General features: G+C 48.1%; 4 protein-coding genes, 1 long non-coding RNA gene, 3 other non-coding genes and 1 pseudogene across 13 annotated transcripts; 3 read left to right on the top strand and 6 right to left on the bottom strand.

Annotated features, from left to right (window-relative positions):
* The first annotated feature begins 20,850 nt into the window (after positions 1 to 20,850).
* On the top strand, positions 20,851 to 139,389 carry FBXW8 (F-box and WD repeat domain containing 8). Of its 2 annotated transcripts, XM_027956546.3 has the most exons (11): positions 20,851 to 21,243; positions 38,608 to 38,712; positions 53,551 to 53,715; positions 57,752 to 57,840; positions 70,319 to 70,476; positions 98,440 to 98,636; positions 101,304 to 101,510; positions 122,051 to 122,178; positions 135,427 to 135,600; positions 138,070 to 138,180; positions 138,762 to 139,389. In XM_027956546.3, the coding sequence occupies exons 1-11, from the start codon at positions 20,923 to 20,925 to the stop codon at positions 138,904 to 138,906; spliced, it is 1,800 nt and encodes a 599-aa protein (XP_027812347.1). In that variant the 5' UTR covers positions 20,851 to 20,922; the 3' UTR covers positions 138,907 to 139,389. The 2 variants fall into 2 exon arrangements, with proteins under 2 accessions (XP_027812347.1, XP_042090583.1); XM_042234649.2 differs by lacking the exon at positions 38,608 to 38,712.
* On the bottom strand, positions 109,336 to 109,408 carry TRNAW-CCA (transfer RNA tryptophan (anticodon CCA)). Its single transcript has one exon. It is a non-coding gene; the product is annotated as a tRNA-Trp (tRNA).
* On the bottom strand, positions 122,270 to 135,527 carry LOC114108823 (uncharacterized). Its single transcript, XR_003585550.3, has 2 exons — positions 135,413 to 135,527; positions 122,270 to 134,313 (listed from the first exon to the last, which is right to left on the bottom strand). It is a non-coding gene; the product is annotated as an uncharacterized LOC114108823 (long non-coding RNA).
* A 6,836-nt stretch (positions 139,390 to 146,225) lies between the features above and the next one.
* On the bottom strand, positions 146,226 to 209,181 carry TESC (tescalcin). Of its 2 annotated transcripts, none has more exons than XM_027956545.3 (8): positions 208,992 to 209,181; positions 180,198 to 180,267; positions 161,150 to 161,230; positions 154,316 to 154,455; positions 152,556 to 152,617; positions 152,354 to 152,461; positions 148,730 to 148,777; positions 146,226 to 146,486 (listed from the first exon to the last, which is right to left on the bottom strand). In XM_027956545.3, the coding sequence occupies exons 1-8, from the start codon at positions 209,047 to 209,049 to the stop codon at positions 146,409 to 146,411; spliced, it is 645 nt and encodes a 214-aa protein (XP_027812346.1). In that variant the 5' UTR covers positions 209,050 to 209,181; the 3' UTR covers positions 146,226 to 146,408. The 2 variants fall into 2 exon arrangements, with proteins under 2 accessions (XP_027812346.1, XP_027812345.1); XM_027956544.3 differs by lacking the exon at positions 146,226 to 146,486 and adding an exon at positions 146,536 to 147,477.
* On the top strand, positions 182,897 to 184,001 carry LOC106991708 (voltage-dependent anion-selective channel protein 3-like; annotated as a pseudogene).
* A 17,369-nt stretch (positions 209,182 to 226,550) lies between the features above and the next one.
* FBXO21 (F-box protein 21) lies at positions 226,551 to 263,863 on the bottom strand. Of its 2 annotated transcripts, none has more exons than XM_027956542.2 (12): positions 263,610 to 263,863; positions 262,595 to 262,730; positions 260,640 to 260,734; positions 253,563 to 253,684; positions 250,440 to 250,586; positions 250,004 to 250,140; positions 248,890 to 249,026; positions 244,960 to 245,139; positions 243,060 to 243,192; positions 237,460 to 237,671; positions 235,939 to 236,096; positions 226,551 to 229,028 (listed from the first exon to the last, which is right to left on the bottom strand). In XM_027956542.2, the coding sequence occupies exons 1-12, from the start codon at positions 263,846 to 263,848 to the stop codon at positions 228,841 to 228,843; spliced, it is 1,884 nt and encodes a 627-aa protein (XP_027812343.1). In that variant the 5' UTR covers positions 263,849 to 263,863; the 3' UTR covers positions 226,551 to 228,840. The 2 variants fall into 2 exon arrangements, with proteins under 2 accessions (XP_027812343.1, XP_027812344.1); XM_027956543.2 differs by having other exon boundaries at positions 237,460 to 237,650.
* Positions 263,864 to 276,577: 12,714 nt separating this feature from the next.
* Positions 276,578 to 469,756, bottom strand: NOS1 (nitric oxide synthase 1). 3 transcript variants are annotated; one of them, XM_042234646.1, is made up of 30 exons: positions 469,674 to 469,756; positions 369,688 to 370,831; positions 355,688 to 355,814; positions 338,139 to 338,267; positions 336,103 to 336,248; positions 334,519 to 334,681; positions 333,173 to 333,264; positions 330,171 to 330,312; positions 327,174 to 327,313; positions 323,251 to 323,425; positions 320,192 to 320,293; positions 317,370 to 317,564; positions 316,685 to 316,770; positions 314,293 to 314,437; positions 313,025 to 313,129; positions 312,422 to 312,480; positions 310,927 to 311,028; positions 308,338 to 308,454; positions 303,644 to 303,818; positions 302,754 to 302,892; positions 302,158 to 302,236; positions 295,202 to 295,395; positions 293,045 to 293,214; positions 291,005 to 291,215; positions 290,051 to 290,138; positions 288,401 to 288,522; positions 286,970 to 287,118; positions 285,300 to 285,494; positions 283,419 to 283,537; positions 276,578 to 282,444 (listed from the first exon to the last, which is right to left on the bottom strand). In XM_042234646.1, the coding sequence occupies exons 2-30, from the start codon at positions 370,410 to 370,412 to the stop codon at positions 282,429 to 282,431; spliced, it is 4,407 nt and encodes a 1,468-aa protein (XP_042090580.1). In that variant the 5' UTR covers positions 370,413 to 370,831; positions 469,674 to 469,756; the 3' UTR covers positions 276,578 to 282,428. The 3 variants fall into 3 exon arrangements, with proteins under 3 accessions (XP_042090580.1, XP_027812341.2, XP_042090581.1); XM_027956540.2 differs by lacking the exon at positions 469,674 to 469,756 and adding an exon at positions 446,143 to 446,685; XM_042234647.1 differs by lacking the exons at positions 310,927 to 311,028; positions 469,674 to 469,756 and adding an exon at positions 446,143 to 446,685.
* TRNAG-CCC (transfer RNA glycine (anticodon CCC)) lies at positions 305,968 to 306,040 on the bottom strand. Its single transcript has one exon. It is a non-coding gene; the product is annotated as a tRNA-Gly (tRNA).
* TRNAE-CUC (transfer RNA glutamic acid (anticodon CUC)) lies at positions 413,634 to 413,706 on the top strand. Its single transcript has one exon. It is a non-coding gene; the product is annotated as a tRNA-Glu (tRNA).
* Positions 469,757 to 471,196: the final 1,440 nt, after the last annotated feature.

Below are 471,196 nucleotides of genomic sequence, written 5' to 3'. Positions count from 1 at the left end.
TCCTGCCCGGGATAGTCTGTAGCAGTGATCTCCCTTTAATGCTCAATAGAGACTCTAAGGGGTTGGGGATGGGGCGGTGGCACCGCAGACTTCAGCTTCTTTTTTTTCCAATCCTAGAGTTGCCCTTGTACCCCTCTAGTCTGGAAAATCTAGATCTGTGTCTGCTGGTGAGGGTACAGATGAGCGAGAGGGCCCTCGGGGGTTTCTTTGGGGGAGAATGAGACCCTGATCTACCTTGAATCCACTGGGGATTCAGAAAACTAGGGGAGCCTGGAGAGGGCTCCAAGCTGGCCTTCTAGGTCCTGATGAGGCAGCTCCATTGTCTTTTCCCCAGGAGCAGAGTGTTGCTAAGGCCTGACAAGTCCTTTGGTCACTTGAAAAAGATTCTTCAAGACTATGAACTTAGTTTGGGTCTGGATTTATCATGGAGAGTTTTCCCCTTGGCCTGCAGCATGGTCAGGGCTGAGACCCCATCTCTGCTGGGTTTTCTTGGTGCCTCTTTATGTCCTAGCTGCTTCTCTGGTGGTTCAGAGGGTAGAGAATCTGCCTGCAACCAGAAGACCCAGGTTCCATCCCTGGGTCAGGAAGATCCCCTGAAAAAGGGAATGGCTACACACTCCAGTATTCTTGCCTGAAAAATCTCATAGACAGAGGAGCCTGGCAGTCTACAGTCCACGGGGTCGCAAAGAGTCGGACATGACTGAGCTCATTTTTGGATCCACTAGGTCCCAATTCTCCTACCCTTAATAATGATCAACACTTACTGAGTGCCTTCTGTTGTAGGTTACTGGGTCCCTGTCTACACTGTCTAAAGTTCATTTCCCAATTCTAGGGTGGTGAGAAGGTGCTATTACTATCCTTTTTTACAGATGAGGAAACTGAGGCACAGGGAGGTAAAGGCTCTTGCCAGGAGATCACAGAGTTGGTGAGGAATAAACCTGGATCTAAATGAGGGCAGTCTGCTTCAGGCTCTAAGCTCTTAACCATGGTTTTATACTGCCCCCTGTAATCTGGGAATAATAATACCTTCCTCCCAGGAGTGGGGCAGAGATTAAATGAGAGAAATGTGTGCCAAGCACCTGGCAGGCAGCGGGCCCTGGATAAACCTTGGTTCCTTTCGCTTCTGGCCAGAACCACTTCCCCATTCTCCAGGGACTCACCTCCTTAATCCCCGCTAGACTTTGCAGAGGGGACCGGATCCTTGCCCAATGTGGCGTTCCAAGAATGAAGATACATTGTCTATTTAAAAAGCCCTTTGGATTTAAATTGAACAATTCCCTCCTCCTCCCCCTTTTTAATCTGCACGCTTTTAACGGCTCACTTCATGGACATTAATTTTAATGGGACGATTATTACCCTGTTTGGAAGCGTGCCCCTCGAAATGCTGGGCTCGTGAGGTGGCGCTGGGTTGAGTCCCAGCAGCTTGGATGTTTTCTGTAGTAGAGAGTGCAGTCTTGGCCATGGGGACGGTGGACGTGTTGTCCAGCAAAGAGGGTGATGGAAAAGAGGGGGAAAAGGGAAGACGTCCTTCTCTCCCCCGACACTCTGCAGGTGACAGTCAGTCCCTAACTGTCTCACTTTTGAGTGGGCCTATCATTCACTTACTGGGGAACGTGGCCTTGAGATGAGGCTTTTTGGAGCCTCTGTTTCCTCAACTGTAAACTGGGAATAAAAATAGTACCTACGTTACAGAGTTCAATAAGATCATACCGGGAAGCCCCGAGCATGGTGCCCAGCACACTGTGAGCACTTAATAAGTGTTGGCTAATGTTGCTATTTTAAGGTAAATCATTTATTTGTCAAAAAATGTTCTTTGAAGAAGGTTGGAGGGCCCACACCTTCAAATATTTTGGGTTGGCAAAAAAGTTTCCGTAAGATGTGATGAAAAACCCGAATGAACGTTTTGGTAAACCCAGTATCTATGGGTCCCCTGTTGTGAACTGACGGTTCAGTCACTGATGATGAGTATTATCTAGAAAGAGCAAAGTGTTTGGGAGATTGACATGTAAAACTCTCCTAATAGCTTAGTAAAAATGAGTTTTTGATGTTAACATTTAACTTAGTAAACACTTACATGGTGCTAACCCTGTGCCAGACACTGTTCTAAGTGCCTTAGATGCATTAACTTGTTTAATGACCCTGTTAATAGGATGGACTTCCCTGGTGGCTCAGATGGTAAAGAATCTGCCTGCAAAGCAGGAGACCCGGGTTTGATCCCTGGGTCTGGAAGATCCCCTGGTGAAAGGAATGGCCACCCAGTCCAGTATGTTTGCCTGGGGCATCCCATGGACAGAGGAGCCTGGTGGGCTATAGTCCATGGGGTCACAAAGAATCGGAGGTACGATTCTTAGTCCTTTATTATGGATGAGCACACTGAGAAGCAGCATTTAATTTGTCCAAGGTCATACCGCTGTCTGGCCCCAGAGTTAATACTCTTTAGCATTATGTCATCACTGGGGACTTGGAAGAGGGAGGGAAGAAGAGAGGTTGTTATGGGCTGAACTATGTCCCCCTAAAATCCCCGTGTGGAAGTCCTAAGCACCAGTACCTTGGAATATGGCTGTATTTGGAAACTGGGTCTTTTTATTTATTTATTTTGACCTTATTGCACATGGGATCTTAGTTCCCCAATTGGGGATCGAACCCACACCCCCTGGATTGGAAGAGAAGTCAGAGAAGTCCCAGAAACAAGGTCTTTCAGTTAAAATGAGGTCATTAGAGCAGAGTCCCAACCAATATGACTAGTCTGTGTATAAGAAGAGGGAGAAACACCACAGGTTCAAGAAGGTGGTCATCTGAAGGTCGAGGAGAGAGGCCCTCGGAAGAAACCCACCATGCTGACACCTTGATCTTGGTCCAGAACTATGAGAAAATAACTTTTTGATGTTTAAGCCCCCAAGTCTGTAGCACCCTGTTGCTGCTGCTACTGCTGCTAAGTCGCTTCAGTCGTATCTGACTCTGTGTGATCCCATTGATGGCAACCCACCAGGCTCCCCCATCCCTGGGATTCTCCAGGCAAGAATACTGGAGTGGGTTGCCATTTCCTTCTGCAATGCTTGAAAGTGAAAAGTGAAAGTGAAGTCGCTCAGTCGTGTTCAACTCTTAGCGACCCCATGGACTGCAGCCCACCAGGCTCCTCCGTCCCTGGGATTTTCCAGGCAAGAGTACTGGAGTGGGGTGCCATTGCCTTCTCCAGTAGCACCCTGTTAGGGCAGCCCTAATACAAAAGGAGTGTGCGTGTAGGGGTGGGGGGACCTGTCCTAAAAAGAAAGCTAGAAGCAGATATTCACCAGACTGCCCCCACTTTTACTGCTGGCCATGTGCTTGGACATTTTTCTAGGACTGTTCGTGTGTTTCCTTCTTCCTCCTTCATGTCCTGTTGGAAACATTTAAGGGAGAAGTTGTTTTAGTGGATTATTTTGAGAAATAGTTTGTGAAATCCAGTTGACACATTTATTCAGAGGAAACTTTCCCTACCAATTGCCACGATGCATAGCTTCTCTCTCATAAAGAAATGATAGATTTTTCTGGTCCATGAAAACTTCCTATAGCACACAGGTACTCAAAACTGGGCTCACTTCCTATAGCACACAGGTACTCAAACCTGGGCTCAGTGGGACTTCCCTGGTGGTCCAGTGGCTAACACTCCTCACTCCCAGTGGAGGGGCCTGGGTGTGATCCCTGGTCGGGGAATTAGATCCCTTGGGAGGCAGCTAAGACTTTGCATGTTGCAATTAAAGACCCCACATGCTGCAACTGGCAGGTGTTCAGTAAATATTTGTGGTGAGGAAGGAAGAAAGAAACAAAGAGGGAGGGAAGGAAAGAATGAATGAACGGTACGCATCCTGATTTGTCTTTCTCACTTTCAGGTATACGCAGTGATGTACATAGAACTGCTACCATCACTAGCATAAATTCTTACTGCAAATCATTCCCTTACCTCCTACAGAAACCAAAACTCAAGTATTTTGAGCAGGGAGTGTGTGTGTATGAGGAGGAGGGTGGTGGTGGTATTTCTCTTCTTTAATTAAAAAAATAATTACCTATCCTGGTGTTTGAGACCAACTGAGCCTTACCTTATGGTGTCTTAATTTTTGTGACTTGGTGAAGTGGTAAATGAATGAACAGCTGTTGCTGCCTCCAAACAGCTGTGTTTTCTGAAGCCATATATTAGTGCCAGGGGCATGTTTCATGCCAGGAGTCAGCCTGATGAACAACAGAGTTCTTGAATCAAAATCAGAGTTATCCCACAATGATTTGACACCCTGTGCCAGAGAAACCTAGGTTTGAACCCTAGCCCTACCATGCAATCTAGGGCCCTTCCTTGGGCATATTTTTCATCTCTCTGAGCCTTCACTTTCCCATCTGTAAAATGGAAATAATAATCAAAGCACCTACCTCATTGAGTTGTTGTGAGGATTAAAAGGAAGACTTTATCACATGTTTAGCTAAGTGCTTGGCACTCAATAAGTAATTGTTATGATCCTTGTTGATGTATCAGGATTATTAAGCATCCACTTAAGAAACAAGAACAGGGACCCCGACCCAAACCCACTGGGAAAACAAGAGGATTCATATTTCAGTGAGTCCAGTATTCAATGACATCACAGTTATTCCTAGGAAAGTCCCCTGCATTCAGTAGACCCAGAGCAAGACAGCACTCATCTCTCACATTTATCCTGTTTAACCCCCTGATACCAGGAACGATGGGGTAACTCCTCCAGAGACTTCCTAAGTATTCATTTGCTACTTCTCCCTTAAGGATGTTTCTGTTGTAAATGAAGAGAGAACAGCAGACGAATGTCCACAGCAGGAGAGGAAAGCTTAACCAGCGCATAATTATAGTCTCATCAATACTTTAAGTGTAAAGGGTAAAGCTCACTTAAATAAAACCTAATGCCTTGATTACTGGAGTCACGAGAGATAGGGTTGATTAAACTTGCACTCCTGCTGTGAAAATTCAGACGTATTGTCCCTTGCTCAGGCAATAATCACTTTATTGGAGGCAACTGAGCTTAAACATGTGAATCGCTAGACATGAAATTATACTGATGAGAGGGTAAATGAGGATAAATACTAGAGAACACTTTGGCAGACCTGGAAAAATCAGAAATTCATATACCCTATGATCTGGTGATTCCATTTCTAGCTATTTACTCTTAGATCAGTGGTTCCCAACTGGGGACAATTTTGCTCTCCAGGAGACATTTGGCAAAGTCTGGAGATGGTTTCTGGTTGTCAAAACTGAAGGGTGCTACTGGCATCTCATGGGTAGAAGCTTGGGATGCTGCAAAACATCCTATAGTGCACAGACAGCAGAGAATTATCTGACCCCAAATGTCAAAACCTTGTGTGAGAAACCTTGTTCTAGATACACAGTTGATATGCATTTGGTAGGGGCTTTCCTGGTGGCTCAGTGCAGGACACCTGGGTTCAATCCCTGGGTTGGGAAGATCCCCTGGAGGAGGGCATGGCAACCCACTCCAGTATTCTTGCCTAGAGAAGCCCATGGACGGAGGAGCCTGGCGGGCTGCAGTCTGTAGGGTTGCACCAAGTCAAACATGATTGAAGTGACTAAACAGCAGCAGCAGCAGCATGCATTTAGTAGAGACTTAAATCATAAGGGTTTTTATTATTTTCTTGACAACCAGTCCAGAGCAGGGATTGGCAAACTATGGTATGTGAGCCAATCGGTCTGCTGCCTGTTTTTATAAAAATTTTATTGGAATGCAGCATTGCTCATTCATTTATGTATTATTTCTGTAATTCTTTCTGCTGCAACAGTAGAGGTGAATAATTGCAACAGAAACTGCCTGCCCTACAAAGAGTAAAATATTACCATTTTGCCCTTCAGAGAAAAAGTGTGTCAACCACTGATTTGGAGGAAGACAAGCCCAGGATTGGGTTTGTGGTACAACTGTTTCATTAAGAATCAGGCTGTGCTTTTACTTCTACTCCAGAGTCCTCATTATTCTGGTTTTGGTCCTCAGGCTTATTGTCTCATGGCTGTAGGATGGCTGCCACAGCTCCAGATATCACATGTGTACTGGATTGAATAGTGTCCTCCGAAGTTTGTCTCCATCTGGAAGCTGTGCATATAGCCTTACTTGAGGATGGAGTCTTTACATACATAAGCAAGTTAAGATGAGGTCATATAGGATTAGGGTATATCCTAATCTAATGACTGATATCCTTATAAGAGGAGGGAAATTTTGACACAGACATACACAGAGGGGAAATGACTAAGGTACAGAACTGCCTATCATGGGGGCCACATCAAAACTCAGCATCTCCCTGTGCCCAGTCCTGCTTCTTTCTCCTCCCTTCCCTAGGTAGTGATCCCAAGGGTGTCCCTTGTGGTTGTTCAGCTGCTAAGTTGTGTTCGCCTCTTTGTGACCCCATGACCTGCAGCCCTCCAGGCTTCTCTGTCTATCACTATCTCCCTGAGTTTGCTCAAATTCATGTCCATTGAATCAGTGATGTCATCCAACCATCTCATCCTCTGTCACCCCCTTCTCCTCTTGCCCTCAGTTTTTCCCAGCATCAGGGTCTTTTCCCATGAGTCACCTCTTCATATTAGGTGGCCAAAGTATTGGTGCTTCAGCTTCAGCATCAGTCCTTCCAATGAATATTCAGGGATGATTTCCTTTAGGATGGAATGGTTTGACTCTTTGCTGTCCAAGGGACTCTCAAGAGTCTTCTCTAGTGCCCCAGTTCGAAAGTGTTAATTCTTCAGCCCTCAACCTCCTTTATGGTCCAACTCTCGCATCCATACATGACTCCTGGAAAAAACCATAGCTTTAACTATAAGGACCTTTGTTGGCAAAGTGATGTCTCTGCCTTTTTAAAACATTGTCTAGGTTTGTCATAGCTATTCTTCCAAGGAGCAAGCGTCTTTTAGTTTCATGGCTGCAGTTACCATCCACAGCAATTTTGGACCCCAAGGGTGTCCTTAACAAATCGCTATATGCTAATCTCCATCTCAGATTGACTTATTGAGAAACCTTACAATAACCATGTTAGACCTTCCACCTTTGTTGAAATGAAAGTTCTGATACTTTGGTTAAAAGATAAACATATTACAGATGGTTGAATGGGTAAACAAAATAAAGTCTAGCTGTACAAGGGAATAGTATACAGCCTTGAAAAAGAAGGCGATTCTGACACACTACAATTTGAATGAATCTTGAAAACATGCTAAGTGAAATAAATCAGACACAAAAGGACAAATATTGTATGATTCCACTTCTGTGAGGTTTCTAGATAAGTCAAACCCATAGAGACAGACAGAATGGTGGTTGTGAGGGGCTGCGGGCAGGAGGTGGATATTTAGTGCTTAGTGGGTTTAGAGTTTCACTTGGGGTTAATGAAAAAGTTCTGAAGAGGGATGGTGGTCATGGTTACTACAATGTAAGTGTACTTAATGCAACTAAATTGTACACTTAAAAATGATGAAGATGGGGGAGTGATTCCCTAGTGGTCCAGTGGTTAGGATTCAGGGGTCTCATGGCTGGGGCCTGGATTTGATCCTTGGTAGGGGAACTAAGGTCCCACAAGTGGTGTGGCACAGCCAAAAACAAAAATGGTTAAGCTTTATGTTATATATATATTAACAGTTTTAAAAAAAATCAACAGCAACAAAAACTCTCATATAATCATGATTCCAAGTCTAAAGACCTTTTATCTATTGCTCTTAAACTTTTTCTTTCCTTATCCCCAGTTTAAATATATATATATATATATATATATATATATATATATATTTATTTATTTATTTATTTATTTATTTATTGGCTGTGCTGAGGACTTTTTTGCAGCATGCAGGATGCATACTCTTAGCTGTGGTTTGTGAGATCTAGTTCCCAGATCTGGGATCATACCCCCACCCTGTGAAGTGGAAGCATGGAGTCTTTATCCCTAGACTTCCAGGGAAGGTCCCATATTTTACTTTTTTAGAAATTATTATTTTATTTTAGTTATAGGATGATTACTTTATAATTTTTGATGTCTTTTTGCCATACATCACCATGAATCAGCCACAGGTGCATGTGTCCCCCCATTCTGAACGTGCCCCCCCCACCATCCCTCTGGGTTGTCCCAGAGCACTGGCTTTGGGTGCCATGCTTTACGCATCAAACTTGCACTGGTCATCTTTTTCACATATGGTAATATACACATTTCAATGCTATTCTCTCAAATCATCCCACCCTCACCTTCTTCCACAGAGTCCAAAAGTTTGTTCTTTACATCTGTGTCTCTTTTGCTGCCCTGCATATAGGATCATTGTTACTGTCTTTCTGAATTTTACATATATGTGTTAATATACAGCATTTGTGTTTCTCTTTCTGACATTTCACTCTGTATAATAGGCTTCAGTTTCATCCACCTCATTAGAACTGACTCAAATGCATTCTTTTTTATAGCTGAGTAATATTCCATTGGGTATATGTACCACAACTTCCGTATTCATTCGTCAGCCGATGGACATCTCGGTTGCTTCCATGTCCTAGCTATTGTAAATAGTGCTTCAGTGAACATTGGGGTACATGTGTCTCTTTCAATTCTGGTTTCCTCGGTGTGTATGCCCAGCAGTGGGATTGCTGGGTTGTATGGCAGTTCTATTCCCAGTTTCTTAAGGAATCACATCATACCATTCTCCATAGTGGCTGAACTAGTTTGCATTCCCATCAATCCCTGTATCTTTCTTAAAAATCACAATATCACAGTCATGGTGTATCATCCTTTTCTTGTTTTATTTTTGGCCACGCTTCAAAGTGTGCGAGATCTTAGTTCCCTGAATAGAGTCTTAACTACCGGACCACCAGGGTAGTCCCTATAATTCTTTTTATTTGTTGGTGGACTTGACTTGCTAGTATATTATGGAGACTATTTGCATGTGTGTTCATGAGAGATATTAGTCTGTTGTTTTCTTTTCTGATAACAAGAGTATTAGGGGAATTCTGGCCTCATTGAATGAATTGGGAAGTATTCCCTCTGCTTCTATCCTCTGAAATAGATTGTGGAGAATTTACATAACTTATTTTTCAAATGCCTGATAGAAGTCACCAGTGAATACATCTGGGCATGGTGTTATTTTAGAAGGTTATTTACTATTGATTCAATTTATTTAATATAAGCTTAATCAGATCATCTATTTCTTCTTGTCTGGGTTCTCATCCAGGTTATCAAATTGGTAGGCATAAAGTTATTCATAATACTCTTTTTATTATCCTTTTACTGTCGATAGAGTCTGTAGTGATATCTCCTCTTTCATTTCTGATACTAGTAATTTACATCCTTTCTCTTTCTTCCCCTCCTCCCATGTGGAGGCTGGAGCTGATTGAATTTGGACATTTCCCTTACCCCCAGGTCACTTAGACTCTGATAATATCCCATCAAGTTGTGCTCTGGTTAACTATTAATAGTTTCTCCTGAGGGCAAGCCTGGTTAAACAGAATACTCTGGTGTATTTCAAAATGGTTCATTTACCCTCTCCCCACTGGAACTGTGAGAGGATTTTTCTCTGATGCTTGTGGTAAGAACTTGGTCAAACTTCTAGAGGAAAAACTCACAAAAGAGTGGGACTCCTGTGACTGGGTCCCCCTTGAGCTTTAATCTCTCAGACGTGTCCACACTGAACCTCAGGCAGTGCATCCATTACAGCTCAGGTTTTCCTATCTCAGCACTGTTCTGCTTGTGAGCCTCTGCTTCAGTAAGCTAGACTCCCTGTATTCACCAGTTTCATCAATCTTTTTTAAACTTATTTACTTATTTACAGCTGCATGGTGTCTGTTGTTGCATGTGGGCTTTGTCTGGTTGCAGTGGATGTCTCTTGCTCCAGAGCACAGGCTCTAGGCTCTCGGGCTTCAGTAGTTGCCAGCTGTGGCCCATGTGGCCAGAGCCGCAGTAGTTGTGGCCCACGGGCTTAGCTGCTCCACAGCATGTGGGATCTTCCCAGCTGCTGCTGCTAAGTCACGTCAGTCACGTCCCACTCTGTGTGACCCCATAGACGGCAGCCCACCAGGCTCCCCCCGTCCCTAGGATTCTCCAGGCCAGAACATCGGAGTGGGCTGCCATTTCCTTCTCCAATGCATGAAAGTGAAGAGTGAAAGTGAAGTCGCTCAGTCGTGTCTGACTCTTCGCGACCCCATGGACTGCAGCCTACCAGGCTCCTCTGTCCATGGGATTTTCCAGGCAAGAGTACTGGAGTGGGGTGCCATTGCCTTCTTCCCAGACCAGGGAGCAAATCTGTGTCCCCTGCATTGGCAGGCCGGTTTTAAACCACTGGACCACCAGGGAAGTCCATGTTTCACCAGTCTAGGGGACGGTGGTTTCCTCTGTCATCACCTCTCTTATGGATATAAGAAGAGTGGAAGATTTTTCAGTCTATTCAGCTTTTTACTTGTTATGACAGAGTGGAGGCTTCCAAGCTCCTTAAATGCAGAATCAAAAGTCAACCTAAGAATCTTTAGTAAAACAGAATCTAAGTCAGTCTGGAGAAGGAAGAAGGAAAGAAGGCTTCTTGGAGGAGGTGACCTCTAAAATGAAATCTGGTAGGAGTTAGGAGGAACTACAGAGCCTCTTGATGAGGATGAAAGAGGAAAGTGAAAAAGCTGGCAAAACTCAACATTCAGAAAACTAAGATAATGGCATCTGGTCCCATCACTTCATGGCAAACAGAAGGAAGAAAAGTGGAAGCAGTGACAGATTTTATTTTCCTGGGCTCCAAAATCACTGCAGACAGTGACTGCAGCCATGAAATTAGAAGACACTTGTTCCTTGGAAGGAAAGCTATGACAAACTTCGACAGCATATTAAAAAGCAGAGACATCACTTTGCAGATAAAGGTCTGTATAGTCAAGGCTATTATTTTTCCGGTAATCATGTACAGATGTAAGAGTTGGACCATAAAAAAGGCTGAGCACCAAAGAATTGATGCTTTTGAACCAAGGTTTTGGAGAAGACTCGTAGGAGTCCGTTGGACTGCAAGGAGATCAAACCAGTCAATTCCAAAGGAAATCAACCTTGAATATTCATTGGAAGGACTGATGCTGAAGCTGAAGTGCCAACACTTTGGCTACCTGTTGTGAAGAGCCAACTCGTTTGAAAAAACCTTGATGCTGGGAAAGATTGAAGACAAAAGAAGAGGGCAGCAGAGGATGAGATGGTTAGATAGCATCACCTACTCAATGAATTTGAGCAAACTCCACTCCAGTACTCTTGCCTGGAAAATCCCATGGATGGAGGAGCCTGGTGGGCTGCAGTCCATGGGGTCACTGAGAGTTGGACATGACTCAGTGATTTCACTTTCACTTTTCACTTTCATGCATTGGAGAAGGAAATGGCAACCCATTCCAGTGTTCTTGCCTGGAGAATCCCAGGGACAGGGGAGCCTGGTGGGCTGCCATCTATGGGATCGCACAGAGTCGGACACGACTGAAGCGATTAGCAGTGCAGCAGGAGACAGTGAAGGACAGAGGAGCCTGGTGGGCTGCAGTCCATGGGGTCACAAAGAGTTGGACGTGACTTAGGGACTAAACAATAACAACAACAAGGAGTTAGGCAGATGCAAGTGAGAGGGGATGAGAGCGTGGGGTAGGAAGCTATATGAGACTGACATGATTAGAGCTTAGTGACTGAGAAAAGTGTTGAGAAATCAGACTACAGAGGTGAGCTGAAGTCAGATTTCAGGCGGTCTTACAAGGCATTGAGCTTGCAGAAATACTGTGAGAATGGACATTAAGATTCACAGCACTGAGATGTCACCAAGGAACTCAGCCATATTATAGACATTCTTGACTTCATCCTCACAACAGCTCCATCTGCAAAGTGTTTCGATGAAATTCTGAGTGCTTTAGGGCACTTTGCTGCTATTAAGTGCCCATATAAATTGCAACTTACTGGCTCAGTTGTTTGATTTCCTATTTTTCTTTCCATTTGTGTGTCACCTGTAATTAGAGTTCCAAAGTGCTCTGTACACCAAAGTGCTCAGGGTGATTTTTCTATAAAATAGAGACACATGTTTTCAGCAGTCTGTAAAATGGAATAGACCAAGAAACCCTTTCCATCTCCTATATGAGCACTTGTGTTGAGATTTATGAGACTTATAGTGAGGCCCCTCACTTCTTTCTTAAATGAGTGAATTCATCTTTCTCTTAAGCTTTGTGTGAGGGTGTGTGTAGTTGTGCATATCTTTGTTGTAGCCTCCTCAGTAACACAAACATTTATTGAGCATCTACTATGTGTGGTCAAAACCCTCAGAAATACCTTCTGCTTTCTCTTAGCTTCATCACCCATGGATTCATTCATTCATCCAACCAACCAACCAACCAACCAATAATTTTCCAACAAATCCTAGGAACTAAACTGAGAAGAGAGCACAAGGATGAACAAGATATAGATGGTTCCTATGGAGCCTACATTCTAAGGGAGGAGATGACAGACAAGTAAATAACAAAGAAAACAACTGACTACAGTAAGAGTGGATTTCAGTGACAAACAGTTGTGTATCAATGCCTCAGATGAGGCACGAAGGGATGGTTTTTCTGACGAGGTCACATACAAGGTGAGCTAAAGGGTGGATGGGGCTTCCCTGGTAGCTCAGCTGGTAAAGAATCTGCCTGCAATGCAGGAGACCCTGAGTTTGATTTCTGGGTCAGGAAGATCCTCTGGAGAAGGGTAGGCTACCCACTCCAGTATTCTTGGGCTTCCCTGGTGGCTCAGATGGTGAAGAATCTGCCTGCAATGCGGGAGACCTGAGTTCAATCTCTGGGTTGGGAAGATCCCCTGGAGGAGGGCATGGCAACTCACTGCAGTATTCTTGCCTGGAGAATCCCCACGGACAGAGGAGCCCGGGGGACTACAGACCACGAGGTCACAAAGAGTCAGATGTGACTGAGCCACGAAGCACAGCACAGCAAAGAGTGGATGGGGTCTTAGCTGCACAGAGAAGTGACGTGGAAAGAGTATTGTAGGACAATGGAAGTATGTGCAAAGCACCTCCGCAGAACTCTGTGCTCCCAATCCAGTTCCATCCCTGGTCTGTGCACTGAATCCCACATCCTGCAACTAAGACATGGGACAGCAAAAATAAAAAATAAATAAAAGAGCAAGAGGAGACTGAGGAGAGGGGAAGATCAGGGGAATGGTGTCCTTGTGGGACAACCTCCTTTTGAATGATTAAGTTTGTAGCAAGCAGCGGACACTGAATCCCATCTGTGCAGCCTTTAAAAAAATGAAACTATTGATGGGAGAGTTCTCAAGTACAAGCAAACCTTTTCTTGTTACAGGTAGTTTTTAAGACCAAAGTTGTCCCTACACCCAAGGAATTAATGGGCTTTCCAGGAGGCACAAGTGGTAAAGTACCCACCTGCCAATGCAGGAAACACAGGAGACATGGGGTTCATCCCTGGGTCAGAAAGATCCCCTGGAGGAGGGCATGGCAACCCACTCCAGTATTCTTGCCTGAAGAATCTCCATGGACAGAGGTGCCTGGTGGGCTACGTTCCATAGGGTCGCAAAGAGTCGGACATGACTGAAGCAATTTAGCGTGCCAAGGAATTAATATTTTTTTACTCTTGAAGGCATAAAACAACAACAAAAGGCAATAACACCTATGGTGATAAATATATCAGACTCATGTTGATATTTGAAATAGCTGCTTGTAAAATTCCGAAGTTTATGCTAATGTTTCTAAACATGTGAAATCACATCATTTCCTTCTATTTGCTTCAGGTTAGTCTCCTGGTGTTTTCACTCATTAGTAGTTCCAAATGAGGTGTGATTCCTCAATCTTGCTCACAAGAGCTAAGGTGGTGTCTCAGTGTTAAGTGGAAGGGCGTGCATGCTCAGTAGCTCAGTCGTTTCCAGCTAACTGGAAGGGAGTTTTGTCCTAATTCATGGATTGCTCAAGAATGAACTACTGTTAGGTTTTGGGGCTACTGAATGCAACTTACAGTTCTAATAAAAATTTATTTTTTAAAAGTCAGAAATTGTTGCTAGTAATTAAAAATCAAGATACTGGTTTTTAGAAGCAGAGTGGAGCAGAGTTTTGTTTTTTCTCTCTAGATGTGCATCTATGCATTCAGAAAACTAAGACCATGGCATCTGGTCCCATCACTTCATGGGAAATAGATGGGGAAACAGTGGAAACAGTGTCAGACTTTATTTTGGGGGGCTCTAAAATCACTGCAGATGGTGATTGCAGCCATGAAATTAAAAGACACTTACTCCTTGGAAGGAAAGTTATGACCAACCTAGATAGCATATTCAAAAGCAGAGACGTTACTTTGCCAACAAAGGTCCATCTAGTCAAGGCTATGGTTTTTCCAGTGGTCATGTATGGATGTGAGAGCTGGACTGTAAAGAAAGCTGAGTGCTGAAGAATTGATGCTTTTGAAGTGTGGTGTTGGAGAAGACTCTTGAGAGTCCCTTGGACTGCAAGGAGATCCAACCAGTCCATCCTAAAGGAGACCAGTCCTGGGTGTTCATTGGAAGGACTGATGCTGAAGCTGAAACTCCAATACTTTGGCCACCTCATGTGAAGAGTTGACGCATTGGAAAAAGACCCTGATGCTGGGAGGCATTGGGGGCAGGAGGAGACGGGGACAACAGAGGATGAGATGGCTGGATGGCATCACTGACTCAATGGACATGAGTTTGGGTGAACTCCGGGAGTTGGTGATGGACAGGGAGGCCTGGTGTGCTGCGATTCATGGGGTCGCAAAGAGACGGACACGGCTGAGTGACTGAACTGAACTGAACTGAAGCTTCATTTGCCACAGTTCACACCTGGTCTACCTGCCTCATTTTCATTTTGTGGAGTCACCTGAAGGCATTTGAGTCTGTGGTCACTGAAGGCCTTCTTCAGCAGGCTGAACCATGAGCTCCCAAAATATCCAAGTCCGAGTCCCTGGCACCTGTGAATGTTACCTTAGATAGCAAAAGGGGTTTTGCTGATATGATGGAATTAAGGACCTTGAGGGTCTTCCCTGGCAGAACAGTGACTGAGACTCTGTGCTTCCACTATGAGCAGGATGGGTTTGATCTTTGGTTGGGGAACTAAGATCCTACATGCTGTGCAGTGTGGCCAAAATAAAAGAGTAAACTACAGATCTTGAGATGGAGAGAGGAGCCTGGGTTACCCAGGTGGGCCTTATGTAATCACAGGCACCCTTAGAGCAAGAGGGAGGGAGAGGGAGACTTGAACACAGAGACAGAAGGCGGTGGGATGACAGAAGGAAGACTCTGCTGCTGGCTTTGAAGATGGAGGAAAAAGCTACAAGGCAAGGAATGCAAGGACTGCACATTCTAGAAGCTGGAAAAGGCAAGAAGACAGTCTCCTCTCAAGCCTTGGAGGAAGCAGGGCCCTGTCAGCACCTTGATTTCAGCCCAGTGCAATGGATTTTGGACTTCTAGGTTCTAGAACAGTAAGAGAACAATAATGTGTTGTTTTTAAGTCAGTTGGTTTTTTTCATGTGTTATTAATTTGTTCCTGCAGCCGTGGGAAACTGATACACCCTCTTACCTTGTACATTAATGATCTCTGCTCCTGTCCCCAACTTTAACTCCTTTTTTGAGACCTACATAATCCTGCAGTGAAGTTCTTGAACTCCAGTAGGCCAGTGTGTGACTGAGCAGGGGAAGTGAGGCAGTAAGTACTTGGGGAAGGGTGTTGGCTATTTTCAGCTGTTTTTCTGGGGCTCCAGCAGAGTTGGGGTTCAGTGGCGAGTGCATAGCACCTCAACAGTGGGCTGAGGGGATGTGCGGGCATGGGGAGCACTAAGACCGACTTCTCAGAGTCTCCCTCCTATGATAGATAGCCATATAGATGTTTTAGTCTGGAGCAGTATACCCTCCCCCTTCTTCTGTTTTGGGAAACTCTGCTTCCCCACTTGATCTGGTCCTGGAAATTCACTCACTATAGTCCCTGCTCCCCAGTCAAGGTCTGGGATGTGACTCAACCCAGGCCACTCAGTTGATCCTCTGGGGGTAGGGGTTCTCAGAGTCACTTGGAGGCATTGTTAAAACACAGATTGCTGGGGTTGCACACCCAGAGTTTCTGATTCAGTAGTCTGGCCTGAGAGCTTCCATGCCTGATGAGTTCCCAGGTAATGCTGGTCCAGGGGCCACACTCTAAGAACTCCTGCTTTGGGATTTTGAATGCCAGAAGAGTAGTGGTGAGTGCAACCAAAACAGATGGTTCGTGACTTCCTAAATGACATCTCTGAATCTGATCTGGTTCTAGGCATTCCCAGGGTCTAGTTACTCCTCTTTTATCTCTCCAAGTTCAACTACTTTATGCTTAAGGTATCAATTTCTGGTATCTGTTGCTTGCAACCAAAGATCTCCAATGGATGGAACTTGCAAGGAGCACTCTTGATAGTGGAAAGGGTGGGCCTCATGGAGCACCAGAGGTACGGAGGATAAGTTAGACATAATCTCTAACTGCCAAGACCATATCAGTGTGGATCTTAATGATCATTCATAGGATGCCTGCTGTGTGCCTTATGGATCCTAGGAATTTTATGGCATCCTACCAGCCTTATAGTCATTCTAAAGGGAAGATATCTTTCCATTTATTTTTCACTTGATGATACAGAGGTCCAGGAATTTGCTATTTTATTGGAAATACGTAAAATCATCATAATATTATTAGTGAATGGTAGGTAATATTGAGAAAAGGACAGTAGTTTCCTTCCTCTTAGCATATTTCTCCCCCTTTTTTCATTTTCCCTGGGTGACTAATGGCCGCATTAGCCTGTCCCTACTGCCCTTTAAAATTCTTTTAAAGGGACAAAAATAAACTGATTTTTTTTTTGGACCATCAAAATTAGGTATTTAAAATTTTTTCCAGTCTGCTTTTCAAGTATTAGGTGCTCCAAGTATCCTAGAGAGATCAGAAGAGACTTATTTGGATTTTGACCTACAGGCAGATAAATAAAAACAAGTTTGACCTTTGGAAATCATATGGAAAACATCTAGAATGAAGGAAGATGTTAGCTAAATGTTTAGGGGGAAATAGCTTATTTTATCTTCATTACAAAAAATACTTTATTGAGTGCTTCTAATGCCCTACACCAAATCCGCTTGATTTGTAGTTGCCTTTAGTTGTGGCTGGCTTCATGCATAGGTAACCTGACGGTCAGGTTAACTGCACAGAGTATCTCTTGCTTTCTGCCCCAGGGTATCGTTACTGCCCTGGTGTGGGATATCCATGGGAATCTGTTTACTTATATTCACCTCGGAAGTGACAGATTATGAAAAACCCGTGGTTTAACCTTTCTCTAATGGAGGATGAGTCAATGGAGAAATATTCCCTTCCAGTTCTTATTTCTTGGGAGAACAATCTTTGAGGCTCCTTAGAAGGTCCCAGTGAGACTGAGTGGTCCCCAGCAGGACCAAGCCAAGAATGCTCTTTGAATTAGCTTTCCCTCCTTCCCTGCTTCTTGGTCTCCCATGCTTATTCTGTAGAATCATTCCTACAAATAACCAGCTGCCTGAAAGCCTGGGGTCTCAAGCTCAGCTTTCTGGGAGAATTCAGGCTAGGACAACATTTATTGCAGAAAATTAGAAAAGACAGATAAAGACAGTAAATCACCCTATAATTCTGTTCTCTCTAGAGATCTCTTTTGGTAAGATTTGGGTGTGTATTTTTTGTAATGCTTACACTTGAAGAGATTTTGCCATACATATGTCTATGTATCCTGACTTGCTCTATTGTGAATATTTTCATATGGTTTTCTTCTCCAATGTAATTTAATAGCTGCACAGTTTTTCATTTACTCACTTGTCATGTGTAATACTATGTGCCAGACACTGTACTGAGCACTGAAGACATAGCCATGAACAAATAGATCAGGTCTCTGCTTTCATGAAGCTGACTATCCAGTTAGGATCTTTCCTATGTTCTGATTCGGTATAACTTAGTTAACCAATGCCCTTTGCTCAACTACTTATTGCTTCTGATTTCAGTACTATAAACAGTGCTTCAGAGAACATTCTTAAAGGCATTCTTTGGACTCCTCACTCAATTTTCTCCTCTTGGATAAATTCCTAGAAGGGGAATTGCTGGAAGAAAGAGGATGTGCGTAAATGAAGATGCTGGAATTCCTAACTCTGGCACCCAGGCTGTCAATAACTGTGCTGATGATATCACTGAATTTGAAAACATATATGCACACACGCATGGTAACCAGAGGTGCAGTCAGATGGTTCCTAGCTGTTTCAGATGTGTGGACTCTATGATTTTGACAATTAGCAGGTCAGGCATGGAGTAAGAGGGCTTCCCTGGTAGATCAACTGGTAAAGAATCCACCTGCAATGCAAGAGACCCTGGTTCAATCCCTAGGTTGCTAAGTTCCGCTGGAGAAGGGACAGGTTACCTACTCCAGGATTCTTGGGCTTTCCTGGTGGCTCAGACGATAAAGAATCTGCCCGCAATGCTGGAGATCTGGGTTTTATCCTTGGAGGAGGGCATGGCAACCCACTACAGTATCCTTGCCTGGAGAATCCCCATGGACAGAGGAGCCTGGCGGGCTACAGTCCAAGGGGTCGCAAAGAGTCAGACATGACTGAGCCACTAAGCACATGGAGTAAGAAAGAGGATGAGTCCTGGGTCTGCAAATTACCAGCTGTGTGATTTGTGGCTGTCAATACAGTGGAGACATTAGCTCTTACTTTAAGGGTTGTTACTAAGTAAATATTTATTGAGCTCCTACTTATCACTGACCTCCAAGCTAAGAATTGACAGTCCAGTAGGGAAGGGAAATGTTAGTAAGCCATTACACAAATAAAAGATTAAAAATTGTGTTCTGTGCTATGAGTATGGGATGCTATAAGAATGAATAACAGGGAGATCTGATTTGTGTGGGCAGGGTTTGGGAGATGAGCTGAGACATGAAAATCTGTGGAGGAGTTATTCAGGTCCAGGTGGGGAGAAAAATTCCTTAAAGTAAGAACTGATACAAAGCCATTCGAAGTTGGTATGCGATTGTCTTTTTTCTTTCCAGTCTCACAGCCCTCTCACTTGTAGTGCTTTCTGGAAAGATCACTTCTGAGATCTGATCATCCCATAGTTGGTTTGTCTTCTCATCTAGCTTTTAGTTCACATGCCATGTCAGACAGTCCATTCTCGGGATCATCCTTCTAAAGGTAATCCTCCCATCCCCGTCCTTCGCCTTATTTTATTACCTTGCTGTAGCTTCTTCATAACACCTCCCACGGATCAGACGTTCATATTTATTTGTCGAAAGTCTCTTCCTCCCTCCACCATTACTTAAATCCAAACCCCAAGAGGGAAGGAATTATTTTTGTTGCTGCAGATTTATTTTTTTTTTCACTTTTTAAAATTTTTATTGCAATATAGTTGCTTTACAATGTTGTGTTAGCAACTGCTGTACAGCAAAATGAGTCAGTCATCCTAACACATATTCCCCCCCTTTTGGGTTTCCCTCCCTTTCAGGTCACCCCAGTGCATTAGTGGAGTTCCCAGTGCTTCATGGGATGGCCCCGTCAGCTGGCTATTTTACATATAGTATCAATAGGGTACGTGCGTCACCCCAGCCTCCCAGTTCATCCCACTTTTGGCTTCCCTTTCAGTGCTTAACAACAGACCTTAAGTGAGCCCTCAGTGGTGTTAGGCAACCATGCTTCTTTCTAGTTCCTAGAATATTTACTCTCCCTTTTTCCAAAGTAATCCTTCAATCTCTATCTTTTTCTCAGACCATAGCGTTCTCCTACCACTTTCACTTTTAACCCATGACCTAGACTAGAGTCACACACATCTACCCAGCTCCTAGCACTTGCACCCCTTAACTCCGCCATCCTGCATCCCTCTGTTGATGATCCATTATAGGCCCAACAACTCTCAGGACCCCTTCCACTTCTGCACTGACCCCTGTTTCCTTCTTTTTTTTTTTTTAATTTTAGTTTTTTATTTTTTAAATTTTAAAATCTTTAATTCTTACATGCATTCCCAAACATGAACCCCCCTCCCACCTCCCTCCTCATAACAACTTTCTGGGTCATCCCCATGCACCAGCCCCAAGCATGCTGCATCCTTCGTCAGACATAGACTGGCGATTCAATTCACATGATAGTATACATGTTAGAATGTCATTCTCCCAAATCATCCCACCCTCTCCCTCTCCCTCTGAGTCCAAAAGTCCGTTATACACATCTGTGTCTCTTTCCCTGTCTTGCATACAGGGTCGTCATTGCCATCTTCCTAAATTCCATATATATGTGTTAGTATACTGTATTGGTGTTTTTCTTTCTGGCTTACTTCACTCTGTATAATCGGCTCCAGTTTCATCCATCTCATCAGAACTGATTCAAATGAATTCTTTTTAACGGCTGAGTAATACTCCATTGTGTATATGTACCACAGCTTTCTTATCCATTCATCTGCTGATGGACATCTAGGTTGTTTCCATGTCCTGGCTATTATAAACAGTGCTGCGATGAACATTGGGGTACATGTGTCTCTTTCAATTCTGGTTTCCTCGGTGTGTATGCCCAGCAGTGGGATTGCTGGGTCATAAGGTAGTTCTATTTTGTTGCTGCAGATTTAAATGTTGAATTCTCAGCTCCTGGCATACAATAGTTGCTCAATGCACGTTTGCAAAAAACAAACAAACGGCTTGCTGCAGTGTGCACTTGGCAAAAGCCACAAGCGGGGAAGCTGAGAAGCTGGGGGCGTGGGCATAGACCCGGACCCTGAGCTCCGCCGCACGCCTCACCAGCCCTGCACAGCCCGAGGGGGCGCGCCGGGGGAGGGGCGGGGCCGCCCACCCGGAACCGGAGAGCCGGGAAAGCGGCGGTTTCCGGCGGCGGCGGCGGACACTTCCCGCGGAGGGACCTTCTCGCTTAGGGACCGTGCCGTGGCACCCGGTGCGCCGAGGCAGGCAGGGAGCGTCGGCGATGGACGACCACAGTCTGGACGAGTTCCGCCGGCGCTGGCAGGAGGAGCTGGCTCAGGCCCAGGCGCTGAGGAAGCGGCGGCGGCCCGAGGCTGCCGAGCGGCGGCCGCGGCGGCCCGAGGTGGTGTCCGGGCGCGGCGAGCAGCAGGCCTCGGGGTACCTGGCGCTGGCCCAGGGTCTTCTGGAGGGCGCGGGGCGGCCCCCGGCGGCGCGGGCGACCCGGGCCGAGAGGCAGGAGGCGGCGAGCCGTTCCCGCTCCCCTCCGGCCCGCGACGCTGCCGGGGGCAGAGAGCAGCTGGTGGACCAGCTCATACGGGACCTGGTGAGTGACTGTCGCCTCCCACCAACGCACGGGCAGGCCCCCGCTCCGATACAGACCGCCTAATGAGTTGGAAAGTGACTGTGTGCCACCGGTGGCGGGGGGGCGGGTGGGGGTAGGGAAATGAATAGAGGTGAGTTTGGCGGGCTACGGTCTACGGGGTCGCCAAGAGTAGGACACGACTTAGCGACTAAACAACAGCACAACCCTGTGTTTGTGGATGCATTGAGTATCTTTGGAAGGTGTGGTTTCGAACTGGGGGCGATTTTGTCCCCCGTTTTGGTAGTGTCTGGAGACATTTTTGGATGCCACAACTGGGGCGGGGCAGTGTGGGGTGGCTGGTAGCTGCAAATATCTCGTGGGTAGAGGCCAGAGGTGCACAGGACAGCACCCACAAAAAATTACTTGGTCCAGATCGAGGAAATCCTGGTCTGGAAGGGCTCCTAAACTTGGGGGAGGCAAACCCACCATGCGGATAGGAAGGAATTTTAACTTAGCACAGAGTCGGACACGACTGAAGCGACTTAGCAGCAGCAGCAGCAGCATATAGTGTTTGGACAATTCAGGTTTTTTCTGACTCTACATGTGTTACTTCAATTAAAACACACAAAAAGAATATTTTGATAAGAACTTTAATGCTATGATAGTGACCATTTTATGGGACATGAATATCTTCCAGAATCTGGAGAAAGCCGGGGACTTTTTTTTTTTTTTTTTTTTTAATCCTTTTCAGGAGATTGGCACAATCAAGATCACCAGAAACACAGTCATGGTTAAGAGTTGGGGTAAGGCAGTGGGTTCAATGGCTTGATTTAAATTGGGCTCAAAGGCAGTATCTGTGGCTTCCCAGTTGGAAGTAATTATGCAATTGCCAAGCTGTTTCTAGAAGAAATGGATTACTCAATATAATACATAGTTATATTCGAATAACATGAATAGCTGTAAGTTTTCACAAAGTTTCTGGTTCTGTGCTCTGCCTATCTCTATTTTTTTTTTTTTTTTTTTTTGGTCTTTGTGTTTGTTAAACATTCTCATTTAACATGTCAATTCTTACATGTGTGAAAATTCATTCTGGCATCATGCCTGCTTCTGTAAGAAGTGTTTGACCACTGAAGTCTGACAGATGTAAAAATTTTAATGCCTTGACGAGGTGGCTTATCCTCTGATAAGTTGCCCAGGCCAGGCCAGATCTACACAGAAGTTATTCTCACAGACATGTAGGCCAAGGCAAGACCAGTGCATGGGGGCTGAAGAGAAACAGGAATGGGAATTATTAGGACCAGTAATCCTCCCTGCTGAATATGGCATTGTCTTTAGGAGTCACAACAATCCTGGGAGGTAGGTATTGTGGGTCTCCTTTTACAAATGAGGAAATGTAGGTTTTCTGTAACTTGCTTAGGATTACCCATCTGACAAGTTCTTTGGATTGAACTTGGGTCCAGATCTGTTGGACTTTAAATTTCACCAGCTAGGAGTTCCTTAAACTTGTTGCATTAGTTTCCAGAGGAGGGGCCCAGAGACCTGGTGATTGGAATGATCAGGTGAGTCTGAGATATTGTTCTCAGCTGTACCGCCTCTTGGTTTGGGGTCCTGATGCTCGCTTGAGGTTTTCCAGACCTAACACCCCTGAGACACAGGTGTCCATTCCAAAAAGAGAGGAGCCCTCACTTAAGTATCCTAAAAATGGAAGCAGCCTGCCTTCTGGAGGATCCAAGGGACTTTAGAATCTCAGTCTCTACACTACCATCAGCAGCATCCAACATTTGGGGCATCACCAGTGGTTTTCTTTTGTTTTCTGTACTTAGCAATCATCAGTAACACGGCTATAAATAAAAAATAAACTAATAAAACCATTGTGTGCTTACTTGTTGTCTCCTTGGTGGTGTCAGGGTTTAGAAACATGATTTCCAGTTCTCCCAGTGGCCCTATCCAGTGGCTAGCATTAGACCCATTTGGCAAATGAGGTTTAGGAAAGTAATTGACTTAAGGGACCCACCCAGTATCTTCAATCAGAAAACCGAAGGCAGCTTTTATAAAAAAGATCTGGATTTGTATTGCAGGGGTTGTAAGTCCCAGAGCCCGCAGAGGGCAGGCAGGAATGCATGTGAGTGAAGTAGGCTGTTAGTCATTTGATCCTTTTTTCCTAGTTCATCAGATGTTTATGTTGAGCACAGGTTCCCCATACTTTTGTAATAATTTGTTTCATAACGACTACCATTCATTTTGTCACATTAAATAGTAAACATCATAACGGTGTAGAAATTGTCTTCATGATATCACTAAAGAAAAATACTTAACCGTTTTTCTTGATGCACAGCCCTCCTCTTGGTCTTATTTCCCCATTAAAAAAAAAAAAACCTCTGTATTGAATTGTACAAAGCATAAATGTACATCTTAATGTGTGTCCAAGAGTGTATATAGCTATGTAAACAGCGTCCACGTTACAGAGCAGCATTACCAGCTTTTCAGTCCCTTTACTTGTGCCAGTCCACCCAAGGGTAATCTCTCCCCTGACTTCTAACACCTTAAATTTTACCTGATTTTTTAAATTGTATCAGTAGAATCATATAGCATGCACTTTTGTGTCTGGGTTCTTGTGCATAGTATTATGTATGAGATTTATCCCTAGGAATATGCCACATCTTACTAATTCTACTGTTGATGGGCATTACTGATAACTAGTTTGTTAATCACCAGTTTCGGCCTGTCTGGAAAAGTGCTGCTACGAACATTTTGTAGATCTTCTGGAACATAAGAACACGTTTCTTGGGTATCTGCTTAGGAGTAGAATGGCTGGGTTACAGGATAGGCATATGTTCACCCTTAGTAGGTATTGACCATTTTCCAAAGTAATCGTACTAACTTTTTCACTTTTCATAGTAACTGGAATATGTGGAATATGGTGCTTCACTTTTTTCTTTGCCATAAATACACTCCCACCTAACTGAGATGATATGTGGCAATGAACTTGACCCTAATATGGATGAGATGATAGTGACGAATTAGGGAGTGTATGCTATGGCTGGGCTAAATGTGGGAGTCTTGACCCAGATTAGCTGGTGGTTGCCATGTAAGAATGTGGTCCTGGTGGTGTAGAGTCTTTAGGTTTTTTTCTCCCCCTCAAATTGTGATTTGTGTTTGTATGTGGACTCTTATCAGTTTCTTTTTCATTTTTAAAATAATTTTATTTATTTATTTAGACTCTGCTGGGTCTTTGCTGTTGTGCGTGAGCTCCTTCTGATTGCAGTGAGTGAAGGCCACTCTTCATTGTGGTGTGTAGGCCTCATTGTGGTATCCTCTTGTCACGGAGCACAGTCTCTAGGCGCACGAGCTTTACTAGTTGCTGCACGCAGGCTCAGTAGTTACGGTGCACAGGCTCAGTTGCCCCACAGCATGTGGGGTCTTCCCAATTGAACCTGTGTGCCCTGCAGCCGCAGGTGGATTCTTAACCACTTGGACCACCAGGGAAGTCCAACTCTTATCAAAGATTTTTTGCAACAAAAAAACCCCCCCAAATTTTGGCTTAAGCAACAAGAATTTATTTAGCTCAGTGTCTTTCAGGGTGGCAGTTTGAACTGGGCTTGGGTGGGCTCATGTATCTGTCTGAAGTTAGCTCCTGTCACGGAAACAGTGAAACAGCTCTGGCTGCGTGGCTGTGTGGCTGTGTTGTCTCATCATCCAGCAGGTTAGCCCTGGGTGGACCTTATCAGAGTTATGAGAGTGGCAGGAGGGCAAGTCCTAACCCACAAGTGCTTTCGAAGTCTGTGTGTTTGTTATTGTCTCATTGACCAGAGCAGTTCATTGTTACTGTCTCATTGACCGGAGCAATTCATATGGCCACATCCAGAACTGGAGCTACCCAAATGCTTGAGTACAGAGAATCATGTACAAGTCGGGACTAGTTAATACAGCCACCTGCCACAAGAACTCTTCCCTCCTCTAGTTCTCCGTAACACCTCTCTGTGGGCTAGATCTAGATCTGCCTTGGGCCATGAGTTTGGGATCTGTGGGTGACTCCTGAAAAGGAAGATTGAGTTCTATTTGGTATGCCCCCACCCCCCCAAAAAAAACCTCTTGACAGTCTCATCCATTTGACCTGAAAAGGAAATAGTACCACCTCCAAACATCCCCTCTCCCCTCCTCTCCCCATCTTTGGTACTCTGTTACACTGCCATGTCATCTATTTTTGGTGCAGTCTCTTTCACTTCAGTCTTCAGTATGAACACTGAAGCAAGAACAACTAGTAAGCTAGCAGTCAGGAGTGAAATTGCCTCTTGATGGGGTAGTGTTGTAGCGATACACAGTCGGGTACAGGCCAGACCTTTGATGGACAAGCCCAGCTGAAATGAAAACTTGGAAATGATTGCTCTTGAGCCTTCTCTTATGAAGCTTTTGATAACAGTGCCTAGAGACCATCTGTTTTAGGTGGTCAGTTCAGTTCAGTCGCTCGGTTGTGTCCGACTCCTCGTGACCCCATGAATCGCAGCACGCCAGGCCTCCCTGTCCATCACCGTCTCCCGGAGTTCACTCAGACTCACGTCCATCGAGTCCATGATGCCATCCAGCCATCTCATCCTTGGTCGTCCCCTTCTCCTCCTCCCCCCAATCTCTCCCAGCATCAGAGTCTTTTCCAATGAGTCAGCTCTTCGCATGAGGTGTCCAGAGTACTGGAGCTTCAGCTTTAGCATCATTCCTTCCAAAGAAATGCCAGGGCTGATCTCCTTCAGAATGGACTGGTTGGATCTCCTTGCAGTCCAGGGGACCCTCAAGAGTCTTCTCCAACACCACAGTTCAAACGCATCAATTCTTCAGCACTCAGCCTTCTTCACAGTCCAACTCTCACATCCATACATGACCACTGGAAAAACCATAGCTTTGACTAGACGGACCTTAGTCGGCAAAGTAATGTCTCTGCTTTTGAATATACTATCTAGGTTGGTCATAACTTTTCTTCCAAGGAGTAAACGTCTTTTAATTTCATGGCTGCAGTCACCATCTGCAGTGATTTTGGAGCCCCAAAAAATAAAGTCTGACACTGTTTCTACTGTTTCCCCATCTATTTCCCATGAAGTGATGGGACCAGATGCCATGACCTTCGTTTTCTGAATGGTGAGTTAGGGACACCTAAATTGTCTTCTTGATATACGGTTGAATTAGTGAAAGAAATGATACGGCCCTGGATAGAAAGGCATTGCCTTTTTTGTCCTTTTCCCCCTTTTCAGTAAACTCAGGGTTACCATAGGTAGTGGAGCCGCATGAGTATAATCGCAAGCATATTGCTGCGTTCTTCACTGTGGTGGTCATGAAATCCAGTTGCTCAGTCTCATTTCTCTTGAGGTGGTGTATCAGGACTCCGGGCATTAAGCAATCAGCACCCAATTCAAATTGGTTTAAAAAAACAAGCTGGAATCTGTTGATTTACATAATTGAAAATTTTAGGTGGTGGTTCTTGTTCTGGGTGCTTTTATAATGTAACTAGAAATCTTTCCATCTCTCTCTTTTTATCCTCCTCCACTCCAGTTTTACTGAGCTAAAATTGACATCAGTCAGTTCAGTCTGTCAGTCGTGTCCAACTCTTTGCAACCCCATGGACTGCCACACGCCAGGCTTCCCTGTCCATCACTAACGCCCGGAGCTTGCTCAAACTCATGTCGAGTTGGTGATGCCATCCAGCTATCATTCTCTGTCATCCTCTTCTCATGCCTACAATCTTTCCCAGCATCAGGGTCTTTTCCAGTTAGTCAGCTCTTCATATCAGGTGGCCAAAGTATTGGAATTTCAGCTTCAGCATCAGTCCTTCCAATGAATATGCAGGACTGATTTCCTTTAGGATTGACTGGTTTGATCTCCTTGCAGTCCAAGGGGCTCTCAAGAGTCTTCTCCAACACCACAGTTCAAAAGCATCAGTTCTTGGGCACTCATCTTTCTTTATAGTCTAACTCTCATATCCATACGTGACTACTGGAAAAACCATAGCTTTGACTAGATGGATCTTTGTTGGCAAAGTAATGCCTCTGCTTTTTAATATGCTGTCTAGGTTGGTCATAGCTTTTCTTCCAGGGAGAAAGTATCTTTTAATTTCATGGCTGCAGTCACCATCTGCAGTGATTTTGGAGCCGAAAAACATAAAGTCTGTCAGTGTTTCCATTGTTTCCCCATCTGTTTGCCATGAAGTGATGGGACTGGATGCCATGATCTTCATTTTTTGAATGTTGCGTTTTAAGCCAACTTTTTCAGTGTCCTCTTTCACTTTCATCAAGAGGCTCTTAAGTTGTTCTTTGCTTTCTTCCGTAACAGTGGTGTCATCTGTATATCTGAGGTTATTGATGTTTCTCCTGGCAATCTTGATTCCAGCTTGTGCTTCGTCCAGTCTGGCATTTCACATGATGTACTCTGCATATAAGTTAAATAAGCAGGGTGACATTATACAGCCTTGACGTACTCTTTTCCCGATTTGAAACTAGTCTGTTGTTCCATGTCTAGTTCTAACTGTTGCTTCTTGACCTGCATGCAGATTTCTCAGGAGGCATGTCAGGTGGTCTGGTATTCCCATCTCTTTCAGGATTTTCCACAGTTTGTTGTGATTCACGTAGTCAAAGGCTTTGGCATAGCCAAGAAAGCAGAAATAGATGTTTTTCTGGAACTCTTGCTTTTTTGATGATCCAGTGGATGTTAGCAATTTGATCTCTGGTTCCTCTGCCTTTCCTAAATCCAGCTTGAATAGCTGGAAGTTCACGGTTCATGTGTTGTTGAAGCCTTGCTTAGAGAATTTTGAGCATTAGTTTGCTGGTGTGTGAGATGAGTGCAATTGTGCGGTAGTTTGAGCATTCTTTGGCATTGCCTTTCTTTGGGATTGGAATGAAAACTGACCTTTGCCAGTCCTGTGGTCACTGCTGAGTTTTCCAAATTTCCTGGCATATGGAGTGAAGCACTTTAACAGGATTATCTTTTATGATTTTAAACAGCTCAACTGAAATTCCATCACTTCCACCAGCTTTGCTTGTGGTGATGCTTCCTAAGGTCCACTTGACTTCACATTCCAAAATGTCTGGCTCTAGGTGAGTGATCACACCATCGTGGTTATCTGGGTCTTAAAGATCTTTTTTTGCATGGTTCTTCTGTGTATTCTTGCCACCTCCTCTTAATAGCTTCTGCTTCTGTTAGGTCTGTACCATTTCTGTCCTTTATTGTGCCCATCTTTGCATGAAATGTTCGCTTGGTATCTCTGATTTTCTTGAAGAGATCTCCAGTCTTTCCCATTCTGTTGTTCTCCTCTATTTCTTTGCAGTGATCACTGAGGAGGGCTTTCTTATCTCTCCTTGCTATTCTTGGGAATTCTGCATTCAAATGGATATATCTTTCCTTTTCTTCTTTGCCTTTCACTGCTCTTCTTTTCTCAGCTATTTTTAAGGCCTCCTTAGACAACTATTTTGCCTTTTTGCATTTCTTTTTCTTGGGGCTGGTCTTGATCACTGCCTTCTGTATAATGTCACAAACCTCCGTCCGTAGTTCTTCAGGCACTCTGTCTATCAGATCTAATCCCTTTAATCTATTTGTCACTTCTAGTGTATAATCGTAAAGGGTTTGATTTAGGTCATACCTGAATGGTCTAGTGGTTTTCCCTACTTTCTTCAGTTTAAGTCTGAGTTTGGCAATAAGGAGTTCATGATCTGAGCCACAGTCAGCTCCCAGTCTTGTTTTTGCTGACTGTAGAGCTTCTCCATCTTTGGCTGCTAAGAATATATAGTTAGTCTGATTTCAGTTTTGACCATGTGGTGATGTCCATGTGTAGAGTCTTCTCTTGTGTTGTTGGAAGAGGGTGTTTGCTATGACCAGTGCGTTCTCTTGGCAGAACTCTGTTAGCCTTTGCCCTGCTTCATTTTGTACTCCAAGGCCAAATTTGCCTGTTACTCCAGGTATCTCTTGACTTCCTACTTTTGCATTCCAGTCCCCTATAATGAAGAGGACTTTTTTTTTTTGGTGTTAGTTCTAGAAGTTCTTGTAGGTCTTCATGGAACTGTTCAATTTCAGCTTCAGCATTACTGGTTGGGGCATAGACTTGGATTACTTGGATAATTGACATAGAACACTATAAATTTAAGGGGTACAGCATGATGACTTGACATAGCTATATATTAGAAAATGATTGTAGTAAGTTTGGTTAACATCCTTTACCTCCTAGTTAGCAAAAAAAATTTTTTTTCTTCCTAATAGAAATCTCTTTATTTCTTGGTCCTGCTTTCCTTTTGTTGGCTTTATTCATGGACAGGTGCTCTCCAGTTTGGGATAAAGTGGCTGTCGGCCAGTTCAGTTTTCTATGCTAGTGGCTAAGCAACTGAGGGTGAAAAAGAGGATGTTTTATGCTCCCAGAGTCATGAACTTTAAGTCTCATTGGTCCATCCTCGAACCAGTCACTGATGCAAATTGGCCAGGCTCATATCCACTGTCTGCTCCTGCAGATGAGTGGGATCAGCTTCACCTAACCCATGTTGACTAAGAATGGGATGATTTCCCAAGAGAAAAGAGCAAATGGATATTGGGCAGAAACAACAGATGACTGCGTTAAGGGGGTCAGTGTTCAAAGTGTTTGTAGGAATGTAGGTGTTTTCTGTTCATCCAACATGTATTTATGGATCAGCTAGGTTCTGGGGAATCAGCAGTAAACAGAATGGACACAGTCGCAGCCCTCAGAAGCCTACAGTCTTGCTTTTTTTTTAAACTGAAAGGGTGACATTAATGGGTCAGGTTGGCCCTGGTTACAAGTCCATCCTCTGGAATCAGGCAAACTCGAGTTCACATTTGGTCTATGCTGCTGCCTAGCTGTTTGACCTTGGGCAGTTTCACTTATCCTACCTTACTTATCAAAAAAGGTCAATGCTAGTATCATCTTGTATGGAGGCATGGGGCATTCTTAGCACCAAGCCTGGCTTACAGTAAGTAGCCAGTAAGTTAAAGCTAGCACTGTTATTATCAGTGGTTTCGCAGAAGAGTTTATTATGCCATCTCACTTCCCCTTTGCTAAGCGTTACTGCTGGTAAGCCTCTTGCTTCAGCATCCACCCACCTTGGATTGGAATCCCTGAAGGGCAGGTCTGTTGTCCTCCTCCTGTACCCCCACCTATGGTGCTGAGTGTAGTAGGGGCCCCGCCTGCATTTGTGGAGTAGAAATAACAGGGACTACTGCTTCCGACAGCAGCCTCATACGGAGGATCTGTGGTGGTTAGAACCCTGGTGGTCATTCAGAGCGTGAAGATTTGGGTTTTCAGGCCTGATTAAAAAGTTTTGATACTGTTGGCCAGTATTTATTGCTCACTTTGTCACTTTTTTTGTCAGCGCCTACATCTGTGTTGTCAGCAAGGTCAGTGTGATGACTTTCCTCTTTTTGTTAAACTTAGAAACAAGTAGGGGAACACTCATACAAAATGAGAAGGGGACTGAGTCAAATGTGAACTCGGGTTGGCCTACCTGGTGAGACTTCCTTTCTGTCCTTTGCTTTCCTTTTAAGGCTTCCCTTGATTCTTGTCCCTCTGGTTACTCTCTCCCAATTCCTCCAGCCCAGGGTCCGCTGCCTTGTCCCTTACCCAAACTGAAATGTTCTCCTGTCAGTGCCATTCACGTTTTCCTATTGTGAATGAGAAAGTGTCTACTTGGGCATGTTTTGAAACGGTCTCTATGTGTGCACCGGAACAATGGGTAACTCAGGGCATCTGTTTGTTGGAAGGTTCTGCTTCATGGAGCAGATAACTCCTCAGATAACTCATTAGGCAGCTTCTTGGTGAGCCTGGCAGGTTACAGTTGATGGGGTCACAAAGAGTTGGACACAACTGAGAGGCATGCACACGCGTGCACTAGAGAGAGGGCTTCTTGGTACCAGGCTGTCTTCTTGGCATTGAGGCTACAGCAGTGAACAAGACAGAAAAATCCATGCTCTTATAAAGTCCACATTTTGGGCAAGAGGGACATGGACAATGAACAAATAATGGTTGGGTAGTAGATGCCCTGGAGAAAAATACACCGGGTAGAAGGGATAAGAGTGTGTATGTGTTGGGGATTGGTGTATCCAAGAAAGCCTTCTTGGGAAGGTCACACTTCCAGAAGCGGGGAGAGATTCACGGGAGGGGATTCTAGGCAGAGGACGGCAAGTGCAAAGGTTCTGTGGTGGCCAGTGCCAGCTGGCCTCGCGGGTCCGTGTGACCTGTGTGGTCACCTAGGGCCTCAGGCTCAGCAGCATACACTGCTTAGTTTAATGCCCTCTTGTTACCATCTTGAAATTCTTACAAGGGCCCCTACACTTCTGTTTTTCTCTGGGCTGCACAAATTATATAGCTAGTCTTGATGGTATGAATGTGTTTGGAGAGTTTGGGACCCTTGACAGGGTACTCTACAAACCAACCATACCCACACAGGCTTCTCTGGGACCTGAAGCTTTTGACAAGGGGCTCCCTCTTCTCTTGGAGAGAGAAATTGCATCCCATTGTAGATGAAAAGGGGGCTTTGAAAGCAGAGATCCAGCCTCTTCTGCCTTCCTGGCTTCCCCCACTGCCCAGCCTCCTGGGATTGCCCCAGCTCTCACTACCCAAGTTGCTAAACCATTTTGTGTCCATCCCTTGTCAGCTCCTGGGGGAATCATACCAGTAGGTGGTGAATGACAGTGGCTTTTGAAGTTGGCAAGCCCATTAAAAAACAAGTACCGTGGATGTTGAGTGTGCAGCTGCTGTGTGCGTACCTGGTGGATACTGTAGTGCTGCAGTTCAGGCATATCAGCCACGTGCGTGATCAACCAAAATGCACTGAGTTCCCTTTGCTCTTTCTCATAGTGACACGCAAGGGATTACGTTAAGTGTTAAATGAGAAACTGGCCTTTTGTGGACTGTTGGAGAGTTTAACCACCCTTTATAGCATTGTTGCTTCAGGGAAATGATTTCCAAGTTCTAAATAGCTGGCTTCCTAATGAACTTGGGAATACCTTGGGGGACCGTCTCTCTTGCTTTTTGTAGACTCCAGTTTTTATCCCATTTTATGTGACAGTGATATATCTCTATAAAAATATTTTAGTTCTGAGTGTTGACATCATTTCTTATACACCCATTCATAGTACCTTCTCTCCCCCCAGCACTTGGCATGGTCTTCAATTCAGATAGTGTTGTGGACGTAAAACATTTTACCTAATTTTACAAATGCGTTTCTTTGTGAAAACATCACATAGTTATTACGTGTTTTGAGACACATTTAGGAACGTAAATGAATACCTGTTTATCTCGACAGTATTTCAGACCTTTTCCCCCCTAATCGACTGATTTTATTTTTCTTAAAGAAAATACAGGTGAAACTGGAACTCATCCACTCCTTCTGATGGAGATTGTGTGTGTCTGCTCTACTCTTCAGCAGTATGTGAACAGTTGAGATAAATTCCTGTAGAAAACAATCTCCTTTCAGGGGCAGATTTCGCAGAAAAATTGCGCATCTATTGTCTAAACTCGAGGTTCTTGTCTCAGTTTCTTAAGACACCATCTAGAGAGAGAGCTTTCGTGTTCTGCTTGCCCTAGAGATGTACGCTGGGAACAAACCTTAGGTCCGTTTCTTCACTCTTTACTGATTTGGCGCTTAGTGATTATCCCTTCTACTAAACAAGAGAAGACAGATTAAATTTCTAACAGTAAGGCACAAAACCAATCCATTTGCAGAATTAGTCTTACATTAGTACATGAGGGTACAAATCGGCCTCCCTGGGGATGGATCTGTTTGCAATTTCTTTTAGCATTTACTGGAGTAAGTCCAGTAGACTTTGGGAAAATCAAGTATTCACTGACTTTGAGTTAACAAAGTAACATAACCTCTCTGTGGTGGCTTTCTTTTTTTTTTTGACTTGATTGGGAAAGGATTGATTTTTATATCTGTCGATAAGTTAGGGTTGTGTTTCTCATCGTTTGGTTTGCATGAGAATTCCTAAGGAGTAGATGCCTGAGCCCCACCCCTGAGAATTTGGGACAGGAGGTCTGAGTGAGGCCCTGGGATTTAGGTTTAAAACACACACACCCAGACAACTCCAAAGATGATTCTGATGTTTGGTACAGGACAGCGGTCACCAGTAGTGGGTAGTGAGTCAATATCTGAATCATTAAAAAAAAATTAAAAGCCAAATTGTATGCTATCAAAAGGATGTTTTTCTTTAAATTTGAAGAAATGTTAATACTTTGTGGGGCTTCCCTGATGGCTCAGTGGGTTAAGACTCTGCCTGCAGTGCAGGAGATGCAGTAAGTAAGGGTTCAGTCCCTGGTTGGGAGGATCCCCTGGTGGAGAAAATGGCAACTCACTCCAGTATTCTTGCCTGAAACATTCCATGGATAGAGGAGCCTGGCGGACTACAATCCATGGGTCGCAAAGAATCAAACAGGATCAAGCATGTACACACTGATACTTTAAATTTATCGGTCTTCTGAGTGGTCTTCTGTACCATAGATTTGGCCATTCTAAATTATTCTCTAATAGTCATACTAACACTTTTATAGTATGGCAAAGTTTCCTGTCATATTTCAAGTGTCTTTTTTTTAAGCTTTATTTATGTTATTTTTGGCTGTTCTGGGTCTTCGTTGCTCTGGGCAGGCTCTCTTAGTTGCAGCAGGCAGGGGCTGCTCTTTATTGCGGTGTGCAGGCTTCTCCTTGCAGAGCGCGGGCTCCAGGGTGCATGGGCTTCAGTAGTTGCGGTGTGTGGGTTCAGTAGCCGTGGCTCTTGGGCTTCAGAGCTCTGGGTTAGTGCTTGTGGTGCACAGACTTAGTTGCTTCACAGCATGTGAAATCTTCCCCGACCAGGGATCGAACCCATGTCACCTGCATCGCAAGGCGGATTCTTCACCACTGGACCATCAGGGAAACCCTTTGTTTGTTTTCTTCTTAGGATATCTTAGTTTCTGAAATGACAACTTGTCCATTTCCATGTTTTAAGTTAGTACAGATATAGTTGGTTAATGTGGTCAATAACTTTGGGGTAGCGGTATGTTGGCACTAGTGTTAAAGAACCTGCCTCCCGGTGCAGGAGACATAGAGATGCAGGTTTGATCCTTGGGTCAAGTAGGAAATGCAACCTGCTCCAGTATTCTTGCCTGGAAAATTCCATGGATAGTGGAGCCTGGCGGGGTGCAGTGGAGCTGCAAAGAGTTGAATATGACTGAAGTAACTGAGCACAATGGCACATGCTTCAAAACAGTCTAGGTAGAAGTCTGTGATGGCACCTTTTAGGTTACAAGGCAGTTCTGTACACACTAGTCGCAAGTATTATTATTATTATCGTTTTTACTTATTATGAACTGTGGGAAGTACCAAGTGAGAGAGCTTAGGACCTTCCTGCTGCCTCGGTTAATTTATACGTGGTTACTGGATTGCAGCCTCAGTACGGGATGTGGCTCTATCTCCTTGTCCAGTCATGCTGTACCTGTAAAAGGATTGCATTTTCAACCATGGGATCAAACATGCTCGTAACTCTCAATCTTTTGTAAGGTGTTTCGCAAGTGATATGTTACTGGTAATAACAAAGTGAAATTTATGAGTGATTTACTTAACCTTGAAGCTCCTCTGTAGTTTTTTGGTTTTTGACATAATGATGTCACTCTAACTTGCATTTCTCTGTTGCCTCCTTAGTGGAAAGTGAAGTAGGTCACCTAGTTTAATGACACTGGAATTATGCATAAGAACCCTTGGGAATGTGTTGAATACAGGGCCGCTTGGGAGTAAAGGTAGGATTAACCGTGAAACAGACTCTGAGATAGAGGTTTGCGTGCAGGTGGTTTCCTGGGTTGGCCTTGCTGAGGGGGTCCCATATTGAGGCCTTTTTACTCCGCTGTTGAGCGGTCATTGGCTGCACACTGCCCTTGAAAAGGGAGTGTGACCTGGAATGAGGCAGCTTGTTTGCCCCAGGGCGTGCCTGGGAAGGGACGCAGCTATGAGCCACTGGCAGGCAGCATCCTGGGCCTCTGGGGGGATAAGTGTGGTGGACCCAGGCAGGGAAACTGAGTGACCCCTCACAGCCTCCGTTTCAAGAGCCCATGAGAGAATGTCTCGCCACAAAGATTCCAAGTGTGCAACAGGAAAATGCAGCCTTTGGTCTCCTGACCTTATGGGTCTACATATTTCTTAAGATGTGGGGATGTGGACCTCTCTTTAATATATTGGTTTCTTTTATGCTTTTTCCTGCCGTTCCCAGCCAGTGGTAGCAACAGGGAAGTTCGTTTACATGAGTCTGGGACTTGATCTGTTTGGGATTGACCATCATTTTGAAGTTTAGATGATAATTCTCAGAGCCCAGTGATTTTAAAAAAAAGTTGGCTTTGTGCTATTGGTGTTTACATAGTTATAATTCAGTGCTTCGAAGCAGTTGTTACCCTCTAGAACTTGTAAGTGATCAGGAGCATCACAATTGCGTGTCAGCAGTGAGACCAGTGTGGCGTTCCTGATTGTTCGCTGCGGTGGGAGCCCTAACACCCGTGACTGGTGGTTCACACCCTGCTGGCCGCCTCATTTTTATCCAGTGTGCTCTAGAGCAGATCCTTCTGTAGTGATTACTGTGGTATAACCGTCTAGGATTGATGATTCTATTTTTTAAAAATTTCTTTATTTTTGGTCGCACTGGATGGATCTTCGTTGTCGCACGGACTTTTCTCTAGTTGCTGCGAGTGGGGGCTCCTCCCTAGTTGTGGTGTGCTGTCTTCTCTCATTGTGGAGCATGGACTCCATAGCTGTGGCACATGGACCTAGTTGCTCCGTGACCGGTGGGATCTTCCTGGACCAGGGATTGAACTCGTGTCTCCTGCGTTGGCAGGCAGATTCCTTACCACTGAGCCACCAGGGAAGCCCTGACGATTCTTTTTTGAAAGCCGTTTTGGAAGAGATCTTGTTGTGTGGATACTTTCAGCGTTCAGACTCCTGAGTGACAGCCTGTGCCGTCCCGTCCCCTGTCCACTGTTGTGGACTGTCATCTGCTTATCATGTGACAAGGGGAGACAGCTTTCTGTGTAAACAATGAGCTTATGTGGGGGCAAAGTGGAATGTGGGCGTAATCAACAAATACTTATTGAAGGGAAAAAAGGGGCCTGGGATATACCATTCAAGGAAAGAAAACAGTAATTTTAACAATCGATGATTGCATGCTTAGCCTTGGGTACTTGTGCCAAGTCCTTTCCATGAATTATTTCATCCTATCCTTATAACTGCCCTGTAAATGACACAGTAGGTATCCTGACATCTGCTTCACAGATGAGGAAGCTGAGAATCAGTTGCGTGTAGCCTGGTCTCATGGCTAGTGAGATGGCAGAGCCGGGATGACCAGTTGGAATCTGTGCTCTGACCCCGACGTGGCACTGCATCCCAGAGGTCACTGGTGTCAGGACGGATGGTGGCAGAGTCTGGAGCATGCTAAGGCAGAGGCCTTATTTTCTAGAAGAGAGAACTGGCCAGCTGAATAGGCAAAAGGGAGAAGGCACCTGCCACCTGAATCGTGACTTTTGTGCACCAACAAAACTAAAAAATAGAGATGATTTCTCACCCTTCATCCCAATCATGTCAAATCCAGACACCAGTTTATAGGGAGTTCTGAAGGGATGATTGAAGAAAACAATGCCTGGCACATCGCTGGCAGTAGATAAAGAAAAAGCTAATTATGAGTTCAGTTTGCATGAATGCAGACTTTGCCTTTATTCTGCTTGTATAGGACAGGGAACATTTTTTCCTCTTGCTTCTCTACTGCATGTTTAAGGTAGACTTCTCCACCTCTCTGTAGTCAGATAATCCGAAAGAGAAAGCAAAAGAAAGTCCAGGGCTGTGAGTGACAGCCTTGTAACGTGTGCCACTTTTGTTGACTCCTTCCACCGTTACAATAAGGCATCTGAAGTTGAATCTGGGCAGAGAAAGTGAGGCCTCTTTTTCTTGATGGGTAAAGTCGATTAGCTGTAGGAGGGGACCTAGCCTGACCAATGACTTCCCTTTATTTTTTTAGGCAGGGTTCCTTTTTGTCTTTCAGTTACACTTGCAGATTTTTTTTTTCCTGTTGTTTTCGGTGCAGCCAACCCTTCTGTCCTGACTTAACATTCTGTTCCTTCTTTACCGGCGAGAACTATAAGCCCTTCCCCCCTTCCCCTCTAGAGAGCCTTCTTGGCCTTCATGCTTATTAGCCTTGCACTGTTTTTGCAGTTGAATACATTACCTCCTTATGCCCTGGATAGTCTTAGCCCTGAGAGTCCTAGATGAATGGAAACACAATTCCAGAAAAATCTTCACCCTGATTCTTGGTGCCTTAGCACACCGAGACTTTCCATGCAGCCTTGCAGTATACAACTGTTGCATTTGAGTGGTGAATTAATACTTTTGTTTGTATCCAGTAAGTCGCTGATGTCAGTCAAAGCTTACTAGAAGTGAATTTTATTAAGCAAGTTCTGTTGGGACGAATAGCGCCGCTTTCCCCAGCTTCACAGGAGCCTACTCCAAAGCAAGCTTTGGCAGGCGGATTCGGGAACAGGCAGAGGGATACATGTGCACACTTGGCCTTTTTTTCTGTTTCATGCTCATATTTCTTTGTGCTACCAGGATCGTCATGACAGCCTTATCTCTCAAATAAAGCCTGTTACCTCATCCCTAATTGCTTATCCAAAGGCAGGCGAGCTCTAATTTCTTTGCATTAATAAATGACACCGAAGAAGAAACTGCTTTGTTTGCACTGGCTCACTCGGTTAACCAGCGCAAGCCCCCGAGTGCATTAGGAAGCCTTGTGCTTCTCCTGTGGCCGAGGGGCGAGTGCTCACCTTACTCAGGAGCGGCGCCTCGTTTATGTACTTTCTGCTCACATTCACAGCCCTGTCCCCCTCTTCTTGGAGAAAACACTGCAGTGACCTAGGTCAGCATTTCTCTGCTATGGACACACACTCCAGTCCAGGTTGGGGAATAGGAGCAGTTGTCCTGGAAGGACCAGTGGCCTCTCTCCCTGGTTTCAAGGCTCTTTCTTGGCTTCCTGCCACTCATCTCTCCTGAGACTTTGAGAGGCTTTCCACGGACCTTCGCACCGATTCCCGTGGCACCCTTCAGCTTGTGAGCTGGCACCCCTGCTTCTGCTTTTTGAATCATTTTGTGAGATGGTCTTGTGGAGTTTATAAGTGCATGTGAGGAGACCTCGTATGAATGTGGGGAGTCAGAGCTTTGAGAGTGACTATAAGGCTCTGAATGAGTTCTATAACTGTGCTCCGTGGAATAGTGAGAATGTTTTGCTTTTCCTCGGTATCACAGTTCTCTCTCTTGTCACCACCTAGGGCCATTGCTGATCATTTAAAGGGCCTACATTTTCATGTTTCAGAATTTTAATATTTCTTTTCTTTTTTTCCCTCCTCAGAATGAAATGGATGATGTTCCCTTCTTTGATATCCAACTGCCTTATGAGTTGGCGATCAATATATTTCAGTATCTGAACAGGAGAGAGCTAGGAAGGTGCGCACAGGTAAGCCATCAGGATTTGCTTACACGTGTAATTCGAGTGTGGGAAGCTCCTCCGTAACAGAAGTGTACTTTACACAATGACAGACTCCACAGAGGTAACCAATGGGATAGCAGCTTTACTTGAAGGAAAGCAACCTTGAGCTTAAACGATCATGTTCCGTATCCCCACGTGGTGGTGGTCTTTTCGCGACTGACTGCCCCGGCGCCGCGTTCCTCCTGCACCCTGAGTTATGCCTGACCCGTGGCAGTGTGCTCAAGGCTGACAGCACTGTGTTCGCCTTTCTGAGCTCGCCAGAGCTGTTAATGTCCTCACTGTTTCTGATGCAAAGGTGTGAGGCCTTGGTTCAGTCAAGCCAGCTGTTAGGTTGGGAGCTCAGGGTCAGCCTGGGGACAAAACAGTGACATCATGTTCCACTGTACAGTCCAAATTACCCTTCAGACACCCGAATTCCGTGCAGTGAGGTGAGAGGCATGTGAGAACTGAGAGCCACCGAGGGAATTGCAGATCAGCGTCCCCCATCTCGTGCCTGCTCTGGGCCACATGCTGGTGGAGTGGGGTAGTGGTAGATAGTTTAGGCCAGACTTTATTGTGTGCACGAATCACAGAGGGGCTGGATAAAACGCAGTTTCAGATTCAGGAGGTCTGGGGTGTGGCGCCCACTAGTCTAGTCTGCATTTCTACCAGCTGAAGCCAATGTGGCTTTGGCTATGCTTTAAGAGGCAGGCATTTATGCCCTTAAAGTTAGTCTTGTATTCTCTTCTTGGTGAAGAGTGAATGTGATTGCTTATCATTTGGGATTTCATGGACAGCTGTGTTTCCCAGAAGACACTGGAGTATCCATGGCCCGTATTAGCCAAAGAAGTAATCTGTTTAGTGGTTACCATTTCCCATCTCTAGATCCTATAATGTGTTTGACACAAGTCTCTATACCTTTAGGAGAAAGAGTTTGGTGAAACTGGGTGGAAGGAGGGACTTCTTGGAGGTCTAGCAGTTAAGACTCCACACTTCCACTCTAAGGGGTACGGGATTCAATCCTTGATCAGGGAACTCAGATTCTACATGTTGGGCAATGTGGCCAAAAAAAAAAAAAAAAGGACATTAAGTGGTAGGAAAACTATACATTAAAAATCCAGAACACTGCCATGAATGTGAAATTAAAAATATTAAGGCAGTTTGAGAGTGGTGAAAACTGTGCTCAAACTTAGACTCTAGAGCTGGCTGACCCCGTGGCAGTTCAGTGAAATGACAACAGAAGGCAAGACAATTTAGAGAGTTTCTGGTTTTACTCTATTTCCCTATTATGATTTTACCCTGTTATGAAGCAGTTTGCTTAATCTGAATGTTTTCCTACTTAAATATGAATTTGAGGAAGTTTTCAGGATTTTTGATTGCCACAGTATCAGTTAAAAGGGGATGTTGGCTAATATTTTTTAATGGAGAATGTGGAAATCTTTAGAAAGAAATTATTCAAAGGGTAAAATTCACAAAATAAAAATCTTTGCAGTATAAACTGCTCAGAGCCTATCGATTGCGTTCAGTAAGAGTACCTAGGTTGCCTTCTTTCCCTTGGCAGTTGGGTTTGTTGTATTCTAACTTTACATATTGGCCCTGTCCCAAGAATTGAAAACAAGGGTGTAGCTAAGCCCAGCTCCTGGATTTCAGCTGGATGCCGTTAGCTGAAGCCTTAGAACAGGGTCTAATAGCTTGCTTTCCACAAAGTCAGCATTCGGTGATAAAATCTTCATTCTTGATAGGAAGCTGCTGTTTAAGGAATCATTTCTTTTAACATTGCTTTTTGCTCTCCTGCTTTGTAGAGGGCCATGTGGCTTTCACATCTGCTGCTGGTTTTCTCATCCAGAGAGTTTATCAGTGGAAAGATAGGATCTGGTGGAAGAAGAGATCCCCCTTTTGGTACAGTGGGGCTGCATTCCAGGGTAGATTGGTTATGCTGGTGAGATTATTCTGCAGGTGTGAACAGTTTAATTTGCAACACAGTAGTCCAATTGTCCACCAGAATTCTTCCCTCTTGGGCCAGTTGGATTTGGATTTTTGTTGTTGAACCTAATTTTTAAAGCACATATGTAAGAATAGAAAATATCTGTAACCAGAATCCCTGAGGTGTCTGTGATCTGCAAAGCCAGGGTTTTGTTTTGTTTTGGTTTGTTTGTTTGTTTTCTGAGCTTTTGCACAAAGAGGACAATGGATGGCCAGTAGTTTGTAGACTTGGCTTTTTTTTTTTTCAAGCATTAAAACACCAAACTAATAAAAATAAGTAGCATTTTCATTTGTTTCTCACAGTGTTTTTATTTTTGAAACAGGGGAAAGGGCCTTCTGTTCAGTGGAACATCCTGCTGCTTTATGATTTTATTTCAGAGGGGGCTAGCACTCTCCGTCTTGCTGTTTTCCTCTGGTTCTCTTTTAATCTAGCCACCTTGGGATTTGAGTGAAATTGGTTGGGCCAGTTATGGGAAGTTGGCACCATGAACTATATGTGTACCCTTGGAGAAAACCTGTTTGCTTAGATCTTTATGCCAAATTGGTAACTGACTCACAGTAAGGAATCCTAGTTGGGGAGGACTTCTGAGATTTCATTATGCCACAGACTTGGAGAATTGATTTGGCTCTGACTTCGTCTCCTTTCTGCTTTGTGAGGCTTGATGCTTCAGAACTTAAGTCCCCCAACGTTAGTCTGTGACCCTGTGGACTCTGGATACTGGCCTCCCTAGCCTGTTGCTGTCCATACCTGGCTCTCAAGGGGTTTATATCTCTGTGGGAGAGTCTCACGCTGAGATGTCTCAAACAGTGTGCTTTTAGTAAGGTGTTATGCGTGGGACAGCTCACTGAGCAGTTTATCATTTTGCTACTTATAATTGTATGTTTTTTGTATGTGTGTGTGTATGTCCACAGGATTTCCAGTGTTTCCAATGTAATATTTTACAATGGGTAACAATGACAAAATTGTTGATTTCAGAATTTTGTTTTTTATGAGAAAAAAGTAAGTGTGCTGTTACATTACTGGATAACTCTTAAGAAGTAGAGGTTTTTAAGTATATGCCAGTGTTCATTTAAAACACTTTAAAAGTAATTTTAAATTGATATGAAGTTGCAAAATACAGTGCAGAGAAGTTCTGAGTACCCTTCCCCCAGTTCCTCCATTGTCAGTGTCTTGGAAAATTGTCCCACGGTATCAAAACCAGGGATTGACATTTGCGAAGTCCATGGAGCTTATTCAGATCTCACCAGTTTAACACACGCTTATTTGTGTGTATTTGGTTCTGTGTGGTTTTATCATGTGTGTAGATTTGAGTGACCACACAGTCAAGATACAGAACTTTCATTGCAAGAATTCCTGCTACTCTTTTATAGCCACACCCTTCCCCTTCGCTAACCCTGGAAACCTTGAATTTATTCTCCATCTCTGTAATTTTATTTTATTTAAACAATTTTTTAGAGATTTCATTTTTAAAGGTTTCGTTTATTTTTAGGTGCAGTGGGTCTTTGTTGCTGCACGGGTTTTTCTCTCGTGGCGATGAGGCAGGGGCTGCTCTCGAGTTGCACAGGCTCCTCCCCGCAGTGGTGTCTCTGGCTGTGCAGCAAGGATTCTGGGGCGCTCCGTCTCAGTAGTTGTGGCGCATGGGCTTAGTTGCTTCATGACACGTGGGGTCTTCCTGGACCAGGGATCAAACCCATGTCTCCTGCATCGGCAGGTGGGTTCTTTATCATGGAGCCACCAGGGAATGCCTGTAATTTTATTTTTTCATTTTCAGTTTTAACATATATTTTAGTTCTGTGTATTTCCTAATGTGTAATTTTAGCAGTAGAGCTGCAAAGGCAAAAAGGTCATGCTTTTCAAGTAAAACGTAGAAAAATGTCCTTAAAGAATGTAATCAAGAAAAAGAGGGAAGATAGAGAGGTTAAAAACTTAAGACTTATGATAAAAATTGGCAAGCAAGAAGTAGGTGTTACCAAAATAAAGAAGTACTTCTGGAACTAAAGCCTAGTCTATTAGATTGTGGTATTTCAAGTTTCAAGGAAAATGTGATCTTATGATCTTCCCAGATGTCCAAATAGGAGAAACTAAAACCAGACTTTTTCTAGCTGCAGATCTTAATGACATGTTTAAAAGTTGGGGATTCAGAGCCAAGCACTCTGGGTTGATTTTTTTCAGAGCAGAAATGATGCTGAGGACTTGCGGTTGTTGGCAGAGTTCCCTTAGTTCTTAACTTCACCTTTGCCCCTAGACTTCCCTCAGGGAGGCTCGTGCACATCTGACACCCAGGCACCTACGGGCGTTTTCTTTTAATTTGCCCGGTTGCAATGGCTGCTCCCTCTAAATGGGGTTAAGGAAAAGCAGAGCAGCTCCAGAAAGAAGATGGGGAGCTCGATGAAACAGGGACAGTGAAGTGTTGATAATCATTTAAGCAGAGTTGGGGGGGGCTTGATAGTTGTTTATACTGTTCACTTTACTTTTGTGTGGTGGACATTTTCCATATTAACATTTAAATGAGAAAAGAAATCAAAAAGCAAGAGATTATGCTAGAATAAGAAAGTCAGAGCCTCCTGAGGACAGCACATGCCAGGAGCTGACCTTTGAAAATAAAAACAATCCAATTTTTTTAAGTGTTGGACTTATTCTTCTCATTCAGTCTTTTATGCAGGGCCTGCTGTGTGCCATGTATGTACCGTTCTAGACAGTGAGTTGGAGAGGGAAATGGCAACCCACTCCAGTGTTCTTGCCTGGAGAATCCCAGGGACGGGGGAGCCTGGTGGGCTGCCGTCCATGGGGTCGCACAGAGTTGGACACGACTGAGGTGACTTAGCAGCAGCAGCAGCAGACAGTGAGTACAGCAGTGACCAAAACAGAAACCCCATTCCCCCTGCCTTTTAGAAAGCTTTACAGTTATGTGCAGTAAATACAGGATTGAATATAGAGTATATCAGGTGGTGGTAAGTGCTGTGGAGAAAACAGACCAGCAGAGACGATGTTGGGCTTACACTTCTAAGTGACTGGAGAAGATGTCACAGAGAAGGTGGCCTTTCTGCAGAGACTGAAAGGAGGGAAGCAGGAAGCTGGACAGGTCTCTGGCGGAGGTGAATCACAGGTGCACAGGCCTGGAGGTGAGTGCACCTGTTGTGCTTGAGGACAGCAGGAAGGTCAGAGCTGGCTCGACTGTGGTAACTGAGTGTCAGCCTCCCAGAGATGTACATGTTCTTGTCCTCAGACCTGTGATGTGAATGTGCTACCTTTTGTGGGAAGGGACCCTGGCAGATGTATGTTAAGGATCTTGGCATGGAGTGATCTTGGATTATCGAGGTGAGTTCAGTGTAATTGCAAAGCTGCATAGCTGGAGGCAGGAGGTCAGCGAGAAGAGGAGATGCCATGTTTCTGGCTTTGAAAACGGAGGAAGGGGCCCCAAGCCAAGGAATGTAGGTGGCCTCTCAAACCTGGAAGAGGTAAAGAAACAGATTATCGCTTGAAACCTCCAGAAGGAATGCTGTCTGGCTGCCCACACTTTTATTTTTTACTTGTTTATTTTTTGACTGGGCCATGCATCCTGTGGGGTCTTAGTTCCCTGACCAGGGACTGAAACCCTGCCCCCTGCAGTGGAGGCATGGAGCCCTCTTCACTGGACAGCCAGGGAATTTCCCCAGCACCTTGATTTTAGACTTTTGGCCTCCAGAACTGTCAGAATAAATGTGTGTTATTTTAAGCCATAAGTGTGATAAGTTGTTAGAAGATCAGTTCAGTCGCTCATTTGTGTCCGACTCTTTGTGACCCCATGAATTGCAGCATGCCAGGCCTCCCTGTCCATTACCAACTCCCGGAGTTCACCCAAATTCATGTCCATCGAGTCGGTGATGCCATCCAGCCATCTCATCCTCTGTCGTCCCCTTCTCCTCCTGCCCCCAGTCCCTCCCAGCATCAGAGTCTTTTTCCAATGAGTGACTTCTTTGCATGAGATGGCCAAAGTATTGGAGTTTCAGCTTTAGCATCAGTCTTTCCAAACAACACCCAGGACTGATCCCCTTTAGGATGGACTGGTTGGATCTTCTTGCAGTCCAAGGGACTCTGAAGAGTCTTCTCCAACACCACAGTTCAGAAGCATCAATTCTTTGGTGCTCAGCTTTCTTCACAGTCCAACTCTCACATCCATACATGACCACAGGAAAAACCATAGCCTTGACTAGACAGACCTTTGTTGGCAAAGTAATGTCTCTGCTTTTGAATATGCTGTCGAGGTTGGTCATAACTTTCCTTCCAAGGAGTAAGCGTCTTTTAATTTCATGGCTGCAATCACCATCTGCAGTGATTTTGGGGCCCCCCAAAATAAAGTCTGACTCTGTTTCCCCATCTATTTCCCATGAAGTGATGGGACCAGATGCCATGATCTTCATTTTCTGAATGTTGAGCTTTAAGCCAACTTTTTCACTCTCTTCTTTCACTTTCATCAAGAGGCTTTTTAGTTCCTCTTCACTTTCTGCCGTAAGGGTGGTATCATCTGCATATCTGAGGTTATTAATATTTCTCCCAGCAATCTTGCTTCCAGATTGTGCTGCTTCCAGCCCAGCGTTTCTCATGATGTACTCTGCATATAAGTTAAATAAACAGGTGACAATATACAGCCTTGACGTACTCCTTTTCCTATTTGGAACCAGTTTGTTGTTCCATGTCCAGTTCTACCTGTTGCTTCCTGACCTGCATACAGATTTCTCAAGAGGCAGGTTAGGTGGTCTGGTATTCCTGTCTCTTTCAGAATTTTCCACAGTTGATTGTGATCCACACAGTCAAAGGCTTTGGCACAGTCAGTAAAGCAGAAATAATGTTTTTCTGGAACTCTTGTTTTTTCGATGATCCAGTGGATATTGGCAATTTGATCCCTGGTTCCTCTGCCTTTTCTAAAACCAGCTTGAACATTAGGAAGTTCACGGTTCACGTAATGCTGAAGCTTGGCTTGGAGAATTTTGAGCGTTACTTTACTAGCTTGTGAGATGAGTGCAATTGTGCGGTAGTTTGAGTATTCTTTGGCATTGCCTTTCTTTGGGATTGGAATGAAAACTGACCTTTTCCAGTCCTGTGGCTACTGCTGAGTTTTCCAAATTTGCTGGCATATTGAGTGCAGCACTTTCACAGCATCATCTTTCAGGATTTGAAATGGCTCCACTGGAATTCCATCACCTCCACTAGCTTTGTTTGTAGTGATGCTTTCTAGGGCCCACTTGACTTCACATTCCAGGATGCCTGGCTCTAGGTGAGTGATCACACCATCATGATTATCTTGGTCGTGAAGATCTTTTTGTGCAGTTCTTCTGTGTATTCTTGCCACCTCTCCTTAATATCTTCTGCTTCTGTTAGGTCTATACCATTTCTGTCCTTTATCGAGCCCATCTTTGCATGTGATGTTCCCTTGGTATCTCTAATTTTCTTGACGAGGTCTCTAGTCTTTCCCATTCTGTTGTTGAGTAGGAAACTAATATAGGACTAATACAGTGAGTAGACAGGGCAAAGAGAAGCTGAAAGAAAGAAAGAAAGTGAACTCACTCAGTCGTGTCCAACTCTTTGCAACCCCATGGACTGTAGCCTACCAGGCTGCTGTGTCCATGGGATTTTCCAGGCAAGAGTACTAGAGTGGGTTGCCATTTCCTTCTCCAGGAAGAGAAGCTGAGATGGTCCCAACTGGAAAGGCACTTAATCTGTGGAACTTGAATAAAAGGAATTTGAACTTGGGTTCTGAATGAGATGGGAAGCCACTGAAGCATTTTAATCCTAGGAGTGATAGGTCTGACCTATGTGTTAAAAGGGATCATTTGGATTGCTGTGTGGAGAATACAATGGGGGACAAGACCTGCAGCAAGGAAATCATTTTGAAGGCTGCCAGGAGCACACAGTGGGGCTTCCCAGGTGGTGCTAGTAGTAAAGAATCTGTCTGCCAGTGCAGGAGATGCCAGAGTCTCTGGTTCAATCCTTGGGTTGGGAAGATGACCTGAAGTAAGAAATGGCAACTTGCTTCCATACTCTTGCCTGGAAAATTTCACGGATGGAGGAGCTAGAGTCCATGGGGTTGCAAAGAGTTGGACACAACTGAGCACACGTACACACACACACACACACACACACACACACACATGAGCCCATGATGATTTGGATCAGGACTGGCTGGTGGAAGTGGACAGAATTAGGGTTGCTTATGTGTTGGATGTGGAGAGAGAAAGAAGACTCAGTAGCTGTCCAGGGTGTTTGGCCTGAGCAACCAGGGGGTGAGGTTGCCATTACTGATGGAGGGGAAAGTGGTGGGATGAGCAAAGATCAGTGCTTGGATGTAAAGCTGCAGGTGAGTTCTGGGTTGCACTCAGGACTGAAGATGTTAATCTGGAAGCTGTCCGCACATGGATAATATTTAAAGCCAGGAAACTAGCTCACCAGGGACACAAGTGTAGATGGAGGAGGAGATTGGGGGACTGAGCCTGGTATACCACAGTGATTAGAGAATAAGCAGACTAAAAAGCTAGTACCTGTGAGGTGGGAAGAAAACCCAGCGTTCATAGGTTCTGAACCAAGGAAGAGAATTTTACAAGGAGGTGAAGGTGATCGAATGTAATGAGTGGTACTGTGAGTCAGCCGAGAGGAGGACTGAAGTGACTCCTGGATTCGGTAGCTGGACATCAGCAGTGTTCTTCCCAGGTGGACTTCGTACATCATTGCTTGACTGGAACAATGACATTTTCCCCTGTTGTGGACCCCACTGGTAACCTTAATCCAGGCAGAGTTAATAAGCTAGTTTTTGAGCCAAGGGCTTTTTTTTTTTTTAATGCTACAATTCATAGTGGTGCTATAAAGCAAAATGCTGGAGACACTTTTATTAGCAAATTCTTGCAGCTGAGGCTCACTCAGTGGGACTTTTACTGGGCAGGGCCAGCCCAATCTCAGTGTATTAAAGAAAGACCATTAGGCCTTTGGAAAATGCAGACTTGTAAACTTTCTAGATTTAATGTAACTTAAGAAATCAAAACAATTAGATTTCCTTTTGGTGAGACTCTAAAATTTACTATGAAACTTTAGCTAGGTCTTTTTCTTGTTGATTTTTTTCCCCTTTCAGGCTTAAAAGAAATTCTTAAAGCCTGTCATTTTTGTTCTCCTTTAAAGAAGAATAAAAAGGCAACCCTCCCTTTACAGTTTGCTAAAGAAATTGTTGGCATGTTTCTGTGTTTAATACCTAATTGTAAGTACAATCCTGATCCCTTTTTGGAAGTTATTCTCACCTCTAATCTTTTATAAATCCCTCAAAGAGCTTTACTGTTTGTTATCCAGGGTTTAAACTTTATCCTGAATATTATTTTCTATAAAAGAAGCCCTGTGGTTTGGGGGTTAGTGGTGGGATGATGCACTGAAACATCAACTTTTTATTCTTGCGTTTTCATCCCATAACCCTGTTGTACAGATTTCAGATTGTGTTAAGACTACTTGGCATTTTCTTTGAAGCTGATACATATTAAAAGTTTTCAGCTCCCAACTTTTACAAGGTCTGACATGTTTGAGAGCTCTTGAAAGACTCTGAAAAGTTTCTCTGTTTTAAAGTGGTTGACCTTTGTACAGTATAGTACTGGTAGAACCCCATCTAGAATGTTGAGTTTAATTGGGATATTCTAGTTTGTAATCAGTGAGTGCTGAATTTGGATTCTTCTGAGATGCTGATGATTCACTGGCTCCATCTAACAAAGTGCAGCCTTGTGGCTAATTTTTAAACTCCGGAATTATAAAGGTTACCCCCCGTTCAGGGCTAGTCTTGTGGTCCAGCCTAACTCTGAGGGCAGAGACTGGAACTTTCCTTTCTAGCTTCCCCAGCCATGGGGAAGTGGCCCCCAGTCTGGGCACATCTCTGGGGTGTTACCTACCTGCAAAAGGTGTCAGTTAGGCAGGTTAAGGTGGAAAGTGGATGAGAATTGCTGGCCTTAGTGCCTACTGTGTGGTGAGCACCCAACATGTGTTTTAATCTATTGACCGATAACACATATCAGCATTCTCTAAGGTGCCTTCTGGAGGGCACTAGGCTTTCGATATACTCCTTGTTAGAAAAGTTCAGGGGCCAGATATGTTTGAGAAACACAGCTTCCTATGTCTCCTCCTTAGATACAGGCAGCACACATGTCAGTCTGTTAAAAGCTCTGAGAAGTTCCCACAGTGAAGAATCCTGCTTAGTTTTGTTTAAACCAGTGTTCTCCAAACTTGTGTGACCGTGCAGTCCTTTTTATTTTTATTTATTTGTTACTCTAGCTGTGCTGGGTCTTCATTGCGTCACATGGACTTGTCTCTGGTTGTGGAGTATGGGTTTCTCTAGCTTCAGTGTGAGGCCTTAGTTGCCCCTTGGCGTGTGGGATCTTAGTTTCCTGACCAGGGATTGAACCCATGTCCTCTGCATTGCAAGGCAGATGTTTAACCACTGGACCATAGGGGAGTCCTGAGAATCCTTTTCTAAAGCTAGGGAGCTGCTGTTCTGCTGACTGTGCTTTGGTAAGTGCTGTGTAGTGTGTAGTGAAAGTATTGACTTAACTAATGTGAATCTCTCATCTGGTAGTTACATTTCATAATTTCTGCAAAGTTTTACCTTTTGTAATTTTTACCAAAAAAAAGGACTGATGTATCCCACGGATCAGAGTAAACTGCTGCGTGTTCAGTTTAGTTAGCTCTCTGTGCCTTTGAGAAACCATGAGGGTGTCTGTGTGTTCACCCTTGTCTTATACTTTATTTAACCCTGAATTCCAGGAGCCTGTGGGAGACATACTGTGCTCTGGAGCTATTTGAGTTGTTGCCTACCTTCATCACAGTGGATGTTGGTCTGTCCCTGTCTGTTCTGCTTGATTGACTAGTGCTGAGACTCCCTTTGGCACAGACAGATGGACAGACACCACCTAGTGTCATGGACAGGCTCAGCTGTGGAGCAGACATGCCAAAAATAAAACCGTGGTGTTCTCGCTAGTCAGAACTGGGACTCCAGTGTTATTGAGTCATTATCCTATTCTTTATTGCCTGACCGCTTGTGATCAGATGAGGGTTTGTTTCCCCGATGCCCTTATGGCTGAGATGGAGAGGTGTGGGATGACAGTGTGGTTACGTGGATTTGTAACTGATGCTGTGGCCACGCCCAGGGTGGGCTGCTTAATGGATTCCTGTCAGCCTGGAAGAAGGGCTCTAGTGCTTTGCCACGGGCTCTGTACTCAGCCCCATCCTGGTTAGTTTTTTAAAAATAATTAAGACGTGAAGGCCCACAGACTGCATTTCGCGGATGACTTATGTAAAGGGAAAGTAGCATGCATATAACGGATGACAGAATTGAAATGCAAAGATGATATAAAATGCTGGGAGTGGGCATGTGTGATGAGCTGGGATTTAAAATGAATAGAAAGTTTAGAAAGCTAAGAATTTAAAACGTGATAGTGTGAGAGTAAGAAATGGGGGCTTTTTTTTTCTTTAATTACAGTTGGTGTTTAAGAAGACTGAAGATTGATAAGTACCAAATTGAGATTACTGTTGGGAAGGAAAGGATGTGGACTCAGAGAGATACATAGGAGTTTTAAGCTTATTGGTAATATTTTTAAGCAGGGTGGTGTGTCCATGGGTGTTTGTAATATATAACTTTGTCTGCCTTAAATATTTGTTAAAATAAATGGACTCCAGAAGCTCTGGACTATGGGTTCTGCATTGTGTCTTTAAGTGAAGTAGCAAATTAGTATCTGATAAAATCCTTCTGTTCATGGCACCTGAAAGTTGTGTATCTGGGATATTGTTTAGTTGCGAGTACCGCATTTGAAGAGGGACAGTGCAGACATATAAACACGAGGGTACACTTCAGAGGTAATGAATATGGGAGCTAGTTCTGTGACAGTTAGTTGAGGGAAATGTGTAGCGTTTAGACCAGCGAAGAAATGACTGAAGGGAAAGGTGATGGCTGCCCTCAGTCGCCTAAAGAACTGTTAGTGTGTCATTTTTGTTCCTCTGTTCTGACACTGTTATCTTCTTTTGTGTTAGATATTTTTCTAGCATACCATTCTAATTCTCTTATTTCGTGTACCGTATTTTGGAGTTGTTTTCTTAATGGTTGCCCTAGGGGTTACAGTGAGCCTCATAAAACGTAGTTTTGACTAATACCAACTTAATTCCGATTGTACAACCAAAGTGCTCTAGAATAACTATGTTCTCTCTCCTTTCTTAGAATTTGTACAATAATAGTACAGTCTTTATAAGCCCATTAGCAGTTTTAGGCTGTGTCTTTTTAATCAGATGGAAGAAAAGGGATGCAAGTAAACGTACATTTATACTGTCTTTTATATTTACCTTTGTAGTGATGTTTACTTGGAAAATAAAGTATATTTCCTTTCAGTTCAGCCTAAAGGACTGCCTTCAGGCAGTCAAAATATTGTATTTAGTATTTCTTGTAGTGCAGATACACTCCAGATGAATTCTCTTATTTTCTGTTTATCTGGGAATATCTTAATTTCTCCTTTTAATTTTGAAGGATCATTTTGCTGGCTCTAGATTTGTTGATTGGCAGTCTCTTTTCAGCGGTTTGAATATGCTGCGGGCCACTGCTTTCTGAGTTCCGTGATTTCTGAGGAGAAGTACGGAGTACCTTGTGCATGAGTCTTTTTTCTCTAGATCCTTTCAAGATTCTGTCTCCAGCTTCCTACAGTCTAACTGTGTCTAGGTGGAGAATCCCAGGGACGGGGGAGCCTGGTGGGCTGCCGTCTATGGGGTTGCACAGAGTCGGACACGACTGAAGCGACTTAGCAGCAGCGGCAGCAGCAGGTGTGAGTCTCTGAGTTTATTCTTCATGGTGTTTGCTGAACTTCTTTGCTATGCAGATGAATGTTTTCCCTCAAATTTGGGAGAGTTTTTTCCTTAATTTCTTCAGGTGTCCTTTCTACTCCTTTATCTCTTTCCTTCCCCATCTGGGACACCTATAATGCCTATATTGGTCCACTCAGATGATGTCTCATGGTTCTCTGAGGCTCTGTTAATTTTGTTAATTTTTTGTTTTTTTGATCTTTTTCTTTCTCAGTATGGAAAATCTTAATTGACCTTAAATTTTCTGATTCTTCTTCTAGCTCAAATCTATTGTTAAGCCCCTTTAGTGATTTTTTTTTGTTTCAGTTATTATACTTTTCAACTATAAAACTTCTATTTGGTTCTTAAAAAATAATTTCTATCTCTTTATCAATATTCTGTACTTTCTGAGATGTTGTGCGTATATGCTTATTTCTTTAGATATGCTTTCCTTTAGTATTTTGAACATATTTATAATGGGGTGTTCCACTCTCTAGGTTTTCCTTTTAAGTCTTTCGATCAGCCTCCTTTTAGCCCAAGTTTGTAGTGCCATGTCAGGCAGCTGCACTGTTAAACAGTAGTCCCTTATTTTTTCTGACAAACGTCCTGGGTATAGGACAGAGTTAGATCAAAGTCAGATCAGATGAAGATGCTTTTGGAGAGCTGTAAACCCATTTGGCCTCCTTGGGAGTTGTTAGACCTCTGGTTATTACAGCTACTGTAGTTGGAGGCTGGTGGTTTTCAAGGCTGCCATGGAGCTGGGGGACGAGGATGGGATTAATGCAGGTGAAAACAACACAAAGGTTGCTATTCTTACTAAGGGTCAGCTGTTTTCCTTGAATAAATGCTCCTCAGAATATTACTAGCTTGTAGTTAATTTCTGGAGCTCTGGAAAAGTTTTTTTTTTGACAATGTTTGGCAGTATCCTTGTCGCTTCTTTTGAGGAGCAGATTTTCGGCGATCTTCACTCTGTAGTTAGAAAGTTAACTCCAGCAGCACTTCATCAAGTGAGGCACCCTTGTGTAATGGAGAGTCTGCCGGGCGCACGCTGTGTGCTCTCTCTCACTGTGTCTCCTGTTCTTCCTTCTTATCTGAGTATTTGATGTCTTGGAGTAGCCCCAGGGGAGTGTTATGGAGCGCAGGTTGCTGAGAACCGCTGGTCATGACTTTATTAGAAGTGAGGCTCCGCCTTTGAGGGGGCAGCAAGCGGAATGTGTTTCAGGCCTCAGACCATGTGGATCTGCCGTCTCATTTTGCCAGCGGAGTCCATCCTTTACAATCTGCCCGACTTTGTGCAGTAAATCTCATGATGAAGAAAATCCATCATTTCCCAAAGTTAGGCTTGGAAGACAAAGCTCTTAACGGCTAAAACGACCCTTTCCTCTGGATACGGTTGGGATTTGAAATCCAGTCCAGATATAGTGTTCATTTCTCTCTTATCAGATCTTATCATCCTAGTTAATAGCTTGCCTTTTCTGTTGAATATTTTTTATTTACACACTTAAAATCTGAGTTTTCACACATAAAGTGAATTTGAATTTCTCACATGACCAGAAGTTTGGGTTATGGATATTAATTTTATCACAGCTTTTTACTTTAGAGGTCATCAATGTCTAGCTCTATAAGATGGAAATACAAGTGCCTATTAGTAAAAAGCAGAGATTCTGTTCTGAAAAGCTGTGTGTGATTTTGTATCTGTTAACATGTTAGTGTGTATTTTTTGTCTGTTACATGTATTTTTCTCTTTATATCTTGTATTTACATGTGTATGTATAAAATAATTTAACCAACTAGTCTAAAATGTGGCATTAGGTTGGTAGTACAGCAATTTTGAAATCTTGAAAGATAAAACTGGAAACATTTGCTTGTATTTTTTTCGCCTCGGAGGATTTTGTTAATGAGACATTTTATACTGCCATAAACCCAGGGCAGTGATAAAGAAAGGTGTTGATTGATTTTTGGATGACAAGGGATGTCTCTAATTGCAGAACTTGATGTTTGTGTCACTTGGGCTGTTGTAGGTGAGCAAGACGTGGAAGGTGATTGCAGAAGACGAGGTGCTGTGGTACAGGCTGTGCCAGCAGGAAGGCCACCTCCCCGAGAGCAGCATCTCCGATTATTCTTGCTGGAAGCTTGTGTTCCAAGAGTGCCGAGCCAAGGAGCACATGTTGAGAACCAACTGGAAGGTAGGCGGTGGCCAGCACCATTACCTGCAGGGGAGTTGCCTGCAGGGACCCAGGATGAAACCTGGGATGAAACCTGAGTCCCTCCAGTTTCAGCCTGAGGCTCACTGCTAAAAGCAGAGAGAAGGGTGTGGTGAGTGTCCCTGCAGCTGACGGTGGCTTGTTGACCGTTGGAGTATCTGCCCTCATTTCCAGCCACCTATTTGGGAGCGTCCTTTGTCCTCCAGGAGAGGAGGTGAGCTTGAGGTGCCAGTCACCTCCCTCTGATGGTCGGGTGTTTGGAGTGGTGCTCCGTGTAGCGTGCTTTCACTGTTGCCTCTTCCCTGGATGGACCAAGAAAGCATCACCTGATTGCAAAAGAGGGCCTGAAAGTGCTCTTTCCGGTCAATGTAAGGGGGAGATTGCTAAGCGTCTCCAAGTATTGTCTTCCCTTGCCTCATGTAACCTATTGGCTCGCTTCCATAACGTTTATCACTTCAAAATCTCTCCAAAAATGTTAGATCACAGCTACGCATTTACCCAGTGAAGTGTTTCTGAAGAAATCACTGTCAGGAGCAGTGTTACATGGAGCTGTCTGAGGCATGAGGAGATGCCAGCCTGGTGGCCGTTTCTTCCCACCTGGTGGCTGGATATTCAGGTGGAGGGAAGGGATGGAACTGGATTCTCTGTTCCCCTCTTGTAAAAGTCAATCCCAATAGACTTTGAGATGAACAAGCTTTTGCTCATTACTGATGGGCACATACTGCCTATGTGCACGTCCGTCCTCAGTCACCTCACAACCTGATTAGTGACCGTATTCTAGATCTGGGTACTGTCACAGTTCCTAGCTAAGTCAATGAGAGCAGTGTTCCTTTAACTTGGCGCTTCTCAGCCCTGGGGCTGGCACCATCTGGGGCCAGATCTTTTTTAGTGAGGGCTCTTCTGAGCGTTGCAGGATCTTCTGCTTCTGCGGCATCTCCAGCCGCTCCCCAGTACAGGCCAGAAAGCATTCCCTTCCTTCCCCCAGCATCACCCCTGTTTGAGAGCCACCCTTCCAAAGAGAATTAGCACAGCTGTGCTTAGACCACAAAGACACCTCCACTAAATAAAAGTCCCGCTGCCCGCCGTGTGCATCCAGACCAGGTGGAGGCCCCTTCTTCCCCTTTTGCTTGGCTCGGTCTGTGTGAAGGACATAAGCGAGAGCAAACCTGCTGAGACAGGCTGGAGATAGGAAGGCCAAGGGTCTAACCCTGGCTGCTGCTGCTGCTGCTGCTAAGTCGCTTCAGTCGTGTCCAACTCTGTGCAGCCCCATAGACAGCAGCCCCCCAGGCTCCCCCGTCCCTGGGATTCTCCAGGCAAGAACACTGGCGTATGTTGCCATTGCCTTCTCCAATGCATGAAAGTGAAAAGTGAAAGTAAAGTCACTCAGTTGTGTCTGACTCTTCGCGACCCCATGGACTGCAGCCTACCAGGCTCCTCCACCCATGGGATTTTCCAGGCAAGAGTACTGGAGTGGGGTGCCATTGCCTTCTCCAACCCTGGCAGGAGGGGCCATAATTTAAGGAACGCTTGAGAGGAGGGCGTTCTGTCCAGGAAGGAGGGATGCTTTTGAGAGTTGTGAGCACTCTCAAAAGAGAGCTGGAGGTACTCCATGTACCATGGCTCAAGTTCATAAATGTCAGATCCTAAGGGAGAACACAGCAGCTGACTTCTTTGTTTGCTCCACGGACAATGGACACTTCCCAGGTGGTGCAGTTGGTAACCTGGCAGACTCCACCTGCCAGTGCAGGAGACGCAGGTTCAGTTCCTGGGTTGGAAAGATCCCCTGGAGAAGGAAATGGCAACCCCCTCCAGTCTTCTTATCTGGAGAATTCCATGGACGGAGGAGCCTGGTGGGCTGCAGTCCATGGGGTTGCAGAAGAGTTGGACACAACTGAGCGCACACACCTGCATACACCAGAGGGAGTGAAGGGGGGAAGCAGGCATGCCCTCCTCATCCAGGCTGAGGGGCAGAAGTGACGCTGTTTAGCGACCTGCCTCAGCATCTGGAGCTCCATGCCTGTGTGCAGATTGCATAGAGTTTAAGTGAACATCTGTTTGTTGTCTTTCTCTAGCAAGCACAAAGCCATGTGTTTGGTAAGTGCTCAGTAAGAGGTTGTTGCTTGAATGAACTGGAGTCAGACTGGAGGGAGGCTTCTCTTTGGAGCATTTTGGGCCCACATCCCACACTGTTACCTATAAGGTCTACAGAGGTCAAGTGTCTAGTGATGGCTCTTGCATTAACAGTGGTGATTCTGGAATGAAAGGAATCCTTATGAAAACATGAAAGGGAGCAGAGAGCAGGATGCATCCCCTGTGGGTGCCTCTGCTTTCCCATCTCTAATGTGGAGCTGAGAGTAGCTGCGCCCTCCAGGCTGCAGTCCAGAGGACTGACTAGTGGTATCTAACGCTCCTCCCCCAGGGCTTGGCCTGTGTATGCAGCTCGGTTAGCCTTGACTTTGGCACACAGGTGCTGTAGTTTGGTGCTATCCCTGGTCATCCTCTGGATGGGTCGGGAAGGTGATTTGGTTTGAAATCTCCTAGGTCAGTGTCTGGGGAAGCTCAGCAGGGACCCCAGGGTTCTCAGTACTTCACATAGAGGGTGACCTGTGAATGTACAAACTTACCTGGACTTTAGAGCAAGGGTGAAACGGTGTTCCTTTCCCTGGTGTTTGCACGCACTTGTTTCACAGTGGAGTGCTAAGGTCTCTTAATCCAGAACACCAGTGTGGGGCTGGAGCCCAGGATGAAGAGGAAGCCACGTGACAGAACTTCCTGGAGGCCGTGAGTGCATAGACCCTCTCCTTTGCTTTCACTGCCTGGTCTCTCAAAAGAGCTTGCTGTTCTTGTCACTTTGGCCATGGTCCTTGCACGGATGACTTTGCAGTCTCTCCCATGTCTCACACCAGCAGGACAGCCCCACCTGGATGTGTCCAGTTTGTGTCCCTCAGCCTTGGGCTCATTTCTTGAGTTCAGTGCGATCACCGAGCGGATCACCTGGCACAGCGTCTGGAGTTCAGCTGCTTAATAAATGTTGGTTTTAATGGATGGATGTCATCATCTGTCTCCTAATAATAATGTAGATAGTAATAGTAACTACCATTTATTGGAAACTTGTGTGCGAAGAACTATCCTTGGCACTTATACTATTTCTGATCCTTGTGCTGGTACAACAAAGGTGAAGTTATAGATGGCTTGGTATTCTTTTTTTCAATTTTAGTACTGTTGACTTACAGTGTTGTGTTTCAGGTGTATAGCAAAGTGATTCAGTTATGTATTCATATTTTCTGATGGCTTGATATTCTTGAATACCTTTATGCATGCTTGCGTAACTGTCCCACCCTTCCCAACATCCCACATGTAAATATTTTCTATACCTCCAGATTCCCTTTATTTTAAAAATAGTTATTTGTGTATATTTTGAATCAATCATGATACAATAAATCAAAAGTCATCAAAGGGCATATACTGGAAAATATATCTTCCTCTTGCCTCTCTTCACCTACCTCAGGAGCTACTGTGTTAAGGGTTTTAGGGTTTCCTTTATAAACCATTTCCATGAACCTCTGACCTCTCAATCAGAAATAAAGTCTTCTCTCCTTCCCCCCTCCACCCTGATTTTTATTTTGTTGTATATATGTTTTAATTTTATTCTGAGAGCACTTACAAGAGCTGTTAGCAGGTAAAATACCATTAACTACTTTCTCTCCACCAAACTGGACTTTTTAAATACACTTTATGTGTTTCTTCACCGGCAGCCTCTGCAGAGTGAAGTAGTTTATGTCCTGTAAGCCCCGAGGGCGTGGGCCAGTGTCTCACAGTCTAGTTCCATTCAGTGTGTGCAGCTTGAAAGTGCTAGTAGCTTAACATATTGGTTGTCATCTGTGTCCTTTTGAGTCTCTTTAACTGTGGACACAGTCCATGCTGTAGGTAACCCACCGTGGAATATAGATGAGAGCAAAATGCTTTGTCTCCCTGCCATCCCGAGAATAGTATAAACCACACCCCTTTTCTCATGCAGAATCGCAAAGGCGCTGTGAGTGAGCTGGAACACATTCCCGACGCAGTTTTATGTGATGTGCATTCTCACGATGGCGTTGTCATTGCTGGGTAAGCAAAAACAGTTTTTCATTTAATACTCTTCATCCTAAGGTCTTTCACTTTTCACGGACCACCTCTGCGTCTCAGCCACCTCATTCTACCTTTGGGAGCACGTGCCTTCCCACTCACAGCCCACGTGGAGATAAGACGGAGCCCCTGTCTGTGTCCTCCAGTAGTCGAGGGCTCTGAAGCGAGTGGGGTGGGGCGGCTCTGTAATCCATTTGTCTCATATCTTTTGAGCTTTTAAATGACTCTTGTGGCATGTTATTATGTTAGATTTTCATTAAGGCCAACAGTTTGTTCTTTATGAAGACATAAAAAACTCAAGAATAGTAAGTGTTGGCAAAAACGGGTCCTATTCTTGATTTCTCATTCTGAAGCCTTCATTATGAGGAAGGGTTGTGGCCACACAGGTAATCTTCCTTCTCTACCACACAGATCGTATTTGCAGTTAACTTGTCCTGAAATAGGCATTTTATTACATATCTGTCTCCATTGCCGAGAAATTTAATTTTAGCTTCTATGAATTTGGCTTCTATTCCAAAAACCACTTTCATGAATTCTTCATGTTTTATCAGAGAGGTGTTTTTATGTGTTTCTTTATACTAAGGCGGTAATTTTCTTTTTGGATTAACAGTATGTCTTGAACTAGAGTCTTACGTTGTGTACCTAATGCCATAGAGACCAGGACACTTAAACTTTTGGGTCTGGATTGACTCTGAAGTGAGCTGCCCAAAAGAAGTTTCTCCCTGGATGGACAAACAGAAACCTTGGACTTAACAACATAGTCATAGGAAAGCCTTTTCCTTTGAAAGAAAGCTCCTTCAGAAGCATTCCTTGAAGAGTATTGCTTGAATTGAAATTTCAAAGAGATCATTTTAATACTTTGTGGTTTCGTAGCACCTTTGTAGAAGTGTTTTGCTCTAAACAGGTTAGACCTTAGGAGCAACACTTTGCTTTAGCTTGTGTTTTCCTGGCCATGATTTCGAGGTTAATGCCCTTCTTGGCAGTGCCATAAAACTGTCGCTTTTAGAAAAATTAATGAACTAGAAATCTAGAATTCTGTCCATCCAGTTATCAGTGTGGCACTAGGCTTCTGTCCCCATCACTCAAGTGTGGGCCTGAGAGCTCATGCTAGGTAAGGTCCTTTTCACCTGCTAATTCTGAGATTACTTGGTAGCTCCCAGAGGGACTAGGATCATTCTAGCTTACAGGGGTCTCCTGGTTAGAGGCCTTTGAGAACAGACTGAGACTGAACTGAACGCCATAAAAGGAATTGAAATAGGGAAGATGACTCTCGAAAGCCAATAATGAATTTCTCATCCGGACGTGGACCTTACAAAAGGCAGCCTGGCCATGAGTCCAGACACCAGTCCTTCTTTTCCTGTCTCTCCGTTCCCCTGAGGCCTGCTCAGCATCACAGATTATGCCAGCACAAAGCACAGCAATGGCAGAGTTTCGTGGATCGATGAGATGAAACTTGATCTGTGGGTCAGAGAGGCTCCTCACAGCCCCCTTTTTTAAGAGAACCTTACGTTGATGGCCTAGCCTCAGATACTTCAATCTTGCTTGTATATACAGCGTCTTGTGTTTATCATTAAAATTTTATCTAGTGGTTACGATGCTTGTTTTCTGGGTCAGATCTTGAATCCCTTTTCATTTGAGAACAGCGGTGTTTGCGGTTACCTCATTCTCAATCAATGTTGTATTCACCAGGCTTTCTGCAGTTATGTATCTCCAAGGAGCTTCTTAAAGAGACAGTGGCTACCCCACCATTTCTTTCTCATTTACTTCTTTTGCATTTTTCCTGTTTTTCTTCTTCCCTTCCTTCCTTCTCTATTTTTTATGCAAGTGGAATCTGTTCGGAGGCTTAGTTTTATATATCTGCAAGTAACCTATGTTTCATATCTGCATTTAAACTTGTTAATTATATAATTGAAGATTCTGTTGCAGAATCTTTTCCCAGCTTCTTCTCAGTTTTTCAGTCCTCTATGTAGGTGTTGCTGGTTTGGAGTTGCATTGCCTAGACTCAGACTGATGTGTGTTACACGGAAAGGTAGAGTTAACCCAGTCTTGGTTCTCCCTTAGTCTTCTTTTCACACAGAACCAGGGTACCCATCAAATGCTTATTTGCTCATAAACTCTGAGACACTCAAGTCCCTGTCAAATGAACAGGACGTGGATGCCTCTCACCTGAGGCTTGTTTTCCACCAGAGGAAGCAGACATTATTCTCAGAGCTTTTGATCTTTCCCTCTTGTCCATGAGTGTTTGTTTCCCTTCCTATCTCATGGATGATAATTTCCAGTTACCTTTTCCTGATGCTTGGAGCCCTTTGAAATTTGTTTCCAACCTTCCCTTTCTCCTCCTTACTTTTCCCAGGGTACCTTTGGTTTTTCTCCCCCCATACTGTCCTAGTTACCTCTGACCATGTCTTTTAAACTTGAGATGCAATTTACACACCATAAAATTCACCCTTTTAATTGTGTAAATCAGTGATTTTTACTACATTCACAAGGTTGTGTAACTATCCACCATTATCTAATTCTTGAACATTTTCATCACCTCCAAAAGAAACCCTGTCTCCATTTTTTAAGGCTTAGCTCGAGTCTTGCTGCCTCCCACAGCTTCCATGGCACGCTAGCCTATTAACTCGGCCTCCCATGCCAGCATCTCGCCTTCTCATGCCTCCCAGGGAAGTGATTATCTGCAGCTCATGGGGCAGCTAACCACACAGCTTTGAGGCTTCACCGAAACATTTTTGTCTTATGTTGTTATTTTATTTTTAAACTTTATAGTCATGTAAATGCCCAGTTAATTTGTAAGCATCTTTTAAAAGTAGAGGTGTTATGTAATATTTCGTTAAGCTCCCTGTAATACTAATACATTTTTTAATCTGAAGAAGAGTGTTAACACTTAATAGATTCCCTTCCCCCAACTTGTATACTATATGTTACATGAGAAACTGGAGGAATTCCTGACTTCTTTTGTCTGTTCTGATTTCCTAGTTCTTTTCAACTTAGAATCATACAGTTTGAAACCTGGAAGGAACTTTATAGATTCTGTTCTGAAATGCTCCTCCTGCGTGAGGTCGTGGAGGCTCCCGAGGTCTGGGGAGTGGGGTTGATACGTGTGCCCTGCCCGCCCCGCTGTGCTTCTGCAGGGGGCACGTGAGCGCCCTGCCCCTTGCCGCCGTCTCCAGCCCTGGCTCCATGCTCAGATGCCCTATTATTATAGTGTCGTTTTGTTTTCCTTTATGACATGTATGGACCTTTCTTTTCTGTTAAAAATGAAAACAGCAGTAAGACCATATTGTCTTTGCAAAACTATTAGAAAGTGGAGAAGAGAAAGCCGCCTGATTTCCAGCTTGCTAGCACAGCTCCTAATATGGGTTTTGGTGTGTGCCGTTTATGTTTCTGTTTTCAAATGCATGTTACTGGATTTAGGTGGCTGGATTTTTATCTTTTCCAGATTAAGGAATTATTTTAGGGACTTCCCTGGCGGTCCAGTGGTTAAGGTTCTGCAGGGAAGCCAGGTTTGATTCCTGGTCAGGAAACTAGGAGCCTACATGCTGCATGGTGTGCCCAAAGTAAAAAAAAAAAAAAATAAATAAAACGCCTTTAATAATCCTCAAGTTCTTTCCCATTTAACTTTTTTGCGTGGAGTCTCTAAACCGTCCCTCAGACCCGCTCTCCTGAGTGTACCTTCCCGTTCTCAGTCAGTGCCATAAATAACAAGACTTGGCTCTTGTTGACTGTGTTCCTCTGACAATGGTGTGTATGGGCTGTGTATGAAGAGCTTGTGTAACCGCAGAGCCTAAAGAACACCAGTCCCAGCACCCAGGAGACTTCGGGGCAGGCACGCACAGAAGGAAGACCCCGCACGCACTGTGCTCCCCGAGCCGCCTTGCTGCACCTTTGACTCACAGACTCCTTCTCGGGTCCCCCCTCACACCTCTCTGGTGTTGTGTGGCCACCCGGCAGTGTGTGCAGCATTCCAGAAGATGCCAGAAACAGTTTTTTCTTTGCTGTTGGAAGTCCCTGCGACTGTGACAAAGTGTGTGATTCAAACACAGCCTGTACTTAGACTTTTTTTTGCCCGCTAAGATTTCCCATTTCTTTAACCCGAGAGCAACTTGTGCTGAGAAGCCACCGGTCTGTGTACATAAGCCAGCTTTCTCTTTCTGTCAGAGCTGAGCCTCTGTCTACATTTCCTCTGTGATCTGGTAGCGTTCCTGAAACGCGGTGAGGTTTAGTGTGTGCCGTCCTTGGGCTTAGAAGGCGGTGTTACCTGGAAAGTTGGTTGATAATAAGTGGTTAGGAAGCGTGGTGGTTGTTTCTTTCTTTCTCTCTTTTCATGGTGAGAGCTCTGAGAGTTGTAGAATGTCTCCCAAATGACATGTTTATCATTGAGGGAAGAGACCAGAAGGGATGAGGCTGTGACAGCGTCCCCGTCCTGTGTTGTGTTGTGAGACCTAGAGGGTCCTCTTTCTCCACAGTCACACTGAGAGTAACAGGTGCTGAAAACAGATGACATCATGAGTTCAGAAAGGTCACATTATAACCTGAGATGCAGGGCTAGGTATACTTTGCCAGAAATGTTTGCTTTACTGCCATCTAGTGAAGGAGAGCATCTCAGGTACAGCTTGGAGGAGAGTCAGCCAGGGGGCTCACTGGAGGCCTTGTGCTGGCGATTAAGCTATTAGCTCACCAGAAGCTTTTATCAGATGCCCAGGAGTATACCGTGGTGTGTTTTGCAATAAACTCCCTCCTCACTGTTACTTAAGATTCATAAGTCTGAAGCGTTTCAGTTTGCATAGGAAAGCACACTTTTCTGTTCACATTAGAGGACCATGTTCCCCCTCTTTGGATTTAAAAAGAGTGTCAAGTCCGCTTTCTGTGTCAAGGTTTCTCTCAGTACTCCTGAATGCTCCTCCCACCCCTCTTCCGTTTTCTTCCATGGTGATCTGCCTTTTTAGGGTATGCTTCCTGTCTGTACTGGAAAGAATGGTGACTGTGTGTCCGTGTTTCTCTTCACCCCCAAGGATGGTTGGTGGGAAATCTCTATCATTGAGTGTCGCCAGGTGTTAGTGGTCGTCTTTCCCTAAGAAGTTCTCTGTTGTCCCATTTGGTCTACATTGATTTTCCCCATCTCCATTCCCTTTGAGGCAAGTAGGACATAGGACACAGAGCAAAACTGCCTGCATGTCTCTAGCAGCCAAAGTGACCTCTAGCTGTTGTTCTGGCTTTTATTATGACTAAAACTCTGTCCACACGACCTGGATAGTCGAGAGGCTTGCCAGTCTTCTGTAGACACGAAGCAACATTTTGAGCTTCCAACCTATATATGTTAAATTGGGTGTCTGAATCTCTGGGTTCACTTTGCCTGTTGACACTTTTCTTGGAATGTTATCATTGTTTTTTTTTTGTTGTTGTTGTTATCATTGTTTATAGCTAAGAACTGTTGGAAAATAATACTTCAGATGTAGTCATGTGTCTAAGGTAATCCTGAAATGTCTTGCTTTTAGCCATTTTCCCACCGCTTTTCCCAGTAATTAAAAATGTCCCTTAGTATTGACCACAAACCATGCCAAAATGTGGCTTTGATCTGAAGTAGTGTGTATTTGCCCTGAATTCAAAACCACTTCTATTCAGGAGCTGAAGACCTCAAGGTGGTGTTTTTGATATTCTGCTAGCTTCGTGTGAATGTATAAAACTAGATAATATAATGCCTAGGATTACTTTGAGGCTCTTGAGATGATAGCAGATGCCTTGTAAATACAGATTGGTGATAGAAATGGCCTTAGATAAGTGTCGCCCTGTATTTACACTTACTAAGGACTTGCTTTGTCTGTCCCCCTTTTAAAGAAACAAACTCTTTCTCCTGACAGTTTTCCTTTCAACCTTGTGTTATATGGATTTTGTGCTGCTGCTTATTATGATGTTGGACTGTTTCCCATAAGGAATCCAATCATTACCTGTTAGGGACCTCTTCTTAAAAATACTTTTTATTTATTTATTTTCTGCTGTGAGGTGTACATGCTCTTCTGGTAAATAAGTCTGAGGTAAGATATTGATAAGAGACCAGAGGAGAGCTTCACATTTATTATAACCTTAATGAAGGAGCTCTAGAATATCCTTAATAAATACTGGTGAACTCATGGCTGCATTTATCCATCTCGGGTTCTCCAAGGAATAATGGGAAGGGCCACAGCTACAATAACTCTGCATAATCATCATTGACTCTGACTCTATTGATTGTGATTAACCAAGATGTATGGAAAACAGTTTTAAGTGTGTAGTGCATGGATCTCATAAGGTCCATTAAGATGTTCATTATTTCTCAATTGATGCATCTTAAGCTGCACTTGATGTTTGCAGCAGTGCATTTCCACAGAAAGACTGCACTGTGGGATTGAGTTCATTTTGTTAATTGCATAATAACAACACAGTTGTGTTTCATAGAAAACAGTAAATACTCTTGCTTTCATTGATTTGTAATCTTTGGTATTATTGAAGAAAGTATGGAGTATGTGACTAGCTCCTAAAACCTCTGCATGTTAAGGGCATAAACATTTTTTGAAATGTGGGCACTGCACTTGTAGGGGCCTCGGCCTAATTGCATTGTAGTCTTTAAACCACTTTCATCTTCTAAGTTTAAGTCAGATTTGTGAGCATGTACTAAGCACAGAGGAACACTACAGGGAGGGGTACACCTCCCTTGCTCACAGGCCGAAGCGATACAGTCACTGGTGGTCACAGGCCAGTGTGAGAGAGGCAGGGTAGGGGTAGAGCAGACGCCGTGACACATGGGAGAGGCACCAGGGTAGGCTCCGAGCCAGGCAGGTTTCTCCTGAGAAGTGACTCCTCAGCTGAGTCTGGAAGGGACAGCAAGGAGTTGTTCAGTGTTGCGTGGAGGAAGGGTGCTCATGACTTACGCACACGCTGCCCCTGCTCACTCCCAAACCAGCGATGGACTTGGGAAGTCCGTGTAGTGAGCTGGGCACAGAACAGCTTCAGAACCCTCAGTGCAGGGCCGTAGGCAGCCACCACTGACTCACTGGGTCTGACTCACAGATGAAACCATTGGCTTTCCTGGCCTGAGGCCCCCATATCTAGGCTTCTTTTGGCTGCCGTGAGTACTTGATTAGAAGGAATCTGTGACTTAGTTTGAGCATGGTCCTGTAGAGGGTGAAGTTTTTTTAAGACTTTTTTTTTGTTCTTTATGTGGACCAGTTTTAAAATTTTTATTGAATTTGTAACAATATTGCTCCTGTTTTATGGTTTGGTTTTTTTGGCTGTGAGGAGGCATGTGGGATCTCAGTCCCCCAACCTGGAATTGAACCCACACCCCATGTATTGCAAAACTTAGTCTCAACCACTGGACTGCCCAGGAAATCCCGAGGGTGAAGTTTAACCGTTCCCGTGTGGGAGGCACCTTTGCATCTGCCCAGTCCCACACCCCTTGCCAGCACATGGAGCTTTTTCATCATTGGCTTCTTGACTTCCAGTTGAGCTATAGTGGTAGAACTGATGGGTCAGGGGCAGTGTCCTGCAAGCCTGAGTTAAGAGTATTGAAAAGGATAAATTCCTTGTATTGCACTCAAATGAGAATGGTTCTTAAAAGCCATATTTGTTTCCAAGACACTGTCATTGGAGAAGGCAGTGACTTGTTGGCTAAAGCAGCGGTTAGAGAAAAGCCTGGGGACCCAGGTTGATCCTAGCTGTGCCACTAAAATGTTTCTTGTGACCTTGGCTGAGTCACTTAACCTTAGGCCCAGATTCTTAAATGAAAACAATGACCCTGGTTGTGATGAAGAACCTTGAAAAAATTGTTTTCAGCAAATTAGCACTGGCACCTGGAAGCAAAATGGAACCATCCCCTCCCCCGCTTGGCTACTTAGATGGGAAAAAAGGTTAAAGGTGGTTTTTAGCTGTACAACGTTTCTCCGTTTTTCTTCAGGTCTCTTGGCCCAAATAAGTAGTCTGCTTATTGGAAATGTACTAGTTAATGAAAGCTCTTTGGTGGTAAATAATTTGAAATTGGCAATTGCTCTGGCGTGCCGAGCTTGAAAGAGGCTCTCTTCCCATTCTTTTGACAAAAAAAAAAAAAAAAAAAAAATCATCTGTGGTCTCTGACCTGTTTATTTGGAGGTAAACTCAACCTTGCCAAGCAGAAGAAAGACTGGGAAAAGCATACAGCTTCACTGATGCGTGCCGTGGGCTGGGGCAGCCTTCCTTGTTTGGAAAAGGCTTCTTTCTTCCTTAGTGTTTCGTTAGTGTTCTTACATCAGCTAATACATTAGTTGCCATTGTACTTTGCACAGGCACTAATTAGAGAACCATCAACATTGGGGTCCAGAGGCTCCCTGACAATGTAACTGTCATAGTGGTGTCTTAATTGGTTGAGTGTAATTGTCATTAGGCAGCCGTAAAGACATCTGGAGCTCTGGAGAAAAATCAGCCCTCGCCCCTTCCAGCTCTGTCCTTGCTTCTCCTGGCCAGTGTTGGGAAGCACTTTGAAACTGCACCGAGAGTCTGTCCAGGCCCCTCTGCCCCAGCCAGTGTCTGTTCCTCAGGAAGACCTCCGCTTCTGTAGCACGAGTTCATGACCGTGGTGTCCAGGCGCCCCTGCTGTGGTTGCTTTCATGTGGCACACTCCAGAGCCTGTCGCTGAGTCAGCACGTAGTACCTGCTGAAGCAGGGCACTTGTTCTCCATTCCCATCTTAAAGGAGCATGGCGTCTTTTGCATTTGCCTCGTGAGTCTTTTTGCAGCAAAACATTTATGCTGTTATCATGCTCTTTGGCCATGAAGAATGGAGCTGACTTGGATGGATGTCTACAGAAAGTTTTATATTTACTGAAATAATGTAATTTATTCTGTGTTTTGTAGAGAGGTTTTAATCAGTCTGGAAGTAGGTGGGAGACGTCTCCTGCGTCTCGATGTGTGTGTTCTGGGCGTGTCACTGACCACGAGCACTGGAAGTGGCACAGCAGAGAGAAGGCGGTGCCACTCAAGCCAGTCGGGCTGTTACCTGGGGACCCCCTTCTCTCAGCTGTGTGTGAGGCGCTGTGGTGGAAGCTGTGGCACTGTGGTAGGGCCTTCACGGTCAAGTGGAGGACACGTGGGATGCAGCAGGGAACACCATTTCTTCAGATTCAGGGGCACAGTAGTGGAGGCAGAGAGGTGTCCTGGAGAAGGGAGGCCTGGGCTAGACCTTTAGACGTTATTAGGCTTGAGTGAGGGCTTCCCTGGTAGCTCAGCTGATAAAGAATCCTCCTGCAATGCAGGAGACTGGGTTCAATCCCTGGTTTGGGAAGATTCCCTGGAGAAGGAATTGGCAACCCACACCAGTATTCTTGCCTGGAGAACCCCATGGACAGATTCTGGTGGGCTGCAGCCGTGGGGTTGAAACGAGTCGGACACGACAGCGATTAAGCACAGCACAGCACAGGCTTGAGTGAGGTGGGTGGTTCTCAATCTGGGTAGCTCATTGGGAACAGCGTTGTCTGGTCCCACCCCCAGAGGATGAGATTTCATTGATCTGGTGTGCCCTTGGTTTTGGGAGTTTAAACGCATCCCAGGGGATTCTAATGTGGGGCCAAGGTTGGCCTACCTGGCTGGGTCATGAGGAGGGAAGGGGCTCCACAAAGGTGGGTAATCGGGAGCCGAGGTGCAGAGGCACCCATGCTGTGGAAGGCAGTGACCGACCATCCTGGCTAGAGACTGGCTCCTGCTAAGGAAGAGGAGAAAATGAGGCTGGGAGAGGAGTGAGGCAAGTTTGTGGAGGGATCTCAGTGCCTGGCTGATAGTTAAAGCTTCATTCAGTGTGTTGTTAAGGCCTCAGGATTTACAAAGAGCTCCCTAGGTGTCAAGCGCTATTTTAGTTCAGCTGTTCTGATCACTGGATCAACAGCGGGGGGCAGGACCCAGCCCCTGGCCTTAGAAGCTCATGGGTTCATAGGGGAGGTGAACAGTCAGATGACTGCACACACAGCTGCCTCCAGAGGAGAGTCCACATTGCTATCCTGGAAGATGGTAGCACCCGTGGTCTGGTGTGGAGGGTGGAGGGAGAAAGAGGGAGAGAGCCACGTAGTCAAACATTTCTGAGGGCTTGGCTGGTGCAGAGCGGCTGAAGGTGAGCGAGGCTTGGGAGTGGGGAGGCTGTTGTGGGGCGGCTAAGGGGTGAGGGGTGGGCCAGGTCCAGAGGCAGCCTGGGAGTGAGGAGACCAGGAAAGGTGTGGACCGCACGTGTAGTAAGTAGTGTGGTGATGTGTGCGTGATGGCAGAGGGGCGTTGAGGAGCCCCCCCAGTTTTGCACTGGTGACCTGGAACGAGTTCTGTCTCTGACAAAATCAAGAACTTGCAACAGGCCAGTTTGGTCGTGGGCCAAGGCTTTTTGAGGAGAGCATGTGTTTGATTTTAGGTGAGTGAGCTGCAGCATGAAGGGGACAACTTCTTGGAAGAAAAGGCAGTCAGGAGCCTCCCCGATATTAATGGATGCTCCTCTGCGGCCTCTGCCCTCTGTCTCTCTTTCCCCAAAAGAGAGAGACAGACTATTTCATGGCTCACGGTTGTGGGGTGCAGCAGGTTTTAGGTTTGGATTTGGTCACTGTTGCTTTACCTTGGAACTCCTTGTGTAAAGGGAGCTTGCAAATGGTGGGTTTCAAGCCCCCCAAATGCTGCCCTCTTATCCCCTTGGGGGCACCACAAAGGCCTTGAAGATGACTGGTGTGGTCGCATATGCAGGTCACAAGAAGCAGAATGACAGACGAACAGAAAGGAAATACATTTTCCTGGCTTGTGTAGTTCTTTCTCTCAAAGCTCCTGAGTCACCTCTGTCTGTCTGTCACTTCTATTTCTGAATGATGTTGCCATCCTTCTCAGCAGCCTTTTGTGGATTGGCCAGTTCCTTTCGCACAGAATCTAAGCATACACAGCCTAGAAATTCACACATGTTGTCTCCTGAGTATGTCTGTTGCTAAGCAAGTGGCCTTATTCCAGGGAATGGTGTAGTCATCCTTAGGGTGTCAGAGTCAGCCAGGTAGTTAGGGTGCAGTGGAGTGTGTGTTCCTGTTGAGGTGTCCTCGTTGAGGTCACATGATCTGGAGCACTGTCTGGAGGGTCTGGGAGCCAACGGCCATGCTTTGGCCCTGGCGATTTCAATATCTTGCCTTGGCTTGTGTGTCACCAGGCTTACTGACAATGAAGTGAGCGTTTTTGTTTGCTGGAGGATGAGTGGTCAGAGGCCCATCAGTCCAGTTTTAGACAGCACATCTCTCCTGCCTGCCTCTTCACACGCCCGCTCCCTGGGTGCCATCCCAGAGGGAGAGAGCCCAGTGGTCCATAGAGAAGATGCGTGACGGGATGACCTCTGAATTCACGTTGTGTATATTCGTTGTCAGCTAATAGTGTGAGGAGAACACCGCTGCATTTAGTAAGTGAAGCATTTCTGAATCAGAGTAACCTTAATTTATTAAGAAACTTCGCGCGAGAGACTGATCTACAGCTGCTTCATAGATGCATCACGTCATAGACGTCAGTGGTTAGGTAAGTCTCGCAGTTACCTTTTTTGTTTCTTCGCTTGTAATGTGAGATGAAAGAAACCCTGAAGGAACGAACTGTGGCTTGGCCTCAGGAAGACCAAACACCTTTCCCGTCGTCTGCATGTCTTTGTGTTTGTGGGGGTTCATCCTGAGGCTCTGACCCTGTATCTACCACGCCTCGGCACAGGTGCTGCGGTGTTGAAGCAGACCCTCTGCGGCAGCTGTGAGGAACTCTGCATAAAGGCCTCCTCGTCATCTGGCCATTGCATTGTCCCCGGGGCCTGGTGTCTGCCCAGGTTCTGGCCCTGCCTCGGCCGTGATGGAGAGTCATTTGTTGGAGTGGCAGGAGTGATAGGAGAGAGCGAGTGCTCCCGCGCTCTAAGTGGGCGAGACCAAGGAGCGCCATGCATTTCGGCAAGAGCTTTTCATGAGAGGCAGCACTGGCTGCTGAAGGCAAGGTTTAATTGTTTCAGCAAATCAATTAGTCTTCGGGGACTTTAATCAGTCAAATCTGATGCATGGATGAGGTATTAGAAAGCTTGCGCCTGTAAGACCATTAGCCCTGTGTGTGTATATGTGTAAATAGTGTGGCTTCTGCACATTTCTGCTAGTGATCCCTTTACTGGGAGGACTTAAGGTAGCAGAAGGGGTACAATAGTCAAAAAGGAAGGCAAGGAGATCTTGCTCTCCACTGTTTCAATTACAGCATTCTCCTTTGAAATTGTCACCATTGTGCCACAAGAGCAGGGAGCATGTTCTCAGCCTTTCTGCTGCCGAGGTGCCGTTCTCTCCTGTTGGGGTGACCCGTGTAAGCGGTGTTGCAGCAGTGGGTCCCTACCTGCCTAGTCTTCCTCCACTGGCGCTTTAAGGCTCCCACAGGCTCTCCCCCGTGGACCTGCTATTCACTCCCCATTTGGAACCAAGTGTGTCCTTCTTTTCCAGATACACGTCAGGGGACGTGAGGGTGTGGGACACCCGCACCTGGGACTACACAGCCCCCTTCCTGGAATCGGAGTTTGAGGAGGATGAGCCTGGAATGCAGCCATATGTCTCCTTTGTGAGGATAAACAGCTCGCTGGCGGTGGCAGCTTACGAGGATGGTAAGCAACCCTCCTCCCTATTAAGAAAAAAAAAAAAGCTTGACAAAAATGAAGCAGCTGTGGCCAGCTCCCCCCTGTAATCCCTCCATACATACACGTGGGCACACACACATGTTCACACACATACACTCATCCTTGTCTTTATGTGAAGAAGTTGGCCAATAACCCTCAATGCATTAGTAGGCATTGGAACACAGCACCCATTAAAACTGGTGTTTAATTCCTACTGGAACTGTCAGGCTGGGTTTTAGTGCCAGACACGAGGCTGGCCAAGCCATCTTAAGCAAATAACTTGTTTGGTGTAAAATATTAAATATACTTGGCCTACTTTTCCTGTTGGCTCTGCCTGATTCAAAGGAAACAGTGAAAAGAGGACAGACAGAGATAATCTTTTGACAAATACGCAAATAGAAAAATAAAGTCAGGGTCTACCTTCGCCTGGCGCTCACACACTATGTGAGATAAATTATGGTAATATGTTTCTCTCTGGGGCTCATAGAATTCCTTTTGTGTACTGGCAACTGTGGATTTACAGACACACAGAGACACACAGACACACACACACCCTTCAGATCGGGAAACTGAGTTACAGACACAGACACACACACATGCAGACACACACACACAGACACACACACACACAGACACACACACACACACAGACACACACACACACAGACACACACACCCTTCAGATCAGGAAACTGAGGTTCAGAGAAGCCAAGTGATTTCCTTGAGGTTGACTCGTTCATCAGTGGTGAATCCAGAACTGTGGTGGTCTCTCCTAGGCCGTACCCGGGATCCAACACTGTTTATGGGTAAGAAGAGTCTAATAGTTCAAATGGCCATGATATCGTATACCACCTCTCATGCTCCTAACTTCCATTGTATTGTGAAGTCTGAATCTCCAAAATCTTCCCACTTGCTTGAACGTTGGGACCATGAGATATTTCAGATGTTGGTGTTCATGTCATGGCATGGTTGCAGATCTTCAGAGCTAGGACAGAACTGTGGTAATGGAGCTGATGGGAACTTTATACGCATATGCCATTAAAAAAAAATTAGAGCTGAAATCTTAAATACGTTCATTTTATTACTCTAACAACACGAACTCTGTTGTTTGGGTTTGGCATTAGTTGGACACCACTGATGGATCTTTCTTTTGGCCTCTAGTAATTGAGCTAAGCTGTCTCTGGGGTATGTCATAGATGAGGTGTGTTTATTGAGATCCTGCAGAGATAACAGAAGAGCAGCTTGAGTGTGATTCCTACATGCCAAATTACCAGTGAAGCTTTTTTCCATAGAGCTATGCAGAGGTTTGCAGTACTTCTCCTTTAGAATCATGCACTGCAGAACAATCTGGTAGCCTCACCCTGCCACACACACACACACACAGACACACACACACACACAGACACACACACACACACCCCCTTCAGATCGGGAAACTGAGGTACACACAAACACACAGACAGACACAGACACACACACACACCCTTCAGATCAGGAAACAGGTACACACAGACACACAAACAGACACAGACACACACACACACCCTTCAGATCAGGAAACTGAAGTTCAGAGAAGCCAAGTGATTTCCTTGAGGTTGACTCGTTCATCAGTGGTGAATCCAGAACTGTGTGGTCTCTCCTGGGCTGTACCCAGGATCCAACGCTGTTTATGTAATACTCCACAGAGGCAGTTAGAGAACGGTGCATCTGATTTATTTGCACGCTCATGTCTCATATCTCATGAGCTTGAACATACGGCTTTTGATGACGTGCAAGTGTGCTGCTGGTTTTACACTGTTGGTTAGAATTGTCTTTGTCACCCTCCTCCCTGTTGTTGCACAGAAATATTAGGAAACCTTGTAGATATGCCAGAGGAACTTCTCTTTTCAGTAAATACTTGGCAAGTAATTGCCATCATGTATTTTTAAATACTGGGTTTAAAAAAAGTTAGTAGTTAAAATGCAAACAGAGCACAAAAGTATAAAATGCAAAACAAGAGATATCCAAAAAGAAGTTGAAGTGTTCCTCCCTGTTGCCCTACCTCTAGTTCCTCTCACATTTTGCACACACATTGCTTTTTCACCTAATAACAACATGTTTTGGGGTCTTTCTGTATTAGTGCTTATAGGTAAGCCCTGTTCTCTTTCAGCCTGTGTAGTACTGCACTGTGTGGCTGTACGATTATTTATTTATTAGGGCCTTTGGTGATGCACATTTGGGTTTTTTTGTTATTAAAAACAGTACTGCAAAGCAGTATCCTTGAGCAGATACTGAGACGGACTTACACAAGTATCTCTGCAGGGTAACTTACAGGTAATCACTGGATTGGAGGCTGCAGATGCTTTGCATATTGATAAGTATTGCCAGATTGCCTTCCAAAAAGGTTTCACTGGGTTATAATCTCACTAAAAGTATATGACAGTATGTATACCAAAGTGTAATGATTGCTTCCTCATGCTTGTCTGGTAGGTGGCCATGGTGTTTCACCATTGTTTTTGTTTTCGTTTATAAAATTTTATATTTTTTCACTGTGTTATTCAGTTCAGTTCAGTCACTCAGTCATGTCCGACTCTTTGCGACTCCATGGACTGCAACATGCCAGGCTTCCCTGTCCATCACCAACTCCTGGAGCTTACTCAAACTCATGTCCATCGAGTCAGTGATGCCATCCAACCCTCTCATCCTGTGTCATCCCCTTCTCCCGCCTTCAATCTTTCCCCAGCATCAGGGTCTTTTCTGGTGAGTCAGTTCTTTGCATCAGGTGGCCACAGTATTGGGAGTTTCAGCTTCAGCATCAGTCCTTCCAATGAATATTCAGGACTGATTCCCTTTAGGATAGACTGGTCGGATCTTCTTTCAGTCCATGGAACTTTGAAGAGTCTTCTCCAACATCACAGTTCAAAAGCATCAATTCTTTGGTGCTTTTATAGTCCAACTCTCAGATCCATACAAGACTACTAGAAAAACCATAGCTTTGACTAGATGGACCTTTGTTGACAAAGTAATGTCTCTGCTTTTTAATGTGCTGTCTAGGTTGATCAGCTTTCCTTCCAAGGAGCAAGCATCTTTGAATTTCATGGATGCAGTTACCATCTGCAGTGATTTTGGAGCCCCCCAAAATAAAGTCTGACACTGTTTCCACTGTTTCCCCATCTATTTCCCATGAAGTGATAGGACTGGATGGCATGATCTTAGTTTTCTGAACATTGAGTTTTAAGCCAACTTTTTCACTCTCCTCTTCCACTTTCATCAAGAAAACCTTAGTTCTTCTTTACTTTCTGCCATAAGGGTGGTGTCATCTGCGTATCTGAGGTTATTGATATTTCTCCTGGAAGTCTTGATTCCAGCTTGTGCTTCATCCAACCTGGCCTTTCGCATGATGTACTCTGCATATAAGTTAAATAAGCAGGGTGACAATATACAGCCTTTTGTGTTATTAGGTGCTTGTTTTTCTTTCTCTGCGAATAGTTTCCTCAGTTTCTTTGGGTTGTTATCTTCTGTGGTTGAAAATAAGGGCTAAGGAAATAAGCTTGTCCTTGTTCTTAAATATTTTTTCAATTTGTCACTTATTCTTCAATGAACTTTGTTTATGGTTTGTTTTTCTAGATAGTTATGTGTGTATGTATATTTGTGATTTTAATTTTTTAATCCATAAATGAGTGGGTTTTATTTTGTAATTTAATATATTTGACTAATACATTGACATCAAGCTAACATAAAGTTGTACATTGCAAAGTCTTCTACCCTTTTTTGTTCACTCCATTCTAAAGCAATGATATTTTTTAGTTTGTCTAGCCTTGCAGTATTTCTTTATTGTAAATACAAAGTATTGATATCTGTTCTTATTCTTTCCTCCCGCCTTTAAACAAAAGATTGTTGTTGTTCAGTTGCTCAGTCATGTCCGACTGTTTGCAACCCCATGGACTGCAACACACCAGGCTTCCCTGTCCTTCACTGTTTTCTGGAGTTTGCTCAGACTCATGCCCATTGAGTCGATGATGCCATCCAACCATCTCATCCTCTGTTGCCCCCTTCTCCTCCTGCCTTCAGTCTCTCCCAGCATCAGGGTCTTTTCCAGTGGGTTGGCTCTTTGGATCAAATGACCAAGGTATTAGAGCTTCAGCATCACTCCTTCCAATGAATTTTCAGGACTGATTTCCTTTAGGATTGACTGGTTTGATCTGCTTGTTGTCCAAGGTACTCTCAAAAGTCTTCTTCAGCACCACAGTTCAAAAGCATCAGTTCTTTGGCACTCAGCCTTCTTTATGACCACATCCATACACGACTACTGGAAAAACCATCGCCTTGACTCTACGGACCTTTGTCAGCATATTACTTTATAACATTATTGCATACCTTGGCTTTTTTTTTTTTTTCGCTTAATGGTGTATCTTTTTTTTTAAATGAGTAAATTTGACATATTGTGTAAGTTTAAGGTGTACAGTGTGTTACTTTGATACATTTATATATTTAATATGGCCATTGTAGCAATATTTATCATATTATGTAATTATAGTACAGTATTATTATCTGTATTTCATTATACTGTGCATTAGAACCCTGTGATTTATTTATCACTTGACAAGTGATAAATACTTTTGTATTTTTTATTTGTACTTTTAAACACCATCAATCGTATCCTTCATGCCTCCTACCTGCTGGTAACCACCATTTTACTGTTTTTTTAAAAATAAGTTTGACATAGATTTTGCATGTAGGTGTTACCATACAGCACTTGTCTTTGTCTGACTTATCTCACTTAGGATAATATGGTCAAAGTCCATCCACATTGTTGAAAATGGCAGGAATTCCGTCTTTCTCATGACTGAATAATATTTTATTATGTGTTGTGTATTTTGGGTATATATACCATGTCTTTTAAGGGCCTTCTCAGGTAGCCCTAGGGGTAAAGAACCTGCCTGTTAATGCAGGAGACACAGGTTCGATCCCTTGGTGGGGAAGACCTCCTGCAGGAGGAAATGGCAACCCACTCCAATATTCTTGCCTAGAAAATCCTATAGACAGCAGAACCTAGTGGGCTACAGTGCATGGGGTTGCAAAGAGACACAATTGAAGCGACTTAGCACCATGTCTTTTTTTAAAAAAATCTTTATTTGGCTGCACAGGGTCTTAGTTGCAGCATGTAGGATCTTTAGTTGGTGGCACGTGGGATCTTAGTTCACTGACCAGGTATCAAACATAGGCCCTCTGCGTTGTGAGTGCTGTCTTAGCCACTGGACCGCCAAGGAAGTCCCTATAGCATGCCTTTTTTATCTGTTCATCCACTGATGGGCATTTGAGTTGTGGCCATATCTTGGCTAGTGGAAATAAGCCTATAATGAACCTGAGAATGCTCACATCTCGTTGAAGACGTAACATGAAAGGCTGTCCGTCTCAGTGCATGGGAAAGGCGCTCCTTTTTCCTGGTGCCCCGTTGTGTGCACTGTGATCCGCTCACTCAGTCCTTTATTGAGGACCAGCTGGGCTGTTTCTGCTTTCACTGCTGCAGTGAAAAGCCTTGTGCGCATGACATTCCACTTGAGTGCAGGACGGCTTGTTTCCTGCCAAAATGTGTCTGTCAAAAGGTAAATGAAAATGGGGTTATATTATTTAGCATTCTTACCAGCCCATTTTTTTTTTTTTTAAGTTTCATCAGCAAACTTGTTTCAAAATGTTAGGTGTCATTTTGATAAGAAATGGTATCCAAATGTTTGAATTTACATTTCTCTTAGTGTGAGAAAGGTTGAATTTTTTCACATGTGTACCTGCCACTTGTAATTTTTTTCTTCTGTTACTTTTAGGGCTTAAAATTTTTTTTTAATTGAGATATAGTTAATGTGCATTACTGTATAAACTTCATGTGTACAACATAGTAATTCACAGTCTTAAAGGTTGTACCCCAGTTTTAGTTATCATAAAATGCTGACTATATTGACTGTGCTGGGCGATGTATCCATGTAGCTTTTCAAGTTTTGTACCTAGTGGTTTGTGCTGCTTTAGCTCCCATCCTCATCTTGTCTCTGTCTGCCCCTCCCCTTTCCCTCTCCCAGGAGTAACCACTAGTCTGTTCTTTATATCTATGAGCTTGTTTCTTTTCCATTAGGTTTGCTTATAAGATTCCACATATAAATGAGATCATGTCTTTTTCTGTTTGACTTACTTCGCTTTAGCCTAATACCCTCTTAAGTCCATCCGTGTTGTTATGAATGAAAATTCCATTGTTTTTTATGGTTGAGTAGTATTCCATTGTGTGTGGGTATGTATGTGTGTGTGTGTATGTGTATATATACACACCATGTTTTCTTTATATCTGTTGATGGACAGGTTGCTTTCATATCTTGGCTATTGTAAATAATGCTGCTATGAAGATTGGGGTTGCATGTATCTTCTCAAATTAGTGTTTTTGTTTTTTTCGAATATATACCAGAGTGGAGTTGCTTAGTCATATGGTAGTTACATTTTTAGTGTTTTGGGAAATGCTCTTTTCCAGTGTCTATACCAGTTTACTTTGGTACCAGCAGTGTATGAGGGTTCCCTTTTCTCCACATCCTTGCCGGCATTTGTCATTTGTGTTCTTTTTGATGACAGTGTTACGGGTTATCTTTAGTTTGAATCCTGACCAATATAGAGTTCATCCTGGAATAGCATATGAATCTGATTATATCTTTCCAACATTTCTTAGTAGAAAGCCTGTCTCTGCCTCACTGGTTTGAGGTGCTGCCTTTACAGATTTTTACACAGGAAACTCTCAGTATTTCAGTCTGCTTCTAGATGTTACATTTTGTCCGAGTGGTCTGTCCGGTTGCTTGCATTGACGTCATCACATTTCAGTCTTACTATTCTGGGGTTCGTTTTCCCCTTCTCTGGGTAAAGTCTGTAGTACTTCCTTGGCAGCACCATTTGCGTTGAAATCTTTGATTTGTCTCAAATTCCTTTTAGTATTCCTGGGTGGCGCTAGGTGGCACTAGTGGTAAAGGACCCGCCTGCCAATGCAGGAGATTGTAAGAGACCTGGGTTTGATCCCTGGGTCGGGAAGGTCCCCTGGAGGAGGGCACGGCAACCCATTCCAGTGTTCTTGCCTGGAGAATTGCATGGACAGAAGAGCCTGGTGGGCTGCAGTCCACGGGGTCGCACAGAGTCAGATACAACTGAGCAACTCAGCACGCACACAGTCCTTTTAGTATTAGGATTGTTTCTTTGATGATAGCTCCTGAGTTTTCTTGTTCCTCTCTCACTCAGCTTGTTTTATCAGGCTGATAGGAATTGTTACTTTCTGAGATAAGCAACAACTTTTCATTCGCCCCGCCCACCCCTAGACCTCAGGTGGCACTGTCTTTAGTCTTACTTCAGTTTAGCAGATTGGAACTATGATATTTGTACTAACATATTCATGAGTAGCTACTTCTGGGCAAAGACAGATCGAGATAATCAAATGCACATTTTGGAGTGCTCCTCTCTAGAGCAGTGAACATGCACTTGTTAGGCAGTGCCATGGCACAAAGGAGATTCACCTTGGGGGTCTGAAATTTGTGACCGTGCTCCACAGAAAAGAAGAATAAGACAATAAAACGAGTTAATGAACTTCAGCTCCCTGGTTGTGCCAAAGGGAAGCTCTGTAGCCGTGGAGCCCCCCTCGATGGTCTGTCTGTACATGTGTTCTCCACAGAAGGAATCAGGTCCGGAGGGGGAGATGGAAGCTGGTCTGGGAGAGAGTAAGTCATCCCCACGTCCTTTTTAGCCTCCCTGCCCAGCAGGAACACTCTAACACCCACCTGGGGTGGTGAGATTTGGCGAGATGATCCACACTTGTGAGTTTTTGAATTCCAACCCACTGGCCTCATATTTCTTCTGCCTTGTTTCCGATTGTCAGCACTGGCCGCCCTCCAGTTTGATTTTACCACTAATTGTGTTGCACGTTACCATACCGAAATGAATCAAATCAGAATGCTTTTCCTGGAGCATTAGATAAAGCAGGCGAAGGTTCTGAGTAATGAGCAGATGCTGCTAATGCAGGGACAGTGCAGACCTTGCCAGGACTCCATCTGCTCCATGCTTGCCTGCCTTTGGCCTCGAGCCACCACATTAGGGAATGGCAGTGTACTCGAAACCCACTCCCTGCTCAGAGTTTGTCTCAAAAACTCACTCTTTGGTTAGAAATGAGATTACACACTTCTTAGGTGCAAAGAAGTTCTGATTTGTCCCTATAGGCGGAGAGCAGAGAGCCGGTGCTCTTCAGCACGTGGAAGCCTAGGTGGGACAGCTAGCAGGTGTCTTTCGGGTGCCATGGAGCCAGGCGGAGTGGCTTATCCACTCTTGCAGCGTCCCAGGGCAGTTGTCTGCGCCCACAAACACCCCATTGTCCAGGACTCTGCCTGCCCTGGGCTGGAGTGACTGTGATTTCTCATTTCCTGACGTGTGTACGATGGATGGGGGTGGGTCTCTCCAAGCTTCTTTTCAGCAGTGAACAGTAGGACCATGTTTTACTTAGGCGGCTACTGAGACTAGGTGCTTCCAGAGTTTTAGTTGTAATTTTATGCTTAATAAAAAAATCGGTTCGTCATTAGTTTTGCTTATGTCTCTTAGATGTTGATGGCATTTCAATGTCATAGCATAACCTTTGAATGCAGTATTCAGTCTGCTCCTCTCCCCTGATCAAAACTGAAGTTTCAGAAGTGGATTATTAACATAATTGTTTTGGGAGATGGCTAGTATACCTGACTGTGGAGAATTGGGCTTGTTTTTCAAGGCTTTCCTTTTCTGCTCATTTTTCTCTTAAAGTCTTAGTAATTGTTGGAGAAACCTTTGTCTACCTTTTGGTCTTAGGAGCCTTATTCAGACACTTGGTGGACAAAACAAAATGAAACATCTTTCTGATAAAAACCAAAAAAAAAAAAAAAAAGCCAGATGGAGTCCTTTTTTCTTTTAAAGTCTGCTCTGGGTCTTCACTGAGGTTTGTGGGCTCTCTCTAGCTGTGCTGCAAGGGTTTCGCACTGTGGTGCTTGGGCTCTCTAGTTCCCTCATGACTTGTGGGAACTTAGTTTCCCGACCAGAGATTGAACCCCTGTCCCCTGCATTGGAAGGCAGAGTCTTAACCACTGGACCAACAGGGAGGTCCCCCAGGTAGAGTTCTTTTAAAAGAATACATGTAAACAGTTTTCTTAACAGTACAAGTGCTTACGGTTTAAAGATATTCAGAGTGGAATTAAAAGTTGAAATGCAGAATTCTGAACTGAGGTGGTTGTTTTTTTTTAGTATTGCAGAAGTATTTCTTAGAGTATTGAACGTTATAGTTGATTGCACTCGGAGTGGTCTTAGGGTGTTAAAATTTGTTTCATAGACAAGCCATAGAGACTGTGTTTATGTTACGGAGTCAAATGAAAATACTTACTTTAAGGTTTTTCTGTTCCTCAGGGGAGTTGTAAATTATATTTGTTTTACACTTGCTTATACATGCTTTGGACGGCATTTGTGTTGTAACTAAATAATAGCTCAGTGTTCCTTAAGTGGCATTCCACAGATAAAACTGTGGGTGGGAGTTGTGAGAGCTCTAGGAAATGTTTTAAAATCTGTGGGTTTTTATGGTCATTTTAAAAAGGAATCTGGAACTTTTGCCCTCGTGACCATGCTGTGAGGTCTCATTAATTGAATTTGCATTTTGTAGTCACAGGCTGTTGGCACCCAGTGATCACGTCGGTGCCTTGTAATGCTTTGCTTTTCACACTAACTGGCCCATAGATGAATTCATAGAGGTCTGTAAGCTCTCGAATTTAAGAAACACTGGAGAGCGACGTTCTCATGCTTCAGACACACACAGCAAGTGAGCAGTTTCTTGGATAACTACAAATTTTGAAGGTACTATGAAAATAATTTGAAATTGTTTTATCATGCAGAAAACACTGGCACGTTGTATTAATGATACTAGAGTTGGTGTTAATCTGGTTTATTGGGGGCCTGGTTTTACTGAACACTGATTTTTTAATAAGGCACAGCATGATGCATGAATTCCGAGTAGCTGTCCTGTCTTACTACAGTTGAGATTAAGAACAGAAGGGAGCGATAAATAGCACAGGGGAGCTTTGGAGAGACAGTGGAAACTACAGAAATAAATTGTCCAAGTTCTTCAGTCTACCTAATGAAAACTAAGCATGAGTTTTTTTTACAAGAAAATGAATTTTAAGCCATAAAATTTAATTTCCTCTTCAATACTCCCAATTTTAGTTGTAATGTTTACTCTGTTGTGAACCCTAGGCTCTGTTATAGCAGAGATTAAATATACTTGTGAACTGTATTCAGTATTTTGAGTCACAGAGCTGTTAGGGAGGCCCATGGAGTGGGTGCCAGGGATAGGTGGGGCAGGGAGTCCGAGGGGAACAGTGACCTGGAGGGTTTGGAAGGTTGGCACCATACAGAGAGGCTGAGCAGGTAAGAAAACTGAGGATAATAGGAGCCAGTTTTCTTGTTGTTGGAGAAGGGAGGTGCAGGTATGAAGTGGGGATGGCCGGAAGGAACTCTGGGGGGCTGGACTGGAGTAGGAGCTGTCAGTGTAGAGTGTGTGGTTTTCACTATCGATTGGTAAGCAGCCAGGTATGTTCGTGTGCATATGTTTTCACGTATGTCCTGGCTTTGTTTGTGAAAAAGGTATAGGAGCAGCAGCAGTCCAGTAGCAATCAGCCAACCTAGCGCTCAGGTCTTGAAAAACATCGCTCTTTACTAAAAGGAGCCGAGGCTTCTCGGCGTAATGGCCACTCCAGGGATAGGGCAGGGAGAATCTCCAAATATTTAAAAACTAAACAACACACTTCTGAATAACCCATAAGTCAGAGAGGAGATCACCAGAGAAACTAGGAAATATTTTGAACTGAAGGAAAATTAAAAACAGTATATCATTGTATGGGATGTAGCTAAAGCAATGCTTAAAGGGAAATTTATAACATTGACTATATTAGAAAAGAGAAAGTCACAAATCAACAGTATAGCTTTTCACCTTAAAATAGAAAAAGAAGAGAAAGTTAAATAAAATAAGCAGAAGGAATAAAGTAATAAAGAGCAGAAATCAATGGAGTGGAATAGAGGGGAAAAAATTGAGAAAAATCAATGAAGGGGACAACCATACCTTTGAAAAAATTGATCAAATTGACAAATCCCTAGCCAGATTGATCAGGAAAAAAAGAGATAGGAAATTAATTGTCAACATAAGGAATGTAAGATGGGACATCATTACGAATCCTGTAAATATTAAAAAGTTAAAATGAAATATTATGAACACCTTTATGCCAGTAAATTCAATAAGTTAGATGAAATGGATGAATTGACTTTTTGAAAGACAAACTACCTAAGTTCACTTAACAAGAACTAGAAAACATGAATAGCTCTATTTCCAATAAAAAAAAATCGAATTTATAATTTAGTAGTTTCCACAAAGAAAACTGTAAGCCCAGTGAATCCTATCAAACAGTTAAGAGATAATACCAAATCTACACACTTCCGTAAAATAGACTAAGAGGAACAGTTCTCAACTCCGCTTATGGGGCCAGCATTAAGGCTAGGTAAAGAAGAAACAATAATAACTAACACCTGTAAACAAGTTCTACAGATGGATATTCCTCATGAGCATAGATGTAAAAATCCTCAACTATGTTATAAAATTGAATCCTGCAAATATATTAAAAAGATAATACATCATAACCAATTAGGATTCATCCCAGGAATTCAGGGTGAGTTTGATTCCATTAACAATTAATATAATGCATCATGTTAGACTATAAAAGAAAAACCATATGTTCATCTCAATGAAACAAAAAAATTTTTTGACAAAAACAAACTCTGATTCATTATTAAAAACTTAGCTGACTTTCTTAGTCTGCTTAAGAGAATCTATGAGAAACTTGGAGCTAACTTTGTACTTAGTGGTAAAAGATGCTTTTCTTTTAAAGTCAGAAACAGGGCAAGACTGTCCATTTTCACTACAATTGTTAAATGTTGTCCTGGAGGGCATATTTAGGGCAGTAAGGCAAGAAAAAGGTATCCAGTTAGGGAGCAAATAAAATTGTCTGTGAATAAATGGATAGACTCCTAAGCAAGCAACAAAAGTGTTTTACTAGAATAAATATTAATATCTTTAGCAATGATACTGGATATTAGGTCAGATGCAAAAGTCTATAGTATTCAAGTGAGCAGCGAACAATTGGAATTGATATTGCATTAGAGATATAACATACTTGGCGATTAACTCAGCAATGTATGTTTAAAACCTATATGCTGACTATAAAATATTACTGAGAAAAATTTGAGGAAAGCACGAATAAAGGGAGAGGGTTATTATTAGATTCATGGATTGGCAAGTTGAATGCTGTTAAGATGCCAGCTCTCCCTTAATTGATCTAGAGCTTCAATCCAATTTCAGTCAAAATCCCCATAGGCTTTTTGGGTAGAAATTGAAAAGCTGATTCTAAAATTTAAAATCTGAAAGAAAATGTGGTGGACTAAGAATAGCAAAGAGCAATCTTGGAAAAAAGCGTAAAGCTGGAGTTCTTATGCTACCTGATTGGAGGATTTACTATAAAATGACAGTAAGCAAAACAGTGTTGATACTGGCCTGAGAATAGACCTGTGGACCAGTGGAACCGAATGAAGTCCAGAAGAAATGTTTTTCTATGAAAGGTATCAACATCCTTTGATGAAGAAATGACCATCTTTTCAACATCACTGATCAAATTAATATGTATAGAGTTATGTCTACAAATTATAACAAATTATTTGATATAGTACTGCTGCTGCTAAGTTGCTTCAGTCGTGTCTGACTCTGTGCGACCCCACAGACGGCAGCCCACCAGGCTCCCCTGTCCCTGGGATTCTCCAGGCAAGAACACTGGAGTGGGTTGCCATTTCCTTCTCCAGTGCATGAAAGTGAAAAGTGAAAGTGAAGTCACTCAGTTGTGTCTGACTCTTCGCAACCCCATGGACTACAGCCCACCAGGCTCCTCTATCCATGGGATTTTCCAGGCAAGAGTACTGGAGTTGGGTGCTGTTGCCGTCTCCGTGATATAGTACTACTTGTAGAAAAAACATGTAGTTAAAAAAAAACTGTTTTTTCTCTCCCTACCACCTTAGGGTCCTGATTCCCCCAGTCATCCCTGTCTCGTCTCCAAAGACATTGGCCACTCCCAGTGTCTGATACACTCTTCCAGATACAGCATGTATTGTGGTCACATTATTTAGTTGTATCGCAAGAAGGAACTGGCTGGAGTTAGTGGCTGTGTGCACAGTGACGTCTCTCTTGCATCAACTGCCTTCTCAAACTACACCCCCTTATAGAAGAGCCGGTCCAAATTCTTCCCCACCAATCTGTTTTTCCTTTGACTTTGCTAACTGTAAATTTTTCTATTTAGTCACATTGTCATATTCTTACACCATATCATCTGCCTCCTTTTCAATTTCCTGTCTCTCTGTTTTTGAGTCTTCTCTTTAGAATGTTCGTTCTTTCTGCTTTGAACTTGAGACTACTGAACATATTCATCTTTCCTCCTCTTTGACTCAGTTTCTGCTTTGGTCGCTCCCTTGCTTATGTGCTAACCAGTCAGTTCATTGGTCCACAGGCCCACTCAGATCCCCTTACTTGTCAGTCTGGGATGCAGCTTCCAGAATGCTTCCTGTGTAGTTTTTCTGCCTTAAGTAAGAGTTCAGCTTTAGAGCTACGTTCAACCGGGAGGTCAAGGCTGGCATGCATGTGGATGCTGCATCTCTGTAAAGAATAAATTTCATTGTTTCATCTTTTTTAAGATCTTCTGTGAGTTGGCCCTACATTATGACCCTTGTTTGCACTGATTTTAACTTCCTTCTCACCTCTTCTCTTCTGAAAGCAGAAGCTGTGTTGTCCTCTCAAACTTTACACCAGCCTCTGTCTCTGGCTTGCATTGCATGGTGATGCTGTGTGGGCTTAATGAGTGAAGGGGTACACATTCAGTGAGTGCTCTGGGTGTAATTGAAATTTCTTTTAAGATGCTTTTTCTCATTGCAGAATTTCCTTTGGCTCCTGCTTCATTTCTTACAGGCAAGTTTTTACTTACATGGTGGAAATTGAGATTGCCCGCCGTCTTTAGGAATAGTCAGCTTCACTGAGTGTCTCTGAACTACAGTTAATTGATCCTGTCTACTTAACTGTTAGGAAGCTGAGACCAAGCCTTAGGTGTTGGTTACGCCACCTCAAGTGAAGAGGAGCTCGTGGCTAAAATAAGCTCTAATTGAGATAGCACAAAAGACCACAGGACAGACCTTGCGGTTCAAGAAGTGACCAGTCTCTGACTTTCTGGACTGGTAACCTGTTGTAAATTTTATGGTGCATGGAAAGATCAAAGGGGAGGGGTAATACCAATTGTCTTTTCCCAAAACCAGTTCAGTAGTTATTTACCTTTCAAGCAATTAACATAATTACCATTATGCTAAAAAGTAATTTTGGAAAGTTCTGCCCTGAGCTCTTATGACTCCACTGGGACAGTTTTAGTTGGGACTTATCTTTTTGATGGAAGCCTAATTGCAGTTTTGGCTTTGTGCATGCAAACAGAAGCAGCTAATTGTTTAGGCAAATAGCAGATTAATTTAAAAATGCATCCCTAATAAAACAAAAATGGTATCCATTATGGCCCTTGTTCCCACGACGAGGCATATAAATATTCTGCCCAAGTGCCATTAGGCGGAGGTCTTAAGGATTGTCGACATTATTTCACAGTGGTAGCACTTTCATGATATCGTGTGCTCTTTACAAAAGCTAACATAAATCAGTTTAAACTCATTGAGATCCCATCTCCACTCTGTGCAGTTTCATTACCACACTCTGGCTGGCCTCCTCTGGGAGGTGGGAGGGACGTGCTGCAGACTGGCACCGGTGCCCATCCACAGCTGCCGAGCCGGCTTTATGTCTCCTCCAAAGACGGGCTGTCGTTACTCATGTCACCGCTAATGACTGTTCCTAGGCTCGGGTGAGCTTGGAGTTCCCGCCGCCTCGCGGATGCTTGTCAAGGTGGAGGGTCCCGGGCCCAGAGAGTGGTGGGCCTGCCAAGCCCAACTCCTGTCTACTTTTCTGGGCCGGCGGCCCTCCCTTGCTGTGGTCTTCCACGTTTTTTGAGAGACCCTTTTTCTTTTGTCTGAGTCCTTTTTATTTTGTTCATGAGTGAAGCAGTGTTGTGGAGCTCCACACTGGTTGAGTTACACCTCTTTTACCCAGCGACTGAGGGAAAGGCAGACACACCTGCTCTCCTCTCAGCTTTCCCGGTGTGAAGCAGATGGGCCATCAGCCCTGGTGCTGAGGGTCATTTATGCCTGGTTCAGGGAATGGTGGCAACGACCTGTTTACTCAGTCACCACCAGAGAGCCACAGTGAAGCTCCCTTCACATTTGCTGAGAAGCTTTCTCTTGGCTCACCTTGGCCAAGCATGTGGAGTAAAGGTGGTAGACCCCCTTGTGGGCATCTCCTTGCTTGGAAGCCCCTCTAGAGGTGGACATATTTGTAGCATTTGAGTCGGTCTTTTGGCCTCGGTAGAGTCAACGAGGATGGGGACCCCAGGCCTGGGGCGGCTGTTTCATGTTCTTGGCTGAGCCATTGGGCTCAGGCTTCTCAGTCTCAGTTGTGTGCCTGGAGTAGAAGCCCTGGTGAGATTGGGAAGAGGGAAAGCTGCTTTGTGGAGAGGGGTGGGTAGGGAGGGAGGCAGACGTGTGGCGCATCAGGAGACCAACTGCCTAGGTCTGAATGTTTTTCTGCTTCCGGCTCTGATCCCTTTTCCTGTCCAGCTATGTTTTCTGCCCTTGAGTTCCGTGAATTAGCCTCGTTTCTGTTCATTCTGTTTCCTTTTGTATTTAAGCCAGTGGATTTGTTTCTTACAACCAAATGTTCCGTTGCTAAAACGTAAGACAAACATTCAGCAAACCTTTATGGATGTTCAGCCACTTTCCATAGGAAATGGAGCAGAAAAAGGACACATTCCTGCCACTTTAGAAACCCACCGATATTAGGAGCCAAATCCATGCTAGTGCTGTGTCTGCAATGTGATAAAACTTGGCCTTTCAAGTGAATTTACATCAGATTTTTTAAACTGTCACCTGTTTGGGAAGGGAGTTTATCGGGCTCTGACAGGTGTTGACTACAGCTTATTTAATATTATGCAATGTATGTGTACTCAGTTCAACTTGAAATATCTGTGAAAGTTAGCTGCTCCTTTTGGGGAATCTTAAAATAGTGTGTCAAAAGGACAAAAAGTTAAGCTTATCCATTATCCCCTCACACTTTGTGTATATATCTGTTTTTGTTAGTTGTATTTTAGTGACTCTTAACTGGTCTTTCTGCGGTGTGAATGTTGTGAGAACAGATTATATCCTTTCTGCATGCCCCTAAAACAAGATGCTTGGTGATGCCACTAGAACATCAGCTCCAGGCAGTCAGGGATTTTTTTGTTTATTTTGTCTTGTTCACTGCAGTTTTCCTGGTGCTTAGAATAGTGACTGGCCCAGGGCAGGGGCTCAAATACGTGTTGAATGTATTGTTGCATTGACTGCTTTTTGGCTAAGTATTGGTTAACATGGGTAATAATTCAAGCATAATATTATAAAATAATCTTATAATTCAAGTATTCACTGTTGAAGCCCCTGTAGTTTTAGGGTTGTAAAAGTAGCGTGATTTACCTATATTAACTGAAAAAAAAAAAAAATGACCTTTGATAAAATTAGCCTTCACTCAGGCACCCCTCCCGTCAGCTGCTGTGCTGGCTCCTGCTCGCCTCATCCCCGTATTTTGGGGTCCGATATCCGGCAACACAGTGGGAAGGTGAGACTGTACATCTTGCAGAAGCTGCAGGAGTTTTACCCGTCTTACAGGTGACACGGGAAGAGCGGTGGAGTGGTAATTACGTGGGCAGCTGTAAATGGGTTTTTTTCTTATTTTTCTTTAAAAGATAATTGCCTGCTTATGCAAAAATAATCACAGTGTGTGTGGGGTTTATAACATATGTAGAGATTTAAAAGTATGGCAATAATAGCAGAAAGGCAGGGCGGGAGGCAATGGGAATGTGCAGCTTCCCTGTGTGTGAAGTGGTGCAGTATTGCTTGAAGGCAGACCAGTGAGTTACAGATGAGTGCTGAAAGTCTATAGCCCCTAAAATAAACACAGTTTGGCTAATAGACCAACAAAGGAATCAAAATGATATGAACACATAATTAACCCAATACTCAGTCCAAAAGAAGGCAGAAAAAGAGGGGGAAAGGGAACAAAGAACACACGGGCCAAATAGAAAACAAGACAGGATGGTAGCTTAAACCCACCCTTACCAACAGCCACTCCAGAGGTGAGTCGTCTGCATACCCCAGGTAAAGGCAGACCAGCTGCAAGTGAGCCCACTTCAGACGCCAGGCAGAGTGAAAGGAGAGAGGACACACAGCATGCTAACACCGCTCCAGAGCTGGAGCCGCTCTGTCAGCATCAGCGTGGATTTCAGAGGGAAGAATGGGACAGAAAGACGCTTCACATGGCAGAAGGCCCCTTCATCCAGAGAGCAGTGCAGCCCTAAGTGTGAACACACCTTCAAGAGGAGGACTGATGACAGGTGAGGGTCTGGCTGAGTTACACACTTCATAGTTGGAGAAAATTGACAAAGACCACAACACCACAGACATTCAAAAGAGAAGGGTGTGACCGTTAAATGGATGGCACCTGGAATATATTTTCTAGGAAGACCCTTTTTAGGACAGCTCTGCAGTCTTGCGGTGAAGGGTATTTTATTGCATACAATTCTATTGGGGAAATGATGCCAACAAAACCAATACTTGATTAATAATGAAAAATGTGTTTATAGATAAACTCCATGTGTGCTTCGAGTGAGCTGTGGTTGAGTAACTTCCACACTTGGCAGAACACAGGTTGAGTTTATGTCGATTACTCATCGAGCTCATAGTTATTTTATGCACTTGTAAATGCAGCCGCTCACCCTGCACTTTCTAGCTGACTTTCAGCCCAGCCTCACCGCTTACCAAGTGGCTTTGGACCAGTTGTTGAGCCACTCGGAGCTTCTGATTCTTCTCTTGTCAAACGATGCTGTTCCCGGGGTGGAAGTAAGCACTGTAGGACAGGAGACGAGTGAGTGTGTGAGTACTCGCAGGCTTCGTGCAGTAGCAGTTGCTTTACTGCTTTATTGTGTTGTCGGCAAACAAATGTAGTGCAGGCTTGTTGGGAAGAGGCACGTCCTGGAACGTGCCCGTCTCCCATTTAATATGTGGAGCCCTTGGCATTCTCTACAGTGTGTCTGTTGTTTCTGAGTCTGAATGGAAAGAATTTGCCAAAATATTTGCCAGAGGAATGTGTTGTGGAGCCTTTCTTGATCCACTTACCAACAAGTTTATCATAATTCTTAGAAGAGTACACTGTTTTACATCCGAAGCAGCATTTAACTTGAAGAAAGCTCTGCTTTTGTTTGTAATCACCTCCTTAGCCTACTGACAGTTTGAAAGGCTTGCAGAGCAACCCAAATATATTATTTTCTTCTAACTTGCTGTATTTATTTAGTGCTATTACCCTGTAGTAAGATCCTGCGTTCAGTGCATTTACTGTTTAAAGGTAAAGTTGTCGTTGTTCACCCACTCAGTCTTTCTGACTCTTTGTGACCCCACGGACTGCAGCACACCAGGCTTCCCTGTCTTTCGTTATTTCCCAGAGTTTGCTCAGAATCATGTCCATTGAGGCAGTGATGCTATAAAACTATCTCATCCTCTGCCGACCTCTTCTCCTTTTGCCTTCAATCTTTCCCGGCATCGGGGTATTTTCCAAAGAGGTAGCCCTTTGCATCAGATTGCCAAAGTATTAAGGCCTTAGCTTCAGCATCAGTCCTTCCAGTTAATATTCAGGGTTGATTTCCTTTAGAATTGACTGGTTTGATCTCCTTGCAGTCCAAGGAACTCTCAAGAGTCTTATCCAACACCACAGTTCAAAAGCATCAATTCTTCAGCGCTCAGCCTTCTTTATGGTCCAACTCTCACATCTGTACATGACTCCTGAAAAAACCATAGCTTGGACTAGATGGACCTTTGTTGGCAAAGTGAAGTCTCTTCCTTATAATAGCCTGTGTGGGTTTGTCATAGCTTTTCATCCAAGGAGCAAGCGTCTTTTAATTTTGTGGCTGCAGTCACCATTCACAGTGATTTTGGATTCCAAGAAAATAAAATACGTCACTGTTTCTGCTTTTGCCCCTTCTATTTGCCATGAAGTGATGGGACCAGATGCCATGATCTTAGTTTTTTGAGTGCTGAGTTTGAAGCCAGCTTTTTCACTCTCCTCTTTTACCCTCATCAAGAGGCTCTTTAGTTCCTCTTTGCTTTCTGCCATTAGAGTGGTATCATCTGAATATTTGGGGTTGTTGATATTCTTCCCAGCAATCTTGATTCCAGCCTGTGATTTATCCAGTTCAGCATTTCACATGGGCCCTGCATATAAGGTAAGTAAGCAGGGTGACAATATACAGCCTTGATGTACCTTTTCCAATTTTGAACGAGTTCGTTGTTCCATGTCTGATTCCAAATGTTGCTTCTTGACATGCATACAGGTTTCTCAGGAGGCAAGTAACATGGTCTATTCCCATCTCTTTAAGAATTTTCCACGGTTTGTTGTGATCCACACAGTCAAAAGCTTTAGCGTAGTCAGTGAAGCAAAAGTAGATGTTTTTCTGGAATTCCCTTGGTTTCTCTATCATCCAACAGATGTTGTCAATTTGATGCCTTGTCTAAATCTAGCTTGTCCATTTGGAAGTTCTCAGTGCATGTACTGCTGAAACCTAGCTTGGAGGATTTTGAGTGTTACTTGGCTAGCATGTGAAATGAGCACAATTGTACGGTAGTTTGAACATTCATTGGTGTTACCTTTCTTTGGGATTGGAATGAAAACTGACCTTTTCCAGTCCTGTGGCTGCTGTTGAGTTTTCCAGTTTTGTTGACATGTAGAAGACAAAGTACAAGGCAAAGAAAAATGGAAAGAGGGATTACAGAGAGATGGAAATTGAACGCTTTATCTGCTTTAGATAATAGCAAGTTGTAATAAATAGGACTGGACTTACGGGCGGGCAGTAGAGAAGAAATTGTTTAGTTGCTCAGTCGTGTCCAACTGTTTTTTGACCCCATGGACTATAGCCCACCAGGCTCCTCTGTTCATGGAATATTCCAGGCAAACATACTGGAGTGTATTGCCATTTCCTTCTCCAGGGGATGTTCACAACCTAAGGAACAAACCCACGTCTCCTGCATTGGCAGGTAGTTTGTTGTTTTTTTTTTTTTTTACCACTGAGCCATGCTCTGTAACATGGCAGGCCATACAGCATAACATCCAGATGGAAAAACGATTGCTCTGTCTCCAGCATTTTGTGTGGTTTTCTCCTTTAATCTGCCCAGCAGTCCTAGGTAGTAGGTAATGTTTTCAGTTTTACGATGAGAAAACAGACTCTCAGCTTTGAGTAACTTGCCCAAGGCCTTCCTCAGGCAAACAGTGGAGCTGGGTTTGAACTCAGACAACTGCATACTGTGTTATCTGTGCATGGTTATTTTCAGTGATTTTTGAAAAGTAAAATCAGTTGATATTGGATCATCTGCATTATCCAGCATGAGCCAGAAAATGATTCTTTTTTTTAAGGAATTATTCCTTTTGTTGAGAAGACTAAGAATGTTCCTGGAGTAATAATCGTATTAACAGTTCTACTGATAATTAACTCTTTATTCCCTGATATATCATGTGCCCTTTCAATAGGAATGTTCATAGCCTTTATGTGTCAGGAAATAATTTTGTGTTATCTATTTAAATATTTGTTTCATTTAGAGTTTGGTTTTCTTCTTTCAAGACTTAAAAACTATGCATGTTATCCTTTGTCTGTATTGAATAGCGTATCATCTTCAGGAGGTAATTATTTTCTTGCATAAATGTTTGTGGGGGGAAAGTAGCTTCATGGATGGGAATGGTAAAAAGAAACTATTTGACAAGAAAAGAATAAGTGGCCCTCGAAATACAGGAACGTTTATATTTCTGTAGAGAAGTGTAAGTTTCTGCAGACAGTTTGTTCTCAAACTTAGGCATACATCCCCAGAGTTTGTTGCCCAAGAGCCTGAATTTCTAATAAGCCCCCAAATGATACTGATGCTGCTTGTCCAGGGGCTACACTTGGATATCATTGCTGTAGACAGTTTGAGAAGGGTGGAGACACGACCAGTGTGTGTAAAAGGAATTCATCTGGGGTCAGCATTCAAGGGGCTGGGAGAAGGTTATGTAGTATGATCAAGAAATTTCCTAAGTCGTAGTTTTTAACAAGTCTGGGATAAGTCAAGCTTGTGTTTTAGATTTTGCAAAAGAAAACACCTCTGCTAACCATGGCTAGAAGAAGGTAGTGGTGAGGAAGTTTGTAAAGTATTTGTAAGGACTTCTTAGAATGTAGGTTAACGGCTGTTTTCAGAACCTGCTAGCGTCTAGGTCAGTGCCTGGCGTATTTCAAGCCCTCAGTAATAACGCGTTTCATGTTACTTCATCTCTTAGCATGGCTCTGATCAAAGACAAGAGACAGGCTCCCCTGGTGGCTCAGTGGTAAAGAATTGCCTACCAGTGCAGAGCACATGGGTTGATCACTGGTCCAGGAAGATCCCTCATGCAGAGGAGCAGCTAAGCCTGTGCACTGTACCTATTGAGCCTGTGCTCTGGAGCTCAGGAACCACAGTGATTAGTCCATGAGCCGCAACTGCTTAGCCCTCGTGCCCTAGAGCCTGTGCTCAGCAACGAGAGAAGCTACCACAATGAGAAGCCTGCGCGCCGCAACTAGAGAGTAGCCCCTGCTTGCCGCAACTAGAGAAAAGCCTGTGCAGCAACAAAGACCCAGCACAGCCAAACATAAATAAATTACATATTTAAAAAAAGACAAGAGAGGACAGTTGGTGAGGATGTAGATAGTAGGGAACCCTCGTGCACTGTTTGGGTGTTAGTTCTAAAAGGTCTTGTAGGTCTTCATGAAACCGTTCAACTTCAGCTTCTTCAGCGTTAGTGGTTGGGACATAGACTTGGATTACGGTGACATTGAATGGTTTGCCCTTGAGACGAACAGAGATCATTCTGTCATTTTTGAGATTGCTTCCAAGTACTGCATTTCAGACTCTTTTGTTGACCATGATGGCTACTCCATTTCTTCTGAGGGATTCCTGCCCGCAGTAGTAGATATAATGGTCATCTGAGTTAAATTCCTGCATTCCAGTCCATTTTAGTTCGCTGATTCCTAGAACGTTGACATTCACCCTTGCCATCTCTTATTTGACCACTTCCAATTTGCCTTGATTCATGGACCTGACATTCCAGGTTCCTATGCAGTATTGCTCTTTACAGCATCGGATCTTGCTTCTATCACCAGTCACATCCACAGCTGGGTATTGTTTTTGCTTTGACTCCATCCCTTCATTCTTTCTGGAGTTATTTCTCCACTGATCTCCAGTAGCATATTGGGCACCTAATGACCTGGGGAGCTCCTCTTTTGGTATCCTATCATTTTGCCTTTTCCTACTGTTCATGGGGTTCTCAAGGCAAGAATACTGAAGTGGCTTGCCATTCCCTTCTCCAGTGGACCACATTCTGTCAGACCTCTCCACCATGACCCGCCGGTCTTGGGTTGCCCCACAGGCATGGCTTAGTTTCATTGAGTTAGACAAGGCTGTGGTCCTAGTGTGATTAGATTGACTAGTTTTCTGTGAGTATGGTTTCAGTGTGTCTGCCCTCTGATGCCCTCTTGCAACACCTACCATCTTACTTGGATTTCTCTTACCTTGGGCGTGGGGTATCTCTTCACGGGTGCTCCAGCAAAGCACAGCCGCTGCTCCTTACCTTGGATGAGGGGTATCTCTTTACTGCCGCCATTCCTGATCTTCAACGTGGGATAGCTCCTGTAGGCCCTCCTGTGCCTGCACAGCCACCGCTCCTCGGGTTGCTCCTCCTGGCCGCTGGCCCTGGCCTTGGGCGTGGGTGGCTCCTCCCAGCTGCTGCCCCTGGCCTCGGGCTCGGGGTGGCTCCCCAGGGTCATTGCCCCTGGCCTCAGGCATGAGGTGGCTTCTCCCAGCCACCCCTGATCTCAGACGAGGGGTGTCTCCTGCCGGCCGTCACTGACCTCGGACGCGGGGTAGCTCCTCTCCGCTACCGCCCCTGACCTTGGACGTGGGGTGTCTCCTCCTGGCCGCCGCCCCTGACCTCGGACGTGGGGTAGCTCCTCCTGGCCGCCACTGACCTCGGACGCAGGGTAGCTCCTCTCTGCTGTTCCCACACCGTCACAGCCTGGCACTCTAGGCCGCTGCCCCTGACCTCGGACGTGGGGTAGCTCCTCTCGGCCGCGCTTAGTGCGCCGGCTCGCAAAGACTAATAGAGTTTTGCCAAGAAAATGTACTGGTCATAGCAAACACCTTCTTCCAACAACACAAGAGAAGACTCTACACATTGACATCACCAGATGGTCAACACCGATATCAGATTGATTATATTCTTTGCAGCCAAAGATGGAGAAGCTCTATACAGTCAACAAAAACAAGACCAGGAGCTGATTGTGGCTCAGATCATGAACTCCTTATTACCAAATTCAGACTCAAATTGAAGAAAGTAGGGAAAACCGCTAGACCATTCAGGTATGACCTAAATCAAACCCTTTATGATTATACAGTGGAAGTGAGAAATAGATTTAAGGGCCTAGATCTGATAGATGGAGTGCCTGATGAACTGTGGAATGAGGTTCGTGACATTGTACAGGAGACAGGGATCAAGACCATCCCCATGGAAAAGAAATGCAAAAAAGCAAAATGGCTGTCTGGGGAGGCCTTACAAATAGCTGTGAAAAGAAGAGAAGCGAAAAGCAAAGGAGAAAAGGAAAGATATAAGCATCTGAATGCAGAGTTCCAGAGAATAGCAAGAAGAGATAAGAAAGCCTTCTTCAGTGATCAATGCAAAGAAATAGAGGAAAAGAACAGAATGGGAAAGACTAGAGATCTCTTCAAGAAAATTAGGGATACCAAGGGAACATTTCATGCAAAGATGGGCTCGATAAAGGACAGAAATGGTATAGACCTAACAGAAGCAGAAGATATTAAGAAGAGGTGGCAAGAATACACAGAAGAACTGTACAAAAAGATCTTCACAACCCAGATAATCATGATGATGTGATCACTAATCTAGAGCCAGACATCTTGGAATGTGAAGTCAAGTGGGCCTTAGAAAGCATCACTACGAACAAAGCTAGTGGAGGTGATGGAATTCCAGTTGAGCTGTTTCAAATCCTGAAAGATGATGCTGTGAAAGTGCTGCACTCAATATGCCAGCAAGTTTGGAAAACTCAGCAGTGGCCACAGGACTGGAAAAGGTCAGTTTTCATTCCAATCCCAAAGAAAGGCAATGCCAAAGAATGTTCAAACTACCGCACAGTTGCACTCATCTCACACGCTAGTAAAGTAATACTCAAAATTCTCCAAGCCAGGCTTCAGCAATATGTGAACCGTGAACTTCCAGATGTTCAAGCTGGTTTTAGAAAAGGCAGAGGAACCAGAGATCAAATTGCCAACATCTGCTGGATCATGGAAAAAGCAAGAGAGTTCCAGAAAAACATCTATTTTTGCTTTATTGACTATGCCAAAGCCTTTGACTGTGTGGATCACAATAAACTGTGGAAAATTCTGAGAGAGATGGGAATACCAGACCACCTAACCTGCCTCTTGAGAAATCTGTATGCAGGTCAGGAAACAACAGTTCGAACTGGACATGGAACAACAGACTGGTTCCAAATAGGAAAAGGAGTACATCAAGGCTGTATATTGTCACCCTGCTTATTTAACTTCTATGCAGAGTACATCATGAGAAACGCTGGGCTGGAAGAAACACAAACTGGAATCAAGATTGCCGGGAGAAATATCAACAACCTCAGATATGCAGATGACACCACCTTTATGGCAGAAATGAAGAGGAGCTAAAAAGCCTCTTGATGAAAGTGAAAGAGGAGAGCGAAAAAGTTGGCTTAAGGCTCAACATTCAGAAAACAAAGATCATGGCATCCGGTCCCATCACTTCATGGGAAATAGATGGAAAAACAGTAGAAACAGTGTCAGACTTTATTTTTGAGGGCTCCAAAATCACTGCAGATGGTGACTGCATCCATGAAATTAAAAGACGTTTACTCCTTGGAAGAATAGTTATGACCAACCTAGATAGTATATTCAAAAGCAGAGACATTACTTTGCCGACTAAGGTCCGTCTAGTCAAGGCTATGGTTTTTCCAGTGGTCATGTATGGATGTGAGAGTTGGACTGTGAAGAAGGCTGAGCGCCGAAGAATGGATGCTTTTGAACTGTGATGTTGGAGAAGACTCTTGAGAGTCCCTTGGACTGCAAGGAGATCCAGCCAGTCCATTCTGAAGGAGATCAGCCCTGGGGTTTCTTTGGAAGGAATGATGCTAAAGCTGAAACTCCAGTACTTTGGCCACCTCATGTGAAGAATTGACTCATTGGAAAAGACTCTGATGCTGGGAGGGATTGGGGGCAGGAGGAGAAGGGGATGACTGAGGAGGAGATGGCTGTATGGCATCACGGACGCGATGGACACGACTCTGAGTGAACTCCGGGAGATGGAGATGGACAGGGAGGCCTGGCGTGCTGCGAATCATGGCGTCGCAAAGAGTCGGACACTACTGAGCGACTAAACTGAACTGAACTGAATATGCACGTTGGTGGGCATGTAAATTGGTACAGCCACTGTGGAAAACAATATGGAGGTTTCTCAAAAAATTAACAGGAGCACTTCCCATGTGATCCAGCAATTCCACTCTGGGTATACATCTGAAGGAAACAAACCACTGTGTCGAAGAGATACAAGCACCCTCATGTTCACGGAAGCATTTCTCACGATAGCCTAGACATGGAAGCGACCTAAGTGTCCACTGACAGGTGAATGCATAAAGAAAATGTGGTATATGTATACAGGGGAACACTACTGAGCCATAAAGAAGACAGTCCTGCTATTTGCAACAATATGGATGGATCTTAAGGGCATTATGCTAAGTGAAATAAGTCAGAAAAAACAAATATTGTATGATCTCACTTATATGTGGAATCATTAAAACAAGAAAAACTTCAAAGAAACAGCGATCAGACTTGTGGCTGCCAGGGTAGAGAAATTGATTTAAGGTGGGTACAGAAGTTACAAACTTCCAGTTATGAGTTCTGAGGGTGTAATGTGCAGTGAGGACTGTAGTCACTAATGTTTTGTCACTCAGTCATATCTGACTCTTGCACCGTCGTGGACTGTAGCCCTCCAGGCTCCTCTGTCCAAGGGACTTCCTAGACAGGAGTGCTTGAGTGGGTTACCATTTCTTTCTCCAGGGGATCTTCCCAACCCAGGGATCGAACCCGTGTTTCCTGCATTGGCAGGCAGATTCTTTACCACTGAGCCACCAGGGAAGCCCATAGTTAATAATACCGTATTGTATATTTGAAAGTTACTGTGAGAGTAGATCTTAAAAGTTCTCATTATAAGGAAAAGGATATTTGTAACTATGTGAGGTGATGTTAACTTATTGTGGTAATCATATTTCACGGTATATCAAATCATTCTGTTGTACACCTTAAGCTTATATAATGTTATGTGTCCATTATATTTTAACAAAACTAGAAAGAAACTATTTGTTGTGCAAGAGGACCAGTAGAGTAAGTTAAGAACTCCATATGTTAAACTATTCAGCAATTATGTCCTCCTGTTCTTCTTGGAGGGGTTCCCTGGTAGCTCAGTAGTAAAGAATCTGCCTGCCAGTGCAGGAGACGCGAGTTCAGTCGCTGGGTAGGGAAGATCCCCTGGAGGAGGAGATGGCAACCCATCCGGTATTCTTGCCTGGAGAATCCCATGGACAGAGGAGCCTGGTGGACTACAGTCTATAGGGTCACAAAAGAGTTGGACACGACCTAGCAAGTAAAAACAATTCTTCTTAGATCTCTCATAAAACCACTTTTTAAAAGTTTTTCTTTTTGGCAAAGATAATTTTGGAGAAAATTTTGTATATACAAGAGAATGTATACTAAATTTCTTTTTTACTCTTGTCTCTTTCCCCTGGTTTCTTTCCTTAGAGGTCAGTCAGGTAAATTTTTTATGTGTCCTTCCGGGATAATCCATGTATACAGTGTGTGTGTGTGTGTGTGTGTGTACAGTTTTAAAACACGTAACATAGTGTGCTATACCAGTATTCTGTACTTTACTTTTTTCATTTAACAGTATATTTTGTTGATCTTTTCATATAGCTCATATTTATAAGACTGACTCTTCTGATTGCTCATTTAAACTCCAAACAATGGAGGTACAAACTATGAGGTATTCAGATTCTTATTTAAGAATTTCTTTATTGGTGAACATTTAGATAGCTTCCAATCTTCTGACATGGTTAAAAATGTTGTAGTGACTATCCTACATACCTTTGTAATTTGGTACATATTATCAAATTGCCTCTAGAGTTAGGTGAAATAGTTTACATTCCTAACAGCAGTTTAACAAAAGCCTGTTTCCCCATAACCTCAGCAACAAAATGTATTATGAATTTTTTTGTCAATTTAACATTGATGAAAAACAGTATCCTATTATAGTTTTAATTTGTATTTTTATAATTGTGAGTGAATTTTTATATTTTTTAAAATGCTGTATGTCAGTTGTATTTCTTTTCCTGTGAACAGCATAACATGCTTAGGTCCTTTGTTCACTTTTCAGTTGCTTTTTTCTTTATTGAATCATATAAACTCTTTGTATATTAAGGAAATTGACCTGTTGTTATGTGTCATGCAAGTATTTTTTACCAAGTTATTATTTATCTTTTTATTTTTCTTTATGTTACATGATTATTCTATAATTGTGTGTACTAAGTGAATTTGATTCCTGAATTATTTTTTTCTACATAGGATTTCTTAATATTTGGAATCTAAGGACTGGAAAGTATCCTATTCATCGTTTTGAGCATGATGCAAGAATACAAGCTCTAGCCCTCAGCCAGGAAGATGCAACAATTGCCACAGCCTCTGCTTTTGATGTTGTAATGTTATGTCCCAATGAGGAGGGAAATTTGCAAATAGCTGCAGAATTTGAAGTTCAGAAACTGGTGAGCTTTTAATCTGATTGTTTTGTTTTTCATTCTTAGAATCTCTGTGTCTGATACAAACAGAAATGATACTGACAGCACCCATCTGCCCAGGGCTTCCTGTGGCTCTTTGTCCATAAATCTCACAAGAGCTTTGTGAAATAGGTAGTTTTGTTTCCTCCATTTACCAACAAGTCAGTAGAGACTTAGAGTGGTGAACTGACTCTTGCCCTAGGTATAAGTTGTGATTTAGACCCTAGGACTGACATTGGGGCTGCAGTTTCTCATCACTGGCATCCTCAGCCTCCTTCGGATTGACAGGACGTTCACCCGGGCATCTGAGACCAGGATCTGGCCTGATACAAGAGTGAAAATGAGTGCAGTGGTACATCCCAGGCCATGTGGGAAAGAAGGTTTCCCTCCTACACTTTTTCCATCGGAAGGTTTTCTCACTTGGCATCAGGAGTAATTCTTGAATGAGAATAGATTTGGTCAGTGTTGATCAGGTAGGCGTGTTCCTCAACACCGTGTATGAAACTGAGTTCGCCTTAGTAGTTCATTACATGGAGCCTGTTTCTGAGTTCAGTTGTGCCTGAGCCTCTACATTTGTGTGGTGGGAGACCATGTGATGGTAAGAAGGAAGAGCTGAAACCTGTTTATGTTGAATTTGGGTTTAGTTTAAAGTGAACTTGGTTTTGGCACTTGTAGGAGAGTGAACAGAAAAGCCAACACTGAATAATAAATTGATGGCCGGACCTGGAACAAATCCGCCTCCTTTCCCTTTTCCTCCCAGTGGGAATCTTGTTAGACATGAATAACTAAAAAGCCATGGTGTCACCACCTTACCTCTGTAAGCTGCTTGTCCTGTTAATGACAAGCCTGTCTGGTTTGGGGGTAGCATTCCCCAAAATGCCTGGTGCTGTATTCTCCTCTTGGGGTTTTATTAGAGAAATGCAAAAGTACCATATTTTTGTTTCTTCTCAAAACCACGTAGTGCTTGTTATTTGGCCTCTGCCTAAAGAACTCTGTAGATTAACAATGATTATATGAACTCAGACACTTAAGATGTGAGTCCCTCCAGAAAGTGCAAATCCAACCTTGGCACTCAGGCGGCATGCTGGCACCAACCAGAAGCTTTGTGAAGTCGTGTCCAGTTCCCAGCAAATGGCACAGTCACAGTCAGTCTGAGCTCTTGATCTGCCAGAAATCCAACATGAAGGTGAAATTTAACAGCTAGACTGAGGATGTTGATTTTAGGAAAGCAAAAAGTGACGTTTAGGATGGGGGACAGGGGACTCGAGCGGCCACTGCTGGAGGCATGTGTCATAACACTGTCCATTGTTTCTCACCCTGGATGAGGGCCATCCCTGGAAAAGGCACCTCCAGGCTGGGGGCTGCGCCATCTTTGTCTTCCTCAGATAGGCTGCCTGAGTCACAGTGGCAGTGTTCCCGGGTCGGTAATGCCGGCCCAGAACAGCTGTCCTTTGTGATGGGCGCTGGGCTGGGGATGTGGGCCACCACTCACACCGTCGGGCCTGAGGATTAGCAGAGTTACCCAGATGTTTACCTCTCAAGCGCTTCTGGACGGGTCTCAGGATTCAGGCCTTTGAACTTGCTTGGCTTCTTGTCAGGGACTGTGGATTTTCATAATTACAGAGGTGGCTCACCTTCTGCTTTTGTCCTCTCAGAATTTATTCAGGGAGGTGAAAACCTGATATAAATGGCCCTGGGGCAAGCATGCCCCTTCTGAATCTAGAAAAGCAAATTATTCTTAAAGGGAGCCCCTCCAGTGCGTGCCGACTAGAGAAAGCGGCAGCAGTAGCACGGCCGGCAGGACTGTGTGGTGTTTCGTGCTCCCTGTGGCCTTCCGACCTTGGACGAGGTTGAAACCGGGAGGAAGCAGGTAACTCAGACACTTTCAGCAACACGTTTGTGGTATTTGCCCAAGCGTGACAATACAATTTTGGCTAATTTGGAACTGAGTGAATTTTGTCATTTATTCAGTCTTTTTATGAAGAAATAAAAATTAACTCTGGTTTTTGAATAGTTATTATAGCCTCGTGGTTCAGAATTTAAAAGATACAATCTGGTTTATAGTAAGAATCTCCCTTCTGCTCTGTCCCACAACTCATTTCTCTCCGTGAAGGTGGCCACTGTTAGATTTACGCACATACAAGCCAAGTGTGTCCCAGGCTTCCTCTGCCACTTTTACACACCTTGCCACACTGTAAAGTCCTCTTCCTTTGCTTCCTTGCTTTCCCCCCCAAGTTTGTCTTAGCAGTGATCTGTTTGTAAGAGTTTATAGAGAATGTCAGTGGTTTTTTCTGTGACTGCATGGTATTCCAGGACATCGGTGTACTGTAGATTGTTTAATTAGTCCCTTAGTGAGGCATGTTCTGGGTTTTCTGGTTCTTAGCTGTGACCAAATAGGGCTGCAGCAAATAACCTTGTGAATTTTCACTTTGCATTTCTCTTATTAGGAGTATGCTGTGTTTCTTTTATGATGAGCATCATTTCATTTGTGTAGGAACTGTGTTTCACTTCCTGTGAACCATCCCTTGACCTGTCTTTTTCTGTTGGGTTGCTGATCTTCTCATTGACATGCAGGAGGAATTGTTCATTTGTGACCAAGTCAGGACGAATTGTAGGTGAAACCTGAAGGACTAACCAACCCTTATCCTTTAACAGGTTGACTACCTTGAAATAGTTCCGGACACTGAAAGGTACCCGGTGGCAGTGGCCACCGCTGGAGATCTTGTATACCTGCTAAAAGCTGAAGACTCTGCCAGAACCCTCCATTACGTCTACGGGCAGCCGGTCACGTGTCTGGACGTCTCCGCCAACCAGGCTGCTTTCGGTGTGAAGAGTCTGGGATGGGTGTACGAAGGAAACAAGGTACAAAAATAGAAAGATGTACGATTTAACAAAAACACATGAATGTTATATTTGAAGAGGCAATTTGAAAATTAAATCTCTGATATATTTTTAAAAGATGTGTTCAGGCAGTATATATTGATATATATATATGTGTGTGTGTGTATATATATAATCAGCCTGGTTAAAAAAGATTTCAGGTAGCTCAAAATGATATAAAGTGGCAAGTAATTTCCTTTCTCTTCCCTTCCCCCAGCCCTACTCCATAGAAGAAACTATTAACAGTTTTTAGATATCCATCTAGAAAATTTTAATGCATAGGTGGGTACGTTTATACACTAAAAGAGTGTATCTTTGAAATGAGGTCGTAGTGTAACTACTGTTCTGTGCCCAAGGTTTTATTCAGTAGCGTACCCTGGAGAGCATTCCGTGTCAGCTCCCTCTCCCTGGGATTCCAGCACTGCCTACGACAGTCTGCTTCACCAGTCTCCTCATCGCTGGGCACTGAGGTTGCTTTCTCTCTCTGTGGACTGTTAACAGACAGTGCTCCAGTGCACACTGCAACTTGTCAATCCCCGGGATGAATTCCTAGCATTTATGCCGCTTGGTCAGAAGGTTGATGGACATTGCCAAAGTGCCTTCTGATGAGGTTGCCTCGAAATTTACATCCTTTTCTGCAGTGTGTAAAGTGCCTCTTGATACTCTCTGAGCCAGAAACAAGGAGACAGGTTTCTAATTGAAATTCTTTGCATGATGACTCGATTTTAGCACTACTTAGTATTTTACTATCCTGACTGTAGGCCAAGTATTTAGTCTTAAAACTGACTTACAGAACTCTCTCTTCCAATGGGATCAGCGGGGAGAGTTATGGATAAAGGTTTGTGTTGTTTTGATTTTCCTCCAGTTTGCTGGCTCCTCACCCTGCTGGCAGTGGGTATAATCCCTGGGAAGGAACTTCTCCGAGCCAGCAGCTCCTCTGATATCGTCCTTTTCCTGTGGAAAGAGCCCTTTCCACGTAGCAGTGTCCTGAACTGGGAGAGAGCTAGACTGGATACAGGCTGTCTGTGTTCCAGTTCTAACCCTGCCACCCGCTCCCCACTGTGACCTTAAACGGGTAGCTTAACCTGCATTGTGCCTTAGTTTCCTCATTTGTAAAAAGGAGTCCCATCACAGTACTGACCTCGTAGAATTCTAAGATTAAAGAAACAACGTGTGTAAAGCTTTACCCATAGTGCCTGGCATCAGAGAATTAACAGTCTCTGAGTGCTTCCTGTTCTTTTTCGCACTCATAGTCTGAGCCGAGCCTCTGGTTGTGGTTTGTACATTTTGTCTCTCCTGTGTAATCTCCTGGAAGGTCACATCTCACTTCTCTAGGCGTTTACTGGTTTTGTGACTTGGATTCCTATTATATGTTCTTCAACCAGGAAGACAGATAAAGTGGTTGAAAATACATGAGACTCATTGTAATCTCACTGTAAAAAGGGATCCCTTTGTGCTCAAGCTGGCCTGCTTTGCTGGAGCCTGTTTAGCGTATCTTAGCTGGAGAGTCTGTGATGATATAATTCCTGTGTTTTATCCTCCTGGAAAGTGGGGAAAAAGGGACAGCAGTTGGTTTCCTAAGGCAGTTTCCTTTGTCAGCCTTTGAAAACACTCTTTTCCCATCCCTGGCAAGCTCAAGCTCATTTATTGAAAGAAGAGAGACTATTTGCTTCTTAATTTTTCATCCATCATGCTTTCAGGTTTCAATTATCTCTCTTATTTCTCAGGTTCTCAGTGTAGTGAGGTGATACCTGAATTAATACTAGCCTGGTTTAAATCTTTCATAGTTTTAGTAAATATTTCAGCTGACAGGTCCTATTTCTCTTTGACTTATCTGAGTGGATCTCTTTCTATAGTGATACAGTCGTAGTTGGATGTATTTGAGAAACAGATATATTTGAGAAACCAGTTAAAGGGATGTGTGTGTGCTCAGTTGCTCAGTCGTGTCCAGCTCTTTGTGACCCCATGGACTGTAGCCTGCCAGACTTCTCTGCCCATGGAATTTTCCAGGCAAGAATATTGGAGTGGGTTGCCATATCCTCCTTTCGGGGGATCTTCCTGACCCAGGGATTGAACCTTTGTCTCCTGCATTGGCAGGCAGATTCTTTACCACTGCCATCTGGGAAGCCAAGCCCCTGGTTAAAGAAATAGCTCAGCACAAAATTAGACTTGGAGCACCCTTTAGATATTGGTCTAAATAGGCGCTTTTTTGGATGGCTCTCAAATTTTCCAACCCAATTAAAAAGCATTAATTATGAGAATTAGCTGATTTGTATGTTAATTTGATAAAAATTCATTTTAAAAAGTTCCTGTTCCCTCTAATAACTTGCTGTTGTTCACTTACCAAGACATGTCTGGCTCTTTATGACCCCATGGACTGCAGCACACCAGACTTCTCTGTCCTTCACTCTCTCCTGGCGCTTACTCAAACTCATGTCCATTGAGTCAGTGATGCCATCCAGCCATCTCATCCTTGGCCATCCCCTTCTCCTCTTGCCCTCAGTTTTTCCCAGCATCAGGGTCTTAACCGGTGAGTCGTCTTTTCTCATCATGTGCCCGAGGTGGAGCTTCAGCTTCAGCATCAGCCCTTCCAGTGAATATTCAGGGTTGATTTCCTTTAGGATTGACTGCTTTGATCTCCTTGCAGTCCAAGCAACTCTCAAGAGTCTTCTGTAGCACCACAGTTGGAAAGCATCAATTCTTCAGTGCTCAGCCTTATCTATGATCCAACTCTCACATTCATTCGTGACTCTTGGAAAAACCATAGCCTTGACTAGATGGACCTTTGTCGGCAAAGTGATATCTCTCCTTTTTAATAGGCTGTCTGGGTTTGTCATAGCTTTTCTTCTAAGGAGCAAGTGTCTTTTGATTTCGTGGCTGCAGTCAACCCTCCGCAGCGATTTTGGTGCTAAGAAAATAACGTCTGTCACTTGTTAGTAGGTGTTTTCCATTGGTGTTTTAAGAGTGAAAGTAAATTTGCTACAAGAATGTGTTTAAGCACCTCTCTGAAATCTTGCAGTGGCATTTAGTTACCCAGAGGTTTTGTGAGTACACCAGCAAACTTTGATACCCTTGGGTGGGTGGGCTGTTAGTAGCGCTGGTGAGAACTCTGCATTAAGATGTTTCTCCAACATGAATGCCACCCACTCAAACGTGAGGAAAGCCAAGCCTTTGCTGTGAATCTTTCCTTGTTTTTGCAGAGGCGGGACTTTCCATCTGATTATGCTTAATGGGTTTTCTGCTTCTTCAGAAAAATCAGCATTGCCATGTGAATTAAGCCATGTCACAGTGGCTCTGTGAGGTTTCAGTAGCATCCTGCCATTGCATGACGCACTATTGTAATTCTCAAAGTCTTCTGTGTGGCCTCCTAGTCACCTTGCTTGTGAGTTCCACACTTTGGTCCTGTTGGTCTCTGGCCTGGCAGCACATGAACAGCACTTTTTATCAGGTTAGTGTGAGACTGTTAGCAGTAGAGCGAGCCTGCAGCTGCGTCCATGTGGGGATTTGTGTCTACCTCTGGCCATATGTCTAGGATTCAGATGAAGGCGTTATGGGAACACAGAGTTCGGTGTGTCTTCGTTTGTACCAGATACAGAACTGGGGGTCAGCTAGAGCCCACTATTGATTGACTGTGATAAATGCAGATGTGAAGTCCAAATGTTGATGTCAATTTTTTGGCGGGAACTGAAGTTTCCCTGACCTGTAGGAGTATTCCAGTAGTGTTATTTTTGTTTACTTGGAGAATATCCTTGTACCATCTGATGATCACATTAACATTCTCTAGGTACTACAGCTGTCTGAGCATAGTAATAATGGTTCAGACTCATCCATTCACATGCCTACTAGCCAACCTGTCACATATTCATCACAGAGAGTTACAGGACACCAGTCATGTTTCAGCTTTGGAAAATTAAAACAGCATTGTGCACAGGTCTCAGTAGTCTGGTACGTAGGTTACTAAGCTAGTAAACATAGTTTTATAAGGAAATGAAGCCAAGTGACTTAGGAGAAATGATTTATTTAATCTAAGGAAACACATGTGATTACAGCTGGGTCAGCCATGTCCAGCTCTGGTAGGAAGACCAGAGAAAACGCTAGTGGTCAGCCGCATCTTGGTTTGTCCGTGGCATAGGGATCCTCAGATTTCTGGATTTCAGAGGCCAAAACTAGAGGCCATGCCTGGGTTTACCACCTTTTCCTTTGGCCAGGTAAAGTCATGGAAAAATGGCTATTATCTATTTTCATTCTTTCTTAAAAGAGCAGATCTTTAAACACCCTTGAAAAAGTACTTTTTGACTCGGTAATGCATTCACCTGATTCAGAAATCAAAAGATGCGAAAGGGAGGGTGCACAGTGGGATGACTCCTCCCACTCCTTCTGACCTGCCACCCAGGTTCTCTTCCTGGAGCTGAGACCGTGTTGTCAGTGTCTTGTACATCCCTGCAGAGTACATCTTATGCGTATGTAAGCAGATGATTCATGCATGTCCTCCATCCCTTCTTTCTAAAAAATATAAATGGTAAAACACACTATTTTTGTCCTGCATCTTGCTTTTTCTTGCAGCAAAATGTCTTGGAGATCATTTCATCATTTCTTGTAACATAATAAAGAACTTCCTGGTAGTGTGTGTGTGTGTGTGAGATTTAATGATGTTGCACTTTGTAGTTGTCCCTTAAATAATTAGGCTACCTTACCCCCTGTTGATGGATGTTAGCTTGCTCCCAGTCTTTGGCTGTTGTGAACAACACTTGATCCATGTGAACGTATTTATAGGCTTAGTTCCTCAAAGTAAAGACTTGCTGGGTCAGAAGGGTCTGAGCCTTCATCATTTGATAACTGTTGCCCTCTGTAGAAGATGTTTCTTGGAAAGTGGTGGATGGCAGTGCATCCCATTCTCCTCGCTGTTCCTTAGCATCTTTCAACAGGCTTTGCAAAAGGTCACAAACAAAATGAGGCTAGAGGGAATAAACAAGGCTCTGTCTGGTCCTGACCCTCATTTAAATTATTTTGTGGCACTCTATTTTGATGATGAGTGACCTCATCTAGATTCACAGGCTTTACCCGGAATCAGTGCAGTGGGCTCTACAGCCCTGTTAGACCTCCATAAGGGTGGAAAGAACTGTAACACACACTGCTGTGTGCCCTTTCTCTGCTTGTTGGCTATCACATGAGAGAAACCCATGGTTATTTAAAGACCGTAGACTCACCTGTCTCTGCTCTGTAAACTGTCCAGCACCCACATTCCTTGAGTCTTCAGGCGGTTAGGTGGTTTAAACTTTTTCCTTCACCTGTGGAGTCATGTTCAGCTGATCCATCCTAGGGTGCTGCTGGGGAGCTGAGGGCTTCTGAAGTGGGTCAAGGAATCCCTTGCTCTCCTGATACTTCTCTAGCACAGTAGTTCTCAGACTTTTTTGGCACCAGGGACTGGTTTTGTGGAAGGCAATTTTTCTACAGACTGGGGATGAGGGGTGGGGTTGGTTTCGGGATTACATTTACTGTGCACTTTATTTCTATTTTGTTACATCAGCTCCAGCTCAGGTCATCAATCATCAGATCTGGTAGACTGGGGCCCCCTACTCTAATGAGAGGGCTTCCCAGGTGACTCAGTGGTAAAGAATCCACCTGCCAAAGCAGGAGATGCGGGTTCCATCCCTGGGTCAGGAAGATCCCTGGAGGAGGGCATGGCAGCCCACTCCAGTATTCTTGCCTGGAGAATTCCATGGACAGAGGAGCCTGGCAGGCTACAGTCTGTGGGGTTGCAAAGAGTCGGACTCAACTGAGCATGCAATCTCTAACAGGATCTCCTAAAGGCCATGCTTACTGCTGGCAAGAATGATTGGGCAGGAACTTGTTTGGTACTTTTTCATCAATTCCTGTGTCTTGCTGGACAAGGGAGATATGTGGTGAGCTGCTTGAAGGTCCTTTTACTTTTAGATGAAAATGGACTCTCTGAGTTTTGACATTGCATTCTTCGGTTGTCACACTGCAGTGGCATAAATGATCTTAAAGGTAGCCATTGCTAGGTGGCATATGATTGTAAAAGAAAACAAGTGTAATAGCATTTCCTCTGGCCTCATTTCTTCATGTTGCAGGGCAGAGATGGGTGTCAACTCCATTATTGCAGCCCTCTGTGCCCAAACAGCCCCTTAAAATTTGTTTTTATGTCTCATTTCCTGAACGTGTCAAAAATACTTCCATCCATGAAAATGTTTTTATGATGCCACATCATCTTTATTCTTTTGCTACCTGAATTAAATTTTGCTTGCTGAGGTGGAGGATTAGGAGATAGAATTGCCTCATTGAAGAGCATTATGTTGACGCTGAGTCTCATGCCTCATCAAGGAAGAGAGAGACCCACTTACAGCTCTTTGCGTCATTCTTTGTATTTGGACATATTTCCTAATTTAGTCCTAATGCGCTTGGCATTTGGCAGCAGGTTGTATTAAGCAGCATGTGACATACATCCTAATCAGGGGACATGAGTGAAGTAATCCAGGAGGCTGGGTGTGTTTGACAAGGACCCTGGCTTGGCGCTGCCTCCTCAGCTTACATCACACTGGAAAACAATTGCTAATGTCTCTTAGGATAATCATTCCCCATACGCAGACGTGAAAAGACTCTGGATTGGTTATTGCCCACATCACAAGTTGAAATACCTGTCTGGGAGAGCCTTTGGTATCCAACGCAGTTCTCATGGATCCCGGCTCCATTCTCCATACCTACACTAGCATGTGAAATCTGTCTTCCTTTTTGTTCAAGGTTCCATTCCAGAAGAGAACTAAAAACAGTATTTTACGAGCAGGATGACTAATTTGAAATTTAAAGTTCATAAAGTAAATAAATGTCTCATTTCCTCTTTACTTTTGCCTTAAACCTTTAATATTTTTCATATTTAATTACTTTCTGCTTGGAGAAGTTTAAGAAAATAGCACTCGGAGACCCATTTTCTGGATTGTTAGTCATGTTGCCAAAGGTTCCACTTCTGTTGCTCAGGATGCTGTCGTTAACCACTGCTTACTGAACACATACTATATGCTGGATTTCTGATTGTGCTGGAAACAGTGATGTCTCGAAACATGACATCTGCCTTGGGGCTCACCGTCTTGTGGGCTTTAACAGCAGCGTGGCAAATGCAAAGATGGTTTTCTCCATGTTGAGATGGACATGAGGTCATAGGGAGACCTTCACAGTGTATTTCCTGGATTCCAGAGTAATTATAGACAATTGCATAGATGAATACACAGATGAGGCTTGAACATTCATATGCATTTTGTACATGTTTTAATGTTAAAATATATCAGTAATTGGATTAATTGTTAGTATATTGTTAAAAATGAATAGTTTCCACATGTTTCTGAAAACCTTGAAATGCCTCTGTAGAGCCCCAGGGCTTCTCAAGACCCATCTCTGACTTAGAGACCTTTGAGGACCTGACCTCCTCTCAGATTCTCTACCCCCGTAGTGGATGATTCTGCAAAACCCATTTTTGGAATGCTGCCACTTGTAGAAGCTGAGAATGCTTTAGGATCTCTAGCGGTCCGGAACCACTCCAGGGAGAGAGTGAGGGAGTTACTGAAAGTGAATATAGGGAAAAGTATTTTCAGCTAAGTCAGGCAGTGGTATAACTACTGAGGAAGGAGCAAGGGTTTTAGAGTCATATAAGCCTTAGGTGAAGGTGAAGGTGAAGTTGCTCAGTCATGTCCGACTCTTTGTGACCCCGTGGACTATAGCCTACCAGGCTCCTCCGTCCAGGGGATTCTCCAGACAAGAATACTGGAGTGGGTTGCTATTTCCTTCTCCAGGGGATCTTCCTGACCCGGGGATCGAACCCAGGTCTTCCGCATTGGAGGCGGACGCTTTAACCTCTGAGCCACCAGGGAAGCCCCCCCATAGGCAAGTTGCTTATGTGCCTCAGGCTTCCCATTTGGAAATGGGAGAATGCCTGGGGAGAGCAGGAAGCGTGCTTATGCCTGGTGCTCAGTACCTGTTCAGACTCTGCCTCCCTACCCCCACCAGCTTTGGGTCAGAGTTCATCAGGAAAGCCTGGGTGAGGGGACCAGTACAGAGGCATCAGGCCTGGAGGAGGGTTTCCGGGCACTGGGGTGGTCCAGGTGGGCTGGAACACAGGTAGGGTGGGTGGGTGTGGGAGCTGTGCTGAAGCCACGTCTGCAGTCACAGCAGTCCGTGTGCATCACAGGATTCATTTTCCCAAGAGCTGTTCTGAGAGAACGCGTGTAGAGTAGGGAGGGCTGGGGGAGCTTGGCCTCTGGCAGGACGAACGCGGAAAGTTAAAGCGTGTGCTGAGTCACCTTGTGAACGGTCACTTTGAGATGTGGAGCCTTGTCCGAGAGGACTGGCACTGTGTCTTAAGTGTCTTCTGTCTTCACTCACGCTGGCATCGTTTTGTTTATCTGTGACATTCTTACCATTCTCTGATTTCTAAAAAAACATTGATCCATATTCTCGAGTCACTGAGCATATTTACAAGACCATTACAGTGACATATGTGGTGATCATTTCCTTTTTTCTCATTTGTCTTTTGAATTAAGCTTAGAGGTTTATTTAGGGCCTAATTTTTCTAATGGCTTTCTTGATTATTTACGTGAAGTTTTCATCCTGGTTTACCATTCCACAGCCATGGGAACTTAGAGTTATCTTGCATTTATGTCATCTTCTCAGTACATGTGGCTTTGGTTTCTTCCTGGTCGATGAGAGCAATAAGGTCTGTTAGGGTTAGAAATCAGCTTGTTTTTCCAGTTAATGAGATCAAGGAGGCCTGTCAGAAATGTTTGCCTTGGCCCTACAACGGGAACAGTAACATTGTACAGTAGGCCACAGACTTTCCGTGTACATACGTCCAGACGGTTGAGACAAATGGTGTTGGTTTGGTCAAGGGCAGGAGAAGAGGGCACACAGAAAATGGCCTGAGTGGGTTTGAATTTCAGAATATTTAAGAGGTTTTACTGTTTTCAGGTTCACATGGCAGCTTAAACTAGACTCACGAAAATATTACAAAGTGGAGGGCTTTTGCTTTTTATTCAGTACGTAGATGAATATGATTTATTAATTTACCCAGCACTTCAGTCTGTAAGGCACTGTGTTAGAGAGTGGGTTTATAATTAACTTATCAATTATTGAGTTGCAGATGCATTCTTCTAATGGACACAAAGTTGATCTCCCAGTGTGTTACTAATTTACAGGGTAAATCTGGTTCTGTAGGTGGACAAAGGAAACCCCAGCTGAGTCTACGTGTGAGCGGTCACATTCTAGATGAAGGGCCTCGGGAGGTTCTCAGGCCTGGCATCTCTGTCACGTGCAGGGAGCAGCTCTGCCGTCACCTGGTTCCAGCCTCGGCTCACCTCCCCGCTGCAGGTGCGGAACTGACGGCCTGGATGGGGACTGGATTTGATGCACGGGTTTCTTTGGCTCCTTCTAGCCTTGGACCTCTGGCCCAGGCTCCGCCTCTTCCCCTGGCAGCCTCTCTGCACTGTTTCCTTAAGGTGTGAACTCTTATCTCCTGTTCACAAGTTTTAAAATGTATGTTGAAAGTGACGTGAGAATACTTCTTCCCCAGCCCCACTCCCTCACCCGCCTCTGCCCTTTCCCCGCCTTTGGGCTCTTTTACCGCCTGTCAGTGCCCCTCCTCGTGGTCCCTTTCAGGTTTTGTCAGAGCAGTGGCTGTGTGCTGAGGACTGGAGGCGAGGCCCTGGTGCCCACCTTCTGCCTGGCCTTGGTTCCTGTTCTCCACACCTCCAAAGGGAGCCCGTTGCTCCAGCCAGGCATGTGCAGTAAGAGGATGCTGTGTTTCTTCCCCTCCTGTCTGCTCATGTCCTCTCAGGGAGTCCATCCAGCGTGCCCTGTGAGAAGCAGCCTTACTTGCGGTGCTGGCCTTCAGTGAACACCTCCCTTTCCCGACCCTCAGGTGCACAGGCCCTGCGTCTCACACTGCCGTGTTGTCACTGCCCAGCCCAGCACTATCTTAACCAGACGGCCACCAGCTGGGAGGCAGGAAGTGAGGCTTTTGAGCTGAGCACCACTGCTTTAAGGTCGGAAAGTCTTTTTGGCTTGGGAGGCAGGGTCGGTGTAGGGCAGGGGTTCTCAAACACCAGCGAATCTCAGAAAAAATACAGACCTTGGGCCTCCACCCCTCAGGCTTCTGACTCAGTGAGTCCAGGGGTTGGGGGAGTGCCTGAGGCTCTGCCCTGTGCTGCTGATGCTGCTGGTCCGGGGGTTGCATTTTGAGCACCCTGGGGTGGAGGTTTAGGATGATGGTCTCTGAGGTCCTCCCACCTGGCCGTGAATTCTAGTTTCAGAACTTCTCTACTGTGTAAGTGACTTGACCTCTCTGCACCTCCACTTCCTCACGTATAAAGTGAGTAAAATCGTGGTACCCACCTTATGGAATTGTGGGGATCAGGTAGGTGAGTGACTGCAGTGTCACAGTGTTGGGACCTAAGAGGACACTGTAACTATCAGCCATTATTAATGACCATTTTTGCCACGAAAAGGAAAAAGCTTGTCATATGGTACCATATGATCAGGCAGACACTGACCTGGAAATGGGACTAGTTGGGCTCTGCCTCGTGCATCCTGGGCTGCTGCTGTTACCTGTGTTGTTTGGGGCAAGCTCCTAATATTCAAGTTATTCAATGATATTCTGACAGGATTTGTGTGAAAAGACTATCATGATTGTTAACAGCTAATATTTGTCTTTATGTGCAAGACACTGCTGAGCACGTTTGTGCCAACACCAACATGGACCATACAGTGTCGTTGAAAGGTTGTTAGATCTTAAGGGTGTGAAGGGAGCTGGGGCGGACTATGCGCCCTCCATCAAAGGCCCCAGAAGTTCACTGCGGTTTTTCATGCTCCTCCATCAGCTGATTGTAGCCACATTCTGCCAGTCTACCTGCTTGTAAGCCTTTGTTCAGCCCCAACTTGGGGCCAAATGAGGAGTTGCCGGGCCAGTTGAAAATTGATGCCCAAGCCACAAACTGTGCTGACCTTCAGATACAGTGTGAATCGACAGGTTCACGAGTGTTGTTACACTACTGTCATCTCACTTGCACTCTTCCCAGTTAAAAAGTAATGTCCAAGTTGTCTTGAATTTTGAAGCCTTCATTTTGTAGTCTGCAACCTAGGTTTTCCTCCCTCTACAAGCACAGATTTAATGATAACCTTCTTTCTCACGGGGCTGTGATTAGTTACACGTGAAGTGCTCTGAAACTGGCCATGCACACTCTTCATTATGATGAGGCCTGTTGGGTGCGTGAAGGATGTGAGGATTTTCAGCTTTGAGTTACACACTTGCATAACAATTACAGTCTCCTCACTGCACTGAATGCTCTGACAGTGAACATCTCCTGTTCATTTCGGGTTCCCCGTTGACCCGTTGTTTTGCTAGTCACACCTCTTCACCTTCTTCTAGCACAAGGACATAGACTGTCTACACAGATCCCTGAAGCAGAGCAGAGAGCCATTCTCGGCTCAGTCCACAGAGTACACCTGCCTTCCTTTATTATTTCCAGCATCTATGGATGTAGGGGGGATGGGGAGAGATTGGACCACAGGCTGGCCTGCATTGTCACCCAAGCGTGTGCTTGCTCTCTGCGTTCTTTTCAGGCTTAGGTCACAATAGGTGTCGGCTTGGCCTCGCTCTGGCCCTTTGTAGACATCTGCCCACATCACAAAGCCCCACGTTTGGCACGGTCCGTGGTGATTGGCAGTGCCTTCCCAGGCAGAGTCCAGTCCTGGAACAGTGGGGGTTGCAGGTGCATTGGCGCGTGGTGGTGGGGCGCGTACGCGGGCCTTGCCTACCCAGTGCCTGGCGCCGCTCAGCAGCACCGTCCCATCCCTGAGATATCTTGGCCTCATGGGCTTGTCACTCCAATTAAAAGTTAAACATGAAAGCAGTCCGGGCTACTGCCCACTTTGTGCGGCGTTGGAGGGTGGACTGTGCCAGAAGCGTGTCATGGAGATTGTCGCGGGGCTGCTGTGGCCGAGGGATCTGTGCTCTGGCCAGGGGTCCATTTCTTCAGCTCGGCAGCTTGTGCTCGCCGCTGCTGAAAGCACCTGAGAGGCAAGCTTTTGTCTGCCAGCAGAGTCACCTTTGGAGTGGTGGTGAAAGTCATTTTGCACATGTTCACAGATACGCCGCCTTACCAGGCCTCGCGCGCTGACTTATCTCTGGCAGGGACTTACAAAATAGTCTCTCTGGCTGATTGTCAAAAATTACATCATATCGGAGTAAACTGCTTTTAAATCAGACATCCATTATTCATGTATATTAACTGCTTTTTTATTTTTTTATTGGCTGTTTTGCGTATGATTTACTCTTTTCTCACCAGCTTGCCCTCCCAGCCCGCTGATTGTCTTTCTCATCGTGTTTTTTTTTTTTTTAATCTTAGCTCATCTGTGGATTTATAGAGGCGATTCACTTAGCTTAGTATATGAACATCGATAAGCAGACCCTGCATTTTTTGTAGTAAAATTTTTGATCACGTTTCTGTGGGTCATATTTATGTCAGGTCAGGAGATCAACCTGGGTTGTTTACATGAGTAAATTCTGCCCCAAAAGTGAGAGGTCTTTTTCTTTTATATCTTTTTTTTTTTAAGTGAGCATTACTAGTCTTGTACTTTAAGATATGTATTGAATGAAACTATACCTCCCACTTACAAACCAGCTAAATATGTTGCTGTTGGTAGAAAGCAGTTTGGTTTAATGTGTTCCTTTGTATTTGTGGCGCATATCTTTAATATAAGGCCAGTGTATCATTTGCCTATAATCAACTCATGAAGAAATGTGCAGCAGTTACTCATTCTCTCATCAAAGGTATACCAAGTCCATCCTGTGTGCCAAACACAACAGTACAGGTATCCAAGACGCCAGACCCCATTTCTGGAGGTCCCCCATGCACCTGGCATCTTTGTGCTCCTGGTACATTGCCCTCATGCGTGGCACTTGACTGTTTGGAATAATAAGGCCTAGATGGAGTTTGTTCTGTTTATTTAACCCCAAATCAGCATTGTGGTGGTGGTGTATAGTCGACACTCATGGACTTCCATGCACACTTACCTTACTCTTTGCTCACTGCGCCTCCTGGCATTTTAGACCTTTTCTTCTGGAAAGATTTTATACCTTTCAAAAGTATATTTTTCATTGAAGATCTCGTGACCACAAGTGCTCTCTCTGTTTTTATCCCAAAGCATCTTTATTTCATGCTCTTCCTTGAAAGGTGATTTCACCAGTCCTTTGTCATTCCAGGATGGATAGGTGTTTTCTCTCAGACCTCTGAAGAGATGATTGGTTTTGACTTCCACTGATGTTAACTGAGAGGCTGTTTAATTTTCATTCCCACTTAGGACTCTCTCTCTTCTTTGGCTGCTTTCTCCTTGTCTTTAATTTTCTGTGGTTTCTCTCTACTGTTTCTAGGTGTGGATTTAGTTTTGTTCTCCCTGTTCGGGATTCTCTGGCACTTCTTTGCTTTCAGTTGCAGAAAGTTCTCAGCGATGGACTTGCTGAAGCTTCCCCTCCCTCATTCCCCCTCTTCTGTCTTGAGCTCAGGTTAGCCGCTTGCCCTTCTCTGCCCTCCCCCACCCGCTTGTCTTTTCCATCTCCGTCTCCCTCTGTTGCATCCTGAGTAATTGCTTCATCTGTCTTCTAGTTCACAAATTCTCTCTTGAACTCTTAATTACTTGTTTAACTCATCCACTGATTTTTTACTTTTAATTTCTAGAAAGTTGTTTTGCTTTTCAAAGCTACTTAAGCAAACTTGCCGCTTTGACCCTTCATCCCCTTTTGTTTCTGTAAACATTCCCAGCATGCATATTTTTCTTCATCTGATAAACATCTGATGTCCTTGGAACCCTGATTCTTCAAGTTTATGTCTCTCACTTATAAAGAGTTGTTTCTGTCTTCGGAAAAAAATTTTTTTCCTTTCCTGTTCTTTTTCTTTTTAACTGAAGTACAGTTGATTTGACACTTGTCTTAATAGACATTTCAGGACGTGCTTTTGCCACGTACACGTGTGTGTGCCCAGTGGTGTCTGAGTCTTTACAGCCCCAAGGACTATAGTTCGCCAGGCTCCTCAGTTTTTGATTTCCAATGCAAGAATACTGGAGTGGGTTGCCATTTCCTTCTCTAGGAAAAAATAATTATTTTTATTTTTAAGAACTATGAACTCATACTTGGCTGATCTCGAGTTGTAGATCTCTTACTGGACCTGGGTTGAGAGGGTCTTCCTCCTGTCAGTATTCTGCCAGCTACCAGGAAGCATGTTACCAACATGAAAATACTTTAATTACTAGCCCTGGGGTCTTTTGGCCCTGCAGGTCATATGACTTCAAACCCCCAGCCTGTGTGAGGGTTGCAGGCCCAAGGGCAACCAGTTTCCATCCTGAGCTGAACCTGCAGGAGGCTCTGGGTGCCCGAGGAGAGAGTCTTGCTCCTGGCTCACCTTTTGCCAAGTGTACATCGCTGTCCGAGGGCCCTCGCTTTAGGTAGGCTCCGCAGTGCTGGCTCCCCCTGGCTCTGGCTGCAGACTGTGCCCGTTTCCCCGGTTTTCCAGGCTCCTGACCCCGGCAGACGTTCCCCAGAGCAGCCCTTGGCCTGAGTGCTGCCTCCCCTTCTGCTTATAGTGTTCTCTCTGTGTCTGGCTCCTTGGAATTTCTCAGATTTTGTAGTTAAACAGAACGCTTGAAGAATGTTTAATAGATTGAATCTTAACCAGCCATCCTCAGTGTTTGAAACAGGATGGTTTTCCAGACACTCTAGTGTGCCGTGTTGTCAGAGGTGGAACCTGGGGCCTGGATACAGCGTGGGAGTTCTAGAATCTGGATATTGTGGAGCGAGAGCTATGGAAACTTCTGTTTTGAGCACAATGAAGTGGTTCCTTTGTGCAAGCTGGCAACAAGATTAGACGTGCATGAATGGGGGAATATGTTAGGCCAGACAAGGCCTATCTGAGTATTTATTGTGTGCCAGACCATGGTAGAGCTTCCCAGGTGGCTCAGTGGTAAAGAATCCACCTGCCAATGCAGAAGATACGGGTTCAATCCCTGAGTTGGAAAGATCCCCTGGAGGAGGAGATGGCAACCCACTGCAGTATTTTTGCCTGGAGAATCCCCATGGACAGAGGCGCCTGGTGGGCTACAGTCCATAGGGTTGCAAAGAATTGGACACAACTGAGCGACTGAGCAGACACGCAGACCATGCTAAGCCCTGGGTTTGCCTGATAGTCATGTAGTTAATGTGCAGGCACTTACAGAGTACCTGGCACTTGCTGGGTCCTTCGTCAGTGCTGCAGGAATGAATGATAGGATTGTTGCCCCAAGGAACTTTGGTCTAGGACAGTGTTTACAGCATGTGGCCTGGTGCTTCATAGCAGAGCCTCGGCTGGTCTGTAAAGTCAGTCTCCTCAGTGACCCTCTTGCCCTCCAGCGTTTGAGAGCCACAGGTCTGGGGAAAAGTCGGAGGAAGCAAATGCACAGTTCTAGATGGCACCTTGGGGACGCTGGATGGAGTGGACTGCATAGGTGGTAGATACCTTCAGCACTGATAGGAGGGCTAAACTCTGCTAAGGGCTCAAAGAGAATACAAGATAAGCTTGATTGGGATGGAAGAGAAGAGAGCATGAGGCTCTACTTTCTAAGAACGAATTTGGCTTCTTAGTCATGACTTTACCCCCTCAGAAGAGTATATGTGGTAGTGGTGGAGGTGAGTTGTTAGAGATCAGAAAAGAAAGCAGGTAGACTGTCATCTCCACGAATGGCAATCAGGTCTTCTCCCTGTGACTTTTGTCCTTCACTTTGCTGCAGTCCAGCACAGCATCTCCTCACCTTTCCTCTCTGTGGCTTCTCCTTTTTAAGATGGTGGCAGACAAACTATCTTTATTTCACGCTTTTAAAAAAGCTATAGTCTTGTAAGGAAGCCTTCTGACCACTCCTCACCTCTTTGGAAAGGCAGACAAGCTCTATTTGAGTATTTCTTGTGTACAAGACTGTGGTAGGGCTTCCCAGGTGGCTCAAGTGGTAAAGAATCCACCACTTGAGAAGCTCCCCTGGAGGAGGAAATGGCAACTCATTTCAGTATTCTTGTCTGGGAAATCCCATGGATCAGGGAGCCTGGTGGGCTACATACAGTCCATGGGGTTGCAAAAAGTTGGACACAACTGAGCAGGGTCCAGAGGAGGTGAGCCTGCTGCTTAGGGTGACATTGGTGGTGGTGTCATGCCTTTGACAGATGACATAGAGTAGTTTGAGGAAGACTCATGTTTCTGGTAAACTTAAAGTACAAATGGAGTTCCTTTCTTCAGTCATTAGCGCATGACCGCAAGTCTGGGACTGCAAGGCTCTGTAATTTCTTCAGAACTGTTTCTGTACACAAATGGTTCCTGTTTCATAATGAGGGGAATAGCAGTCCCAGATTTCAGAAATGTTTGCAGCTAAACCCAGGTCTTACTGGGTGTAGTTGACCTGCCTTGAACTCACCCCACTGCAGGGACAGAGCCATTTCTCATCCCTTTCCTTCAGGATCTGGTTGGAAAGCCTATGCTAGACACACTAGCTGGTCTGGGTCACACCTGGGACGGAGCAGGGTTTGCCTGCACCAGGGTGTTGCCTGAGCTTTCCCCGATGTTGGGCCTGTGGCTGCCACCTCCATCCTGACTGTACTGCTGCCCTGCCTGTGACATCGCCACCTGCTAGGACATGGTGGAAAGGTGGGTCCCCTCGGAGAGGTGGGTCCCACAAACGGAGGAGCAGGACAGCTGGTGGCCGCACGCTAGCTGGTGAAGAGGTGGATTGTTTCAGCTGGCAGCCCGCCGAGGCTCCTGCACATCATCCGCCCTCCCTGTTCATTCCAGTGCCTGCTGCACGAAGAAGAGTCATCCACATTTGTTGACTGATTGCAGAAAGAATTACAAATTAAGGGTAATTGTTATTTACTTTGTCTAAAAAAATTAGAAACAACCCAGATGTCCACCAGTATGGAATTATATATCCATGACAAATTCTATGCAACCTTTAAAAAAGAAAAGATCAACTTATTAATAGGTACTGATAAAGAAAGATCTCTCATGTTATTTAGTAGGAAAAACAAGTCACAGAACAATAATCCCATTGAAGAAAAGAACAATTTTCCACACAGAGAGAGTGAGAGAACGGGAGCCACAGACAAGACAGACATGGGTATAGAAAAAGTCTAGAAGCACCCAGTCAGCTAGACAGGTTCCGAATCCACAGATTCAACCAATCCCAGGTTGAAAATATTTAAAAAGATATTCTAGAAAGTTCCAAATGGCAAAATTTGAATTTGCTGAGCTCCAGCAACTATACACCCAGCATTTACATTGTCTTAGTTGTATCAGTAATATACAGATGGACTTAAAGTAGATGAGAAAATGTAAGTTACATGCAAACACTGCACCAAGTGTGGGCAGATTTGGTATCTGGGCGTCTCAGCTCCCATGGATTTCGAGGGACAGCTGTATAAACTAAACTGTTAGAGTGGCTCTCTTTGAGAGATGGATATGCGGAAGGTTACAAGCCTTTGTTACATGATTTTGTTTTAGAACTTGTTATATATTATGTTTGCAATCAGAAAAAAATTTTTTTTTGAAATTTCAGAGAAATCTAAGTAATTGACAAGAAATGAAAGTTAGGATTTTAAGACTAGGGTTTGTAGAAATACTTTAAGATCTCTAAGATGGAAAAAGGAAAGGAAAGGAAAATCGCTCAGTCGTGTCCGACTCTTTGCGACCCCATGGACTGTAGCCTGCCAGGCTCCTCCGTTCTTGGGATTTTCTAGGCAATAGTACTGGAGTGGATTGCCAAAAGCAAAGTGCTTTTTAAACAACGCTTGCTGCCCCCAGGTGCCCTCTCCATCAACCCGGAAGCCAGAGAGAAAGGAGTAGACCCCACAGTGTCTAGAGACCCTGCACTGCCTCTCCTGCAGTTTTCTTTGTAAAATAGACAACAGGTTCAGTCTTTCTGGACAATTCTTAAAGAAACATCCAACACCTACAAAAATTTGCTCTGTAGTCACTATTTAAGCTCTTTTATGATACACTCTTGGTACTTCAAAGAAAAAAATCCCCAGCAAACATCTATTGATTTGGCAGTCACATTAGCGCAGAACATTTTCTCCCAAGATTTTAGCTACGGGTCGTTTTTCCCCTCTTTCTAGCATATCCATACACCTCTGAGAGCGAGTCAGGTGGCCATGGGTTGAGACTCACCCAACTAGGGCAATAAAGAGAAAAATTAGTCTAATGCATGGCTTTAACAAGAGGGAGAGCGTGAGCATGAATAATTAATCTCACTAGTCTGTGGCAATCAGATAAAATGAAGTCCCATTTGCTCAACCTTATTAAAAGAGAGAGAGCACAGGAGGCAGAGGGAGATGGTAAAGGTCGTTGAGGGACTCGTAACGTGGGAAGAACCGCCTCTGAAATGGGTGATGTGTTTTCTAATCTCTACGGTCTTTAACTAAATGTAATGGTCAAGGTGCTCTTCTGGTAGTTCTGATTTGTTGAATTATTAAACACTTTAGAAAATCCTTGACTCCTGACTACTGACTTAGACATCTTTATGATGAATTTTTGGAGAGGGATTAGATCCCACTGTTTCATTCAGAAACGCCCTGTCCTCTGGCCAAAAAGAACTTCCAGAAAAAGTAAAGACATAGGAATGGGCTCAGTATCAGATTTTAGTTCTTCTATTTACTGTGGGCATTTCTTCCTGCTGTTGATGTTGAAGTATTTTAAAAGCAAGAGATTGAGTCCAAGTCCTGTTGAAAGCTCTACAGTGATATGTAAGTGTGGAATGTTACTTTAGAGTAGACCGGGAGATTGGTGGTGTTTTTTTTCCCCTCCCTCTAGGAACTAATTTTTATGCGGTTTTTAGGATATTCACTATAGATAACAGATTTTATTTATTTCTAGATCCACATAATCCTATTTTGGATATTTTATAGTTGATATTTTCTCAGAAACTTATTTTCAACTGTATGAAATAAAAATAAAATTTCGTGTATTCTCTATAGTCTTTGTGGATTAAGAAGGCATTTTACATTTTGAAATTGCCCTCTCTCCTTTCAGATACTGTGAGCAATAGTTTCTTAGGAATTTCCAAAGATTCAGTTCTTATAAATGTATGTTGACAGTGAGATCTATGGTTTTCAAGGTGGGGTCAGTTTATTAACCTCTCAATTCTGAAATATGAATCTATTTACTGACAGTTGGTAAGTGTATAGATTAACAAAAAAATAGCATATCATTTTCATGTGTGTGGTGAGAGGAGACTCTACAAAATACTACATTAAAACTTTTGAGTTCAGTGATGAATTTTAAACCCATGATCAACAGAATACAATGTGTGCTCATATGTGTGTGTATGTGTGTGTAAATGAAGAGGCTTTTGAACTGTGAATTCTGGGGCAAGGACTGTGTCTAACAGTTACTGACCCATAGTGAGCACTTAATGGTAAATGAATTACTTTTTAGTAAGAGACTTAAATAATCTTCAGAAAGATTCCTTATGAATCATCCTTCTTGGGCCCCTGTTTTGCTGGCGAGAAGGCGTGCATGCATGCTCAGTCACTTCAGCTGTATCCGACTCTTTGCGACCCTGTGGACTAGAGCCCACAAAGCTCCTCTGTCCCTGGGATGCTCCAGGGAAGAATGCTGGAGTGGGTTGCCATGTCCTCCTCCAGAGGGTCTTCCCGACGCAGGAATCGGACCCAGGTCTCCTGCATTTATCGGACCCAGGTCTCCTGCATTACGGGCAGATTCTTTACCCGCTGAGTCACCCTGGGAAGCCCGGGAGAAGAGGCAGTGTTCAGCTATAATGAATACATTGTCTGGAGACCAAGGATACTTTCTTACCTGCCTCCATGCCTTATGGAACAGAGCTTCCTATAATTAGCAAGTGGATGTGACTTGAAGAGAGCAGTGTTGGGGAGTATCTGTTGAATCTCAATTAAAAGAAACATATTTTTTAATGTTTCAAATAGGACTTTGTGTCTAGTTTGTCATTTAAAGGAGTCATCTAGTGGTTAACTCTGCAAGCTTCACCTTCCTTAATGCTTCTGCTGTTTGTTCTTTTACCTGTTGTGGTGTAAATACAGAGGGAGAAAGAAAGATAACCCATGCCGGCTTCTTGTTAGCCTCCCCTATTATGTATGTAATCAGAAGCCGTGAGCCTTAGTTGGTTTCCGTGCTTCTTTTTCTGTGTTAGGAAATTGGGATACCTGATTTCCCCACTTGGCATTTTTCGTGTGTCCTTTGAGTTTGTTTGCACCTTGGCCTGGAATTCTTTGGAGTTTCTTTTCTTCTGCATTTCATTTTGTTCTGGCAGGGATGTCCTCCACTGCCATTACCTGGAAGGGGTCAGGAAATGAGGCGACAGAGCCTCTTCTCTGTGGGAGTGAGTGGTGTGACCGAGCCCTGGGTGAAGCTGGGTGGAAGGTGTTTGTTCGGGCCTGCTCCCTTAACACACACCCGTGTGTTCTTCCTCCTCCCCAGATCCTGGTATACAGCCTGGAAGCAGAACGCTGCGTCTCGAAGCTGGGCAACGCGCTGGGCGACTTCTCCTGCGTCAACCTCCGGGACAGCCCTCCCAACCTCATGGTCAGCGGCAACATGGACCGGAGGTAGGTCTCCACACAGTTGCATATCTGGCTGCCTCAGGCAGCTTTTTGGGAGATTGGGCCACACAGCCCCATTGAACTAGCTTGATTTCCTGCAGAGCTCACCCTCCTCACTTCTCACTCACAGCTCTGCCCACCTGAGTTCAGCCCTGACCCCTCAAATACTGTCTCTGTGAACTTGGAGAACAAAGTCTCGTATTAGGTAATAGTTGGATGGAGCTGCCTCTCAGCCTCGTTTCTGAAACTCCATGGGAAGGGGGTCTTTTAGACCATTTGGTGGACGCAGTTGGTGGAAAGTCCAGTGAGACCACTTGGAATATCTTTTGTCCCCCTGCTATAAAATTTGTTTGGCATTTAAAAGCTCACTTTCTAATATTAAAAACAATAACCTAGGGGATGAATCACGTTAAGCAAAACAGGGTTGCCTGCCAAATGATGTCAAGAGTGTGTTTCAGAACACTATGGTGTCCCTCTGGTGATGCGGGAGTGGGGGGAGATTTCATGTGAACAGATTCCAGTTTCTATTTAGCTGATTAGCAGTCTTCCCTTTAACGTATTGGCTGAGGGAGTCAGATTTTCCCGTTCCAGGGTTCCGTGCCAGCTCCAGCCGCTCCAGGACCCATCAGCACGAAAGGATTAGAGTGTTTGAAAAGACGGAGCCCAAATTTTAGGGTTTTTTTTTCCCCCTTTCTGTCCCCTCTCCCCTTTGGCTCTTCCTTTCCTTTCTTTCTTTTTTTGGCTGGATATCTGTCACGTCTGATCCAGTGCCCTGAAGAGAGGTAGGGTGGCCGGAGGCCAGGTTCAGCCAGCGGCCCCTCCCCGGCTGGCTCTGGGCTGCAGGTGGCGGGCCGCTCGGTGGGGGTATCAGATCGTGAGGCGGGTCCTCCTTTGTGCCAAATCCCAGACCTCTGTCACACGAGTGCAGCAGCTTGCAAAAATTATTATTTTGTCAAATAATACTTCCAACTTCTGACCTTCACTGCTACTGCCCCACTCCCATAGAGCAAAAAGATACTGTGAGTGTGCTTTACTGAAAGAAAATACTTGATCTTATTTTTTTTCCCCTCAAGGTGTCCTGAAACAGCTGATACTTCTCATACTTGAGAATTAAAATCCTTAGTATACGCACAGGCAGGTTTTCTTTTTATTTAAAAAAAAGAAAAAGGACAAACCCTAAGCTTGGTAACTGGCCCCACTTGTAGCACAGCAGACAAAACGAACCAGTTTGTAGGCTTACTCTTCCCATTTTCATTTCCGGTCTGATAGGAGCTCCCCCGGGGGCCCAGCAGCACCCCCGGCTTCCAGGAGTGCTCTAGGGGGTCATCCAGAGGGAAGGATGTGGGACTGTGGGTTATGCTTCAGTGTTTGCCGACAGCATGAGCGTGTAGGTGATCAACCACAGCGAGGCTGCCAGGAAACCAAAATGGTGTTCCCGAGAAGAGACCTCTGCTCTCTGCATAGCGCAGCCTAGTTAGCTCTAGAAGCTCAGTTACAGCCAGATCGTCCTGACCGTTGTCAGCCGCTCATTCGGCTGTCAGTGAGGAGGCCGGCACGTACTGGGTAAAGCCGATGTTTTATTCCAGAGCAGAGCTGCCTGACTACATACCCACTGCCAGAGGAGAAGTGAGCGCATAGTGTAAAAGGGCTCTCTGGTCATTAGGAAGGCCCAGTCTGACCATGTTAAATCCTTTGTATTAATATACCAACATTATGGTTTTTTTCATATGGTAAAGAATCTGCCAGCAAGGCAGGAAGCCTAGGTTTGATCCCTGGTTCAGGAAGATTCCCTAGAGAAGGGAATGGCAACCCACTCCAGTATTCTTACCTGGACAATCCCATGAACATGGGTTTGTCCATGGGGTCAAAAAGAGTCAGACTCGACTGAGTGACTAACACTTTGACTCTTCTTTTGTCTTTATGGATGAAGAGAATGGACTCAGGACTTGGAGTTGGGGCGGGGCTATCCAAAATGGCATTTCATCAGGGCCAGTTCTAGATCTGTGTGCCACTAGTCTGACCACTGCTGGTACCTCCGAGGGTCACCATTGTATATAGGATTGTTCTTTATGAATCACATTTACGGTGTTAGCAACATGACTCTGAAACACGGGGCTTAAAATATTACACATCTGTAAAAAGGAAGGGCTTCTCTTGTGGCTCTGCTGGTCAGGAACCCGCCTGCAGTGCGGGAGACCTGGTTCGATCTGGGTTGGGAAGATCCCCTGGAGAAGGGAAAGGCTACCCACCCCAGTATTCTGGCCTGAGAATTCCGTGGACTGTATAGTCCATGGGGTCGCAAAGAGTCGAATATGACTGAGCGACTTTCACTTTCAAAAAGGAAAGAATATGGACTCTGTACTTTTAAGTGTATAGAGGCATGTCTTTTGGGATTTTCCCAAAGGCTTAGTATTTAATAAATGTGAGTAGGGTCTTATTAGAGATACCCACCCAGGTTGTACAGCTTATGTTTTATTTCAGAAGTGGGAGGAAGGGGCGAATACTGTGGAGAGAGCCGTGTGGCTTTCACTTAGTGACACATGCAGTTTAAACCCTTGGGACCTTTTTTATTTTAAAACCTGAATTTCTCTTGCTTTCTCTTGGTACTTTATAAATAACGTGAGACTGGAATAGACTCTAAAGGTACATGAAACTGTCCAAGGTTAAAACAAAAACAAAGTGTCACTAAAGTAAGGAAATCAGCTTAAGTAACTTTGTAAACATGGGTGGAATTATATAAGGAGTTGTGTTTTGGGGTGGGGGGAGGCAGCATGGTATAGGCTGAAATTAAAAATGAAAAAATAGTTCACCTAGCGTGTCACTAGAGGTTAATTAGAGTCTGATAAAAGATTATAAAATGATCAAGATGTGGTAACTGAGTTACTGTTGGGTTGTACCTTGCCCTTGTTGGGAGGGAGGGGTGATACGGAGGGCTTTTATAGGTGGGGCTGTGCACAAGAGTTTTAATACCCTGGATCAGTGATGCTTTTTTAAATGTGTATTTTGTGTTCTGCTGCTAAGCCAAGAAGAAAGAGTGGTTAAGCAGTATTAGAGGAGGAGGGATGGGTTGTGCATCCAGTGTTAGGAACAGAAGCTTCTGTCTTACCACGGTGTCTGTCTTGTGCTCAGAGAGGGCTTAACTCTGTATGTGAAGTGAGTGAAAGTTGCTCAGTCATGTCCCTCTTTTCGACCCCATGGACTATACATACAGCCTGTGGAATTCTCCAGGCCAGAATACTGGAGTGGGTAGCCTTTCCCTTCTTCAGAGGATCTTCCCAACCCAGGGATCGAACCCAAGTCTCCCTCATTGCAGGTGGATTCTTTTTCCAGCTGAGTCACAAGGGAAGCCCAAGAATACTGGAGTGGGTAGACTATCCCTTCTCCAGCAGATCTTTCTGACCCAGGAATCGAACCGGGTTTTCCTACATTGCAGGCAGATTCTTTACCAGCTGAGCTATCAGGGAAGCCCTTAACTCTGTATGTTTTGCATTCATTCTAAGATGCACTGATTTTTGTTTTTTTACATTTTCACATCTATAAAATCAAGATGTGTCTTTTATAACATCTTACAAATAATTGGCACCATGTTAAAATATTACATAAAGTAATGGTGCTTCTTATGTTGGATGGTGTTTTCAATTAAATAAAAGTTTGTATTTGTTCAGTGAAGGCAAAAATAAGTCCATAACTTAGAAATTAGAACAGTTGTGAGAAACTTGATTGGGTTACTAAGATAAAGTCTGCAAGAAATAGACCACTGTGGGTTTGAGTTTTTTTTTTTTTTTTTTTAAGTTTTACCTTTGCCTGGGGTTCACTGAACATTCAGAATCTGTAAATTTATGTCTTCTATCAAATTTGGGAAGTTTTTTGCCATTGTTTCTTCAGATATTTTTTTCCACACTGATCCGTTTCCCTTCTCCCCTGGGACTTTAGTGATGTGAAGGACAGACCTTTTATCTCACAGATACCTGAAACTCTATTCGTTTTCTTTCCTAAGCCTTCTATTCTTCAGGTTGCAAATATCTATCGATTTAACTTTGGACCCGCTAACTTTTTCCTCTGTCATCTCCATTGTACTGTTGAGCCCATCTAGTGAATTTTCTAATTCTGGATTTTACACTCTTCGGTTCAGAATTCCCACTGTTTCTGTTTCTCTGCTCCTAATCTCATCGTTTCCTATCCCTGTACCTTTTCCTCCTGCAGTATAGTTGCAGTAGCTGCTTTACAGTCAGTGATTATTCCTAAAGCCTGAGTTATTTTAGGGTTGACGTTTTTTTTTTGCATGGAGAATGGGTTACATTGTCCTGGGGCTTTCAGGGTGGGAGGAGTATCAAGTAATGTGGGATGCGTCCTGGACATTTTGTGTCCGCTTTGTGTCCTGTTGCATAATCCTCTGGAAGATGCTGAGTTCTGTGTTTGTTTCAGACAGGCACTCCCCCTGGTTAGGCTAAGACTGCAGCTTGTGTCTTGCCTTCAGTGGGTGTCAGTTCAGTTTCCTCTGACTCGTCCTGCACATGCCGCCCGGAGCTTAGTCTGAGACCGTCAGTCTTGCTGGAGCCTTTGCTGCACAGCTTAGCGTCTGTGTGAGCAGGAGTCACGCCCAGTATCATGGGGCTCCCCGTCTCCAGCTCCTCCCACTCTTCATCCCTACACTTCCTAGCTTTCAGGGCCACTTTCCCACGGCCTCTGACCAGGAGATGGGGTTTCTCTCAGAGTCTCACCTGTGAGTGCAGCTCTGTGAGTACAGACTGCCCATGGTCAAAACCAGAGAGAGGAGAGGGGATCCCCAAAGACCCATACTCACATTTTTTGGACATAGGGGCTTCTGTCGGCGGTTCTCCAGAAAGAGGGTGACGAATCTGTTAGCGTTTCAGCTCCCGCACCATCACACAGGGTTCTCCTGGAGCTCATGCTCGGGGTGAGGCTCTTCCTCCACCGGCCGTGTCCTCCACAACTCGCTGTACTGAGTCAGCTCTCCAGGGTCCTGAGGTCCTTGCCTTTTTGTCCAGAGGTTTTGGTTGTAGCAGCAGAAGACAGGCAGCTGTGGGCTTACTTGAAGTCAGAATCAGAACTCCTGTTCTCTTTAAATTATTAAAATAAGCTCAATAGTTGGCAGCAGAGAGCTATATTAAATGGGGTCCCTTCCCATTGTGTTGCTCTCAGTCTCCTATCTGGGAGCTGCTCCTTCCTCTCTGAGTGAAACCTGGGATCCAGACTAGGGAATGCTCCTCTGGGGACAGCCAGAATAAGAGCTGGTGATAAGGTGGGACTTCCGTGGCGGTCCAGTGGTTAGGACTCGGCGCTGCCACTGCTGGGGCCTGCGTTCACTCCCTGGACAGGGGAACTAAGACCCCACCCCGTAAGCCACGTGGCGGGGCCAAAAACAACAAAAAAAGAGTTGGTGGTGAGGGTGTGTGTCCGATTGTTAGTGGGCGGCCAAGGCAACGCTCACTGAACCAACAAATCCCACTTCTTTCTCCTCCTGTAATCTTCATTTTTTAAAATTTTAGCTTTTTGAGAGAGAATTCACATATCTACAGTTCACCAATTTGAATTCTACAATCCCATGTAAAGTTCACAAGGTTGGTGTGATCTTGGAATGTTTTCATCACCCCAGACAGAAAGCTTGTGCCCATCAGCAGACACTCCCCACGTCCCCCCACCCCGTCTAGCTCTCGGCAGCTGCTCATCACTTCCTGCCTCTATGGATCTGCTTTGGAGATTTCATATGAATGGAATCATAGAACATACGACCTTTTGGTGGCTGGCTTCTTCCTTCCATTCAGCCTAATGTCTCCAAGATAAGCCTGTGTTGTAGCTCGAATCGCCACTTAATTCCTTCTTATGGCCAAGTCGTTTTCCATTGTGTGAGTAAGCCACAGTCGCTCATTATTCATTCATCAGTTAGCATTTGGGTTGTTCCCACTTTTTGGTTCTTATGAATAGTGCTGCTATTACCATTCAGCTACAGATTTTTGTATGGATGTTAGTTTTCAGCTCTCTTGTGTATACATACCTAGGAGTGGAATTGCTGGCTTACATAAGCCTATGTTTAACTGTCTGAGGAACTGCCAGACGCTTTCCCAAAGTGACTGTGCCGTCTCCCATTCCACCAGCAGTGTATGGGGGTTCCAGTCTCTCCACACCCTCACCTGCACTTACTGTCATCTCTGATGATAGCTGCCCTAAAGATGTGACGTTGAACATCCTTTCATGTGCTTTTTGGCCTTTTTGGATAAATGTCTGTTCAGATCCTTAGTCCATTCTTTAATTAGGTTGTCTTTTTATTTATTGAGTTGTACGAGTTCTCTGTCTAGTCTGGATACCAGCCTCTTATCAGATACGACTGGTAAATATGTTTCCCCATTCTGTGGGTTGTCTTCACGCTCTTGATAGTATTCTTTGAAGCATGGAAGTTTTAAATTTTGATTGAGTTTGACTTTTCCAGTGTTTCTTTACCGCTTGTGCTGTTGGTATCATTGAAGAAGCCATTTCCTAGCCCAAAGTCACAGGCATATTCCTATGTTTACTTTAAAGAATTTCTGTGGTTTTGCCCTCCACCGAGGTCTGTGACGCGTCTGGAGTTAAATTTTGTATAGTGTGAGGTGGGAGTCCTGCCTCATTCTTCTTTGCCTGTGGATATCTACTGCCCTAGGAGAGCCATGGTCTGTTGAGAAAAGGCTGTTCTTTCCCCATCGGATTGTCTGGCCGCAACTGACCATAAACTGGAGAGGTTATGCTAGGTATACTCATCTGCTTAAAATTTTAAAGGATGTTACAGTCAGCTAAATGTTTCCATATTCCCAGCGTGCCTTGTTAACTTGGTGTTACACGTGTCTCGTTTTCGCCCACAGGAGGTGTCATGGGCTGTCTTATAAGGCTTATAGAGTGTTCAGTCTCACAGAGCTCTTGAAGACCATCCAGCGGCGGCCCAGCTAAGGGGACAGGCCCAGAAAGGTCAAGTGACCACTTTCACAGGGCTTATTACTTTTGTGGGAAAAATACGAAGAACTCTAGAGAGACAGCTTTATAATACAGAGTGCTCTGACCATGGCCTGGTTGGATTCAGCTTGTCAGTTCTGCCTGAAAATCCATGTTTTTCTAGTTGCTGTTAAAAATAAATCATTCACCAAAGGCCATCGTAGGTGCTGTGTAGATATAGATAAGTAGATAGCTACAGCTACTGATTTGGCCATATGTTATATTTTTAAATCCTCTTTAATAGCCTAGCTTTGATGAGACAAAACTTCTTTCAAAAAAAAAAATACTTGTTTTCTTGATTAATTTGGTCATTTAAAAAAAGAAGGACTATGTTTTCATGCCATCTTGCTTGTTGCATTTATTTTCTGGATAGAAGTATAGCTGAAGGTCAAGTCTTTCTTCATGAAACTGCCAAGCCAGAGTCTGAACAGCCTTCATCTTTGTCATCAAATACAGTTTTTGCCTTTTTTTTGGGGGGGGGCCTTATTATTATAAGGGACTATTTAGTCCAAACCAATGGGAAGCAAGCTCTGAGTTGTGACCGCTAATTAAAGAGTCTTGGAGCTTGCTTCTCGCCCTGACAAATGCAGAGTTGTGATGGCTCTGGTGCTGCTGCTGGCTGTTAGGGAGAGCGAGTGGGGCGTAAATGTTACACTTGCTCCATCTGCAAGTGTTATAATAAGTTATTCAGAGCTCTTAGCACAGGACCAGCCAGAGCGTGCCTCCCTCTCGCTTCCAGCACGTTTTCCTGCCCATCAGATGGATGCTCCTCTGTTGGGAGTCTTTGGAAGGTTCTGGTGTCTTTTGTTTTAATTGGCGGGCTTGAGCTGACTCCTATGGTGTGATTTTCATTAGAGAGGGGCTTGGAGAGAAGGGGAGTGTTGGAACAGTCCTCCAAACCCAACCATGAATATTAAACATAATACAATTACAGCTTTCAGACCAATTTTTTTTTCCTTTTCATCGGGCAAAGTTGATGAAACGCACGCTGGCTGGGGATTCACCGTGTCCACCATGGGCTTCTTTTTGTCCCTGGCATCAGTTGTCTTGGCATGTCTGTGCCCGTTCGCTGTGCTACCTGTTTCTCCGAGTCAGGTATTTGATTTGTGCGCCGAGGGCACACGCTCTGCCAAGGAGCGCTGCCCTTCAGGCTGGGGCCACGAAAGGTTCGTGGGGACTTCCCGCCCTGGTTGCTGTCTCTGTCTACCAGAGACCAGAGCCTTGCCTCTCTAAGGAGATGTCTTCTAAGTGCTTTCCTTTCTCCCTACTGGGAGAAGTTCGAGTCTGTTTTTGGCCCATCTTTGTTTTCCTTAGTGATACAATACAGTAATGCCGTATCTTTCAGGGTATTTGTGTTTTGTTTGGAGCCATCCATGCTGGTATCTAAATACAATAGGAAAACAGATGGCAAACTTTGAACTTCTGGACCAAATTTGTGTTTGCCTTTGTCTCCTTACCAGCCAAACTGTAAATGATGAGAGTATAAATATTCAACAGAGGAGCTCTTTATGAAAATCACCAGAGCAAAATAGACCCTCATTACCCAAATATGCACTGGAAAGTACTCGAGCTAAAAATTTCTCCCTCCCCCTCATGCTTTTCTGGTTCCCATTAGCAGGCCGCGCAGCTGCAGCCTGCAGGCAGAGTTCCCTTCACAGCAGCTCTACCTTTTCTCTCTCCCCTTACCCACAAATGCCCGAAGATGAGCGTCTCCAAACGCTGACCCAGGGAGCGCTTTGTCCTCACCCTCGCTCTGCCTCTCTCTGGTCACCGACCCCCTCCCGGGAAGCAGGGCTGGGAGGGGAGGAGGTTGACGGAGCTCTCGGTCGGAGCTCTCGGTCGTCTAGCCCACAGCCTGGAGGCAGCCCTGGACCTCGCCTCTGTGTCCTAAGACACTAGATTTCTGAAACCCTGTGTGATTTGAAACAAAACACCTGCGTGGAAGTGTATACAAGGTATGTTGTGCAGAATTTAAAGAACCACCGAATGCCTGGGTATACCCCCAGCACACACACACGCGCGTAAGAAACAGAGCATGACCAGCACTTGAAGGCCCAGCCCCGGGAGCCCCTCCCAGCCACGAATGAGCCCGCTTCTTAAACAGTTCGGCTGTGTCTAGAATGAGAAGTAACAGCTGCCTTCATTCCTCTCATTCTTCCTTGACGTTCTTAACTGGTAACTACAGTCACCAGTTTATTATGTATGTCCTTCCGGAATTTTACCTTTAAAAGTCTTTAACTTAAGAGAAGTCATCTATACCTTTAAAATTCAAAAGCACAAAAAGTCTATACGGGGAGAAGCTGTCTCCTGGGAGCGTCTCTCTGCTCAGAGGAGGCTGGGTAGCTGCATTCTCCAGAGGGGGGCCTTCACAGTCGGGTGCAGCCGCCGCCACCCCCTGACCTGGCAGGCACACGGCTGGGCCCAGGTGCCTGGGGTGTGGCGATGTGTGGGTGATGGCGGCCCTCCGTCTGCGTCCTTCTCGTCCCCTCCTGCCTGTGCAGGCCTCCATCACCCCTGTACGGACGCACTGTCACGGCCTTGGCTGATGGAGGTAGGTAACCTGTGCACACCACTGAGTCTCTCAGATTCATGATGACGCAAAAATGATGCTCTAATTATCATAACATCTTTTTGTCTCAGGTTGCTTTTAAGACCTCTCTTTTTTTGTGGTTTCCCACTTTATGATGATACTCTCTGACATGTACCTCTTTTTAAGTTATTCTGATTAGTGTGCATATGCCCGTCTTTCATTCTGGGAAAATGGCCGTTAACACTTTGAATAGTGCTTCTTTGCCATACACTGTGTTTTCTCCTTATGGAAACCTCTTTCAGGCATAAATAAGCTGGACTGTCCGCTCCCATTCTTCCTGTCTCTTAACCCTTCATTCACATTTTTCATCTGCTTCTCTCTCCATGCTCCATTCTAGGTAACTTTTCAGATTTATTTTCTAATTTACAAGTACTTTGTCTAATCTGCTTCTGGACTGTCTAATGATTTTAATTGCAGGATTATGTTTTTGTGTCTAGAAGTTCTGTACTGCTCTTTTGTGAAGCGACTTCTCAATACTCCTGTTTGGCTGGACCCCAGTCTTGGCCCTGTGGGGCATTAGGAGCCAGGCCCACTGCTTCCGTGATTGGACCTGCCTTCAGCCTCACCCCTCCCACACATGCCTACAGGCACCGGAAACTGCAGCTCAGGCTCTCCAGGCTGGTTTTCTGTAGGGGTCTTAGGGAGGTCAGTTGCTCTGCGAGTTCACATTTAGAAGGATGTAGTTACGTCTTACCCAGCAATATTAAGTGATATTTACTGGGGTGGTCAGCAGGTATCTGAAACAGAAGCCTCAGGTTTGCTGCTAAAAAGTGCTGTGGCTAATGGCCTTGTATGTACGTGTGTGGATGTATACATATTAGATGTGGTGTTATTTAGTTGTTAAGTTGTATCTGACTCTTTGTGACCACATGGACTGTAGCCCACCAGGCTTCTCTGCCCATGGGGTTTTCCAGGCAAGAATACTGGAGTGGGTTGCCAGTTCCTTCTCCAGGGGATCTTCCTGACCCAGGGATCGAGCTCACATCTCCTGTGTTGCAGGCGGATTCTTTAGCACTGAGTCAGTTGAGGAAGCCCCCAGTATTAGATGTAGCCTAGATAAAATCCTAGAAGTAGAGCTGCTAGGTCAAAAGTGAAGTATATTTTTTAGTTTGTTGGATATTGTCAAATCTCTCCCCAAAAAGAAGGCTTGTGCTGCCATCAGCTGCACAGAAGTTCCTGTCCATCCAGGTGGAAGATCTCAGAGCAGTGCAGAACTTCACCTCTGCAGGGTGGACAGTTTGCCAGAGCTGTTACAGTGCTGTAGTTTTAGTGCATAATTTCTCTCGTTACCAGTGAACTATTTCTTTTCCTGTCAACTTTTTCTTTTCTCTTGGTTTAATAATGGGTTGTCAGTGACTTGCCTGGTGGTCCAGTGGTTAAGAATCACCTTCCAGTGCAGGGGCACGGGTTCAGCCCCTGCCCTGGTCAGGGAACTAAGCCAGCACGCCACAACTAAGACCCAACCAGCCAAGTAAATATTTAAAAAATAATGGGTTCTATCAATTTAGGGGCTTCCCTGGTGGCTCAGAGGGTAAAGCATCTGCCTGCAATGCAGGAGACCTGGGTTCGATCCCTGGGTCAGGAAGATCCCCTGGAGAAGGAAATGGCAACCTGCTCCAGTATTCTTGCCTGGAAATTCCCATGGACAGAAATATCAGTTTAAATGAAATTTTTTTAAAAAACAAGAAATTAGCCAGTTCTCTCTGGTGCAAACATTTTCCCCAGTTTACCAGTTACATTGACTTGCTATTTTTTTTAATGTTTTTAGAAAGGCCTGCCTATCTTGAATATTTTTAATTGTTTTTAATTCTCTAAGTCCTCTATAGTTAGTTTTGGTGGGTAGAGCGCCACGTTGAGAAAGTTATTATAAGGTATTTTGTCTTAATTGCTAATTTAAGTGGGATCTTTTCTTGTAATGGAAGGAAGGGGCACAGCAAAATGAAAATGAATTTCTTAGGTGTTGTTTATTTTTTATTTTACATACGATGTAACTGTCCACATCAGCCGTTAAGTATACATAATGTTCCGGGCCTCCCTCCCGCTCCTCTAGGCTGTCACAGAGCACTGGGGTGGTTGAGCTCCCTGTGTGACAGTGTATTAAATGTACTGAAACCCACCTGTAAAAGTTTAAATCATGGGGTGGCTTTTTAATTGGAATATTTGATTTATACTTTTTACATGTGGGCTTTTTTTCCCTGGCAAGTTTTATGAAACATCTAGTACACTGTGCCCGTCTCGTCATTATGAAGTGCTCTCAGCTAATGCTTTTTGCTCTGAAATCTACCTTTTCAGGTATTAAAATTGTCACCTCTCTTCCTTGTCACACGCAGATGTGCCTTCCATGTGTGGCATATGTTGAGTTTCGCTCTGCGACCTGTTTGGGGCTCTTCCTCTTAAGAGGTGGGTTTGTCCTTGTCCTGTGCAGCTGACATAGTAGGTCTTTCTCTGCTGTCCGCGATGCTCATACCGCACTCTGGGGGGGCCAGGGGGCTCCTCACTGTCCTTCTGGTATTTTGCCACCCCACTTTCTTTCGGAGAGGATCCATGGGTAGCTCACTTTGAGTCCTTTTCTGGTAGAAATTAAAAAAAAAAAACAACTATTCATTATGCCCTCAAACTTGGTAAGTAACGCAGTATAGAATTTCCAGTTGAAATAATTTCCCCTCAGAATGCTGAAAGTAGCTTGCGTGTGGGTGTGCTCATGTAGCTGTGAGAGCCTGGGGCCTGGAGCGTGTCTGAGTTCTTCCCTCTCCCCGCGTCCTCCACGTGGGACGCGTTTGTCCAGCTCCCCTGCCAGCCGGTGGCATCTGTTCAGGGCAGCAGTAGTCTCTTCCTTGGTGGTAGAAATTCAGCACTTACTTGTATAAAAAGTAGTTTTTAAAGATGTTCTTAAATTCAGATTGTTACAAGGTCGGTAATTATCTCAAGACTTTAAGATAAGCAACTCCCCAGTGTCTACATATTCTCATCATGATTCTCTTATGCTTAGTCAACTATGGATGTGTCCCCTTTCAACAAGACGCTGATGAACCATATACCACTCCACCCGAAAAGGGCTGTTTTTTCGGGTGAACTGGGCACCGGATCAGGTTGCAGACAAATGTAGCTGTTTTACATCTTGCCCTTAACAGACTTGCATACAAACAGCAAAACTGCCATGCTGGGCTTCTCGGGCCCATGTCCCCATGGAGGCAGCGTGCCAGTCAGGTCACAGCCTCCCTCTCCAGGACAGCTGGTATCTGTGTCCTTGTTCTGTGCTTTGATCTACCCTGGTGGCTCAGAGAGTAAAGAATCTGCCTTCAATATGGGAGACCCAGGTTCGATCCCTGGGTTGGGAAGGTGCCCTGGAGAAGGAAATGGCAACCCACGCAAGTATGGACAGAGGAGCCTGACAGGCTACAGACCATGGGGTCGCAGAGAGTCGGACATGACTGAGTGACTAACACGTTCACTTTTGTGTGCTTTGAGCAGTTGTGGGTGCTCTAAACTAGGTCGTTTCTAGTGCCTTGTAGCCTCTGGTGAGAGTACACCGTGGAGGTGAATGTTTACTGTCCGTATTTAGATGTTTGTAACTAAAGGGGTTTCATATCCTTCATCTTCATAGGGTTGCTGTGCACAGACAAGGAGGAATCTGTCATCTCGGACTCTAATGCTAATTTCTCTGCTCACCTTGGGCCCTGCAGGGTGAGGATCCACGACCTCCGCACTGACAGCATCGCCCTGTCCATCTCCGCCCACCAGCTCGGAGTGTCCGCAGTCCAGATGGATGACTGGAAGATCGTCAGTGGAGGCGAGGAGGGCCTGGTCTCCGTGTGGGACTACCGGATGAGCCAGAAGCTGTGGGAGGTTCACTCCAGGTAGGCTGGCCCACAGGCGCTGCGGTGGCAAGCACTTCACAGACTGTCCTTGCTGTGATCCTCCGAGCCAGCTGCTGAGATCTCTGGAAATGGGCTCAGAACTGGAGCTGGTCACTGCTGCCTGTTCAGACGGCCACCACCCAGCTCAGGTAGAGACCGTGATGGGACAGACCCCCCCCCCCACATCCGTCCACTCCAGGGAGTGTTGCTGTTTACAAGGGCGCTTCACACTGAAAAATTTAGGTTCAGCTAAAGAGGAATTTGTAACTTTAACCTTTAGCTCTAAAATTCAAGAGACAGATACTCTCCCAAGCAGAGCAGATGGCTAGGTAAATGGATACTAAGGGGGCCTCACCTGTTAAAATCTTGAGCTTGCTTCTAACCTTTAAAGCAGAGGTGGTCTCGCTTGAGTAGGGATCAGCTGGAGCCGACCCGAGGCTGCCCCCTCGCCCAGCCCCTCCACGTCCCTGCAGGAGACAGGCAGTGAACCCCTCCCACCCCTACCCCCCCGGTTGTCCCTCAGCACCACTGTGGTGAGATGCAGCGCTTCCACAGCTGAGGCTGCAGATACACACCAAGGTGTGTCCCCGCCAGCTGCAGGGCGTGATGAAATGAAGACTGCGCACAGGTCTAGTTTAGGTACGAGGTCCAAAGAGGACTGGCTTGCCTTGCTGGGCAGTGGTAGCCGGTGCTGGGCTGGCAGCTTTCTCGGCTGGGGTGCCTGCCTTCCGTGGTGAAGCACCGAGTTGCCACCAGGTGGTGCCAGAAGGCAGCAAACGCCCACATCGCTGCCACCCAGAACCATCTCCTGTAAGGACAGCCTTTACTTTTTTCTCAAGAGCTGTCTCAGCCTGGCCGCTCCAACAGCCCACGAGGCCTGCCCTTGAGCAGAGCTCATCTCTCTCTCCCTGAAAAGCTGTTCTCCCTCGGGTGGATCATTAAGGTGAAGCCGGGGTAAGTAAGGTCGTGCCCAGAGCTGTGTCCTGCGCCGCCTTCCTAGCTCGTTCATGATGCCCGTCAGTCCTCACCAGTGCCTAGTGCTTGTCCCAGAGGAGGTCTCAGAGCCTCGTCTACCAGTGCAAGGCTTTGGTGCTGCTCAGTCTGCCAGGGGTTCTCAGACTCAGTCCAGTCCTGGCGGCCAGTGCCCCATGCCCTCTCGAGCTCTGGTCCCCCTGTTCTCAGCCTCCCGTCCCACTGCCCACCACAGCCACACTCCCCAGCCCCTCCCCCCGCCAGCCAGCAGCACGCCTGGGACTGAGCCCCGACCTCCTCTCGTCTTTGCTCTCCAGCCCTCTTGCCTCGCTGGGCCCTAAAAGCAAAGTTCTCCAGGAATACTTTCTGTCCAGCCAGTGCCACAGACCCTGGACTCAGGAACCCCGTCACCACCTTAAGAGGATCCTCTGCTCTGGGCCAAGATGCCTGTCCTGCCCCAGCCATCTCCAGAGCAGGGACACCCCCTCAGCCCCTCCAGGCCACCCTCTGCCCTTCTCAGAGGGCCTGGCTGACCCCTGTGGTCTGTGCTGGTGTCTCCTGTTCCTCCTCCCAGTGCTGAACCGTGTCTCATCACATCTCTGGTGCTCTGGGGACACTGGCTGCTCTTCATGAGAATAGAGCCCACCTTCTTAACAGCTGGGACGCTCTCTGATGGCAGCCATCTGCTTGCATTAGACAGCTTTTCTATCGTATGTCTGGCCCATTGCTCGGAGGACGTTTTTTGAAGTGAACAAAAAGTCTGCTACATAGGTTTTATGGCAACCCACTCCAGTATCCTTGCCTGGAAAATCTCATGGACTGAGGATGGAGGAGCCTGGTGGGCTGCAGTCCACTGGGTCATGAAGAGTCGGGCACGACTGAGTGACTAACACTTACCTCACACACAGGTTTGAAGCCACTCTGTCCCTGAACTTTCTGAATGTGCTGTCACAACCCAGAGTACAGCCCTCTGACTACCTGTCAGCCCAGCCCTGAGAGGGGCTGAGCGGGAGTCCTGTCCTGGGCGTGGCCAAGGCAGGCCAGGTGTCTGGGTCAGAGCGGAGGATCCTCTCAAGAGTAGTGAGGTGAGGGGGCTCCTGAGTCCAGGGCCTGGCGGGGCCTTGGTGGGCAGCGTGGGGCACCCATGCAGATGGGGAGCCCAGCTCAGAGCTGGCGTGGCTGGGCCAGTGATGACGGGCATCACAAAGCCCACGAGAGGGGCTGTTCTCCCCTGCGTGTGTCTGAGGCGTCTCCGGTTATGTGTCCTTTCACGTCCCAGCGCGCCAGGTGCTGGAGCGCTGGCCAGAGCATAGGGCTCTGGAGACGCGTGCCCAGAGGAGGCCCAGCGGGCGGCCTGGCCTCCGCAAGGCTGGGGGCCGGAGGCCAGACACTGGCCCTCGGGGGCGCAGTTTCCTCCGCTGTGAAGGAAGAGCCTGGCGGCAGAGGTAGGCCGAGTTTCCACAGGCTTACCCTGATGAGCATCCCCCTGTGTTCCAGACACCCCGTGCGGCACATCTCCTTCAACAGCCACAGCCTCATCACGGCCCACGTGCCCTACGAGCGGGTGGTGCGCAACGCCGACCTGGACAACTTCGCCACCCACCGCAGGTCAGCGCTCGGGGCGGGGGTTGGGCTGAGTGTGTGGGCGTTAGAACAGACAGTCTTAGCCTGATTTTGTTTCCAGAACAGCCCGGGCCACCTTGTTCCTTACAGGGCGTACCCTCAGGCATGGCCGTTGTTTTCACTGAGGTCAGGAACAGACCCATAGATGTGGCCAGTACCATGGGCTGAGTGCCTGCTGCAGCTACAGCTGGATGCTGCAGGGGCGGGGAGGTGGTAGGGACATGGTAGGGCTGTGGCCAGATGCCTGGAGCCCAAGACTGAAGGCTTAAGATGGTGGTAGAAGCCTAGTGACAGTGCCAAAGCCCAGTCCTCACGCTCAGCCCAAGCTGCCAGCCGGAGCTCAGAGGCCCTCCTTATTACCGGAGGCCTGGCTCCCTGCCCAGCCGGGGCCTCCCCCACACTCCCTTCCCTCCGCCAAGCCTGTCTGCTCACCTCTTCATCTCTAGGCGCGGACTGGAATGTTAGACACACTGGGACATTCGTCATGAACGGCTGTCTCGAGCAGACGCCACGGGGGCAGGGGCTGGGCCCTGGGACTGACCGTGCTTTCTCTGTGCATTCTCTAGACACCGGGGGCTCATCCAGGCCTACGCGTTTGCAGTGGACCAGCTGGCCTTTCAGAGCACGGTGCCCATCTGCCGCTCGGCCTGTGACGCCATGCCGGGTTACAACTACGACCTCGCACTCGCCTTCCCGCCTGACAGGATTTAGGGAAGCGCCTCACTGGAAAGCAGGAGGGGCACCCACGGGGCTGTAAGTGTAGGGGAGAAGAGCAACCCCAGGGCGCACTGTGTGACCCCACACCTGTGACCCCCACCTTCCTCTGCGCCTTTGCTTTCCCCTTTGCTGGGGGTCTCCCTGCATCATTGTGTACACTACGCAGAGGCCTTCACTGTAGCTCCCAGGTGAGGCCCTGTAGCACCCCGCTCCAGCACACTCACTCTCTTTCCAGTCTCCAAACCCCTTCTTTGGGGGGCCTCTGGAGACGCTGGTCTCCGAGCTGACAAGGCCTCATCACCCACCCAGCTCTTGGATCTGAGATCACGAATTCAACTCTGGGTCGTCCCCAGTCTGGAGAGTAGTCCTTTATCCTGGTAGCTTTTGATTTATAATTATATATTTGTACAATGATTTCATTAATTGTTTTGCTTATTACAGTGTCTGTAACGTGATATAAAGTAGACATTTTCTACAGCCTCGTGAATAAACTGTCCTCCACGTAGGGGAAGATGATGGATTCTGGAGTAGAGAATGACAAGAGGGGACAATACCGGAGGAACCGTTGTATGTTAACCCACTAAGATAAGACAGGGTAACCCAAGAGACCTGTTCATGCTGATAAATAGCTTCCATTTCCGTAAGATTAAGAGGGCAAACTGTTGCACTCCTCTTGATTTAAAGACTCTTGTAACCAGCAGCAGCAGCCGCCTACCATACCTCCAAAATATCAAAGCAGAAAACGGATGGAGCTAAACAGACAAAGCCGTGCTCACAGTGGGTGGTCAGATCAAATCAGTAAAAACATGAAAGGATTTGGAAGACATACTTAATATAATTTATAAGCTCAACACAGTGGATGTAGATAGGATTCTGTACCTTTTCAGATACCCACAGGCCACACACAAGAAATGACCATGTATGGAGGCCACAAGGAGCAGCTCAGATAAGAGCAGTACCAGCAGACAGGCCCAATCCAGGGCCCCCAGTCCCAGCGGGTTACAATCAGACATCAACAGAGTGCTAAGCAGAGCGAAGACCTGGAAACTCCAGGCGCTCCTGGATTAACTTGGGGTTTTTATACTTTTAATTGGAGGAGAACTGCTTTACAACATTGGGTTGGTTTCCGCTGTAAGCAGCATGAATCGAACTTGCTTTTCAAGAGGGAAACAGAAACCGAAACCAGGAAGGGGTCAGTGGAAGCGCTGACCATCCAGACCCAGGGGTGTGAGGCCAGGATGGGGCAGGGAGACCTTACGACTTAATGGAAGACAAGGCAGGAAGCCAGTGCACTGAGCGGGCACCCCAGAACGCTCGAGAGAGGCCCTAGTGACCCCCAGCAGCAGGCAGGCGCCAAGGATAAAAGCACCAGTGAACCAGTGTTTAAGCGTTAGTTGCTCAGTCGGGGACCACTCTTTACGCTATGGAGGGCAGCTCACCAGGCTCCTCTGTCCATGGGGTTCTCCCGGCAAGAATACTGGAGTAGGTTGCCATTCCCTTTTCCAGGGGATCTTCCCAGCCCAGGGTCTCCTGAATTGCAGGCGGATTCTTTTCCATCTGAGCCACCAGGGAAATCTCATGAACACCAACAAATGGTGAAGTTGATCCTAAAGCCAAAAGCAGTTTTTTTAAAAGATGAAATATACAACTGTTGATAAAGATTTTAAAAAAGAAGGCCCAAGGGACTATCAAACAGAGTAAGTATATTTTCAGCGTGGGGATAATTTGCCTACACTGATCCAAGAGCAAAGTGCAGCCTTCCTGCTGTTCACAAGCATGGACATATGGTTGGGAAACCCACCATTACCTGGAGTCCTAGAACTTTTGAGTCCTGAGGGTTGTGGAAGGCTTTCTTTTTCAGATTAAGGTCTTCATCATAAAAGATGCACATCCAGCTAGAGAGGATGACAGAGCCAGAGAGAGAGAGAGAGAGAGGCTCTGGGACCCGTCCCTCCTCCCGAGAGCGCAGCTGTGTCAGTGGGGTTTCCTGCTTCCCTTCAGAAAGCCCCATCACTTCCCAGATGAAGCTGGCCTGCAGCTGGCGAATCACGCATGTATTGTGCTTGATCTCACTGCTGTGACCCCCGAGTGACACTGCTCTGCGTGGTGCCCATCTCTCAGAGTCTCACCACTGGGGAAAGTAGCTTCTCCTTTAAGCAGCAGCCCCCTTGCAGTCTGATTTCACTGTTCATTTTGCAGATAGAGTCTCCCTCTTAGCTTTGCAGGAATTAAGGATAATGAAAGAGTTCAAAAGAAATTAGACCCAGAAAATTTTACTGAAAATAAAAATAGTTTTCAGCTACTTTGATTCACTGCCAGGTCCAGGGTAAAAAGCAAGCGTGGGGTTTTTCCTTCCTAGCCTGTTGATAACATAAACCACCTGGGTTTTGTGAAGAGTTTCCTGGACCCAGACTATAACCTCCAGGCACGCCGAGCTCAGTCAGCGTTTTTTTGCAGTAAACCTTATGTCCCGGAAGAAGTCGCCCTGATGGGGAAACGTTTGTAGTTCCTTTGTGAACAACCACTCTCCAGTGGCTTCAAGAAATCTGGGCCCACGTGCACCCCTGCCCGCCCCACCTCACCTATGTCCCCGCTGGCTGTTTCGTGGGAACTCCTCTGCCGGCTGAGTTCTTAGCTTACTGACCCGAAGTCTGCTCTGCTCCTTCAGCCTCAGCCCCAGGTCTTCCCTGAAGATCAGGACAGCCCTCTGGGGGAGCCAGAGGGCCAAACGCCAGGGACCTTTGTCTGGCTTTTTCCACTTTATGACATGTCTGTGTTCTGATACTACATTTTTCAAGTGTGTGTATTGCCAAAATTATTCACCCTGGCAAGGTGTGTGGCACCAGCGCCCCCAGCACACCACTCTACCAGCTGTCCCTTCTCCCCCCAAAAGTCTCACGTAGCATGTTGAAGAGTTTTCCCCCAGAACCACTGTTAGAGGGGCTCCTAGCCCAGGATCCAGGAGACCCACACACAGTGTGTGAAACTCTGCATAAAGGCGTTTTCTGGGAGGAAGGGTGCCTCTTCGTCAGATTCTCCACGGGAAACCCGAGTTCCCCGAGGATTCCAGCTGCGGCCACTAGATGGCGCTGCCCAGGGAGTGATTCACTTGAGGACACATCCCAGGGCCCCATCTTCCCCTGCAAGGAGAGCCTGCCCTGGCTGAGGGGGTTCAGCTGATTCGAGGAAAACGCAGTGTCCCCAAGAGTGGAGTTCTGGTCCAAGTCCTCCGTACCCTCCAGAGCCAGGACTCTCTGCATTTGCGAGAACAGTGTGTCACCCTGCATCCAGATGGCAAACACTGGGCACAGTGAACCAGCCCTGCTCGCCACTGGAGAGAAGTGGCCTGGTGGGGATGCAGCCTTCTCTTACTGGGGCCGGTCAGGACGGGCAGAGCTGGGGGCTGCTGGCCTTCCCTTACTCAGGCCTTCGCTCTGCACAGCGGCTGTGGCATCCGGGAGCGAGCGGTGCCAGCCGCCAGGCCCCGGATTCCCAACCACACGGACCTGCCCACCTCACCCGCAGTCAGGCCAGATGGCTCCCTGGCTGCTGTGCAGGGCCCAGGGCAATTTGGATGGCGCTACCTGGGGTGGGCAGTGGCAGGGCCCCCTCTCATTGGGCTCCAGCCGGTGCCATGTGGGCACTAGCCTGCTCTCTCCCTGCCTCTGCTGCTGAGCGGAGGCTTCCAAGCAGAGGCTCCACCAGGGAACTTCTCTGCCCCTAGAATGGGTGGGCAGGCTCCCCCACACCCAGAACCGAGCCTGTCCCAATCTCCCCTCGCCCAGCGCGAACGCCCCCTCCTTGATTCCTAGAGGGAGGCTGCAAGCTGCTCCTTGGGCGCATCCATCCACCTTAGTGCATCCGCCCACCTGACCGCTGCCCCGTGGGCTTTTCCGGGGTAAAGACAGGAAACCCAGTTCCTGCTGACCTGGTCCACCAGTGGGTTAGGAGGAAGAGCAGCCACCACGTGCCCATCAGAGCCCCCAGTCCTAGGGGCCAAGTTCCTCCAACCACTGAATCCCTCCTGGCATTGATCACCGGTTCTGGAGAAGCCCAGAGACAAAGGCAATACTGACACCCTGGGAGGTGGTGGTGAAAGCCCCGGCTCCTCCCAAGGAGGAGCTCCTTGGGAGCCTTCCCAAGGTCACTGTGGGGGAGGACAGCTTGCAAGGCAACTTGTATTTTTAACTCCATCAACCTACGGCAAGTCACTGTGCTGTGAGGTTGAGCTTCAGCCTGGTGAACCCCAGGCAGCAGAGATGGGTTCACCTGCTCGGTGACAAGGATCAGATCCACACATGAACCTGCTTCCCATTAGCAAAGCACATAAAGAACATCCCCAGCCACCCCTGGGGTCAGAAAATAAACTGCTGAAGTCTAGGCATAACTCGAAAACTTGTTCCCTCAGAGGGTGCTCAGCTAAAACTGAAAGTTCCTGCCATCTTACTCCATTCCTTTATCCATAATTCATGTCTAACGTGGCTGCAGGTTCCCCTTGAGCTTCTCGTATTAGATTTCCATTACACAGCCCTTTGGTAAACCTACCACATGGCCGTGTGTGTGTCAAATTGCTGTATTCTAACAGCCAAAAGCAGAGTTCTGGTAACATTTTCTCCTTGGTCATATGGCAACACTGGACTAATCCTGCCTTCACCCCAATTCCTGGGAAGTGGGTGGAGAACGTGGGGAGAGGTGACCTCACCCTCATCCTGCACGCTGTGGACACGTCCCTGCTCCGTCTCCTCCACCCACAGCCCGAGGCCCTCAGAGCACTGACTTCAAATATTTGATTTAGCATTGATTAGTCATGAGTATAATTCCCAATAAGAGAAAAGCTGTAAAACAAGGGCATTTGTTCTACAGCAGGCAAATTGAGAAATCAACAGACACATCACTTCAGACAGGGGCAGAGCTACACTCACTCGGGGTCTCTGCCCCTCCTGAGCACACTCACTGGTCCAGCCTGTCACAGGAGCCAAAGACTTGTGCCCAGGGCAGTGACCCTCGTTATTTCCAGTCAAAGGCCAGCAGACTAGGGAATAACTGCCCTCCCTAGGAGTGGGTCTGCCCTAACTAACAGCCGACCCCAATCACTCCCTGGATGACCAAATGAATGAAAACACCACCTCATGCACACGGTGCCCTGGGAGCCCGCAGGAGAGCCCCAGGCTGGCTCTGGCCCGCCTTGTGGTGGAAGGAAGTCAGACTCCCTCCGTGACAGTGGGGTGTCATCATGCTCTTGGGCAGCACGGACCAGGCTCGGGGTGAATAAATCCCTTTCAAACTAGCAGTTTAGGTAAGCCGTGGCCAAAGCTCCAAAGACATCCAGCCAGCCCTTGGTGGTCTAAACAAGTGCAAACGTACGCTCTGTACCCACAGTGGCTACGCTCCCAGATGCAGGCTGGGCAGGTGCAAGGTCTGTTATTTACAAAAACACTACGTTCATGAACTGCCTTTGTCGAGAAGACTGAAGCACACTGGGAGAATCCCAGAAAATTCAGCCCTCGCTGGCCATGCCAGCAGGCCTGCTGCTAAGCGACTCCGCAGGCCCCTGGCATTCGTGCTAGGCGGAAAAGGGCTCGGCAGGGGCCGGGGGCTAGGGGCGTGTGCACTTCGGCCAGGCTGCGGGTGTCTCACTGCAGGCCCGTCCTGGACGAGCGCTGACTAGCACTTACATGGGACCAGCTCTCCTGACTGCAGGTCTTTCTAAATTCCTTCTGCTGGCAACCAGATCCCAGCAGCGGGAGGAGCGGGGAGGGATGTTGGAGTCAGGGGTGGGGGCAATCACATCCCAGTCTCCCGCACAAATGCTGGCACGGGGAGGGTAAGAAGCAGAGGCCTCGGGCTTTGCTCCTGAAAATGTCAAAACATTTCTGGAATTCAGCACCAAACAAGCAAATCCAAAAGTACGGCACTGGGAACTACATCCAGTCTCCTGGGATAAACCATAGTGGGAAGGAATATACAAAAAGGATGTACGTATTATATGTCTAACTGAATCACTCTGCTGTACAGCAGAAATTAGCACAATGTTGTAAATCAACTATACTTCATTAAAAGGCCAAAAATCAGTAAAAATTACAAAAAAGCAGCAGAGCTCCGGAAGTGACTCCATACGGCTCTCAACTCACCAGAGATGGAGATGGGCTGGCGCTGTCCCAGAGGCCTGTTTGCACATCGGGTCCATGGAGCCAGCGTTCCTCAGGCCCCGCTGGGGTCGGAGGTCCCAGCCGCCCCACCATGCGCTCCCCAGGGCTGGAACGCCCACGTCAGCGCTCACCATCTGAATAAGGAGGGCTTCCCAGCTCTGCCGCCCCCCTCAGACACAGGCTCCTCAACTCTGTGCTAGGTGGTCACGCTTCCCTTCATTGCCTCGTGGCTCTGTTTTGGCTTCAAAATACCAACATTCACCTCGTCCTAAGCAACACGTCTGCTGTGTGCACCTGACACAGCTCCAGGGGCACGTAGACCCGGGCGCTGGGCATCGGATGAAGGCTCCAGGGTGTGCCTGTTACAATCTGAACCCCAACGTGTGAGTGTACGGTAGGTAAAAGATGCTTAATACCAAAACTGAATTGCAAATTTAAGAGCACAAAGAATAATAGCAGTAACCAGTGATGAGGGGAGCTTTCCTAGAAGGCTAGGAAGGTACATTCCAGTGGGTGTCAATAACAGGGACCGCCAGGAAGCGGAACGTGACTAGAGAGCACAGCGCTGCTCAAGAGAGGCAGCAGGTCCCCAGGGCACCACCGAAGGCCAGCCCTGTGCTGACTCCCCGGCCACAGCCACCGCCCCCAGCTGAACGACTGTGTTTCCCCCTTGCCTCACCCTCCACTGCCAGCAGGCAACAACCGGAGGTGTGGGAGATGCTTACCTGGGCCGGTGGCCTCCCCAGCTACCGCTGTGCTGCAGACCTCGGGGTGCAGGCTGTGTGGTTACCCCTGTCCTCAGGCCAGGCCCCCCGAATCTGATCCCACCAGGCTAACTGCCAGTGCCCCCAGTACCATGGGGTGAACTTGGGTGGTCCCCGTGGCTGGCCCTGCTCACCTCTTCTCCTTGGGTCTGAATATCAGATCGTGACACCCAGGAAGTCCCCCACCCCCGCAGCCCAACCCCTGCCCTTGTTCCCAAGTTCCCAGCACTTGTGTCGGGAAAACAGCAACCTGTTAACCCCAAACACGCCAGACAGGAAGGGAGGAAAAAAATCCCCTTGCAAACCAGCCTTTGCTTGCTCCTCGCGGTTAACCTCTGGGCTGCCAGATGGCCAGGACACCATGTGCGTGGATGTGGGGAACAGATAGGAGCCACGCTCATTACCAAACCCTTTTCCTTTTTTATTAGAGATAAAAACAGCAAAGTCTCACACACCATACCCTGCAGGAAAACGAGATGAGCGAGGCGTGTCGGCTATTTACAATAAAGGCTGCAGCAAATGGGCCCACCCCCCCCCCCGCGCAGCCCAGATCCCGGTGCAGGCGCTCCGTGGGGGCGGGCAGTCAGTGGCACAGGGCGATGGTCTCCATGTTAAGGAAGCGGACGTGCATCTTGGTCTCGATGTCGATGCCCTGCCAGATCTGGAGCACGGACGGAGCAGCGTGAGTGGGCATCCCTGTCCCCCAAGACCCCCGGCCACTCCCCGCCCGCCCACCTCTGCCGCCCACCGTGATGCCCCCGCAGGTGAGATCCAGAGCGAAGCATGGAACCTCTTCCATCTGCCTCTGTGCTGGTTAACTGGGCTCTGACATTTGGATTCTTTCTGGACTGTTACAGCAAGTTATTATTTAAGTGCTGAATCCAGGCTCCTAGCTGAAGTCGCTCAAATCCCACCCATCACCACTTCAGACTCTGTGATTTTCACGCAAATTCCTGAGACCCTGTTAAACCTCCTTTGCACCAGAAAGACGTGGAGACCACCACCTGTGCTGCCCATTCCGTGGTGGGGGCTCCCGTGGAATCCTGTATGGAAGTGGCTTGTAAACTGTTAAGGACTGTGTTAATTCTAAGATCTCATCAAGCCATTATCATTCATTCAAAGGTCGTGACAGATCTTTATAACCTAGAGATAGGTCACCATGTTCCAGAAAGACAAGCTCCTGCCCAGGAAAGGTGATTTCTGCCAAAGATCACGTCTGTCACCACATACCTGGCACCTCCATCAGGGTCCATCCTGGCCAGGTCCCTAGCGGACACTCAGGCCACCAGACCCTATGCCGCGCCATGAGCTCCAGTGCCCAGGACTCCTGTTCCTCGGCCACTTGGGTACCAAGAGGACCACAGATGGTGAGACGGCCGGAAGGATGCGGGCAAGAACCGAGGGGTGTGACGGGCGGTGACTGGTCACCGTCTCCCTGATTATGTAAGAACTTCAGGCTCTCACAGTGTCGCCCTCAACATCTGCAGGGACAGCCACGCAGCTCGGGCGAGCACAGTCCTGTGGGCACCCAAGCCACAGGGAGGCCTCGGCACATTTTCGGCCACCGTCACACGCCCACAGCCCGAGGCGCTTTCCTTGTTAGGTGGGCAGGGTGTTCCCAGGAAGAGATGTCTGGATGCGCAGAGTGGTTTCTGCCAAACGCCAAGGTGATGAGAGGGTCACGATGGGGCTCAGAGAACGGGAGTGGCCAGCTGGTGGGGAAAAGCCCAGCGGCCTTGGACTGGGGAGCCCTGGAGGCGGGCAGGGCAGGGCTGGGGAACGGACTGCTGGGGAAGAAGCTGGTTTTCTGGGACCAAAAAGGATTTTTATCTCGTCTTCTGGCCTAAAGCAGCACCCTTCCCTCCCTAACCTCCCCTTGGCCTCCCTGGTCTTCTCACTGCTCACTCTGGTTCTTGCTTGGGTGTTACCATCTTTCCACGTGCCAAGGTGACCCATGGCACAAATGCCAGCTCAACTTCTCCCCACCCACCTGCCCTGGGGGGTGGGCAGGGCACATCTGAGAGGGAGGCTGCCCTCCTCCAGCCCAGCAGACCCTTCCAGTCTCTCCTTCAGGCCTGGTCTGTACCACCCATGACCCTCCTCTTCTCATGACCGGCCAAGTTGGCGGCTCAGACTTTGGGGGAGCCTCTCAGGCAGGCTGCCCCTCGGCTTCGTAGAGTTTCAGCCATGGGGTCGGGGTCCCCAACCCCATCCCAGGCACAGGCCTGTTCCCTCAGGGCCACCTGAGAGCACTGGCGGCTGGCCCAGGAGACCCTGGCTATCGTTGCCCTAACCTCCCATCTTCCTCAGCTCCTGGAAGGGGTGCAGGGACCCCACTGTTGGGGTGCTTAGGGCCAAAGAGTAGGCAGAGTACAGGAGGGGGGCTTGACTCCTCACCGATCAAAGCACCCAGGGCCCGTTCCCAGTCTGCGGGCACGTTTACAGCCATGAAGGCTGGGCGAGGCCTGAATGTCCACTAACCAGGGTGGAAGGTGGGCAGCTGGGCACGCAGCACTGTCTGCGAGGCCCAGGAGGACGGCGGGGCCACACGTGGGCAGCACCAGCACGTGCTTCTGAGAAGAGCTGGGCTCACAGGCGTTGAACATTCCAGACCCTGGTTCCAGCTGTCAACAGGGTGCTTCTGAGAAAGGGGACCAGGGACTGGATGGGGAGAAAACCGGAGCCTTCCTCAGAGGCCCTTTTGTGCTTGCTAAGTTGTTTTGAGCGTCTGCGACTATCATCACCCTTCCAATAAACATACGTAAAACCAGTTTAAACCACCGTAAAGACCACACTCAGACTAGACCCTGTTCCCTCGAGACGCCTGTCTCTTCCTGACCAGCAGGGTCCCCTGCAAGGCCCCAGTGCAGCCCCCATGCCCACCCCCAACTCCCAGGCACCCACCTTTAGAAAGTCATCGAAGGTGATCCCCTCGTACACCTGATCGGGCTCCTGCAGACAGAGAACGGGGCGCAGTGAGTGGCTTCTGCCCAGAGGCCCTCCACCTCCACCCACCGACGCAGAAAGAGGGGTGGGGCGTGTAGGTAGGACCACAAGAACACTGTGGACTGTGCGCCTCCAGCATCCCCTTGAGGGTGGGTGGAAGCCGGTGCAGGCTCACCCCCGCCTGTGCCCCTGGGGAGGACAGGGCTGACAAAGATGGGAAAAGAAGGGGTATGGGGTGGGCACAGAGGCTGGGGTGGCCACCAACAGACACCCCCCGTTGTTTCTCCATCCTGCCTTCTTAACCAGGCTTGGTTAAGAGTAGCTCTGGGCTGACCGGCGCTCCAGACACTGGGGAAAGGGCCAAGGGAATGAAGCCAGCCCGCACGGCCCACCCCTTCTTGCCCGTGAGTCACCCTGATGGCATGGGGTCCAGGAGCCTCCCTCCTGCCGAGTCACCTGAGCACACGGGGACGCACAAGATGATAAGCAGGGCGCCTGCCCCTGATGCCGCTACAACCAAGTCCCCACAGCTCCCGCCCCGGCCCACAGCGCCCTCCGTGCCCATGACAACTGGGTGGACATCCCACCGCCCGTCAACACGAGACCAGCCAAAGAAAGTGTGGTCGTCCGGGCTACGGATTACCACGAAGAAGGGGTCGATCCCACATAGGCTGATTTGGAAGAGGCTCCAAGAGATGCACCCGGTGGGAAAAGAAACAAGGAGCAGAAAGATGCTTGCAGATGGCTGCCACCTGCCCCGTGGACGTGTGGGGTCAGCACGGGGACGAGGAAGCCGGGGGAACTGAACGCCGTGTTGTGTGACTCAGAGCTAGAAGACACTCGTGTGCGTTGATCTGTGTCGGGAAAAACCCATCAGAGACACGTCTCTTTAGGGAGGAGGGCCAGGAGAGACGCACTTCTCTCTACGAACTGCTCACAGGTTTGTTCTGATGCATAGTTAAGGAACCACCAGGGACGTCCCTGCTGGCCCAGTGGTTCAGAGTCACCTTGCAATGCAGGGGACACCAGTTTGATCCCTGGTCTGCGAAGATCCCACATGCCACAGAGCAACAAAGCTCATACATCACAATGACCGAGCCAGTGCTCTGAGAAGCCAGCGCACCGCACCTAGAGTGACCCCTGCTCGCTGCAGATCGAGAAAGTCCACGTGCAGCAACGAAGACCCAGTGCAGCTAAAAATACATGCATAAATAATTCATTTAAAAAAGAAGGAAGAAAATGCCAGCAGGCACTCTCCATGCGTCTGCTACAAGTGTTTTACCAACGTGATTACCACAAGCTGATGCGAATCTCACAACAGCCCCCTCAAGTGGGCTCTGCTCTTAATCTAATTTGGGATATACTTTTTAATTTTATGAAAAAATGCCAGATTCTTAGAAGGCCTGGACCAGCTCTGTCCCTAGGGCTGCCTGCTCTTCCTGACCAGGGTCAACAGATAGAAGAAGTGGCTGCCCTCCGCCTGCCGGCCACCCCAGGCCCCCGAGGGCGGCCAAGAGGAGCCAACTATAGATGAGGCTCCACTGGCCCGAGGCCCAGCGTGCAGGGTGGGTGCCCGGTGGAAGCAAGGCAGGTGGAGGGGCCAGAGGCCCAGGGAAGCACTAGGGCTGAGGCCCCAGCAAAGCCGGCCCACCCTCCAGCCACAGGAAGGCTTCCCAGAGACGCACTCTGGAAAGATCCCAGCCGCAGCGGACAGCCGGCCCTGGAAGTCCATGATGGTGGGCGATGCCTCGTCTGTCTTTGGCAGAAACTTCAAGTGTCCTCAGAGGCCACGCACTATGAAAGGACGTGGTCGCCCCTCATCTCTGTGTTTATCTGGTCGACGAGCACATGAGAAAACATTTTACGAGCACAAAGAGGACTGGTAACTAAGGGCAGATGATGCCCACGGTGGCAGGGTGCCCCCCGGGAAGCTGGCACGGGCTCCAAGGACGCATGGATTCTATGCAGACCAGCAGCTGCCAGCTGCCAGCGATTTCATGACAGCAAATTAAGAAAACGCGCCAATTGAAACTGGAGTACGACAGGGAGCAATTTATTGGAGGAAAGTGTAATTAAATCAAGTGGGGATTCAGCCGGGGATCCCCGCGCTCCCCAACGAGGCCACCAGCCCTTTCTGAAGCAGTTTAATCTGCTGAGGAGGGTGGGTTCACCAAACTCAGAAGCCTCCCTAGGGCCCCTGAAGCAGACAGATAAAATGCAGGTCAGTAAAGTGACCACAGCCCCCTTGCCCCTGGGGGCAGGCCCAGGACCGCCGTCTCCAGATGACGGGCCTGGGCACAAACAGCAGGTTCCAGTAGGAAAAAAACATCCCTCCACCTGGGCTGGGGTGGCCCCAAGGCTGTGGTGGTGTCTGGGACGGCAGCTATAGTAAATACGCAGGAGCCAGAGGAGGTGGCCTCAGGGGGAACACCCGAGACAATCCCCCCACCCCTGCAAGGAAAAAAGTCCATGGAGGTGACTATGTGCCTGCCCGCACAGGCCCCAGGGGCTCAGAGCCCCTGTGAGAGAGAAGAGTCCAGGTCATTGCCCAGGAAGTCCGGAAGATTCCTATGCCTCTGAGCCTTGGTTCCCTTAGTTCACTTGGAACCAGTGAAACAAGGCTACAAGTCCATGAAGCAATGCCCGTGAAGAACCTAGCACGGTGCCTGCACACTCTGTGCGCTCACCCTTCGGAGGACCCTGGGGGTGCCTGGAGCCTCCCAACGGAGCCGGCAACTCCCCCCTACCTCCAACAGCACCATCCGAGCCCGTGAGCACCGGCAGTGGCCGCCCACAGACGCGCTGGCTCCCAGTCCCCTGGCCGTCCGTCCCTGCGCCCTCTGCCCCATCGGTTCTTTCACACACACCCCCGACCCCGAGCCAACCCAGGGGTGGTAGCTGTGTCGGGAGAATGTTTGCTTGTCACACCTTGGAGGGTGTGACTGGCATCCAGCAGGTAGAAACCAGGGACGCTGCTCAACACCCTGCAACCCCAGAGGGCCCCGTGTCAACAGAGCCGGGAGGAGAAACCCCAGGCCCGAGAGCCTGGCTCTGAGAAATGACTCACCACTTCTGACACCAGCGGGAAGCCTCCCACCCTCGTCGGCCACGTGCCCGGATGGCCGAGCCCTGTCTCATCTACACGTGGCCCCCGATGCTCCCAGCTCCTCCCTGGACACCAGACTGTGGGCTCTCAGGAGACCCCTGCCCTCCAGGCCACAAATCACCTCATTAATAATAAAATTAATGACAGCGAGCCCATGCTGTACACCGACTGGGCCTGGCGCTGTGCCAGGTGCTACCCATGGGCCCAGGGAAGCTACCCAGTAAGGTCTGTGGCCCCCCAAAGCCCAGCCTCACCTGCCTGGCCCGACCCCCCAGGACTGGGACCTCAGATCTGCTCTTCTGGTGGGACAGGAAAGCAGCGAGGCCTCTGAGCAGAGCTCTGTGCTAGGCCCAGCTGGAGCGGTGAGCGGGCCACGTGCGGTCTCTGCCCTCCAGGCCTTGGGGAAGCACCGACTCACAGCGGGCAGGGCTCTGCCGGCGGAGAGGAGGGTGGGGACAGGGGCCCCAGGCGCTCACCATCTGCCCCACGCAGACGCTGGCCGCCTCCATCATGGCGCCGTCAGCGATGGAGCGCGCCGACTCCTTCTCGATGTGCGGGTTCCCCGAGAGCAGCTCCTCTACCACCTGCCGGAGGGGCAGACACACCGTGAGCTCCGGCCTCCGCCAGGCCGCTGAGCGCGGGGCGTGACGGGGCCCGCCAGGTGGGAGCATACTTTACATTTCGATACTCTTCCAGGGTGATGCGGCCGTCGCTGTCCGAGTCGTACATGTGGAACAGAACTGGGGGCGGCGGGGAGAGGCAGAGGATGAGTCAGGTGAGGCAGACGGGAGCCCTGGGTTCCCCGCTACCCCAACCTCCCCCTCCCTCAAACTGAGCAAAACACCCCCAGCAATGCAACCCGAATGCCAAGGCCGTAGGGGGCAAGGGCAAAGGGCGTGGGGCCAGATGGGCCACTTCAGGTGGGTGACCTTGGGCAAGCGACCTCACTGCTCTGAGCCTCAGCTTTCCCATCTGTAAAATGGGAGTCACTACACCTCTGCCTCATTATGGACCATGCGACAGTCTCATCAACAGGAAATCATCTCAGCATGACTTCAAGGTGTCACTCCTGACAGACCCAAGAGGCTGGCTGCCATCCTGGGCTTGGGGCAGGTCACAGACCCTGCTGCTTCCCTCCTGCCCCTGGCTGATCCGAGCCGGCCCCTGAGGGGCATTCACAGCTGCTCAGCTAGCTTCTCTCTCAGTGATGTCACCTGGTCCCTTTACTGACATCACTCAGCAGCCTGCATCCCAACAGAGCCATGAGCTGAAGGGGAGGTGTCCTCTCCACCCCTGGCTGAGCCTCAGGGAGCCTCAAGCTCACGATGGCCTCGGTCCTGGCATTTACCATGCCTGGCGCTCCGCAAACATCTCTCCGCCCCTCATCCTCACATGACCCCTCCCTGAGCCCCTGTCACAGACGGGGCTGACAAGCTCAGAGAAACGAAGGCATTTGCCCACAGCTGCCCTATTAAGGGGGGCTTCCCCTGTGGCTCAGATGGTAAAGAATCTGCCTGCCTTGAGGGAGACCTGGGTTTGATCCCTGGGTTGGGAGGATCCCCTGGAGAAGGAAGGGCCTACCCACTCCGGTATTCTTGCCTGGAGAATTCCATGGATAGAGGAGCCTGGCGGGCTACAGTCCATGGGGTCGCAAAGCGTTGGACACGACAGCGATTTTCACTTCACTTCATTAACGGAGGGGCAGCCACGGGTTTGAACCAGAGTCCATCCCATCCCATAGGCCCCATGACCCCTGACCCAGCCCTTGGAACCATCTGGAAGCTGGGCTGACACCAGGCGCCATCCCCCTGCCCCCAGCAGCCCTCGGTCCACATCCCGAGCTAAGTATAGCCCAGGCCCGTGTTTACATTCCCTGCAGACGCTGCTCCCTCGGGGGCGGGGTGCAGAAGGATGCTGGGGTCATGGGAAAGAGCACGGGGAGGGGTGGGCGCTGCCTGCCCTGCACTCAGACCCAGGGCCAGAGCGGCTCCGAGCGTGGGCCATGGGCCCACAGAGGCCGCCCTGGGAAGCCGAGTCTGGTGGCGGGCCATGGACCGGGGCGAGGGACAAGAGCAGCCCTGAGGTCTCCTCCAGCCTCAGAACCAGCCACGTGTCCAGCCCGCGTTCCCACCGTCAGGTTCAAGGTCACACAGCTGCTTAGTGGAAGGGCTGGATTAAACTAAGTCTGTCCAAACCAATTTCCCATCACCGACAGACCCTTCTATTTCCAGAAAATCACCAGTTGCTGAGGAGTGTCAACAAGGAGGCTGTCTCAGAACAGCCTAGGAGAGGGAGCACCCTCTGTGCTGTGAAATTCTCCTCCCCAAGGCCCAGAGCTGGTGCTCCCTGACCCTCCCCACCCCCCGAAGGGGCACAGCAGGCCTCGGGGACATGCGAACGGCCAGGTGCGCCCTGGGGAGGGGCCCCGGGACACCCACATCTCAGCTTCTCTTTCCGGCACAGCTGCACCTGCTCCTCGTCCATGGTGGTGTCGATGGGCCGGAAGTAGGACATGATGGTCAGAAAGTCCTCGAAGTTGATCTCATCGGCCAGGCCGCTGGACCCCTTGCGCAGGTTCCTGCAGGAGCAACAAGGGGGTGTCGGCAGTGTATTCAGAACAGAAGCTCATCTCACTGTCACCCACAGCCCCAGAGAAACCGGCCCTTCCAAGCACTCGCTTCACCTACAATGGCTGTCCCAGCCTTGGGTTCTGCTACCCAGCGACCAGCTCGTGGGGGGTACCGGGGGCCCCCTGGGGGGTTAGTCCAGCCCTGTGCTGCACTCCCCGCACCCAGAAACCAGCATGTGGGGGTCTGGGGGAGACACAGGCAGCTGTGTCTGTGGGGCGGGGGCTGCCAGGCATGCCTGGTGCACAGAACCCAGGCAGGTGAGGCTGGGCTTTGGGGGGCCACAGACCCTACTGGGTAGCCTCCCTGGGCCCACGGGTAGCACCTGGCACAGCGCCAGGCCCAGTCGGTGTACAGCATGGGCTCGCTGTCATTAATTTTATTATTAATGAGGCGATTGTGGCCTGGAGGGCAGGGGTCTCTCTAAGGGCCCAGCTGTTCCCTTCAGATCGAAAGGGTCAGGGAGTCACAAACTGCAGCCCAGGGGCCAAATCCTGCCTGCTGCCTGTTTTTATATAGCCCATGAGCTAAGAAGGGTTTGTATGTTTTGATATGGCTGAAAAAAAAATGTTAAGGGGGAAAAAAAAGAATAGCATCGCATGACAAGTGAAAATTACATGAAATTCAAATCTGAGCGTCCAGAAATAAAGTTTTATTGGCACACGGCCACGCCTGCTCATTTACATGGTATCCGCGGCTGCTTTCAGGCTACAAAGGCAGAGCTGAACAGTTGCAACAGAGACGATGTGGCCTGCGAAGCCTAAAATATTTACTCTCTGGCCTTTTAGAGAAAGTTTGCCAGTTCCTGCTCTCTATCAGCTGTCTGAAACTCGGGCACAGTGATCTGTTGGCAGGCACTCTGAGTAATCTGTTTCCTACCAAAGTGTGAAGTGCACCAATTAACTGCAGGTTTTCTAACAGATCAGGGCATGTTTGAGGTTGTCCCCGCCAATGTATTTTTCCTAAGGGGTGGGAAAGGGCTTGAGTTCCTGGCGGGACTTGGGGAGGGTACCCAAGGCTGGGTCCATCCCATGCTGAACACACAGCGGGTACTCAGCAAATGCATGCGAGGGCACCGACAAGCCAAGTGCAGGTCCTGGCAGAGGAGCTGAGAAAACAGCTTGGAGCCGACTCCAACCAAACACGGTCTCCTGACCCACTGCTGCCATACTCCTACCACTAATCAACTTCTACTGGGGCAGGTCGCCATCTGTCTGATGGTCCCCCTGCCCTCCCTGTGCCTCCTTGCAAAGGGACAGTTCTGTTTGCCTGGGATGATGGTGCTTCTCAAATGCACTTGGGTGCCTCCTGGGATTAAGACCACATCTCAGCTTAAAGGAACATGTTCAAGGTTCTCTCTCTAAGGGCCCAGCTGTTGCTGTTTTGTCGCTAAGTTGTATCTGACTCTTTGTGATCCCCATAGACTATAGCCCACCAGGCTCTTCCCGTGGGATTTCCCAGGCAAGAATACTGGAGTGGGTCGCCATTTCCTTCTCCAGGGGATCATCCTAACCCGGGGATTGAACCTGCATCTCCTGCATTGGCAGACAGGTTCTTTACTGCTGTGCCACCAGGGAAGCAGGGGCACAGTTGATCCCCTTCAAATCCTGCCCCTGCAGCTTCCACCACACTTCACAGTTTAGAGATCTCACTATCCCCAAGCTTCCGTTCCAGGAGATTTTCCAGAAAAAAGTGGCCCCTGAGCCTGGATCACAAAAGGTGGATTGTGAAACAACAAACTAGAGAGATGAGAGGAGATCTCCCCAGGACTCAGTAAGCCTAGTCTTTGAGTGTGTGTGTTTTTTTCCCCTCAATTTTCTCTGAAATCATCTCTTACAAAGGTTTCCCACTGTTCCTCTGGACAGATTTTTAATAACCTCAGAATTCCTGCTGTCAGGGGCACAGACCAGACTTACAAGGTGTAAAAATAGCCCCAGGCATCACCAGGCTCCTAGGAGGCATGGTTCACTTGCATCTTCTTCTCAGGGGCTTCTGGCTGCAGCAAGGGGGATAGAGATGAGCTCGGGGAAATGTGACGGACCCTGGGCCGGGCAGGCCATGTGTGTCTGCTTATCAGGGGAGGCTGTGACCTGGCTGCTTCAGCATCAGGACCCAGTTCTGGGGCAAGGGGCTCCTTCCCATCCTAATGTCCCTGGGAGGTCTATGTGGGCCAGCTTCCTGGTCTCTCAAGGCGACCAGAGGGCAGAGGCCGAGGAAACCCAGACATAGCGCCTGGAGCCGGGCCCACCTGCTCTCCACTCCAGTTTCCAAAGCGGGCACCCTGAGGCCAGGGTCAGCGGGTAGAAGACTGGGTGTGCGTGCCAAGTCGCTCCAGTCGTGTCCTACTCGTGCGACCCTATAGCCTGTAGCCCACCAGGCTCCTCTGTCCATGGGACTCTCTAGGCAAGAATACTAGAGCGGGTTGCCATGCCCTCCTCCAGCGGATCTTCCTGACCCAGGGAACCTATCTCACGTCTCCCAAGTCTCCTGCATTGGCAGGCGGGTTCTTTACCACTAGTGCCACCTGGGAAACCCTAAAAGAACGGGGGCTACATCCAAATCTGCAGCCCTGCATCACAGCACTCTTTTTGCAAGAAAGCCTGCTTGAGTGCAGTGTTTTCACTTCCTTAATTCTCCAGTGACTGTGAGGACCAGAACCCTTGGAGGTGGGGACAGACCTGGCTCAAACTGCCTTCCAACCAGCTTTTTGCTTCACTGTCTTGTTCCCAAAACGCCTTAGGATGCAAGGCAGACCCTGGTACTCTTTGAAAGGAAACTCCCGCCTCCAGCCTGTCCTCTGCCTCCTCCCTCACTCCTTGGCAGAGCTTACAGGACAGAAATGCAAAGGACGCACAGGCGCTGAGCTGTTCCAGGTCCCGGCTGGGGAAGCCTTTCCTCAGGCCTCCTCTTCTTGTTGACCTCGGGCAGTCCACCAACTCACCAGGGGCCTCCCTTTCTCCAGACCGTGTCTCTAAGCAGCTGCCCCAAGGCTGCAGTCCCAGAGCCCACAGGGGGATGGGGGCGGGAGTGGGCTCTTGCCTCCTGCTATGGGCAGCTGTCCTCCCTGTCTCCTGCGCACCGTCCTGCATCATCTTCCAGTGGTCACTCCCTAGAGCAGGGGTCTTGTGAGCCGCCGGCACTGCAGGCCCGGGGACCCCTTGACTCCCTCCCCATCATATCCGATCTCCTTCTCTCCTAGGACAGCCTGCTCCAGCCTCCACCATCCCAATGGGCAGAGGCCAGGATGAGCTCCGCAAAAAGCAAGTCAGAGACGTCCCTGGTGGTCCAGTGGCTAAGACTCTGCACTCCCAATGCAGGGGGCCCGGGTTCCATCCCTAGTCAGGGAACTAGATCCCACATGCTGCAACTAAGACCCAATTCAGCCAAATAAATAAATAAATATTTAAAAAAAAAAAGCAAATCAGACTATGTTGCTCCCTTGCTCAATGCTGTCTGGAAGCTTCTCCAGCTCTTGGGGTGACTCCCCCCACCACAAGCCTCCACCTGGTCTCAGCCCAGCCTTTGCCCCCGTTTCCTGCCACATGCCCCTCATCAGGGGCTCAAAGGCCTGATGACATCTTGCAGACACCCAACATTCCCTGACTGACCGAGGGCCTCCCTCCATCCTTCAGGAGGCACCTGCCTGTGCCCGCGCTCATGGCTCTGTCCTAACGTCGGATGCTCCAAGCAAGGCAGGGGTCTCTCCCGCCTCTGACTGTGGATTCAGGGCCGCTTGTCCTCTGGCCGGAGGGAGGTTTCTGCTCCAGCTCGGGCCCCGGGCCCAGTCCCCTCGGCAGGCAGCGTATCAGTCCTGGAGAGCAGCCTGGCCACACCCAAGTTCCACCCTCGCCTGAAAACACAACTCCTGGAACCTGTTCCGAGTTCCCCAAGGGACAGCGGAGGGCCGAGCGACCTCCGGCCAGCCTTGCTTTAAGGAACAGCTTCCCTGGTGGCTCAGACGGTAAGGAATCTGCCTGTAATGCAGGAGACCAGGGTTCAATCCCCATGTTGGGAAGATCTCCTGGAGAAGGAAATGGCTACCCACTCCAGTATTCCTGCCTGGAGAATCCCATGGACAGAGGAGCCTTGCAGGGGGCAGTGGGGGTAGGCGGGTACAGCCCACGGGTCACAAAGAGTAGGACGCAACTGAGCACTGAGTGGACCGTGGCTCTTGAACACACGTCATCTCAGCACAGCCTCACAGCAACCCCGTGAGGCAGGTGCTGTTACTACCGTCATCATTCTGTATATGAGCAAAGCGAGGCAGCCTCCTGGTGTCCACGGCCCCGCCCCCACCAAGCAGGACAGTAGAGGTTTCCTGGGGTCCCCATGCGGCCCCGCCACTCTCCTCCTGGGCCAGCAGTAAGGACAAAGAACCAAGCCCTTGGCCCCAGGTGGGCTCCACAGGCCCGGGGGCAGCGGGGTCACTGGGACCTCCGGGGCATCCCCTTCTCCCCATCTTGGCCCACCTGGTACCATGGAAGACACCAGCCCCTCCAGCTCCAAGCACAGAAGGCTGGGTCCCCGGAGCCTGGCCAACCTCACAGCTGCCCCGGTCTCATCCAGTCTTTCAGAAACAAGCCTCACAGGCAGGCGCCCGGGGGCCTGTGTACACACAGACACACACGTCTGCACACCGCCCCCTTCTCGTGTCGGGCGCCACAACACTCTGGTCACCCTCCACCATCTTCCTGCGCCACCTCCCACCCTAGACCCCAATACTGTCTCCACGCTGGGGGCCACATCACCCCACCCCCACTCCACTACCTGTCAGCACCCCACCCCCTCCAATCCTGCTCTGCTCACTGCCCGCCCACCCAGGCCTCGCTCTGGGATTCCGAAGGCAGAACCAGGGTTATAAAGGAGGTGGGCGTGCTGAATTCTACTCCCATCTTCACCACTGACCACGTGACTTCAGACCTTCCCTCTCTGAAGGGACGTGTGACAATTTGCTGGGGGTGATTCCTCAGATACCAGCTCCCTCACTTTCCTCTGCCCTCTGTCACCCCCTCCCAGGTATCTCAAAGCCGCCCATTGCCATCCCTCTGCACTCAGAGGAGTCCCGGCTCCAGCCAGAGGGACCCTGGTCTCAGTCCCCGACAACCCACTGGCAGCCAGAGCGGCCTCTCAAGATGCCAACCTGCTTCATGCCCCACACACCTCCCTTAAGGCCTATGTGCCCCCACCCCGATGTTGCTCCTGGGTTGAAGTTAAGACCCCTCTTAACTGCTGGCCTAGGGTCTGCACGATGCACCCTGCCTACCCCACACCTCTCACCATGCTCAGCCTCTCTGTGTTCCAGCTGAGTCCCCTCTCTGTCACTCGTATATCTGGACTTTAGGCCACAGGGCCTTTGCACATGCAGTTCTGGTTTCTGTTTTGGCTGGTTAACTCCTGGGCACTTTCTCCTCAGGTCTCACCCCACAGGCCCTAGAGGAAGGTCTCTGCATTTTCTGGGGCAGCCAGAGGACTTCCCAGTCCCATCCCATGAACAGTGAGGTCTGCTTCTGGCTCAGGTCCCCATAGTTCTGGCAGAACCGAGCTGGGCGGTTCAGGCTCGCACAACTTGAAACCCATCCAGGGAGTCCCTACCTATCACATGATCCCAACACGCCAGTTCCCTTCCTTCCTCTTTCTGCCCGCTCCCCTGATCCTCAGCGATCTCTGCAGACACAGGGTGTCAGGCCGAGAGTGTGCCCATCCTCCATGTCCATCTCCTGCCTCCTCATTAAGCCTCAGACACAGTGATGTCCCTCCCGATACGCGAGTCTTTCAACCCTGACAACACTGGACGTTTGGAGACATGAGCTCTGGCCTTAGCCTCAGCTTTGGGACACTGTCCATGGTGCCTCTCTCTGCCTCAGTTTCTCCATCTGTAAGTCAGGGCACTGAGCATACTACGGCTCTTCAACACACATCATCTCAGCACAGCCTTACAGCAACACCGCAAGGCAGGTGCTATGACTGTCATTCTATCTGTAAGGAAAGCGAGGTGGCCCCCAGGAGGGTGCCAGTGAGCCTGCCTCCTGGTATCCATCCCCCATGAGGTCCCCACTCCAAGTGTGGGGAGACCCAGGGACTCACTTCTGATGAAAACAATATAGAAAAGCTGATGGAATAGTATGCGCAAGATGAAGTTACCAGTGGATGGTGTTTTCCATCTCAAGTGCCCAGTCTCTCTCTTCTCCGTCCCTCCCTCCTCTCTTTCTCACTGGAACATCTTATTCTGAGGGAAGCCAGTTGCCAGGTGTGGTAGCTCTGAGGATTGGTTCATGAGCAGGTGGATGAGCTCGGAAGCAGAGCCTCCCCCGTCATGCCTTCGGGTGACTGCAGCCCCGGTTAACCCTTCCTGAGCCAGAGAACCCAAATTCCTGATCCACTGAAATGGTGAGCTAATAAATATGTATTGTCTTAAACTGCTAAGTTTGGGGGGGCAGTAATTTGTTACACAGCCATAGCTAACTAATACAGAGGCTGAGAGAGATTGAGTGAGCTGTCCCAAGTCACCTAGCCCTGAATCCAGAACTGCTAGACCTCTGGCCCATGCTCACAACTCCTACCCAACACGAGTTATGACAGAGGTTACAAAGGCAAAACACTCCCCGCCAAGTCACCCACCATCAGCATTCCAGGAGAAGGGCCCACCTGTTGTCGAAGAAGGCACGGACGATTTTGGACCGGATTGGGTTGAGCTCCAGGTCAGGGACGTTGTTAAAGTTCTCCTTCCTGAGTTTCCGAGGAGGAGGCACACCGAGAAATGAGGAAGAAAAGAATGATGTCAGAGAGCATGCCCATCACTTCTCATGTGGTTTTCACCCTGAGCAGGCCCTACGAGAATGGCCTGGAATTCCCAAGTCAGGACTGGGATACACTGCACCGGTCCACCTCCTCCTCTAACCCTTGGACCAGCAGGGCCACAGAGGGCCTGGAGGCTCAGAGGCGCCTTTGGGAATCTGACAGATGTCCCAGACATCCACCTGCCCATCCCCCAGAAGGATGCAGCGACACAAGCCTGCATCCTATTCCGAGCGGTCAGATACCCCGGGTAGGGAAACCCTGAGTCGGCTGTCCTGGAATCAGAGCAGCAAGCTGCTCGCTTGGAGATTTCAAACACAGTGTCCACAGCAGGTTAAAAACCTGGAGATACACGTGACCCAGGGATTCCACGGCTAGGTATATACCTGGATATGTCCCAAGAGAAATGAAAACATTCATCCACACAGAAATTTGCCAGTGAATATTGATAGAAGTGGGTTTCCTGGGTAGCTTAGCTGGTAAAGAATGCCTGCAATGCAGAAGATTTGGGTTCAATCCCTGGGTTGGGAAGATCCCCTGGAGGAGAGCATGGCAACCCACGCCAGTATTCTTGCCTGGAGAATCCCCATGGACAGAGAAGCCTGGTGGGCTGTAGTCCATAGGGTCACGAAGAGTCGGACACGACTGAGTGGCTGAGCACGTTCAGCCATTGAAAGGAATGAAATACAGACACGGGCCACAATACGGACGGACCGCACAGACACGGTGCTCAGTGAGACAAGCTGGCCGCAGCGCATGATTTCATTTATACGAGGAGTCCAGAATAAGTCAATCCACAGAGACAGAAAGGAGATTAGTGGTTGCCAGAGGCTGGGGGGTTGGGAGCCACGCTGGGGAATGGTACTAAGGGTACGAGGACTCCTTAGGGGGTGATGAAAACGTTGTCAGACTGACGGTGGTGATGGATACAGTACTCTGGAAGCATACTAAAAGCCACTGGATTGCACGTTTTAGTGGGTGAATGGCAGGATATGCGAATTCTATTTCAGAAAAGCTGTTTAAAGAGAGAGGGAAGTATTCATAGGAGATGGTGAATTTCAAACACAGCCACCCTGTGGCTGAGGCCAGGTGTCGCGGGTCCCAGAGGCTGTGCGTTTGCAGTCATGGAGGCAGGTAAGTCCCCAGCTGCCTGACCCTCCCACATAAGGCTGTCCTTTGTTCCTGGACCTGCTTCCTGCTCACCTTTCCTTCTGCTCTGTGGATTTCAACAGGCAGTGGCCTTGGAAGGGACCCAGACACCGGCTGGTAATCCCGGGGAATAAGGAGGCAGACCCAGCTTGGGGAAGCTGGGAGGATATTAGTCACTTAAAAGGAGAACGTCTAGGGGCCCTCAGATTGAGAACCTGAAGCTAGAACCAACCCATGCTGGGAAGGAGGAAGGGCCACATACAAGGGGCATTCCGCACCATCAGAGCTGGAAGGCTCTGTAAACACACAGCTGAGCCCAGTCCTGCCCCCACCAAACAGATGGGGAGGCTGAGGCTCAGACAGGAGAAGCAGGACCTACCCGGGGCCCGATGCCTCCGTGTTTTCTCCCTCTCCAAGCTGTCTCCCACCTCTCCCCACCACTCCGCGCTCTTAGCTTCATTTGCTTGCAGCACTGGCCAACCTCAGGAGCCAGCATCAATGGATGCCAACATTTCAGATTCCTGAGGTTCCCAGTTCTGAAGGCAACCCACTCAGAGCAGCTGGCTTACGGCACTGGAATATTATTCGGCCATAGAAAGGACTGCAGTGCTGACCCATGCTACAACAGAGATGAACTTTGAGAGCAAGATGCTAAGGCAGCCAGACACAAAAGGCCACACGGTGTATGATTCTATGTATGAATATATGAGCTGTCCAGAATAAGCAAATCCAGAGGGACAGAAAGCAGACTGGTGGGTGCCAGGGACTGGGGGCCAGTTGACAGCTAGGAGACACAGGGTTTCTCTTGGCAGTGAGGAAAATGTTCTTATATGGACTGCAGACTAAGTGGATGAGTTGCATAACGTGTGAATTATATCTCAATCAGGCTGTTTTAAGGGCTTCCCAGGGGGCTCAGTGGTTGAAGAACCTGCCTGCAATGCAGGAGACACAGGTTCGATCCCCGGGTCAGGAAGGCCTCTCCCCCGCCCCAGAGGAGGGCATGGCAACCCACTCCAGTATTCTTGCCTGGGAAACCCCATGGCCAGAGGAGCCTGGCGGGCTACAGTCCATGGGCTGCAAAGAGTCAGACACGACTAAAGCAACTGAGCACAAGCCTGAGCAAGCCTGCTTTAAAATATTCCTAAAATATTTTTTAAAAACTAGAAAGCAAAGAGCCACCGCACCATGGCTTCATCAATATAGAGCTCAAAAAGCGAGGCGCTAAGCTGTGCAGCTCAGAGTCAGGTTCACGGTCAACTACCTCCTGGGTTGGTCACTAGGAGACAGCATGAGGCCTGGAGCTAAGGATGCTCTGCCCTTGCTCTGGGTTTGGGGTCACGGGTATGTTTCAGCTTGTGAAAGCTCGTCTCACTGTTCCCGTCACTGTTCTTCACACATCTGACAGTCTGCACTACTCTGGCATGGCACCCGTGAGTGAGATGCAGGGACAGGGGGAAACACCCAGAGCCCCCGGGATGGGTACAGCTCGAGTCAAAGGGACTATGCGGGGTTTGAGAGGGTTCGTGGGGAGAAAGGAGAGGAAGCCAGCAGCTGCTGCATGGCTAGTTAGCACGAGACCCCCCAAGCCCTCTCTGGCTTTTCTTGGCCGGTCTTGGGGACTGTCAACCCTTCCTCAGGCTCAGTCTCCTCATCTACGAAGTGGGCGCCGCCTCTGGAATCACATTGGGGTTCTACCAGCTCTGCCACCTGGGACAAGCGACTTGGCTTCTCTGAGGCTCGGGCTTGCTCCTCTGCACTCAGGAGCCTCAGAGGGTTGTGGTGAGCATGCCTGGGAGGAAGTCTGGAACACAGCACCCACGGTGTCCTGTGAAGAGCAAGGGCTCCTCGGATGGAGGCTTTGAGGTGCCCGAGAGCATGGGGACGGGCCTCGTATTTCCATAGCACCACATCCTCAAGCCCTCGAGTAATCAGAGGCAGCGCCAAGCACCGAGCACGCACAGTGGAGCGGAAGGGAGGGTAGGCGTGGACGGAGCAGCGGGTGTGGGCGAGGCATTGGCCCCAGGCCCCGCCCCTTGCTCCACTGTCCTCCCCCTTGAGCGTCCTCCCACTTCAGCATCCCCCCACTTCAGCATCCCGAGCACTCCCGGTTCGCAGATACTTAAAGAGCATCACAACGCTGCTCTACCCTGCGGAGCCCAGGTAGCGGCTCTCAATAGAGCTTTGTCCCAGGGCTGCTGGAAGGACCGCATTCAGGGATACAGCGGGGAAGTGGGTCTGACTGATTCCCCAGGAGGGGACAGAAGCCAAGACAGAAGATGCTGCAGGTTCTAAAGGGACTGGGAGGAAACAGGTCCTCATGCTTAAGGTGGCAGGGAGGGACACACCAGCAGCACCGCTGGGACCAGGAGACCCCACAAAAGGCAGCGGGGCCCCGGGCGACACGGGAGGGCAGTGTCTCAGGAGGAGGACAGAGGCGGGAGGACTTCAGAGAACCCACTGTACACTGAGCGACTAACAACCAAGAGAGGCCTGGCCTTCCTCTGACAGAGGGTAGGCAGATGTTAGGGATCGAGCTGGGGACACAGTGTTGCGGGGTCCTGGCCTCAGCCCCCAGCAGGTCTGTGCAGGTGTCTTTGAATCCTAGCTGCCTTTCTCTGTAAGCCAGAACCACTCTCTCTCACTGTGGGCACCTTGTTGACGCTCCCAGCCTCAGTTTCCTCATCTGTGAACTGGGCACAGACCAAGCAGCAGCTCTCCCACACACCCATATCAAAGCAGAAGCGAAGCCAAGCACAGCTGGGGCCAGTCCAGGCTCTGCCCTGCACCAGGCACATGCCCTGGTTGAGGCACTGCAGATCCCAGAGTCTTAATTTCTCCTCTATAAAATGGGCATCATGGAAATATCCAGGCAGCATCATGGGGTTAATGAGATGATTAGGTGAGATAAACCCATGTAAGGTGCTGTTGGGCTCCCCAGGTGGCACTAGTGGTAAGAACCTGCCTGCCAATGCAGGAGACATAAGAGCTGGCGGTGCGATCCTTGAGCTGGGAAGGTCCCTGGGAGGAGGGCATGGAAACCCACTCCAGTATTCCTGCCTGGAGAATCCCATGGACAGAGGAGCCTGGCGGGCTACAGTGCATGGGGCTGCAAAGAGTCGGACACGACTGAAGCGACTTAACACACACACACAAGGTGCTATCAGCATGACGTGTGACACGCAGTGAGTTCATTTTGAAACGGTGATAATGGTGGTAACAGCAGCAGCTAACCCTCTACAGACACCCCAGGTGTCAGGTACTGTTTTGAGAGCTTTACCTTATGAGAGTAGGGACATATTCCCACCTTACAGATGAGGAAACCAAGGCAGAGAGGTAAAGTAACATCTTTTTGCTGAGAATGATGCCCCAACTTCGAGTATGGATGCCCAGCCCTGGAGCAACTTCTCCTGAGTTCTGTCTGGTCCTGGGGAGGCTGTGGACACTTCTGGGGTATCTGCCAACATCCTTCTTCAACAAGTTGAGTTGCAGGCCTTGAGCCCAGAGGCAGGGAAAGGCCAACTTCAGTTTAGGACATTGAAAGAGGCATTTATCTGAGGGCAAGGAACGGGATAGGACAAGGACTTTCCTGCAAGGATCTTTTGCACAACGGTACGTGGACAGGAGAACCACCTGGTGCAAGCAGAGGATTCTTGGGAGTTCCTGGCAGTCCAGTGGTTAGGACTTAGTACTTTCACTGCCATGGCCCCAAGGTTCAATTCCTGGTCGAGGAACTAAGAAGATCCTGCAAGCTGTGTGCTACAACCCCTCTGCCCCCAAAACTAGGGAACTTCGGCACTTCTCAAGCACAAACTTGCACCCAAATCCTGGGGATCGTGGTAAAAAGCGGGTTCTGACTCTACAGTCCTGTAAAGGCCAGTTTCAGTCTCATTTCCTTTTCTCCCTCGAGCCCCGAGGTGCCCATCAGACTGGCTGAACCAGCTCAGCCCAAGGCCTCCCCACCACCTATGGGAACTGCCCTGTATCACCCAGAGCCCAGGACTGGGGGCGGGGCACTGCTTGGGGGCAGGAGCTGACACAGTGTGGTCAGTGGTCCAGTGATGCTGCCCCAGTGACCAGCGGGAAGGGTCTGCCCACAAGGGGCCCCTGGGCTCACATCTTTAGGGGCCATGAAATTAAAAGATGCTTACTCCTTGGAAGGAAAGTTATGACCAACCTAGACAGCATATTAAAAAGCAAAGACATTACTTTGCCAACAAAGGTCTGTCTAGTCAAGGCTATGGTTTTTCCAGTGGTCATGTATGGATGTGAGAGTTGGACCATAAAGAAAGCTGAACGCCAAAGAATTGATGCTTTTGAACTGTGGTGTTGGAGAAGACTCTTGAGAGTCCCTTGGACTGCAAGGAGATCCAACCAGTCCATCCTAAATGACATCAGTCCTGAGTGTTCAGTGGAAGGACTGATGTTGAAACTGAAACTCTAATACCCCGGCCACCTGATGCGAAGAGCTGACTCATTTGAAAAGACCCTGATGCTGGGAAAGATTGAAGGCAGGAGGAGAAGGGGATGACAGAGGATGAGATGGTTGGATGGCATCACCGACTCAATGAACGTGAGTTTGGGTAAACTCCAGGAGTCGGTGATGGACAGGGAGGCCTGGCGTGCTGCGGTCCATGGGGTTGCAAAGAGTCAGACACGACTCACTGGCTGAACTGAACTGAAACTCTCCCCCTTGAGGCCCCCTTGTATCCTCCGAGGCTGAGCGCTCTGTGAGCTCAGGCACGTTCCATCACCCCCGTATCCCAGTGATGGGAGATGTCAATGACCTCCGTTTTACAGGTGAGAAAATGAGGCCCAGAGAGGGAGTGACCAGCTGTAGTGACACAGCTAGAAGAAGAGCTTTGAGTCCAGCACTCACCACCCCATGCACTCCTCACACCCGCTACTTCCTTCCAGTTCGGTATGTTTCTACTTCAAAGAGAGAACGAGAGACCTTCCTGGGGCATCTGCTTCCACTCAGCCCCGAGAGGCCCCATCCGGGACCCAAAAGAGAGCAAGGCAAGCACCCACAGGGGAAGGAAAGACTGAAAACCACAGAGGAGGGTGGGCGGGGCGCTTCCTCCTGCCTCAGTGTGGCTTGGTTTCCGGTGCTGGTGAGGCTCAGCTCAAGTGCAAAGTTCTCTCTGCGGGGCCGGGGAGGCTTCTTGGCCTGAGACCCTGGCCTCCCTGCTCTGTGCTGGTCCAGGGCTTCCTCCATCAAGGCAGGCCGCCGGCCCCACTCTCCCAGACCCACCCCCCTGCACTGAGTATTTACTTGTGACGGTTAAACAGTGGGGAACTGGGGTCCCCACGGGGCTCGTGCAGGAGCGGCATGCCCCATCCAGCAAGCGTCTTCCTGGGAAACGCTGAGCCACTCAGAGCACAGCACCCACGCCAGCAGCAGCATCACTTGGGAGCTTGTGAGAAATGCAGAGTCCTGGCCGGGCCTAGACCCCCGGAATCAGAACCCCCATTTCACGATGGCCAGCATTCCCGTGCAAGTTTGAGAAGCACCAAGAATTCCCGACACACACTGAGTGGGTCTCCTATTCACATGACGATGTCCCCCTGGCACACAATAGTGCTCAGTTGCTCAGTCGTGTCCGACTCTTTGTGACCCCCATGGCCTGTGGCCCGCCAGGCTCCTCTGCCCATGGGATTTCCCAGGCAAGAATACTGGAGTGGGCTACTATGCCCTCCTCCAGGGTATCTTCCTGACCTGGGTATCGAACCTGCATCTCCTGCTCTGCAGGTGGGTTCTTTACCCATGTCTTTGCACAAAAGATTCTGGCTAGAAGGCCCTGGCCCCCAGCCCCAGGCAAATGTGTCTTTCAAATGCTGAGGCAGCGTCAGCAAAATGATTCCTCCCCCACAGGCTTCCCGCCGCCTCCTGCCTGCTGCATGCCTAGGACCGGCCACCCCTCAACACCTGTCACGTACTCATTCTAGCGGGAGCAACAGGTATTCCAGCACCTTCCAGGTGCCAGGCCCTGTTCTGGGTGCTGGCTTCAGCAGTGATGGGACAGATGTGATCCCTCCTGGCATTTCAGCGGGGGAAACAACAGAGGCGGAAAATGGAGCTTTCAAGGCAGCAACAAGCGCTTTGCAGACACCCCGAGCAGCGGGAATGGAGGAGACCGCAGGGAGCTGGTGAACTCCCATGGGCTGGTCAGGGAAGGCCTCGGAGTGAAGGGTATACGTGAGCAAAGGCTTGCAGGAGGCGACTGCTCCACCCCAGGGGACTCTTGGTGACGTCTGGAGACATTTCTGGTTGTCACACTGGGAAAAGGTGCTCCAGGAAGCCAGGGACGCTGCGCAACACCCTGCAAGAATACATCCTAACCGCACCCTGCCCCTAGCAAGGCTGCTCCAGCTCTGGGCTTCCCTGGTGGCTCAGTGGTAAAGAATCCATCTGCCAATGCAGTAGACACGGCTCCGTCCCCAATCCGGGAAAATCCCACATGCCTCGGAGCAACTAAGCCCGTCCGCCACAACTACTGACTCTGTGCTCTGGAGCCCAGAACTGCAACCACTGAAGCCTGAAGGCCTAGAGCCTGTTCTCCACAGCGAGAGACACCACCGCGATGAGCAGCTCATGTTCTGCAACTAGAGAGCAGCCTCTGCTCGAGGCAACTAGAGAAAAGCCAGCACGCAGCACCCAAGATCCGGCACAGCCGAAAATAATTAAAATTAAATAATTGTTTTTTTAAAGTACATACTAAAACTTAAAAAACAAATGACCCGGCCAATGGAAACTCTGCTCTGAGGAACAGTGTTCTAGAAAGAAGGAAGGGTGTTTGGGAACACAGGTAAGAATTAAGGATTTTAAAATTAAAAAAATAAAAAACTGAAAAGAAAAAAAAAAAAAAGAAGAAGGAAGGGTGTGTGCTAGAGCCCTGAGGCGGGAACAGCAAGAACATCCATGCGGCTGGAACAGGAGGAGTGAAAAAAGGTCAGGGGGTCGGAAGGGTGGTGGGATGCGAGGATCTGCAGGACACGTGCTGACCAGGCAGCTGTTACTTTATTTTAACTTGGCAAGGTGGAACCTTTGGAGCAGAGAGGTGCCATTTTCAAAGGCTCCCCCTGGCCCCCATGCATCACTGTGGGTTTCTATGAGGGTGGGGCAGTGAACAGGAGAAGTAGATTCAGGAAGTGGGGGGATGGTGTGAGATGAAGGCAACCCGGGAGGATGATGGGGGCTCTCCTTGGGGGATGGTGTGAGATGAAGGCAACCCGGGAGGATGATGGGGGCTCTCCTTGGGGGATGGTGTGAGATGAAGGCAACCCGGGAGGATGATGGGGGTTCTCCTTGGGGGATGGTGTGAGATGAAGGCAACCTGGGAGGATGATGGGGGCTCTCCTTGGGACACGTTACATGTGAGATGAAGGCAACCCGGGAGGATGATGGGGGCTCTCCCTGGGGGATGGTGTGAGATGAAGGCAACCCGGGAGGATGATGGGGGTTCTCCTTGGGACACATTACGTGTGAGATGAAGGCAACCTGGAGGATGATGGGGGCTCTCCTTGGGACACATTACGTGTGAGATGAAGGCAACCTGGAGGATGATGGGGGCTCTCCTTGGGACACGTTACGTGTGAGATGCTGCAAGAACATCAAGGGAACGAGCAGTGGCTGGGGTTCAGAGGAGATGGCCCAGCCACAGATACAAACTGGGCAGTTAGCATCCATGTGGTATTTTGAGCCTAGGCTGAGTCTTCTATTTCGGGTCCTTCCTACGGCCAAGTCGGGCCTCGGTAATCTGCCCCAACCGGCCAGTCCTCTTATCACTCAGGTTTATGAAGCTCAGTCCCACCTCTGCCTGGAGCAGCTTCCCTCTTCCCTCCACATGCCAGCCACTTCTCTGGTCCCCACAGCAGCCACCTCAGAGGGGCCTGTGCCGACCACCTGTCCCCAGGTCCTTCTCCCCACGGTGGTCCCAAGGATGCACCCTCTGCCCCGCTTCCTTCCTCCATCATAGTATATCATGAGCTTATATGCGAGTTACCTCGCTCACACTCACATGCACACCTCAACAGAGCCCCCCCCACCCCGGGGCAGAGGGAGCCTCACTTCTCATTCAGTGTCCTCAGCACTAGAACCCACCACGGAAGGTCCTAACGCCTGCTTCTTTAAAGCAATGACTGGGTCAAGCATTTATCATCCTGGGAAAAGAATCTCTTAAAAAAAAAAACTTTTTGTGTGAGTCACCACTAATATATCTAAGACCATTTAGAGAGCTTCTTTCCACTCTGGGGGACACCTGGGCACCCTTGACACCAAGCTGACACCTTCACGGCTCCCGTTCCAGAATCTGCCCTCACCTGAGCAGGGGTGGCAGCCCCGGGGGCACTCCCTCCTGATGTTTACCGGGCAGTGTTACAAGTAACTGTGGGTCTGTCTTTCTAAGTCAACGTGCATCATCTCAGCTGAGGCTTTAAAGGGAGGTCTGGTTACCTCCCGAGTGAAAGACGCTCAGTAGTGTCTGACTCTTTGTGACCCCATGGACAGTATGTCCATGGATTCTCCAGGTCAGAATACTGGAGTGGGTAACCTTTCCCTTCTCCAGGGGATCTTCCCAACCCAGGGATCGAACCAGAGTCTCCTGCATTGCAGGCAGATTCTTTATCAACTGAGCTAACAGGGAAGCCTGGTTACTTCCTTGAATATGGTAAATACTGGCCATGAGACAGCCTCATGATCTAAGTGGGGGCCTCAATTCTTTCACTGTCAGGCATACTTTTTTTTTTTTTTTAATAAGTCAATCTTTAGCTACTTGACAGGTTAAAAAGCAAAGTAACTAGGTTAAAAAGTGACTTAAAAAGACACATACACCCACATGTTCACAGCACTATTATTTACAATAGCCAAGATATGGAAGCCACCCAACAGTCTGTCGACAGATACATAAAGATGTGGTGTATATATATATATATATATATACACACATATATAAATAAATATAAATACATATATATTTACATATATAAAAATATATAAATACATATATAAAAATATATACATATATAAAAATATATTTAAAAATATATAATGGAATATTACTCAGCCATAGAAAGGATGAAATTTTGCCATTTTCAGCAACATGGATGGGCCTGAAGGATATTATTCTTTGTGAAATAAATCAGACAGAAAGATAAATACTATATGTTATGACTTGTACATGAAATCTAGAAAATGAAAAATAAATTGATTTAATTTGGAGAAAATCGATGTGATCACAGTGCTCCAGGGCTCTGGCTATTCCAACAGCCAGCCCTTAACCTTTCTGCAGGTTAAGCTGTGGGACCTTAACCTTCTTAGCCTCAGTTTCTTGACCTGTCAAATGGGGTAATGGTGTGAACTTCAGAGGGTCCCCGAGACCCTTAAGACCACACAGCTAATGGCAGCTCCTAACACCAAGCTAACCTCTCACTTGATTAAAACAATGGGAGGCATTGCCAAGGGGTGTAAAACAAGCCCTGGGGTTGGGCCTTTGCTGGCTCCAGGGATCAAGCCCATCGGAACGCCGCTTGGGGCTCTGGTGGTGCTGGCAGTGGGCAACTGCGTCCTTTCTCTTCCTCATGGACGTCTGTGGTTGCGTGCATCCCAGGAATCACTCCACATGTGATGTGTCCAGTATTCATCTAAAACCATTTTTGCAGCGCAGCTTTATCTAATCAGGCGCCCTCCTGGCCTGCATCACTACGTTCGAAGGATTCTATCACATCTATTTCTGGGGGTTGGTGAGCCTGCCAGAGCACTCTCAGGAAGTAGAAGGCTGCTGTTTAAAGCATCTGACACCTAAGGGACCCTACCAAAGGGAGAAAAAGTACAAGAAGGCATTCTTGTATTGTCTAAAATCAGTACCGTTTAGTGAGCTTGCTTATGGAGGGCCTTCCTTCTAGAAGGAGAGCTTTTGAGGACAGAAGTCTCTGCATAGTAGGTGCTTGATAAATGAGTCAGAGGAACATTTTCTATCAGGCATTTTTCATCAAGACCCCTTAGAACAAAGAGCTTTGTGATCAAGGTGCTCTCAGGTTTGGGGGATCCTGAAACACATATAATCTGGCAGACCCTTCTTAAAGAAAAAGAATGCAGCATTAGGAATTGAAAAAAAATTCAAGTGCTGGGCCTTGTAAGGAACCCATGCAGAGTGGAACCCATACAGAGTGGAGCCCTGACTTGGAAAGCCTCAGGGTAAACTCACCCCTGAATGTCCTTACATGATCATCAGCAAAAGAGGGAACATGACCAGACACGGCAGGAAGCGGGGGGTTAAAATTAAAATCAATTTTCAGGGCCTCCCTGGTCATCCAGCAGTTGGGACGCTGTGCTCCCAACGCAGGGAGCCCAGGCTCCACCCCTGGTCAGTGAACTGGACCCCACATGCCACAGCTAAGAGTCGGTGCAGCCAAATAAACAAACAACAAAAATAAAATCAATTTTGGCGGTTTTTACCCTGTGGAATTTTTTTTTAAAGCTACCCTCAACTTACTAAAGTCATAAATTCAGAGACACAATTCTTCGTTAAGCTTTTAGATGTAACTTACAAGTCTACGTATAAAAGCTGCAGGTGAATGGGGCCTTTTGCACTGCTGTATTCAAAAGTCCAGGCCCATTCATTCTCTCAGAGGAGGGGGCCGAAGGGCTTGCAACCACCCACACCCCTCCCAGACTGAGGTGCTGGGGCCATGCTCAGAGGGGACCCTGGTTGACGACTTTCACAAATCTTGACACTAAAGAAACGAAGCTTCTTCCCATGCTCCGAAATCCCAGCAAGGCCTCCCGAACGTGCCCAAGGATCAGAGAGGTTGAAGGCTCAGCCTGGGGTCACACAGGAAACCCGTGGCAGACTGGGGGCCAGAACACTGACCGGGGCTCCTCACCCCTTCTGCCCAGGAGGATGTGTAGGAAAGCCTAGGAGGACCGGAAAAGCTGCCCCCACGAGCCCTGGAGGGTGGATGAGGATCGGGCAGAGCAGCTCCAGGGGCTGGGAGGGGGCCCTCCATCTAGGCTTGTTTGCACTGGCACTGCAGTGGGGTGGTGTCACCTCCCTCCTGCAGACTGGGCTGGCCTGTCACCGTGTGCAGCTGGCACTGCCTGCCCAGCAGAGGCTGCAGACACTGGAGCAGGGACGGCGGTGGCGGTAATGGTGCCCCCATCTCAGGATGTCAGGGCGCAGGGTCCTCAGAGAGCAGAGCAGGGAGACTGAGGCTCTTACTGGACACTCACCGGTCACAGCCAGGCTCCCCGCTTCCCTACAGAGGGATCTCAGCACCAGGCTTGAGTCCCAGCTCCTCCGCTTGTGGGCTGTGTGACCAGGGGCCAGGTATGTGACCTCTCTGAGCCTCACTTTCCCATGTCTCAGGGGAGGCGAGCAGGTGTTCCTCCCCCTACCTATGGGGTCGTCTAAGGTGCGTGTTAAAGACTGTGCGGCACAAAGCGCGCTGGAAATAATAGAGCTTATTATCTGTGAACCATCTCTGCGTGCCAGGCCCCCAGATAAATCCTTTCATCACAAATATGTAGACTCTGAAGGAAGGGCTATTACTAGCGCTGGTCTCATGTATACCACGCTTGAGCTCAAGAGAACTCTTCCAGCGTGCTCACTCACTTGTTGCTCACTTCACTGCTCTCTCATTCGTCCGTTCATTCAATCAGCTGCTCCCGGAGCATCTATCCTGTTATGAGCCCCAGACTCAGCACCAGAACCAAAGGAAGAGATCCAGCTTCTGTTCCCCAAGGGGCCGACCATCTGCTAGAGGGGGTGGGGTGGCTGGAAGAGGGGCAGTTACCATTCTGTGCTGCAAATGCTAGGCTGGGGCACCCCCAGGAGAGATCTGTGGGTTAGGACACCCCCAGGAGGGGTCTGTGGGGATGCAGGGGGCAGGAGAGTGTCTTGAAGGAGGTGGTGTCCACACTGAGACCTCAACAAAGCAAAACCCAGCAGCTGAAGACCGTGGTGGACCCCGGCTAAAGAGCATGGACACGACATTGACTGGGGAGCCCTCAGGGCTAGGGAGCAGTGGCTACTTGCTGGGTTCAGGTGGACACAGTCAGGGCTTACTTGAGGGCAGGGCTGGGAAGGCAAGGCGTATGATGCTCCTGGGGGTGGCTATGCAAGAGATGGGTAAGTGGGGGGGCAAGGGGGCAGGCGGAGCCACCAGTTCAAACTCTCCCATGTCCTGGCTTGACCTACAAGGTGTGGGAGGTAGGAGGCTGCACTTGGATCGCTCAGCACTTGGGAGAGGGGTGCCTCCTCCATCTGTGCAAGCCTGGAAGGCAAACTGGGTGCATTCCCAGGTGCTAGGCAAGGCCAACCTCACCAAGACAGCCTATGCTGGTTATAAATGCAGAGTCCTAGGCCCCACTCCAGTCCTGTGGACCAAAATCCACATTTTAGCAAAATTTCCCAGTGATTTGCACACACACTAATGGTGGGAAAGAGCCAGTGTAGACCACTCACTATAACCAAGACAAGGAAACAGCCTAAATGTTCATCAACAGAGGCATGGATAAAGAAGATGTGGAACACATATACTCAATGGAACACTCAGCCATAAAAAGAATGAAATAATGCCATCTGCAGCAACATGGATGAACCCGGAGTAATGTATCTCATTAAGTAAGTCAGAAAGACAAGCACCATATGATATCACTTATATATGCGGAACCTACAATATGAAATCTGCTTTTCTATGAAACATACACAGACTCACAGACATACAGGACAGACTCCTGGTTGTTAAGGTGGAAGGGAGAGGTCGGGGGAGCCAGGGATTGGGAGTTTGGGGTTAACAGGTGCAAAGTACTATATACAGAATGATTGGAGGGAAGAGGCAACGCTGTCACTATATGCAGATGGTATGACACTATACATAGAAAATCCTAAGGACTCCACAAAAAACTACTAGATCTGATCAATGAATTCAGCAAAGTAGTAGGATACAAGATTAACATTCAGAAAGCAGTTGCATTTCTTTACACTAATAATGAAATATCATCAGAAAGAAAATGCAAAAAAAATACCTTTTAAAATTATACCACCGTCCCCCCTCCCCAAACAACAACAGCAACAAAAAACCCTCAGGAAAAAAACCTCACCAGGGAGATGAAAAGACTTAAAGGCAGAGAACTATAAAACATTAAGAAATTAAAGAAGATTCAAAAAAAAAAAAAGATTTAAAGAAATGGAATGATATCCTATGCTCTTAAATGGGAAGAATATTGTTAAAATGCCAATACTACCCAAAGCAATCTACAAATTTAATGTGATCGCTATTAAATTACCCATGACATTTTTCATAGAACTAGAATAATCCAAAAATTTACATGGAACCATAAAAGACATAGAATTGCCAAAGCAATCCTAAGGAAAAAAACTTGAGCATGAGGCATAACTCTCCCAGACTTCAGACTATACTACAAAAGTACAATAATTAAAACAGTGTGGTATTATCACAAAAAGAGACACATGTGTCAACAGAACAGAATAGAGAACCCAGAAATAAACCCACATACCTATGGTCAATTAATCTTTGACAAAGGAAGTAAGAATATAGAATGGGAGGAAGACAATCTTCAGCAAGTGGTGTTGGGAAAGTTAAACAGCTGCATGTAAATCAATGAAGTTGGAACACAGCCTTATGTTCTACACAAAATAAACTAAAAGATGGCTTGAAGACATAAACATAAGACATGACATCATAAAACTCCTAGAAGATAGCATAGGCAAAATATTCTGACATAAGATCATATCAACTTTTTTTTTTGTCCGTCTCACAAGTCAATAGAAATAAAAGCAAACAAATAGGAAATATTTAAACTGACAAGCTTTTGTACAGCAAAGGAAACTTTTTTTTTAAAGGAAAAGACAATCTATGGAATAGGAGAAAATATTTGCAAATGATGTGATTGACAAGGGCTTATATATACACAAACAGTTCATACAACTCAACAACAACACAACCCAATTAAAAAGGGGCAGAAAGCCTAAACAGACATTTCTCCAAAGAAGATATACAGATGGCCAGCAGTACATGAAAAGAGGCTCAGCATTACTAATGAGAGAAATGCAAATCAAAACTACAATGAGTTATCACCTCACACCAGTCAGAATGTTGTCATTTAAAAATCTACAAATAACAAATGCTGGAGAGGGTGTGGAGAAAAGGGAACCCTCCTACAGCGTTGGTGGGACTGTAAATTGGTGCAGCCACTATGGAAAACAACACTGAGACTCCTTAAACTGAAAACAAAACCACCATATGATCCAGCAATTCCACTCCTGGACATATGTCTGGAGAAAACCATTATTCAAAAAGACACATGCACCCCAATGTTCAGTGCAGCACTATTTACAATAGCCGAGACACAGAAGCAACCTAAATGCCCATTTCCAGAGGAATGGATAAAGAAGATGTGGAACCTATACGCAGTGGAGTATTACTCGGCCATAAAAAAGAACAAAATGACACCATCTGCAGCAACATGGATGCAACTAGAGATTCTCACAGTGAGTGGTTAGACAGACAAATACCACATGATACCACTTATACCTGGAATCCAAAGCATGGCACAAGTGAACCTGTCTACCAGGTAGAAACAGCCTTACAGACATAGAGAACAGGCTTGTGGTGCCAAGGGGGAGAGGGCTGGGGGAAGGATGGAGCAGGAATTTGGGGTTAGCAGATGGAAACTATTACCTTTAGAATGGATAAACAACAAGGTCCTACTATATAGCACAAGGAACTACATCCAGTCTCCTGGCATAAACCGTAACAACAGAGACTATAAAAAAGAATCTATACATGTGTATAACAGAGTCACTCTGCTGTAGAGCAGAAATTAACACAATGCTGTATGCCAACTATATTTCAACAAAAAACATAATGGATAAACAACGCGGTCCTACTGTATAGCACAGGGAACTGTATTCAATATCCTGAAATAAATCACAATGAATAAGAACGAGAATATATGAGGAACACTGAATCACTTTCTGTACAGAAGAAATTAATACGGTATTGTAAATTGACTATACTACAATAAAATTTTAAAAAAAAGAACCAGTGTAGAGCTCAACTCGTTAGTATATCCTTGGAAAAGCCCATGAGGGGTTGCTGGGCAACACAGTCTGAGCTCTAGAGCCTCAGAGTGGGAGGGCTTCCTGCTCACACAGCACCTTCCCTCCCCATCTCCACTCCAGCCTGAGGATCAGTGACCACTGCCTGGGCATCTCAGGGTGCATCCTCATGACCTCACCAATGGTGGAATGATGACAGTCCTGTTTGCCAAATACCAGCCCAGCTCAGAACAGAAATGTACCATGTGCGTCTGCTCATCTTTAATGCTCAAATCAAATCCCAAATGACCACGCTCACTTTATGGAAGAGAGACAGGCTCAGAAAAACACAGCAACTAACCCAAAGTCAACCAGCCAGGGACACAGATGTTTCAAATACAATTTGTTTCCCAGGCCTGGGTTTTTGCCTCTGCTTTCCCCAAGTCTGAAAAGTATACAGGTGTGGAATTGGAACCTGAGGCCTCTCACCAAACCAAGACCCATGAACGCCAGACACATAACAAGCAGCAGCCCAAGGCAGCTTGTCACATGCTGGGAGCACAGCATGCTGGAAAATCATCTTGAGAAAGGGGGCTCCGCCATTACACACCCCCAATTAAGAGTTGCATGGTGGTCCTGCCCCCAAGCACAGGTACTGCCTGCCTGGCACAGCGCATGTGCCCGTGAACTTCTAAAGAAACGGAGGATACTCTTGACACTTCCATGTTCCAACATCCAGGTGTACCTGTGTCAGCTAACCTGAGACCTGCATCCAGTCCTCAGCCCCTGGTCCAAGGAAGCCCACCTTGCCCTGGGAAATCACCCCACCCTCCACCCCTGCCCTTGGCAGATGACCTCGCCCTGCTCACTCACAGCTCTGGGGGAAAAAAAACATTTTGCTGGTTACCCTTGGCCACAGTGATTGGCTCAGCCTTGGGCATGTGATCCCATAGGAAGCCAGGGGATCTTCTGCTGGGCTCTTTACTAGGACTAGTAAGTGAGACTGTATAGAATTCAAGAAGCCAGTCCCAGGCCTCCTTGGTGATCCAGTGGTTAAGCATCTGCCTGCCAATGCAGGGGACATGGGTTCGATCCCTGGTCCGGGAAGATCCCACATGCTGTGTGGCATCTGAGGCCATGTGCCACAACTACTGAGTCAGAGCTCAAGAGCCCGAGAGACTCAGCTACTGAAGCCTGCGTGCCTGGAGCCTGGGTCTGCAGCTAGAGAAGCCACTGCAATGAGAAGCCCGAGCCTCGTAACAAAGAGCAGTCCCCGATTGGTGCAGCCAGAGGAAGCCCACACCCAGCAACAAAGACCCAGCAGAATCGTTAGTGAATAAATGAGCAAACCTCAAAAAATTTAAAAAGTCAGTCCTGATTTAATTTACTTCTGTCTTGGACACAATCAAATCAAGACCAATGGCCCCCAGAACCTTGAGACCACCAGACTCTGAGCTCTGGAAACGGATGCTCTATGACGCACTGGATTAACAACACGCCATTGTTTAGACAGATGAGACAAAGTGGACAGTATTTACATGTTATTTTCCATTCAAACTTGGGTCAAGTTTAAATCCACTTACTAAGAAAACAAGACGCTTTCCTGGACTACTAAAAGGTTTTAGGTTCCAAGTCTGTAGCCTTGAGACTCTGCATGCCTATTTTAGGAAACTACATCTGTTAGACAGTTTGTGGCAGGACAGCATTCACTTTATGTGGGAAATGGTTCAGCTCGAAGCGTCTTCCTCACCAAGTCGGATCAACTCACTGACGAAGACCTCTCACAGCCTGGTTTGAAATGACACGGCCACTACCCAAGACAGAACACTCTCTCCCAGGAGGAGACACACAGTCCGAGGCATTCCTCCTCAGGAAAAGGTTGAACGACCCACCTTCTAAGAGATTCACGTGAAATAACGCGACGTAAAATGGTGGTTTTCCTAAACAGAAATCCACAGCTGCCGCCCGCAGTCTTGTCTGGGGCTGGAACTACCGACCGGAGGAAGCAGAGTCGAGACCCTCGTGACAGCGTCCAACTCTTGAGCTGAGGCACACCGCAACCGATTCATCCCGGGGTGCCCGGCACTGGGCACGGTCCTGGCATCCGACAGACCTGCCCTTTGTGCCTGGGGTTCCAGGGAAGCCAGGGTAAAGCGCCTGACCAGCTTCTCATCCCCCTTCTCCCCCCTCCAGTTATAATCTTCTAACCTCAGTTAGAACCATGATCCTGGCATTCAACAGGCCTGTCCTATGTGTCTGGGGTTCCAGGGAAGCCAGGGTAAAGCGGCTGACCAGCTTCTCATCCCCCTTCTCCCCACTCCAGTTATAATCTTCTAACCTCAGTTAGAACCATGATCCTGGCATTCAACAGGCCTGTCCTATGTGTCTGGGGTTCCAGGGAAGTCAGGGTAAAGCGGCTGACTGACCAGCTTCTCATCCCTTTTGTCTTCCCTTCAGTTATAATCTTCTGACCCCAGTTAGAACCAGGTGGGGTTCCTCCCCCCGAGTTCAGGACAGCTTGTCTAGAAGGGACACAAAGCACTGAGGGAACCACAAGTTTGTCTCAGGAAATGGGGCCACCCAGGGGCTCTGGCAGAGCCAGCCAGCACTCAGGGGAAGAGATATATGGAAAGGGACCTCCTCAAAGACCACAGTCCTGCCCGACGCCTACACCCAGCTGCCCGTCTTACCGGATGGTGGGCTGGTCTCCGCTCAGCTGCTTAAACCTCCGGTGGAGCTGCTCGATCTGGTCTGATGAGACTGCAAGGGGGGGGGGGGGAAGGAAAGAAAGAAAAGGCATCACTAACCTCTGAACTCAGAGCGGCAGGAGGCAGGCTGGACCCTCATCCCCACTCTCCTGTTCGGTTCATTCTCGGGCCATATCCCACCAAGGCAAAACTGAGCTGGGATGAAGAAGCAGAGAAACGGTTTGCCATTCCTCCTGGTAACAGCGCTGGGGTTACTGGCTCTGACCCCTCAGCATAAGACAATTACTACTGATAACAGCTCCTGGAGAACAGGACGAACTGAACCAGGTCACCCTCTCCTTCCTCAGCTCGTTAAAAGAGATTGTATCAGCTTGTCTGGCTCTCTCCCCTCCCACTCCTGAAGATGGGTGTCTTCCCCAGTGAGAAAGGGGCTTCCTGTATCAGGTATTTAGAAACAGAGGCGGCGGGGAGGGCGAGATGGTTCAGGCTGGTGCCAGAAGTGATTCGGGGAAGACCTGTAGTCAGAAGAGTGCAGAGAATCTGGTAAAAGCGAGGGAAGTGGAAGGAAAAGAAACAGACTTTTGATCATTGCTGCTGTGGGCGACGTATTTACATAACCTCAACTGTTTCATTTTTTTCCCCTTCTGGTTTGAGATATAATTGATGCACAGCATAGCACCATAGACGTTTAAGGTATACTGCAAATGATTTGACTCACACAATGAGTGAAACAGTGACCACGTTTAAGTTTAGTGAATATCCATCTCATATGCAAAATTAAATAAATCACCAAAGGAATCAAAGACAAAATCAAAAAACACCTAGAGACAGATGACCCTGAAAACACAATGATCCAAAACCTTGGGATGCAGCAAAAGCAGCTCTAAGAAAGAAGTTTACAGCAATACAATGGTACCTCAGCAAACAGGAAAAATCTCAAATAAACAGCCTAACCTTATACCTGGAGCAACCAGAGAAAGATCAGACAAAACCCAAAGTTAGTAGAAGAAATCATAAGGACCAGAGCTGCAATAAATGAAACAGAGACCAAGAAAACAAAAGATCAATGAAACTCAAAGCTGGTTCTTTGAAAAGATAAAGAAAACTGACACACCTTTAGCCAGACTCATCAAGAAAGAAAGGGAGAGGCCTCAAATTAATAAAATGAAAAATGAGAAGTTACAATGGACATCACAGAAATACAAAGCATCATAAGAGATTACTCTAACAACTGTAAGTCAATAAAACGATCAACCTATAAGAAACAAATTCTTAAAAAAAAAAAAAAGATTATTTGTTTATTGGTTTTGTTTTGGCTGTGTAGCCCAGAATGGCATGTGGCATCTTAGTTCCCTGACCAGGGATTGATCCTGCACATTCTGCCATGGAAGCGTGGCGTCTTAACCACTGGACTGCCAAAGAACTCTCCTGGACAAATTCTTAGAGAGGCACAACCTTCCAAGACTGAACCGTGGAGAAACAGAAAGTATGAACAGACAAATTACAAGTACTGAAGCTGCAACTGTGATTAAAACTCTTCCAACAAACGAAAGTCCAAGACTAGATGGCTTCACAGGCAAATTCTATCACATGTTTAGAAAAGAGTTACCACTTATACCTTTGAAACCCTTCCAAAACACTGCAGAGGAAGGAACACTCTCAAGCCCATCCCACGAGGCCACCATCACCCCGATACCCAAATCAGACAAAGACACCACACAAAAAAAGGAAAATTATAGGTCAGTATCACTGATGAACAGAAATGTAAAAATCCTCAACAGGGCTTCCCTATGGTCCAGTGGTTAAGAAGCTGCCTTGTAACACAAAGGATATCAGTTCAATCCCTGGTCCTGGAAGATCCCACATGCCTCGGAGCAGTTAAGCCCACATGCCACGACTACTGAGCCTGCTCTCTAGAGCCCGGGAGCTGCAACTGCTGAGCCCACACACTGCGGCTCCTGAAGCCCGCATGCCTAGAGCCTGAGCAACAGTGAGAAGTCCCCATGCCAATGAAGAGGAACCCCCGCTTGATGCAACAAGAGAAAGTCTGTGTGCAGCAATGAAGACCCACCACGGCCAATAAATAAGTAAATAAATATTTTTTAAAAACCCTCAACAAAATACTAGCAAATCAAACCCAACAATACATTAAAAGGAACACACACCATGAACAAGTGTTTATCCCAGGGATGCAAGGATTCTTCAATATCCTCAAATCAATCGGTGATATACCACATTAACAAACTGAAGAATAAAAACCATATAATCATCTCAATAGATGCAGAAAACCCTTTTGACAAAATTCAGCATCCATTTATGATAAAAATTCTCCTGAAAGTGGGCATAGAGGGGACCTACCCCAACATTAAAAAGCCCATATATGACAAACCCAGAGCTAACATCATTCTCAATGATGAAAAGCTGAAAGTATTCCCTCTAAGATTAGGAACAAGACAAGGATGTCCACTGTTGCCACTTAAATTCAACATAGTTTTGGAAGTCCTAGCTATAGCAATCAGAGAAGAAAAAGAAATAAAAGGAACACAAATTGGAAAAAGAAGTAAAGCTGTCACTGCTTGCAGATGACATGATACTATACTTAGAAAATCTTAAAGATGCTGCCAGAAAACTACTAAAGCTCAATGAATTTGGTAAAACTGCAAGATACAAAATTAGTTACACAGAAATCATTTGCATTCCTATACACTAACAATGTAAGAGCAGAAAGAGAAATTCAGGAAATAATCCCACTGCACCAGGAAGAATAAATACTTGGGAATAAACCTACCTAAGGAGGTAAAAGACCTGTAATCTGAAAAACTACACAACAGTGATGAAAGAAATCGAAGATGACATAAACAGATGGAAAGATATACTACATTCTCAGACTGGAAGACCTTCAGTGGTGCCCCAGGCAGAGTGGAGAGGCCCTCCGGTCAGAGATGGGGTAACCAACTTACTGTGACCTAGGAGAGGCTGCTAATGATGTCTTCAAAAAAGGATATGGATTTGGCATGGTCAAAATACATCTGGGAACCAAGTCATATAGTGGAGTGGAATTTTCTACTTCTGCTAATGCTTACACAGATACAGGGAAAGCATCAGGCAACCTAGAGGCAAATACAAGGTTGGTAACTATGGACTGACCTTCACCCAAGACTGGAACACAGACAATACTCCGGGGACAGAAATCGCATGGGAGAATAAGTTGGCTGAAGGACTGAAACAGACTCTTAATACCATATTTGTACCAAACACAGGAAAGAAGAGTGGGGAAACTGAAGCCCTCCTATAAATGGGATTGTTTCAGTCTTGGCAGTCATGTTGATATAGATTTTTCTGGACCAACCATCTATGGCTGGGCTGTGCTAGCCTTTGAAGGTTGACTGACTATCAGATGAGTTCTGACACAGCTGATTCCAAACTGTCACAGAATAATTTTGCTTTGGGTTACGAAGCTGCAGACTTCCAGCTGCACACTCACGTGAATGTGGGCACGAATTTGGAGGGTCCATCTACCAGAAGGTGAGCGACAGGACTGAAATGTTAATAAACGTCACGTGGATGGGTGAGAGGAATAACACCCACTTTGGCATCTCTGTTAAGTACACGCTGGACTCTAGAACTTTTCTCTCTGCTCAAGCAAATAATACCAGCCTGATTGGACTGGGTTACACTCAGACCCTTCGACCCGGAGGGAAACTGACCCTGTCAGCTCTAATCAATGGAAAGAACATCAATTCAGGACGGCACACAGTTGGGCTGGGATTGGAACTGGAAGCTTAATGTGGCTTGGAGGTGAAGAGAAATGTGTTTGGGCCTTAAAGCTCTTCTGTGAAATTTCAAAAGCATGAACTTTTTATTCTTCCAAAGAATTCTGATCCTCCCCACACTGAAGCCTAGGTTCTGAGCCCATCCTAAGGGGAGGCGCGTTTGGAGGCATGCCCAGAGGCTGCCACGTTCGTGCCACCTTTCAGTTTCACAGTGTTATTTTCAACGTGATCCTCAGGACGGTGTAGAGTCATGTACAAAGGAGACGGCCTGACCCTCTGGCTGTCCATCATGTCCCGCATGTCCCACCACTTTTTCATGACCTTGTAACATACTGGTCTCTGTGCAGTAGTGGAATCTTTGGTTTTGCATCAGAGTAAAATAAAATCAACCCATCACATTTGGAACATAAATAAATAAATGAAAAGACTGTATCTTTTGAAGCTAAGTTGCTTCAGTCGTGTTCTACTCTTTGTGACCCTATGGACTGTAGCCCACCAGGCTCCTCTGTCCATGGGATTCTCCAGGCAAGAATACTGGAGTAGGTTGCCATTTCCTCCTTCAGGGGATGTTCCCGACCCAAGGATCAAGCCCACATCTCTTACATCTCCTGCATTAGCAGACAGATTCTTGACTACTAGCGCCACCTGAGAAGCCCCTAAAAAACACACAGGTATCTATATGTCTGATTCTTTGTGACCCCATGGACTGTAGCCTGCCAGGCTCCTGTGTCCATGGAATTCTCCAGGGGAGACTACTGCAGTGGGTCATCATTCTCTTCTCTGGGGGATCTTCCCAACCCAGGATTGAACCCAGGTCTCCTGCATTACAGGCAGATTCTTTACCAACTGAACTGTCTTCATCCAATTCCTCCTCTCCCCACCCCCAATTGTTTCAGAAAACCCACATACAGGTTTGCTTTCCTTTTTAATTACCATTTTTAGTGGGTGGGCCCTGTTTTCTTCCACAGCTAAGACCAGACCTGGTGGGTCCCAGGATTTAGAGGGTTTCCACCCACACGCCTGCTTTATGAAATGCACAATACTAGAGACTTCTGTGTACCTTCTCACCTCCTCCTCAAAACACCCTGTGAACAGATACTTTCTCCTCTGTTACGTCATCTGAATAGTGCAGCTCAGAGAGTGCTGTGCTCACACAACTGTGATCGGCAGAGTTGGGATTCAGCCCCAAGTCTCCCCAACTCCATAGACCCCCCCTTTAACCACTATGCAACATCGCCTCTTTTCCCAGAACATGCTGGTGTTCGAGGCCCTCAAGTCTGGTGTCTGGGGACTATGTATGTGTTCAGTCGCTAAGTTGTGCCCGACTCTTGGCGACTTCATGCACTGCAGCTCGCCAGGCTCCTCTGTCCATGGGATTTCCTAAGCAAGAATACTGGAGTGGGTTGCCATTTCCTCCTCCAGGGGATCTTCCTGACCCAGGGATTAAACCTGTGTCTCCTGCATTGGCAGGTGGATTCTTTACCACTGTGCCACCAGGGAAGCCTGGGGGACTGCAAAAAATTCTGAAATTGCCGCTAGCCTGGGGCAGGGCTTGCTCCTCCCACCACACTCTCGACATCTCTCATCCCTCAAGCACCTTTTCTCTTCCTGTTCAAGGCGGCTAATATCTGGGGCCAAGTGGCCACCTTACTTCATGTTCTGTTTTTTTCCTTTTCGGCCTCAGGCTCCAGCTGTCATCTCTTCAAGAATCTACAACTCAGAGTTCTCAAGCTCCTCTAGGAACTGTGGTGGCTAGAAAGTATCACTACCATGACCGAGCCATCCTGAAGGCCTGCCATGTGCCGGGGGAGTGGACATGTCTCCACGCATTAGCTCATCTGTTCTCAGGAAGCCATGGGAGGGGCCGTATCCCACGGTACAGATGTAGGAACTGATGCTTGGAAAGGTTAGGTAAGCCCTGGGGACAGTCACTACTTTTCCGGGGGAAAATACAGCCATTTATGTCACATGTATGTTAGCACGGACATTCACATATTCCACGGTCTGGCCCATGCACCCAGCAGAAATGCATACTTGCTGGGACTTCCCTGGTGGTCCAGATATGCATTTCTGTGCTCCCAATGCAGGGCACTCAGGTTCCGTCCCTGGTAAGGAAACTAGATCCCACATGCCACAACTAAGACCCAGTGTAGCCAAATTAAAAGAAGAAAAGCACACTTGCACTCAATCAGAGGGTATGTAGAAGGATTTCATGGCAGTGTGATTTGAAGAGCCCTGGACTGCAGCCATGTGGCGCTAGTGGTGAAGAACCCACCTATTAATGCAGGAGATGTAAGTGATGCGGGTTCGTCCCCTGAATCGGGAAGATCCCCTGGAGGAGGAGATAGCAACCCACTCTGGTATTCTTGCCTGGCAAATCCCATGGACTGAGTAGCCTGATGGGCTGCAGTCCATAGGGTTGCAAAGAGTTGAAGCGAGTTTGCACATACGAACACAGGACTGCAGCCATGAAATTAAAAGATGCTTGCTCCTTGAAAGAAAAGCTATGACAAACAGTGTATTAAAAAGCAGAGACATCATTCTGCCAACAAAGGTCTGTATAGTCAAAGCTATGGTTTTTGTAGTATTCATGTACAGATGTGACAGGTGGACCATAAAGAGGCTGAGAACTGAAGAAGTGACGCTTTCAAATTGTGGTGCTGGAGAAAACTCTAGAGAGTCCCCTGGACTACAAGGAGATCAAACCAGTCAATCCTAAAGGAAATCAACCCTGAATATTCTTGGAGGGACTGATGCTGAACGCTGACGCTCTAATACTCTGGTGGCCATCTGATGTGAAGAGCCAACTCACTGGAAAAGACCCTGATGCTGGGAAAGACTGAAGGTAAGAGGAGAAGGGGGCATCAGAGGATGGGATGGTTGGATGGCATCACTGACTCAAGGGACACAAGTTTCAGCAAACAGTGAAGGGCAGGGAAGCCTGGAGTGCTGCAGTCCATGGGGCTGCAAAGAGTCAGATACAACTTAGCAACTGAACACCACCACGCTGGAAATTACCTGAATGCCCCACAGCAGCAGATTAAATAAAGCGGGCGTTCAGGACTCAGTTGCTCAGTCATGTCTGGCTCTTTGTGGCCCCATGGACTATAGCCCACCAGGCGCCTCTGTTCACGGGACTTTCCAGGCAAGAATACTGAAGTGGGTGGTCATCTCCTACTCCAGGGGATCTTCCCAACCCAGGGATCAAACAGGCACGTTCTTTACCACTAGCGCCACCTGGGAAGCCCAAAGTGGGTGGTATATTCAAATAATGGAATAGTATACAGCAGAAAATGAGTACATAGTAGGACATTAACTAGGGTGATTTTCAAAACATGATAACAAGCAGAAGCCAGGTATGAAGAGTACATACTTTATGACTCCATTTACATAAAGCACAAAACCCGGCAGAGCTCATCTGCCGTATTAGCAGTCAGTCTAGAAAGGCTGCAAATGGTATGATTCCAACTACATGACCTTCAGGAAGAGGCAAAACTTACCAAGACAGTAATAAGATCAGTGGTTACCAGCAGAAAGATGAGCTGACGAAGCACACAGAATTTTCAGGGCAGTGAACCTACTCTGTGATCATTATACATTTGTCCAAATGCAAAGGATGCAGGACACCAAAGTGAAGTGAAAAAGTGGTAGTTGCCCAGTCGTGTCTGAATCTTTGTGATCCCATGGGCTGTAGCCCGCCAGGCTCCTCTGTCCATGGAATCCTCCTGGCAAGAATACGGGAATGGATGGCCATTCCCTCCTCCAGGGGATCTTCCTGACCCAGGGATCGAACTCAGGTCTCCTGCACTGCAGGCAGATTCTTTACTGTCTGAACCACCAGGGAAGCCTGGACACCAAGGAACCTAATGGAACCCTAATGTAAACCATGAACTCTGGGTGTTGATGTGTCAGCGTAGGTCCATCAGTTATAACAAAGGCCCCAACGCTGCAGGGGATGTTAATGGCAGGGGAGGCTGTGCAAGTGGGCGGGGGCACGGGTGTTGTGCTGGGTGTAGTCGCTCAGTCGTGTCCGACTCTTTGCAACCCCATGGACTGTAGCCCGTCAGGCTCCTTTGTCCATGCGGATTCTCCAGGCAAGAATACTGGTATGGGTTGCCATGCCCTTCTCCAGATCTTCCCAACCAAGGGACTGAACCCAGGTCTCCCACATTGCAGGTGGATTCTTTACCGTCTCAGCCACCAGGGAAGCCTAGGGGCTGGGACACATGTAATCTCTTATCCTTCCCGTTCATTTGCTGTTAACCTAAAATGGCTAATAACAAAGTCTTAATTTTTTTAAAGTTAGGACAGCAGTTGCCCTTGACGGGGTAGTAGCTTGAACAGGGCATGAAAGAGTTTCTGGGGGCTGGAAATGTTTCATTCCTGACCCAGCAGCAGGATACACAGCTGTGAAGTTTTAGGAACTGTATGCTCATGTGTGATGTAGTTTTCTATATGTGATCACACAATAAGACACAGTAATTCTACACGTTGGGGATTTATCCTGAAAGAATAAATTCAACAGGTATAGTAAGATGAGTTTATAAGTGTGTTCACTGCATATTCTCCACAACAGCTTAAAAACTGGACTCAATATCAGTGCCCACCAAAAGCAGGTCAGTTAAATATCTTATGGTGTGTGTGTGTGTGTGTGTGTGTGCTCAATTGTGTCTGGCTCTTTGCAACCTTTTGGACTGTAGCCCACCAGGCTCCTCTTGTCCATGGAATTTTTTCAGGCAAGAATACTGGAGTGGGTTGCCGTCTCCTCCTCCAGGGGATCTTCCCAACCCAGAGATTGAACTCGTGTCTCCTATGTCTTCTGCATTGCAGGTTAGTTCCCACAGAGCCATCCGGGAAGCCCCCCACTTTACGGTATGTTTAGCCAATTAAAACAATAAAAAAGGATGCTGAGAATTCCTTGGTGGTCCAGTGATTAAGACTCTGCACTTCCACTGCAGGGGGCGAAGGTTCGATCCCCATTCCGGGGGACTAAGGTCTCACATGCCAGGCAGTGCAGCCAAAAAAAAAAAAAAAAAAAGATTTGAAAAAGGATGCTGACTTTACAAGTGACAGCTGTGTATTTAATAGGAACATACAATCTAACATAATGTTGTCTAAAAACAACCTGCTTCAAAGACAGCAAGACTCCATATTGGGGGAACCTCTAAATATACATAAATGCATGCAAGCAATGAAAGCCAACTTGTTTTCCCAAAATAATAATAGCAATTATCTCTCAACACTGGGATTAAAGACTCTTGTCTGTTTTGCTTCCACTCATCTGTATTTTCCAAATCTTCCATAATACACAATGTATACTTATTAGTCAAAAAAGGATTTAAGCAGGTCCCATATGGGACAGCTGAGGAATCTCAAAAATAGTGTTAATGGTGAATCATTCATTGGCAAGTACACCTCCTGGGCACACATGTACTATTTAACCCTTTCCATGACCCTATGACTGACAGACAATTCCCATTTTATAGACAAGAACACGGAGGTCCTGAGGGGATCAGGAATTTGCTCAAGGTCACTAAACTTAAAAAGCAGAGGCAGCAGGGTGTGAGCTCAGCTTGTCTGACAGAACATGTGTGATTCAGCCTGCATGTTTTGCAAGTGACACCCCACACTGCCTCCCTTTGGATGATCAGATTGTGTGTGTGTGTGTGTATGTGTGTGCCCAGTCGCTCAGCTGTGTCTGACTCTTTTGGACCCTATGGACTGCAGTCCACCAGGCTCATCTGTCTATGGGGTTTCCCAGGCAAGAATACTGGAGTGGTCTGCCATTTCCCACTCCAGGAGATCTTCCCAACACAGGGATTGAACCCACATCTCTTGCGTCCCCTGCATTGGCAGGCAGACTCTTTATCACTGTGCCACCTGGGAAACCCGGGTGATCAGAGTATACTGGCCAATTAAGAGTCCCCACAGATCGGGGAAAAAAAAAAAAAGGAATACACTGATGCCATTTGCAGAAACATGGATGGACCTCGAGATTAGCATTCTAAATAAACAAATCAGACCAAGAAAGAAATTCTCATATGACATTATTGCTCATGTGTGAAATCGTAAAAAATGATACAAATGAATTTACAAAGCATAAGTGGACTTTCAGACATAGAAAACAACTTATGGTTAACCAAACGGGAAAGAGGGGAGGGAAGAATAAATTAGGAGCTTGGAATTAACATAAACACACCACTATATATGAAATAGACAAACAACAGGTCCTACTGTATAGCACAGGGAACTATACTCAGTATCTTATAACAATCCATAACGGAAAAGCATCTAAAAGAGAATATATGTAACTAAATCACGTTGCTGTATACCTGAAACTAATACGACACTATAAATCAACTAGATTTCAACAGAAAACTAAAAAAATACACTGATTTGCTGCAAAATAATGATCAGAAATTATAGCCAAACGCATGCTGCTAAACCATCTCCCAGAAAGATGAGTTCCCTTGAAGACACTGTGCTAAGTGAGAGAGGCCAGTCACAAAGCCCACGCCTGGCAGAATTCTATTTACACAAAACGCTTAGGGAGGCAAAGCCACAGACACCGAAACGAGACCAGTGGTCGCCTGGGGCTGAGGAAGGAGAGAAGGAATCACTGATAGCAGCAAAGGAGTTTCTTCAGAGGGGACGACAGTGTTCTAGAATTAGATTGTTACACAACCCTTTGAGTATACTAAAAACTGAGCACACTTTAAACAAGTGAAATGCAGGGGATGAGTGACAGCTCAGTAAAGACACTGAAAAATAAGTTAGGACGACCCTGGTGGACCAGGAGTAAAGAATCTGCCTGCCAACTCAGGGGACGCGGGTTTAATCCCGGGTCCCGGATGATTCCACCTGCTGAAGGGCAACGAAGCCCCCGAGCCACAGCTGTTGAGCCCCCGGGGGCCACACCTGAAGCCTGCGCGCCTAGAGCCTCCGTTTCGCAACAAGGGAAGCCACTGCAATGAGAAACCCAAGCACAGCAGCCAGAGAGTAGCCGCCACTCGACACAACGAAAGAAAGCCCGCAGGGCGCAGCAACAAAGACCCAGTGCAGACAAAGAGAAAGAAATGAAGTTTAAAAAGTTAGTGCACCATCATGACAACAACCATGGCCGTTAATTAACAAGAGGCATTCATCAAGCTGTGTCCTGGGCACAGCGCCCGGCTCTATTCTCGACGAGCCTTGGCTCACATAAGCCTCAATCAGTCCTATCAGGTAGGCACAGCTTTTCCCCCAACCTAGAGATGGAAACACTGAGACCCGTCCAAGGCCACACAGGCAGGAAACGGTGAATAAACTATAAACCGTCGTAGACCAGATTTCTCTAATGAAGACTTTTCAGCTAACGGCATCCAAAATGCATGCACACGTGTGCACCACACACCTCGCCGTCCTGCTGCACTGAAAGCAGAGGATTTAGGAGGAAGACTTCCCCAGTTTGGGGTCCCTCTTTTTGGCACCCAAACCTTCAGAGCCAAGAACTCAGTCCTTAACAAAGTTCCATGTGCCCTCAGCGCCAGCCTCCCAGGTTGATCCTGTCACACAGGCTCCCCGATACACAGGTGCCCACGTCACACCCTGGAAGGCCCTGTCTGTCGTCCCCTCAAGGGTGCTCATGATGGAATTTTCCTGCTCCTCACTCTGAGCCCTCTCAGTTTCCCCCACCCCCACTGTGAGGTCACAGTTGCCATGGGAACGAGAGGCAGAGACACCTCGGTGCCTGGCACCTGGACCTGGTTATTTGGGGTTTTAGATTTCAACCTGAAGGAAATGCATACCCTTCCATGGAACTGGTGGGAGTTTAATCTGCCTTATCCAAGGCTGGCAGGGGTGAGGGGGATGGTGGCGGGGAGGGGGATATGACCTGTCACTTTTGTATCAAAAGCTTAAATCAAAAAGTATACATCTGCACAGCCCAATACAGAGCCACCAGCCACCAGCAGCTATGAAGATGGGCTGATGTGTGAAAAAACACACCAGCTTTCAAAGACTTATTACAAAACACGTGGCAACTGTCTTAATAACTTTTCTATTAATTATATTTGAAATATTTTAGTTAGGTTAAATACATTATTAAAGGTAACTTTAGTTTCATTAGTTTTTTTTTTTTAATGTGGCTACTAGAAAATCTAGAGTTATGTTCCATCTATAGCTCGCTGAAAACTTAGAATTATTCTACCTCACATTATATTTGTGCTGAACAGTGCCTGGCACTCGTGCTCTGAACCAGCAACTTGTCCCTAGGAATGAATCCTAAAGAAGAGACAAATATACAAAGATAAATACATAAGAGTAATAACCATTGCCTATTTCGAGCAGTAAAAAAAAAAAAAAAAAGAAGAATTGGGTAAATGCTAGGCCACAGAAATCTGGTTAAATAAATGCTGAAAATTTTTTTTTTAATATTGTGGGACACAGAAAAATGTTCATGGAATATTATTATGTGGGAAAACCAACAGGCAACAAAGATCTTATTTACATGAGAGATCTCATTAACACATTGATATACAAGTATGTACAAAGGAAAAATTAGGAAAAGGCTACAACAAACCAGTAGATTGTTCCAGACGGTAGACTGACAGGACATTTGTCTCCTCTGGCTCCTTATTTTTGTTTATCTGTCCTTTAAGTTTCCTGAAATTAATAGGGATTACTTGTGTAATCTTACTTAAATTTTTTTCCTTCAATGGCTATAATGAAAATAAAAGAGAGAAGACCAAGCACTGGTGATACTATGGAGAACGTGGATCCCTCAGACATTGCAGATGGGAGTGGAAAATGATCCAGCAACTATGGAAAACAGTCTGGTGATTCCTCTTCAAATTAAACATAGATTTACACCAAATCCAGAAATTCTGCTCCTAAGCATGTAGCCAGGATAAATGAAAACGGGCATCCACACAAAAACCCGTAAACAAATGCTCACAGCAGCCCTATGCGCAACAGCCGAAATGTAGGAACAACCCAGATGTCCTTCAACAGGTGAGTGGATTAAAAAAACAGCTCACGCAGCTCAATATGAAAAAGAAACGACGAACAACGCAAAGAGCTGGCAGAAGATCTAAACAGACACTTCTGCAAAGACGACATCCGGAGGGCCAAACAAGCCCATGCAAAGATGCTCAACATCGCTCATTAGTGGAGAAACACAGATCAAAACTACAGTGAGGCTGTTGCCTCACAACAGTCAGAACGGCCATCATCAGAAAGGCTACAAACATAAATGCTGGAGAGGGTGTGGAGGAAACAGAAGCCGCTTCCAGCGCTGGCGGGAATGCAAGGTGGCGCACCCTATGGAGAACAGTATGGGGTTCCTTAAAAATCCAAGGCCACCCCTGGGCACGCCTCTGAAGAAAACCACACATACGCATTCCAGCGTTCACTGCAGCACTATTTACAACAGCCTAGACGCGGAAGCAACCTAAATGTCCATCGCCAGAGGAATGGATAAGAAAGATGGGCACATACAATGGAATAGTCATCAATTATAAAAAAGAGCGAAATAATGCCATTTACTGTAACAAGGACGCACCTTCATACTAAGGGAAATCAGAAAGACAAATACCATAGGTATCACTTACATGTGGAGTCCTAAAAAAAAACGATACAAATGAACTTTTTTACAAAACAGAAACAGACTTGCAGATATCAAAAACAAAGATATGGTTACCAAAAGGAAAAGGTGGAAGGGAGGGATAAATTAGGAGCTAGGGAGGAAGATATACATACCATTATATATAAAATAATCATCAAGGACCTACTATATGGGTCCTATACACTGGGTATAGGACCCATATTCTATATTCTACTCAATATTCTATAATATCCTATATGGGAAAAGAATCTGAAAAAAAATGTACGTGGCTAACTGAATCACGCTGCTGTATACCTGAAACACAACGCTGTGAATCAACCATACTCTAATATAAAATAAAAATTAAATTAAAAATAAGTACTAGGGATGATAGTACATGATAAATATAATTAACACTGCTGTAATGTTATACATGAAAGTTATTGAGAGCAAATTCTAAGAGTTTTCATCGCAAGAAAATTTTTTTCTGTTTCTTCTTTAATTGAATCTATATGAAATGATGGCTGTTCACTAAGCTTATTATGACAATCACTTCATGATCTATGTAAAGCAAGTCTTTATGCTGTACACTTTAAACTTATATACTGCTGTATATCAACTATATGTCAATAAAACTGAAGGAGGAAAAAGGCCAGGAACACAAATCTTTCCTTTTCTCCCATAGTCAGTTTGTTTGCTAAAACAACCCTACATATTTAAGGAAACAGTATTTGATTAAAATTGATTTAATAAATGTGTTCTCTATCCATATAGCGGACTATTATTCGGCCATAAAAAGGATGAACTACTGACGCCAGCCACAATGTGGACGAGCCCCGAACACATCCTGCTGAAGGAAAGGAACCAGACCCAGAAGGCCACAGGTGTGTGATCCCATTTATTTGAAACGGCCAGAGTAGGCAAATCTACAGACACAGACTGGATGGGTGCTTGCTCGGGGCAGGGGAGCAGTGAGGAGTGGCTGCTCACGGACATGGGGTCTCTGCCTGGCCCTGGCCCCGCCGCTCAGCCTGCCCCCTGCTATGCTAGGAGGGGTTGTGCTCACTGGGGGAAGGAGAATCACACAGATCAGGCTAGAGACAACACTCAGGAAGGAGGGCAGGTGGGGACTAGGAGCGGAGAAGCCAGCCCCAAATCCCCTGCAGGGTCCAGCCTCCCCTACATGACTTGGGAGGAAATGGGAGGCCCGCATTCACCCACGTCCACTATGGGGCGGTCAGGACTGTTCAAGCCTGGTGGCAGGTGTACAAAATACCACTTTCTCCTTCCTTCCAGAATCTGTGCTGGTCTCAGGGGAGTGGGGGCCTGACAGGTGGTCCCCTGGGGCACAGCTGTGTCTGCTTCATCCCCTGATGGGTGCCCCCACCACTGTTTGAGAGACATGTACTGAGTGCCTCTGATTTGCTGGACACCTGCTGGATGCCAAGGACGAAGACACAAAAGGCAGAGCCCTCACCTCGCTGTGATCCAGGACCCTAAGAGGGGTGTCTGCTGGCCAAGGAGCATCAAGGCAGGAGTGGGGCTGCTGGTCCACGGGGATGGGCTGGGAGGTGATGCCATTGGGACCCCAGAGGCTGAGGGCCCAGTGCGGGAGGCGGGGCTGGTGAAGGCAGAATGGGAGGAACTCAAGGAGCCCCAAGCCGTTGAGCATGGGCGGAAGGCAGACTAAGAACAGAGGTGCTGGGTGCAGGGGGCGGGCACCTACAGCAGACTACGGCATTCAGACTTTACCCTGAGTTTCCAGAGGATGCTAAGCCACAGAACAAGAGCCCAGGCACCTGGCAACTGAACGGACGGTGATGCAGGTGATGGAGCCAGGTACCTGCTGAGAGGCCCGCAGGTGCAGCACTCCTGGCAGGGAAGGGAGCTCAAGACACAGCTGGGAGAAGCAGGGTGACTGAGAGCATGCTGGTTTTGGGGGGTGCCCTCGAGCCACCCTGCCTCCTTCAGGTCCCCCCAGCAGTGCCAGCCTGGATGCAGATCCCAGGATGCCAAGTGGCATCACTGGGAAGGTCTTGGTGCCTCTCAGGGCCTGCTGAATCCTGACAGACTGACCAGGACTCAACCCCTGGCATCAGCCAAAGTCCTAAAACACAGAGGTGTGACCGACCAGACATAAAGGGGAGCTAAACCCATTGCTTCCAAGAGCTGCCGGTTCCACCCCAGCTTCACGTCCTAAGAAACCGCCTCCCGAGAGTGTAACTTCCTCCTCCGTATGAAGATAATAATAGCACCGCCCACAGGAGGCTGTTCATACCATGAAAAACAATCAAACCCCATACACAATATGCATAATCGTCAAAATGTGGGAACCCCAACATCCATCCACCCGTAGATGGATGAGCAGAATAAGGCATCTCCACCTGATGGCATATCACTCCACCAGAAGACCAGCGAAGTACTGATACTTGCTACAGCTTGGATGAACCCTGGAAATGTGACGTTAAGTGAGAGAAGCCAGACACGCAAGGCCACTACTGCATGCTCCCTTTCATATGAATCACCCAAAGCAAGCAGATGCATAGAGACGGAAAGTAGGTTAGTGGTTGCCAGGGGCTGCCAGTTAGTTGGGAGATTAGAGTGTCTGCTGATGGGCAGGAAGTTTCTTTTGGGGGTGACGAAGATGGTTGGGAAATACAGAGGTGGCGGCGGCACACCACTGTGAAAGGGCTTAATGCCACTGGATTGTATGCTTTCAAATGGTTAAGATGGGGGATTCCCCGGCAGTCCAGTGGCTGGGACTTTGTGCTTCTACTGCTGGGGGCCCGGGTTCAATCCCTGGTTGGGCATCTAAGAGCCTGCAAGCTGCACGGTGCAGCCAAAATAAACACACACAAAATTAAAAATTTTTTAAATAGTTTAAGAGAATTCTCTGGTGCTCCGGAGGTTAGGACTCCACGTTCCCACTGCAAGGGTATAGGTTTGATCCCTGATAGGAGAGCTAAGATCCCACATGCCACAGGGCACAGCCAAAAAGAAATAATATAAATAAAATTAAGTGGTTAAGATAATAAACTTCATGTTACATGAATTTTGCCCCAATTGTAAAGGAAATTATATTACACACTCAGCACTGCATCTGGTAGGAGGGGCATGAGACCCTGGAGTCGCCTCAACTGTTATTATTATGCCCCCAAAGCACTCATCTCGTGGTACCTACTCAGCTCTTTAGCTGCCTCCAGGCTCCCAGGGAAGAAGCCGCCTGGGGCTACAGCCAAAGCAATGACTAAGCCAGGGCCTGGGGAGGGAGAGTGAGGGGCTGGCCTTCACAGCCTGGAAGGGACCCACTCTCACATGCCTGGCGCACACAAGATGCTTCAGTGGTGTGAGATGCCCTGCTTCTGTCCTCCACCTGCCGGCTACTTGGAAGCCACGTGCTGGGCGTGTTACAAACCACGCCTCGCTGCTGGGAATTTAAAAAAAAAATGCACCTGGGAGCACGTGGCTTGGAGGAGGAAGTTTTCAGACTCCATTCTATTCTCCACAGCTGAAGCAGCCAAAAGACTGATGGCTGGCCTTCCTCCAGCACCTTTAAATCCTTTCTACACAAACTCCAACCCACTTTGTAAACGCAAGAGCTGAGGAGTTCCCAGGAAAAGGTTGCCCCAGCCCTGCACCAGCCTGCAAGATGGCATTTATTTCAGGTACTGAAGGTCTTGTTAGATATTTGGGGTTGTGTTTGTTTGTTTTGTTTTTTTCCTGCACAGAAAGAATCCTCCAAATATCAGAACTGGAGGGGATGCTGGGAGAGAGTAAAGTGACATGAGTTTAGAAAACACTCTCCTCCCAGGAGAGACGAGACAGTTCTCAAAATCACATAGACCATGGCCTGCTCATCCACGCTCATCTTCCCACGGCTAGGGTCTGGCCTTTCCCGTTTGCCTTACAGCAGCAATCATTAACTGCTGTGTCAGCATTTATGCAGAGGCAAGACCTAAGCCAAATGTTTGACACACATTATCTTATTTAATCCTCAACACAGTGTCTGTCTCTCATGATTATCACACTCATTTTACAGGTAAGGAAACTGAGAGGTTAAGTCACTCGCTGAAAGTCACACTGATATGAGTGGCAGAACTGGGATTTGAACCGGGGTCTGTGACTCCAGAATCTGCTCTCATGACCATCTGCGGTGCTGTCTGCCAAAATGAAGAAATGACTAGGACAACAAGCACATTATCACTTACCTCGCTAAAGAGAGAAAGATGTCTCCATTTTAATAAAAGGACTAGGGCTTCCCTGGTGGCTCAGTGGTAAAGAATCCTCCCACCAAAGCAGGAGAGACGGTTCAATCCCTGATCCAGGAAGATCCCACGTGCTGTGGAGCAACTAAGCCCATGCGCTACAATTACTTGGCCTGTGCCCTCGAGCTGGGAGCCATGACTGCTGAAGCTCGAGAGGCCAGAGGCTGTGCTCTGCAACGAGAAGCCACCGCAAGGAGAAGACTGGGAGCCACAGCTAGAGAGCAGGCCCCACTTGCTGCAACCGGAGAGAGGCCCGCACAGCAGCAAAGATCCAGCACAGCCAAAAATGGATAAATAAAAATTATACTTTTTAAAAAAGGCTCAAGCTAAGGAAGAAAAACAACAGTCAATCAGGGGAGATTTGGGCACCTTTCAGAGCCTATAGGGAACTGGTTTTCAGATCTTTCCAGATCTATTTTCAGTTCTAGATTTACCAAAAGTACAAGGGTTTATTATGGTAGGACATTTAGTAAAGAATTCCAGTTCCATTAGAACTGGTCCAATGGTTGAGACTCCATACTTCCAATGCAGGGGGCACAGGTTTGATCCTGGTTGGGGAGCTAAGATCCCATATGCCACAGCCAAAAAATAAAACATATATATATATATAAAGAAAAAAAAAAGAACTCTAGTTCTTTCTACAAAGAGCTAACACAGACTCTCTAGTCCATTACAAACCCATGAAGCACTGGATTAAATTAGAAAAAAATTTAAGGTATCACTAAGCTGGGAAATCTTCAGGTACTAGAAGCAAGGAGGGAACTCAGTCGCATTAAGAGAGGTGGCCCAGGGGTACCAGAACAATTTCGGGCTCTAACAGCTAAGTGTGAGGCGTCTAGCCCGCTGAGTAACAGCAGTGGCCTTGGGTCTGTATGAGTTAGAAGCGAGACTCCTAACAAAGGCTAGAGCACAAAGGGCTGCCTCTCCATGTAAGGAGGGACAGAAGAATGTTCCCACTGGCCCAGAGAATCAACAGGGAAGCTGACTCTGCAGAAGAGGTGGGATGGTGCAGAGCAAGGAGGAGGACTCTGTGACGAATCAAAACTCTGGGCCCGTGATATGCATGAGAGAAAAATCCAAACCTCTGTAGTGAAGGAAAACCAAATTGAGGAATTAATGTAAATAGTGTTTCCAGAACAACAAGTGCAAAGCACTGTGCGAGCCACTGCTATAGCCCTGAGCACAGGGTACTCTCATCCCGGGGGCACTTCAGCTAAGCTCATCTCTTTGGCCTTGGCATGAATGTGGAGATAAAGGGACACAGAAAGATATGAAAACCAGGGGCAAACAGCCCAAAGATGAGCTCAGACTCAAAAACCAAACTATACAAGCAAACCATCAGCATTTAGGAGAATCAGCAGACACAAATAATAAATGGAATGGAACTCCAAGAAGATGAGACAGCAGAAACTATAAATTATTTCAAATAATGTAAGAACAGTGCCCTATGACAAAAGTAGTGACTCTGAAAACCATACAGAACTTACAAAAAAAGCTAAGGCAGCAAAGTTGTTTAATAGATAAAGAGTGAATTAGAAGACAGACTTAAGTAAACAACTTAAAATACAGCACAGAGAAACAAAAAGCTATGAAATATGAAAGAAAGGTAAAGAGGTGTTCAGGACAGAATGACAGGGTTCATCACCTCTCTAAAGGAATTATTGAGGAAGAAGATAAGGAGAAAGGGGAGAGAGAGTATTTTCATGATAGAAGACATGAGTTGCTTTTAAAATAATATAGCATCAACCATTCCCCAGCAGAATAAATTAAATCCACACCTAGACAAAAGCATATTAAAAAACAACAACAACAAAGAAAAAAACCACCCACAACAGATATTTTTAAAACACAGGGGGAAAAACAGATTTCCACAAAGGAATATCCGTCAGACAAAAGAGCTGACTTTTCAACAACAGAAAACGACCAAAAACTTCAGTCCTGAGAGAAAACATGTAGCAATCTCAAATTTTATACCTAGCCAAAAGACCATTCCTATGAAACGAAATGTTAGTCTCTCAGTTGTGTCTGACTCTTTGCAACCCCATGGACTGTAGTCTGCCTGGCTCCTCTGTGCATGGGATTCTCCAGGTGAGAATACTGGAGAGGGTTGCCATTCTCTTCTCCAGGGGATCTTCCTGAGATCAGGGATTGAACCTGTGTCTCCTGCATTGCAGGCAAATTCTTTACTGTCTGAGTCACTAGGGAAGCCCTATGGGCTAGCAAAAAAAAGACATTTTCAGACAAAGCTGACAACTCAGAGACTGACTGCAAACGCTATGGAAAGGTGTGTTACAGAGGAAGAAAACTAAATCTGTACGGAAGAATGGTTGCAAGAATTAATAGAGACTGCATGAAACAATAAAAATATAGGTTTTAAAAATAAAGACAAAAAAACTACGGAGTGATACAAATTCAAGTATGCTAAGGTCCCTGAAATTAAGAGACGCTTACTCCTTGGAAGGGAAAGTTATGACCAACCTAGACAGCATATTGAAAAGCAGAGACATTACTTTGTCAACAAAGGTCTGTCTAGTCAAAGCTATGGTTTTTCCAGTAGTCACATACAGATGTGAGAGTTGGACTATAAAGAAAGCTGAGCACAGAAGAATTGATGTTTTTGAATTGTGGTGTTGGAGAAGACTCTCGAGAGTCCCTTGGACTGTGAGGAGATCCAACCAGTCCATCCTAAAGGAGATCAGTCCTGGGTGTTCATTGGAAGGACTGATGTTGAAGCTGAAACTCCAGTACTTTGGCCACCTGATGCGAAGAGCTGACTCATTTGAAAAGACCCTGATGCTGGGAAAGACTGAGGGCAGGAGGAGAAGGGGATGACAGAGGATGAGATGGTTGAATGGCATCACCGACTCAATGGGCATGGGTTTGGGTGAACTCTGGGAGCTGGTGATGGACAGGGTGGCCTGGCGTGCTGTGGCTCAAGGGGTTGCAAAGAGCTGGACACGACTGAGAGACTGAACTGAAGGTCCCTGATCATCAGCACAAGGGCAAGATAATGACTAACTTAAGGCATGTCAAAGATGGCAGACATGTCAAAGATGATATGAACTGCTGAAGGAGTTACAGAATACCCTTAAAAGGCATATACGTGGCCAGCTTCTGAAAGGTTTACAAAAATGAAAATGATTCACAGCTGCCAACAGCTACTGAACACAGATGGTGTGTGAAGAGCTTTACTCAAATTCTCACTTAATCCTCACAGCAGGCTTAGGACACATTTCCATTTTACAGATGAGGAGACTGAGACTCAGGGAGGCAAATTTTCTTGCTTAGACAGTTAAGAAGTAGTGCTGTGATTCAAACCCACACCTATCTGCTGCTGGTAAAGGCGAATGTGGTGGGAGGCTAGTCTATGCCCACATGGGACTCTGGCTGAGGTCTCAGAGGTGCGGGAGAGGACAAGATAAGGGAAACCCTGAGAGCTACCAGGTGGGCGAGGTCTGTGAAGTGCTGGGTGCTCACCCGCGGAGCTTGGATCACTGGGGCCCTGGTATTGGTACTCGGGAGGTGGAAGGGATCCCCCTACCCTTCTCTTTCCACTGCTATATGACTTAGTCACACCAACCCTGCTGATGTCTCCTGCCTGGCCACCTGCCCTCCCTCCCAGAGGTACCTGAGCCCTGAAACTGCGCTCTCTCACCTCCCAGGGAGCTGTGCAGAGAACTGCAGGCCCACTTCTGACAGCCTACTGGTCCACAAAGATCACAGGGCTGGGACAACAAAGGGCCTTTTTGTCCTGGCCCTTAAGGTGGCCGCCACCACCAGTGGAAATCACCCACTTGACCTTCTGGTTTTATGAATTAATAATAAAGCTGGCACCGGCGACACGATGGCTGGCAGGCCCCGGGTGCCACGTTCCTGTCACCTTGCCTGGCCTCTCCAGCCTGGGAAAAGGAGGCCCTACCTTATCTCCCCAAAGCAGTGGGTACCCCGGAGCCGAAAACACTGTGTTCCCTGGGCTTGAGATAATAGATACTGAAGTGCTTTGCAAAAGCAGCAGCATATTATCAACAACACATGAGACATTTCGTCTGTAGGACTGGGCCGTATGGCACATCTGATCAGTGATTAAGTTCCATGCTGCCTTCTGGGGACCATTAACTCACAAAAAAATTATCCTGCCAGCGTGGGGGTGGGGGAAGCGAGAAGGAAAGATGCATAAGGGATGTAATTACTACTAGTCCGTGGAGCTGGGAAGTGCTCACCAGCTGCTCTCATGCAGAGAAAACACAACTATTTCTTCTGAAACGGGCGTGAGCCTCACAGTCAGACCTGTGAGGTCTAACTCCACAGGAGTTGGAGAGGGCCTCCTCTTCCCTAGTCCTTTCCACACCCCTCACACTGCCCACCACCAAGCTTGCCCTCCCTGGAGGATGGGTAGCCCACAGTTCTAGAACTTTCCAAATCACCCAGAGCTAATCCTACACATCTCGAGGTCCCATTGTCCCCTTGCCAACTTAATAAACAACTGTGTAGAACACTATTGACAGGGTTGTGGTGAGGTAACAGTTCCCTGGAAGTCCAGTGGATAAGACTCTGCACTTCAAGTACAGGGGTCCCTGAGTTCAATCCCTGGTCAGGCAACTAGATCACGCGTGCCTCAGCTAAGAGTCTGCATGCCACAGCTAAGACCTGGAACAGCCAAATAAGCAATATCTAAAAACAAAACGAAACAAGGTCATGGGTCAGCAGTGTCACGTCTCCCAGATAAGACAGACTCAGGGACCCTCACACTCTCGTCTATATTATGGCATGTGGGACAGGGAGTTTCTCCTTACCCCCGGGAAAAAAGGCCTGGTTTTGGATTTGGGTTCTACACACAACATCTAAGTCATCTTTTGTAGGCTGTGTTTTCCTTTTTTATAGAAGTATAATTGATTCATAGTACCAAGATCATGTTAGTTTCAGGTGTACAGCACAGCAATTCAGTTACACATATGCATCCAAGTAACCTTGAGCCATCAGCTGCATGTCTGAGCCTCAGTGTCCTCATCTGTAAATGGGTAACTAAAGTCCCACTGGGCTCTTAGGATGGGCAGATGATAGATGGAAAGGACCCCAGAAGGAGCAGCTGTGAGCTCGGCCACAGTCCAAGACCATCTGGTCAACTGTCACATCTTCAAAGGTGTGGAACTGGTGGCGTGGAGAGGGTGTCTCAGCACTGCTGCACAGGGCAGACCCCACAATCACCTGGTCCTGCTCTGCAGCTGCCACGGACACAGGACAAGTGGGCCAGCTGCACAGAGTGGGCCAGAGCAGGGGTGCTTGTGGGTGCCCAGGAATCAGCTCCCTTGTACCCAGCCCTTTCCTGCATGTTTCCACACTGTGAGCACCCAGGGGTGGGCAGAGGTCTGGACACCCCTGCCTGACCAAGGGAGAGGAGGTTACTGAAGGCTGGGGCCACTCAGCCCTCCCTTCTGTGGTCGAGACCACTGCACCCAGGGGCCCTGAGAGCTCAGACGTCGGTGACCAGTCCTCCCATACATGTCTGTTCCTCCCTCAGCAGGGAGCCACCCTTTTTCATTTTTCTAAACAGAATTATTTAGTGCTCAATTTATCTTCACTTCCCTTTTGGGGTCTTATTTACATACAGTGGACTGCACTGTCACTGTTTTAAGAATCTCATGAAAGCTGAGGGTCCATGTCTCCCAGGGCCCCCAGGACACAATTCTGCACCCCATTTTTATGGGGGTTCAGAGACTCCTCAAGGATCCCAAGTTAAAACCGTAGGCTAGGACCTCCCTGGTGGCTCAGTGCTAAAGAATCCGCCTGCCAATGCAGCAGACACAGGTTCGATCCTTGGTCCAGGAAGATCCCACATGCTGCAAAGCAAATAAGCCTGTGTGCCATGACTATTGAACCTGTGCTCCAGAGCCTGGCAGCCGAAACGCTGAAGCCCGAGTTGCCTAGGGCCCATGCTCTGCAACAAGAGAAGCCGCCACAATGAGAAGCCTACACATTACAACTAAAGAAACGCCCACACAGCAATGAGGACCCGGCCCAGCCAAAAATAAATGAAATCAATTATTTTTAATGAAAACAAACTATAATCTACCCCGGAGAAAATGGAAAGGGAGCTGGGTGGGTCCTGTTTGGCCATTTAGCTTCACAAGCCTGACAACAGGAAGGACACAGTGGTACCTGCTGGCCCGCCCCTACCCCTCAAGGCCCCTTCAGGAGGGCAGAGGAGGCATCTGCTGCTTGGGAGAAGTTGGTGAAGGGGCCGAGGCCACAGTCTGGGGCTTCCTGAAGGTTTTATAATCCAGGAGTATCGCCCAGCAGGGAGATTTTGGTGGAAAATGTACTGTGTCACCCTTAGAAGCAGGCCCAGGCCGCACAGGACTCCCTCATCTCTGGCTCCCTCCCCAAAGGATGACGTCTGGGGGTCAGACCAGAAACTGCATCCCGCCTCTGCTTCTCAGTGGCCTGTGGCCCTGGTCTGTCACGTCCTCTCCTCGGCCTTGACTTGCCCATCTACGGAACAAGGAGGCCACAGCGTCCCTGGGAGGATTCCATGAGCCGCCACGGGGGAACGTCCCGGCTCAGCCCGGCGTCTGGCAGATGACGGGTGCCCGAAACACACTAGCTCCAGCCATCATGAGGTCTGAACTCCCGATCTGTGAGATTGTTTTTTCTTCTTCCTTCTGGCAGCTTCTTGGCATCTATATAGACGTGCCTGTGGAACTGTTTTGGAGCCTGAAGGAAAAAAAAACAGACCCTTCCACCTTTCCCAGAATCCTACTCTTATTGTTTCCTTTCCAATTCCAGGGGCAGACACCGGGCGTGGGGATGGGAAGCGGGGCCACCTCCACGCCAGCTCCAGGTGGTGACGGGGGACACGTGTCTCCTAAGGAGCTTTTCCTCCCGTCCAGGGTCCATGTCACACCCTAGGACACACACGCTGGGCTTGACTCCACACCTGCCATGGAGAAAGGCAAGCTCACCACTCAGACACACAACAAGGACGCCTTTGCTGGGGTTTTTAATAGGAATGTTAACCATCTAGATAGTTGGCTTTGCTGGCGCAGCAAAGATGTTTGGGAATACTTGCTTGTGTTTTAAATCAATCGATGAGGCTCTTAGAGGAAAGGAGAGGTGGGTGTGCAGACCTGAGGATGCCCTCTGTGGGCAAGCTTGCACTCAGGCCTATTTTGGGGGCTGGCATGGCCCGGGCTGGCTGCTGGGGTGGTGCTAGATTTTATACCGGACACACGCTCCTGGGCTATACTGCTTGGGTTATAAAGTCCCCAGGGCCTTCACCTCCTCAGCGTGAACCTCTTGTGTTCCCAGTGAGTACAAAGGTGAACAAGACCATCCTCCTCACTCTCGAGGAGCTCCAAGTTTCGAGGGGGTGGCAGGTGACAAAGCTGACAATTACAACAGGCTGTGATGCTATTATGGGAGGCAACGCAAGAGCTGCTGGAGCGCTGGGGACTGGCATTTAACACACCAAGGTTGGAAGGAGGGTAGCCAGGGAAGGCTCTCTGGGAGGAAACAATAGCTAAGCTGAGCTCTGAACTAAGAGCAAGAGTTTCATAATGAGGAGAAGAGGAGCCGTGCTCCGTCTCCTGGGTGATGGTTACTGCCACATGCAAATACTGAATTACCTGAAATGGAAAGAGTGCTCCGGGGCACGGGGAACAGATTGTGCAAAGGCCTGGAGGTGAGAAAAACGTATGGCAGCCTGTTCCTACCCCTTTTGGGTTCCTAGAAATCTGCAAGGCGATGAAACAGTGAAAGCACAGTAGTGGCAGGACAGTGAACCCCGGGGATGCTGGGATCCCTACTCCTCTGCTTATGCACTGTGGGATGGCAGGCAAGTCGCTTGAGCCCTCTGAGCCTCGGTTTCCTCATCTGAACTGGCCACAGTACCACCTTCCCTGGAGGATTACTATGAGGATTCCTTGAGGGTGCATGCAAAGGGATCAGGCTGATTCTTCCAATCAGGGACCATCTTGGTGCTCAGAGAGGCAGGGGTAACCTAGCAACCCCGTGGGCACTGCCTGTCCTTTGGCTGCCCTGGTCTGAGGCTCTGTTCCCTTCTCAGGGATGCTTCCCAAGGGTTCTGACGGGAACACTCCACCCAGCCCGCGGGATCCTGGGAGCTGATGTCCCTACACCAAGTCAGGCATTGCCACACACACACATACATCATGTGGTTCAATCTATACCTCCACCCCAGGATCCAGGTGGGTGCATTAACACTCAGAGAGGTAAACAACTTGCTTCAGGTCACACAGCTCTGAAGAAGTGGGACCAAGGCTTAACTCTTACTTGTGGCTCAGAGCGACCAGGATCTATCAATGTGTTTAAAGCAAGACTGAGAATATTAAATACTTGTTCTACATGTGTGCATACTCGCTCAGTAGTGTCTCTCTGCGGCCGCATGGACTATAGCCTGCTAGGCTCCTTTGTCCATGGAATTTCCCAGGCAAGAATACTGAAGTAGGTTGTCATGCCCTCTTCCAGGGAATCTTCCCAAACCCAAGGACTGAACCCAAGTCTCCCGAGTCTCCTGCACTGGCAGGTGGATTCTTTACCACTGCGCCACCTGGCAAGCTGCTTGTTCTAAATATTTTGCATATATTCACTCATTTAATCCTTCCTAACAACTCAGAAGAAGGTATGACCTCTATTCTGACTTCACAGTGCATGAAACTGAGGCACTCAGGGCATGAATGACTTGCCCAAGTCCACATACCTAGCAAGACCCCTTAAATCAGGCTCCCGTCCCAACTTGAGCCCTATGTCCATGTCCTCACCTCAAACAAACCTCACTCATTGTCTTCACTCTGTTCCTGCCAAAGGACCTTTGCATTTGCCGCGCCCTCTGCCGCCAGTGCATTTCCCACTGGTCTTCACACAGCTTGCTCCTTCTTATTTGGGTCTGCTCCATTATCACCTCCTCTGAGAAGCCCTCCAGGTTGACCCTAAAGAAATGTTTCCTTGCCCCATCCCAGCTCTCATGCCATTGGGTTGTACCTTCTTCCCAGAACTACGGATTGATTTATTCATACTGTGCGTCTCCCCTCTGCAATATCAGTCTCTCGGGTCTGAATGGGTAAAAGAGCTCAGACCGTGCCAACCCTTTTCACAGAAATAGGGGAGTTTTCCACCTACTTAAAGTTCAGATAACAGAAGGCAGGTGTTCATCCATCCCTCTAGTCTGATCTCAGAACACCCCTTCCTGGCTCTCCTCTGTCTCCCCTCTCTCTCTGGGGTGTGAAATCTGAGTTCTGAGCAGCAAGAAGGGAAGCCATATCTGGGAAAGCAACAGAGCATGGAACACTCAGCGTCTGTCATCCCTGTAGGAGGCTGGACCCAAGAAACTGACAAGATTCCCAGCATGCTCTGAGGCCCCATCACCTGTCAAACTGCACAAGCAGATGGAATTCCCCCAGACTGCCTGGCGTGGGGGCTGCCTGAGAGACTATAGCCAGTAGAGCCCACACTTCCTGCAGAGATCCCAGCCTCAGAGAATCCTACTTCTATCCATCCAGACTCCAGGCAGCCAGCGGGCACTCAAGAAATACAATAGAAACAGGGGAAGCCCAAGAAAGTCAGGTCACGGTCCTACCTCCTCTCTCACGTGAGCCTTGGGGATGAACTAGACTTTGTAAAACTTTCTGAAGAAATAGTCACACATGATTCAAAATGAAAATGTAAAAAAGTTAATAGTGAAAGGCTCACTCCTCCATCCCTTCTACCAAATACCCTGGTAAGTATTCATTACTCTTCCTTGATGCAAATGAAACAGTTACCAAAATATACTCTTACTTCTCTTTAAAAAAAAAAGAAAGAAAGAAAGAAAGGGGTTCCATATTATGTATATGGACCACACCTTTTTTTTTTCCCTCCCATAGAAGACAGCTCTATATTTGTACACAGGAAGGTGTCTGTATACATGTCTGTGTACGTATGTACCTGTATACACACACACAACTAATTAAGGACTTTCTGTAATTTTCACCCAATTCTTCTGGAAAGAGGTATTTAGATTGGGGGTCAGGAGGGGTCATTTTTCAGTCCAGGCACAAATGGCCGGATGGCTCCCTCCAGCTGATCAACCATGGACTTTGTCTGCATTAAACTCCAGGCAGGCACCAGGAGCCTGCTGCCTGGAAATAACATCTGTGGCTCCCGTTTTCATGACTATCTAGTCTGCCAGATACTAGCAGAAATCCCATTCTAGAAAGAAATAGAGACTCAGAGGGGTAAAGTGACTAGCCCAAGGTCACACAGCCAGGAAGTGGAGCTGGCAGGGATCAAACACCATCTGCCCACTGTCAAAGCCAGTCTGCCCACTCACCTAGCCTTTCGTGGTCCTCAGTCCACACTCCGCTTCACAGCCTCGTAACAGAACCAGCGGCCCAGAGGTCATGGCCTACGGTCAAGTTCCCAGCCCTGCAGGACCAGGGCGGTCAGGCGCTTCCGCCATCACTTCCCTGCGGTCAACTCGGCCCGCAGCCCGGCCTCCTGGTGCGCCCTGCACGGGCGGACGCTGGGCGCGCAGCCTCTGCGGGGCCGGGAGTCCGGGCCAGCTAGAGGAAGGTCGCCGGGCTCCCGCAAAGTGCTCCTCGGGCGCTGCCTCGCTTAATCCTCCCAGTTACCCATGGAGCGGGACCCGCCTGAACCCATTTCACAGACGGGAGGCGCAGAGACCTGCGCAGCCGCCAAAGGTCACGCAGCCCGGCTCGTACCCAGCTGCCGCCGATTTCAAAACTTTCCTCCCCGGCGCATCGCGAAGCCAACGACTTCCAGGTGCGGTGCGCGCACAACAGCTGAGCGCGCCCGGGCGCTCGCTCTCCCGGGCGCCTGCTCTGCCCCGGGCGGGGAGAGCCAGGACCCTGCTCCCTCCCGCGTCTGCAGTCCCAGGCGGGGCTTACTGTCCAACTCCGAGGGCGCCGGGGCACAGCGGCCCCGGCACTTACTCAGCATCGTCGCAGCCTGCAAAGCGGCCGGTGGGGAACCCATTTGAAGGAAGGGGAGACTGAGGCGCCCAGAGAGCCAGCTACTAGCCCAAGGTCACACAGTGCGGGGGCCCAGAGCCGAGCGGCCGGCTGTGGGCTGGAAACCCCAGGGTCAGCCGGCCGGCGGTCCCCGCCCCTGTCCTCGCGCGCGCCCCCCGCGGGATACTCACAGCCGGTCTTGCCCTCCAGCTCCCGCACCTCCTCGGACGCGGAGTGGGCAGCGCCCATGGTGCCCGCGGCGGGGTGGGGTCCCGGGACGCTCGTCCGTCCCAGGCCCTGGGCTGGCGTTAGCTGCGCCGCGGCCGCACCGGCCTCGGGTCCAACACCGGTCGGGACGCCAGGAACCGGTCTGAGCCGCGGGTTCCGCGTGGGGCGCGAGCGCAGCCTCTTATAGCGGCGGCGGGCGGAGCGCCACGGTCCTAGCGCGCGCCGGCTTCGCGCACGGCCGAGAGTGGGCAGCGCCCCGCCCCGGACGGGGGACCCAGGTTCCTCAGTCCTTGCAGCAGCCGCCGTGCTCATCCCTTCTGCACCCGTGCCGGCCCTGGGGAAGCAGGTATGAGCAGAGTTGGGGTATACAGATAGGAGGGATCAGAACGAATGGAGGTTCCACGCCCACGCCCACCCCCACCCGGGTTCCACTACACCTCCTCCCAATTCTCAGAAAGGAAACTCCCTGGGAACAGTGAAGAAGGACAACGTTAATTAGCTCTACGGTGAACAGCAATAAAGATAATATGATAATAATAATAACAATCCAGCTTGAATGCACATGGAGGGGGTGCTTTGCTTAGCTTATTCTCAGAAAGGTCACACAGCCAGGGCAGAAATTCAAAGTCAGCATATTCCCGATCTCAAGCCCAGACCACTGCACTCCACGGTGCCTGGTGATGTGTGTTATTAGCATGTATTTGGGGGCTGTCCTGGGTGCCAGGCTCTGTTGATAGTGCTGGCTGGGGGAGACTTGAGCAGGCCCACTTACATCTATGTCATAGGAGGCTGGGGAGGGGGTGCTCAAACCAACTGCTCATACGTGCAGACCACAGGTCCAAGCTGAGGGTCACAGCCCTTTCAGAGAAGAGGAGCTGTTCAGAGTCACCAAGGAGCTTCCTGAAACCTACCAGAGCAGAGAATCAGCCCCCGCCTGGTTGAAAATCCAGCTCCCTTCACACTCTCCTTACTCACAGAGCAGGGGCTGCACCTGGAATATGCATTTGCAAAAGCTCCGCAGGGCTGAGATCTCACCGAGCTGGGGAATGTTGGCTGCGGGGCATCAGCTGGTCCTAGCTAAATGGAAAGTTGCCTGGGAGGACTGCACGTCAGGTCAGGAGGAATCTAGAAACCCAGGCTGCCCTCTGGAACAGGAACGGGGTCCTGGGGAACCTTGGGAATTACCCGAGGCTGCTGGACACAGTGTTGTCCTGACTTAAGATATCTGTTCCTGGAATTTTATTCTATTGAATTATCCAGTGATTTTATGCTGGGGCTTTTTGCTGGGGAGAGAGAAAATGATGTTCTCATGCATCTCCTCCCCTTGGCACGGTTGCTCTCAGAGCTGGTTCAGTGCAGGTGGGTGGGGGTGAAAGCCCTGGAACAGTGCCCAGGAGCAGGGAGGGTCACATGGCTTTGCTCTGGCCCTTGGGAGACTGCCCAGAGACCCCCCCCCCCCAGTGTATGGGGTGAAGGGAGGTGGTCTTTATTCCATCACCCGTCTACACGGTCAACTTCATCTCAAGCCCCACTGGCCACTGTCAGCTCCTAGACAAGCATTTGTGCTGGTCCCTTCTGCCTGAAACTCCCCTCCCTTCCCTCCTCCCATGGCAGGGGCTCCTGAATCTCAGTGTAAACATCACCTCCTTGGAGAGTCCTTCTCAGGGCCCCAACCACTGTTCTGGGTCTACTGCCAAACATGCCACCTTCACCGGCCAGCAGGAGCTGGGAGGCTGGGCTATGATGACCATGGGAAATGTACTCCTGATGGCAGGGCTTGGAGGAGCCAAGAACTCCGGGCACCAGGGAGGCAGTGTGCAGGTCTGCTTGTTCATTCATTTATCCACTGCCCATTTGTCCAGGGCCTGCTGTGTGTAGGCCTGCATGGGTCCTGGAGCCACAACCAGGAGTAACTGGGAGCCTTACTTCTGCTCTTGAGAGAGTCCTGGAGGAGTGGGAGGCGGACACACAGGAGGTGACAATGCGGCGGGGTAGACGAGGCCCCCGCAGATCAGGATTGGCCCAGCCGGAATGGCCCCTGGAGAGATTCTGTTACACCCTGAGCTGAGCTTTGGGGAACCTGTGACTGTCCCCAACTGTGCTCCCAAAGGGACACGTCAGAGGCACATACGGCTAGACAAGTTTGGGGGCCCTGTGGTTACCCACCCTCTGCCTCGGCTTTGCCTTGTTCTCTGGCCGTGATGCCCACACACCGCGGGGCTCTCTGCACACAAGCCTGCTGCCACTGCTCTGGGACGTCAGGCCTTTAATTCGATCCAGCTAATGGCGTCAGAGCATGCAGGAGGCCTGGAGTGCTGCATGGGGTCTGGCTGGGCTGACTGGCTCTGTTGTCTGGAGCCCTGGAAGTGGGGGCGCCCCCTGTGGCAACCTTTATCCTCCCCCTCACTCAGCGTGACCTTCTTCGGAGGGCCAGGAAAACACTTTGGTCACCAGGCAACTGCCTCTCTTCTCCCAGAGGAGCTGATTAAAAACAGCGGTGGTGAGAACAACTGGTACCTGTGAGGCCACGATGGGCAGCCGAGCCCAGGGATGGCAAAGGCCATCCCCGTTCACCTAAGTGAAGCAGACCATCGAACCACTCGTGGGCAGGTGGCCTTGCTCCCTGGGCCTCAGCTTCCCATCTGCACAGTGGGATAACAATGGTGCCATCTCACGATGCTTGCATGGAGTCACACACGTGAAGACTGCCTGACACAGGAAGTGGCATCCAGCGGGGTGCAGGCGAACAGGCTCTGCGGAAGCAGATGGGAAGCTCGACTTTACAACCTTGTCGATTGCCCTCATGTATAAACACTCCCACCACAGTCGATGTCAAGCTACCAGTAACTGAACCATGGGCTTACAAAACTCTTGAATGTTTAATCATTTGTTCTCGCAAGCTGGTCTGAGATAACTCGGTACACCACTACACAGTCGGCTGTTATGATTCATACGTTCATCTGTCCAGTCATTCATTCATCCACCCATTTGCTACAGAGTGCTGGGCATTCCGATACTAGAGCGAGGTCATTGGTCTCTGACCTCCGAGTCTGGAAGGAAAGAAAGAGGAACAGACCATCACTAGTGGGTATCCAATACAAGCCCATTCTATTCATGGGAAAACCAAGGTGTTCAGAATGGGTGGTAAACCAGAATCAGAGCACATATATGAAACTGTGTAAACGGCAGTTCCTATAATTCACCTGTACTGCCCTCCTGTCTCTCATCACTTAGCTTGGGGGATCTCCCAAGACCTGGCAATGTTCTGGGAACAAAAAAACACTTTTCTTAACTTGGGGACCACTGACCCTAAGAAAGCTACTGGGATTTCAACAGCCATCTTGCTTGGCCTTTGACTAAGAGAACATCACACCTAAGTCACTTCAAACAAGGAAGGAAGTGGTGCTCTCATAAAATACATCCAGGAAAGGAACCCCCAGAAATGGCTACACCAGCATGTCGACTCTGAAACAATTTTCCTCTTACCCTCATTTAAGTTCCTTACTGCTGCTAAGTCACTTCAGTCGTGTCCGACTCTGTGTGACCCCATAGACGGCAGCCTACCAGGCTCCCCCGTCCCTGGGATTCTCCAGGCAAGAACACTGGAGTGGGTTGCCATTTCCTTCTCCAATACATGAAAGTGAAAAGTGAAAGTGAAGTCGCTCAGTCGTGTCCGACTCTTCGCGACCCCATGGACTGCAGCCTACCAGGCTCCTCCGCCCATGGGATTTCCCAGGCAGGAGTACTGGAGTGGGGTGCCATTGCCTTCTCCGTAAGTTCCTTATACTGGTCTCATATATCTGGGCTTCTTGGTTTCAGTGTGAATGGAATGAGAGAAGAATCAACCCCAATTTGCATTTTGAATTAAAGTTGGCCTTTTGGTTATCTGTTAAACAATCCCTTCTCACCCAAGGCACCTTAATCTTTGAAGCTAACCTTGGGTGACAGTGCCCTGTAGGAGATGGATTCAGACCTGAGTTGCATCCAGGGCCTGCCACTCCCCAGGTAGAGTGTGGCCTTGGGTTGGTTCCTTTGCAGGGCTGAACCTTGATGTCCTCTTCTGTATAATGGGTCCACAATCCCATCTCTATAAATAGGATTCAGCAAGGGGGTTTCATGGCTGGGGTGGATCCACTGGGGGTGGGTGCTGAGCAGGCCACCTTGGCGACCACAAACTTGACCAGTCAGGCAGTACCGCTGGCTGGGATCCTACCACCTGGCTCATCTTAGCACCTCCCCAGCCAAGGGGAGGGCGTAGGGGCAGACACAGCCATCTCTGTCCTCTCCCCCTCCATCCTCTCACTCCTGGAGTGGCTGAAAGTACAAGCAGGACCCAACTGAGGGCGTGGGAGGTAGGGTGATAAATATATGCTGGGGTGCAGAGCTGGTGCAGTCGATAATTTGGAGCTGATTTGGGACAGGATGGAGCAGGTACCTCCCATCTGGGCCAGACGGAGGGCAGAGACAGGCTGGGGTGGACGGGGTTGAAGGTGGAGGTGAGAGGTAGGCCCAGGTGCCCTCCCCGCGTTCCCCTCCCCAGGCTGTGCTGACTTGGCAGCACCCGGGGCGCTCCCGCTGACTGGGCATGCTTCCCAGATGTCCACCTGGCAGTGTCCTCAGGCTGCGGACAGCAGGGATGGGAACCGCATCCAGCTCTACCCTTCGTGGAGAACGTGGATGTGCAGCAGAGACAGGCGGCTCCTTGGCTGCTCTTTCGAGACTCCTTAAGTAGAGGAGGCATCCCCTCTGCCTGAGAGACTCCAGGGCAGGGTCGGGGATGGCTGGGAGAGAAAGGTGCTTTGGGGGCTTCTGGGTTCCTCGCTGCATGTAGTAGAGGCAGGTGAAAATCCTGGGCAGGGTTGAGTGTTCTGACCTGGCAGAGGGGCTGCTGGGGGGAAAAACGTGGGGAGAAGGAGCCCCCCTCCTCCCACAACAGAGGGAGCCGAGTTGAGGGCGGCTCCAGGAGGGATCAAAAGGCCCCTGGGAATTGACTAGCTCGAACCTTTCATTTTCACCAGGGAGGAAGCTCAGAGAGGTCAAGGTCATGGGGATCTAAGGTCCAAAGAGGGAGGGCGTGCAGAGAGGACCACGGGCCTCAAGCCCAACCTCCAGATATCACAGGGTGAGGCCTGGGGGTCCTAGGGAGGGGGCGGCCGGCGCAGATAGCAGGGAACTCACCTCTGTGGAGCCCCTGGGCTTGCCGGTCAGCAGAACAGGAGAGCCCTTGCTGGGCGGGGGTTCAGGAGAGGGGCTTCTGGAAAGAGCCATCCTTCCCGGGGGAGCTCGGTCACCCTGAGCCCAGGGCAGATGGAGGAGGCACAAGTGCCACAGCGCTGGGGCTGCCCCGAAACCCACGGGGCTCAGGCACTGCCCCATGCCCTCGGGGCTGAGGAGCCAGGACCCTCCAGAGGCTTAGGGTGAGGCCTGGGGCTTGGCTGACCACAGAGGCCCCTTCCCCCGTCTGTCTTCATGCTCAGACTGAGCCTTTATTTCCTGCTCAGGAAGGTGCAGACAGAGGACGAATCGCTTTGGATCACCTTCTTGACATTCATAAGTCAAGAGCAGAATTTTCTCGAGATGCAGAGATATAGATTTAGAAACAGCAGCGCAAGGCTACAGTCTCTCTGGGGAGGACTTGGGACCTGCAGGGCGGCCCTGGCTGCTGGGGGTCGGGCGGCCAAGAGACCAGGTGCAGAATGAACCGAGGCGGTGTCCTCAGATGTGGCCGCACCTCTGAACCACCAGAGTGTGTGCGTTTAGCTGCTCAGTCGTGTCCGACTCTTTCGCAATCCTGTGGACTGTAGCCCACCAGGCTCCTCTGTCCATGGGATTTCCCAGGCAAGAATACTGAGGTAGGCAGCCATTTTCTCTTCCAGGGGATCTTCCTGACCCAGGAATCAAACCATCTCCTACAGGGGCAGGCTGGGTTCTTTACCAAGCCACGTGGGAAGTGTTGAAAACCCCCTAATGCTCAAGCCACACCCCAGACCCCAGTTAAAGCAAGCTGGGGATGGGGATCTGAATTTTAATCCCCCAGGTGATTCCAAGACATTACCAAGTTGCAGGCGCACTGTCTCCACCCTAGCTGTGGTGACGTACAACTGGGGAGGTTATCGCCTGCAATCAGAATCCCTGGGGGGTGCCCAGGTGTTGGTGTTTTTATAAAGAGTGGAGTATGATGACCCACATGGACAGGGCGGTGTGACTCCTGGGCCACCTGGGTGCACAGGTGCGCCTGTGTTTTCTTGGAGAGTCCTGGTAGCATGACCTTCGGCTGAGACCAACGCTTGGCAGTTGTGCAGAAAGACGCAGCTCATTAACTCCGCATCCAGAGACGAGAGCCTCGAGGGCTGTATCACCAGTGCACCCAGGGACGGCTCACAGGTGGCACCATGCTAGCCCTTCTCCAGGGCCGGTCACCTAACCTCCACCTCTTTAACCCAGGGAACATCTGGGGCCTCCCAGGGAGAGCCGCTCTTGGTAGGGACAATTCTGGTTAAGGAAGCCTCAGGAACGTGGGGAGAACATCAGGGTGCCGTTGGGCAAGTCCTCTCTGGCTTCAGTGTTTGTTTTTTAAAGAGACTGACTTGCCCTTTGCCCCTCCTTGAAGGAAGAGGGTGAATGCTTGGGGCTCTCTGAGGGTCAGATGCAAAGAGTTTTTAAAAGATGGTTTCTCCAGCCCCTCCTAGATGTCAGAAGACAAAAACTGAACCTCAGAAAGGGGGAAACTGAGGCTTGGGGTGGGGGCTCAGTTTTGTGGAGCCAGGGTGCAAGGTCAACAACAGATGCAGCCACAATAACCCCAAAGATGCCCCCATGGACATAAAGTATGAACCGCACAATTTCACGCACAGGCCTGGCGCGGTCAAGATGCAGAATGTATACATGCAAACGCCCAGTTACCGCGCAGGAGCGCCGGCAAGACGTAATTTTAAAAGTGTATTCTAAGTTGGAACTTCCCTTTTCTCTCTCCCCTCTAGTACTTCCACTGAAAGCGCACAGCTCTTGGCGAGGAGCCATAGTTTAACCTCAGTTTGACTTAATCTTTGTACTTTCTCTCTACCCAGAATTTACGAACTTCAGAAAAAGTCAGCGGTTACCTGCTGGGGCTTGGAGCAAGCTCTGGAATGGAGTCCTCCTTCCCTTAAACAGCAGGAGTTCCCACACTCGGGTGCGAATGAGAATCCCTTTGCGATGGGCTGGGCTGGGTGCCTGGGGTCTGCACGTGTTAGAGGTCCCTCAGGTGCCAGTGAGGCTGGGGGTTGGGGGGGGGTCCTGGCAGGATGGAGGCACCTGAGCCCTCTTGCTGCCCAAGAAGCATCAAAATCCAAAGCGGCCAGGGACCGCCATCCTCTCCCCTGCTGACCTCTGCTGTCCGTCCCCAGTCTACTGGTCAGGTGGCCAGCGTGCAGCCAGCAGTGGAGTGGTGAGGCGGGAAAGTGACAGGTTAGATCGGCTTCTGGACATTCAAAAGTCAAGAACAAATCCCATCTTGGTAATCACCTGGCCCTGTTCCAACACCTTCATTGAATTCCCCAGGCTCAGCGCATCCCTCTGGAAGGTGGCGGGGCGGGGGTGGGGGGCAGTGAGGCTGTTCCGGCAGCTGTTATCCCCCACCGCCCCCCAAGATGCTGCTGCTCTGCTCTGAAGTCACCAGAAAACATCTCCCGTCAGGTCTAGGCAGCTATTCTTAGTCTGGAGAACACACCTACCTCTGCCTGTTAGAAGTCTCTAGACTTGAGCAGGCTTTTTATAAATCACTTAGAAACTTGCTGCCTGCCGGGCGCTGGTTAAGTACTTCTTTCTTGTACGCAGGATGTTCACCGTCTCGGGGTGGGCGCACCCCGCCCCCTCCCTCCCCCAGGAACCTTGCAGACAATGTCATTACATCAGCAGCGATCACTTCCAGCAACTGAACTTGTACGAAGCCCCTTTCAGTACTAGCAGCAAACAGGGGGTGTGTTCTGTGTGTGGAGCAGCATGTGAGTGATTTCAGGGTACAGAGCGGCTGGAAGACCTGGTTCAAATCCTGCCTGCTGGTCATGTGACCAAGAGGAGTTCACTTTGCGTATCTTTGCCGCTGGGGACCCAGGATGCTCACCATCGCCAAGGCGCTGGGCTGCTGTGGAGGTGCTCCCACTGCTGGCGCTGCTCAGCCGTGTCTGACTCACTGCGGCCCTGTGGACTGCAGGCTGCCAGGCTTCTCTGTCCGTGCGATTTTCCAGGCAGGAATACTGGAGTGGGTGGCCATTTCCTACTCCAGGGGAACCTTCCCTCGCCAGGGGATCGAACCCGCGTCTCCTGCACCTCCCTGCATTAGCAGGTGGATTCTTTATCACTAGTGCCACCTGGGAAGTCCAAAGTGAAGATGTCTAGACCTTAAACATCGAGTCTTGGAGCTAGGTGAGCCCTCGGGGATCTGCTGCTCCTGACGCGAAGGTGAGTAACACGCTCCACGGAGGTCCTCGTCTCTGCCAGCCCAGTGGAAACAGAGACCCCGCTGCAGGCTAAATGACCAGCCCACGCTAGTTAGTAACAGAAGCCTCTCTGGAACTTGAGTCTGGTCCACTGCAAAGCAAGGTCAGTTATGACGTTCTGCTGCCCCCTAGGGCCTGGGGGGAATCAGACACCATTGCGGGGTTCCCAGCCTCTCTCAACTTGTAACCAAAGGAAAATCAGTGCCACTCCGTCTCCTGTCCCCTGGGGGAGCCATCCTCCTCCACCATGTGGTTCTTTCCCCTTTGAGATCTGGAGTGCCCTGTCACTGAGCCTCAGTTTCTTCATCTGTAAAGTGGGTTGATAATAACAGCGTCCACCCTGCAGAGTAGCACAAGGACTAAATAATGCGGCTTTTCTGAAGGCACAGTCCCCCATCTTCTCCTCTTGGCCCCATCAGGTTGGGGGGCATCGTCAGCTTCCTGGATAAGGCAGCCCCCCAGCCCTCACCCCACAAGACCAACTGATCTCCGAGATGTGCTAAGGCTGGGAACACTCAAGTCTTCCTGGATCTCCCCACAGACCTCTGGGTGTCCTCTTTGGCACAGATCCTCTGGGGATTCATACTGTTCTGTTGTTAGGGTGTGTGACTGTCTCCCTCAATAGATGCTGAGGCTTGGTGATGACCTCACAGGAGCAGGTGTCCAGGAGAATCAGAATGATGCTGGTCTCCGTCTGCTCCCCTCACCCCGAGCCCCACAGGCTTGGTGAGGCTCCATCTGGGGACTTGATCCAGGTGTTTCCCACATCTTTTCACATCTGCGAGGGACACCACCCTTGCTGAACTCAGTGCAGGGCCAGCACCTCCTGCCGGCTCCAGGGGGGAGTGCTGAGCAAAGAATGCACAGTGACATGCGCCCCGGGGTCTCGTCCAGGCCCCTCCAGTCTGGCAGGTTCCATTTCTCAAGGGGGCTCCTCACTCCATTTCTGACCTGATGAAGGTTGAAACGTGAGTCAAAGAAGGGGTGAGCCCTTCATCCAACAATCAGGACTCCGCAGACCCCTCCTGAGACGGGAGGCAGTCCTCATTTCCTTGTCTGCACTTCCCTGACATAGGGTGGGAGACCACACAGCCAGTTTCCTTCCTAAGCCCCCTCGATTCATCCCATGAGACCACTGTCTCCTCCTCGTGCCTCCCACAGCCACGGATGGGGAGATGGCAGGGCACTCCCGAAGCCCGGATGGTTCTACGCCCAGGGAGACATAGCCGGCCCTGGTCCTTGGGGCTGTGGGGACAAGGAACTGAGTGCCGGTTCCCCGAGTCACTTACTGGAGCCAAGGAAGGGCAGGCTTGCTCAGCAAACATGACCCCAGAGAGAGCGTTTCGGAAGCTACCGCCCCTCTCCTGTGACTTTTCCCAGCCCGTTGTGTTCTCGTGGAATTGTGGCAGTGATGTGTGGCTGAAACCTCACCCCCGAGACCTGCCCATCCCTGGACTAAGGGAGGGGCACTTCCATTTAAAATGAAAAGACCACAGAGACGCAGCATCTCCAGGCGAACAAAAAGGGCCCTAGCAGATGCAAGATGGAGAGGAGGGCAGATCGCAGAAAGAACGGATCAGGAGGTGGAGTGGGTGTGGAGAAGTCTCCCTCAGCCTTCAATCTGCGCTGCTCAGCAAGAGAAATGACAGAAGTAGTAAAACAAGCCGGGAACAGATTTTGCTTTCTTCTGAGTCACCCAGGGAAGGAAAATGGAAAATTACCACTCTCTCTCTCTGTGGGAACACGAGTTACTCGGAGAGGACAGCGGAGCCTGGGGTGAGCTGGCAGGATCCCTGGGCCATCCTGCGTGGCAGCCGCCCCATCCTGGCTGTCTCTGTGTGCCTGTCCCGTGTCTTCTCCTGGCAGGTCACACGGTGCTGGAGCTTAATGCGCGTTTAAGGCTAGGGGTACAGTTGGCCTTGGGGAGCTGTGCCTCCTGATTGCGGGTGACATGCTGGATGCAACTTGCCCAGACAGTGACACTTACCAGAATCTGTCACTCTCAGAGCAAACTACAAAACATATGCCCCAGGCCCCCTCACCCCAGAACCATCTGTTTGTCTCTATTACCACACGACGATGCTGCTGGGAGGGAGACTTCCGCCTCCCCTCCCTCCAGTGGGGCTCACTGTGGGGAACCGCAGCTTCACACATCAGACGTGTGCACCTCAGCCCCAAGAACCAGCCCTCTGTCCCCCCCTTACCCCTACCCTCAAGCTCCAAGCAGAAGGCAAACCAAACCAGAGTCAGAAAGCCATGATAAATGGTGCTTGGACGATTTCTAATTGAGAGAAAAGTCACATGCAAGACTTAATATGCAAGGAGGAAATTTATCTGTAGATACATAACACCCGAATAAACGTGTGACCGAGTCACCATCCTGAGAAACCAAGGACTCAACAGGCGGTCCTCTGAGCATCTTTGGCTGGCAGCTGCTAATCCCTTGAAAAGCAAAAGGTGTTGAATGCACAAGGAAATCATACTTTGCCAGGAGGTCACAGTGTGTGCCCTGAGACTACCCTTCTGATCGTCACCAACTCCACCCGCCTGTTCTCACTGAAACCTTCTCACAGGGAACGTCACTGGAAGCTGTCGACATCTCTAATGGGAGGGCTGCCTTTTTTCTGTTTCCGGGAGAGCTGTTATTTTAGTCTGGGCTGCTTTAGCAGAAACACCAACAGACTGGGTGGCTTCAACAACAAATACTGTTCTGGAGACGAGGAAGGCCAAGGTGCTGGCAGCTTTGGTGTCTGGTGAACAGCAGGTGTCCTGGTTTGGAGGTGGCCAGCTGCTTGCTGTGTCCTCATATGATGGCGGGGGTGAGGGAACAGTCTGAGGTCCCTGTTTATAAGGGCACTAATTCTACCACGAGGGCTCCACCCTCGTGACCTAATCACCTCCCAGAGGCCCCACCTGCTAACACTCCCACCAAATGGAAGATGTGAACTACATCATGACCACAAACAAGGAGTCCCCCAGACCTACAGGTGTCTAGGGATGGACAGTTAACACCTGTGACATCACCCCCATTACCTCACCGTCACCCAATAAGAGAACTGTGCACTAGCTGATCACAGACCCTGGGATGCCCCTGTGTCACCTGGCCTTCAAAAATGCTGTCTTGAACCCTATCAGAGAGTTTGGGGTTTGGGGGCAGCAGCTGTCCTGGAAGTCCTTGCTTGGCGCCTACAATAAACGCTGCACTTCCCTTCACCACCACCTGGTGGCACTAGATGGGCTTTACTGCGCATGAGCAAACAGCCGATTTGGTTCAGTAACACGCACATGGGCAAAGCTGAGGTTTTGGGGAATGAAAACCCCAAAGCCCAAAGGGATACAGGGAAACTTTTGGAAATGATGGATCTGTTCATCACAGGGATTGTGGTGATGGGAACACAAATGGATGCATATATCCAAACTCAGCAAATCGTGCACGTGAATTACGTGCAGTTTTTAGCATAACTGTTATATGCCTCACAAAGGCTGGAGGAGTGAAAAGCAGCTCCCTTGCAAGTCTCTACCACCTTGGAATAGGGTATCCCCAACTTCAAGAGCGCACATTGCTGGGATGGGGAGGGAGAATAACACGTCCTCATTTTCCCTCAACAGAGTCAATGCGAGTGAAACAGAGTGGCTGAAGGTGGCCACGTGGTTGTCACAGCACAGTTGGCGAAGAAATAACAAAGTTCTGAATCCCAAATAATGAGAGATGGTATTACTAGTAAGGTGTTTTCTGAGGTTAAGTCTGAAGGCCCAGGCTCTAGTCCCTGCTTCGAGACCCACACCAGATCAAGTCACTTGAACTTCGGTGGGCCTCATTACTTCTCTCTGTAAAATACCAGGAACCGGGGTTCTAGCAGCTGATTCTTCAGGGGTCCTTTAGCTTTCAAATTCTCTGAGGAGGCAATTTAGGACATAGTCGCAAACAAAGGCGGCCATTACTCAGAAAACTTTATAACTACATTTTTAAAAAATCCTACTTTTATAAGAGGCAAATAACTCTCTAATAGTTTGTTGTTTTGTTTTTTTTGAAGGAACACGTTCTAAGAGATACTGGTTAAAGTGTTAGTCGTCAGTAGTGTCTCTCTGTGACCCCATGGACTGTCGTCTGCCAGGTTCCTCTGGTCCACTGGGATTCTCCAGGCAAGAATGCTGGAGGAGGTTGCCATTCCCTTCTCTAGGGGATCTTCCTGGCCTGGGGATCAAACCCCTACCTCCTGTACTGCAGGCAGATTCTTTACTGTCTGAACCACCAGGAGATTGTGGGGTCAAGTCAATATGCTAAGCAAAGACTATTACGCAATACATATCAAGAGAGCTCTCTGGAATATACATTTTGGCATTTGCAGATGGTATAAATTGACTTCTGTATTCACTACAGCTCCTGGCACAAAGGTGGGCACACTGAAAGACGCTCTAAGACAAGACAGCAGTGGTCAGGTAGGAAGGGACAGATGGACTTTTCCCAATGCTGCCTCCCAGGTGGGAGTGAAAAGACAATTACTCTTGATGGACAGATACACAGGCGACACCTCAGTGGATATACAGTCTGGTATTAAAATTTCATAGCAGTTTGCAGCAGCTCTATTCACAGGCGTTAAAAGGTGAAAACAATGCAAGTGTCCGGCGTCAGCTGAACTGATAGACAGAGTGTGGTCCATGCATAAATATTACTTGGCCATAGAAAGGAGTACTGCTTCATGCTACAGACTGGTTGGACTTTGAAAACACGATGCTACATGAAATAAACCAGTCCCCAAAGGTCTGTTGTATGATTCTCTTTATATGAAATGTTGAGAATAGACAAGCCCACAGAGAGAGAAAGCAGACTGGGGTGGTGGGGGGCAGGGAGGAGAAACAGGGAGTGGCGGTTTCACGGGGTCAAGGTTTTGTTTTGAGGCAGTCAAATGTTCACATCTAGATAAAGGTGGTGGCTGCCCAATATAGTGATATGCTAAACGCCACTGACTGTACACTTCAAAATGGTGAGGGACTGCCCTGGCAGTCTAGTGGTTAAGACTTTATGCTTCCAGTGCAGGGTGCGTGGGTGTGACCCCAGGTTGGGGAATTAAGATCCCACATGCTGTGTGGCATGGCCAAAAGATTAAAAAAAATAAATAACTGAAATAAAGTGCTGAATTTTATGTTCTATGAATTTCACCTCAATTTTTCAAAAAGAGGTCAAAACTATTCATGGGGTGAGGGCATTTAGGAAAAAATTAAGTGAAAAGGGTCCTGGAGCGGGGTGGGGAGAAATTACTGGGAAAACAAGGCTGAGAGCACTGGGGTGGAGACAGGCAGGAGCGACCGTCGTGATGGCAGATTATGAAAGACCCTCACCACCTTGAGATGACTGGTGTCCTGCAGACAGGGAAAACTCAGAGCTCTCAAAGTGCTCTCAGATTGCTCCCAGCTTCAACAACTTAAATACCAACACTTCCATTAAGAATTCTGTCCTGTTTAAAAGTAGATGGAAATTTGATCTAACCACACGAGGAGTCTAGAATGAACTGGCTCTTCCCCTCCACATCTTCCTTTACTCTGTACAACTTCTTTTCCTAAGTTTCCAAAACAATGTGCTGTATAGCTCTTTCTACTCCCCAGAAGACACTGACATTGCTGTCTTTAGTTTGTCTTTTTTTTTTTTTTTTTTTCCCACAGTCAAACAGGAAATAGAGCTTCCTCTGGAAAAATTAGCCCACTTTGAACTTAAAACCAAAACAAAGAAATCCCCCCAGAAATCAACACTTGAAAGAACTGCTGTGCCAAACCCCACACTATACGGTGTCAGCAGCTGGGTGCCTGGGAAGCTGGATTGCTGTGCTGGGGGTTATATTTGGTGAAATTGCTGCTTACAGCTTGCAAGGTGGAGCCGCAGGCACTGCAGCAGGTCTAGGGGAAGTCATCAGACACTTGAATACAGGGTGCTGGTTGCTCTTTGCAGCTGATAGCAGGTACCAGAGGGATACTCAGGCCAAAACCTGCTGGTTTAGACCTCAAACAGAAGAGTCAGAACTCCCAGGCTCCCTTTGTTGGTAACGTCACTGTTTCATGATACTGCAGCGAGAGAGGATGGAAATCAGTTTGAGCCACGAAGGCCCCTTAGACACTTGCCTGTTACAGTGAGACTCAGCTCCGGGCAGCAGCAGAGTCAGGCGGCTGCCACCTAGGTCAGGAGGAAGGGACAGACACTGGGCAGAGAAGCGAGGAAAGAAAGGACATTTCTGGAAAAGAACCTGACCGGCAGCGGTAGCCTGCTAAGTTTTTGAGGGAATCGTTGCTGGAGGTATCAAAAGCTTGTAGAAACAAATGGACATTTTGGAGTGGAGCTGTGAAGAATACACGGCTTGCAGGAAGGGGGCACCCCCAGTACCCACTAGTGAAGTGACCAGAGAGGATGGGCCCCAGAGGGCAGGATGGGGCGCGGGAGGCAGTGGCCGAGGGAGTCCCTCCCGGAGGGACCCCCTACACACCCTGCAGGGAGGGGGCCTCACCCACCTGCCCCGCAGTATTTCATCATCCAGGGCCCAGGGCCTGCTGTCTCATTCTTTCTCCAAGTGGCAGTTTCCACGGCAATTGTCCTGTCCCTGCTTCACCAGTGAATGCGCACTGGGAGAGGGGTGTGGACTGGTGGGGAGGACGGCTGAGCTCCAGGAGAACCAAGAGCTGGGCAGGAAGTGGGTGAGAAGCACAGATAAGGCGGGGACCCCACACACCTTTCACTGTCCCCACCCCCTACACGGGCGGCCACTGCCCACCTCCGCTGGAATTAGGCTGTGTGTCGGTGACCTGAGTTCTGGCTATGGAGGCAGGAGTTCTGGGCGTGACTCACCTCGTGAAGTCTGCGCTCCTCCCCCCGAGGCCATCTGTCGCAGGGATGATGGGTCTGAGGTGGCAGAGTGGCCAGCAGGAACACCCACTGCTGGTGGTCGCGCTGGGCCAGGAGCCAGCAAGGCAATCCTGGACTGGGCCGCCTGACTGCAGCGGCCAGCTCCCTGGGCGGCAGTGGGTCCTACAGGGGATGGGCACACCCAGAGCGACAACCAGCTGGCCACCTCTGTCCCCTCACCTCCATCCTGGCAGGAAGGACAGGGGAAGCAGTGAGCGCCACTGCCCGCCTCAGCACAAGGACCCTGTGTCCCAGGGCCCTTCCAGACAAGTCCCTCCATGCTCCCTACTCCTACTGGATGGCAGGGGGCCCGGGGGCTTCGGGAAGCCACGTGTGGTGGTCCTGGGTCCTTAGGTGATGGCGTGTAGGGCCGCCCGCCAACCCACTCCCCCTGCCCTGTTACGTCAACCAAGAAAGTTCTTATGTGTTCAAGCCATCGTACATTTCTGGGTCTATTTATTACAGAACTAGCGTGACCCTAATACAATCATTGCTAAATGGCCGTAATACATCTCTTCTGTATTTGCACATAAAATTTATTCACCGAAGGAATGTTCTTTTCTCTCAGGACTCTCTAAAATTTCAGAACTGAAACATGGGAAGTTAAGGGTGCAGCAAGGCAGAGGGTCGAGACGTTTGTGAGGTAGCTGCTGAGGTTGTCGGCAGCAAGGCCGCGGGGAGCTGGAGCTCGGAGACCGGGCTCTCCACCTGGGAGCGGTCTGCTACGGGAACTCAGCGGGCCTATGCCTCAGCGGGATTCAGCGAACTATAGCCCACGGCCATCTGGCCCCCTCCAGCCTGCCGCCTCACAGCCCTCAATCTAAGAATGCTTTTTTTTTTTCCTTACATTTTTCCAACCAAGAATATGTGACAGAGACTTTACGCAGCCCGCAAAAATATTCACCGCCCGGGCCGCGTCCTAAAGGGTTGCTGTGAGGGTTATAAACAGTTGTGCCTGGTGCCTGGCCTGACGTAATACAAGGTAATACAATGCAATACAGCTGTTTTCTCCAAAAGCAAACCGTCATGCAGCCAAATTCTGCATTTCTTCTAGGTGAACAGTCTCTCCTTCCCTTCAGAAAAAAGAAAAAACCGCCAAACAAAAACCACAAACAACAGCAGCTTGATTATTATGACCACGAAACACTTCCCAAAGAAAAGGCTTCCGGCAGTCTGGTTTCACAGAGGAAGGAAAGACACATCCTCCACTTCCCCCTTTACAGCAAATGGGCCTGGGGGGTAGCAGAGCAGAGCTCAGGACACTGAAGCACGACCCAGTTTAATACGTTAAGACTCGGACAGTTTAAAAGTAGAAACAAGACTTTAAGCGGATATTCGAAAACATAAAGCTGATCGAGGGAGAGTATTAACACAGGTTTTTGAAGTAACACGAATCTGCAGTGTGAATGTCACTTCCAATGGAGATCTGTGAGGCTCTGACAGACAGGCCACAAAGCCAGCCTCTCAAACTGCGATTAGATGGATCGTACTTTCAAATGAGACGCTTGGCCAGACTGGCCTGCTGGCGACATGGACGAGGTTGGGTGTAACTGACACCTCGCTGAAAGTGTTTCCCTAAGCACGCCTGCAAACCTTGGGCCTCGGGGTGGGCGGGGAGGGTTGCAGCGAGTATGCAGGTGTGTCGCGGCAGGAAAGCTCCAGGGCCTGAGCAGTTGGGAAGACCCCACCACACTCCTCTCCTGGGGAGTGACAATGAACAAAAAAAGGTTCCGAGTGTGCAAAACTGGGGACTGCTCAGCTGCGACGAGTGTGACAGCATGTGTGTGACCACAGGGGAGACATGGTGCTAGGTGCGAAGCTGCGTACGTGCCACGGGCATGCAGCTATGGGGTCAGCATCGACACCCCGAGAACCTGGGTTTCCCTCACAAGGCATCCACAGCTCTCGCTTCAAGACATGTGACTTGATGTCATTAAAAAGCTGCAATCTTTGCATTGCAACCACTCTCAAGGTGAGCAGCCAGCTCAGAAGGTTAACGTTTGGCAGGGAAATCACAGTATAAAGGTACTCTGTTCGCTCACAGATGTTAGAAAAAGGCAGGATTCTCGCCCATTTCAATCAATGAGAACCAAGCAAGACTCTGCTGTTGCCATGGCTGGGCTGTCTACCTGGAACGAGACCCGGCAGGCCATTGGTGTGGTTTCTCTGGATAAGTTCCATTTATTAATCATTGTACAAAAAAATCTTAGCATTCATTGGAAGAGAAAAGAAGTTACTATATCCAAAGAGTGAGTATTTTAACATTGTGAAAGTTCTACTTTTATAACAGGGCTTTTTTTTTTTTTTAAGTGGAGAAAACATTTGGAAAAATTTTAAAAAGAAACTTATGATTTATTAGAGTACAGGATCCAAAACACGTTTTTAGAAAAATATAAAGTGCCCAAAGACCAACTTACACAGGTGTCACAGGCTTCCTGGAGCCAGATGATGCATTCATGGAGAAACACATTTAGAAACAGTCTAGATACATATTTACATCGGGTCAGTAAAGGTAAAACCATCTTTCTTGGCTTCAATGTCACTCAAAGAAAAAAGGAAATCAAACCAGAAAACCAACAATTTTAACTCTCAGCATGCGCCACAGATTCTTAGTAAAGCATCTCAGTAATATTAATGCCATAGTATCTAATTTTCACCTTTAAATGAGAGTAGTGTAAAATGCCCCTAACCTTGGGCAGGCCGGGTGTTGTGAGTGGTCACAATTTCCAATGCGCGTCCAGACCATCTGACTTTGGATTGGACCAATGAGGGACATGGGCCCTGGACCAGAGCTAATTGGGGCGGGAAGGAGCTGGCTAGCCAAATCCCCATTTCTTTCTAGTATCTGCTCAGGAACTGTCACTAGCTGGGAAGTGGTCTCAGGTGGCTTCTCCAAACCTCAGTCATCCCAGGGTTTCCGAAGGGTAAACGAGAAGCAGTCACCGAACGTAGTATGGAAATACTGCATGCAAAGGGACAGATGGGCGGCGAGGCGTGGCTGGATCACAGCCCCCAGAGCTTCATTCACTAGAGCAACTGGAAATCTTTTCAACTCAAGAGAGCAGAGTTACTAGGTTCTAACTTCAGAAGTTAGCTGCTACAGGTCAACTACAAGGCTGGCCCACTGGAGAAGGGGCAGGTGGAGAGCGGTGGGAGTCCAGAGCTGTGTTAGGACAAGGTGCCTTCCTGCTTGGGTACCACAAACGTGGAAAAGATGGGTGCCGGCGGCGCCTGGGTATGAACCCGGAATCCCGGGGCTTGAGCACAGGCCGCCTCCTGCTGCCGCCATGGCAACGGTGACTCGAGCATGCTGGCCACGCTGTCTTCTTTCCCACCGAGCTTGTGCTCTTCCACCGGAGAGACTTCACTCACTTCTACCCTGCCACGTTCAGAAAGGCCTTGAAATGATTCTAAGGGAGAACAGGGAGCACGAGGCCTCCCCTTCCCTTTTTAGTTTCTACACTTCATTATTTCTTCTCATTTCTGGTTATAAAAGTAAAACCTCATTTTCAGGTCTTTGGAGACCACGGAGCATGGCTTCTAAAAAGCAGACATTTTAACAGCAGATTGTACTTTCCTACTACAAAGAGAACTCATTGCTGATTTAAGATCTACTTACGATACTGGAGTAGATTAAAAAAAACCCACTTATTTTTAAGGGAGGAATAGTAGATGAAAGTGGGAAAATCCATTCACAAAGACTATTACTATGCATTTTTTCAAAGAATTTTATGTAATAAAATAAAAAAACCTAATGATTCTTAAGAGATATGAGTGTAAATCCGAGAGATGAATCTGGGAAAGCAAAACTGTGCCATGCTCTCAATTCATTTAAAGAAAAAGATAAAATGCCAGAAATCTGTTTCAAAAATTAGGGAAAAAAAATTCGAATGATTCTGATTACTGTTAGTTTGTTAATGACTCCAGATCCACTATGCGGCCAAGATCACTTAGAGCTTCAGCCCTGGGTAAAAGGACAGACCATCCTGACCGAGGAGCGCACACGGTTCACAAAGAGATCAGAGAGAAACGATTGCAAACAGACAACTCCACCTGTCCAGCAAGCGAAACGCTCTGAGACGACGTAGACAGATGCGATGCGGGGTGGGGAGGGGGTATGAGGAAAAAGAACGGTTGTAAGTGTCAACGGTGAGACGTCATGAAGACAGCATGTCACAAACGGTCACCACAGGACAAGCATACAAGCCATGCCACGGAGACAGTGCCTGTCAAATGAATCACTAGTGTAGGCGGAGAGCAACATTGTCTTTGCAGCTGGCGGAGAGAGCACACGTGATTTCCACTTGGTAGGAGGCAACCAGCACGACCGGTTGAGTGGCCTGCCCGGTGGTGTGAGTCCAAAGGGATCCAAGGGGACGTCTGCACCCCGAACCCCGTCATCTTGGAAAAGAGCAGCAGCAGCAAAGGTCTGACGTCCCCAAGGCTCTATTCCACATTCTCTTTCTTTGCGCTGTAAATGTTCTGCACCGTCTCATACACAGACTCCAGGTCCTCTGGGTACCGGATCTCTAGCTCTGCGTTAGGGATGTAGTGAGTGCCTGTGAACTCTGAGAAGTAGCGTCCAACATCGGGGTGGGAGATCTCCTGAGGCTCCACGTTATACTCCAGGTTCTCTGTTGGCAGAGAGGCACACGGACATTCTCATTAAAACTGGTTTTCTGCAACATCTTTTATCCAGAGGACCTCTGGAGAAGACTCAGTGCATTTTTGAGGTGGCGGGGGGGGGGGGGCGGGGGAAGAAACAGATGTTTTTGCAAGTCAGGAGGGAAGAGGTAGAGGTGGGGGGGCACTGGAGGATGGAGGGAGGGGGCACGGGGCCCCTGCCAGATCCACACAGAACACCAATGTTTTCCTCCTCTGAGCGGAACTCCAGCAGCCCCTCGGGGTCTGCAAGCTGAAGGTGCAGAGGGCTTGTCACACCTGATCCAACACACACACACACAGCCGGCCGAGGGTGTCCTAGCCTGTTCTGTTCTCACCAGTGAAGTTTCTGAAGCCTTCACAGCACCGGGTCACAGGTCTCTCCCTGCGTCCTCTGTTGCACACCTCCCTGCCCCTGCCACCCCAGAGCACCCTGCAGTGCTGGCTCCTGCTTCTGAGGGTGAGGGCCCAGCTCCCAGGGCTGATGTGGGGTCCGCGGAGGAGTGGAAAAGTGGCTCGTGCCCCTAGACCATAGAGGGTAGGGGTTATGCCATCTGTATCAGCTCTTAGGAAAACCATGCCCCCTCCCTTCTCTGCTCCATGTTTTGCCACTAGAGACAGCAATAGAAAATGACTCCTTTAAAATGGAAATAATAAAAAAAAAGAGGTGACAGCACGTGTGAGGTATTTTAAAGACCGACATCCTTTCAGATGGCTTCTCCCTCCCCAAGCTATCTGAGAAACGGCTCCTCCGTGGACCCAATGAGAAGATGGTGGGTTGTGGGCCCTCCCCTGCTGGCCGTGGAGGCCTGGTCTAGACTGGTTGTGGGCCCCCAGCCAGGAGGGCCCAGCCCCATCCTCCATGACCTGGACCAGAAAGCAGCTGGCCAGGCAGGCCTGCCTGCTCTGACTGCGTCCCAGGGTGCTCTTGGTTCTGATCAACGAGTCACAATCAATTCAGGGAGTTCCTGTGCACGCCCAGTCGACTGGCTAACTAACACCAATGGTGCAGCAGGTTATCTCTTACACCGCTCGTTAAACATCCTGAAACACACCTGCAGGCCCTTCGGTGCCCAGCACCCCGAGAATACAGGATAAACACCACGGGATAAACACGAGTGCCTCCCAGAAGCACTGCCTGTGACTTGTAACTGACGCTTTGTCTTTCAGGAGATGGGGAAAGAGTTTGTAATTCAATCTGTAACATATTTCTTCAACCCAAGAAGGAACATTTAGAGAACTTCTGTGCTTATAGCTGTTTAAGGCTGATTCCTCAGATTACATGGGGACAGACCAGTTTGAGAAATCACATACCAATTACAAGCAAAGACGGATATCCACAGTACCTCAGCATCGCTCAGGAGAGCAGAAGAAAAGAAAAAAAAAAAGCAGCAACAGTCTACACGTCCACCTGCAGGTCACTGTGTGAATAAACAATGGCACGTTAACTCAGCACGTCCCAGGCAGCCAGGAAAATGAGCAACAGACGCAACGGGGGAAGCGGGAGAAAAAACACATCTTATAAAAGGACAGGAAGGCCAAACACCTGCGCTGCTATGTGACACGTGCATACAGCTACACATTTTAAGTGACCTCTTTTAAACTGGGCATGTACGGTGCGCCAGGCACCACGAGACCTGCCCGGGCTCCAGCTCCTGTGATCCTCTCACAGGGCTCCACGAGAGGCTCCACTCACGATGCCCTCTAGCGGCTGGGCCAACAGCAGCAAGAGTGAGGACTCGGCCCAAGGCCTCCATCAGGGCTGGGGAAGCAGACCAAGAGCGGCGCCCCTGTGCACTGTCCTGCCAGCAGCAGTCAGGGAGGACGGGCTGGGACAGACCCCAGGGCCCGGACAGGCTGCCTCAGAAGGCAGGCTGCGGGACGGTGCTCTGCAAACAGGCGCTTGGGGAGTCCAAGAGGAAACTGGGGGCTCTGCTAACTGGTTTCTCCCTGCTGTGACCACCAGAGTGTGAAGATGACTTCACTTCCTTCTTTACACTTGCTTTCGACATTAAAACAAACTTGGACTTTCTAAAATGCCGCCGACTGAAAAAATCTGCTGTCCTGCCCATGCGGCCCTCCTGCAGTGAATGAGGGGTCACAGGTGTACCCGCCTTGGGGAGGCCAATGGGGATGCGAACACGGCCACGGGCCCTAACCTGGCCAGCTGCCTCCCTGTTGGCTTTTCTTGCCCCAGAGATGTTCGAGATGATGGCAGGGAATCTGGGATCACCAACAAGAGGTCAAAGTCCCTTCTGCTCTCATCTGGGGCCGCTCTGCCGCACACAGGATGCTCGGCAGCGTCTGAAGGCACTTCTGGCTGTCACGACTGGGGCCTGTCATGTCTCGTGGGCAGGGGCCAGGGTGACAGGCAATCCCCCCAACACAGAACCGTCTGGACCACAATACGCCCAGCACCTGCTCTGAAGAAAGTCAGACATGCGCTTCAGCACCGCTCCTTTCTCCCTCTTTCTCTAGGTATCACTAAGCAGCAGCTTGGTGTTGGCTGACACTTGGCATCTGAGTGTTGGCAGGAGGGCAGGAAGGTTGCTGTCAGGTCATGATCACCCATCTGCTTAAGGACAGCACGACTGGGCAGGTGCACGGAATTCTGAACATGGGCCCAAAACAAGAGGCAAGGGCCAGTGAGAGTCCACGGGGTGCTCACTGCCCCACTCCAAGCTGTCCACCAGGAGCACAGACTGAATGTGGTGTGTTTGCCTGCCTGGGCTCCCAGTAAAACAGGAAAACTGTACTAACAAAAGACACTTTTTTAAGGAGAAAAGCAGACACTGAAGTTGGCAGCTACGAGTTATGAGGGGAAGATAATTCCCAATCCACTATATGAGTTAAACAATTTTTTTTGAAGTTTTAAAAAATTTTGAAGAAAGAAATCTAAGTGAAATAAAACTTAAGAAAGAGCAAACTATTAAACAGGGACTACTTAAAATGCCTGGAAAAATCGTGGGAAGAATTTGATTCCCCCAATATTTTCTGAGAAATGTTTCTGATTTTATTTAAAATTTTCAGCTACCTACATCAAAATATACGCATACCTCCCTGTAAAAGCCTAGAAACGGTACCCATGAGTCCTCTGGGGGCACCTGTCAGGCCCTCCCAAGAGGAAACCACTAGGACTGCGGGTCTAGCTTCCCAGTCCTAGTATAAACACATATACGTGCAGTTAAATATACTTCAATGCACTCAGAAGGTAACTCCGTGTTGTCTAGCGTGTGTTTATTCATACAAAGCGTCCAGTAAGCACTGACCTGCATGTGGTTTACTTGGCTGCAGCTTAGCGTCCCCAAGTCTGGATACACCTCCACTGACCAGGCGAGGCCCAAGCATGACTGTTTCTCTGTCACAACAAGGGGACCGCAGGCCCCCTGTGTGAGGGCGTCTCTAGTGGAGGGACCGACCGGGGGAGCTGCCAAGTCAGAGGAACACGGGCACTTGAGATTCTGACAACTTAAAAGACAGCACCAAACCGCCCTGTGAGGTGGCTGCAAATTTACACTCCAGCCCCAACACGGGGAATCACCGCAGTTAACAGTGTGTGCAGACTGCTGCAGGCGGTGTCCATGCGGGGGTGGGGTGGAGGGCTGTGGAGGCAACTTTAGTTTGGAAGTGGAGGACAAACCATGGAGGATGAAACTGACGCTGGCTGAGGGCGCACTTGGACCCAAGCATTCAACCAGGTGATTTACCGTCACACACAAATCACTCAAGAACCAGGTTTTCACAGCACAGCCCAACTCCTGACTTTGCAGTGTGGCAGCTGGCTTAAATTCAGAGCATCTGGGATAGTCACTTTCTCCAGGATCTAAAAAGCATGCAGGGAAGCTGAGACAGGAGTTCCTGCTATCAGAAAAATACTAAAGCACCCCCCCTAGTGGTAGGAAAAATTACAAACACGCAAAATGCTGTAGAGCCTATTAAAATACTGATGGAAAACATCTTTTAATGCTGCTGGCTAAAACTATTTGAGGGTGGCACACACATATGTGGCTTATAACTCACTCTTCTGTGGAGAGCAAAGAGAAAGGCATTCATTAATGGGCTCTGCCCAGATTACCAGGATCAATGCAGCCAAAGGTTGAAAATTTAGAAGATGAAAGTTTAAAAATAATTTAATGCAAATGTATTAACTCATATATGTTCAAAAATATATTTAAATAAGTGTTTTTAAAATGTAGCCTCTCAAGATCACTCCCTGGCTAAATGTGGGCTAACCTGAGCATAAAATTGTTCCAAATGATTATAACACATTGACTAAACAAAAAATCCAGCAATCCTTGCGAGGAGGCGGGAAGGAGAGAGAAAGGAGACAGCAAGCGAAAGGAGAGGAGAGAGGTGGCGGTGGAGAGGAAAGCAAGAGGAGGCAAAGCTCTGCTTCACTAGAGGGCACACTCACAGCAGAAAATCACCATCTTACAACTTTCATATCATGATTTAGGAAGGAAGAGCCAACAGGAGCTAAAACAGACATAAGGACAAAGGTCATCACTGGGGAACAGGTTATACCCAGGACTGGGTCATAGTTTGACCCCATGGATTTCTTGTTAACTGCAGATGGAACACTATCCCTTACAGGGTGTCACCGTCTTGGCCAAGTGACCAAACTCCGCCTCCCTGACAGTGGACATGGAACCCCACGGCCTCTGGATGAGACGCAGCGTGAAACACACAGCACGCGAGAGCAAGCTCACCAGCCAAAAACCCCAACTCCATCTAACACAACCTGAGATTAACTTCTGGTTTACAGACAATACGCCAAGAAACAGTGAGACAAATCCAGACTGGTAAGACAATTTGTAAGCCAACTGATCCGGACTCTTCAAAAAAGTGAAAGTCATGTAAAAAGCGGGGAAAGATGAGACTGAGGAACTGTTCTTTACCAAGAGAGAACAGAGACATAACAACCAAACACAACCATTAAGGACGCATAGGAGTGAAGGCCAGGCCTGTGAAGAACCCTGAGGAGAGCGCCCCCCAGGGCAGGGCGGGCCGGCCTCTGGGGGCTATGACAGAGCTCTTCCTCAGCGCTGAATGCCGGAGCCCAGCACCCCCGGGCACACACGTGCTGGGCAAATGCAGACCGCAGGCCAGTAAAGTACTAGCAGCATCACACAGGGATGCCCACGCTCAGTCCCAAGAGTTTCCTGCAGGTCCCAGCATCTAACCTTAAAAAGGGCGATTTGCTACCTTTACCTGTGATCCTTCGATCTCAGTTTTAGAGAGTGTGAAACTGATAAGCAGATACTACATTTATAAAACAACAATGTCGTTACAGTATCCTTGCAGGGAGCCTTACAGCACATGCTGGCCCCAGATATGATTAGGATGCATCCCTGAATCGCTGGGACACTGGACAAATTCAGAACACCTTGAAACCAAACACCCAGCTTTACCTACTCTAAAAAGCCTGTTTCAAAGTTAATATCGCTGTTTCTAGACACCCAAATATCAGATACTACAAGTCTTCATAACAACCCCGTGTAATGGGCAATGACCGGATAAGGTGCGGGCGCAGACACGGCCCCAAGAGCTGACAGTGTCCTCTGTTCTCGTGATGCGCTCCATGACGTGCAGTCTGAAATGCGCACTGAGTGATTGGTGGGGGAGCAAACCGGCCATGAATCATTCAGCAATTCCCAAATAACTTGATTGCTAAAATTCGTAGGATTTTTTTTTCTGACACAGCTTCTTATGTTAAATAAAACCACTGTCAATATCTCCGTCTGACATGGGGTACACGCTGACCCCTCTCATAACTCCCCTAGTGCTGATGGAGATTAGGTGACCTCTGGTCTCAATAAAGGGAAGTTCTCTTTTATAAGATCCTCTCTCATATTCTGATGAATTAACAGTAATTAACATGAGCCCTTTTCTAGTCTTGTTGGCACTTCTGAGATTTTTATACATCTAACATTTCTATTACTGGATTTACCAGAACATAATACTGACTTAGGTCAAACCTTATGTTTTAGGTGAGATGCAAAAAGGTTCAGCATGATGGTTAGGCAGAAGGCTCTTTGCCAAGCTGCCTGTGTTCGTACTCTGTAAAATTCACACATCTCAACATGCTTCAATTTCCTAGCGTATCAAACGCGTATGACGACAACAATGACGGCAATCTAGAGCTCTCAGAGAAGCTCACACACATCGGAAGGCTGCTGTCACAGAGCAGCACCGCAAAGCATTCGTGTTAATTTTTATGAATAAAAGGGACAATGTGGATGCCTTGACAGGCAGGCATGCAATAAACTCATCCCATTAAACGGAGAGGCAAAGACGACGAGGGCCCTGGGTGCGCACCTGTCAGGGCAGGCAGTGGCCCCTAACACCTGCCAAGCACCTACCCACTGACTCCCCGCTGCTCTCAGAGCCAGAGCTGTGGCCTGCAGTTCCCACGACGGCCACTGGGGGTGTAGCTCTCCCAAGCACCACTCTGCTGGCTGCCAGATTCAGGGTGCAGGGCGGCTCCCCCGCAGAGCCCATTCCGTGCCCTCCAGTCCAGGCAGGCAGTATGGGCAGGGCAAAGACTGGCCCTCCCTGCCTGGAGGGAGCCAAAGGCAGTGGCTAGGAAACAGGACTTTCAGAAACTAGGGCTGGCAGAGGCAATGACCGATCAGAACAGAAGTGGGCAACAGCTTGGAACACGGGTGTGGTGGTGACTAGGGGCGAAGACCCCGGGGCAGTGACCAGCTAACTGGTCGATATGGCTGCAAAAATACATACCCACCTATGTTTAGCTGAGTATCAGCCCTGATGAGGTTGATGGCTGTGTGACAACTGCTGACTCTCAAACCGACCACCTCTGCCCGCAGTATCCGAGTGCTCAAACGTGTGTCTGAGGTACAGACAGAGCCCGCCACTCACCCTGGGCGGCGTACCGACAGGACCCGTCCTCCACCAGGACGTTGTAAAAGGGCTGATGGTGGCCGTGAGGCAGGCTGTGGACGTTCATATTCCGGATCCACTCGTGGCCCATCATGCAGGTGGGGTCCCAGCCGTAGATGACACAGTTATAGCCGTACCTGATCAACACAAGAGCAGCCACACGTCAGCTTCCTGATGGGGGAGCGGGACACAGAGGCGATGGCGTGGCTTCTCCGAGGCTCACGTTCTTACAGATCTACCTGCCTTCACTCTACGCTGAATCAATTTCACTCCTGACCTCTTTAAGAACCCCTCTTATTGACAAGCTCACTCTATCTCGTTGCCGCTGCTGTTCAGTTGCTAAGTCATGCCCGACTCTTTGTGACCCCACAGACTGCAGCAAGCCAGGTTTCCCTGTCCTTCACTGCCTTTCAGAGTTTGCTCAGAGAACAGTACAACTGGGGAAACACCAAAGTCCCACTAGATTTTTGATGAGGTTAACAAACTGTTGATTTTTTTTCTGAATTATGACAACAAAAGGGTAAACGTCTTTTGAAAAAAAAAAAAAAGAGATCCCTTACCTTTTCAGTGCTACTAAAATAACTACAGATGAAATGACCTCTGGTATTTGCTCCAGGGAGGAGGAGGAGAGTCAGGGGGTGGAGGTGAAATGAAGACTGACCTCATAATGATAACCTTTGAAGCTAGACACGGGAACCTCACCTGGTTCATTACACTCCTCTCTCTACTCTCACATACACTTGAAAACTTCACAACAAAGTTTAAAAAAAAAAGAATGCAGTAAAAGAATGGAAAACACTAACCAAAAAATGAGAAGAGACATTTGCAATTTATCTGCCCATAGAGACTAATACACAGAATAAAGAAACTGCAAATCAGTAACACTAACAACTCAACTGAAAAACACGCCAAATGCCCGAAGAGGCACTTAATCAAAGGAAACTTGAAAGGCCAGTAAACACAGGAAAAGAACCTCGATCTGCGTGGCAACCAGGAAAATGAAAATTAAAACCACAACGAAATGCCATTTGCCACTTACTACAGAAGCACACTTTTCAAGGGCTGGCACTGCCACAAGGTGGCGAGGCTCAAGCCTCTCAGTGCCTGGCCTGCTGGTGGGGTGTTAACCAGCACAGGTGCTCTGGGGGACAGCTTAACTGTGCCTCGTCCACCAGCCATAGGACCCACCGGGTAAGTCCCTACCGAACTCAGATCCAAGGAGCCGAGACCGCGGGACAGAGAGGCTGATGAATAGGGGAAGCATCCGGCCGACAGGGCTTCCACTCCCCAGAGACAGGACGCTACAATCGTTAGAAGAGCTCCCAGTTAGGAAAGACAGTTGCTTCTTAACAAACAAAAAGGTCAGATACACGGTTTGGTCTCCGGTCCTTGCCGTGACGGGCCCTGGTCTCTGCTGCACCGAGTCAGGTCCCCGCCGCTCACGGCACTGTGTCCTCGGCAGCCACGCGGGGGTGGGGGGCGGGCGCCAGGAGCACTCACCTCTTGTGCTTCATAATGAGCCCAATGGAGTAGCAGACGTCCCTGTGCTTCTCGTGGGAGCGAAGCTTGACCTCCACCCCCACCTCCTCCTTTTTCCGCTCAATGTGCTCCAGCGTGTGCTGCACCAGGTAACCCACCGCCCCGTGCTGCCCCGGGTCTAGGGTCTGGATGTGCTGGAGGATGTCAAGCACCTTCAAGACAAGACAGAAAGACTAGGAGATAATATTTTCATTTAGGCCTTTTCGGTTTCCTAGCGATAGATTTAAACCTGCGTAACCTGATGAAAGGCGGCAAAGTGGGCTGGGCTAACAACCTGCGTCTCTGTGACCCACGGGGGTCTCTCCCCACTGGTGCCATGTACACCCGGAGTCGCTTCATGTGCTGGTGGCTGACCCTGGCATCCGAGTCCAACCAACCTGAGTGGGAGGAACTCTATTTAAAACATGAGGCGCTGGGACCCACATGGGACGGGGAGGCCAGGGTTGTCGTCCGTGAGTGCACTGAGGCCAGGTGAAGCCTAACAGGTCCAAACGTTCCTGGGCAGTGGGGGGACTCAATGTCTTACACACGGAAAGGAAACCTTTTCAACCTGCTGCTCATGAATTGGAAAAAGAAATGCAAAGCTGCTTCAATCAAGATGGAAAGGCTGAGTGCAGAGTGGCCTCGGGGCTGCAGGAGAGGGGAGGGGTCACAGAGAGGGCATGGGGAGATGGACACACGTCAGCACAGCACATTTATGATGCTCTATGTAAGAAGGAAGGTGTGTAGGTCCAGGGCTTGGAGAGCCTATGGGTCGTGTCAAGTACACTAACTCAGTGGACTTTAGTGTTCGGGAGAACAGGGAGAAAGCCCTCTCCTTGGGACTTAGTTACGTGATGAGCTGGTAGAGCAGAACTGCCTGAGCTGGAGATTCTATTCTCTTCACGGCACTTAGTGCCTCTATGGAAAAATACAAGTTCAAGGAAAGCTAACTCACATGAGCAATTACCAAGCGACTACTGTCTCAGCTGTCAGATGAGGGTCTCTGATGTGTTTCTGTTTTAGAAAGGATCTCTTCCTATTTATTGACACTGGATTCTAGCCCCAAATCTGCCAAACTCAACTGCTTCTGTCTTTGAATTAGTTTATCTACTTATCAAATAATGATTAAAAACTCCCCTATTTCCTGACACACGGTGAGCCTGTATAAGTGCTGGGAAAATTGCATTTTTCTGCAACGCAAGGTATTATTTTAAAACCCAATCTTGTCTTCCAGAATGAGATTTGCAAGATATCAATATTTCCTGAATATTCTTCTCCTGCTGGTTCACTGTGCCAAGCCTGTCACACATCTTTTCTAACTTCATTTAATCCTCCCAACCTGGAGGTCAGCAGTCCAGTCACTGCCGATTTCCAGAAGAGGAACCAGGCTTAGAGAAGTTAAGCAAGGTGCCTGAGGTCACGGGGTTATGGAGACATGCAGTGAAAACGTGGACCTGGGGCTCCTGGGGCTGACTTGCAGCCCTAGGCCTCAGTCACCTTCACACCAAAGCAGGAAGAAGAGGATTGTAATTAACTGTTAGGAAAATTCTCAAACACGTATCAGGTGGACAGAACGGCAGGACCCCAAGTAGCAGACCCAGCTCGGAGCCGATCCCATCCACCTGCCGCCCCCAGCAGTGGCCTTATCATGCAGGGGCACTAGCAACAGTTCTGCCTTGTAGCTAAAAGCATCGGGTTTCACAGTAAGCTTCTTGTGTTCCCCTCTGCAGTTCCAACTAATTACTTCTGACAAGTTTTCTACAGACACAGACTTCCTCTCCTTCCTGGCAGCCCCTTCCTATCAGATAAGTGAAAGAAATGTTAACTTGGAATCTTCAAAGCACAAAGGAAGTCTTGAACTCAGAGTGTCAGCGAAGAAGATAAGGTTCAGGGATAACTACGTCCTTCCCTTGGTGGGAGGGGGGAATGATGGGGTGAAAGGGGAGGCCAGAAATGGAGAAGGTGCCATAAGACATGCCCAGTGTGTCCCGAAGGCCTGTGCTGATGGTGGGCCACCATGACATCGCCAGCTACATGTCCAGGCTAATGAATCCCATCATTTCTTATTCATTCAACTAAAAATTTTGTAAGTACCTACTGGGTGGGAGGAATTGTGTTGTGAGCCAGGGGAATAACTACAGTAAGGAACAAAACAAGGACGTCCCTGGTGGTCCAGGGGCTTAAGACTCTGTGCTGCCAATGCAGGGGGCTCCTGCTGACCCCTGGTCAGACACCTAGATCCCACGAGTCCCAGTTAAGAGTTCACACGCTGCAACGAAAGATCCCTCCTGCCACAACAAAGACTGCAGGTCTGGTGTGCTGTAACTAAGACCTGGGACAAAAAAAAAAAAGGAACAAAACAGAAGGTCCCGGTCCTTAAAAAGCACTGTCTAGTGGGGAAACTTGGGTGAACAAGCAGCTTCAGACACCGCGCACGAGCATGTGGAAGGGCGAGCACAGGGCACAGCGTGGAGAGCAGGAGGGGGTCAGAAGCGAGAGCTAAGCTGACATCTCGTCTCAGCAGGCGTGAGCCGCAGAGCTGAGCGACAGGAAGGAAGCTCCAGGCAGAGCTGCAGCATGTACAAAGGACGGATGCAAGAGCACGGGGGTGGCAGGACGCCGCAGCCCGGGAAGTGCAGAGTGGACGTGCGGAAGCACAGGCTGGTGGAGCCAGGCCACCAAGAACCTGGCAGGCCTCGGTGGAGAGTGGGAGCCTGACCTTGCAGGCAAGGAGGGAGCCACTCGGAGGGTCCCAAGCAGGGAAGGGCTATGAGTGACACCTGGTTACGGTCACTCTGACTCCAGTGCTTGAAATGCGTTCAGGGATCTAAGAGGAGAAGGAAGAAGACTGCGCAGGCAGCCTCTGCGGTCAGAGGGGGACACAGGCGCTGGCAGATGTGTGGTGGACGCCTGCTGGTGTGGCACCCAGGGTCCAGGCAGGAGGGCAGGGATTCAGGAGCCATCGGCCTACAGAGGGGAGTGGAGGACTGGAGAGCAGGTATGATCGCCAAGGGGAACAGCAGGAGGAAGTCGAGGAACTGCCCCCCCGCCCCCCCACCCGCTCAGTGTGGAGCCTTTAACGGAGAGCGGGAGGGCAGGAACTAGATTCAAAAGAACAGAGCATTCTGAGTGGTAGGGAAGTGGCCTCCATGATCGAGAGAGATAAGCAAAGACAAGTATCCACTGCATTTGGCAACAAGGATAAAAGTTTAACAAGAGGGGTCACGGACTTCCAGTTCACGTGGAGGAGGGGTGGGAACAGAGCCCTGGGTTCTGAGCAGCGGGAGGAGGCGAAGGGGAGGTCAGCCCCAGGACCCTGGCCGGGCTGGGAGCAGATAAGGTGGAGCCACGGGGCAAAGCAGAGGGCTGCCATGCAAGGCTTTGTCTTTTCTTTTTTCAAAGATGAAGAGAGACCTGAGCGTGTTTAATGCTGACAAGAGAAGCAGAAACAGGGACCTGCAGATCCAGGAAAAGAAGCAAAGGCGGCTTAGCAGTCTCTAGACAGGCAGGAGGCTGGACCCAGAGTCCGGGGGTGTGCACCTTGGGAAACCGAGGGGCTTCTTTTCCACTGAAATGTGGAGAATGGAGGCAGGAATAACTGGATCACAAGGATGCAGGTTTGGCAGCAGGAAGTGGAAAGTGCCCGTCTGTTGGCTTCTTTAGAGACCATTTCGCCTGACCCGGTCCACAGGGGTGAAGTGTGTGAGTGGGCTTGGAATCTGAACACCTGGTGCCATCAGCTCCTGTAGGAACCCCTGGCAGGTCACTAAACTTCTCTCAATGCCTCTTTCATTATTTACAGAAGGGCAAAAAAGCTTGTATCCACCCTGAGGGGGTGGCAGGTGTTGGAGGCATGAAGCCTAAGCTCTCTAGCCGTCGTCCCCCCCAGCCCTGGAGGAACCTACTCCTTGCTCTGAAATCCTTCCTGGGCCTTCCAGGGGCACCTCAAAACTTCCTCTGGAGCAGACCCTCTTCTAACTGCTCTGCACCCGGGTGTCTTCCTTACTGGGGGCCCAGCCCTCCTTTCTTGCTGCAGCTGGAGTACAGTTCACGGAGCTGGGGAGGTGAGCTGTGGGAAAGGAAATGGCCACTTTCCCCTCCTGATCTCAGACACGGAGCGGAGGGGGCTCGGGGTGTGCGGGGGGAGTCCCAGCAGCCCACGTCAAGGAGAATAATGTTGTGTGAGACAGGTTTTGGAACTTGCTCCAGTGACATCTGCTTGGCAGGAAGGCAATCCTGGCCATCTGAGGAGGCCGAGGAAACTCCCTGGAAATGGCAGAAGAGCCCTAAATGGAGCCCAGCATTAAAAGCAGGACGCCAGGGCTTTGGCAGGCGCTCCTCACAGAGGGAACATCAACCCCTCTCCTCCTAAGGCTGATGTGTGATTTCAGTACAGAATCTACGTGGGAGGAACAACACTTTGAAAGCATCTATGAGTCTCACAAACTATCATGAAATTCCTTAACCAACATACAGTAAAAAGTGACAGGAATTAGTTATGTATATACTGGTATCAAAAATAAAGTAAAAAGATAAAAATCAACTGTTCAATTCTGGACAACAAGGTGCTAGGAGGCAGGTGGTGACTTGGCGGGGGGAGTCTCATTTTTCTCTATTGGGTCCCATGGAGGTCCTGGGAAGACGGTTGCTGTCTGGGCTGGAGGCAACACCCTAAGATAGGAGCCCAGGACTTTTCCTACTGCTGCGTCCTTTCTCAGAACTACGGCAGATGTGTGATGCTATGAATACACAAGACGCCATAAATCTAAGCTGTGCTGAGTCACTGAGCCTATTTCCTTTCTTACAGAAGGCTTTCCCACTCTCCAGTGACAGGGCTGACGATTTCTTGATGTTGGTCCTGAGAGTGCTCAGAAGTCAATTCTCTCACCAGGCTGTCCAAACAAAGTGGACTATGACCATGTTCTCAGGGACATGCAAGGGCGGGACGGGAGTGAGCAGCTGCCCCAGCACATGCATTGCGCCTGGAAGCCACACGTGCTGTACCCACAGCTCGCCAGGAGCAGGGCTGACCTCAAACATGGTCAGGAGGCGCTGACAGGGCTTTCTGCTGGCCAAGGGGGCGTCACCAGCCTGCAAGATCCACATGGAATGGTTTCAAAACCCAACAGCTTCCAAAGGTGTGCACCATCCTTCCTGCACCCAGCAGCTAGACCTGAGCAAATCTGAGATCTCCTTTTCCTACATCTCCAGGTCGGTTTAGTCTCTAACAACACAGCTGGAGGATGAACATTTCAAACTTCTGCTTCCCCTTGAGGAGGGGGACTTGGGGGAAAAGACATCTTTGGGCCACCACTGGGTGAGCGGTAGGGCAGAGGCCTTGTGGTTCTGCGACTTTAAGATGCTGATCACAAAGAGAATGGGCAACTCCTGGCAGGATAGCCAATTTTCAGGAGAATAAAAGGAAACAAAAAATTCAGTCGATCGGTCAAAACTGTGACGCTTTGAATAAATCTGCGTTTATCCCCCAGGTTAATCCAAGGATAAACCGGTAAGTGCCGCCTTTCAATTAGGATTTCCCTCTCTATGGCAAGGGGAGAGCATCAAGATAAAATAATTACCTTCTCTGGCCAGATGCCCAGGTGGAAGTAAAGCCTGGCTTGGAGGAGGAGCAGCTGCACCTGGTCGGGGTACATCGCCAAGTACAGGTCCAGAGAGTCCCTCAGGAGCTGGTAGGACTGGTCAATGCCCTCCCTATGAGGGAGAAAGCTTCATTTTAGCCTGCTGGCTTCCGAGTTAGGGCCTGCTTTTTCAAAGACCAGGTTTTAAAACAAATGAGACACAAATCCCACACGTTCTCTGATTCTGATACTTCCTCTCTGTTTAGCAAAGTTATAGTGCTCTTAATAAAAAGAAGAAAGAGACAGAAATTTTGTACCCCACTAATTTAAAATCGTGAAAGTGCTTTCCTTGGAAGTCACCTCAATAGCACCATACATAAATTAGAAGTGGATTCTGAATAGGTGGCGCATGGAGGTCTTTCAGGACAGTCAAACTATTCTGGATGATGCTATAGTGGTGGGCAGGTGTCATCACACATTTGTCAAAATCCACAGACTGGACACCATCTAGAGCAAACCCTAATGTAAAGGATGGTAGGTTCATCAACTGTAACAAATGCCTCTGGAGGGGATGCTGACGTGAGGGAGGCTGTGCGTATCTGGAGGCAGAGGGTAAATATTCTGGACTTTTTGCTTAGGTTTTGCTGTGAACCTAAAACTGCTTTTTTTTTTTTGATCCAGACCATTTTTAAAGTCTTTACTGTATTTGTTACAATCTTGCTGCTGCTGCTTCTTTTTTTTTTAATGTTTTAGTGTTTTTGGCTGTGTGGCATGTGGGATCTTCGCTCCCTGACCAGAGACCTGCATTAGGAGGTGTAGTCTTAACCACTGGACCACTTTAGAAAAGTGGACTTTATGGGAAGTCCCCCTGAAACTGATTTTTGTTTTTTTTTCTTTTTAAAAGAAGACTAAAGTCTATTTTTTAAAAAATTCTACCATTAGAAAACTATGACTCCAATGTATAAATTTCTTTTTTCCCTGTAAGACAATTTTCTTTGGACTCAGAAGCCAGCCTGTTTCGTATTTTTGCTTGTTTCCTTAACTGCTGCTGCTGCTAAGTCGCTTCAGTTATGTCCGACTCTGTGCGACCCCATAGACAGCAGCCCATCAGGCTCCCCCGTCCCTGGGATTCTCAGGGCAAGAACACTGGGATGGTTTGCCATTTCCCTCTCCAATGCATGAAAGTGAAAAGTGAAAGTGAAGTCGCTCAGTCGTGTCCGACTCTGCGACACGGACTACAGTCATGGACTGCAGCCTACCAGGCTCCTCTATCCATGGGGTTTTCCAGGCAAGAGTACTGGAGTGGGGTGCCACTGCCTTCTCCGGTTCCCTTAACTAAGTGATTGGTATTGTTGTTCAGTCACTAAGTCGTGTCCGACTCTTTGCAACCCCAAAGACTGCAGACGCCAGGCTTTTCTGTCCTTCATCTCCCAAAGTTTGCTCAAAACTCGTGTCCATTGAGTTGGTGATGCCATCTAATCATCTCATCCTCTGTTGCCCCCTTCTCCTGCCCTCAATCTTTCCGATCATCAGTCTTTTCCAATGAGTCAACTCTTTGCATCAGGTAGCCAAAGTACTGGAGCTTCTGCATCAGCATCAGTTCTTCCAATCGCCAGTCTAAAATGTTTTCGTTACAGGAGAATGCTTTCAGCTTTTATAAAAGAGCCCTTGTCCAAGTCCATTGCAAAGACCTCGAGGAAAAGTCACTGAGCACATCCAAAGTCTGGACAGTATTATGTCATGGGAACTGGTTCCTCCCCTGTGGTCCCAATGGTGCTGAGCGCATCCAATGCTTCTCAGTATGGCAGGCAGGCTTGTGAAATAAAATTCTCTGTAAGGCAATTTGCGCCTCCAAAGACGCACACTCTACAAAAGAACTGGAAAATCGAAAAAACCTTACCGCTTCCCCAGACTTAACAGGTTTCCCACCATTCGCTGCAACACCTTCTTCACGTTCACCACCCCGTACAGTGCCGCGGTCACGTGCTGGCCGATCAGGTATTCACATTCTTTCACTGTCAGCTGCTTGCCTTTCCCAAAAGCATCTATGTAGATGTAGTCGAAGATGTCCAGGGTCGTCCTGCCCAAAGAGCAGCAATGTAGTGAGCTGTCGCTCAGGCTAGAGCTGAACCAGTCAAAACCCCCTAATAAACAGCTCAAATCAGAGACAGAATGTTAACACAGTTGCATTTCTGCTGAAAATATCAAGGCCTTGTTCAAAGTCTGAAAGCTGACCTTTATGCATACTCTGATGGAGTAAGATGGCGATACACTGGTATTTAAGAAACAGCACTGGTTTGTGCCATTTAATATAGGTTTTTAGAGACAGTAATCCTTAAACTCACTGCCAGGTAGATCTATCCAAAATCCAGTTGAGAGAGGTAATTCTGGAATGCCTGAGGCAGTCAATAAATTCCACAGAGCAGCAGTTACTATGTGTGGAGCCCGGGCCCCTCGAGGCTGTGATGAAAGTTGGAGGAGTCTGGAGCCACAAGGCTTCTGGCCTCAGCTCTGCAGACACCCTCAGGCAGCTCAGGTGAGAACCTGCTCCGGACCACAGAGAGCTGTGTCCCTGGCCTCCACCTCCGCTCCTCCCTTGGAACTGCTTTGCACAAACCCAGCTCTCGCATGAGGTGGCGGGGTGAGGTGGGGGTGGGGGGTGGCTGGCAACCTCAGAACCAGGCAGGGAGGTGGTCCTAGGAGGCGCGTTCTTACTGCAGTACCTCTAACTACACGGCATTTACCCGAGGAGGATGCCTGAAGGGCTGGGGTGGGACTCTCCGGGAAAGCTGTGTTTTCTCCTTTGAGCAACTATTTCACTTTGATCTTATGCCAACTGCAAATCACGCAAGAGACTTTCTCTTGGGCTGCTAGAAAGTTGTCAGATTTCTTCCTTGAGTCATATCAATAGCCCAGCTTTAGCAAGACATATATAAATGTTCCAGAAATAAGGAATGCTCTTCAATCCCTTTTTAGTCTAGGAGACCCACACAAATGGACACAAGTTTATGGGCAAAAATTCTAAATACAATATGACCAAATCAAATACAGTGATGTATGATCAAAATCTGTATGACTGAGTTAGATGTTCCCTAAAAAACTTCAGCACACACAGACTACAAGAGCAAAACTGTAGGATTCTATCTGTAGACACAGAAAAGAAATCTGAGGGGATAGAAATCCTAGTTATTAATAAAACTCTCAGGAAATTACAACTTTAGAAGGCAGTTTTGATCATCTCAATGAAAGGTACTGCTCCCAAACATCATGTCTGAGGTGAAACTGTAAAGTCACACCCAAGGCAGAGTGCCTGCTATCACTGTTTCTATTCACTGTGTTCAAGAGGACCTAGCCAGCACAGTAAGTGAAAGAGACACAAACATATAACAGCTGGGGGGAAAAAAAAGAAGAAACAAAATGTCATGATTCAGAAAATATGATTATCTACACAGAAAGGCTGAAAACCCTAACAAATTATTATCACTAATAATTGATTCAGCAGAGGGGCCAACAATCAACCCAGATTTAAGTATCAGCCATACCCCTGTACACCACCAATACATAAAAAGTGTCATTTAAACAATGACCATTTTCAATAGCAAAAAAAAAGTAAAGGTACCCAGGAATAACTAATAAGATGTGAAAGAGCTGGCTATAGAAAAGAGTAAAATCCTTTGAAGGACATTAAAGATGACTGCAACGTGGAAGCATTTGTGCTCACAGACAGACAGACGGAGCAGGGACACATACACCATGCTCCTCACGTGAATCCGTGAGTCCAGAGAAGCTCTGGGGCCAGCTGCCACACTAGAGCTTCAAGGGCCTGACCACAGACTCTAAAGCTGCGCGTGGGCTTCAGGCTTAGAGGAGCCAGGGTGATTTTGAAGGACTCCACGCGGCTCTCAGCCGCCTAGTCTTTAAGACTCACGATACGGTCACAGTCAGCAAGCACTATGGTCTCGGTGCAGACATGGAGGCCGAGGGCCCCGCAGGCGCGCGCGCCCCCACGGGCCACACCTTCACGGGTCTCAGCATCTGCCAGGTGTCTGCGGTGCTAACAAACCCCTTCACTGTTCGTCTGCAATGTGGTGTACACTCACTGGAGCCTAAACAAGGACACACGATCCTGTTGGCACACACAAACGTGCCCAGCAATGGGTTACTGCGGTCAATAACATGGTAGTTGGTGTTTTAAATGCTCTGTATCATGCAGAAGTCCTTGGTGGACCATTAAATAATATAAATATTTAAGGACGTTTTAGATATTTGGGGAAGTTGTTGAGTTACTCAGGGAGAGGGAATGGGCTGAAAAAGCATTTTTTTTCATTTAAAATAATGGAAAATGGGTGCCTACTCTCCCACAGAGAAACTATCCAATACATCTGAAGAAACAGATTATATTTGGGAAATAAGGGAAGCCTGTACTTCCTATTTAAGGAAACACACATGTCATAGAATACAAAAATATGCATGGAAATAAATACTTTCAAACTAAACTCTAGAAAGGAGAAAAGGGAGAAAAGAATGGAGAAGAATACCAAGGAGGTGTTTTATTTCCCAAACCCAGAGGTGGAAACACAGACCAGCAACAGAATTCCACCACATGTGTAAAGCGTTTGGGTTCTCTCACTGAACCCTCCAAACCACTGTATGAAAAACATCGGCCCCGTTTTACAGAGGAAGAAACTTAAGCCCAGAGGAAGCTGAGGTCTGAACCCAGTTGAACTTCAAAGCTCAGCTACTTTCTTTCATTCTGCTCATCACTTCAGCGAAGGGTACCAGGGCCAGTCATCAGGAAGTAGTCTCAAATAACAGGATGTAATCAAATAACTTTGTTTCTTTTCCCTCTAAAGGGCACTTTTAAAGAGAGGGCATCTCTACCCATTTGATGAACTGCTTTCAAAAAAGCTAGACTACTGCTGTAAAGGAGCTTTACGTCCAACAGGATACCAGGTTTAAAAAAAAAGAGAACAAAACAAAACTCTTTAACCTGGTCTGCAAAGCAGGCACTAACCTTGCCTGAAGGAGCTCCCCTGCTGAGAACATGCCTATTGGCTTTTGCAAATTAAGAACCTGGCAGCCCAGTTCCCTCTCCCCAGCCCAGTTCCCTCTGAGTCCCCCACCCCACCCCCACCTCCCTTCTGTGGGAGGTTTTATGGAAGACTGGGAAGAAATAGCTTAAGAATTCTTTGTCAGTACTGGCACATATATATGGAATTTAGGAAGATGGCAATGACAACCCTGTATGCAAGACAGCAAAAAGACACAGATGTGTATAACGGACTTTTGGACTCAGAGGGAGAGGGAGAGGGTGGGATGATTTGGGAGAATGGCATTCTAACATGTATACTATCATGTAAGAATCGAATCGCCAGTCTATGTCTGACGCAGGATACAGCATGCTTGGGGCTGGTGCATGGGGATGACCCAGAGAGATGTTATGGGGAGGGAGATGGGAGGGGGGTTCATGTTTGGGAACGCATGTAAGAATTAAATATTTTAAAATTAAAAAAATTAAAAAAAAAAACCTTAAAAAAAAAGAATTCTTTGTCGCTGATTTGCTTTGGAACAGAGAGACTGAGATTCATACAAGATCCTGAACTGTTAGTCCTTCAAAAGTAAACTGTTTTCTTTGAGATAACTGGAGAGTCACACTCCCCTTGGGAGAAACAAGGCAGAAGAATGCACACTGCCCTTCTCCCCGGAACAGAGTATGGACCTGGATACAATCAAGAGCAAACCAGCTCTCACCACCCTGGTCCCCTTGACAACTTCCGCTGCTACACTTCTCTCAGCAGAGGGCAATCACGCGAGGTCAGAGACGGCTTACCCTTCTGCACCTTGGCACCACCTTAGTAAGAAGTGGCTGGGGAAGTTGACAGGCTCCAGTGGGACCCCCAACTGCCGGGCAATTGTCAGGTAGAGCAGAGACATGCTGATGGGGATTCCTGTTCTGCGGATTAACACCTAGAGAAGAAAGCAGGCTTTAGCTTCACACAGAAAACCACACCTTCTCACCTCTTCCACACACCTTCCCAGTCGGCGCCCACTGTGCAGCAGGTGCGAGGATAGGTTTGCAGACTTAAATGGGTGAGTATTTTATTTATTTAGGTCAGGGCTCTGCGGGCTACAGTCCACATCAGATCGATAAGCTGTTTTTGGATTGCCTGCTTAAGAAAAATTTTAGCATTTTTTTAATGTTTACAAGAAGTTGACCAAACACTATTTCATAAAATGTGAAAACTGTGAAATTCACGTGTCCACGTCCACACACAAAGTTCTACGGGGACACAGCCACACTCCTCTGTTTCTGGATGGTTTGCATTTTGCTTCACATGACTAGGGCAGAACTGAGCGGTTAGGACAGACAGCATTTGGCCTGAGGAGCCAGGTCGAGAGAAGTCACCGTCTGGCCTTCACGGCAAAAGTCTATAGACCTATGGTTAGGCCCTCCTTTGTCTAGGAAGAACTTAAGGGTATTTCAAAGAAAAGTGTGTAAGATATGACAAAAGAAAATACAGGTCTGAGAGAGAGCAACAGAACAGATATAAAAACAGAGAGGTAGAAAGCAAACAAAAAATAAGCATCAATGACGCAGTCGGTCACTCATTTCCTCCAGTCTCCCTGCAGGCCAGTGCAAGAAGGGAGACCTGCTTAGTTTCACTGTTTACTGTTCACAAGAAGCGATCTGACCACACTGAGTCAGAGGCGTACCTATTTCTAGCCAGGAATTTACTTCGAGGGTTTTCAGACAAGAGGGGGCACTGTGATGAATCAGATAAAATCCACAGCAATATCCTTATAGGAAAGGCAAAAAATGAGTCTCACCAGGCATTGGCAGACCAACAAAATCTAGTCCTTGCCCTCAAACACTGTACAGTTCATCAGAGGTAAGCTCCACCTACATATATTATAACAGTATTTCCTCTCACCCCCATGTTTACCTGGTGCATATACAAGTTCAAGGCGTTGTAGTAATCCATTCGGTTCCCCTTGAACTTCAGCTGGTCATACAGGACATGGTTCATGGCATCCAGCACCTGACTCTGGAGCTCTATTTCCATGATCATGGAGGACTCGCCTGAAACACAGAGACCTACTCTGAGGACACAAGCACAAATAACGCTGTGAGGAGTGTCCCCAACAACCCGACGTGCAGACACTGGCCACGTCCTAGGAAGGCTCATCAGGTGTTGCCAATGCTGGGTGGAAAAGAGACTATGTGTTTGAAGCCTCTGACATCATTCGGGTGAACCGGTGGTTGTGTTATCTATCGCTTTGAGGGGACATAATGGGAACGCACTGCAGAATTTCCCAAATTAACCAATCACTCTAGGTTTTTCTTTTATAAATACAGCTGGATCCAAAGCAATTCCACACCTGCCTTGAAGGCCAAGCTGGGGTGGCGACTGTTTATGCCCCGGAGGGTTTTGCAAACAAGCTCCACGATGCTGTCAATCTGAGCCTGGATGTCCTTGAGACTGATGTCAGAGAGAGGGTTGCAGTACTGGTCAATATACACCGCGCCTGAAACGAGTAAGAATCATGGGATAAGTTCTTACATTTGCCTTTTCTTAACAGTGGTCATTCGTCCCAGACTCCTGAGGCCATACTCCTCGGATGGTTCCTATCCTGGATGTCAGGCCTGGCTTCTAATCCACTGAGAAGGGGCAATGTGCTTACAACCAAGGAGCTGACATTTCATTATTAATATACCAAAACTCTCTCAGAGGTCAAGGACTTACTCTGACACATATACCCATGGTCTACTGCCAAGAGAGAGAAATACCATAAAGGAGCTCTTTTCAGGCTACTTCTCTCCCCCTCTTAATTATAATTCAAAATCCAAAAACTCTTGAGAACTCAATAGTATATGACAGCATTTTGACTTGAAAAAAAAAAAAATCGTTGAAAGGCCACAATGTCAGATATGCCGTTTCCACAAACTATTCCCCTGAAAGGTTAAGCCAGTAAATGGACTTTGGAGATAACTGGAGTTTGAAGTTAAACAGTTACACTCAAGAAACCCACAGCTAAAAAGTTGCACAGAGCACACCAGAGACACTGTCTGTCAAAAATCATTACTTTACTGCCTCAGGTCACTTTTTAACCCTGGAATCGAAGAGCTAACTTGCTTATCTGTCATAGGATATTTTCACTTGGGAAGCTGTGGGGTCCCTAAAAATCCACAAGGTCTCAAACCAGCTCAGGACCCAGATTCCCTAACTTGATCCCCAAGCGACCAGGGTATCAAGTGACCAGGACCCCAGTTCTGGTTTTTCCACCAGCCCAGGCCTGGCTCCTGGGCCTCCTCGGGACTGAGATCCCCATCAGCCAGGTGACAAGGCTTCTGCTGCATGGCTCTGGGATACGCTGTGTCTGACTGCTGCTCCCTAGACTTCATCAATGGCATCGCACGATTCTAGTCTGCCACTCAGAACCAGAATCCTGGAGCCAATCTCTATTCACTCAACTTCTTAAAATATCACTGCAGATGCTAACTGCAGCCATGAAATTAAAAGACACTTGCTCCTTGGGAAAAAAGCTCTGACCAACCTAGACAGTATATTAAAAAGCAGAGACATTACTTTGCTGGTAGGTTCATCAAAGCTATGGTTTTTCCAGTAGTCACGTATGGATACGACAGTTAGACCATAAAGAAAGCTGAGTGCTGAAGAATTGATGCTTTTGAACTGAAGTGTTGGAGAAGACTCTTTTAAGAGTCCCTTTGGACTGCTAGAAGATCAAACCAGTTAATCCTAAAGGGAATGTCCTGAATATTCGTGGGAAGGACTGATGCTGAAGCTCCAATACTTTGGCCATTTGATGTGAAGAAATGACTCAGTGGAAAAGACCCTGATGCTGGGAAAGACTGAGGGCAGGAGAAGGGGATGACAGAGAATGAGATGGTTGGATGTCATCAGACTCAATGGACATGAGTCTGAGCAAGATCCAGAAGTTGGTGAGTGACAGTGAAGCCTGGCGTGCTGTGTCCATGGTGTTGCAAAGAGTCAGACAGGACTGAGCGACTGAACTTAAAAAAATGGTATTACTTTATAATATTATAAAGATGAAAGAGAAGTTAATTGTTTTAATAAATAATTAAGCTCATCAAGTTATTCCTGACTGTGGAATAAACAAAAGATGACTCTCAACTCCAGGACACATATGCGAAGACTCAAGAGCACTGAAGATATTTTAATGAACTGAAGCAGTCACTTCAATTCCTTCTGGATAGCATAACCAACAAGATCAATCAACAAGAACCTGCGCACGGCACTGCAGAGTAGATCTCGATTCTAAGGCCAAAGAACCAAGAAATACAGTGGCCACTAGAGAAAGGATGGACAGGGTTTACCAGCCACTGCTGCTGTGTTAGGCTGGAGGCAGCAAAATCTGCAAGTGCTGCAGCCATCAGAGAAACTTCATGCAAATGAAACCTGGAATGAACCTGGAGAGCGAGTAGGACATAGAATGGAATCCTAAAGAAAAGGGATACCATCCATGAGGAAGTGAAGCCAGGTACCTGTGCGTAGGGTGCCAGTAAGGAGTGGCCTGGCTGGAGCAAATGGCACATTTTGGAGAGTGATGGAGAAAGGCCTGACCAAATTAAGGAGGGGACTGAAAGCAGGCAGAGAATTTTAAAAAGGACGTCAGCGGGCCATGTGGCAATATCACGGGGAGTGCAGGGAAGGCTGGGTTTCACAGGGGGCTGGCACTGTATGCTAGTGCCTTGGGAGCCAGAAGGGGCAATGCCCATGAAAGCAAGTATTGCTTAGAAAGCTGCTGCTGGGAGAGGCAGGGAGGCCTGCAGGAGACCACGAAGAGAATGGAGACATGACTATGAGCAAGGGAAAAAAAAAAACTAACGCACTGGGTATATCACTGGGAGTAGGGAATGAAAGTGAATGAAGAGTCACACATATATTTCATAACCATAATCTGCGGGAGTGTCTGGGTAATATGTTAGGAATTTAAAATCGTTTTTAAAAAATGAAGTCACATTGTGTTCTCGTCCAACTGGACAGGAACACAAAGTTCTCCCCATCATCTTGCCTGTCCACAGGACTTCTTTCCACTCACTGCTCATTATGGACCGGCAGACTCACTGACGTGCAGGAACATTTTGTCCTCATTAAACTCCAACCAGAAAGGTTAATAAGGGATTTGCTCAAGGTCGCATGGAGACAAAACTGGACACGTTTGTTTCTGATGTGGAAATCAGACTTTAAAACTTAGAAAAACCGGGAATTAACCTCCTTAGCTAAAATATCAGCTTCATACTTTGAACTGACAGTGCATCTTTAGAAAACACTCTTTGGCTGACAGCTGAAGATTCTGACCAGATCTTAGCTCTAAATGCAATCAGACCATACATCCCAACCTCCAGAAGCCCGTGTAGCGCAGTTTCCTTCTCCACCGCTGCTTCATCAGGGCCACTTTCCACCGCTGCTCTTAAGGGCAACTTAGCTGACTATCACAATATCAGTGCTGAAGTCTCACCTTCAAGATACGATTCATAGTCATCAGGCTGTTGAAGAAAAGCCTTAAGATTATTTAAAATTTTCTGCTGTCGTAGGTAATAAAGGATTTTTTTGGCATAGTATTTCCAGGTCAAAGCTTTTCTGGAAAAAACAAACAAGTTAGCAATAAGTCAATAAGAATTAAGATACTAAAACTTTCCATTATCCATTTCTTTATGTCATACTAATCATACTGTGTTGAGTCTACTTCACAAGAAAAGTATAACTGGCTCACAAGCACAGAGTACTTATCATGGAAACAGCAGAATTTAGGACTTCGAATTTGTAATTTACCACTAAATTAGCTGTGCTGAAATTCAAGAAACAGTTATCCATTTGGCTTCAGATATACTAACAGGAAATGAAAGAGGGTGAGTCTCAGAAGACAGGCGTGAGGCACTTGAAAGCTTGCTGGCCACTTGGCACCTGCCAGCGGTAACTCAGGCCTCAGGCTGCGGCTGTCTCATCCATTCTCATGGCTTCAGACACCATCCATACCGGCAGCCCCCGATTTATTTTCCAGAACGGATTTCTTCCCTCAACTCCACACCTGTATATCCAACTGCTACAACGATATCCCACCTCAGTATCTGATGAGACCTTAACTTTCTTCCCTTCCTAGGGTCATGCCCATCTCAGATGGAGGCAACTCCATCATTCCAGGTGGGCCAAACCTTTGGAGTCATCCTTGACTCCTTGCTTTTTCTCAGTCATATTCAATCCATCTGCCAATAGTTATTAGTCTTATCATCCAAATGTACCAGAGACATGAACGCCTCACTAACTCAACTAAACCACCAGCCTCCGTCACCTGTTTCACAGCAGCTTCTGCTTTGAACAGTCGTGGTCAATGTTCAACAGGGCAGCGAGAGGACTCCAGCTGACGTGTGAAGTCAGCACAAAAGTCCTCTGCCCCAAATTCTCCAACGGTTTTCCACCTTGCTCAAAGTAAAAGTCCACGTCCCCATGATGACCGGAACGGTCCTCTACACTCTTGCCCCAGTTGCCTATCTGACTCCTCGGTTCCTGTATCACGCCCCACCCCACTCAGTCCAGTCACCAGCCGTGGGGGCTTTCTGACCGTCCCTTCATCAAAGCTGGTAGAGCTCACACTAGGCCTCCTCACCCTTAGGCACTCAGTTCCTCCTGACTACAACATCCTTTCCCTGGAGAGCTGCAATCTGGGCCCGCATCTCCTTTCAGGTTTTGATTCAAATGTCACTTTGAGTAAGGCTCTCTCCAACCACTCTGTTTAAAACTGGACCCCCCCCCCCCGCCACCCCCACGACTCGCTCACCCTCTTCCCTGGTTAACAGTTCTCTAGAACACTTCTCATTTCCTAATAAATATTTTACTTTGTTCAGCACCTCTCTTCTCCACTCAAGTGTGAGCTTCCTGAGGGCAAGGTTTTTAAGTGTGGCTCACTGCTGTATCCTCAGCACCCAGAATAATGTCTGACACCACAGGTGCTCAGTAAATGACTGCTGAGCAACTAAATTTCTCCACCAGATCTTTCAAATACACACAGGGATTGTGGGAAGTAGCAGGGAGTTAATGATTATCTTATCTGCCTGGCTTCATAAATAAAGGACTCTTCAATTTTTAGGGAGTAAATGAAAATCAGCAGAGGTTTTACCAGCTTTTTAATCTTTGGGTTGTAAAATATTGCAATTGAGAAAATCACATCAATCAAATAAATATCTTAATTACTACAAGGGAAACACCCCTGGATCCCCCACTCAGGCCAAGAAACAGAACTTTGAAGAAACCCTGGAAGCCCTCCATGGGCCCTCTCCCCCTACCCCACCCCCACCCCGTGACAATGATCACAATCTGCGCTGTGGTCATCACTACTTTGCTTTTCTCCAGAGCTTTCACAAACATGCATCCCTAAAAACTCCAGACTAGTCTGGTAAGACTCCTTTTAAGTCACTTAAAATTCACAGGCTTCCCCTTCATCTTTTTTCCCCCTCGTATTTTATTTGTTGAAGAAACCTGGTTGTTTGACCTGTACTTTCCCATAGTCTGGAATTTGCTGACTGCATCTACGTGGTATAGCTTAACATGTTCTTTTCTAAATTCCTGTAAACTGGATGTAAAGGCTTGATCAGATTCAGATTCCATTTACTCTTCATAGGTGGTAGTGAGTTCCGTAAGAAGGCAATTGTGCCTCGGGTGTCTCTTTCTGTGATGTCAGCAGTGATTGCTACTCAAAGGCCCAGGTCCACTCATTCACCAAAGGCCCTAAAGTGGTGATATTCTAATTCAACTATCCCTTTTCATTACTAGCTAGAATATTTTACTATGAAGAATAATTTCCTCTCATCTATTATCTGGTCCCCCAGCGGCAGCGTATGTAGGAAAAGGCGGAATAAACGCTCACTACTTTCTTCAGATCCCAAAACAATACTTTGGGTTGTTATTATCCTCCAAAGGTGACCAATTATTTAGTTGTTGTTAAGTATTATGAGTTTACGTTCTAGTTACTGTCCATGCGGATGACTGAATCATCACATCTCTGACCAAAGGAAGCCTCCTCACGCTGGCCCATGAACACTTCTGACGTGAAACACTGTTTACTTGTCTAAAGGAAGCCTCCTGTCCATGGATACTTCTGACATGAAATACTGTTACTTTCCTTGCTCTCTGGCTCCAGGCTTCCAAGATGCTCCCGGGTCATCTTTCACATTTCCTGCTCTGGACCTGGAATCAGCCATTTCTCCAGAAACCCTGGCTGCTTCTGTGGGAGGTACGGACAGAAGACCAGCATCTGAGGACTGCAGATGACCGTTCTGCTGGGCTGGCGCCTGCTTCCAGACCGTTTCAGTGAGTCTAGCGTGTAAGTGTGTGCACATGTGCACACATATATACCTAACACACACTTCAGTGCCAACTATCTTATGAGTTCATACTGCTACATCTAATTTAAACTCACAACTATACAGCTTTTCCCTTCTATTTTATACATATATATAATATATATATCTATCTTTTTTCCTCCAGGAGAATCCTATTTCTTCAGGATACCAGGGATGAATCAGAATGTCACATGATCACTTACTTATTTTATTCCACATCTCTCTCTTTCACACACACACACACACACACACACACACACACACACACACACACACACACACCAGCCTCAGAATAACAAAACCAATATTCTCATCACCTTGATGGTTCCTGAAAACAGGGAAACATTTTGCTCATACTCTCCCCCATTGTCTGTTCATTTCTTTTGGAGAGGTGTACTGTATCTACACAGAGCTTACAGCCACCACATACAATACCTTTGTCCCTATCAACTGTCACTTGGATTTAATTCTACAAGTAAACCTATACTTAATGTTCACCACTAGTCCTTGTATTAGGGTCTCTCTGGTTATTTTGGTTGTTTGAAGCTTATTTTCTAGCACATTTTTCAGGCAGAGCTCAAAAGTCCCTGAGTTACTGCAACTGGATAGGTTTCTCCACAGCTCTTACATCTGGAAATCAATTTGGCTGGATATAAAAATCCTTGGCTGACATTCTCCATCCTTGGATATCTTAAATGTGTTCCTCTTTTTCTCTGGAATAGACTAATCCTGTTGAAAAGTCTGATGGTATTCTGACTTATTCTCCCTGTAACTGGCTTCATCTTTTTCGCCTGGATTCTCAAAGGACTTTCCTGTCTTTAAAGTTCAATCTTTTTACTGAAATATGCTTCAGTGTTGGTCATTCTGGGTCAGTCTTCTTAACTATGGTGTATGCTCTTCTAATATGCTGCTTCAAATCTTTATTTACTCCTTTTTAAGACCACGAAGAATGTAAATGTAAACTGTTTTCAAATATCCAGGGATTAGTGCCTTAGCATTTATGGAAACTATGCTTCTTCCTTCCTATGCTTTCCATATTGAAACAACAAGCCATTTGCCAAGAATGAATATAAATAGGGTCACTTATGAAAACCAGCGGGAGAAGGCAATGGCACCCTACTCTCCAATACTCTTGCCTGGAAAATCCCATGGACGGAGGAGCCTGGTGGGCTACAGTCCATGGGGTTGCTAAGAGTCGGACACGACTGAGCGACTTCACTTTCACTTTTCACTTTCCTGCACTGGAGAAGGAAACGGCAGCCCACTCCAGTGTGGGTTGCCCACTCCAGTGTGCCTGGAGAATCCCAGGGACGGAGGAGCCTGGTGGGCTGCCATCTATGGGGTCGCACAGAATCGGACACGGCTGAAGCGACTTAGCAGCAGCATGAAAACCAGCACCCCAAAATATTTACAAACATGAAAGTATTCTGTTATTAAAAAACAACCTGCTTTAGGTTTGAAATATTTGTCAGGCTAAAAAGTAACGTATTTATGGTATCTTATTTCTTAAAAAAAACTATAATAATATACTTTTTTGCTGGCTATTCATATTTAGTCTTTGTAACCAATCTGGTAAGTAAAAAAGCAGTACTTCATTATTATCTAACATTGATCTGAATGAATTTAAAGGTATTTTTACTAGACTGTCAGTGCCTGGACTTGCTTTCCTGAGAATGTTGTTCTCTTATCCTTTGTACGTTTTAAAATTTCTTTTCAGAAATTTTAAGTATTCTACTGACTTTCTTTACAGTTTCTTTGGTCATACAAATCTTTTTTTCTTTTAACTGCAAAATCATGTCTTTTTTTTTTTTAAGTGCCTTTGCATTACCAGTCATGGTTCAGAAGGAATTCCTAGATTGCACACGAAGTCTCCTGTTTTCTTGAAATTTTCATGTGATAATTTAAAACTTCTGGTTGTTTAATCTCAGAATTTAATTTTTGTACACGATGCAAGTTTTACTTTCTTCCAGATGGATATTCAGTTATGTCCAATACCATTCATTAAATAATCCATCTTCTCCCCTCTGAGCTTGAATACATTATCTTTCATGCTGGGACATGGCTTTGAATGATCCTCTGCCACTGATGGAGTTATCCATTTTTATTCAAATTTTGTAATGTTTGATAACAGGTAGCATTATAATAGGTTCTAATATCAAGTGGTGGAAGTTTCCTATTGTGTGCGTGTATTCAGTCACTCACTCGTGCCCAGCTGTTTGTGTTCCCATGGACTGTAGCCTGCCAGGCTCCTCTGTCCATGGGATTTCCCAGGCAAGAATACTAGAGTGGGTTGCCATTTCCTATTCCAGAAGTTTCCCATTGTGATTATTTAAAAACTGTTTTTTCTGGCTCTTCTTGTGAATGTATTCTTCTGTGTATATTTTATGACAATACTATCCATTTAAGACACACAAAACTCTTGTTGGATCCTAAATGGAACAGCACTAAGTTTATGTACTGATTTTGGAAGAACTGACATTTTTGTGATAGTAAGTCTTATTCAAAGACATGCTCTGCCTTGTGTACTTAGGCACTGAGTTGTGTCCAATTCTTTACAACCCCATGGACTGTAGCCCACCAGGCTCCTGTGTCCACGGGATTTCCCAGGCAAGAATACCAGAGTGGGTTGCCATTTCCTCCTCCAAGGGATCTTCCCGATCCAGGGATTGAACCTGCATCTCTTATGTCTCCTATGCACTGCCTTATGTTTTTCAAACAGCATTCTATAGTCTAACTTAAGAAACTCACTCCTAGGAACTAATACTTAGAAATGAAAGCACTAGAAAGATCACTCTCCACAGTAACACAAAATGGAGAAGAAAGTGGTTATTATCAATAGAGGGATGGTTAAATAAGTCATGGTATATACTACAAAAAAAGCAGGCAGTCATTATTAAAGGTGAATTTGATTTTTACCAATTGATCAGGACAGATTTCCACAGGGTAATGTTGAATGAGGAGAAAGAGATATTTATTGAAAAGTACCTATTATATGATCTCAGTTTTGTAAAGTAATGATCCCCTCCATCCTCATGTATATCATATTAGCATGGGCTACAATCTAGGTTGTCATCATAAATTATGGGAGTAGGGGCAGGGAAGGCCAATGCAAATGGAGGGAGAAGAGAGGAAGGAAAGGCCACATAAATAAGAAAAAAAAACAAAGTCTGCACTAAACATCCAACCAAACCCAAACTACCAATAAACTCAGTATGTATTGACTATTTATGTATTTAAAAGTCTATATGTATATATGCAAAAAAGAGAGGTCGACTTTTATTTTTAAAGCTGCACAATACTATTAGATCACACTTCAATTCATTTATAGATAAACCAAAATAGAAACAGGAAAATGACCTCTGCATCAGGACTCATCCAAGGCCTAGAATAGTGACACGCCTTACCTCTCCTCACAGTTGCTCCACTGACAGACACTTCGCTCTCCTAAAGCCCTTTGACCACAGTAAAGAAAAATGCCTTACGCCTTGTTGTGAGCTATTTCACAATGAGCTCTCTTAAGGAAGATGTTAAAATAGCATTCTTATCTTCCATCTCAAGTCAAGTTTCCAGAACTTTTAGAGCAGAACATATTTGTCATAGGTAAGTCAGGCTGGAAGCCAAATCATCTTTCAGGTAAACTAGAAATTAACCTTTACAGCAGAAAATACAAAGCATAAAAAACTTTAAGTAAGCAACAACCAAGAGACAAAGGGTTCTTCTTGATCAGGAGAGATGAACAACTCTACCAGATATCTACAATGTCCACGGCTAAAGTAAGATCACGTCTTACCAGAATTCAGAAACTATGAAAAATTATCCATTAAATACGACATGCCTCTAAGAAAAATATTTTTTTTAATTCAACTCACAACAGGCAAGTTTGGCGATGACAACAAAGAAAGGATAATTTGTGTTACCCAAACGACATAATAGACATAAGTACCCAGAGCACAGTATTTGACACCCAGGAGGAATAAATACTAATTCTCCCACAAGGATTTTTGCACCATTTCTTTAAATATTAATTGCCTTGGTGTATTTACCTTGTATACACAGAATTTTTCAAAAACGTACTACAGCGACATGAATGTAACATGAAACATTTGAAATACACGTCTCATTGTTCAGCCACACACCTATTACAGCAATTAATCCTGGGGTTATTAGTAAAACAAACTCCTGATAGAACTACAGCTTACCTTCCTTCCATATTTAGGATACACACCAGCTCATCCTCAAAAAATATCTCGGGGCCCTCAAGATTCTCAATGTCACTGAAACCATTACAAGGGACCTATGAAGAAGACAGATGCACAGAGGCCTCAGTAAGGAGTAGCAATGCTGTTGTCTCTCACACACAAAGTTACAAGCAAAGCTGTTCACTTCCAAGGAAGCGGTAACACCTCTCCCACACTATCTGGCACCACCCACCCACTAGGGGAGAAAAGGAACCTGTGGGTAACAGTAATTTGTTCAAATCATATTATTAGCTGCAAATGAATTATATTTGGAATTTATAGACTGGAATTTCTGAAAGTGATAACCCAGAGTTCTCACCTAAGGAAAAACAACTCTGAAAGAAGGACTAAAAATATAAAAATCATGTCTTTCCCAGTACCTATTCTGTGCTGGCAACACTGTATTCAACTAGGAGTCCAGGGCCAGAGAAGGAAGTCTAGGGGTTTGGGTGACTCTGAAGGTTGAGGCTTCTCCTCTGTAAGTTGAGTTGGTGGTGCCGATGAGCTGTAAGATCCCCGCCCCCTTGGTTTAAAAATTTGATTCCTTTTCCCACTTTTCTTTCTGAAAGTCGGCAGGAAATTTCTTGTCAGCCTGTGTGCACGTGGAAAACACAGGAGCACAAGGGTCCTGAGCCAAAGTAATCATCTACCCACAGATCAATCCTAAGTACAGTCCTGCTATGTTCAAAGTCCTCGACACACTTCTAATCATGCAGAGGTGCAGGGAAAGACGGATCTGGGGAAAGACAACAATGCGCCATTACTGGACAAAGGCTCGGGCTGTTAAACATGCGCACAAGACCAGCTGGACTGTAAGCAGAGGCTGCAAACGAGTGGCTCGTGTCCAGTGCATCAAGCACATCCAGCACCCCCACGTGTATGTGTGCAAACATGTTTAGACCAGTGTAGAATATCTGTGACTATGAGCGCTTTTAGCCAGCATATGGCTTATCCCAAATAGGACACAAATTCAGGTCATTCTGACATCAACAAACACTTGTTTATAGAAACAAATTACACTGGAGAATACCTAAGCTTTATTCTTTATAGGGAGAGATATTCAAATCCATGCCACGTTCGAATTTTCCCTTTCAAAAACTTGAAAGGGATTGTGTGAACTCATTAAAAGTAATTAAAATTAGAAATCGGAATTAATGTTCAGTAAATCAGGATAAATCAGACTGGTTCCACTTCTGGACCTCCAATCAGAAATAAAATATTAGTGCTGTCTCTTTTCCAGAATGTGCAAAAAGTTAAGAATCAGGACCGCATACAGAAACTTCTGTGAGACATTTGGGGAAGGGAAACCAAACAAACCCATGCATTTTAACAACATTAAAAACAAACATTAAAAACCCCACAACTTTTCAGAAATAATGTATATGAGATGGTATCACTGAGGGAGTAATAATTCTCGCTTTATGGGTAGCTTTTAATCCTCTGTTACCTTAACAAATAACGCATTCACTACCGGTTTGAACCTGCAAAGCCAGAGAGAAGAACTGTATTAATTTTGTCAACCATTCTGGGAAAACTACTGGGTGAAATTTGTAGTGTTCAATCATGGATGATACTCCCAATCATGTAGAGACTGCAAAAAATACTGTCTAACTCCCTTAAAGAGAAATAGTGCTGATCTGGATTCCCTCCACATTGCGGGCAGGTCCCTCCCTCTCCATCCCTCCCCCCATTCTCTCTGGCTTTAGAAAAGTAAAGCTGGCAGGGACAAATGGCTCCGTGTTGTTGGATAGGAGGAAAGGACACAATGACTCTTGCAGCCATCTAAGTGAGGAAGGGACTGTGAGCGCACTGAACAGGGAGATAGCAAAAAGAGCTGGATGAGCTAATGCCTACAGACCCAGACGCAGACCACCGCTAGCAGGCAAATGCTTAGAGCTCCATCAACGGATCCTTACGTGCTCTGAAAAGAACCTCTTTGAGAACGAGGCTACAATCTTCCGGGCTTCTAACCCAGCTTTTTGCCGAACTTTGTACTCCTCCAACCAATTGACGTAGTCGGTGGGGCTGTAGTGTTTCATAAGGGAAGGCCACCTACAAGGAGAAGAACACCCCCTCAGCTTAACAGAGACGCAAAGGCAGAAGAAATAGGAATCAAAAGCAGCTTTGGAAAACAGCGAAAGCGGTTGGGTTTAGGGATCAGGGGCGGCCCTAGCGAGGGACCCAGTTCAAATCTTCACCCGGCGCGCACGCACTCGCATACACCGTGACCTTGGCTTAACAGTATCAATACTGTGTCTTCACTCCCCATTTATAAAATGGGGACAGTCGTAGCAACAACAATCACAGTGATCGCAATCACAGTTAACATTAATTGTGCGCCTCCTAAGAGCGGGGCCCTGTGTAAGGCTCCCCATGTATCAGCTCATCTAACCACCACAGTAAAAGATAGGTCTTCATCACAACACCATTTAAAGTCGATACATGAGGCTCCAAAAAGGGAAGCTGCTACCCGCAAGGTCACACAGTGAGTATGCCAGGGCCAGATTTTATGCCGGGTCCTAACCGAAATCTGTGCTCTCGGCCAACCGCCAAAGGGATGCTGCGCCCGCTTCCCTCAAAGGGCCGTTAGGATCACTGCATCACCGGGTCCGTGTAAACATTTTAGCACGGAGTCGGGCACAAAAGAAGCGCGCAGGATGGATCAGCGGTGATAACCACGGTCGTCATCCTTGATGGGGGGCCGGGCTGCTGGGCGCTTCCCGAGACGCAATCTGGGCATCCGCGGGTCCGCCTGGCGTGGACGGAGGGGCCAGCGGCCTGGAGGCCTTTGTGTCTCTGTCCGCGGGAAGGGGTCCTCCCGGGGGTGGGGTCCGCGAGCCGGCAGGGAGACGGCGGCGGCTCGGAACAGCCAGGCCGGGGCCCCGGGGTGGGGTGGGGGGCGCGCAGAGAGAGGGGGGAGCGCGGGCTCACCTCACCCGGAACTGCTCCTTCCACACCTTCCCACTGCCCTGGCACAGCTCGCGCAGCCGCCGGCAGGTGCTGGAGACGCGGCCGATGTCGGCGGCCGTCAGCGAGCCGCTACACAGGATGTACTCCAGCACCTCTCCGGGCAGGTTGACCAGGCAGCTGAGGCCCGCCGCCTCGGGCACGGCCTCCTCCACCAGCGCCGGCACCACCTCCATCGCGCTGTCGACCGCTGCCGCCGCCATCTTGTCCGCGTACCTGAGGCCCCGCGCGCGCGCGCGCGCGTTTGCTCGCGCCAGGGCGCCCCCTTGGCCCCGCCTACCCGGCTCGAGGGGCGGGGGCCGAGGTCCCCCCGCCCGGCTCCCCACGCCCCGCCCAAGCCTGTGGCCACAGCCCCACTTGGCCCCGCCCACTCGCCTCGAGGGGCGGGTGCCGGGGTCCCCCCCGCTCCCCCTCCGCTCAGGCCCGTGGCCACACCCACCTCAGCTCCTCTCCCCCTCTTGGCCCCGCCCACCCACCTCGAGGGGCGGGCGCTGGGGTCCCCCCTCCCCCACTACAGCCCAGGCCCGTGGCCACACCCCCTCAGCCCCAGCTGCTCCGGGAGGGCTGCGCCCCTGGCCAAGGGAAGGAAACGCGTCTTGGAAAATAACGCCGCTGTGGGCCTGGGAGCTATGAGGGGACAGGATTAGTAGCTTCCATCCTCCGCAATCACCCTAAGAACTGTTCTTCCTCCCAAGTTACAGATGGGGAGACTGAGGTTCAGGGAGATAAATAGACTTGTTGGGAGTCCCTTGTCCTAGATTCTAACCCAGATCTACTTGACTCTGCTTGACTGGATGCTAAACCAGTATGCTCTAATAATAAAACTCATGAGTGGGTGCTGTGCCAAGCATTGTAAGCACATTCTTCACGGCAGCCTATGTGAGCCCGGCTGTGACAGGTACCATATTTATATTTGATCTACAGATAAGGAAGACCTAGTTCACAGAGATGAGCGTACTCATTAAAAGTGACAGAGACAAAAAGTGGTCAAATCTGGATTTGAATCCTCCAAACAGGAGTTCCCATTCAGCTATGGGCAGGCACTCTCTTTTTTCCTACACCTGCACCTGTTTAAATTTTTCAGCTCAGTTTCGTGCCAGGCCCTGTACTGTGTGCCTTGGGGACACAGAGGTGGATAAGACAGTGTCCTTGCCTCCCAGGAGCTCAAAGTCCTCACCCCCTCCCCCAAGTTTACCTTGTTTCTTTCCCAGTGGTTCCTGCCTTGGAAGGGGCTACCCATCCATGCATTCCTGCAAAACTGGAACCTATTGCCATCCTTCTCACTTCTCTCTCCCTCACCATCTGGGTCCAAATGCCCAGTAGAGCATAACATCTCCAAGCCTCTGCCTTCACATCTATGAAATGGGGATAACAATAGGTCTTCCTATTAAATGAAACAATGCACATACATCAGTTCCCCTCGCTGAGTAAGAGGTAAATCCAAAACCTAGGAGATGGAAACAACCTTATTTCTGTGCTCTTAGTTTTGTAGGCCAGGAAACGGGGAAAGGCTTAGCTGAAGAACTCTGAGTTGGAATCAGGTGGTGGCTCCAGATTTGAAGCTTTCAACCACTGCACATGCTAACCACGGTTAGATCTCACAGGACCTGGAAAAAGGGTTGAGCTATGTGCTAACATACACTATTTATATTCAGATGCCCAATACAGGTTAAGATTTCTGTGCCTCAGTTACTTCAAAGAAGCTTTTCTGAGGGGAAACAGGGAAGCAGTTTCTTGTCTGAATGATCATTCTTAATATCCATCAAATCTGTCTCTTCTCTCTCTTCAGCCACTGTCTCTGTCCATATCTCTACTGCGGCTCCTAACAGTCCCGCCCTGGCTCCGAGAAGGTGAACATCAACCTTGGTGACACTCAGACCTTGGCAAAGTTTCCAGCCTGTGAGGTGGAAGCTGTTTTTATGAATGACTCTTGCTTTCTGATCAATGACAATTAAAATTAAATTCTCCTCTGCCAATCCAGAGAATCCTCCCCAAGCCCTAGGAAAGAAGAACATTTTTATTTTTGAACATGCATTAAACCAGATGGTGATATACATCACAGGTAACCCACTAATGAGATCACAGAGAGAAATCCCACCGTTTTATAGACAGCCAAGCATTGCAGCACGTACATGCTCCCGAGATTAGTGGTGGCTTGTAAATTACCATTCACTTAAAAAGTAAGAGGATCTGAGACTTCTCTGTTGACCTAGTGGCTAAGACTCCATTCTCCTGATGCAGAGGACCTGGGTTCGATCCCTAGTTGGGGAACTAGATTTTACATGCCTCAACTAAGACCCAGCACAGCCTAAATAAATACGTAAGTGTGTGTTTTTTTTTTAAAGCACTAAAAGGTAAGAGTCTGATTGTACTTTCCCTAGCCCAGTTCATGCTAAAGTCACCTGCTAAGTGGAGCATACATTATACTGTCTGCCTTTGTCTCAAGGAATAGTAAAATTTCTCATCTTTGTGATAAGCTGGCAGTTACAGTATAAATACAAGTGCTCAAACTCCCACATGGCTGGGAGACACAACCTTCCTTGACGTTTACATTTCAAAGAGATGGCTCCCTTGCCCTTAAAAGAAGCAGTCCTAGGTTGTGATATTGGCCAGGAGGCATATTTGCAAAATGTAGTGTAGACACACAGTGGAGTAATACTCAGACATAAAAAGGAATGAAGCACTGACATGTGCTACAACACGGGTAAACCCTGAGAACATGATGCTAAGTGGAAGCAGCTGCATGTGAGGGACTTCCCTGTGGTCCAGTGGCTGAGACTCTGCACTCTCAATGTGTAGGGGGCTCGGGTTCAGACCCTGGCCAGGGAACTAGATTCTGCATGCCGCAACTGAAGATCCCATATGCTATAACTAAGACCTGGTGCAGCCGAGTTAATTAATTTAAAAAAGAAGCCACACTCAAAAGGGCAGCTATTATATGATCACACGTCTATGAAACATATAGAACAGGCAAATTCTTGGAGACAGAGTGTAGATTAGAGGGTTACCAAGGGCTGGGAGGGAGGAGAGAATCGGGGATACTTGCTGAATGGGTACAAAGCTTCTGTCTAGGGTGATGAGAAAGTTCTGGAAAGAGATAGTGGTTGACAGTTACACAGCATGAATGCCCTCCATACCATTGAATTTATACTTAAAAATAGTTGAATTATAAATTTCCTGTGGTGTACAGTATGCCATAGTATTTAAAAAAATAGAACCCACAGAAAAGATTCACATCCCTATGAAAGAGACAGAGGAGGGACTTCCCTGGTGGTCATGGGGTAAAGACTCCGTGCTTCCAATGCAGGGAGTGTGGGTTAGATCCCTGATCAAGGAACTAAGATCCCACAATCCTGCAGCATGGCCAAAAAAAAAAAAAAACCCAAAAAACAAAAAAAAAAAAAACGGGGGGGAGAGAGAGAGACAGAGGAAAGATTCACACATATAGAATGTATAAGGAAATGCTCTAAAAAAGAAAAGAGGGAATGGGTCTCTTTTCATGTTGGTGACAGGCAAGATTCTAAGTTTTTAACGTACCTTTCTGCTGAACTGCTGACTGTATTTAACCCAAAGATGATCCCCACTACCTGTGTGTGCATGCTATCACTTCAGTCCTGTCCGACTCTATGCAACGCTATGGACTGTCGCCTGCCAGGCTCCTCTGTCCATGGGATTCTCCAGGCATGAATACTAGAGTAGGTTCCCATGCCCTCCTCCAGGGGATCTTTCTGACCCAGGTATCTAACCCATGTCTCTTATGTCTCCTGCATTGCAGGCAGGTTCTTTACCATTAGCACCACCTGGGAAGCCACTGCCCCCCACCCCCCCACCCCTACTACCTGAGTTCCTATTTAAAATCCTCTCACACAAGCCCCAATCCTTGACTAACCTGGCTCCCCAGAGTTCCTCCTGGGTGTCCTAACCTGCTATAGCAAGAGAATATCTTCATGGACCATGAAGTGTATTTCTGGTTATCTTTGGCTGGAGGACTTCAAAATGCCTTTCCCATGAGACCACCACAGCCCAGCTAGAGAGACTATGTCTCAACCCCCCTCAACATCTTCTATGGTTTTCCTTGTTCTCAAAATAAATCTTCTATGGTTTTCCTTGTTCTCAAAATAAACGCATCCTTTCTCTTCTGGTCCAGCCCCTAGATTCTCTCTCCCACCTGCTAATCCAGGGCCACTTTTCTGGACTGTCTGCAGTTCCTACTCATCCTTTAGCTCCAACTCGAGAACTTGCCTGCAGGAACACATGCCTGCTGATCACAGACTAAGCCTGCTTCTCTCTCCTGCCCTTGCAGAACCCCCTTTCATTCATTTGGTACGTAGCTCAGCTGGTAAAGAATCTGCCTGGACTGCAGGAAACCCTGGTTCGATTCCTGGGTCGGGAACATTCCCTGGAGAAGGGATAGGCTACCCACTCCAGTATTTTTGGGCTTCCCTGGTGGCTCAGACGGTAGAGAATCTGCCCGCAATGGCGGAGATCTGGGTTCGATCCCTGGGTGGAGAAGATCCCCTGGAGGAGGGCATGGCAACTCCAGTATTCTTGCCTGGAGAATCCCCATGGACAAAGGAGCCTGGTGGGCTACAGTCTGTAGGGTTGCAAAGAGTCAGACATGACTGAGCAACTGAGTACACACACACTCCTAAACTGCTGTAATACACACATTGGCATATCGGATTCACCCACGGGCATGGCTGATTCAGGCTTTATGGGGTGTGGACAAAGAACGCTGCCTCCCGTTTCAGTAAACAAAGAATGCTGCCACCCTCAAGCCAGTGCTGCCTGGATGGTGCACCCTGAGGGGAATTCAGGATGGAGGAAAATATGGTACCGGCCCCACATCGTTAGAGATGCCTATCAAAGGGATGGTTTGCATGGGCCCGGCCTCTTGCATCTTTCCATACACAGAAAAGCACTAAAATCATTAACTTGAGATGTCTGCTTTTGGTTGTTGTTTTTGTTTTTTTGTGTGTGTGTGATTAGCAGCAATCTTTTGATGTTTGACTAATTTTTGTTCTTTTCCCCCCAGCAAAAACTCCTATGTACCCTGGCTCCTCCCTTTTTACTTTGGAACAGTTCCTCAGAGCTTTCTGAGAGGCTGACTTCCTGGGCTAGAGTCCTCAATAAGGTCCCCAAATAAAATGTAAGTTGATACTTCGGCCACCTGATGCAAAGAACTGACTCATTTGAAAAGACCCTGATGCTGGGAAAGATTGAAGGCAGGAGGAGAAGGGGATGCCAGAGGATGAGATGGTTGTGCGGCATCACCGACTCAATGGACATGAGTTTGAGTAAACTCCAGGAGCTGGTGATGGACAGGGAGGCCTGGTGTGCTGCAGTCCATGGGGTCGCAAAAAGTCGGACACGACTGAGCGACTGAGTGACTGAACTGAAACTTTGAGGTTGTGCATTTTCTGCAGTCAGGAGCCTGAAGCTTTATTGTCTGGAGTCCTATTTTAGTTTACTTATTTTCTCTTTTTTGGCTGTGCTGCTTGGCGTGTGGGATCTTAGTTCCCTGAGCAGGGATTGAGCCTGTGCCCTCTGCAGTGGAAGGGCATAAGTGTTAACACTGGACCACTAGGGAAGTCCCAGGGGCCCTATTTTATTATTTATTTCTTTTTTGGGGCACACCACACAGCCTTCATGGAACCAGGGATCAAACCCAGGCCCTTGGCAGTGAAAGCCCAGAGTCCTAACCACTGGACCATGGAGGAATTCCCTGGGGGCCCTATTTTAGAAAAGGGACACACAGGATAAACTCGTAAGTCAACTGGGGGACATTTATGTAAAATGAGGAAAGAAGGGGCCTTTGGTGAGGGTCCCGAGGTTTATCATTAATTTGATAACGAACACATTTCTTCCTATAAAAGGTAACCTCCATGTAAGCAGGGGCTCTGTTCCATTTGCTCAACTATTTGGTGACTCATATGGTACAGAATCTGCCTGCAATATGAGAGACAGGGTTAGATCCCTGGGTTGGGAAGATCGCCTGTAGGAAATGGCAACCCACTCCAGTATTCTTGCCTGGAGAATCCCCATAGAGAGAGGAGCCTGGCGGGCTACAGTCCATGGAGTCGCAAAGAGTCAGACATGACTTAGTGACTAAACGACAACACTCCATAGGAATGACTGATTGAATCATTGGGCATTGACAATTGATTCAACCTCCAGCCCCTCTTCCCTCTGAGGAGCTCAGGGGCATAGGACCAAAAGATCCAACCCTCTAATCACCTGGTTGGTTCCCCTGGCAACCAGCCCCCTACCTCAGGTGCTTTCCAAAAGTCGCCATAGTAACATAAACTCAGGTGTGGTTGAAAGCAGCTTGTTAAGAATAACAAGACACCTTCATCACTCTTATCATAGGAGATTCCAAGAATTCTAGGAGCTCTGAGCCAGACACAGGACGGAGACCAAATATGTAGCATAGCATGCATGCTCAGTCATGTCTGACTCTTGTGACCCCATGTACTGTGACCCAGGAGGCTCCTCTGTCCATGGAATTCTCCAGGCAAGAATACTGGAGAAGGTTGCCATTTTCACTGGGGAAGCCCGAGAGCAAATATATTCCTTATTATAAACCACAGTATCACAGGTATCTTACGCAGCAAAAGGGACTTTGCAGATGGAATCAAGTTAGGAATCTTGAGATGCAGAGATAATCTCGGACAATCTTGTGGGCTCAGTGTAATCACAAGGGTCCTTATCAGACAGGCAGGTGACTTTCCTGGTGGTCCAGTGGCCAAGACTTTGAAATCCCAATGCAGGAGGCCCCAGGTTCGATCCCTGGTCTGGGAACTAGATCCCACATGCTGCAACTAAGTTCACATGCCACAATAAAGATCCCGCATGCCACAATGAACACTGAAGATCTTGAGTGCCATAACTAAGAGTCGGCACAGCCACACACACACACACACACACACACACACACACACACACTCTTACGTGCATGCATGCTCAGTAGCTTCAGTCGTGTCTGACTGTTTGCAACCCCATGGACTTCAGCCCACCAGGCTCCTCTACGGGATTCTCCAAGAAGAATACTGGAGTGGGTTGCCATGCCTTCCTCCAGGGGACCTTCCTGACCCAGGGATCAAACCCATGTTTCCTGCATCTCCAGCAATGCAGGCAGGTTCTTTACTGCTGAGCCTCCTGGGAAGCCTTTTATATATATATATATATAAAGAGGCACAGGAGGGTTGGAGTCAGAGACAGGGGATGTGACAATAGATACAGGGGCTGGAGTGATGTTGGGCCGTAAGCCAAGAAATGTGGGCAGCTTTCTAAAAGCTAGAAAACCTAAGGAAATAGATTCTTCCTTAGATCAGTAGCAATAAGAAATTAACACAGATTTATACAGATCTTACTTTTCTACTGCTGCTGTAACAAACTACCACAACTGAGGGTCTTAAAACCATACCACCGTGTGATCTTATTGCCCTGGATGTCAGAGTCTCAAGTGAGTCTTAGGAGACTGAGATCAAGACACAGCAGAGCTCTGTTCCTTGTGGAGGCTCTGGGTGTAGAGGCTACTTGAATCCCTTGGCTCATAGCGTGACTCCAACCTCTGCAGCAGTAAAGCAGCATGCCAGGGAGGTGTTGTGACTGTTTGTTAGGCAGCTTTATTGTGGCAGTAGATAATGGATACGCAGAAGCAGGTAAAACAGACACACACACACACATAATTGCAAAGCAGTACCTCCACTATGCCAAGCAATTGGTACAGGCAGGAAGTATGGCTGGACGGCGGAGGAGAGCTTCCCTGAAAAGGCAGTGTTTGAATCCTGCCCTCAGCAATGGAGGTGGGCTCTCTAGGTGAGGGGCATGGCAGAAGCAAAGGCAAGCTAGAAGGAAAATAAAAGCTGTGTTTAGAGCCCTTGAGGGCAAATCAGAAGACTGGGTGGTTTGGGTGGAGCAGTGGCCGAAACAGAAATGCAAAAGGCTGCTTGTGGCCAGAGCAGGCACTAGCGCTGGCCAGAGGGGTTGGTCTTCCCGCTCTGGCCCCTGGTGGTCCCAAAGGCCTTTGCGCAAAGGCGAAGTGGGCTGAAAGAGACGGTTCTGGAAGGGGCAATCTGGGGGCAGTGTGCGCTTTTCAAGGAAGGTGACGTTATTAGCACCAGCTTGGAGGAGCAAGAAACAGGTGTCTCTCCCCACAGATTTTCCCTGAGGCTTTTCTGCTAATAGCTATATTTCCATTAGCGATTCTTTTCAAAGCCTTCAAAACAGAACTGACTCAGTTACTCACTGCTTAATGGCACAGATACTACACCTTGAGGTGGTAGTGTGTCTTAGAGGCTTTCTTGCCTTTAAGAGTTTCTTTTCCCCAATATATCCTTATGGCACGTGGGACTCATCACCCTTGAAGATCTCAAAATTCCTGGAAACAGTAAACTAGGGAGGAGAGAGTGGGGCTTCCAACATAAACTTACAACCTCAACTCTGACTTTCAGCCGAGAAAACGAAGATGCCAAGATGCCAGGAGACCCATCTACCCTTGTCCTCTCACCCTGCCCCGACCCAGGTTTACTAATCTAAAAGATTTGCGTCTTAAAAAAAAAATCACTTTACTAATTTACTATTTACTCTGATTTTAATCTTCTGCTATGTGATTAACTTAATCTTATTTTCCTCCAGAGGTTATTGCTAAAGTGATTTCCTTCTACTGATGTGGGTTAAGCTCTGTATTGATTGTAAATACGCTCCCTTGTTTTTTTGCTTCCTCAGCGGTTTTGCGAAGGGTACAATGAAAAACGGAAGTACATTTTTTTTACTATTCAACTGACTGCGAAGCCCATATTCTGTATTGACCTGCTGTAACTCAAAATTCCTTTTTTTCCTTCCCCCACTTGTTTCCCGCCCCCTTCTCCTTTTGATTTGTGATTGGAAAGGTTCTGTTTCGGTGTAAACTTAGATTTTTCACCTGGTTGCCAGGCAACAGAAGCCACCCCAGCCAGGAGGCACATAAATGTTAAATTTTCCCCAGCCACCTCTTGAGGCTGGGCCTGTCAAAACTCCAGTGTGTGTACGGGTCACATGGAGGAACTGGTTAAAAATGCGGCGGTGTCAAACCTAAATCCCCAGCGCGCACTAGTGAGCAGGTGTGGGGAGAGGGCAAGGATTTGGCTTTTAAAACCAGTGTCCCCTGTGATGGCAGGTGGTCTGGGAAACCTAGCACCTAAGTGTCAAATGGCAAACAGCAACAAGATGGGGCTGTTTTGAGTTTCAACGAGGAAAAAGGACTGGGACTTCCCTGGTGGTCCAGTGGTTAGGAATCCGCCTGACAATGCAGGAGACACGGGTTCAAGCCCTGTTCCAGGAAGATCCCAACATACCATGGAGCAACTAAGCCCGCATGCCGCAACTACTGAGCCTGTGCTCTGGAGCCCTTGAGCCGCAACTACTGAAGCCCACGTACCCTGGAGCCCCGCGCTCTGCAACAAGAGAAGCCTCCATGGTGAGAAGCCCGCGCACCACAACTAGAGAGTAGCCCCTGCTCGCTGCAAACAGAGAAAGCCCACACACAGCAATGAAGACCTAGCACAGCAACAAATAAATAAATACGTGGAGAAAGCAATGAGAAAGTTGGAAGGAACCAGAGCTAGTTTACTCATGTATAGGACTACTTTATTCTGTCCTATTCTATTCCATTCCATGCTGTTATGTTCTGTGTGTGTTGTATACATCAACTCACTTAATCCTATCGAAGGGCAATGAAGTCAAAATCATCACAACCTATTTTACAGTGAAGAAATGAAGGCACAGAGAGGTTAGGCAACTTATCCAAAGTTGCACAGCTCAGAAGTGGAGGAGCCTGGATTTGAACTATGACAGTCTCTTAGCAGCAGCACTGTGTCAACTGGAAAAAAAAAAAGGCACAACCTAAAAGATTGCCAGGAGAAATATCAATAACCTCAGATATGCAGATGATACCACCCTTATGGCAGAAAGTGAAGAGGAACTAAAAAGCCTCTTGATGAAAGTGAAAGAGGAGAGTGCCTTAAAGCTCAACATTCAGAAAACCAAGATCATGGCATCTGGTCCCATCACTTCATGGCAAATAGATGGGGAAGCAGTGCAAACAGTGGCTGACTTTATTTTGGGGGGCTCCAAAATCACTGCAGATGGTGACTGCAGCCATGAAATTATAAGATGCTCACTCCTTGGAAGGAAAATTATGACCAACCTAGACAGCATATTAAAAAGCAGAGATGTTACTTTGCCTACAAAGGTCCGTCTAGTCAAAGGCTATGGTTTTTTCAGTAGTCATGTATAGATGTGAGAGTTGGACTATAAAGAAAGCTGAGCGCCAAAGAATTGATGCTTTTGAACTGTGGTGTTGGAGAAGATTCTTGAGAGTACCTTGGACTGCAAGGAGATCCAACCAGTCCATTCTAAAGGAAATCAGTCCTGGGTATTCATTGGAAGGACTGACGTTGAAGCTGAAACTCCAATACTTGGGCCACCTCATGCAAAAAGCTGACTCATTGGAAAAGACCCTGATGCTGGGAAAGATTGAAGAGAGGAGGAGAAGGGGACGACAGAGGATGAGATGGTTGAATGGCATCACCAACTCAATGGACATGGGTTTGGGTGAACTCCGGGAGTTGGTGATGGACAGGGAGGCCTGGCGTGCTGCAGTTCATGAGGTCCCAAAGAGCTGGACACAACTGAGCAACTGAACTGAACTGAAAAGTTAAGAATTTTGTTTTATGTGGGACCTTGTTGGGAACTCTAGCCTGGGAAAGGCAACATCTCAGATTGGTCTGAGGAACTGTTCCAGAGAAGAAAGGGGGAAGCTGGGGTATGTAGGCGTTTTTGCTGAAGACAAATGGACACGAAGTGGAACATCAAAAGATGACTGCTAGTCACTGCTGCTAAGTCGCTTCAGTCGTGTCCGACTCTGTGCAACCCCACAGACGGCAGCCCACCAGGCTCCCCTGTCCCTGGGATTCTCCAGGCAAGAACACTGGAGTGGGTTGCCACTTCCTTCTCCAACACATGAAAGTAAAAAATGAAAGTGAAGTCGCTGAGTCGTGTCCGACTCTTTGTGACCCCATGAATTGCAGCCTACCAGGCTCCTCCGCCCATGGGATTTTCCAGGCAAGAGTACTGGAGTGGGGTGCCATCGCCTTCTCCACTGCTAGTCACACACATGCACAAAAACCAAGCCCTCTGAAGTTAATGATTTTAGTGCTGTTCTATGCATGGGAAGATGTAAGAGTCCAGGTGCACTGAAATTACTCCTCGAATATGTATCTTTTAGCAGCAACACCTACCTAGGGCCAGCGTTCTGGTTTTCTCTGTCCTGACTCCTCATCTGGGTGCACTGAGGGGGAGGGGTGGGTTGTCCAGTTGTTTAAACAGGAATGGCAGGAGCAGTCTTTGTTTACTGAAATGGCAGGCGGCATTTTTTTTTTTTTCTGGTATGAAACCAGGTGGTGGTTAAAAATGCAGATTCTCAAGCCAGCCGGTCTGGGCTTAAACTCCATTTCTAATACTTACTGGCTGTGTTGACTGGTTGAGCTGCTTTCACCTTGAAAGTGAAAGTGTTAGTTACTCAGTCGTGTCCAACTCTTTGTGAACTCATGGACTGCAGCCGCCAGGCTTCTCTCTCCATGGAGTTCTCCAGGCAAGAATACTGGAGTGGGTAGCCATTCCCTTCTCCAGGGGATTCTTCCTGACCCAGGGTTTGAACCTGGGCCTCCAAGTTCAATTGCAGGCAGATTCTTTACCATTTGAGCCACCAGGAAAGCCCCAAGCTCTTGCCTTAGCTTCCCAAGTTTTAACGTGTGGAGAGCAATGGTAACATGTCGGAGTATTCTTGTAAAGACTGGCATTCAATAACTGTTAGCCATTATTTTAGTTCATTTCTGAAGAGCAGTGTGGATCAAGTGTTGCCTTTCTGCTTCCTTGCTGATCAGCATCTCCTGTTTGAACTTGGCCCTGAGGCTCAGGGATGGGGCAGAAGAGTCAGGAACAGTGTTAAGGGTATCTTTGCTGTTGGATAAATAACTTCGTAATTTAAAAGGGTGAGTACCTAATAGCTTATGCTTTTTGACTGGGAAATAGGTGTGAAGGTCAAACTGGTGAGAGCATCTAAATGGCCACGTCCAAAAGGGCTTGATAAAGGCACTGTTCCCTTGGTCCTTTCATAGTGGCCACTCTGTCCGGGTATCTGGGGTTGCTTCTTTTCATCTGTCCTTTAAATGCTTTTTTTTTTTTTTGATGTGGACCAATTTTAAAGTCTTTACTGAATTTGTTACAGCACTGTTTCTATCTTTTGTTTTTTTGGCCAAGAGGCATGCAGGATCTTACCTCCCAGACCAGGGATCGAGCCCACATCCCCTGCATTGGAAGGCAAAGTCTTAACCGCTGGACCGCTGGGGATGTCCCCTTTTATTGCTTTGGAAGTCTCTTCCTTTGGAATCGAGTCTGAAGTCAGCTCGGAGTTAGGTTCAGGGCCTCAGGCTCGTGTGTACAGGGAGAGAGGGCTGAGGGAGAAGGCGGTACTCTCCCTTTGGGTTCCTTTCTAGGGATGGGGGCAAAGGTGTCGGGAGGAGGGTGGACAGGACACTGAGAATTGCCCTCCAGATCTGTGTCAGGAGTCTGCAGCTCTTCCTCTGGACCCTGAGAACGCCCTCATGCCCTTGGGAGATGGCTTCAGCTGCAGAGCGCTTAGGGCTCCTTGTCCTACGTTGGGGACAGTCCTGCAAGGCCATCTTTGGAATTCCCGGCAGGGTTGGCGGAAGTTTCTGTTGAGACAACGCGGCAGCTCAGGTTCCCTCCCTGGCCCATCCCCACCCATCAGCCTCCTGCCACCTCTATCTCAGACTAGGCTTCCTGGGGGCACCTGGCCAGCTGCACGCAGTGGGCAACAGGCGTGAGAAATTCTAGGCCTGTCAAACAAAAGACCACAGCCATTCGAGTTGAGTCCACTTTTTAATATTTTGACCATGATGCAAACAGGCATAAATAGACTTTTGTTGAATTTCATCAAATTAGAAGAATGATACAGAAGAAGAGCATGCGGCGAGCACAGCCTGGACAACCTCGCAGAGCGCGTTCTGGGAAGGTGCTGGAGCGCACGGGACACTTGGCGGCGTTAGCAGCATCGAGAGCTCAGAGGTAGGGGGAGGTCCGAGTTTTCTGATGGTGCAGTGTGGTGAGAGGCGATGACTCGCGCTCAGCCCACCTCCCCGGCTCCCCAGACCTGGAACAGAAACCCACCACCTGCCCAGCGACACAGGACGACCCTCACCCACAAACCTGTCCGGCGCCGCCTGGAAAACCACTGCTGAGCCCGGAGTGGGTCTTACAATCACAACGACAAGTTGACAGCAAGGACAGAAGGGTGGAGGCGGGGAGGGGGGTGGGCACGGGAGGGCACTGGGCCTCCATGAGTCTTCGTCTGAACTGGACGCGAAGGGCACAGCATCTTACTCCATCGGGGCTGTCAACTTTCTGTCCTGGGAGGGAGTTGGTGAAACTGTACTTTTCCATTTCCTCTTGAAATCCTTCGAGTCTCTGTTGGGCAGCAGATAATGGAAGGAAAACCAGAGGCCTGAGAAATGCCTTGCTTATTCTAGAAGGTGGATGGTAAGAAGGCCTGGGGCAGCCAGTAGAGAGTCTATTGTCCTCAGGGTTCATCTGGCAAGGTCTGAAGACACCATTGGTTGTCACAACTTTCGGGGGGATCGGGTGGGTGGGTGGAGGCCAGGGATGCTGGCCAACATCCTGCAAAGCCCTGGGCAGCCCCCCACCCAAAGAATTCTCCAGCCCCAAACGCCAACAGTACTGAGGTTGACGGATTCTGGACTAGAGCCTCCAAGCATCTCCTAGGAGCCAAGTCTGGGCACTTTGATGTCCTGGAGCCAATTTCTAGAAGACTCTGGAAAGCTGTATCTTCGGGCAGATCTGTTCCCACCTGCCAGGGCCACCTGCTTAAGAACGGTCTCTGCTTGGGACCAGACACACATGCTCTGCTTGCTCAGATATTCTAGGAAATAGTGAATTCAGAAACATGCTGGGGTGTGTTTACTCCCAATCACCTCCCGAGCACACAACTCAGACAGTATTAATAGGGAACAGACCCCACCTCCCCCTGCAAACAGTTCCTGCTTTCCTGGCGTAAGAGTTTACCTGAGTCCTTGGACCTGAGACACATCCGTGTGTTTGTGCCGCCAGGCAGAGACTGGCAGGTGGACCAAGGTCCCAGAGGGTGTGGGAGAAAGAGGAGAGGCCAGGCTGCTGTTAGTCCCCCAAGGCTTCAGGTTTGTGGGGACCATCTCTGGTGAGTCCCTAGGGAAGGGGGCAAGGTTTCCTTCACAGCCTCTCAGATTCTTTATCCTCCATCCCTGCTTTTGGCCTTTCATTGAGTCGAATGGCACACTTAGATGCAGGAGAGGGCTGGGAGAAGCACGGAGTGTGGGCAGGTCCCAAGGGAAGCCCAGATTAATATTTCTTTTTCCTTGTCTCTGGCAGGCAGTCTCAGATTAACGTGCCTATTCAGACAGCAGGCTTCGAGGGTAAGGCGGGCATAGCGCCATGCTGGATATCGGTGGCAGGGGCAATGGAAATATACAAGGAAACATGGCCAGCCTAAGATCTTAAGTGCACACTTTTCCAAATGGCATGAATTAAAAGGGACCAGAGCCATGGTCGTAAGGAGTCCAGACATCGGCTTGCTGATAATCATTCTGGCACCGTGATCTGGGTCAGAGAATCTTGCTTGTGGCAAACCTGACTTAGGGCAAAACCTGACCTCGTTTTGGAAGCCCCCAAGCAGGTGGCTGCAAAGAGTGTGTTTGGCAAGAAATTCCTGCGTTCTCGGGCCGATGTCTGGTGGCCTGAGGTCAGTTCTCTTTCTGCCCATCTAGATGTGGACCACCCTGTTGACTTGGGGTGGGGGGAACTAGCTCTCCTGTCACCTCTGAAAACTCAGTTCTCCTTGGAGCCTGTTTTTTCCTCCTGAGACCTGTTTCTCAGCCTAGAGGCAAAACTCTTGACTTTGCCTTTGTTCTCCTTGTCCACACCAGGTCGGAGTCCAGGTCCTGGTAATTCAACCCCTGGAATGTCTTTATCGCTATAATCTACCCCCTTCCCTCATTCAAGTCTTGGCTTTCTGCAATAACTAGCCAATAGTTCAACAGGTCAGCAGTCTATGCTATATGCTGCAGCCAGAACATTTTTTTCCAAGCATAACTCCCATCAGCTCATCTTCCCCTTAAAAAAAAAAAACCACTCCTAAGCACTCCGTGTTGCCTACCAAATAAAGACAAAATCCCTTGACAAAATTCCATCTGTTCCCCGCCTGTCTCTGCTGCGTACCTCCATCTTCCTCAGCCTCCCAAAGCCGGACTATGTCAGAAGCCAGACCTGATACCCATCCTGTGTGCTCTCCATCCATGCTTCACCCCTGCTCCCCTGACCTCCTACATCCTGGCAATCTCGTTTCCCCAAACCTGCTGGGGGAATCCTGGTGATCACTCAAACCGCAGGCCTGAACATTGATTCTAAGACCTGTGTCTCTGCATCACAGAGCCTAACCTTCTGTAAGAGAGGAACTGTGTTTTGCTCTGTACACTTGACTGTGCCTTCCAGATACCAGAGAGGTAAGACCTGACACTGATTAAGTGAAACAAGATTCTATTGCTCATCATGGGCCAGGTATGGCAACTGGGGCATTTTCTGGACAGTATCTCATCTAGTCCACTTTGTGATAAAGGGGGCTGTGTTTACTCAGAAAGATTAGGTCACCAGCTCAGGGCTGTCTGCAGAAATGACGGCAGAGTTACTGTTTGGATTCAGGGCTGCTTTTAAAACTCCACTTCGGTGGGTCTGAAGCATTGCCCCCAAAGCAAAGACACCTGACTGTCTCACTCCATAGAAGCCAAGGGAAAGCCTGTATCCTCTTTGGGAGGTTAATGACTTCCGCTTCTTTTGCAGCACAGCCATAGGAACAGGATTCACAATGACAGCCACAGAGCATGGCTGTCCCACTTTCCTGTGGCAGGGGGTTTCGTGTCCCTCCAGGCCAAACTCACTGTTGTTAAATCGAGTTGGAGTTACTTCTGTCCAGCTCGAGAGGGAGGGGTAAATAGGAGACCTGCAACTAGGGTGGCCCCCCGCACCCCCCCCGCCCCCCCCACCGAATCAGATGCCCAGCCAACCCCATTTTTGCTCACTAATTGTTCACACCAAAATTTGCAGGCTACTGGGACTGAACTACACAGACCACAAGAGGGCAGTATTTAGCTATTGTGGATCCGAGCTGAGCCTGAAACCAGGCTTCCACTCCTGCCTCTTGATGGGCTCATTACAGCGAGGCTTTGGGTATCAGAGATTCTGTCAAATGAGACACACACACCAGATTAATCTCCTGTCCTCTAGCCAGCGGTTATGAATCAGCTTGAGTTGAGGGTTGAAAGGTACTTACTTAAAAACCAAACCAAACAATCATTCTTGGGAAGAAAGATAAATCTTGGTGATACGATTATTTCTTTAGGCTACCTGATAACACAAGATGCTATTTCCCTCGCCCTGCCTGCTACTAGATGAGCAGGGCTATATGAGGAAGGTGCCTGGCATGGAATAAGTGCTCTTAAGTATTTATCTGGTGATGGAAAAGCATCTGTGCATAAAACTTGATCTGGAAACGGGAGCACTGGTTCATTTCTCTGTGATGGGGGTCAAACACAGCAGTTCAGTCCCCCAGAAGCTAGTGACATCTTAGGAGCTATCTCCAAAGGGCTCAAACGGTTGGAAAGAAAGCTGCTGGGAGGAGAGCTACTAGCCAGGATCGTGTTTGCAGGAAAGAAAGGGTTTAAAATGGGCTTCCCTCCAGGTCAGAGAGGGTCAGCCGAGCATGCTGAGCGCTTGGTCTCTGTACCACGGAAGCCTGAGCTGGAGAAAACAGGATTAAAGGCAGGCAGGGTAATCAGAACTGGCATGAAGTCGAACTCTGAGCGCCAGGGATATGACACCAGTGGGGGCTGCCGGGAAGGGTGGAAAAAGGGAGACAGAGTTTACCCTTTGTCTTTAAGGGCACCTCCTGGGGACACCTCTGGCATCCCAAATCTAAGGCCCTTCCAGAGAGGGCCAGGGCTCTCTCCCTCTGGCAGAGAAATAAAGAAAGAAATGCTTGTGTACTGTATAGAAAGAAAAGGGCTAGCTTTCTGTAGGACAAGACAAAATGAAATAAGCCGGAAGTTCCAAACTGGCTGCTTGTCTTTCAACCTTGGGGAAGGGGTTCTCGGGAGCATCAGCTGTCTCTGGGCACTGCTTACCATTGACTTTTAGCGTGTAAGTGTAGAAAGGGACCTTTCCATCTCATTCCCTCGGAGAAGGTGAATTCAGCAGGTTGTCTGCCTGGGAGAAACAGTACCCACCTTGATGCTTGCCAATGACTTTGCTGTCTGTTTTTTTTTTTTAATCTGAGTTGAGAATAATTTGTTAAGATGATCTTATCAGGTTAAAAAATGGGGGGAATCTCAGAAGACCAAAAGCATGAAGGCGGATCCTCCCCACCCTGGCTCTAGAGGAAGCTGTGAGATGCTTCATGACAGATTCCCTCTCCAACCTATCTGCCTTCACTGGCTTCCATTACTTTATCCCCAGGGGTGAAACAGCAAGCCCCACGTGGGAGAATTTAAAAAAAAAATTATATATATATATATATATATATATATATACACATATATATATGTGATACTCTTCCTTGATATTGTTTCCAGTTTTCACAACTTTAAAGTTTGATCCATTCACACTTTTTAGCTTCATAACATTACGATTAGGGGAAATTAAGCAACAAGTAATGTTTCCAAAGTTACCCAGCGGCAAAGACAGGAAGACCCTTATTTCCAGCTCATTCCCTTGGATGATGTTACTTTGGGTCTTGAGTGAGAGTGACTGAGAGGGCCAATTAAGTGATCCTGGCTGGGGTGGGTGGGGCTGGGAAGTGGGTTTGCCCAATCCATCAGATGGGTTAATCTCCCAGTAAGATCTCTGCTAACTGGTGCCACTACCTAAATGCATCTAATGCCCCCTTTCACTAGGGATTTCCCCCTTGGTCATCAAACCCCACGTCCATGCCCTGACCCTTTATAACCAGGACAATTAGGATGCGTCCATGTGTTTCAGGTATACTGGCACAGACCCTTAATTATGGATGTGTGAGGCTCCAATATGTGTTGGGGCATATTTCTTGGCACCGAGGGTCTGGAGGCAACATGTTTCCACAGGCAAGAGGACAGAGGGAGACCCAGGCCCATCACACACACGCACGCGCACACACACACACACACACACACGCACGACCAGAACGTCATCATGAAAAAGGATCGGGTGGGATTCGAATGGCTGAGGGACTAGCTCCAAAAACTCTTCTGTCCGGTCCCTGCAGCCTCTCCAGGGCAAACCCCAGAAAACACCCAACGCGAGCCCTGGCCATGCTCCAGTGGTTTCATGCACCGGTGATTTGCCCTTGTTGGAAAGAGAGGGAGAGGGAGACGGCTTTGTAAGAGCCACTGTGGACTATAAAGGCGTAGCACTGCAGCACGAAAACTCAAGGAGAAAACCCAAGAGGGCCGGGAAACCACTGAGAGGTGAGAACCCGGGAGAGGAGGACCAGGACACAGCGACAGGACGAGAGGCAGAGCGGGGGCCACGTGGGGGTGCCCGAAGGGAAGGTCCAGCAGTGTCCGTGCTTACGAAAGCAGCCACCCCGGCCGAGCGCAATGGGGCAGCCACCCTGCCATCCGTCTGGGCAAGAGGGTCCAGTTAGGAGCTGAAAACCCTGTAGGGGGAGAAGCGGGGAGGGAGTTAGTGCCCGAGGAGCAAGGCTGCTCTGCTTCCTTAAAGAGACTCAGGGAAAAGCTCCCTGAGCTCTGGACTTCGTCTCTTTTACTTCCTCGGCAGCCCCAGAGACGGGGACAGGCCCTGGCACCCAGGTGGGACTCATCCTGAGTGAATGAAGAATGAATCAACGAACAGATGAATGAGCCTGGCTCAGCCACACAACAAGCCAGGATGAGCTGTGATCTTCAAGGCAATAACGTCAGCTTGCTAGACACCAAAGTCTGTTTTCAAGACTGCCGTGTTGTCATAAGGGGAACAGCTTAGGAAATGGAGTGTGTGCGCCCTAGCCTACTGAAAACAAGGCCACTGAATTCCCACCTAATTTAAAGGGCACTTGGTGGTGGGTTTGAGGCAGACAATGCAGGGAGTGAGCTTACAATCAAGGGTGACGTGTCATGGCATTAATGTAAGGTTTAAAGAGTTACACTCAACCCCAGTTGTGTGGTATACCTCAGACCATTTCCAGCAATTTCTAGAGGACAAATGGAATCGTCAAAATAATAGCGATTGGAATTTGCATCCATGAGAATGCTAGCAGAATTTGAGGGGCAAGGGAGGTAGTATAAACCCTAGGAGAAGTGAACAGGAACACAAATTTTGCAGTGGCAAGAGCCATCATTCAACTTGGGGCTGCCCCGGTGGAAGTTGACATCCATAGCCAGGGTTCCCACACTTGAGGGGAACTCAGAATGCCCTGCAGGGGTCGTAAAAACACCAACTGCTCAGTGCCCTGACCCCAGAGATTCAGATTCAGCCGGGCTGGGGCAGCCTGGGAATTTGGATTTGTAACACATTCCCAGGAGATGCTGATGCTGCTGGTCTGGGGCCCCAGCGTGGGAAAGCCATGGAGTCAGGCATCTCCGTCTGCCAGGGCTCTGCCCGCCCCTCACCCCTGGGAAGGAGCCAGCTTACTCATCGGTGTCTTTTTTGCTCTCCTCAATGAAGGCAATGGATTCAGATCTAAGGCGGTTGGTCACTTCATATGTGCGCAGGGTGACCCCGAAAATGTCCTCATGGTAGCGGTTGTCATCCTAGGCAACAGAAACAAGCAGGGATCAGATTCCAAATGCCAGCCGAGGGCATGGAGAAGGGTGGACACACGGACATCCTGGAAGGGAACATCTGTGGAGAAGATGGTTCCTGAAGATACCAGGCACAGGGAGTTCCCTGGCGGTTCAGCGGTTAGGACTCAGTGCTTCCGTGGAGGGGCCTGGGTTCATCCCTGGTCAGAGAACTAAGGTTTTGCAAGCCCTGCGGCATGCCAAAAAAAAAGAAAGAGAGAAGAAATGAGATGTAACTCAGGGCACCCTGAAGACCCCTCTAGTCTCCAAGACTGTGTTTTAGCAAGAGCCTCTGCCCTGTAGGGCATGGGGTCTCTCTAAGCCCAGCTGGCAACAAACACTTTTGTTCCCACCCAGAGAGAGTGCTGCTGCTTTGTGGGTGCTAAGGACAGAAGAGCTGAGGGGGTCCAGGGGAAACTTCAGCTCATTTCCCCATTTCCTCCCTCTTCCTTGTTCCTGCCAGTTCAGATCTGGGGCTTGGCTGGGTTTAGTGTGAAACATCACCGTCCGTAGAGACCAGCAGAGATGGAAGAAAGGCCAAAGTGCCCACTTAGCACTCAGGGAACACCACAGTTGCCAAAGTGGAAACTTCTCCGGACATAGTTTATCTGATGATGAGTATCTTAGCTCAGCTTTGCCCAGAAACAAACAAAAAGAAAAGTCGAGAAACACCATGAGTGAGGATGAACTTGGGGCATCCAAGGGTTTCTGGAGCCACTGGAGCGCCTTTGGCAGAACTGAGGGATGGGCATTAAGGAGATCCTATAGGGCGGTGTCGCTGAGAATTAAACAAGGGGCCAAGGTGCCCCCCGACCCCTCGCTGAGGAAAGGCGGTGTTTGGGGAATACACATTGAGCAGAGTTTCTGGCATCCATAGTTCCAAAGGTTTTGAAGAAACTTGCCCATCTGTAGAGTGGATTCATTTTAAGTTGGGGTGGTTTTTCGACCTTCTTCTGCAGAATCTATGAAAATGTGTCCCAAGGACTTACAGCAAAGAGACAGAGTGGTAGGGTACTTTGCAGTTCTCCAGGGTGCCCTGGCATTTCTACTGGAAAGCTGTTGTTACTGTTTTAACCTAGTAGGGGTTTAATATAAAAATTAGAGCAAGGGCTTCTTCTGCAAAAATGTGCGATTGCTGCTTATTTAGGGAAGCAGGGAGAAGAATGGGGTCACATTTGGAGGTCTGTGGAGGCCTGGGACTTATTCTATTTGGGGCAGTTGACCACAGAGCTGGGACTTTGCTTCCTGGGCTGCTACTAGCCTTTTTGCAAATTAGGAAAAGACACCCCTCCTTCTGGGAGGAACACAGTTCCATGCCAAGGCGTGCTGCATGGGAGGCCAAGCCTGGTGGTGACTTTCATCCCCTACTTGCCCCCTTTTTGTGCAGTGGCCAACTTGCATGACTGCCCAGGGCAGTCCTGCAGCTTGGTTCTGGGCACAGGAATGGTTGGGTTAGGATCGTTTCTGTCTAACTACTAGTGGCCCACCCGCTTTGTCATTTTCATAGATCACAGCTCCCCATTCTATTTAATATACACACTGCATGCCCAGCTATCTTTCCTTCTCTCTCTACTGTAGTTTGGGATCACCTGCATCCTCTACCCCCAGTCATAAATGGGAAGATGGGAACAGGGATGTCATCATGGGTCCTCTGAGTCACGGAGACAGACAAGACGAGGAAGAGGAGACAGGATGCCAGAAAAGGGCTCCCAGGAGCCAGCCCATCACTCACCCTCAGCCTGCTGATGAACACGCCAGCGTCCTCCACTGAGAGCTTGCCCTTCTGGGTCATGATGCGCTGGATGGCTTTGAGGACATCGGCCGCCATGGTGACATCCCCGCACACGTAGATGTGGCCCCCTTGCTCCTTCAGGGCTCGATACACGGGTTCTGCCAGCTGCTCTTGTAGGATGTCTTGCACGTACTTCTGCGGGGGTGTGGGGGGGTGGGGAGCGGGAGGACTGGTGAGGAGGAGCCAGGCTGTGTAGCTCACCCCCCTCCCCCCACCACCCTGGGAACAGAGCCTGACCCAGGGGCTTGGGGGCAGGTCTGTTTTTTGTGCAGCGATGCAGGAGACTGGGAAGAATGAGGCAGGGGAAGAGGGACTGTCCATCTGAGAGAGTGATGAGCTGCACCCCTGCTCTGCAGCTAGCCTCTGCTGAGGACCCTCGAGGGAGCCATGCTGCCCATGCTCCAGAGCTGTCTGCCGGAGGCGTAAGAGCGGGGTGTTCTCTACCAGCTCCTCTCTCCCGTGGCCAGCGGTCACGCCGGGGGCGTTTACCTCTAGGTGTGGGGCTGGTACCGCAGGCATCCTAGGCCCGGGTGCAGGAGAAGCCGCAGACAGACAGCAGGAGATGGGGAAGGGGCTTGCAGGTGACACCTGCGCAAAGCCAGCTGCTGCAGGAGTTGCTGCGATGAACAGTTACACCCATGCACCTCTAGGTGTGGGGCTGGTACTGTAGGCATCCTAGGCCCGGGTGCAGGAGAAGCCCCAGACAGACAGCAGGAGATGGGGGAGGGGCTCGCAGGTGACACCTGCGCAAAGTCAGCTGCTGTAGGAGCTGCTGCGATAAACAGTGGGCTAAGGAAATATCGGGTGGGCACAAGGGGTGTCCAGTGCAGCCTCTAGGGAATTTGTCTGGGTTGCTCAGGAAGCTTCCCCCAGGCGAGCCTGGTGTTCAGCTGCTACTTTCAGGCACGACCGTGCCAGGTACTGAGACACTGATGAACTCTCATGCCAGGTGCCTAGCAGTTGCTGCCCAGGCCCTCTGGGTACCCCTTCCCTGGCTGGGGTGGGGAGGTGCTGTTTAACTTTTAAAAATTCATATTTAATTATTTCAAAAGTTTATTTTTTGGCCCTGAGGCATGTGAGATCTTAGTTCCCTGACCAGGGATTGAACCCGTGTCCCCTGCATTGGAAGCATGGAGTCTTAACCACTGGACCACCAGGGAAGTCTCTTTTAATTCATTTTATAAATATTTTTATTGTGATTAAAATAAACATAATGTAAAATGCAGGTGTGTTTTAAAGTGTGCAGCCCGACGCAGTGGGATGGAGCACATTCATGGTGTTGAACAACCATCCCCCTATTTAGCTCCACAAGCTCCTCTGCCCCACAAGGATGCCCTGTACCCATTAAGTGCCACTCCCCATTCCCCACTTCCCACAGCCCCTGGTGACCACAAATCAGCCTCTGTCTCTATGGATCTGGCTGTTCTGGATATTTCATGTAAGTGGCATGACAGAGTATGGGCTGTTAAATACTTTAGGTCGCATGTTTATGCTCCATGCTTCCTGAAGTTCAGAGCAATGTCACGGAGAATTCAGAAGGGGTGAGGGTGTTTCGGGAGCAGGGTGTGCGTGTGTGGACAGGCACACGTGCATGACCGGCTGGGGCTTACCTTTGGTTTGTCTGGCTCCCGGGAGTAGGCTGTGTACAGTTCTCTGAAGACCCCCTTGCTCTTGGCCTGCAAGGCCTCCTCCCTGTAGATGTGGTCTATCTTGGACTGCCGGCACCCGAAGACCAGGACCATGGGGCAGGGGCTCATTCCTGGGGGCGGGGAAACCTGTCACCGCCAGCTCTGACGCCGGATGTGGGGGTGTCGGGGCGCTGGGAACCTTAGCACGCGTGACACAGGCAGAGGCATGCGGACGCTGGGGCAGGGGTACATGTTCTCTCTCTCACACACATGCACACGTGTACACACACATGCACACAGTGACAGAAGTAAGTAAAGTGTGTTCAGACTTCAGCAGACCTCTTTTCTCTGGGTCTCAGTCGTTCCTCTGCCCCTCCCCAACACTGGTAGCACCAAACCCCCAGACTTGGAAGCTAGACTGCCTGGGTTCAAATCCCAGCTCTGTGTGATGCTGAGCGATGAACTTTCTATGTCTCCGTGTCGCCACGTGAAAAATGGAAGTAATAACAGCATCTAACCTCATAGGGCTATTTTAAGAAGTAAAGGTACATCAGACCCCTGCCCAGTACATAGTGAAGTCCCTTGGTATCCCAGGGGGTCACTTCCAGGATCCACCCCTTTACCAAAATCCCCTGATGCTCAAGTGCTATAGTCGGTCCCCTGAACCCGCTGGTCCTCTGTGTCTGTGGTTCCACATCCATGGGCTCTCAGCTGGCCTCGGATGGTATATATGGATTTAATGAAAAAATTTTCATGAAAGTTGACCCACGCAATTCCCATGTCTGTCAAGGGTCAACTGTACTTTGTGAATGTATGTTTGCTATTCCACTAGAATGACAGTTCCACTGGGCAAGTGTGTGTGTGTGTGTGTGTGTGTGTGTGTGTGTGTGTGTGTGTCCAGTTGTTTCTGTCTTGTTCATTGCTACACCTCTAGCACCTCCAATAGTGTTTGGCATCCATGAGATGCTCAGTAAATCTCTCTTTAATGCATGTCAGACTGTGGGTTTTTTTCCCTCTCTCCTCCCAAAGCTGATCTGTTGTGTTTCTCACATAGCAACCACCTTTGCGACTATCCCAGAAACACACATCCATTGGATAAGGCTTAATGCACACCCCTTCTAGGACTGCTTAGATTTTAAGATGGGGGTCCTATCTTAACAGTCCAAGAAATGTCTTCTGGGGATGGGCTTTCAGGCCTTGCAACAAGTTCTGTGGATGACTTGTTTGGATGGGTCCTTTGAATTGCACCATAAACTTCACCTGTGGGTCGGGCTGCTACAGTGTTCCCCGTCCCTCCTCCGGCTGTGATGCAAAGGAGACAGAACAGCGTCACGCCTCCTGGCTGCTGGGATACAGGCGGCCCTCCCAGGATCCAGGGGGAGGAAATCATGTGCTTGCTGGACCACAACCCACCTTTGTGTTGGATATCAAATTGCCGCTGCTGCCAGAAGCTCCGGAAGGGGGCGATGCCAGTGCCTGGGCCAACCAGGATACAGGGCACTTGGGGATTTTGGGGCAGGTGGAAGCTGGGTGCTCTGGACAAGGAAGGGAGAGTCAGGAGGCTGGCTGAGTTCAAATCTGATCAAGAACTGTTGGATCTCTGCTGTATACATAGCAACAGAGATCCAACAGTTCTTGATCAGATTTGAGCTCAGCAACAGCACTGTGAAAAAATTATCCTCCAATAAAAAAATTTTTTTAAAAAAAAAGAAAAGCAAAACCCTGTTGGATCTTAGGTAAACCAGATGGCCATCCTGGGTAAAAATACAATGGGACTTAAAGCTCTTCAGCTGTGGTCAGGTGGCCCTTCTCATGGTTGGGAGGTCCCATAAATTTGGGGAATTTCCCCAAACAGGAGATCCTCAGGGTTTGCCTATCACTCTACTTTCTAATTATCCACATTATCTGAGCTAAGCCACAAAGGGAGTGGGATGGATCAAATGCAGGGCTTCCCTACCTCAGACCTCCTGACATTGGGGGCTGCATAATTCTCTGTATACAGTCCCACGACCAAGAGGTGGGGGCTGTCCTGTGTACTGCAGGATACAGACTAGTGCCCAGGCCTCTGTCTATTAGAAGCCTGGAAAACCCTCCAGCTGTGATAGCCAAAAATATCTCCAGACTTTGTCAAGGGCCTCTGGGGGGCAAAATCACCCTTGGCTGAGAACCACTGAATTAACCATCTATGAGATTTTCCAAATCTGGGAGCTGCAAATGTCCGTGTACAAAAGAATCACATGGGGATGTTCAAAGAGGGTGTAGATGGCTGGCAATGCAATAAGTCTAGGCTCAGGACTCAGCATTTTTGAAGCACCCCAGGGGATTCTGGTGCTGGTGGTATGTGGATTACCATGACCATTCTACCCTTCATAGCTGAGAAAAATGACTGTCCAAGTCCACAGTTTAGGTAGGGACGTTATCAGCTGACAAAGCAGGTAAGTGCAGAGGGCCTAAGCTGAGGCATATCAATGATTTTTAAATTTTTATGTTTTTAAGGCTATATTTTTCTTATTTGATTGACTGATTATGGTAGGAACACTTAACATGAAACTGATCCTTGTAACATGTTTTTAAGTGTACAATACAGTACTGTTACCTGAGGGCAGAAATATCCTTTAAAAGTGAGTTTGGAAGGGGAAGGTGGTTGACAGGGAGGGTCGTTAAATCTTCCTGGTCTCTAAGAAACTGGGAACACATGGGGTGGCCAGCAGGCTTCAGATAGGAATTTCATTGGCTTGAAAAGTCCATTAAGGCTGAAACTGCCTGAAACTGCCTGGTTGGCTGTGGTGGCCCCAGCTAGCACAGGACACGCACTTGATAAATATCTGTTGCACTGACCTGAATTTGACTAGAGGACTTGCTTAGTTCCTGCTAGGTTGCTCTGAACCCACGAACCTGTTGCCTAACAGCTGGGAGTGATGCCAAATGTTGATCTCAGCCCTGCCTGACTCGGCCACCTCTCTAGAACCCTTCCGGCTGGTCCACCGGCCCCACCCACCCCATCTCAGGACCTGAGGATGCAGACTTGGGATGGCTGCTTCTCTCTCTTCGTTTGCTACTCACCCTCTCACGAAACAGGGCACCACTTCGTCAGCCTGGATCCGGTTGAGCCAGGAGGAGCACACGCCGTGGTGAATTGGTCCTTCTCCATCTACCAGGATAACCGAGGTGCTCTGGCTCATCTACTGTCCCTCACGCTGCCCCACCCCCGGCCTCCCCAGTCCTCCAGTACAGAAGGCTCACAGCCCCGACGCCAAGCTTCTGCCTTAGGGCTCCCTGTCTGGATTCCTTGCTCTGATGGCTAAGAGGAAATGGTAAAGCTGGGGTGGGCCCATGGCTGTGAAACCACTGGGTGTGGGCGGGCTGGATTCCAATCCTGTCCACTGCAAGGGCCTTGGTCCATGCGCTCTCTGTGGCCTGCCAGGACCCTGGTCTCAGCACTATCTCAGGTACCACATACTTTTTTTCCTTTGGCTGTGCCTTGTGGCTTATAGGAGCTCAGTTCCCCGACCAGGGATTGAACCCAGGCCCCAGCAGTGAAAGCCCACAGTCCCAACCGTTGGACTGCCAGGGAATTCCCAGGCACCATGCATTTTCACCTCTTTACCAAGGATGGAAAACACAGGCACAGAGGTCAGGGTATCTGGCTGCCCTACAACCAGCTGGGTGTCATAGAGCACAGAGCTCCCCGCTCTGAGGGAAGAGACGGTGGCAGTTTGTTCTAGCTGCTGCCTTGCGGGTACAAAGGGAGGAAGGGAGTAGAAGGGGGTCTCGGGCTTTGGGAGCAGAGGCTTCCAAATGCACAGCTCATTTCTCTCCTAATTCTGCACAGAGCTTGCTCTGCCTAAGAGGCAGTTTGCTGCACTGCTCCTTCTCGTAGTTTTCCTGACCTTGGAGAGGGGTGGGTCTCCTCCCCAGGGTTTGGGTCTTGGCAGAGGTTTAGGCAGCTGTTCAGGGGCCCCTGGAAGCAGGGTGGGAAATGCAGAGCCGGGGGGCTGTCCCAGCTCCTCTGCCCACCTCGGGTGCGGTAGGAGACGATGGCCACAGTGAGGTGCACCTCGTCGGGGTACATGTCCGGGGAGGAGCTGATGGAATAGTAGCGAGGCTGCAGCAGGGACAGCTGGGTCAGGAGCAGGGTGGAGGGCATCTGGATGGACGGGAACTCCTCCAGCACCTCCACGATGGTGGGGTTCTTGCCCCATTTCCACTCCTCGTACTCCTGCAGACCCTGAACCATGGACAGGGACAGAAGGGAACTTGCAGCCAGACCCTGGAGTGAACTTTCAAGGCAGGCTCACTCGCAGAGGTTCAGGGAGAAGGGAAATTAAAAAGTAGTCACAGTTAAGTCTTACATAGGAATTATCCTGTGCCAAGTTTTCACTGTTGCAAGGATATTATGAAATAAGCCTGGTTGTCACCCCTATTTTATTGATGGGGAAACTGAGGGATATAGAGATCACACAGCTATGAGGTGGTGGCAAATTTAGCCCATAAGCCACCTGCTCATATGGTCTGTGAGCTAAGAGTTGTTTCTATATGTTTTAATGGCTGGAGGTAGAGAATCAAATGAACAATACTATCATCTGATGTGAAGAACTGACTCATTGGAAAAGACCCTGATGTTGGGAAAGATTGAGGGCAGGAGGAGAAGGGGATGGCAGAGGAAGAGATGGTTGGGTGGCATCATTGACTCAATGGATATGAGTTTGAGCAAGCTCTGGGAAATAGTGAAGGACAGGGAAGTTTGGCGTGCTGCAGTCTGTGGGGTTGGGGTCACAAAGAGTTGAACACGACTAAACAACTGAACAAAAAGGGTTCCAAAGGAAGGAGAAAAAAGCGTTAGCAATTTCTACTGCCGTCAGAGAACTTGGAGATTCAGTGGGGTCGCTCAAAATCACTGCAGATGGTGACTGCAGCCATGAAATTAAAAGACGCTTACTCCTTGGAAGAAAAGTTATGACCAACTTAGATAGCATATTCAAAAGCAGAGACATTACTTTGCCGACTAAGGTCCATCTAGTCAAGGCTATGGTTTTTCCAGTAGTCATGTATGGATGTGAGAGTTGGACTGTGAAGCATCGAAGAATTGATGGTTTTGAACTGTGGTGTTGGAGAAGACTCTTGAGAGTCCCTTGGACTGCAAGGAGATCCAACCAGTCCACTCTGAAGGAGATCAACCCTGGGATTTTTTTGGAAGGAATGATGCTAAAGCGGAAACTCCAGTACTTTGGCCACCTCATGCGAAGAGTTGACTCACTGGAAAAGACTCTGATGTTGGGAGGGATTGGGGGCAGGAGAAGGGGACGACAGAGGATGAGATGGCTGGATGGCATCACTGACTCGATGGATGTGAGTCTGAGTGAACTCCGGGAGTTGGTGATGGACAGGGAGGCCTGGCGTGCTGCGATTCATGGGGTCGCAAAGAGTTGGACATGACTGAGCAACTGAACTGAACTGAAGTGACTGAACAGTAAGGGTTCCAAAGGAAGGAGAAAAAAGCGTTAGCAATTTCTACTGCCGTCAGAGAACCTGGAGATTCAGTGGGGTCGCTCTTTTGTTCTGTACCTTTGTTAGAAGGAGAGGAGATGGCCAGGTCTAGCCTTGCCTGGAGAATCCCAGGGACGGGGGAGCCTGGTGGGCCGCCGTCTATGGGGTCACACAGAGTCGGACACGACTGAAGTGACTTAGCAGCAGCAGCCAAAATGGATTAGCTCATATGGTGACCTGCAAACTAGACCGTGGCAGCCCTCACTCAAGGCTGCCATCTGCTGAAACACCGCTGCAATAACCATACAGAGAAGAAGTGAAGTTGCTTAGTCATGCCCGACCCTTTGCGGCCCCATGAACTGTGGCCTGCCAGTCTCCTCTGTCCATGGGATTTTCCAGGCAAGAATCCTGGAGTGGGTTGCCATTTCCTTCTCCAGGGGATCTTCCTAACCCAGGGATCGAACCCGGGTCTCCTGCATTGCAGGCAGACTTCTTACCAGCTGAGCCACGAGGGAACCATAAAATTCTCCAAGGAGCAGGTGGTGAGACTGAATGAGGCCAGGGACCCACCTTGCTGAGGACCAGCAGACGCTGCCTCTCCTTCTCACTGGTGGCCAGGGAGGCAAACTGCTGCAGCTGCAGTGGCGTCGGAGGCGTGGTGATGTCCAGGTAGTACTTGAAGGCCTGGAAGATGGTGCAGGGCGGCAGGCGATGCTCATCGGTCCAGTTACTGATAACCCCTGCAGAGGTACAACAGAGGTGAGAGATGGGTGGGGCAGGGACTGTATGGGCTCTGAGGGTTTGGGTCCAAGTCAGGGAGGCCAGACCTGCTCCTGGAGCAGAGGATGGGGCCCAAAGAACCGACTGCCCTAGAGCCAACTGACCCCTTGGCTGGCCACCTCCATCCCACATCTGCAGCCAGGTTCCCTGGGGACCCTGTGATCACCTCCTGTACGCAAGGAGCGTGTCCAAAATCAGCTGAGCAAGCTAGTGCCGGAATTTAAGAGTAAATATTAAAATAGCGTGAGACCGTCCCTTGATATTCTGAGCAATGAGCCACCAACTGAGCATGAACTATGAGTCCATTTTTTCCTCCATCTCTCTTCTCATGGTGTCAGCCTTTCAGCCCTCTGAGTGGGATTCTAGCATTTAAAACGACAAAAATGCCAAACACTTACCTAGCCCTTTCTATGTACCATGTCGTTTCCTCAGCACTTTCTATTAGTAACTCTTTTAATCCTTGCCACAATCCTAGGTGGTGGGTGCTATTATTATCTCCATTTTGCAGTTGAGAAAATGGAAGCGCAGAGAGGTTAAGGAATCTGCCCAAGGTCACCAGGTGGCACCAGTGAAAATGTAGGAGATGTGGGTTCCATCTCTGGTTTGGGAAGATCCCCTAGAGAAGGGAATGGCAACCTGTTCCAGAGTATTCTTGCCTGGAGAATCCCACGGACACAGGAGGCTGGTGGGCTACAGTCGCTAGGGTCACAGAGTCAGACACGACCGAGCGACTAAGCTCAACAGCAACACAGCTCAAACCCATAAAGTTAAGCAGTACTGCTCCAGACCACGTCTGAACTACTGCCTCTGTGTACTTTAGTCCAATAGAGGCCCTAAACACAAGCCTCTACTTCATCAGGTGCTCAACTCAAGATATAAAGTACTGTTCCAATAAGGAGGAAGAACTGGCTGGGTTGGATTTCATAAGAGAAGGAGCGTCTCTCCTACGCAGGGTTTCGACTACGTACTGTTTTCACATTCTGCGCTGACTTTATGTCCTGGCTCCCTTATAGAGGAGATGTGTCCCTGTATCATGGGCTACCACTGGCGGACACCACAGTTCCTTAAGTCCTGAGCTCACTCATGGCTACTGAGATCAAGCATGTAGACCCATTTGCCTTGCAACGTTCTTTAATAGGAATGTCAAGCTGCTGCTGCTGCTGCTAAGTTGCTTCAGTTGTGTCCGACTCTGTGCAACCTCATAGACGGCAGCCCACCAGGCTCCCCCGTCCCTGGGATTCTCCAGGCAAGAACACCGGAGTGGGTTGCCATTTCCTTCTCCAATGCATTAAAGTGAAAAGTGAAAGGGAAGTCGCTCAGTCGTGTCCGACTCGTAGCGACCCCATGGACTGCAGCCCACCAGGCTCCTCCGTCCATAGGATTTGCCAGGCAAGAGTACTGGAGTGGGGTGCCATCGCCTTCTCCAAGGAATGTCAAGGGTGGCCCCCAAACAGGCTGGCACTTGATCTAATGATATCAGAAATCAGGTTCAATCCCAATGGGCCACCGAGCTTCGTTTCGATGCTTTTAGATTCCAAGAGAAGGCAGGAGTGGACTTCAGCTGCTATTCCCTTAGTGGGCGGTGAGGCTGGGGTGATGAAGGAAGTCAGACAAGTAGCCTTTGCTAAGATCAGTGTCTAGCCGACGAAGGAAGGTAAGACTATTTCCCTCAAGGTTGAACCATCAGTGTCCTGGCTTAAATGGACACTTGCTCAGCGAGTTGGGTCAAGGCTGTTCAGCCACGAGGAAGGGGAGCCTTCGGTCTCATAAGCTGGGGGTGACAGAGATCCACTCTCCTGCCTGGACTGGCAACTGGGCACAAGAATGGGTTTCCTTTTCCCTGACACCCACAGGGGAAGGGAAGGCTCAGACAACTTCTGGGACTCCTTGGAGGAGGAGAGGGCCCTTGGGAGTGCCTGGGTGGGGTACTAGCTTGGCCGTAGTTACCCAAAGCCGTGTTCCGCTCCTCCAGCAGCTCCACCTTCACCAACTGGTTGGCAGGGGGCGCGTCCTCCAGCCGCTCGATCAGGGCATTCACCAGGTCCTCGTGGTTGCCGGGGAAGACGCCCAGGTGGTCCCCGGGCTGGTACTGCAGCTCCTGATTCCCGTTGGTGTGGAGACGCACGAAGATGGTCGATCGACTGGAGGGAAGGGTGGCGGAACAACGGGGTGAGGGCCACCAGCTTGTGCCCCTTTTCTTTGCCCCTTTGTCTGTCTTTGTGGCTACACCTCCTCTCCTTCCATTCTCCTTGGGGCTCAGGCCAATCAGACTTCCACCCTCACCAATTCCACAGGGCGGGTTTCAGCAAGGTCACCCATGAGATCCTCTTTGCAAACCCAACAGCCAGCTCCCAGCGCTCACTGTGGTCATCAGAGTGACCTGGATGTGGCTTCTCACTTCTTCCTGCTCAGTCTCCTTCTCTTGAGCTCCCCAAGCTCTCCTGGTCTCTTCCCTGGCTGCTCTTCCTCGGTCCCCTTTGTTGGTTCCTTCTCATCTCCCCTAACTCTGGACATTGGAGCACCCCGAGATTCAGGCCCCAGATCTCTTTGCTTTTCTGACTTCCTGTCCCTGCTCTCCTTTTCTCCATAGCACTTACCAACCTCCACAGAATGGAGAGTTCACTCCATCCTATGGCATGTGGTCTGTCTCTCTGCCTGCCCCTTCCTCATCCCCACCCCGAGGACAATAGATGGGACTAGGAATCTGTCTAAACTCTAGAGGGTGAGGAAGTTGTCTGTTTTCTCCACTGCTCTATTCTAGCACTTAGGACAATGCACGACACATAGTAGATACTCAAGAAATATCTATCGATTGAAGGAACCTCAGATCCTCAGGGTTAACCAGCTGCTCGAATAGGCTCTATTTCTGATACCAGATTTCTACCAGGAACCACTAAACCCCAGAGGGGCCACGGCAGAGATGTCCCTGTTCTGTGAAATTCCACCTCTCCTGCGAATCCCAAGCTCCACCTCCTTTTACAACTGGGGTCTTCACCTTGTCCTGGAAAAGGGAAAAGGGCTTGACCTTAAGCTCAGGTTCTTATTATCCCCAGTCCACTGATACTATAAAGTTTATAGAACAAAGGAGAAAACCCAGAGGGAAACTTGTTTAGGCCTGCCGAGTCATGCCCTTTCCTTTGATAGTTGGATTTCAAGTGCAGAAGGTCTATGAATGAATCCTTAGAATAGGATTATTCTGGTTCCTTTAAAGTTTTAGTATCAATACACTGCATTTTTATGCCTGAAAACTTTGGGATTGATGACTACACTTGGGTAAATCAAATCTTTTTGTATTCTTGGAGTTACATTCGCATATTCAGATCCGCTTTTTCTTCCTTGCCAATTGGTTTTCAGTTGATAGAGACACTTGATATTCAACATGAAGTTTCTACATTCTCCGTGGTATGTAAATCAGCACTTGAATAGACCAATGGGACTCGCTATTTGAAGGAGTTTTTGGCACAACCAAAAGTTCTTTTGTGCTGCAAATAGCCACCATTATTAAAAATAGTTGTGCTGGCATCTCTGCTTTTTTGGGTGTATTTTCCTGAAACATGACACCCCTGTCCTTAGTAGGGTGGGGAACTCTGTGACTGAGCTTGTGAATGATGGTGGTGGGGGCCTGAGCTCCCACTCTCCTTCCCTGGGCAGATTTTGCCCTCCCTGGGGCACTGATCTTATCTATTAAATGGGCTAGCGTGAATGACTCTGCTCTGAGCTCATGCCAATCTGTTGGTTCCTGGAGAGCGAGAGAGACATCGTCACCCCCTGCCAGCTCCAGGAAGGGAACAAGCAGAGGCTGACAGCCAGCAGGGGGCGCTGTGGGGTTGCGAATTTGGGAGCCTCCAGTGCCAACCATGGGAAGCCTTTGAAAGGCCCGCAAATCAATTCCTACTTTCTCCCTGATCATCACGAGTCTTTTTTTTTTTTTTTTCCCAGAAGTATATTTGCCTCCGTTCCTATGGCCGGTACAAAATAGAAACGTGGAGGCCCCAAACTTGCTGAGCTGGCTCGTGCTCACAGCCTTTTCCCCTAAGTCCTCTTGAACGCAGCTGAGGGTGGTCAGGCAGAGAAGGGCCAGGGATAAGAATGGAGCTGGCCTGTGGGCCACGAGGTGGGCGCAGGCTCTGCTGGGAGGTGGACCACGGACGCTGTATGCCTGTGACTGGAGAACCCAGCCCTGAATGGCTGCATAGCCCGAGCATCCCTCCGTGGGCTGTCCTTGAAGCTTTGCTGGGAGCTGATCCCCCAGTGGGTAGCACTAGCCTGGAGACCTACTGTCTTATATCTCTGTTCTGCTGGGGGTTTCTAAGTATAGGATTTTCTAACCTTCTCCCTTTAAAAAAAAAAAGCTTGGGATATACATGGGTTGTCAGAAAGTATTAGGGGTCTAGTGATTAAGATTCCACACTTCGACTGCAGGGGGCATGAGTTCAATCCCTAGTTGGGGAAAGACGATCCCACATGCCACGTGGCATGGGCGGAAAAGAAAAAAAAAGTCCTTTCCCAAGCTTAAAAAAAAAGTAAGTATTTGGAAAGGGGAAAAAAGGTAGCATTGGAAAGGCAACAGCCATTCAAATGCCTGTCCCCTGAGTACGGCTTGCTTGTGACATATTTATATCCACCTACAGCAATATCGCACGCACACACACTCACTCATGTACATATACAATCAGCAATGGTTCAATGACAGGTTCACAGGGGAGAAAACAGTCTGCTAACATCCAGCATTAAAAGGGGGACGGGGTAGGAAACAGCTCATGTTCGTCTGTTCGTCAATGAAAAGAGTAAGCATGGTCTCTTGTGAGCAGTTTGAGGTGATGAGGCTCATAGCTTCAACGAATTTGTTGACACTTTCTAGGCACTGGTGAGACAGTGATGGATAAAGAAAACACAGGGCCCTATTCTCATTAAGAAGCACCTGAAAAAGATCATGGATGGGGCTAGTGATAAGGATGGGTGGGTGCTGTCAGGTTGGGGGCAGTGGGCTCAGTGACCAGCAGATTAGGATGGTCGGGGAGGCCTTGCTTGGTGATTTTATGTTGGAGCAGAGATCTAAACAATGAGGAGGAGGGGACGTGCAAAGATTTGGGGGAAGAGTGTTCCCGAAAGGGGAAGAGTGCTCCCGAAAGGGGAAGCAGTACATGCAAAGGCCCTGAGGTTGGAAAAAGCGTGACATGGCTGAGGACGGGAAAGAAGCCTGGAGGATTTGGAAGAGGGGTCAACACAGGGCTGACTGGCACAGGAGGAGGTCAGAGAGCTAGGAAGAGGCCAGATCAGGAGGGCCTCCTTGTAATCTGTCCAGGCAAGGAGTTTAGAGGTTTCCTGAGATCAGCGGGAAGCCACTGGAGGGTGTGAAGCTGCAGGAGGATGGGCTTCCATTTACGTTCGTAAAAGATTAGTCTGGCTGCTATTTGGAAGATGAATCTTTGAGAGAAAAGGCAAAAAACAAGGAAGACAAATTAGGTGGTTTGGGGAGGCCCTCAGACCACAGATGATCGTGGCCTTTCTTATGGTGGTGGCTGTAGATCTGAAATGTATTTGAAAGACAAGCCCACAGTGTCAGATGAGAGTTGGATGGATATTAGGAGGGAGACGGAGGAGGCAGAGAGGGAGCCTGAGTTTGGGGCTTACACTGTATGTTGATGTCCTGTGTTGAGATGGGGAAGGCTGGAAAGCAGTGATTTTATCCAAGAGGAGCTGGGAATTGAGAGTGCTTCCAGCAGAACTCTCCATTACAACGTCCCCCCTTTCTCTGATATACCCCAGCACTCGGGCCCTTTCAGCATCTCTGCTCCTACATGGCCCTGTCTGTTCTCTTTCTTATCTAAAGCTGACCCTGTGTCTCCCCTCCTCCTCCTGGCTTCTAGGACTTACAGGGCCCACACCCCAGCCTTTAGTGCTTCATTATACTCTTTTCTGTATTGTTTGCTAATTGCCTCACACAGAAAAGTTTATTTCCTGGCCAGGCAGAAACTGCGGTCAGGCGCTTTTCTCTTTAGAGTTGCAAGGATCACCCTCAAAAAGTGGTTTATTTCCTCTTAAGCACTTTGCTTGCTTAAGGGTCTCTTGTTATGGGTGGGAGCAGGGTGGGGAGGGTGTTTTGTAATACCTTTATGTGGTCTCCTGGCTCAAACATTCTGACTTTGGCTGTGGGCAGGGGAAGATGGGAGAAAGGGTCATACTCTTTTACTCAATCCTTAAACACACACACACACACACCCACACACACACACACACACACCCACACACCCACACACACACACACCCACACCCACACCCACACCCACACCCCTTATAAAGCTGGAAAGGGTAGTAAGGCCTGAAAATAGGTAGTGCTGTGGAGTCTGGTTTTAAACGGTTAAACACCGAGAGCCCATTTGATTCTTTTAAAGCTAATCTGTAACTGATTTTCATACTATCTTCTGGTTACTAACCTTTCTGAAATGCCCTCTTGCAAGTCGCTCAGCAGAGTCAGCTGCCCTTGCCAGAGGTGGATGGTTTGGTGGGGGTGGGAGGCATTTATTCTAGGACTTGGTCCAACTTAGCATCAAAACATTTGCAAATGATCTTGCTTTTTATGTACTATGGTTTGGGAGTAATTTTTATGATCTGGTCTTTCATGGTTGGTCACTGAGAGAAACGTTCAGTAGATTCTTAGTCCCTTCTTCTCCAATGCCACTGAGATTGTACTTTTCCATGGGACAGAAATGGGGAGTAAGATGTGTATTTCAAATATTTCTATTGGGTTGGCCAGAAAGTTTGTTCACTTTTGGGCCAACCCAATATATCAGAGATTATTATGCTCTGAATATTACATGTAACTAATTCTTCAGTTTATTAATTTCCCAATCCGTTTCTTCAGTGTTTGAGGGTCTGGGGGAGAACACACGTGCCCTGGGGCTCCATCCTGTTGACCATATTGACCACTTTATCGTAAGTTTTACATCCGGGCACAGAGAAGAGACTTGTGTTGCCAAGAGGGTGAGGGATTTGGGGGGATGGAGTGGGAGGCTGGGGGTCACAGAAGCAGCTTTTGTATGTAAAATGGATAAACAAGTTCCTACTGTATGGCACAGGGGATTATATTCAATATCCCATGATAAACCATAATAGGAAAGAATATTTAAAAAGAATGTGTGTATATATGTATAACTGAAGCACTTTACTGCACAACAGAAATTAATGCAACATTGTAAATCAACTATAGTTTAATTGAAGAAAAGTTTTATATCCACATAGAAAGCACACATATTAAAATGTGCAGATGTATGAAACTGGGATGGGTAAGGAATAGCAGCAGAAACAGCATACCCTAGCTGCTTTGTGTGTGTTGTTTTTAATATAGCAGTCTTGTGACGCTGTTGATGCCACACGTATAGCCATTCGGCGTCTTTGACTTTGGAGTTAGAGAACTGAGTCTACAAAGGCCACTTACAAAGGCCACTCGCATTTTCTAATTGTCATTTTTCCTATTTAGAACATGGGTGATAACAGCACCTATTTCCTGGGCTGTTCCGAACTCTGGGAGAGCCTGCACAGAGAGAACTCACAACTGTGCTCGGAACACAGGAAATACTAGATAAGCACTAGTTCTCATTTTAGGTAAGGAGACGGGTGTTCTGAAGCGCTAAGGGACTTGTCCAAGGTCTCATGGCTGGGGGATGGCAGCACTGGGGTAAGAACCCAGGGTTGTCTGGCTCGAGAGGCCACCCTTTGTACCATGCTATGCAAAGAACGAAGATCTCAGAAGACCTTCATGGTCTAGAACCGCTAAGTGAAGAAGATTCCGTTTGATGGGGATCCAGGCAAAGACTTTCATAACTGCTAAAAAATGTACTTATACATGGAGTGATGCAGAGATCTGGCTTGATCATTTTGAAAAGACTTCAGGTCTGAGAGCAGAAAGGACATAAGCTTAATGGGAGAGCGGCAAGGCTGTTAGGACAACCCTGGGCTGCTTTGGCACCTCCTGTCCGGACTGAGGATGGTAATAATAGCCTCGGCACACTTGGCGGTGATCGCAGGACCTCCACTGCTCTGTGACCAGGTCTGAGAAGGACACTTCCAGTAGGACACTGTGTCTTTCTACTACAGCCAAAGGTTTGGGAAACCAGGTCTCAGGAGAAACAGCTGGAAGGAGCGAGGATCAGGGAGAGTGGCTGCTGTCCTTGGCTGTTGGCAGCTCTCTCATTTGGAAGAACTGACTTGGTTTGGGTGTCACTGGAGACTGTCACATAGGATCTAAATAGAAGTGCTAGAAACACATGCTTTGGTCATAAACAATAGGAAGAGAATTTCTAACAACTAGGACCTCAGAACACAGAAGGGGCTGTTTTGTAGGTTAATAAACCTCCCGTCATCCCAAAGGCCTTAACGTAGAGACTGAGCAGGCATTTCTCAGGACACCAGAGAAGAATTATCCGCAAAGAGGAGCTGTCTGGACTAAATGATTTCTGACTAAGGTGCACATTAGAGTGAATATTAGCAGTTTGACGAAGGTGTGGTCTCTATTAAAACAAATTCCTCACAAAATCTTTCTCTTTCCCCTTTCCACAGAGATCATCACCGTTCATTTTTTTTTCTTTTCCTTTTGGCTGTACCGAGTGGCTTGTGGGATCTTAGCTCCTTGACCATGGATCAAACTTGCACCCCCTGCTGTGGAAACCTTAGGTCTTAACCACTGTATCACCAGGGAGGTCCCAACCGTTTACTTTTTTCATCCCTGCAGGCTGGAGCTTGGCAAATGGAAAGCAGTAAGCCAAGATGCTGCAAAGGGGGTCTGGAGGCCCCTTCCAATGGTAATAGGAAGTCAGTCCTCGGAGTCAACATGGGTTCATTCCTTGCCGTGGGTGGCATCTGGGGCAGAGGTGGGGAACCCGAAGGGACCAGGGTGTTCCTACCTGGATTTTGGACTTTGAAGGTTTTGGCGGCTGAGGAGTCGAGCGGCTGAGACCCGCTTCTTGTGGACATTGGATAGACCTGGGGGGAGAAGAACAAAGGTGCTCCTGAGATGGAGTAAAACAGTTGTCAATACAGAGTCTCCAGCTTCTCCTGACCCTCTGGAGTGAAATGAAGAGATCAAAGAGGCAGGCATTGGGGTGGGTGTTTGTGGATACAGCCGAACAGAAAGCAAACCTGGCTGAACTTAGCAGAGAAGAGGAGGTTTAGGGTAACATGCTGCAGGGCTGGAGAGAGAGCCCAGAGCAGCAACAGTGTGTCTATTTGGGTGGCCTGCACTACAGGGCGGAGGTGGGCACAGCAACCCGCTCCAGTCTTCTTGCCAGGAGAATCCCATGGACAGGGGAGCCGGTGGGCTGCGGTGCATGTGGTTGCACAGAGCCGGACAAGACTGAAGCGACTGAGAACACACCCATGTACTATAAGGGAGACCTAAGCCACGAAGCCTTCTCTAGGGACCTTTCGGAGGTGAGAACTGCCGCCTCCGGTCCCCACCTCCGGGTCCTGGATGTCTCCCCGGGCGGGTGCTAGGAGGTACCTTGCGTGAGTTCCGGAGCTTCCGCCACATAGGTGAGACGGAACTTGTTTCTCTTCCAGCTGCGGTCATTGCTGATGAGGGAGTTGTTCGCCTTCTCAATGTTGACGTCATCACCCACGCAGAACACATCACAGGCTGCCTGTGGCACACGTCACACCGGTTAGGAGGCACTGCCATCTTCCTCTCCCCGCCTCCCCCGCCCCTGGGGACCACTAGCCTACTCTTAGTCTCTCTGAATTTGCCTGTTCTGGACGTTTCGTGTACGTGGACTCAGACAGCAAGTGTCCTTTTGCGTCTGGCTTCTTCCACGTTTTCAAGATTCATCCATGCTGTAGCATGCTTCAGCACTTCTTTCCTTGCTGTGCCCGAACATTCCATTGCAGGGCCACGCTACATTTTGTTCATCTATGCATCGTATTTAATGCTAACCACTTTACATTTAAATCTAAAGGCCACGTGTAGCCAGTGGCTATTGTACAGGTCACTGGAGATCTCCCACAAGAGGAACAAGATTGTCAAAGCAGACAGATCGGTGAGATCTGAGATCCAGCCCGAGTTGGTTAACCAACTGTATGCTTTTTATTTACTTGTCTATGGAATGTGAGTGAAGGATGGGTTCCTCCCAGCTCTAAAATTCCAAGGCTCTGTAATTTTTTATAGACCAACTCTTTACCCTTAATACAGGAGGCCTGATTCCAGGTAGCAAATGTGTCTTAGGACCACCCAAAGTCATCTGACTTGTTTAAAGCTGTCTCCTGGTTGGATACATAAGGGAAGTACCAAAGACTGTCTTAAATTTTTTCTATTTCTGATGGTTCAGGTGATCTGTCCTTGGGGGTCCCTGGGGACATGATTGCTCATGGGTCTCTAAGACTGGGGCAGATGGTTACCTTGAAGACCTTCTTAGCCCAGGTCCTGAAAGCCTCTTCCTGCCCACAAAGCTCGTCCCCCTCCCTCATCTTCAGGATCCTCTCTCCTCCAAGCTCTTCCAGGAGGGTGTCCACGGCATGTCCAAAGGCGCAGAAGTGAGGGTATGCCCGCGAGCCAAGGCCGAACACAGAGAACCTGCCAAGAAGACAATAGAGGCTCTAGAATAGAGGGCTGGGGGGAACGTGGCAGGGGTTCTAGTGTCACGGACTGTTACGTCCCCCTAAGTGCACATGTGAAGCCCTGTTCCCCAGTGTGACTGTATTTGGAGATGGGGCCTTCAAGGAGGTAACTGAGGTCAAACGAGGTCATAAGGGTGGGACCCTAATCCTTCTAAGAGGAGGGAGAGGCACCTGAGCGCTCTCTCCTCCACCCCCAGTGACAGGCTCTCAGAGGATAGGCCATGTGAGGACGCAGCAAGAAGGCGGATGTCTGTAAGCCAGGACAGGCCTCACCAGAAACCTTGAGCTTGGACTTGCAGCTTCCAGAAGTGTCAGGAACAAATTTCTGCTGTTGAGGCCCCCAGCCTGTGGCACGTTGTGATGGCTGCCCAAGCAGATGAAGACAACTGGCACCTCAGGAGGGCAGACCACCCCACACCCATTTGGGGAAGGCCCTCTTTAAGCCTGAGAACCCCTAAACCCTGCTCTGCCTTCCTTCTGGTCTCTGCGAGGTACCACTGTCCTCAGGAGAAAACTCCCCGTTGGTCCTTAGGAGGATGGGTGACCCAGAACCAGTGGCTGTCTCTTGAGTGTCCCTTTCTAAGCTAGACTAATTGGGAAAATGAATCTACTGGATTAGCCAAAAAGTTCGTTTGGGTTTTTCTATAAGACATCACGGAAAAGCCTGAATGAACTTTTTGGCCAACTCAATACATCAGTGAAAGACTTGACTCTACTCAGCATACGACTACATTAGTTTCAAGAGAATGGAAACTCTAGCATAGCAATTCTTGGGGACCTGTGCTAACGAGGAGATCAGAAGGACTTGTCATGAATACATCCAGGGCTGGTGTGTAAACAGGTTCTTCTAAAAGGGATTGAAAGATTTACAGATACGCTGGCTCCACCCTTTGCAGCGTCTGTGAAATTGATTTGTTTCACAAAGCCTCTTTGCTTGGAATGGACATATACACTCTGCTATATTTCAAATGAATACAACAAGGAACTACCATAGAGCACATGGAATGCTGCTCAGTGTTATGTGGCAGCCTGGGTGAGAGGGGAGTTTGGGGGAGAATGGGTCCATGTATATGTATGCCTCAGTCCCTTCCCTGTTCACCTGGAACTATCACAACACTGTTGGTTAACTGGCCATACCCCAGGACAAAATAAAAAAGTTTAATTTAAAAAAATGTCTGTTTGCATAGATGCCACAGGAAAATGTTCGTGTTTGAATCAATGGGGGTCAAGTTAATGAGAATTTTCTGAAGTCTGGGAAGTGGAGGGCTGTGTCCCAGATGACCCCTCAGTCCTGCAGACTCATCATCACACTTCCACAACTTGGTCCTGGCTGTGGGTCTTGACCTCACTGGTCCTAGATGGACAAGTGAACAAGTGGGATACGACCACCACCACAACTTGCATTTTTTTTCCAGGTTGGAATGTGACTGTCCTGTGGGCGACTGTCATTTCAGACAAGTCAAGGAGTCGAGCTGTTTAACTTGCTCCTTACAGAGTCTGACTCTGTCCCTGGATCTTTCTTATTAAAGAATGATGGGGCCAGCCATCACATGAAAGACTGCAATGGGGGATGAGGGGAAAACAGTAGGGCAAGTTGGGAAGGGAGCCGCTTGTTATTGGAGAATGAGCTTGAGATGGGGTCCAGGTGTCTCAGAGATCATGTGAAAGTTAACACAGACTAATATCCCCGCCTCTGAAATCCACATTGATGCTTCTTCATCTTATTCTCCTGCCCTTCTTTGCTGGGGGCTCCACAGTCTTCCCAAGGGAGGGATGTAGGATTAGGTAGCATGTTTCCACATCACTCCTTCACCCATGATCCTCCTTTACCGAGATTCCTCACCTTCTCCCTGCAGGCGGTGAGAACTGGTGGCCAGCATGGGACTGCTTGGATGGGGGCCAAGAAGCTGCACTCCTGCCCCCAGCCATCACCCTCAGCCTAATGCAGGTTTGAAAACTCAGTGCTAGTCAAGCCTTGTGGTTAGGGAGTTGTTCCCCAAACCCCTACTATTTATTTACTTATTTTAATATTTATTTATTTATCTGGATGCACTGGGTCTTAGTTGTGGCCCGTAGGATCTTTAGTTGTGACATGTGGGATCTAGTTCCCTGACCAGGGATTGAACCCGGGCCCACTGGATTGGGAGTGCAGAGTTTTAGCCACTGGACCACCAGGGAAGTCCCTCCAATACTGATTATGTTTGAGATACCTGCTGTACTTGACTACCTCTCACACTGTTGTTTACTTAATAGTTGCTATTTAATTTGCTTTTAATTTGTACTTTATTTGCACAAATTATTTGTACAATTATTTGTACTAGCTATGCAAACCCACTGGTGTTCACTAAGAGATGGCCCGGGGAATTAACTCATTAACATGCTTCCCAGTCTCTGAAGGCCTGTGTCGCAGTCATCTCCTAGTTCACATTTCATCACAGGCTAAACCTTGTGATTGTAAAATTCCTATTTCAAGCTTTCAAACCAGAAAACCTGGCAAAATTATTATAACTGGGGCCAGATAGTAAATATTTTCAGGCTAAGAAGCAAAATTGATACTATTATGCAGATATCTGTATAACAAGGAAGAAAATAAATTTATGCATGCTTTTGGATAAAATTAAAAATATAATAGCAATAGTTATGGGGTACATTTTTCTAGCTATATCTAGCTACTAATGAGAAGACTGGAACTGTTTTTTGAGAAGGGTATAGCATTCTGCTTAATTGGGGCTTGAAGGGAATATTTTCTATCATCAAATAAATGGTAGATGGTCATCTGTAAAAACCATCCTGGGTTGTACAGAAATATACAGTGGCTGGGCTGGATTCAGCCAATGGGCTGCAGTTTGCCAACCCCTGCTCTTAAGCATGATAGATTTAATAAGGAAAAAAATGGGTCTGAATGTCAAACCATGGATGTTTCAATGTCAAGCTAAAGAACATGAACTGATGTCAAAACCCATCAGTTTGAGGGTGAACCAAGGGGGAACCCTAATGTAAACTATGGGCCCTGAGTGACAATGGTGTGTCAATATAGGTTCATTGACTTTATAAATGTATCACCATGGTAGGGGATGGAGGGGTGTGTGTGTGTGTGTGTGTGTGTGTGTGTGGAGGGGTGTGTGTGTGTGGAGGGGTGTGTGTGTGTGGAGGGGGGTGTGTGTGTGTGTGTGTGTAGGGGTGTGTGCGTGGAGGGGTGTGTGTGTGTGTGTGTGTGTGTGTGTGTAGGGGTGTGTGTGTATGTGGAGGGGTGTGTGTGTGGAGGGGTGTGTGTTTGCGTGTGCATGTGCACACGCATGCACCGAGGGTTGGACAGGTAGTGCATGCAAAATCTCTGTCTTCCCTTCAATTTTGCTGTGAATCTAAAGCTACTTTAAAAAAATAAAGTTTATTAAAAAGTGTGCTGATGGGGAATTCCCTGGTGGTCCAGTGGTTAGGTCTTTGTTGTACAGTCGCTCAGTAAAGTCTGACTCTTTGCGACCCCATGACTGCAACATGCCAGGTTTCCCTGTCCTTCACCATCTCCCAGAGCTTGCGCAAACTCATGCCCATTGAGGCGGTGATGCCAACCAATCACGTTACGTGGCATGGCCAAAAAAGAAAAAAGTGTACTGATAGAAACAGTACTTGACGATCTAGGAACCCTGTGACCTCTGTCATCTTCTAAGCATTGCCCTGAGCCGCTATGGAGGAGGTTGCATTGGTGACTGTCTAAGAGGTTCCTGGCCGGGCCTGAACACTGCTTACAGAGTAGCCTCCTCTTGACCAGTATCTATGAAACCAAGGGTTTGACATTCAGTTTTCTTCCTTTCCAAATACCCATGAAACTGAATCCACAACCACTGAAGTAGAAAATATCTGTCCACATACTATCTAAAATGTTCTCGTGGGATGTGACTATGCTTTGAGAAACAAGGAGTCATGACAATATTTTTTTGAATCTGACTGTACACTGGAGGCAATTAGGGAGACTGAATAAAAAACAAACAAGCAAACCCTGGGTCCAAGTTTAGACCCAACTACATCAAGTCTCCGGAGGTGGGGCTCAGGCATCTGTACATTGTAAACATTTCCAAGTGATTCTGCTGAGCATCCCAGGTTGGGAACCACTGGGTCACAGTGGGGTGTCCCCAGAAGCTTCTAATATATAAGGTGTCGTAGCACTTATGAAGGGAACTCGCTGAGTTACATCTGGGGGATTAGCATCCTTTAGCACAAATGATATGAGATTCATGCAAAGGGGTGATGGGGGCTCTGAAGGAGTGTGATTTTGGAAGAGGTCATAGGAGGGGGTCCAGGTAATGTGCTTTGATGAAGCAGGGGGACATCCCCAAACAGCGAGAGTGCAGCTGGTTATTCAAGGGATGAACGAACACGGAAGGGAGACCCCTCCCCAAACAGACAGCCCACTTTGTTACTCTGTCCAGCTCCCCAGGAGCCTTTATCATCCCTGATGCCCCGGGCGCCTCTCTCACCTCACGTTGGCCAGGGGTCCAGTGCTCTCAAAGTTGTCTCTGAGGTCTGGCCCATCACCCGATGATTTGCGGGAGTCAGAGTACGAGGAAACGCTGTTGAAACGCACCTTGTAGCTCCTGCCAAGACGAAAGAGAGTCTGTGAACTCTGGTTCAGAGCCCCCGTCCTGGGGTCAGCACCCCCATGGCTGGCTCTATTACCAGTCCTGGTTCTAGGACCTTCCCTTGGGTGTTGAGTGAGATCATAACACATCCATGGCCTTGACTAGGAGATATCAACTCACCCTCGCCCACCACATGGACACCTAAAAATCATCTGATGCTGCGCGCATTGAAAAGGTTTCAACAGAAACAGAATCCTGGACACACAGACAACAGCCTGGTGGGTGCCGAGGGGGAGGGGGTGGCGGAGGGGTGGAGTGGGAGGGTGGGGTGGGCAGGGGTAAGCTCTCACACAGAGAAAGGATAAACAACGAGGTCCTACAGCACAGCACAGGGAACTATATTCAATAGCCTATGATAAGCCATAATGGGAAAGAAAATTCAAAAAAGGAGGATTATATATAACTGAATTGCTGTACAGCAGAAATTAATACGTCATTGTAAATCCAGTATACTTCAATCAAAAAATATTAAAACTGAAAAGGTTTAGACCACATCAATGGTCCATTCCTTAACCCATTAGACCATGTTTCCTTACTTCCCACATGTTAACCAGGACAAGAATCATTCTGGGATCTTGTTAAGATGCAGATCCTGACTCAGTAGGTCCAGGGTAGGGCCTACGGTGCTGCATTTCTGAGAAGCTCCCAGGAGATGCCATTGGTCCCCAAACCTCACACTGACTAGTGAAGAATTACACTCCTGCTGTCTGCTACAGCAGCCATGGGTTGTGTGTGACTATTTCAATTCATTCAGATTGGATACGATGAAACATTCTGCTCCCCACGTGCACTAAACTCATGTCAAGGGCTTGACAGCCATATGCGGCCAGTGGCTGCTGTACAGGACGACAGATATAGAACATTCATGTGCTCATAGAAAGGCTTATTGGGCAGTGCAGGACTGTCTCACTCAATATTCTCTTTTCTTTTTCCTATTCAAAAAAATTGAAGTATAGTGGATATACAGTATTATATGCTACAGGTGTACAATATAGTGATTCACAATTTTTAAAGGTTATACTCCATTTATGAGCTTCCCTGGTGGCTCAGTGGTAAAGAATTCGCCTGCCAATCCAACATACATGGTTCAATCTCTAGGTCGGGAAGATTCTCTGGAGAAGGAAATGACAACCCACTCCAGTATTCTCGCTTAGGAAAGCCCATGGACACAGGAGCCTGGTGGGCTACAGTCTACAGGGTCAAAAAAGAGGTCGCACCACTTGGCGACTAAATAACAGCTCCATTTATAGTTATTATAAAATACTGACTACACTCCCTGTGTTATAGAATATAACATTTCAGCTTACTTTACACATAATAGCTTGTACCTCTTAATCCTCTACCCCTATTTTACCCCTTCCCTGTCTCCATTGGTAACCACTACAACATTTTCTTTCAATAAAGCTATCATCTTAAGACATTTCAAGGGTCTTCACATTTCTCATTTCAAATAAACATGAAACATGTTCAGACACAGCCTGAAAAGAGATTGGATTTCTTATGAAGTTGTTTCAAAGAAGGAGAAAAATGCCACTGGGACTCAAACCTTGGCATCGGAGGCTCAGGAGCCTCAAAATTAAAAAAAAAAAACAAAAACGGTTTCCCAGTTTTCTTCTAAAAGTGGTAAGTTCTGTTCTCAGATAAGGCAAAAACCAAACCAAACCAATAAACCTCCAAGACCAACAAAACAAAACAAACCCCCAAACAACAACAACAAAAGACTTCCATAAAACCCTCAAATCAAAACCCCAAACACAAAAACTCAACACACAAATCTGAGTGCAAAAGACAAAAAAAGAAATTGCGCATTCTGGCAGCAGGGTTTCTAAGCTGGATGTTCTTCAAAGTTTTTGCTCCAGCATCAGGAAAGTTCTAAATATATGTAAGTGTATTTTCTGCCCTAAAATAGTCGCACATTGAGTCACATCTCCAAATAAGTCCTGTAACATATCAGGGGGTGGCTGTGTTGTTAGTGTGGGAGGTAGGGTTGATGGTAGTGGGGTAAAAATATCAGCACATGTATTTGTATGAGGTTTGAGGCTTTTCCAAATGTGTTTCTCTTTGTTATCATCCTTCGATCCCTGCACCAGCTCCCAGAGATGGTCGGGGCAGAGATAGTTTCTCCCTGTTTGGAAGGTGAGAAAGACGGAGAAGCCCAGAGAGGTCAAGTAGCAAGCTCAAGGTTACTCAGTGTGTTAGTGGCATGGCCGGCGTTAGAAGAACTCTGGTCTCCTCGAGACCGGGGCGTGGCCTTCGATGCTGCAGCACTGGGCATGCGCACGTTCCTACGCATCGCCATGCGTGCGAGTGCTTACACCATTCACGCACGCACATGAACGCCGGGCAAACACGATCACACAGGTGCATCCTACGCGTGCATGTGAGCACACACACACATGCACGTATGTGCACATACAGATGCTCTACCTGCGCTGGCTGTCACGAACTGCAGCCAGACCGTGGACTTCTGTGTCACCACGGGAGAGGGGGGGCCCTTTACGGGGAAAGAAACGCAAGGGTTCCGGGTACCTAGAGGGGAGAATGGATGGTGCCCTATCTCTCCCTGGAGGAGGGGTGAGGGGGACCTGCTGAAGGCCACCAGGATCGGGTGGGGAGGAGAGAGGCAGAGAGGGTGAGGAATAAGATGCTGGTCTTAAAATCAGGAGGGCTGACCACCAGGGACTCAGCTATCCCCTGGGTATGGGATGCAGGCAACTTTGGCAACGTGTGCTTGGCTGAAAGAGAACCAAGAGGGATGTTCTGCAGAACACAGCCTCTGAACGCCAGTCAGGGAATTCCCTGGCAGTCCAGCGGTTAAGACGCGGTTAAGACTACACCTCCACACGCAGGGGTGCAGGCTCGATTCTCGGTCAGGGAGCCAAGATCTCACATGCCTTTTGGCCAAAAAACCAAAACATGAAACAGAAGCAGTACTGTAGCAAATTCTATAAAGACTATAAAAACAGTCCACATTAAAAAAAAAAAAACAAAAACAAAATAAACAAATAAAATGCCAGCCAGCGATGACATCCAGTCCTCAGCTTAAGACCTACTCCATGGTGGAGGCAACACCACCTGTGACGCTCTCAAAGAAAGGCAGCTTCTTACTCACAGGTTATATGTTCTCTGCTTTGAGAGGATTTAAGGGCTTTTCAAGGGTAATTTTGGTTACGAGTGTTTGTCACTTTATGAAATATCTGTAGAACCCAACCCCATGTTAGGTGCAGTTTTACCAGTAACATCTTTTGGCCTCAGGCTTTTTTTTTTTTGCCTTAGGAGGTATCTTGTTTGAAGTCAGCCTCCACGTTAGTGGATGCAACTCCGCCATGAACATCAGATGGTAAAGTTCTAGGGAAAGAAGCTCACTGATTCTGAATGTAAGCTTCCAAAGGGTGGAGTAACAAGAACTATATTTACACTGCACTCAACTTCTCACAGGGCGTCCCTGATGGCTCAAGCACTAAAGCATCTACCTGCAATGCAGGAGATGTGGGTTCCATCCCTGGGTCAGGAAAATCCCCTGGAGAAGGAAATGGCAATCCACTCCAGTATTCTTGCCTGGGAAATCCCTTGGAGGAACCTGGCAGGCTACCGTCCGTTGGGCTGCAGAGTCGGACATGACCAAGCACACGTGCACAGCTTCTCACAGGATGCTGATATCTATTTTTTACCTTGATTCTTACAAATCAGAAAGTTCACGCAGGTAGAATAAACCCAACTTGATGGAAAAAGAAACTGAGGCACAGGGCTGTAAGGTGATTAAAGACCAGAATGCCACAGACACCCACTGGCTAAAGTAAGTCACAGATGGACTTCAGGTCACAAAAGTATCCAGAGCTCAGAGCTGAACCCCAGATGCCAAGAGACAACTTTTGGTTTCCCCCACAGAGTGTCAGGGGACACTGGCGGGTCATTTACTTACTTCCTTTCCTCGTGCACAGAGTTAGGGTTCCTCATTTCCATCAAAGCACAGCCAAATTTCTGGAGGTCGGAAGACACAAGCAGGATGTGAGGCAGATATGATTAAATTGGGAATGGGTTTGGGCAGAGGGTCTGGGGGTCCCGACTGGCAAAAGAGGAGCCTGAGGCCTGGGGGCCAGGGTGTCAGGAGCTTGGGCCAGGCAGCAGTGGTGTGAGTGGAAGAGGACTGTTTATAAAGGGCTGTAAGTGTGGATGCCCCCCGCCCCCACCTCAGCATGCAAATTCCCCTTGTGGTGGTTTTCTACAAAATATTGCCCCTGCTTCTCTCATTCTGGAGCAGCAGACACCAAGCTCTTGACTGGAGCATCCATTCCAAAGAAGTAGTGAGTTCAGGTGACAACATTTTCAGGAAGGCTCGGCTGGACAGTGGATGCCAGCAGACTGAGGACTTGGAGTTGTCCAGTCTTGGCACAACCTGGACCCAAATCGAGGTCACTGGCTTTGAGATTCTGGAAGGATCTGCTACTGAAGAGCAGGGCAGGTGTCACTGCTGCCCCTCTTCTCTGCAGATGGAAACAGGTGCCAGAATAGGAGCTCATCTCACCTCCCCATTCTCAGGGGGGTCTCCATTGCCAAAGGTGCTGGTAACCACCAGGACCAGAGTTTCATGTTCCAGGTGTACAATGTCATATTCTTCCATGGACATCACCTAGGTGGGAGAACGAGAGGGGAGAAGAAGGGAGAAGGTGATGAGGAGAGAGAAGGGGTCGGAGAGAAAAACTGATGGGGGAAGAGAAGAGAGGAAGAGGCGGAGTTATCTTGAGCCATCTCCTTAAGACAGAGATCCAAAGTTCTGGGTGCCTCTGTTTCAATGGGCTCCAGTGGGTAGAACTAAAAGCTTGTTGGTAGTATGGGCTGCCTTTGCCCTGAAGGACCGCAGAGAGTCTGGGGCAACGCATTGGCTGCCAGTAGAGACGGATCTTGATTGGGACTCCTAGGCTTCTTACAACCAATGGATGCTGGAGTCTTGTTGACCACATGTAGGCTGGGAGTGGCCCAGCTGGATCTGACCAACTGTGTGCTCAGGTCCCTTTCCAATCCTCCATTCAGCAATGAGGAGGACCTGGGCCAAACACATCTGTGTGCTAAGTCGCTTCCCCCTATAACTGTTTACAACCCTATGGACTGTAGCCCACCAGGCTCCTCTAACCCAGGGATTCTCCAGGCAAGAATAGTGCAGTAGGTTACCATGCCCTCCTCCAGGGGATCTTCCGACCCGAGGATCAAACCTATGTCTCTTAAGTCCTGCACTGGTAGGCAGGTTTTTTTTTTTTTTTTTAAACCATGAGCACTACCTGGGAAGCCCACTGTAAAGACTGCTTTGCCCTATCTCTTAGAATTCCTTGGGTACCATTTCTCAAAGTAGATCCTAGGAAAACACTATCTCCTTAGATGTGCTTTAAAAATAAGTGAGCCATAAGCAAACATCTTTGGGATACATTTATTTTCTCTCCTTTCCTCTTTTGGAGATGGTAACACACATGAGCAGAGTAAAGGCTTGAGAATTCCTGCAGCAAAGAAACCCACTGAATTGTATGAAATGCGGGGTTTCCCAGACTGACTTCCAGATTTGTTTTTTCAGAAACTTTCTAACGTTTTGGTCTAGAACTGGGGGTTATGATTCCTGAACTCCTGGAGAGTTCATGGGGAGAGAAGCATCACTATCCCTTGAAATATATGCAGGTGGGCTGATGGGCATCTTCAGATGGGCTGCTACCCACTCTCAAAGGGTTCTTCTCTGCTGACTTCCTTTGTCCCCTCCCCAGTGTCACCAGGAGGGCCCAGAGAGCATGGGAACCGCCTGCTACCCACCTTGGCATCAAAGGCATGTTTGAAGATCTCACACAAGGTTTTGGCATAAGCCTGAGACTTGCCCGTCTCTGTGGCATAAAGGATGGTAGCCTTGACCCTCTTGGCCATAGCCTGCCCCATCAGTTTGGCTGAGAACTTGACGGCTCTGTGGGGGAAGAGGGTGGAGAGAAAGACGGGAAATGTAGAAGGGAGGGAGGGTGTCAGGCTGGGACTTGGGGGCAAGAACCACGATCCACGAGATACAACAGGAGGGAACATACTCTCCTCATCTCTGATGGCATCAGGGATATTCAAAGTGTGAGCTGAGGCACCATATTGATCCCCTTCTTAAGTCCCTCCAGAGCAACTAGTCATGAACTAACATGGTTGGTGAGCTTTGCTAGTTTGTTACTTGATGGATCGATCCCAGCCGTGAGAACCTTGGTTAGCCAAGCATTGCCCCCATACATTCATTCATTCATTCACTCATTTGGCCATTCATCTGTTTTGCTGAGGCCTAGCTATGTGCCAGGCGTTGTTATAGGAATGGAAAAACAGAGAAATGGCTCTCATGGGGCTTCTGTTCTTATGTGTGTGTGAGAGAGACAGAGAGAGAAAATGAATCACTAATAAATGAACAGGCATTGAACTTGAGGGGATTTCAGAGGTTTATAACTCCACAAAAGAAGGACCAGGTCTGGTGTAGTCAGCTATGCACATCCAGGGTTTTGCAGAGGGTGATTCTTAATAGGCACTAAATATCTATCAGGAGCAGGAATGGATTTTAAACCTGCTGCTGCCACCAAAGCCCCGGGGAGCTTAAATGTCAAGTCGGGGCTCTTTCTGGTTAAATGGAGAGTCCAGAAGCAGTGTTTTCTTCCTTCCCATCTATGAGGGTGTGGGCGTGGCAGGTGGGCCAGAGGCTCAGGAATGCCTGGGTTTACCTTCCAAGAAGCACCTCTGTTCAAAGTAGGAATCTCTTTGAGTAGATAAATTGCTAATTTACCCCCACCTGGGGATTATTGGTGGTAAATTCATCATTTTTTAGACTCAGGGAAACCACCCACGCTGCCTGAGAGTTAAGAGGGAGAAACAGAAAAGAATAAAAGGCACCTGGAGGGTTCCCTTTGAATGACTGGAGCAGAAAAAAGCATCTGTAATTAACTCCCATTGTTTCTACCTCAAACTTAATAGTGCAATTAATGCTTTAGATTTTTCCCTCCCTTCTTCCCTCAGAGACAGGTTGAACTGAACTGAAGCCAAAGGCTGCTATGCCTGAGAACTGGCGATGCTCTCGTTAGGGAAGGGATGGCTGCTAATGTGGTCCAGCTTGGCTGGAAGATAACTGTTAGGTAGAAGGAGATGGGGGAGGGAGGGAAGGGGAGATCCCGTGGACCATACGGGTGGAGCCAGGACCTAGCTTTGAGTCCCTGCAAGGTCTACCAGTCACCTGTAGAGAGCAGAGAGTTCTAGAAACGAGGGGCTGAGGAAAGTGAGTGAGTAGCTTGGTGCACAATAGCTCCTCTGCCAAAAAGTAAGCTTCAAATCAGGGGTCTGTGGGGAGTGGATCAGGGAGTTCTCTGTCTTTAGACAGAAGGCAGGCATCCCCATTTAACCGTCTCAGTCAGCCCCACCCCACTTGTCCCTAGCTGACCACAGGTTCTGCAGGTCAATGACTCTTCAGTAGCCTTGGTCCCTAATCCTCTCGCCTCCTGCCTATTCTCAGTGAAATCTTATTAATTTCATTCATTAACTCAATTGGCATCTCCTGAAGCAAGCCCCCTTTGACCTCTCAGACTCGGTGGTGTCTATGTTAGGCTTCCACGACCCCTTCCTCGAGGGTAGCTGTGAGCTTCATGCGGGCAGGATCACGTTATTAGGCTTGTCACGGCATCTCTGGGGCCCAGCACAGTGCCTGGCACTGAGTATCCATTTTTGTTGGCCAGATGAGTGAACTGAATGAGCGAGATGAGATTCAGCCCTGACGAGTGTCCACTCTAGGCAGTGGCGTGCTGGAGCCAGCTCATCCCAGCTCCTCCTGACTCTGGCTTCAGTGACTTCCTGTTGGGAGCTTGAAACTGGCCATAGTGGGAATACAAATGTTACAAGTCTATTAATGTTATTATTACTGGGGCCACCATCATCATTAGGAGAGCTGGTTTATCAACACAACACTGCCTCCAGGACAAGCATTTGGGAACCTGGGGGTGGGAAGAGAGGTTGGGAAGGGGAAGGGTCATGGCAGTGTTTACATCCCAGATCTGGGGCAAAGGAGGGACAGGAATGTTAGAGAGAATGGACAAGTCACGTCACACAAGAGACAGAGGCACAGCATCCTCTCAGCCTTCTTTTCTGGGGCTTTCTGAATTTGGGGACACATACATCCACCCCCTTGCAGCTTTAGGACACTTACTCTGCCAGCTTCTTGAAGCCGATGGCTCGCCGCTTTGTGGGGGTCCCGTTGGTGCCTTTCCAGACATGGGTGTTCCAAGGGTCAGGCTGGGGAGAGAGGAGCATAGTCACTATAGTGAGGGAGACTGGTTCCCCTTGGGAGATGCCCAGGATCCCTGGAGGCTTATGGCTGCCCGGCCACGCCCAACCCTCAGCCCTCGAAGGGAGTGAGTCTGCTGGTGGTGACCCCAGGGTAGACCCCTAACCTGGCAGAGTGGCTGGCCCAGCCGCCCTGCACTGTCCTGCTAGACCTTCCCACTCAGACCCTCTCTGACTCAAGACCCCTGACTATTTGTTTCAGTTTCATTCGTCTTTCAGCTCGAGCTGTATTGTCCAATCTGATGGCTGCACTGAGAGTCTGAAACGCAAGTTTGAACCGAGGTGTGCTCTAAGCCAGCAGACCCCAGCCTTTTGGGCACCAGTTTTGTAGAAGGCAATTCTCCCACAGACCCGGGTGGGTGGGGGATGGTTTGGGGATGATTCAAGCACATTCCATTCACTGCGCACTTTATTTCTACTATTATTACATCAGCTCCACCTCAGCTCACCAGGCATTAAATCCTGGAGTTTGGGGACCCCTGCTCTAGTTGTAACACGCACACTGGCTCCTGCAGACTTAGGACCAAAGAGGTGGAGAGGGGCAGGACCTGGTATTCGAAGGAGGGTGTCAGCCGGTAGTTGAGCATCTCCTGGTGGAAGACGGGGGTGATACTGCCGGACATGGGGGGCACGATCCACACCCAGTCAGCAGGGCAGCCCCCCCGGCAGCGGTACTCGTTCTCCATGTGCTTAATGAAGGACTCGGTGGCGGAGTGGTGGTCGACGATGGTCACCTTGTCACTCTGTGGGAGGAGAGGACACTGGGGAGTCAGGAGGAGAGACAAGCCAGGCTGTTTCAGGGCTCCCTCACCCCCAGAGCGTGTTTCCTAAAGGGTCGTCCTGGGGATGATTCTAGGCGGTGTAAAGTGATTCTCTGCGGGTTCTTTTTTTTGTTCCTGACCATATCCAGGAGAAAGACTTGGTTGTGCTTAGTCACTCAGTCATGTCTGACTCTTTGTGACCCCACGGACGGCAGCTGATCAGGCTCCTCTGTCCATGGGGATTCTCCAGGCAGGAAGGCTAGAGTGGGTTGCCATGCCCTCCTCCAGGGGATCTTCCCAACCCAGGGATCGACCCCAGGTCTCTCTCATTGCAGGTGGATTCTTTACTGTCCGAGCCACTGGGGAAGCCCAGAAAGACTCTGCTGCTGCTGCTGCTGCTGCTGCTGCTGCTGCTAAGTCGCTTCAGTTGTGTCCGACTCTGTGCAACCCCAGAGACGGCAGCCCGCCAGGCTCCTCCGTCCCTGGGATTCTCCAGGCAAGAACACCGGAGTGGGTTGCCATTTCCTTCTCCAATGCATGAGAGTGAAAGTGAAAGTGAAGTTGCTCAGTCGTGTCCGACTTCACAATCCCATGGACTGCAGCCCACCAGGCTCCTCCATCCATGGGATTTTCCAAGCAAGAACACTGGAGTGGGGTGCCATTGCCTTCTCCGAGGAAGACTCTATTTGATGCTAATTCATTTTTAACATTTCTCTTGCCAATATTCCTCTCTCCTTCCTCCCTCCGTTTTTTTTTTTTTTTAAATGAGAGAGGAAACTCAGGCAACTAGAATCTGACAATTTTGTGCTGTTTTCCTTGTTTATATATTTATTTAAATTTACTATTCTCTTCTGTTTATGGCAAATGATACTGGTTCTCCATTTATGAAGGTGACACAAAATCCTTTTTTAAAAATTGGACTATAATTACTTACAATGTTGTGTTAGTTTCTGCTGTACAACAAAGTGAATCAGCCATATGTATACATATAGCCCCTCCCTCCTAAGCCTCCCTGCCTCCCCATTCTCCCCCTCTGCTGCTGCTGCTAAGTCGCTTTAGTTGTGTCTGACTCTGTGCGACCCCGTAGACGGCAGCCCACCAGGCTCCCCAGTCCCTGGGATTCTCCAGGCAAGAACACTGGAGTGGGTTGCCATTTCCTCCTCCAATGCATGAAAGTGAAAAGTGAAAATGAAGTCGCTCAGTCATGTCTGACTCCCAGCGACCCCATGGACTGCAGCCCACCAGGCTCCTCCGCCCATGGGATTTTCCAGGCAAGAGTACTGGAGTGGGGTGCCATTGCCTTCTCCTCTAGGTCATCAAAAGCACGGAGCTGAGCTTCCTGTGCTTGACAGCAGGTTCCCACTAGCTACCCGGTTTACACACAGTATATATGTCCTCTCACATCTCTGCTGTCTCTGGCTCACCAACCTTCACACCAGTCCACCAGACCCCCAGAGCATCTGCCTTCATTTTCAACAACTCCCCAAACTTCACTCCTCCATGGTCAAGAGTGAAGGGGGCTTCTTGCCCCTTCAACCCCATCTTACCCGGCTTCTCCCCTGGGATATGCATCACCCAGTTTGCCCAGTCTCCCTGTTCCTGAGATGGGGACCTGTGGTTCATATTCAGGTCTTTATATGACTTGATATGCCCCTTCTACTGCCTGTGGGTGCCTCCCATGTACGCACTCCTAGAAGATAGAGCTGGTCTCTACTACCGAAAGTGACCTCTATTCTACAGGTCTCCTGCTTCGCCCAGGAGAATCCCAGCTTACGCCCACGTGCTGTCACAATTGTTAGTAGTGCCTCCACTTTGCCCTCTAAGGTGTCATGGTTTAGCAGATAATCTTTTATTGGCTGTGCTGCTTGGCATGCAGGATCTTAGTTCCCTGACCAGGGATCGAACCTGGGCCCCCTGCAGTGGAAGCTGGGAGTCCTAACCACTAGACCACCAGGGGATTTCCTAGCTGATAATTTTTAAAACCATCATACTATATATAAAATGGGCATCCCTGGTGGCTCAGTGGCAAAGAATCCACCTGCCAATGCAGGAGACGCAGGTTTGATCCCTGGGTCGGGAAGATCCCCTGGAGAATAAAATGACAACCCACTCCAGTATTCTTGCCTGGAGAATCCCATGGGCAAAGGAGCCTGGTGGGCTACAGTCCATGAGGTTTCAAAGAGTCAGATATGACTTAGCAACTAAACAACAACTCAACTATATATGTTTTAGCATTTATCATGGAGCCACATGCACTGGGGGGCCTATATGCCTCTGATCATGACGATGAATATTTGTCTCTGCTATGTGAAAGTTTGAGTGTCTAACAGGTCAAGACACAGAGGATGTTTACCATTTCAATTCTAAAAGAATCAAGCAACAGGTCATTAGCCCTCTATCTTTTTGTCTCTCCCTCAAATGGGCCCCCTCCTCCCAAGTTCTCTGATGGAGAGTCAGGCATAGATGATGGGAAGGACACCTTGCTTATGAGCAGAGCCCTGCAAACAAGGTTCCTGGGAGCTGGACCCTTGATTTTTTGCCCTAAGACTCTGAAAAGTTTTAGTTCGCCCTTTGCGGCTTGGCAGCTGGGAGGCGTGTCCTGGTGCTACCTGGAAGCTGTACAGAACCGCAATATTGATCTCCACCAGTGCCTGGTCCTTCCACAGAGAGGATGTCTTCCTCATGTCCAAGTTCATCTTCTTGGCCACATCCTGAAAGGGGAAGGAAACACAGACTCACAGGCTGGGCTACCTCTGGGTTTCAGACTAAAGAGGGACTGGACTAGCATCACCAATTAAATTCTTTATTAATTAATGAACTCATATGCAGACTAATTCACTCAAATTTTTTTTATTGAGGACATACTGGTGGCAGGAAGCTAGACGGATTTGACTGGCCCTTTGGTTACTGAGCTTACCTTCTAGAGGGGGGAGAGACGGAAAATAATACAGTGATGAGTATTAATTCCTAGGAAGAAAATAAGGCAAGGAGCTAGGAGAAAGAGGGATATAGGGGCAGGATGAATTGAACCAGGATAGTCACTGAAGGACCACTGCAAAGGTGGCACACACATGAGATCCAAATGATGAGAAGAAGCAAGACATTTGAAAATCTTGGGAGGAAATGTTCTAGGCAGAAAGAACAGTATGTGCAAAGACCCTGGGGTGGGGTCAGGCTGGTGTTGAGATACAAAAAGAAGGTCAGTGTATTTGAACGGTAGGGAGTCAGGGGGACGCAGGACTCTGATGAAAAAGAGAGATGCAGGACTGGATTATGCAGGGTGTGCAAAGCGGTCAGGACTTTATTTCAAATATGATGAGGAGAGTCTTTGAAGGGCTTTAAGGAGCTGTTCGGGTCTGGGAGTGATAGCAGTTGCTTTCTATCTTTTTTAAAAAATTCTTCTTTTTCTTTCTTATCATCACTACTTTCTATTGGGGAAAGCTCTCCACCGATTCCGTTTCATCTCCGGAGTGGCCACTACTTGGAATCTAGATCATGAGTATTTTGAGTTTATGGAGACACCTGTCGACTCCATTTGACAGATGAGGAAACTGAGGTTCAGACTGCTGCACAGACTTGCTCGCAGCCTGCAGAGCCAGTTGGCCTCAGAGCTGGAGCCAGGCAGCTGAGTAACACCCAAGACCTGGGAGCGGCTCCCCAGTCAGCCGACCCCTTTGGCAAAACTGCTTGGCAAAAACAACCCCTGACATTTAAGTTACGGCTCCAGCTCCAGTAGGAGCTGATGTCAGAAGCAGGGAAGACCCAACAGCAAATCCATTAATTAGAGCCTGGCTTCTCACTTCCTCTGTCAATTCTAATCATTTGTGGGAACCTAGGTCTCATTATGGGGCTAGAATGTGACAATTTCTCAAGTTTGAGTAAATTGCTTCGCAGGCCCAGCTGTCAACATTTGTGCATAATGGCAGTTAGAGTCGGAAGGCTGGGGCGGGAGTGAGTCTCATTTAAGTTGCCCAGTGACTACTCTTTGCAATCCAAATGTGAACCTGAGTCATGAAAGCAGGCATTAATTTACTCTTTGGAGAATGGGGCGTTAGGTTCTGCTTGGGGTCTTTTAGCGGTGACACAAATGCAAAGAGTAAGAAATTGCCGGCTTTACATAAATACATATAAAACGAATTATTTTATAAAAGAGAGTGTGTACAATCAGTCATGCTGCTACTGTTATTTCTACCACATTATTTTGGTTAAAACAATAGAAATTAGTTGCAGTGTCATCTAATGACTTCTTTTAAGTCATATGTATTAAGTCAAACATATATGACTTAAAAAAATCCCCAAACATGACTTGAGCCACATCTCTGGAAATTGCCTAGAACTGTTTTTTCCTTTCCTGTCAGGAGTTTGTATAGATCAAGTGTCAGAGGTATTGGTTTGATAACATTTATATGTTGCAGTATAATTACTACTGTAGGGTGACTTAACACCTCTATCCAGTCACATAATTACCATTTCTTTTTTTGTGGTGAGATTAAGATATAGTTTTTCTGCAACTGTGAAATTCATAACACAGTATCATTATTGACTATAATAAGTACTTGTACATTAGATCTCCAGGACTTATCTCCAAGTTGTCAGTCTGTACACATCAACAAACATCTTTCCCAGTTTTCCTGCTGCCTCCCCCTGCCAACCACCCTCCCGGCGCCCTCCTTACCGCCCCTGGTAACCACCACTCTCCTCTCTGTTTTATGGAGTGTGGCTTTTTTTAGATTCCGTATATAAGTGAGATCACCCAGTCTCTGTCTTTTTATGTCTGATTTATCTCATCAGCATAATGCTCTCAAGGTCCACGCAGGTGAGTGTCCACGGTTTTTAACACTATAAACCCAATGCTTGACTCTGGATTCGAACTTTGCTCTCTGCTTTGTTTACTGTGCGACAGAGGCTCAGTGCTTAACTTCTCTGTTTCTCAGGGTTTTCTTCTGAAATAAGGCCAACCACAGCAGACTGTTGTTAGAAACAGCATTTGCTGACAAAACCACAGCGTTGCTGACACATTCAGCAAAGCGGAGCTCCAGGGAGCAGTCCGCCCCAACAATGTTCAGTGGATGAAGATGACTCAGCCTGGGGTGGGGGTAGCAGGGGAATGGGGGGTGGGGAGTCAGACCCTCCACTGAGAAATGCACATGGTGGGAAAAATCACTGCCAACCCTCCCTCCTTGTTGTTTCAGAAAAGAGACCAAAAATGCCCCAAGTTCATGCCCCTTCCCAAAGCTTCTAACCAGGTTTGACCTTGACAGGCAGGGCAGTAGAATGGCAATGAACTTGGGTCATAATACCAGCCTGGGTTCACACCCCAGCTCTGCCACTCCCTAGCTGTGTGACTCTGAGCTTGTCATGTTAATCCGCCAAAAGGCCTCAGCTTCCTCACCTGTGAAGGGGGCATTTTCACACCCAGAGGACGTGATGAAGATCAAATGAGCATACAGCAATCTCCAAAGTGCTTGGGATGGCACTCAGCATATAGCGCACGTACTCTTAATGCCACGGAAGCCTTCAGAAAGGCCAGGGGCTTCATTATAGCTGCAGGTTCTGTGTTAACCTCTTCCGGTCTCTGAGCCCCAGAGCTCAGCTGTGGGGAAGGGCCACTGAGCCCACGTCCTCCACCCCATGCATTCCCCGTCAGGACGGTCCGGGAGGGCCTCACCTCCAGGATGTTGTATCGGGAGCTGTCGCAGTAGTCGCGGACGCCAATCTCTGTGCCCATGTACCAGCCGCTGAAGGGACAGGCGCTGAACTCCAGGCCACCGATCTCTAGGAGCATGTTGGACACAGCGGGGAGGCCGTACCACTTCAGTCCCAGGTCCTTGAACCACTCGAACCTGTGGAGAGCAACACAGCCCAGCTCACTGTGGGATGTGGGGCGGAAGCCTCAGGGGAAGACACGTGGGCGGGATCTCCTTAGCCTGGGGATGCAGAAATGCCTGCGACTGACTGGGGCTTACTACTTTGGAACCTGATTCCTGGGCTAACGTCTGACCTGTGGAATCACACCGCCATCCACATCAGAGGCCTGAGAATATTCACTTTCATGTATTTCCCAGGTGATTTGCATGGATATCCAGGCCTGGGAACCACTGCCAAGGGCTGCTATTTATCCCCTAAACTCACCTGGAAGGTGAATTCAGGAGAAAATGAGCATCTCTGAGTTCCTTTTTCTTTTTTTTAAATTAACTTTTTGTTTTGTATTAGGGTATAGCCGATTAACAACGTTGTGATAATTTCAGGTGAACAGTGAAGGGACTCAGCCATACATTTACAGGTATCCATTCTCCCCCAGACTCCCCTCCCATCCAGGCTGCCACATAACACTGAGCAGAGTTCCCTATGCTACTCAGTAGGTCCTTGCTGGTTATCCATTTTAAATACAGAGCCGCGAGTTCTTTCTGACCTCAGGGCCTTTGCATGGCTGTTCCTTCCTGCTCTTTCCCCTCTGTGCCTGTCCAGTTCTTACACTTTCATTCTCAGCTAAAATGCTGCTTACTCTGGAAGCCTTCTCTGATGCCCGATCTGGGTTGGGTCAGGCAGCTTCACGCCTCTAGGCACCAGAACATTATTTTGCAACACTCGATTGGAATTAAGTGGTTTATTTGGGTAACTGATCTCCTCTTTGAAAGTGAAAGCACCACGGAGGTGGGGACCAAGTCAGTGACAAAGGCCTGCACAATGCATGACCCAGAGTGGGAATAATAAACAGTTTTGAATGTTAAGTGAATGAATGAATGAAGGCCAAGTTTCACCACTGAAGCTGGTTGAGCTCCTAGATACCTGGCAGTGTTGGGAGCCTTAGGACACTTGCTCCATCTCCAGGACCTGGACCAGGGTGGGGCAAGTAAGGCACTGGCTGTGGGCGCAAAATTGAGGAGCACCAGCAAACCCAGTAATCAAGATCAAATATTCTAAATTAATTCAGTGTCTCTAAAGAAAAAATTAACACAAAACCGCCATGATGAGCGAAACGTCAAAGCTTTACATAAAGACAGGATCCCACTCTGCACTTGTGTACTTTACCTCACTTGCTTACCCTAATCTCAGCCCTGAACTGGTACTTGTTTGAGAATTTTGATATATTATGCATCATGGATTTAAAAAGCTAATCTTGATTTTTTTAAATTACATTAAAATACTATTAATTTGATGGTTGATTTTTTTGGTGCTTCCTCCATCAATTTTGCTCCTGAGGCCAGGTCTTATTGTGGAGTTCTTTTACTCTCAAAAAGTGTAAATTTTATTTGTGTTGCTAGCCTCAGCCCTCATAGCCCCATCCCAACTCCAAACTACTTTTGAACTTGAGCTGCGTCAGGTCACATAGTTTTTAATGGTTCCCTCTATTTAAAATTTGCACTCGTAACAATACAGGAAGCGCTTCTGCTCTTTTGCCCTTTGTGTGTGTGTGTGCGCGCGCGCGTGTTGATCGCTTCAGTCATGTCTGACTCTTTGTGACCCCGTGGACTATAGACCACCAGGCTACTCCGTCCATGAGATTCTCTAGGCAAGAACACTGGAGTGGGTTGCCATTCCCTTCTCTGATTTCGGCCCTTAGGGTTGGAAAATGGATAGGTCCAGGTTGATGGCTTAAAAGGAGTGGAGTAAAGAGGGAAATTTTTAAAGAACTGAAGTATAGTCAATATATATTATTATACATTATAACATGTAATGTGTACAATATAGTGAAAGACATATATGATCACTATAATATGTAATTAGAGATTACATTAGATTAATTAGATTAGAGTGATTCACAATTTCTAAAGGTTATATTCCATTTATAGGGATGGAATGTTGTAAAATACTGGCTATACTGGGCTTCCCTGGTGGCTCAGACAGTAAAGAATCTGCCTGCAGTGTGGGAGACCTGGGTTCAATCCCTGGGTTGGAAAGATCCCCTGGAGGAGGGCATGGCAACCCACTCCAGTATTCTTGCCTGGAGAATCCCATGGACAGAGGAGCCTGGCGGGCTACAGTCCATGGGGTAGCAAAGAGTTGGACAGACTGAGTGACTCAGCACAAAGCACTGGCTATATTCCCTATGTTGTAGAGTATATTCTTGTAGCTTGTTTATTTTATCCATAATGGTTTTTACCTCTTTATCCCCTATCCCTCTATTCAGTTCAGTTCAGTTGCTCAGTCGTGTCCGACTCTTTGCGACCCCATGAATCGCAGCACGCCAGGCCTTCCTGTCCATCACCATCTCCCGGAGTTCACTCAGACTCATGTCCATCGAGTCGGTGATGCCATCCAGCCATCTCATCCTGGGTCGTCCCCTTCTCCTCCTGCCCCCAATCCCTCCCAGCATCAGAGTCTTTTCCAATGAGTCAACTTTTCGTATGAGGTGGCCAAAGTACTGGAGCTTCAGCTTTAGCATCAGTCCTTCCAAAGAAATCCCAGGGCTGATCTCCTTCAGAATGGACTGGGTGGATCTCCTTGAAGTCCAAGGGACTCTCAAGAGTCCTCTCCAACACCACAGTTCAAAAGCATCAATTCTTCAGCGCTCAGCCTTCTTCACAGCCCAACTCTCACATCCATACATGACCACTGGAAAAACCATAGCCTTGACTAGACGGACCTTAGTCGGCAAAGTAATGTCTCTGCTTTTGAATATACTATCTAGGTTGGTCATAACTTTTCTCCCAAGGAGTAAGCGTCTTTTAATTTCATGGCTGCAGTGATTTTGGAGCCCCCCAAAATAAAGTCTGACACTGTTTCTACGGTTTCCCCATCTATTTCCCATGAAGTGATGGGACCAGATGCCATGATCTTCGTTTTCTGAATGTTGAGCTTTAAGCCAACTTTTTCACTCTCCTCTTTCACTTTTATCAAGAGGCTTTTTAGTTCCTCTTCACTTTCTGCCATAAGGGTGGTGTCATCTGCATATCTGAGGTTACTGATATTTCACCTATTCCATCTCCCCACTGGGACCCCCTAGTTTATTCTATCTGTATTCTCTATCTCCTTCTTTTTTGTTATATACACTAGCTTGTTGTATTTTTTAGGTTCTATGACTAAGTGATATCATATAGTATTTGTCTTTCTCTATCTGACTTATAAGGAGGGGGATTTTGATTCAGAAAATATGATGGTCCTTCAGTGGAGAAGGCAATGGCACCCCTCTCAAGTACTCTTGCCTGGAAAATCCCATGGGTGGAGGAGCCTGGTAGGCTGCAGTCCATGGGGTCTCTAAGAGTCGGACGCGACTAAGTGACTTCACTTTCAGTTTTCACTTCCCACCTTCCTGCATTAGAGAAGGAAATGGCAACCCACTCCAGTGTTCTTGCCTGGAGAATCCCAGGGACGGGGGAGCCTGGTGGGCTGCCGTCTATGGGGTCGCACAGAATCAGACACAACTGAAGTGACTTAGCAGCAGCAGCAGCAGCTGCTGCTGCTAAAGGAGGAATTACTGATCTCGAGGGAACCTGCTTTGCCTTGGCCCCATGGTAAGGATAGGAACCAAGACCCGCTTTTAGCCTCTGTCTGGGCTGGAGAGACAGGAGGAGCTCCGGGGTTGGGCAGAGGGGGACACTGGATAAACCACTCCCCCACCCTCATCCTCCCCACGCCAGGCCCTCTTACTTGGGGTGCCTGATGGGAACTTCCAGTACCAACTCTGGAGGGATCTGGAAGAGCTCTGGGTCGTTGCCGTTGGCCTGGAGCAGGAGTGGCAGGACATCGAAGCGGCTTCGTGGGGGCTTCCAGCCCTGCTGTATGCAGATCTGCAAGCAGAGCCACCAGGTCAGACCACTGAGCCCCAGGCCCTCCAGAGGCAACAGGGGTGAGGGGAGGGGCAGAGGTCCCAGGGCCCGCCCCCTAGTGGCCCCTTCCTCTGGAGGCTCTGGGCCACGCCACCTCCTACATGAAGTTCTCCCTGATATCATCACGTAACTAGCACAACTTCCCGTGGTTCCACAGGACAGAAGACAAACCCGTCCTCCGGCCCCTCACTTGGTGATGTTTTCTGGGCCTTCCCTGCCCTCTGGGAACTCCCGGAGCAAGGGTTGAACGGACACTTGCATTGGAAGTATTTGCACTCTGTGCCCTGAGTGCAAAGACACGAAGAAAATGTACCAAATTGGATGAGGGCAGATCTCTCAGAATGACCACAGAAAAATGCACCTGTTAGAGCAGCTATCCATTGAAATATAAAGCCAGCCATGTAAGTAATTTAAAAATTTCCAGCAGACACATTTTAAAACGTATTAAAAAAAAAACCCCAAAACCCTAACGCAAAACCAGGCAAAGATAAATTTAAATAATATATTCATTTGAAACAGTTTTAATTTCAATAATATTTAATTAAATAGTTATTAATTATAGCATGATATTGACTATATAAATAGTAGTTGCAGTTTACTAACACTATACTAAAACATTAATATAAAATATTAATAACATAATCAAACACTAAAATATTAATTTTAATATTATATTATTACTATTTATATAAAATATTAATGATATAGAAATATTATATAATATTGATGGCATGTACAACTATATACTATAATATGAATATTTTAACAGGGGCACAGAGGTAAAGAATCCACCTGCCAGTGCAGGAGACAAAGAGTCAGACATGCCTGAATGAGCATGTGCACGCAAGCGCACACGCACACGCACACACACACACACACACACACACATGTGGTGTGGTTCAGTCACTAAGTTGTGTCTGACTCTTCTGTGACCTCATGGACCGTAGCCCACCACGCTCCTCTGTCCATGGCATTTCCCAGGCAAGAATACTGAAGTGCGTTGCCATTTCCTTCTCTGGGGGATCTTCCCAACCCAGGAATTGAACCCGTCTTTCTTGCACTGGCAGACAGATTCTTGACCCCTGAGGGAAACCTTATTAACAGTATATTTGGCACTAAAACTAAATATGAAATATATTTATTAATCCAATAAAATATAAAAATATATAATTAAAACACCATTAACTGATTAATGATAAATAATTAATATATTTAACAAAATTAACTATATGTGTTAATACAACAAATGTATTAATTTATTAATAAATAGAAATAGATTAGTCCAATATTACCCACAACATTATTTTTCAGCAAGTAATCAAGATACAGATTACTAATGAGACCTTTCCACTCCTATTTTGTTCTCCGTCTCAGAGACTGTGTACCTTACAGTTTGGGCATGTTTCATTTGGACTCACAACGTTTCTGTGGTCACTGGCTAGGTGCAGCCAGTGGCTGCCATGCTGGGGCTTTCGAAAGTTACAGTTACGTGGTTATGTTTGGAGTGATTCCCTCTGCTGGGCTGGTAGACAGAGGAAGCACAGAAGTATGGGTTTAGGAGAACATGTGGTATCAGTGAGGTTTCTGGGGACAGAGGAGAGGAAGAGGCTGTGGCATGTCTGCTCTGGCTCCACAAGGACAAGGTGGGCCAAGCATACAGTTAGAGCTCAGCCAGGTGGAGCAGAGTCTGGCTGAGCCTAAACGGCACAGGTGTGACTCCTGGTCGCCTTGCTTACAAGCCCCTCCCCAGGATAATAACATTTTAGTAAGAAAAGCTCCCAGCAAATGAAGTCATGAGGGTAGGGGCAGCCCCCTCATGGGGAAGGTACTGGGGTGGAGCATGAGGGTGGTTTGAGGAAAGAAGAAGATGAAGCAGAATGGCGGCTGAGTTGGTGACAAATAAAAGGGGAACCAGGCCTGTATGCCTGTGGTGTTCCAGGCGTGGGGTCTACCTATGATACCTTCTGTGGGCATAGATGCTGGAAGCTTCCAGGCCTTACCTGTGCTACCTGTGTACATCACCACCTGGAAGGAACCTGGATGGGGAGAAGGTGGGGTTCGTGTTCCCAGCGGCTTGCATGAACTGACTTGGGCTGCCGGCAATAGTGGGGTGCTGGAGAGTCAAGTTCATGCGGAGAGGGGTTGCGTCGGTGGGCAGCAATGTTGTACAGAGAAATGAATGAATGGATGAAGGGGATGAGGCTGACATACACCTCACTCAGAAAAGGTGGCGCCAGGGACTCCCTGGTGGCTAGGACTCTGCACTGCCAATGCAGGAGGCTCGAGTTCAATCCCTGGTCAGGGAACTAGATCCTTCATGCCGCAACTAGGAGTTTGCATGGCACAACTTAAGATTCCACATCGACTAAAAGACCCCACATGCAGCAACTAAGACCCAGTGCAGCCAAATAAATATGTATTTTTTAAAAAAGAAAAGATGATGCTAGATATGACTTGCACATATTAGTTCCCCCCTCCTGGGGGAAGGCAGGAGATTTGGCCTGTACTTCTAGCTTTCTCTTTGCTATTGCAGTAGCCTTGGATAATGCATTTGGCCAGTCTGGGTGTGACTCAGTCTACTCATCTGTGAAATGGGACAACAGTTCCCATCATGAGGGCTGGGTGAGGTAATGACATGAAAATGACCAGCTGTAACAGAACCAGCTGGACTGCAGGCAGACAGAGTGGGAGGTCTGGAGGTGAGTAAGCTGCACCTACTGCCTGCTCTCTCTATGATGATATTAAACCAAGAAAAGTCTGGGCATAAAGAGAGTTTGGGGGATGAGAGTCTGGGTGGGGGAGAGGTGGGGGCACCTACCTCCGTGAACTCCACGTTGGCTGGGTCCCCCAGGATGGAGCCATCGGGCTGCTTGTAGCCAGCGTAGCGGATGAGTTGGGAGTTCCAAACGCGGAAGTCATGCTTGCCGTCGGTCCTCTGGGGAAATATGGTGATCGCAGATCTGTGGTGGAGAGAGGAGGACATTTGGCATCGGGGCTGGGCTTGCACTTCAGAGAAAGACTGAAAGAGGAGCTGCTCAGGTCAACTGTGCACAAGGCTCAGGGTGGATTCACATCTGCTTCGAGGCCCCCAGGGCCCATGGAGCAGCTGTTGGAAGGGGTGGGACTCTGCTCTGTCCCTCCACTGACCACTAGGTGAAGAAGGGCAGAGGAAGGGAAGCCCCGGGCCAGCTCGCAGAAGGAAACAAATGCTTCTCCAACTGGAGTCTTTTGAACAATCTTGACTTGGGCCATTTTTCCAGAAAGTTCTTTTGCAGCAGGTAATCCTCAGGGGGAGAAAAAATCATCAGGCTCTGTTTCCTCTTAAGAACTCACCACTGATTCCCAGTTTCAGTCTTTCTTTTACCACCATCATTATTGCCCCAGTTGCTCACCCCCTCTACAGATTTATGATTAATAGCAGATCAACTTTCATTTGTACTGATATTTATTTATTTAAAAACAGTGAAGACTGCCCCTGGCCTCACTCACCCAAACAGGCAACTGTGAGACCCTGTATTATTAGCAAACTGAAGAAAGATGTTGTTGCGTGCAGAAGGCACCTCACTGGAGCGCTGCCCTCTTTTTGTTAAATGGAAGACCAGCAGTTTGGAGAGATGTTCATCATGCGTTATTCTCTTTGGCACCATCAGAAAGATTGAAAAGAAGGAGAGTAACTTTTTGACAAAGTGATTCAATGTAGGGACTTCCCTGGTGGTCCAGTGGTTAAGATTCCGTGCGCCCAAAGCAGGGGGCCTGGGTTCAGTCCCTAGTCAGGGAACTAGATGCCACATGCCACAGCTAAAAGCCAGTGTGGCAAAAAAAAAAAAAAGAGTCATTCAATGTTATCTCTTGCCAGGAGCTCTTGTCACCTGGACTCATCAGTTCCATCCATGGACCAAACCTGAGGCTATGGAAGCCACGTCCTGGCTTACGTCAACATGGGGGTGACATCACAGGTCCAGCTCCATGCTCACAGGTCTGCTCCCATTCATATCTTGCCCTGGAGCCCTGCCCCCGCTGCCTGCCTTGGCTGGAGTCCATTTCTGCCCTCATGTACCTGATTTCAAGGCCCAACTCAAATCTGCCTTCTTCACACAGCATCGCCTGTCCTATCTGGTTCCCAGGGCCTCCTCTGTGAGCACATTTAGATCTTGCTATCTGCACAAGATCGTATTGCATTTAATTCTGCAGGGAGTGGTGTGTCCCACCTTGGGGTGAATCTGGAACCCAGGCTGAAGGTGAAGTCACAGAGGGCCAAAGACGCTCTTAAGAATCTCTTGGCAAGGGTGCTGTATTGTAGATGGACACAGACTGAGTAAAATTGTCAGCCTTTCCCTCCAGTGTTGAAACACATGGCTGTTTGGCTGAGCAGCAGATAACACGTGTTTGTGTTTGTTTGTATTTGTTTACATATATTTTAAAAGTATGTTTAGATACTTCAGAATGACATGCAGTGGGATGGGATGCTTACTGTGTGCAAGAATAAGCCCAGAGGAAGACATGGGGCAGCTTTACACCTCCTGTCTCCCAAGTCTCCTGAGCTTGTCATGAAATGGCAAGTCAAATGCCCCATCCTGTTTAAATGTCATCTCTCTCCCTCTCTTATTTTAGATTATTTCTATATATGGCATACATTCTCTTATGGCCTCTCATTGTGTCCACATATGTAGTTTAAAACTTGTTAAAAAAAATCAGCTGAACATTTCATCAATAGTAGGTCTCATTTAGACCTCCACCAATAGAAAATTGAAAAAAGTAAAGGTGCACTGCCTGGCCTGATGACCCCCACCCCAAATCACTCCATCACAGCATCATTTGAAAACTATCAAAATAACTCACAAGCTCTTTGAGGCTAAGACCTTGGCTAGGCCATGCTTTAATGCTTAGGATATGCAGTTGAAGGGAGTTCTTTGTTGTTCTCTGAGGGGCAAGGTCTTTTCGGAAAAAGATCTGAATACTAATTTCCCCAGCAGGCCTTAAATGACAGGCTCTTTCCCACTGGTGGGCTCAGGTGGTAAACACAATTTCCTTCTCAAGGAAGAGACATGTCCAAGAAAAGCCATGCTTAATGCCAATAAGCCACTTCATGGATGAGCTCAGCACAGCCCAAGGGCTTGTGGGAATATCTTTGCAGTGGTCCTGTGCAGCCCCAAGGTGAGGCTGGTTCTCAGTGGCTGGGAACAGATGCAGGGGCAGGACGGAGGGAGTATGTAACAAGTGTCACCGCCTGTCTGTGGGGCCTCAGCTGTTCCTTCTCAGCTACTCCTCTCCCAGCTGAGACTTGCCAGCATGGAAGCCACTAGCTCACATCAGCACCTGTCTGCTTTGGCCTGCACCCCCTGCAGCTTTGTTCTCAGTGGGAGGTAAGAGAAGTCCCAGATGTGGCTCAGCTTGGTGAAACCAGAAATGGTAGTCCCCAGGGCAAAGGAAAGAGACGTTGCATTTGAAACCCCGGAAACCTCGGAGGCAGCTCCAGGCAACAGAGGAGGTGCTGGTGAAAGCGGGTCACCATCAGCAAGGGGGTTTTCCTCTTCCTGGGAATCTGAAACATCTCATCCTGCTTCCTCTAGAGGTTGATATTAAACTGTGGGATGAACGTGATTGTGGTTGCTATACTTCTGCAAACCACAGGGGAGTCTGTGTCTCTTGGGAGAGAAGGCACGTGGAGGTCAGAATGAGGAGGCCAGGCCACCTCTCCCCACGTGGCACTGGCCCCGAGGAAAGAGGGGGAGCAATTCCATGGCAGGGGAGCCAGCTCCAGACTCAAGGGTCAACACTGTGGGGATGTCAGATTCCCTTTCCCCAGGCTGGTTGGCTCACCTGAGGTTCCCTTTGTTGGTGGCATACTTGATGTGGTTACAGATGTAGTTGAACATCCCATGAGCAGTAGTACAGTCTCGGGCATCAAACACCTGTAAGGAGTACAATGTGGGAACGATTGCCTCCTCTTTCCCCATTCAGCCCTGCCCAGGGCAGCCCCCCCCGCCCCGATTGCAGAAGCACGCAGAGCCCACCCTAGCTGCTGCCCCTTAGGGGTAGTGAGCATTTCACTACTGAGCCCTGCCCCCCTGTGTTTATAGTATCTTTTTATGTTGTAATAACCATGGCTAATCAAACCAGGAAAAATCCCCTAAAAGTAGGCATGGGGGGTAGGTGACCACGGGAAGGGAATGCTGAGCAGAGGAGTGACTCGTAATGGGCTGCCTGTATCTCCCGTGAGGTTGCTAGGGATTAGGGACTTCGTCACTTTGCCAACAATGGTCCGTACAGTCAAAGCTATGGTTTTTCCAGTAGTCATGTATGGATGTGAGAGTTGGACCATAAAGAAGGCTGAGGGTGGAAGAATTGGTGCTTTGAAATTGTGGTGCTCAAATGAGAGTCCCTTGGACAGCAAGGAGATCAAACCAGTCAATCCTGAAAGAAATTAACCTTGGATATTCATTGGACGGACTGGTGCTGAAGCTGAAGCTCCAGTCCTTTGGCCCCCTATTGAGAACAGATGACTCACTGGAAAAGACCCTGATGCTGGGAAAGATTGAGGGCAAGAGGAAAAGGGGGTGACAGAGGATGAGATGGTTGGATGGCATCATCGACTCAATGGACATGAGTTTGAGCAAACTCCGAGAGATAATGTAAGACAGGCAAGCTTGACACGCTGCAGTCCATGGGGTTGCAAAGACTCATACGACTTAGTGACTGAACAACAGCAATAGGGACTTAAAAATAAAACAAACAAAAATCAGACAAACTCCCCCGAGACTGATAACTAATCTATTTCCAACTTACAATTATTCTCCAAGGGAAAAAAATCATACCAGGAGATGCAGGATCTAATGCTTTCAGGGAGTAAGCAAATAACATAAATAAGGAAAGAGAGTAGGTGTAAGACAAAAGGGAGGAATGGGGTCTGTGGTAAATTGGAGAGTATAAGCCCTACCTAGAGACGTCAAGTTCAGTTTTTAAAAAAGATTGCTTTGGCTGAATAAAACATGACTACAAGCCAGATTTGGTCATGATCTGAGAATCTGGGACCCCATGATGACCATCTGATAGCTCACCATGGCCACCAAGGGCCCTTGGTAGAAGCTGACCCCTTTCAAAGCTCATTTCCCCCGCACCAGCTCCCACCAAAGGGCTCTTCACAATATCTGAGCCTGACTGCCCACCTGCAGCTTGGACCACTGGATCCTGCCGACGCAGCGGGAGGCGTTCCGCCAGGCGTGCTTGGCCCCGTAGATGAGCTCTGTGTCCTTGAGCTGGTAGGTGCTGGTGGTTTCGATCTCTTTGTTCACCTCTTCCAGCCTCTCCATGTGGGCTTTGGAGCCGAACCTGAGGGAAGAGGGAAGGGACACGGGAGCATTACTTTCTCTCCTCAATTAGAGGTTGGTGGAAGGAGTAAGCTATTACAGGAGGCCAGAAGCCACGGAGAGTCTGTGATGTCCAGACATGATAGTTTGTGCATAAAGCAGAGGCTGGCAAATTCAAATGCCTTCAAAGGCCCAAACATGGGACTGACCTGGCTGGGTGGGGACTGTAGCAAACAGGCCAGCCCAAGCCTAGTCCCCAGAGGGCAGCCTCAACTCTGTTCTAGACTGCTGTTGTCTGATCGGGGGCCGGTACTGCCAGATCTTCTTTACAGAGAAACTGGGAATCTGATTTTTAAAGGGAACGCTTCCCATTTCTAAACAAAAATTTAAATTCGTTTTAAAATAAATTCACTTTGAGAAAGTTAAAAAAAATGTTATGAAAAGTTGCAGGCTGACAAAAGGTGTAGAAAATAATATAATGAGCATCTGTGTCCCAAGCCGGAGAAATCATTAACAAACAAGAAAATATTTTACAGTTCCTTGGGGACTACTCCTTACCATAGCTCACTTTCTTTCCAGAAGTGGTTGCTATTTTGAATGTGGAGTTTAGCATTCTCATGCTTCTGTCTAGATTTTTGCCACTTGAGCATTTGGTTGACCAAAAAGTTTGTTCAGGTTTTCTGAGATTATGGAAAAATGAATGAACTTTCTGGCCAGCCCAATATATATCCCCCTAAATCATGTATAAATTAAAATAAAAGTAAAAAGTCGCTCAGTCGTGTCCGACTCTTTGCCACCCCGTGGACCGCAGCCTACCAGGCTCCTCCATCCATGGGATTCTCCAGGCAAGGACACTGGAGTGGGTTGCCATAGTATTATTTTTTATGAATGGTGCTGTCCTAAATGTATCTTCTATAATAGATACACTGTATCTATTGAGTAGAATGTATCTATCTTTTCTTTCCTTTGCTCAAAGTTATTTGTGAGCTTCATTTCCATGAACACACAGAGCTTTAACACGCTCATTCTCATAGCTGTATAATATTCCATTACAGAAACTGCCACAGTTCACTTACACATTCTCCTAACAATGGAGTTGAGGTTATTTCCAGCTGGGTGCTTAATTTCATTTTTTCCCATAATAACTATGCTTCAGTGAACATTCTTATGCTGACCTTGTGAACAAGTGTGAGAGTTTCTTTCGGGAATATACCCAGGTGTGAAATTGCTTGAAGAGTTTCAAATTTAAGAGACATTCTTCAGGCTAAACAAAAACATTTCTAGGGGCCAGATCTGGCCCTTGTACAGGACCAGCCCCAATTTTTGACCTTTGTGCATGGCGGGCAGAGGTGCTATGCTCAGTCTTGGTTCAACTGTCTGCAGAGTTGGACCTGAAGTCTTTGTACCCAGTACTGGGGCACCCGAGTGTAGACATGAACTTGCCTTTTAATTGATGAGTAGTACTGATCGATGAACTCTTTGGCAAGAGGAAAGAGCTGTTCTTTCGTGCGGACGTCTTCAGGCTTTCGTATTTGCTGAGAAGGGAGCATGACGGACCCCATACAGATGTGCTCAGTGCATCCCGTTCCCTGGAAGGAAAAGAGGTTTGGGCTGTTACCTAGTTTCACCCAAGTGTGGCACGTGTAGGGCTGTGGACTTGGCTAGACATTCGTGGTAGAGTTTCCCCGGCCTTTAATTCCCAAAGTGAATTTCTCACGTACCAGCTTCCAGTCACTGTTGTACCTGGTGATTAGCCCAGGTGAGGAGAAGATAACCAGCATTTTAGTGTGTGTGTTAGTCACTGAGTCATGTCTGACTCTTCGCGACCCCATGGACTGTAGTCCATCAGGCTCCTTGGTCCATGGGATGCTCCACAGGCAAGAATACTGCAGTGGGTTGCCATTTCTTCTCCAGGGGATCTTCCTGACCCAGGTATCGAACCCAGGTCTCCTGCATTTCAGACAGACTCTTTCCCATCTGAGTCACATCTGAGTTAGGGGAAGCCCTAATCAGCATTTTAAGGTTCTATAATTATTTGCTCTACTCAGTGAGGGGGGGGAGGTGAAGAGAGGGGCTTTATGACTGTCATTCTCTGGGAATCAGAACCATTGATGCTGAATCTCCCAATATTAAAAAATAAATTGTTTTTTTGGCTGCACGATGCAGCATGTAAGATCTTAGTTATCAACCAGGGATCGAACCCATGTCCCTTCATTGGAAGCATAGAGTCATAACCACTGGGCCATCAGCGGAGACACCTCCCAACTATTTTTTGATCCCATGTTGATCAAGAAGGACTAGTAGAGTGATCACAGTAGCTCTTTTGAACAGGTCTACAGGATGTTGATTGCAGAAAATCGCCCCAATTCTTTCCCTCCATCTATTCACGCCCTTTACTATGTGACTTTACAGCAATTCTCATCAAGAGGTGAAGCCTCCTCCCTCTCCTTTTGAATCTGAGCTGGTTTGGGCCAACAGAAAATGGCAGAGTGACACTGTGCCCATTCTGATTCTAGGTCTCAAGATATCTTATATGTTTCTGCTCATTCTCTCAGGACCCTGCATCCAGGGCATGGAGGAGACCAAGCTACCTTACTGGAGGTTGAGAGGCCCTATGGCACAGAGCTGACCCCTCAGAGAATCACAGAAGCATGAGATCAACAGAAGCATGAGAACCACCCTGCCAATCTGTAGGTCCTGGAAAATAGGAGTAGCTGCTTTCAGTTCAGTTCAGTTCAGTTCAGTTGCTCAGTCATGTCCGACTCTTTGTGAGTAGTTGCTTTAGGTCATTAATTTTGGGGTGGTTTGTTACACTGTGATAGCTTACTGATACAACATTCCTCCAAGCATTAGTTGCTCAGTCACGCCTGACCCTTTGCGACCCCATGGACTGCAGCCCACCAGGCTCCTCTGTCCATGGGATTTTCCAGGCAAGAATACTGGAGTAGGTTGCCATTTCCTTCTCCAGGAGATCTTCCCGACCCAGAGATAGAACCCGAGTCTCCTGCACTGGAGGCAGATTCTTTACCGACTGAGCTATGAGGGAAGCCCGCTTTCTACAATATAAAAAAACTGACTGATTGACTTTACAATATATAAAAATTTAGAGGACAGCTTGATAACTAAGAAGGGTTTGTTCAAAACTCCATCAGTGGTTGGATAGTGAGATGTAAAAAGAGTGTACTTAGGAGAAGCAATCCCCTTTTGGGTACAGGGGACAGAAATAAATAGTATTTGCACAGCTAAGTATCTACCAGTGGTTCTCAAATGGGGGTGTATTTCCCACCCAGGGCACATCTAACAATATCTGGAGACATATTTGGTTGTCACAACCAGCATCTGGTGGGCACAGGTCAGGGCTGATGCTCAACTTTCCACAATGCACAGGATGGTCCCCACAACGAGAATTATCCTGTCCCATGTGTGGATATTGCTGGGGTTGAGAAAAGCCTGGTCTCCCCCCGTGCTGGGATACTCACCAACGTGCTCTTGAGGTGGAGGGTGTCAGAGAGAACCACGTCGGTCTCCCAGTTCTTGACCTTGAGGAAGCGAGGGCACTTGGAGGGGCTGCCATTCTTCGTGGGAGACTGTTTCCCCGAGGCAGAGGGCTGCAGGAGAGAATGAAGATGCATATTAGGCACTGGAAGACTGTCCCCACTGGGGTGGGAAGAGGTGGTGTTCTTCCTAGAATCTGCCCCTAGTCACCGGCTGTCTGTGACTCTGGGGTGGACATGTGCAAGGTGCCTGGGACCTGGTCCCTCTGCCCGGACAGAAGGAGGTGCCATGGAAGAATGTCTCATGTTCCGTCCTGGGGAGAGGGGTCAGGAGCTCAGAGGCTGGTCTCTCTGGCCTCTAGCGCAGGGTCTGGCACGTAGCTGGGACTCAGTGAATGCTTGTTGAATGAATGAGTAACTGAAGGAACACTGTCAGTCTCTCAAAATGGTAACAGCCCTCAGGGCTGAGGAATCAAACCTGAGGCTGGGTTAAGTTACTTGGATTTTTGGGCTGTCCTGCCATAGTCCAAACTCACCATTTTTGGCAAATACTAGGGAAACAAGAAGTTTAAGTGAGAAAGGTTTGAAGCATAGCATGCTCAGCCATGTCTGACTCTTTGTGACCCCATGGCTTATCCCGCCAGGCTCCTCTGTCCATGGGATTCTCCAGGCCAGAATACTGAAGTGTGTAGCGGTTCCCTTCTCCAGGGGATCTTCCTGACCCAGGGATTGAACTCTGGTCTCCTGCATTGGCAGATGAATTCTTTCCCACCGTGCCCCCTGGGAAGCCCTTGAAGCATAGGATACCTTCCTCCAATTCCAGGTTTCTGTTTTTCAAAATGGCCAAGCATGTCCCTGCTCAGGGCCTTTGCACATACTGTCCTCTCCATCCTGAACATCTTCAGCCCCCCCATTTGTCTTCACCTCTGTAAGCAAATTTCCCAGTAGGTGAGAGGGGAAAGGCCTGGCTGACAAATGTTGCCCATCCATTTCAAGCCTCACTGATAAGGCTCACTTCTGTTCTTGGGTATTTCTGAGTGGTCGTCTACCAGCCTGGAGAGAGGTGTGCTCGTGCATCAGAAGAGCATCAGCAGCTCTAAGGGAGAGGCGTCAGGCATACCCTGATGCAACAGCTGAGCAAGGGAGGAGAGAGGATGAGACAGTGTTGAGTGACACTCATGCCTAAGAGTGGCGTAGTGGGCAGTGACCTAGAGCCAGGGTATTCACACATTCAAATTGTATCTCTTGAGCACCTACTATGTGCTAGGCACTGCTAGGTGCTGGGGACACCGAGGTGAACAAGGCAGTCAGGATCCTTGTTCTTCTGGAGCACTGTTTTTGGAGAAGTGGAGATAAATAATAAGTAAACTAATACATGGATGATATAATTTCAGGAGGTGATAAGAATACAATATAGAGAGAAGTAATGGTAACAAAGTGGAGGGGGGGCGGGAGGCACAGTTTGCAAAGGCCCTGAGGCAGGGATGAGCTTGTAAGCTTAAAGGACCAGCAAGGAGGCCAGTGTGGCTGGGGTGTTTGAGTGTGAATGAATACAAAGGAGATGAAATCAGAAAGGAGGCAGGATCCACATCTCATCAGCATGGAGGTGCTCAGGCTGCTGAGAGAGCCATGAATTAGGACTGAATTGGGTTAAGTCTGGGACAGAAATCACAGAGAACCCTGAAGGACAACTACTGAAAACTAACATCCACTGGACACTTGCTATGTGCCAAGCAACCACCTTATCATCCCCATTTTACAGATGAGGAAACTGAGGCACAGAGAAGTTAACCGAGTTGAACAAGATTGCAGAACTAATAAACTGGAGCCAGGAGTCAAGTCCTGGCAGTCTGGCTCTCTAACCATGCCCTCCACTGTTTGGCCACTCTGCCTCTTGGCCATCAGGTACAATTCCCTCACTCACTCACTCATTCATTCGTTCACCCAGCACAGGTTTACTGAGTATCTCCCATGTTCCAGGCAAGTCAGTAAGGGCAAGGGCTACAGTAACAAACACAACAGACATGATCTGTGCCCTCATGGAGTTTATGTGGCCTAGTGGGGATGATGATTGAATGAACTATTATCATTGAATGAAATGAGTATCATAACCTGGGATGTCAGCAGTGTGCAGGGGACTGTGAAAGCACTCAGAAGGGGCATCTGACCAGGGTCATTTGACTTCTAAGTCGAGACCTGTTAATCAGGTCAAGAAGAGGGAGCAGAGTCTTGTTGGTAGAGAAGTGAGAGGCATAGCCACCTTTCTGCCAGGGGAGCGCTCTGCTAAAGCATCCGTGCCGCCATGTTGGATCTTGGGGAATGGGAGGCAAGTGCCAGCATGCCGCCACTAAAGACTGCCAGACAGTGCAGGGAGCGAGAGCAAAGAACAAAAGGAAGGTACTATGACTCATGATCTTCCAGATCCACTTGTCCCCAGCGGCTCTCATCTCGGTGTTGGGTACCAACGTCCACCCACCGCCTGTGCACGCCACAGGAAGGAACTGTCCTGAGCATCATCTTCTTTATCCCCCACACCCAGACCATCCCAGACTCGCATCCACTTAGCCTTCTAAATGGCTCCAGAATCCTCATTCTCTCCATCTACTGTGTAGCACTCTATCCAAGCTTCCACCACCTTTCATGCGGGTGATTGCCACAGCCTCCTAAATGCTAGCCACTCCTCATCACTGCTGGTGTCATTATTCTACTACCAGAACAACTTGTAGCCCTACCGCAACTGTGCATGCGTGCTAAATCACTTCAGCCATGCCCAACTCTTTGCAACCCCCGTGGACTGTGGCCCACAAGACTCCTCTGTCCATGGGGATTCTCCAGGCCAGAATACTGGAGTGGGTTGCCATGCCCTCCTCCAGGGCATCTTCCCGATCCAGAGATTGAACCCACGTCTCTTACGTCTCCTGCATTGGCAGGTGGGTTCTTTACTGCTAGCGCCACCTGGGAAGCCCTGTTATGACTGCTGCTGCTTTAAGTGTTACTACTGCACTATCACCCTGGGAGCAGGAGAAGGATTGGAATGAATTCTTCCCTCCATTCCCTATCTGCCCTTCTATTCCGCTAAACTCTTAAGTTCTTTTACTTATGTCCCCACACGAAGCCATGTACAGACGACTCTACTTCCTTTGAAGGTCTAGACATCCTGAACTTCTTTATTTAGGATTCTATTTCCACTCCCGTCTCTCCCAGCAGATGTCCAGGTGATGGAGGTTGCCTCTAGGTGGGCCTTTCTGATTAGAAGTTCCTCTGATCATGCCGGCAATCTGCGTCCTTAGGAAAATAAAATCCTCCCTTGTCCATATGGGAGGCACCCTAGCCATCCTCCCTAAATATTGGGCATCACTTAGCCAGTAAAGAAACTCTCTCTTGACACCCTAGAGTTTGAGGAGCAGCTGCAATCCCAGAGTGGGGATAACAGACATGGTGTTGGCATTTGGGGTCAGGCCCAGGGCCCGTGGAGGTGACAGAGGGGCAGAAGGCAGCAGTGAGGGGAGCCTGACAAGGTGGGAGGAAGCCGGAAGTCTTCACAGGCAGGGCGGATGGAGAGAGATACAGGCAATCAAAGAGGCCATCTGTTGAGGGTCCAGATGTGCGAGGGGTGGTCATTACGAGACAACTAATTGGGGGCCCAGGCATGAGCCATGCCACTCTCTGCCCTGGGCTGTGTGAAGGGCACACTTGAAACCAGCCATTAGGAGGCCTCTGGCAGGGCTGTTGTGCTTGAGTTTTGATGTTTTAATTAGCCAGCAGTAATATTAGATGACTCAGGAGGGGACAAACGAGGAGATTAATATAGCAGTCGGGGGCCCGGCGTGGGGGATGCAAATGACTTTTCTGAGTGGGGACTGAAGTGCTTGGTCTAAAAACTCAGGTTAGTGGCACTTGTGGGTTGTTAGGCTGGCGACAGGGCACAAGCGGGCTTGGGAACACAGTGTGTTCTTCCCTGGATTTGGGTTCAGGGTAGACCGTGAAAGCTTTTCAGGTGGTGGGAGACACTGACTCGACTTCAGTGGGTTCAACAGGAGGACTCCTTGGTGCCTGCTCCTAAATTTGAAAGCAGGCTCTGAGCTCCTGGGTGTTTCAAAGGCTCTGTCAACACCTCTTCACTCTGGGAGTCTTTAGAGAGGTCCTGAGGAAATGGAAGGAAATGATCTTGCAGTCCAAGAGGAGACAGCAGGTGAGGTGTTGTCAGCCTTGGGCTCTGAGCCAGGAATTCAGCTTGTAGGATCCCTGGCAACTTGATTTCCACACCCCCTCCATACCTCCCTTCCTCCTCTCTTTCAGCAAATACACGCTGAGTACCTACTGCGTGTTATGGACCTGTGTTCTAGGCTCTACTGTGATCCCCACTCTCTTGGCAGCAGCATCCTGCAGCCGCGTGCTCTGAAGCAGGGGTTTGCAGACGGTGGCCCATGGGCCATAGCTGGTCTACCCTCTCTTTTGGTACAGCCCATGGGCTAAGATGGAGAAGGCAATGGCACCCCACTCCAGTACTCTTGCCTGGAAAATCCCATGGACGGAGGAGCCTGGTAGGCTGCAGTCCATGGCGTCGCTAAGAGTCAGACATGACTGAATGACTTCACTTTCACTTTCATGCATTGGAGAAGGAAATGGCAACCCACTCCAGTGTTCTTGCCTGGAGAACCCCAGGGACGGGGGAGCCTAGTGGGAGGCCATCTATGGCGTCACACAGAGTCAGACACGACTGAAGCGACTTAGCAGCAGCAGCATGGCTAAGAATGGTTTTCCCATTTTAAACTTGTTGAATAAAACAGTCAAAAGAAGGATAATGCTCCACGACATGTGAAAGTTAGAAGGATAATGCTCCATGACATGTGAAAGTTAGATGATGCTTAAATTTCTGTGTCTATAAATAAAGCTTTATTGGCACCCAGCCACCCTCATTTGTTTCCATATTGCCTATGGCTGCTTTTGAGATACAATGGCAGAGTGGGGGTAGTTGAGATGGAGATTCAGATGGAATGGTCCACAAAGTCACATATATTTCCTATTACCTCCTACCCAGGAAAACTTTACAGACTCTTGATCAAAAGGATTGAATTCCAGTGGCTGAAAGCTAACCTATCTTTCTTAGGTCTCCATTAACTTAAACATTAGTTATCTTTTTTATACATGTGAAAGTGAAAGTGTTAGTTACTCAGTGGTGTCTGACTCTTTGCGACCCCAGGGACAGAGGAGCCTGGCAGGCTACAGTCCGTGGGATTTTCCAGGCAAGGATACTGGAGTGGGCTGCCATTCCCTTCTCCAAGGAATCGTTCTGACTCAGGGGTCAAACCTGCCTCTCTTCTGTCTCCTGTATTGGCAGGCGGGTTCTTTACCAGCAGTGGATACATGTCAATCCCAGTCTCCCAATTCCTCCCACCCCTTTTCCCCCTTGGTATCCATACATTTGTTCTCTACATCTGTGTCTCTATTTCTGCTTTGCAAATAAGATCATCTCTATAATTTTCTAGATTCCACATATATGTGTTAATATACTATATTTGTTTTTTCCTTTCTGACTTTTTTCACTTTGTATGACAGTCTCTAGCTAGGTCCATTCACATCTCTACAAATGACCCAATTCCATTCCTTTTTATGGCTGAGTAATATTCCAGTGTGTGTGTATGTGTGTGTACACACACCATATCTTCTTTATACATGTATCTTTATAGATGTTCGTATATAGATACCACTTTTTGCCAACACATCATTCACTTTGCTCTACCTCCAGTGCCAAGCCAGAGAAGGTGATGGCACCCACTCCAGTGCTCTTGCCTGGAAAATCCCATGGACAGAGGAACCTGGCAGGCTTCAGTCCACGGGGTCGCTAAGAAGCAGACACGACTGAGCAACTTCACTTTCACTTTTCACTTTCATGCATTGGAGAAGGAAATGGCACCCCACTCCAGTGTTCTTGCCTGGAGAGTCCCAGCGACGGGGGAGCCTGGTGGGTTGCCGTCTATGGGATCGCACAGAATCGGACATGACTGAAGTGACTTAGCAGCAGCAGCAGCAGTGCCTGTTCAACAAACATTTGAGGTCTGCTATGGACTGAACTGTATCCTCTCAAATTCATATGTTGAAGCTCCAACTCCCATTGTGACATATTTGGAGACAGGGCTTTTAGAAGGTAATTAAGGTTAAATGAGGTCACAAGGGTGGACCCCTAATCTGCTAGGATTAGGGGTCTTCTATGAATAGGAAGAGACAGCTATTTCTTTGAGTGCACAGGCTGTTTAAGGACACAATGAAGGTGGCCGGCTACAAGCCAGGAAGAGAGCCCTCACTGAAGGTGACCACACTGGTACCCTGACTGTTTGTTTGTGTTTTTTTTTTTTGGTACCCTGACTTTGGATCTCTACCCTCCATAACCGTGAGAAATAATTTTCTATTGTTTAAGCTGCTGGGTCTATGGTATATTATTATGGCAGCCTGAGCTATTTAACATAAGATCTAAGTGTATTTCTAAACTGTGGAGTCCCTTAAATGCTAAGCTGAAAGCTTTGGCCTTGAATGAGTAGACAGTGAGAACCCCTGAAGCTGCCTGGTGAAGAGGGTGGCCTTATCAAGGCCATTTTAGGAAATACATGAGTGCAAGGACTGTAGGAGGGAGAGGGTGGAGGCTGAGAGGCCCAAAAGGGGGCTGCTGCACCAGCGCAGGGGGCCAGGAGAGTGGAAATGCAGCAGTGGTAGCAGATGACAGGAAGGGGGGAGACGGGAGTTGGGGTGTCAGGAGCAGGACAAGAGCTCTGTGGCTTGAGAGGATGGGAGAGAAAAGAGCAAGTCAACACTGACGCAGAGACTTCCCATCTGGGTAAGTGGGAGGATGTGAGGCTTTTAGCAGAAGCTGGGAAGTAAGGAGCTAAGGTGAGGGGAATGTGGAGGATTTTAAGGCTGGAAGACAGACACTAGACATCCGAATCTTGGTGGTCTACAAAGAGAGGGCAGGCACCCTGTCCTCCTTCAATTGTGGGCAGGAGGCTCACAATGAAATCGGGATAAGAGCTTGACAGAAAGGAGGGAGGGAGGTACCTATGCACCACAGAACATCTTAGGATGTCCCTCCAGTGCATACGTTGATGTCCTAACCCCCAGGATCTCCAAATGTGAGAGTCTTTAAAGCAGCAATTAAGTTAAAACAAGGTCGTTAAAGCGGCCCTAATCCAATATGACTCGTGTCCTTACAAAAAGGGGGAAATCAGGAGACAGACGTGCACACAGGGAGAACGCCACATGAACATGAAGACTGTCACCTGCAAGCTGAGGACAGGAGCCTGGAGCAGAACTTTTGCTCACCGCCCTCAGAGGGAAGGAACCCTGTAGCCACTTTGATCTCAGACTTCTGGGTTTCCAGACTCAGACAATAAATTCTGATTGTTGAAGCCACACAGTTTATGGTGCTTCCTCTAGAAAACAGCTCGAGGAGATGAATCCAGGCGCTGAGGCCCAAACCTGTTCAAAGCGAGCCAGTTCTTATTTCTTTCACTGTTGGTACCAGCGCCAGCTCCTCCCTCTGAGGCCTGCAGCAACTTGCCCTGCTTGGCTTGCTCTAAAATGAGGGCAGCACGCTGGGGCTGAGCCAGGCAGCGGGCCATCCACACCAGGGGCCAGATGCCACACACCATGCCACAGCCCCTTCGCTGCAGCTCCAGGCCGCGCTGCTCCAGTCTGTGGGCCCCACCTTTTAGAGCCGGGAGCGTACCTATTAGGAGCTGTGGCAGCTCAGGTTCTAGAACCACGGGCCTGCAAACCAGCAGGTACGCACCCATCCATGCAATTAAAAAATTGCTACTTATAAAACTTAACCAACAGTGTTAAGTAAACTGGAGTATAATTTCCTTGCAGTGAATTCAAAGCATGATTTCTAAAGTGATTCATTCTTTATAATAACTCCACAGAAGCTTGAAATCGCTTATTCTTCACCCCTCCTCTCTCTTTCCCCCCTGTTCAGTGGTCCATGTTCTCTATGGAGGATGGTTACAGAAGGGAGTGCTTGGGAGTCAGATTCATCATGGTTTGGGTTCACAGACAAGAGCCTCTGGAGATGAGGAGTTTTGTTTGTTTGTTTTGGCCATCCTGTGGCATGCAGGATCTTAGTTCCTCAACCAGGGATTGAACTCATGCCCCCAGCAGTAGAAGCACTGGGTCTTAACCACTGGACCCAAGGGGTCTTTAAGTTAGATTGTTGATGCTTTCTCCAAATGAGGTGATGCTTACAATCATGATGATCTCACAAGATAATTAGATTATTAGACAACTTTAAACCTGATCCCATTACCAGATCAGAATGTACACGTGCCTTATGAATTAATTTTGAGAAATCCTGTGGTTATCTTGGGGCCCATCCCTCTTATATTGCATTGTACTGTGTGTGTTTATTAAAAGCATTACACTGCTGATTGTAAATATTTAAAATGTATAGCAGAAATAGAGACAGAGATGTAGAGAACAAACTTATGGATACCATGGGGGCAGGGGGGAGTGGGATAAATTAGGGGGTTGGGATTGATGTATACACACTACTATGTACCAAACATATAATTAATGAGAACCTACTATATAAACCCTACTCGATGCTCTGTGGTGACCTAAATGGGAAGGAAATTTAAGAAAAGAGGGGATATATGTATACACAGAGCTGATTCACTTTGCTGTACAGTTGAAAGTAACGCAACCTTGTAAGGCAACTATACTGCAAAAAAGTTTTTTTTAATTAAAAAAAATGCACCACAAGCTTTGTGATTATGTTTTGGACTCTTTACCTTTTAAAACATCCTGGGACCCTCAGAAAATAGAAGTGGGTTGTGGCTCTGTGGGCCTCTGGGAATCTCCGTGTGAAGGGAGTTTTGACAACTGACATCCATTTGTAAAGAGAGGAAGGAAAAAATGACTTTGATCAAGGGAAAGAATCTGAATATGGTTTGAAGCAATAAATGAGCATACAGAATGTCACTGTCCTTCTCGGACAACACTCAAACAGCCTGTGTTGAATATGCACGCTCAGTCACTCAGTCATGTCTAACTCTGCGACCCCATGGACTGTAGCCCACCAGACTCCTCTGTCCATGGTGCTTCCCAGGCAAGAACACTGGAGGGGGCTGCCATACCCAGGGATGGAACCTGGGTCTCCTGCATCTCCTGCATTGGCAGACGGATTCTTTACCACTGCGCCATCTGGGAAGCCCCTCCATTGAATATGCTCACTGTTAAAATAAACAGTTAGCAAAATATGTGGAAATTCCAGAAGGGCTGAACCCAAACACCCATCAATTCAGGCCCCACTTCCTGGTTCCACCCTGCCTCTGACGGGAACAGATGGAAGGGACATGGAAGGCTGGTCCCCTGACTAAGTGACCTGTAAAGACCCTGGAGGTCACTGGGCAGGTGATGGTCTGGGTGGAGGGATGTGAAACATCAGCAAGGCTGGGGTTCCGTGCCAGTGGGAACTGAGGGGCTTTGTTCAATATAAATTCCTGGAAAGCATCCCTTTGTGCCTATTGGAGGGTGCTCCAGGAACCCTCAAACAGGTGGAGGAAGGGGTGGAACATGCTTTTTGGAAAATCTGACCTGAGTGTCTCACTTCAGCCATGAGCCAGATCAAGGCCAAGGATACCTGGCCAGATACAGTTGGGGGCAGAAAAGGGCTTAATCGCAGCTTCTAGTAGGGATTGGGACACTCTCACAGAAAGCAATGAGGTTCAAAATAGAGGAGGTCTCTCAAGTACTTAGAGACAGGCTTAGCGCAGGGAGTAGTGAGCAGGCGCCCCCAAAGAGTCAACGTAAATGTGGCCAACGGAGTCTGCTGGAGCGAGGCAGGGGGCACCCTGTGTGGCATGTCTGCGCATGATTCTACAGAACCCCAAAAATCATGGTGTGCCAACTACTGTGTATGTGTCTGTGTCTGGAGCTTGTCTAGGGATTGGGAGTTTCTGGACACTGAGACAAATATGTATGTTTCAGTTCTGAACTAATGTCTAGGTTCTGAACTCAAGGGCTGTGATTTCAATTTCATTTTGAGTGACATTTATTAAATGCCTATTGTGTGCCTCCTCTAGGCGAGGCCACTGCGTACCCACTGGTTCCTGGATTCCTCATGGTAACCCGTTTTTCCGATGAGGAAATGGAGGCTCTGAGATGTAAAGTGACTGTCCCTAAATTAATAACTGACAGGCCACAGAGCTGGGCATGGACTCCAGTCCCTCGAAGTTCCCATTTTTTCCCCCATCCAGGTCTTTACTGCCTCCCTCCTCTGCATATTCCTAGAGTCTGGCCCCAGAAGATAAAGACTGAATGCTACATTGACCTGAATGATTGACAAGGATGACGATGTCGCCATAAAGGCAAAGAGGTGTGCCTTTGCCACCAAGACTCCGTGGGTGGTCACCTTCCCTTTCTGGGCCATAAGGGTGTCACCTTCAGCCTCACATGAGCAATATAACCATTGGCAATACTCCTTTACCTAAATACACAGTATGATGCCTAGATCAGCAATATGATAATTAGCCAAATAACAATAATGAACTTTTTATGGAGCACTTATTCTGTGCAAGGCCTTGTAGAGTTGAGAGTGGGCTGTAGGGCTCTATGACCTGGGTTCAAGTCCCATCTTGCCCACTTACAAGTCAAATGACCTTCCTCGAGCTATTAAACTCTCTGGGCCTCAGTTTATTCGTCTGTAAAATGGGAGCAGTAACAGGAAGTAACCCAAGAGCAGTAACCCAACTCCATTGGGTTGGGTTGGAGATTAAATGAGATTGTGGATCTAAACTGCTTGACACAATGTCTGCCATTGCTCAACACATATTATTTCTTATCATGAATAGCAGATGTAATCATTTTGTATGGTATCTTATTTCTTCTTCCTCACAACTCCACGAGCCTATTATCCGCTATGAGCTTCAGTGTGGATGCTAATCAGCTGTTTGACCAAGGTCACCGGGAGGAGGAGACCAAACCTGGGTTGACCCCTGAGCTGAGATCGTGACCCCAGTGCTGTGGGTGAGCCCAGGGAATAGAACGGCCGCACCCCCACAAGGTGGTATTGTTGTCAGCGTTATTGTTATTTTTATCCTGACATCATTAGCGTGCAGTGAGTCAGGGCTGACTTAGAAAGCTTCCCTGAAGCATGCTGGGTTGTTGCTGAGAAGCAGAGGGTTGGGCTGGTTTGCCTTCATCCAGACACAGCTTGGAGGGGTCTGGCTGCCTGCTTTTGGTCTTCAGCAAAGCCAGCAGTACTGACTGCTTGGGGTGCTTGCTCCTGAAGAGAGGGGCCCTGGACACCTCTGACCCTCTGAAGATTGGGAAACCATAAGCACTCCCCTTTATGCCTTATCATTTGGAGGTCTGCAGAGAGGCTAGTCGGGGAGGCTGACACTTCCCTGAAAGGAGGGAAAAGCTTCTCAACAGATTTTGACATTTTGAAAGGCAACAAGCCCTATGTCCCCAGGGGTGAGGAAATGCCAGGTTGCTGATGAGGTGGTGGGGATGGGGTGGGCAGGGAGATTTTGAAATGAAAATCAACTCTCTGACTATCTGGCTGCCTTTGTCAGCAAGAGGCTGGAGAGAGGGGCAGTGGGCTAAATAAGAAAGAAGAACCCAAATGGAAATGCCACTTCCCCCAGACCCAAGACCTCTCACACTCACTTTTAAGGGTTGGACGGATACTTAATTTGCATATGAAAATAGACATTCTACCTCCAAGCAAGACACAGTTCCACTCCTACCCCTTAGGGAAGCAAATCAGGCAGGCAAGAGAAATAGGTGCTTAATAAGAAAGGAAGCAGAGAAGGGCTTGAATCAAATCCTAAGGTTTTGTGGGAAGAATGAGCAAATAGCACTTTCTTACTAATCTAGGGGAACGTTTCCACTTAGGAGGGTTATTATGTACGGGGCTTTGAGAATGGTGTCAACACTCAAAGTGGCTCAGATGGAATTAGCATCAGAGACAACCTCAGCAACCAAATAACAATCCTTAGTAAGAAAAAGAAACATAATTTGTCAGCCCTGGCAGTTTCTTTTAAAACTATAATGCTTTCCCCAACTTTCTTCTAGGCAAACTCCTACATGATCTTCAAAACCCTGATCAAAAAGTCACCTCTTCTGGTAAATCTTTTCTTATGCCTGCCGAGGTATTTATGGCCCCATAGTGTATTGTGCCCCTCTCTATTTTAGGATTAATTGCACTGTCCCTGTGTGTTATCTCCCCACATGCATGCATGAAGGTCTTGAGGGCAAGGAGGGCCAAGTTTGCTCGCTTATGCTTCTACCCCAGAGTTGCGTGTGTGGCAGTATTGAGTGACTAGGTATCTGTGTGATGGATGAACGGATTCATTCTATCCACCAGTGCAGGCCAGATACAACTTGTCAGGGGATGTTAAAGATAAGCATCCCCAAGTCATTCATACGCTATGTTCTAGTGACCAGGGATTTGGGTCTCACTGGCTCTACCCACTGCTGACCCAACAAGAGAAATGACCACTGGGTATAGGTGCGCATCTCAGATTTCTGAGGCTAACTTAAGAGAAGGTGCTTCTACGGCAGAATTCCTGTTGAATTTGGCCAAACAAGAGTATCAGGGAGAATGGGGCAGACCATAATATTCCTTCAGGGACTTAACAGTTGTCGGAGTCAGGAGGTCCTTTTTCCTGTCTAGCCTGCATCTCTCCCACTTCACCTGGGCTCTGTTGCCTTTTGCCATGTCTTTGCCGGGAAAATGCAGACCAGCTGCTCCTCCACCAGCTCCTATTGGCAGGTAGTAGCTGGGCCTCTCTTTGTGTTATTAACAATGCTCCCCCCTCCCTGGATGTCTAAAAAGCAGCAAATGTGGGTTACAACTGGACAGAAGGGAGCTGATTCCAGGCGCTGCAGGTAAAGTGGCTTTGGGCAGATAGAGAAGAGGCTGAACATAGGAGCTGGTCTTTCAGGCCAGAAAGAAAATCACTGGGTTTCCTATTAATTTGCTTCACCTGGGAAATGTTTCTGAGCCCTATGGCTGTGGAGGTGTCTAGCAGGAGGCAGCTGAGCTGTTTGCTTAGCTCTGGGACTTCAATATAACTGTGCACTTGGGTCTCTGCTTCCTTTTAGCTCTATTTCTGAGAGGCATTTGGAAAATTGAGCCTCAGACAGCAGAGCCTGGATAATCTCACAGGCCAGTGATTTCGAAGCTTATTTTGGGTCACAGACTAACAGCAAGGACTTGATAACATTCAAGGAGTAAGTCCAAGCACTGCTGGTCTGCACGTCACAATTCCAGGAGCTCCCATGTCTAAACCTGTTTGGCCGCCTTAACCTCAGGAAGACTATCTTTCCCCCCTTTCTCCAGCACCCTTTCTCCTCCACAGAAATGAGTTTCCATTTTAGAGGCAGCCTTAAGGCAAGTTCTCAGCACCTCCCCCTAATTGCTATGGACTGAATGTTTATGCCCCTCCTCCCCCAAATTCATCTGCTGAAACCTAACCTTTATGTGATGGTATGTGGAGGTGGGGCCTTTGGGAGAGGATGAAGTGATGAGGGTGGAGTGCTCATGAATGGGATTAGTGCCCTTATAAAAGAGACCCAGAGAGATCCTTTGCTCTTCTGCCACGTGAGGGCACAGTCATAGGAAGCACGCCTGCACCGAATGTGGAATCTACCGGTGCCAGCCTCCAGAACAGTGACAAATATATTTCTGTTGTTTATAAGCCACCCAGTCTATGGTATTCTGTTATAGCAGCCCAGACAGACTAAGCCACTGATCATTTCATCATGATGCCCCACAAAAGTCCCTGGGCCTATTAAACCCCCTGTCCTGTCCTCAGTATTGAGCCCTACTACTCAGGCTTGAAGTTCAAGGTTTTGTTTTTTAACCGGTCACTGTCTGACCAAGGTGAAAGGAAATAGTCGTCAGACTGCAATGGCTCAGATTTCAGCAGGACATTAAGGGTCTTTCTGGTGGGGTCAAGGCCTCCTCTGCTTCTTCCCTATACCCCAGATCTCAGGAGTTACTGCAGGCCAGCAATCACAAACTCTGATACCTAGAGCAGGTAGGTAAGGCAAATCAGTAAAGCCAGCTGGGTAATCTTGAGACAGAACACTTGGTTGCATAGCAAACACATAAGAATATTCTTTATTCTTACAAAACGTGAAATCTTTCTCATCTCCCCTGAAATGTGTGAATTGCTTGGTCCATACCTACCTACCACTTATCCTAACTATTATAAGAAAACCAACAGTGCTAATGTTATGATAAATCATAATGAACAGTTGGTGGTAATGAGAGGGGCACGCTAAGGAGAGGTGGGGATTGTGGCAAATTGGAGAGCCCATGCCCTGCGTAGTGGGAGGAGCAGTTAGTCAGTCTGGGCAGACTATTTCCCCATAAGAATATAGGCTCAATGTGGTCAGATTGTCCATATTTGTAAGAGAAGTTGCAAATATGATAGTTACATAAAAAACTGAAACAGTGGCAATAAATTCAAAGTATAAATATAAGTTGTCTATAGGACAATATAGTGCAAGCCTAACAAATCACGTCTACAGCCTGGATCTCGCTGGAGTCTGCCTCTCTCTGCCCTTCTTTGTCTTGGGAGGGGTTGCATTATGGCAACACCCTTTATTTTCAATTGAGGAAATATGAAGAGAACTCAAGCTCTATTTGTTCACTTAATCATTGACAGATAACAATAGTCCTCACACTCACAATATGGCCTGGGTTTTTGAGGACAGCATAATAGAGAACTGAAATTGTGCCTTGTCCACCAAACATTCCCAGGTGTCACTGCAGGAGTCAGAGTGCTTGGCCACTGACCTATTATGGGATCCCTGATGTCCTTCTTTTCCTGGCCAACCCCTGGCAGCTAAGGAAAGCAAGTTCCACTGACGCTCTGGAGTGTCCCATCCTCCCCCATGAAGCTACATACAGAGGCTATGAGTCACTGCTTACATGGGTTGGTGGTGAAAAGTGCTGTCTCAGGACTAAGCACTGAAAGAAAGAGCTTGGCAACCTGGCCTGTGCCATCCAAGGCTTGAGGTGGGTGGAGGGAAGGAAGAAGACGGCCGTTCCAATAGTACTCTGCTGCAGTGCAGGGGAGGGGTGGGAAATTCACATGCTTCACCAGCGTTGCTCTGTTACCTGCCTGGGCAGGTGAGAAACAGGCTTTGCTAATCTCTAGCCAGATCTAGACACTCTCAGGAAACCATATTGACTCTGCTGTTAAAACACTCCTCAGCAAATTGGCAAAGTCTGGTAACACTCCAAGCTGGGAAGGCTATGGTGAAATAGTCATTCTCCTACTTAGCAGATAGGAATGGTACAACCTCTGTGGTGAGCAGTCTGGCCATTTCTGCCCAAGTCACAACTGTATATGACCTTTGACTCAACAACTGCTTCTAGGAATTTATTCTTTCGATAAGCTCACCCATCTGCCAATGAGGTATTTGCACAAGGTCATTCATTATAGAGATGTCTTGGCAAAATTCTGGTGATGGGCCACATGTTCATTTTGGAGGCCTGGTTCATAAATAAATAAAAGGGAATATTATGCAGCCATGAAAAAAGAACCAGGACTCTTCAGCTACTAATTAGGACTAGTCTCCAAGATACATTGATACCTGAAAGAACAAGGTGCAAAGCGATACAGGCACATGGTGGAGATATTGTAGGTTCACTTCTGGACCGATAGTAATCCAGCAAATATCACAATAGTGAGTCACATGAGCTTTTTGGCTTCCCAGTAAATATAAAAGTTACATGCATTTTTACACTGTACTAGGCGTGTGTGCATCTTAGTCGCCTCAGTAGTATCCGACTCTCTGTGACCCTATGCACTGTAACCCACCAGGCTCCTCTGTCCGTGAGATTCTCCAGGCAAGAATACTGGACTAGGTTGCCATGCCCTCCTCCAGGGGATCTTCCCAACCCAGGGATCAAACCTGCATCTCTCACATCTGCTGCACTGGCGGGCGGGTTCTTTACCACTAGCGCCACCTGGGAAGCCCATTCTGCACTTCCTACACTGTAGTCTATATGCTGTGTAATAACCTTTTGTCTAAAAATGCACATACTTTACCTTAAAAATAATGCAATCAAAACCACAATGAGTTACCATCTCACACCAGTCAGAATGGCTGCTATCAAAAAGTCTACAAGCAGTAAATGCTGGAGAGGGTGCGGAGAAAAGGAACCCTCTTACACTGTTGGTGGGAATGCAAACTAGTACAGCCACTATGGAGAACAGTGTGGAGATTCCTTAAAAAAACTGGAAATAGAACTGCCATACGACCCAGCAATCCCACTGCTGGGCATACACATTGAGGAAACCAGAATTGAAAGAGACATGTGTACCCCAATGTTCATCGCAGCACTGTTTACAAAAACCAGGGCATGGAAGCAACCTGATGTCCATCGGCAGACGAATGGATAAGAAAGCTGTGGTACGTATACCACAGCTGTGGTACAATGCAATATCACTCAGCCATTAAAAAGAATGCATTTGAATCAGTTCTAATGAGGTGGATGAAACTGGAGCCTATTATACAGAGTGAAGTAAGTTAGAAAGAAAAACACCAATACAGTATACTAACGCATATATATGGAATTTAGAAAGATGGTGACGATAACCCTGTATGTGAGACAGCAAAAGAGACACAGATGTATAGAACAGACTTTTGGACTCTGTGGGAGAAGGCGAGGGTGGGATGATTTGAGAGACCAGCATTGAAACATGTATATTATCATATGTGAAATAGATCGCCAGTCCAGGTTCGATGCATGAGGCAGGGTGCTCAGGGCTGGCGCACTGGGATGACCCTGAGGGATGGGATGGGGAGGGAGGTGGGAGGGAGGGTCAGGATGGGGAACACATGTACACCCATGGCTGATTCATGTGAATGTATGGCTAAAACCACAATATTATAAAGTAATTAGCCTCCAATTAAAAAAATGCAATTGGAAAAATGGCACCAATAGACTTGCTCAATGCAGGGTTGCCACAAACCTTCAATTCATACACACACACACACACACACACACACACACACACACAAATAATACATGTAATAAAATGAAGTGCAATAGCATGAGGTTTGCCTGTATGTATGATGTGTTCTAATTTGTGTAAAAACATATGAAAATAATGTGTATGTATTTGTCTGTCTATGCATAAAACATTGCTGAAAGGACCACAAAAATGATGGATAATGAATACTGCTTGCCTCTGGGGAGTGAAGCTGTGTGGCTGGGATGAGGGAAGAGGGAAGAAGCTTTTACCACCCATCTTTTTTACCTTTTAAATTCAGAATCATGTGAATATCTTTCTTGGTAGAAACAATGAAAATTTGAAAACTGGCAAGCTAGCAAACAAAAGCCACCAAATCAAAGCCCAAAGCCACCGTCCAAGGTAAGGGCTGCTGGCTCGGCCCCCACACCATTTCTCCAGCCACAACAGCTGGTTTTCTCCCCAAGGTGGTTTGGCACTTGTCTTCCCAAGAACATTCAGGGAACCATGGAGTGTGGGCCCCAGGCTGACACCGCCACTTACCTGCTCCTTCTCTGAGTACGGGTTGTTGAGGACGACGGGCATGTTGCCCTTCCCCCACAGGTCATTGAAGACACGGTCGTTCTCCACGCCGAGAGGCAGAGGTTTGTGTGACTTGCTGTCTGGGTCTCTGAAAGGCAAGGCAGGAGAGGTTGAGGAAGTCGCGACACTTGGAGTGGCCGGCTGGTCACCCTGGTCTGAAAGCCCTGAGTCCGTGAAGGACCCTCAGGGTTCACCCACATGACCCTCCACGGAGCCAGTGAGCTTTGGGTCCACAGTTTGCCGCTTCGTAGGATCAAGTGTGAAGGTGAGCTTACTTGACTTGACACCCCCAGCTGGCACATACCTGTTGTGCGGAGATAGTTTCAGGATGTCTGTGACAGAGACTTTGTTTCTCCCTCCCCTGCCCCCGATTTCCTGATCTAGGAAGCCAGGAGGCCCCTCTCCTAGCAGAATCCCACGCAGAACCCCTGGACAGCTTAGCATCCATGAAACCTAATGGTGGAAGATATAGGAAGCAGGAGGGATAGGTCAGAAAACCAGCCCTGTGGGCCAGGGTGGTGAGTCACACCAACGGCAGCTAGAGCACTGATCACAAGGCTAATGGTACCAGCCCAGGATACACAGGAATGATTCTGAAAATAAGGGGAACACAGCGACAAAAACTATTAATACTGTTGGTGTTGATTAAGCACTTACTGGTGTGTCAAGCACTTAACATATGTTTTAGTGGATTTAGTGCTTGGGACAACCCGCTGAGGTCGGTATGAATGTTTGTCACTGCTGCGCAGATGGCAAAAGTGAGACAGAAGCTAAGTCACTCAGGGTCACAGTATTGCAGTCTGTCGCTGTCCAGTTGCTAAGTCCAACTCTTTGTGACCCCATGGACTATAGCACACCAGGCTTCCTTGTCTTCCACCATCTCCCGGAGTTTGCTCGAATTCATGTTCATTAAGTTGGTTTTCCAGCCTGCTCTTCACGTTTATTCTGAAGTGGAGGCTGTTACTATCACCCTCACTTACCATCACCACCATCAGCACCATCATTCTCACGACTGTCAACATCACCACCCAACGTTTCCTTATCAGCATCAGCATCACTGTCCTCACAGCCATCATAAATGTGCGCATCAACACCAATGCTGACATCATCACTTTCATTATTGCCAAAATCATTCTCATCCTTCTCATCACCACCACCTTCGTCCCATCAGAATCTTCATGCCCATCGCCATGTTCATCACCACCTTGCACTCATTATCAGATGCGGAAACTAAGGCTCAGAGAGGTTAAACCACTCACCTAAGTCTCACAGTCAGGGTTGCAGGAGTTGGGGTTCAAACCCAGGCTTATTCCTGACTCTAACCATGAAGCTTTCCTGGCTCTCTGCCCTTGAACTCGGATAGGTTCAAGGAAGAGGTTATCTTGGCTGGACAGGCCGACCATCCTCTGAGCTGGAGGGAAGTCGTGGCTGAGATGGGACTGACTGTATCAAAATCCAGACCTCCCAACCTGTCTCACCTCATCTCCATCTTCTGCCCTCCTGCTTTCTAACCATCCGCCTCTTTCCAACCCTCCCACCCACTTCCTCTGTGGTCCATCTCACTTTTGGTCCCAGGGGTGGAGGAGGGGCGTATCCAGCTCTCCATTCTATGTTCCCAGCTTTGGGGACTCTTGGCTCCATAAATTCCCTCAGTTCCCAACCTGGTGCTGATGGTCATTTGGGATGAATCAGAGGCCAGGGCCCGAACTCTGAGTGTAAGGCCCTAAGTGGCCCCTCTGGCTGCTCGGATGGGGCTACCCAGAATCCCCTCCTTGCTTTGTCTCGCAGCGTCCTGGTGGCCCACGCTGAAGCCACTTCTGCTCATCTTGCTTGGAGAGGTCTGCAGTTTTAAGAGGGAACATTATGTTTTACTCTCTTAAAAATGTCTCCAAAACACACCAGGAGTGGTTCTTGATTACAGATATTTCCCAAGTCAATGGTTTACCTACGTGGTAATAAACAGAGGCATTGTCTGTGGAGACGGCTGTTCTAAATGTCACGCAGCCCCTCTCAGCGCTAAAACTCCAGTTCCTAGGATGTCATGTGACCATAAGTGGGGAATCAGCAGAGAAGAGAGGAGTTTAGCGCTGTTTGAGTGTTGGTAATGTACCAGGTAACAGCACAGAAGTTATTTCACTTCCTCACAGCAGATATTAAAAGCTTCCCTATTTTACAGAGGCAAAAACTGAGACCAGAGAGGTTATGTCAATTTCCCAAGGTTTCTCAGCAAACACAAAGCAGAGCTGGGGTTTGAAACTAGGTCTGATTGATGCTCGGCCCAGATCCTTCCTTTTTGTAAACAGACTGGGAAAACTATTCAGGATGCGTAGGATAAGCCAGAGGCTAAAGAGCTAGGAATCCAGCATCTCTCACTGAATGAGGCCAGTTTACAAAGATTACAGGGTACGATTACCCAGATGACTCTTAAATGGCTCACAAGGCTTGTCTCGTGTGGATCTGCAGGGTGAGGTGCTTTTATCACCATCCTTTGCTTTTTTTTTTTTTTTAAAGCCTTTAACACTTTTGTTTAAATAATATATTTGAAGTGTTTTGTCAACACAAACTTATGTAAGAGCCCTGTGATGAGCCGGGGAAGAATACTTTTATTTGAGACAACTGTCATGAGGTGAATGAAACTAGAGCCTGTTATACAGAGTGAAGTCAGTTAGAAAGAGAAAAGCAAATGTTATGTGTTAACACATATCTACGGAACCTAGAAAAATAGTACTGATGAACCCATTAGCCTGGCAGGAAGAGAGACGCAGAAGTAGACGGTGGTCTTGAGGACATAGCAGGGGAAGGAGAGGGTGGGAAGGATAGAAGAGAGTCGAATGGACATACATACACCACCATGCATCAGAGAGACAGCTAATGGAAGCTGCTGGATGGCACAGGAAGTGATGACCCAGAGGAGTGTGATGGGGATGGATGGGAGGGAGGCTCCAGAAGGAGGGGATATGACTTGCTTTATTGTACAGCAGAAACCAACACAACATTGGAAAGCAATTATCCTCCAATTTAGAACAAGAATATTTTTAACGTGGGACCACAGGGAACATCCTTCAGCCTCTGACAAGGAGTTGCTTTGCATCTCTGCACCCAGGGACAAAATCAGGCGCAGGTTTAGGTAGATTCTGAATTCCCAGTCCCCACCCCCAGTTTTCAGTAAAAGTCAGCTCTGAGGGAGACAAGCAGTTTATTGCCATGAATTTTCTCAGCCTGGGAGGAGTCTGTTTGCTAGGTTTGTATGGGCAGTGCGATCCATGCACTGTGGATTGGGTGGAACTGGGTTCAACTCTCAGCTTTGCTGGTTGTAAGCTGTGTGACTTTGAATATTTTGGCTACTTAACCTTTCTAATTCTCAGTATACTCATCTCTAAACTAGTGCTGATAATAAAACCCAGTTCCCAGGGTTACTGCAACAATTACAGGAGGTAAGGCTCACAGCACTTAGCCTGTGGCATCTGCTATTGCTTTGACTGCTGATGTGTTTGTAGGCTGATCAGACAGAAACAGAGGAAGGAAAATGCTAGTTCTTTCTAAAACAGTCAAGATTCCTCTAAGTCAGCATGGTCTAGGAGAACTTTCTGAGTCAATGGAAACATTCCACGTCTGCTTGCGTTTTGGGTATTTTAGCCATGGCCCACATGAAGCAGCTGAATACTTGAAATGTGCTTAGGGACTTCCCTCATCGTCCAGTGGTTAAGACTCTGCGCTTCCACCGCAGAGGTCATGCGTTCAATCCCTTGGTGGGGCACAAAGCTCCCCTGCGTGGCTCGGCTGAAAAAAAGCACCTATTGTCACTGAGGAATTAGTTGAAGTTTTAATTTCATTTCACTTTAATTAGCCATATATAGTCAGTGGCTATAGCACTGGGTGGTGCTGGCCAAAGCCTTAATGTCTCTGAAGCCTGAAGGCATGTATGGTTCCTAACTGAGAAAGGGGTGTCTTCCCTGGGGGCTTACGGGGGCACAGGCAGGGATGTCTGCACTCAGACACTTCTTTTTTAATTGAAGGAGAGTTGACTTACAATGCTGGATTAGTTTCAAGTGCATAGCAAAGTGATTCAGTTACACATACATATATTGCTATTGTTTAATCACTAAGTTGTATCTGACTCTTTCAGGACTCCATGCACTGTAGTCTGCCAGGGTGCTCTGTCCCTGCGATTTCCCTGGCAACGATATTCGAGTGGGTTGCCATTTCTTTTTCATGGGTTCATATACATATATATGTGTATATATATTACATATATATTATATATTTGTACATATACATAGAAATGCACATATATTACATACAAGGCTTCCCAGGTGGCTCAGCAGTGAAAAAATCTGCCTGCCAATGCAAGAGCTGTAGGAGCCAGGGGTTTGATCCCTGGGTTGAAAAGATCCCCTGGTGTAGGAAATGGCAACCTACTCCAGTATTCTTGCCTAGAGAACCCCATGGACAGAGGAGCCTGGCAGGCTGTAGTCTATGGGGTCACAAAAAGTCATACATCACTGAGCTACTAAGCAGAGCAGAGAGTATATTTGATGTACAATGTTGTGTTAGTTGAGGTGCAGCAAATTGATTCAGTGATACACAGACACACACACACATACACACATGTACGTTTTCAGATTCCTTTCCATTATAGGTTATTATAAGATATTAAGTATAGTCTCCTGTGTTATGCAGTACAACCTTGTTTTAAAAAACTATTTTCTATACAGTAGTGTGCAAATGTTAATCCCACACTCTTACTTTATCTCCCCCCTTCAACTGGATGTTTGCTTTCTATGAGTCTATTTCTGCTTTGTAAATAAGCTCATTTGTATCACTTTTTTACATCCCACATAAAAGTGGTATTATATAGTATTTGTCTTTGTCTGACTTACTTCACTCAGTATGATAATCTCCGGGTCCATCCATGTTGCTGCAAATGGCATTGTCTCATTCTTTTTTATGGCTGAATAACTGCCCATTGAGCTATTATGTCTTGTTCACAGAGCCCAGGAATCTGGGAATTCTCTGCTTCCTTTCCAGACTCCCCCCTTCCATCACTCTTAGCCCCGACCTCCACTCTCCTCTCTTCCCAGGGAGTACACCGTGTCCATCCTTGGCCTCCCTGGAATGCCCTTTCATCTCCCCTCTGTCAAGAGTCAACTCCTACTCACCCTTACAAGACCCACTTCACACACCACCTCTCCTGGGGCTTAAATAAGATCATGCTTGTAAAATGCCTGGTACACAGTCAGCTCTGACCAAACATGAACTGTATTTGATCCCCGGGTCAGGAAGATTCCCCTGGAGAAGAGAATGGCTACCCATTCCAGTATTCTTGCCTGGAGAATCCCATGGAGAGAGGAACCTGGTGGGCTACAGTCCACGGGGTTGCAAAGAGCTGGACACAACTGAGTGACTAACATTTAACTTGTGGCGATTGAAGTCCAGAGAGATTAGGTAACTTGTCAAGATCACACCGTCAGTGAGAAGCAGAGGAAATTTTGCAATTAAATGTCTCCTCCTCGCTGCCCTCCTCATTTAGAATCACTGAGAACAGAGCTTGGGGGCGGGGGGTGCATTTGATTGGATTTCACACTCATGAAGAACCTCAAATTTAGATATCGAATGTTTCCCCCCAAATGAGGTGATGGTAGTGAATGTGTTTATCCACTAAATGAATTCTGCCAACTCCAGGTTATCATTTCTTCATTTAAGCAAATACACCGGGAGCCCACAGATGGAGGTAGACAGGGCCTGGCTTGACTTCTGAGAAGCCTGAATGGTGATTCTCCTTGGCTAGTACTTTTGAGTCTTGGTCCTGCCCAGCTGTCTGAGGAATTTTGGTTTAGATCAGAAATTCTCAGCCTGTAACTACTGATATTTGGGTTCAGATAAGTCTTTGTGGTGGGGACTGCCCTGTGCATTGGAGAATGTTTAACAGCATCCTTGGTCTCTCCTCACTAGACACCAGTAACATCTCCATCACCAGCTGTGACAACTGAAAACATCCCAGGAGATCAATCAATGTCCCTGTGGGGAGGGGAGGAATTAGACTCCTACCTACTGAGAAGCAGGCTTAGCTTCAATCAAGGACCCAAACCTATGCTTCCCAGCTCGCCCATCCCTGTTCCACACTCACCCAGGGGGTCTATGAGGATTTATTTACTAGTTGTCCCTTGTTCCCAGACAGGACTGAGAAACCTGCCTTCGCTCAGTGGCTCCCACATCTGCTTAGTGTCCTTATTCCCCTGAAAAGACATCCTCCAGTGAACCTGGCATTGTGGCAGACCAGTGAAGCCAGAGCCATCCTGCGGTCAAGCTTGGTGGTTCTCCAACATCAGGGTGCATCAGAGTCAATTGAGGGGCTTGTTAAAATTACCCCCAGTCCATCTCCAGAGAGCCTGAAATAGTGGGAAGCCTGGAATCTGCATTGTCAAAAGCACCCACATCGGCCAAGGACACCTGTGAAGACCCGTTTCCCTGGGAGAGCTCCGAGCTAGGCTCGTGCAGTGAGCAGCCAGGTGCCCACCTGGCTAGGAGTGCTCCCCTCCCCCAGCTCTTCTCCTCCCCCTGCCTTAGTGTGAGGCTCTCCCTCCTACCTGGCGAGCATCTTCTGTGCTTCTTGGCAAGAACTAAACTAAAGCCCTTTCCTTCCACTTCACTAGTTGGATCCTCAAACTCAAGCCAAGAGTCAGTCTAGCATCTCTAAACCTTCTGAGGATCTTTGCCAGATCCTTCCAACCGAGGCTCCCCGATCTCTCGGGCATGAGGATGGGGGTCCCAGGCCAGACTCCACAGGCAGTTTGCACGTGTGTCGGTTGGCCCCATGCTGACCACTAACCTCCCCTGACCAAGGACCCAGGAGGGGGAGCAGGTGGGCCAGGCCTGGGTGCAGGGCGCAGCCTGGAGGTGGGGGCCACCCACTCTGGCCCAGCCAGGCGAGGAGGCCGCCGAGGAGCAGCTGGTCCTGGCAGGAAGCCCTACTCGCATCTCTCGGCAGACACCACGCTCTCTCCAGCTCCCCTACTCGCCCTCCACACTCCAACGGTCTTTGGCTTCTGCTTCTACCTGGTTGCAGATTCTGAGAGCTGAGTTGGAGCAGGGAGATTTGGGGGGCTGTGCAAGCAGGTGTGGCGTCTCTGTGCAGCTTTCCTTCTAGATTCCATCATGCTGGAGTCTGGGGGGTTGGTTCTTGATAAAGGTATGCTCTTCAGAGCAGGAGTCCCATGGTGAGCGTTGTAGCTGAGAAGCGAGGCGAGGGCCTCTGGGCTCCAAAACAACCACGACTCTCGTTCCTAAAATCACAAAAGCTGGGCAGGATTCTCCAACTCATGTCTGTAGGCCCCAGGCTAGGGGGGATGGGGCTGAATTTGGGTTCCAGCTCCTAAGGCTGTCTTACTGGGATGTGACTTCTTGCTAACGGCCCCTGTGATATACCTTTTTTTTTTTTTTTTTGAGAGGCTGGGAATAGGTTTTAATGTAAAATATCTTGATGTATCTATTTTGCCACAAATTCACTTTTTAAGAAAAAGTTTTTTGGCCATGCCCCATGGTATGTGGGATCTTAGTGCCCTGAGCAGGGGTTGAAACCACGTCCCTTGCATTGTAAGGTGGATTCTTAACCACTGAACCACCAGGGAAGTTTCAAGGTGCGTTGTTTTAAGGCACCAAGGTTGTGGTCATTTGTTAACAGCAGCCACAGGAGTGATGGCAGATACAATGAACAGGTGTTGGGATGGTTGATGGCCCTGCCCCCGTGTCTATGTCTGACCTCACTGCCTATCGCTCTCCTCCTACTTGCTACACTCAAGGCCTCCCTTTAGTTCCTTGAACATCCCAACCTCGTTCCTGCCTCAGGACCTTTGCTCCTGCTGTGCTCTCTGCCAGGAACACCCTTGCCTAGATTTCGCAAGGTTCTCACCTTCTGGCCTTGGTACAAATGCCTGCAGAGAGCTTTTCCCCAACCTTCCAGTCTAACGTGCTACCCAACCCCAAGCCACTTCTCTTGAAGTCACTGTATCATCTCCTTCACAGCGCATACTGCTATCTAAAACGACTGCATGTGTCTATTTATTATTCCTTGCGTGTTGTCTATCAGATGACTCCCTAGTGGATCATCAGTGGATCCCCAGCTCTGAGGACAGTATCTGAGGCAGAATAGATGCTCCATAAATATCCAGTGACTGAGAGATGCTGAGAAGCCCTCAGTTACATGCAATGTGAGGTGGGTGAGCTTATTTTCCTTTCAGAATGAGGGGCTGGGTGCCCACTAGGCCAGGTGGCAGGGACATGCATGGGAGAGGTCACAGAGCAAGTGCATTAACTGGTGGAAACAGGACCCCCTGTCCCCTGCCTGGGAAAGAATGCATGGTGGCGGGGGCAGGGCAGTGCTGGAAGTCACTCACACTCAAACAGTCAGGGTGAGAATGAAAAGTTGCTCCCAGATTCTGCATGACGGCAAAGTTATCAGAGTTAATTCCTGAGTTGAAAAATGCCAAAAAAGAGAGAGAAAGAATTAAAAAAAAAAAAAAAACAGTAGAAAAGAAAAAATGAAAATGCCACCAGAGTGATCCACAGCCATGAGAAAGGTCAAGTGCAGCCTAGGAGGAGGGTCTCTAAGGCATCAGTGCCGACCTTGGTTGATCCGAGGTCATCTCTCTAGGGAGGCTGTCTTTAGCAGATAGCAACCTCAGGGCCTTGGTTTCCCCTCCAGTCTGAGAAAATACTCTGATAGCCTCAGAAAGTTGATGGCTAGTGGTTAAGGGCACTGTGGCCAACAGTGCAATCTACAAGCTTAGTAGAGGTCAAGAACATGGGCTTAGGGTCAAGTTCTGGCTTTGCTGCAGGCTGGCTGTGTGACCTCGCACAAGTGACTACACCTCTCTGAGCCTTGGTTTCCTATCAGGAAAATGGGGTGCTATGTGGAGGAAGTGAATTACTTGATGTGAAGACCATAGCCTGGGGCCAGGCCCACCTGCAGTGCTCAGCAGAGGCTTGCTAACATGATGGGGATGAAGCTCAGGCTTGTCACAGGAGGAGGCCTCTCCCCCCAAAAAGCTGATTCTCTAGGGTTAAAATTGACTTGTGTTCCTCCAGCCACATTTGCTTGTCTGGTTTCTTTTTAAACTCTAGACACTCACTGTGAGATTGCTAGGTAGAACCTCAATAGAACCCTGTGGCCAGTGCTGTGTGACCCTGGGCAAGTTGCTTCACCTCTCTGAGCTTCAGTTCCTTCTTCTATAGGTGGGGGCTAGAACCACAGGTCCTACTTCAGGAGCTGCATTCGTACAGGTTCTAAAGAGGTGACTGTTGTGAAGGTACTCCTATAAGTAACCAAGGGAGGGCCCTGCAAGCGGATGAGGAGTTATCAGAGCGCAGGGCGAGGTGGCTGGCTGGCTGGTCCAGATGGAGGCTGGACTGCGGACCTTGGCCTCTTTAGAACCCTCCTTCAGGGCAGCAAGCTGAGCAACCTGGATATCCTCTGACATGCAGCATTTTAAAGTGACCGCTCCCAAGTACAGAAGGTCCCGAATTCGTCGCCTCCCTTCCTGATCACCCTTCATCTGCTGTCACTGCCTGCTCAGGGCCCCCTCCCTCCTCCTGGGATGAAGGGAGGAGACTGTGTCTCAAATCAACATCACTTATCTCCCCAAACACGGGCCGACACCCCAAACAACAGGACAGGGGTGCCCCCTGAGGGAAAGGGACTAGCTGGAGCAGGGGAGTAAGTCCAGGTCCAAGAGGAAAGAAGGACCGAAGGAGGAAAATAAGGCCAAGAGAGCAGAGGAGTCAAGGTCGCTGCTGAGAACCAGTGATGGCCCAGCCTCTGCTCAGACCCAGAAGCCACGGATGCAGAGTGGGACCCGGATGTGGAGCTCTGGGCCCAGCAGGCTGCTGGCTTCACTGTCACCCAGCATCTAGGATGCATCTAGGATGTTAGTCTGAGCCCACCCCCAAAAGCAGCCTGGATGGAGAGGGGCCTGGGAGGATGAGTCGTTTCCAGGCAGCTGTGTGTGCTGTGAGGCTTGAACATTCCCAGGTCAGCAGCCCCGAGACTGGCTCTGAACGGCATGCTGCCTCTGGGGTTGCGTTTCCTGACTTGGGACACTGATTCGTAACGAGACACTTATTTTAGCCGTGAGCAAACAGCTTTGCAATCTGTGGGGGTGCTTTTGTGGTTGTTATGACGATGGCTGATGCTTCTGACATCACAGTGGAAGGGAGGTGATGTCAGGGGTGAAGGACACCCTGGCAACACAAATGACAAAGCCACTCAAGGAGGAAGGGTCCTGACTGCCTCGCAAACTTTGGACATCTGCTTAGATTAAAAACAAAAACACGAAACATGCTTCAATTTCTCAGCCAAAATCTCAATGTGGGTTTATGTATAAATTCGGCTTTAAATTCTACTGAACTTGCAACTATTGGGAAATCAAAGACAGGACATCGTTTTACCAGGAATCATTCACCATTTGGGAAAATCGCATCACCAAGGCGACGCGGTGCTGCAGGTGGTGTCTGAGTTGCCAACACAACACACCTGTGTCAATCTGCATCGTGTTTGCCTCCATTCTATCTTTAGGTGCCAACATATGACATTCTGGTGGAGCTGCGCCTATGCGCTGCTATGTTAAATTATAGGCTCTTTTATTATAGATGACTTTTATGCTCTATAACCTTGATTTTTTCGTTAGGGCATTATACTGATTTAAAAAGTGTAAAGTGTGGGTAGGCTCCATGCTCCATGAAGGAGCTTCTGGTTAGTGAAGGGGGCATTTCAAATTATTTGTTAAAAAAACAGAGTGAAGGGGGAGAGCTGTGCGTCCAGCCATGGAGCCGGGGTGTGGGGGGGGGCCTACAGTATTACTCATCCTTAGAACCACTCGTCTCAGTGGGTTTCATGGAGGCATATACTTGCCCTGGGTCACTTTCTCCCAAAACATATCTCCACCAAAGCAGTTTTTTCAGCTACTTGTGGTCAATCACACTGCAGGTGATGTGGGGTCCCTGGAGGGAGGACCCTGATGGATGAGGGCGGCTGAGAGCTCAGATGTCACCTCCTGAGGTGGGAAATGGGTCTGTGGGAGCAGCGCCCCAGGGCAGACAACTCTATCTCACCCTCATTCTTGGGGACACAAAGGCTGCTTCCCCAAGATGGTGTTTGGAGAGGTCCCTCGGGGCCTGACTACCAAGTGGGCTCCCATTAAAGCTCATGGGACTCAAGGACCTCATCCCAGGCTGGGGTCCTGTCTGCAGCCTTTATGTCCTGGACTGCAGGCTAGGAGAGGGTATTTGCTAGTATTTGCTCCTTGGATAGAGCGTGCAGCTCCCAACTATAGCAGGTACTTCTCTACAACATAACCGGAGAGTCAGATGCCCGGGCCCGGCTGGGGCTGAACAGAGCCCTCGGGGTTCTGAGGCTCACACCCTACGCCTAGCTGAGAATCAGAACCAAGTATACAGGACATTAGACCAAGGGGTTCCGCTGTCATGCAAGGTGAGATGGTCCTATTCATGGACTCACTGCTGCTTCTGCAAGAGGCGGTGCTGAGGATGGGCGGGGCACGTAAAGGATTGGTGGTGGGGGGGGGGTGGGCGGGGAGAGGCCATGCCCAGGAGCCTCTGATGGGCACTTCTGATGCCATCTAGAAAAGAAGGCCAGTGATTGATTCTGTAGTCTCTAGCTGCCTTAGAATTCAAGCCCACGGGGTGAGACTTGGGAGTGCCTATTGGCTGCCCAGAAACTACCTCACGGCTACACCGGCCATCTCCACCAAGTATGCCACAGTGGGGACCCCTGGGAAGTGGGTTCTAGCCTGGAGGGGGGAGCTCCTGTGCTGGTTGTGGGAGAATGAGGTGCCAGGTCACTGCCACCGGGAGAACCCTGAGCATGTGATTCTGGCCTCCAGTTCTGGAAATGGACATTAGGCCACTGGGGACCCCCAATCATCTGTCCCACCAAGAGGGTCACACCACACCCTGTGTATGTGGCCTAAGACTCACTGTCTCTCGTGGAGATGGGACCCAGGGTGTGGCAGAGACTCCAGGGTGTCTGTGGGGAGCTCGCAGGAGAGAGGAGGAGTAGGTGGGAGGGGGAGCTGGGCGGGCAGGAGGTGCCCTCTGCCCAGGCCTTCCGACAGAGCCTCCACTTTCCTCCTTGGGGGTCTTGCTGGCATTGGCTCAGTTTTTAGCCAGGCGTGAGATGCTAGAAAAACCCCAGAATGCAATGGTGGCCAGGGTGGGCTTCCACAGACTGGGGGGTGCACAGTGGGCCGTCTGGGGGCTACCCTGCCAGGACTGGGTCCCATGCAGGTACAAGTGCACCTCAGGACCTTGGCACCTGCTGCTCCCTCTGCCTGGACGCCCCTCCCCCTTGCAGCTGTGAGTCTCCCCCCGCCCCTTCCTCCGGGTCCTCCCATGTTGCCTTCCTAGTGTGGCCTGCCAGCTTCCCACCTGCAATGTTACCCTCCCCAACACTTCCTAGCTCTTCCCCGCTCTATTTATCTCCTCAGCGCATATGACTAATGGTTTATAGCGTTAACCTCTCGCTTCTTCTTTGGCTTCCCCATTGCACTGCAAGCTCCCCAAGTCAGGGGGTTTGTCTATTTCAGTCACTCCCCCAAAGCCGGAGGACTTGTCCATTCATTGCTCTAGCCCAGGGCCCAGAAGAGTACCTGCACAGAGTAGGTCCTCTGGGAACACTTCCTATATGAATACACGCAGGGGTCTGGGAACTAGTCAATTCAGGCCCCCACAGGATTTCCCAGTGACCTCTAAATGCCCTTGGGACTCTCAGGGGTCCTTGAGAAGAGGACTGGGAGAGCTTGGCCTGGATTTCTGGGGCCCTCAGGCCTGAGCCTCCCTCTGTGGCTCCCAGGATCTGCCTCGTAACACTGTGGGCTGTAGCGTCAGTGCTAGACCTTAGAGGGGAGTGGAAGAAGGCAGAGGGACAACCTGCCCCCTCCAAGTGTGTGTTTGCTCAGTCGCTCAGTTGTGACCCACTCTCTTTGCTATCTTTTTGGACTGCAGCCTGCCAGGCTCCTCTATCCATGAGATTTTTCAGGTAGGGATACTGGAGTGGGTTGCCATTTTCCTACTCCAGGGGATCTTCCCAACCCAAGATCGAACTCATGTCTCCTGGGTCTCCTATTTCCCCACCACCTGGCCCATCTGCTCCTCACCGACTGTGCAGCCAGCCCTCCTTCCCCAGAGGGTCAGAAAATGCCAATCCAGCAAATACAGAGGGGCTGGTACCCAGCTCTATTTTTTTTTAACATTTTTTGGCCACACCACTCGGCATGAGGGATCTTAGCTCCCTGACCAGGCATTTAAGCTGTGGCCCCTTCAGGGGAAGCATGGGGCCCTAACCACTGGACCCCCAGGGAAGTCTCTGGTATCCTGTTCTTCAACTGCTGGCCTTAGCGTGCATGTAATCAGAGCAATGCCAGAGTTTTGGGGAATGGAGACTAATTCTCTGCTTCGTCTCCAGTTTCTCTCTTTCGAAGTTTTCTTGCCCTGGATGGGCTGCCCCCAAGAGAGAGCCAGTTTGGGCTGAGGGTCGCCCAGCACCCAGCTCTTCCTCGCTCTCCCCAGATTCTCAGCATCCATCCACACCCAGGTCGGCCATGCCCAGACACCTCTCCTCATGCAGTGACCTCAGGGAAGGCCCCACCATCTGAGCCTTAGTCTTCTCACTCTTGAAATGTGGGTTGCAAAAATACCTGCCTTGTGGGGGTGCTGGAAGATGGGGCCCCAGCTACCATGATTATGAGCCCTGGGTTTCATGGCAAGAGATACGCACTAGACGTGCCCATTCCATTCCGCAATGGCAATTTCCAGGGCAAGAGGCAAGGGGGGTTGAGCGGGTGTATGTGTGCTTGGATGCCTGAGACTCTCAGCTTGGCTCCCGGGCTGTGAGACCACGCATGCTCGCATACAACACATGTGCGCACACAGGCCCCCCTGCAGCTTACCTGTCCACCTGGACTTCCACATCCTTGGTCTCTGTCTTGGCAGGTCCCCCTCCGTTGATCGCTTTGCCCCCACTGGTGAGAAGGTTCAGGACAGGCTCTATCTCTTTGAGCAGTTTATTGTTCTCCCCACTGCCCTGGAGGGTGACCCCAGTGCTTTTCTTGGCTGGGTCCTGGCCTGGGGGCCTGGCAGCCAGGCCGTTGGCTTGGGCGAGAGAGCTGGCTTCCTGCCCTGGATCTGGAGCATGCTGGGGACCATTTCCGGAACCCGTGGCCCCGTCCACCGCCAGCGTCTGCTCTCTGCCGGCTGACGCTTGGTGGGACAGGTCAACAGCTGCTGTGGGGGGACCCAGGGGCCGGGTCACCCGGATGGTCTTGGGGGTCCCATCCCCGGTGAATGTGGTCTCCAGGTGCGTGGTGAAGCCCTCAGGGCCCCTGAGGATGAGCACCACGTGGGTCTCGGAGGCAATCCCCCTGAGCACCTCCAGGGCGCTGTCATAGCTCAGGTCCACCAAGGGCTGGCCGTTGACGGCGAGAATGATGTCCCCGGCCTGGATGAGGCCGCTCTGCTCCGCGGCGCCCCCTCGGATCAGGTCAGAGATGATCACAGGCGGCTTGCTCACCCTCTCCTTCACCAGGAATCCCAGGCCCCCCACTTTGCGCTTGAACAGGCGGACAGAAATGACGTTGGGTTGGATCTGCTGAACGCTGAACATGTGGCTCTCCATGGTGTCTAGTGTCCAAGGGTCCACAGACCTCAAAACAGGTCCGGCCGAGGTCAGGTCCCCAGGAGTGGCTGGGCTTCAGGCCACGCCGGGGGCTGGCGCTGCGGGGCTGCAGCCCGGACGGGCAGCTGCTCTCGGCGCTGGCCTTCTATGCCTCTGACGTCAACTCGGCGTCACCCGCTCATTGCTGTCGGGCCGTCGGTGGCATGATTTCCTGCGTCTGCCTCCTTCCTCAGTCTCTAAGGAAGCAATGGTTGATCAGGCAGACGTCAGGGGAAGCGGTGGGATGAGTCCTATGCCACAGGTCAGGCGGATCCGGGAAGAGACGTGTCTGGTGGCTGTGCCTAGGGGTGACGCATGCTAGCATGGACTATCCACTGGGCATCGTCAGCCCGTCAGAGGCAGATCCGATCCAGGTCTTCCTGAGGTCAAGAGAAGGAACAAGGGAGGGGAGGAAAAGGATTAAAAAAAAGAGAGAGATGGATGTGATATGCCCAAGACCACCTTTAAAACTAACATGGGAAACAGCCAACTGAGAAGTCTAGCCATAAGATGCTCTGGAGTTCTGAAGATAACCTAGACAAAAAATTCTTCTTCTTCCAGGGGGACACACTCGCAGGTGGCTGCATATTGCCTGGTTTCATTTCATGATCAAAGCCCTGTGAGACCGGGGGGCTCTTTGGGGAAACCAGAGGCGTCAGCCCCAGAAATCAAATGGCAAGAACCCTAAGACCTCTCATCTTTTTTTCACCGGAAGAAGTCAGCACTCCAACCCTGTCATGCAGCCTTTGACTCTCTGCTTTTTGCAACATTTTTCCATCCTCAGGTCAGGAGCTTGGCCAACAAGGATCGTGGGGTGTGGGGCTCTCCATTCCCACCACTCCCAAAGCCCCCATCACAAACCCATCAACAGGAAATGATGTCACCTTCTACAGAACCACGGATGAGGGAGGTCAGCTGGACTTCCGGACCGTCATTTTTGTAACGATTCACTTATTTCAGGTTCAAAAGGACAGACTTGGCCACACTCCATCCCATGATAAGCCAAAATTGGTATAAGAAATACCAAAGACACAGGTCCACGTCAAACTCTGGAGGGCATTTGTGTATCACAGACTGTCTGAAATCCTGACAGAGAAACCTTAGGAGGTGTGGACTGTGTCCCCCTAGGGTTAGATAAACACAGAGCTGGTGCGCAACGAATACCTGTGGAACAAGAAGCAGCCCAAAAGCCAGCGGCCACTCCCTGAGTGCATGTGCTCTTACTGTGTGTTTTTCCCTCCTTTGATCTTCACAGTTAACCCTTCCACAGACGAGAAGACTGAAACTTGGGAAGGTTCAGGGACTTGCCCAGGGTCAGGTGGAGAAGGACGGTGGGGGGAGGATTTGAACTCAGAGGTGCTCCATTCTCAAGTCTGAGCTTTTAAATGCTCTAGTTTTTAACAATATATAATCTAGTGACTTTTGCAGCTCCCACAGCTTCACCAGACTCAGAGAAGCGGTTGGAGTGCCGGAGGACCACAAGGAGGTCAAGTGAAGATGCAGTAGCCCAGGTGAGGTGCGTGCACCCAGCACCCACGGCATGGGCTCGAGCAGCTATGGAAGCACATCTTGTGTCTGGGTTGGGGCAGGTGACCTGTGGGTTGCAGGTGGAGAGGGGCAGGGTGGGAGGTAGCAGAAAACCCCTTCATCTCTTTTCCTACCCACCAGCTCCAGCCACAGTTTCCTCTCTGCCCTGGCACCCCTTGCCATCAGCATCCTCAAAACTCCTTCACGCAAGGAGGGAGCCCTTATCCACCACTACTGACAAAGCGACAGTCCCTTGTTCCCCTTTTAGCGGCTTTCCGGGGTCACCCCAGGGCTGAGGCCGCTGATAAACTCCTGCTGCCTCTCAAAGCAGGGGGTGGGTAAGGACAACTCTCCCCACACCCCGAGAAAGAGGTGCTACCTCCCAGATCCCACAGGGGAGGGCGGTGGTTAGCAAGTTCAGCCTCTCCCTTTTACAGCTTGCGTTATGTAACTCTGCCAGCCCCTCTGTGTGGGTGAGGGAGTCATGAATACCCAGACCCAGCCTGGGCTGCTTTCTCCATCTGGCGTCGCTGTGTGTGTGTGTGCGTGTGTGTTTCTCTCTGTGCATTCATGCATCGCCCTCCTGCTGTGTCATTTCTCTGCTGTGTGTATGAGCCTGTGTGGCCCGTGTGTTGACAGGCTGAGTGTCTTTCGGCATCTTGCTGACGGCCTTCTGGCTTGCAGAGAAAACCAGCCCAAACTGCTATGTCCTTCCTCACTGGGGAGGATTGGTCCACCTCCCTACCCGCCCCACCCTGGGCTCTGGTTTCTTAACTCTCCCGGAGCTCTCGTGGTACCCATTTCTTCTGGGTACCAAACCCAGGATTTAGTTGAAGGCAGAGACAGCTGGGACCTCCAGATCTCTTGAGTGTTCTAGTGTGGCACTAGGCTCCATTCTTTAATTCAAGAAGGGACTTGAAGGTGAGCTCTTCGGGAGGTGGAGGCCCCTAGCTTGCTTCTACCCCATACTGGCTTCAGCCAGAACTTACCAAAGGGACTTTCCTGGTGGCTCAGTGGTAAAGAATCCGCCTGCCAGTGCAGATGACATGGGTTCAGTCCCTGATCTGGGAAGACCCCTTGTGCCATAGAACAACTAAGCCCGTCCACCACAACTATGGCATCTGTGCTCCAGAGCCTGGGAACCGCAACCACTGCGCCCATGTGCCACAATTACTGAAGCCTGCTTGCCCTAGAGCCCCCGGCTCTGCAGGAGAACCACCACAATGAGAAGCCCGCCCCACAACTAGAGATTAGCCCCCACTCCTCGCAACTAGAGAAAAGCCCTCACAGCAACGAAGACTCAATATAGCCAAAATTAAATAAAATTATTAAGAAAAATAACTAGTTGAGGCATTACATTAAAAAAACACTGCATTAAAAAATAAATGCTGGAGAGGGTGTGGAGAAAAGGGAACGCTCTTGCACTGTTGGTGAGAATGTAAATTGATAAAGCCACTATGGAAAACAGAATGGAGAGTCCTTAAAATACTAGGAATAAAACCACCATATGACCCAGCAACCCCACTCCTAGGCACATATCCTGAGGGAACCAAAGTTGAAAGAGACAAATGCATCCCATTGTTCACTGCAGCACTATTTACAATAGTTAGGACATGGAAGCAACCTAGACGTCCATTGACACATGAATGGATAAAGAAGTTGTGGTGCATATACACGGTGGCTCAGTGGTAAAGAATCCGCCCGCCAATCTCCGCAGGAGATGCAGGAGACATGGGTTTGATCCCTGGGTCGGGAAGATCCCCTGGAGGAGGAAATGGCAACCCACTCCAGAATTTTTGCCTGCGAAATTCCATGGACAGAGGAGCCTGGCAAGCTATAGTCCATGGGGTCGCAAACAAGTCGGACACGATTGAGAGATGTGGAATATTACTCAGCCATAAAAAGGAACTCCTTTGAGTGAGTTCTAATGAGGTGGATGAACCTAGAACCTATTATACAGAGTGAAGTGAGTCGGAAAGAGAAAGATAAATACCATATTCTAACGCATATATACAGAACCTAGAAAAACGGTACTGAAGGATTTTTTTTGCAGGGCATCAATGGAGAAACAGACATAGAGAACAGACTTACATGGGGATGGGGGAGGAGAGGGTGAGATGTGCATGGCAAAACCAATACAGTATTGTAAAGCAAAATAAAGGAAAAATAAAAATTTAAAAAAATGCAAAAAAAAAAAGAGTAACAGGGAAACTCACATTATCATATGTAAAATAGATAGCCAATGGGAATTTACTGCATGGCTCAGGAAACTCAAACAGGGGCTCTGGATCAACCTAGAGGGGTGAGATGGGGAGGAAGATGGGAGGGAGGTTCAAGAGGGAGGGGATATATGTGTATCTATGGCTGATTCATGTTGAGGATTGACAGAAAACAATAAAATTCTGTAAGGCAATTATCCTCCAATAAAAAATAAATAAGAAAAACACAACTTACCAAAGGACAGAGCTGGGACTTGGCTTAAGAAAAAAGAAACAAGGCAAACCCGCAGATCTCCCTGGCCACTCCTAGCTTCTTCCCTCTTTCTCAGCTGCTTTCTAAATCAGCAGCGGGGAGAGGGGTGGGGTGGGGCTGCTGGCTGGCTGGGAATAGGGAAATTGAAGTGCTGTTTTTTAGACCTTGGCCCTAGAAAGACAACTTGATCTTTAGAAGGAATGGAAAGAGGCAGGGCTTCAAAGAAGCAGTGAAATTCAGCATCTACTGAGACAGGGTGGGGTAAATAGGCTCTAGGTCTAAGCAAGTGCATTCTGAGCCTCCATCAGGGTCAATCCTAATGTTAATGACAACCCCCCCTAATAATATCCCTCTTTTCCCTCCCCAGACACATCTTCACCCCCATCCTGACCAGGATCAGGTTTGACATCTGCAAAGAATGTACTAAGATGCCAGATGGAGATGTGTCTGTCCTGCTTTGTGAATGTCCAGTATCCACAGTGTCTCCTCAAACCTGGGCCTCCAGGACAGCTGGCTACCTGTCTGCCACAGGGAAGATTTTTAAGGCCCTTTCTGGCTCTATCTGTGTATTTCTGGGTGAGTTCTTTATTTTCTCTGAACCTCAGTTTCTGTATGTGTAAGATGGGCTCCTTAAGTAACTCTTCACATCCTGGGTAACTGGGAGGACCGAATAAAATAGTTAAGTGCACGGGTTTCAGTAATGTCACAGAAGGAATGCTCAGAAGAAATGGCTTCTTACCACTGTCGTGTAAGATGTAATGGTTCCGGCTTCCTGGCCCTTGACTCGGGGCACTTGCTACTCTGTGGCAGCCTCTCCAAAGGCACGTCATGGGCCAGGAGGGGGCCGGTGCTTGAAAGCACAGAGAAATCTCACGCCGCTCATGGCACGAGGCGCTGAATACAGGGAGACGGGTGCTGGGGATCCTGCCAACCCAGCCTCCGACTCTTGGAGTGTGATTTCAAACACGGCACATGCGCGTGCACACCACGGCACATACCATGGAAACAATACTTGGACCCAGGCCTCGCTGGAGTAGTTCAGTGGTTTCGGGAGTACCTTGCTGTGGAGGAAATTCACGGCTGACTTTCGAGGACGACTGCCAGGGAGAAGGAGGGAGCCAAAATAGGCCAGCGTCTGCTACTACCATCTCACTGTGTGACCTTGGGCACGCCACCCCCGCCCCATTCTGGGCCCACGTCTGCATCCAGGATGGTGATGGGAGCAGTTCCCAGGGATGGAGAGTTTAGCCTGCCAGTGCAGGAGACATAAGAGACATGGGTTCACTTCCCGGGTCAGGAAGATCTCCTGGAGGAGGGCATGGCAACCCACTCCAGTATTCTTGCCTGGAGAATCCCATGGGCAGAGGAGCCCGGTGGGCTACAGTTCACAGGGACACAAAGAGTCAGACACGACTGAGCATGCACGCAAGCACGGCGCTGAGTCTTCCACATGGGTGTCTTATTTCATCCTGACAGTGACCATGTAAACCACATGTCATTTTTACCCCCATTTTGCAGAAAGACAGGCTTCCCAGCTGGTTCAGCAGGAAAAAAATCTGCCAGTGAAGCAGGAGATACAGGTTCAATCCCTGGGTTGGGAAGATTCCCCTGGAGAAGGATATGGCAACCCACTCCAGTATTCTTGCCTTGGACATCCCATAGACAGAGGAGTCTTGTAGGCTACAGTCTTCGGGGTCGCAAGAGTCAGACATGACTGAGCAACTAAACTACAGCAATTACAGAAAGACAAGGTGACGGGTTCCGAGAAGCAAACTGGAAGACTGCCCTGGCTCTAAGCGAGCGGGTGCTGGGTACACACCTAATCCTAAAGACGATCTCCTAAGACAACGCCTCCCCCCAGCACACTCTCATTGGCTGCCATACTTTTCATTCTCACCCTGACTCATCACATTCAATGGTCTCCATTTTACAGAGGTTGAGATGAAGCTACCCATTCATTTCATTTTTAGCACTGAAAGTCCACGGACACGAGGATGATGAAGAGCCATTAAAATCCGAAAGATTGTCCAACTCCCACACTCAAAAATAAGGAAATAGAGGCCTGGAGAAGGGAGGAGGGTACTCATTCAACATGGATCAGCCACAGTTGGGGTGTCAAGAGCTGTCTGTCCAATAGGGCAGCCACCAGCCACATGCGGCCTTTGAACCCCTAAACTGTGGCTGGTTCCTGGAGATGTGACCTAAGGGTGAAATCTACATGGGGTCTCGAAGACTAGGAGGGAAAAAAAGAATGTCAAATAGCTCAATAATTTTACAATATGACCACATGTTGAAAGGATAATGCTTTGGGTATACTGGATTAAGCATAGTTATGAAAAAATAATTTCAACTGTTGCTTTCGATGCTTTTATATGCAACCACTATACAGTTCAAAAGTCAGATATGTGCTCATATTGTGTTGCCATTGGGTAGTGGAGGTCTAGAGTCTGGCCCTCATGGTGCCTGAACCAGAGGGCCTCCCTGCACCCCACTGCCCCTTAGGTCCCCTCAAGCATCTACTGATAACCGAGGCAGGAAGAAGATAATTCTGCTTTCTAAAGAAGTCAGAAAATGACATAGAGGGTAAAAGCAAACATCTCGCCATTTTTTAAGGTTGATCACTGGATAGCAGGAGTGGGGGGAGAAAGAAAACCCACCTCAAACCATGTAAAGAGAGAGAGTAGGGTGTCACCTAGGCTGGTTGTCCAGAACCCAACAGCTTGCTGTCTGAATGTCATTTGAAATCTAACCCACCTGTGCAACAAATGTTTCATTTAATAAGTGACACAGATCTCTTTTTACAGGTGGGATATGAGCTCCAAGATATACCACTAAGTGAAAAAAGAATGGTGCAAAAGCATATATTCTGTATATGTAAGTGGAGAGAATGTTCTGGAAGGAATGGGTATCACTGACTACATCTTAGATGGAATTCAGGACATCACTAGTAGGAGGGAGACAATGCATTGACTACCTTGACAGATTTTATTTTCTCGGGCTCCAAAATCACTGCTGATGGTCACACAGCCATGAAATGATGCTTGTTCCTTGGAAGAAATGCTATGACAAACCTAGACAGTATATTAAAAACCAAAGACACTTTGCTGACAAAGGTCCATATAGTCAAAGCTATGGTTTTTCTAGCAGTCTTGTACAGATGTGAGAGGTGGACCATAAAGAAGAATGAGGGCCAAAGAATTGATGCTTTTGAATTGTGGTGTTGGAGAAGACTCTTGAGAGTTCCTTGGACTGCAAGGAGATCCAACCAGTCCATCCTAAAGAAAATCAACTCTGAATATTCATTAGAAGGACTGATGCTGAAGCTCCAATACTTTGGCCACCTGATGCGAAGAGCTGACTCACTGGAAAAGACCCTGATGCTGGGAAAGATTGAGGGCAGGAGGAGAAGGGGACGACAGAGGGTGAGATGGTTGGAGAGCATCACCAACTCAATGGACATGAGGTTTAGTAAACTCCGGGAGATAGTGAAAGACAGGGAAGCCTGGTGTGCTACAGTCCATGGGGTCACAAAGACAACTTAGCAACTGAACGACAACAGCAAATTATTACTTTAAAATCATCTAAATGTGTATACCATTAAATATTAAAGAAAACAACACAGCCTGTAAACTGGCTGTTTTCACTTCAAGCACCCACAAAATCTCTAAAGGAGTCACAACTCTGGTTCCCATGTCCCTCCAATCTCATTTAAAAACAAATCCCAAGCCCTTCATGCCTTGAAAAGCAAAACAGGATACTGCCACCCCCAACACAAACAAAAGACCAAAACTGTAACCCAATTGTGCTCTTAAAAAAAACACACACACAAAACACCAAACCACAAAACACAGCAACCAACCGACTTCCTTACATCTCCTGAACTGCTAATTTGCAGTCTTTCCCCAGAGAGAACACCCCCCGGGAATCAAAATGACGTGCTTTCTCCCACGCTGGCAAGTCATAGCTACAAATCCTCCAACCTCTGCAAGCTGCTGGTGGGGGGTAGGGGTAGGTTGGCATTCTGTGTCTTGGGGATCCCAGAGACACAAACACCCTGGTGCCAGGGGGCTCTCCCCAGTCACATAATTCCCCAGTTTCATGGCCACAGTTTGTTCCCGATCGTCTCAGATCTAATGCTCAGATCACCAGGGCAGGAAGGAGCATCGTTCAGAGTTGGGAGCGTGAGGATGAAGGGCCGTTTAGAGTTTGACAGTACACTCTGATGTGAGGCTTTGAGAAATTTACTCTCTCATCTATCGTGCCTTGTATAGCCTCTCTGTACAGCAGATTGACAGTATCTACACCAAAATTGAAAACACATGGAATTTTTGGCCTGGCAATTCAATTCTTAGGATAAACTGGAAGGACCATCCTTACACACACATACACACAACACACACACACACACACGCGCAGGGTTGTTCAGAATATCAAGAGACTAGAAAATCTGAGTATCCATTAATACAGAACTGCTACATAAACTATGGCACATCCATGCAATGGAATACAATGCAGGCATTAAACAAGGGGAGATTAGATCTATAAGGACCAATAAGGGGGCACTTCTCTGGCCATCCAGTGGTTAAGCCTACCAGCTTCCAATTGAGGGGGCGCTGGTTTGATCCCTGGTTGGGGAACTAGGATCCCACATGTTGTGGGGCACAGCCAATAATAATAATAAACAATAAAGGACCAATGGGGAATGATTCTTAAGACATAGTTAAATTAAAAAGCAAGGTAGAGAACACCAATACATAAATATATTTGTAGACCATTGCATGTATTTGTCTATACTTCCACGTAAGCTTGGAGATGTACTCAATATCTCTGGAAAAACACTCAAGATGTTGGTCACAGGTAGCTGCTGGGAAAGGAGACCGGGAGGCAAAAGGTTAGGTGGGACGAGGAAGTTCACTTTTATTATATATTCTTTCCTATTGTTTATTTTTTACTATGCTTTTATATCAGCTTTAATAAAAGGACAAATCTAAACTCCAATGAACAAAAAGATTGTTAGTGAACTTAGACAAATAACTATATTGTTATGAAAATAAGAATACTCAGTCTCTGAATTCTGGGGTGGGGGGGATCAGGTAGGGAAAAAAGTAAAATGTTTCATCATTTTCCCAAAGATACATTTTATCAAATTGCTGTAAATCAGAGATAGCTTAAGAGAAAAGAGAAAAAGGTTTCCTTAAATCTGGAAAAACAAAACATTTAAAAAATCAGCAATATTTTAGAAAATATAACTTTTTAAAAAACTTAAATTGAAGTCAGATTATTTTGTATTTGAACCCTAGCTTCTCCATGTAGCTTTGTGACGATCAGCAAGTTACTTAACCTCTTTGAGTCACGGTTTTGCATCTATGAAATGGGAGTGATAATAGCATCTCCTCAGGGCGTGTGTGTGGGAGGATGGCATGAGATAATAATGAGTATTTTCCGAGTTCTTACAATGCACCATACAGAATGGTAGGTGCTCAGTAAATGGGTCCTCCCCCGCCTCACTTCTTTTACCAATTATTAAAGTGCAAGCAGATGTTATTCTACTGGCTGTCTGGAGCATCCAATGGACATATGTTGCTTAAAGTACTTTGTGCAGGAGGATCAGGTCAGTGCTGTGGACACACAGGTTGGCCCTGCTTGCCAATGGAATGGGAGCCTGTCACGGGCTCCTTTTTTGGAACACCAAGAGAATGGGATGCGTTGTGTCGGAATGTGGCACTCGAGAGACAGCCAGGAAATTGGGCCCTGGGACTTCGTGATGAGTCATCACCAGTGGGAGGGGGGTGGGGTATCACTGGTCCAGTCCATTATCAGGAGGGAGTTTCACAGCTGTCAGCCCCGTGTTGGAATAGATCTGGGGAATTATGAAACGTTCATTCCTCTTCATTTTGCAAAGCTCATTTTTATGAACAAGTTCAGCCGGCTGTAGAGCACTATATCCATCACACAGACTGAAAATTCCAGGGTTGGGGGCTGGGGTCTTAAATTCTTCCATCCATGGACCCCTCAGGGGCGCAAAGTCCGCAAGGATGTACCTCTGCCCCTGTCCTTGCCAGACACACCCCACCACCGACATTGTCAGGTAGGGGTTGAAGGCATTTGCACTATGGTTGCAAAGACAAAGGTTTGTGACCCTCCTCCACCACATTTTAGCCTCAGATTCCTCATCCGTCAAGCAGGAGAAATAAGTTACATGGAATAAGTGGATGGAAAACATCTGATGGGATAGTCCACGTAAAGTGCATGGTGCTTCTATTATTTTAAGAGTCACTTTAGATGACACCTCAAAGAAAATGAAGTGTGTCCGCCCAGATAGGTGAACAGAATCATGGGCAAGAGGACAGCCTCCTTACTATAAAAAAGAAGCAAACTGGGGCTCCCCTGGTGGCCCAGTGGCTAAGACTATGCTTCCCATGCAGGGGGCCTCAGTTCGATCCCTGGTCAGGGAACTATTAACAAGTTCCACAACTAAAGGTTCAAAGGCCACAACTAAAGATCCCCAGTGCCATAACCAAGATCTGGTATAAATTTTTTTAAAGGAAACATATATTACCAGTGGTCTCTGAAACATTTCTTAAGAATCACTACAAGAAGATGGCACATATTTCCTATCCTCAATACACCTTACCCTCTTTTACTTTCTTTTCTTCTTCCACTTCTTTTTGCTCCTTCCCTTCCTCTCTTCTTTCTTTTGTCATTCACGTCATCTAGTCATTCACTAACCCTTACGAAGATCTCAACTGGGCCAGCAAGAAGCTTGGCACTGAGAATGTAAGGTAGACAAGACAGACAGCATTCCTACCCTCGGATCTCCCAAGCCAGGAGGGAAGCTGGGAGTGGAGAGAGAGATTAATGACAAGTATAGTGAGTAGGACAAAGTGGAAAAACAGGGTGCTAATGGGAGCACGGGAGGACACTTAGCATAGTCAGAGTGGTGGTAGTCAGGGAAGGCTTCCTGGAGGAAGAGTCAGGAATACAGAATTGGCCAGATGAAAGGGTGGGTGGTGGGAGCAAAGGATGGGAGAGACAAAGCACTGAGGTGTGGGAGGGAGCAGGTTGGAGGCACTGGACAAAGTCCACTGTGACAGGAGAAGAAAGCCAAGGTCTTATAAAGCTGGAGGGATCTCCAGGAGCTAGATCATGCAGTTATCTTGAGGGCCAAGAGAAAGATTTTGGATCTCATTTTCACGGCGATGGCAAACACTGCAGGTATTTGAGAAGAGATGTTCTGTGGTTAGATTTAGATTTTATAAAGATGCTAGATAGAAGATGGGTGGAAAAGCAAGGCTGGCTATGGGGAGCTCAGTTAGGAGGCTGCTGCAGGCCAGAGATGAGAGATGATGGTGGTCAGGATTAGGGAGGAAGGAAGAAAGTGGGTAGATTTAAGAGATATTTGGGTCCAACTCTTTGCAATACCATGGACTACACAGTCCATACAATTCTCCAGGCCAGAATACTGAAGTGGGTGGCTATTCCCTTCTCCAGGGGATCTTCCCAACCCAGGGATCGAGCTCAGGTCCCCCACATTGCAGGCGGATTCTTTATCAGCTCAGCCACTAGGGAAGCCCAACAATTTTTAAAGGACACACTACAATTTTTAAAGGAATATGATGATACAGGGTGCTCAGGGCTGGTGCACTGGGATGACCCAGAGGGATGGGATGGGGAGGGAGGTGGAAGAAGGGTTCAGGATGGGGAACACATGTACACCCATGGCAGGTTCATGTCAATGTATGGCAAAACCAATACAATATTGTAAAGTAAAATAAATAAATTTAAAAAAATAAAGGAATATGAATCTGAGAAAAAAAGAGAGAGATTTGGGAGGTTGAGTCAACAAGATTTGGTGACTGAAACCTGGGGTTTGAAAGAAGGAGGTATCCAGAATAACTTTTCAGCTCTGGCTTCTACAAGCAGATAGAACATGGGGTGAAGGAAAGGAAAAGAGTGAATGAAACTCATTTGACAGAATTGTCCTTTTTGGGCAGTAATAAATAATTTAACTGCATTTTAGTATATTTCAAGAGGCAACATTTCCTGATGCCATTACTTTCTTAATTCTGAGAATTAAGGGGGATAACAGCAAATAGAATTGATTTGGCTCATTTCCCCAGCTGTGCTATTTACCGGGCATTTGATCTTGGGCAAGTCATCTTTCACATTTTGAATCTCAATTTCCTTTTGTGAAATTGAAAAGGTAATAACAACTACTTGGAAGGTTTTTGTGAAGATTAAATAAGACGGATGCTGGAAAGAGCACTTTGTGAACTGTGAATGTCAACTGCAGTGGTAATGTTGAGTCTTTATTTTCAGGAGGGCATCAAGAACAGTATCATCCAGATAGCAGCTCACTGGTAATGGAGATTTAATTTAGTTTCTCCTCATGCCTGGCATCCTTGGGTGCCTCTGGTGAAGGGAAGCTGGGTCAAGAGGATGGCAAAAGGCGCTCATGGAAGGAAAAAGAAGAAAGAAAGATTATATCTGCTCCCTTAACTCAAAGTGTTAGTCGCTCAGTCATGTCCAACTCTGCGAAGCCATGGACGGTAGCCTACCAGGTTCCTCTGTCCACGGAATTCTCCAGGCATGAATACTGGAGTAGCCATTCCCTTCTCCCAGGGATCTTCCTGACCCACGGATCAAACCCGGGTCTCCCACACTGCAGGCAGATTCCTTACCATCTGAGCCACCAGGAAAGCCCTCCTTAACTCGAAAGTTCCTTGCAAATAGATAACAGCATCCACAGAGGCTTGAATCAATTACAAATGAATTTCAGCAAAGGGAGAACACATTAAGTAGAAAACACAAACTTGCAACGGCAGGGATAACTTGCATATGTCAGATATATCGGTAATAATAATAAATGTAAATGGATTAAACTTAAGTAAAAGATCAAGACTCAGATTAGCTAAGTGGAATTGCAATTATCTTGTATTAGCATGGATGTAGGGACAAGAGCCAAGGACGGAAAGGAAAATAGTTTCCTAAGGGAAGTATGAACTTGGTGTACATCTGCTGGTCACTTAACTCTAAGGCAGCATAAGTCTGATTTGATTTGAAAGACACAATTGGCTCTCTTCTTAGATTAGCACCTAGTAAACACAGAGTAAATATTTACTGAATACATGATCAGCTAGCCAAGCAATATCTTTTAGTAAATTTGTATTAAATAGGCTGAAATATATGGAATTATCAGTTTTGAAAATATCAAATTCAATAATTTCCTATAGTTCAATCTAATATTTAAAATATTTTTATATGTAAGAACTTTACTGAACTCTAATTTTGTTCTTGCAACAAATATGAAGGATGTGATAATAATATTCACATTTTATAGATGCTGAAACTGAGGCTCAAACATATTAATTAAGTCATGGAAGCTTATCCAGCTAGTGTCAACGGTGGGGATTCCAATCAAGTTTGTTGGAACTTAAAATCTTTGCTTTTTTGTAAACTCTTAATAGCCACAAGATTTTTGTGTCGGATTTTTTTAAGCAATCATATCACCTACAAATAATGAGAGCTCAAAGTCTTCGCTTTTATCACTTTCCAGATACTACAGTGTACTTTTGTTTCAGTTGGCCTGATCACCAGCTATAATTTTAGTAATTGGAAGTTGAAAGGGACTCCAGGCATTTTCTATTCCATCATAATATGGAGTCTATGGGCCCCCTACAGGGCTCAGGAATCCCTGAAAATCCTGAAATTGTGTGCCAAAAATTTTGTGAGTACATGCATATGTGCATTTACACAAGGAGGGGGGCAGAGCATTAATATGATTTCCTAAGCACTCCTTGACCCAATAAGCAGTAAGAGTGGAAGTTACTAGATTAACCTTACATTTTACAGATGAGGAGATTGAGGCTCCAGATGGGGAAGAACTTGCCATAAGTTCTTAGAGACAGAGATCTCAGATTCGGACCTCTTGCGTGATTTTTTTCTCAAACTAAGGTTACATCCTCATTCTCCTCACCTCTCTTGTGAAATTAGGAAATTCTCTCAGCGTCCTGTATTCAACAGCAATGCTAATCTCAGGATGTCAGCTGCAGCCTTTTTGGTACCTGCCCCTTCTATCTAACTATACTATTTCTTGATTATTCAAAATAAGCTCAAGGCGTCAGCAATCTCTTCATCCCTCCCCTCCTGGTGAACCATCTCCAATTACTTTATACTTCTCCAGGACTGGCGTCCGAGGACACCCTGACAGGTGAGAGTTAGGGGCAAATTGCCATAAAAGATGTGCATAGAATTCTAGGATTTTCAGGTAATCCAGAACCCTGGAGGGATCCACAGATCCGGTACAGATTGCTTACCAAGGTAAATATTTATAGACCAATACGTTCCATCTACTCACCTTTTAGCAAGTAACTACTTTGTTCTCAAAAAGGATGCCTCTAGTGAACTGTGAGATTGTATGCACTGTGGAAACAATCTCTCCATGGTGATCTCTCTAGAGACCATGGGTCCCTGGTTTACTCGGACCCCTGGAGCACAGCAAAGCGCTGCGCACATAGTAGGTGCTCAATATACCAGAGTCTCAATCCCCACGTCTGACATGCTATGTAAGGTGTGGTCCATGGACTACAGACATCATCTGAGAGCTGGTTAGAAATGCAGAATCTCAGTCTCCACCCAGACCTACGAATCAGAATCTACATTTTTAAAAAGACCTCTGGGTGATTGGTGTGTACATTATAATTTAAGAAACACCGTCTGGTTTGGCTTTAAATGCCTGTGTTACATTTTCACAGCCAAATGAAGCTTCAACCAGAACATTTCAGTCTAGGGTGTGCGGTAATATTACACGGAACCACGTACAACTGCGGATACTCAACCATTTCGTGACCTACAAAAATGGCAATTTCCAATGAAATTCCAATTTCCTTTCAACTATAAACTGTTCTGCACAAAACTGTCTGCTTCAGAGAGGCAGGATATCACTTGCTTCAAAAAGGCTCTGGTCAGATTTTACAAACAACAGCCCACAGGCATACAGATGACTTCCGTTTAGTTAACACACTTAAATTTTTTTTTTTTCCAAATTGGTTACCACCATTAAAAAACTGTAAGTTTCACATGAAAATTTTTTGGCTTTCTTGGGTTCCTGGCAGGTACATTCACACTGGGTCTGCATTCCTCAATGTTGGCCAACAGCTGGAGTGAGAGGTGATGCCCCTTTTAAGTGGGGCATGAGCTCCTCAGATCCCAGCACCTGTGAAGCCCCCTCACTCATTTCTTCCTTGCCAGGACCCTGCAGGTGGGACCTGAAGGGTTTGACCATGGGACCCTGGATAGATACTGTGTTTTAGAGGGGAACAAGGAAGGTCACCTTTAGAAGCTGCTCAGTGAAGGGAGGTGCTCAGTGATTTGGGTCCATCATAGGTGCTCTCAGTTGGTCCAGGTGTTTGATGAGAAGCTCACCTTCCTGAGAGCTCTCTGCACCTGTCCCAGTCTGTGCACTCTGGTTGATGCTCACTCTGCCCTCGTCTCCCTGGGTTAAAGCCACTGAGAATAGGACAGCATTTCACAAAGAGAGAGAGTGTGTATGCGTGTGTGCACGTGTGCATGCGTGTGTGTGCATGTGTGCATGTGTGTGTGTGAATCACTCAGTTTTGTGACCCCGTGGACTGTAGTCCCCCAGTCTCCTCTGTCCATGGAGTTCTCCAGGCAAGAATACTGGAGTGGGTTGCCAATCCCTTATTGGGAGGATCTTCCTGACCCAGGGATCGAACCTGAGTCTCCTGCATTGCAGATGGTTTCCTTACTGTCTGAGCCATGAGGGGAGCCCACTCCACATGGCAGTAACCCCAACTCCCTATCTGCTTCTTCTCATACCTCGGGGTTGTTTACAAAACCCTTTCCTGGAGTGACACCTCTCTCTCTAAACGGAGCTTTTTCTTTCGATGTCAAGCTGGTCTGTGCCTGCTCATTCCAATGAGAGCTGAAGAGAAACCAGTGTCCTTCCTCTATTGGGAGGAAACACACAGTCCCAGACTCTATACGTTTTCCTTGGTGACTCCACTTGGGTTCCCTGAGCTGGCCGGGAATTTATCTCCTGCTATGCCAGTGCACCTAGTAAGCCCCTCGAAGACATCCCTTCCTTGGCACTAAGGGACACATTCCCACCTGATTCAGCCTTACCAGAGTTCTGCAAATTTCCCCCTGAAATAAAATCACAGGAAAAAAAAATAATGTCACTGGGATCAGCATCTACACATTCATCACAGAGGTGGGAAGGAAGGCTTATGGGAGAAGATCGTGGTTAAGACTTTAGATTCTGGGTTCAAATCCTGACCCTGCTAATGACTGACTGTGGCTTCGGACATGACATCTAGCATCTCTGTGCCTCTATTTCTTCATCTGGAAAATATCAAGTATCGACAGTATCTACTTTGCAGGGCTCTGGTGACGATTCTATGAAATCACATCACGTTTCCCTCACTGGTCTTGCCACCTTCATAGCTTTGTGCCATACCTGTGCCTTGTACTATACAATTATTTATTTACTAGTTTCCCTTAAAGTCGACTCATTTTTTCCCTTAAAAACATACCATGGCCTCATCCAAAGGAATAACATTCATGAAATTATGGTACAGAGGTGCCAGCTACATTTTTCTATTAACAAAACAAATATTGAAGGAGTGAATTTGAAAAATGGATACCGCTTTGCTCCAATCATGAGAAAATATTGAACAAAATCCAATTTAGGGAGTTCTAGAAAGTAGCTGAGATTTCCCTGGTGGCTCAGGTGGTAAAGAATCTGCCTGCAATGCAGGAGACCATGGTTCAATCCCTGGATGAGGAATATTCCCTTGGAGAAGGGAATGGCAATCCACTCCAGTATTCCTGCCTGGAGAATTCCATGGACAGAGGAGCCTGGTGGGCTATATAGTTCATGGATCACAAAGAGTCAGACAGGACTGAGTGACTAGCATAACAACACAGAAAATAACTGACCATTCATCTTTAGAAGTCTCAAATGCACGAGAGGCAAGGAGAGATTCACAAACTCACAGATCAGAGAAAAGAGAAATCGTGCATTAAAAGGGCTGTGGGATCCGGAGCCCTGGAACAGGAAAAGGTTATCAGTGGGAAAATTGGTGAAATTTAAATAAGCTCTGTTGTTCAGTTAATAACTTGCTTCATTGTCAGTTTCCTGCTTTTGATAATTAATTGTATTGTGGCTGGGAATGATGATAACATTAGGGGATGCTGGATAAGGGATAATAAAGAAAATCATTATACTATTTTGCAACTTTTCTGTAAGCCTAAAATTACTTCAAAATAAAAAGTTTGAAAAAGTGGGGACCAGTGAATCGGTCTCTGTCGTTTGTCCTCTCCCTTCAGTGCCTGGCAAACACTAGGCTGCTTTTTGTCTCTATGGATTTGCCTGTCCCAGGCACTTCCTTTAAATGGAATCCTACATACGGTGGCCTTTTGTGTCTGGCTTCTTTTACTTCCCATGATGTTTTCAAGGTCCATTCATGTTGTAGCAGGTATTAGTACTTCTTCATTCCATTTTTTACAGTTGAATAATATTCCATTGAATGCACAGACCACATTTTGTTTATCCATTCACCCGTTGATGGCCATGTGGGTAGTTTCCACCTTTTGACTGCTGGGAACAATGCTGCTTTGAACATTTGTGTTCAACCTTTTGTTTGAACACTTGTATTCAAAACCCAAGGGTATGGGGTCTCCTATTGGCATGATGAAATGTTTTGGAACTAGACAGAAGTGATGATTGTAAAATATTGTGAATGTACTAGAGCTACTGAAGTGTATATTTTAAAATGATGAAGTTCATGTTACGTATCTCAATAAAAATGGGCCCTACCGGTGGAATAAATGTCATATTTTGGAAAATCTGTGCTTATGAAACCCCAGCACTTAACATAGTACCTGGTCCTCAGAAAATGTGTGAAAAATGTTGGCTAGTGTTAGTGTCTTTGTAGGAGTAACATAAGACTCCCAGCTCCCACCACAGGAATTCCTCCAACAACACGACATTGCTTTCACCAAGATAGTTCCTCCATGTTTAATCTACTACAGTTCTTGAAGGTATCCAAAAAAAAAAAAAAATCTCAGGGACCTTGGGATACCACCACTAGAATGCCTTGCTTGGCATTCATGAACTCCTATTTTCACAAAGCGCACAGCTGGCTGGAATGACACGGCTGCCCACTGCCCAGACATGTGCTCAGAATGCAGAATGGAAGTTCAACAGATAATAAACCAGTTACCTGTTGACTGAATACTGAACCCATTTCAGCAGCTTATTCAACAAGTCTCTTCAATAGACCAAATGCCTTATTGACCCAGGACTCCATCCTACAATTTGCTGGTTAAGTCTCAATGCCCCAGCACTCTTCATCTGATTTTCTAATGCCCAGTCCCATTTCCTCAAAGTACCTAGGGATGTACTCTAATGTTTGAAATGAAAGCAAATGCCTGAATCATTCTAAGGCTTTTATGAGGATCCAACAGGAAGCTGGGGACACCCCAGTACATCCCAGAACAGGGAAGCATCTCTCTGTTCAGAGCTGATGAACTGAGCTCGACTGTGCTGACCATTACCAGCAAACTCATCCTCTTTGTCTTGTCTGTGCTGGTTGTTCTCCATCCTTTGTTCCCAGATCTGTTGTCCAACCTTCTCTGGGTCCTGGGAGGAGGCTGAGCTCTATGGGTATCAATAGGCTCCTGGTCCTCTGGCTTTTCACTGGAGGCCTCCAAGGGGACACACAAAGAAGATGAGACAGACGGAGGAGAGACAGGCTGCTTTCTCGCATCTCAGTGCTGTGGTCTGAAGAGGCCTACCACCCCCCATTCCCTGACTCTGCCAGCCCACCCCATGGCCCAAAGGGCTTCAGCAACACTGGACTTCCTGCAGCTATAGCAGGCCTTGGGTGATCCTCACTCCCCTTGCTGCTAGCCCCTGGACAATCCGCCTTCCCTGGTTGGTGCCTAAAACCATGTTCTTAAGTAATTCCTTCATTAAATTATCTGGGAATAAAGTCTCACAGCCACAGGTGCCTTCTGTTTCTTGCTTGGACCCTGTCTAACAAACCTTAATCCTCATTGAATGCTGGGTTCAGGGATGAGGCATATAAGAAGTGATGCCATGGTCAAGGGCATAGCAGGTCTCAACTGAAGCATCCTAATGGCCATCCCCATCCTTTCTAAGGGCTTCTCAGGTGGCACAGTGATAAAGAATCTGCCTGCTAATGCCGGAGATGCAAGAGACATGGGTTCAATCCCTGGGTCAGGGAAGATCCCCTGGAGGAGGAAGTGGCAATCCACTCCAGTATTATTGCTGGGAAAATCCCATAGACAGAGGAGCCTGGTGAGCTATATACTCCATGAGTTCACAAAGAGTTGGACATGCCTGAGCACATACACATCCTTTCTAATAAACACACAAGCACACAATGCGAGTTAAGCACTGACTGGTCCCAAGTACTCAGAGAAGTGGAGTCAACCTCCTGTTAACAGAAGAGGAATTCCATCATCTCCACTAGCTTTGCTCATAGTGATGCTTCCTAAGGCCCACTTGACTTCGCATTCCAGGATGTCTGGCTCTAGGTGAGTGATCACACCATCATGGTTTCCTGGGTCACGAAGATCTTTGTACAGTTCTTCTGTATATTCTTGCCACCTCTTCTTAATACCTTCCGCTTCTGTTAGGTCCCTACCATTTCTGTCCTTTATTGAGCCCATCTTTGCATGAAATGTTCCCTTGGTATCTCTAATTTTCTTGAGGGGATCTCTAGTCTTTGCCATTCTGTTGTTTCCTCTATTTCTTTGCATTGATCACTGAGGAAGGCTTTCTTATCTCTCCTTGCTATTCTTTGGAACTCTGCATTCAGATGGTATATTTTTCCTTTTCTCCCTTGGCTTTTGCTTCTCAGCTATTTGTAAGGCCTCCTCAGAAAACCATTTTTCCTTTTCTCATTTCTTTTTCTTGAGGATGGTTTTGATCACTGCCTCCTGTACAACGTCATGAACCTCCATCCATAGTTCTTCAGGCACTCTGTCTATCAGATCTAATCCCTTGAATCTACTTGTCACTTCCACTGTATAATCATAAGGGATTTGATTTAGGTTATACCTGAATGGTCTAGTGGTTTTCCCTACTTTCTTCAATTTAAGTCTATTTGAAATCCTAAAAGATGATGCTGTGAAAGCGCTGCACTCAATATGCCAGCACATTTGGAAAACTCAGCAGTGGCCACAGGACTGAAAAATGTCACTTATCATTTCAAACCCCAAAGTTTGCTAAAGAATGCCCAAACTACCACACAATTGCACTCATCTCACACACTAGCAAAGTAATGCTCAAAGTTCTCTAAGCCAGGCTTCAACAGTATGTGAACAGTGAACTTCCAGATGTTCAAGCTGGATTTAGAAAAGGCCAAGGAATCAGAGATCAAATTGCCAACATCCGTTGGATCATCAAAAAAGCAAGAGAGTTCCAGAAAAACATCTACTTCTGCTTTACTGCTCATGCCAAAGACTGACTGTGTTGATCACAACAAACTGTGGGAAATTCTTCAAGAGATGGGAATACCAGGACACCTGACCTGCCTCCTGAGAAACCTGCGTGCAGGTCAGGAAGCAGCAGTTAGAGCTGGACATGGAACAACAGACTGGTTCCAAATTGGGAAAGGAGTACGTCAAGGCTGTATATTGTCACCCTGTTTATTTAACTTATATACAGAGTATATCACGAGAAATGCCAGGCTGGATGAAGCGCAAGCTGGAATCAAGACTGCCAAGAGAAATATCAATAACCTCAGATATGCAGATGACACCACCCTTATGGCAGAAAGTGAAGAAGAACTAACTAAAGAGCCTCTTGATGAAAGTGAGATGAGAGTGAAAAAGTTGGCTTAAAGTTTAACATTCAGAAAACTAAGATCATGGCATCTGGTCTCATCACTTCATGGCAAATAGATGGGGAAACAATGGAAACAGTGACAGGCTTTATTTTGGGGGGCTCCAAAATCACTGCAGATGGTGACTGCAGCCATGAAATTAAAAGAAACTTACTCCTTGGAATAAAAGCTATGACCAACCTACACAGCATATTAAAAAGCAGAGACACTACTTTGCCAACAAAGGTCCATCTAGTCAAGGCTATGGTTTTTCCAGTAGTCATGTATAGATGTGAGAGTTGGACTATGAAGAAAGCTGAGCACTGAAGAATTGATGCTTTTGAACTGTGGTGTTGGAGAAGACTCTTGAGAGTCCCTTGGACTGCAAGGAGATCCAACCAGTCCATCCTACAGGAAATCAGTTCTGAATATTCGTTGGAAAGACTGATGCTGAAGCTGAAACTCCAATACTTTGGCCCCCTGATACAAACAACTGACTCATTTGAAAAGACCCTGATGCTGGGAAAGATTGAAGGCGGGAGGAGACGGGGCTGACAGAGAATGAGATGGTTGGATGGCATCACCGACTTGATGGACATGAGTTTGAGTAGGCTCCAGGAGTTGGTGATGGACAGGGAGGCCTGGTGTACTGCAGTCCATGGGGTCACAAAGAGTCAGACATGATTGAGTGACTGAACTGAACTGAACTGAACTGAACAGAAGAGCAAAAGGACATTTCAAGAGAGATTAAACAAACTTGCCCAAGGTTACAGGGTGAAGGGCACAGGACAGACTCCAATCCAGCTTGGTCAGAATCTTGCCTTCTCTGCCTCCCCTCATGTCCAGAGGCCTCTGATACATTCAAGACTTGATATCATGGCCAGCTAGACCCCAGTGCCTGGGAGAAAAGCTTGCTAACACTGAGAAGGATGTCAAAGCTGCAGTTTTGAATCACCCTTTGGAGCGCACACACATTCAGGCATTTCCTGGCTGTAAAGCCTGTGGTGGAAAAGGCAACTTTGGAAGATATTCCAGGGACAAACCTCAAGCTTATTTCTCAACTCCTCAAGAGGCCCAGAGCCTGCTCTGTGGCTGACAGAGGAACTGTCGCCTGCTCATTGCCCCTGATGTAATGAGCACTGTGGAAGAGGGCTCGACTGGGATGCTAAACAGCCGTAAATGACATTGTCACCAGCCTTCATAAGGCACAGTGACTCACAGCTCTAATTAAAATGCTGAGGGAAAAATGTAAAGAAAGGCTGCCATGGAAAAACAGTGACATTCTGCTAAACTGCAGGATTATTTTCTTCCAGGAAAAGAGGTGCTTATGAGTGTGTGTGTGCATATGTCTTAATGGGTGTGTGGGGGGAGGGGGGTCGGAGGTGGGGAGGCTGAATATTATTCTCTTAAGAAACTTGGGTAATTTTAATACAGAACAAAGTCTAACTAAAGCTATTCTTGCCATCCAACTTTTTATTTTGAAATATTTAAATACAGAAAATGTAAAAGGAAAATACAATAATATCTATAAGCTTTCCAACTATATTCAAGTTATTAGCATTTGCCATATTTGCCCTGCCTATTGTATCTATCATCAACCTATCGATCCACCCATCCATTCATCCATCATCTCTTTGACTCTACCTGCCTACCTATCTACCCATCCATTCATCCATCCATCCACCTCTCTTCCTACCCATGTATCTGTATCAGTTATCTCCCATCTCTCTCTATCATCTTTGCACTGAACCATTTGAACATAACTTGCAGACGTCATGATGCCTCAGCTCTAAATTCTGAAGCATGCACATCCTAGACAAAACTCACAGCACCATCATTACACCTAAAGATATTTGCAAATTTCACCAAATATTCAGCTAAAGTCATGTTTTAAATAATGGCAATCAAAGTAATAAGTCCAACAGCTACTGCTCAGGAGAGAAGAGGCAATCTACTGCACAGAAACAAGCTGTCAGGGGTTTCTTAAATGAGAAGATTTTTGGCTTCATGGCTGGGTGCCGTCATCACGGTTTCAAGGTGAAATGCACAGGACATGATGCTTGACTTAGATGCCAGTTTAGAACTGGACAAGAAACCCAGTGTGATTACACGATATTATTTTTTTTTAAAAAGGCCCCCTCCTAACGAAATCATCACCTGACTTCATTCAGTGCAACCTCCGCTTTTAACAAAATGTGGCTCCCAATGCCTTCCTGCTATTTCTGAAAAGCAAATGAACTCTTAAAAGCCCAAAGAGGTAGCACTGGTAGGGAGATTCAGAAAGAAATATTGTAATTTCTGAAGGCAAGTCTTGATGAAGATACCCCCAAGAAACCCTGCACATTGAAGGCAGTAGTTAAGGAAACAACCTTTATCTGTAAGCAAAAGTTGTGCATATTTGTTAAAAAATAATCAAAAAAACAAAAATTGCAAGCCTCCAAATTCAATCAGTCTCATCCTTTTAGAACACACTTTGTGAGAAATCAAGGGATTTCAGTTCAGTGATGACCATGATATTCGGAGAGGAATGGCAAATGAAGGTCTTTGCAGCTAAGACTTATCTTAATAAACTAGCACGGACATATTATTGACTCTTTCCATTACCTGAATTCTGGTACATGAATATAATTGGTTTTCATTTGCCTTATTGAATATTTCAAAGAGACTGCTTCAGAAATCAAAGAGAAAAGCCTGCCCAAAATATGTCAGTGGCTATCGAATACCATTTTGATTTATCCCTGTGGGTTACATTTTTATGCTTAAAATTCCTGGAATGAAATACAGCACAATGAAATCCATGCGGCTATTTTCATGACCAAATAGGAAAGATTGCTTGTATCGCCTGCCCTGTTGCATTCCAGTTACTGGCAAGTGGATCCCTTTCTTGGGCTTCAGGAACTGCTTGGGGGTACAGATGGTGTCTTCCACTTCTTTTTGCCCCAGCCTGTCCTATAGGTTCTGGCTCGGAGCTGGGAGCTCAGAGTTTGCTTCTCAGATGAAGGAGCTGCTGCCCCGACCCTTGTTCATGACAAGAAATCCTTTAAGTGAGAAACAGTGTCTGCTCAACACCATTTAAAGTCAGGCAAGCCGTCTGAGTTCACAAGCTCCTTTCCTCATTCCTACCTGCAGCTGGGTCCCAGACAGACTCACGTCTTCAATCCCCCATGGGGGCAAGTTAGCTGTCCGGCTTGGAATAAAGAAGAGAGTCCTGAGTATTAATGCTGGTGGGCACAGTTCCCAGCAGCAGCACTTTCTAGGACACCCCTGAAAATCAGGGGAATTTCTTTCAGGTGCCTTTAGCCCATGCAGAAGCATATTGCATGGCCAAAGAAAAGGTTTATGTTTTCCAGGAATCCCGTTTGAGAAGAGGTGATCTAATGAACATACAAACAAGAGGTGGGGGAAAAGACGACACTTCCCAGGCTGCAAATGGAGACTACGCCTTTGCAAAGGGCATCTGCTTTCAATCCTAACAGAACCATTCTTTTTTAAGGAACTGTCAGCAGAAATCACAAATGCCACTGATGGACGAGAATGTTTTTCTCGGGTGAGGCCCAGAATGTAAGGTGGAAAAGATCTTGGGAGGAAGTTAGTCCAGGGTTCATACATGGAAACGTCTCAAAGCAGGCAAGTAATACATACAGTGTTTAATGATAGGGGTCTGTGACCCAAAGGTGAGAAAAATGACCAAACCAAAGCAAAATGCAAACTGTGTGCCAGCCAGATAGAATGCATTTGCACGTCTCTGAATGGAGTCGCCCTTGGATTCCAGCTCCTTCATTTCGCAGATGAGAAAACGGGCTGAGGGAGGGGACGGGCAGGGCCCACATCAGCTCGCTAACTAAAAGGTCTCTCTTTCTTGCATTTCTTTTCTTTGATATTAACTCAGCTCTGATGCTCTCTGTCCCCTTTCAAGAATTGCATTTACACCACCTCCCTGAATCCTTCCAACAACACCATGCAGTCGTTATAACCTCTATTTACTGATGACAGGCCTTAACTCACTCACCCCAAGTCACAGAATCCACAAGTGCCTGAGCCTGGCATCAGACGCTTTCCCAGATGACATCCTCATTCGATTTTCCTCTGCCTTTCGACCTGGCTGCACTTGACCCAGTTTGGTATCGGAGACCCTCCCACTGAGTGGGTGCTACACGTCAGACAGCTACCAGTTCTGAGGTCACCTCCTCTGTGAAGCCTTCCCTGATACCTCCAGTCACCTGTCCTGAGCGCTGCAGCAATATTTCACCTCTCTTGTCAAAATTTTGAGCTTGGTATAGGGCTGGTCTGGTGCCCACTACCCAACCGGACTGCAGGCTGTGTCAGAGCAGGGCTCGCACCACCTTAATCCAAGCACCTGCCCTTGGGGCTGGACTCTGGGTCTGCCATTTAGCACTCATCATTACACATTTGACAAATGTGCTGATGTCTGCCGCAGAACCACACAGAACTGCTGCTCATCTCTGGCTGATCACAGCTACGCCAAGATCCATGTCCGCTGCACCCTGTCGGCTACACTTGCACTGGGGACTGAGGGGCGTTTTCTGTTGAGAGATCTTTTTCATTTGGTAGATTCACATGGACTCAATTTTCCAGCATTGCAGGACCCTGCTCACCATTCTCCATCCCTAGGAACAGGCATGTAAGCGGCATAAAGGGACGCAGGACTTACAAAGCTGGGGTAGGGGCTGACTTGGCTGCTGAAATGAGCCCAAATCAATGGCTTTGGTGAAATCAATGATAGGTAGGTAATAGGTAGACAAGGTTTATTAGTTCCTGTGACTACCTGGTTCCTAAAGTCATACCCACTAGCTCACTTTAAAAAAGGAATTTCTTCTTTGAAAGGACAGATGGATCAACCGAAGGGGCTAACGCCCAACATTAGACGAGGACTCGGGGCTTCGTGCACAACAAGGTCAAGGTGGCCGGGCTCACGCTCAGTCTTTCCTGAACAGTTTATCCAACCTGTGATGACAATCGGGAAAGAGATGGGATCACATTTCCTTTCAGTACTGAATCTGTAGGGCTTCTTTACACTGAAGTGAATGTGGCGTTATCATAAACAAGCACTGGGCAAAGAGCCAAGACACGGAGGCCCTATCCTAGCTTGGTCAATCCTTGCTGTGTGACTTTCAGCAAGTCATGTGTCTTCTCTGGGCTTTGGATTCTTCATCTGTAAAACAAGGGTCCTGGACAAGAGCTGAGGGCACTGGAACCTCATGGAGAAGTCTTGTTAAGAACACAGAAACCGCATGTCTCCCCAGGGGATACTGATTAAGGAGCTCTGGGGTGGGACCTGGCATCTCTGCTTTTGCTCAGTTCCTTGGTGGATTCCGAGGTTGATGGTCCACTGGGCTGATGTTTGGCATCTACCAGATTAGATATGCCCAAATGCTATCCTGTATTAGAATGAGGAAAATGGTCATGTTTATGGTTGTTGCAGCCTTCATGTTGGTAACTACGTAAACCCACACTGACCAGTGGTGGGAAGAATGCCTGGCCAGATGAAAATTACTCCCAGAATGATGCCAGATTCAACTTCTGAGTGTTCTGGTTTCTAACAGGAAAAAGCTCCAGTTCTAAGGGTTATGATTGTTGCCTGCAGCTCTCAACCACATTCCAAGGCTCATCACGGCATGTACAGACCCAGGAACCTGAGTGACAGGCAACATAAGCCGTCTTGTCATGAAGACACCTCAGAACATACACTGGAGCAGGCAGCACAGCTAGACCCAGGTGGGCTCACAACACGTGGGTGAACTGCCCCCCAAGTCTCCCTGTGTGCTAGGAAATCAGCGACCCCCCCACCAGTGGGTGGGAAAGTTTTTGGATAACTGCCTGGGTGGTACCTTGGACAGCTCCCTGTGGCTCAGCAGCGGAGACCCTCAGAGAGCAGCCTACCCCACCACACAATTCCTAGCCTCTCATTCTTTCTGGTGAGGTCCTACCCCAGGGAAGATAGAGCCTTTGGGGAATGGGGAGGGTCGAGGAGGTGGTGGGGTGAAGCTGGCTTTGGCCATTTGGGGAAAATGAAGAAGAGGCAGAAAGAACAAGCAAACAGCAGGCTGATCTAGAAAAAACATCAACACTACGGGCCCCAAACAGTGCCACAGACTTCCCTCTTGGGTTCTTCTATTATCACCAATCTTGGCATAAAACCATTGTTTGCAGAACACTTGTCACATACCTTTTCACAAAATCTTCAGAGCAAGCCCTTGTGGAAGTTATTGTTCTCATTTTACAGATAATGGAACTGAAGCCCATTATCAGGTCAAGTGTTCAGCCAGAGGTCACACAGCCAATGGACTGAGCTAAGCTTGGCCTCAAGCAGGGGTCCTTACCAGATCTCTCTACTGTGCGGCCTGCTCCTCTCCATACATGGCTGGGATTTTGTGGGGAACTCACAATTTCTGGGGATGCAGTCAGGTCTCTGACTATTGGGGTAGCCTCTGGCTGTGCAGACGTATCAGGAAATGAAGCTGTGGGTGCTAAGGCAGGAGCACAGACTGCTTGTGTGCCCAGATGTGGGCAAAACCCCCCAAATTAAGTAACTAAAAAACGGCACTGAGGTTTCCAGTTGTACCACTTACCAGGTAGATGGCTAGGGGTGGGTCTCTTGGCTTGCCCTGCCTCAGTTTCCAAAGCTGCCAAATGGGTCAGATCACTGTGCTGGTGACCTGGGGGAGGTTTTAAGAGTATGCCTGGGCAGGGGCGGCGGTGGGGGGGGGGGCGTGGTAAACATTGTATGTAACAGCACCTTGAAGACGACCCAGAGCTGTGAACCCTTTCAGGGGCTCCTAGAAACTGGATTGGTGGAAAGGACTGGGGTGATGGTGGTGGAAACGGTGGGGTGGAACGACTCCCTCTGGATATATGCCAAGCCTTCTCAAATCTGTCTGCTAAGATCCTGAGGGCAGAGGAGAATGGACACCACTCTGCTGCCAGCGAGGGCACAAGAGGCTCCTTCCCTGTTTTATCTTAAATTCAAAATAACAATCAGGGGAAAATTGATGCTCCCTTGCACCTTTGTGAATGCAACCTGTTTGCCCCAATCCCAATTGGAAAAATGTACAAGAAAGAGAGAAGCTTTCCCTCATTCCTCTGGGGCCTGAGAGATCAGCTCCTTCCTCTCTTCCAAGGTTCTGGACCACCAGAGACCAGACAATGCGTTCTGGGTGTCTTCCTAGCCCCGCACGCACCTCTGCCCATGGACACTGTCTCCTCTGGTCGTTTGTGTGCTCTTCTGGGGTCCAAAATCAGGGTTTGAGCTGGGCTATGTGATTTTTTTAAGGTTCTCACGACAGTCTCATGAGAAAGGTATTGTTTTCCCATTTTACAGACAAAAGCACTGAGGCTTAGAGAAGTAAAGGGACTAACTTAAAACCATGGGGTAAGTAAAAAGTAAATCTAGGATTAGAACCTAGGTATGTCACTCCAAAGATGCCTGCCCTCGCTCTAGTGACTCCTGGCCCGAGCGCTTCTCCTTTCTGGGTGCCAACCCAGGCAATGCTGTCCGAGTGAGCGAGCGCCTTGGCCACAGCGCCCAGGAGATGGAGGTCCCTAGAGCACAGCTCAGAGAAGCCTGTCCGGACAAGGACCCCTCGGGTGGCTCTAGAAGTTGCATCTCACAGGGACCCAGCTCTGGCCTTTGGCTACCTGGCAGTAAAAACTACCACTCTTGGTGATACAAGGCCTGGCCCCGAATCCCTGCAGAGTGCGCCCCTCGCCCGTCTGGGAGCTCTAGAACCTCTTTCGAGCAGGAGGCACAACTTTCCTAGGTTCCGGGAGCCAGAGCTTTTGCACCCCAATCCCGCCCGGACGCTAGAAGTAAGAGGTGTAGGCGGCCCCGCCGTTACCGGGAGCGCAGCAAAGTTGCAAGCCAGGCGGGAGCAACAACGTACCCCACCCAGGAGCACAACCCTCCCGGCCTCGGGGCCCCCCACCGAGGGTGGCGAGCGATGCCGAAGAGTCCGCCATTACCGGGCTGGCGGTGGCCGTGCCTCTGCCGAGCCTGGCGCGGAGGAAAGCTGAAAGTTGAGATTGGGCAGGTGCAACGATCCCCGGGGACTGGCGTCCCCCAGCCTCCGGCTGTCCGCGGGGGGTAGCGCGCCTTGCCAAAGGGGCCGCCATTACCGCAGGCGCGCAGCTCCGAGCCGAGCGTGCAGCAGAACGGGGACGCTGGTCCCCGCAAAGTTGGAGCGAGAGCGCAGCGGGCGCGACGATCGCTGGGACCCGAGCCCGCCGGCCTGGGGCTGCCGGCTGGGGAGGAGATCGAGGCCACTGGGACCAAGTTGGGACGCAAGCAAGCCCCCCATGCCTGCCCGTGAGCACTGCGGGCTGGGAGCCCAAGGGGACACCGAGGGGACGCGGGACGCCTGGGCCGAGAACTCACCTGCTGCCGAGTCGGGCAGTGCCGAGGCTGCCTCTTTGCGCTGCGCACCCGCCAGCCCGCCGGTCCGCGAGCCTGCCCGCCTCCTTCCTCCTCCTCCGTCTCCCTTCTCCTCCTCTTTCTCCTCCTCCTTCTCCCGGGCTCCTGCAGCCACCGCGCTCCCGGTTCCAAACCCTCCCGGTCCGACGCCCCGCGCGGCTGTAAGGCGCCAGTCGTACCCGCTCACCTCTGGGTAGGAGCCGCGCGCATCCCTCCGCCTTCCCCGCCGCCTTTCCGATCCCTTCCCGCCCCCTCTTCCCGAGCCCCAACCCCTCCCCAAGTCCCCTCCCCTCCCTCCGCCCCTTGCGAACCCAAGTTCGGGACGGAGGCTGTGGGCTTCCCCGGCGCCGTGCCGGGGCGCCCCGCGCGCGCGCCCCTGGCTCACCCCGTCCGCCCGGCAGCCGCTCGCCGCCTGCCTGCCCCTCGGAGCAGCCCCGGGGCTAAGTAGCTCCTCGCCCAGAGGCCGGAAACGCGGCATAAATATGTAGGGGCAGAGCCGTGAGCTCAGCGAGGGTCGTGAGGGGGAATTTATTTCTTAATGTCCCTCCTTTATCCTATCATCGCTGAAACAAATTAGCGGTGACGTCCAACCCGGCTGGTTTATGGGTGTGGGGAGGGAAACGTCGCAACCCTCATTAAAAGAGCCGCTCTGGGCTCCAAAACATAGATCTTTTATATAACCTAATTTCCATCTTTTTTTCTATCAGGAAACACACGCATACACACACACACACCCCATGACAATTTCTGGGAGCCTGGAGGGGGCTCCGTGCAGTAGCCACAGGGCAGCTCTCTGGGTAGAGAGGGCCCTGTGGAAAGCAGAGATGGTTATTTCTGCCTCTCCATCAGCCTTGGGGTAACGTTCCTCAATGGGACAGTGGGGTGCGCTGCCTTTCACTCTAGACAGGGCCAAAAGGCACCCCAGCCTGAATTCTGGCTCTGGCTCTTGGGTGGGCAGACAGGAAGAGAGGGGCCGGTGGAGGAAATGCTGCCTGGCTCTGGTCTTCCTCCCCTGAAGTAGCGGGTAGTCCTGACAGCTGGCGAGGGGGATGGACCGGGAGGGCGCCGGCTTGCTCACCTGTGGCCTGGAAAAGCTGCAGGTAAACCTGCGGGTTGGAGACGCCCAGGGCTGGGCTGGGAGGAGGGGAGGAGGCAGAGAAGCAAGCTTTCCTTCCTTTCTTAGGGGCCCTAACATATGGGTAACCATATAAACCCGGCTCAAAAGCTGTCTTTTCCCGGGCAGATTGCGAAGAATTTTGCATTTCACTGTTGCTGCTGCTCACACACTCTTGGGAAAATGGGAGAAAACCAGGGAAATAGAGAATACACACACACACACACACACACAGAGCACCTGGCTCTAGGTGGCTTGAAGAGGCAAAAAGGAATCCCCCAGTTTGTCATTAATAAATGCTTTTCGAATCGTTTTTCGCATCAAGCACCAGGAGAAGGGGGTGTGACTGGGCACAGGAAGAGGGGTGTGGGGATGAGGAGGGGGGGAAAGAGTGAAGAAGCTGGCAGAGAGGTGGCTGCGCAGCCTTCTGCTGGTCTTCAACACACTGGAAGGAACACACAGGAAATTCCCTCTCAGCCCCAGGGCTCTGCCACCTCCGGACTGTGCCACGTGGCGCTAAGTCCAGAGCCTGTTTTCTCAGTGGCGAAACGGCCCCGGGGTCGTTGTAAAGATGCCGACAGCGAGGTGATGCTGGCTGGGGAAGCTCTTGGCATAGAGCCTGGCATATAGTAAATGCTCAGTAAACAGTAGCCCCAAGTAATAACAACCATGATGAGAATCAGAACAGGAGCATAAAGGCTGGATAGGGTATCCCAGGGAAGCATTCAACCTGGGCCCAGCTTCCCCTGCCTGAACCATTTCAAAGTTAAGCGCTGGGCTTCAGTGCTATCAGAGTCAGACTCGGAATACTGCTCCCCTCAATTACCATGGCAACCGGGGAAAATCAGAAAGCCAGACGAAGAGAAGCTGCTCTTCCACTGGGCTGGCCCTTCACCTGTTCAAAACAGCTACCATGTGCATGCCTGTCCATGTGGGGGTGGGGCCGGGGGAGACCCCAGGTGAGGGGGGCACCTCCTCTGGATCACCAGCTGCTCTGACTCAGGGAAAAGGATGGTTGGTAGGAGACAGGCAGCCACAAGATGGTAGGGTCCAGGCCAAGGCTGGCTGTGCTCACAGAAGGCAGAGTTAGCCTGGGTTCAGGGGGAGGGGGACAGACCCCCCGCCCCCTCATCACCTGCTGTCCTCACCAGCAGGTGTCTGAGAGCAAAGCACAGGCACGCAGGTCCTGAGAGGAGATTCGGGAAGGTGGGCTTCCAAGTCCAGGGAGGGAGCCAGTTACCACCATGGGTTTTGTGAGTGTGTGTGTGTGTGTGTGTGTGTGTGTGTGTGTGTGAGAGAGAGAGAGAGAGAGAGAGAGAGAGAGAGAGAGAGAGAAGGAGAGAGAGGTAGTGAGAGGAAACGAAGAGAGAAAGAAACAGATCCTCCCCTTCCTCTGGTTATTTCTGTAGGGACAAGGGGACTAGTAACAGTACTAATTGCGGCAGAAAGGATAATGACTGTCTTGTATCGAGTATGTCTCATTTTGCCAGTCTTGAGCCAAGCCTTCTCTAGGTGGATCTCACTGAATGATCACAGAAATTGTAAGGGGTGATTGCTTTCTCTTATTCCCATTATACAGAGGGGAAAGCAGAGGCTCTGAGAGGCAAAGTGACTCACTCCAGTTAGCTGGTGGTAAAAGCAGCTATTAGCACTGGTCCGTACTGACCTCAGAGTGAGGCTCTTCCTGCCTCCCCACCGCCGCCTTGTGGAGAAAGAGGGAGTGAAGATGTTGCTGTTTTTCCGGGTGGCAGGGGAGCGTCTGGCGTTTGGAGGCCCTTCTTGCTTGTGCCAGAGGGCTTCAAAAACTGGTGCTTTTAAGCCACGTGGTGGCCCTCGAACTGTGCAGAGGGACTGCCCCCCCAGACGCTCCTCAGGTGTGGTACCCTGGGAAGTCTTTCCTTTTCCTAGGCTGCTTGGGGCTTTCCCTCTAAACTGATTCCTCAGGACCTCCTTGGTGTCAAGGGAGATGTTGATACGCTTCTCTCCCTTCACCCACAACCCCGCCCAGAGCACTGTAGTGCTCAAAGGCCGAGACCTAACCAGGGGTCAGCCCAGAGCAAGCTCTCCATAAATGGTCACCATGATAACGATTATTCTTGGATCTTCTCTTGGGCCCACACCCTCCACCCCTCTGTGCTCGGCAGGTGGGTAAAAGTCTTCTCCCGGCTGAAGAGAGGGCCGTCCCCTTTACCTGCTCTCTGCCCCTCTGGACCCTAACCAGTCGCCACCCCAGCAGCTTAGAGGTGAGCCTTGGGGAGCAGAGGGCTCTGGGGTGGCCAAGGGGAGGAGAGGGAAGGAGGAGTTGGCCAGTGTGCTGCCACCAAGGGGGTAATACATTATCCAGGGCTAATGAAAACATAATTATCTTCTTTTGGCTGCAGAGAGGGTCTAATTTAATAGGCTGCGATCGAAAGGCATCTGCTGAATTCACCCAGCAGTGAAAACACTTGAAGGGCTGGGGCGGAGGGGGGGTGGGGGAGTGGGCAGAGCGCGGCTGGCTGGCAGAGCCCTGCAGCTGTGTCAAAGCGGTAGCTCTCCCAGGGGAGGGGAGCCTGGGGGCTGCAGGGCAGAAGCAGCAGAGAGGATGTGGCAGCTAACAGGTGCCCTCATTACAAGCTGGGGCTCCTTTCTTGCTCTTGAGCTTGGACCCGTCCTTTGCCTCTCTGAGGCTCAGCTTCCCCATCTGTAAAATAGGGCTAATCCTGACTCCCTCCCATTAATGGGGAGGAACAGATGAGAAATGAGAGAGGAGTCCTGGCGCCTACTCAGTAAATATTTAACGAAACCTCCCCACTCCCCTGCTGCTTTGCTGGGTCAGTTCTACTTAGCCTTCTGGTCTTAGCATAAACAGCCCCTCTTTGGAGAAGACCCTGCCCCTCCCCTTTCGTATCACAGCACACTCTAGAATGTTTGCTGGTTCACAGCTGGACTGCTACAGCTCCACAAAGGCACAGCAGGTCTGTCTCATTTGTCCCCGGAAGCCAGTGCTTCCCAAAACATGTTCCCTGGACCAGAGGATTCAGCATCTCCTGGGAATGTATTTGAAAGGCCTTGGGTCCCGTCCCAGACCTGCTGAACCAGATACTCAGATGTGGGCTGGGTGCTCTGTAATTTGCCCAAACTCTCTAAGTGGTCCTGATCCATACTCAAATAGGAGAACCTCTTCTTCAGCCCCAAACCCTCAAAAATGTTTGGTTGAATAAATGAATGAAGAGCTTGCTGGGATCCAGCTATGTAACAGCCTTACCTCCCTTATTAGCCATCAGCTGCATACCAATCCACCCAGGGGCCCTGATTCTGGAAGAGAATTCAGCTTTCAGGCCTGCTGCTGGGGTCTTGGCTGGGGAAGTTGCTCAGATGTGCTTGTGAAGGATTGTGCCTGGTGGTCAGTCTTGAAAAATTAGAGTGAGAAGCCCCGGCATTGCGGCAACCTTGGAGATGACTGTTCTCAACCCTGGTTTTTTACACAGGGAAGTCAAGGTCCAGGGAGGTCTGGCAGCTCATCCAAGGGCAAGAACCAGTTAGTGGCCCATCAGATTCCTGCCGTGGCTCCCAACTCAGAATCCCTGAGAAGGCTGGGATCCCTGAGAGTGTATCCCTAGAGGATCCCGGGATGGCAGGCCAGCAGAGCCAGGATACAGGAAACAGAATTGTCTAGGAGCCTGGAACCCCCGGAAGGTGTGAGGGTGTCACAGTCCCTGGGATGGCTGCTCTGGTCAGATACCCTGCAGACATTTGCAGGATTCTGAGAGGGAAGAGAGGAGGAGGAGCCCTTTAAGGCTTAAAGAGGCAGCCTGAGCATAAGACGCACTAGAGCATCTGACTCTCAGACTTGGCTTTGCCACTAGCCGGCTGTGTGAGTTTGAGCAAACCCCTTGGAATCTCTGGGTCTCAGAGGTGATCTTAACCCAAGGATAGTCAACTCCCTGGAATCATGCAAAATCAAGCAGAAGTGTATTTTTCTGGGGTAGAGGATTCATAGTATTAAGTGGTTTTTTAAAAGAAGGCTGAGAGCTGGAAAAGGTTAATTGGAACTGAATCAAATGATATCTCGGGGCGCTTTAATGGGCAGAAAAAGGAGATATCATTGCTGAGGAACCTGGTGGGGAAGTTTGCCCGACACCCTTTGCCCCACGCAGCCTATTTGGCAGAGAGGCAGTTCCCCAAATGACCGACAGATGGCGCTAAACCTTCACTGTAGCTTTCCTGTTCTCCCCAAGACCTGCCTGGCTTCTGTTTACTCAGCTTTGGGGACCAGGGGCCTGGGTCCCTGCTCTGCGGGGCTGACTTGAGTGGGATGAGAGGGCTGGGCCACCTCTGGGCTGTTTGTATCTCCTGGTTGCCACCCTGTCTTGCAAGCGTCTGTCCACAGAGGAGGCATGGAAAAGGATATGAGTGTAGGGGCATTAGTGCGTAGGGGAGGGGTGAGGGGAGGTCTCTGCCAGAGGAGACCACCTGAAAAATGGGAAGGGACCCTAAGTTTGGTGTTCATATCCCCTGCAACCCAAATATAGTCCCCCCTACACACCTGTGCTTCCCCGTTCCAATTCAACACATCCCAACTCTCAGAACCCTGTAAACCTGGAGCATCTGACGGTCTGTATGTGCACCTTGAAGCCAGTGCCACTGGGGAACAGAGGACGCTGGCTGGATCAGAGACAGCAGGGAGTGGTGGGGCCTGGGGCTAAATGGGAGGGAGTGCCCCCAACCAAAGGGCTTCACTTGCAAATGTTTCCAAAGCAACAGTTTCTACCAGACTAAACAGCTTTGGCCCACCTGTGGGAGAACTTTGAGCAAGAAAATGGACTTCAGCACCTGAGTGGAGGTGTTTGAATGCAAGGGAAGTCTTACTCAGAATAAAAAAAAAGCAGAGATCCTTAACCTGTCAGGTACACAAAAATTGCATGAGATGAGGGCTGCCGCTGCCTGGACTCTGCCTCCACAGAGTATGAATCTGTAGGTCTCAAGAGGTGGTATTTTTTTAAAGCAAACTCCTGGTGGAAGCTGAGGCAGGTGGCCTTCTGGCCCCATGTTGTCTACTCTGTGCCCGTCCGTCCACCCCAGTGAGCTGGGTGGGGCCTCATCCTCAGCCTGCAGGTACTCGGAGTTCAGTGACACAGCATCTTAGCAGCAATGACACCCCTTCCCCCATCAAGTGGCCCTCTCGTAATTCTCCTCCTCCGCACCATACTGCAGACATGCACGGAAAGGATGACATACCTGGGCTTATTTCTAAGTACTAAGGAAAATTCTGAGACCAGTCCCTGGGAGAGGGCAATGGGGAGGTGGTAGAGAGAGGGCAGGTGCAATTCCAGCTCGGTATTCCAGAAAGCTACCCAGAGTGGGGTCATGGTGCGTGACTTCTCGTCTACTGTGTGTGTGACCTTGGCCAAGGTGCCTCCCCTTTCTGGGTCTCAGTTTCCCCTCCTATAAAATTAAGGGGGTTGGACTAGGGCAGAGCTCCCTCCTGTGTTCCAGGACTTCCCTGGGGCTCTGCAGCAGTGTTTTGGGCGCTGGCAGTCACGCAAGTGGAGGGGCAAGGGTGCTGGGGACTCTTCGGCCATTCCTGAGTTGACCGGCTTCTGTTCTGACTATGCGTCTAGCTTCCTCCTTTAGCTTTCATTTGAAAAACAAGTGAGAGCAACAGGTCCAGAAGCTTTCTGCGGCATCTTCTATTGTCCATTTAATAGGCATTCATTATTGCCCCCTCTTTTTTGGTAGGCCATGGGCTGGGCCAACTGAGACCCCCGCCCCCAATCTAGGCAGGATTTCTGGCTCCTGGAACACTCAGTCCAGTGGGGGAAATCAGACAAACACCCAGCCCATCAGCGGTGACAAGCCAGCCTGCTGGTGAGCTGGCACCATGCCGACTATACCTCCCTGAACCCCAGAAAGGGATCCTGCTGGCTTTACTCTGACTTTTAAAGCCATAATGAGAGAACCCACTTCCTTCTCCCCAGCCTGACAGCCCAGAGTTTCATTAGCGTCTTGTATTTTGGCATTTGATTTATTCAAACTGACACTCAAGCAAACTGTCTTATACTCCTCTCTAATTGTGGGGAAGGGAAGAGTCTGCAAGTTTATGGTGTGATTTCAAAGCTTCAGAGTCAGTCTTGGGTTTTGCTTCTTGCTGGCTGTGTGACCTTAGGCAGGTTAATTACCCTTTCTGAGCCTTGGCTTTCTCCACTGTTAAAAATGGGGACAATGATAGTTCCTACCTGATAGGATTGTGCTGACTAGATGAGATTGTGCTTGTGAAGTCCTTAGCAAGCACAGTCTTTGGCACTCAGTACAAGCTCAATTAATTGTAGTTCCCCCTCCTTTTGAAACTATTATTATATTATATATTATATATATTATATTGTGTGTGGTTCGTATCTCTGTTTTGAGATCAGAAGCTCTTTGAGGGATTTGGGCTGTATCTGAATCCATTTTTGATGTTCTCCAATATACCTAACAGTTTGCTGGCACATTCTAGGCACTCAATAGCTGCTGCTGCTGCTGAGTCGCTTCAGTCGTGTCTGACTCTGTGCGACCCCATAGACAGCAGCCCCCCAGGCTCCCCCGTCCCTGGGATTCTCCAGGCAAGAACACTGGAGTGGGTTGCCATTTCCTTCTCCAACTCAATAGCTAGATTTATCTAATTGCATGGAGGAATCAGGAGAAATTCTCTGTTACAGTGGTTCTCAAAATCGTATCCTCAGACCAGCAGTGTGAGCATCACCTGGGAGCTAGAAATGCAGATTTTCTGGACCCATCTCAGACTCACTGACTCAGCAGCTCTGGGAGGTTGTGAGGTGGGGGTGGCGGTCTGGCACTTTGGGTTTTTACAAGCCTCTAGAAATTCTGATGCATTTTTAAGTTTGAGAATCACCTTTCTACACTAATGACTTTCAAACTTGTTTTGAATCTTAGCAATATTAAAAAAAAAGTTCCAAATGAAATCATATTCAAAAGTCAAGATATAATAGGTGAAAGAGAAGCTACTTAGGAATCATGGGTTAAGGCAAGACTCCTGCCTGCCTATCCTCCTAGGAGTCCTCAAACACTTAAGACTTCTGGAAATAGAGTTGAAAAAGTATGGCCTTATGATTTTTCATCCTCCTCCTCCTCACCTACCCGCCCATCTATCCACCCACTCATGCATCCATTTGTACACTCAGTATCACTTAGCACCTACTACATTTCACCATTTCAATATGTTACCTCTCACCTACTTGGTAAGTGGCAGAGCCAGGATTTGAACCCAGCAAGACTGGCTCCAAGGTCTATGCAATTAACCATTACATGATGGTTGCTGATACTGAGAAAGAAATGGGAAGAAGGAGCAGTTCAGGGCTTAGAAAGATAGGCTAGCAACTGACAAATAAGATAAACATCACTTCTTCAAGATCACCATGGTTACCATTTCCAGAGTGCTTCCTATGGGCCAAGCTAACCCTCCTTCATCTTCACAGCCACCTGGCAAATTGGATGTTACTGGCCTATTTTCTGGGGAAACTGAGGCACCGAGAGGTTGAATTACTTGCTCAAGGACACACAGCTAAGCAGTGGCAACCCCAGAATTTGAACCTAAGTTTCTTGGACTCCAACCCTCAGGTTCTTAAGGGGATTAAAAGGGTGAAGGGGAAGCCTTAGAAAGTTGGAGTGACCTCAGGGCAAGGGAGTCTGTTGACTGGGTTTGGGGACAAGGTTGGGCTGGCCCAGCCTTGGAGCCAAAGAGAAGACAGACAAAGAGGATGATCAAGAAAATCTGGGCCCTTCCTGAACTTTCTAGCCCAGAGTATCCACATCACAGTTGTATCCCGCCAGCTCACGTTATGAAAAAGTGTGTGGGCCCTGGAGCCAGGTGGTGGTGGGTTAGTCGCTCAGTCGTGTCCAACTCTTGCGACCCCATCGACTGTAGCCCACCAGGCTCCTCCACCCATGGGATTCTCCAGGCAGGAATACTGGAATGGGTTGCCATTTCCTTCTCCAGGGGATCTTCCCAACCCAGGAACTGAACCTGGATCTCCTGCACTGCAGGCAGATTCTTTATCAACTGAGCTATAAGGGAAGTCAAATGAGACTGGGCCAAATCCTGGCTCTGTCTCTTGCCGGCTGTATGACCTTGGGCAAGTTACCTAACATCTCTGAGCCCCAGTAACTATTTGCCTTTCAAAACTTTGAAGATCATGTTAACAAACAAGGCACTTGGGTAGGTAGTAGGCCTTCAAATAATGCCCTATTGCCAAATGCCATTCACTGATCGACTCACTGAGTAAGCACTGACTGTAGCACCTCCTGTCAGTGCCCCAGCCAGATCACCTCGGTGTCCACCATTCACTCCCCTATGTGCTCACATCCCAACTCCCAGCTGTCAGTACCTGCAATGCTTTTGTAGAGGAAATAATGGGAAATTAACATCCCCCACCCCCCGGAGTGCCTTTACCCAATACCTGATAGGAGTTGGAAGACTTCAGCTCCCTTGACCCCCGAGGAGGGTAACTCTGAGATGCATGGTCTACACTGGCTCCCAGGTGCCCCTACAAGGCTCAGCTGTGGTTGCCTACAGTGGTAACTTACTAGACAGTGCCCACTTTCCTGGCTCCTCCCCTTCCCCATCCCACCTGCACTCTCTCCTCCTGAAGAAATTTCCTTGTACTCCAGCACCTCAGGTTCTGCTTCTGGGACACAAAAACTCAAACGAGACTAAGACGTTGATTGCACTCCTACTGTGTGCCTGCCAGGTGTGATCCTATGCCTAGATTAACCAGACAGGGTCCCTGCTGTCAGCACGCTGCCTACCGTCAGGCCATCAGAGAAACAGACAGAGGATAAAGAAGCCTGAAAAGACTGAGCTGCTTTCAGTGTATGAAGCCCCAGAATGTTCAGGCTTCTTTCTTAGAGCACATCCAAGAATCACAATTATTTTCCTCCAGTCTTTCCCTGATGACCCAATGAATAAGCATTTTGAGGCCAGAATCCACACCTTCTTGTTCATTTCCTACTCCCCTGCGAATTGCCTAGCCCAGGGCTTGGCATTCACTTATCTGATAAAAATTCAGTGACCCAGGGTATGTTCTATGTTGTGGGGATACAGCCAGCAGTAAGCAAAAGAGACCCATTCCTAGCCCTCACGGAGCTGACCGAATGCAAACAAGTAAAGTGGAGAAGGAGATGGCAACCCACTCCAGTATTCTTGCCTGGAGAATCCCATGGACAGAGGAGCCCGGGGGCTACAGTCCATAGGATCACCAAGAGTCGGACATGATTGAAGTGACTTAGCACAAACAAGTGAAGGCAAACATAAAAGCCCACACGTAGACAAAGACTGTAACGTCATTCTGTGATGCATACGGTGGCAGAGACAGCAGGGCGAGGAGACAGCGAGGGAGCTGGGGCAGGGAGAGGGTCTTGGAGGATGTGCAGACCACTGGTGCTCAGTAAAGGTTGCTGAACACAGGAAGTACAAGCCTTAGCTTTTGCGGTCAGTGAGTACCACCACAATGAGAAGAGCATCTTCAACACAGAAAACTGTTCCAAACACTTCAAACCCTTCTGACCCCTCTCTGAGTTGATGCCACAGGAAAGATTTCAATGACTTCACTCAGAAATCTGTTAGGTCCCCAACACAGACAAGTACTTGGGCCAATTAACACCCCTGAGAGGAAGGCAGCCTTGATGTTTGATCAATACGAGTAGGAGTGTGGCCAGAATCAATGAGGGGCTGTCTGAGGTCTTGGGAAACCGCACGGCACTGGAAGAGCAGGTTCTGAAACAGTTTCTGCAGGAAGTCTCATGACCACGAAGTGGCTAAAACCAGCAGCAGTGAACCCTCACTTCCTGCTCCCTTGGCACCGGGCACATTGCTAAGAGTATCATAAGGGCCACAGCCGTTGGAGGCTCACACAGACCCCGTTTGCTGCTGATGTTTATTCACTAAGTCATGTCCGAATCCTGGTGACCCCATGGACTACAGCCTGCCAGGTTCCTCTGTCCAAGGCATTTCCCAGGCAGGAATACTGGAGTGGGTTGCCATTTCCTTCTCCAGCGGATCTTTCTGACTCAGGGATTGAAAGCAAGTCTCCTGCATTGGCAGGCGGATTCTTTACTGTCTAAGCCACCAGGGAAGCTCAAAGACCCTGTTAGGTGGCTACTACCATAACCCCGTTTTCCAGGGGAGGAAATAGAGGATGAGAGGAGGTTAAGGAACTCGCTCAGGGTCACGCAATGACAATGCGGTCTGTTAAGTGCCACGAGGGGGGCTGCTAATGGGAGCATAGAGGAGGTGTGCCTACCCAGTCTGGGGTAAAGGAACTCCTATGCCTGTGGGTGTAATTTCTGAGTTGAGGTATGGAGAAGGTTCAAGTTGATGCAGCAATGGTGGGAGGTAAGGAGAGGGAGAAACTCGTTCCAGTAACATCCAATGCTTGAAAGTGAGGGCAAGTTCAGGAACCTCTGGGAGGTAGAGCTTTGCCAAAAGGTAGAATTAACCCCTTGCCTTATTTTGCGTGGTTCAGGGTTTAGCCGAGTGGACATCACATTTACAGAGCTGTGCTTTAATGCTAGGCTGGCTGGCACTCCCCAGAAGGGCTGTGTGGGTGGTGTGGGCATCTTAGGGGTGATTCTGGGGGATTCCCTACTCCTCCTTCAGGTGGTGAGGTTATCCTGTGCCCGTCTCCCTGGGCGCCATGGAGATCCTTGGGGTCAGTGATTGGACTCCACCATCCCAGCAAGATGAAGGCTCTTTGTGCTGATTCTTAGATTAGCTTGTGGAGTCCACAGAGGTGACGAGCGATTAGGGGTGAACACAGCATCTGATGAGGTTGTCAGCACGTGCTGCTGCCCATACCCAGGATGGCAGCCTCTCACCCGGGCCCTCTGAGGGTGCTGTGGACCACCTTGAGCAGCTTGATCAGTGGTCGTCTATGTATAGTCTCCAAGGCTCTGACTGTGCCCTCAAGCCCCAAATTGCTTGATGTGATCCTCTCTTTCCTTCTCTCTGACCATGCTCTAGTCCGAACTGCCATCTTCCTCATCTGGGACACTCCATCAGCCACAAGAGGCTTCCTGCCTGCTGTGATCCAGTCTCCCCACACAAATCAGAGTCACCTTTCCAAAACGCAAATGTGACTATGTCAAAGTCTCCAGTGCCCTCGAGTGCTTAAAGTCCAGATTCTCTAGCATTCCTCGGCTCATTAATTTTTCCATCCCACAAATGGTGATTGAGCAACACTGATTCTTCTGAGGTCTGATGAGGTATTAGCCTCTCCACTGACTTGGCTGTATTGCCCTTTTGGTAGGAGTGAGTCTTGTGAGGACATCTCTTGTTTTTGTGGGCCCAGTTTTCACTGACTGCCTCCCTTTCACATACAGTCCTGGAGCCCATGAGGCACAGCTGTTTAGCCTTTCCTCAAAATCTGAGCAACTTCACTTTCACTTTTCACTTTCATGCATTGGAGAAGGAAACAGCAACCCACTCCAGTTCTTGCCTGGAGAATCCCAGGACGGGGGAGGCTGGTGGGCTGCCGTCTATGGGGTCGCACAGAGTCGGACACGACTGAAGCGACTTAGCAGCAGCAGCAAAATCTTAGAGCTACCCTGAATTCCTCCAATACATTCCTTGTTTTTTGAAACCAAAGAAACCCTGATGGGTGGGGCCGCCTCTCCTCTTTCAGCCTTAAAGAGCTGTGAGCTGGCTGTAGTTTCCCCAGGTCCACCTGGACTCTTCTGTACTCTGCACGGTGCCCTTGGAGGCTGAACCAATCAGCCTAGTCCCTTGCATCCAGCTTGCAGGGGGATTCAGCCAATGGAAAGCATCACACAACAGTGTCCTCCTGGGCCCCTCCCTGAGGGCTAGAGGTGCAGTGGCTGTGCCCCTCTGTTAAAGGCAGTCTTTCACACACAGTTCCCTCCCCAGGTCCTGTTAATGGCCCCGTCCTCTTGCTCTTTGAGGCTCCCCCTAGTTCTAGGCTCCCCCCTAGTTCAAACCAATCAGTCCTAAAGGAAATCCACTCTGAATATTCATTGGAAGGACTGATGCGGAAGCTCCAATACTTTGGCCACCTGATGTGGAGAGCTGACTAATTAGGAAAGACCCTGATGTTGGGAAAGATTGAGGGCAGAAGGAGAAGGGGGCAACAGAGGATGAAATGGTAGGATGGCATCACGGACTCCATGGGCGTGAGTTTGAGCAAACTCCAGGAGATGGTGAAGGACGGGGAAACCGGGCATGCTGCAGTCCATGGGGTTGCAAAGAGTCGTATGTGACTTAGCAACCGAACAACAACAACTAGTTCTGGGTCTTGCACTGCCTCTTGCTGGTTCCCCTTGACCCTCCACAAATCTCCCCTCCACTTACATAGTTTATAAGCGTATCCTTTTCTTGCCAGGGCCTTGACTGTTTCAGGGGAGACATCTGCCACCATCTGTGCCTGCTTGTTAGAAACTGTGGAGTGTCTCCTGGGGTCCTGGGTGCATGGGGGGTTGGGTGGGGGATGGAAGGCCTGGGAGAAGACAAAGAGAAATCTCCTAAAGTACCCCTAAAATGGGAATGCCAAGAAGAGCTCCAGCTAGAACAAGCTCTGAGGTGTAAGTTCACCATTTCCTTGCTGTGTGACCTTGAGAAAAACCGCTTCCTGTCTCTGAGCCACATCTTCTCATCTGTGAAATGGGAAATGATAATAGAACTTCCTGCGTCGGGCGCTGCTGGAGGGTCAATGACATCAAGGTATTCATCCATTCATTCACTGACTCACTCAACAAATATGTATTGAGGGACTTCCCTGGTGGTCCAGTGGCGAAGACTCTGCTCTCTCAGTGCAGAGGGCCCAGGTTTGATCCCTGGTCAGGGAGCTAGATTGCACATGCCAGAATCAAAAGAACCTGTATGCCACAAGGAAGATCAAAGATCCCACGTGATGTAACTAACACCTGGTGCAATCAAATAAGTAAATAAAAGTAAATAGTAAAAAATGTATCGAGCCCCTGCTATGTGCCTGGCAATGTGCTGGGTGCTGGGGAGCCCAGTAGAGAGCACAGATACTGCTCTTACCCTCCAGCAGCTCCCAGCCTACGTGGAGAAAGGCATATAGACAAGGAGCCATACAACCAAATATCCAGTCGTTCACTGTGGACGTCCTTCCATGGGGGGGCCTGAATGGGACTGAGAAGTCTGCTCTGAGGAAATGGCTAGTGTGTGAGCTGAGTCTTGGAGTATGAGGAAGGCCAGCTGGAGGGTGAACCACGATAACAGATATGTCAGGGCAGAGGTGGCTGTTGGAGGAGCTGGGAGTGACGGGGGAACAGGCGATGAGGAAGAGGAGGTGTCAGAGATCAGGCTAATCAGAGCTTTGCCTCCCCCAGTGACAGGTCTGCATTTTATTCTGAGCATGAGAAGACATGGGTGGTGTGAATTATGGCTTGAAGGACCACTCTGGCTCTTGTATGAAGGACAGACTAGAGATGGGCCAGGGTGGAGTCAGGGAGACCAGAGGGGACTGTTGCAGTTGCCCAAATGAGACAGGATGGTGGCTTAGGCTGCAGAAGAGGCAGTGAAGGTGGAGGAAATGAGCTGAGGCAGAGATGGCCTGCTGGCCACCACAGAGCCACTTCCATAGCATATTGTTGTGGCTGGGAAGCAGCTCTCTTGCCAGAGACTGCACTTCCCAGTGCCCTTTGTGGCTGGATAAGGTCATGTGACTTGTTTTTACCAATGAAATGAGAGCAGAAGTGATGGCCTCACTTCTGAACTGAAGCAGTTAAGAGCAAGTGTGTCTTTTCCACCTTCTCTTTTCCTGTCCATTGGTTGGAAGCAAAAAGCCCTACAAAATGGAGGAGGCATAAGATGGGAGCCCCTTGGGTCCCTGAATCACTATCTGGACCCCTAAGTGGACTTTATTTGACCTATGTACACATTTCTCTTCTGCAGAGCCACTGAGATTGTGGAGTCTAACTGTTACAGTTAGACAAAGCAATGGGCAGACCAGCTAGGAGAAAGAACCAGCAGGACTTGGTGATGGATTGGATGAGCAAGAAGGAGGTCAAGAATAACTTCTATGTTTTGGTTTGAGCAATTGTGCAGAGGAAGTTAGTGTTTCCCGAGCTCAGGAAGATGAGAAAGATGGAAAAGAGTTTTCCGCCCCACCCCCTTCTTTCTTCCTTCCTTTTATTTCTTTGTAGGAGTGAAGAGTTAAGTTTAGAACATGATGTTTGCAATGTTTGGGAGACATTCGAATGGAGATATTAAGTAAAAAGTTAGATGTAAGAATTCAGAAGAGGTCTGAGCCAGTGATGTAGTTTGAGATTTGTTGTTTTGTAGACAGCGTTTGAAGTACATAGTAGGTCCTTGATAAACGTTCTCTGAATCGGAATGTGAGTCATGTCTTCTTCACTTCTACTCAGCTTTTGGAAGTCGACGAGCGCAAATCATCCCAAAGCAGTTAATGACCTCTATCCCCACCCCAACAGCAAGCTGAACAACCACCCACTCTGCTCTGCGCTCCTCTGCTCACTGAAGCAGAGTCCCTTTGAGCTCAGAAAAAGTTGAGAATCTAGCTATTCAAAGGCTGAATGAAGGTAATTCTGATGACGCTTGAAACTGCCTTCTGCTGTGTTGGGTAAAACACTCCTCTTTGATGCAATGAAATCACTTGTATCTCTGCCTTTTATGTCCTCAAGCAACTTCACCTAATGGGCTGGGGTATGAAAACAGTGTGAAAGAGCAAGGCTGGGCTTCACCTGCCTCCAGATGGGGCCACTTGTCTCTTCCCGGGTCTTTTATTCCCCAGGTTTTATAGCACCTGCTGCATAGGGAATGTCTTCTGGGCAGACTGGGGAGGCAGTTTGGAAGAAATATTTGGCAGAGCTGGTATTTTCGCCCAATGGCCTCTAACTTCAGGGAAGCAAAACAAATATAGTCACCCCTCAGCATCCATGGGGGATTGGTTCCAGGACACCACCCCCCACCCCCAGTGATCCCAGAATCCATGGATGTTCAAGTCCCTTATATACAATGGGGAAGCACAGTTGGCCTCTAGTATCTGTGGGGTCTGCATCTGTGGGTTTGGATTCTTGAACTCCAGGAACCAAGGACTGAAAATGCAGAACTGGTGATTGCAAAGCACTGGGATTGGCGGTTGGGCGTCTCTGCAGAACTGGACGTGGAGGGCTGATTGGACCTGCAGGGGCCCGCCAGTCGGACTCAAAGAAACCGGCCACATGGGGACTTGAAGAATTGGGGAGTACAGGCTCTCTCTAAAGGGATGGCTGCAATGGGGTTCCAGAGATTGTTGCCATGTGGAATGCAAGTCCAGTATTACTGGGTCTTCTGACTTCTCAAGAGATGCTTCAAATACAGATTTTATATGAAATCTGAATTTAAAATGCTGGCAACTAATTACATTTAAACAGTGTTTGTGGGCCAAACAAAGAACATGTGCTTGTGCATATGATGTCTTGAAACTAGCTTGCAGCCCTCAGGGACTTGTGGGGTGGATGTGTGCCTCTTTCCTAAGTAATTACCCGTGGGGGGGAAATATGTAATCATTTTGGAATTGCTATTGAACCAGTGCAAGTTCATCAACTCAGCTCTATAAATTGTGAACCGTAATTCGTGTGGGTGTGTGTATTTTTAAGCCCCTCTTCCCTGATAGCTCAGTTGGTAAAGAATCTGCCTGCAATGCAGGAGACCCCAGTTCAGTTCCTGGGTTGGGAAGATCCGCTGGAGAAGGGATAGGCTACCCACTCCAGTATCTTGGGCTTCCCTTGTGGTTCAGCTGGTAAAGAATCCACCTGCAATGTGAGACCTGGATTCGACCCTGGGTTGGGAAGATCCCCTGGAGAAGAGAAAGGCTACCACTCCAGTATTCTGGCCTGGAGAATTCCATGGGCTGTATAGTCCATGGGGTCACAAAGAGCCAGACATGACTGAGCGGCTTTCACTTCATTCCACTTCACTTAGGTGAGGTAAGCCTTTTAGGTTTTTCAGTAAGTGAGAAAGAAAATCAAGATGATGGTGATGGGGAGCAAACCAGACCTCGAGTGGGAGGGCTGTGTGTCTCGCTCGCTGCTGAATCCTCGGAACTGAGCAGGTGCTCAAAAATATTGTTGGATAAAGTAATGAATGGGAAGGGATGGGCGAATAAAAGTGGAAGCAACCACAGAATCAGGTTTGCATGTTTCAGAGCGTGGGAACCCTTAGCGGCCCAATGGTCCCCCAGGCCCCACATTTTAGTTCTGCTACATTTATTTATTTATTAGGTAAGTGCATGTGCTTGCCTACACTGGGGCTTAGTTGCTTAGCTGTGGTTTGTGGGGTCTTAGTTCCCTGACCAGGGATTGAACCTGGGCCCCCTGTGGAGGAAGCGTGGAGTCTTAGCTACCGGACCACTAGAGAAGCCCCAGGTCTGCTGCATTTCAGTGATCTTCTGAAGAGGTCACCTCTTGGGTGCTGTGCAGTGTATAATGATTGGTTCTTTCCTTCCTCCCTCATTCTCTCCCACCCCTCTACTGTCATAAGTATCAAAGAGAATCGGAGAATCAAGAGGACGCAGAGCCCCGTGTCCACACAAGCTTCACCCTACCATCCAATCCAGTTTTCTTACCGCAAGAAGAGTGACATCATCCTGTCACCCCCTAACTTCATCAGTGGCCTTCCATTGCCCTCAAGATAGAATGAACTACTAACTCCTATCAAGTGCATCTTCTGCCCAGTCCTCCTTCCCTGGCTCTCCCCTCCCCCACCTGATGACCTAGACTCCAGCCAAACACAGAGACTCACAGTTGTTAGCAGGGGCTCACCCCGGGCCTCTGCACAAGTGCTTTTTTATGCCTTTAAGACATTTCCACTCCCTCTTTACCTGGCTAAACCCTACTTCTCCTTCACATCTCAGCTGGGACCTCACTGCCCCTAGGAGGCCTCTCCTATCTCCTGACACTGGGCTACATGGCCCCCTCTGGGTTTCCTGAGTTCTCTGGGCTCCATTCCAGCACAGATCACACGACTCTTGGCTCCCCGCCTGCCATCTCTGTCTCTGTGTCATGTTCAGGGTTGACTGGCTTTCTGTTGCCTAACAGAGTTGCAGGAAAGACTTCTGAATGAATACCATCTCTTTCCCCTCTGCCCCCCGAGCCTGCAGGGCCCTGTGGATTATAAAGAGAGTTAATGGTCCTCCACAAGGTAGGGAGCGTGAGGTTACGGAAGGGGCCCCCTGTCCCCACAGCTCTAATCGACCACAGAGCAGGAACCCACACCAGTAGCAAGTCAGGGTCAAAAGAAAGCATTGTTCCCTTCTGGGGGGTCCTCAGGTAGAGACCTCACAAAGTCAGCAACACTTCTGGTGTCAAGGGAGTGTCCTATGGGACAAAAGACCTGGAAAGGGGTGTGTGTGTGTGTGTGTGTGTGTGTGTGTGTTACACCCCGGTACTTTGCAAGGGTCTCACATTCAGAGTCGTCAGCAGCATTGTCCCCAGGTGCTGGGTAAGAGGCTCTGTGGTGTAGTGGTTACTTCCTCTGACTGTGGTGTCCAGCTTCCTGGGTTTGAATATTGTCTCTACTATAATTTTATTTATATAATATCACCCAGCTGGGTGCCCTTGGTCAAGCCATTAAATTTCTCTGTGCCTCAGTTTCCCCCTCATGTAAAATTGTCTTGAAGAGGACAGTATTATGTGTTGGGGTCAGAATGGGCATTCGGTGCTATGAGGTCACTGAAGGGTTCAGTGCTGGGCTGGTGTGGGGTGTAGGAAGAGCTGGAGAAACCTCTGTGTTTGTTCTTGCTCTGCTTTGAGGACTGACATGAAGATGACTCTGCTCACCGCAAGGCCCGGCCTCCCCTCCCAGCTCTCCTGGAGACTCTCCAGGCAGCCCTGAGCAGGTTCCTTCTCCTTCCAAGGTCTCCCCAGCTGCTCAAGGAGTCTCCCGCCTTGGACGGATGGGCTGTGCCAAGCATTTGGGAAACAGCTGTTTGACCACATGGCCCAAGCCTACCCTTTTGGGGTGCAGATTAGAAGGCAGGTGGGTGGGAAATGGGTCTGAATCACCGCAGGCACTGACTAGTCTGTGGAAGCCCTGGATGACAGGGGTAAAGGGCCAGCAAACCAGGGGAGCCACAGGCAGGGTGACCGACGGTGCCGGTTTGCCTGGGACTGTCCTAGTTTTATCAGTGAACCTTCCACCTACTGGAAACTCCCTCGGCCCTGGGCACACTGGGACCATTGGTCACCCAAGCACATCAGACGCCCCCTAAGTGGGATCCTAACACTTCTTGGATACCGAGGTTGAGGGCAGATCGGGTGTGGCTACTGGGGAGCTGACAAGGACAACCCCAGCACCTCACCCCCGGTGTTGTGGGCTGCCAGCCTTTCTCTTCTTGCATAATTTCCCCCAGATGTCAGACACCCTATGAAATGAAAGCTGAGACTTTTCCAGCCACGGGGCCTGTTCAGGCTAGACCCTCTGCCTGGACCTGCCTTCCTCCCCTCCTTTCCTCCAGCAACAAAGGTTTATTGTATAGTACAGGGAACTATAGTCATTATCTTGTAATAACTTATTACGGAAAATAATTTTAAAAATAATGTATGTGCACAACTGAATCACCTTGCTATGTACCTTAAACATTGTAAGGCAACTATACATCAATAACAAATATATCTATATTAAAAAGAAAAGAAATCTTACTCATGGCTCAAGATCCAGGTCAACTCTCAGCCCCCATTTCCTCACCTGCTGGCTGGACAGCCGGGTTCCAGGCAGAGTGGTAGTCACCCCTCCCCTCACACGACCCCTCTGGGACCCTGTGAAAATCCCTCCAGCCTGCTGCTGGTGCCCACAGGCAAGGTGCTGGGACACCTCCATCTCCTCGTCCACACAACAGAAACGTAAGAGAAGCGACCTCTTAGGGGTACCAGGACACACACCTCCCTTCTCCCCTGGTCCTTTCCTCTCACCTACTTAAGAACTGGAAGCCCAGAGTGTGATTTGGTGAAGCCACTATGGAGAACAGTACGGAAGTTCCTCAAGAAATTAAAGAGTTGCCCTTTGATCCAGCAATCCCACTCCCGGGCATAGATCTGGACAAAACTATAATTCAAGAAGATACATGCACCCCAATGTTCATAGCGGCATTATTTACAACAGCCAAGATGTGGAAACAGCCTAAATATCCATCGACAGATGAATGGGCAAAGAAGATGTGGTGTGTATACACCGTGGAATACGACTCAGCCATCACAAAGAATGACATCATGCCGTTTGCAGCTACACGGATGGACCCAGAGGTGACCACACCAAGAAAAGTCAGAAAAAGACAAATACATGATGTTACTTATACACAGAATCTAAAATAAGGCACAAGCGAACCTATCGACAAAACAGAGAGACTCACAGACACAGATAACAGACTTGCGGTTGCCAAGGGGGGGGGGGGGGGGGAAGGATGGATCGGGAGTCAGGGATTAGCAGAGGCAACCTGTCACAGTATAGCCCAGGGAGCTCTAGTCAGTATTCTGTGATAAACCACGATGGAAAAGAACACGAAAAAGAATGTGTATATATGTGTAACTGAATTACTTTGCTGTGCAGAAGAAAATGGACAAACTGTAAATCAACTGTACTTCAAATGAAAAAAAAAAATAAAAAAGAACTGGGCTTACATATGTATCCATCCCAGGCTGGCCTTTAGCTCTCTGTACACACGTGATGTTTGATTGTTAAATCGCAGATTTCAAAAACCTCCTTTCAAAGGCCTTGAAAGAGCCTTTGGCAAGACAACTACAAGCACAGGGAACATCTGTCACGTGCTTACCACGGCCCTGTGATGTTCTAGGCTGCAGCTGCTTTGAATTCAGACATCGCTGCTGGTCTATCACGTGTTGACCACATGCCAGTCACGGCACAGAGTGCTCCACACCAGTAATTCTCAGCAGGGCTGAGTTGGACCCCAGGGGACTCGAGGCAACATCTGGAGACATTTTTGTTGCCACGACTGGGGGAGCGGTGCTACTGGCATCTAGTAGGTGGAGGTCTAGGACAATGCCTGATACCCTACAAAGCACAGGGCAGCCCCCTATCGCGAACAGTTATCCAGACCAATGTATCGACTGTGCCAAGGTCTGGAGACCCTGCTCCACCTGTGTGAGCTCTTATTTCATCCACCCGATGGCCATGGGACGTGGGTAAAACAGAGGAGGAAATGGAGACTCAGGTCCTGGCACATGCCCGGAGGAGTCAAGATGGGGCCCCCAGCAAATATGATGCCGAGTCCCATGCTCTTTTTGCCCCGGCCTGGGGGGAGCAGACTTGGAAGGGTGTGTAAAGATGGCAGGAGATGACGGGATGCTTGGCCGGAGTTGGGGGACCCTCCTGATTAGCTGAGTGCAGCCCTGTCTGAGGGTCACTAGAGGGTTGGCTTGGGGCAGAGTGGCTTGCCAGAGCCCAGAGCCGGCCCTTCGGGAATTCTCCCGGCTGGCCAGAGCCACCCCCAGATGGGAGGCCGAGTGGAACTTCATATCTGACCGTCTGCAGCCAGCAGCCCCCAAGCTTGGCAGGCAGCCCTCCCCGTGGATGAAAAGGGTCTGCTGGCAACACTGTATATCCTGCTGCTGCTGGTTCTAGAAGACCTGTCACTGAAGATACAGTACCTCACACACCACCCCGCATCACACACACACACAGACACACACACACACACAGACACACACAGACAACATACACACAGACACACACACACACACACACACACACACACGGCTTCAATCCCTTGGGTCCCGTGAGCTCTGATGGAGACTGAAACCATCCATCTCCCTGTCACACGCCTGCTCCTGCTTTTCCTTAGGAACCTGGTAGACACCAAGCTACAATAATGGGGATCTTGGTCCCCTACATCAAGCTGAAGGGAAAGCATCAACATTTCTGGGTGCAGCCAAGGACATTCATGACTGGCAAGGGCAGGGTGTCCTTTATCTGCCTCTGGCATGTCCTAAGCCACCAGAAAGGCCTGGTTGGTCCCCTCCCTCCTGTGAGCTGCCCGCCAGCACTTGACTCTCTTGATCCACTTCCGGGAAGATACAACCAGCTTTACACCTTGGGGACCCAGGGGTCCTGAGGCGTTACAGAATCATTCTAAAGAGGCACAGTTCTTAATCGCAGCGGGGTTTCCCGGCAATGGAAGGTTTCTGTCAGGCACCAGGCGCTGCAACCCACTGTCACCTTCAAGTCCTGAGGATGTCTCTGATACTGAACCCCATTTTCTGATGCTCAGAGAGGTGAGGGCTTTCTCCCAAGATCACAGAGCATGTGTGTGATTTCAGGGTTTTCTAGTAAGTTGAGAATTGTCACAGCGCATGCAGAAGGGTCCAGGGTAGAGCTGGCATACGGGAGACACCCCAGACCAGCCCATGTCCCTGGGGGGGCTCGGGAAGCCCTGTGCAACAAGCGACAAGGGTTGTTCCTCACTAGGCTTGCACCTGGCTGCCTCCCAGGTGTCGGGGGCATGCTCTTCTTTTGTGGTGGTTGAAACACACACACTTGCCATCGATGACTCTTTTGATCAAAGCCTTCTTTAGAAATAGGGCCATGACCCACTTTGTAGCGATTACACATCTGAGAAAGGTCCCAGCTCCTGAAGTTGCATCTTTTGTGCCCTCGCCCTGTCCAGAAGTTGCATTCTTCCCTGCTGGTTTACTTGATTAGCCAGGTCTGAGCCCAGCACAGGGACACCAGCATGAGGGCAGCACACCTCTGCCTGGCACATCCCGTGTGCTGAGGAGAGATGGTGTTAGCTTGGTACCCACTCTCTGAGGGGTGCTTTGCAGCCTCATGCCTTCTCATCCTCTCAGTGGTCCTGCGAGGTTGGATTACCATCACTTCCTCTTTGAGGGCTAGCAGCTGGGGCTTCCAGGGGTTTGTGGTTTGCTCAAAGTCCTGCAGTCAGACGGTGGCCAAAGTAGGGCAAGGAACCAGGCCTGGGCTGGGGCGTGTGTCCCCATCCCTGTGGGTCTGAGCTTGGGAAGCCTGCCCTGCTGCCCTGATAGGGTCAGGAAGGGATGAGATCATTCTCTTGGCCTTCTGGGTTCTACCACCTTTTGAAGTTCAAGGCAGTTTCTTCACCAATGGGACCAGCTCTACACTCTTGCTTTTAACCTGAGCAAACAAGGCTGGCTAGCTGGCCACAATTCTCCAGTAACTTTCAAGTATCCAACACAACCAAGCCAGATAGGCTAAAGAGTTTCCTTCTGCTGACCCGGGCAAGGAAATCATATTATCGAATTACGGTTCATTTGCAAACTTCCCTTGACCAGCCAGTAGGCTGGCTTCCTGACCCCATTAATCAGATAGTCAACTTCCCTGTTCAGGGTGGCCCAGTCGGTCTGAGGCTGGTCCCAAAGGACAGTGGCCTGACCTTTGTGGAGTGAGAGGTCAATGATCGAAACATGGCTCAGATTCCCGTGGCTCATTTCAGTTTCTGGGAGAGTTACCTAACTCCTCAGAGTCTCAAATTTCTCACTCATAAAATAGGGATGGTAACAGTATTTGGCTGTCTGGGGAGACCTTACAAATAGCTATGAAAAGAAGAGAAGTGAAAAGCAAAGGAGAAAAGGAAAGATAGAAGCATCTGAATGCAGAGTTCCAGAGAATAGCAAGAAGAGATAAGAAAGCCTTCTTCAGCAATCAATGCAAAGAAATAGAGGAAAACAACAGAATGGGAAAGACTAGAGATCTCTTCAAGAAAATTAAAGATACCAAGGGAACATTTCATGCAAAGATGGGCTTGATAGAGGACAGAAATGGTCTGGACCTAACAGAAGCAGAAGATATTAAGAAGGGGTGGCAAGAATACACAGAAGAACTGTACAAAAAAGATCTTCATGACCAAGATAATCATGATGGTATGATCACTCACCTAGAGCCAGACATCCTGGAGTGTGAAGTCAAGTGGGCCTTAGAAAGCATCACTACGAACAAAGCTAGTGGAGGTGATGGAATTCCAGTGGAGCTATTTCAAATCCTGAAAGATGATGCTGCACTCAATATGCCAGCACATTTGGAAAACTCAGCAGTGGCCACAGGACTGGAAAAGGTCAGTTTTCATTCCAATTCCAAAGAAAGGCAATGCCAAAGAATGCTCAAACTACTGCACAATTGCACTCATCTCACACGCTGGTAAAGTAATGCTCAAAATTCTCCAAGCCAGGCTTCAGCAGTAAGTGAACCATGAACTTCCAGATGTTCAAGCTGGATTTAGAAAAGGCAGAGGAACCAGAGATCAAATTGCCAACATCCTCTGGATTATCGAAAAAGCGAGAGAGTTCCAGAAAAACATCTATTTCTGCTTTATTGACTATGCCAAAGCCTTTGACCGTGTGGATCACAATAAACTGTGGAAAATTCTGAGAGAGATGGGAATACCAGACCACCTTACCTGCCTCCTGTGAAACCTATATGCAGGTTAGGAAGCAACAGTTAGAACTAGACATGGAACAACAGACTGGTTCCAAATAGGAAAAGGAGTACGTCAAGGCTGTATATTGTCATCCTGCTTATTTAACTTCTATGCAGAGTACATCATGAGAAACACTGGGCTGGAATCAAGATTGCTGGGAAAAATATCAATAATCTCAGATATATAGATGACACCACCCTTATGGCAGAAAGTGAAGAGGAACTAAAAAGCCTCTTGATGAAAGTGAAAGAGGAGAGTGAAAAAGTTGGCTTAAAGCTCAACATTCAGAAAACTAAGATCATGGCATCTGGTCCCATCACTTCATGGGAAATAGATGGGGAAACAGTGGAAACAGTGTCAGACTTTATTTTGGGGGGCTCCCAAATCACTGCAGATGGTGACTGCAGCCATGAAATTAAAAGACGCTTACTCCTTGGAAGAAAAGTTATGATCACCCTAGATGGCATATTCAAAAGCAGAGATATTACTTTGCAGACTAAGGTCCGTCTAGTCAAGGCTATGGTTTTTCCAGTAGTCATGTATGGAAGTGAGAGTTGGACTGTGAAGAAGGCTGAGTGCCGAAGAATGATGCTTTTGAACTGTGGTGTTGGAGAAGACTCTTGAGAGTCCCTTGGACTGCAAGGAGATCCAACCAGTCCATTCTGAAGGAGATCAGCCCTGGGATTTCTTTGGAAGGAATGACGCTAAAGCTGAAACTCCAGTACTTTGGCCACCTCATGCAAAGAGTTGACTCATTGGAAAAGACTCTGATGCTGGGAGAGATTGGGGGCAGAAGAAGGGGACAACAGAGGATGAGATGGCTGGATGGCATCACCGAATCAATGGACGTGAGTTTGAGTGAACTCCGGGAGTTGTTGATGGACAGGGAGGCCTGTCATGTGGCAATTCATGGGGTCGCAAAGAGTCGGACAGGACTGAGAGAATGAACTGAACTGAACAGTATTTGGAAGACTTTTTTTCCCGTTTAGTATGCATTTTCCTTTCTTATCAGCACCCCCATCTTTTAAGGGGTGGTTTGTCTTTCTCTGTTGGACGATCATTCATTCTGCTCACCCTTTGCCAAGGGGTGGGTAAGACTTAGCCTAGGGGGCCGTAGTGAGGATTAAATGGGTGATGCCTGCAAAGCATTTAATCCAGTACCTGGCATTCAGTGAGGATGCTCACTGTCTCTCTTGGGTAGGAAGCCCCCATGGTGTCCCCGATGACCTTGCCTCCCAGTAATCTCCCTTGCATCCCTCTGAACTCTCCCCCAATGAGGTGTGGCTGGGACCTAGTGATTGCTTCTAACCAAGAGAACACAACCAAAGCAATGGATGTTACTTCCTAGATTTGGTTCTGAAAAGATAGAAGCTTCTCTCTTCTTTCCTTCTCCTGTCCTTGCCTTAGAGAGGGTTAAGTGAGACAATGCCTGAAAAGCATTTAACCTTGGCTCTCTCTCTTGGAGTCTTCGCCCTGGGGGAAGCTGGGGAGAAAGCCAGGAGCTGACGACGGAGAGCCCTACTTTGCGGTGAGGAGCCGATGTCTCCTGGCAACAGGCAGCCAGACCCACACTGCAGACACCTGCTGACTAGCTGGGAAGTGGATCTTCTTGCAATGGAGCCTGGAGATAACTGCTGGTCTTCTGTCTTGCCTCACCCTTTGGGGAGTCTATGAGGACTATGGTTTTATTTTTTCTTTACTTAAAAAAATTTTTGGCTGTACCTGGCAACATGAGAGACCTTAGATCCCTGATCAGGAATTGAACCTGCATTGGAAGGTGGGGTCTTAACCACTGGACTGCCGAGGAAGTCCTGGGACTGTGGTTTTTAAAGTGTTCTGCTAAAAGTAGGACACGACTGAGCGACTTCACTGTCACTTTTCACTTTCATGCATTGGAGGAGGAAATGGCAACCCACTCCAGTGTTCTTGCCTGGAGAATCCCAGGGATAGGGGAGCCTGGTGGGCTGCTGTCTATGGGGTCGCACAGAGTCGGACACGACTGAAGTGACTTAGCAGCAGCAGCAGCAAGCTCTGAAGCCCTCTAAGGGATTTGCTATTTTTCTGTTAACTATTACTCCAGCAACTGCCAACTCAACCTCTTGAGACCAAAGTACACAATGTTGAGCCCATTGGTCCACTTGACATTTCAAATTCCCAGTTTGCAGATGTGGAAACTGAGGCTGGGAGAGTTTAAGAGATGTGTGCACAGTCAGACAGCCAATATGGGGCCAAACTGGGACTTGCCAGAGTGGGCCCGGTCAATGAACATTTGCCTCCCGACAAATCTGAGTCAGTCTTCTGAGAAATGGGCCTAGGGAGCCCTTTCTCATTCAAGAAACATCCTTAGCCTGTGCCAGGGTTGGCGAAGGTCATCCGTGTTGTCTTTCCCAAGGGTCTGCCAAAGCTGAGACTGGTCCCAAGAGAACCAGAGATCAATGGGTTTGCAGCATCCTCCTCTTAGGTTGAGGAGGTGCTGGGACAGCCTGAGTGGAGGCAGGGGGATGGCTGAGGTGGTCTGTCTGAGCCCTGGATAACCAGGAGCTAAACTCAGAGGCCCTGGCCACAGGCCTCTGACTGTGGGTCTCTGGAGGCCCCCCTAGTGGAAAGTGGCCCCCACCTGTATGATTGAAGGGTGAGGGATCCCCACGGTCAGTTTCCTTCCCAGGAACTCTCATCTGAGCCAGAGGTTCATGGTTGCTGTGACCTCATCCCCTGTGTCTGTCCCTGCTTCCCCATAATTTATGTCCACGTCCACGTTAATTGATGCTGCAGAGGCCGTGAACTGGGCTAATAGTTTCCAAATAGCGGATTGCGAGGTTTCTTGGCTGATTATGAGGCATTAGAGTGGGAAGCGGCAAGGTTCTGCTGTAGGATAATTAGTGAAGGACCCGGGGGACGCCATCTGCCCGGATGGGATTCAGAAGCCTCCGTGTGGCGTGGTCACCTGGCGCCCTCTGAGGTCCTCCAACCCCAGACAGCAGGAAGGGTACATCTCCTGGGTGGAGCTGGAGGAGTTCTCCCCTGGGGTGATTTCTTCAATGTCCCTCATTTTCGTGTGGTGATGATGTGACAGACAGAAGCCCCTCTGCACATGCCCTCACCAGTTATGCCAGGGTGTCCTTCCTCCCTTGTCTGACTTCCCGCCTCCTCAGTCCCTAGAGGGACTTCCCTGGTGGTCCAGTGGCTAAGACTCCATGCTCCCAAAGCAGGGGGTCCAGGTTCCATCCCTGTAGAGCCCACATACTGCACCTGAAGCCTGCACATGATGCAGAGAAGGCTGAAGATCCTGCGTGCCACAGCTGAGACCTGGAGCAGCCGCACAAATAAATAGACAAAAATACACACGTACGAAAGAAGCCTCGTAACGGGCTCCCAGGATCCAGAGGAAGCAAATGCTTGTCAGATAATAACAATAACACCCATCTTAGTAGTATTTGCCAGGCACTGTGCCGGGACTTTCCTGAGATCTCATCTAATTGACATGCCTACCTGAGGGAAGGGGCTCTTGGCATTCCCACTCTACAGATGAGAAAACTGAGACACGAGAGGTGATGTTACACACCTCCAACAAGAGGTGATGTTTGAGGAAGAGCTGGGCTTAACTCTGTGTGGTCTGGCTCTAAACCACCACTCCCCACAGCCTCTCCAGGGTGCAGTGGGACAAGCTTTGGATTTTTTTTTTCCAACTTTCTATTGCTCCCCAATTACTCCAGTTGCAGTTCATTTCCAGGTCAGCCCCTCTGCACATGCCCTCACCAGTTATGCCAGGGTGTCCTTCCTCCCTTGTCTGACTTCCCACCTCCTCAGGATGGATGGCTGCAGGTGGGGAGAGGATGGGAAGAGGGGAAATAGGGCTCACTCAATTGTTCCACATATATGATTCCATTTAATCCTTTAAAACCCTGTGTGATAGCAGTGATGGCATTGCTGCAATAATGAAAAGAAGAAACAGGCTCAGAGAGGTAGGTGGCTTGCCCAAGATCACACAGCAGACACGTGGTGGAGCCAGGAGTGGTTTAATCTCAGATTCTGCTCTTTACTGTGGCATGTGACCTTGGGACAATCCCTGTTACCACTCTGCATCTATTTCTAGTGGGGCATTTTTCTCTAGGAAGCACAGTGTTGTCCATTTGATCAGCTGTGGTAAATATCTGGAATGTATACACAACCCACTCTTCCTGTGTCCCTGGCAGACATTACTAGTGGCTCACAGCACACCTTCCTCCTGATCATGTATCTGTGCTCCACACAGTGGTCCAGGCAGCCATTACCAAGCCCTCTGAGATGGCATTTGAGATGAGACTAGGTGTCACTCACAGTATTCTTGAGGACAAAGCAACATGTCTAATTCCTTGGACACCAATCTCAGGACCTCAGATAACTTCCCAATAATATGGAGGAAACCTGAAAACTCTTCCAAGATTGCTGAAAACAAACCCAACCTGAAGCTTGGCCTCCTTCGCAAACACAACTGTTTCTGGGACCTGCCCTTTCAGGAGTCAGTACCACCTCAGTCCCACTAAATTGCAAATCTCAACTCTCTCTCTTCTGAGACCCACAAAACAGATGAGGCAGTGCACTCTCATGGGCCAGAGAAACATTGAGCAGAGAAGGAACACAGTGCAACAGCTGGTGGTCTCCAGGACTGCCAACCCCCACCCGTCAGGAGCTCATGGTGTCAGGCACGGTGTGGCTGAAGTTGGGTGGATGATGGGGGCAGAGCCCCATGCATCTGTGATGCTGCCGTCCTTCCCTTATGTGTGTGAAAGTTTCTCAGGGGCCTCCTGCAGTCTACTTCAAAATGAGTCAGGTATTGACATGCTCAGGTGCTCCAGAGTCCCTTGCTTGATGACAACATGCCACTGTCCCACCCTGGAGGCGAGAAGTCATGAGGCCAGAAATGACTTCTCCCCACTGGTGCCCAGAATCTCCTCCACGACACCTGGCACAGAGAGGGTACACACCACGGGACCTGGTGTAGGGTCTGTGATCCTGGGTCCTGAGTCTTTGAATCTACTCCCTGCATGGTCTGAGGAGGACACACCACCTGGATTTGCCTGACTGTCTCCATCCCACCCTGTTCTGGGAACATCTCATTACTTTCTTTTGGGACAATTCTCCCCTTGCTCTCATTGTCATGAGATTGGTGAGGAACTGCCCTCCAGCCAGGGCAGTCAGAGGTCCTACACATCAGTTGAATTCTCCCCTGTCTACCCCCTGCCCATTACTCTCCAACTCCCTCCCAGGTTTCACTGGTTTAGGGAGCTCATTATCCTGACTTGTTGATTGTTTGTCTCCCCCGCTGTCACGTGCCACAAAGCACAAGGACTGACTCTGTTTACTGATGATTCTTCAATTCTTGGAACAGTGCTGAAGTACAGTTAAGGACTCACTCAGTTAAGACTTGTCCAGTGAATAAATGGTCGCTTGAACATGGCTGAAGTGATTAGAAAAGAGAACCTCTTTTCCCACTAGAGCTGCTGAAACTTGCTCCAAGGAGACCCTGCCTGAGAATGAAGACAGCACAGAGGAGAGCAGTTCTGAGCAAACAGAGAAAGATTCCTGACGACAGCAGTCACCTAGATCCAACTGCGCCTGAAGCCAGAACTGGAGTCGCTGTATGGGATTGTTGTCTCGTTTATTGTGTGTGACTCATTGAATTAGATTCTGGGTTGTACACTGATAAATAAAACATCCATAGTCCTGCCTTTTTAGTCCAAAGGAGGAACTAGACAACATAAAAACAAGCAAGTGCACAAAAGCTACTGCTATGAGCCATGATAAGGGCTAAGAAGAAATGCCATAGGGTGCGGTGAAAGAGAATAATGGGGGATTTCCTTCAGCTAGGTATTTTGGAACATTATTCTGACTTGAAGCTTAAACTTGAATGAGTCCTCCCGCCTTTCATGTGAAGATGGGAGTATTCCAGACAAAGGAGAGAGAGTGTGCAAAGGTCCTGAGGTTGGAATGGATGTGGCATGTTTGAGGATGCCAGAATCCTGATGGGGATAGGGTGAGGGCCCACATGGCTTGAGATGAGGCAGGACAGGTAGATTCAGCTCATCATTTAGATTAGAATTTGCAGATCAAGGTGAGGCCTTGAAATTTTCTCTGAGAAGCTATAGAAGGATCTGGAACAAGGGAATGGCAGTCACCTTGGCTCTAGACAGAACTCCTCTGGCACTTGAGATGAATGCACTTGGGAAGAGGCAGAGACAGGAAGGAAGGAAGGGCAGCAGCAAGGTGGTCATTTCAGGCTCCAGGGAGAGACATCAGGGGCTTGGAGCAGCGTGGAGAAGATGGACTTCGCCAGGAATGGGCAGACTCAAGGCTGGTGGTCTGACTGGACTTTCTGAGCCCCACTCATCAGCATCAACTGTTTAGAATCATTCTGGTGGCTCGCCTATGGGACACCCACCCCCAGTCTGGCCCCGAAGACACTCTTAGTCATTTCCAGGCACGGCCTTCTGGGATCCCTCCCTCACCTGCTTTGCTGTCTGTGTTTTAAGCCTTTCATTATTCCTAATTGTCCTGGTTTCAGTTCTTTCTTGTTCTTGTCAAACACCAGTTTAAAATATGAGTCATCATTACCTTCACGCCACTCCTCATTTATAAGCAGGCCCATTTCCCCACTCTTCCTCTCTCTCTCTTTTTAATCAGTGTTGAAAAACTAGAGGAGAAAAAGAAAACTATCCTTTTTTTTTTGACATTTTTTGTGTCTCTTCTGCTAGCACAAAGGCTATTGGCTGTTCAGCTGTCTTGAAGTTCCCTTCAGCCGTTTAACAGAGCAGTCTCGAGCTTCTGGCTAGTTTAAATGCCACACATGGATCTCAGCTGGGGAACCTGAGAGGTGCCAGGATGCTTCAAGAGAGTGCCATCAGCTGTGGCCTTTGGTGGCTCCTGGGGACATGTCTCACCGAGCCCAACCTCCAGGCCCCAGGACGCAGCCTCCCAAACTGGCCAGCTCAGGTGTGAGTCAGGCTGAGGCCAGACCACTGATGACATGATTCCATTGTTCGCCTGTGAGTAAAGCTGGCCTGGCTTTAAGCCCTGGGAAGTTAACCTAGGCTGTTTCTAATACAGCAGTTCCAAAGATCAACAGAACAGTTGCTTTGTGGGGAGGGGGTTTGTTTCAGTAAGTCAGTCAAATAACACCATCATGCTTGTCTGCTGGATAATAAGGTTCTGTTGGGAGGGAGGTAGGATGGGCTTAGGGTTAAAGGCAGGCTTTGGATTCAAACTACCTGAGGCTGCTTCTTACAGGTTGTGGGATTTGGGACAAATGTCTTGACCCCTCTGAATCTCAGTTTTATCACCTGCAAAATGCAGAAATAAAAATACTTTCCTTACTGAGAAGGAAGAAAACTTTTTGAGAACTGCAAAGAAGCAGAAAGCTCCAGAGGAAATGTGTCTTACACAGGAGACGAGGCACAAGGAAACTTTCATGGGTGCAGTCACCTGTGGTTTCTGGACCAAGGGTTCAGAGCGAGCGTCGAATAAAAAACACACCGGTCACCTACCAAGAAGGGGCCTCTGGCACAAAGAGATGCATACTGTGTGACTGCATCTTGGGAAGCTCAAGAGAAAAGAACTATTCCTTCCTAGAATACCTCTTAGGGCAGGTTACTGAATACAGGGCACAGGAGAAAGACAGCCAGGCACACTGGGAATGTTCTGCATCTTGATCCAGGTGGTGGACACACAGCAACCACGTAAATATCCATCAAGTGTGGTCCTCTACGGTGAGGGTGCTTTACTGGATGTACTTATTCCTGAGCCATAGAGAAATGGAGGGTCTGGGGGAGTTTGCAGAAAGGGCTGAGTGAGGGGAGCAGAGAAGAAAAGCTTAGGGATCCGGCTGAGCACCTTGAATCCCAGCCTCGCTCATGTTTCCTCCTCATACAAAAGCTGGCCCTCTGGAATGCAGACCAGATGAGTGGACATCGAGTGGAAACTTGGTAGAATTGCAAATTCCTGCCCTCCGGGGGTAGGGTTTCCAGGTGGCTGAGTAAAGAACCCACCTGCCAATGCAGGAGATCTGGGTTCGATCCCTGGGTTAGGAAGATCCACTGGAGAAGGAAACGGCAACCCACTCCAGCATTCTTGCCTGGGAAATCCCATGGATGGAGGAGTCTGCAGGTGGGCTATAGTCCATGGGGTTGCAAAAGAGTTGGACTGAGTGACTGACAAACAACCTTCCCGCTCTGTCCCAGACCGACTGACTCAGGGCCTCTGGGGCGGGGCCCGGGCATCTGAGTTTCATAAGCCCTGGGGGTGATCCTGCTCCCCCTCCACAGGCGATAAGCTGCTCTGTGCCGAGACTCTGCCAGGGGAAGCTCTGGCCTTTGAGGCCCCCACCCTCTGGGAGAATCTCCTCTGGTTTCTGCTTGCTGCCCTGTCCTGCCCCTCCTCAGGCTCTCTGCAGGCCTCTTCCTCTGTTGTCCAGCACATGTTTCTCTGTTCAGGGTTTTTCTCAGTCCCTCCTCTTTCCTCTGTCCTGGGCTCTCACACACTCCAGAAGCTTCAACCATCACCTACCCCCTGCCATGTCCCCAAGCTCTCCCATCAATTCACACTTCCATCTAGAGCTCCCAGCAGGTCCCTACACCCCTGCCTGGGTGGAGTCAGGGCTCCACTGTACCTGCGCAAGGAGGCAGGGCACCTGCCTCTCAATTTTACTCTCTGGGGTCTCAGCTGTTTTACCTTCCAGGGGAAATAATGATGCCTACCTCATCAGCCTGCTCTGAGAATTAAAGGAGATAAAATGTGGATTCAAATCTAGGCTCTGCCACATACCCCTGGACCCTTCTGAGCTTGTTTCCACATCTGTAGAATGGGATATTCAATGCGTGTACTTGACAGAGCTGCCAGGAACACGTATCTGAGCCTGGAAGGAAATTGGTGTTGGCTGGCCTTGTAATCTATGATTTTTCCAAAGCCTGGGCTGTTCCCCTAGCTGGAGTGGACTCACTGACTTCAAGGTGCTTGGGGAAAAGGGAAGCTGCTTCTGAGGTAGAAATTGGCCCCAGACCCCCCCCCCCTCCTTCATAAACAAAAGCTCTTCCAAGGCTTCAGGGTCTTCATGTAACTCCATTCCCCTTTTCTCAAAACCTGAAGGTACCTTGGTTTCAGCAGTACAACAGCCCCTAGGTCATGAATACACATCACCTAGTCATGGGTGCAATTTAGATTTCAGAAGAAGGTTTCTGGATTGTGTAATGAAATACAAGGAGTGTGTTAACAGGTGAGAGCTGATCTCTATTTAATTAGACGCCGGCTTCCTATGGCTCCAGGGAATGGTGAAAAGACTTCTGGGCTAGAGGATGACTTTTGCAGCCGCGTCTCTCCTGTGTTTCTCTCTGGGACATCTGTTGAAATTACCCGGGGAATATAAAAGCTAGAGAAAAGCCTTAGAAACTAGGGAAGGTTGGCATTCGCAATGCCCCAGACTTCAGATAATTGTGCAAAATAGTATGGAGATGGGATTAGATTGGAGGAAGGTCTGAACAGATCCATGGAAGGTCATGTGTGAAAGAATGTCACTACTAGTAAGGACCTGCTGCATAGCCCAGGGAAACACACACACACACATGCATACTATGTGCACACAGTTAATCAGCAAGGGGCTAGTGTAGAGCACAGGAACATCTATGCAGCACTCTGTCATGGCCTATAGGGGAAAAGTATCTAAACAGAGTGGATGTATATACAGCTGATTCACTTTGCTGTATACCTGAAACTCACACAGCATTATAAATCAACTATATCCCAATACAATTTTTTGAAAAAAGAAAAAGTCACTGTCAAGTCAGGAGAAGAGACCCCAGAGCATACCACTCTCAGGAATGCGGAGTAACAAGCCATTCACTTATTGGATTTTTAAAACCTTTCTTTGATCATGCCACACAGCATATGGGATGCTAGTTGCCCAACCAGGGATCAGACTGGTGCCCCTCACACTGGAAGCACAGAGCCTTAACTGCTGAACCTCCAGGGAAGTCCCAAGGTGCCTCTGGGAGGGTGTAGTATGGGCCGCTGCGTTGTGGGGAACCCTAAGGGGAAGCCGGTTAGCTGCTAGCATAGCCATGACTGGCTGACACTGAGGGAAGCCGGGCTTGGCGAGGAGTTAAGGGTATTGCCTTAGCTATTCCACAATTGTCAGAGACAAGACACTATTTGACCCAAAGCTGTGCTTCCTAAGGAAGCTGGCGGTATGGTGCAAATCTCCACTCTGCTCTCCCAGGTCCCCAGCATTCCAAACCAGAAATGCTCCTCTGTAACCACTTTATTTTACTCCCTCTCACTCCCACTGTGACTGAAAGGACCAAAAGGATGCATAACCTTAGAAAAACTCAACTCAATACCCTAAAACTCGACTCAACACTCTACAGCAGAGAGCTCCCTTAGGAAGGAAGCAGAGGAAAGATGTGAAACCTAAAAAACGGGGGTGTGTCCAAGAGAATAAGATGATGCATCCTTTGGGAGGGAAGGATTAAAAGAAATCAGAAAAAAACTTGGTTAAATTTTTCGCTCATATTCTCAGCACAACTCTAATGGATGTTACCCCTAAGAAACTACAGGAAGTATTCATGAAAGAGGCATATCTGAGATTAAGGAAGACCGAAGAGATGAAAACATAATTGCTGAATTAAAAGCTGCAACGGATATTAGAGAAATACAAATCAAAACGACAGTGAGGCGCCACCTCACACCAGTCAGAATGGCCATCATTTAAAAAGTCTACAAATTATAGATGCTGGAAAGGGTGTGGAGAAAAGGAAACCCTCCTTCACAATGATGGGAATGTAAATTGGTGCAGCCACTGTGGAAAACAGTATGAAGTTCCTCAGAAAACTAAAAATAGAGTTGCCATATGATCCAGCAATCCCACTCCTGGGCATGTAACTGGACAAAACTATCATTCAAAAAGACGCATGTATCCCAATGTTCATAGCAGCACTATTCACAACAGCCAAGACATGGAAGCAACGTAAATGTCCATCAGCAGAGGAATGGATAAAGACGACGTGGCCCATTTATTCAATGGAATACTTGTGCTCATGCTTACTCGCCCAGTCATGTCTGACTCTTTCTGACCCCATGGACGGTAGCCACCAGGCTCCTCTGTCTATGGGATTTTTCAGGCATGAATACTGGCGTGGATTGGCATTTCCTCTTCCAGGGGATCTTCCCGACCCAGGGATCAAACCCATGTCTCCTGCACTGCAGGCAGATTCTTCACCACGAGCCAGCAGGGAAGCCCCACAGCAGACTACTACTCAGCCATAAAAGGAATGAAATGAAGCCATTTTCAGCAACATGGATGGATCTGGAGATTATCCTACTGAGTGAAGTAGGTTAGAAAGAGAAAGACAAACATCATATAACACAACTTATACCCAGGAGAAAGCAGTGTTCTCTTCTGTTGTAAGGAATGGGGGAAGAAGAGGTATCTTAAATGTCCATTTGGTCCCTTGTTTTCCTAACTGTGCTTTTTTTCCAGAGGGCCCTGGCTATGCAGTGACTGTTTGTAAGGCCTGATGGGCACTCCGTGCCTTGCTTGGGTGGCTTGCTTCCGCCAAGCTCTGGGCAATTCCACTGGTAGAAGTGGAATCATGCCCTCCTCAGGGGACTGAGGAGTCACTGACAAGTTCTCACTAACATAGCATGCGGTGACCTTTCTGCCGGCAAGGGATGATGACCTACCTCCAAAGTCCCCTGCTCTTCCCTGTCCAGCCAGGAAAGGTTTTGGCACCCCAGAGAACTGGCCAGCAGAGGCCCCTCTCCAGGGGCTTAATAAGAGGATGATGCTTTCGCAGTGAACATGTCCCCGGGATTTCCCAGCAGCCCTGCCCCATCCTCTGCCTTTGAAACCAGCTGCTCTCAAACTAAGACTTAAACAGAGGCCCCCTTCCCTCTTGTTGCCTCTGGTCACTGGGGTGAGGGGGCGGTGTCCCTGGAAGTGGCCTCTTTTATTCACGCATTTGTGCATTAATCTTCTCTCAATCTCATGTAATGTGCATCGTCAACAGGCTCAGAGCCCACAGGAGGGGTGATGGAGCCCAGTGAGTAAGACCATGGCCTCCAGTCTTAGCCAGCTTGGGGTTCGAATCCTGGTTGTGCCATTTGCTGTGTGTGTGGTCTTGGCAAAGTGACTTCACTTCTCTGTGACTCAGTTTCTCCTTCTGTACAATGGAGTCATAAGGAGCCCTACCTCAGGGAGCTGATGTGAGGATCTGAGCACATAAAATACTCAACCTGTGTTTGGCATTTGGTGAGAAGTCAGTGGTAACTGCAATGATGATGATGATGGTGGTGGTGGTGGTGGTAGTGAGGAAATCTTGGCTTTGCATGCCAGTGATACCCCCACATTTGGATCACTTTGGAAGGTTGCAGAATCTTCCTAGTGTTGAGGCTGGAAAACTAATGCAGGGGGAGTGCATGGAACAGTGCCTGGTACAAGCAAGGGTGTAAAAAGTATGAAATCAGTACAAAAGGGTCAAATTGGTTCTCTTGGTGACATGCCACCCTGGTTCGGGGAGAGAAGGGCAAGGTGCATTTGACTGGCAGGGGGTAGAAAGGACAGTGGCTTGGGCCCTCCTGCAGAAAGAACCCCCAGGGCCTCGGTCTGCGTTGCCTGTTTTTGTTTGTACCGCTCCCATGTCCTGCCCACAGGTCTAGACTCTCTGGAGCCAGCAGAGTTGAAGGGGTTGCTGTGTTGTCCTGGGTGTATGCACTTCAGATCTAGAAAGAACCAGTCTGAGTCTTGACTCCGCCACCTCGCACCTGTGTGATGTAGATGAATTCTCTCTATGCTCAGGGCCCCAGTTTTCTCATCTGCAAAATTCAGGTGGTAGTGATGGTACCTGCTTGGGTGGGTGGTTGGAGAATTAAATGAGATCACTCCACACCGTCCTGGATCTCTTAGACAGGGCCTGACGCCAGGTATGGGGGTATGACAGTGAATGACACAGGAATAGTCCCTGGCCTTGAGCAGGGGACATGTCACCAAGTCAGCATTCGATAACAGGGATCAATCAGTTGTAATAACTAAATGACAGTGTTCATTCATCCCACAACTCAAAGGTCCCTTTACCCCAAATGGGATGATCATGTTCTTCTTTTTGCACCTCTGGTCTCAGGTTCCCCAGGACTGTGGGAGGCTGGCTGATCCCTGGGCTCCCTTGCAGGAGAGGGACCATCCACTGAGCCAGCCTGATATTCCTCCACAGACCTGGCCCCATCCAGGAGGACACAGCTCTTCCCTGCCATCTCAGAACCTGCAGCCTAGAAGATGTCTCAGAGCATGCAGGCTGTATTTACTGAGTGGTGGAGAGTTTCTACTGGGTGAGAGGGGTTAGTGAGACCAGTCTAGGTCACAGAATCACCATGTTTGCTCTTAGACCAAATAATGAAATCATACAAGGGGCTCTTAGTCAAGACTTAATAGTTGAACTTGAGTGAAAAAGAGCCTAAGAGTTTCCGGCAAAACCACTTGAGTTTTCCTTGGGAAAAGAGACAGGAGGATTGATGGAGAATTCACCAGGAGCTTGTCAGGCTTTGGCTCCTGATAAATTGCAGGAGACGTGGCTCCCGCAGAGAGAGAGGCACGTGCCTGATGTGAGCAGCTGGGCCTCCTTCTGTTTCAAGGACAGGTAATAGGATAAGAGCCCCTTCTCCCTCCACTGTTATTTGAGTTTTGTGATAACCTGCGAAGCAGGCAGGATGAGTACATTTTTTCCTATAATATAAATGAAAAACCAAGGCCCAGAGAACCTGAGTAACTGACCAAGGCCACATAGCTAAGTAATTGACAGCTTTGTGGAACCAGATTAAGTGCTGATGCCACCAACCATGACGACCACATAAATAGGTACCTTGGCCTGGAAGGAAAACCCCATCAGAGGAGACTGGATGGTGATAATATACTTTGGGTGGAATCTACTTCCCCACCCTGTGGGTCCGGACTGGTCACGTGACTTGCTTTGACCAGTAGAATGCAGCAGAAGTGACAATACCCAGTTACCAGCAAAGGCACCAAGACTCCACGTATCTCCTCTCACACACTTACAATCCTGCCACTGCCACATACATGAGCTCAGACTAGTCACTAGAGGTTGAGTGACCAGGTGGAACAGAGGCGAGTCATTCAGCTAAAGGTCTTCTAGATCAGCCAGCCCCCAGCCAACTTGGGAGCTGACCACAGATTCACACTGCTGACTCACAAGATGGTGAACTTCTATAGTGACTTTATATACAGAATGAACTTGTGGACACAGCAGGGGAGGGGAAGGAAAGGGTGGGATGAACTGAGAGAGTAGCACTGAAACATATACATTACCATATGTAAAACAGATAGCTAATGGGAAGTTGCTGTATGATACGGGGAGCTCAACCCAGAACTGTGACAACCTAGAGGGATAAGATGGGGTAGGGGGTGGGAGGGAGGGTCAAGAAGGAGGGGACGTATATATATACTTATGGCTGATTCATGTTGTTATATGGCAGAAGTCAAGACAACATTGTAAAGCAATTATCCCCTGATTAAAAATAAATTTTTTAAAAAGGCATTTGCTTTTGGGGTGGTTTGTTTCACAGCCAAAGCTCACTGATAAATCACAAGGAGAGAGAGTTTCTTTTGGCCCGACATCTGTCAGACTTGCGCATCTATGGAGTTAGGACCTCACTCCTTCGTGAGGCCAGGGCCTCCATCCATGCAGTCTTCTGATCCATCCCCTTGGGGACTTCCAAAGTTGGGAACCCAGATGTCTCCTGTGCACTGAACATATGCAGGTGTTCCCCATAAAACAGCAACCCCAATAAAAAGCAACTGTTTTATTGTATCACTGATACGATCTAGCAGTGTTAAGTGGATGGGCTTTGGAGACAAGGCCAGGGTCAACTGAGATACTCAAAAGCCACTCTCCCTCTCAGAGCCTCATTTTTTTCAATTCGTAAAATGAGGAGTTTTTAAAAACATCAAAGGATTGCTAATGCTTTAACCCGCTCGCTACAGGCTTAGCACAGAGTTAGCCTCATCGTTGTGTTAGGTGATATCCCTCCTGGGTCTTCCTCTGATTATAGGTTCCAGGCAGCAGGACACAGCGTCTTGGCTGCTCTTCTTGTACTGATATTTACAAGAGGAGGGTGTGATATCGTGATACTATAACAAAGAGTTAGAAGAAGGACTTCACTCTGCATGCCCAATGCAGGGGTCCTGGGTTCAATCCCTGGTCAGGGAACTAGCACCTGCATGCTGCAACTAAAAGACGCCAGATGCCACAACCAAGACCAGGCCACAGTCAAATAAATAAATGGCTTTTTTTTTTTTAAGGAAAGATGAGGTTAAAAAAAAGTTAAAATGTTGATATACGGCAGAAACCAACACAGTATTGTAGAGCAGTTATCCTGCAATTAAAAATAAATAAATTTAAATTTAGAAATAGTTAAAAGAAGTAGAGAAACACACAGCCCTGGGTTTCTTGACCACAGCACTATTGACCTTTGGGATCATTCTTTGCGGTGGTGGTGCTGTGGAGGGCTGTCCTGTGCATTGCAACATGCTTAGCAGTACCCCTGGCCCCTACCCACTAGATGCCAGTTGTGACAGCTAGAAATGTCTCCAGACACTGCCAAGTGTCCCTCAGGGGACAAAATTGTCTCCAATTGAAAACGCACTGACATAGCCACCCTCTGATGCCCAAAGAACACGGCTGAACTTCCTCCATCCTGGAGGACAGCAGAAAATAGGGAGGATGCTAAAAATACCGACTGCCCAATCAAGAACCATCAGTCACTGTGGAGGGAGCTCTCCTGCCCAGATGATGCCATCTGTTTCCAAGTTGGTGGTGGAGGTGCCTGAGGGGGTTGTCCGGGAGGGGAAGGCAGAGAGGGGAGGAGCGATGGGGAGGGTGAGGATGGGAGGGAGGGGCCCCTTGGAGGCTAAGATGGAAAGAGATACTGTCTTTGGTTGGGTTCCCCAGCGTCAGACCCTGAGATGAGGATTTGGGTGGCAGTGATTTTTTGGAAATGTCTCCATGAAAAGTGGTCGGGGAGGGTTTCCCACTGGTCCCGTGGCTAAGATTCTGAGCTTCCAATGCAGGGGGCCCAGGTTCCATCCCTGGTCAAGGAACTAGATCCCACATGATGCAGCTAAGAGTTCGCATGCCAAGCCACAGCTAAAAGAAACTGCCTGCCACAATGAAGACTCAGCACAGCAAAACAAATAAATACCAAAAGAAAAAAAAAAAGAAGAAGAGTGGTAGGAGAGAGTGGGAAGGAGGAGCCAGGAAGGGAAGGTGACCAAGAGAGGATTTGCTAACAGCCCGGAGTTGGCCCTATTAGGACACAAGGATGCTGCCCTCCTCAATCACTGGGTAGGGGTCACCCGCAGAGGATGTCAATTCCCGGGCCCTCAGGTTCTCTCCCAGGCAAAGCAGGTTCTGGCTGTTGGGAGCTAATGAGCATGGAGAGTAGCTGTGCACGCAGTGAAGGAGTCTTGGTGAGCGTGCACGGGACACGGAGCTTGGACGCACGCCTGCTGCAGGCAATCAGGGAAAGCACTAGATGAGAAGAGGAATGTGCAGAGGCAGTTGTGTTTTGCTGAACAGGGTGCCAGATACCGTGCCTGCCACCTGACCCCGTGTCCAAGCCTGTGACTTGTGATGGAGGCTGGCGCTCCAAATCCAGCCAGCCAGTCAGAATCCTTCCCTCAAGAGCTGAAGCCCCCAGACACTCAGAAACAGTCCTGAGTCAGAGTTATGGAGAAGGTGCAAAGAGGAGGCGGTCAGAGGTATGGATGCTGAGAAGACAGTGGCGCACACTTTGTAAACATTGTTATTTTTTTAATAGCTGGTACATCCCCCATGTCACCTCTGGCTGGGGGTGGTCTCTGACAGAGCCCCTGCCTTGTCTGACCATCAAGTGTGTAAGCTCCATGCAGGTTGGATGGGGGTGTTCCCTGCTCAGTGCCGTCCTCTGCACTCAGTACACACACCCTGCATACTTGTTCAACAAGGCTGCTACAGGGGTTTGACAGCATATTATGTCTAAGGGCACCTTACCCAGGGCCTGGCACACAGCAGGTGCTCAAAATGTATGCTGCATGTGTGAAGGAGGGAAAGGGTGAATCAAAGAATGCCAGTGCCTACTCAGGCAGAGCAAACCATCTCATGCTTTTGAAGCCACAGCTTCTTATGTTACAAAATGACTCTGAATGTCACTCAAATGCCACCTCTTCCAGGAAGACTTCCTTGCTCTCCTCCCTGTCCTCAATTCAATGAATTATTCCCTTCTCTATAAGATCATCTGCTTGGGCATATCTCTACTAATCACTCATTTATTTGAAGAGAAACTTATTTTAATGCCTGTCTTTGCTCTTTAATATGCTGGAGGCCACAGGACTGAAGAAGGTCAGTTTTCATTTCAATCCCAAAGAAGGACAGTGCCAAAAAATATTCAAACTACCATACAGTTGTGCTCATTTTTAATGCTAGTAGGGTTATTCTCAAAATCCTTCTAGCTGGGCTTCTGTAGTACGTGAACTGAGAACTTGCTGATGTACAAGCTGGGTTTAGAAAGGACAGAGGAACCAGAGATCAAATTGCCAACATTTGTTGGATCATAGAGAAAGTAAGAGAATTCCAGAAAAACATCTACTTCTGTTTTATGGTCTATACAAAAGCCTTTGACTATGTGGATCACAGCAAACTGTGGAAAATTCTTAAAGAGATGGGAATACCCGACCACCTTACTTGTCTCCTGAGAAACCTGTATGCAGGTCAAGAAGCAAAAGTTAGAACTGGACATGGAACAACAGATTGGTTCCAAATTGGGAAAGGAGTACGACAAGGCTGTATACTATCACCCTGTTTAGTTAACTTATATGCAGAGTACATCATGGGAAATGTCAGGTTGGATGAATCAGAAGCTGGAATAAAGATTGCCGGGAGAAATATCAACAACCTCAGATATGCAGATGATGTCACTCTAATGGCAGAAAGCAAAGAGGAATGAAAGAGCCTCTTGATAACGGTGTAAGAAAAGAGTGAAAAAGCTGGCTTAAAACTCAACATTCACAAAACTAAGATCACAGCATCCAGTCCCATCACTTCATGGCAAATAGAAGGGGAAACAGTGGCAGATTTTATTTTCTTGGGCTCCAGAATCACTGTGGATAGTGACAGCAGTCATGAAATTAAAAGACTCTTGCTCCTTGGAAAGAAAGCTATGACAAACCTAGACAGCATATTAAAAATAAAGATATCACTTTGCTGACAAAGGTCCATATAGTCAAAGCTATGATTTTTCCAGTATTCATGTACAGATGTGAGAGTTGTACCATAAAGAAGGCTGAGTGCCAAAGAATTGATGTTTTGAAACTGTGGTGTTGGAAAAGACTCTTGCAAGTCCCTTGGACTACAAGGAGATCAAATCAGTCAATCCTAAAGGAAATCAGTCCTGACTATTCCCTGGAAGGACTGATGCTAAAGCTGACACTCCAATACTTTGGTCACCTGATGTGAAAAACTGACTCATTGGAAAAGACCCTGATGCTGGGAAAGATTGAAGGTGGGAGGAGAAAGGGATGGCATAGGATGAGATGGTTGGATGGCATCACTGACTCAGTGGACATGAGTTTGAGCAAACTCTGGAAGATACTGAAGGACAGGGAAGCCTGGTGTGCTGCAGTCTATGGGGTCCCAAAGAGTCGGACATGACTCAGCAATTGAACAACAACAACAACATGCTGGAGGCTCCTTGAACACAGACACCTTGATTTAATTATTTCTGTATATCCTGCTGCTGCTCCTGCTCCTGCTAAGTCGCTTCAGTCGTGCCCGACTCTCTGCGACCCCATAGACGGCAGCCCACCAGGCTCCCCCATCCCTGGGATTCTTCAGGCAAGAACACTGGAGTGGGTTGCCATTTCCTTCTCCAGTGCATGAAAGTGAAAAGTGAAAGTGAAGTCACTCAGTCGTGTCTGACTTCGCGACCCCATGGACTGCAGCCCTGGGATTCTCCAGGCAAGAACACTGGAGTGGGTTGCCATTTCCTTCTCCAATGCATGAAAGTGAAAGTGAAGTCGCTCAGCTGTGCCCAACTCCTAGTGACCCCATGGACTGCAGCCCACCAGGCTCCTCCGTCCATGGGATTTTGCAGGCAAGAGTACTGGAGTGGGGTGCCATTGCCTTCTCCGATGTATATCCTAGTGCCTAGTATTGTCCTTTGTGTATTGTAGGCACTGAACTGTCGGACATTAAATAAAATTTCAGAGCCTGTTGATAAAGAATAAAATTTAGATGTACATGGGAAGCCACCCTGGCAGCTTCCTCTCCTACTCCTCTGAGTCTCAGTTTCCGCTTTTATAAAGTGGGGATATGGAGAGAGACCTCTTGAAACCATTATGGAAACCTGTGGTGGACAGACTCTAGCATGGCCTTCGATGGTTCCCATCACCGGGTGTCCACCCCCTTGTGTAATCCATGACCCTTGAGTGGTGGGCAGGACCTGTGATATGCTTTCAACTAACAGAATACAGAAAAGGTGATGAGCTGTCAGTCCTGAGATTTGTTTACACAAGAGTGTGACTTCCCAGGTAACTAATGGGAACCTACTGTATAGCTCAGGGAAACTTACTCAGTGCTCTGTGCTGTGCTGGGCTGTGCTTAGTCGCTCAGTTATGCCCAACTCTTTGCAACCCCATGGTCTGTAGCCTACTAGGCTCCTCTGTCCATGGGATTTTCCAGGCAAGAATACTGGAGAAGGTTGCCATGCCCTCCTCCAGGGGCTCTTCCCAACCCAGGGATCAATCTGGGCTCTCTTGCATTGCGGGCAGATTCTTTACCATCTGAGCCACCAGGGAAGCCCATGAATACTGGAGTGGGTAGCCTATCCCTTACTCCAGGGAATCTTCCTGACCCAGGAATCAAACTGGGGTCTCCTGCATTGCAGGCAGATTCTTTATCAGCTGAGCTAGCAGGGAGACCCAGTCAGTGCACTGCGGTGACCTAAACGGGAAAGAAACTCAAAAATAGGGGACATATGTATACGTATTGCTGATTCACCTTGCTCTGCAGTAGAAACTAACACGACACGCTAAAACAACTATATTTCAATTAAAAAAAACAAGAAGAAGAGTGTGACTTCCAACCGGACAGCAGATTCTATTGCCTTTTTGGCTTACACGCTTTGGTGAAGTCAATAGCCATGCTGGAGAATCCCACAGGCACGCAGTCCACCAACCCTCAAGAAACTCACTGCTTTCAGCAAACGCAGGAGCCTGGAAACCTGTCCTTCCCCAGGTGAACCTTCGGATGAGACCCAAACCCTAGCTAACAGCCTGATTTCAGTCTCAGGAGACACACTGAAGCAGAGGACCCAGCATAGCTATGCTGGGATTACTGACCCATGGAAACAGAGATCACATCTGTGTGTTCTTATAAGCCACTCAGTTTGCAGTGACTTTATGCAGCAATAGACAACATATATATATATTATAGACAATATATATATATATAGACAATAGACTATATATATATATATTATATATATATATATAATAACATATCCGCAGCTTACCGGGCTCCTCCGTCCATGGGATTTTCCAGGCAAGAGTACTGGAGTGGGGTGCCATTGCCTTCTCCATACTATAATATATTAAATCCTAAATAGAAATATATACATTGTCTGCTATATATATAGTTCTGATGCTCTCAATTAATGGCAGCTATGATTTTTAATGTTATTTTGGAGGGAGGGAAAGAGCCACCCCATCCCAACACCTGTGTACTTTCACACTCCTAATGACAAACAGTCCTGATCATTTTACTTTCCCATTTGTCTACAAGGAACATAGATGTATGCAAGTTTTAAAAGCCACATTGACAATATTCACAAATAAAGAAAGCTTGGCTAAACTGACTGCAGGAATTAAAGTTCCAGTTTCTGAATATGCTAGAGAGGGCTTCCTTGTCTGTACCTGCCTGCCCACCTCTCCATCCTCAGTTCTCATACCAAGGGTTCTAGCCTCATCTGACCAGTTTCTGCTGTTCTTTCCTCCTGGTACCTCCTTTCCACCCTTCCTTACCTGGTTCATGCTTAATCATCATTCAGGTCCTAGGTTAGAGCCACCTCCTCCAGGAAGTTCCCCTAGTTTGCCCAGGCTCAGTGAGATGCTTCCTCCATCCTCCCACACTGCCCTGCCTCATCCAACACATCTCCTGGGCACTCCACTGGAATCCCACGTCTCCCTAATGACCCACCCACAGGTTTTATACTTCAGCGAGTAAGAGCCCCAAACTCAGTCACCTAACGTGGCCTCCAAGTGTGCTCATTCATACAGTCACCAAGACACAGCCATAGCATCTCAAGTAGATGACATTCATCAAGTAACTTTTAACTTCTGCTCATGGGACACTATGAATTCATATTTTTAAAAAATCCTGTCATTTTCTTCTGGCCAGCGTGCTTGGTGGCTGTTAAATACAATTGTATTAGTTCACTGCAATCATTAAACATAAAGTGGAGAATTTTTAAACTCTGCTTAGAAATTTCCTCCTTTTTCCATATACCAGGAGCCTCAGGAAATGAGGGTGTTCTGGATCCTTGTCAAATGCCCTGCTGTGGCCACTGCTAGGAACGCCTTTCTCATTCTTTCCTGCCCATTCAAGCCTGCCCTGGCCCCTCCAGCCACAATGGGCCATTTCCTTCACCAAATCCGGAAGCTGCCTGGGATTGTAAGGGTGGCTGGTACCCAGGCGGGGCCTCCCTGGGGGCCGCGCGGAGTCTTGGCAGATGGCCTCCCATACCAGGCCGACTGGCTGGGCTCCTCCCTGCTTGGGCCTTGTACCTGTTGAGGCTGCTGAGACCCTTTGAGTCTCCTCCTCTCCGCCTCCGCTTCTGTCTCCTCTTCAGAGCCAGCAGGTCCTGAGGACACCTCTGGCCTGCTCTCCACAGGCTCCTGGCAGCCTGGTGCTGACCAAGTCTGACCCGGGGCCTCTGCAAGCCCTGCCCCCAGGGTTCCGGGCTGTGAGAATCAGCCCAGGTGCGTCCCCGGGGCCCTGTCTCCCAGGCCCAGCTGTGCCCGTGATGTTGCAGCTGCACGGGAGGCTTCAGGGCTGCAGCTGGGGTGGGGGGTGTAGGGGGTGCCGAGATAGCTCGCTCACCCTGGGCGGAACACACCGTCTCCTCTGCTGTCAGAACAGGATTCCAGGTCCTACATGGGGTATCCACAGAAGGATACTAGAAGTCTGCACCAGTTGAGGCAAGGGTGAAGGAAGGTTCTGGAAAGAAGCTTCTGCTGAAGCAGGACCCCTGGCCCAGGTTGTTAGCAGGACCGAAGGAGAAGCGTAAGGAAAGGCTGGAGCACTGGCAGATGGACGGCCAGCCAGATGGACAGACAGGCAGCAGCCTAGTTATCTTCCCCAGAGTCTTGGCCCAGCTAGTGATTATATATTTGGCTGTTTGTTTACTTGTTATTGCCTACTAGAATGTCAGCCTTGGGAGGGCGGGGACTGTGTCTGTTCCAATGTCCCAGGCCTAGCATAGTACTAGGCACATAGTAGGTACTCAATAAGTACTTGTGGAATAAATGAATGAATGAAGTAGCTGCTTGAGAGGAGGAACTGGCAGTCAGGCAGATAGAAAGGTGGGTAGATGGGTGGATGAATGCATGGCTGGATGGACAAAGGCAGGGAAAGGCAGATGGACAGGCACCAAGGTCAGCACTCCAGGCAGGCTCCTGCCCAGTCTCCCTCCCTGTATCTCCATCCTGAGACCTTCCCAACCTCGAGGCTTCTCCTCATCTCTCTGCCAACTTGCCCTGAGACCCCTCTAACCTCTCAGCAGCTGGGCTTCCAACCCTAGACAAAGAAAGTCTACTCAGAGAGAAAAGCTGCCTCCTGGGTCACACTGAAGAGTTCCATAGGCCGGGTCAGAGCTGTCCTGAGTACGGCTGGAAGCTTCAGACCCAAAGCGGAAGGGGGCACTGAGGGCTGACGCTGTTTCAGCCACTGAGGCCTCAGAGAGACCCTCTCCCAGCCTTCCAGTCTCAAGGTGGGGCAGGTCATACATTTTTAAAAATACAAAGAATAAAATACAATAACTACCCTGCATAATCCGACCACCCAGCATTAATCTTAGTTAACATTTTGGCATTCTGGCCTTTTTTCTAGACATACGCTTTAAGGTTTTATTTTACGTTCACTCTGAATGGGAAGTACAGAGTTCCCATATGCCTCCTGCCAACCCCTTCTCCCCCGACACGCAGCCTCTTCCACCACTGACCTCCCTCTTCAGGGTGGGATATTTGTCAAACTAATGAGCCTACATGGACACCTCATTATCACCCAGAGTCCATGGTTTGACATTCAATGGGTTTGGACAAATGTATAATGACAATGTAAGAGTTGGACCGTAAAGAAGGCTGAGCACTGAAGAACTGATGCTTTTGAATTGTGATGCTAGAGAAGACTCTTAAGAGTTCCTTGGACAGCAAGGAGATCAAACCAGTCATTCCTAAAGGAAATCAACCCTGAATATTCACTGGAACGACCGAAGCTGAAGCTGAAGTCACCTGATACAAAGAGCCAACTAATTGGAAAAGACCCTGATGCTGGGAAAGATAGAGGGCAGGAGGAGAAGGGGGCGACAGAGGATGAGATGGTTGGATGGCATCACAGACTCAATGGACATGAGTTTGAGCAAACTCAGGGTGATAGTGAAGGACAGGGAAACCTACTGGGCTGCAGTTCATGGGGTTGCAGAGAGTCAGACATGACTTAGAGACTGAAGAGCAACATGACGACACGAATCCATCATTACAGTATCACAGAGGGTAGTTCCACAGCCCTAAAAATCCTCTGTGCTCCACCTAATCATCCCACCCTCCTCCCTAATCTCTGGAAGCCACTGATGTTTTTACTGTCTCTGAATTTTAAATCTTTTCCTGGATGTCATATAATTGTAATCAGACAGTATGGAGCCTTTCCAGACTGGCTTCTATCAGTTAGTAACATGCATTTCAGTTTCTTCTTGATCTTTCCATGGCCTGAGAGCTCATTGCTCTTTAGTGCTGAATAATATTCCATTGGATGTACCTCAGTTGGTTTACTCACCTACTGAAAGACATTATATTTGCTTCCAAATTTTGGCAATTATGAATATAGCTGCCATAAAATCTGTCTGTAGGCTTTTGTTTGGACCTAAAATTTCAAATCATTTGAGTAAGTATCAAGAGTATGATTGCTGGATCGTATGATAAGAATATATTTAGGCATATACTTTAAAACTTACATCATTTCTGTGTGAACACATGGTCCTCTAGAAACATGGCTGACATTTACTGAGCATGTGCCATAGGCCAGATGGTAAGTGTATAAATTTTATGACATTCTCATTGCTCCTCTGTGAAACAGGTATTACTGGCTGCATGTTCCGGATGAGGAAAACAAGACCAGAGAGATTAAGTAACTTGCCCAGGATCATACAATCCTGGGGTCAGGATTCAAACCCAGCAATCTGATTTCAGAGCCCATGCTCGAAAAATCAGAATATTACGGGTAGAGTTGAAGTCTCCTTTGACACCCCCACCCTGACCCTGGTCCCTACCAGCCTTCCCTAGCAATGGGATACCAAGTGTTGGGCTGAGGGGATGGACCACCCTGTAAGCATAAAATAATGAACTGAGCTGTTTGTAGAAAAGTTTATAGTAAAGCTAAGTTGGTCTGCTTTTTATTATCACCACGAACTATGTATTCACTGATTCTAGTCGGTGATCAAATACTCCTCCACAAGAAAGTGTTTTAGGTTCTAAACAATTGCTGCATTGCTGTTAAGGTTTAATAATAAGCTTCAAATTAGCCCATTTTTATTACTCATGCTTTAATGATCACAGTATCCTATGGAAGCTAAATCAGAGAACCCCTCAATTATACACTGGCCCCTGACACAGGCAAACTCAGTTACACATAATTGTTTTGAAAGTTCAAATATTCCCAACAGCTCGGAATTGTTCAAAGTCATTTTGGGTTCAATTTGTGTCTCCAGCTTCTGAGAGAATATATATTCCTATGTTTAAACCATAGATTCAAACTAAACAGTGATTATAGGCAGTTTTGCTATTCTTTGCCATCGTGTGGAGCAGTGTTTGAAATTAATTTGCGTTTAAAATGTAAAACAGTGAAATGGAGTACAAATTGTTAGATGTAAATTTTCCGGGGTTTTTTGTCAAGCACAAATGTTTAGTTTATTCATGACCTATTTTACTGAATTTGAATACATTGAAATGTATTTCTTTAAACATTTTTGGTTTAAAAACCCAAGAACAAGCCCTGAAAATAATGCTTGCTATTACAGAAAATATTTTGCCCTGTAGAGGTGGGTAGTGTTAGAAAAATGACCCCCTCTTGGGGCTTCCCTGGTGGCTTATTGGTAAAGAAGCTGCTTGCCAATGTAGGGGACATGGGTTCCATCCCCGGTTTAGGAAGATCCCATACACCACGTAAATAGCTAAGTCAGTGTGCCGCAAATACTGGGCCTGTGCGCTAGGGCCTGGAAGCCACAGCTACGAAGCCCACGCACCTAGAGGCCGTGCTCAGCAACAAGAGAAGGCACCGCAATGAGAAGCCCACCGACTGCCGCTAGAGAAAATTCCATGCAGCAGAGCCCCAAACAAACAAATACAATTATTAAAGAAACAGTATCTTTCTCAGAAAGTGACCCGCTCTAGGTATCACATATCCTGAACATTCTTGTTCCCAGGGGAATTCTATGCTGTGAGTTTCCTGTCTTTCCAAATTTGCTTTATACTGATGGAAACAAATATATATATCGATACAGTAAATATATAGCGTGATTTTGTATATGCACACGTATTTAAATATATGGGAATATTATCACCTTTTGTACCTTACTCCATAAATTTTTTTCACTCTGCGGATGTGTTTGCGGTCTTGTCATGTAAACGCTTTTCTTTTCTAGACTAGTTTTTTACCCTGGCTGTACTCATCATAGAGAACAAACGTATGGATGCTGAGGGGAAAAAGGGGGGATGGAATGAACTGGGAGATGGGGATTGGCCATATGCACACTATTGATACTATGTGTGAAACAGATAAGGAGGCACTTCCCTGGTGGTCTAGCGGTAAAGAATCCAATGCAGGTTTGGTTCCTGGTCTGCGAACTAAGATCCCACATGCTGAGGGGCAGCTAAGCCCGAGTGCCTCAGCTAGAGAGGCCACTCCCTGCAACGAGAGAAGGCTTCGTGCTGCGACGTAGACCCAGCACAGCCAAAATAAATAATATGAATAAATAAACATTAAAAACAATGCATAACGAATGAGAACCTACTATCCAGCAGAGGGAACTCTGCTCTGTGCTCTGTGGCGACCCAAATGGGAGGGGATCCAAAAGAGAGGGGATATGTGTATGCAGACGGCTGACTCTGTTGCAGAGGAGGAACGCGCACAACACTGTAAAGCAGCTAGACTCTGATAAAAATTTTAAAAATAATAAAATACATGGCTGTATTCCCAAAGAGACTGCATTATACTCACATACTTTCCTCGCACCTGTTATTCAGGCTGTTTCCAGTTTGTTTTTTTTTTTGCTATTATAAGCAATGTGTCTGGGCTGGGGTTTCTCTAGAGGTGACAAGGTCGGAGGCAGGCCAGGTGCCCTTCCGAAGTCCTCCCGAGCCTGCAGCTCCTGACGGTCTGGGGCTATTTTCACTCCTGCCCTTTCCCCGATGGACAGGGCCAGGAAGGCCAGAGATGCCATTCCCATCTCAGGTGGCGCCTCCTGCATGGATCCCGTGACCCTGTGGCTGTCACAAACCTCGAGCCTTGTGATCTGGGCTGTTTAGGCAACCTCCCCTGCCATAGTACACACACACACACCCACACACACACACCCTCCCTTGGTCTCTTCACACCAAGGAGAGATTTCTAGCCCCAATCAAGTTACCCTGCTCTGTGTTCTGGGGCTGGCAGCTGTGACTGGGGATCCCAAGGACTGTTCTCACTGCTCATCTATACCACAGCTTCTTCCTCTTCCCCCAAATCCCCCCTGGCCCTGGCCCATGCCTGCAAGAGACACCAGGCACGGCTGCCTTCTCTTTTGTGTGTATGTCTGCCTCCCCAACTTGTTTGTGACACCCTGGAGGGTAGGGACAGTATCTTGCTCACTCAGCCCCCAGAACTTGGCATGAGGTAAGGGCTCGGTCAGATGTGAGAGTTGGACCATAAAGAAGGCTTGAACACTGAAGAACTGATGCTTTTGAATTGTAGCGCTGGAAAAGACTCTCGAGGGTCCCTTAGATGGCAAGGAGATCAAACCAGTCCATCCTAAAGGAAACCAACCCTGAATATTCATTGGAAGGACTGATGCGAAGGACAGACTCATTGAAAAAGACCCGTGAACTGTGAACTTTCAGATGTTCAAGCTGGTTTTAGCAAAGGCAGAGGAACCAGGGATCAAATTGCCAACATCCGCTGGATCATGGCAGAGAAAGCAATTGCAACCCACGTCAGTACTCTTGTCTGGAAATCCCATGGACGGAGGAGCCTGGTAGGCTGCAGTCCATGGGGTCTCAAAGAGTTGGACATGACTGAGTGACTTCACTTTCACTTTCATGCATTGGAGAAGGAAATGGCAACCCACTCCAGTGTTCTTGCCTGGATAATCCCAGGGACAGGGGACACTGGTGGGCTGCTGTCTATGGGGTCACACAGAGTCCAACATGACTGAAGCGACTTAGCAGTAGCAACAGCAGCTGGATCATCAAAAAAGCAAGAGAGTTCCAGAGAAAACATCTATTTCTGCTTTATTGACTATGCCAAAGCCTTTGACTGTGTGGATCACAAGAAACTGTGGAAAATTCTGAAAGAGATGGGAATACCAGACCACCTGGCTTGCCTCTTGAGAAACCTATATGCAGATCAGGAAGCAACAGTTAGAACTGGACATGGAACAACAGGCTGGTTCCAAATAGGAAAAGGAGTACGTTGAGGCTGTATATTGTCACCCTGCTTATTTAACATTTATGCAGAGTACATCATGAGAAATGCTGGACTGGAAGAAACACAAGCTGGAATTAAGATTGCTGGGAGAAGTATCAATAACCTCAGACATGCAGATGACACCACCCTTATGGCAGAAAGTGAAGAGGAACTAAAAAGCCTCTTGATGAAAGTAAAAGAGGAGAGTGAAAAAGTTGACTTAAAGCTCAACATTCAGAAAACTAAGATCATGGAATCTGGTCCCATCACTTCATGGCAAACAGATGGGGAAACAGTGGAAACAGTGTCAGACTTTATTTTTTTGGGCTCCAAAATCACTGCAGATGGTGATTGCAGCCATGAAATTAAAAGACGCTTACTCCTTGGAAGGAAAGTTATGACCAACCTAGACAACATATTAAAAAGCAGAGATATTACTTTGTCAACAAAGGTCCGTCTAGTCAAGGCTATGGTTTTTCCAGTGGTCATGTATGGATGTGAGAGTTGGACTGTGAAGAAAGCTGAGTGCCGAAGAATTGATGCTTTTGAACTGTGGTGTTGGAGAAGGCTCTTGAGAGTCCCTTGGACTGCAAGGAGATCCAATCAGTCCATCCTAAAGGAGATCAGTCCTGGGTGTTCATTGGAAGGACTGATGCTGAAGCTGAAACTCCAATACTTTGGCCATCTGATGCGAGGAGCTGATTCATTGGAAAAGATCTTGATGCTGGGAAAGACTGAAGGCAGGAGAAGGGGCGACAGATGATGAGATGGTTGGATGGCATCACTGACTCAATGGACATGAGTTCGAGCAAATTTCAGGAAATAGTGAAGACAGAGAAGACTGGCGTGCTGTAGTCCACAGAGTCATAAACAGTCGGACGTGACTGAGCGACTGAAGAACAACAAGGTGCTGGGTCATTAGAGAATTAACAATTGATAAATGAAATAATTGCAGCTACTCTGTGTCGGGTCTTTACTCTGTTGGGCACCATTCATTATAAGCATTTTCTCACTGAATTCTCACATAGCCAAATGATTAGAAGCTATTGTTATTCCCGGGGGGTGGGCAATTATGTGTACTTTATGACTGGGGAAACCAAGGCTCAGAGAGCTTAAGCATGTTGCTCAAGGCCACACAGCAAATTCCTCCAAGGCCAGGGGCCTTCAGTGAACCACAGTGATAAAAATCACTGATCACAGACCATCGTAACAAACAGATAATTGGAACAGAATGAATTATTGCAAGAATTACCAAAATGTGACACAGAGACACAAAGTGAGCTGGGAGCCCAGCATACAGACATTGGTTCTTGTGAGCTTGTGTGGTCAGTTGTTTCCATTGTATCTGACTGTTTGTGACCCTATAGATGGTAGCCCACCAGGCTCCTGTGCCCATGGGATTCTCCAGGCAAGAATACTGGAGTGGGCTGCCCATCTCCTACTCCAGGGGATCTTCCCCACCCAGGGATGGAACCCGAGTCTCCTGCATTGGCAGGTGGATTCTTTACCACTGGGCCACTCAATTATCAAAGGGATCACAGATTCCAAGCCATCCTAACATGGTCCTCAGTTGCTATGAAGTCCCCTCTCATTAAGGTTGAATTAGGCTCCCTGGTACCAGCAGCCTGGTGCTTCCCTGCAATGGCACCCCACTCCAGTACTCTTGCCTGGAAAATCCCATGGGCAGAGAAGCCTGGTAGGCTGCAGTCCATGGGGTTGCGAAGAGTCGGACATGACTGAGCGACTTCACTTTGACTTTTTACTTTCATGCATTGGAGAAGGAAATGGCAACCCACTCCAGTGTTCTTGCCTGGAGAATCCCAGGGATGGGGGGAGCCTGGTGGGCTGCCGTCTATGGGGTCGCACAGAGCTGGACACGACTGAAGCGACTTAGCAGCAGCAGCAACCCTGCCACTTCCAATTCATATACTGATATCCTAACACCCAGCACCGCAGAATGTGACTTTATTTGGATACAAGTCATTGCAGACGTATTAAATAGTTAGATGAGGTCCTACTGGAGGGGAGCGGGAATTCAGTGTGACTACTGTTCTATAAGAAGAACTCCACGTGAAGACACAGAGGGAAGATGGTATGCAGACCGGGCCATGTCACTGACAGGTCGGGGAACCCTGAGGCAGCCCGAGCTAAGCGAGGCACATGGCATGTTCTCATCTACACCCCTCGGAAGGTGTTCCCCAACCTTGGTCTTGGACTTGCAGTCTCCAGGACTGTGAGATGATACACTTCTATCACCAAAGCCACCCAGTGTGTGGGAATTTGTTACGGCGGCCCTCGCAAATGAACACATCTCATATCCAGAGTGGTGCATACCCTGCAGAGTGGATTGTCACGGTCCCCTCGCATTTCAGAAGCGGGCACCCAGCAATGTCAACCACATACACCCGCTGTCCCCCAGCACTTCTGGGCCTGAGCAAGGGGTGGACTTGGACCATTTCCAGGCTGGCTCTTCCCTCCTTTCTGCTTTGGTGATATCTCCCACATTCTGTGGGTAGAGATGACAGGAGACAAAGGCTGATGAGGGGTCTAATTGGCATGAGCTGGTCGGTTGTCGAACACCCTGTGGATAGTGGCCAAGCCCCCAGGAGGGGCCCGGGGATGGAAGTCACTTACATGAGTGGCTCCCGTGGCCCTGTGCATGGGGAGACGTCGCCACTGAGCCATTAGCAGCCTGGTACTTCCCTGCTTATCAGAGGCACGGTGGGGCAGAACCTGCTACTGTGTCCCAGCCAGGAGATACAGCCTCTAGGTGACCAGCTTCCTATGACTCCCACTGTTTGCTCCTATTATTAGACAGTCTCAGAGTTCTAGGAGTGAGATTGAGCGTCTGATGAAAGGAAAGAACGCCCATGTGCTGCCATGAATGGGGCTGTCCTGCTGTTCTGTGCCACTGAGGAGAGCAGCCCACATCCCGCCAACTGGGGGCATCCTGCCCTGGAAATCTCAGGGGACTTTGGGAGAGACAGGCTCAGCATGCAGCCACATGCCCAGTGTGCCCCAAGGCTGGGAGCAGAGCGCATTGCAGTCTCCTCCAGGATCTTACCAGGGAGTCCCGATGTATCTGCTCTGCTGCTGATCTACCTTCGTGAGCTCTGGCCCAACAAAGACCCCATCTTACTGCATTTATCTGTGGGCCGTGTGTAATAACATCCTCTCACATCAGAAGCATAGGTTAAAGGGACTCAGGTTCAAATCCTAGCTCTGTGGCTTACTGAATGATCCTAGGCGAGTAACCTCACCTCTCTGAGCCTCAGTGTCTTCACCTGCAAACCGGGGCTTATTATACGTGGGATTGCTTTGTCTGGACAAAACAGTGTGAATGCATGTAAGAGGCTTCATGCCATGCTCAGAACTTGGGAAATGTCCACACAATGGTGGTGGTGGTGGTTTTTTCTTTTTTCTTAAAAATCAATTCGTGGGTGCTTTAGAGCATTTGTTTGTTTGTTTGTTCGTAGAGAGATTTTCAAACCGAGTCATCTGTGGTTCCCTGGGTTTCCAAAATCCGAGATCGCTAAAATGCTGATGTGAGCACCTGCAGGGCTTATTCCTCGGCCTTAAGACCAGGGGGTCTGGCCCTGGGCCCAGGGTGGTGTGCGAGCCTCCTGAGATGACACACGCAGTGCAGAGTGTATGTGATGTTTTCTTCAGAGGGAGGTTCTGGATGTTGTCAGATTTCCCAAGTAGTTCTCTGTCTACAAAGGGATCATCTCTGAGCATGCTCTGAGTAGACTGCTTGTGCCCAAGGGCTGGCAAAAGGGACCCATTGCTTACTGAGCCTGGGCGCCAAGTTGAAATACATTATCCCTATACTAACAATTGTGCAAAGTATGTACCATCATTCCCATTTTCCAGATGAGGAAACAGAGGCTTGGGGAGCTCAATCTGACAGCCAGACACTGGACTTGGCCACTTGCTTGTCCCATGACTGGCTGGCACTGGCCTGGGATTTCAGCTCAGGACACTCTGATCCCAAGGCGAGTCCTGTCCTTAGTACTGTGGTGTCTTGGGGAAACCCAATAAGGTACCCCAGCCAGGAAGTGCCCTTGGTCAGAGCCTCAGCTCAAGCTTGACCTCATAGACCTCACCAGGCATGGAGGCACCAGAGCCCACAGGATGATGACGCTCAGGCCCATGGAGACTCCACGTCCCCTCCAGAAGGACGAGTGCACTTCCCTCTCCAAGCACTCCCCCAGTGCCTGGCTTACCCCCTCGTGGGCCTTCTCTCATGCTCTGCTGTGGGCTACAGACCCCAGTCAGGCAGTTGTTAAAAGCCTGGGTCCTGGCTGTTGATTTTTCAGTCGCTCAGTCACATCTGACTCTTTGCGACCCCATGGACTGCAGCACTCCAGGCTTCCCTGGCCTTCACCATGTCCCAGAGTTTGCTCAAACTCATGTCCATTGAGTCGGTGATGCCATCCAACCATCTCATCATCTGTCATCCCCTTCTCCTCCTGCCCTCAATCTTTCCCAGCATCAGAGTCTTTTCCAATCAGTCGGCCCCTGGAGGCAGGGAGAATGCTGATTCTGCCGCTGATCAGCTCTGTGATTGAGTGACTTACCTCATCCGTCTGAGCCTCACTTTCTGTGTTTATACAATGAAGCTAAATAGTACCTGCCTCACATGACAGGGTATTCTATTTTTCTTGTACTTTCTCCCATCAAGACCACCCTCTCTTCTTTCTCCATCTCCATCTGTTTTCCTCTGAGCATGAACTCAATAAGCGTTAGCAACAGTGACTGCTGTTGTTACTGTGTTATTATCCATGGCGTGCACAGTCACATCCACTACTTTCCCCACGTTTTAAGCTCCAGGGAGGCAATGATTGTTTATTTCCATGTCTCTGGCACCTACCATAGTTGCTGGAGCATAATACAGCATCAGGAAATGTTTGCTGCTGAACAATAAACTCAAAGAAAGTCCTGCTTACACCACTGATGGTTAACATCGAACATTGAGAGCTCCAGAGGCACTTCATAAAAGTACAGGTTTCAGGAAGGTTCAGAGAAATTTTTGACTGAAATATCCCTGCTAGGTTACTGGGGAGAGCTGGGGAAGGTTGGGACATGAACTTAACCTTAAGGCTATGTGCAATAGGACAAATTAAGCCATCTTGTGGTACATGGGTTTTTTTTTTTTTTTTTTTGTGGTGCATGTTTTGATATCTCCATCAACAATGGAATTTTAGGATGAAAGAAATATGAAGCCTGTTGGTATTTCTTATTATACACTCCTTTTTGTTGTTGTTGTTATTTAGTTGCTAGGTTGTGTCTGACTCTTTTGCGACCCCATGGACTGTAGCCTGCTGCAGGGGTTAAATAGTCATCTCCTTCCATTCTTCTAACTGCAAACATTTTCGCCCACTTGTGCATCCATACCATCCTTCCAGTTATCCATCCATCCACGCATCCAAATATCCATTCAAACACTCATCTTTCGATCTATCCAACCATTCAAATACCCATCTAAGCATTCATTCATCTATCCATCCATTCACTCATACATCTATTAGTACATCTATCAAGCTAAACACCCATCATTAATGTATTTATTGAACACTTTCCAGCTTCCAGGCATTGTGCTAGACATTGTTGTGACCTATCGCTGAATCACCTATGGATCCCACTTTCAAGGAATTTACATTCAAGAGAGACAGACAGCAAGGAAACAGGAGTTTTCTATTTGGCATGATATGGATTATGGTGGAGTGTGTAAGAGAGTCTAAGGGAGGACACAAGGCCTAGGAGAGTCCAGCAAGAGTTCCTGCCAGACGCGATGTCTACGCTGAGGCAGGAAGGACCAGCAGGGGATGCTCTTGGGGAGATGGGCTGTCCAGGCAGCAGGAGAAGCAGGTGCAGAGGCGAGGGCAAGAGGAAATGTGCTGAGCTGGGGAACAGTAAATTCCGTCCTGCCTGGATGGACTATGGGAAGTGAAGCTGGGAGGAATGAGAGAGTTGGCAAGAGTCCAGGGCCTTGAGCTGAGCCTGGACTTTGTCCCAAGAAACTGAGAAGCCATGGATGGTTGTAAAGAGGCTTGAGTGAAGGGAGTGGCTTTAGAAACTTCCCTCTCATAGGAAATGGATTTCCTTTTTGAACAGGAATGGCACACGGGAAGCAAGTCATCAAACTCAGAATGATGCGAGAAAGGCTTCTTTCTTCTGAAACTTGCCGTCTGTTTTCCCAGAATCATTTTATGCCTGGCTGAAAATCCAGTGATCCTGGCAGGAAGGGAGGTAATGGCTCATTCTCGCTCAGTCATTAATACACTCCCTCAAGAAGCTTCCTCGAAGGTCTAATGGGAAATTCAGACCCCAAGTCCAAGAAAGAATTTCTGTAGAGCTTAATTACGGCAATGATATCCCTTGCTCAGTCAGTAGTGACGTTCCGTTTCCTCCCCTGGCCATGGTGGTGTTTGGGGGCCTGCTGCCAGGTTAGGGGTACCTACTTCAGCCAAGGCACAGAGCACAGGATACAGACTCACTGCCACCTACTGTGTGCCAAGCGCCGTGCTGGATCCATGAGAAACCACATCAGGACCCTGGCTTCCAGAAGCTTATAACCATATTAGGTAGATAGGACCCGCATATAGAATGAATCAGTGACCCACATCGATCAGGCAAGAAAAAGAGGGAGAAGAAAAAGGAAGGAAGATAGAACATCAGCGTCTCATCTGAAATGGTCATGGAGTCAAAATACCCTGCTTGTGGCTGGCGAAATAAGAAATGAAAGTGGAAGGCATTTCTTGAAGTTGCCAAGGTAACCAATGTGGGACTGAAAATAGTGATAGACTTACATTGGGAGGACAGGGCAGGACATGCTGATAGATAAGGTCTAAGGTCCAGAAATCAATAAACGTCAAGTATATGCGTGGCATTGAGAGATTTGGAGATAACCACAGAAGAAACTGCCAGAAGACATAAGAATGGGAACCCTTGGGAAGCTGACTAAGGGTAGGAAGGGGTGGGGCAGGGAGCTACTTCCCAGTGTAAGGCTTTGTCTCCTGTTTATTTTTTCTTTTACCATGTGAATGTTGTTAGATAAGAGATTTTGAACACTCAAATGGAGAGGAATCTTGGCTTAAAAGAGTCAGTGGCAAAAGCTACATGCATGGTGCAGGCAGTTAACACCACTGGCTTTGGAGCAAAGGGTCTCTGGATACAATTAAGAGGGGCTGTGAACTTGGATGGGAACAAATAATTACATCTTTATGTTATTAACCTCGAGCTGAAATTTAGCATTTGCTTTCCTTACAAATACAGGGGAAAAGCCACATCAGTATTATCAGACTTGTGACTTTATCATTGATAGGAAATAGTAGGTATTTTCATATTACCTTATAGCTGTTGACAAATATCCCAAAATATTTATGCTCATCACATCTTCAAATTCGCAGTGTGTTAGGCTCACAGCTACTCATTTAGTTAACGCATAGATAGACACATGTATTCTCTATTTGTTTTTTTTTTAATAAAAATACATTTTTGGTAACTACAACTCAATAAAATTGGTTCCTTCACAATCCTGGGTGTTATTTTTTATGCATTGAAAAACACTCTTCTGCCAAGGGGTCTGTGGGTTTTGTGAGAGGGCCAAAGGGTGTGTGGCGTGAGATAGGTTGAAAAGCTTCTTTAGAGACAGGAAAGCAGCTAGGGGTGCAGGCGTTTGATAAACTGGGGGAGGAGGATGCACCTGCTGAGGGGAGCTGGGACTCAGGCTGATGGAGTGGAGGGTAGAGGGTGCTGGTGGAAGGGATGAGCTGATGACATAGAGGTACGATCACAGGAACTGCAGCAGCAGAAGCTGCAATTTCTGAGCTCACAAGGTTCCAGACCTTTCTGTTTGACCTTGACAATAACCGTAAGAAGGTTTCTAATTCAACTTCCCTTTCAGAGCCAAGGAAACACAGCTGCAGACATGTTCAGGGGCTTGTCTGAGGTCCCATAGGTGGGAAATCATAGAGCTAGAATTCGCACCACGATCACTTTATCCCCTGACTTGCTTGTCTGTACCGCCAAGTATGGTAGAAGGTCTCAGTTAACCCACCAAGAAGCTGAGGATGGGACAAGTCAAGGGAAGCCGAGCCCAGGATCCCAGCGTGCCTGGGAAAAGCTGAGCCTCTTTTCCTGCCTGGCTTCCTGCTAATTCCTCTCTCCTGGCTCCTCACGGCTTTGGGAGGCTCCAGGAACCCCATGCCAGTTCTCTGAGCATTACTGTCAAGCCCAAACTCTGCCTAATTTGCCTTCAGCCCACCACTCAGACCTGTCCCATTTTAGCTTTTGGAGCCCTCCCAGCAGCAAATCTTAACCATAACCTCCTAACTGGGCCCCCTAACTGGAATGCACGTTTCTTCATACTACTGGATGTACCTGAACTAACGTTTCTGAAATTGGGGTCCCCTTGTTGTTGTTCAGTCACTCAGTCATGTCCAACTCTGCGACCCCATGAACTGCAGCGTGCCAGGCTTCCCTGACCTAACTGTCTCCCAGAGTTTGCTCAAACTCAGGTCCATTGAGTCAGTGATGCCATCCAACCATCTCATCCTCTGTCGTCCCCTTCTCCTCCTGCCCTCAACCTTTCCCAGAATCAGGGTCTTTTCCAATGAGTCGGCTTTTTGCATCAGGTGGCCAAAGTATTGCGGTCCCCACAGGGGTTCATAAGACACTCTGATCATTTAGAAGTGTTATCACTGATGTGTAGGACACAACCATCAGCTTTCCTGAATCTGCTGATGACGGTCTCATCACTGGGAGCTGCCACATGATTCCAGTGACTGTTCTGTGATGATGGCAGCTGGGCTGAGCTGTCTTGCTTTAATTACTGCACAGGAATGAGAAGAGGCCACTGGCACGATACAGAAATGATCCTCCCCGTGCCTGGAGAAGGGCAAAGACTGGAACACCATGTTATAGAGACAGAGGGCTCTAAGCAGTGTGAGGAGGAGAGAGGGAGGGAAAATCAAGTCCTCACAGGGTCTGGCGGGCAGAACCTGGGGGACCCCCGAGGGCCTTCTGGTCCATGCATCATGTATTATACTTATGTTGCAAACAGAACTTCACTCAAGCCATCTCTAACGTGTTTTGAGCTCAAATCTGATTTGCTCTGTAATTGGGATGGTGTTCAATTTGTGGATTTGCTTTGGTTTTGTAGGAATATAAGCATGAAGAACTCATACCTGCTGTTCTGCGGGTACACAATTAAGCAGCATCATAATCAAAATATTTTATGACAACATTAAGGGAGAGTGTCTGTGAGAATGCGCCCTTGAAAAGTGTACCATGTTTGAAAGACATGGATCTATATGCCATCTTTTGAATTTTTTTAAAGTTTCCCTTTCCATTTCTTTATTTATTCTCTATTGAAGTATAGTTGATTTAAAAGGAGGTATTAGTTTCTGGTGTACAGCAAATTGAGTCAGATATATAAATGTGTGTGTCTTTCCCATTATAGGTTAGTACAAGATATTGGTCTCTGTGCTATATAGTAGATCATTGTTGGTTAACTATTATCTTTTAATTAATTTTTTATTGGAGTGTAGTTGCTTTACAATGTTGTATTGGTTTTTTAAAATTTATTTTTAATTGAATGATAATTGCCTTACAGCTTTGTGTTGGTTTCTGCCAAACACGGTCAGCTATTTTACAGACAGTGGCGTGTATCTGTTAATCCCAAACCCTAATTTATCCCTCCCCAACCCCTTTCCCCGTTGCTAACCAAAAATTTACTCCCTATATCTGTGAGTCTGTTTCTGTTTGGTAAATAGGTTCATTTGTATCATTTCTTTGGATTCCACACACAAGTGATAAAGGGTATTTGTCTTTCTCTGTCTGACTTACTTCTCTTAGTATGATAATCTCTAGGTCTGTCCATGTTGCTGCAAATGGCATTATTTCATTCTTTTTTTAATTATATGCTGTCATCTTGCAGGCTACACCCACTGCTCAAAAACTGTTGCTCACTTAGAATTAAATTCCAATCCTGCCAGTCCCCATGGACAGGCTCTTCACTGAATCCAAATAGTTCGATTTAATCATTTTCAGCTAGTCTGTGCCAGTTTCCATCCGTGGAAGGTAAGGACAGGGGGTGCCAATGGCTCAAACCAGCCCGTAAAACACCAATCAGTACCCGATGGGTAGCAACCACAACCAATACCAGCATCATTGCTGGCTCTCGGGACTGATGGAAGTGACACCCGATGGTATGAAAACATTCTCTCCTGACATAGCGGTCTTTGCATCTCACAACCTGGTCAAGGGAATAGAGGAGAATATAAGGAAACAGTGCCAGCCAGAGTGGAGGACACCTGGGCAGGAGACATGGGGGCTCCATGGCGACACGGGGAAGAACATTCTGGACTGGAAAACACAGTCTTCAGGGGACGGCCCAGCTCCGTGTGACCTGGGACAAGCTGCCTAACCTCTCTGAGCCTTTGGCTCTCAGTATATGAAGGAGGACAAAGGATCGTCCCAGTCTCGCCCACTTCGCAGAGCAGGTAAGGGGAAGGCCAGGGAAGGGACACAGAAGCAAGCAGTGACAGCGACGTGAGAGGTTACCATTACTATCGCTAGAGTGGCAGTGATGAGGCAGAGCCAGAGAGATGCTCACAGAGCCAGTGAGGGAGGGAGAGGGAGGGAGAGGGAGGGAGAGGGAGGGAGAGGGAGGGAGAGGGAGGGAGAGGGAGGGAGAGACAGAGGAGGGGAGGGCCTCATTGCCTCGACCCTCTGTCTCCTCCCCAGTGCTAACTTGGCAGGGTCCTGAGAGATTTCCCTCCCAACTCCCACCCTTGGCTGCGTCCAGCTCACACAGGCTCCTTGGGGCTGTCTTGTTGGCTGCTGAGGTCCCAGTTGGGAGACCAGAGGGTCAGGTCACAGCCCCGCCGGAAGAGGAACCTCGTGGGGACAGAGCATTGGCCACCCGGAGCAGGGATGCACAAGGCTGGGCTGTGCTAAGCTCAGACCACACCACTGGGGTCCCGGAGCTCAGCACTGACCCTCCGTTCCTCTGAATGTAAGAGTCACCGCTTCTATCTTCCTGAGGGTAGCCAGGGGGTCCTGAGGCTAAGTAGGAAGATCCTTTGAGGGCGTTAGCTAATATGCAGATCCAGTGGGCAGAAGGCTCCTGAATCCATAGGGATTGCTGGCCAATTGCACAACCGGCTTCCTTAAGACTGAATTTGTTTTCTCTGCTTTGGGGTCTGAGTCTTCCAAAATATTTGGTCTTTATTTGAGATTGTTTGTTTTTCTTTGTAAGTAGTGAATGTCTCTGTATAATGCATTGTTCCAGGGGAATCCTGGTGAGCATTTGCAAACCCATTTTTTTTTCCCCTAAATTTTCTTGAATAATGAGCTCCACTTTGATTTAAACATTTTTATAAGAGTTTTTCCTGTTAATTCTAAAGTGATTTTTTAAAAAAGACATTTGGCAGGAGTGGGTGTGGGTGAGGAATGTGTCAAAGTTACAGACTCATTCATCCCTAATGAAGTGGAAGGGAAGTGGAACCAGAGGAGAACTAGGATAAAAAGAGAAAGTAAGAATCAAAGGAGAAAAGAAATAGTGTAATGGATGTGTGTGGGCTTTGAATAGGCATCTTGTTATGTGGGTAAGTGCTTGAGCTGGAAGAGATACAGGGAGGAGCAGTCAGAGCTGGAATCTGGCCAGAAACAGAGTCCTGGGACCTAGAGGCACTGCCCCCACCTCCCTCTTGGCCTGGGGGCCTCAGTTGCCACATCTGTCGAATGGGTTGAAGCCATGTTCCCAGGGCTGCTGGGGGTGGGGGAGGGAACAATGAATGAATAGGAAAAGTGCAAGCTGTAGGGTGCTGTGCACACATGGGGTGGCTTGTTATTGGGGTGGGCAGGTGGGGGTTGGACTGAAGGGGAGTCAAGACTCTCTCTGGCTCTTAGAATCCAGAATTTGATGAAAATACACAGACACACACTTGCAAGTATAGATCCATGCACACAGATACACACCTCCCCCCCACACCACACCTTCTCACTTGCTGGTTCTCACACACACTCACATGTGCCTGTGTAGGTACCATACACAGGCAAGCTCATTCATTACACACCCCCACACACCCATATACACACCATTCAATACACATGTGTATCCCCCCACAACTGCCCACACACACACCCTCACAGGGGCTTCCTCACCACACGTACTCACACACACTCATACACATACCCTCTACACTGTTTATAACACACATGCCCTTAAACACATTCTTGCACACATACACACCCTTCCATTCACACATCCACCCACCCCTTCCCACGATCGTCCATACACAGCCCCACACGCACATTCTTATGCACTCACATGATCTTCAGTTAGACAGTCCCTCCTGGCCTGCACGCCACCTCCCTTTCCCAGCCGAGCTCTGGATGAAAAATGAGGCAGGAGATGGATGGGCCCCAGGCTGGGCAGCTGGAGTTTGTCCCCTGTGGACAGACACTCCAAGATGGAGAGGAGGAGGAGCTGAGTCCTGCTCAGATAAGAGACCATGTATTCCTCATTGTCAAGGTCAAGGTGACCTTCCCAACTATACTTGCCCAGAAAGGCTCCTTGGAGGTCAAAAGGGTGGGAGCGTCACCTCACAGTAAGTGATGTCAACCTACCCTTGCCTCTTCACCAGAATCCATCTTGGCTGAGAGATGCGTGTGCGCACATGGGAGGATCCTGACTTAAACCAAATACGACCTTGGAATCAGGCAAAGCAAGACAACTGGCCAAAGGAAACCAGGAAGAGATGCCCCGAAGACGTGACTCAGGCTGCCACTGGGGGTGCGACTGAGTCCACCCACGTGTCTATTTACACATACAGTATTCTTTTCTTCCTAATAAACATTTAACTTGCTCCACTACTTTCCGTCTTTGTGGGAATTCTTTTCTGCAAAGCCGAAGAGCAAGTGCCTTGTCACAGGCCACTGGTCTAGTGACTAGGACTTAGCGCTCACTGCCACTGTCTGGCTGGGAACCGAAACCTGGCTTCACGTGGCTGCAGGCTGAAGCCACCCAAGGTCAAAAGCAGAGTAGCTCCTCTGTCCTCTGTCCCTGCTGAGCTCACGCCTACTGCCCTGCACCCAGGCCTCTGCCCTCCAACCCCTACCATGCCCAGAAACTGCTCAAAGCTTCCATCTTCTCAACCCCTTTGCCATGTCCCTCTTTCTGTCCCCTGTCCTTGGTGTTTAATGACCCCCCCCTCCCCACCACAAACTGAGTTCCATGAGATTAGGGATCTTTTCTGTCTTATAAACACATCCTCAGAGCCTGGCATATGTAGCCGGAGTTCTGGAAATAGCTATTGAATAAATGAATGGATGGATGGATGGTTGGACAAGGGTATGGTACCTAGAGGAAGAGATGGTCTGCTCAGACCCGGGCTCTGTGTTTTGGGAGCAAGCCGTGGGGAGACCACGGGGGCCTGCCCCTTCTCGGTCAGTTCCAGGGCCCTGTTCCCTCCTGGGGGCAACTCCGCTCTGTCCACACGCATCCCCTCTTTGCCTCCACCTGAAGGACCCAAGGTACTGATGACACCTGGGACCTGACCCTGGCAGCCGTTTCTGGCTCACCTCCCGAGGCTCCCATGTCTCTCTGGGACTTGCAGGAAAGAACTGGATTCTGTAGGCTCACGGCACCCTATAACCTGACCCCACGTCCATCCACCAGCTCCGCCATCCGCAGCGTCCCAGCACTTACCGTGTGTGCCAGGAATGGGGCCACTCGGATCACATGCAAGTCCTACCCACTGTTCCAGCAGGGAGCCCCAGGTAGCATCCACAGCAGAGAGCCGACCAAGCAGAGGCTCCAGGATGGAAGGACCTGGCCTGGGACCGCCACCTGGCAAATGGCAGTGCTAGGATTTGAATCCAGGCCCCAGGCTGCTCAAGGCCACGTTTCCCTGACTTCCCACACTGGGTCTGGGGCCCCGTTCTGGTCTTCCCCAGCCCTCTGTGCTTCTCCACTGGGCCAGGGCACCCTCCCTCACCTGTCCACTGCCTGCCTCCTCCACCCAACTAGGAAATTCTCAGGGGCGGCACAGGCCAGTTTGGTGCCCTGCCTGAGTGTCTTTTGTCCAGCAATGTACGCACTCCCCAGCTGCTGATCTTTATTCCCGGAGAACGGCCTTATGTAGCCAAGCCGGTTTGTTGGGGAAAGATGACACCCCTCACCCTAACAGCACCAGTGACTGGCCAACATGGGGATCCTAAAGGCTCGCCCCCGTGCCTCGAGGTGGGATCAACTCCGCCGTGCCACTCACCCTCCGGAGCCCCCCATGGGGTCAGCTGAGCGTCTCCAGGCTTGTTAAGCCCTTTCGGCTGCCCTCTCCTGCTTCCCCCACTCTCCCTTTCTAGAAAGCACTCCCTCCACCTGTTCATCATTATAACCCCAGTGCCAAGATCAAGGCCAGGTGGCAGTATCCCTTACTGAAGGAAGGAGCCATTCCTTCTGCCCTCAGTGCAGAGGCTCTGCTCTCTCAGGCTGTGCTGAGGATCAGTCCCTGGCAGAGGGAAGGAGCGTGGTTTACCATCGTCAACCCTCTAATCCTTGGGCCTTGACCAGTACCCTGCCTGGAGCAGGAACCGAGCGAGTGAGTCAGTGAATGAGCCAGCAAATGGCCGCCTCATCTTTCCCCAGCCCCGATGCCTGCCCTTCTCCAAGGCTTCTCCAAGCCTTTCCGGCCACCTCGCCGTCACCTGCCAGGTAACCTCACCTGCCATGTCCACCCTGGCTGGCTTTGACTTCACACCAAAGTGCTTTGCCAGCTGCCCACACACCCCAGGGGTTCCCTGAGGGACCTTGCCCTCCTCCCCAAGGGCAGGAGATCGGAGGGAGCCCGGGCTGTCCTGGGCCAGACCCCGACCCGAGATTCACACCCAGGCCAGCTCCGCTCTGCTCTACTTTTGGACAAAAGTGCTCTGCGGCTGCAAAGACTTGGAAGCTCTTTGCGTTTTCTAGCTGCCCCACCGCCCGCTTGCGTGGGGCACATCCTCCCTTCTGTTGCCCCACTCAAATTTTGTGTGTAGATGTTCTGCTCATGTCCCTATCTAGACGGAAACTCCCTAAGGACTCTAGCCTAGAGGTTAAAAGCTCAGGCTCTGGAGTCAGAAAGGCCTGGGGCAGGTCATGAAGCCCCCTCACAGCCTCATTTTTGTATAGCTACAAAACGAGGAAGTAATAGGGCTGCCAGCTGACCTGGGCAAGACTTCAAAAAGATGAATCCTGTATATGCCTGAGTTGTGGAAAATAATAAGTGGCACCTTCTAGTATTTATTAGTTACCTGAGCAAGTGCCTCAGGCATGCCTGGTAGTTAATCATCAAAATGATCACACTTTCCTTTGGAAAAGGAAGTTAAACCACGTCTGTGTGCAAAGCTCACCCTGTTCTTGTCATGACCACTGGGCTCCAATGAAAGTTACCAATTCCAGGTAAACACTGGGGACATTCTAGTGGCAGCTGCATGGTTAAATGGGGCCCTTATGCCTTGCTGTGAAAGGACCAGAGAAGGGCCCTCAAGGTTCTTCTGTTTCTTAAGCACCTGGCTTTCTTCCAGATCCAGGCTTGCTGTGTACAGATGACAAGGAAAGTTGGAAGAGATGATGATTTCCCATTTCCCAGACTCGCTGGTGCAACTGCCGTGGTGAGCCCAGCATAGTGGTGCATAGCGGTCGCTCCACAAATATTGTGGGGTGAATGAAGGAATGAAAGGAATGGATTTGAACTCTACCACCAAATGACTCACCACCAAGTTTAGGGGTCTCTCAATCCTTTTGGGTGAACGAATGAATTCTAGGGTCACTCTCACAGTGCCAGTTCTGAGCCTAGGTTGTAGCCTGGAGGAGGGCTGTGATAAATATTTATGGAGGAAATGAACTAGATCCAGTACTTCCCAGAAAGCGGCTGAGCTTCAGCTGCGGTCGCCCCCGTTCACCCTAGGCCCACAGACAACGTTCCAGGGACCGAGCCTTCGGATTCCAGCCACCAGCCTGGCTTGGCCTCAGTCAGCCCAGTGGGAATGGCGTCTGGGACACAGAGCAAGTTCAGGGCCTGGGGTGCACGACGGGGACCTAGCTGGCTTGCCAGGGAGCTCGTGGGTGCTCCCCTTGGGAAACACTGCCCCCTAACCTCCACGATGGACTGAGCTGGCAAAAGCAGACTGCAACGACCCGGGGACACTGCCAAGGAGCCCCCGTCTGCACAGCACTGGCATCGATACAACCACACACATACGCACTGGTGGGGACATGTAGCTGCGCCCTGCTGGCCACAGGGCTCTCTGCCCACGGCCCATCCTTCCTCCCGAGCCCACGTGTCGGAGCCAGCCACGTGTTGGAGCCACCGTCCAGAACGGGCTCCAGTGATCCACACAGGTGATCCTCCTCAGCTCTTAAAGTCACCCCACGTTGCGCAAGCACGTGGACACACACCGGCATCACTCCATCCCCCCAAGGCCCTCCATCCTGTGCCAAACACACTTTGCCTCTGCCCCAAGCTGGCGGCGGCCACAGACCACCCAGTGGTACTACTAAGGGACAACGCCATCTGTCACCAGGGACGCGGTTAATGGATAATAGCCCACCTCTCAGCCAGGAACTGGGGCCCACAGGTCAAAGTGTGGGCCCCAGGACAAGTCTTGCTGTAGCTGGGAGGTACCGAGCTGGACCTCTCTCTGACCGCCCCCCTAGTCTGTGCCATGGGTTGGCAGCTGTCCCCTCCTTTGCCACTCCTGGGACTGACTCCCCACTGGGTACCATGGGGTGGCTCGGACCCTGTGGAAGCCTGCATGCTGGACGATGCCCCAGAAGCCTCAGGGGTCCTAGGCCAGGGCCCTACTTGCCCCCGGCCGTGCACCGAACCATGCAGCACTCTGAAACCAGAGGACTCCCCCTGAGCTCTGGCTTGGGGAGGGATCAGCCCCCCATGTCAGCTTCCTGCAGGGGTCTCATGCTAGGCAACCAAACAGGGCCACCCCACGACACGAGCTGGTGGGCTGGAGGGACATGAGTGGCCTTGGTTGCTCAGACGGGCTGGCACAAAGAGCCAGTTCTTTCAGGGTGAAGAGGAGAGAGGTGGGACCCTAAAGCCTCCCTCTGGGCTGACTGGCTCTTTGTTCACCCCTCAGGTCCCCTTCAGCCACAGGCCGGGGGCAGCCCCTGCAGCTGCACCATCCAGGGAGAAGGCCCCCAGGCTGGCATTTGGTCCCTGCAGGTCAAGCCAAAGCAAAGGGGGTCAGGGATGCTAGAGGCCTGAGATGCCCCAGCAAAGCAGAGACCACAGTGAGCCCCCCTGCCCTACCACGGCCCAGTCGGGCTCTCCAGGCCCACCGGCCTGGGAGCGGGACCCTCAACCTGGGTACTCACTGGCTCCGGCGAGGCCTCCTCCTGGCGTGGTGGCAGGCGCCCCTCTCAGGCCTTGCTCCCCATCTGGAGAGGCCAGCGGCACTAATCAGCCGCCTGGCGTGGCGTGAGCCTTGTGGCTGGGGCTTAATTGACACCAGGTGGCCCCTCCCCAGGGGCAGGCTGGGAGGCGGCTCTGCTGGGGCCAGGGGGTCAAAGCCAGGGCAAGGGGGGCTGCACCCAGGCCTGGCCGGTTCAGGCCTCCCCTGGAGAGATCAGGGCAGTCAGGCAGCCACTGGCCACCCCGCCCCTCCTCGCCTGCCGGCCGCCTCCATCGCACACCCAGCCCGGCTTCCCTAGGCTCTGACCTTTCTTTCATTTCAGAGGCAGCAGTAGCAGTGACAGCCTCTGCCCAGGAGGAGGGTGGCTCAGGTTTCCCCCCAGCTGGCCGGGGGCAGCCGGGAGCATGTGCGCTGGGTCTCTAGTGGCCCGGCTGGGACCACAGGGTCCTGAGGAGGGCCACCCACTGCAATCACAAAGGATCCCCAAACCATCTTTTACTGAACACTTACTACACGCCAGGCCCCTGCACGGTCCCCACACGGACCCCTCCCATTAACTCTCTCGGGCCCTGAGAGGTGGGTATTTATTTAACCCCACTTAGCAGATTAGAAAAAAAATCAAAGCTCAGAGAAGCTAAGCTTTTCCCCCAAGGTCACACAGCAGGAGAGGCACCAATCAGGGATTTTAGTCGCTACCTGCAAAGTGAGGAATCATTTTTCAGATAGGGAAATCAAGGCTCAGAGACAGGAAGCCAAGTCTCAAGGTCATAGAGCAAACGGCGGAATTTGGATTTACCACCAGACGTATTGGGTCAGGCTGCCTGGAAAAACAAAGTCTGTGTGTATGCTGAAACATAGGCTTTCTCTTCTGACCTGCACGAGTCCCTGCTTGTATTAGGACTCTGAGGTGGAGCCATAGGTGCACTTTAGGGGTAAGAACATTGGATACAGCCTCAGGAGACCTGTGCTGAAGTTGCTGTGTGATCCTGAGCAAGCTCCTCTACCTCTCTGGGCTTTGCTGAAGCTCCAGTGAACACCAAATGGGATGCCATGTCAAAAGGGCTTTGCACCTGGGACACACAGGGCAAGGCTGGAGAGTTCTAAAGTGGTCCCTACTCTGTCCCCAGTACCCCTTCTCAGAGGTCCCCCACCCCTGCCCTAGCCCCTCATTGCCAGGGGCAGCAGGACCTAGCAGTTAAGAGCACCCACAGGCTCTGCAACCACACAGACATGGGTTCAAGCCCTGGCTCTTTCTCACCAACTTGGGTGACCTTCAGAGGTCACTTCCCTTCTCTGGGGCTCAATTTTTCATCTCTAAGAGATGCCAAAGAGGTGCCTCTCTGCCTGGGCTGTATAAGAATAAATGAGAAAATGCCAGCACCTGCCTCTTTACTCAATCACATCTACTGAACATCTACTGTGCGTGGGTTACCACACTGGGCGCTATGTGCCCTGCTGATGGAGACTGATGATAAATTTAAAAGA

The sequence above is a fragment of the Ovis aries genome, chromosome 17 (genome assembly GCF_016772045.2).
Source record: "Ovis aries strain OAR_USU_Benz2616 breed Rambouillet chromosome 17, ARS-UI_Ramb_v3.0, whole genome shotgun sequence".
Taxonomy (NCBI): domain Eukaryota; kingdom Metazoa; phylum Chordata; class Mammalia; order Artiodactyla; family Bovidae; genus Ovis; species Ovis aries.
This window is presented reverse-complemented; position numbering and strand designations above follow the sequence as displayed.

Bases quoted from the DNA above. Each gene is read 5' to 3' on its own strand.
- TESC (XM_027956544.3), bottom strand. From the start codon at position 209,049: ATGGGCGCTGCCCACTCCGCGTCCGAGGAGGTGCGGGAGCTGGAGGGC. The intron at 152,618-154,315 runs GTGGGTGTCCCG...CGCCGCCCCCAG, and splicing joins CCGGAAAGAGAAGCTGAGAT to TTCTGTTCCACATGTACGAC. The intron at 147,478-148,729 runs GTGGGTGCCTGG...GGCGTTTGGCAG, and splicing joins CCTTCGATGACTTTCTAAAG to AAACCACTCTGCGCATCCAG.
- FBXO21 (XM_027956542.2), bottom strand. From the start codon at position 263,848: ATGGCGGCGGCAGCGGTCGACAGCGCGATGGAGGTGGTGCCGGCGCTG. The intron at 262,731-263,609 runs GTGAGCCCGCGC...TTCTCCTTGTAG, and splicing joins AAGGAGCAGTTCCGGGTGAG to GTGGCCTTCCCTTATGAAAC. The intron at 250,141-250,439 runs GTGTGGAATTGC...TCTGTGTTTCAG, and splicing joins CAGCTTGGCCTTCAAGGCAG to GCGAGTCCTCCATGATCATG.
- NOS1 (XM_042234646.1), bottom strand. From the start codon at position 370,412: ATGGAGAGCCACATGTTCAGCGTTCAGCAGATCCAACCCAACGTCATT. The intron at 334,682-336,102 runs GCAAGTTCATGT...CTCTTCCCTCAG, and splicing joins TACTACTCATCAATTAAAAG to GTTCGGCTCCAAAGCCCACA. The intron at 327,314-330,170 runs GTAGGTGCCCCC...CTCTGCTTGCAG, and splicing joins CCAACGTGGAGTTCACGGAG to ATCTGCATACAGCAGGGCTG.
- FBXW8 (XM_027956546.3), top strand. From the start codon at position 20,923: ATGGACGACCACAGTCTGGACGAGTTCCGCCGGCGCTGGCAGGAGGAG. The intron at 53,716-57,751 runs GTAGGCGGTGGC...TTTCTCATGCAG, and splicing joins TGTTGAGAACCAACTGGAAG to AATCGCAAAGGCGCTGTGAG. The intron at 135,601-138,069 runs GTAGGCTGGCCC...CCTGTGTTCCAG, and splicing joins CTGTGGGAGGTTCACTCCAG to ACACCCCGTGCGGCACATCT.